Genomic DNA, 576,716 nt, shown 5'->3' with positions numbered 1-576,716 from the left:
CTCCTAGTCCGGTGTTATTTCTGATATCTCATACAAGTTAAAACTCAACGGGTTGTTGTATTTTTTAAAAAGCTGTATCAGTTTCCTTGAGCTGCCATACCAAATATCACAAACTGGGTGGCTTAAAACAATGGAAATTAATTGTCTCATGCTTCTGGAGAGTAGAAGTCTGAAGTAAACGATTCAGTAGAGCCACGCTACGTCTGAGACTCTAGGTAGAACACTTCTTTGCCTCTCCTTAGCTTCTGGTGGTGACCAGTTCTTGGTGTTTCTTGGCTTGCAGCTGCATCACTCGTCTCTGCTGCCATTCTCACATGGCAGTCTCTTTGTGTGTCTTTGTTCAGATTTCCCTCTTCCTATGAGAACACCAGTCATATTGGATTAGGGATCAACCTAATGACTTCATCTTAACTTAGTTACATCTGCAAAGACCCTATTTCCAAATAAGTTCACATTCATAGGTACCAGGGTTTAGGATTTCAACATATCTTTTTGGGAGACATAATTCAACTCACAAGAATGGCTTTATTGAAATATACTGTACCACATACCATATCAGTTCACCCATTAAAGTATACAACTTATGGTTTTTAGTATGTGCACAGGTTTGTACAACCATCATTACAAGATAATTTTTAAAAATTGTCATTCCCCTTAAAAGAAACTCCATACTCATCAGTAGTCACTCTATATTTTCCCCCTTCCTGCTCTATCCCTAAGCAACCACTAATCTACTTTATGTCTCTGTATATACGCCCACTCTGGACATTACATATAAATGGAATCATGTGATATGTGGTTCTTCGTGACTATTCTTTCACTTATAAAAATGTTTTCAAGGTTGATCCATGTTAGCATGTTTTAGTACCCTCTTTTATTCTTTTTTATGGTTGAATAATATTCCATTGTGTAGATATACTGTACTTTGTCTATCCAGTTGATGGACATTTGAGTTGTTTCCACTTTGGGGTAATTATGGATAATGCTACTATGAACATTGGTCTGTAACTTTTGTGTGGACATACGTTTTCAGTTCTCTTGGGTATATTGCCAGGGATTGAATTGCCAGGTCACATAGAAACTTTGTATTTTACTGTTTGAGGAACTGCCAGATAGTTTTTCATAGTGACGGTACCATTTTACATTCCCACAGAAATGTATGAATGTTCCAATTTCTCATATCATCCCAACATTTTGTTACTGTTCACCTTTTTTTTTTTTTTTTTTTTTTTTTTTTTTTTTACGTTACAGCTGTCAGACTGGGTGTAAAGTAGTATCTCATTGTGGTTTTGATTTACATTCCCTTAATGGCAAATGGTATCGAGCACCTTTTCATGTGCTTAGTGGCTATTTGTGTATCTCCTTCAGAGAAATGTCTATTCAGATCTTTGACCATATTTTTAATTGAGTTATTTGCTTTTTATTGTTGAGTTATAAGAATTCTTTGTACAGTCCAGATACAAGTCCCTTATCAAATATGTGACTGGCAAATATTTTTTCCCATTCTGTTGGTTCTCTTTTCACTTTTATCTTCATGTCCTTTGAAGCATAAAAGTTTTAAAATTTGATGAAGTACTAATTATCTATTTTTTCTTTTTTTGCTCATGCTTTTCATGTCATATCTAAGAACCCTTTGCCAAATCCAAGTTCATGAAGATTTATCTCTATGTTTCCTTCTAAGAATATTACAATTCGGCTCTTACATTTATGTCTTTGATCCATTTTGAGTTAAGTTTTGTGTAGGATGTGAGGCTTGGGTCCAACTTTATTCTTTTGCATGTGGTTATCCGGTTGTCTCTGCACCATTTATTGAAAAGAACATTTTTCTCCATTCAATGGTCTTGGCATCCTTGTAGAAAATCAGCTAGTCCTAGATGTATGGTTTTACTTCTGGACTCATAATTCTATTCCATTGATATAGGTGTCTGTCCTATGCCAATACTGATATTGTCCTATCATTGCTTTTCAGTAAGTTTTGAAATCAGAAAACATGAGTCTTCCTGTCTTCCTGCTTTGCTCTTCTTTGTCAAGATTGTTTTGGTTATTCTGGGAGCCTTGCAATTTCATATAAATTTTAGAATTAGCTTGTCAATTTGTACAAGGAATTCAGCTGGGATTTGGAGAGAGATTATGTTGAATCTATACATCAATTTGGGCAGTATGCCATCTTAACAATATCAAGTCTTCTACTCCATGAACACAGAATGTTTTTGCATTTATTTAGATATTTAATTTCTTTCAACAATGCTTTCTTTGTAGTGTTTAGAGTAAAGTTTTGCACTTCTTTTAAACTTTGTTCCTAAGTATTCTTTTTGATGCTATTATACATGAAATAGTTTTCTTAATTTCGTTTTTGGATTGTTCATTGCAAGTGTATAGAAATACAATTGATTTTTGTAAATTTAACTTGTATCCTACAACCTTGATTTATTAGTGCTAATAGGTTTTTAGTGAATTCCTTACAATTTTCTATATACATGATCATTTTTTATGTGAATAGAAACAGCTTTACTTCCTTCTCTCCAGTCTGGTTGCCTTTTATTTCTTTTTCTTGCCTGATTGCTTGAGGTAGAAACCAGAGTACAATGTTGAATAGAAGTGAAAGTGGGCATGCTTGTCTGTTCCTGACCTGTGAGAGAAAGTTTTCATTCTTTCACCATAAGTATAATGTTCTCTGGGGGCTTTGAAGCTCTTCCTCAACTAGTCTCAACTGATCTATCCAACTTCTTTCCCACCGACAATCTTTGAATGCTCATTGTCCAACTCCCAAACCCTAGCCTGGCTCACAAAGGCCCACTAGCCTAATAGCATGATTTATTTCCTTTTCATCACATACCTTGATTTTTTCCTCTGCACCTATTCCTCATAATGTTAAAGAGAATGCCCCATTTCCTCCAACAGTCTAGCTCATATGCTTCCTTAGGGTAAAGCTCTGTTTCCCAGATGACTACACCACTGTCGCCCCAACAGACACAAGTGGTCACACTAAACATGTGAATACACATACACAACATATTGTGATTCCTTGACTTCCCATTTCCTGAATACTTGAAGCTAATTTATATTTTGTTTCAGTTCATATCACTTTGTAAATGTCCTTTTGTTATTTTATATATCTTTGTCTTGGTTTCACCAATTACACTGTGTTTCTCTAGAGCAAGGACCAGGAAACCTGTGTTTTTTTTTTTTTTTTTTTTTAAGTAGAATTTCCATTTTATTTTTCTCCAGAGAATAGTCTGTCTCCAGTCTTTAAGAACTTAGCTCCTTACAAGGGCTTTGGTGGGGGAAGTGGAGCAGCACCCGCAGGTCTAAATAGGGGTGGGGGTGTTCAGTCCTTGTGGGCTTCACGAGATCGATTCCTGACTACTTTGCTGTGAATTGTACAACTCACACAGTAATGTAGCTTCACATAAAGCTTGGGAAGCACGTAGGCATCAAAGACTCTCGCTTCAGAAATGTCCCTGACTGCTGTGGCCTCCACTATGTTTCGAATGACGAATTTCTTTTTTTTTAAATTTATTATTATTATACTTTAAGTTTTAGGGTACATGTGCACAATGTGCAGGTTAGTTACATATGTATACATGTGCCATGCTGGTGCGCTGCACCCACTAACTCATCATCTAGCATTAGGTATATCTCCCGATGCTATCCCTCCCCCATCCCCCCACCCCACAACAGTCCCCAGAGTGTGATGTTCCCCTTCCTGTGTCCATGTGTTCTCATTGTTCACTTCCCACCTATGAGTGAGAATATGTGGTGTTTGGTTTTTTGTTCTTGCGATAGTTTACTGAGAATGATGATTCCCAATTTCATCCACGTCCCTACAAAGGACATGAACTCATCATTTTTTATGGCTGCATAGTATTCCATGGTGTCTATGTGCCACATTTTCTTAATCCAGTCTATCATTGTTGGACATTTGGGTTGGTTCCAAGTCTTTGCTATCGTGAATAATGCCGCAATAAACATATGTGTGCATGTGTCTTTATAGCAGCATGATTTATAGTCCTTCGGGTATATACCCAGTAATGGGATGGCTGGGTCAAATGGTATTTCTAGTTCTGGATCCCTGAGGAATCGCCACACTGACTTCCACAATGGTTGAACTAGTTCACAGTCCCACCAACAGTGTAAAAGTGTTCCTATTTCTCCACATCCTCTTCAGCACCTGTTGTTTCCTGACTTTTTAACGATTGCCATTCTAACTGGTGTGAGATGGTATCTCACTGTGGTTTTGATTTGCATTTCTCTGATGGCCAGTGATGGTGAGCATTTTTTCATGTGTTTTTTGGCTGCATAAATGTCTTCTTTTGAGAAGTGTCTGTTCATGTCCTTCACCCACTTTTTGATGGGGTTGTTTGGTTTTTTCTTGTAAATTTGTTTGAGTTCATTGTAGATTCTTGATATTAGCCCTTTGTCAGATGAGTAGGTTGCGAAAATTTTCTCCCATTTTGTAAGTTGCCTGTTCACTCTGATGGTAGTTTCTTTTGCTGTGCAGAAGCTCTTTAGTTGAATTAGATCCCATTTGTCAATTTTGGCTTTTGTTGCCATTGCTTTTGGTGTTTTAGACATGAAGTCCTTGCCCATGCCTATGTCCTGAATGGTAATGCCTAGGTTTTCTTCTAGGGTTTTTATGGTTTTAGGTCTAACGTTTAAGTCTTTAATCCATCTTGAATTGATTTTTGTATAAGGTGTAAGGAAGGGATCCAGTTTCAGCTTTCTACATATGGCTAGCCAGTTTTCCCAGCACCATTTATTAAATAGGGAATCCTTTCCCCATTGCTTGTTTTTCTCAGGTTTGTCAAAGATCAGAGAGTTGTAGATATGTGGCATTATTTCTGAGGGCTCTGTTCTGTTCCATTGATCTATATCTCTGTTTTGGTACCAGTACCATGCTCTTTTGGTTACTGTAACCTTGTAGTATAGTTTGAAGTCAGGTAGTGTGATGCCTCCAGCTTTGTTCTTTTGGCTTAGGATTGACTTGGTGATGCGGGCTCTTTTTTGGTTCCATATGAACTTTAAAGTAGTTTTTTCCAATTCTGTGAAGAAAGTCATTGGTAGCTTGATGGGGATGGCATTGAATCTGTAAATTACCTTTGGCAGTATGGCCATTTTCATGACATTGATTCTTCCTACCCATGAGCATGGAATGTTCTTCCATTTGTTTGTGTCCTCTTTTATTTCATTGAGCAGTGGTTTGTAGTTCTCCTTGAAGAGGTCCTTCACATCCCTTGTAAGTTGGATTCCTAGGTATTTTATTCTCTTTGAAGCAATTGTGAATGGGAGTTCACTCATGATTTGGCTCTCTGTTTGTCTGTTGTTGGTGTATAAGAATGCTTGTGATTTTTGTACATTGATTTTGTATCCTGAGACTTTGCTGAAGTTGCTTATCAGCTTAAGGAGATTTTGGGCTGAGACAATGGGGTTTTCTAGATATACAATCATGTCATCTGCAAACAGGGACAATTTGACTTCCTCTTATCCTAGTTGAATACCCTTTATTTCCTTCTCCTGCCTAATTGCCCTGGCCAGAACTTCCAACACTATGTTGAAAGGAGTGGTGAGAGAGGGCATCCCTGTCTTGTGCCAGTTTTCAAAGGGAATGCTTCCAGTTTTTGCCCATTCAGTATGATCTTGGCTGTGGGTTTGTCATAGATAGCTTTTATTATTTTCAGATACATCCCATCAATACCTAATTTCTTGAGAGTTTTTATCATGAAGGTTGTTGAATTTTGTCAAAGGCCTTTTCTGCATCTATTGAGGTAATCGTGTGGTTTTTGTCTTTGGTTCTGTTTATATGCTGGATTACATTTATTGATTTGCATATATTGAACCAGCCTTGCATCCCAGGGATGAAGCCCACTTGATCATGGTGGATAAGCTTTTTGATGTGCTGCTGGATTCGGTTTGCCAGTATTTTATTGAGGATTTTGGCATCAATGTTCAAGGATATTGGTCTAAAATTCTCTTTTTTGGTTGTGTCTCTGCCCAGCTTTGGTATCAGGATGATGCTGGCCTCATAAAATGAGTTGGGGAGGATTCCCTCTTTTTCTATTGATTGGAATAGTTTCAGAAGGAATGGTACCAGTTCCTCCTTGTACCTCTGGTAGAATTCGGCTGTGAATCCATCTGGTCCTGGACTCTTTTTCATTGGTAAGCTATTGATTAGTGCCACAACTTCAGCTCCTGTTATTGGTCTATTCAGAGATTCAACTTCTTCCTGGTTTAGTCTTGGGAGAGTGTATGTGTGGAGGAATTTATCCATTTCTTCTAGATTTTCTAGTTTATTTGCGTAGAGGTGTTTGTAGTATTCTCTGATGGTAGTTTGTCTTTCTGTGGGATAGGTGGTGATATCCCCTTTATCATTTTTTATTGCGTCTATTTGATTCTTCTCTCTTTTTTTCTTTTTAATCTTGCTAGCAGTCTATCAATTTTGTTGGTCCTTTCAAAAAACCAGCTTCTGGATTCATTAATTTTTGACTACTGGGTACATAATGAAATGAAGGCAGAAATAAAGATGTTCTTTGAAACCAATGAGAACAAAGACACTACATACCAGAATCTCTGGGACGCATTCAAAGCAGTGTGTAGAGGGAAATTTATAGCACTAAATGCCCACAAGAGAAAGCAGGAAAGATCCAAAATTGACACCCTAAGATCACAATTAAAAGAACTAGAAAAGCAAGAGCAAACACATTCAAAAGCTAGCAGAAGGCAAGAAATAACTAAAATCAGAGCAGAACTGAAGGAAATAGAGACACAAAAAACCCTTCAAAAAATTAATGAAACCTGTGTTTTAATTTCATCCCCAACAAGGCTCAACACAAAGGCTTATCAAAACACAAAATGCTTCATAAAAGCTGACTGGCATCAGTTGAATTTTGTTCTCCCAGAAAGGCGTCCTCTTCTTTGTGAGCTGCTGTGAAAGTCAGAGACTGCCTGGATGCCACTCATTCCTCTATCATCGCCTTATCTCCATTTCCAAACCATTTCTTTTCTTCTCTTTATATTGGCTGAGTTTCAGAAGGGAGATAATTGGCCCCATCAACTTTTATAGCTTGATGAAAGCCTCAACCATGTTGACTTGTTTTCCTTTCAGGGTAAATGCACCACAAGTCAAGGCAAAGTCATTCCCACAGCCCTTGTTTAGAAAATGTATGATTTTTATATAGTCCCTATTAAAGCAATACAGTCCACTAGCTATGACCTCAAACATGACTTTCTTTAAAAGTGAGTGCCTCTCGGTGTGAAATGTTCATTTTCAAGGCTAGGCTCATGCTGGGGTTTGACGGTTTGTAACAAAGGTCTCAGATTCCTGAGCATAGTGCCTAATGTTGCTTTCTTTCCTGTGGCATTTGCTTGTTTTTTTTTTGTGCTTTACTGCAATTAAAATATTGACATTTCCTTGTCTTACCCCACTAACCATGGCAAATACCATAGAAAGTGATAAAAATTCTTTGCAATAAGCATACCACAAATAACAGTGTAGAGCTTGGTCTTGCTGCCTTAACAGATAAAAAGACAGGCTGCATGCCAAATGGTATTTATTAGGTACTTGCTGAGCATGTAGCCTGTGTCAAGGATGAGGGATAGGCAAGCAAATACATGGTCAGTGCTCCAGGGGAGTTTACAATCTCACTGGGGTGATAAGACTAATGTACCTCAAACAGAGCACTATTAAGTTAGAGGTAGTACAGAATAATTGCTAAAACAAGGACAGGGGAACATACAGTCAGTGTGAATTGGCATCAAGAAAAGCCTTTGAGAGAGGATGAGGTCTCATGATTTATTTGGAAGGATTTTGATGGACATAGAAGTAAAAGAGAGGCACAGAAACTAACATGAGGTTGGCAGTTATAAGGAGGCTGGACTGATAGGGTTGAAGTTCCATACTAGGAGCCATTTGGAGATATTATTAAAGTAAGGTAAGTTTAGATTGGGGTATGTCTTGAATGGATAGAATCCAGAATATTAGAGCTGGAAGGGCATTGCTAACATTCCAGCTGGAACTGGAATATCTAGTCCAGTATCCTATAGTTTTCATTAGATTTAAAAAAAATCTATGGAATTCTTTCATCAGATGGAATCATATGTTAAGAAGCTCAATATGTAAAACAGACAAAAGTAATTTGTTTTTTGTGTATTTCTTGCTTATTTATTTATTTATTTTTTTGAGACGGAGTCTCACTCTGTCACCCAGGCAGTGCAGTGGTGCAATCTCAGCTCACTACAACCTCTGCCTCCCAGGTTCAAATGATTCTCCTGCCTCAGCCTCCCAAGTAGTTGGGACTACAAGCATGCACCACCATGCCAGGCTAATTTTTGTATTTTTAGTAGAGATGGGGTTTCACCATGTTGGCCAAGGCTGGTCTTGAACTCCTGACCTCAAGTGATCCGTGTGCCTCGGCCTCCCAAAGTGCTGGGATTACAGGCATGAGCCACAGCGCCTGGCCAAGTGAAAGTACTTTGATTGCATTTGAGTGAAATCAAGTTCAGAGCAATCACTACATTTTAAGAGTGAGAAGACTGAGACCCAGGAATAGAAAATTATCTTAATGTCATTAAATCCAGGAAGCACTTAGTCCCCATCTTGCTTGGCTTCTCAGCAGCATACTGCATTGTTGACTACTCCCCATTGCCCAACACACTCCCTTAACATGTTTTTTGTGATACAGCTCTCCAGGTTTTCCTTTTACTTCTCTGGCCTCTTCCTCTCAGTCTCATTTGGGTATTCATTCTCTTACACCTAAACTTTAAATGCTGGATTTCTCAGGACTTGAGCCTCACACCTTTTTACTTGTTATCCTACATTCTCTGCCTTTGCAATCTCATTTGATGGCTTCAAGTACAGTATAATTTCTATATCATGATAACTCTCAAGTTACATTTCCGGCCCTGTTACTGACTCTATTATTGACTAGGCATTCCCATCTGCATATATCGCATGTACTGCATACTCAAAATTTCTAAAACTATAAAGAAAATTTGGTACATATACACCATGGAATACTTTTCAGCCATAAAAAGGAATGAGGTCACGTCGTTTGCAGGGACATGGATGAAGCTAGAAGCTATTATCCTCAGCAAACTAACACAGGAACGGGAAACCAAACACCACATGTTCTCACTCCAAAGTGGGAGTCAAACAATGAGAACACATGGACACAGTGGGGGAGCAACACACAGTGAGGCCTGTCGGGGGTGGGGCAAGGGGAGGGAAAGCATCAGGACAAATAGCCAATGCATGTGGGGCTTAAAACCTAGGTGACAGGTTGATAGGTGCAGCAAACCACCATGGCACATGTATACCTATGTAATAACCTGCATATTCTGCACTTGTATCTCGGAACTTGAAGTAAAATTTTAAAAAATCCCCATCAAAAAGTGGGCAAAGGATATGAACAGCCACTTCTCAAAAGAAGACATTTCTCAAAAGAAGACATTTATGCAGACAAAAAACACATGAAAAAATGCTCACCATCACTGGCCGTCAGAGAAATGCAAATCAAAACCACAATGAGATACCATCTCACACCAGTTAGAATGGCAATCATTAAAAAGTCAGGAAACAACAGGTGCTGGAGAGGATGTGGAGAAATAGGAACACTTTTACACTGTTGGTGGGACTGTAAACTAGTTCAACCATTGTGGAAGTCAGTGTGGCGATTCCTCAGGGATCTAGAACTAGAAATACCATTTGACCCAGCCATCCCATTACTGGGTATATACCCGAAGGACTATAAATCATGCTGCTATAAAGACACATGCACACGTATGTTTATTGTGGCACTACTCACAATAGCAAAGACTTGGAACCAACCCAAATGTCCAACAATGATAGGCTGGATTACGAAAATATGGCACATATACACCATGGAATACTATGCAGCCATAAAAAATGATGAGTTCATGTCCTTTGTAGGGACATGGATGAAACTGGAAATCATCATTCTCAGTAAACTATCGCCAGGACAAAAAACCAAACACCACATATTCTCACTCATAGGTGGGAAGTGAACAATGAGAACACATGGACACAGGAAGGGGAACATCACACTCTGGGGACTGTTGTGGGGTGGGGGGAGGGGGGAGGGATAGCATTGGGAGATATACCTAATGCTAGATGACGAGTTAGTGGGTGCAGGGCACCAGCATGGCACATGTATACATATGTAACTAACCTGCACATTGTGCACATGTACCCTAAAACTTAAAGTATAATAATAATAAAAAAAAAGAAAAAAAATTTTAAGAGATAAAAAAAAGAAGACATTTATGCAGCCAACTAACATATGTAAAAAAGCTCATCATCACTGGTCACTAGAGAATGCAAATCAAAACCACAATGAGATACCCACTCACTCCAGTTAGAATGGCAGTCATTAAAAAGTCAGGAAACAACAGATGCTGGAGAGGATGCGGAGAAATAGGAATGCTTTTACACTGTTGGTGGGAGTGTAAATTAGTTCATCCAGTGTGGAAGACAGTGTGGCAATTCCTCAAGGATGTAGAACCAGAAATACCATTGAACCCAGCAATCCCATTACTGGGTACGTACCCAAAGGATTACAAATCATTCTACTATAAAGACACACGCACACATGTGTTTATTGCAGCACTGTTCACAATAGCAAAGACTTGGAACCAACCCAAATGCCCATCAAGGATAGACTGGATAAAGAAAATGTGGCCCATATATACCATGGAAAACTATGCAGCCATAAAAAACGATGAGTTCATGTCCTTTGCAGGGACGTGGATGAAGCTGGAAACCATCCTTCTCAGCAAACTAACACAGGAACAGAAAACCAAACACTGCATGTTCTCACTCATAAGTGGGTCTTGAACAATGAGAACACATGCACACAGAGAGGGGAACATCACACACCGGGGCCTATTGGGGGTGGGGGACTAGAGGAGGGATAGCATTAGGAGAAATACCTAATGTAGATGATGGGTTGATGGGTGCAACAAACCACCATGGCACGTGTATAGCTATGTAACAAACCTGCACCTTCTGCACATGTATCCCAGAACTTATAATTAAAAAAAATGGATCACAGAGACAAATATAAAAATAAAATTGTACAACTTCTAGAAAAAAAGAATTCCAAAACTAAACTCATCTTTTTTCTCTTCCTCCAGCTACCCTTGTTTGCTCCTTCTCCAGTGCTCTTTATCTCAGTGAATGTCATCACGAATCACCCAGTTGCTTATGTCCTAAATCAAGGACTCATCCTTGACACCTTCCTTTTTCACCTCTTCCACATTCAGTCAATTGCCAGGTCCTGTTCATCTTATCTCCTAAATATCACTTGAATATCTCCACTCTTCTACATTTCCACCACTGCACTGTGGACTACCACTCTCCTCCAGGCTACCATCATTCCTCTGTTGGGCAACTGCAATGACCTCCTAATTGGTCTTCCTGCTTCCACTCTTGCCCTCTCCTCCAACCTGCTCTGTATGTAGCAGCTATAGTGTCTTTTTAAACTATAAATCTGATCATGTCACTTCCCTCCTCAAAAGCCTTTAGTGGCTTCCCATTGCCTAAGAAAAATGTCTGAATTTCTTAACGCGTCTTAGAAAACCTTTCATGACCTGGTGTTTGTCGACTTATCCACCCTTATTTTTTTTAAACCAGATCTCTCTCTTTTGAGTTAATACTCCAACTGTAATGAAATTGGTTCAGTTTCCAATATATGCCATGTTCACAGCCTGCACAATACTAGGCTAACTCATCCTTCTGGTTTTAGCTGTAATTTTATCACCTCTGTGAATTTTTCCTAAGTTCACACCCTTTCCTAAATCCAGAATAAATGTCCCTCCACCATACTGTCACAGCCACTTGAGAGGTTAATCTCTTGCAAAATGTATCACACATTATTGCAATTGTTTTAATTGTATGTCTCCCAAATTTTAGCCCTTAAGCTTGGTGAGGGCAGGGTTTGTCTTGGCTATTATTGCATCCTAAGTGTGTAGCATGGTGCCTAAAATGTAATAGATTCTTTTATTTTTTAAAATTTTTACATAAAAAGTATGTTTTATAACCAAAATATTTATTTTGTTAATTTTAAAAATTGTATATATTTATGGGGTACAAAGTGTTGTTATGATATATGTATACAATGTAAAATGCTTAAGTCAAGCTAATTGACATATCCATCACCTTAAATGCTTATTCATTTTTGTGGTGAGAACATTTGAAATTTACTCTCTTAGCAATTTTGAAATATACATTATATCATTATTAACGATAGTCATCATGCTGTGCAATAGATCTCAAAAAACTCATTCCTTCTATCTAAGTGAAACTGTATGCTTTGACTAACATCTCCTAATTCCCCTCACCTCCTAACCTCTGTTAACGACCTTTCTCCTCTCTGCTTCTTCTATGAGTTTGATTTAGACTCACATACAAGTGAGATCATGTGGTACTTGTCTTTCTGTGCCTGGCTTATTTCTCTTAGTGTAATTTCTTCCAGGTTCATCCATGTTGTCACAAATGACAGAATTTCCTTCTTTTAAAAAATTGAATAGTATTCCATTCTGTATATGTACTGCATTTTCTTTATCCATTCATCTATTAGTGGACACTTAGGTTGCTTCCATATCTTGACTATTGTGAATATCACTGCAATGAACATGGGAGTGCAAGTGTCTCTTCAACATACTGATTTCAAATTGTTTGGATATATATTCAGAAGTGGGATTGCTAGATTATATGGTAGTTCTGTTTTTAGTTTTTTGAGGAATGTACATAGAGTTGTACATAATGGCTGCACTGTACTAATTTATATTCCCAGCAATAGCGTACTGTGGTTTCCCTTTTGGCACATCCTCAACACTTATCTTTCATCTTTTTGGTAATAGCCATCCTGACAGGTGTGAGAGAATATCTCACAGTGGTTTTAAATTTGTATTTCCCTAATGATTAGTGATGTTGACAATTTTTCATAAATCTGTTGGCCACTTGTATGTCTTCTTTTGAGAAATGTCTATTCAGGTTCTTCACCCATTTTAAAGTCGGGTTATTTGTTTTTCTGCTGTTGAGTTGTAGGAGTTCTTTATATATTTTGGACATTAACGTCTTGTCAGATGTATGGCTTGAAAATATTTTCTCCCAATCCATAGGTTGTCTCTTCACTCTGTTAATTGTTTCTTTTTTGTGTAGAAGCTTTTCGGTTAGATGTAATCCAATTTGTCTATTTTTGCTTTTGTTTCCTGAGCTTTTAGGGTAAAAACAAGCATTGTCCAGACCAATGTCAAGGAGCTTTTCCCCTATATTTTCTTCCAATAGTTTTACAGCTTTAGGTCATACATTTAAGTCTTTAATGCATTTTGAGTTTATTTGTGTATGATATAAGGGTCCAATTCCATTCTTATGCATGTGGATATTTAGTTTTCTCAACACCCTTTATTGAAAAGACTGTTCTTTTCCCATTGTGTTAGTTATTGGCACCCATGTCAAAAATCAATTGATTGTAAATGTGTGGGTTCATTTCTGGGCTCTCTATTCTGTTCCATTGGTCAATATGTGTATTTTTTATGCCAGTCCCATGCCTTTTTAACTACCATAGCTTTGTAATATAGTTTGATGTCAGGTAGTATGATGCCTCCAGGTTTGTTCTTCTTGCTCAAGAAGAACAAGCCTTAGCTATTTGGGTTGTTTTTGTGTGTGTGAGTCCATATGAATTTTGGGATTGTTTATTCTATTTCTGTGAAAAATGACATTGGTATTTTGATAGGGATTGCACTGAATCAGTAGACCACTTTAGGTAGTAGGGATATTTTAACAATATTAATTCTTCCAATCCATGAACATGGAATATCTTTCCATTTATTTGTGTATTTTTCAATTTCTTTTATCAATGTCTTATAGGTTTGAGAGTACAGATTTTTCAATTCCTTGATTAAATTTATTCCTATTTTATTTATTTTTTGTAGCTATCGCAAATGGGAATGTTGTCTTGATTTCTTTTTTAGATAGTTCACTATTAGTGTATAGAAATGCTACTGATTTTGTGTATTGATTTTGTATTCTGCAACTTTTATTAGTTATAACAGTTTTTGGTGGAGTCTCTGACTACTGTATTTCAAAGTATTTATTTACTCTTACTACCAAAAAGTGGGTTTTTCTCTAAATCATAATTTTGTTACTTATAAGTCAAGGTGGCAGTTTTAAAACACTGGTAATATAAGGATATTCTAACAGCCACATGGGTCATTGTCTTTATATTTAACTGAAAAAAGTGTGCAGAAAAATCTACCAGTTATTTTTTGATTCATTAATCTTGCTGGACTTTTGAGACTTTACTCTGAAATACCCTATTTGTGGCTTGGAAACATTTTTATTTCTTTTTTTCACCTTTTATTTTAGATTCAGGAGGTACATGTGCAGGTTTGTTACCTGGGTATATTTCGTGATGCAGAGGTTTAGGGTACAAACGATCCTGTCACCCAGGTAATGAGCACAGTACCTAATAGTAGTTTTTCAGCCCTTGCTCTCCTGCACCCCCTAGTAGTCTCCAGATTCTATTGTTGCCATCTTTATATCAATGAGTACCCAGTGTTTAGCTCCCTCTTATAAGTGAGAGCATGTATTTGGTTTTCTGTTCCTGAGTTAATTTGCTTAGGATAATGTCTTCCAGCTGCATCCATGTTGTTGCAAAGAACATAATTTTTTAAAAATATATTTTAAAATTTCCCTTTTGATTTCTCCTTTGGCCCATTAGTTGTTTAAGCATATTGTTTAATTTTCACATATTTGTGAATTTTCCAAGATTTCTCCTGTTATTTATTTCCAGTTTCACACCATCATGGTTGGAGAAGTTACTTACATAATTTCAATCTTCTTAAATTTGCTAAGACTTGCTTTGTGACATAATTTATGTTCTGTCCTGGAGGATGTTTCATGTGCACTTGAGAAGAATGTGTATTCTGTTGCTGTTGGATGGAACATTCTATATATGTTTGTTAAGTCCATTTGGTCTAAAGTGTAGTTTAAGTCCAATATTTCCTTTTTAACTTTCTGTCTGGATGATCTGTTCATTGCTGAAATTGGATTACTGAAGTCCCTTTCTATTATCGTATTGCGATTTATCTCATCCTTCAGATCTTTTAACGTTTGCTTTATATATTTAGTTGCTCCAATGTTGGATGCATATTTATTAAAATGTTATATCCTCTTGATAAATTGACATATTTATCATTATATAATGTCCTTTGTCTCTTATTATATCTTTTGCCTTGAAGTCTATATTTTGTCCAACATAAGTATAGCTACTCCTGCTCTCTTTTGGTTTCTTTTTGCATGGAATATCATTTTCCATTCCTTCACTTTCAGTCTATGTGTATTCTTAAAAGAGAGATGAGTCTCCTGAAGGGAGTATATAGTTGAGATTTGTTTTTAAATCCATTCAGCCATATCTTTTTATTGGAGAATTTAATCCATTTGCATTCAGAGTAATTATTGATGGGTAAGGACTTACATAACTGCCATTTTGTAGTTTGTTTTCTGGTTGATTTGTAGATTATTTGTTTCTTCCTTTCCTGCTGTTGTTTTTTTGTGGTTTGATTGTTTTCTGTAGTGGTATTCTTTGTTTGTTTGTTTATTTATTTATTTGTTTATTTTTGAGACATAGTCTTGCTCTGTCACCCAGGCTGGAGTGCAGCAGCATGATCTCAGCTCACTGCAATTGCGACCTCCACCTCCTGGGTTCAAGTGATTCTCCTGCCTCAGCCTCCCGAGTAGCTGGGACTACAGGTGCACACCACCATACTTGGCTAACTTTTTGTATTTTAGTAGAAATGGGGTTTCACCATGTTGGCCAGGCTGGTCTCGAACACCTGACCTCAAGTGATCTGCCCACCTTGGCCTCCCAAAATGCTGGGATGACAGGCATGAGCCACCACACCAAGCCTGTAGTGGTATTCTTTGAATCCTTTCTATATACATTTGTGTATCTACTGTAAATTTTTGCTTTGTGGCTACCCAGGGGCTTAGAAAAACTATCTTGTAGTTATAATAGGCTATTTCAAGCTGATCAGAACTTAACTCTATCTCGTACAACAACTCTACACCTTTACCCCCCATCATTTTATGTTTTTGGTGTCAAAATTTACATCCTTTTGTAACTTGTATCCATTGATGATTTATTTTAGCTATAGTTGTTTTTAATAGTTTTGCTTTTTAAACCTCGTATTAGAGATCAAATTGCTTTATGTACCACCATTACAATTCTAGAATATTCTGAATATGGCTCTGTACTACTTATATTATTGAATTTTGGGCTTTCATATGTTTTATGTTGTTAATTAGTGGATTTTATTTCAGCTTAACAAAATTCCTTTAGCAATTCCTATAAAGCAGCACTAGTGGTGATGAAGTCCCTTAGCTTTTGTTTGTCTGGGAAAACTTTTATTTCTCCCTCATTTCTGAAGGACAGCTTTGCCAGGTACAGTATTCTTGGTTGGCAGATTTTTTTGTCCTTCAGCACTTTGACTATATCATGTCACTCCTTCCTGCTTTGTAAGACTTCTGCTGAGAAGTCCGCTGATAGCTGTATTAGAACTCTTTTGTATGTGATTTTTAAAAATTTATTGCTGCTGTCGGAATTTTTTCTTTGTTTTTGATTTTTGATAGTTTGATAGTTTGTGTGTCATGGTGACCTTTTTGAGGGGGGTTGTATCTGATTGGAAACCTCTATATTCTCTATACCTAAATGTTAGCATCTTTTCCCATTTAAGGAAGGGTTTCAGCCATTATTCCTTTAAACATGCTTTCTGGCTCTCATTCTTTCTTCTCCTTCTGAAATTCTTATTATGAAAATGTTTGTTCTCTTGATGCATCCCATAATTCCTGTGGGCTTTCTTCATTCATTTTACTTTTTGTTCCTCTGATTGAATAATTTCAAATATTTGCTCTTCTAGCTCATTGATTATTTATTTAGCTTAATTGAGTCTGCTACAGAAGCTTTCCGTGGAATTTATTTCAGTCATCTTCTTCATCTCTAGGATTTTTATTTTTTAAAATTATTTATATTTCTTTGTCAAATTTCCCATTTTGTTCATGTATTATTTTCCAAATTTTATTTAATTTTCTATCCTATATTTTTGTGGTTCACTGAATTTACTTAAGGGGATTATTCTGAATTCTTCATCAGTCATGGTAGATCTTTCTTTAGGATCCATTGTTGGGGCTTTGTTTGTTTCTTTTTGTGGTGTCACATTTCCCTGATTTGTCATAATCCTTTGGCCTTACATTGCTGTCTCTACACATTTGAGGAGACAGCCACCTTTTTCAGCCTTTACAGGTGTTTGGCAGAGATCAATCTTCATTATGGAGTATAGCCTGTGATTCTGGATTGGCCAGTTGCTAATGATCCTGGTGGGCAGAGCTTGCTGTTGGGCTCTCTAGTTGGCTGGGCTGCTCTCTTAGTTCTGAGGTCAGGTAGAGTTGCTGGCTGGGCTTCACTGTCTGCTGAGACCACTGGCTGAGCTCTTATAATTAGGTGGAGCTGCTGGCTGGGCACTGCCATCACCTCTGATTAGGCAGTGTCACAGGGTATATTTCCTGGCTGTTTCCTCTATTTGGGTTTTGCAATTGGGCAAGGCTACAGGCTGGCTTGTGAGATTAGGGGGAGTCACTGCTTGAGATGGATGGGTCCAGAAGCTATAATCATTAAAAATGTGCAGTGGCAGGTGTCTCCCTGCCTGGGAAGGACCCTGGTGTGGGCTCTGAGGCTGGGCAGAGCCACTATTTGGATTATTGGATTGGGCAGGTTTGGCCTTTGCCTCTGTGCTCTTTTGAAATGCTGAGTGGTGGGCATTTCCCTCCCTGGGCAGGTCCTTGGAATCAGCTCTAAGGCTGAGCAGAGCCACTGTTTGAACTCTTGGGTCTGGTAAATCTAGTCCCTGTGCTCTGCCAAAATATGCAGACGTGAACATCTCTATGCCTAGGTGGGGCCTTGGGGTAGACTCTGAGGCTGGGCATAAAGGTTAGCCATCTAGGAACTCAAGCCAGATTGAACTTTCCACTATGTTTCTAGGAGTGACCAGCTTGGCTTTGTTGGTGGGCTGTGTCATTTTCTGGTATTTCTGATTGGGTGCCACTACTGGCTGGAACACAGAATTACTGCCAAAATCCATGTGCTAGTCACTGTAAACTCTGTCTCCTTTCTTTGTTTCTACTTGACACCAGGCGTTCTAGCCATATCATTACCTCAGTGTTCTCCTTAAAGTGGGCCAGGAATGGACTTCCTGGAAAGTGTCTTGGAATGATAGGGAAACTGAATGTCCATCTGTGGTTCTCTATTCCCACTGTAGAAACTGAGGGAAGGGGAATCCTGTGTGTGGCACAGTGCCAACTTGGAGAGGAGAGGTAATGCAGAGTGAGACTATTTCTCTTACCCTTCTAATGTAGTTTTTATTTGGTTCCATGGTCCACTCAGGGGGATGAGTCTCATTTTCATGTTTTGGGGTTTTCAAAACGGTATTCTTTTCTGTGGATGTTTGCTAGTTGGACTTTCTGTTTCAGGGAGTAAAGCCTGGGATCTCCTAGTCTATTCTACCCTCTTGCTGACATCACCCCAGTAGGTTCTTAAAGATATCTACTGAGTGAATAAATAAATGAATTAGTTACATCATGCATCAAAGCTTATACTACCTTCCAAAAAGCTTGACAGGATATAGTGACAATGCTAAATTTGCCATCATTCCCCATTTAATAAGGCTTCTTAAAGTGATACACTTTTAGATCTTGGAAAATTTGCAAATACCAAGGGCATTCTTGCATATGATGATTATTTGGTCAAAGTGATTATGGCTGAAAATCTTGCTAGTTATTCTGTGGGGAGGGCCTTACTTTTGATTTGTATTTAGGGTTACCTAACTTATGCAAAGATTCACTGGGGAAATTAAAAAACAAAATAGAATTTTATTTATTTTTATTTATTTTTTATTTTTATTATTATTATACTTTAAGTTTTAGGGTACATGTGCACAATGTGCCGGTTAGTTACATATGTATACATGTGCCATGCTGGTGTGCTGCACCCATTAACTCGTCATTTAGCATTAGGTATATCTCCTAATGCTATCCCTCCCCCCTCCCCCCACCCCACAACAGTCCCCAGAGTGTGATGTTCCCCTTCCTGTGTCCATGTGTTCTCATTGTTCAGTTCCCACCTATGAGTGAGAACATGCGGTGTTTGGTTTTTTGTCCTTGCGATAGTTTACTGAGAATGATGATTTCCAATTTCATCCATGTCCCTACAAAGGACATGAACTCATCATTTTTTATGGCTGCATAGTATTCCATGGTGTCTATGTGCCACATTTTCTTAATCCAGTCTATCATTGATGGACATTTGGCTTGGTCCCAAGTCTTTGCTATTGTGAATAGTGCCACAATAAACATACGTGTGCATGTGTCTTTATAGCAGCATGATTTATAGTCCTTTGGGTATATACCCAGTAATGGGATGGCTGGGTCAAATGGTATTTCTAGTTCTAGATCCCTGAGGAATCGCCACACTGACTTCCACAATGGTTGAACTAGTTTACAGTCCCACCAACAGTGTAAAAGTGTTTCTATTTCTCCACATCCTCTCCAGCACCTGTTGTTTCCTGACTTTTTAATGATTGCCATTCTAACTGGTGTGAGATGGTATCTCATTGTGGTTTTGATTTGCATTTCTATGATGGCCAGTGATGATGAGCATTTTTTCATGTGTCTTTTGGCTGCATAAATGTCTTCTGAGAAGTGTCTGTTCATATCCTTTGCCCACTTTTTGATGGGGTTGTTTGTTTTTTTCTTGTAAATTTGTTGGAGTTCATTGTAGATTCTGGATATTAGCCCTTTGTCAGATGAGTAGGTTGTGAAAATTTTCTCCCATTTTGTAGGTTGCCTGTTCACTCTGATGGTAGTTTCTTTTGCTGTGCAGAAGCTCTTTAGTTTAATTAGATCCGATTTGTCAATTTTGGCTTTTGTTGCCATTGCTTTTGGTGTTTTAGACATGAAGTCCTTGCCCATGCCTATGTCCTGAATGGTAATGCCTAGGTTTTCTTCTAGGGTTTTTATGGTTTTAGGTCTAACGTTTAAGTCTTTAATCCATCTTGAATTAATTTTTGTATAAGGTGTAAGGAAGGGATCCAGTTTCAACTTTCTACATATGGCTAGCCAGTTTTCCCAGCACCATTTATTAAATAGGGAATCCTTTCCCCATTGCTTGTTTTTGTCAGGTTTGTCAAAGATCAGATAGTTGTAGATATGCGGCGTTATTTCTGAGGGCTCTGTTCTGTTCCATTGATCTGTATCTCTGTTTTGGTACTAGTAGCATGCTGTTTTGGTTACTGTAGCCTTGTAGTATAGTTTGAAGTCAGGTAGCATGATGCCTCCAGCTTTGTTCTTTTGGCTTAGGATTGCCTTGGCGATGCGGGCTCTTTTTTGGTTCCATATGAACTTTAAAGTAGTTTTTTCCAATTCTGTGAAGAAAGTCATTGGTAGCTTGATGGGGATGGCATTGAATCTATAAATTACCTTGGGCAGTATGGCCATTTTCACGATATTGATTCTTCCTACGCATGAGCATAGAATGTTCTTCCAGTTGTTTGTATCCTCTTTTATTTCATTGAGCAGTGGTTTGTAGTTCTCCTTGAAGAGGTCCTTCACGTCCTTCACTCATGATTTGGCTCTCTGTTTGTCTGTTATTGGTGTATAAGAATGCTTGTGATTTTTGTGCATTGATTTTGTATCCTGAGACTTTGCTGAAGTTGCTTATCAGCTGAAGGAGATTTTGGGCTGAGACAATGGGGTTTTCTAAATATACAATCATGTCATCTGCAAACAGGGACAGTTTGACTTCCTGTTTTCCTAGTTGAATACCCTTTGTTTCCTTCTCCTGCCTAATTGCCCTGGCCAGCACTTCCAACACTATGTTGAATAGGAGTGGTGAGAGAGGGCATCCCTGTCTTGTGCCAGTTTTCAAAGGGAATACTTCCAGTTTTTGCCCATTCAGTATGATCTTGGCTGTGGGTTTGTCATAGATAGCTCTTATGATTTTGAGATACGTCCCATCAATACCTAATTTATTGAGAGTTTTTATCATGAAGGGTTGTTGAATTTTGTCAAAGGCCTTTTCTGCATCTATTGAGATAATCATATGGTTTTTGTCTTTGGTTCTGTTTATATGCTGGATTACATTTATTGATTTGCGTATATCGAACCAGCCTTGCATCCCAGGGATGAAGCCCACTTGATCATGGTGGATAAGCTTTTTGATGTGCTGCTGGATTCGATTTGCCAGTATTTTATTGAGGATTTTTGCATCAATGTTCATCAAGGATATTGGTCTAAAATTCTCTTTTTTGGTTGTGTCTCTGTCAGGCTTTGGTATCAGGATGATGCTGGCCTCATAAAATGAGTTAGGAAGGATTCCCTCTTTTTCTATTGATTGGAATAGTTTCAGGAGGAATGGTACCAGTTCCTCCTTGTACCTCTGGTAGAATTCGGCTGTGAATCCATCTGGTCCTGGTCTCTTTTTGGTTGGTAAGCTGTTGATTATTGCCACAATTTCTGATCCTATTATTGGTCTATTCAGAGATTCAACTTCCTCCTGGTTTAGTCTTGGGAGAGTGTATGTGTGGAGGAATTTATCCATTTCTTCTAGATTTTCTAGTTTATTTGCTTAGAGGTGTTTGTAGTATTCTCTGATGGTAGTTTGTATTTCTGTGGGATCGGTGGTGATATGCCCTTTATCATTTTTTATTGCGTCTATTTGATTCTTCTCTCTTTTCTTCTTTATTAGTCTTGCTAGCAGTCTATCAATTTTGTTGATCCTTTCAAAAAACCAGCTCCTGGATTCATTGATTTTTTGAAGGGTTTTTTTGGTCTCTATTTCCTTCAGTTCTGCTCTGATTTTAGTTCTTTCTTGCCTTCTGCTAGCTTTTGAATGTGTTTGCTCTTGCTTTTCTAGTTCTTTTAATTGTGATCTTAGGGTGTCAATTTTGGATCTTTCCTGCTTTCTCTTGTGGGCATTTAGTGCTATAAATTTCCCTCTACACACTGCTTTGAATGTGTCCTAGAGATTCTGGTATGTTGTGTGTTTGTTCTCGTTGGTTTCAAAGAACATCTTTATTTCTGCCTTCATTTCGTTATGTACCCAGTAGTCATTCAGTAGCAGGTTGTTCAGTTTCCATGTAGTTGAGCAGTTTTGAATGAGTTTCTTAATCCTGAGTTCTAGTTTGATTGCACTGTGGTCTGAGAGACAGTTTGTTATAATTTCTGTTCTTTTACATTTGCTGAGGAGAGCTCTACTTCCAACTATGTGGTCAGTTTTGGAATAGGTGTGGTGTGGTGCTGAAAAAATGTACATTCTGTTGATTTGGGGTGGAGAGTTCTGTAGATGTCTATTAGGTCCGCTTGGTGCAGAGCTGAGTTCAATTCCTGGGTATCCTTGTTAACTTTCTGTCTCGTTGATCTGTCTAATGTTGACAGTGGGGTGTTAAAGTCTCCCATTATTAATGTGTGGGAGTCTAAGTCTCTTTGTAGGTTACTCAGGACTTGCTTTATGAATCTGGGTGCTCCTGTATTGAGTGCATATATATTTAGGATAGTTAGCACTTCTTGTTGAATTGATCCCTTTACCATTATGTAATGGCCTTCTTTGTCTCTTTTGATCTTTGTTGGTTTAAAGTCTGTTTTATCAGAGACTAGGATTGCAACTCCTGCCTTTTTTTGTTTTCCATTTGCTTGGTAGATCTTCCTCCATCCTTTTATTTTGAGCCTATGTGTGTCTCTGCACATGAGATGGGCTTCTTGAATACAGCACACTGATGAGTGTTGACTCTTTATCCAATTTGCCAGTCTGTGTCTTTTAATTGGAGCATTTAGTCCATTTACATTTAAAGTTAATATTGTTATGTGTGAATCTGATCCTGTCATTATGATGTTAGCTGGTTATTTTGCTCGTTAGTTGATGCAGTTTCTTCCTAATCTCGATGGTCTTTACATTTTGGCATGATTTTGCAGTGGCTGGTACCAGTTGTGCCTTTCCATGTTTAGTGCTTCCTTCAGGAACTCTTTTAGGGCAGGCCTGGTGGTGACAAAATCTCTCAGCATTTGCTTGTCTGTAAAGGATTTTATTTCTCCTTCACCTATGAAGCTTAGTTTGGCTGGATATGAAATTCTGGGTTGAAAATTCTTTTAAGAATGTTGAATATTGGTCCCCACTGTCTTCTGGCTTGTTGAGTTTCTGCTGAGAGATCCGCTGTTAGTCTGATGGGCTTCCCTTTGTGGGTAACCCGACCTTTCTCTCTGGCTGCCCTTAACATTTTTTCCTTCATTTCAACTTTGGTGAATCTGACAATTATGTGTCTTGGAGTTGCTCTTCTCGAGGAATATCTTTGTGGTGTTCTCTGTATTTCCTGAATTTGAATGTTGGCCTGCCTTGGTAGATTGGGGAAGTTCTCCTGGATAATATCCTGCAGAGTGTTTTCCAACTTGGTTTCATTCTCCCTGTCACTTTCAGGTATACTAATCAGATGCAGATTTGGTCTTTTCACATAGTCCCATATTTCTTGGAGGCTTTGTTCGTTTCTTTTTATTCTTTTTTCTCTAAACTTCCCTTCTCACTTCATTTCATTCATTTCATCTTCCATTGCTGATACCCTTTCTTCCAGTTGAAGTAAGTGTTGACACACTGTAAACTTATGTATCCAATGAAGGCACAGCTTCTCTCCCTTCTCAGCTATTTGTCATTTATAAGCCTCAAACTTTTTTGCTGAGAAGGGGATATTTTCTTTGTGTTATAGCACACTGACATGAGGCTGGAACACAGGAAAGCACAGATGAGAAATAAGAGACCATTAAAGGCCAATTCAGCAAATAAACATTGCAACCTTATGAACGTCTAAATTTCATGAGATTTCATTTTTAATGAAAAGGGGGAGGCAATTTCAAGTCCTGGAGAAAGAATCCTGCCTTTCCAACTGCCAGGCAGGTCAGCAGGGTTACAGGAAGCTTTCTGGTTGCCCTCTGTGGCTTCAGTCCCAACTCTTAGACAACAACCTCTAGCTGAAAGATCTTCGATTCCTGAGTCTGTGGTGTATAGTGAGGAAATCACACCAAGGCTAACAGGGAAGTGGCCCTGCCTTTCGTTCTTCTGGGAAAAATGGATTGAATATGTCAACTCATTCCATGTGCCATATCTTCAAAGCTTCTACCCAACACCCCAGGGAAGCCTGCTGCCTTTTAAAAGACAAAAATCAACCTCTAGTTGAACAACATGTGAGTTAGGCCCTAAGCAGTGCTTTATGATGCCAGCCTGAGCAGCTTAGAAATAGAAGAGGCTTCCTCCCTCTAATGGTTCCACTCAAGTGCCTATCTGGTTCCAAGAGGTCTTCTTTTTGGATTAACAAAAATTAGTTCCAAAAGTGAGAAATTGTGCATCTTGTGGAAATGAGAGAACCACTGGCTATGCCTAGAAAATGTATCCTTGGAGGCACTAGGAAAATGGCAGTAAGCTGGCCTGGCTTTTGTAGACATTCAGAGTCCTCCACGAACCCGAGACCCTTATAATTCCCCCAACTTTTGATGGCCTCCAACTTATGTCCTCTACTTGAGCTGACCTTTCCCAGAAGTGCCCTATACCCAGAACAATAGAAAATGAATACACACTACCAATCTTCCATTGCCCTTTAAAACTTCCCAATCCTATTGTGTTGAGTAGGTGTTTGTATTAGTTTTTTAGGGCTGCTGTAACAAAGAACCGCTGAAATACTTCAAATAACAGAAATTTATTTTCTCAGTTCTGGGTGCCACAAGTCCAAAATCAAGGTCTTGGCAGGGCCATGCTCCCTCTAAAGATGCTAAGGAAGGAAGGATTCCTTCCAGGCCTCTCTCCTACCTTCTGGTAGTTCTTTGGCCTATGGCAGCATAACTCCAGTCTTTGCATGGCATTCATCCTGTGTGTGTGTGTCTCTTCAATATGGTATTCTTTTTATAAAGATGTCAGTCATTATGGAGCAGGGGGCCCACCCTACCTCAATATAACTTCATCTTAACTATTAATAATTACATATGCCATAAAGTGATTTCCAAGTAAGGTCACATTCTGAGGTACTAAGGGTTAGGACTTTAATGTTAAAATTTTGGAGGGATACAATTCAACCCATAACAGGTTCTGTCTAGCCCAGTAAGATAGGGGTAATTACTTATAATGGCTCAGTATCCCTGTAAATATGTTTTTGTTCCCAAAGTAGCCTTCTATACTTTCATTGAAGGTACTGAATGTGAGGAAAACCCTAGAGACCATCATTCTAGCGGCCTGGAGACTTCAAGGCCACCCAGTCTAGAGAGCTTCAGAAAGGCTAAGTGTCCTTGAAGACAAAGGCTTAATGTCTTTAGGCAGGGAAGAGGGAACTTCAGGAAAAAGAGGTTCCCCAGTGGGGAATTATTACTTAAAGGGTAAAGGGTTTCAGCTTGAGGTGATGAAAAGTTCTGGAGATGGGTAGTGATGATGGTTGCACAGCAATGTGAATATACTTAATGCCACTGAATTATATACTTTAAAAATGGTTCAAATAGTAAATTTTATGTTATGTATATTTTACCACGATAAAAAAAACCCAGAGAAACAAACAAGCAAACAAACAACAAAAAAAAGGAGACTCCATGTGACTTTCCCTGAAGTGGATAAGAATTGTGGGTGGGGAGAGAGAGTGAGACCCATAGCAGGAAAGAAAGCAGAGGACAGAATCTCAAGGGCACTACCAGTCAACACTGATTCAGGAGGGAGTCAGAAATTACAGAATACAGATGGTGACTGTGCAATCCCCATAAGGTCCTATGGCCTCTGTAATTCCTAAATATTGTTATTTTATTAATAACTAGTAATGGTGAAAATTAACAGTTGTTGAGCGCATACTATGTGCTAAGCACTTCCCATTGTCTAACTCATTTAATTTTAATTTGTATAACAACGCTATAAGGAATGTACTTTATCCACCATTTATAAAATAAATTGAGGCTCAGGGAGGTTAAATAATTTGTCGAAGGTCACACATCTGGTAAGTGGTAGATTGTGAGTTGACATTGTTAATTTATGTAGGAAATTGTCCATTTCATTTAGGTATTTAATTTTAATATGAATTAAGACTTTTTGTGTTTAATTTGTAGGAAAATTTCTTAGGAAATTACAAATTATACAAGTAATACACGAATACATTCTTCTTATAAAAATGAAAATGTTATCTCTTTGTTACCCATAATTTTCACCTTTTTTTTCTTCAGAATGAACCACTGTTATCAGTTTGGTTGCATAATTCCAGAACTCTTTTTATTCATTTACATTTAAGTACTGATTTATTGAAGCTTTGGTAGAATGTGTCAGTAAAACCACTGGGACTTTTTTTGGAGGGGGGATGTTAGAACATTTTGACTACTATTAAAATTTCTTCTATGGTTTTTGGTCCATTCAAGGTATTTTGTTTATTCTTGGGCCAATGTTCATAATTTGTATTTTCTTTAAATGTGTCCATTTTTTCTAGGTTTTCAAAATGGTATTAGGTTGTACATAGTGTTCTTTTTTTTTTCTTTCTTTCTTTTTTGTTTGCTTGTTTGTTTGAGATGGAGTCTCCCTCTGTCACCCAGGCTGGAGTGCAGTGGCGCTATCTCAGCTCACTGCAAGCTCCGCCTCCTGGGTTCATGCCATTCTCCTGCCTCAGCCTCCCGAGTAGCTGGGACTACAGGTGCCCGCCACCATGCCCAGCTAACATTTTTGTATTTTTAGTAGAGAAGGGGCTTCACCGTGTTAGCCAGGATGGTCTCCATCTCCTGACCTAGTTATCCGCCTGCCTTGGCCGGTGGGATTACAGGCGTGAGCCACTGCACCCGGCCGATAGTGTTCTCTTGTAATTTTTAAAGTCTCCACATTATCTCTTGTTATGTTCCATTTGTCTTACTAATATTGCTTATTTTGCCTTCTCTCTTTTTTAAATGATCATGTTTGCCAAAATTTTCTTTATATTATTAATTATTTCAGAGTACTCACTTTGTATTATCTGCCTTTTGAATTTTATTTAATATTTTATAAATGTATGCTTTTGTTGATACATTTTTATGTTATCTTCATTGAATTTATTTTATTATTTTCTTTCCACATTCTTGAGTTGAAGCTTAGTTAATTTATTTTCAACCTTTATTCCTAATACATGCACTTAAGCCTAAATTTATTTTTGAGTACTATTTGGCCATGTCCCTAAGTTTAAAAAAAATGGAAGCATAACATACAACATACATATATATGTATATATATACGCACACACACATATATATACACACACGTATATATATATACACACACACGTATATATATATACACACACACGTATATATATATACACACACGTATATATATACACACGTATATACACACACGTATATATATACACATGTATATACACACACGTATATATATACACATGTATATACACACGTATATATATACACATGTATATACAAACGTATATATACACATGTATATACAAACGTATATATACATGTATATACAAACGTATATATATACACGTATATACACACGTATATATACACACGTATATATATACACGTATATACACACGTATATATATACACATGTATATACACACGTATATATATACACATGTATATACACACGTATATATATACACATGTATATACACACGTATATATATACACATGTATATACACACGTATATATATACACATGTATATACACGTATATATGTTTGATTTATACATATATGTATATATATGTATAAATCAAAAGTGTACATGTCAATGAATTCTCACAAACCGAACAGTTATGTAACCAGCACCCTAATCAAGAAACAACATGGGCAACATCACAGAAGTGCCCAGGTGTGTCCCTTTCCAACCATCACAGTCCCTGCTGCCAAGAATAACCACTGTCTTGATTTTTAATGCCATATAGATTAGTGTTGCCTGTTTCTGAACTTTATGTGAATGGAATGATACAGTATATACTCCTTTGAGTCTGGATGTTTTTCACTTAACATTATATCTATAAGATTCATCTATATTATTGTGGGAAATTTTTCATTGTCCTTGCTACATAATATTTATTGTGTGAATATACTACAGTTAATTTATTTATCCATTCTATCATTGATGGACATTTGGGTTGTTTACAGTCTTTAGCTATAACAAAGCCACCCTCTTATACGTATCTTTAGTTAGATATAGATACACTTCTGTTGCATATATGCATAAGTTTGGAATTGCTGGATCGTAGGGTATGTATGTGTTCAGCTATAGAAACTCGTGCCAGTTTATGTATTTACACTTCCTCTAGCAGTGTGTGAGGTTTTCATTTGCCCTGCCTCCTGAGCGATACTTGGTATTTTCTGTCTTGTTTTCATTTTAGCCATTCTAGTGGATATGTAATAATATGACATTGCTGTTAGATTTGTTTTTCTCTGATAACTAATGAAGTTGAGCACCCATTCCTAAAGTTTTTGGATTAGTGCTTTTGTTCTAGTTTTATTCTAAATAGTTTATAATTCCCATTTTACTTATACTTTAGCCAAGAGTTATTTTTTTCTTTCAGCTTTTATTTTAGAATCAGGTGGTACATGTTCAGGTTTGTTACAAATGTATATTGTGTGATGTTGAGGTTTGGGGTATGATTGAACCCGTTGCCCAGGTAGTGAGCATAGTACCCAATAGGTAGTTTGTTCCCCTCCCTATCTCCCATCTCTAGTAGTTCCCTAGTGTCTACTGTTCCCATTTTTATGTCCATGTGCATCCAGTGTTTAGTTCCCACTTATAAGTGGGATTTAGTTTTCCTTTTTTAACTTTTAAGTTCAGGATACATGTGCAGGACGTGCAGGTTTGTTACATAGGTCAACATGTGTCAAGGGGGTTTGTTGTACAGATTATTTCATCAGCCAAGTATAAAGCCCAGTATCCATTAGTTGTTTTTCCTGATCCTCTCCCTCTTCCCACCCTCTGCTCTCTGGGAGGCCCCAGTGTGTGTTTTTCTCCTCTATGTGTCCATGTGTTCTCATCATTTAGCTCCCACTTATAAGTGAGAATATGCAGTATTTGGTTTTCTGTTCCTGTGTTAGATTGCTGAGGATGATGGCCTCTAGCTCCATCCATGTCCCTGCAAAGAACATGATCTTGTTCCTTTTTATGGCTGCATAGTATTCCATGGTGTATATGTACCAGATTTTCTTTATCCAGTCTATCATCATAGGCATTTGGGTTGATTCCATGTCTTTGCTATTGTGAATAGTGCTGCAATGAATATATGTGTGCATGTATCTTTATAATAGAATGATTTCTATTCCTTTGGGTATATACCCAGTAATGAGATTGTTAGGTCAAATGGTATTTCTGTCTCTAGGTCTTTGAGAAATTTCCACACTGTCTTCCACAATGGTTGAACTAATTTAGACTCCTACCAACAGTGTAAAAGTGTTCCTTTTTCTCCACAACCTTGCCAGCATCTGTTATTTTTTGATGTTTTAATAATCACCATTCTGCCTGGTGTGAGATGGTATCTCAATGTGTTTTTGATTTGCATTTCTCTAATGATCACTGATGTTGAGCCTTTTTTCATATGATTGTTAGCTGCATGTATGTCTTCTTTTGAGTAGTGTTTATTCATATCCTTTGCCTACTTTTTAATGGTGTTTTTTTTCTTGTAAATTTAAGTTTCTTATAGATGCTGGATATTAAACCTTTGTCAAGTGCACTGTTTGCAAACATTTTCTCCCATTCTGCATGTTGTCTGTTTACTCTTTTGATAGTTTCTTTTGCTGTGCAGAAGCTCTTTAGTTTAATTAGATCACATTTGTCAATTTTTGCTTTTGTTGAAATTGCCTTTGGAATCTTTGTCATGAAATCTTTGTCTGTACCTATGTTCCAAATGGTATTGCCTAGGTTTTCTTCTAGGGTTTTTACAGTTTGGGTTTTTTTTTTTCTCTTTTTTTTTGGAGGCTTGCTCTGTCTCCCAGCCTGGAGTGCAGTGGTGAAATCTCAGCTCACTGCAACCTCCGCCTCCTGGTTTCCAGTAATTCTCCTGCCTCAGCCTCCCGAGTAGCTGGGATTACAGGTGCCTGCCACCACGCCTGACTAATTTTTGTATTTTTAGTAGATCCGGGCTTTCATCATGTCGTTCAGACTGGTCTTGAACTCCTGACCTCAGGTGATCCACCTGCCTCAGCCTCCCAAAGTGCTGGGATTACAGGCATGAGCCACTGTGCCTGGCTCAGTTTTGGGTTTTACATTTCAGGCTTTATTCATGTTGAGTTGATTTTTGTATATGGTGTAAGGAAGGCATCCAGTTTCAATTTTCTGCATATGGTTAGCCAGTTCTGCTAGCACCATTTATTAAATAGGGAATCCTTTTCCCACTGCTTGTTTTGGTTTGTTGAAGATCAGATGGTTGTAGGTGTATGGTCTTATTTCTGTGTTCTCTGTTTTGTTCCATTGGTCTATGTGTCTGTGGCTGTCACAGTACCATGATGTTTTGGTTACTGTAGCCCTGTAGTATAGTATGAAGTCTGGTAGTGTCATGCCTCCAGCTTTGTTCTTTTTGTTTAGTATTGCCTTGCCTATTCAAGCTCTTTTTTGGTTCCATATGAATTTCAAAATCATTTTTTTCTAGTTCTGTGAAGAATGTCAATGGTAGTTTAATGAGAATAGCATTGAATCTATAAGTTGTTTTGGGCAGTGTGGCTATTTTCATGATATTGATTCTTCCTATCCGTGAGCATGGAATGTTTTTCCATTTGTTTGTGACCTCTCTGATTTATTTGAGCAGTGGTTTGTAGTTCTCCTTGTAGAGATCCATCACTTCCCTTGTTAGCTGTATTCCTAAGTATTTTATTCTTATTGTGGCAATTGTGAATGGGAGTTCATTCGTGATTTGGCTTTCTGCTTGCCTGTTGTTGGTGTATATGCTAGTGATGTTTGCACATTGATTTTGTATCCTGAGACTTTGCTGAAGTTGCTTATCGGCTTAAGATGCTTTTGGGCTGAGATGATGAGGTTTTCTTTTTCTTTTTCTTTTCTTTTTTTTTTTTTTTGAGATGGAGTTTTGCTCTTGTTGCCCAGGCTGGAGTGCAATGGTGCAATCTTGGCCCACCGCAACCTCTGCCTCCCTGGTTCAAGCAATTCTCCTTCCTCAGCCTCCCAAGTAGCTGGGATTACAGGCATGCACTACCACACCCGGCTAATTTTGTATTTTTAGTAGAGACGGGGTTTCTCCATGTTGGACAGGCTGGTCTCGAACTCCCGATCTCAGGTGATCCACCCGCCTCAGCCTCCCAAAGTGCTGGGATTACAGGCATGAGCCACTGGGCCCAGCCAATGATGGGGTTTTCTAGATATAGGATCATGTCATCTGCAAACAAATATAGTTTGATTTATTCTCTTCCTATTTGAATACCTTTATTTCTTTCTCTTGCCTAATTGTCCTGGCCAGAACTTCAAATACTATGTTGAATAGGAGTGATGAGAAAGGGAATTCTTATCCACTGCTGGTTTTCAAGGGGAATGCTCCTGTTCTGTAGTTTATCTGTTTACTCTTTTGATAGTTTTTCTTGCTGTGCAGAAGCTCTTTAGTTTAATAGATCCCACTTGTTAATTTTTGTTTTTGTTGCAATTGCTTTTGAGGACTTAACCATAAATTCTTTGCCAGGCTGTTATTGAGAAAGGTATTTTCTATGTTTTCTTCTAGGAGTTTTATAGTTTGAGGTCTTACATTTAAGTCTTTAATCCGTCTTAAGTTAATTTTTGTATATGGTGATAGGTCCAGTTTCATTCTTCTGCATATGTACAGCCAGTTATCCCAACACCATTTATGAATAGGTCCTTTCCCCATTGCTTATTTTGTCAACTTTGTTGAGGATCAGTTGGTTGTAGTCATGTGGCTTTTTTTCTGTGTTCTTTATTCTGTTCCATTGGTCTATGTGTCTGTTTTTCTACCAGTACCATGTTGTTTTGATTACTGTAGCCTTGTAGTGTAGTTTGAAGTTGTAGTCCAAGAGTATTTAGAGTTGTGTTCTTTAAACATTTCCAGATGTAAAGTTTATGAGGAACTATCTTTTTGTAGTTGATTTCTAATTTTGTCAAAAGTGAACGTGGCCTAAAAGACATTATGTTTTTGGAATTCAGTATTTCCTTATGGTCTAGTAAATGATTATTTTTTGATGAATATTTGTGTATGTTTAAAAAGAAGGTATATTCTTTATTTGTTTAATACGAAGTTCTGTATATTGAATTATTCAAATTGTCTGTATTCTTAATTTTTCTCTACTTGATCTCTCAATTTCTTAAAGAAATGTGTTAAATTCTCCCATTGTGATTGTTATTTATAAAAAACACCATTTCTTTTTGTACATTTATTAGTTTATGTTTTCTATATTTAGAGCCTATGTTCATAAATGTACAAAGGTTCATAACTGTTATATCTTCTTGATGGAGTGTTCTTTCTTTTTATTAAAGTGATGTTTCTCTTTTTGTCTCTGAATCAGTTTTGCCTTGAATTTATATTTTGTCTACTCTTAATATTGCTACACCAGATTTCCTTTTGCTGATATTTGTCTTGTGTTATTTTTTCTAGTTCTTTATTTTCCATCTGTGAGTGATTTTGTTTTAAGTATGTCTCTTGTACATAACATCTAGTTGAATAATTTTTACTGTTTTTTAATAGATAAGTTTAATTTATTCACATTTACTGTGATTACTGATGTGTATGCAGTTATTCCTGCTTTCTTATTACTTGTTATTAACTTACGCTTTCACTTTCTTTATATTTTCTTTTCTACTTTTTGTAGAATGGATTGAGATTTTTCCCCCTCCTCTCTTTCAGGTTGGAAAGGTATACATTTTATTTCTATCTTTTATAACCACCCTTAATTTTGAAACACATACATGAAGTTATATATTTCTAACACTAGAATTAGTAAATATCTAATTTATCTTCCTAAAATGATAATAATCTTAGCATGCTTTTGACACCCTCTGCTCTCCATCCCCAATTCTCATATTGACAGTTTTGGATTTTAGTCTCACTGCTTCCTCTTGGATTCAATTTTCTTCTTCTATAATATATCCACCAATGAGTATTTCAGTATGGGTTAATGATTAGTAAAATTTCTGAGTATTTCCATGGCTGAAAATATCTTTATTTTACCCTAACTTTTGATTGATAGAATTACAGGTTCATAATTATTTTTCTTTGCAATATGAAGTGCTCCAACATTGTATCCAGTGTTGCAGATGGAAGCCTAACGTCAAACTTAATATTCTCATTCCTTTCTGGTAATCTAAATTCTCTCCCTTCTCACTGATAGCTTTTAGCACTTGCTCTTTAACTTTGGTTTCTAAAATTGCACTAAAATGTGTCGTGTGTGAGTGTGTGTGAGAGAGAGAGAGAGAGACAGAGGGAGAGAGAGAGAGATTTATTTTGCTTGGCACTTGATAGGCCTTTTCAGTCAAAGACTTATGTCTTTCTTCCATTTTGGGGAATTTTTGGCTATTCTATTGTCTCCTGTCTATTTTATCTGTTCTTTTCTGTTGGAACTCATATTGGATTGAAGTTAAAACTTCTGGGTCTGTACTCTATGTTTTTTTACTTTCATACTTTCTATGTTATAAACTCTTTGGATTCTACTGGATAATTTTTCAGTTCACTATTGCAGTTTACTTATTTGCTTTTCACCTGAATCTAATCCGCTATTTAGCCCATCTCTTGAGCTATTTATTTCAATAATTATATTTTAACTTTCAAGAGCTTGAATTAGCTTTTAAAAAGTCACTTTCACTTATTCAAAACCATTTATTATTGTTTAAGGATGTGATATCTTTCATATCTCTCTGAGGGAATGAATCAAACTATGTAAAGGTCTTATTCTGATTTATCTATTTTGTTTCCTCTTAGTTAAATTCTTTCATTTATTGAGTTTGTTGTTTCTTTTCAATAGTGTGAGACTCTCTTTCTTTTTTTTAGTTTTAAAAACATGTTTATTTTAAACTTTGCCAAAAGATATAAGGTTATATTACCATATTATAGAGCAATTGGAAAATGAAGAAAAAACTATAACTGTCATAGGTGTGTGCACGTGTGTGTGCATGCGTGTGTTAAATTTAGTCTTTCTGTGGTAGTCTAATTCTTAATTTGAGGGGAATTTAATACAATAATTTTACATTTTTTTAGTGAACACATGTGGACTATCTTTTTTTATAGTTAGTATCTACTCAATAGTGTGAGGTTTTCTTAAATGTTTGACAGTCTTGCCTCTTTTTGCACAGTCTACTTAAGGGAATATATGGAAGTTGCTACTGTGTATTGTAACTATATTTAGGGAGGGTAGGGCATATTGCTGGCTGAGATACACGAGTGGCCGTTCTTCTGGATATAGATGCCCCCTGTTTCTCTCAGGGGTTGCTAGATTTGGTAAATAAAGGAGTTCTAATTAAATTTGAATTTTCAGTCAAACAACATGCTTTATTTAGTATAAGTATGTCCCATGCAGTATTTAGGATATATTTATATGAAAAAAGTTCATTGCTTATCTAAAATTCAAATTTAACTGGGTGTTCTATGTTTTTTCTGACAATCCTACACCTAAAGCATTGCTGTATTGTTCCCATTCAGACATGGGCAATACTGTTGCTATTGTGGCTACTACCTGACCCACAGCTGGAGAAGGTGGGAGGGTATATGTGGGGCCAATTACCCTATCCGATCTTAAATAACCGTCCCATAGATATTCCTGAGTTCTTTGTATCTGATCTGCATAACCCTATCTGATCTTGCATAACCGTCTCATAGTTATCCCTGAGCTCTTCCCATTTCTACCACCTGAGGGTACGAAGCATGTTTTATACTACTCTCATCTACTACTGCGGAGTTTTACTGCCTATGACCTGGGCTATAGTTCTCTCTTCAATACTATTCCACTTACTTCATGCCTTTCAAGAATTCCTCTATAGTTCAGTGAATTTGGTGCTGGATGGAGAGACTACAGCATATATTAAGTCTTTCATCTTGAAATCAGTGTTCCTGCACATTCATCTACCAGACTTTACTATGTCTATTTCCTGGCATGATCATTAGTTTCTGTTTGTTTGAGGTCTCATGGAAGAAGAAAACTGAGTAGTTCGTATTACCGTTGCAGGCAGCTTCTTGAGGTAAGCCGAACCCTATGAAATGGAATGGAAAGTGGCATCTAGGGAAGGGAGAAGAAAGGCAGCTGAGACCCCTGTGGCAAAGGAAGTAAAGCAATCATGTGCCTATAGGTTGGTATAGGCACTAGAATCAGAGATCTGGGTTTGAATTTTCGCTACCATTTACTAGCTTTGTGACCTTGGTAATTTGTGACTGGTTATTTAACTCCTCTATGGCTTCAGTTTTCTCATCCGTAAAGTGGGGCTATTACCTATTTTCCTGACTTGAGTATTTTAACACTTCTATATTTGATATGTGTTATAATCAGCATGTACAGTTCATACACAATTTGTTAAATTGATAGTGAATCTTAAAATCAATGGCATCTTGGATTCAGAAGCAGGGTACTATTACCTGCTTCACAGAGCTTTGTAAAGATTCAGTGAGGTGTGTCTGTTCATATACTTTGCCCACTTTTTGATGGGGTTGTTTTTTTTTTCTTGTAAATATGTTTAATTTCCTTGTAAATTCTGGACATTATACTTTTGTCAGATGTGTAGATTGCAAAAATTTTCTCCCATAGTTTGCCTGTTCACTCTGATGATAGTTTCTTTTGCTGTGCAGAAGCTCTTTAGTTTAATTAGATCTCATTTGTCAATTTTGGCTTTTGTTTCTATTGCTTTTAGTGTTTTTGTCAAGAGGTCTTTGCCCATTCATACGTCCTGAACGGTATTGCCTAGGTTTTCTTCTAGGGGTTTAATGGTTTTGGGTTTTGCATTTAAGTCTTTAATCCATTTTGAGTTAATTTTTGTATAAGGTGAAAGGAAGGGGTCCAGTTTCAGTTTTCTGCATATGGCTAACCAGTTTTCCCAGCACCATTTACTAAATAGGAGATCCTTTCCCCATTGCTTGTTTTTGTCAGGTTTGTTGAAGATCAGATGGTTGTAGATGTGTGGTGTTATTTCTGAGGTTTCTGTTCTGCTCCATTGGTCTATATGTCTGTTTTGGTACCAGTACCATGCTGTTTTGGTTACTGTAGCCTTGTAGTATAGTTTGAAGACAGGTATCCTGATGCCTCCAGCTTTGTTCTTTGTGCTTAGGATTGTCTTGGCTATATGAGGTGTTCTTTGATTTCATATGAAATTTAAAATAGTTTTTTCTAACATTTACGTGGCCAACAAACATATGAAAAAAAGCTCAACATCACTGATCATCAGATAAATGCAAATCAGAACCACAATTAGATGCCATCTCATGCCAGTCAGAATGGCGATTATTAAAAAGTCAGGAAACAAGAGATGCTGGCGAGGCTGTGGAGAAATAGGAACACTTTTACACTGTTGGTGGGAATGTAAATTAGTTCAACCATTCTGGAAGACAGTGTGGCGATTCCTCTAGGATCTGGAACCAGAAATACCATTTGACCCAACAACCCCATTACTGGGTATATACCCAAAGGAATATAAATCATTGTACTATAAAGACATATGCACATGTATGTTTATTGCACCACTATTTACAATAGCAAAGACATGGAGCCAACCCAAAAGCCCATCAATGATAGACTGGATAAAGAAATTGTGGTACATGTGCACCATGGAATGCTATGCAGCCATAAAAAAGAATGAGATCATGTCCTTTGCAGGGACATGGATGAAGCTGGAAGCCATCATTCTCAGCAAACTAACACAGGAACAGAAAACCAAACACTGCATGTTCTCACTCATAAGTGGGGGTTTAACATTGAAAACATATGGATACAGAGAGGGGAACAACACACACCAGGGCCTGTTGGGGGTGGGGGTTGAGGGGAGGGAACTTAAAGGGTGGGTCAATAGGTGCAGCAAGCCACCATGGCACATGTATACCTATGTAACAAACCTGCATGTTCTGCACATGTATCCCGGTTTTATTTTAGAAGAAATAAAGGAAAAAAGAATATTCTATCTGAAAAATTAATGATAATTAAAAACTACCAGACTGACAAAAAGAAACAGATTCAGCGAGGTAACACATATGAAGTGCTCAGGTGAGTGTCTGGCACATAAGTAAGTGCTCAATGGGCATTAGATAGTGTTCATGACAGCATAGGAAATTGGCCTGGGACCGAGAATGGAACCTGGGGCTTAAGAAGGAAAAGGCTTTTGGGCACCCTGACTTTGACAAATAGTAACAATTTTGGGCACAGTGACAAGCTCATGGGGAAATCGTTCTAATGGTGGAGGGTTGGGGGAGCTGCAGTTGCAGTGGCCATTCAATAATCAAATTAGTCTAGCTTCGCCTGAAGGGTCTGCATCATATTCTGCTTAATTTATACCTCCTAGTAGCATTATGTATAAGTATATTCTGCTTAATTTATACCTCCTAGTAGCATTATGATTACTAAGCATAAGGAACTGTTTTAGTCACGTTCTGAACAAGTAACCAATTAGGAGTAGCTGTTCCTATTCTGGCTATGGATCCTTTTAATGAAAAATCCAGAGGAGTTTGCAAAGTAAGGGAGGCAAAGAGTGAACATGGTTGCATTCTTTTCATGAGTTGACTTGTAACATTGGAGGGTCACATAAGCCTCGAGCTCACTGCAGTTGTGTTGGGGATTTATCTGCATGGTATAAAACCTATATGTCAAGAATGATTGGTTTGCTTTTGGCTTTGTGTGATTCCAATCAATAATTACACCTATTGATCAAAGGCATACATTCAAAACACTAATTTACATTGAGCACCTTAACTTCATAAAATGGCAACAACTGAATTAGCTGAAATTGATTTCCCTTTTGTTTTCAAAAGAAAAATTCTCAGTGCTCTGGATATCCTCAGTGTGATTCAGAGCTCAAAGCTGGTTAATTATCCAGCAATTTCACAAAGAAGAAAGTCCTGCAAAAATAACTAGGGTGCAAATTGAAATCCTAGTGGAGGTTGTTCATGTGTCGTTTCTAAAGTTCATCTGGAGAAGTGGAGATATTTTTCTGGCCTTGGAGGGAGTTAAACATGAGGAATGTTGCCATGATCAATAAGGAAGATACCTTGAAGGCTGAGCTAGAGGGTGACTTCCTAGGGCCAGAGCGCCCACACTCCAAGCTGTAGTCACTATGTCAAATGCCAGTTTTATATATGATGATTCCCAAAGAAACATCACTAGGTTGGTTTAGTGGTGGTAATTCACAGAGCTACTGAAAGAATGTCATAGTTTGTTTGTCAGGGCTTGCAGAGACTTTTCAGCTTGGAATAGGTTGTCATAAACTAATCTTACACATTTATTCTTGTCATTCTAAACCCACACTGTTTTGAGAGTCCAGCTCAGACTTTACTTTCCCCAGAAAGCCTTGTCTATCTCTAGCTTTTACTGGGCTTGTTCAATTCCTGAAGCTTATTCAGATAAAAGCAATGTGTGTAATATGTTATTTCCTTTGCTTTTCTTACCTCGTTGATAATGTCATTTCCCAGAGAGCAGAAAAAATGACAGGAAAAAATTATCAAGTTCCTCTTTCATACACATAAAGTAGAAAGGAGACTAAGGGAAAGCCACAGCTTTGGGATGCAACACTTGGGTCGTTGAAGAGGACTGGGGGATTCCCCAAAATTAAATTCTGATGGTAAAACAAATGATTCTGAATTAGTAGATAAGAAGAAGGATCTTAAGGACATTCAGGATGCTTTCTGGTGAGGGCAATTAGAACAGGGAAAGATCGCATCCAATATAAAGAAAAAATGAGGAAAGTAGAAAATAATGAATTCATCATTATGCTTGCTCTAGGAAGCTGAAAAAAGACAGGCTAGGCCTGCTGCTGGGGCTATGAATGCCCATGCAGTGTATTTCAAACTATAATTTGCAGAAACTTAGGGTTCAATGGTTGAGCTTCAGGAACTTCTAGGGGTAGAGGCAGGAGAGGTCAGATTTACGAGATGATTGCTCTATCCTGGTTTCAAACAACTATTCCCTATTGTCATTGCTAACATAGTTGCTACAAAATCTCAGTTATCACCTTGAATGGTACTATCTTTGCTAATGTAACAACTCTCTCAAAGACACACAGAGTCCATTTGGATGACTCCTCTCTCCCTGCAAGATCTCTCCTAGCCAGCAACGAAAGCCCTCCTTTCTTCAACCTGCAGATCTGAAGCTTACCTGTGACAGACTGATTGCTTCACTTCTCTCATTAAAGGTGCTGTGTTCTGCCTCATCTTTGGGCTAAGCCATGCCATGCTTTGGTCAGCAAGATGTTAGCAAACATGTTGCAAACAAAGGCTAGAAAAATGCTTGCAGCTTTCCTCCTGCTCACTCTTGTATCTCTGCTCTTGCTCTCTTGCTATATCCATGAGAACATGCTTAGGCTAGCCTGCTGGGGGTATGGGAGAAACAAATGGAACAGAGCCACACCATCCCTTCCTCAATGAGGGCATTCTAGATCAGCCAACAGTCAGCTGATATGCAGACATGAGTGAGCCTGGCCAAGACCAGTCAGCTGACCTTCATCTGACCATAGACAAGTGAGTAAGTCTAATAAAGATCATCAGAACCTCCCAGCTAATCTCTAAACTCAAGAGCAATAGTAAATACATGGTTGCTGTTTTAAGACACTGAGTTTTGGGGTTGTTTATTGTACAGTACTTTGTGGCAATAGATAACAGATACACTGCCCAATCGTTGAGGCTTAGCTCAAATCAACATAAAGCCTACCCTAGCAACTCTTACAGAAGAGGATGTTACTTCTTCAGAGCTCCTACATCACTTACTGCTTGTGCTGCTGGTTTAGACTTTTTGATTTTCTGCACTATATTGGCACCATATTTCACTGACCTCAAGAAGCCATTGGTTGGAACACGTACCATTATCTTATGAATCACTGAGAAAAACAAAACACCTTCAAATATACTACAGCACACTATCCCTTAGAAGACATATCTTAATTTCAGAAAATTTAAAATGCATTTCTTACAATTAATGAAATATAATTAACTGTTTAGAATTGTATGTCTTAGTTCTACAACAAGATTCTTCTTGCAATTGAATACTCAGTTTTCATCTTCTTTGGGGAGCAGGATAGCTAGCATAGCTTTGGAGGGATGTAGACCCTGTTCAGATTCTGGCCAGGTTCAATCTCTGACCTCCCAGAGATTAGCTGGGAGGTTCTGATGACCTTGATTGGACTTGTTCAGAATAATATGAGCTGGGGTGAGTGACTTAAACTCTCAGAACCTCAGTTTTCCCTCTATAAAATAAGAATGTTAACAATACTTACCTCAAAGGGTCATTATGAGAATTAATTAGATCATGCAAAAAACATGGTGGGCATTGAAAAATAATTTCTTTGATTAGGTAATGCAAGTTTGCGTTACAAAATTCAAAATGTACACAAGGGGATGCAGTGCAGAGCTAGCCTCCTTTTCACTCTTGTGCCCTAGTCACTCAGCTTTCCTCCCAGGAGAAATCCACAGTCACCAGCTTCTTGAGTATTCTTCCAGAAATATTCATAGTAGTCACGTCATAAATATTAGTTGCTTTCTACCCCTTTTGGGCCTCATAGCACCTAGTAGAGAGCTGGGCCCTTTTCAAGGGTCAAAGAGATGATTTCTCATTACCTCTAGAACTCTACATGGAAATAGGTAGTACAGGAAATTGGACTGAATAGACCAGTGCCAGAGGCTTCTGGGGAAAAATGTTTGTCAGTCCATCATCTTTACATAATTGCCTCTTTTTTTCCCATAAGAGCTAAGTGCAGAAAAATTTCAATTAACAGAGGGCTTATTACTTGGGCACAAGTTAATATAAGTTTTACTGTTACTGCCACTTCTTCATAAGTGCTGAGACAGGAAATGCAGACTTACCCCAACTGAAAAGCTAGCCAAGCAGAGGAAACCAAACTAATAATGTGGCTGATATTGTCAACTGCTATACATACGCAGATAGAGGAAACCCATATTGACATAATAATAATAAATATGTAAAGAAAGCTCATGGTTTACCAATAAAATCATTTACCATGTTGCTGACTTTACTGGAAAACGATGCTTTATAACCAGTCTCTCGATTTGATTGATACCTAATTAAAAATTCACTAGGCTCAACTTCAAACACCTCAAGCTATATTAAAACCACTGCTATACCAGTGGAGTCATAATATCATTTAAAGCCAAAGCAAGTATGATCATTTATTTAAAGCTTAGGAATAGTTTTGAAAATTGCAAAGTTGCATAAAATCTGTGGCCACACACAGAAAAACAGCAATGTGGTTTAAGTGGAAAGAACTAGGGAGTCAGGAGAACCTGGGCTGAGTTCTGGCTCTGTCATGATCATATGACATGGTCTTGGGTAAGTCATTCCTCTCTGTCCCCTGGTTTCATTATTAGTACAATGAAGATAATAATACCTATTTGTATTAGTCAGGGTTCTCTGGAGGGATAGAACTAATGGAATATATATATATGAGTTTGCTAAGTATTAGCTCACATGATCACAAGGTTCCACAGTAGGCTGCCTGCAGGCTGAGGAGCAAGGAGAACCTGTCTGAGTCCCAAAACTGAAGAACCTGGAGTCCGATGTTCGAGGGCAGGAAGCATCCAGCATGGGAGAAAGATGTAGGCTGGGAGGCTAGGCCCGTCTCTCTTTTCACATTTTTCTGCCTGCTTATATTCTAGCCATGCTGGCAGCTGATTAGATTGTGCCCACCCAGATTAAGGGTGGGTCTGTCTTTCCTAGCCCACTGACTCAAGTGTTAATCTCCTTTGCAACACCCTCACAGACACACCCAGGATCAATACTTTGTATCCTTCAATCCAATCAAGTTGACACTCAGTATTAACCATCACACTATTTTTTCCCGCCTTCACTGGGTTTTTGTGAGACTCAATAAGATGATGTACATAAACTAGTTCAAATGGTTTAAACAGTACCCACATGTTGTTCCAACACCATTTTGTGAGTTTTACTGTGTGCTAAGGACTGAATTGTGCTAAGGATACATAGGTGAACAAATTCAAAAAGCCCTTCCCTCAAGGAACTCATAGCTGAGCTGCCAAAGAGAAACACTAGCATGGTGTGTCACTAGAATTGCCAGATAAAATACAGGATGCCCAGTTAAGTTTGAATTTAAGATAAATAATAATTTTTAGCTTAAATATATCCCAAATAGCACATGGGACATACTTATACTAAAACTTATTCATTGTTTATCTGAAGTTCAACTTTAAAATGGGTGTCCCATATTTTTATTTGCTAAATCTGGCAACCCTATGTGTCACGTGATAGTAGAAGTATATACATAATAGAGACGTTGTGCAGTGCAATTCTTCATGTTAGAATTGATTAATTCTATCTCAAAATATCAGAGAAGGCTTCACAGAGGTTGTGAAGAGAGGCACAAGCATTTGGTAGGTGAATATGTTTGTTTGGGGTGGAGAGAGGAGCAGAGGGCATTTCAGGCAGAGAGAAAAGCAGCAGCACAAGGCAAGAAACACCCTGGAGAGTGTAAGCAACTCCAGGCTTTTCAGTGCTGCTGAAATGTCAAATGTGAGGTAGAGATTGAGAAGATTTGAAGTCCCTGGAAAGAGACTTATGTGGGCTTCATGAAGGGCCTTATATGGACTTTTAAATGTTTATTCTATATCCCACAATGACGTTAGCCAAGGAGAATATGGGAATGGATTTGAGCCCAAGGATTAAGGTTAAACAACACACACACACACACACACACACACACACACAGAGAGAGAGAGAGAGAGAGAGAGAATTTTTAAACCCAGTTAAGCCTTGGGCTGTATAGCAGAGAAAATTCATGGAATCAATTCTTCTGGAAGCCTCTTCAAACGACTGCATGAAGCTGATCCTAGACCAAAGTTGCCTGTGTCAACTCCAGAAGGGCCGAAGATCACCACATTAATACTTGCTTATTTGTGAAATGTACAGATATCGCATGGAAGACTGTTGGACTGTTGGGGGGAGGGGGTGTGGGTGGTGGATAAATTGGACCACAAGGACAAAAGTATTAGGCTCTCTCCGTGTGACGAGGGGATGGCTGACAGGGCAGAGATGTTTGCTATCAGGAAGGTGAGGGGGTATGATGTGAAGGAGAAAATGCAGCTATTGTCTAAATGCCGCATCCTTGAAAGTGTAGGTAGTGGGCCTTTTCTGAAGCTAGAATACAAATGAGATCACTGTAGAATAAATAAAGAAATATGGACTTCACCCAGTGGGGGAGTAGACATAGATTTTGTTAACCAAAAGTGTGGTATAGACTGAAAAGACAAATAGAAGAGGTTAAAGAAATGCTGACATATGGACCGAGGTCCCAGGGTACAGGCCAAGCTATAAATATTCAGCTAATTCATACACATTTGGAGGGCTGGAGGGGTGGGCAAATAGGTGTAGGTTTATAGGAGGAAGCAACAAATTTGCCGAGCAGGTCAAATGGCTGGATGATTAGACTATGACCCTTAGCAAAGGGTGTGCTAGAAATGGCTCATACTGGCTCACAAGAGCCAAATGTTAAATTTTAAGAAAATTTTGCAATCCGGTTTTTAAACACAGCCATTAAAAATAAATTAATATATAAATGTACAGTTAAATTACATTGAAACAAAGGCAACACATACTCAAAACTTATAACTCAAAACAGTAAAATGTTCTTTTACTACATTTTACTATTATCTATGCTCTCGAGATTGTTTACTTATATTTGTATGGTGGAAGTACTATAATGGTGTGTTATTGCATATATCTTCTCAACTGTGTGTTCAGTGATGTCAAGTTGTAGATTTGAGATTGGCCATGGTGGGAGTATTTACATCATGGAAATCAGCAAGTACTACAAATCAGGGCGTCCTCTTGCCAGAGAGCTGATTGTTAAACATCTAGCATTTAGCCACTGGGTACAAATGGGGCCTGCCTCTTCCTCATTAGTTAGAGTAGTGCTATGGTCATATAGAGTAATGGTTATGATCACAGGGTCTATAGACAGGCTGGTTTAGAATCCTGGCTGTCCCTGTATTAACTAGTTGTGTGACTTTAGGCAAATCACTTAACTACTAAGCTCAGTTAGCTATAAAATGAGGCGAATACTAATAGCTACACAGGGATGTTGTTAGTACATATGACACTGTAGCAGTTAACTATTGCTTATCTAACAAACCACCCCCAAAATTAGAGGCTTAAAGAGTATTTATTTATTATCGTTCATGAGTCTGTGAATCAGCTGGATGAATCTAGTTTTAGCTGGGCTCACTCATGTGTCAGTGATCAGCTGTGGGTCAGATAGGCAGATCTGTTGATCTTGGCTGAAATGTCGAAAATGTTTGCGGGTTGGCTGGCTGTAGGATGGTCTAGGAGGGCCTTCCTCCGATGGTCTACCCTGGGCTTTTTCACATGGTCCTGACAAGGTTCTGAAAGAGTGAGAGAAGAAGCATGTGAGGCCTCTTGAGGCCTGGATTCAGTACTGGCACATCTTTACTTCCATCTTACTCCACTGGTCAAACAAGCCACATGGCCAGCTCAGATTCAAGGGTTGAGGAAATTGACTCTACCTCTTGATGGGAAAGGCTGCAAGCCACATTACAAAAGACATAGCTACAGGGAAGATGAAGATGGACAATTGGAGACATTTGTACAATTGCTCTATCACAGGTACGTTTGTGAGAATTACAAAAAGGTGTCCTTTCTGGGCTGATGAATTACTGGTCCAACCATATTAAATTGCTGACTTTTTATCATATTTGATCTATGAAAATGACAATTTTGTATGGCCCAACTCAATACAAAAAGGCACCTGATATAGCTTGGATATTTATTGCCAACAAATCTCATGTTGAAATGTGATCCCCAATGTTGGAGATGGGGCATACTGAGAGGTGTTTGGGTCATGGAGGCAGATCCTTCATGGAGGCAAAGGTCCCTTTGTGCCTTCCCTTTGATGATGAAGGAGTTCACATTCTATGTTCATGTGACAGCTATTAATAGTTGTTTAAAAGAGCCTGGCATCTCCTCCTTTTCTTTCTCTCTCTCTTGCTCTCTCTCTCTCCGTGTGACATGAGTGCTCCCCCGTTGCCTTTTACCATAAGTAAAAGTTTCCTGAGGCCTCATCAGAAGCTCAACAGATGCTGACACCATGCAGAACTGGGAACCAAATAAACCTCTTTTCCTTATAATTTACCCAGTGTCAGGTATTACTTTATAACAATGCAAAGCAGACTAGTATAGCCCTTCTTCTGGGCTGACTAAACCTTAAGCTAGGGTGCACTGGTGTGGATAGTGGACACAAACTAGATTTCATCTCCCTTCTTTCTCTCAGCCTTCTTAAATCCACAAAATGTACAATCATATGTGGAAGCCTTATACTTATCTGTGGTAGAGATTGCTAATTGTTCTCCAAAATATATTCCCCTATCTTTCTTTCTTTCTTTTTTATTTATTCATTTTTTTGAGACAGAGTCTCACTCTGTTGCCCAGGCTGGAGTGCAGTGGTGTCATCTAGGCTCACTGCAACTTCTGCCTCCCGGGTTCAAGCAATTCTCATGCCTCAGCCTCCCAAGAAGCTGGGATTACAAGCAAGCGCCACCACACCTGGCTAATTTTTGTATTTTTTTTTTTTTAAGTAGAGATGGGGTTTCATCATGTTGGCCAGGCTGGTCTCGAACTCCTGGCCTTGAGCAATCCTCTCACCTCAGCCTCCCAAAGTGCTGGGATTACAGGCATGAGCCACCGCACCCAGCAATATTCCCGTTTCTTGATCAGCAATAGAACCCCAATTCTTTTTTCTTTTATTCATTTATATCTAATTAATTAATTTTATATTTCTATATGTTATTGGGGTACAGGTGTTATTTGGTTACATGAGTGAGTTCTTTAGTGGTGATTTGTGAGATTTTGGTGCAGTATACACTCACCATACACTGAGCCATGTTTGTAGTCTTTTTATCCCTCACCCCGCTTCCACTCTTCCCCTCAAGTCCCCAAAGTCCACCATATCATTCTTATGCCTTTGTGTCCTCATAGCTTAGCTCCCATATATCAGTGAGAACATACAATGTTTGGTTTTCCATTCCTGAGTTACTTCACTTAGAATAATAGTCTCCAGTGTCAACCAGGTCACTGCCAATGCTCTTAATTCACATATATATATATATATATATATATATATATATATATATATATATATATATATATATATATATATCACAGTGTCTTTATCCACTCATTGACTGATGGGCATTTGGATTGGTTCCACGATTTTGCAATTGTGAATTGTGCTTCTGTAAACATGTGTGTGCAAGTATCTTTTTCAAATAATGACTTCTTGTCCTCTAGGATACCCAGTAGTGGGATTTCTGGATCAAATGGTAGTTCTATTTTTAGTTCTTTAAGGAATCTCCACACTGTTTTCCATAGTGGCTGTACTAGTTTACATTCCCACCAACAAGCGTTCCCTGTTCACCGCATCCACGCCAACATCTGCTGTTTTTTGATTATGGCCATTCTTGCAGGAGTAAGGTGGTATCACATTGTGGTTTTGATTTGCGTTTCCTTGATCATTAGTGATGTTGAGCATTTTTCATATGTTTGTTGGCCATTTGTGTATCTTCTTTTGAGAATTGTCTATTCATGTCCTTAGCCCACTTTCGATGGGATTGTTTGTTTTTTATCTTACTGATTTGTTTGAGTTCGTTGTAGATTCTGGATATTAGTCCTTTGTCAGATGTATAGATTGTGAAGATTGTCTCCCATTCTGTGGGTTGTCTGTTTACTCTGCTGATTGTTCCTTTTGCCGTGCAAAAGCCCTTTAGTTTAATTAGGTCCCAGCTATTTATCTTTGTTTTTATTGCATTTGCTTTTGGAGAACCCCAATTCTTTAGCTGGCCACATGGTCATCAGGAATAAGGACTACATTTCCCAGCCACTCTTGCAGTTAGGTGTGACCATGTGACTAAGTTCTGGACAATGAATTGTAAGCAGAAGTGGTGTGTGCAACTTCTAAGAAGTGTTCTTAAAGGGAGGCAGCATGTCTCTCTCATTTCATGATGAACAGGATCATCATGGCTAAAGCCTCAGCCCCACAAGATGGAGGAATAAAATAGAAGTCCAGGTCTCTGACACAGTGGGGTATCACAGCAATCCTACTGGAACATGAGGGGAAACAAAGCCCCTGTGTTGTTTAAGGAATTATTATTTCCATTTTATGTTTCTTTTCAGGCAAAACTAATCTTAACCAGAAATTACCTGATAAAATTAATTTTTGTCCGAAAAAACTATTCCTGTCACACTTGAGGATTAAGTGTGATAATAAACAATTATCACACTGTTTCAACATAGAGCACTTGCACAATACATATCTAATCTTAATAGGAACTCACCTTGGTAGTAGAGGGAGTTTGGGTCCATCAACTTGGTGCAGGAATAATACTAGGTTGTGTAGAGAGGGACCCCAAGTGTATTGTGATATGTTGACACTCATATAGGCTTCTGACATACTCCTTTGGGACAAATATCAGAGTCTAAGGGAAAGGGACTCCCATGTATCTGAAATGTACCAGCACATTCTGGTTTAGTATTCTGTATGAGACTAAGAGCAGCAATACAGAAGAGGCCTTCTGCTGCAGTGGTGGCGATGGCACTAGCCGCATCATGAAGGTGGAGTGTTATGACAGGAAACAGCAGTAGAGTCTTTGGGTAGTGACAATGGGCTAGGCTCCAGAGAGTGTGGTCAGGACCGGGCATGCAGGAATTATGTGGAAATAAGGCCTAAGACAGAAGTTGCAAGACACCCCAATGATCCTTCCTCACCTATCCTCCACCATAGCCAACTAGAGCCAGAAGGAGGGATTTGGATGGGGCTAAAGTTCCTCCAATTCTGCAAGTGGAAACTGAGCCACAGGACTGTTTCGTTACTGTTTCTTTGTGTATGATTGTATTCTGCCCTAGCCAGGTGGTCTGGGCAATACCTGCTGCTCATAAATCCATGAGTGATAAACTGAAAATAAACCATGGAAAGTTGGAATATTTCTGTGGATCTGTAACCTCTGAAGTTAAGGGCATGAAAAATAATTGCCACACCCCTACAGCCTGCTACAGAGGCATCTGTCCTCCACAGTGGAATTCTGACGTAACTGATTTACTGAAGAATATTAAGTTATTTGGGGCATTAACTTGTAAAGGTTTTATGTTTTCCAAACGTTGATTCCAACTTTGCTTTGTTGAATTCCCTTTTCAAAATTCATAACCTTCTGGTCCTTTTCAGTTATCAAAATTTAGTCCATTACAAAATCCCAATGTCTTATCAGATTCGAAGATTGCTCCATACCATGTTGCTTTCTAGATAGGTGGGTAGGAGTATTAGGTGTAGATGCAGGGGTATGACATTCTCTATTCTTCTTCCCCCTCCTTCTTGTAAGTTAGCTCCTCTGGCGTTACTTTCTAGCCAGTCTGTTAGGGGTAGGGAGATTGCTCCTGGCCTCACTCTGGTTAGATTTGTTTCCAGCTCTTGCTGGTAGCTTCTGCTGTTGGGCTACCCTCTGTGTACATAGGTGGCTTATGTGGCTGTCACAGGAGTGGTGGCTAGCTTCATTTGCAGTGTTCACTGTTACTGAGGACACTGTCAAAGAGGAGCAGCCTGGTTTCTCTCAGTCATTCCCAAAATTCCAAATGTCCAATCCCTTCACTAGATGGGTTGCCATGACTATCAGCCCTCAAGCTGCCTGGGTAGCATGAAGGCTTTTACTCTTCTAGTCTGTGCTCCTGTATGTGGAGTCAGAACTGCTATGATCCTTTTCTGTGACTTTTAAGGGCAGTAGGGATCAGGAGTTCAGTTTTATCCTGTTCTTCTCTAGGTTACATTATACTATACATTTACATTATACTATAGCCCTTTCATGCCCTGCTGGAATGGTCTACTACAGCAAGTATCCTGCCTTCAGAAATCTCCAGGTGAGAAGCAGGCCCAGCCTCAATATTTACACATACTCACCTGCCTTTACAGAACATATATCATTCTCTCTTATCTCTTTGTTCCACTCAAAGGTATCTTTGAGTAAATCTTCAGGGTCTCCAGGGTCATGAGTATACTGCTAGGGAGCAAGATGCCAGTCTCCTTTTCTAACAGGCTCTCCCAAATCTACGAGAGATTATCTTGAGGCTCACCCCTACCTCATTTGGCTTTGGTGTTGGAGAGGAAAACCTCTTCTTCTTTTGCAACAGGCTGAAAACTCCAATAGCTTCTTCCCCTCCTCCAGGTCTCAGGGGAGTAGACTGGACGTGGAGAGTGGTAGAGGATAGATGAAGACAGTATGTCCAGTAAGCCTTGTGGAAAATATCTGGTCCCATTTATTGGTGGCTCTCTTTAGAATATGAGAGTCTAGGCTACAAGACACTTCAAGTCTGGAGTTCAAATCTTAGCTCTTCCACTTAGAAACTATGTGTCAGCTCACAGAGTGCCTGAGTTCAAATCCTCGCTCTTCCACTTATAAACTGTATGTCACTGGGCAACTCACTTATATTTTTGGGCCTCAGTTTTCTCATCTCTAAGATGGAGATAATAGTAGTAACTATATCATAGAGTTATTGTGAAGATTAATTGGATTAAGGGTTGTAAAATGTTTAATACAAAGCCTGGTACATAATAAATGCCATGCAAGTGTTCATTGTTTATTATCTTTCTTACTTTTTTTTTGTCTTCAGCTTTGGACCATTGTCACCAATTTTGCAGTAATAGAAGTCCCCTTCCGCATTCTGTTATGTTTGATGGATGAATCATGAAACCAGCCTAAGAGAAAGGAAAGACATTTGGAATCGCTTATGGTAACAGTTCTAGTTACTATAAGCTGAGCAAAGCAAAGCTGGAGTTGAGCAAAGAAACAAACACACTGTACCTACTTGAATGTCTCATTAAATATGTTGGGAAAGTAAACCTGGGTGGGTCATTGGTTCATCCATCCCTACTTAGTAAATCAAACGGACTCTCCTTCTGGTAGAGGAGACGCTGTGTCAGAGGAATGTGCTCATTCAAATCAGGAGCCAACACATTCTTAGTAAATGTTCCACATGCAATAAAGTGAATTACTGTGCTGCGTAAGCTCTGGAAGGATTTTTCTAACTTTCCACTGGATAGAAAAGCTTGTTTTATTAATATATTGAATAACAGCATTGTGTAAACAACTCATACTTTTTAGATTTACTCCTGTTAAAGAATGCCATAGTTAAGTGCTTGGAATTGACACTTGAAAATGAAATACTGCTGCAAGTAATGGGGAAATTGTAGATGTATTTTATACCTCTCCTTTCCAAATCAAAAGGTCTCATAAATACAGTCTCTAAAAGTGTCAGTGGGGGGAGTTAACCTAACTGTACAAGCAATAAGCCTGACCTTTCAGTGTAATTTATTTTCGATTTGCTCAATCCTTTTTTATTAAAACTAGCACATCTGAAGCAGAATTAAATCCTATTATAACAGGTGTGTGATCATATCAGGTTCTCCCTGCCACCAGCCCACTTTATTAAAAGTTACTTTGTTTCAAGGAGGATAACCTGATCAGGGCAGTGGGATACCTTTGGAAGGATAGGGCAGCAGGGGAAGGATGGTTTTATTTTCCTGTGAACAACTGCTTTTACCAGTGAAATCAAAGAATATCTATGAGCATATTTCATGTTTGAAAAGCCATGGTAGGACATAATAGCTCCTCTGTGTTTATAAAAGTTATTTCTCTCTGGGGTTATTTAGACCCAGGGACAAAGAGGGTCATCAAGTTGTTCTGTATCATAATCCATACATTACTAGCCTGTAATCATTTTCATGGGTAGCATTCTTAGTCTAGTGACCATTAGGAGAGTACAAACACCTTTGAAATACTAGTGAGATACAGATCCACTTGGTAGAAACTTGCTTTCAGTTTTCGGCCTATCTCATGGAACCTAATTCTACTAGGTCCTTGAAGAAGATTTAGAATTTTAAAAATCACCCCATTTACTAGTGGTTTAACCTGCTTCCTCTTGGTTTAATCTTTTGGTTTCTATCTCCTTTGCTCTGCCTGGTTATCTCATTATCCAGTTCAATTTCTATCTCCTCTGGGATCCTGAATCATCCCTGCCCACAGTGACCTCTTTCCTCTTCCCAAATCTGACCACTTATAGTTCATATACATCAACTGAGCACTGACCTGAATGAATTTGTCGTAACTCCTCTGTCAAACTGAGAACTAGAGGGCAGAAAGTCAAGCCAGTCTAATTTCCAGACCTTTGTAGTGAATTGGAGGACATACTGGGCCTGGTCGAAATAAAATATATGACCACAAGGTGGCAGTGGCACACAACAAGTTTTATTTAGGTGCCACTTCGACAGGTTTGCAGGGTTAGGCAAAAGTCCCTCACAGTATGAGACCTTCCAAAGGCCATGGTGCAGCGGCCACCACCCAGAAAGGGAGAGACTTTAACCTTAGCTATAGAAACATGGTGACTGGTGCATGTCTACTGTCGATTGGTTGACATTCTGGGGCATGAGCCTATCACTTATGGGTTAGCTTTCAGAAGCATAATTACTAGTACAAAGTGTCACTGACTGAAGAATGTATTGAAAACTGGCAGAGGAGATTACTTGTTGCTATAGCAATAAAATAAAATAAAATAAAATAGATATTTTCTTAGGAGAGTAAGAGTTTTCTATTCTCAGCACCTAGCACCTTAGCACAGTATTTTGCAAGCAGGGAGCACTCAGTAAATACTTGCAGAATCAAAGAGCAGCATATGTGTATCATTTGAAAACATATTGCCTTCTAGTCTCCCTAGTGTCAATGCTTCTACCTAGGGTTTAAACGTGGAGAGAATAATAGCATCTACCCTGTGTCCTTATCTTTTTTTATTTCTAAACAAAGCACTTGATCCTTACTTTACTCTCTAAGGCCAGGAAGAAAAGAAATATTTACAAATATTTCTATTTGTAAATTAGAGGTGAAGTAAAATATCTAGAGTCACACAGTGTTGGATCTTTGGACTCTACATTTCTTGGCTTCTATTATTATTATTATTATTATTATTATTTGTGGGAGACCAGAGTTTTATTATTACTCAAATCAGTATCCCTGATCATTTGGGGATCAGAGTTTTTAGGGATAATTTGGTAGGTAGGGGAAGATCAGTGAGTCGAGAGTGTTGATTGGTTGGGCTAGAGATGAAATCATGGGGAATTGAAGCTGTCCTCTTGCTCTGAGTCAGTTCCTGTGGGGGAGGTGGGGGTAAAGGGAAGTGTTAGGCCAATAGAACAGAGATTGCCATCTGGTGTGCAGAAATACTAGTCTTCTTATCCTCAGGTGGGGCAGAGCTGGCAGTGGCCAGAGCCCTGGAAAATTGTTCTGGCTGCAAGCAACTTATCTGTTTTTCTTAGTGTGTTGACAATTATTATCATTTTCTATTTGCGTCCTGATGTGAAAATGTGGGAAGCACTACACAGAAGTGCCATTTAGTGCATATGTGGGTCTGTATGTAACACTCCATTAAATACCACCTTACATCATATTGTTACGTGAGAGTTTTCAGAGTGCTTCCATGCACATCATAGTCACATTTACTCTTCAAATTAAGCCTGTCATGCAGACAGGGTAGTGAACAGTGTTATTTAAATCTACATTTTTAAAAAGTTTTGAAATGGCAAAAAGAGAAAAAACCTTAATTTTCTATCTCAATCATTCTTAAAATTTTAATAATTAAAAAATAAACATTTTATCAAACATAATTAAAATCATATGTGATAATTTTATGTGCTAACTAGACTGGACTGAGAGATGCCCATATATGTGGTTAAACATTATTTTTGGATGTGCCTGTTGTGGTGTTTCCAGAAGAAATTAGCATTTGAACTGGTGAACTGAGTAAAGCAGATGGCTGCCCCCAGTGTGGGTGGGCATCATCTAATCTCTTGAGGACCAAAACAGAAAAAAAATGCTTGAGTTAGGACATTGATCTGCTGCCCTTGGTGCTCCTGGTTCTCAGGCCTTCAGACTTGGACTGGAATCTTCACGATCAACTCTCTGGCTCTCAGGTCTTCAAACTACACTACTGGCATTCTTGGGTCACCAGCTTTCAGATGGCAGATCATGGGACATCTAAGCCTTCATAATCACATAAGCCAACATCTTATAGTAAATCTCTTTATATCTATATCCATATCTGTCTATCTATCTATCTATCTATCTATCTATCTATCTATCTATCTAATCATCTATCTATCTATCTAAACTAGATAGATATATACAGATATAATATGTAAATCTCTCTTTCTTTCTTTATATGTATCTCCATCCTTTTGGTTTTATTTTCCTGGAGAACTCTGACTAATACAGATTTTTGTACCAAGAGTGATTCTAGAGGAACAGAATTCTAAGGATGAGTTTTCTGAATTAGTTCTGGAATTTTGGGATTGGCTCTTAAATTTTGTTAGATTTAAAGACACTAATGACTCTATTTCCAGTAGTAAAGAGAGCATTGATATTTCATGCATGATCTGGCAATGGAGATAAACAAAAAAGTCTGTGTTGGATACTCCAGGTCAACCATTCATAAAAAGAAAGGAGCTGGGTGAGTTGTACATACCTTTGGAACATCTTTGGGAGATTTTTGACAACTAACAAATCTAATAAGGTTGGTTGGTTGGTCCTAATATCCTTGGACAAAGTGGTGAAAGAAAAGCATGGGCTCAGGGACTCATATTCTCAACTAAACCTCCATAAACAGCTTGAAGGCTTTTTTTTTATTGTTATACTTTAAGTTCTAGGGTACATGCGCACAACGTGCAGGTTTGTTACATATGTATACATGTGCCACGTTGGTGTGCTGCACCCATTAACTCATCATTTACATTAGGTATATCTCCTAGTGCTATCCCTCCCCCCTCCCCCCACCCCACAACAGGCCCCGATGTGTGATGTTCCCCATCCTGTGTCTAAGTGTTCTCATTGTTCAATTCCCACCTATGAGTGAGAACATGTGGTGTTTGGTTTTCTGTCCTTGCGACAGTTTGCTGAGAATGATGGTTTCCAGCTTCATCCATGTCCCTACAAAGGACCTGAACTCATCCTTTTTCATGGCTGCGTAGTATTCCACGGTGTATATATGCCACATTTTCTTAATCCAGTCTATCATTGATGGACATTTGGATTGGTTCCAAGTCTTTGCTATTGTGAATAGTGCTGCAATAAACATACATGTGCATGTGTCTTTATAGCAGCATGATTAATAATCTTCTGGGGTATATACCCAGTAATGGGATGGCTGTGTCAAATGGTATTTCTAGTTCTAGATCCCTGAGGAATCGCCACACTGACTTCCACAAGGGTTGAACTAGTTTACAGTCCCACCAACAGTGTAAAAGTGTTCCTATTTCTCCACATCCTCTCCAGCACCTGTTGTTTCCTGGCTTTTTAATGAACGCCATTCTAACTGGTGTGAGATGGTATCTCATTGTGGTTTTGATTTGCATGTCTCTGATGGCCAGTGATGATGAGCATTTTTTCATGTGTCTTGTGGCTGAATAAATGTCTTCTTCTGAGAAGTGTCTGTTCATATCCTTCACCCACTTTTTGAAGGGGTTGTTTGATTTTTTCTTGTAATTTTGTTTAAGTTCTTTGTAGATTCTGGATATTAGCCCTTTGTGAGATGGGTGGATTGTAAAATTTTTCTCCCATTCTGTAGGTTGCCTGTTCACTCTGATGGTAGTTTCTTTTGCTGTGCAGAAGCTCTTTAGTTTAATTAGATCCCATTTGTCAATTTTGGCTTTTGTTGCCATTGCTTTTGGTGTTTTACTCATGAAGTCCTTGCCCATGCCTATGTCCTGAATGGTATTGCCTAGGTTTTCTTCTAGGGTTTTTACGGTTTTTAGGTCTAACATGTAAGTCTTTAATCCATCTTGAATTAATTTTTGTGTAAGGTGTAAGGAAGGGATCCAGTTTCAGCTTTCTACATATGGCTAGCCAGTTTTCCCAGCACCATTTATTGAATAGGGAATCCTTTCCCCATTGCTTGTTTTTGTCAGATTTGTCAAAGATCACATGGTTGTAGATATGCAGCATTATTTCTCAGGGCTCTGTTCTGTTCCATTGGTCTATATCTCTGTTTTGGTACCAGTACCATGCTGTTTTGGTTACTGTAGCCTCGTAGTATAGTTTGAAGTCAGGTAGTGTGATGCCTCCAGCTTTGTTCTTTTGGCTTAGGATTCACTTGGTGATGCAGGCTCTTTTTTGGTTCCATATGAACTTTAAAGTAGTTTTTTCCAATTCTGTGAAGAAAGTCATTGGTAGCTTCATGGGGATGGCGTTGAATCTATAAATTACCTTGGGCAGTATGGCCATTTTCACGATATTGGTTCTTCCTATCTATGAGCATGCAATGTTCTTCCATTTATTTGTATCCTCTTTTATTTCATTGAGCAGTGGTTTGTAGTTCTCCTTGAAGAGGTCCTTCATGTCCCTCATAAGTTGGATTCCTAGGTATTTTATTCTCTTTGAAGCAATTGTGAATGGGAGTTTACTCATGATTTGGCTCTCTGTCTGTTATTGGTGTATAAGAATGCTTGTGATTTTTGCACATTGATTTTGTATCCTGAGAGTTTGCTGAAGTTGCCTATCAGCTGAAGGAGATTTTGGGCTGAGATGATGGCGTTTTCTAGGTATACAATCATGTCATCTGCAAACAGGGACAATTTGACTTCCTCTTTTCCTAATTGAATACCCTTTATTTCCTTCTCCTGCCTGATTGCCCTGGCCAGAACTTCCAACACTATGTTGAATAGGAGTGGAGAGAGAGGGCATCCCTCTCTTGTGCCAGTTTTCAAAGGGAATGCTTCCAGTTTTTGCCCATTCAGTATGATATTGGCTGTGAGTTTGTCATAGATAGCTCTTATTATTTTGAGATACATCCCATCAATACCTAATTTATTGAGAGTTTTTAGCATGAAGGTTTGTTGAATTTTGTCAAAGGCCTTTTCTGCATCTATTGAGATAATCATGTGGTTTTTGTCTTTGGTTCTGTTTATATGCTGGATTACATTTATTGATTTGCGTATATCGAACCAGCCTTGCATCCCAGGGATGAAGCCCACTTGATCATGGTGGATAAGCTTTTTGATGTGCTGCTGGATTCGATTTGCCAGTATTTTATTGAGGATTTTTGCATCAATGTTCATCAAGGATATTGGTCTAAAATTCTCTTTTTTGGTTGTGTCTCTGCCAGGCTTTGGTATCAGGATGATGCTGGCCTCATAAAATGAGTTAGGGAGGATTCCCTCTTTTTCTATTGATTGGAATAGTTTCAGAAGGAATGGTACCAGCTCCTCCTTTTACCTCTGGTAGAATTCGGCTGTGAATCCATCTGGTCCTGGACTTTTTGGTTGGTAAGCTATTAATTATTGCCTCAATTTCAGAGCCTGTTATTGGTCTATTCAGAAATTCAACTTCTTCCTGGTTTAGTCTTGGGAGGGTGTATGTGTCAAGGAACTTATCCATTTCTTCTAGATTTTCTAGTTTATTTGCATAGAGGTGTTTATAGTATTCTCTGATGGTAGTTTGCATTTCTGTGGGATTGGTGGTGATATCCCCTTTATCATTTTTTATTGCATCTATTTGATTCTTCTGTCTTTTCTTCTTTAGTAGTCTTGCTAGTGGTCTGTCAATTTTGTTGATCTTTTTCAAAAAACCAGCTCCTGGATTCATTGATTTTTTGAAGGGTTTTTTGTGTGTCTATCTCCTTCAGTTCTGCTCTGACCTTAGTTATTTCTTGCCTTCTGCTAGCTTTTGAATGTGTTTGCTCTTGCTTCTCTAGTTCTTTTAATTGTGATGTTAGGGTGTCAATTTTAGATCTTTCCTGCTTTCTCTTGTGGGCATTTAGTGCTATAAATTTCCCTCTACACACTGCTTTGAATGTGTCCTAGAGATTCTAGTATGTTGTGTCTTTGTTCTCGTTGGTTTCAAAGAACATCTTTATTTCTGCCTTCATTTCGTTATGTACCCAGTAGTCATTCAGGAGCAGGTTGTTCAGTTTCCATGTAGTTGAGCAGTTTTGAATGTGTTTCTTAATCCTGAGTTCTAGTTTGATTGCACTGTGGTCCGAGAGACAGTTTTTTATAATTTCTGTTTTTTACATTTGCTGAGGAGTGTTTTACTTCCAACTATATGGTCAGTTTTGGAATAAGTGCAGTGTGGTGCTGAGAAGAATGTATATTCTGTTGATTTGGGGTGGAGAGTTCTATAGATGTCTATTAAGTCCACTTGCTGCAGAGCTGAGTTCAATTCCTGGATATCCTTGTTAATTTTCTGTCTCATTGTTCTGTCTAATGTTGACAGTGGGGTGTTAAAGTCTCCCATTATTATTGTGTGGGAGTCTAAGTCTCTTTGTAGGTCTCTAAGGACTTGCTTTATGAATCTGGGTGCTCCTGTATTGGGTGCATATATATTTAGGATAGTTAGCTCTTCTTGTTGAATTGATCCCTTTACCATTATGTAATAGCTTTCTTTGTCTTTTTTGATCTTTGTTGGTTTAAAGTCTGTTTTATCAGAGACTAGGATTGCAACCCCTGCCTTTTTTTGTTTTCCATTTGCTTGGTAGATCTTCCTCCATCCCTTTATTTTGAGCATATGTGTGTCTCTGCACGTGAGATGGGTTTCCTGAATACAGCACACTGATGGGTGTTGAGTCTTTATCCAATTTGCCAGTCTGTGTCATTTAATTGGGGCATTTAACCCATTTACATTTAAGGTTAATATTGTTATGTGCGAATTTCATCCTGTCATTATGATGTTAGCTGGTTATTTTGCTCGTTAGTTGATGCAGTTTCTTCCTAGCCTTGATGGTTTTTACACTTTGGCATGTTTTTGCAGTGACTGGTTCCGGTTGTTCCTTTCCATGTTTATTGCTTCCTTCAGGAGCTCTTTTAGGGCAGGCCTGGTGGTGACAAAATCTCTCAGCATTTGCTTGTCTGTAAAGGATTTTATTTCTCCTTCACCTATGAAGCTTAGTTTGGCTGGATATGAAATTCTGGGTTGAAAATTCTTTTCTTTAAGAATGTTGAATATTGGCCTCTACTCTCTTCTGGCTTGTAGAGTTGCTGCCGAGAGATCAGCTGTTAGTCTGATGGGGTTCCCTTTGTGGGTAACCTGACCTTTCTCTCTGGCTGCCTTTAACATTTTTTCCTTCATTTCATCTTTGGTGAATCTGACAATTACGTGTCTTAGAGTTGCTCTTCTCGAGGAGTATCTTTGTGGCATTCTCTGTGTTTCCTGAATTTGAATGTTGGCCTGTCTTGCTAGATTGGGGAAGTTCTCCTGGGTAATATCCTGCAGAGTGTTTTCCGACTTGGTTCCATTCTCCCCGTCACTTTCAGGTACACCAATCAGACGTAGATTTGGTCTTTTCACACAGTCCCATATTTCTTGGAGGCGTTGTTTGTTTCTTTTTATTCTTTTTTCTCTAAACTTCTCTTCTCGCTTCATTTCATTCATTTGATCTTCCATCACTGATACCCTGTCTTCCAGTTGATCGAATCGGCTACTGAGGCTTGTGCATTTGTCACGTAGTTCTTGTGCCTTGGTTTTCAGCTCCATCAGGTCCTTTAAGGACTTCTCTGCATTGGTTATTCTAGTTAGCCATTCGTCTAATTTTTTTTCAAAGTTTTAAACTTCTTTGCCATGGGTTCAAACTTCCTCCTTTAGCTCGGAGTAGTTTGATCATCTGAAGCCTTCTTCTCTCAACATGTCAAAGTCATTCCCCATCCAGCTTTGTTCCGTTGCTGGTGAGGAGCTGCATTCTTTTGGAGGAGGAGAGGTGCTCTGATTATTAGAGTTTTCAGTTTTTCTGCTGTTTTTTTCCCCATGTTTGTGGTTTTATCTACCATTGGTCTTTGATGATGGTGACGTACAGATGGGGTTTTGGTGTAGATGTCCTTTCTGTTTGTTAGTTTTCCTTCTAACAGTCAGGACCCTCAGCTGCAAGTCTGTTGGAGTTTGCTGGAGGTCCACTCCAGACCCTGTTTGCCTGGGTATCAGCAGCGGAGGCTGCAGAACGGCGGATATTGGTGAACATGAAATGTTGCTGCCTGATCGTTCCTCTGGAAGTTTTGTCTCAGAGGAGTACCCGGCCGTGTGAGGTGTCAGTCTGCCCCTACTTGGGGGTGCCTCCCAGTTAGGCTACTCGGGGGTCAGTGACCCACTTGAGGAGGCAGTCTGTCTGTTCTGAGATCTCCAGCTTCGTGCTGGGAGAAACACTACTCTCTTCAAAGCTGTCAGACAGGGACATTTAAGTCTGCAGAGGATTCTGCTGCCTTTTGTTTGGCTATGCCCTGCCCCCAGAGGTGGAGTCTACAGAGGCAGGCAGGCCTCCTTGAGCTGCAGTGGGCCCTACCCAGTTCGAGCTTCCTGGCTGCTTTGTTTACCTACTCAAGCCTTGGCAATGGTGGGTGCCCCTCCCCCAGCCTCGCTGCAGCCTTGCAGTTTGATCTCAGACTGCTGTGTTCTTTTCTGGTGTCATTTTCAATTTCTTTCATCAGTGTTTTTTTACTTTTCATTATACAGATCGTTCACTTCTTTGGTGAAGTTAATTCCTATGTATTTAATTTTATGTGTGGCTATTGTAAGTGGAATGATTTTTTAAATATATTTTTCAGGTTGTTCCCTGTTGGCATATAGAAATGCTACAGATTTGTGTATGTTGATTTTGTATCCTGCAGCTTTGAACAATTTGTTTATGTGTTCTGAGTGTTTTTTTGTGGAGTCTTTATATTTTTCCAAATATAAGATCATATCATCTGCAAACACTGATAATTTGACTTCTTCCATTCCAATTTGAATGCCATTTATTTCTTTCTCTGGATGGATTATGCTAGCTAGAACTTCCAGCACTTTATAAGAGTGGTGAAAGTGGGCATCTTCATTGTGTTCCAGATCATAGAGAAAAGGCTTTCATATTTTTCTATTCAGTATGATAGTAGATGTGGGTCTGACATATATGGCTTTTATTATGTTGAGGTATGTTCTTTCTATACCCAGTTTTTTTCAGGATTCTTACCATGAAGGTATTTTGAATTTTATCAAATGTCTTTTCAGCATCAACTGCAATGATCATATGATTTTAGCCTTAATTCTGTTGATATGATGAATCACATTGACTGATTTGTACCTGTCAAAACCTTTTTGCATCCCAGCAATAAATCTCACTTGGTCATGATGAATGATCTTTCTAATGTATTCTTTAATTTGATTTCCTGGTATTTTGTTGGGGATTGCTGCATCAGTATCCATCAGACATATTGGACTCTACGTTTTTTTTTTTTTTTTCTAATATGTCTTTGTCTGGTTTTGGTATCAGGGTAAAACAGGCCTTTTAGAATGACTTTGAAAGCATTTCCTTCTCCTCCATTTTTTGGAATAGTTTCAGTAGGATTGGTATTAGTTCTTCTTTAAATGTTTGGTAGAATTCAACAGTGAAGCCATCAAGTCCTAGGCTTTCCAGTACTAGGAGACTGCTTGTTATGGTTTTATCTTGTTACATGTTATTGGTTTACTCAGGTTTTCGATATCTTCATGCAAACTTGGTAGGTTGTACAGGTAAGTATTTATACATTTCAGGGAGATTTTCCAATTTATTGACATATAGTTTCCCATAGTCACCACAATAATCCTTTGAATTTTTGCAGTATTAGCCTGTAATGTCTCCTTTTAATTTTGGATTTTATTTATCTCGATCTTCTCTCCTTTTTCTTCCTTAGTCTGGCTACAAGTTTATCAATTTTGTGTAGCTTTTAAAAAAACCCAACTTTTTGTTTCATTGATAGTCTTGATTTTCTTCATTTTACTTTCATTTATTTCTGCTCTGGTCTTTTATTATATCTTTTCTTCTATTGATTTTGGTTTCAGTTTGAGCTTATTTTTGTATTTTTTTAAGATGCATCATAAAATTATTTTCAGGTGTTCCTCTTTTTTAATGTAGGCACTTATAGCTATAAACTTCCCTCTTAATACTGCTTTTGCTGTATCCCATAAGTTTTGGTATGTTGTGTTTCCATTATCATTTATTTTGAGAAATTTTTCAATTTAGTTTTTAATTTCTTCATTGACCTGTGGGTCATTCAGGAGCATCTATTTTTTAATTCTATGTATTTGTATAATTTTCAAAGTTCCCGCTGTTATTTTCCGGGTTTTTTTTTTTGGTGGTCAGAGAAGAAGCTTGATATTATTTCAATTTATTTGAATGTTTTAAGACTTGCTTTATGACCTAACATATATTCTATGCTTGAGAATGATGCATGTGCTGGGTAAAAGAAGATGTGTTCTGCAGTCCTTGGAAGAAGTGTTTTGTAAATGTCTGTTAGATCCATTTGGTCTATAATGTAGATTCAATGTGGTGTTTCTGTGTTGATTTTATGTCTAGAAGAACTGTTGAATGCTGAAAGTAGGGTGTTGAAGCCTCCAGCCATTATGGTATTGGGAGCTATCTCTCCCATTAGTTCTCATAATATTTCCTTTATATACCTTGGTGCTCCAGGGTTGGGTGCACATATATGTAAAGTTGTTATATACTCTTGTTGAACTGATCCCTTCATTATTATATAGTGACTTCTTTTTCCTCTTACTTTTTTTGTCTTGAAATCTATTTTGTTTGCTATGAATATGGCTAATCCTGATTCTTTTTGGTTCCATTGGCATGGAGCATCTTTTTCCATCCCTTTATTTTCAGTCTATGTGTGTCTTTAGAGGTGAAGTGTGTTTCTGGTAGGCAATGTATCAATGTGTCTTGTTTTTTCATACATTCAGCCAGTCTATGTCTTTTAATGGAAGAGTTTAACCCATTTACATTCAATGTTACTATTGATAAGTAGGAACTTACTCCTGTCATTTTGATTTTTATGTTCAGATGGTTTTGTGATCTTATCTTCCTTCTTTCCTTCCTGTCTTTTCTCAGTGAGGATGATTTTTCTGTGGTTATACGATTTAGTTCCTTGCCTTTTATTTTTTGTGCATACATTGCATGTTCTTTAGTTTGAGGTTACCTTGAGGCTTGCAAATAATATCTTATAAACCATTATTTTTAATCTGATATTTACCTAAGACTATTTTCACAAACAAACAAAAATAAAGCTAATAAAGCTGCACCTTAACTTTGTCCCACTGCTTTTTAATTTTTTGTTGTTTCTCTTTGTATCTTATTGTGTTGACTATGTCTTGAAAAGTTGTGCTTTTTATTTTTGTTTGGTTTATCCTTTAGTCTTTCTACTTAGAATAAGAGCAGTTTACACACCACAGTTACTTTGTTATAATATTCTGTTTTTCTGTGTACTTACAATGACCACTGAGTTTTGTACCTTCAGTTGATTACTTATTGTTCAGTACCGTCCTTTTCTTTCTGATTGAAATACTCCTTGTAACATTTCTTGTAGGACAGGGCTGGTGTTGATGAAATCCCTCAGCTTTCGATTCTCTGGGACCATTTTATTTTCTCCTTCACGTTTGAAGGATAGTTGTTTCAGATATATTATTCTAAGGTTAAAAATTTTTTCTTTTAGCACTTTAAATATGTCATGCCACTCTCTCCTGGCCTGTAAGCTTTCCACTGAAAAGTCTGCTGCCAGACATATTGGAGCTCCATTGGATGTTACTTGTTTCTCTTATCTTGCTGCTTTAAGAACAGTTCTTTATCCTTGATTTTTGGGATTTTCATTATTGCATGACTTGAAGTAGCCTTCTTTGAGTTAAGTCTGCTTGGTGTTTTATAACATTCTTGTACTTGGATATTTGTATCTTTCTCTAGGTTTGGGAAGTTCTCTATTATTATCTCTTTGAAGAAACTTTCTACTCATATGTGTTTCTGTACCTCCTCCTGAAGGCCAATAACTCTTAGATTTGTCCTTTTGAAGCTATTTTCTAGATCCTGTAGGCATGCTTCATTGCTTTCTACTTGGTTTTTCTTTTGTCTTTTGTGACCGTATATTTTCAAATAGCCTCTCTTCAAGCTTATTAATTCTATCTCCTGCTTGATTGATTCTGCTATTGAGAGATTCTACAGCCTGTCACTTTCATTTTTCAGCTCCAGAATTTCTGCTTGATTCATTTTAATTATTTGAAACTTAACTTTTCTGATAGAATTCTGAATTCTTCTCTGTGTTACATTGAATTTGTTTGAGTTTTGTCAACGCACCTATTTTTTTTTTTTTGAGTCAGAGTTTCACTCTTATTGCCCATGCTGTACTGCAAAGGCACGATCTTGGCTCCCTGCAACCTTTGCCTCCTGGGTTCAAGCAATTCTCTGGCCTCAGCCACCTTAGTAGCTGGGATTACAGGCATGAGCCACCACGCCTAGTTAATTTTCTATTTTTAGTGGAGATGGGGTTTCACCATGTTGGTCAGGCTGGTCTTGAACTCCTGACCTCAGGTGATCCACCTGTCTCGGCCTCCCAAAATGCTGGAATTACAGGCATGACCCAGTTATCCTGAATTTTCTGTCTGAAAGGTCACATATCTGATTCTCCAGAATTGGTCCCTGTGGCTTATTTACTTCATTTGGTGAGGGTATGTTTTCCTGGATGGTGTTGATACTAGTAGATATTCTTCAGTGTCTGGTCATTGAAGAGTTAGTTACTTATCGTAGCCTTCACTGTCTGGGATTGTTTGTAACCATCCTTTTTGAGAATATTTTCCAGCTCTTTGCAAAGACTTGGGGCTTTTGTTTTAAGCTGTATCTGCTTTAGGGGGCACCCCAAGCCCAGTAATGCTGCAGTTCTTGCATACTTCTGGAGGTACCACCTTGAGGGTTTCAGAAAAGATCCAGGAGAAGTCTCTGGGTTATCAGGCAGAGACTTCTGTTCCCTTCCCCTACTTTCTCCCACACAAACTGTGTGTCTCTGTCTCCATGTTCTGAGCCACCTAAAGCTAGGGGTGGAGTGATACAGGCACTCTTGTATCCACAAACACTATGACTGTGCTGGGTCAGACCTGAAGCCTGCACGGAGCTGGGTCTTGCCAAAGGCCTGCTGTAACCACTCCCTGGCTACTGCCTATATTTTCTCAAAGCCCTGAGGCTCTATAATCAGCAGGTGGCAAAGCTAGCCAGGCCTGTGTCCTTCCTTTCAGGGCAGTGAGTTCCCTCAGGTGGGTTCAGAGGTGTCATCCAGGAGTCAGGGATTAGAGATAAAGACCTGGTGTTATATTGTATTGCAAATGAGCTGACACTCAAACCACAAGAAGCAGTTTTTCCCATACTTTCTTCCGTTTTTCAAAGGCAGGGGAGCCTCACCCTGTCGCATCCCCTACTACAGGCCATAGAGAGTACTGCAACACTACCACTGATGCTCCCTTAAGTCCCAAGGGTTCTTAAGTCAGCTCCTGGTGAATGCTGCCTGGACTGGGACTCACACTTGAGGGCAGTGGGCACCTGTCTGGTCACAGGCACGTCCAGAAATGCTGTCCAGAAGTCAAGTCCTGGAATCGGGGAACCCAATAGCCTGCTTGTTACTCTATTCCCCTCTTACCATGCTGGTACCTGAAGCCAGTATGTCTCAGAGGTTCACCCAAGGTCCTTGATGTAGTACCTGGGTATCACTGCTTTCTATTCAGGAACCAAGGGCTATTCAGTCGGCTGGTGATTAATCCTGCCAGGGCTTGGTCATTTCTTTCAAGGCAGCAGGTTTCTTTCTGTCCTAGGGTGTGTCTAGAAATGTTATCCAGGAGCAGGTGCCTGGAACAGGGGCTTCACAACCCTGACCAGTGCCCTGTCCTGCTGTAGTTGAGCTGGTATTCAAGATGCAAGAAAAAAAATGTTCCTCACTATTCCATCTCCTCAAGTGGAAGGAAGGGGCCTTTTATGGAGCTGCTAGCTGGGCAGTCTGGGGCTAGGGCAGGGGTGACACCAGCACTCACTTGGCTGCCCCAGCTGGTATCTCAGTAGGTCATGTGCACCCCTCCACATACCCGCCGCAATCCACTGCCTCTGGGCCCAATTCTGTGCTAGAACTCACCTACAGGTTACAGATCTTATGGCCTAGACTGCCTTTAAGGTTTTCTGAGAAACCTGGAACAGTTTTTTCACCCTTGGTGGCAAGGTTTGCAGAAACTCAAGTTCTGATTACCGGGATGGGTAATTGCCCTCTGGCTAGAGTTGGTTTAAATGATCCCTTCCCAGATGGGAATCAGCTAAGTTTGGTCTGATTTTCCTTTCTCCTGTAAGAGACAGCACTGAGTTCAGTGCTTCACAACTGCTCCGCTCTTGCTCTTCCAGCTTCCAGAGATGCTCTGTACACCACACTGCCACTGCCTAGGGAAGGGAAGGGGTAAGTAAGTAAGGGGTAAGTAAGGTAGTAAGTTTCCCAGCTGAACATTTACATATTTAACAAACATATATAGTGAATACTCTATGCCAGACATTCCTCTAAGCACCTTATAAGACTTTATAAGGCTGCTCACATAAAGGAAATTTATTACTGTTTTCTTATTGAAATATAATATGTAATCAGTGACTCTACATTTTCATTTGGTTCTGCCTCTCCTGCTCCTTCCTCTCTTCATCCTTTCCACAATTATTATCAAGCGCATACTATGTATCTAAAGCCTCATACCCCATCCACCTTCCCTTTTGCAATACTATCCTCTGGTCTTCCATAAATAGCAGCGTGGTTCTCCTAATAAGGGCTAACTTTTCTCATATCCTATGGTCTGAGGCTTGTGAGAGGTAAACAACAGTGCAATATGGTGAAAACTGAATGTGAAATAGGCCTCTTTATTTTTTAATTTTAATTTAATTTAATTTTAAGTTTCAGGATACATGTGCGGATGTGCAGGTTTGTTTCATAGGTAAACGTGTGCCATGGTGGTTTGCCGCATCTATCAACTTATCACCTAGGATTTGAGCCCCACATGTATTAGCTGTTTATCTTGATGCTCTCCTTTCCCCTGCCCCCCAACAGGACCCAGGAACAGAAAACCAAGCAACACAGGTTTTCACTTGTAAGTGGGAGCTGAATGTTGAGAACATATGGACACATGGTGAGGAACAACACACACTGAACACCTGTTGGTGGGGGTAGAGGGAGGGAGAGCATCAGGAAGAACAGCTAATGGATGCTGGGCTTAGTACTTAGGTGATGGGATGATCTGTGCAGCAAACCACTGTGGCACACATTTACCTATGTAACAAACTTGCACATGTACCTCTGAACTTAAAATAAAAGTTGAAGAAACAAAAAGAAAAAAAGAAACATTAAAAAAAGCCAATTTTTGTTTCACTGATTTTTTAAATTGCTTTTTGCATTTCAATTTCATTTATATCTGCTCTGATCTTTATTTTTTTTTCTTCTACTAATTTTCGGTTTGGTTTCCTCTTGCTTTTCTAGTTCTTCAAGATGCATCATTAGACTGTTTATTTGAAGTTTTTCTTTTTTGACGTAGGCAGTTATAAGTATAAACTTTCCTCTTAGTGCTGCTTTTGCTGTATCCCATAGGTTTTGGTATATTGTATTTTCATTATCATTTGTTTCAAGAAAATTTTCAATTTCCTTCTTAATTTCTTTATTGACCTAATGGTCATTCAGGAAGATACTGTTTAATTTCCATGTGTTTCCATGTACAGTTTCCAAATTTCCTCTTGTTATTGCTTTCTAGTTTTATTCCATTATGGTCAGAGTAGATATTTGTTATTATTTCAGATTTTTTGAATGTTTTAAGATGTGTTTTTGTGACCTGACCTGTGGTCTCTCCTTAAGAATTATCCATGTGCTGAGGAAAAGAATGTGTATTCCATAGCTCTTGTTTGAAATGTTCTGTACATATCTATTAGATCCATTTGGTCTATAGCGCAGATTAAGTCTGGTGTTTCTTTGCTGGTTTTCTGTCTTGGAGATCTGTCCAATACTGAAAGTAGAGTATTGAAGTCTCCAGCTATTATTGTTTTAGGGCCTATCTCTTTCTTCAGCTCTAATAGTATTTCCTTTATATATCTGGCTGCTTCTGTGTTGGGTGCATACATATTTAAAATTGTTACATCCTCTTGCTTAATTGACTGTTTTATCATTATATGGTGACCTTCTTTGTCTCTTATAGTTTTTGTGTTGAAATCTATTTTGTCTGCTCTAAGTATAGTGACTCCTGCTCTTTTTTGGTTTCTGTTGTCATGGAATATCTTTTTCCATCTTTTTATTTTCAGTCTATGTGTGTCTTTATAGGTGAAGCGTGTTTCTTGTAGGCAACAGATCAAAAGGTCTTGTTGTTTCATCCATTTGGCCAGTCTGTGTCTTTTGATTGGAGAGTTTAGTCCTTTTAGATTCAATGTTATTATTGATAAGTAAGGACTTACTTCTGCCATTTTTTAATTTGTTTTCTGATTATTTTGTGGGCTTCTCTTCCTTCTTTCTTTCCTTCTTGTCTTCCTCTAGTGAAGATGATTTTCTCTGGTGATATGATTTGGTTTCTTGCTTTTTATTTTTCTGTATCCATTGTATGTTTTTTGGTTTTAAGTTACCAGGAGACTTGCAAATACTATCTTATAACCCATTATTTTAAGCTGATAACAACTTAACACTATTTGCATAAACAAACAAGCAAAAGGAAAACAAAAACTTGCCGTAACTTTGGCCCCCTGTGTTTTAACTTTTTGTTATTTCTATTTATATCTCATTGTACTATGTCTTGAAAAGTTGTTGTAATTATTTTTTATTGGTTCATCATTTAGTCTTTCTAATTAAGATAAGAGTAGTTTACACACGACAGTTACAGTGTTATAAACCAGTAAGTTTTGCCCCTTCAGGTGATTGTTTATTGCTCATTAATGTCCTTTTCCTTCTATTTTTGTAGAGATGGGGTTTCACCATGTTGGCCAGGCTGGTCTCGAACTCCTGACTTCAAGTAATCCATCTGCCTCGGCTTCCCAAAGTGTTTGGATTACAGGCGTGAGCCACTACACCCAGCCAAAAATATATGGCAGTTTTCACCTTTTTTTTTTTCAGATGGAGTCTCGCTCTTTTGTCTAGGCTGGAGTGCAGTGGCGCGATCTCAGCTCATTGCAACCTCTGCTTCCTGGGTTCAAGTGATTCTCCTGCCTCAGCCTCTGGAGTACCTGGGATTACAAGCATGTGACACCATGCTTGGCAAATTTTTGTATTTTTTTTTATTTTTAGTAGAGAGTGGGTTTTGCTATTTTGGACAGGCTGGTCTCGAACTCCTGGCCTCCAGTGATCCACCTGCCTTGGCCTCTTAAAGTAGTGGGATTACAGGCATGAACTACCATGCTTGGCCCTTTTCTTTCTGATTGAGGTACTCTCTTTAGCATTTCTTGTAGGACAGGTCTAGTGTTGATGAAACCCCTCAGCTTTTGTTTGTCTGGGAATGTCTTTTTTTCCCTCATGTTTAAAGGATATTTTTACCAGATATACTATTCTAGGGTATACGTTTTTTTTCTTCATTTGGCACTTTAAATATGTCATGCCACTCTCTCCTGGCCTATAAGATTTCCACTGAAAAGTCTGCTGCCAGATGTATTGGAGCTCTATTGTATGTTTTTTGATTCTTTTCTCTTGCTGCTTTTAGGATCCTTTTTTAATCCTTGACCTTTGGGAGTTTGATTTTTTTTTTTTAAATTTGATTTGGAAATTTTAATATAGACTCATTTTTTTTTTCTTTTTTTTGTTTATTAAAGTTTTAGGGTACATGTGCACATTGTGCAGGTTACTTACATATGTATACATGTGCCATGCTGGTGCGCTGCACCCACCAACTCATCATCTAGCATTAGGTATATCTCCCAATGCTATCCCTCCCCCCTCCCCCCACCCCACAACAGTCCCCAGAGTGTGATATTCCCCTTCCTGTGTACATGTGTTCTCATTGTTCAATTCCCACCTATGAGTGAGAACATGCAGTGTTTGGTTTTTTGTCCTTGCAATAGTTTGCTGAAAATGATGGTTTCCAGCTTCATCCATGTCCCTACAAAGGACATGAGCTCATCATTTTTTATGGCTGCATAGTATTCCAAGGTGTTTATGTGCCACATTTTCTTGATCCAGTCTACCACTGTTGGACATTTGGCTTGGTTCCAAGTCTTTGCTATTGTGAATAGTGCTGCAATGAACATACGTGTGCATGTGTCTTTATAGCAGCATGATTTATAATCCTTTGGGTATATACCCAGTAATGGGATGGCTGGGTCAAATGGTATTTCTAGTTCTAGATCCCTGAGGAATCGCCACACTGACTTCCACAATGGTTGAACTAGTTTACAGTCCCACCAACAGTGTAAAAGTGTTCCTATTTCTCCACATCCTCTCCAGCACCTGTTGTTTCCTGACTTTTTAATGATTGCCATTCTAACTGGTGTGAGATGGTATCTCACTGTGGTTTTGATTTGCATTTCTCTGATGGCCAGTGATGATGAGCATTTTTTCATGTGTCTTTTGGCTGCATAAATGTCTTCTGAGAAGTGTCTGTTCATATCCTTTGCCCACTTTTTGATGGGGTTGTTTGTTTTTTTCTTGTAAATTTGTTGGAGTTCATTGTAGATTCTGGATATTAGCCCTTTGTCAGATGAGTAGTTTGCGAAAATTTTCTCCCATTTTGTAGGTTCCCTGTTCACTCTGATGGTAGTTTCTTTTGCTGTGCAGAAGCTCTTTAGTTTAATTAGATCCCATTTGTCAATTTTGGCTTTTGTTGCCATTGCTTTTGGTGTTTTAGACATGAAGTCCTTGCCCATGCCTATGTCCTGAATGGTAATGCCTAGGTTTTCTTCTAGGGTTTTTATGGTTTTAGGTCTAACGTTTAAGTCTTTAATCCATCTTGAATTGATTTTTGTATAAGGTGTAAGGAAGGGATCCAGTTTCAGCTTTCTACATATGGCTAGCCAGTTTTCCCAGCACCATTTATTAAATAGGGAATCCTTTCCCCATTGCTTGTTTTTCTCAAGTTTGTCAAAGATCAGATAGTTGTAGATATGCGGCGTTATTTCTGAGGGCTCTGTTCTGTTCCATTGATCAATATCTCTGTTTTAGTACCAGTACCATGCTGTTTTGGTTACTGTAGCCTTGTAGTATAGTTTGAAGTCAGGTAGTGTGATGCCTCCAGCTTTGTTCTTTTGGCTTAGGATTGACTTGGCGATGCAGGCTCTTTTTTGGTTCCATATGAACTTTAAAGTAGTTTTTTCCAATTCTGTGAAGAAAGGCATTGGTAGCTTGATGGGGATGGCATTGAATCTGTAAATTACCTTGGGCAGTGTGGCCATTTTCACGATATTGATTCTTCCTACCCATGAGCATGGAATGTTCTTCCACTTGTTTGTATCCTCTTTTATTTCCTTGAGCAGTGGTTTGTAGTTCTCCTTGAAGAGGTCCTTCACATCCCTTGTAAGTTGGATTCCTAGGTATTTTATTCTCTTTGAAGCAATTGTGGATGTGAGTTCACTCATGATTTGGCTCTCTGTTTGTCTGTTGTTTGTGTATAAGAATGCTTGTGATTTTTGTACATTGATTTTGTATCCTGAGCGTTTGCTGAAGTTGCTTATCAGCTTAAGGAGATTTTCGGCTGAGACAATGGGGTTTTCTAGATATACAATCATGTCGTCTGCAAACAGGGACAATTTGACTTCCTCTTTTCCTAATTGAATACCCTTTATTTCCTTCTCCTGCCTAATTGCCCTGGCCAGAACTTCCAACACTATGTTGAACAGGAGTGGTGAGAGAGGGCATCCCTGTCTTGTGCCAGTTTTCAAAGGGAATGCTTCCAGTTTTTGCCCATTCAGTATGATATTGGCTGTGGGTTTGTCATAGATAGCTCGTATTATTTTGAAATACATCCCATCAGTACCTAATTTATTGAGAGTTTTTAGCATGAAGGGTTGTTGAATTTTGTCAAAGGCCTTTTCTGCATCTATTGAGATAATCATGTGGTTTTTGTCTTTGGCTCTGTTTATATGCTGGATTACATTTATTGATTTGCGTATATCGAACCAGCCTTGCATCCCAGGGATGAAGCCCACTTGATCATGGTGGATAAGCTTTTTGATGTGCTGCTGTATTCGTTTTGCCAGTATTTTATTGAGGATTTTTGCATCAATGTTCATCAAGGATATTGGTCTAAAATTCTCTTTTTTGGTTGTGTCTCTGCCTGGCTTTGGTATCAGAATGATGCTGGCCTCATAAAAAGAGTTAGGGAGGATTCCCTCTTTTTCTATTGATTGGAATAGTTTCAGAAGGAATGGTACCAGTTCCTCCTTGTACCTCTGGTAGAATTCGGCTGTGAATCCATCTGGTCCTGGACTCTTTTTGGTTGGTAAGCTATTGATTATTGCCACAATTTCGGATCCTGTTATTGGTCTATTCAGAGATTCAACTTCTTCCTGGTTTAGTCTTGGGAGAGTGTATGTGTGGAGGAATTTATCCATTTCTTCTAGATTTTCTAGTTTATTTGCGTAGAGGTGTTTGTAGTATTCTCTGATGGTAGTTTGTATTTCTGTGGGATCAGTGGTGATATCCCCTCTATCATTTTTTATTGCGTCTATTTGATTCTTCTCTCTTTTTTTCTTTATTAGTCTTGCTAGTGGTCTATCAATTTTGTTGATCCTTTCAAAAAACCAGCTCCTGGATTCATTAATTTTTTGAAGGGTTTTTTGTGTCTCTATTTCCTTCAGTTCTGCTCTGATTTTAGTTATTTCTTGCCTTCTGCTAGCTTTTGAATGTGTTTGCTCTTGCTTTTCTAGTTCTTTCAATGTTGATGTTAGGGTGTCAATTTTGGATCTTTCTTGCTTTCTCTTGTGGGCATTTAGTGCTATAAGTTTCCCTCTACACACAGCTTTGAATGCACCCCAGAGATTCTGGTATGTTGTGTATTTGTTCTCATTGGTTTCAAAGAACATCTTTATTTCTGCCTTCATTTTGTTATGTACCCAGTAGTCATTCAGGAGCAGGTTTTTCAGTTTCCATGTAGTTGAGCAGTTTTGAGTGAGATTCTTAATCCTGAGTTCTAGTTTGATTTCACTGTGGTCTGAGAGACAGTTTTTTGTAATTTCTGTTCTTTTACATTTGCTGAGGAAAGCTTTACTTCCAAGTATGTGGTCAATTTTGGAATAGGTGTGGTGTGGTGCTGAAAAAAATGTATATTCTGTTGATTTGGGGTGGAGAGTTCTGTAGATGTCTATTAGGTCCGCTTGGTGCAGAGCTGAGTTCAATTCCTGGGTATCCTTGTTGACTTTCTGTCTCGTTGATCTGTCTAATATTGACAGTGGGGTGTTAAAGTCTCCCATTATTAATGTGTGGGAGTCTAAATCTCTTTGTAGGTTACTCAGGACTTGCTTTATGAATCTTGGTGCTCCTGTATTGGGTGCATATATGTTTAGGATAGTTAGCTCTTCTTGTTGAATTGATCCCTTTACCATTATGTAATGGCCTTCTTTGTCTCTTTTGATCTTTGTTGGTTTAAAGTCTGTTTTATCAGAGACTAGAATTGCAACCCCTGCCTTTTTTTTGTTTTCCATTTGCTTGGTAGATCTTCCTCCATCTTTTTATTTTGAGCCTATGTGTGTCTCTGCACGTGAGATGTGTTTCCTGAATACAGCACACTGATGGGTCTTGACCCTTTATCCAATTTGCCAGTCTGTGTCTTTTAATTGGAGCATTTAATGCATTTACATTTAAAGTTAATATTGTTATGTGTGAATTTGATCCTGTCCTTATGATGTTAGCTGGTTATTTTGCTTGTTAGTTGGTGCAGTTTCTTCCTAGTCTGGATGGTCTTTACATTTTGGCATGATTTTGCAGCGGCTGGTACCGGTTGTTCCTTTCCATGTTTAGCACTTCCTTCAGGAGCTCTTTTAGGGCAGGCCTGGTGGTGACAAAATCTCTCAGCATTTGCTTATCTGTAAAGTATTTTATTTCTCCTTCAGTTATGAAGCTTAGTTTGGCTGGATATGAAATTCTGGGTTGAAAATTCTTTTCTTTAAGAATGTTGAATGTTGCCCCCCACTCTCTTCTGGCTTGTAGGGTTTCTGCCGAGAGATCTGCTGTTAGTCTGATGGGCTTCCCTTTGAGGGTAACCCGACCTTTCTCTCTGGCTGCCCTTAACATTTTTTCCTTCATTTCCACTTTGGTGAATCTGACAATTATGTGTCTTGGAGTTGCTCTTCTCGAGGAGTATCTTTGTGGTGTTCTCTGTATTTCCTGAATCTGAATGTTGGCCTGCCTTGCTAGATTGGGGAAGTTCTCCTGGATAATATCCTGCAGAGTGTTTTCCAACTTGGTTTCATTCTCCCCATCGCTTTCAGGTACCCCAATCAGATGTAGATTTGGTCTTTTCACATAGTCCCATATTTCTTGGAGGCTTTGCTCATTTCTTTTTATTCTTTTTTCTCTAAACTTCCTTTCTCGCTTCATTTCATTCATTTCATCTTCCATCGCTGATACCCTTTCTTCCAGTTGATCGCATCGGCTCCTGAGGCTTCTGCATTCTTCACGTAGTTCTCAAGCCTTGGTTTTCAGCTCCATCAGCTCCTTTAAGCACTTCTCTGTATTGGTTATTCTAGTTATACATTCTTCTAAATTTTTTTCAAAGTTTTCAACTTCTTTGCCTTTGGTTTGAATGTCCTCCCGTAGCTCAGAGTAATTTGATCATCTGACGCCTTCTTCTCTCAGCTCGTCAAAGTCATTCTCCATCCAGCTTTGTTCCGTTGCTGGTGAGGAACTGCGTTCCTTTGGAGGAGGAGAGGTGCTCTGCTTTTTAGAGTTTCCAGTTTTTCTGTTCTGTTTTTTCCCCATCTTTGTGGTTTTATCTACTTTTGGTCTTTGATGATGGTGATGTACAAATGGGTTTTTGGTGTGGATGTCCTTTCTGTTTGTTAGTTTTCCTTCTAACAGACAGGACCCTCAGCTGCAGGTCTGTTGGAGTACCCGGCCATGTGAGGTGTCAGTGTGCCCCTGCTGGGGGTTGCCTCCCAGTTAGGCTGCTCGGGTGTCAGGGATCAGGGACCCACTTGAGGAGGCAGTCTGCCTGTTCTCAGATCTCCAGCTGCGTGCTGGGAGAACCACTGCTCTCTTCAAAGCTGTCAGACAGGGACATTTAAGTCTGCAGAGGTTACTGCTGTCTTTTTGTTTGCCTGTGCCCTGCCCCCAGAGGTGGAGCCTACTGAGGCAGGCAGGCCTCCTTGAGCTGTGGTTGGCTTCACCCAGTTGGAGCTTCCCGGCTGCTTTGTTTACCTAAGCAAGCCTGGGCAATGGCGGGCGCCCCTCCCCCAGCCACGCTGCTGCCTTGCAGTTTGATCTCCGACTGCTGTGCTAGCAATCAGGGAGACTCCGTGGGCGTAGGACCCTCCGAGCCAGGTGTGGGATATAATCTCGTGGTGCACCGTTTTTCTAGCCCGTCGGGAAAGCGCAGTATTCGGGTGGGAGTGACCCGATTTTCCAGGTTCCGTCCATCACCCCTTTCTTTGGCTAGGAAAGGGAACTCCCTGACCCCTTGCACTTCCCGAGTGAGGCAATGCCTCGCCCTGCTTCGGCTCGCGCATGGTGCGTGCACCCACTGACCTATGCCCACTGTCTGGCACTCCCTAGTGAGATGAACCCGGTACCTCAGATGGAAATGCAGAAATCACCGTCTTCTGCGTGGCTCACGCTGGGAGCTGTAGACCAGAGCTGTTCCTATTCGGCCATCCGGGAGTTTGATTCTTAAGTGCCTGGAGGTAGTCTTCTTTGTGTTAAATCTGCTTGTTGTTCTATAACCTTTTTGTACTTGTATATTGATATGTTTCTCTAGGTTGGGAAGTTCTTTGTTATAATCCTTTTGAATAAACTTTTTACCTCCATCTCTTTCTCTACCTTCTCTTTACGACCAATAACTGTTAGACTTGCCCTTTTGAGGCTATTTTCTAGATCCTGTAGTAATGCTTCATTTTTTAAATTCTCTTTTTCTTTTATCTTCTCTGACTTTGTATTTTCAGATAGGCTTTCTTCAAGCTCACTAATTCTTCTGCTTGATTAATTCTGCTATTAAAGGACTCTGGTGCTTTCTTCAGAATGTCAATTGCAATTTTTAGCTCCAGAACTTCTGCTTAATTCTTTTAAATTATTTCAGTCTCTGTTAAATTTATCTGGTAGAATTCTGCATTTTTTTCTTTGTGTTTTCTTTAATTTCTTTGAGCTTCCTAAAAGCAGCTGTTTTGAATTCTCTCTCTGAAAGGTCACGTATCTCCATTTTTCCAGTATTAGTCTCTGGTGCCTTATTTAGTTCATTTGGTGAGGTCATGTTTTCCGGGATGGTGTTGATGCTAGTGGATGTTCTTCAGTGTTTGGGCATTGAGGGGCTATGTATTTATTGTAGTCTTCAGTGGCTAGATTTCTTTGTAGCCATCCTTCTTGGGATGGCTTTATGCATATTTGAAAGGACTTGGGTGTTGTTATCTGATATGGATTGGCTGTGTCCCCACCCAAATCTCATCTTGAATTCCCATGTGTTGTGGGAGGGACCTGGTTAGAGGTGGTTGAATCAAGAGGGCAGGTCTTTCCCGTGCTGTTTTCATGATAGTGAATAAACCCCATGAGATCTGATGGTTATAAAAATGGGAGTTTCCCTGCACAAGCTCTCTTCTCTTGTCTGCCACCATGTGAGACGTGCCTTTCACCTTCTGCCATGATTGTGAGGCCTTCCCAGCCATGTGGAACTGTAAGTTCATTAAATCTCTTTTTCTTCCCAGTCTCAGGTATGAAAGCAGATTAATACAATAAATTTGTACCACTATGGTGGGATGCTGCTGAAAAAATACCTGAAAATGTGGAAGTGACTTTGGAACTGGGTAACAGGCAGAGGTTGGAACAGTTTGGAGGGCTCAGAAGAAGACAGGAAAATGTGGGAAAGTTTGGAACTCTCTAGAGACTTGTTGAATGGCTTTGACGAAAATGCTGATAGTGATATGAACAATAAGAAATTTCTTCCTCCAGATACCTCAGATCATCTCTCTCAAGTTCAAAGTTCCACAAATCTCTGGGGCAGGGGCAAAATGCCACCAGGATATTTCCTAAAGCATAACAAGAGTCACCTTTGCTCCAGTTCCCAACAAGTTCCTCATCTCCATCTGAGACCACCTCAGCTTGGACTTCATTGTCCATATCAATATCAGCATTTTGGCTGAAACTATTCGACAAGTTTCTAAGACGTTTCAAACTTTCCCACATCTTCCTGTCTTTGAAACTGTTCCAACCTCTGCCTGTTACCCAGTTCCCAAGTTGTTTTCACATTTTTTAGGTCTCTTTACAGCAGCACTCCACTACTTCTGGTACCAATTTACTGTATTAGTCTGTCCTCATGCTGCTATAAGGACGTACCTGAGACTGGGTAATTTATAAAGTAAAGAGGTTTAATTGACTCACAGTTCTTCAGGGTGAGGAAGCCTTAGGAAACTTACAATCATGGTGGAAGGGGAAGCAAACATGTCCTCCTTCACATGGCGGCAGCAAGAAGTGCTGAGCAAAGTGGGGAAACGCCCCTTATAAACCATCAGATCTTGTGAGCACTCACTCGCAACTAGAACAGCATGGGAAAACTGCCTCCATAATCGAATCATCTCCCACAGCGTCCCTCCCCCAACACGTGGGGATTACAATTCTGATTACAATTCAATATGAGATTTGGGTGGGGACACAGAGCCAGACCATATCACTGGGTATCGCTGCTGGTTATTCAGGGCCCAAGGACTCTTCAGTTAGTGGGTGATGAATGCGGGCAGGACTAAGTCCTTTTCTTCAAGCAGCAGCTTCCATTCCTGCCCAGGGTGTGTCTAGAAATGTCATCTGAGAGCTAGGGCCTAGATCAGGGGCCTCACTTCTCTGACTGGTGCCTATCCTGTTGTGGCTGAGCTGGTATTCAAGATGAAAGACAAGTCCTCCCCAGGTTTCCTCTCCTCTCTTCAGGTGGAAGAAAGGGGTCTCCTTTGGAGATGTGAGTTGTGCAGCCCGAGGCTAGGGGAGGGGTGATGCCAGAACTACCTTGGCTGCCCTAGCTGGTGTCTCAGTTTGTAACAATCCTCCCCAATCCACTGTCTGGCCCTTGTTCAGCCCTAGGACTCGCCTACTACTTTCAATCTTTATGGCCTAGACTGCCTTTCAAGTTTACTTAGAGACCAAGAGCACTTTGACACTTGGTGGCAAGGTTTGCTGGCACCAGAGTTCAGACCACTGGAATCTGCAATTCCCTTCTGGCTAGGGCTGGTTTAAATGCTCCCTCTGTGGGCAGGCCTCAGTTGAGTTTGGTCTGGTTTTCCTTTCTGCTCTAACAGGACAGCACTGAGTTCAATGCTTCACAATTGCTGTGTTCTCCCTCCCCCAATTCCCAGAGATACTCTCCACACCATATCATGGCTGCCAGGAGTGGGGGATGAGTGGCACCAATGATTCAGGACTGTTTTTTTCTATCTCTTCAGAGCCTCTTTCAGTGATATAAAACCAGATACTGTGAGTGCTCACCTGATTCTTGGTTCTTCTGAAGGTGTTTTTATTTTTTATTTTTTATTTCTTCTGTGTAGGTAGTTGTTAACTTGGTGTCCTTGTTTGGGGGACGATTGATGGAGCTTTCTATTTATCATGTTGCTCCACCTCTCCCTCAAGTCTTTAATCCATCTTGAGTTATTATTTGTATTTGATGAGAGGTAGGGGTCTAGTTTCATTCTTATGCATATAGTTAGCCAATTATCTTGACACCATTTATTGAACAGGGTGTTTTCCCCCATTGCTAATTTTCATTGACTTTGTAAAAGATCAGTTGGTTGTAGTTGTGTGGCTTTATTTATGGGTTCTCTGTTCTGTTCTATTGTTCTATGCGTCTGTTTTTGTATCAGTACCATGCTGTTTTGGTCACTGTAGCTTTGTAGTATAGTTTGAAGTCAGGTAATGTGATGCCTCTAGCTTTGTTCTTTTTGCTTGGGACTGCTTTAGCTGTTGGGGCTCTTTTTCAGTTCCATATGAATTTTGGAATAGTTTTTTCTAATTCTGTGAGGAATGACATTGGTAGTTTGATGGAAATAGCATTGCATCTGCAGATTGCTTTGGGCAGTATGGCCATTTTAGCGAAATTGATTCTTCCATTCCATGAGTGTGGACTATTTTTCCATTTGTTTATGTTATCTATGATTTTTTTTCACCCATGTTTTACGTTTCTTTTTGTAGAGATCTTTCACCTGCTTGGTCAGATGTATGTGTCCTAATTAACTGTTTATGTTATCAGTAAGGCTTCTGGTCAACAGATGGCTACTAGTAGTTAAGTTTTTGAGGAGTCAAGTTATACATGGATTTTCAACAGTGTGTGGGGTCAGTGCCCCTAACCCTTGTGCTGTTCAAGTGTTAACTATCTATATGTATCTAATCTTTTTTTTCTTGGCAAGATAATTGCATAAAATACTAGTTATAAAATTGTATTGGGATTATAATATATAAAGATGTAACATATATGACAATAATAGCACAAAGGAGGGGAGAGGATACAGATCTATATAGGAGCAAGAAAATGACACCAGGTGGTAACTCAAGTCCAGAGCAAGAAATAAAAAATAGCAAAAATGGTGAATATGTAGGCTAATAAAAGACCCTATATTTCTCTCTTTTATTTTCTTAACTCATTTAAAAGATAAAGATTGTATAAAGCAATTCTTATGCTGTATTGTTGTGTTTATAACATATATAGATGTAATATGTACATTAATAATGACACAAAGGAGGAGGAAAGAAGGGAGCTATGTTGGAGCAAAGTTTCTGTATTTTACTGAATTAAGTTAGTATAAATATACACGTAGATTTTGAAATGTTAAAATGTATATTGCCACCCCTAGAATAACCACTGGGAAAATTAAAAATATAATAAAAAATTATTAAATGAATTAAAATGGTATAGTAGAAAATAATCACTTAAGACAGAAGAAGGCAGTAAAGTAAAACAGAGAAACAAATATATCCACATAGAAAAATAGCAGAATGGTAGACATACATCCTACTTTAATTGTAATTACAGGCCGGGTGCAGTGGCTGATGCCTGTAGTCCTAGCACTTTGGGAGGCTGAGGTGGGCAGATCACTTGAGTCCCAGAGTTCAAGACCAGCCTGGGTTACGTAGTGAAACCCTGTCTCTCTCTCTATATAAAAAAACAAAACACAAAAATTAGCCGGGTAGTGGCACGTGCCTATAGTCCCAGCTGCTTGGGAGGCTGAGGTGAGAGGATTGTTTGAGCCCAGCAGGCAGAGGTTGAAATGAGCAAGACTGTGCCACTGCACTCCACCCTGGGTGACAGAGTGAGTCCCTGCCTCAAAAAAAAAAAAAAAAAAAAAACAAACAAAAAAACAAAACAGTAATTACAATAACTGTAAAATGATCAAACACTTCAACCAAAAGACAGAAATTGTTAAATTGGATTTTGAAAACAAGATTCAACTATTTGCTGTTCATAAAAGATACTTTAGATTCAGAGATACAAATGAGCTAAAAGTAAAAATATGGAAAATGTAATACCATGCAAACAACAATCCTAAGAAAGCTGGAGTGGTTTTATTAATCTTACACAAATAGAATTTAAAACAAAAATATTACTAGAGATAAAGAGGGGCAAGTTATAATGATAAAAGAGTCAATCTATCAAAAAATAACAATTATAGACATATATGGATCTAACAACAGAGTGTCAAAATACATCAAGAAAAATGGACAGAATTAAAGTGAGAAATAGACAATTCAACAGTAAGTGTTGGAGATGTCAATATTCCATGTTTAATAATGGATAGAGCAACAAGAAAAATAATTAGAAAAGGTTAAGGAAACTTGAACAGTGCCATCAACCAACTCGACATAAGTGACATCTATAGAATACCCTATTCAACAACAGCATTATAATCTTTCCATGCTTAATATTGGGCAACTCAGTCTCATGTGCTCTGCAACCTCACCAAGGTTAAGCCTGTGTTTCACAGTTGGCTTATCAAAACTTGGGGCTGTTTAATGGACAACTTTGTATTTGTTAGCAACATATTTATAGAGCATATTAAAATAAGTTTTTGCTTTGTTGTTTTTATTTTAGGGATGTTTACAGCCCAGGAATCATAACTCATTACAGTTTTAGGGAAGTCACTAGAACTGACAGGCCATTCTCATGTTTCCAGCTAGAGTTGAAAAGTAGGGAAGGTTTCTTCAAACTCAGTGAAAGCCAGATATAGTTGATAGCCTGATGCAGTTTGGCAGAGGCATGGAATTACTTGTTTTTGTTTTTGATTTTATAGGCAGTATTAATGACAATTGCTAACTTATACAAAAGTAAAGGGAATAGTACCAGAACCCCCATGTACTTATTACTTGCTTCCAACAATCATCACCTCATGATGACTCTTGTTTTATTGATACCACCCTACCTACTCTTTACCACCTCAGCACCAAAGTATTAAAAAAATTTCCAGATATTATATTATGGAATACCTTCAGAAATTCATCTATTCAAGCAGAGGTAGATGTTAGTAACATATTGAGTTAAGAATTAGGAAACCCAGATCTAGCTTTTGATTATTAAAGGATGCTGGGCAAATCTCCTATTTTCTCTTGGCTTCAGTTTCTTTATGTGTAAAATGAGGTACATTGGTCTCTGTATCAGTGGTTCTTCACCATATGTGCACTGCACATTAGAATCAGCTGGGGAGCTATTAACAATTTTGGAACCTCTTGATAATGAGGCCTGGCTTTAGTATTTTAAAAAGCCCTCAAGTGATTCTAATGTGAAGTCAATATTGAGAACCAATAATCTAGAATGATCTCTCTAATGGTTAACTTTATGTGTCAATTTGCCTAGACTGTAGTATTCAGTTATTTAATTGACCACTAATCTAAGTGCTACTGTGAAAGCACTTAGTTGATATGGTTATTATTTACAATCAGTTAACTTTAAGTAAAAAAGATTATGCTCAATAATGTGAGTGGAATTCATCTAATCAGTTGAAGGCTTTAAGATCAAAAACTGAAGTTTCCTGAAGAAATTCTGCCTCAAGACTAAAGCAGCAACTTCTGCCTGACTTTCCAGCCTCTCAGCCTGCCTGTAGATTATGGATTTGCCAGCCCCCACAGTCATGTGATCCAATTCCTTAAAAATCTCTCTCTCATACGTATATGTGTGTGCGTATGTGTGTGTGTATATATATATATTTATATATATATATATAAATAATGTGTGTGTGTGTGCGTGTGTGTGTGAGTGTGGTTCTGTTTCTCTGGAGAACTCTGACTGTTACAGTCTTTCTCTGTATTTCTAAGGGTTTCTGGTTCTGATTATGTGTCTCTGCTTTTTTCAAAACCAGCCTTTGCCTTTCTGAAAACTGCCATTGGCAGTTTTAAGATTTCCTGAGAGGTTATTATTTACTGAGCAGTTACTGTGTGCCAGGAAGCATGCTTAGAGTCTTTCCACTTACCTCCCTTAGTTGTAATAACTGAGCTACCTCTTTCAACATTCCTAATAGAGTACTTGCAAAATAGTAAGTAAGATAAATTTTATTCTTTTTTTTTTCTCCATAATTGTGTGAGACCTATATTAGTATCTTGGGTCATGGAGCATCAGTAACTTGGAGATAACTTTTTTACCCCAGTTATCCTTTTTTTATTGCCTATTGCCTGATTTCTTTGGGTCCGGATGTGTTTCTATTTGGCCTAGGGAGACAGGATTATTTGTGGTCCACAGTGTTCAACAAAAAGCACTTAATATAATGATAACATGAAGCAAATATTGATTGCCTTGAATTCAAATTGCACCTTTCCTCTGAAATCTCAAGAGTCCACAGAGAGACTATCAAAGTTGAAAGAGTGAACTCAGGAGGTGGGCATTAGTGGAAAGAGGTCTAGATTATCAGGCATGGCGATCACCTGTTAGATGTGCAGTCTCAGGTCCCACTCCAGACCTATTTAATGAGAACATGCATTTTAAAAAGATTCCCAAGTGACTCATATGCGTATTAAAGTTGAGAAGCTCTGGTCTATTATGCATCTTTCATGTTATTTTAGCTGTCCCATTTGTGGCCAACTATTTATTCATTTTGTGACATGGCTCTTGGGGTTGGGATTCCAACTATAACCTGGGTCGGGAACTCAGGAAGCACCAGAATAAAGGCTCAGTCTAGGGCTGTAAAATAGAGAACGATAAAAAATGGCCTTGGAATAGTTGGCATTAGCTTCCTGAAAACAATTTAAATTTTTCTTTAATTTGTCTTTCAATTCACCCCAACTGTTCTCCCTGCTCCCCTGTGGAACAATGATTTAAAATAATGCCATCCTATACATACCTCTTTGTTTTTAGGTCAGTTTAAATTATTTTCTCATTTTACAAGTCCCCTCACCCTTAGTCCAAATGTGTTACTGCGACACACGCAGGCCCACCATTGTCAGAGCAGATACTTTTGGATGAAGCCAGTGATCAAAAACTGGAGTTATCCAAATCTGATGCAAAGCAAAATGTTCCCAGGCAGGCCAGCCCTTACTACATCATTCCCATTTCCTTACACTCCTCCCCTATGAAAAATTCTGTCCCCCTGTTTCTGGTGTGCAGCCTAGCTTACCACTCTTCACATCTGGGGCAGAATGATTTTGTTAAGTCATTTTAGACAAAAATTGAAGCACAATTTATCTTCACTACTAATTGTGCCAGTTAGCCTCAGGAAAAGCCAGGTCCTTCATGAAAACTGCTATCAAGCCTTACAGTGGGCTTGATAAGTAGAATCTAGAACCTCCTACCTGCTTAGCTGGGTGTTTGAGTTAGTGTTGCATGGGCATCTTTCTGGAGCATATTTTTATTCAGTGTTAAGTGATCTAAAACATTTTTTAATAGCAAAGATGGCTATGTTGTGGAATATAATACTCACATGAAGTTTTAAGATAGAACACAAGACTTCAAAGAAGTTTCTGCTTGTGTCACTTTTCAAGCAGAGACTTCTTTGAAGTCGATCATTAAAAAGTCAGGAAACAACAGGTGCTGGAGAGGATGTGGAGAAATAGGAACACTTTTACACTGTTGGTGGGACTGTAAACTAGTTCAACCCTTGTGGAAGACAGTGTGGCGATTCCTCAGGGATCTGGAACTAGAAATACCATTTGACCCAGCCATCCCATTACTGGGTATATACCCAAAGGATTATAAGTCATGCTGCTATAAAGACACATGCACATGTATGTTTATTGCGGCACTATTCACAATAGCAAAGACTTGGAACCAACCCAAATGTCCATCAATGATAGACTGGATTAAGAAAATGTGGCACATAGACACCATGGGATACTATGCAGCCATAAAAAATGATGAGTTCATGTCCTTTGTAGGGACATGGATGGAGCTGGAAACCATTATTCTGAGCAAACTATTGCAAGGACAGAAAACCAAACACATGTTCTCACTCATAGGTGGGAATTGAACAATGTGAACACTTAGACACAGGATGGGGAACATCACACACCAGGGCCTGTTGTGGGGTGGGGGGAGGGGGGAGGGATAGCATTAGGAGATACACCTAATGTAAATGATGAGTTGATGGGTGCAGCACACCAACATGGCACATGTATACATATGTAACAAACCTGCACGTTGTGCACATGTACCCTAGAACTTAAAGTATAATAAAAAAATGAAAAAAATAATTTCAGAACCATTCATTAATTCAACAAACATTTATTGAGCACCTACCACATACCAGAATTTTGAAATCGGTATTGCTTTTGGGGATTTATTTTTGTAGTTTGGATTTCAATTTGAGTTTGAATTCTAGGTTTGCAGCCTATCTAGCTGTGGGAGAATGAACAAGTCCTTTAACATCTGTATCTCAGTTTTTCTGCCTATAAAATGGGAATAATAATTGCACCTAATAACGTTGCTGTAAAATTTAATAATATAATCACACAAAACGCTTACAAAAAAAAGAAGTTTCTGCTTGTGAAGGGCACTTCAAATGAGGTCTCCCATATCCCTTTACGGATATGTGTCTCTTCTCCTTTGCCATTAGGAGTAGTTACGTGGGCCAGTTTGGGAACTCTGTGTGCCAAGAATTATGCTAGATGATGAGGATACAGAGATGACTAAAACACAGGCCCTGATCTCCAGGATCTTATAATGAGGGAAAGAAAACATTCCCAAGTAGACACTGAATTCCTGGAGGATAGGGAACCATCCCCTAATTGTCATTGAGTAAATTAAACACACAGCTTTCTCTTCCTATAATGATCAGTTAACAAACATTGCCTGAGCTCCTTGCCCTGTGGGCAAGGCTGTGCTGGCAAGGCTGTGCTGGGTGCTGGTAATACAGCAATAAATCAGTCACATGCCAATCCCTCAGGTGGACCTTCTGGTACGGGAAAAATCAATGGAGCAGAGACTCACTAGACCCTGAGGGCACTGCACTCAGCTGAGAAGCACTAGAAGCAAAGATTTGCAGAGGAAGTGAGTTCCAAATGGGGTGACATTTAAGACAGAATCACCCTGCTTTGGGAAATATATCACTTCAACAACAACAAAAAGCAGTGTTACCAACTATGAAATGAAAGGAGATGCCCTTTTGTTTTGTTTCACTGAAGTGAGTTTTTAAATTATACTTTTGTATGTAAAAAAATTTCTTCATGGAACCTGTGACAAAACCATGACAAATAGCCCCAGACTAAATTTAAATTCATTGGGATGGCAGTGGCTCCGAGGGTTTCTATGTTCTCTGTCTTTAAATTTTTTTGATTGTCATAAAAAATACATAACATAAAATTTGCCATCTTAACCAAAGAGGGTGGTAGGAAACTGATTTTGTGATGCATATCTAAACACACACCTGGAAGATATTAATGTATCGAGACTGAAGGAGCCCGAGAGAGCAATTTTTTGTGGGAAAAATTGATGTACTATGCAACTTCTTCTACCACTAAAATGGAGGAAGAGAGAAGGTTCTATCATTCACCTTAAGCCAAGTATGAAAGGGTGCTTTAGTAAAACCACTAAGAGAGCTTGGCATGTGAACCTGGAGTTTGAGGGGGCTGCATAAATTCTGGCAAGAGAAACTGGCTGTGTTGAACTAGAGTGGAAGATTATAGAGAGAAAAAGCTACATACAGAGTAAATTGCTTCTCACTGACAAGAGGGCAAGAATGTGTATTGTCTGTGACCAAATTTGAAACACATGTGAAGGTGATTGCTTGGCGCCATTTTGAATTTTGCCCAAGCATAATTGAATTTACCTGGGTTCATGGTAGGTCCCAGTGGAGAGTCTGTGGGCTGGAATAGTCCAATGCCCAGGAACTGAGGGTAGAAACTGTAAGTTGACAGCCAGAGAAAATGCATCATGCAAAAACAAGTTGAAAGGCCTCAGCAGTTATCTCTGAGGAACCTATGTATTTGCCTCATAAGATGAAGAATTCATCACATCCATAATGCACCAAGATCAGCTAGCGTCTTTTACCAGTTGTGATGGTTAATTTTATGTGTCAATTTGACTGGGCCCATACATTTGGTCATACATGATTCTAGGTGTATCTGTGAGAGTGTTTTGGATGAGATTAATATTGGAATCCCTAGATGGAATAAAGAAGATGGCCCTCCCTAACGTGGGTGAGTCCCATCCAATCAGTTGAACACCTGAATAAAATAAAAATACTAACCCTCCTGTGAGTAAGAGGGAATTCGTCCTGCCTGATTGCCTTCAAATGGGGACATTAATTTTTTCCTGTCTTCAGACTTGAACTGAAGCATCAGCTCTTCCTTGTCTTGGGCCTACTGGCCTTCAGACTGGAAATACATCATCAGCTCTCCTGGGTATCCTGCAGATCTTGAGACTTGTCATACTCCATAATTAGGTGAGTCAATTCCTTATAACAAGTATATTGGATATATAATATTATATGTACATATTACAGTATATTATATATGTAATATATGTACGTAATAGAAAAAAATATATTCTATTGGTTTTGTTTCTCTGGAGAACCCTATACACCAGTCACGTAAGACTTATCTTGTTCCATACCTGTTCTTCCTCTCTTGGCTCTAACCTGGGTGAGCCATTGGCAACCTAGTGGTAGGTAAAATGGGAGGAGGAGAAAAAATTCCATGTGGGGAAATAGAAAAGAAATGGCTCTCTCCCACACCATGACTACTAAGAGACATGATCTTATCCACCAGAAGATAGTTCTGGATTAGAAGACATAAACTCTCAGTTCTGGCTCCAGTTATCTCAGGTATTAGCTGAGTAATATTTAGCAAAGTGACTCAACTTTCTTAGAACCTGTGTTTTCTAATCAGTGAAATAGGGCTTAACAAGGCCTGCCTTGCCTCCCTGATGCATTGTTAAAATGATCAAGAGCTCTAAGATACTTGAAAAAAATTAAGGTGGTAAAGCTATACACATATAAGGCATTTATATGATATGATTTCAGAGGAAGAAGAAGGGCCCTTGGCCCTCCTTGAACTTCCCTCATCTATAGGTTAATAACAAAACTTGGATTTTTTTTTGAATAGCAGAAAAATGAATATTTATTTAACATCAGCTGCATGAAAGGTCCTGGGCTGGGCATTTTAACAGAACAAACTCAGTTAATCTTCACAACATCTCTGTTTTCCTATGAATTATTATCTCCATTTTATAGATGAGTAGCCTAAAGCTCAAAGTGAAAACTTTCCCAAGATCACACACCTAGCAAGTGTTGGAGGTAAGGCAATTCATGTCTGTCTGACTCTTAAATTAATCTCCTTAATTGTCAAGTCATTCTTCTCCCCAAAGTTGATAAATGCTAAATTATAATTTTCCCTCGGAGGAATACCTGAATCTCAGTCACTCAGTGTCAGACAGCTGAGTATGACTGAGTTTGTCAACTCATTTCAGAGCATGTTTTGACTGGGGTTAAAGAATGGAAGCAGAAGGCACTGGATATCACTCAAGGATGGGATGGCATTAAAAAAGTAGAAGATATAGTGGAAAGAACAAGGGCATTGTGAATCAGTCAAGACTGGCTTTAGATTCCTGTTCTTTTATACGACTGTGATTTTGAGAAAATTATTTAGCTTACTTGAATTAAATGAGAATAAGTTTAAGGAATTTTAAGGATTGAGGTGATGTTTGTAAAGTTGAAATCTGATGTTTTGGTATGTCCAGCCCTCTGTGTCCTTTGAGGGACTGTCCCTTCCCTCATTCCATGTGATCCTAGTGGGGTTGTTAATTATGATGCCCCTCAACCTTGGCTATAGTGATAATCATATAATATAGAATGGGCCTTTTATAATATCTATCCCTTGGCAACAGTGATTGGTCCAGGGGTTGGCACCAGATCTAAGCATGACCAATAAGATGCCTTCTCTGGATTAACTTTTGGGTGCTGGGGAGAATATAAGCTTTTTTTCTGTTTGGCTTTCTAAACTGGGAGCATGTAAACCTGGAGGTGTGGGCAGTCATCTTCCCTTGCACATGGAAAGAATCTGTCTACAGAATGAACCCAATGCACAGAAAGGAGTTGAGGGGAGAGAAGTGTGCTCCTGAATCCTCCTGTATCTGAAGCAGGTTACCTGTTGCACTTTCCAATTTGTGAGTCCCCCACCCCACTTTTGTTTTTGCTTAAATAGTTTGAGTTGGGTTTCTCTTAAGTACTTTTGAAATAATCGTGACTTGTACAGTGTTATAGCATATATAAAATTCATATACATAAAAATAAAAATGCACATAGCATGAATAGTACTGAATAAATGATAATACATGTAATATAAGAAATTATTTGAAAAAACATAAATGATTTTCCGTTTGCATTTTGGGGTACATTTTTTTTCTTAGCTTAAGACATCCATTTACTTCTAAGGAAATCAGATGGAGAATAAGAAATGAAAGAAAACACTTTGGGAGACTGAGGTGGGCAGATCACTTGAGGTCAGGAGTTTGAGAACAGCCTTGTCAGCACAGTGAAATCCCGTTTCTACTAAAAATAGAAAAAAAAATAGCCAGGTATGGTGGTGCATGCCTGTAATAGCAGCTACTCAAGAGGCTGAGGCATGAGAATCTCTTGAACCTGGGAGATGGAGGTTGCAGTGAGCTGAGATGGTGCCACTGCACTCCAACTTGGGTGACAGAGCCAGAGTCTGTCTCTAAAAAAAAAAAATAAATAAATAAATAACTTTTAGCTTTTGACATTTAAAATAGAATTCTATCCCAGGAAAATATTTTGAAAGCTATACATTATTAGGAGAAGATTTTTCTAACTACCCAAATCTCCTTTTTAGCATATCAGAATCCAGGCTTGGAGAATCAAAAGTGTAAGGAGAAAAGCTCTTCCCTCTGAGGTCTGCACTGTGAGAAAAATTCAGAGAGGTAGAAGAGGCCATAACGTCCCAGTTTCTCCTCTTTACTGTGCAGTGGGTTCTGAGCCAATATGGAGTGACTCAGCTTACTTAAGTGGGTGAAAAATGTAGCAAGACAGATCTACTTCTTTGGTTTCCTGTGGTGTAAACAGTAGGTTTAGAGCTACTACACCTGCAATGGGGCCCTTTGTAATGGGGCTGGGGGAAGCTTGCGACATACTGCATGGACGAAGAGTGGAAAGAAGGGCATGAGAGATAATTCAGAAAAGCCCTAGCTCAGCAGGAGCTATGGGGAGCATTATTTATGCTACCTGTGTCAGAGACTCTTGCTTGTAGAACATAAAAAGTTGATGCTATGATTTTGGCCACAACCCAGCTTGGCTCTCCAGTGAGCTGATAGAATATGCTAGAGGAAACAAAGAGTAAAACCACTGACACTGTCAGACAGGCACAAAGAAAGTTAAAATTCTATTTTTGAAGGGATTCATGAGTGTACAGAATTAAAGTCAAGATGATCACAGTTGATGGGGTAAGATATCACATTGTCCACAAGTGTTTCTTCTGCATCCCTCTTGGGCATCCTCAGTTTACAGGGTCTGAACTATGGACTTAATTGAAGGCTTAGATGATTTGAGGGGTTCCTTTCCTCCAGTGTCCTATGATCCTATGATATGAAGTTTCTAAGAAAAAAAAATACAAGAAGTTTTATTGTAGGATGTTGACTCTTCTGCTCAGAGATGGGTTGCTCTTCATCTAATAGGTCAAAAAAGTCAGAGACTTCACAGCCAGATGGTTGAGGGTCTGGTGTCTAGTGGAAGCATGCTGTTTCAAGGTCCTGACTCCCAGACTCTGGGAACGTACTGAGCCCTATGGGAGGGGTAACATTGTAAACAGAATATTTCATTGAGAAGATTCATCTTGCCCTACTTTGTTCCCACGCCATTTTAAACAGCTGCAAATATTTGAAAGTTATTTCTTTTACTTTCTTTTTTTTTAGCCGTCAGTCATGCCAATTGTCCCATCTTTGTTCTCTGGAGCCACCCAGATTAAGTAATTTATTACAAATAGTAACTATCCCACATTATGCTAAGTGAAATAAGCCAGACCCAGAAAGACAACCACTGCATGATCTTACTTATTATGTGGAATCTTTTTTTAAAAAGTCAAATTCATAGTAACAGAGAGGAGAAGTGTAGTTACCAGTGTAGTAACAGAGAGGAGAAGTGTAGTTACCTCGGGGAAAAGGGGAGATACCGGTTAGAGTACAAACTCACAGTTATAAGACGAATAAGTTCTGGAGACCTAATGTACAGCATGGTGACTATAGATAATAAGGTCTTATATACTTAGAGTTAATGGGTGCAGCACACCAGCATGGCACATGTATACATATGTAACTAACCTGCACATTGTGCACATGTACCCTAAAACTTAAAGTATAATAATAATAAAATAAAAAAATAAAATAAAAAAGAGTAGATTTTAAGTGTTCTCATCACACACAAGAAATGTGAGGTGATAGATATGCTAATTAGTTTGATTGTAGTAATTATTTCATAATGTATATGTATGTCAAAATATGTTGTACATCTTAAATTTATACAAATTTTATTTGCCAATAATACCTCAATGAACCTGAAAAAAAGAAAAATAACCCTCCGAAGGTTTGAAAACAGTACTAATGTTTTCCCACTAAGTCTTCTCGTGGCTAACCATCCTTAGGTTTCTCAACTAGTCCTAAAAGGCCAAAACTCCAAGTCCTCTAATCATATCGGTTGCTCTTTTCTGGACACACTACAATTTTTAAGGTTACTTGTTACATATTGTGCTCACAACTGCACACAGATACTTTGGGTGTGGGCTGTCTGGTGCAATGTGATCATCATCTCACTTGATCTCAACTAGTCTTCTGCTAAGGTAGTTCACAAAGCAAGTACAAACTATTTCTTCCCAAGCCAGTAACAAGTGGCAATGACTTTTTAGTCAACCTTAGGGCATTGCAGCCCTAGAAGGTGGGGGATGATGATTGGGGTTGAGAGACACACTTAACTTTATTCCATATTTGGCTTTAATGTTCCAGTACACACCTAGTTTTGAAAATAGTTATATTTTCTCATCCTGTGGCGTGTATGGATTTGCATACAAAATCAGAAACTCACAAGCAGATTTTCTGTTTGTTCAACACTTGCTCTTGACTTTCTGGGCCAGATTTAATGAAACCCAACTAGAAAATATATTTAAATCCAGTGAACTTTCTTGCTTGGGGATTATTATCCTTGTCTAGATTCCCCACAGATGCAAGAAGGTCTGTCTATACTTTGTGTTCTGTTTTAGTACTTTTGATAGTAGTTACATTTCCCCCTCACTTATTCCCACAGTTCAGCTGCTATGCAAACTGAGAAGGACCAAAGGTATTCTTAGATAAAGTAAGTAGTAGTATTTACAGCACTTTTGAATCTGGGAGAAAGTGAAGTACAGACAGATTAGTAAACAAAGAACTGTGAATCCTTAGATGGCTCCACCAACTAATCAATTCGAGTCGATTATTGCCTTCCCAGTTCTGAATTAGGATGCTTGCTTGCAGTGTGACTTATTTAGTCAGCATTATTTTACGACTCTACAATTTTCTCTCTTTATCTGAAATGATCCAGCCTAAAACTCCCTGAAAATGCCGGGCATTAAGTATATCACAATGGTAATTCTTTTGACTGAAGCCTTATTTGATTCAGTGGAAAATGACTTCAGTGTATTGGATTTACAGTTCATTTAATGAGTGTTGTAGAGGTCAATACATTAGTGTAAACTTGGTTCAGGTAGTAATTTGGTTTCTAATGAGGTTCCCAAGCAGCATCCTACTATGAAAAGTAGGATAGTGCTCAGTGGGCATAGAATATAACTGTCTAATCAGACATAAGAAATGTGCCAGTTGTATACTACAATAATGCTATGATTGTTTGACTTCTTTAGGATTCAGTTTCCATTTCTGTAAGATGAGCAGGTTAAACAAAGGCCCTTGAAGCTCTGAACTGTTTTGTATTTTCTCGGTAATCTTAAGAAATCTCCCATCTTTAGGACATGTGCTTTGTAATGGAGATGGATTTGCATGAGCCATTTGTGCTGTGATATGCACTCCATACCAAAACCATGGCTCCACAAAACCTTGTCTGACAATTGAGTTGTGTTTCTGAATGTCTTGCAAGCAAGACAATGACTGCTTGTTGTTCTGGACTATTTTCTTTAGGATGTTTATATAGGGAAAAGCTTGGCAATATGGAGATAATGTCTATGGAACAAAGGGAAGGCATGCTTACTGCCTATTATGAATGATTCTATAAGCTCAAGTTCTCTAAGTTCAGGGTGCCTCTCCTGTAATGCAACCCACTTCATGCACAGATGACATTTGGTCCTCCTCACATTGCCCTGTTGGAATCTGCACTCCAAAACCAATGCAAAAATGACGATACTCTGGCCACTGCTGTTGCTGTGAGTGATAAATTTTCTTTCATCTGTCATCTAGGAGTCTCGTATTTACTACTGGTATCCATGAAACTGTAGTAGGCCAACTTGCTAGTTTGAAAGTAGAGTAAAATCTCAGACCCTTCAAGGTCCTTGACAACCCTAGTCCACAGTCACTTTCCTCTTTTATTACCACTATAGCACCTAGCCTCTGAACAATCCAACTCAAAACACATTATGTCTTTTGTTGAATTGTTTTACATGTTAATTTTATCTCCCAACTAGATCATAAGCATGCGAGAGAGGCACCATGCCAATGTTTTTTCTGTCTACCCTGTAGCAGCTGGCACAGGCATGGGTACATAGTACGGGCTCAATATATATTTTTGATTTACTTTGGTTATATGCATACCAGCTGAAGTAAAATACTCCATGCTTTTTATCATTGAACTTGCCTTGGATGTCTTCTTATAGTTGAAAACAATAGATGTACTCTCCTAGAAATAGAAAAGCTCTAATGAGAGATGAAGAAACCATTTTTCAGGCTTCTAGGATGCAAGGCATATACATTCTTTAATCAGTTGGACATCATTGACTAAGGGGCCAATTACAAAGCTATTCTGAGTCCCACATTTCCCAAGATGTTTGTTGTGCTGGGCTGCTAATAATTATCATGTTTTGGCAGCTGAAGAACTAGAATATAGTCTCTGTTTTTGTAGAAATCAATGGCCCCAGGAGGTTATCTATACCAGCCTACTGTCTGCAACATCAGTGGGAGCTTATTTGGCATTTGATACCAATCCCAGAAGAGGATATGAATCCCTGAGTGCATTTCCCAATGGCACACGCTCGCTTCTTGTTTTCTTGTAAGTATCCTATTATTAATGGCCCATTATACCAGAAACAAAAATGTCTATATACGCATTTTCATTTAGTCTGTCATTGTTTCCAATGGTCTGGATTATTCGATTAGTCTCAATCCAGTTTTCTTTGAGGGAATATGGAGACACAAGAGTTGTCTGTCTTTAGTGCTAAAACATTAAAACTTAGGGCTCTTTCTTATGGCTATAGCCTTGAAGATGCACTCCTTAGCTCCATAACATTGTGTTCTTTTCTTTTCTTTTCTTTCCCTTTTCTTTTCTTCTTTTCTTTTCTTTCTTTTCTTTTCTTTTGTTTTCTTTTTTTCTTTCTTGTTGTCAGGACTGCAACACACTCTCAATTCAGTCTTCCTGAGTGCAACTGATACAATTTTACAGATGTGGCATGGTCATCATTTTCTAACTTTAGCTTTGCTAATCTGGCATTTTCTAACTTTAGTTTTGTTAATTCAGGCTGTTCCTTCTCACTTAAAAATATTTCCTCTTATTTGAATTTGAGTATGCTGCCACCAAGTGGTTGCCCGTTCTTTGATTAACATGGTCTCATAATTCAAACTGCAGGCTGCACTGTTTCTATTGCTGTTGTTGGTGTATGTGTCAGGATTGGGATAGTGAATGCCTATTAATAGTTGAAGGTATCAGGTATTAGAGGGAATTAGGGCAAATCTTCATGAAACAGCAGGAAGATATTGAAAAATAAAAATGGGCTGTAACTTGAGGAGGGGAGAGGAAGGGCAGTATGTGTCCAAAGAATGAGATCAGGATTAGAGGAGATGTGGAGTAGAGGGAACAGAGAAATAATAGGAAAAAGGGAAAATGACCCAGATTTAAGAGAACTTGATCGCTGAAACAATTTTCATCTTTTGTTTCTGTACTTCCTATGGTTCTTGTACTTATTAGGGACTACAAATACCAAGATAGATGCATTATCTTGAGCAGGATTCTGTCTTGTATATATTTGTATCCCTCACAGTGTCTAATGTAGTGCTGGGCACATAGTTGGTTCTTAATAAAGGTCTGCATGAATGACCCAAACCTGCAAGAGTTGAGACAATATATAGTGTAGGCAAGGGGTGCTGGCTTGAGGCACAGGGGCAGCTCCTAATGAGCAAGCCTTGACAGTGTCTTGCCTCTATCAAGCTGATGCCTTGCACAACTTTAGCTGGCTCCTATGATCAATCTTCCAAATTAGAACCTTCTCCAAATCTTCTCAGGAAGGTACTTACATGCCCCCTCCTTCCTCCTCCACTACCTTCTCCATTCTTTCCTCTTCTCCCTCCTCCTCTCCTTCCTCTACTCCCTCCTTTTCTTCCTCCTCTTCCTCTTTCTCCCCTTCCAAGGCTCTTGATGTCTTCATACCTCTGAACAAGTCTGGGTGGTTGGAAACAGATGACCTCTGGAAGCTTTTGATTGGAGGATGAGAGATCTAGAGTTCTTTCCATTCGTAAGATGTATAGGGAATGACTGTATAGGGCTTTCAAAAAATGCATATGAAAATTGGGGATTGTTCTATGTAAGATGTTTGCTGAAATTAATACCTTAGACACAGTCTCCAGAAAGGGGTTTACTCCTGCATGATAACATGCATGCTATGTTATCTTTGGCCTTGGCTAGTATATGTTCACATGACTACTTTTTTCAAGATACACACTCCCAGATCTCAATCTTTACCCAAATATTATAATTCATGAATATCTGGTGAAAGTGTCCTGTGTGCACTTCCCCTAATGCAGAAATGAAATCCTTGAAGACGATTGTTTTAGTAAGCAAGTATGACCTTAGTCACTTGTTTACTTGCTTTAGTAAGACCTGTTTGGCACCATAAACATCCACATATCTAACACAGAATTTCCCAGGGAGGTTCCACGTGGAGCAGTATAGCATGGTGGATAAGTGTGAGGGCTTGGGACTACTGACTGCTCAAATTTTACCTCTGTTGTTTGATGTTGGGCAAGTCAATTAATCTCTCTCTGTGCTTCAGTTTACTAACCTGTAAAAAAGGCTAATATAAATTACCTTACATGGCTGTTATGAAGGTTAGGTTAAATGACAAAACACATGTAGTGTGCTTAAGCACAGTGCTTAGCATATAATAAGTATACAATTATTGGTAGTTATTATATAAATTTCTTCCTTGAACATAAACTTTGGGAAGTGATGGCCCTGGATAGTGTCTCTCTTACTATCATGTCCTTGTGCTCAGCTTCTGAGGCTTATGAAGATGCCCTGGGCACAGAGACTCAGGCTGTCTCCTGGCCCACAGAGTGCGGAACAAGTGGGAGCTTGTAAGCTAAGTAGGATGTCATTTTGAGTCACTGCTGCTCTAATCTCTTTAGACAGTTCTGAAGAACAATTGGATTCCCTTCAGTTTTAATTTCCCTACCTTCTCAGATAAATTTTCCAAATGTCCACTTCCCATTTCTTCGATCAAAGCCAGAGTTGAAGGAAGCTGGCCTTCAATCTCCAACCAGGCTGAGAGCACCATTTGAGCTCAAGAGCAAATTGTATTGGAAAAGAAGCAGAACCACTGACTAAAATGAATTGTCATTAAATGAGGCTTTAAATGAAACCACAAGGCAGAGCCTCATCCTAATTGGCAGTGGAGTTAATCGGGTAAGAGGCCAATTCCAGATGTCCCATTGCAGAACTTTTAAAACTCGCTCCCTGCTTCTTTTACTTTCTGCCCCTAACCACCTCTTTCCACCCTCACACCGCCTTTGAAAGATGATGATCATTGGGCAAAGATAACACTGAACTATTTAACATCTTTTTAAAATCTATAATCTATAAATTGAATGCAGGAATAGAAAATGTCAGAACCATGATACAATTTGAAATGTTTCATGTGGTAGGGTGGATAATGGTACCCCAAATATGTCCATGTTCTAATCCGTAGACTGAATATGTTACTTTACATGCAAAATAAACTTTGCCTATGTGAATAAGGTAAGAATCTTGGTACAGAAGGATTATCCCAGATTATCCAGGTAGGCTCAGTGTAATCACAAGGGTCCTAATGAGAGAGATGAGGAAAGAGTCAGAGGCAGAGGAGCAGATATGATGACAGAAGCAGAGATTGGAGTGACGACATAGAAGGTGGAGGAAGGGGCCAAAAGCCGAGGAATACAGGCAGGCACAGGAAGCCACTTGTCAGCTGAAAGAGACAAGTAAATGGATTTTCCCTTCCAAGCCTCCAGAAGGAACTAGCCCTGCCTGCACCACAACTTTAACCCAGTGAGACCCATTTCAGACTACTGACCTCCAGAACCATAAGAAAATAAATCTGTGTTGTTTTAAGCCAACTGTCTCCCAAATACTCCCAGATATGCTGTAGAGCTGGAAATTTCCCAAATTAGAAGTATTGCTTTGGATGATATCAATGAAGGACACAATTGTTAAAAAGCTTCCACTGAAATGCAAAGGGAAATGTGTTAGGCAACATTCAACCTGTTATGCCTTGATCTGACTGGCTGGCAGAGAGCACGGAAGAGGACCCAAGATGCAGGGATTTCTGGGCCTTGGGGCATGAAATTGATGGGTGGGATCTGTGTGGCTGGATGCAGCAAGTGATGCCTGGGATGAGAGGATGCCACAAGGGAGAGAGCCTGAAAACAAAATCCCATTTATCACACTTCTTCTTGAGTTTTCACCCAGTGAAAAACTCAATGCTTCGGATGTGAGCATCACCTTTGTCACTAATCCAGCTTCAAACCTGTTCCATAAAGCTCCTGGTAAGCTTAAAGAAAGAAATAGCTTTTTGCGCTTATCTAGACTCACAAACTCTCTGACTTGAGACTGACTTCTCTTTGGTCTACCCTTGTAGGATTTGGTCTCCTTTTGGTATTCCAATGTCTTCCAACTTCTACTGCCTATTTTGGACTCCTGGTCTCCTCTAACTTCAGCTCTTTGGGCTGCCTGCCAGGCACATTTCTGTTCTTTCTCAGAGGCTTGAGTGTCCTCCTTCCAAGAATTCTTTGCCCTAACCTGTAAACCATTGCCTCCCAGCCCCTGGCACCAAAGCCACCATTAGACCCTGATTAGGAGACCTCTCAGATTCTTTATGAGATGACCCTGAGAGGCAATTATCCTCCACACTGCACACTTTCCAGAGTACTTTGGCCTTTATAATAAGAAGTAGCAGATTTACAGATGAAGGATCTTCAATCCCAAAACCTGCTCTCTCTGTCTGCAACGAACATACTCCATCACTTGCTTTTCCCTACCTCTGATCTCACTCCCAGAGCACTGCAACGAAAGTCCAGAAAAGTGAGGGTCTTTGAACCCATTAGTAGCTCCCCAAGCCCCATATCCACTTGTAGTTTGATGAAAATGAGAAGCATGGATCTGATCAGTTGGGCCTTTATAGATGCATGTCAGATCCACATGAATAATATGATCTTCGAGCAACCCAGAAAGGAGAGAGTTTCTGTTTCTCAAGTCCCTTGCCTCAGAGTCAATACAGTGATACCATCCAAGAAAGGATCTGTAGCCTAGGATATATAACAGATTCACTTATTATGCTGTCAGGACGCCTGAGGCAAATCCATCCAAATGTGAGTGCTGACTTCTTAGGAACTGGACAAGTGAGCTCAGGTACTGTAAAGGAGCACCTATGACTTGTTTACCAGGTCTAAGTTGCACAATCACAAGAGCCCAAGAATATCAAATAATCCACATCAAATTTTCAAACAGCCAGACATGATATGTTCTCAATTCCCAGGCCACGTTTATTATTAAATGATGTTCTAGCCCTTTGACAATACCTGCTATTAGAACCAGGGCTTGGGTGGTGGTGGAACAGGCCACAGTGGCATAGACAAGACCTGGGAATTCAGGAAGTTTTCCTTGGTCAGGAGAAGTCTGCGGCTGGGACAAGTATGATGTAGTTTGGATGTTTGTCCCCTCGAAATCTCATTTTGAAATGTAATTCCCAATGTTGGAGGTGGGGCCTGATGGGAGGTGATTGAATCATGGAGGCAGCTCCCTCATCAATAGCTTAGCACCATCCACTTGGTGATAAGTGAGTTCTTGCTCAGTGAGTTTGCATGAGATCTGATTGTTTAAAAGAGTCTGAGACCTCCCCCCACCTTTCTCCTGCTCTCACCATGTGACATACCTTGCCTGCTCCTGCTTTGCTTTCCTCCATGACTGTAAGCTTCCTGAGGCCCTCACCAGAAGCCAAGCAGATGTTGATGCCATGCTTGTACAGCGTACAGAAATGTGAGCCAATTAAACCTCTTTTGTTTATAAATTACCCAGTCTCAGGTATTCCTTTATAGTAAGGATTTAATTCCAAGGTTTAATGATTTGGTTATTACAGGGTTGAGTACATGGTGGTTTGACTCCAAAAGTAGGTTCAGAATCATATCAGACCTAAGAGGGATAAGAGCAGGTAAAATGTGAGAATAAGTTTCCACGGTGACAAACTGAACCGAGAACCTGGCTATTGGCCAAGCAGGAGTGAGGCAGTTGACCAATGGCCATCTAAGTAGCTGGCAATTGCCGGAGTTCAGATTAGCAGCTGGTGAATTATCAAGGAATGATGGCAGTGGGTATTAGGGATTCAGTTCCAGATTCAGATTAGGAAACAGATTTTTTTGTGTGTAGGAAATCTAGTCCTAATACTAGGATACCAGGCAAGGAATTAGACATCGGGGAGGAAAGACATGGAAGGGCTCCAGTTATGAAGGTACATATATTCTGTGTCAGTAGAAAAATATGACTCAGTGCTGCTTTGCTGAATTATTTTCTTCAAACGCTTCCTGATTGGTGGCCTCTTCCAGCCTATTATTCACAATATAGCCAGAGTGAGCTTTTCAACACTCTAAGCTGATCGCATTGTTTTAATTGCTCTTAGGATAAAGACCAGATGCGTTATCAATCTCTAGAAGGTTCTGCATGGTTTGGCTCTTGCCTGCATTTTTAGCCTCATCTCCCACCATTTCTCCTTTCACTCTTGGCACTCTAGCTGCACTGGTTTTCTATAAAATCCTCAGGTCTCTACTGTCTCTCAGAGCTGTTGCACATTGTAATTTCTTCTGCTCAGAGTGTATGTTACCCCTTTTGTCATCCTTCCAGTCTCAATTTAAATGTCACAACATCAGGAAGGTCTTCTCTGATTTGTTTGTCTAAAGAAATGACCCCTTATTCTTTATAATGGTTCTACTGACCACCATCATTTACACTTACAAGTCACACCCACTAACCTTGCCTACCAGGACCAGCGAGCTCACCACCTCCTGTGTACCACTTTCATCAGTGTTACCTCCCCAATATCCTCATCATTTCAACACAATTCCCCACTGTCATGCACATCACCACACCCTCTAGCTCCACCCATCACCACCAACCTCATCCACCCCTTCTATAACCCATGCTCCCCTTTGGCCCATCTCTCTACCAGTCCCGATTAGCCACACTCAAAAGCCCCACACATTACCATCAGCCACGCCATCCTTTCCTCATCAAGCAGTTCCAAACACTAGCAGCCCTACCCCACCACCTCTCCTGATGAGCACGGGCCCTCCTGCTTACAGTTCAGGCATCAGCCAGCTTCAGTGATGTCTTCCTTGACCATTCAGTCTGGATAAGGTTTCCTTGTTTTCACTTCTCATAGCCCCCTCCCTGCCCTTCTTCTTCATAGTTCTGATCACAATGCTAATCATACAGTACTTTAGGTAACTGTGCTTAGTGGTCATCACCCTCACAGGTTTATGTCTATTTATTCATTGCTATTTCCCTTGTACCTAGACACACAGTATATCTAAAAAAAATAATGCTGAATCTTGTTGTATCAAGTGTTACAGATTAAAAAGCCCAAGGCTCTAATCAGCTAAATAATGTACTCAGGGTTGGATGTCTAAGTGCCAGAGGTGGGATTCAAACCCAGGTCTGGCTGACTATAAATCCTGTGGTTTCTTAACCGTTATATCAATGGTTTTTGCCAGTCCAGCAGCATCAGCTTCACTTGGGAACTCATTAGAAAATGATAGACTGGATTAAGAAAATGTGGCACATATACACCATGGAATACTATGCAGCCATAAAAATGATGAGTTCATGTCCTTTGTAGGGACGTGGATGAAATTGGAAACCATCATTCTCAGTAAACTATCACAAGAACAAAAAACCAAACACCGCATATTCTCACTCATAGGTGGGAATTGAACAATGAGATCACATGGACACAGGAAGGGGAACATCACACTCTGGGGACTGTTGTGGGGTGGGGGGAGGGGGGAGGGATAGCATTGGGAGATATACCTAATGCTAGATGATGAGTTAGTGGGTGCAGCACACCAGCATGGCACATGTATACATATGTAACTAACCTGCACAATGTGCACATGTACCCTAAAACTTAAAGTATAATAAAAAAAAAAAAAGAAATGCAAATTCTCAGGTTCTGCCTCAGATTTACTGAATCAGAAACCCTGCAGGTGAGGCCCAGCACTTTGTGTTTTAACAGGTCCTCCAGGTGATTCTGAGGCCCAATCAAGTGTGAGAACCACTGCTCTACATGACATTTCCCATTATATGGTTTCCACTTGGTAAAAGATCCATGTTGTTCTCGGTCTATGCAAATAGCCCTAATGCTACCTAGCATGGGGCTCAGTATATGATAGGTTTTTAATAAGTATGTGTTGAATAAGTGAATTGAGCTCTTGGGTACACTAGATTTTGAAAGACATGAGTAGGGTTTTTTTTTTTTCATCAAAACCACAGAGGGACAGTGAAAATACCATTGAAAGCCTAATATAAGGGACATGACACTTGCCTGGAGAAAAGTTTTCAAAATGAAATTATTTATTACCTTCTCCTTTCCCACTCCTCCTTTCAGGTCAGTCTTTTCTATGAAAAGATCGTCTCTGACCCCTGTGGTTCATATTGATAGCCCTCTTATTTGGCTTCTTTGCAGCATTTAGTGTATCACTTAAGCTATCCTTGGATTATATGTGATGATGCATTTTTTGAGTGTCTCAGATATATAAATCATAGTCTCCATAATGAAACTATATTCTCTTTAGCACATGGACTGTGTCTTTTCTTTTTCCTCTTCTAGTTTCTACCATGGCCTTAATATATAGTAAGATGTTGGGATAATGTTTTAATAAATTCTCCTGTGTGTGTTTGTGTGTCTGTGTGTGTGCTTATACCTAGTCCTTTCCATATTCAGCAAACACATTCATCACCTAAGAGAAAGGCTGTTATAGTAGAAGAGCAGAAGACAAAAAAAAGTAAATTTGTAGCCTTTGAGTTTTAAAAGCCTATTTAGAATTTCAGGAACTAGAGCTTTTGAGCTTCAAAGGCCCGAGTCCTAAAGAACCCAGAAAATGCACTTCATGACATACACACTAGATTTGAAAGGATACAGGATAAGTTAAAGCCTGTTTTCCTCTTCCCCAAACTAGATGAAGATCCTATCAGATATGAGAAAAGTGAGAATTAGAACAAAAGAGTGAGTCCTTAGTGAGTCCCTTAACAGAGGTGCTGTAACATGATGTTGTGGACTAAGACCCAAATTGAAGAAATATGAATAATACAACCCTCAATGGGGCATGGGAGTAGAGAAATCTGAGAGCAGATGAGACTGTTTCTTGCCTCTCCCCATATAGAGGTTTTTGAACAGTTTCCCTGAACCTAGCCTGACACTAGAGCAGTAGTGTTGACTGCATGTATTCTATGTCAGGAGACAGGGCTTGAGACCACCTCACAATTCCCTAGACTCTGGGGAGGTATTGGAAGAACCGAGTGTTTTCTAAATACCCACAAGGACATCTCGAGACCTGAGAGATCTTAATCTCAAGGCTAAGGAGGCACAGCAGTGATCTGAGTGCTTCTGTAACTGATGCCTGGGTGGAATTTGAATATCCCTAGAACACATGCAGAGAGATAACCAAGGCCACACATGACAATACACCTCTCAGTGGATTCCAGGGTGAACAACAGCAGGCAACTGAAGATCAAACACTTTCTGCTTGTCTTAGCCACAATCCCAGAGATTGTGGGGAGTGCTTGAATTGACTGGAGTTAAGGTTTATACTACTTGGAGGAATAGGTGCTCAAAATAGACCGAGATATTAGAAAAACATTCTTGTGCATCTGATTTTGTGAGTTGACATTTCTTTTTTTTTCTTCTCTTCTCTCTCTTTTTTTTTTTTTTTTTCTGAGATGGAGTCTCACTCTGTCACCCAGGCTGGAGTGCAATGGCGCGATCTCAGCTCACTGCAACCTCTGCCTCCCAGTTTCAAGCGATTCTCCTGCCTCAGCCCCCCGAGTAGCTGGGATTACAGGCGCACGCCACCATGCCTGGCTAATTCTTATATTTCTAACAAAGACGGGGTTTCACTATGTTGGTCAGGCTGGTTTCAAACTCCTGATCTTGTGATCCACCTGCCTCAGCCTCCCAAAATGCTGGGATTACAGGCATGAGCCACTGCACCCGGCCCACATTTCTATCAATTCTATCAAGGCACACTATATTTGGTCAATTGGATTGAATTGATGAACAAGATCCTTTTTCCTGAGGACAACATTGAGGAGAAAAGTGAATCAGAAAACAAAAAGCTTATCAGGTGTGGTGGCTTACGCCTGTAATCCCACCACTTTGAGAGGCCAAGGCAAGAAGATCGCTTGAGCATAAGAGTTTGAGACCAGCCTTGGCAGCACAGTGAGACCTTGTCTCTACAAAAAATAAACAAAATTAGCTGGGTGTGGTGGCACACACTTGTAGTCCCAGCTACTTGGGAGTCTGAGGTGGGAGAGGATCTCCTGAGCCTGGAAGGTTGAGGAGCAATGAGCTGAGATCATACCACTACCACTACCACTGCACTCCAGTCTGGGCAACAGAGCAAGGCCCTGTCTCAAAAACAAAAATAGAAGCTCCTGCTGGGGAATTGGGTAAATTATTGAAGTGCTCCCTGAGCTGTCTTTGCCTCAATATGCTTTTAACCCAACACTTCTCAACTTTTCTAGTCCTTGATAGTGACAGTGGTGTTCCATATACTATGTTATACCTAGTTAGGCAAAGTAGAGTCTAGCTATAGCTACTCAACTACTTACTAAGGCAGGAGAGTTAACTCAGCATTTCAGAGTCTTCATACATATTCAGAGATTGAAACAAGAAGTTTTAAAATAACTCCCAGACTCCCAACTGTACATGTATTTACAAATGTATGACTTGATCATTGATTTTTAGAAGGTAAACAGAACCAGACAAGTTCATATTTTTAACTAGGTTATAGCCTGAATATTGTATTCGGAAGGACCATGTTATTTATTAAACTGTGTGAGGCTGCCATGATTATGCTGTAGATAGGCAGAGGTCTCCAGAGTCAATTGGGGTTGTTGAATCACATTCAGCGAATGTCCTTCCATCTCAATTGAAGAAGCTTGCTATTGAGGGACTCCCCTGAAGTAATCAATTAAAAGCAGTAGCATTAAGCAGCTAATGGTGCTGAGAAATCAATACTGGTATGGGGAAGGAACAATTCCCTGCAATGATTTCTATGCAAATTCTGATTCTTATACCTAATGACATTAGGATTCACTAATGACACATAACTCAAGGAATTGCTTCTTTCCCAGTTAAGCATGAAGCACATTTTTGCCCCTACAACCTTGGCGGCCACTTGGGCAGCTTACTTCTGTTGCTGGGAAGCAATAGATAAAGGTAAGGCAGCCAAACTTTCTATGGGTCCCTCTTGTGGGAGAGGAGATCTGATAGAAATACTGACTTTCTGAAGATTGGAATGGGTTCCTGAAAGGGCGAGGACCATTCATTCTTTCATTCAGTGAGCATTTGTCTGCTCTGGCCCTGTGCCTTTAACTGCTCCATCCCCACTCATGACCAAGGTAGTCCTATCAAAGATACCTATAGCTCAGCCCAAACTGCTTTGAGACTCTCTCTACTTTCTCCCAGAGTAGATTCCACTACTTTCTCCCAATATTAAATATTGTAGTGGGCATGCATTTTACCCCAAAATATAGAGTGAAATAAATATTTCTTTTATTCTCTAAATATCAATCTGCTCAGAGACCATACCCTCCCCCCAGATTTGATAGAACATTTAATCTCAGTCATTGTGGAGGCCTCCATGTCCATGTTAAGTACTAAGCATTTGGACCATCACAGGGAATCCTCAGATCTTCAGTTTTTCACACTGGCCATCACTGACATACTCATTGTCCAAGCCTGTATGGTCTCTTCAAGGCTAGCAGCTCTGCTGCTTCTGGACCAAGCTGAGGCACAGGGGATTCTGTCCAGGCTGGGAGTCCTGAACTGGTTTGGGTCTAGTCTTTCTTGGATATCACATTGCCATTTTTCTCCGATGTCCTGTCACCTCCCTGGGCACTGTCAAAGAACAGGGTGTCTATATACTCTACTTGTAGAATCTGTAAAACTCCAGTAACCCTGTCTGTTTTGAGAATACTGTCTTGAAGCTCTTATAGGTACTTCTATATCTCTGTTTTCCAAACCTCAGAGCCACTTCCATTGTAGAACAGTAATTTAGCTCTTTGTTTCCTCTTGCCTTGGCTTTAGAACTCTGCATCCTCTTAACTTTGATCTGGAGCAGTCGAATCTTTGGGTCATATTGCACCAGGTAGGCTGTGTGCATGTACGCAAGTATATGTGTGTGTTATGGGGAGGGGTGCTCATTCTTTCTGAGTTTTCCCTTTCTCATCCTCCCTTCTCTTCCACCCCCTACACCTAGCAAACTTATAACTATCCTTCAAGTCTCAGCTTATATGTAGTTCTTTCAGATTAGTTTGTCATGCTCCTCTACTCTAAATAGTCCCTTTTATACACATGTATAGCACCCTGTAGCTATTCTATGTAGCACTTGCCATAATGGTAATGAGTTATCAGGGTGATTGTTAATGTTTGTTTTTTTCCCATGTGTTTGTAAGCTCCATGATAAAAGGGACTGTTCTTTTTTGTTCATTGTTATGTCCCTATCCCCTCATAAAATATCTGACATTTAGATGTTGTAAACAAATGTTGAATAAATGAAGTGATATCTTTCCATATTTTAGAAGTAACAACAGAGAAATGATTTTCTAATTTTTCATTCTTTAAATTTATATGGTGTTGATAGCTTGTACAATGAAAATAGATAGTACATGCACTATCATAGCAAAAGAGTTGGCATAAAGTTGTTTGTACTATCTTCCTCTTATCTTTTTAACACATAATATCTGTAGTGATGTCTCCTTTTTCATTCCTGATATTTCATTCCTCATCTTGGTAATTTGAGCCTTCTCTCTTGGTCTTTATTGAAATACAGTAATTATATTCATCTAAAACATCATTAAGATAATGAAAAGGCAAATTAGAGTGGGAGAAAATATTTATAATATACATAACTTGCAAAGGACTTGTGTCCAGAATATATAAATAACTCCCACGGATAAATAAAAAACGACAGATAACCTAATTAAAAATTAAGGACTTGATCAGGTATTTCATCAAATAGTATACTGACATGTTTAGCAAGCATCATTAGTCATTGGGGAAATGCAAATTAAAACCACAATGAGTGACCACTACACGTTTATCAGAATAGTTATCATTAAAAAGACAAACAACAGCAAGTATTGCCAAGGAGTGGAGTGAGTGGAACTCTCATATGCTGTTGACTGCAGTGTAAACTGGTACAACTACTTTGGAAAACTGGCAGTATCAATTAAAGTTGAATATATGTGTACCCAATGACCTAATAAATCCATTACTATGCATATACCCAACAGAAATGCACACATTTGCACCAAAAGATGTGCAAAATGTTCACAGCAGCATTATTTGTAATGGCACCAAACTAAAAATAATCTAAATGTTCATCAACATTAGAATGGATAAATTGTGGTATATTCATACAATGGAATATCACACAGCAATTAATAAGAAAAAAATACTACAACACCAAGCACAATGGATGAATCTCACACATATAAGATTGAATAAGAAGCCAGAGATAAAAGAGAATACATTTATATCAAGTTCAAGCACAGGCAAAATTAATCTATGGTGATAGAAATTAGAATAATGATAGAAGACCAAGAGAAACATGAGAGAGACTTTTGGAATACTGATAATGCTCTGAGTCTTGATCTAGGTGATGGTAACATAAGTGTGCTTACTTTATAAAAATTAATCTGTATAATTAAGATTTACATTTTTTGTATGTTATATTTCAATAAAAGTTTATAACAATAGATAGAATAAATGCATTAAAAGAGAGAGTGACACTGGATGAATTTTAATGTTCCTTCTAGTTCTAACATGCTATGAATTTATGTTTGAAAATTTTTTGAAAATAATAAAATCCTTGACAAGTATAAGGTCTTTTATGATTATCAGTGGTAGTTGACCCTGAATTCCTCATGATTTCCTGATCAAGTCATGAAAAATAATTTGCTTAAAGTTTTATATCTTTGTTTCCCATATGAAAATGTAAGTTACCTCCCTTTCTGGATCTTCTTCATTTCCTAGTTTCTTTGGAATTTTTTGGTGAAGACATTGAATGAACCACCAGAGGCAAATACCATGGAGAGTAATCCTGATTACTCGTATAGTTTGAGTTGGCAAGAATGATGGCAAAGCCCCTGAATGCAAAATGCAAGGTTTAAGGAGAATGCTTCAGGATTCCTTTAAGTCATCTGTGGCTTTGGGTTCCCCAGACTATGTTTTCTACTTCAATGCATAATGCAGCAGTGGAAATAATAATGATTTTCCCAAACACTTGACCTCCGTTAGGAGTCAATTTTAATGTTAGGAGAAAGTGGTGCAATAAAAGACAAATAAAGTACATTTAGCATTCATTTCCAAATGTAGTCATTCAAATAGCAACACCTTTATCATTGTCATCACTTTCTTTTTTCCTTAGCCTTACCAGTAAAACTCCATTAATGAATCTACACAGTTGAAAAAGTGGTAGACTTATTCTGAAAGATGAGGCTTTGGCTTTACTGAAGCCATTGAGCTTGCTTAGAACACACTATTCATTTTTTTCTTGGAAGCTTTTCTCTCTTTCAGATATTCATTAAGAACTCAAATTTCCTGGTATCTAAATCAAAGTATCCTTTAAAGGTATATCACCTTCCTAATTCTTAGCCTGGAAAAAAATGTCAGAAAATTCTTTAAACTCATTTAGTGAAGTATTTTAAATGCTCATCTTGCACTTTTGAGTGAAGTGTAATTTACATTTCATAAAAGTAGAAGCCGAGTAGCAAGCTGTAAGTTATTATCATATAATTAAATGTCTACTATGAAGGGAATGAAAACGTGGGCTCCTTTGTGCCTTTCGTGACTGGGTTATGCAATAGCAAATTAAATTACAGCTCTTTATCTCAGGAAGTCTCCATGGGACCTACTGAGGGTTTTTAAAATATACCCCTGAGTTGCCAATATAGTTTCAGCTGAAACCTGAAGCAATCACTTCACTGTCCAAGCAGACCACATGGAAATGGAATCTGTAGCTTTGGTTTTAGAATGGAAACCAAAGTGTCTACTCCTCTCAGTAACTTAGAAAACCCCTGTTTCCCTAGGTTAATATTTGTAAACAGGAAACACTAACATGATAATTGGTAATTAATTATTACTGTGGATGAGCTTTATTTATTTAAATTCACAAAGCAGTTGGCTTTAGGGATAATAATCAAATACTAAATGCATTTTAATTAGTTGAAATACTCCTAATCTGATCTTATCTAATAGTCACTTAAAATATGCATTGTGTACTTGCTAAGTTCCAGATGCTACGGGGCATCAAAGGGTCAAAAAAGACATGTTCTCTGCTCTGAAGGTGATTACAGTCAGGAAGGGGATAGAAGCTATGCATACAAAAAATACAATATAAGGCAAAATTAGATAGTTATCAGAGAATCCAAGGTGGAGGAGCTCAGAGGAAGGAGCAATCATTTCTATTTTTGGCTAAGTAGAGCAGGTAAGATTTCAAGAAAATAGTATTTAATTTGGTGGATAAGGGATAGATTTATTATAGGAGGAGGTATTGAGGAGCCCATGATCAATTATATAAGTGGGAAACCAGCACAGGGTCTTCAGGGAATGAAGTAGTTTGTTCCCTTATTCAACAGTCACTGTGGCAATTTATTTAAATTTGTGAATACAATTGTTAAGGTTTACAGACTTTCTTTTCAGTCAAAAGCTATAATATGATATTCTTGATATTGTTTGGAGCATTAGATTCATGTAGGGGTCTAGTGAGAGATATGGATGATGTATTATTTAATTCCTGCATTGCCATGGAAATACCTGAGATGGGGTAATTTATAAAGAAAAGAGGTTTAATTGGCTCACATTCTGCAGGCTGTGCAGGAAGCATGGCAGCATTTGCTTGACTTCTGGGGAAAGATCAGGAAACTTACAATAATGGCAGAAGGTGAAGGGGGAAGCAGGCACTTCTTACGTGGCAAGAGCAAGAGGAAGAGAGCAAGAAGGGGGAGATATCACACATTTTTAAACAACCAGATCTCATGAGAACTCTATCATGAGAACAGCACTAGGGAGATAGTGTGAAACGGGTAGAAACTGCCCCCATGATTCAATCACCCCTCACTAGACCCCACCTCCAGCATTGGGGATCACATTTCGACATATGTTTTGGGTAAGGACACAGATCCACACCATTTCAGATGACAGTGGAAGTTGCAGCTGGATTGCAAAGATGATTGGTCACCACTCCAATGAAGACAGACTTTACTCAGAGAATCATTCATTTAAAAAATTATTGATGGACTATTGTGTACCCAGCATGTAGAATACAGTTGCGGATATCTTTCCTGCCCATAGGGAAATGGGTTTAGTGCAGGAGCTGGTTGAGAGGTGTGAGGGCCCCTCTCTTACAGGATGTGAGGTGTCAGGAAAGGCACGCCTTCTAGAGATGGAAATGTCTGAGTTGAAATATAAAGGACAGCATAGGCTTTTCTGGAATGAAGATGGTAGGAAGGTGTTTCAAGCAGAGGGAACCTGTCAAATCACTGAGGTGTAGAGAACCAGAGAGTTCCTGGTCTTGCTGGGCTTGAACCTAGGGTGTGAACTGAGTTGTAGAGAGTCAATGCTAAAGGGGTCAAAAAGGGATCTGATAGTGAAATACCCTATAGAGGCTATTGCAATGATTCAGTTGGAAATGACAAGACCTTGAGTTAAAAATATAGTAACAGGGAAGAAGAAGAAGAAGGCATACATTTGAGAGATATTTAGGGGGTAGAATTTACATGATTTGCTAATCAATTGCATGTAAGTGATGAGGTGGGTAATGGAGAGTGAGTGCGAATCTCAGGATTGAACTTTGGTGTCAGGAAGTGCCATTCATTGAGGGGGAAACACAGGAGGATAAGACTTGATGGGGAAGTCCTGAGCTCAGTTTTACCTATGTTGAGTGTGAGGTGCCTGTCAGATACCCAAATGAAGATTGGATATATTATTTGGGGTGCAGGAATGTAGTTTGTGCTACTGATATAGTCTTGAAAGTCATCAGCATTAGGAGTTAAAAATCTGAATGTCTACAGTATCCAGATAGGTGACATACATGAATAATTCTGTTTGGGGCTGATATGGGCCTAAGACAAAAAGAAGAGATGAGCACAAGCCCTCCCCAAAGACATTCAAGTTAGAAATAAATGTTGGAGGTTTCACCGGGGAAAATGAAAAAAAATCTGGTAAGCCAGCCAAACAAAACCCAGCTGCAGGCTGTATGAATCTTCAAGCAGCCAATTTTCCATACTTGAGACATACGTATGCATATAGAGTAGATGTAGCTTTTATGCAGGGGGAATATATAGAGTACAGAAAAAGGACAAGGACAAAGGTCCAGAGGAGTAACACAAAAAACAAGCAGATACTCCACTCCAGGTTGGGGAGGGAGAAGAATGAGAGAAGGGAGAGAGAGAAGAAAAAGGAGAGGGAGATGGAAAGAAAACCAGAGTATGGTGTCCAGGAAGCAAGAGGAGAAGAAGATTTTCAGGCAGGGAATGGTTAACTGTGTTGAATGCTACAGACTTAGATCAAGATTGTGAACTTTCTATAGGAATTTGTACCATGGAGAGATTGCTAGCTTGAAATGAAGCCATTTCAGTGGTGTAGTGGGGGCTAAAGCCAAACTATAGTGGGCTGAGGATTTAATGGAGAAGAAGAAGTGGAGACTGTGAGTATAGACAAGTCTTTCAAGAAATTTGGTTGTGAATGTGAGGTGAGCAGTTGGGTGGCAGCTGGCTATTTATCTGTACATATACACTGGGAGAGACATGAGCATACTTGTATGCTAAAGAGAGAGGATGAAGTTGAAGATGTAAGAATGAGAAGGATCTGTTGAAGAGCTGAGGTCCCTGGAAAGGTGGAAATAGAAGAGATCCAGAGAATAGGTGGAAGGATTAGCCTTGAGATAGAAGAAATGGCACCTTTTCTATGGAAATTGAAGATAATTTCATTTAACAAAGATTTATGTAGCCTCTGTACCCTGCCAGATACTGTTCTAGGTACTGAAGATGTAGCAGTTTGAAAAACCAGGACAAAAATCCCTGCCTGGATGGAACTTACATTCCAGAAAGAATGAAGTATGTACAAGAGCAAATACATAAAAGCAGGGATGAAACATTGGAAATGTAGTTGAAACATTCTTATTTGATGACCTCAATTTTCTCTGTGACTGAAGGAAGAGATCTTATGTTACTGGACATAGAAAATATTGGATTGGGGTTTGTGTGAAAGAAGGGCCTAGGAACAGAAAAAGAAACTTCTGAGCAGCAACTAGACTCCTACTTGTCTTGCAGTAGAGGAATGATGCACAAACTTTTCTGTAAAGGACCAGATAGAATAATATTTTCTATATCTACAGAAGTCTTGCTGGGATTTTGATAGAAATTACATTAAATCTGTTTATCAACTTGGGGAGAATTTGCATCCTTACTGTGCTGAGTTCCCAATCCAGAACATGTTATGTATCTCTATTTATTTAGATTATTTTTTATTTCTTTTCATTAGCATTGTGTAGTTTTCAGTGTATAAGTTCCGCATGTGTTTTATTAGATTTACACTTAAGTATTGGATTTTAAAAGGAATTTAAATGGTACTATATTTTGAACTTCAGTGTCTACATTTCATTACTATTATATAGAAATACAATTAATTTTTGTATCATTATCTTCTGTCCTCCAACCTTGCTGAATTCATTTACTAGTTTTGGAGGTTTTTGTAGATTTCTTTGGATGTTCTCTGTAGGCATCTTCAAATCTGGGTAGTTTTATTTATTCTCCATCTGCATGCCTTTTATGTTCTTTACTTTCTTTATCGGACTGGCTAGATCTTCTAACATTATGTTGAGTAAGAGTGGTGAAATGGACATCCTTGCCTTGTTCTTGATCTTAAGGGGAAACTATCCAGTCTTTCATCATGAAGTATGATGTTAACTTTAGGATTTATGTAGATGTTCTATATCAAGTTGAGAAAGTTCCTCTCTATATTTTTCTGAGAATTTTTGTAGTGAATTGGTATTAATTTTTTCAAACACTTTTCCTGCATTGATCAATATGTTCATATAAGGTTTCTTCTTTAATCTTTTAATATGGTAAATTACATTGATTGATTTTTGTAATATTGTACCAGCTTTGCTTCTGTCTTTATCCATTGTTTGTTGCTATAATAGAATACTATAGACTAGGTAATTTACAAAGAAAAGAGATCTATTTCACTCACGGTTCTGGAGGCTGGCAAGTCCAAGAGCATGGTGTTGGCATCTGGTGAGGGTCATCTCATGGTGGAAGATATCACATGATGAGGAAGCACACAGGAAAGACAGAGAGAAAAGATGGGGGATAAACTTATTTTTTAAACTAGGAGCCTGTTCCTATGATAACTAAACCACTCCTGTGATAACAGCATTAATCCATTACCTTTTAAAGACCCCATCTCTTAATGTTGTTACAGTGGCAATTAAGTTTCCAGTACATGAACTTATGGGGGACACAATGAAACCATAGTATTCTCTCCTGGCCCTCCAAATTCATATTCTTCTCACAGGTAAAATACATTCACTTTATCCCAATAGTCCCAAAAGTCTTAACTTTTTCAGCATCAACTCAAATGTCCTGATATATAATAATGTTTTGTTATCCTAAATGTCTCGAAATAGAGTCACTTACAAAAAGTGACTCAGCCCACAGTGAAGTTGCTGACACATCAAAGTGATAAACATATATATAATGGACTGAGGTGATAACACCTACTGTGGCCAGGCACACTCCAGACCTGACAGGAAAGTGAGGCTGAGATAGTGACCATGGATACTCCTGTGGAGGGCCATAAAAAAAAAAAGAAACTGACCATGACTAAGATGCCTAAAGAAACTCTGCCAATGAGAACTCCAAGGCCTCTTGGTAATGGCTGCTGGAAACTGCCTTAGAAGAGCAGTGACTTCCCTCACTGGTCAGCATTTTGAAGGAAATCAAGAGCTGCCCAGTTTGTCTATCAGTGTGCTGGTCTCCTGAATTACTCGCCATGGTTTGTTCTTCTTCTTTCTTATTACTGCCTTTATGTGTTAAATATATTTGCATGATTATTGGTGTGTGAAAGCCTCACAATAAACCTTAAATTTGAAAGCACTTAATTGGCCACTGAGCCACTTTGAAACCTTTCCCCATTCTTGGATTTAGAACAACTAGGCTGATTCAAACCTGACACAAAAAATCAAAAGTCCAAAGTCTTATCTGAATCAGATATGAGTGAGACTTAAGGCATGATTCATTCTGAGGCAAATTCCTTCCAGCTATGAACCTGTGAAATCAAAACAAGTTATCTACTTCCAGAATACAATGTGGGACAGGTATAGGATAGACATTTTGATTCCAAAAGGGAGAAATAGGCAAAAAGAAAGAAGTAACAAGCCCTAAGTAAGTCCAAAACCCAACAGGGAAACATTAAGTCTTAAACCTGCTTTGACTCCATGTATCACTTCCTGGATGCACTGAGGTGGGAGTTGGGCCCCGAAGGCCTCAGGCAATACAGCCCCTATGGCTTTTCAGGGCTCAGTCTATCCGGCAGCTCTCATTGGTAGAAGTTTCATGTCTGCAGTTCTCCCAGGCTGGCATTGCATGTTTGGACCTCTATAGTGCTGAAGTCTTAAGGGCAGCCCTACCCCTGCAACTCCACTAAGCATTGCCTTAGTGGGGAAGTTCTCTATGGTGGCTCTACCTTTGTAGTAGGTTTCTCCCTGGACTTTCAGGCATTTTGTGGCATCCTTTGAAATCTAGGTGGAGGAAGCCATTCCTCCACAGCTCTTGCATTCTGTGTATCTGTAGAATTAACACCATGTAGATGCTGCCAAGGCTTATGACTTAGACTTTTTGGAGCAGCAAGTCAAGCCATACCTGGACCCACTGAGCCATGAGTGCAGCAGCTGAAGAGTGCTGCACCAGAATGCAGGGAGCAGAGTCCTGAGGAGGCTTTGGGCAGTGAGCCCATGGAAGACACCCAGGACCTGTCCCCTGAAATCATTCTGTCCTCCTATAGCTCTGGGCCTGTGATTGGAGGGGCAGCCTCAAAAATCTTTAAAATTCCTTCAGGGTCTTTTTCTCCCATTGTTTTCATGAATAGCACCTGGCTCTGTTCTATCAATACTAATCTCTTTAGCAAATGATTGCTTGGTCACAATCTTAGTATTATATTCTTAGCACTATTTTTTTTAGACAGGGTCTTGCTCTTTCACCCAGGCTGAAGTGCAGTGGTGCAATCTTGGCTCACCGCAACCTCTGCCTCTTAGGCTCAAGCAATCCTCCCACCTCAGCCTCCCGAGTAGCTGGGACCACAGGTGCATGCCACCATGCCTGGTGAATTTTTTGTAGAGACAGGGTTTTGCTGTGTTGCCCATGCTGGTCTCATACTCCCAAGCTCAAGAAATCCACCTGCGTTAGCCTCCCAAAGTGCTGGGATAACAGGCGTGGGCCACTGCACCTGGCCTATTCTTCATATTCCAGAGTATGCTTTTTCAGTCTTTACATGGCCAGCCTGTGAATTTTCCTTATCTTTCTGTTTGGCTTATCTTTTTAAGTATAAATTTCATCTTTAAGTCATTCTTTGGCTTTCACATCTCGCTGTATGTGGCTAAAAGTAGCCATGCAGCAGCCTGAATACATTGCTGCTTAGATATTTCTTCCATTAGATATCCTAGTTCATTGCTCTTAAGTTCTGCATTTCATGAAGTCCTAGGACACAGACACAATTCAGCCAAGGTCTTTGCTACTTTATAACAAGGAAGGTTTTTTCTTCAATTTCTAATATTTTGTTTCTCAAATCATTCTGTGACCCCATCAGAATGGCCTTTGCTGTCCATATTTCTATCAGCATTCTGGTCATGACCACTTCAGTAATCTCTAAGAAGATTTAGACTTCCTCTGTAGCTCTCCCCTTAGGAGCCCTCAAGAGAAACTTAATGCTCTGTTCATGCCAATTTAGACTTTTTCTAGCCTGCTGCTCCAAATTCTTCCAGGCTCTAACAATTATTCAGTTCCAAAGCTGCTTCCACATTTTCAGGCATTTTTAATAGCAATAGCTCCATTTCTTGGTACCAGATTTCTGTCTTAATTTATTTTCTGCTGCTATAACAGAATACTTTAGACTGAGTAATTTATAAAAAAGAAAAAGAAATTTATTTGGCTTACAATTCTGGAGGCTGAGAAGAACATGGTGTGCCATCTGGTGAGGGTCAGTCCATGGTAGAAGAGTGGAAGGCAGAATTGAGCATGCAAGACAGAGAGAAAATAGGAGCTAAATTTATCCATTTATTATGAGCCTACTCCTGTATAACTATCTCGTTGTCATAATGACAATCCATTCATGAGAGTGAAGCCCTCATGACTTACTCACCTCTTTTATACCTCACCTCCCAATACCATCACAGTGGCAATTAAATTTCAACATGAGTTTTGATGGGGACATTCAAACCACATCAGCATCCATGGCTTAAACCCTACTTGAGCATGTTGTTTAATTACTTTTATGTGTTGCTGAATTGTTTTTTTCTAGTACTTTGTTAGGGATTTTTGCATCTATATTCATGAGGGATATTGTTTGGTACATTTCTGTACTGTCTTTGTCTGATTTTCTTATCAGGATAATATTAGCTTTATAAAAGGAATTGAGAAGTGTTCCCTCCTATTGTCTGGAAGATATTGTGTGGACTTACTGTTAATTCTTCTTTAAATATTTCATTTAATTCTCCGGTGAAACAATCTGGACCTGAAGATTTCTTTTTGTGAAGTTTTAAAATTATGAATTTAATTTTGTTATAATGCCATTGAAATGATATATTTTATATTGGGTGAGGTTGTGGTAGTATTTTTTTTGAGAAATTGGTTCATATCATGTATGTTGCCAAATTTATGTATGTAGAGATGTTGGTACTGTTCCCTTTTTACCCTTTTGATGTCTGCGGGGTCCATAGTGATATCTTGTTTTATCCCTGATATTGATAATTCATCTTTTTTTTTGAGACAAGGTCTCACTTCAACGCCCAGGCTGGGTGATGCAATCGTGGCTCACTGCAGTCTCAACTTCCCAGGTTGAAGCAATCCTCCCACATCAGCCTCCCATGTTGCTGGGGGGTACAGGTGTGTGCCACCACGCCTGGTTAATTATTTTTTGTACTTACTGTGGAGACAGGGTTTTGCCATGTTGTTCAAGTGGCTGTCGAACTCCTGGGCTCAAGTGATCCACCTGCCCAGGCCTCCCAAAATGCTCAGATTACAGGCGTGAGCCACTGTGCCTGTTAGATAATTTGTGTCTTCTCTTTTTACCTGGTCAGAGGTAAACAATAGAGGTGTGTCAACTCTATTGATCTTTTAAAAGAACTAGCTCTTTGTTTCAATGACTTTATTGTTTCTCTGTTTTCAACTTCATTGACTTCTCTTTTTAAAATTTTAAAAAATTTTGTGGGTATGTTTATGTAGTAGATATATATTTATGGGTTACATGAGATATTTGATATAGGCATGCAATGTGTAATAATTACAACAGAATAAATGGGGTATTCATCCCCTCAAGCACTTATCATTTTTGTTGCAAACAATTTAATTATACTTTTAGTTATTTAAAATATGCAGTTAAGTTACTTTGACTATAGTCACCCTGTTCTGCTAGCAAATACTAGGTCTTATTCATTCTATTTTTTTGTACCACTAACCATCCCCAAGCATCCCCACTTCTGCCCCACATCCTCATTACCCTTCCTAGCCTTTGGTAAGCATCCTTTTACTCTCTATATTGATGACTTCAATTGTTTTAATTTTCATTCCCACAAATAAGTGAGAACATGTGATATTTGTCTTTCTGTGCCTGGCTTATTTCACTTAACATAATACCTCTAGTTCCATCCATGTTGTTGAAAATGACAGGATCTAATTCTTTTTTATGGCTGAATAGTACTCCATTGTGTATATGTACCTATGTACCATATTTTCTTTAGTTCTCTGTTGATGGACACTTAAGTTGCTTCGAAATCTTGGCTATTGAGAATAGTGCTGGAATAAACATGGGAGTGCAGATATCTCTTCGATATATTAATTTCCTTTCTTTTGGGTATATACCCAGCAGTCGGATTGATGGCTCATATGGTAGCTCTATTTTTAGTTTTTTGAGGGATCTCTATACTGTTCTCCATGGTGGTTGTACTAATTTATATTCCCACTAACAACAGTGTATGAGTGTTCCCTTTTCTCCACATCCTCACCAGCATTTGTTATTGCCTGTCTTTTGGATAAAAGCCATTTTAATGTGGGTGAGATGGTATCTCCTTGTAGTTTTGATTTGCATTTCTCTGATGATCGATGATGTTGAACACCTTTTCATATGCCTATTTGCCATGTTTATGCCTTTTTGAGAAATGTCTATTCAGATATTTTGCCCATTTTAAAATCAGATTAGATTTTTTCCTATAGAGCGGTTTAAGCTCCTTTTACATATTCTGGTTATTAATCCCTTATCAGATGTGTAGTTTGTGAATATTTTCTCCCATTGTGTGGATTATCTCTTCACTTTGTTGATTGTTTCCTTTGCTGTGCAGAAGCTTTTGAACGTGATGTGATCTTTCTCTTGTCTGATTACTCTGGCTAGGACTTCCAGTACTATGTTGAATAACAGTGGTGACAATGGACATCCTTGTCATGTTCTAGATCTTAGAGGAAAGGCTTTCAGGTTTCTCCCATTCAATATGATACTAGCTGTGGGTCTGTCAGATATGGCTTTTATCATGTTGAGGTATGTTTCTTCTATATCCAGTTTCTTGATAGTTTTTATCATGAAGGGGTGCTGAATTTTACCAAATGCTTTTTCAGCATCAATTGAAATGATAGTGTGATTTTTGTCTTTCATTCTGTTGATATGATGTATCACATGTGCAAATCAATCTCTCTTGTGCAAATCATATGATTTGTCAGACGGGTAGATTGCAAAAATTTTCTCCCATTCTGTAGGTTGCCTGTTCACTCTGATGGTAGTTTCTTTTGCTGTGCAGAAGCTCTTTAGTTTAATCAAATCATATGATTGATTTGCATATGTTGAACCATCCTCACATCTCAGGGATAAATCCCACTTGGTCATGATGAATGATCTCTTTGATATTTTGTTGAAGTCAGTTTGCTAATATTTTGTTGAGGATTTTTGCATCAATAGTCACCAGGGATATTGACCTGTAGTTTTCTTTCTTTCTTTCTTTCTTTCTTTCTTTCTTTCTTTCTTTCTTTCTTTCTTTCTTTCTTTCTTTCTTTCTTCCTTCCTTCCTTCCTTCCTTCCTTCCTTTCTTTCTTTCTTTCTGTCTTTTTTCTTTCTCTCTCTCTCTCTCTCTCTCTCTCTTTCTTTCTTTCTTTCTTTCTCTCTTTCTTTCTTTCTTTTTAAATGTGTCTTTGTCTGTTTTTGGTATCAGGATAATACTGGCTTCATAGGACGAATTTGAAAGTATTCACTCCTCCTCTATTTTTTTTTATTATACTTTAAGTTCTAGGGTACATGTGCACAACGTGAAGGTTTGTTACATATGTATACATGTGCCACGCTGGTGTGCTGCACCCGTTAACTCGTCATTTACATTAGGTATATCTCCTAATGCTATCCCTCCCCGCTCCCCCCACCACAGGACAGGCCCCAGTATGTGATGTTCCCCACCCTATGTCCAAGTGTTCTCATTGTTCAATCTCCACCTATGAGTGAGAACATGCAGTGTTTGGTTTTCTGTCCTTGCGATAGTTTGCTCAGAATGGTTTCCAGCTTCATTCATGTCCCTACAAAGGACATGAACTCATCCTTTTTATGTCTGCATAGTATTCCATGGTGTATATGTGCCACATTTTCTTAATCCAGTCTATCATTGTTGGACATTTGGGTTGGTTCCAAGTCTTTGCTATTGTGAATAGTGCCATAATAAACATATGTGTGCATGTGTCTTTGTAGCCACATGATTTATAATCCTTTGGGTATATGCCCAGTAATGGGATGGCTGGGTCAAATGGTATTTCTAGTTCCAGATCCCTGAGGAATCGCCACACTGTCTTCCACAATGGTTGAACTAGTTTACAGTCCCACCAACAGTGTAAAAGTGTTCCTATTTCTCCACATCCTCTCCAGCACCTGTTGTTTCCTGACTTTTTCATGATTGCCATTCTAACTGGTGTGAGATGGTATCTCATTATGGCTTTGATTTGCATTTCTCTGATGGCCAGTGATGATGAGCATTTTTTCACGTGTCTGTTCACTGCATAAATGTCTTCTTTTGAGTAGTGTCTGTTCATATCCTTTGCCCACTTTTTGATGGGGTTGTTTGATTTTTCTTGCAAATTTCTTTAAGTTCTTTGTAGATTCTGGATATTAGCCCTTTGTCAGATGGGTAGATTGCAAAAATTTTCTCCCATTCTGTAGGTTACCTGTTCACTCTGATGGTAGTTTCTTATGATGTGCAGAAGCTCTTTACTTTAATTAGATCCAATTTGTCAATTTTGGCTTTTGTTGCCATTGCTTTTGGTGTTTTGGACATGAAGTCCTTGCCCATGCCTATGTCCTGAATGGTATTGCCTAGGTTTTCTTCTAGGGTTTTTATGGTTTTTAGGTCTAACATGTAAGTCTTTAATCCATCTTGAATTAATTTTTGTATAAGGTGTAAGGAAGGGATCCAGTTTCAGCTTTCTACATATGGCTAGTCAGTTTTCCCAGCACCATTTATTAAATAGGGAATCATTTCCCCCTTTCTTGTTTTTGTCAGGTTTGTCAAAGATCAGATGGTTGTAGATGTGTGGTATTATTTCCGGGGGCTCTATTTGGTTCCATTGGTCTATATCTCTGTTTTGGTACCTGTACCATGCTGTTTTGGTTACTGTAGCCTTGTAGTATAGTTTGAAGTCAGGTAGCATGATGCCTCCAGCTTTGTTCTTTTTGCTTAGGATTGTCTTGGAAATGTGGGCTCTTTTTTGGTTCCATATGAACTTTAAAGTAGCTTTTTCCAGTTCTGTGAAGAAAGTCATTGGTAGCTTGATGGGGATGGCATTGAATCTATAAATTACCTTGGGCAGTATGGCCATTTTCACGATATTGATTCGTCCTATCCATGAGCATGGAATGTTCTTCCATTTGTTTGTGTCCTCTTTTATTTCATTGAGCAGTGGTTTGTAGTTCTCCTTGAAGAGGTCTTTGACATCCCTTGTAAGTTGGATTCCTAGGTATTTTATTCTCTTTGAAACAATTGTGAATGGGAGTTCACTCATGATTTGGCTCTCTGTTTGTCTGTTATTGGTGTATAGGAATGCTTGTGATTTTTGCACATTGATTTTGTATCCTGAGACTTTGCTGAAGTTGCTTATCAGCTTAAGGAGATTTTGGGCTGAGACGATGGGGTTTTCTAAATATACAATCATGTCATCTGCAAACAGGGACAATTTGACTTCCTCTTTTCCTAATTGAATACCCTTTATTTCTTTCTCTTGCCTGATTGCCCTGGCCAGAACTTCCAACACTATGTTGAATAGGAATGATGAGAGAGGGCATCCCTGTCTTATGCCAGTTTTCAAAGGGAATGCTTCCAATTTTTGCCCATTCAGTATGATATTGGCTGTGGGTTTGTCATAAATAGCTCTTATTTTCAGATATGTCCCATCAATACCTAGTTTATTGAGAGCTTTTAGCATGAAGCACTGTTGAATTTTGTTGAAGGCCTTTTCTGCATCTATTGAGATAATCATGTGGTTTTTGTATTTGGTTATGTTTATATGCTGGATTACGTTTATTGGTTTGTGTATGTTGAACCAGCTTTGCATCCCAGGGATGAAGCCCACTTGATCATGGTGGATAAGCTTTTTGATGTGCTGCTGGATTCGGTTTGCCAGTATTTTATTGAGGATTTTTTCATCGATGTTCATCAGGGATATTGGTCTAAAATTCTCTTTGTTTGTTGTGTCTCTGCCAAGCTTTGGTATCAGGATGATGCTGGCCTCATAAAATGAATTAAGGAGGATTCCTTCTTTTTCTGTTTACTGGAATAGTTTCAGAAGGAATGGTACCAGCTCCTCCTTGTACCTCTGGTAGAATTCTGCTGTGAATCCGTCTGGTCCTGAACTTTTTTTGGTTGGTAGGCTATTAATTAATGCCTCAATTTCAGAGGCTGTTATTGGTCTACTTAGGGATTCAACTTCTTCCTTGTTTAGTCTTGGGAGGGTGTATGTGTTCATGAATTTATCGATTTCTTCTAGATTTTCTAGTTTATTTGCATAGAGGTGTTTATAGTATTCTCTGACGGTAGTTTGCATTTCTGTGGGATCGGTGGTGATATCCCCTTTATCATTTTTTATTGCATCTATTTGACTCTTCTTTCTTTTCTTCTTTATTAGTCTGGTTAGCAGTCTACCAATTTTGTTAAACTGGTTTCAAAAAACCAGCTCCTGGATTCATTGATTTTTTGAAGGGTTTTTTTGTGTGTCTATCTCCTTCAGTTCTGCTCTGATCTTAATTATTTCTTGCGTTCTGCTAGCTTTTGAATGTGTTTGCTCTTGCTTCTCTAGTTCTTTTAATTGTGATGTTAGGGTGTCAATTTTGGATCTTTCCTGCTTTCTCTTGTGGGCATTTAGTGCCATAAATTTCCCTCTACACACTGCTTTAAATGTGTCCCAGAGATTCTGATATGTTGTGTCTTTGTTCTCGTGGTTTCAAAGAGCATCTGTATTTCTGTCTTCATTTCGTTATGTACCCAGTAGTTATTGAGGAGCAGGTTGTTCAGTTTCCATGTAGTTGAGCGGTTTTGAATGAATTTCTTAATCCCGAGCTCTAATTTGATTGCACTGTGGTCTGAGAGACAGTTTGTTATAATTTCTGTTCTTCTACATTTGCTGAGGAGTGCTTTACTTCCAGCTATGTGGTCAATTTTGGAATAAGTATGGTGTGGTGCTGAGAAGAATGTATATTCTGTTGATTTGGGGTGGAGAGTTCTGTAGATGTCTATTAGGTCCGCCTGGTGCAGAGCTGAGTTCAATTCCTTGATATCCTTTTTAACTTTCTGTCTTGTTGATCTGTCTAATGTTGACAGTGGGGTGTTAAAGTCTCCCATTATTATTGTGTGGGAGTCTAAGTCTCTTTGTAGGTCTTTGAAGACTTGCTTTATGAATCTGTGTGCTCCTGTATTGAGTGCATATATATTTAGGATAGTTAGCTCTTCTTGTTGAATTGATCCCTTTACCATTATGTAATGGTCTTCTTTGTCTCTTTTGATCTTTGTTGGTTTAAAGTCTGTTTTATCAGAGACTAGGATTGCAACCCCTCCTTTTTTTTGTTTTCCATTTGCTTGGTAGATCTTCCTCCATCCCGTTATTTTGAGCCTACGTGTGTCTCTGCACAGTTTGTGTAGGATTGTTATTAGTTCTTCTTTAAATGTTTGGTAGAATTCAGCAGTGAAGCTATGGTGTCCTGAGCTTTTCTTTACTGGGAGAATTTTTATTATGACTTCAATCTTGTTACTTGGTATTCGTCTGGTCAGGTTTTGGATTTCTTCCTGATTCAATATTGGTAGGTTGTATGTGTCTAGCAATTTGTCCATTTCCTCTAAATTTTCCAATTTATTGGCATATAGTTGTTTATACTAGCCACTAATGATCCTTTGAATTTCTGCAATATCAGTTGTAATTCCTCTTTTTTTCATCTTTAATTTTATTTATTTGGATCTTCTCTCTTTTTTTTCTTAATCTGACTAAAAGTTTGTTTATTTTGTGTAACTTTTCAGAAAACCAACTTTTTGTTTCATTGATATTTTGTATTGTTTTCTTCATTCGATTGCATTTATTTCTACTCTTATGTTTATTATTTCTTTCCTCCTACTATTTTGGGCTTAGTTTGTTCTCACTTTTCTATTTCTTTAAGATGCATTGTTAGGTTGCTTATTTAGAGTTTTTTGTCTCTTTCAATGTAGGCACTTATAGCTACAAACTTTTCTCTTAGCACTGCTTTTGTTGTATGCAATAGGTTTTGGTATGTTGTGTTTCCATTATCATTTGTTTAAAGAAATTTTTAAATTTTCTTCATAATTTCTTCATTGATCCAGTGGTCATTCAGGAGCATATTGTTTAATTTCTATGTATTTGTGTTTTCAAAATTACTCCTGTCATTGATTTCTAGTTTTATTCTGTTTTGGTCAGAGAAGACACCTGACAATATTTCAATTTTTTAAATGTTTTAAGACTTGTTCCTTGAAAATGATCCATGTGCTGAGGAAAACAATGTGTCTTCTGCAGCTATTGGATAAGATGTTCTTTACATATCTATTAGGTCCATTTAATCAATAGTACAGATTAAGCCTGATGTTTCTTTGTGGATTTTCTGTCTGGAAGTTGTGGTCAATCCTGAAAATGGGGTGTTGATGTCTCCAGCTATTATTATATTGGGGTCTTTCTCTCTCTTTAGCTCTAATAATATTTACTTTTCATATCTGGGTGCCCCAGTGTTGAGTGCGTATTATTTACAATTGCTATATCTTCTTGCTGAATTGACCCTTTTGTCATGTGTAATAACTTTCTTTGTCTCTTCATATAGTTTTTATCTTGAAACCTATTTTGTCTGATGTAAGTATTGCTACTCCCGCTATTTTTTTGGTTTCCATTGACATGGAATATTCTTTTCTATCTCTTTATTTTCAGTATATGTGTTTCTTTATAAGTGAAGTGTGTTTCTTGTAGGCAAGAGATCAATGGGTCCTGGATTTTCATCTATTCAGCTACTGTATGTCTTTTGATTGGAGAGTTTAGTCCATTTACATTCAGTGTTATTATTGATAAGTAAAGACTTACTCCTTCCATTTTATTATTTGTTTCCTGGATGTTTTTGTTACTTCCTTCTTTCCTATCTTCCTGTCTTTCTTTTGGTGAAGGTGATTTTCTCTGGTGGTATGAATTCATTTGTTGCTTTTTTTTTTTTTGCATTTGTTGTGTGTGTTTTGATGTTAGGTTACCATGATATTCTAAGTATTATTTTGTAACTCATTATGGTAAGCTGATAACAACTTAGCACTGTTTGCATAAAAAACAAACAAGCAAAAGAAGACTAATAAAAACTCTAGATCTTAATTTCTTTCCCTGCTTTTAAACTTTCTGTTGTCTCTCTTTATGTTTTATTATACTGAATCTGTCTTGAAATTTGGAGTTATTATTTTTGATTTGTTCATCTTTTAGTCTTCCTGCTTATTATAAGAATAGCTTATATCCACACACCTACTGATAGAGTTTGAATATATGTCTCCACTCAAATCTCATGTTAAATTGTAATATCCAATGTTGGAGGTGGGGCATGGTGGTAGGTGTTTGGGTCATGGGATTTAATTCCTCATGGCTCGGTGCTGCTTTTGCAATAGTTAGTGAGTTTTCATGAGATCTCATTGTTTGCGTCTGGCATCTAACCCCCAACCCCTACCCCCACACTTTTGCTCTCTTGTTCCTGCTTTCACCGTGTGAAATACCTGCTCCCACTTTGCCTTCTGCCATGAGTAAAAGCTCCTTGGGGCCTTCCCAGAAGCCAAGCAGATGCCAGCGCCATGCTTCCCATACAGCCTCCAGGACCATGAGCCAATTAAACCTCTTTTCTTTATGAATTGCCCAGACTTAGGTATTTTTTTATAGCAATGCAACAGTGGCATAATATACCTACCTACGTATCTATTGAAATTAAGCAAATGTAGCAGAATGCTAGCAATTGGTGTATCTAGGTGGATGATAGATATATTGATATTCCTTTTGCTAGTCTTTCCACTATTGTGTGAGTTTAAAATTTTCAAAACACAATGTTTGGAAGAAAAAAGCCCCATGTCATTTTGATGCTTTTTTTTTTTTTTAGTGTAATACCCCTCCTCTTCCTTTGTGGAAGCTTTTGGAATCTTCCCTCTTTTTAAAAAGATGTTCTGATAGTTCAGTGCTGTGCCTTGGTATAGGGCCTTTTATCATTCATTATGTTGGACCCTTTGTGAGCACTGTTAATCTGTAGACTCTTGTTAGACTCATGTCATTCAAATCTGGGTAATTCTCTTATTGTATTTATTGATAATTTTCTCTCCACTTTTTCTTCTATTTCAGAAGCTATCATTAATTAATTGGTTATTAGACCTCCTGGATGGATTCTATTTGACTAATATTCTTTTTTCTGTTTTGTCACTGCTTATCATTATTATTCTACTTTTTGAGAATTTTCTTTTGCTTTATTTTCTCACTTTCTATTTAATATTTTTAAGTTATATTTATTATTTTAATTTTATATAATAAAATGAGTTATATTACATTTCATTAAGTTCTAATTTCCAAGTTTTTGTTTTTTTACTTTTTCCTGCTTTTAAAAATAACATTTAATATCTATTTTATGGATGCAATGCTTTCTTATATCTTGCCACTTTTTTTCCCACTCCCTGAATTGTTTTCTTCTTTCTCTTTAGTTTCTTTTTCTCCTATATTGAGAGCTTTCCTTAGTGATCTGGTCATTATAGGTTAGGTGTTCATATGTATATTTGATGCATAAAATGCTGAGATTGAGAGCTTTCTGGGCATGCACATGGTATGCAGCCTGGAGAAGAGGTTCACTATCGAGTGTTTGATGGTTCACTGGGGACCCAAAATGTCACCATGTGGAGGCTTTTTTTTTTTCAAGCTAATTTTTTCCAGAAAAGGCTATTTCATTTTTTTGCCCTGGGATAGTAATCTAATCATAAGGCTTTCTGCCCATGGTGTAGAGGAGAGGTGTGCATGGGTGTCTGACTGTTCCATATGCAGAATTTCAATAGATCGTCTTATGTTCAGCTTTGCAATTCACCTTCACCTGACATCTTGCTTGCTGTTGCTGATTTTGAAGACTCCCAGTTTAGTTTCTCCAGCCAATAAATACCCAGTGGCTTCTGGCTTATGAGGTAGTTTCTGGCTGATAATGTTCTGTGAGTATGAGGAGTAGTATCTGTGTGTATGGTAATTAAATCTGATTATTTCTTATAAAAATATTTAATCAATCCCCCATTTTTTTTACCTCATAACTCCATCCCTACTCTCTGCAAAAAATGGTGCTTCCAGGTTCTGAGCCTCTCCTCGGTTCTGTGGACTGGTTTTGCTTTTCAGGCATCTTTTAATTATAATCTCCCTTTGTTCACACTTTAGGTCTTGAGCTTCTTCACTTTGTCAAATCAGTGACTATTTCTTCACCTACTTTCTGACTTCTAAAAAAGTTTCTTGAATTCATTTATCAGCTGATGTCTCTTCTGTTCTAATTACCATTATTGAGTCCTTCAATTCTGATGAGGAAATAAGTATACTTAAAAATTCTCTATCTATTCCCATTTTTAAAAACATTTTACTTTAAGTTCTGGGATACATGTGCAGAACGTGGAGGTTTGTTACATAGGTATACATGTGCCATGATGGTTTGTTGCACCCTATCAACTCATCATCTAGGGTTTCTTTTTTTTTTTTTTTTGATGGAGTCTCACTCTGTTGCCAGGCTGGAGTGCAGTGGCACCATCTTGGCTCACTGCAACTTCCGCCTCCTGGGTTCAAGTGATTCTCCTGCCTCAGCTTCCCGAGTAGCTGGGACTACAGGTGCGTGCCACCACGCCCAGCTAATTTTTGTATTTTTAATAGAGATGGGGTTTCACCATGTTGGCCAGGATGGTCTCGATCTCTTGACCTCGTGATCCACCTGCCTCGGCCTCCCAAAGTGGTAGGATTACAGGCGTGAGCCACCACACCGGGCCCCACCCCATCATCTAGGTTTTAAGCCCTGCATGCATTATGTATTTGTCCTAATGCTCTCCCTCCCCTTGCCCCCCACCTCCTGACAGGCCCCAATGTGTGATGTTCCCCTCCCTGTGTCCATGTGTTCTCATTATTCAACTCCCACTTATGAGTGAGAACATACGGTGTTTGGTTTTCTGTTCTTGTATTAGTTTGCTGAGAATGACGGTTTCCAGCTTCGTCCATATCCCTGCAAAGGACATGAACTCATTCTTTTTTATGGCTGCATCCCATTTTTTTATTCTAATGTATTTATAGAATAGTACTTCTCAAACTTTAATGTGCACAAAGATCACCAGCAAATCTTGTTAAAGTGAAGGTTCTGATTCAGTTGTTCTAGGTGGGATCTGAGATTCTGCATTTATTAACAAGCTTCCAGACAAGAAACACATTGACTAACAATAGTCTAGAGTATCTTTTTCTTTGTCTTAATTTCTTTCATTTGTCCTTCTTATTATGTTTAGGAGACAGGTTAAGTTTGGCTACTGTGGGATGTGCATGTGAGGGATTGAACTTGAAAGACCATAAAAAACAGACTCATAACCAAAGGTACTTCTATTAGGAACCTCTATCTATGGCTTCCAGAATCTGCAATGTTCTCATATTGACCATTGTTTTTCAAATAAACTATCTACCTATGGAAGGAATTTTTAAATAAAAGGTAAAATAGAGGAAGCAGACTGTTCCTGCAGGACCTGGGAGACCTCCCCCCCAAAACTGTGAGTGCCCCAACTGCAGAAGTGGGAAAGGGAGACCCTCCTCTTCTGAATAACGCTCACTGGAGAAGCTAAAGGTCTGTTTGTGGGAAAAGTTTCCGACTTTACCTGGAGCTGAGTCAATTTAGAGAGCTGAGCAAAATACAGGGTTAGAGGGAGCAGCAGAAAGGCCCTGGGAGCTCGCTGGGTCCCCTAGCAGGCCATCCCTCCCTGGCACCACAGGGACCCAACAGGAGAGGAGCAGGGGTTAAAACTACACAGGGAGAAGCAAATCTCTAGCTGAACTTTGTCACAATTTGAACCAGGTGAGAAGCTTCCTGGCCAGAGCTCAGGGGAGGGTGCAAATCTGGTGTGCAGAATCCACATGGGGAGAAGAAACAAGCCCTTTTCTTTTGCAGCTGGGAGGTGGGTAGCCTGAGGCAGGTTTTCAAACCCATATTTCTCTCTGCCTGGAAACGGACAGGGAGCTGTTGGTTGGGGGTGGGGGGGCACAGTGGGAGTGAGGCCGGCCTTTTGGTTTGCATGGGAGCTGGGTGAGGTCTGTGACTGCTGGTTTCCCCCTACTTCTGCAACAATCTGCATGATTCAGAAGAGGCAGCCATAATCCTCCTAGGTACACAAATCCAGTGACCTGGGAATCTCACCCCCATCACCCACAGCAGCCACAGCAAGACCCGTACAAGGAGAGTCTGGGCTCAAACCTGCCTAGCCCTGCCCCTACGTGATGGTCCTTCTCTACCCACCCTGGTGGTAGAAGATAAAGGGCATATAATCTTGGGAATTCTAGGGCCCACACACCGCCAGTTCCTTCCCATTCTACCATAGCTGATGCTCTCTGGAAAGCACCATCTTGTAGCAGGAGTCCAACCAGCACAAAAATAGAGCATTAAACTGCCAAAGCTAAGAGCCCTCAGGGAGTCCATTTCACTCCCCCTCCCCCGCACTTCCCCCCAACCCCCACCGGCCACCTCCACCAGAACAGGCACTGGTATGCACGGCTGAAAGACCCATAGATGGTTCATGTTAAAGGACTCTGTGCAGACAATCCTTAGTACCAGCCAAGAGCTGGGTAGACTGGCTGGGTGGCTAGATGCAGAGAGAGACAAAAATCACTGCAGTTCAGGTCAAAGGAAGCCACATCCATAGGAAAAGGGGGAGAGTGCAACATCAAGGGAACACCACATGGGACAAAAGAATCTGAACAACAGCCTTCAGCCCTAGATGTTCCCTCTGACAGAGCCTACCCAAATGAGAAGGAACTAGAAAACCAACCCTGATAATGTGACAAAACAACGCTCTTCAACACCCCCAAAAATTCACACCAGTTCACCAGCAATGGATCCAAACCAAGAAGAAATCCCTGATTTACCTGAAAAAGAATTCAGGAGGTTAATTATTAAGCTAATCAGGGAGGGGTCAGAGAAAGGCAAAGCCCAATGCAAGAAAATCCAAAAAATGATATAGGAAGTGAAGGCAGAAATATTCCAGGAAACAGATAGCTTATAGCTTAAAGAAAAAAAAAATAACAAATTCAGGAATTTTTTCGACACACTTTTAGAAATGTGAAATGCTATGGAAAGTCTCAGCAATAGAATTGAACAAGTAGAAGAAAGAAATTCAGAGCTAGAAGACAAGGTCTTTGAATTAACCCAGTCCAACAAAGACAAAGGAAAAAGAATAAGAAAATATAAACAGGCTGGGCGTGGTGGCTAACGCCTCTAATCCCAGCACTTTGGGAGGCTGAGGCAGGCAGATTGTGAGGTCAGGAGATTGAGACCATCCTGGCTAACAAGGTGAAACCCTGTCTCTACTAAAAATACAAAAAAATTATTAGCCAGGTGTGGTGGCACACGCCTGTAGTCCCAGCTACTCAGGAGGCTGAGGCAGGAGAATTGCTTGAACTCGGGAGGCAGAGGTTGCAGTGAGCCGAGATTGTGCCACTGCACTCCAGCCTGGGTGACAGAGTGAGACTCCATCTCAAAAAAAAAAAAAAAAAAAAATGAAGAAAGTCTCCAGGAAGTGTGGAATTATGTTAAATGACCAAACAAGAATAATTGGTGTTCCTGAGGAAGAAGACAATTCTAAAAGCTTGAAAAACATATTTGGAGGAAAAATCCAGGAAAACTTCCCCAGCCTTGCTAGAGACCTAGATATCCAAATACAAGAAGCACAAAGAACACCTGGGATATTCATTGCAAAAGGATCTTTGCCTAGGCACATTGTCAGGTTATCCAAAGTTAAGACAAAGGAAAGAATCTTAAGAGCTGTGAGACAGAAGCACCAGGTAACCTATAAAGGAAAACCTATCAGGTTAACAGCAGATTTCTCAACAGAAACCCTACAAGCTAGAAGGGATTGGGGCCCTATCTTCAGCCTCCTCAAACGAAACAATTATCAGCCAAGAATTTTGTATCCAGTGAAACTAAGCATAATATATGAAGGAAGAACATTCTTTTTCAGACAAACAAATGCTGAGAGAATTCACCACTACCAAGCCACCACTACAAGAACTGCTAAAATGGGCTCCAAATCTTGAAACAAATCCTGGAGACACATCAAAACAGAACCTCTTTATAACATAAATTGCACAGGACCTATAAAACAAAAATACAAGTTAAAAAGCAAAAACAATAAGACCAAAGTACACAGGCAACAAAGAGCATGATGAATGCAATGATACCTCACATTTCAATACTAACATTGAATGTAAATGGCCTAAATGCTCCACTTAAAAGATATAGAACCGCAGAATGGATAAGAACTCACCAAACAACCATCTGCTGCCTCCAGGATACTCACCTAACACATAAGGATGCACATAAACTTCAAGTAAAGGTGTGGAAAAAACATATCATGAAAATGGAGAGCAAAAGTGAGCAGGGATAGTTATTCTTACATCAGATAAAACAAACTTTAAAGCAACAGCAGTTAAAAGAGACAAAGAGGGACATTATATAATGGTAAAAGGCCTTGTCTGACAGGTAAATATCACAATCCTAAACATATATGCACCTAACACTGGAGCTCCCAAATTTATAAAACAATTACTAATAGACCTAAGAAATGAGATAGGCAGCAACACAATAATAGTGGGGGACTTCAATACTCCACTGACAGCACTAGTCAGGTCATCAAGACAGAAAGTCAACAAAGAAACAATGGATTTAAACTATACCTTGGAACAAATGGGCTTAACAGATACATACAGAACATTTCATCCAACAACCACAGAATACACATTCTACCCAACAGTGCATGGAACTTTCTCCAAGATAGGCCACAAAACGAGCATCAATACATTTAAGAAAATTGAAATTATATAAAGCACTCTGTCAGACCACAGTGGAATAAAACTGGAAATCAACTCAAAAAGTCACCTTCAAAACCATGCAAATACATGGAAATTAAATAATCTGCTCCTGAATGAATATTGGGGTTAAAAATGGAATCAACATGCAAATTTAAAAATTGTTTGAACTGAATGACAATAATGACACAATCTATCAAAACCTCTGGGATACAGCAAAGGTATCCCAGAGGAAAGTTCATAGCCCTAAGGGGAAAAGTTCATAGCCCTAAGATGAAAGTTCATGGCCCTGAATGCCTACATCAAAAAGACTGAAAGAGTACAAACTGACACTCTAAGGTCACATCTCAAGGAACTAGAGAAACAAGGACAAACCAAACTGAAACCCAGCAGAAGAAAGGAAATAACCAAGATCAGAGCAGAACTAAATGAAATTGAAACACACACACACACACACACACACACACACACACACACACAATACAAAAGATAAATGATAAAAAAAAGCTGGTTCTTTGAACAGATGAAATTGATAGATCATTGGCAAGATTAACCAAGAAAAGAAGAGAGAAAATCCAAATAACTTCACTAAGAAATGAAACAGGAGATACTACAATTGACACACTGAAACGCAAACTATCATCAAGGCTACTATGAACACCTTTTCACACTTAAACTAGAAAACCTAGAAGAGATGGATAAGTTCCTGGAAAAATACAACCCTCGTGGCTTACATCAGGAAGAATTTGATACCCTGAACAGACCGATAACAAGCAGTGAGATTGAAGTGGTAATTTAAAAATTACCAAAAACTGGGCGAAGAATATGAATAGACACTTCTCAAAAGAAGACATTTATGCAGCCAAAAGACACATGAAAAAATGCTCATCATCACTGGCCATCAGAGAAATGCAAATCAAAACCACAATGAGATACCATCTCACACCAGTTAGAATGGCAATCATGAAAAAGTCAGGAAACAACAGGTGCTGGAGAGGATGTGGAGAAATAGGAACACTTTTACACTGTTGGTGGGACTGTAAACTAGTTCAACCATTGTGGAAGTCGGTGTGGCGATTCCTCAGGGATCTAGAACTAGAAATACCATTTGACCCAGCCATCCCATTACTGGGTATATACCCAAAGGATTATAAATCACGCTGCTATAAAGACACATGCACATGTATGTTTATTGCGGCACTATTCACAATAGCAAAGACTTGGAACCAACCCAAATGTCCAACAATGATAGACTGGATTAAGAAAATGTGGCACACATACACCATGGAATACTATGCAGCCATAAAAAGGATGAGTTCATGTCATTTGTAGGGACATGGATGAAGCTGGAAACCATCATTCTCAGCAAACTATCGCAAGGACAAAAAACCGAACACCGCATGTTCTCACTCATAAGTGGGAATTGAACAATGAGAATACATGGACACAGGAAGGGGAACGTCACACACTGGGGACTGTTGTGGGGTGGGGGGAGGGGGGAGGGATAGCATTAGGAGATATACCTAATGCTAAATGACGAGTTAATGGGTGCAGCACACCAACATGGCACATGTATGCATATGTAACAAACCTGCACAATGTGCACATGTACCCTAAAACTTATAGTATAATAATAATAAAAAATAAATAAATAAAAATTACCAACAAAGAAAAAGTTCAGGAGCAGATGGATTCACAGCAGAATTCTACGAGACATTCTAAGAAGAATTGTTACCAATCCTTTTGACACAATTCCACAAGATAGAGAAAGAAGGAACCCTCCCTAATTCATTCTGTGAAGCCACCATCACCTTAATAACAAAACCAGGAAAGGACATAACCAAAAAAGAAAACTATAGACCGATATCTTTGATGAACATAGATGCTAAAATCCTTAACAAAATACTTAGCTAACTGAATCCAACAACATATCAAAAAGATAATCCACCATGTTCAAGTGGGTTTCATACCAAGGATGCAGGGATGGTTTAGGATATGCAAGTCAATACATGTGATACACCACATAAGTAGAATTAAAAACCAAAATCACATGATCATTTCAATAGATTCAGAAAAAGCATTCGACAAAATCCAGCATCGCTTGCTGATTAAAACTCTCAGCAAAATCGGCATACAAGGAGCATTGCTTAATGTAATAAAAGCCATCTATAACAAACCCACAGCCAACATGATACTGAATGAGGAAAAGTTGAAAGCATTCCCTCTGAGAACTGGAAAAACACAAGGATGCCCACTCACACCACTTCTCTTCAACATTGTATTGGAAGTCCTAGCCAGAGCAATCAGACAAGAGAAAGAAATAAAGGGAATCCAAATCAGTAAAGAGGAAGTCAAACTGTCACTGTTTTCTGACAATATGGTAGTTTACCTTGAAAACCCTAAGGACTCCTCCAGAAAGTTCCTAGAACTGATAAGAGAGTTCAGCAAAGTCTCCGGATACAAGATTAATGTACACAAATCAGTAGCTCTTCTATATACCAATAACAACCAAGCAGAAAATCAAATCAATAAATCAACCCTTTTTACAATAGCTGCAAAAATTAAAATACTTAGGAATATACATAAACAAAAAGTCAAAAGACCTGTACAAGGAAAATTAAAACACTGCTGAAGGAAATCATAGAAAACAGAAACAAATGGAAACACATCCCATGCTCATGGATGGGTAGAATCAATATTGTGAAAATGTTCATACTGCCAAAAGCAGTCTACAAATTCAATGCAATCCCTATCAAAATACCACCATCATTGTTCACAGAATTAGAGAAAACAATTCTAAAATTTATATGGAACAATAAAAGAGCCCACATAGCCAAAACAAGGCTAAGCAAAAAGAACAAATCTGGAGGCATCACACTACCTGATTGCAAACTATACTATAAGGCCATAGTCACCAAAACAGTGTGGTACTGGTACAAAAATAAGCACACAGACCAACAGATCAGAATAGAGAACCCAGAAATAAACCCAAATACTCACAGCCAGCTGATCTTCAACAAAGCAAACAAAAACATAAAGTGGGGAAAGGACACCCTTTTCAACAAATCATGCTAGGATAATTGGCTAGCCGCTTGTAGGAGAATGAAACTGGGTCCTCATCTCTAATCTTATACAAAAATCAACTCAAGATGGATTAAGGACTTAAATTTAAAACCTGAAACTATAAAACTTCTAGAAAATAACATTGGAAAAACCCTTCTAGACATTGGCTTAGGCAAGGATTTCATGACCAATAACCCAAAAGCAAATGCGTTAAAAACAAAGATAAATTGCTGGGACCTAATTAAACTAAAGAGCTTTTGCATGGCAAAAGGAACAGTCAGAAGAGTAAACAGACAATCCACAGAGTGGGAGAATATCTGCACAATCTATACATTTGCCAAAGGACTAATATCCAGAATCTACAATTAACTCAAACAAATCAGTAAGAAAAAAACGATCCCATCAAAAAGTGGGCTAAGGACAAGAATAGACAATTCTTAAAAGAAGATATACAAATGGCCAACAAACATATGAAAAAATGCTCAACATCACTAATTATCAGGGAAATGCAAATCAAAACCACAGTGTGATACCGCCTCACTCCTGCAACAATGGTCATAATAAAAAAATAAATAATCAGTAAATGTTGGTGTGGATGTGGTGAACAGGGAACACTTCTACACTGCTGGTGGGAATGTAAGCTAGTATGGCCGCTTTAGAAAACAGTGTAGAGATTCCTTGTAGAGCTAAAGGTAGAACTAACATTTGATCCAGCAATCTCACTACTGGATATCTACCCAGTGGAAAAGAAGTCATTATTCGAAAAAGACACTTGCACATGCTTGTTTATAGCAGCACAATTCACAATTGCAAAATCTTGGAACCAATCCAAATGCCCATCAATCAAAGAGTGGATAAAGAAACTGTGGTATATATGCAATGGAGTACTATGCAGCCATAAAACAATGAATTAACAGCATTTGCAGTGACCTGGATGAGATTGGAGACTATTATTCTAAGTGAAGTGACTCGGGAATGGAAAAGTAAACACTTATTTTCTCACTGATTATTTTTTTCTGATAGCTCTATATTTATTGAGCACTTTTTGTATTCCAGAAACTCATATATTATTTCATCAGTTCCTCACAATAGTTCTGTGGTAGATACCATTATCACCCTCATTTTATAAATGTAGAAACAAAGCTCAGAGAGATGAGATAATGTGTCTTAGGCCATATACCTAATATATTTTGGAGCTGAGATGCAAGCTGAGGTCTGTCTGATACATAAACCTAATTCTTTTTTCTGGACTACATTAGCTCTTCTAATGACTCCACCCTGATCAAGTCCAGCTTGTCATCTTCCAGGTACTGAAACGTGAGCTTCCTGAATGTTAGACTTACTATTCCAGACAGCTACCCCAATGGCTCCTATCAGGATGACTAAAACTGCTTGCTCAGTCTTACCCTCTGTTCTAATAACTTCCAAACTCTCCAAACTTATTTTAATTTCTGCTGAGATTTATTTTATTTCTCAAATTCTTCCTGTATCTTATTTCCCTATAAAGTAGATGTCAAGAATTTTCACAACTTACAGAATTTTGCTACTAACATATATCCTGTTGGCTTCTGGAATTGTAACTCTTCACTTTGTCTATTCCAGCTTTTCTGGCTTTCTGTGCATACTGCCAGCATGATTTTATCTGAAAACTGTGTAACTGGCCACATATCAACCATTTCCTCTTCATTTTTACACTTTGCTTCTCCTAAACATGATATCAGTGTCCATAAGGAGGCATAGCAGACCACATATAAGGGTAGTCTTTCGTTGCTCCTCTATCACTTCAATTTCTTTCCTTACCCACCCACTGCTACGTGTTACCTTCTTCAGCTTCATCAGTATGTCTGGCATTTTATTTCTCTGCAAGATTTTGAGAAGAAAATCATATACCAAAGTTTGATCTAGACACATTTCACAGCCTTTGACATTTAAAGAATTTTAGAGAAATCCTAGTACTTGTCACTTAAGTAATGCCTATCCCTTTATTGCTGGTTGTAGCACCTTGTGGAGTATGCAGTTTGCCAGCCTCAGCACCTTCTGCAATTAGATTCAGTGTGTCACCCTTGAAGACCATTTCCCTTTTCTTCCAGGTGCCACTGAAAACAGCAGCCTTCAGAGCTTTGCTGAAGCTGCTGTCGTCCAGAGTCTGTTGAACTCAGCAGTGAGGCTAGCAGGGCTGGGAGCACCTCTCTTCTTCAACAACTGCATCTTGATGCTCACTTCTGGAGCTGTCATGTCAGCTTCTCTATCAGCTGTATCTTTTTCCTTTGATTGGTACCTCAACAAAAGACCATGGCCTCTCTTTTTTCTTTGCTCCTAAAACAATTCTAGAAAGAGTACCATAATCCAAATTTCTTCTTTTGTATTGTCAATCTGTTCAATTTGACTACAAAGGACACCATTAGCAAACATTCTCTCTTACTCAGCCATTCTCAGATGTTAGTAAGTCCTGACTTTAGTTTTGCCTTAGCATACTCTTTTTCACTTATCTCCTTGACTGTCTGTTTACACCTTCCTTTTATTCATTCTTTGATATTTGCTACTTTGCTTTTTTTCTTTTCCTGTGTACTCTCCATTAAACGTATCTGCTTTTGGGAATTTGTGTTTGGCTTTATGAAGCCATTGGTTTAGCTCTGTCCCTAAAGAGGTTTCCTTGAAGCCTTTCTTAAAGGCCTTTTTCAGGTCACTCTTGTCACATCCCAAAAGTGGCACAGAGCTTCTGAGAATTTATTCTGAGTCAACAGTGCACCCATGCATGAAAATGTATGTATGTACAAGGTTTTCATCACAATACCATTTAAATTGTAAAAAAATAGGCATAAGAAAAATTTCTATCAATAAGAGATTGAATAAATTTTAGTACAGCCTTATAATGGAACAGTAAAGTGCATTTAAAATGGTAATGTAAAGTTACATTTACTGACATCAAAAGATTCTAAAATATTTATTGAGTGAAAAAGCAGGTTAAAAAGTATAAATACACTAATATATATATAAAATTATATGTATGTGTTTGCGTATATATATATATATATAACTTGTTCAACAGCACTGACTCTAGAGTCAAGCAAATTTGAGTATGACCATTAGCTTCACTATTTACTAGCTGTCTGGCTTTGGGCAATTTGTTAACTTCTTTGTGTATTGCTGTGCACATTTGTATAATGGGGATTATAGTGCCTACCTCATGAAATTTTAATGAGGATTAAATTATGTAATTCATGTTAAGTGCTCAGGAGAGTGACTGCCCATTATATCTAATATTTGAAACTTAAATAAAAATGTATGTGTAAGTGCTTCAAAGAGTGAAAAGTGACTGAGAGGTAATTGATAAATACTGAAACATATTATGGCCTTGTTCTGATACTACTGAGTATGAGAGAAAGATCTCCTAAACTCTGAGATGTTTCATCCCCAAGACATGTCACATAAAGGGGAGGGTTCCCTCTATAAGGAGAGGGTAGAGCAAAGGGCATTGATGCCAATGCCCTTATAAGAGTTTCCCCCAAACTCCCAGTGCTATAGCATATCTGGCCTTTGACAAAAAATGTGGTTTAAGTAGTTTCTTCTGTGCTGTCTCCCATAATCTCCCCCCTGTCCTCCTCTTTGGCAGTATCAAATCAGAAACCCAGGGCCTTCAGTATCATCATAGGACAAAGTAAGTAATGGTGGGGATTCCATAAATCCATGAATTTATGGTCAATTGATTCCTGATAAAGATGCCAGGAATACACAATAGGGAAAGGATGGTCTCTTCAATAAATGGTGCTGGGAAAATTGGATATTCACATGCAGAACAGTAAAATTATACCCTTATCTCTCACCATATACAAAAATCAACTAAAAATGGATTAAAGATTTCAATGTAAGACACGAAATTGTTAAACTGCTAGAAGAAAACATAAACAAAAAGGTGCATAACATTATCTGGGTGATGATATTTTGGATATGAACTCCAAAATACAGGCAACAAAAGTGAAAATAGACAAATGGGATTACAACAAACCAAAAAGCTTCTGCACAGCAAAGGAAACAAGAGTGATAGATAACCAATGGAATGGGAGAAAATATTTGCAAATCATATATCTGATAAGAGACTAATATCCATAATACATAAGGAACTCAACTCAACAGCAACAATAAAAACACCAAATAACCTCACTTAAAAGTGGGCAAAGGATGGCTAGGCACGGTGGCTCATGCCTGTAATCCCAGTACTTTGGGAGGCCGAGGCAGGCGGATCATGAGGTCAGGAGATTGAGACCAGCCTGGCCAATATGGTGAAACTCCATCTCTACTAAAAATACAAAAACTATCTGGGCGTGGTGGCATGCACCTGTAATCCCAGCTACCCAGGAGGCTGAGGCAGGAGAATCGCTTGAACCTGGGAGGCAGAGGTTGCAGTGAGCCAAGATTGTGCCACTGCACTCCAGCCTGGGTGACAGAGCGAGACTGTGTCTCAAAGAAAAAAAAATGGGCAAAGGACCTGAACAGACATTTCTCAAAAGAAAGGATGCAAATAGCAAATGGGTAAATTTAAAAATGCTCAACAATTCTAATAATCTGGGAAATAAATGCAAATTAAAACTACAATGAAGCAATCATGGGAGAAGATGGAGCAAGATGGCCAACCAGAAGCCTCTAATGGTCATTTCCCCTGAGGGAACACCAAATTGAACAACTATCCACACAAGAAACACTTTCATAAGAACAAAAAAATCAGGTGAGTGAGCACAGTACTTGATTTTAACATCACATCAAGTAAAGAGGCACTGAAAAGGGTAGGAAAAACAGTCTTGAACTGCTGACACCACTCTTCCCTGATCCTCCAGCAGTGGCTATGTGGCACTGAGAGAGAATCTCTGTGCTTGAGAGAGGGAAAGCACAGTGATTGTGGGACTTTACATTGGACATCAGTGTTGCTCTATCACAGCAGAAAGCAACACAGAGAAGAATTCAGCCAGTACCAATGGAGCGAGCATTTAGTTCAGCCCTACCAGAGGGGAATCACCCATCCCAGCAATTGGAATTTGAGTTCTGGCTAGCCCCACCACTGAGGCCTAAAGCACTCTGGGGTCCTAAATAAACTTGAAAGGCAGTCTAGGCTACAAGGACTGCAAGTCTTGATCAAGTTCTGGTGCTGTGCTGGGCTTGGAGCCAGTGGATTTGGGGTGCACATGACACAATGAGACAACTGCCAGGGTGGCCAAAGGAATGCTTGCATCACTACTCCCCCAATCCCAGGCAGTGCAGCTCCCAGCTCTAGGAGGGAATCCCTCTTTTGGCTTGAGGAGAGGAGAGGGAAGAGTAAAGAGGATATTGTCTTATAACTTGGATATCAGCTCAGCCACAGTAGAGTAGGGCACCAGGGAGAGTCCTTAGGCCCCCATTCCAGGCCCTAGCTCCTGGATGACATTGTTAGATACACCCTGGGCCAGAAGGAAACTCATTTCCTTGAAGAGAAGGACCTGGTCCTGACAGGATTAATCATTTACTGACTAAACAGTCCTTATGCCTTGAGTAAACATCAGTGGTACCCAGGAAATACTTACCATGGGCTTCAGGCCTTGGGTGAAACCCAGGGCCTTGTTCACTTCAGATGTGACCAGTGCATTCCCAGATATGGTGGGCATGAGAAACTCCTTCTACTTGAGAAAAGGAGAGGGAAGAGTAAAAGAGACTTTGTCTTGCAGCTTAGGTACCAGCTTGGCCACAGGGGCTTAAAGCACAAAGCAGGCTCTCGTGGTCCCCGATTCCAGGCTTTGACACTTGGCTTCCATTTCTGGAACTTCCCTGGGCCAGAGGAAGGCCTGCTGCCCTGAATGTAGAGACCTGAGTCTGGCAGCATCCACTACAAGCTTACTGAAATTTCAGCCTTTGGGCTTTGGGCAAGACCCAGGGCTGTGCTGGCTTCAAGTCTGACCCAGTGCAGTCCCAGTGGTGGTGGCCACAGGGGTGATTTAGTCCTCTCTCTCCCAGCTACAGGCAGCTCAGCATGGAATGAGGGGCTCCATTTTTTGAGTGAAAGTAAGGGAAGGGAGCAAGGGTCTCTGCCTGGTAATCCAGGGAATTCTTCTAGGTCTTACTCAAGACCACCAAGGTGGTACCTCTGAGTCTGCAAGAGTAACCACATTAATGGGTTTGATGTGCTCCCTAATGCACATATGGCTGCAGTGACCAAAGATTTAGATCATAACACTCAATTCCTTTTGAATACTTGGAAAGTCTTCCCAAGAAGAATGGGTACAAACAAGCCCAGACTGCAAGGACTACAATAAGTATCCATCTCTTTAATGCCAAGACATTGATGAACATCCACAAGCATTGCAATCATCCAGGAGAACATTACCTTGCCAAAGAAACAAAATAAGGCACCAGTGACCAATCCTGCAGTGACAGAGATATGTGACATTTCAGAAAGATAATTCAGAATAGCTGCTTTGCTCAACAAAATGCAGGATAACACAGAGAAGAAGTTCAGAATTCTATCAGATAAATTTAACAAAGAGATTGAAATAATTAGAAATAATCAAGCAGAAATTCTGAAGATGAAAAATTTAATTGACATACTGAAGATGCATCAGAGTTTTTAAATAGCAGAATTGATCAAGCAGAAGAAAAAAATAGTGAGCTTGAAGACAAACTAGTTGAAAATACACAGAGGAGAAAAAGAAAGAAAGAAGAAAGAAAGAAGTATGCCTGCAAGATGTACAGAATGGACTCAAAAAGGCAAATTTAAGGGTTATTGGACTTAAAGAGGTGGTAGAAAGAGAGATAGAGTTAGAAAATTATTCAAAGGGATAATATTAGCGAACTTCCCAAGTCTAGAAAAAGATGTCAATATACAAGTACAAGAGGGTTATAGAACACCACGCAGATTTAACCCAAAGAAGACTACCTGAAACTCCCACAAATCAAGGATAAAAGATCCTAAAAGCAGTAAGAGAAAAGAAACAAATAACATACAAAGGAGCTCCATTACATCTGACAGCAGACTTCTCAGTGGAAAACTTACAGGCCAAGAAAGAGTGGCATGACATATTTAAAGTGCTCAAGGAAAAAAATTATCCTAGAATACTATATTCAGTAATGATATCCTTCAAACATGAAGGAGAAGTAAAGACATTTCCACACAAACAAAAACTGAGGGATTTAATCAACACCAGAACTATCCTACAAGAAATGCTAAAGAGAATTTTTGAGTCTGAAATAAGAGGACATTAACAAGCAATAGGAAATCATCTAAAGGTACAAAACTCACTGATAATAGTAAGTGCACATACAAACAGAGATTATTATAATGTTGTAAGTGTGGTGTGTAAACTACTCATGCCTTGAGTGGAAAGAATAGATGGTTAACATATAGAAATAATAAATACAACTTTTCAAGACAGAGAGAGTATAATAAGACATAAAGAGAAACAACAAAAAGTTAAGAAGCATTGGAGGGTGGACTGAAAGTATAGAGTTTTTATTACTTTTCTCCTTGTTAGTTTGCTTTCACAATACATGCTAGGTGTCATCAGTTTAAAACAATAGGCTATAAGATGTTATTTGCAAGCCTCATGGTAATCTCACATCAAAAAATCCAACAGATTCGCAAAAAATAAAAAGCAAGAAACTAAATCATATCACCAGAAAAAGTCACCTTCACAAAAAGGAAAATGGGAAGGTAAAAAGGAAAAAAGAGAAGACTACAAGAAACAAAAAATAACAAAATGGGAGGAGTAAGTCCTTACTTATCAATAATAATGTTGAATATAAATGGACTAAACTCTTCAATCAAAAGACAGTGTGGCTGAATGGATTAAAAACAAGACCCAGCGATCTGTTGCCTACAAGAAACACACTTCACCAATAAATACACACATTGGGCCAGGCGTGGTGGCTCATGCCTGTAATCTCAGCACTTTGGGAGGCCGAGGTGGGTGGATCATGAATGAGGTCAGGAGATTGAGACCATCCTGGCTAACATGGTGAAACCCTATCTCTACTAAAAATACAAAAAAAAAATTAGCCAGGCATGGTGGTGGGTGCCTGTAGTCCCAGCTACTCGGGAGGCTGAGACAGGAGAATGTCATGAACCCAGGAGGCAGAGCTTGCAGTGAGCCAAGATCACACCACCACACTCCAGCCTGGGTGACAGAGCGAGACTCCGTCTCAAAAAAAAAAAAAAAAAAAAAAAAAAGAAAGAAAAGGACACACATTGACTGAAAATAAAGAGTGGAAAAAGATATTTCATGCAAATGGAAAGTAAAAAAGCAAAAGTAGCTATATTTGTATGAGACAAAATAGAATTCAAGACAAAAAACTATGAAAAGAAATAAGGAAGGTCATTATACAATGATAAAGGGGTCACTTCAGCAGGAGGTATAACAATTATAAATATATATGCACCCAACACTGGAGCACCCAGATATATAAAGGAAATATTATTAGAGCTAAAGAGGTAGACCAAATACAATAATAGCTGGAGACTTCAACACCCCACTTTTAGCATTGGACAGACCTTTTGGACAGAAAATCCATAAAGAAACATTGAAGTTAATCTACACTATAAACCAAATGGACTTAATAGATATTTACAGAATATTTCATCCAATGGCTGCAGGATACACATTGTTTTCCTCAGCACATGGACCATTCTCAAGGAAACACCATGTTGTCCCACAAAATTAGTCTCAAAAAATTAAAAAAATTGAAAACATATCAAGTATCTTCTCTAACCACAATTGAATAAAACTAGAAATGAATAACAACAATAAATTTGGAAATGATAAAAACACAGATAAATTAAACCATATGCTCCTGAATGATCAATGGGTCAATAAATAAATTATGAAGAAAATTGAAAAATTTCTTGAGACAAATGAAAATGGAAACACAAGATAACAAAACCTGTGTAATATAGCAAAAGCAGTACTAAGTGGGACGTTTATAGCTATAAATGCCTACATCAAAACATTAGAAAAACTTCAAATTCACAATCTAATAATGCATCTTAAAGAAGCAGAAAAAAGCAAGAGCAAACAAACTTGTAGTTAATAGAATAAAGGAAATAATTTAAAAAATGGAGCAGAAGTAAATGAAGTTGAAACAAAGAAAACATTACAAAAGTTCCATGAAACAAAATGTTTGTTATTTGCAAAGACAAACAAAATACACAAACCTTTAGTCAGATTAAGAAAAAAAAAAGAGAAGACCCAAGTAAAATCAGAGATGAAAAAGGAGACATTACAACTGATACTGCAGAAATTCAAAGTATCATTAGTGGCTATTACAAACAACCATATGCCAATAAATTTGAAAACCTAGAAGAAGGCCGGGCGCGGTGGCTCACGCCTGTAATCCCAGCACTTTGGGAGGCCGAGGCGGGTGGATCATGAGGTCAGGAGATCGAGACCATCCTGGCTAACAAGGTGAAACCCCATCTCTACTAAAAATTCAAAAAATTAGCCGGGCGCGGTGGCGGGCGCCTGTAGTCCCAGCTACTCAGGAGGCTGAGGCAGGAGAATGGCGTGAACCCGGGAAGCGGAGCTTGCAGTGAGCCGAGATTGTGCCACTGCAGTCCGCAGTCCGGCCTGGGCAACAGAGCGAGACTCCGTCTCAAAAAAAAAAAAAAAAAAAAAAAAAAAAAGAAAACCTAGAAGAAAAGAATAAATTCCTAGACATATGTAACGTACCAAGATTGAACCATGAAGAAATCCATGACTGGAATAGGCCAATAACAAGTAATGAGATTGAAGCCATAATAAAAAGCCCCCCAGCAATGAAAAGCCCGGGACCCAGTGGCTTCACTGCTGAATTTTACCCAACAAGGAAGAACTAATACCAAACTATTCCAAAAAATGGAGAAAGAATTAATACTTCCAAGCTCATTCTCTGAGGCTGGTGTTACTCCACTACCAAAACCAGACAGACACATCACAAAAGAAAACGACAGGCCAATATCCTTGATGAACATCAATGCAAAAATCCTCAGCAAAGTACTAGCAAACAAAATTCAGCAATACATTAGAAAGATCATTCATCATGACCAAGTGGGATTTATCCCATGGTTAAAGAATGTTTTAACATATGCAAATCAATCAGTGTGATACAGCATATCAACAGAATGAAGGACAAAACCATATAATCATTTCAGTTGATGCTGAAATACCATTTGATAAAACTCAACATCCCTTCATGATAAATTCCCTCAAAAAACAGTATAGAAGGAATGTACCTCAACACAATGAAAGCCATATACAACAGACCCATAGCTAGTATGATACTAAATGGGGAAAAACTGAAAAGCCTTTCCTCTAAGATCTGGAACATGACAAGGGTGCCCACTGTCACCACTGTTATTCAACATAATACTAGAATTGCTAGCTAGAGTGATCAAACAAGAGAAAGAAATAAAGTGTATCCATACTGGGAAGGAAGAATTCAAATTATCTTTGTTTGCAGATGATATAATTTTATATTTGGAAAAACCTGAAGACTTCATCCAATAAATGATTAGAACTGATAAACAAATTCAGTTAAGTTGCAGGATACAAAATCAACATACAAAAATCAGTAGCATTTCTATATGCCAACAAATAATCTAAAAAAAAATTTAAAAAGTAGTACCAATGTCCTGGAGAGTTTCATCAAAGTTGTCTTTAGTAGTTTCATAGTTTGGGATCTCAGGTTGATGTATTTAATCCACTTTTATTGGATTTTTGTTTATGGCAAGAGATAGCGATCTAGTTTCATTCTTCTGCATATGGATATCCAGTTTTCCCAGCACCATTTATTGAAGAGACTGTTCTTTCCCCAATGTATGTCCTTGGGACCTTTGTCAAAAATGAATTCATGGTAGATGTATGGATTTATTTCTGGGTTCTCTATTCTGTTCCATTGGTCTATCTATCTGTTTTTATGCCAAGATAATGCTGTTTTGGTTACTATAGCTCTGTAGTATAATTTGAAGTCAGGTAATATGATTCCTCCGTTTTTGTTATTTTGGCTATCCTGAGTCTTTTGTGGTTCCGTATACATTTTGATTGTTTTTTTCTATTTCTATAAAGAATGTCCTTGGTATGAGATAGAGATTACAGTGAATCTGTAGATTGCTTTGGATAGTATGGACATTTTAGCAACATTGATTCTTCCAATCCATGAATGTGGAATATCTTTCCATTTTTTGTGATTTATTGTATGTTTAAAAATAACTAAGAGTGTAATTGGAATGTTTACAAAACAAGGAAAGAATAAATGCTTGAGGTGATGGATACCCCATTTTCCCTGATGTGATTATTACTCATGTCTGCTGGTATCAAAATATCTCATGTATCCCATAAATATATACATCTACTATATGCCCATAAAAATAAGAAAATTTTAAAAACACAATGAGATATTCCCTCATGCCTGTTAGAATGGCTATTATCAAAAATACAAAAGATTATAAGTGCTGTTAAGGATGTGGGGAAAAGGAGACCTTTGTCCACCATTGGTGAGAATGTAAGTTAGTACAGCCATTATGGAACACGGTATGGAGGTTCCTAAAACTTTTTTCTCCATGTTTCCCCCCCCTTTTTTTTTTACTTACCACTGCCCATAAAATTGCCAAACCACACACACACACACAAATAGAACTACCATACGATCCAGCAATCCCACTGCTGGGTATATATCCAAAGGAAATGAAATCATTATGTTGAAGAGATATCTATACTCCCATGTTCATTACAGCATTATTCACAATAGTCAAGATTTGGAAGCAATCCAAGTGTTCATGAACAGATGAATGGATAAGGAAAATGTGGTACATATACACAATGGAGTACTATTCAGCCATTAAAAAAATGAGATTCTGTCATTTGCAACAACATGGATGGAACTGGAGGACATGTTAAGTGAAATAATCTGGGCACAGAAAGACAAATATCACATGCTCTCATTCATACATGGAATCTAAAAAAGTTAACCTCATATAAGCAGAGAGCATAATGGTGTTTACCAGGGACTGGGGGTGGGGGTGTTGGGGAGATATTTGTCAAGGATACAAAGTTTCAGTTAGATAGGAGGAAAAAGTTCAAGAGACGTATTTTACAACATGGTGACTACAGTGAATAACAATCTATTGCATTCTTGAAAATCGCTGGGAATAAATTTTAAGGTTCTTACCACAAAAAATGATAACTATGTGAGGAAATTCATATACTAATTTACTTTATTTAGCCATTTCATAATGTATATGTGTTTCCAAACATCAAGTTGCACTTGATAAATATATACAATCTTTGTCACTGCAAAAGAAATCAAATAATGGTGGAGATTTCTGAGAGTCTATGCAAGACAAACTGGCAGGTGGGACAGAAAACTTTATGTAAGGGAAGTTTTGGACTGCGCCCTTCATGTCACTTCCTCTATGTGTGTAGGAAGGGATAGTCAAGCTCACTATTTTGACATTTAAAGATATCATAATAGCTAAAGAAGTTTGTCACATGAGATTTTTACAGAGCACCCAGGCCATCTTCTTGAGCAGGCCCTTTTGCCCATTTTTCATAGGTAGGGGAGTGGCTTTTCCTCGTTTTCTCTCGGCATTCTTGATTTAGTCAATCCTCTCATTAAATTTCCTAGATTTTAAATGTTCCTAGACTTTACAGTTATATAGTTCTTATATTTTAACTGTTTGGACATACTAATTTTTAAGGAACAAATCATTTAATTTTAAAACAAATTTTTGTTTTAAAAACTTCAGCAATTTCCAGAGGAATAAGGCATGCCCAATTAGTGCTCAGAGTGGGTATTTGCTGATTTTTGAATATTTTTTGAGAATATAGTCGAAGAAATGTGAATTAGTTGAAGATACCCTAACACATGGTTAAACTTTTCTGTCACATGTAAGTAAGGATTTATTCAATAAGTATTATAATATGTTACAATGTAAAAGGCACTGTGCTGGACACAGCGAGCTGGACACGTAGCTGAAAAAAAATATTGTCCCTGTATTACAGCCTGGCAGAAGATATAAGACATGTGTCCATAAGGTAGAATATGATCAGTATCACAAGAGCCAAAGAAAGTTATCATCCTGGGAATGTCAGAAAAGAAAGTAAACTGTTCTGATTAAAAGATTCATGGAGAGGATGACATTTGAGCTATATCTTAAAGGATAGGTAGGCAGAGGCATTTCTCTTGGCATGAGCAAAGACATAGATGCCAGAAAGAACAAGGTTTTTTCAGGCAACTGTACATAGTACAGTTGGATAGGAAGGGGCAAATGACTAGAAAGGTTGAATTATAGAATGTCTGGCCTTGAAGGGGGCATTTAAGATAAATTAATCCACTCCCTCATGTTATAGGTGAAGAAAGAGGTAACTTATCCAAAGCAAGCTATCTGGTTTGTAGTAGTTTGGGGCCAGATTATATAGAGCTTTAGATATTAGGTAAAATAATTCTCATAAATAGTAGAGCTGAGATTTGAACCCAATAGTCTGGCTCCACAGTCCAGGCCCTGAATGATTATACTAAACTACCATCGGAGTGATACATTACAAAGTGGTAGTTGGACAGAGGATGAACTAAAATAGGAAGAATAGATACAGAAAGACCAGTTAGGAGATCATTGTAATGATATAGGCAAGAGGTGATTAGGACTTAAGTTGTGGATGAGAATTATTACAATAGAAGAAAGTGATAGACCCAAGAAATATTTTAAAGGAAGACCTGATAGAGTAGATGCAGTAATGAGGAGGAGGAATAAAAGAGGGTAGGAAGCCCAATGAGTCAAAAGTATGAGATGATATCCAAAGAAAGGGAATGTAGACTTATGAACCAATAGACTTTTTTTCTATTTCTATCAATGGAACTTTTTTCTAGAGAAATGAAAATTAAAGCTTTGCCTTAATCAACTCTGATCAAGCCAAACTTAAAACATTCAGTTCTGCAACTTGAAGAGAGAGATTAATAAAGCAAAACATGTTTAGAAAATGACGAGTAGGATGTTAAAGAGACTTTATGGCTAACAGCCAGAGGAACACAGCCTGATTAGCTGGGAGAACAGAAAATGCAGGGAAGGGCATAACTGTCCTCAGATATTTAAAAGGCTGTCATATGGAAGAAATAAAAAAGAAAGAAAAAAATACCTTCTTTTTGTAAGGTATCATGAAGCAGACCAGGGCCAATGGGTGGAAGGAACCAGGGGAGAGGTTTGGGGCACAGTGTAAGGAAAAAATATATAGAAATGAGAACTGTGCTGTGCCTAGTGCACTTCATCCTGGCACTCCACAGATGTTGGTGGAATGAATGCCTTGGGGAATAGTGGTTAGCCTGGCTCTGGAATTGCCCCAAAGTTGCTAAATAACAACTTGTTGAGGATGCTGTAAAGGAGATTCAAGCAATATATGGGTGGCTAGACTAGGCAAATTTTAAGGGTCACTCCAACACTGAGATTCTTTGGAGATATGGTTGGAAAAAGTTCGAGTGCTTAGAACTAGAGTAGCACCCTGTTCTCAAGTGTGGTGGACTTAAAGCTTTTGGTAGGGTTGTGGACCACGTCTCTGGAAAGACAGTAAATCTAGTAAGTATGTGTGGTCCTGAAATTGAAAAGAGACAACCCAGGAGTATGCTCTCCAGAGAATTAAAGGCATACCTGGAAAAAAATGATTCCACTCTAGATAGACTCAGTTTCTGCTGTAAGTCAGTCATTTCTAGGAAATGGTAAAATAAGTTGAATATTTTTGGACTTTGATTTTGGGGGTGTCTCATGCTGCTCAAAGTAAGAAGGAGACTAAAATTATTCACTCACTCAGGCAGCAAAAGGTGGAAAGAAGTGCAAATGTATCTATCCAATTGACATAAAACCTTGTTATTTCAAGCAGTATGTAAAGTTAAGACTAGAGCAAGTGGCCTGACAGTAACACTCCTGCCTTTCCCCATCTCTCCTCAGGCTACCTGTGCCAACTCTTCACCTTTGAGTCAGGGGAGTGCTTGTAAAATTTTGATTTGCCTTGGGTCCTACCCTTAAGTTGATTGTTCCCTACCTTCCTCTGACCTCAAAAATGGTCAGAATCATAAGTCTTATTTCCAGAAGTAATCTGCTGCTTGGTTCACGGACCTCTGTAACAAAGATGATAAATAGGTTTAATCTTTTGGGCCAATTCTGATTGAATAGTAGTGGCCACATAGGGCAATGTGGTGAGAAGTCATTTGGAGCCTCATCTGAACACAGCAGGAAAGAAGGCCATGGCTGATTAATGATGTCTGCTCTATAGGTAGGGGGTAGGAGACTGACAGCATGCATGGCCCCAAAATGTACTATTCTTGGGATACAGGAAAAAGTTAAAAACTTCTGCCAAAAACTTTTATTATCTGCAACTTGCCTAGGTTAAGTGGTTAGAACACAGGGCTTCTAATCCCTAATCCTCATGTATGTTTTAGCCATCAGAATCGGATATTAAGTTGAGCCTTGATTCTGGCCACAAAATCATTTCCTAACTGTAGTCAAGTCTGAGTCCTGGCCCTGGTCACAGATTAAGCCCCAGTGTGGCCACAGATGGCACCCTAAGTCCAGGCAGCTAATACACAAATGATCATTATCAGATGGATTAAGTCAAATACATTCTCACCTCTGGCGACACAGTTCAAGGCCTGCGCTTTACTAGAGGTGGGTCAGTAGCTGTGCCTTTTGTCTGTGAAGGACAGTGCATTATTGATATAGCAATATGCTTGTCAGTGTTTCTTCTTCAATTGTCTGGCTGCAGAGAGCACAAATACTTTATTGCCGTGGTAGACAGTCTTTTCCTGAAGAAGATAAAAATAAAATGGAAAGAAAGAAATGAAACTTGAGTGAAGGAAGTAATTTCCTGTGACTGTGAAAACATAAAGCAAATGCCTGAACATGAGTTTAAATGGATCTGTAAATGTGGCTTGATGGAAGGAACCTTTCTTGGAAAGGACATAACTGTGAGTGCTGCTAGGTATAGAGCACATTAGGGGGCAAGGAAGCCAGGAATCATGTGCTGGAAGTCAGTTTCTATTAAATGAATAGACTTCAAACAGCTACTAAATCCGGTCTGGATAAATGGGTTTTTAGAATAATAATTTTTAAAAAATCATGAAGTGACTTGATAAGGCAGTAATGAAACTGTCAAAGTCTCCACTTTGACTGAGGCTGAGGTGTAATAGGGGATTTATTTCAATATCTAAATCTTTTCAGAATGTCAGGAGGGGGGAAGCTGAGATATTAGAGCTCCATTTGAATCCTTGTACTGGGAGTGGGGGCTTTGGAATGTACTGGAACAGTTCGGTCCATTAGAACCTTCTGTGATTATGGAAATATTCTATATCTGCTCTGTCCAGTACAGCGACCACTAGCTATATGTGGCTATTGAGCACTTGAAATGTGGCTAGTGTGATGGAGAAACATAATTTTAAATTTTATTTAATTGTAATAAATTTAAAATTAAATAGCCATAAGTGGCTAGTGGCTACCATACTGGACAGCACAGCGCTAGAATTTAGGTAATTCTCCATATCTAAGAGCAACAGAAAAGCCCAAGGAGAAAAGAGAACAACCAGCAAATCCATATGTCTGTGCTCAATTTTTACCTCTATTGAGAAGAATAGCCTTTTAGTTTTAGATAGACTTGGCACCTTGATTTTAAATGACAGCATGCCAGCATTGGTGAAGTGTGTGTCCCTGTGGTCAATCTAAGAACACGGAAAGTTCAAACACATTATTCTTTACTAATGGGCATTAATAACTTTAATGAAAGTAATCCATCTTGTTTTAAGCAGATAAATGAATATTTTACAAAAGAAATGTAATTAGGATTTTTATTAAAGAATTTGCTATTTTTTTTTTCTGCTCTGGATATAATAACCAGAGTTCTGTCTTTATGTGGGATGTATATAATTCAGTCAAAGCCAATAAACTTAATGTCTATTTCAATATCACACTATTGGTGACTTGGACTACAGAATAAAATAAGAAAATAATGATATACAGTTGAGTCTCCATGTCCATGGGTTCTGCATTTGTGGATTAAACCAACCACAGATTAAAAATATTTTTTTAAAAAACAATAAAAACCAAAACCAATACAACAATTAAAAATAATACAGATAAAAAGCCAATACAGCATAACAACTATTTATGTAGCATTTAATTTGTATTAGATATTATAAGTAATATAGAGATGATTTAAAGTATAAAGGAGGATGTATGCAGGTTATATGCAAATATCACACCATTTTATATCAGGGACTTGAGCATCCTTGGATTTGGGTATCTGTGGGGGTACTTGGAACCAGTTTCCTGTAGATACGGAGGGATAACTGTGCCGTAAACCAAATGAATTTCTTTGGGAAGAGTTTGGGTGTGATGAAGCAGATCTTATACTTGATTGGCTTTATCCCCCTGTTCTTTTAATGATTGTAATTTTGATGTCTAGCTCTTTAATTTGCAACTGTTTTCTTATGTACTACCTTTATGCTTCTTAATTTTTCCCACTTTATCATCTTTCATTCACTCAAAAAACTTAAAGAAGTCTCATGCATCTGGTGCATTGGGTGTAATGAAGTATGGTAAAAGATAATACTGGGGCAAGATCATGAAGGACTTTGAAGCCATGTTGAAGCATTTAGATTATTCCAGGAGCAGTGGGATTGACATGAGATTTTTGGAAAGCTCATTGGCTGCAGCATGGGGCATGAATTGAAGAGCAGGGAAAGTGAGACCTTTTAAATTAGTTAGGAGGTAAGGTGATGGTAGCAGTAGAGACATAAGGAAGTAGACAGAATCAAGAAATATTTAAGTGGTAGCATTGCTAGAACTTGGTGACTGATTAAATGAAGAAGGAACAGACTGTATCCTCCTTGAAACTCCTTGCATAGTCTCTGCTCCTGCCCTTTGCCCTTCCTGAGACAAAACACAGAACTCTGTCATTCATCCCCCCAAATAAATCCACTTCCCAAAGCATTGAAGGGAAATGTGCATTTTGCTGAATATTTCATGGGGAAATGGAAGACTGGGTTACATTGTGCATAACAGAGGGAAATTTAATCTGATTCCCTTATTGGACATATCTCACCCAAAGTCTTCTTCCTATCTGATTTTCCCCTGTTTTTTCCCTTCCTCTTTCCTCTAATATTTCTGTCTCTCCAGCTTCTCTGCCCTCCTGCCCTCTCCTAGATTCTATTCCACGTCTGCCCCCTTTCTTATAGAGAGCAATTTTACTTTTCTCTGGGCTTGTACAATTTACATTCTCATGTCGCAACCTAGTTTTACCTTTTGTTTGGGATCCATCATCTTTAGAAGTCAGGAGACACTATAGATAATAATCAATTTTCCTATTTTTTTATTTTGCCACAGGCTCTAATATGGCTAGGCACTACATTGTTACTATTTTTATTTAAATTTTTTATATTCTGTTCACTATGTATTTTTACATTAATTTTGATTTTAAAAAATATTGTTTTAAAATGCTAGTCATCTTAATTCTGAGTCTTTTGCTGCCCCTGATATTTTGTGTCCAAGGGAAGTGCCTTGCTTGTCACACTATTGTCCCAGCCCTGGCCTTTGATAACCTGTAGGAATTTTAGAAATACGTTTTATGCACTTTACATGCCTGTAATTCTCCTGAAATACAGGCTTTCTTAGGCCACCTACTCTAACCTTTTGTATATTAATGCATATTTCTACCCATCTGAGGTGTATTTCATTGGAAAAATTTATTTTTACTCATTCAACATTCTTTAAGCTCTTATTATATACCAGGCACTGTGTGCTGGTCTAGGCTTATAATTGTAAAAAGATCTTTTCAGTGGATAAGACAGAGAGGAAATCAATAAATATGCCAAAATTGCTTAAAACAAATTATTTTTTGACAAATAGTTATTGAGTACCTACTATGCTAAGTTTCGGGAATACAAGATTTCTGACCCTATGGAGCTCATATTCTTACAGGGGAATAAAATCACAACTTGGATTGGTGGCAAGAAAAAGGGCCTGGGGAAAAAAGACAAGGGAAATTTTGCTTAATAAGTGGTAGAGGAAGAAAAACTAGGAAGTGACTTTTCCCCAGAATACATAAGGCAAATAGTTGGTCATGCAAGCCAGCTTATGTCCAAAGTCGTGAATATATGAAATGGTGTTAGAAATGTTAGAAGGCAGCAGGACGGGCCAGGCAAGAGAGATCAGGAACTGGAAATGAAGCCAGCATGTTGGGATGATCCCAACTCAGCAACAGACTCAACTCCATGTCCAGCAAGAGCTAGTGCACGAAGCAGTTCGGATAAATGGCCAGCCTCAGGGATATCCATCAAGGGCACAATTATCCTGGAAGGGTGGAGGAGAATAGCACTGTATAGTTTAGAAGCAGGAAATATGCATACATGGACACAAGAAGCTATTTGGTGAGGTGGAAGCCTGGTAACTGACAACTGGGTTGTGTGGTTTTGAAACTTAAAGGAAGAAGGGGAAACGAAAGTTGCGATTGATGAGACATTTTTGTCAAACAAGGTTGGAGCCAGCAAGATCATCAGCTGGACCCTTGGAACTAATGTTCCTTCAATTCCTTCCTTGATGAGGAACAAGTTGGTCTCAGAGCTTGTGGCTCACTCTGCAGATGGCTTCAGCTGTCAGGAGTAGCACACTGGAAGAAGAGAGGAACCAATCAAGACCATTCGAGCTAGTAATGGGGATAATATAGATGATGCCTTCTCTATGCTTTTCATGACTAGAAACAGAAAATTTTAAACAGCAATTCTTTGTTGTTAATGATGATGATGATGATAAGGTGATTTAAATGTAACATTATATTGAGAAAAGTATCCGGAATTCTGCTTTGCTTTTATCATTTGAAAAATGGTTTTCTTCCAAAGCTTAACTCAATTAATGTTTTACCTCCCCCAATATGCCAGAACCACAAATTCTGCAGGATGTTAGTTATGCATTAAATTCACCTTCTCATATTCACGACAGCTAAATCATTTTTACTTTTATATTGCCTTCTTACTGCTTTTTTGCCAAATTCACATATGCACAGGAAGAAAGTTGATATTTTCTCTCTGTTAGCATGAGGTACTTTATTGCTGAACTCAATGGCAGCACATTAATTCAAAGGGAGAGAGGCCAATGAGACTAGAAATCAAGCCCTTCAATTCCGAATTTCCACATTTATTGCATTTGAGGATGCCAAGGCATAATGATAAAGCATTCCAGCAGGCGGAACTCACGGTTTTAAACCTATTTACTCTGCTGTAGTTGAATGTCGCTGCATATGACAAATGTTGTGAATAAGTATGTTTCAAGGCCAAAGAGTTCTATGAGAAATCCCATCATTCTAAAGATCACAAAGTCATTTCAGAAATTGAACAATATTATAGCAGCGTAATAGCAAATTTGAATCTTGTGTCTCCAACATGTCAAGAGTTCTTTAAAGCACCCTGTGGGTGGTTTGTGCACAACAGCCAGTACTCCTCTGTTTTAGACCTGGCAGGGACCAAAACTGAAATTCTCCCCAAAAGGCAATGAACTCACTACTTGGTTACCAACTAAATGTTCAAGGTTCTTATCGTGGAAGAACTCAGAAAGTCAGGCTTTGTTAGTGCAAAAGAATCATTTCAATGGATTGACTGATCCATCATACGGTTTGAAATTAGAAAATTCACTTTTGGTTTTTAAAACTTGAACCCTTCATGTAAACCTGTTATAATTATTACCTTACAAGCAGCATTTGTCCCTTTCCCAAAAAAGCTTAAAAATATAACCAAAGTCTGATAAAATAAGTGCCAAGAAATCCCTGTTTTTTATATGTTTATATCAGTCCTGTGTTCTCAATTTTCTGGGATGAGATCTTTTAAAAAACTGTCTTCTTAGGCCCATAAACTATTGATATTTCCAAAGCATTTCAACATTTTCTTATACAGATCACGTCTTCCTGAAAGCTTTTTTCATCTTAGGTAGCACAAAACTCCTTTGTAAGACAGCATGAGTCAAAGTTGGTATTGGCCTTTTTAAACCATAAATGACATTTTCAGTTTCAGAAAGTGTAAGGTAATTCTTGCTTTGGAGCCTTTCTTTGAGAGGGATTCAGCAGAAGGCAATCCAAAATTTACCTGGCCTGCCCAAACTTGGCTGTGACCAAAGGAACTCACATTTGAGACCAGCTTTAGGAAGGGGGTAAAATAAAAAGGAAAAATAAAGACACTTGGGAAAAGATGTGGCCTTCTCTGTATGCTTTAATGAAGAAATTTTGTGCATAGTCCTCACGTGACTTGTTTAAACCCAATTCCAAATCTACTGGTCTGTAAAGTGCTCTTTGGATTTGCAGTCCTGATTTTTAAATCTAAAGATAACAAAGTCTCCCCCGGGCCTCATCAGATCTTAATTGTTAAAGTATCTCAGTGTGGCTGATGTGGTTTGTACAACCCCTAACTGAACTGTGAGCACACCCTGAAATCTCAGCAGGATTAATTTTTTCACAGTTTGAATGATTTTTATCAGATTAATTACCACCTCCTGCAGTCCAATCCCTCACTCTCTGCCAACCCACCCCAAGAATGTATATCTATTTCTGGAGCTGTGAGAAATCCAACTGTCATGATGCATTTAGCTAAATTCAATTTTTTTTTTGACAAAACTAGGTTCCTGGAACAATCCTTGCTGAGCTAGTGGTTGAAAATTGAGGTGCTACATGTAAATAGGTACAGTGCTTTCAAGCAAACAACAAAGTGGTTTTGTTTGGATTTTGGGTTTATTACCACAAATAACTGCATTTAATGGGCATTATGTCTGATTTAACACACCACCAGGATTTTCTATAGGTTTACTAGCTTTTTTTCCCTTTACCTCTGGATACTCATGCTTTCTTTATCTCTTACAAAAGCTAAAGCTTTTTGCATATGTTTGAAACCTCTGAAGGCGTCTGTTATAATATTTTAGCTAGTCCCTATTGTGAATGGCACAGGCAGGTGTAGGAACCATTAAAGTGTACACCAATAATAAATAGATAAACAAATGAGAAGGAAGGTCTCTTTTTTATGGTAGCATGCTGACTGATATCTGTGGAAGGAATAGTAGAGCTGAAAATCACCATTTTGCTGCCATCGTAGTACAGAGGCTTGAGGCAAGAATCATCAATAAATCCTAACTATGGCAGGGGAGAATTTGATGAGTAAATAGATATTTGCATAGTTTCAGTGTTTCTTCATAGATTGCATTTTAATTATGAAATGAAAGAGAGTATATAGTGAAAAAACTGGACAATGTCTTGACTGGGTGATCAAAATCAATGTCACAGGTAGATATTGTGTCCTCTAAATATGGTGTTCTGAATAGAACATGTCATTAATGTAGTTTTCTGTCTGGTAATGCATAGCCTGAATCCAATCATAAGGAGACATCAAAGAAACCAAAATTGAGGAATGATCTATAAAATAGCAGGCCTATACTCTTCAAAGATGTCAGTGTTATGAAAGACAAAGAAAGGCTGTAGAACCATTTGAGATTAAAGGAAACTAAAGGGGCATGATAATTAAATGTAATGCATGATGCTAGGTTGGTTTTTGTACTGGAGGAACCAAAATGTGATAACTGAAGAGACACAATACTATCATGGCAGATGGGAGGCAGGACTAGATCGCAGCCCTGACTCGGATGTAGAGAGCAGCGTGCGGAGGCTCACATCATGAATTGTAGCTCCAGATCAACTGCAAGAATAAATCATCAATCCTGAGAGGACCCACAGACCCGCTGAAGGAAGGGGACTGCTCTTGTAGGACCTGGGAGATAACCCAAACACTCATCCGCAGCAAGACCTGCCCAAAGAGAGTCTGAGCTCAGACATACCTAGCCCTACCCCCCACCTGATGGGCCTTTCCTATCCACTCTGGCAGCTGAAGACAAAGGGCATATAATCTTGGGAGTTCTAGGGCCCTGCCCACTGCCAGTTCCTCTCCATACTACCACAGCTGATGCTTTCTGGAAAGCGCCCCCTCCCGGCAGGATGCCAACCAGCACAAAAATAGAGCATTAAGCCACCAAAGCTAAGAACCCTCACAGAGTCCATTTCACTCCCCCTGCCACCTCCACTGGAACAGGCGCTGGTATCCACGGCTGAGAGACCCATAGAAAGTTCACATCACAGGACTCTGTGCAGACAATCCCCAGTACCAGCCCAGAGCTTGGCAGACTAGCTGGGTGGCTAGACCCAGAAGAGAGACAATAATCACTACAGCTTGGCTCACAGGAAGCCACAGCCATAGGAAAAGGGGGAGAGTACTACATCGAGGGAACACACCATGGAACAAAAGAATCTGAACAACAGCCTTCAGCCCTAGACCTTCCCTCTGACAGAGCCTACCCAGATGAGAAGAAATCAGAAAACCAACTCTGGTAACATGACAAAACAAGGCTCTTTAACACCCCCCAAAAATTACACTAGTTCACCAGCAATGGACCCAAAGCAAGAAGGAATCCCTGTTTTACCAGAAAAAGAATTCAGGAGATTAATTATTAAGGTAATAAGGGAGGCACCAGAGAAAGGTGAAGCCAAATGTAAAGAAATCCAAAAAATGATACAAGAAGTGAAGGGAGAGATATTCAAGGAAATAGATAGCATAAATAAAAGACAATCAAAACTTCAGGAAACAATGGACACATTTATAGAAATGCAAAATTCTGTGGAAAGTCTCATCAATAGAATTGGACAAGTAGAATAAAGGGATTCAGAGCTCGAAGACAAGGTATTTGAATTAAGCCAATCCAACAGAGACAAAGAAAAAAGAATAAGAAAATATGAACAAAGCCTCCAAGAAGTCTGGAATTATGTTAAGCAACCAAACCTAAGAATAATCAGCATTCCTGAGGAAGAAGAGAAATCTAAAAGTTTGGAAAACATATTTGGGGAAATAATCAAGAAAAACTTCCCTAGCCTTGCTAGAGACCTGGACATTCAAATACAAGAAGCACAAAGAACACTTGGGAAATTCATCGCAAACAGATCACTGCCTAGGCACATTGTCATCAGGTTATCTAAAGTTAAGACGAAGGAAAGAATCTTAAGAGCTGTGAGACAGAAGCATCAGGTAACCTATAAAGGAAAACCTGTCAGATTAACAGCAGATTTTTTAGCAGAAACCCTACCAGATAGAATAGATTGGGGCCCTATCTTCAACCTCCTCAAACAAAACAATTATCGGCCAAGAATTTTGTATCCAGTGAAACTAAGCATCGTATTTGAAGAAAAGATACAGTCTTTTTCAGATAAACAAATGCAGAGAGAATTCACCACTACCAAGACACCACTGCAAGAACTGCTAAAAGGAGCTCTAAATCTTGAAACAAATCCTGGAAACACATCAAAACAGAACCTCTTTAAAGCATAAATCACACAGGATATATAAAACAAAAATACAAGTTAAAAAGCAAAAACAAAAAACAAGGTACACAGGCAACAAATAGCGTGATGAATGCAATGGTACCTCATATCTCAATACTAACATTGAATGTAAATGGCCTAAATGCTCCACTTAAAAGATACGGAACTGCAGAATGGATAAAAACTCACTAACCAACTATCTACTGCCTTCAGGAGACTCACTTAACACATAAGGACTCGCATAAATTTAAAGTAAAGGGATGGAAAAAGGCATTAATGCAAATGGACACCAAAAGCGAGCAGGGGTAGCTATTCTTGTATCAGATAAAACCACTTTAAAGCAACAGCAGTTGAAAGAGACAAAGAGGAACATTATATAATGGTAAAAGGCTTTGTCCAACAGGAAAATATCACAATCCTAAACATACTTGCACCTAACACTGGAGCTCCCAATTTACAAAACAATTACTAACAGACCTAACAAATGAGATAGACAGCAAGACAATAATAGTGCGGGACTTCAATACTCCACTGACAGCACTAGACAGGTCATCAAGACAGCAAATCAACAAAGAGACAATGGATATAACTACGCCTTGGAGCAAATGGACTTAACAGATATGTACAGAAGATTCCACCGAACAACCACAAAATACACATTCTATACAACAGCGCATGAAACTTTCTCCAAGATAGGCCATGGAATGAGCCTCAATAAATTTAAGAAAATTAAAATTATATCAAGCACTCTCTCAGACTAAAGTGGAATAAAACTGGAAATCAACTCCAAAAAAACCCTTCAAAACCATGCAAATACATGGAAATTAAATAGCCTACTCCTGAATGAGCATTGGGTCAAAAGTGAAATTAAGATGAAAATTAAAAAATTATTTGAACTGAACGACAATAATGACACAACCCATCAAAACCTTGGGGATACAGCAAAGGTGGTGCTAAGAGGAACGTTCATAGTCCCAAAGCCCACATCAAAAAGACTGACAGAGTACACACTGGCATTCTAAGGTCACATCTCAAGGAACTAGAGAAACAAGAACAAACCAAACCAAAACCCAGCAGAAGAAAAGAAATTACCAAGATCAGATTAGAACTAAATGAAATTGAAACAAAAAAAATACAAAAGATAAATGAAACCAAAGGCTGGTTCTTTGAAAAGATAAATAAAATTGATAGACCATTAGCAAGATTAACCAATAAAAGAAGAGAGAAAATCCAAATAACCTCAGTAAGAAACGAAACAGGAGATAGTGCAGCTGACACCACTGAAATGCAAATGAGCCTTCAAGGCTACTATGAACACCTTTACGCACATAAACTAGAAAACCTAGAAGAGATGAATAAATTCCTGGAAAAATACAATCTTCCTAACTTAAATTGTGAAGAATTAGATACCCCGAACAGACCAATAACAAGCAGCGAGATTGAGTTGGTAATTAAAAAATTACCAACAAAAAAATCCAGGACCAGACGGATTAACAGCAGAATTCTACCAGACATTCAAAGAATTGGTACCAATCCTTTTGACACTATTCCACGAGATAGAGAAAGAAGGGACCCTCCCTAATTCATTCCATACAGCCAGTATCACCCTAATACCAAAACCAGAAAAGGACATAACCAGAAAAGAAAACTATAGATGGATATCCTTGATGAACATAGATGCTGAAATCCTTAAGAAAATACTAACTAACTGAATCCAACAACATATCAAAAAGATAATCCACCACGATCAAGTGGGTTTCATACCAGGGATGCAGGGATGGTTTAACATACACAAGTCAATAAATGAGATACACCACATAAACGGAATTAAAAACAAAAATCACATGATCATCTCAATAGATGCAGTGAAAGCATTGGACAAAATCCAGCATCCCTTGCTGATTAAAGCTCAGCAAAATCGGCATACAAGGGACATTCCTTAATGTAATAAAAGCCATCTATGACAAACCTGCAGCCAACATAATACTGAATGGGGAAAATTTGAAAGCATTCCCTCTGAGAACTGGAACAAGGCAAGGATGCCCACTCTCACCACTCCTCTTCACCATAGTACTGGAAGTCCTAGCCAGAGCAATCAAACAAGAGAAAGAAATAAAGGCATTCAAATCAGTAAACAGGAAGTCAAACTGTTGCTGTTTGCTGAATAATATGATTGTATACCTAGAAAACCCCAAAAGAGTCCTCCAAAAAGATTCTAGAACTGATGAAAGAATTCAGCAAAATTTCCAGATGCAAAATTAATGTACACAAATCAGTAGCTCTCCTATACACCAACAGTGACTAAGCTGAGAATCAAATCAAGAACTCAACCCTTTTTACAATAGATGCCAAAAAATAAAATACTTAGGAATATACCTAACCAAGGAGGCAAAAGACCTCTACAAGGAAATCTACAAAACACTCCTGAAAGAAACCATAGACGACACAAGCAAATGGAAACACATCCCATGCTCATGGATTGGGCAGAATCAATATTGTGAATATGACCGTACTGACAAAAGCAATCTACAAATTCAATGCAATCCCCATCAAATACCACTGTCATTCTTCACAGAAATAGGAAAACAATTCTAAAATTCTTATGGAACAAAAAAAAGAGCCCGCATAGCCAAAGCAAGACTAAGCAAAAAGAACAAATCTGGAGGCATCACACTACCTGATTTCAAACTATACTATAAGTCCATAGTCACCGAAACAGCATCATACTGTTATAAAAATAGGCACATAGACCAGTGGAACAGAATAGAGAACCCAGAAATAAACCCAAATACTTACAGCCAACTGATCTCCGACAAAGCAAACAAAAACATAAAGTGGGGAAAGGACACCGTTTACAACAAATGGTGCTGCGATAATTGGCTAGCCGCATGTAGAAGAATGAAACTGGATCCTTATCTCTCACCTTATACAAAAATCAACTCAAGATGGATTAAGGACTTAAGACCTGAAACTATAAAAATTCTAGAATATAACATTGGAAAAACCCTTCTAGACATTGGCTTAGGCAAGGATTTCATGATCAAGAACCCAAAAGAAAATGCAATAAAAACAAAGATAAATAGTTGGGACTTAATTAAACTAAAGAGCTTTTGCACAGCAAAAGGAACAGTCAGCAGAGTAAACAGACAACCCACAGAGTGGGAGAAAACCTTCACAATCTATACATCTGACAAAGAACTAATATTCAGAATCTACAATGAACTCAAACAAATCAGTAAGAAACAAACAAACAATCCCATCAAAAAGTGGGTTAAGGACATGAATAGACAATTCTCAAAAGAAGATATACAAATGGCCAACAAACATATGAAATAATACTCAACATCACTAATGATCAGGGAAATGCAAATCAAAACCACAATGTGATATCACTTTACTCCTGCAACAATGGCCATAATAACAAAATGAAAAAACAGTAGATGTTGGCATGGATGCAGTGATCAGGGAACACTTCTACCCTGCTGGTGGGAATGTAAACTGATATATCCACTGTGGAAAACAGTGTGGAGATTCATTAAAGAACTAAAAGTAGGACTACTATTTGATCCTGCAATCCCGCTGCTGGGTATCTACCCAGAGGAAAAGAAGTCATTATTCAAAAAAGATACTTGGACTTGCATGTTTATAGCAGCACAATTCACAATTGCAAAATCATGGAGCCAACCCAAATGCCCATCAGTCAACGAGTGGATGAAGAAACTGTTGTATATATATACGATGGAATACTACTCAGCCATAAAAAGGAATGAATTAACAGCATTCACAGTGACCTGGATGAGATTGGAGACTTCTTCTAAGTGAAGTAACTCAGGAATGGAAAACCAAACACTGTATGTTCTCACTGATATGTGGCAGCTAAGCTACAAGGTTGCAAAGGCATAAGAATGATACAATGGACTTTGAGGACTTGGGGGGAAGAGTGGGAGGGTGTGAGGGATAAAAGGCTACAATTAGGGTGCAGTGTATACTGCTTGGTGTATACTGCAGTGTATACTGCACCAAAATCTCACAAATCACCACTAAAGAACTTACTTATGTAACCAAATACCACCTGTACCCCAATAACATATGGGAAAAAAAAGAATGCTAAAAAAATGCGGTAACTGATATTATTGGGAAAAAATTAGAGTATAGACCGTAGATAAGATAAAATAACAATGTTAAATTTCCTGAATTTAATAACTGTATTGTGGTTATCTAAAATAATATTTTTGTCCTTTGGAGATACAAACTGAAGTATTAAGGGGTAAAGGGAATTGATGTATGTGATCTACCTTTAACAGGTTCATAAAAATAAATCATATATAAATATATCAAACATGATATATAAATTTCTATGTCATATATGCCAATTAATTATATATAATAAATTCTATATGTGACATATATATGAGTGTGTATATATATTTAAATATATATATAGTCAGTACATTTAGCTACCATGCTATTTGCATCCCCAAACAACGCTGATTAACGTGTGTGTGTGTGTGTAATAGAGAAGACAGAGAGGCAGAGAGAAAGCAAATGAGGCAAAATGTTAAAAATTGCTGAACCTGCATAAAGGGTATACAGGAGTTCTCTGTACTATTCATGCAACATTTAAGTTTGAAATTAATTTTTTAAAAAGTTGTCACTTACTTCCTTCTAACACCTTGTGGATTCCCATATTTACACCTTCACTGACGTCACTCTTGCCACAACTCCCCTCAACCTGGCAAGTCAACTTCTCCAAATCCTGCCTGAATCTCTAGGTCCTGCTCAGATTTAGCCTCCTCCTTCTCTGCATTCCTCTAGCACTGCTGGTCTCCATATCATTTGGCACTAAGCCTGATCCTGTTGATAAGCTTTGTTTTGGGATGTAAACACTGTAGCAGCTAAATGCACAGACTGTGTAATCAGACTGCCTGGGTTCAAATCTCAGTTCTGCCACAAGGTGTGTGATCTTGAGCAAGTTCTTTACCTTCTCTAAGTCTCAGTTCCTTGAATTGGAAGCCTCATTTCATTAGGGGAAAAAGAGCACCCACTGAGAGTCCAGAGGATTAATTCTAGGTCTAGAATTGCCACGCAGTGTATGACCTTGGATAAAGCATTTCTTCTCTGTGGGTCTCAGATCTCTAACCTGTAACATTAGGGAGTTGGATGAATAAGTGGTTCTCCACTTTGACTGCATATCAGAATTGCCTGGGGAGCTATAAAATACATCAATGTCCAGAGACCCCTTCCCCCCCAGATTTTAATTTGATTAATTGAAGTTGAAGCCCAGGCAGTTTTTAAAAGCTCCCAGGTGATTTCAATGTGTAGATCAAGCTGAGAAACACGCAGGCCGCTGATTCCCAAGGCTGCTTCTAGTTTGACAATCCTGATTCCATGCAAAAGTGCTGCTGTGAATTCTTTGTTATTGGCATTAAGCCCCTTTCTGTTGCCCCTACAATGTGTGGCTTAGGGCTTGATGACTGACATGGTGGGGACACACACTACTGATATGCTAACTAAATAATAATTAGCTAAGATTTTCTCTCTTTTTTTCTGTTAGAAAGACATCTTTGACAATTTTAGCATCTTGACAGAATGATTATTGCCTCCTAGAATCCCCTACTGGCCATAGGAAATTAGCTGTAGCAGTGTATACTCTTAATGGGAATCTGGCATGTCAATGGGTTATTTCTGTCATTGTGGTTTAGTCTGATATTCCAATATGCCCCTGCTGCTTTTCATGATACTTAGCAAGGAAAAAAATAAGGCAATGGTTCCCCCTTGGTTCACGTTTGACCTATTGCTATGCTTGAGGCAATCACTAAACACCATAGGTGTTGAAGTGATTAGGGACAATTAAGATAGTACAGCCTCCGAGGAAGAAGCCACTATCAAGCCTTTGGTCTCCCAAATGCACAGGTTGTGTGGTCCTGCAACAGCAATTACCTAAAAATATCCAGTACTTAATTACTTCCAAGGTGTCAGTCTTCATAACTGGGTATTAGAATGTTCTAATTGATAGCGCAGCTGCAGCTTTGCCGCCTGACACTGGCATATGGCTTGCAATATTCTTATACGTTGATCAGTTTTCTTTCTTAATACATCTCAGATTGCAGATTGTAGGCGTGATCTAGCTGGGATTGGAATTACTGTACCTTTTTTTTTTTTTTTTTGGCAATTTACCGTTTCCAGCCTTGAGTGAGAGGGGAAAACAGAAAAACTAGGAAAACAGAAAAATATTTTAAATAAAGAAAAGAAGAAGAAAAGGAAAAATATAGTCCAGGGGCCTATGGCAACCAAATTGGATTGGAAAACTTCCTAGCTCCTGTTGCTTTTGCATTTCACTTTAGGAAAATCCTATACATATGTAATCTAGAAGTCAACTAGGATTACCCTCATCATCCTTAAAATCTAGATAAGATTAGCTCGAACTTCCATCCTAGAGATTACGGGCAGTCCAAAGCTCTTTTCAAGCTGTGAGTTTCCAGGGCGCTAATGTTAATGATGTCACCTCTAGCTCTGAGCTCTTGACATTGCTGAGTCTGTTTTATTTCAAGATCTTCTCACTATGGTGTGTGTGCTATTTCTTTTCTACACTATGTTGACTCAAACAAACAGCATATTTTACTGAAGCATAGGGGATATGGAGGGATCTTTACTACAGGCATGCAAACAACTTCAAATAAAGTGGTAGCCATCTCTGTCATTCAAAGTCCTTCAGCCATTTCTGCAACCCAAGCTCTAGTCTCCTACCATGTGGCTCAGTTTCCTTTTTCTCTCTTGGTGGCTTTTTCCCTTTTCTTTTCCTTTTGCTCCTGTCCTCCCAGGAGAAATATAAATGTATTATGCAAATATGAATATTCTTATGCAGAGTAATTCAGCTCTCTCTAGCAGCAACTTCAAAACGAAGTCTGGGTTTCCCTTTGTATATCTACAGCTTTATGTTTATTGCTTAACAGAGCCCTTCAGATTGGATTTGTTTTCTAGTATGAACAGAGACACATAGGCACACACAAACACACACATACATTTCCAAATTTATAAAACTTATAAGATGTATCAGTTGCAACTTATTCTTTTATTTGGCAATAGAATTTCCTATAAAACAGCCTCTTAACTTGTGGGCAGGGCTCTGGCTTCTTTCTAGTCCTAATTGGTTTTCCACACAGATGTCAAATGAATCTTCCAGAAACTTTTTCATCATGTTATTTCTCTGTATACAATTTTTAATTAATGTGATGATCTAATGAATATTTAGATGATAGTGATTGATAATGGATAAATGTATTACCCCCAGATAACTTATAATGTTTTAATTACCCCCAGAGACTTATATAATGTCTTTTTTTAATTATACTTTAAGTTCTAGGGTACATGTGCACAATGTGCAGGTTAGTTACATATGTATACATGTGCCATGTTGGTGGGCTGCACCCATTAACTCATCATTTAACATTAGGTATGTCTCTTAATGCTATCCCTCCCCCCTCCCCCCCCACCACAGGCCCTGGTGTGTGATGTTCCCCTTCCTGTGTCCATGTGTTCTCATTATTCAATTCCCAACTATGAGTGAGAACATGCAGTGTTTGGTTTTTTGTCCTTGCAATAGTTTGCTGAAAATGATGGTTTCCAGCTTCATCCATGTCCCTACAAAGGACATGAGCTCATCATTTTTTATGGCTGCATAGTATTCCAAGGTGTTTATGTGCCACATTTTCTTGATCCAGTCTACCACTGTTGGACATTTGGCTTGGTTCCAAGTCTTTGCTATTGTGAATAGTGCTGCAATGAACATACGTGTGCATGTGTCTTTATAGCAGCATGATTTATAATCCTTTGGGTATATACCCAGTAATGGGATGGCTGGGTCAAATGGTATTTCTAGTTCTAGATCCCTGAGGAATCGCCACACTGACTTCCACAATGGTTGAACTAGTTTACAGTCCCACCAACAGTGTAAATGTGTTCCTATTTCTCCACATCCTCTCCAGCACCTGTTGTTTCCTGACCTTTTAATGATTGCCATTCTAACTGGTGTGAGATGGTATCTCATTGTGGTTTTGATTTGCATTTCTCTGATGGCCAGTGATGGTGAGCATTTTTTCATGTGTCTTTTGGCTGCATAAATGTCTTCTTTTGGAGAAGTGTCTGTTCATATCCTTTGCCCGCTTTTTGATGGGGTTGTTAATTTTTTTCTTGTAAATTTGTTTGAGTTCATTGTAGATTCTGGATATTAGCCCTTTGTCAGATGGGTAGATTGCAAAAATTTTCTCCCATTCTGTAGGTTGCCTGTTCACTCTGATGGTAGTTTCTTTTGCTGTGCAGAAGCTCTTTAGTTTAATTGGATCCCATTTGTCAATTTTGGCTTTTGTTGCCATTGCTTTTGGTGTTTTAGACATGAAGTCCTTGCCCATGCCTATGTCCTGAATGGTAATGCCTAGGTTTTCTTCTAGGGTTTTTATGGTTTTAGGTCTAACATTTAAGTCTTTAAGCCATCTTGAATTAATTTTTGTAGAAGGTGTAAGGAAGGGATCCAGTTTCAGCTTTCTGCATATGGCTAGCCAGTTTTCCCAGCACCATTTATTAAATAGGGAATCCTTTCCCCATTTCTTGTTCTTGTCAGGTTTGTCAAAGATCACATGGTTTTAGATATGTGGCATTATTTCTGAGGGCTCTGTTCTGTTCCATTTGTCTATATCTCTGTTTTGGTATCGGTACCATGCTGTTTTGGTTACTGTAGCCTTGTAGTATAGTTTGAAGTCAGGTAGTGTGATGCCTCCAGCTTTGTTCTTTTGGCTTAGGATTGACTTGGCAATGCGGGCTCTTTTTTTGGTTCCATATGAAATTTAAAATAGTTTTTTCCAGTTCTGTGAAGAAAGTCATTGGTAGCTTGATGGGGATGGCATTGAATCTATAAATTACCTTGGGCAGTATGGCCATTTTCACGATATTGATTCTTCCTACCCATGAGCATGAAATGTTCTTCCATTTGTTTGTATCCTCTTTTATTTCACTGAGCAGTGGTTTGTAGTTCTCCTTGAAGAGGTCCTTCACGTCCCTCGTAAGTTGGATTCCCAGGTATTTTATTCTCTTTGAAGCAATTGCGAATGGGAGTTCACTCATGATTTGGCTCTCTGTTTGTCTGTTATTGGTGTATAAGAATGCTTCTGATTTTTGCACACTGATTTTGCATCCCGAGACTTTGCTGAAGTTGCCTATCAGCTTAAGGAGATTTTGGGCTGAGACGATGGGGTTTTCTGGGTATACAATCATGTCATCTGCAAACAGGGACAATTTGACTTCCTCTTTTCCTAATTGAATACCCTTTATTTCCTTCTCCTGCCTAATTGCCCTGGCCAGAACTTCCAACACTATGTTGAATAGGAGTGGAGAGTGAGGACATCCCTGTCTTGTGCCAGTTTTCAAAGGGAATGCTTCCAGTTTTTGCCCATTCAGTATGATATTGGCTGTGGGTTGGTCATAGATAGCTCTTATTATTTTGAGATACATCCCACCAATACCTAATTTATTGAGAGTTTCTAGCATGAAGCATTGTTGAATTTTGTCAAAGGCCTTTTCTGCATCTATTGAGATAATCATATGGTTTTTGTCATTGGTTCTGTTTCTATGCTGGATTACGTTTATTGATTTGCGAATGTTGAACCAGCCCTGTATCCCAGGGATGAAGCCCAGTTGATCATGGTGGATAAGCTTTTTGATGTGCTGCTGGATTCAGTTTGCCAGTATTTTATTGAGGATTTTTTCATCGATGTTCATCAGGGATATTGGTCTAAAATTCTCTTTTTTGGTTGTGTCTCTGCCAGGCTTTGGTATCAGGATGATGCTGGCCTCATAAAATGAGTTAGGGAGGATTCTCTCTTTTTCTATTAATTGGAATACCTTCAGAAGGAATGGTACCAATTCCTCTTTGTACCTCTGGTAGAATTCGGCTGTGAATCCATCTGGTCCTGGACTTTTTTGGTTGGTAAGCTATTAATTATTGCCTCAATTTCAGAGCCTGTTATTGGTCTATTCAGAGATTCAACTTCTTCCTGGTTTAGTCTTGGGAGGGTGTATGCGTCGAGGAATTTATCCATTTCTTCTAGATTTTCTAGTTTATTTGCATAGAGGTGTTTATAGTATTCTCTGATGGTAGTTTGTATTTCTGTGGGATCGGTGGTGATATCCCCTTTATCATTTTTTATTGCGTCTATTTGATTCGTCTCTCTTTTCTTCTTTAGTAGTCTTGCTAGTGGTCTATCAATCCTGTTGATCTTTTCAGAAAACCAGCTCCTGGATTCATTGATTTTTTGAAGGTTTTTTTCTGTCTCTATTTCCTTCAGTTCTGCTCTGATCTTAGTTATTTCTTGCCTTCTGCTAGCTTTTGAATGTGTTTGCTCCTGCTACTCTAGTTCTTTTAATTGTGATGTTAGGGTGTCAATTTTGGATCTTTCCTGCTTTCTCTTGTGGGCATTTAGTGCTATAAATTTCCCTCTACACACTGCTTTAAATGTGTCCCAGAGATTTTTATATGTTGTGTCTTTGTTCTTGTTCGTTTCAAAGAACATCTTTATTTCTGTCTTCATTTCGTTATGTACCCAGTAGTCATTCAGGAGCAGGTTGTTCAGTTTCCATGTAGTTGAGTGGTTTTGAGTGAGTTTCTTAATCCTGAGTTCAAGTTTGATTGCACTGTGGTCCGAGAGACAGTTTGTTATAATTTGTGTTCTTTTACATTTGCTGAGGAGTGTTTTACTTCCAAGTATGTGGTCAGTTTTGGAATAGGTGTGGTGTGGTGCTGAAAAGAATGTATATTCTGTTGGTTTGGGGTGGAGAGTTCTGTAGATGTGTATTAGGTCTGCTTGGTGCAGAGCTGAGTTCAATTCCTGGATATCCTTGTTAACTTTCTGTCTCGTTGATCTGTCTAATGTTGACAGTGGGGTGTTAAAGTCTCCCATTATTAATGTGTGGGAGTCTAAGTCTCTTTGTAGGTCTCTAAGGACTTGCTTTATGAATGTGGGTGGTCTTGTAATGGGTGCATATATGTTTAGGATAGTTAGCTCTTCTTGTTGAATTGATCCCTTTACCATTATGTAATGGCCTTCTTTGTCTCTTTTGATCTTTGTTGGTTTAAAGTCTATTTTATCAGAGACTAGGATTGCAACCCCTGCCTTTTTTTGTTTTCCATTTGCTTCGTAGATCTTCCTCCATCCCTTTATTTTGAGCCTATGTGTATCTCTGCACGTGAGATGGGTTTCCTGAATACAGCACACTGATGGGTGTTGACTCTTTATCCAATTTGCCAGTCTGTGTCTTTTAATTGGAGCATTTAGCCCATTTATATTTAAGGTTAATATTGTTATGTGTGAATTTGATTCTGTCGTTATGATGTTAGCTGGTTATTTTGCTCGTTAGTTGATGCAGTTTCTTCCTAGCCTCGATGGTCTTTACAATTTGGAATGTTTTTGCAGTGGCTGGTACCAGTTTTTCCTTTCCATGTTTAGTTCATCCTTCAGGAACTCTTGTAGGGCAGGCCTGGTGGTGACAAAATCTCTCAGCATTTGCTTGTCTGTAAAGGATTTTATTTCTCCTTCACTTATGAAGCTTAGTTTGGCCAGATATGAAATTCTGGGTTGAAAATTCTTTTCTTTAAGAATGTTGAATATTGGCCCCCCACTCTTCTGGCTTATAGAGTTTCTGCCGAGAGATCAGCTGTTAGTCTGATGGGCTTCCCTTTGTGGGTAATCCAACCTTTCTCTCTGGCGGCCCTTAACATTTTTTCTTCATTTCAACTTTGGTGAATCTGACAATTATGTATCTTGGAGTTGCTCTTCTCGAGGAGTATCTTTGTGGCGTTCTCTGTATTTCCTGAATTTGAATGTTGGCCTGCCTTGCTAGATTCGGGAAGTTCTCCTGGATAATATCCTGCAGAGTGTTTTCCAACTTGGTTCCATTCTCCCCGTCACTTTCAGGTACACCAATCAGACGTAGATTTGGTCTTTTCAGATAGTCCCATATTTCTTGGAGGCTTTGTTTGTTTCTTTTTATTCTTTTTTCTCTAAATTTCTCTTCTCACTTCATTTCATTCATTTGATCTTCCATCACTGATACCCTGTCTTCCAGTTGATCACATCAGCTACTGAGGCTTGTGCATTTGTCAGGTAGTTCTCGTGCCTTGGTTTTCAGCTCCATCAGGTCCTTTAAGGACTTCTCTGCATTGGTTATTCTAGTTAGCCATTCGTCTAATTTTTTTTCAATGTTTTTAACTTCTTTGCCATGGGTTCAAACTTCCTCCTTTAGCTCGGAGTAGTTTGATCGTCTGAAGCCTTCTTCTCTCAACTCGTCAAAGTCATTCTCCGTCCAGCTTTGTTCCATTGCTGGTGAGGAGCTGCATTCCTTTGGAGGAGAGGCACTCTGATTTTTAGAGTTTTCAGTTTTTCTGCTCTGTTTTTTCCCCATCTTTGTGGTTTTATCTACCTTTGGTCTTTGATGATGGTGACGTACAGATGGGGTTTTGGTGTAGATGTCCTTTCTGTTTGTTAGTTTTCCTTCTAACAGTCAGGACCCTCAGCTGCAGGTCTGTTGGAGTTTGCTGGAGGTCCACTCCAGACCCTGTTTGCCTGGGTATCAGCAGCAGAGGCTGCAGAACAGCAGATATTGGTCAACAGAAAATGTTGCTGCCTGATCGTTCCTCTGGAACTTTTGTCTCAGAGGAGTACCCGGCCATGTGAGGTGTCAGTCTGCCCCTACTGGGGGATGCCTCCCAGTTAGGCTACTCGGGGGTCAGGGACCCACTTGAGGAGGCAGTCTGTCTGTTCTGAGATCTCCAGCTTCATGCTGGGAGAACCACTACTCTCTTCAAAGCTGTCAGATAGGGACATTTAAGTCTGCAGATGATTCTCCTGCCTTTTGTTTGGCTATGCCCTGCCCCCAGAGGTGGAGTCTACAGAGGCAGGCAAGCCTCCCTGAGCTGCAGTGGGCTCCACCTAGTTCAAGCTTCCTGGCTGCTTTGTTTACCTACTCAAGCCTCAGCAATGGTGGGCGCCCCTTCCCCAGCCTCACTGCCACCTTGCAGTTTGATCTCAGACTGCTGTGCTAGCAATGAGTGAGGCTCCGTGGGCGTAGGACCCTCCAAGCCAGGCGCGGGATATAATCTCGTGGTGCGCTGTTTGCTAAGACCGTTGGAAAAGTGCAGTATTAGGGTGGGAGTGACCCAATTTTCCAGGTGCTGTCTGTCACCCCCTTCTTTGACTAGGAAAGGGAATTCCTTGACCTCTTGTGCTTCCCGGGTGAGGCGATGCCTCACCCTGTTTCGGCTCACGCTCGGTGCACTGCACCCACTGTTCTGCACCCACTTTCCGACACTCCCCATTGAGATGAACCTGGTACCTCAGTCGGAAATGCAGAAATCACCGGTCTTCTGTGTCACTCACGCTAGGAGCTGTAGACTGGAGCTGTTCCTATTCGGCCATCTTGGCTCCAACCCTTATAATGCCTTAAATTAGAGGAGTAATAATTTGTGTGATATGCTTGGAAAAATCCTGTGATATAATTAATGCTCAGTAAAGGTTAGTGACTAATATTGTTATTCTCGTTATTTTGTTATTGGGATTTCAGGGTGTGGTAGTGGCTGGGTCCATGTGAAGAGGTTTCAACAAGTCATGAGGCCTTGCTGGTATGGCTCAAATTCCTATCGCTAAATATTTTATTGTACCTATGTGTAATGACAGAGCTAGGATTGACAAATAGTTCCTTCTTTGTTATATTAACCACTGCCCACCGACTTCTCCTGGCCAAGTTAGAAATTGCTCTTAAACGAATGTCCAAACTTCTCAGCCTTTTGTGAGACATCTTGTGTGGTTGGACTCCTCTTTAATTCTCTAAACTTCAGTTCCCCTGCACCCACACACAACTTTCTGTTCCAGTTATGCTTATCTTATAAACCTATACCTTAACATGTTATGTTAGCTGATGTAACAAAAATGGGAATTTTCATTTGGAACTAAGGGAGTAAACAGGGATCTACATAAGGGGGTGGTGGTAGTTGAGGAGTGGGAGATCCAGGAGTGAAATAAAGCACTGTTAAAGTCCTCCATCATTATGCATTCCCTATTTTCTAAATAGGGTCACATGGTGATTATCTGAATTTCCCTTTACTTTTCATCAAGCATGATGTTTCCCAAACTTAAAGACTAAAATTGTTTTCTGAACCCCACTGATGTCTTGCTTTCTCATAGAGCAGGGTTCTTTTCCTCTGTTCTTTTAACCCTCTTTGTGGTTAGACCAGATAAGGCCAGGGAGGGTACTCTTCTCCAGAGTGAAGCAGGGTTCTTCAGGGACCAGAGGCAAGCACCAACTCTGTTAGTAGAACCAACAGGGACAAGACCCTCTGGGAAGACCTCCTAGCACTGACAGATGGGAGGTGGAAGATTTGGGCATGCTTCAACAGGTTCAGTCTCTACCTGAAGTTTTATCCAAGGACAGTTATAAACTGCAGAAGTCTGGCTCATTTGTTGGTCCACACTTTAATGAATGCTATCAATCAAAAAGCATGCTGCTTGCTTATAACTGAGTTTATTGTTGTCTTCCTGAAATGATTTCTTTGGCTGTTCAGTCCCCAAACAGAAATTCATATTGGAGACCATATAGAAAACACTGTTGGGTTTTTTTTTTAATTTTTTGTAAGAGGGCAAAATTGGCCCATCTGTTTTTCTCCCTGCTCACTTGTAGACATGGAAATAGTCAGACATACCACTCATCACGGTTTGGGCTTGTTCCAATGCATTATGCTAGCCAGAGAATCTTACCTCACTTATTTCTGAAGATGGTTTCCTTTTACAAGGAAACTGCTTTGGGAAAAGGTCACATTCCGGTAACAGGGGTTTCTCTGATAGACCCAGCTGAGTGAAAGGGTATAGGATATGGAAGTCCAACCCCAACAGCCATGCATACATCTCTGTGTGCTAAAGGGTGAGTTGTCAAAGGCATTTCTCTCCATTTGCATGTGCCTTATCCTGACCTAAAGTATAAAGCAGTTTCCTCATCTATATTAATATCTTGCCCTGGGAACTCCAGAGAGTTCTTGAAAAGATCAAAAGTGATAATAATTGTGACTGTCTTTGCAACCGGAAAAAGCTGTACAAATGTAGGGACTTGGCTAGAAAACCATAGAATCTTAAGATTTGATAAGAGTTTAAAGGTTAGCTAGTCCAATCTTTTGTCCTATGCTTTAAAAAATCTGTTGTTTTATTTACTTAAAGATTTACAATCATAAATAAGCATTAACTTGGGGGCAATTGAGTCATTCAAGGTATTCAGTCATTTATTGAATACCTTGCTATTTTTTCAGAAGCTGTTCTAGTACTATAGATGCAACAGCGAATGAAACAGACAAGGTGTCTGCCCTCATAGAGCTTAAATTCCAATAGAAAGAGACCCATAGTAGGTAAGCAAAATAATAGAGATAATTTCTTATTGGGATACATGGTATGCAGGGAATTTAAGTAGGGTTATATGATAGAACAACCTTAGATTAGGTGATCAGGGAAGATTTCTCTAAGGAAGTGACACTTAAATTTAGTTTTGAATAAGAAGAAGGAGACCTGCTGCAAAGACTAAGGGGAAGAACATTCCAGGGAAAGGAGATAGCTTGTGAAAAGGCCCTGAGGGACAAGGTATGTTTGAGGATGGATGTGACTAGAATGGATTTTGGGAAAAGGAAACTATAGATGTAGCCAGGGATCAGATCATGAAGGGAATTTTAAACATACAAAAAGTATTTATATTTCATTCCAAATGTGATGGGAGGTTTTAAACAAGGGAGTTACATGATCAGTTATGAATTTTAATAAGAATCCTGATATAGTTTGGATATTTGTTCCTGCCTAAATCCCATGTTGAATTGTAATCCCCAATGCTGGAGGTGGGGCCTAGTGGGAGGTGTTTGGGTCATGGGGGCAGATCCCTCATGGCTTGGGACTGTCTTTTCAATGAGGAATTCTCACGAGATCTGTTTGTTGTAAAGTGTGACACCTCCCTCCCCACGCCCCCACTCTCTTTCTCTTGCTCCTGCTCTAGCCATGTGATGTGCCTGCCCCCGTTTCACCTCACACCATGAATAAAAGCTTCCTAAGACCTCCCCAGAAGCAGATGCCAGTGCTATGCTTCCTGTACACCCTACAGAACCATGAGCCCATGAGCCAATTAAATGTCTTTTCTTATAAATTACCCAGTCTTAGGTATTTCTTTATAACAATGCAAGAATGGACTAATACAAATCATCTGGGTGCTGTGTTGATAAAAGAATAAAAAGAACAAGGGTAGAAACTGATAGTGGTTAGAACGCTATGGTAATTGCATATTTGTTCAAAATTATTTGTTTCTCCCTTGCCAAGATATTCTGTAGGCTGAGTATATTGTCTTTCCCCATTAACTTTGTGCTTGACCATGTGACTTAATTTGGCCAATAACATGTGAGAAGTTGTAACCTATATCCTTTCTAAGCAGAGCTTCAAATTCACTTGTAGTGGTTTGGCTCTGCCAACCCTGAGTTTCTGCTCTCCACCATAAGAATAGCATGGTTTTCAGCCTAGGTCCTTAGCAGACATGTGGAGCTAAGTTGTCCCAGGATAGTCCAGCAGAGTTCAGTTGAGCTGCAGCCTTCATGGAGCTTGAGCAAGAAATAAATATTTATTTCTGGGAAACCCAGAGATTCTGGGATTGTTTGAGCCTACCAATAACTGGTAGCAGTGGAAGTGGTGAGAAGTAGTTAGAGTTTATATGTATTTTCAAGACAGAATTAACAAGACACTGATATTTGCAAGCTGTGGGATCAAAGAGAAGTAAAAGAGTCAAGGATGACTTTGGAGCAACTGGGTGAATGGGGCATCCTTTATTGCAACGGGGAAGACCTGGGGAAGAGGAAGTATAGGTGGAACCAGGAATTCATCTTTGGCCATCTGTTTTGTTTTTGGAGATGGAGTTTCATTCTTATTGCCCAGGCTGGAGTGCAGTGGTGCGATCTCAGCTCACTGCAACCTCCGCCTTCTGGTTTCAAGCGATTCTCCTGCCTCAACCTCCCAAGTATCTGAGATTACAGGCATGTGCCACCACACCCGGGTAATTTTTTTTTTTTTGGTATTTTTAGTAGAGACAGGGGTTTCACCATGTTGACCAGGCTGGTCTCGAACTCCTGACCTCATGATCTGCCCATCTTGGCATTCCAAAGTGCTGGGGATTACAGGCATGAGCCACTGCGCCCGGCCCATCTTTGGCCATCTTACGTTTGGGGTGATTATGGGAGATTTGTATATAAATTTGTATATAGATCTACTTGTGCCTCCCAATAGATCTTTATTTTATTTATTGTTTTATTTTACTTTACCTACAAAAAGAATATTTGGTAGCTTACACTGAAAGTACTGGTAAAAGCATTAATATGAGGGGATGCAGAGGGAAAATTGTATTGAGAAATTTTGGCAGAGGAAAACTGCAATTCAGTATAATTAGTTTTGAGCTTCTTAGTAACCAAAATGAAGAAGCAAAATCAGTGAGTTATAAAACTCTCATTTTCTGGGGCAGTGGTTCTCAATTTTGGCAGCAGAGTATAATACTGTAATTTGGCCAAGCACATTGTGAATGGTGACCCCTGGAACTGCAACTCGATGGTCCTGCCCAGTGCCCACTCCTAGAAATTTGAATTTAAATGGTCTGGGAAGGAGCTGGGATGCAAATAAATGTGTTTACTATTAGGTGATTCTAATATGCAGCCAGAATTGAGAATTACTAGTTTTGCAGAAAAAAGTGTACCCATTGACATGGAAAGATAAACTTGTTCCCGAGCTCTAATTAAATTTGTCTCTGGCATTTTTATGTAAGAGGTATTGAGGTATGTAATGGATAATGATACAGACAGCAATTTCACAAGTGATACAGAAGACTTCCTTCTTTGCAGTTTATTATATGTACCTTAAGTGAAAACTGTTGTGATGTTAAAATTATACTTGCATAAAATTAGCCCTCTACAAGACAGAGCGATGGAATCCAGCTATGCAGCTTTCTGGCAATTTGGCTTAGCACAGTATTAAGCTTAGGGAATCATGAAGAAGAAAGGGTTAATGCAATCCTTATGAACACCAATAGTTTCAGCAAGACTTTGTTAAGTTTGGCCAGAAAGTCACTCTGGAAGATTCCTTAGGGGGCTGAGCCTTTTGGCTGGCTCTTTCCCCCTTCACTGAGGCCTCCTTGTGGTTGGACAGGGAGTGTTTTGTGTTCTCCTTCCCTTTTCATTTTTTCACTCTTATGCTTTCCCATGCCAAGCAGGTTTTTCCTTTGGGGGAAGACACTTAGGCAGAGAATGAAATTAAGAAATAATGTAATGATGATGGTGGTAATTCTTTGCACAGCCTAAGAGCAGTTGGCTGCTAATTGTAGAACGGTAATAAGGGGGGCCCTGGGCCATAAGGTTTGCATTTGGAACACCTGTAGTTTTCATTTAACATCATGGATCATTAAACAGCTGCTCAGAATGGCCTTATTAAAACAAATACGGTTGCACTGTTTTATGCACGTGTTATATTGCAGTGAGCAGATCAGATGCAAACAGGATTCTGTAAAAAAAAAAAAAAAAAAGACACCTTAAGCATACTCTAAAGGTACTATCCCACAAAGACGAATGTAGCTGAGTATTTTTCTGCCTTTATGAAACTGAAAATGATTGAACTTGTTGGATTTTGCTTTAAAACTTCTTGCTGTGGCTGAGGGGCATGGAAAGTGTGCAATGAGCATCTTCTATGGGGGAGGCGCTCATTGAAGTCACTGGCATGCTCTAAAACTGGCCTGACAGTTGTGTTTCTCTCACTGAAAAAAAGCAAAGTGTGCTATCCACTGTAATGTGAATATGACCTTCTGGGATGGCGGAGAGCTTTCCAGGGATTTTTCATCACTGGGGATGTGTTTGTTCTATGTTATCCACACTGACACTGATATCCTCTTATAAGTTTTATTACACACTTGTAAGATGACTAATTAAAATTAGATACTGAGTTTGTGCCCAGGGTCAGGCTGCAAGCAAAAGTTGGGGTGTAGAGTTTTTCTTTTTTTTTTTTTTTAGAGACAGGGTCTCACTGTGTTGTCTAGGCTGTAGTACAGTGGCGTGATCATAGTTCACTGTAGCCTTGAGCTCCTGGGTTCAAGCGATTCTCCTGCCTCTGCCTCATGAGTAGCTAAGACTACAGGCATACACCACCACTCTTAGCTAATATTTTTAATTTTTGTAGAGATTGGGTCTTGCTATGTTGTCGAGGCTGGTCTTGAGCTTCTGGGCTCAAAAAATCCTCCCACTTCAGCCTCCCAAAGCTCTGGGAGTATAAGCATGAACCACTGTGCCCAGCCCTAGAGTTTTTCTTGATTTTAAAATAATTGGCCTTTGGTGGAGATAATTTTCTAATTATTTTTCAAAAGATGTTTTGGATGCTTCCAGATGCAAGATGCAGTTTGGATAGGCACATGGTGTTTTTAGGTATATTTTATGAGAATGACAGTGAGAAATGTATGGTGTGTGTGTGTGTGTGTGTGCACATGTGCACACATGAGAGAGACAGCAAGAGAGATATCCATCAACGTTACACTCCAAATATGGATTAATCCTAGAGAAAGTATGATCCATCAACATCAAGCTCCAAATGTGAATTAATCTCTTATATAATGACACAAATTTATGACCATAAGTGACCCTTTACATCTTATAGTAATTCTATGCAGGAATCTTTTAATAGATATTATTTGTGGCCTTAATTTCATTAAAGGGCAAGCACCATACCCCATGTGCCTTCCTGCAGTCCCAAGTGGTCTTCAGACTAGAAAAGAGATCTTGGCAAGGGCGGTTTCTTGGTGGTCTGAATTACAGTTACTGTAAAGAAAATTAGGGGCAACGACATAAATTTTGAGCAGATGAACTTGACTTGCAGTATCCTCCATGTGCTTTCCTGTCTTATCTCCCCTGTAGATACCCCTTCCTTGCTCGGGTGCCTTGCTGCCCCAACCTATTTCCTGGCTCTGGACTCTATTGTCAAGTCAATCATTGGCAAAATTGTTAAAGCTAGCAGTTTGTTCTTGGTGTTCTTTACTCCCGCCGGCAGGCTTCATTCCTTTCTTTCCCTTGATGGGCCAGCCTTTCCTCTTTTTCCCACTCCCTTGCATTCCCAGAGAGGTTCCCAAACCTCTTCAGATTTCTTCCATTCCACCCCTGTCAAATCTTGCTTTTGGAATGATGGGGAACCGCTGCAACATGAGGGGGAAATGACTGATGCAGCTAAGTGCACTGCAGCAGGAAACCTGACTTTTAGCTAATGAGATGAAGTATTACCATCAGACATTGAGTCATATGCTAGTTGGAGGTGAGGTCAGGGGTAGAGGGGGGATGGAAGAGTTTAGTTCCTTCCTGTTATATTCTGAGATCAAATCACAATAAGTGAGTGGTTCTTTTCTGTGTTCTTCTCTTATTGGACTCAGCTTTGAACCTACCAGGCAAGAGCCTAGACCAATGGTAGGCTCTCAATAAATATCTTTGAATGACTGAATGAAGCAATGGGCAGGAGGGTCTTTTGCAGATAACCTCACAGTGGTAGCTCTGTCTATGTTACAAGCTAGACCCTGAACATAAAGAGAAGCACCTCCAAGCAGAGAAATATTATGCTGCCCAGAGCATTGTCCAGGCCTCCAGCTTGTGGTCAGGGTTCACTGAAAGACACTTCTTTGCTGAGCATTATGGCCCTCAAGAAGCATCTGATTTCTGTTCCATCATAGTTGAAGAAGAATGGGCAGAAGCAAGCTTTTCCTTCCATTTAGGAGAAGCAGCAGCTTCTTAAACCCACTTTCAGATTGCCTTAATCCAGCCTTGTTAATAAAGAATCTAATTTACCTGGCCTACTCCATTTTCAACAGACCTACTGGGATTCCAGAAATATTGGAAGGAAAAAATCATGTTCGTTTTAGTTCTGATTTTTATTTGCATGGAGACTAACTACTTTCAGGTTTTGCCTGTTTCTTTCAGGTCTTGAGTCTTTGGCTTCAAGCTAATTTGTATAAACGAAAATTCAAAGTACACACACACACACATATACACACACACGCACACACGTACCCCTACACCTTTCAGGCGAGCCAGGCCCAGGTCCGTGATTCTCCTCCAGGTTTCTAATCTGCAAGGCATGACTTGACTGCAAGGACAAATGTACAAAGACTCAAACCACTGGTGTTCCCTTCCCGGTATGTTTCTCATCACTTCTGCCTTAAAAGTTCTAGGGCATTTGGGAAATGCAAGATTGACCACTGAGAAAACTCCTGCTTCTGGGAGTTACTGATGAACTCCCAGAGAGACATGTAAATAAGGTGTGTTTGCCCATAAGGAGATTCTTTGATCCTTAAAGTATTATAAGCAAGATTGTATTTAGATAATGTTCTACAAGGAAAATTAGTTATTAGCTTATTCATTTTTTTCACTCTTTTACTCACTCCTACCAGACTCTTAATTGAGCACCTATGCTACAAGGGAGAACCTTGCAAACACGAGTTATACCCTCTGGCCTCTGGAAGTCCTCTTCATTCTCTTCTGCCTTGGCAGAAAAGTTTGAAAAGCAGTGCCATCAGATACATGAATTCCCTCTAAACAAGTGTGCTGGCTTCAACTTATTCCTTTAAGGAAATAAATGGCTGGGGGAGAAAAATTCAGATGTAATACCCCATTCTTATTTGGGATAATTAAAATAGAAGACAGTTGCCATTGGTGACAAGCCTGATTTAGCGTATAATTTTTAGAGAACTAAGTTTTATTTCTTTCAGGTGTATGTAATGAATTAACTGTTAAAAGAATATGGGTAGGTAGATGTCTTGGCATATCTGTGATTAATAGGTAATTATTTTATTAAGATATTTTTATAATTATAAAAATAATGTATGCACTATATAGAAAGTATTGAAAATATGAAACAGTTTAAAGAAACGAAGTGTGGCTGGGCACAGTGTCTTATGCCTATAACCCCAGTGCTTTGGGAAGCCGAAGTAGGAAGATCACTTGAGCCCAAGAGTTCAAGACCAGCCTGGGCAACATAGTAAGACCCCATTTGTATAACAATAACAAAAAAAGAAATGAAGTGTATGATTCCAGCCCTCAGAAACAACTGCTTTTAACATAGGTCCACATCCCTTATCTGGTCCTTGGAGCCAATTGTGTTTTGGAATTCAGATTTTTTCAGATTTTAGTAAGGTAATCAAATATGTGTACTGTAGATCTTATCCTCAGTGGAACGTGGGGCAGTGCTTCATAATCAAACACAATAATATTTTTGCAGTAAAACATATAAATGTTCACTCTAAGCCAGATAAATAAAGACCATAAATAACCTCACAATTTTGCATTATCAAATTTTGATACCAAATGAGTTATAAAAATCTTTCCATTTCAGATCCCTTTGTATTTTGGAATTGCATATAAAGGATTGTGGACTTGTATTTTAGCATAACATTTAGACAATTTCTAAGCATTCATGCATGGTTGGGGCATCAGGGCCCTTGAGCAAGGAGTACCTACAGGGGAGAGGAGGCAAAGTACATACAGGATACTGTAAGCCAACTTCATCTGCTCAAAATTTGCATTGATTGCTCCTACTTTTCTTTATTGTGACTGTGATTCAAACCACCAAGAAACTGTCCTTGTGAGGCATAAGAGGAGTTTAATGTACACAGAGATTTGTGTTTTTCATACTGATAGAAGTATATTTAAGGGATTGGGGTCCTGTGCCTTCAAAAGGTGCCTGATAGCAAGGAAATGTGGCTCAAAAGGATTTGCCTGTATACACTCTTGTTGTCAGGCCTTTGATAGCTTTGGCCTCAGTTTTGCCCATAGATGATGACTCTCACATTCGTCCACTTGGATCTGTCATCTCCTGCTGGGGGTGACCCTACATGTGATCCTGCCTCTGCTCCCAATTATCTTTAGCTCAAAGGCCAGATTGTGACAGCCTGCCCATGCTCTCCAAGCAAACAAATCCCATCCTATCTCTGGTTTTGTTTTTGCAAATCTATTTTGGCATTGACATTTCACAGCGACCCTGCCCTGCTCTACTTGGTCAAGTTAAGACAAGCATGACCTGAAAAATGGTTGAGAAAAAAATAGAGGTGAAGGTTAAGTGCATGCAGCGTCCGTTCAAATCGAAGAGATGGCTTGAGAGGCAAGTGTCAGAAATTAAGCAAGTAAACAACAGAACACTGTGAGCCATTGGTTTGTAACATGACAGCTGCCTGTCTGTGCCTCTTACTGTGTCTGTGCTCTAGATTTCAACATTCTACCAGATAATGAACATTTTGCAGAAGCAAATGTCAGAACTCTTCTATGCAAGCAAAGACAGGAAATTTGGTGAAATGATAACTAATGGATGAAAAAGTATTGAAAACCTATAATTACCTGTGATAAGCAATATGTTATGCTTTCTTTTCTCTGTTCTAAATCTGCCACTGCAGTTTTTCTTGTCTAATGCAGTATTTCAGGCAGGCATTGCTTTTCAATTATATATCTCAAGCTGAAGTTCCTGCTGACGGGGAGAACGAAAGCACATTTTGGTTATTATGTTTTTCCTTCCCTTCCTCATAGACTCCAAGTGCCTATATGCTAATAGAAACCCAAATGACAGGAAGTCCAAATGGAAATGTTATTAGAAAGCTATGGGTATGTAGTTAATGAAATATGTATGATTGCAATAATGCAGGACATGTGTAATATTGATGGGAACTCAACTGATCTCAATATTTAATAAAGGCTTAATTTAAAATATGGATATTTGGGGGAGTGGGTTGTTTTATTCTTTTTGCAAACATGGCATATGTTAATTTCTTGCTGAGAATTTGTCTGGTGGATTCAATTTCCTTCTGTAATTTCTCGTTTTGAATATTCCTTTTTTTTTTTGAAAGCACACTTCCATATGCTGATCTAGACTGTTATTCCTGAATGTCCTTGGATGAGAGAAGGACTAATAATATGTTTTGAGGCAGTCTGGAGCAGCTAAATGAACCACTAATGATTCCCTATGGTCTACTATAATTGGCATTTGAACCTACTCTTTGAAAATTTGGGCCAAGAATTAGCCTTAGACACTGTTCTTAAAGAAGCCTGAGGGTGTTGTTGTGGTTGTGGTGGTGGTGGTGCTGGTGGTGGTGGTGGTTTGAGACAGGGTCTGGCTCTGTGGCCTTGGCTGGGGTGCAGCAGTGCCATCTCGGCTCACTGCAAACCTCCACCTCCCAGGGTCAAGTCATTCTCCTACCTCAGCCTCCCCTGTAGCTGGGACTACAGGTATGCACCACTGTGCCCTGATAATTTTGTATTTTTTGTAGAGATGGGGTTTTGCCATGTTGCCCAGGCTGTCCTCCAACTCCCAAAGTGCTGGGATTACAGGCATGAACCACCTCCACCAGCCAGAAGCCTGAGTTTCTAGTTTAGGCATTCGTTAAAATGGTGGATCCTAGGAAATGAATTTATGCCGGCTGAAATTGCCTGTGTAGTTACTGGATAATGTACTTGCAGATTGGTTGAGCTCCAGTCTTTTTCGAATGCCAAGAAAATTATAAGCTATAGAGATTATTAATATTGAACAGCAAAGGGGGATAGACAGACAATTGGAAACTGTAATCCACCAAAACTACTGTCTTCTTGGATTTATGAAATTATTTTAGTGTCATGTCTTTTTCAATTCTTTGCCCTTCTGAGAATTTACACAATTTAAACAAAGTGTTAATATATTATTTTGCGTCTTTTTTGCCCAACATTTTTACATATATGCTATTTTTTTTCTTACTAAGACCCCTGTGAAGAGAGATCTGTGTATCCATTTTAAAGCTGAGAAAACTGAGTCACAGAAAGGTGAAGTAACTTTCCCAAGGTCACCTATGGAGCTAGAAATGGTAGGGCTGGGATTCTAAGTTAGTTCTGTCTGTATGAAACAGAAAATGAAAAATGATTAGATCCTCAGGTGTGCAATATAAAATGATATGAAGCAAGATAAATAGAAGAAACAATTTAAGAACTGGTTAAAATTTGTCTTCAAGACTTATTTACCCTTTGTGGCTTACTTCTTTGTGAGACCGAGCCTTGGACTAGAGTAGAGAATGTGGATGACTTGGTAACAGCCATCTCTATGCTAAAGAACCAACTTAAAATGAATGTCCTACTAATACGCAGTCATGGGGATCATATCCAGCTGTGGGACATAGCACTTTTTTTTATCTATGAGCCAGACTAAGTACCTTACACTGGTGCTGGAAGAATGATTATGCTGCCCATTCATTTGCTTAGGGTGAAGGAGCATGTATTTCTAATCAAACAATCTATTTATTTGCCCATTGAGAGAGTGGGATGGAAGGAAGAATGATTATGCTGCCCATTTGTTTGCTTAGGGTGAAGGAGCATGTATTTCCAATCAAACAATCTACTTATTTCCCTATTGAGATAGTGGGATGGAAAACAAGTTCATGAACAGATGCATTTTGTGTAGCCTATTTTCTGTGTTGTATAAGGATTACCTATCAGGGTGTAGGCTGTGGTGAAATACCACTCTGGGAGACTCTGGGAAGCCAGAGGTGGGATGGCAGCTTTAAGTGTGTATGAAAGCACTCAAAGTTAAGAGCTTTATCTTTGATGTCAGGTTTCCTGAATTGGAATACCAGCTTTACCATTCAATAGGTAAAATTCCTGAATGTAAATTTGCTCAATTACAAAATATGGATAAGAAGTACTTTCCTAATAGAGATTTGGGGAGGATTGAATATGTTATTACATGTAAATACTTAGAATGGTATCTGGCTCATAGTAAGCCCTTAATAAATGTTAAATGTTGGCCATTATTCCTTTTAGCTCCTGTATGCTGATCTGGACTCTGGTATTCCTGAAGTATGGCTCAAAATGGAATGCAGTTGTCTCTTGATATCCTTGGGGGATTGGTTCTATGACCTCCTGTGAAGACCAAAATCTGTGGATGCTTAAGTCTTTGACATAAAATGACATAGTATTTGCATATAACCTGTGCACATCCTCCCATATGCTTTAAGTCATCTCTAGATCACTTATATTACCTAATAGAATATAAATGTTATGCAAATAGTTGTTGTAATATATTGTCTGGGAAATAATGACAAGAAAGAAAAGTCTGTACATGTTTAGTACAGATGCAATTCTTTTTCTTGAATATTTTCTACCTGTAGTTGGTTGAATCCAGGGATGTGGAACCATAGATGTGGAAGGCTGACTGTATATGGCTCTTTAGAAAAAATGGCATTGATCTAATTACATCAAAAGCATTTTGAGGAGTGTTTTTCTGTCTCTAAGAACCCAGCCAATGAGATGACTGACATCTCCTATGACATCTAGTTGGGTTCTGTATTTATCCCATTTTTTATGTTCCTTTTCCTTGGGTTTGTGTGTGGTTTTAGGACCCCTATTGCAATGTGTCATTTCTGTCCTGGAATTGATAAAGAACATGTTCACTAAATATGCCCAAGTGGAAGCAGATTTTCTAGAAGTGCAGTGACATGCATTGAGAAGGAAATTGATTAGCCAAAGACTTTAATTGACTTGTCTGAGTTTGTCATTTTAATTATTAGGTTTTTAATGCTAGCAAGTCAGTTAATAGTACCAAGAGAACAACTGCTATTGTCAGGGAGTAAATAATGGTAGTATAGTCACTGTAGTGTGAAGGTTATTTTTGTATCATGTTTCATTGTGCTAGCCTGTCTGATTTATGGCTGTAACTAGCTGGCCCTGGCTCTGGCCCTATCTGCTCACGCAGTGATTTTAAGCATGTCTTTCTCAAAAAGACCCTGCCAAAGTATTTATGGGAGTCTCTAGGGGTTATCTTATATGAGCTATGAATTAGCCCGACCACCATCACTGCTACTGCTACTATGCCCCAGACTCTCTGTGCTGCTGCCTTGCCAGCCTGCTGTGCCCTGCTGATTGTCCTGGATATTGATGCTGTCAATCCTTATGGAGCAATGAGACCTTGGTAGTCAACTGCAAGGTCAGAAGGGGCATCAGTTCCTCCTTCCTGCATTATGCTTCCTTAGGGAAGTGTCATAGCGTGGCCATTTGGGTCCTGGGGTGTTGCAAAGTTTAGTCAGCACATTTGCCTTTTACTCACAGTCTTTATATCCCAGAGCACACATTTGCCCAGTCAGAGGACTTGGGCTGAGATGTCCGAGAGTTTTTTGAAGGACAATTTTGTTGAATACAGAATTCTAGATGGTGTTTTGTTTTTCTTTTAACACTTTAAATATTTCACTCCGTGCTTTTCTTGCTTGCATGGTTTCTGATGAGAAGTCCAATGTAATTCCTATCTTTGTTCCTCCATACATAGGTAAGTTGAATTTTCTCCTCTGATTTCTTTCAAAAAATTTCCCTTGTCTTTGGTTTTCTTCAGTTTGAATATGATATGCTAACTTGTAAATTTTATATTTATCCTGCTTGATATTTTCTGAATTTCTTGGATCTGTGGTTTGGTGTCTGCCATTAATTTTGGAAGTCTCAGCCACTATTATGTCAACTATTTCTTCTGCTCCTTTCTATTATAGTTATCTAGATATTTACAATTACTTGGCTTTTCCTTTATTCCTGAGGTACCAAGTTTCTTTTTGGTATTATTTACCTTTTTTTCTGAAGAAATTCCTTTAACAATTAAGAGCAGGTCAGATGTTTATGAATGTATTTTCCTTTGAGATTCCTTTTAAAACTTTACCTTCATTCCTGAAGGATATTTTCACTGGACACAGAATCTGGGATGACAATTATTTTCTTTCAGCAATTTAAAAGTGCCATGCCACTTGCTTCTAGTCTCCATCGTTTCTAATGAGAAATCTACAGTTCTTCATAACACTGTTCCCCTATAGGTAATGCAGTTTTTGTTTTCAAGATTTTTTTTTTCATGTCTAGTTTTTAGAAGTTGAATATGTTGTCTCTAGACATGCATTTCATTGGATTTATCCAAACTGGCTCTTCCTCCTTCTTGAATTTATAGGTTTATGTCTTTTGCCAAACTTGAGAAGTTTTCACCCATTATTTCTTCAAAAATATTTTTTTATCACTCCACTATTTTTCTTGTTAAATCTTTCGTTGCTATCCCACAGGTCTCTGAAACTCTATTCAATTTAATAAGCCTTTCTTTAGTCTCTGCATTTCATAGTAGGTATTTCTTTAGAACTATCTTCAAGTTCACAGAATCTTTCGTCTTTTTTCTTCATTCTGTTTTTGAGTTTAGTGAAGTTTTATTTGTTATCGTATTTTTAGTTCTAAAGTTTCCATTTGGTCCTTTTTAAAATATATTTTATTTCTTTGCAGGTATCTTTGTATTTTTTGTTTGTTTCAAGTATTCATAATGGTTCATTTGAGCTTATAATAGCTTCTTCAAAATCTGTATCAAATAATTTCAAAACCTGTGTCTTCATCTCATTACTGACCTCTTGATTGTCTTTTCCTATGGGTCAAGATTCATGTGGTCCTTCATATGCCTAGTAATTTTGAATTGTATCATGGACATTTTGAATATTACCTTATGAGACTCTGGGTCTTATTTAAATCCTATGAAGCATGCTAATATTTTTGTTTTATCAGGCAATTAATGTGGTTCAGTTCAAACCAAAGTTCAAGTTCCAACACATCTGTATGCTGAGATTTCTATGTCAGTTTAATTTCAAAACTTTTGCCATGCTATTTGAATCTGTCCTGCATGTGTGCTACCCACTGGCCAGACTGGCATCTGGGTAGTGGTATATCTGTTAGTTTAGTTCTCAAAGTCATTGGTATGCTCATTTGGATCAGAGCCACACATGCACAGTCTGGGGGTGAACCTGGGTGTTCATAAGCAACTTTTTAGGGTTGCTTTCCTGAGCTCCTCCTTCTCTTCAATCTCCTCAGTACTTTATGGTTTCCTGGGGCTCTCTTTTTTTTGTCTTCTGGCCAGAAAATATCTACTTTCATGATTGTACTATTGCTAGAGCCAAGCAGCAAGAAGGCAGAGAGAGAATACAAAGTAATGGGACTTGGCCCTACTCTCTTGGAGCTGCAGCTTAACCAAATGGAGAGAAAGGTTCCCCTCTTTTAGAGTTTGGCCCCAGCAGTTTTCCAGTACCTGCTGCTGCCACTGTCATTGCTACAGCTGCAGGATTGCCTAGAGGATGGGACACAATAAAAATAAGAAAGAAGGCTAGTTTTCTTCCACCTTATGAGTGTTAGGAGTTTCCTGTTCTTGAGCCAGTATTAGAGAGCTGCTTCTGGGGCTTTCTCTATCTGTACCACAATACTCACTTTTGGGTTTCTGGCTGGCTTGATTTCTGACCAGTGGGTACAGGAGGGGGAATGTGGTAAACTCACCACAGGGTTGGTGGTATATTAAATTCTAGTGTTCTTCCTTGTGTTCCCTGCAGTTATTTACTTTTCAGAGTCCTTAAGTAGATGTTTCATGCATTCTGTCCAGGTTTTATGATTAATTTCAGTGAGAGAAAAAAGTCTAGCATGTGCTTATTCCAAATTACCTGGGTCCAAAACTAAATTCTGCTCTTTAGAGTAATTTTAGTTGTCATAGGAAATGATTCATTTTTGTTTTGGAAGAAAGAAAAAAGTAAAAACTTAATTAACTGGAACTCTTCAGTACATAAAAATGTTGTTTCTTCTTGGCTACAGCAAGTTTAAGATTTTTGGGGGGTGATGCCTTAAGTTCGGCAAACATTCTGCTTAATTTTGAGTATATCCTCACACATAATTCCCAAGTTTGGCACATAAAAGATGGTGATTGGGCATATAAAGCCAGTACACTAACTGGAAATACTGGGATTTGAACTCAGATATGACTAATGTCATAGCCTAAGCTTTTTTACCACCATATTATGCTGCCTTCTTAATTTAAATACATGCTGCCCCAAACACACATTTTTTTTTTTTTTACTGACTGGTACATTATTATTCATTCCCTTGACCCTTCCCCTCAACCTCTGTGGGAGGAGTATACTTTCCTACCCCATTGATGATGGAGTTGGCAATGTGATTTGCTTTGACCTAGTGGTGGCTGGAGTGTGGTCCCCCACTCTGGGCTTAACCGTGTGACTAGGTGGAACTGGCAAAAGCAGAGGCTTGGAATATGCTTTTGTGGTTGGCCTTGCCTGCCCTCTTGTCCTTCGTCCATCACCGTGAGAAAAACGTGCCCAAGGATCCTGCCATTTCAAAGAGAGTAAAAGAAATGTGTGACATATCTGGATCCAACCAACAGCTTGCAGCCAAGCCCAGCTGCAGCCAACCTAGATGAGTGACATGTGAGTAAAAAAAAAAAAAGTGATGTTTCAAGCTTCTGAGTTTAGAGGTGGTTTGCTATGCAGAATTATTGTGGCAACTGATAGACTAATTATGACCATGTAAGTATTTAATCGAGGACTTCTCATGTTTCCATATGAAATTTAAATGAACACAGGATTTTGACTTAAATCTCAATACCTAGGAATAGACACATTTCTGATCTCTTCTCTGTTGACTTCTTATTCTATTTTCACCTAAAAGAGAGTTCTTACTAAGGAATGAGCTCCCCCTTCCCTTCCCCCTCCCTTTAACTCCATCTCTGGTGGTTCTTCCAAATTCCACCAAGTTTATTTGGGGCTTCAGAATATAAGTAATGACTTAATGAGTGAGAAACCACAGTTTATACTTCCTTAAACTGGGCTTATTTCCCTTAGTCCCCTTTATAAATGCAGCATCAGCATCCCCATAGGTCTCTCTGCATGGTTTATGCTGATAAGAAACTGCAGATCACAGGTCTGTGCACTGGTGTACTTCTCATGACTCTGTTTCTTCCCAAGTGGTGTAATGAAGTGTAGGATTTGGACAGACTTAGGCTTGAATATTACTTCTATGCTTTAATGTTTGCAGGACTGAGGGTAAGCTACATACCATCTTGAGTCTTAGATTCCTTAAATGTGAAATGGATGATAATCTCTGTCTAGCCTCCCTCATGGCATTGTTGTAAGTTCCAGGAGCTCAATATTAAGGAGATCTTATGATTTTTGTTATCTACCTTGGGTATGTTCAGCTATTAGCTCAAAGCAGTCACCATGAACAGTCACTCATGTTGCAATTGCAACATGCTCTCTTCTTTGTCTTCCTTAGGAGAGGGAGTTTTCAGTGAGCTGGAGCTTGGCAGTTCCATCTCACCACCTCTGGCTCTGACACAGCCTGGGCTAGGCAGTCTCACTCTCCATCTGCACCCTTCTTCTACTACCTGAGTAGGAGGATCCTAACCACACTCACCATATGCCTAGGATCCAGAGAATTCTGTTTCCTTGACAACAGGAATGCAGGTGTCAAAGCAAGCCAGCTTTGAAGAGCCACAACAGTAGCAGGGATGCTGCCCTTGTCTCTACATTGCTTTTGGCTTCTTGTGTTTGTTCCCACTAGTTGTTCAAACGCACAGTGTGTATGTGACCGATCAACTAAAGAAAAAAACAAAAAACAAAAAAAACTATGTAGCCTAGCTGCTTTCTTCCAGTGGCAAAGGCCCTAACGTTGTTTTGCAAAAATAAAGAAGTTCTTCTACCTCACTCTTGATGGTCTTTTTAGAATCAGCCAACCTGTGGACCCTGGTTATAACTACTATAATTATGATTGCATTTACCCTTTGGTTCACGGGCTTAATTGGTAGGGCTTTACAGTGGAAGGGAACTCTTTTGTTATTGAATATTTACCAAGTGTCAGGTACTTTACATTCTTTATATCATTTATTCTTATTTAGTCCTCACATCAGTCCTTTTATACCCATTTTACAGATCAGGAAACTTAGAGTTAATGATCAACACATTCAGAAGATACACCTACATTTTTCTGAATCCAACATTTGTACTTTTCATGACATCACACAGTCACTATTTGCATATTGCTTGTTTTTGGTCATTCTAGGAGTATGGTAATATATGCTCTACCATCATTTTGATGAACAGTGGTTGGAGTCAGGATGTGGAACCAGACAGCCCTGGCTTTGTGTTTTGGCCCTATCATTTATTATCTGTGTGATCTTAGAAAACTCATTTCATCTCTCCAAGTCTCAGTTTCCTTATGGGAATAATAGTTTTTTGGGGGGATTAAATGAGATGATACATGTGAAGGAACTTGTGTAGCACCTGCCATAGTGTCTGACCCATAGAAAACACTCAATACATATTGGCTAAAAAGTCATCTGTCTCAAAGCAGAAGTACCATTGGAGCAAAAAATCTCTTCTGTTTGTTTTTACAGGACATTAGCAGGTTCTTCAGAACTTAGTTACAGGAGTTTAGAACTAGAAGGGATCTAGGGTTGGTTAGTCCATACGTCTTGTTTTTCATGTAGTGAAACTGAGGTTCAGAGTACGAGAGTGACTTGGATTTGTGTTGTCCTCCACTACTTCCAATTGCAACACACAAGGTCTCATGATAAAGTCACTGACTTTGGGTAAAGAATTTCATCTTTCTTGGCCTTGCTTTATCCATTTGAAAACTGGCAATGATCTCTATCTTCCTACTTATCAGACCTGGGATTTATAAGGAGAAAATGAGATTTTAGGTATTTGTGATTAGAAAAACATACATTTCCTCTAGGCTGCTCCCTTTTCCCACACTCCACATATCCTGGTGCTTCCCAGGCCAGGACTGCAATTCAAGGAGAGTCTGCCTTCTCTGGAAATCTCCTTACCCTCTTTGCAATCATTACTGTCAAAACTTCCTTGCCCTGTGTTCCATTCCTTTTGGGACCTGTTGTCTGTCAAACTCACCTGATAAAGTAAAATATAGACTGATGTCTATAAGGTGTTAATGGTCTAATGTAGTAGCTTTTCCCACATATCATATGCATATTAACAGAAGCCTTCCCTTATAGGAATGATATTCAGAGGGATTTCATGCATAAAGATGCAGGCTTATAGAAGAGAGCAATTTGAGTAGGTGGACTCTCTTCTCACACCACCTGGATAAGTCACTTGGAAAATATCTATCTTTTGGAGCCTCCTTAGAAAAAAATGGAACGTCTTCTTAGGGCTACAGTGAAGTTTGGCCTTGCCTTGGTAGCCTTTTGTAGCAGTTGAGTGGCAGAAGTAGAATTTGTCTCAGGTCTTAGTGATGGGGCCTATCCTGCTTGGGTTCTGGGGCTGGAGGTTGGTATTTGAAACCTTTTAAAGAGTATTTAATGGGATGGGTATTGAGATGTGTCTCAATCTGGATAAAATCAGCAAGAGTAATCCTGTTAGTATCAAGGACAAGGGCATCTCTGGCCATTCCTTTGAAGGCAACAGAATCCAGTGGTCACAAAGTAGCTGGTGCTCATTTTCATCGTTCCCTCCATTCTTATCAGTACAGAAACCAGCATACTGCCTGATCACAAAGGGTGGGCCAGTCTTGGTAATTGGCGTGGGAACCAATTCTTTTCAACTAGTATTTACAGTGAGGCATTGAGACAAGAACTCTTCCTGCCTTGTCGTTGGTGCTGTGTCTTTTCCTAGTATTAGTCTCAGCATATAAGAGCAAGTGTTTGTAGGTATCTTCTAGTTCACTACCAGTGGGGGTGACTTGCCCAAGGTTGTAGAGTGAGTTCATGGCTTAATGAGGGCTATAGCCCAGAGATCCTGATGCCCTGCTTTGTGTTCTTTCTAGTGTACCACACTGTCTGTCTTGTATAGGTTAATACAGCATGGGCAGAAGGTATGGTTTCCAGAAGCCCCCTGTTTTATATGTATGTATATATGTATGTGGGTATACATGTACACACATGATGTGTGTGTGTGTGTAGTGCTTAGGACAGTGGCTGGCACTCCTACTGTTGAGTTATCCCTCGAACATTTTAGCTATCATTATTATTACTGATAATATATTCTATGCATACACAGCAAATATGAAGGCCTTGAAATTCTGTAGCCCACTCTTCTTAGTTCGTTGATGAAAGTTTTTGGAAATCTCTCACATATCTTAAATCATCATAACAATCTCATGGAGTTAGCATTTGTATTGCTATTATTGTTGTTGTGGTTACTGTTATTATCTCCAGTTGGCTCAGAAAAGCTGAATAGCTGGACCAACAGATACAGAAAATCAGTGATGGAGCTGAGTTGACCAAGGCCAGTGATTATGCTCCTACACCAGAGCCTCCTTCCTAAGAGCTGTAGAGTGAACCTGGATAGCTCAGCTGATAGGCCCTTTGACTTGTAATCTGAGGGCCAAGCTGTAGAATAGGTATCACAGCAGGCTGAAGTCCTGAACACAGAGCAGGTCAGCAATAGATATGCAAGAGCAGGTCCAGGGATGAAGGGGAGCTGTTGTATGTAAGGAGCAGATGCCTGAGAGTAGGAGCTGAGGGGCAGTGGCACCTGAGATAGACTTCACTTATCAACCAATTCTGTTAAGACCAGCCATACTCATGAGAGTACCTCTCCTCATCTCAACTCCCCTTTACCTCTCCTCATCTCAACTTCCCTTTACCTCTCCTCATCTCAACTTCCTTTTCCAAGTATTCTCAAGAAATGTCACCTAATTGGGATGCAGCTGACAAAAATAATGGACTAAGATCAATTTAAAAGGCCCAGCTCCACTCTAAGAATATAATACAGCAATATATTTGGGAAACAGAAGGTGGAGGAAAAGAAAGAGAGAGAGAATATGAGAGAGGGAGGGATAGAGATATGAAAGCATTTCACAGGCAAAATCTAAACATATAAAATATAGAGGTAAAAAGCAAGCAGCTGTGTAAGAACAAAAGAATATTCTGCTGCTCCTTATGCTGCGTGCTGCCCAGACTCTTCAATTGCAACTCCTACTAAATAATAATGTAGGCTCTCTCTTTGCTCCAGCTCAAAGAGAATAGTAAAGCAGCAAAACACTCAAAGTTACAGTAGGGCCACAGATAAAAGTTGATGACATGGATTCCCTCCTCCTACTCCCACTTTGGCAACACCTACTAGAGAAGCACAATGATAGAGAATATATTGAACAAAGAAGGAAAAGACATTTGAGCCCATGTGGGGGAAGAGAGCCTTTTTTTGCTTCCCCAGTGAGATATTTTGATGATTGCTAATGGCTATAGTGCTCAATTTTGTGGAAGAAAGTGGGAGTGGAAGGAGAGGCTAGTTATTCCGGTATCTCAGTTCTCAATAGGACATACCTATCTTACATGCGAAACTCACATGTCAGATACCATCATAAACATTAATTTCTAGATTCTTCTGCAGATTCAAAAAGTCAAAGAAGTTGGACACTGAATTTTACCCATTTACAGGAAGACATGAAATAGTGGACTGATATTCCAGGTTTTAGAAAGGAAGTAATGATGGTTTGCATGAACCATAGACTGGCAAGCTTGATGTCAGTCTTAGACAATGATTCTAGAAATTGCTATTAAATGATGGCTTATAATCCAAAGAAGAGTTACTAGCAATAAGTGGGAGTTTACATGGGTTTACTGAGAAGAAGTCATGTAATACAAACATCATTCACTTATTTAATAGGGTTAGCTGAGTGATAGCCCTGGGGAATGTAGCATATACTATGTATGTCACTGCTATTCTATCATTTCACAAGATTTTTTATGACATCTTTGTGGAATGTATGAAGATCTGTGGCCTCACTTATACAATTATGTCAAGCAGTAGTTTGTTGAAGTAACACACCCAAAAGGTATGGGAACAAATCTGGACAGTGTTACTATGACAGTTTCTACTCATAACTCACTGGGTTCTATCTTCAAGCCTGTCCTGTAAGACATTTTTATTAATCACTTGGTTGAAGTTATTTAAAAAACAGGCTCATCAGATTTATAGAGGGATAGTAAACAGAATAGAAACCAGAATTAAGATTCTATAGATTTTGACATGTTTGGTGAATGGGCTGAATCTGCAAGATAAAATTTAATAGAAGTAGGAATAAAATACTATCGGGGGTGGAAATAATCAAGAAACATTAACAAAATACAGAGTATGGATAAGCAGGGCTTGTGTAATAAAGGTTTAAGGGTTTCAGTGCACAATGAGCTCAAATGTAAGTTAGCTATGAGATAAGGCTATGCAATTTTAAGATACATTAATATAGTGGTTCACACACTTGGTTTCCCAAGCTTCAACCCTGAAACTCTCAGGCTGAGGCCCAGGAATCAGTATTTTTAAAGGTCTTCAGGTGTCCAATAAGAAACCAAGATTGAGAACCACTGTGATGATAGAATCTGAGGAAATTGATAATCCCATTGTAATGTTTATTGATGGAACTATCCCTGGAATATTTCAATTAATCTTACACAACACCTTTTACAAACTGGAGCCCATTTAGAGCAGAGTGACAAGAATGGTGAGGGGACTTAAAATCATGCAAACCATGCCATGTGAGAAACGTTAAATGCTTAATCTCAGGGAAGAAATAAAAGCTGCTCTCAAATGAGTGTGCCAGAGAGATTACCCTTATCCTTTCTGGCTCCAGAGATGAGAACTACAACCAAGAAAACCAAGTGACATGGACATACATTTTAACTCAATTACAAAAAATCATTCTATAGGGGCTGTTAATGATATAATGGGCAGCCTCAGAAATAAATGATTACCCTATAATTTGGGGACTCCAAGCCATTTGACTGACCAGTTGGTGAGGAGAATGTGGAGAAAGCTTATGTTATTCAAGACTCTTTTGGTGGCACATGAAAGAAACCTAATTCAAATAGCTTAAAATTGCAGTTGATTGTCTCATATAACAGGGAAGTCACTTCAGGAAGGGCTGATTCAGGGGATCAATTTACATCATTAGACTCTGTCTCTCCATTTTTTGGGGCTCTGTTTGCCTTTGCTTTATTCTGCATGCAGGCCCTCTCCATGTGGTGTCCTAACAACCCCAACAGAGAGAGAACTTTTTTTTCTGACACTTCCCAAAAAAGTTCTGGGAGAAACACTGATTAGCACAATTTTAAATGGGTCAATGTGGTCAGAGAGAGAGAGAGAGTGTGTGTCTTTTGGGAGAAGGGCAAGGGAACTAGATGCACAAAACAATAGAGGCCTCAGGCATTGGATTGGATAGGATTGAGTAAGTGAACATTTCTGCCATCTCTGGAATTTTAATATTATTTGATAATATGGCCAGGATACAGCAATAAGTAGAGAGTACGATGCTTTCCTTGGCTCATCAAATGTATTCTTTTCTCTAGAGAGGCCCATCTGTTCTTCATGTCCTTCCCTGTCTTCACACCTTTGGTTGTGCTGCTTAATCTTTGCAAAAAGACCTCCAATTACTACATCAAAACCCACAGTTCGAAACTTATCTTAAGCCCTGCCTCTTTCTCTGTTACAACTGTGCTAGCCTACACTGATCTGCACCTCCTTTGAATTGCTTTGAAGCTCCTTTGCACCTGCTTTGAATTTATACTCTGCACAGTTATTAAATATTTCCTTATATCATGTCTTGAATTTTATTCTATCGCTCAGTGATATGGTTTGGCTCGTGTCCCCACCCAGATCTCATCTTGAATTGTAATCCCCATAATCCCCATGTGTCAAGGGCAGGACCAGGTGGAGGTATCTGGATCATAAGGGTGATTTCCCCCATGATGTTCTCATGACAGTGAGTGAGTCTCAGGAGATCTGATAATTTTGTAAGTGTCTGGCATTTCCCCTGCTTGCCCTTCTCCTTCCTGCTACCCTGTGAAGAAGGTGCCTTTCTTCCCCTTCGCCTTCTGCGATGATTGTAAGTTTCCTGAAGCCTTTCCAGCCATGCAGAACTGCGAGTCAATTAAACCTCTTTTCTTTATAAATTACCCAGTCTTGAGTATTCTTCATAGCAGCGTGAGAATGAATTAATACACTCTGTATAAGTGAGTCTTATAAATTGTAACTGTATTGTAACTGTGGGTTCCTTGAGAATAGGGGCAGTTGCAGCATCCTTTTCTGTTCTCCTCTGTGCCTAGCATAAAGGACATTGCATAAGCTTGTTCATTAAAATGTTTTGATTGATGGTAGTTTTTATATATACCTCTCCTTTTATTACTATGTCTAAAGTCTCTGCTATGCAACTAATGATGGATTAAATTGCAGAGATGGGGCCATTGCCATCAAAGGGCCTCTGTGGAAGAAAGTGACTCTAGTGAAGAGGACATTGGAACCCTTTCCCACTGGTATAAGTTCTGTTCCAGTCATGCTTTATAACTCATGCTGCCACATTGGTTTCCGTGATTTTGGACTCTATGAATGGGTAGGTTTCCCTGGTTAGTCTTTCATTCATTCACTCATTGCAGAATAATTTACTAATTACCAATGTTATTCCAAGCTCTGTTCTAGGTGTGAGGGATATACAAAACCCCTGTTCTCAAGGAGCTCCCAGGAGGAAATAAAAAAGCAAAATTAGATAATTTTAATATAGCACCAACCATGGGGTTCCAGTTATGCATTAGATGGAGTAAGCACATCCTACCCTGTCTCCCCCTTCAATATAGCTATAAAACCTGATCAGAATGAATGGAGCATGGAGGAGTCTGAGAAGCAAATGTTAGCATATTGAGAAAGAACCAGAATTCAAAAGTGTCACTGAACTGGCGGCAAGTATGCCATGTTTTCCCCTCTGGTATACCCTGGCCTGAACTCAGTACACCAGCAACTTGGGAGTGGGCACCAGGGATTAGATAGAGAGAGCTATAGGAGAAGCAATGTAATTCTGGCTCAAGGAATGGAAAAGTGAACTCCCAACACTTAGTGTGGGAATCTCCCATTTTTTTTCTTCCTCCTTTTCTATGATTCCTTGTACTCTACCTCCTGAGAAATCCCATGCAACAGTGGCAGCTAATGAAAATTGGAGCTTGCGGGAGCTAATACTCTGTGGGTGCGGAATTTTCTTCTCTTTTCGGTGTATCTGTGATTCAAAGAGGGTTGGACCACATCCCATTGCTTTTTTTCTTGTCTCTGTCTCCCACCACTTGGCACTAAACAAGGGCACAGTTGTAAAATTGTGTAGCAAAGCAGGGTAATTAAAGCCCACTTTTCAGGCCTGAGGACTAAAAAGAAGATCTCAGGGAACCAGAAAGTTATAAAGAGATCATAGAAATTGATAAGTTTTATAAGTGACCTCATATAAATTGTTTATGAACTCCTGAGCTCACTCCTGAGTAAATATGTATGGATTGACTCTATATAGCAGACTGAAGGCTTTGAGAACTGAAAAAATAGACCACTCAGGTCCCAGACCATCTAATGAGTGGTGGGCATGTGGGGCATAGCTGGATAGTGGTGTAAAGGTCTTAAAAATGGAATGGCCTTTGGAACTACAACCCACAGAAGGTGGATTGGAACATGTGACTGCTAAAACAAAACATCGACATTCTCGATAGGATTTAAACAATTTCTGAGATCCATACAGTACTAGTCAAACATCCAGGATACAATCCAAAATTATTAGGCACTTGAAGAATCAGGAAAATCTCAATTTGCATGAGAAAAGACAGTAAACAGATGCCAATCCAACATGACAGATGTTGGACTTATCTGAAAAGATTTTAAATCAGCTATTTTAAAAAATATGCCAGCAAGTAAGAACACAACCCTGGAAAGGCAGGGAAAACTGGAAAGCCTCAGCAAAGAAGTAAAAAAATATAAACAAAAACCAAATGGAAGTTTAAGAACTGAAAACATACAATAACTGAAAGTAAAGAACAAAAATCACTACATGGGCTCAATAGCAGAACATGGTCAGGATGATTTCATGGATTAGGTTACACTTCAGGGGCTTGTTTAAGAACAAATAGAAGGGAATCTAGTGGGGAAGAGTTGTATAGGTGACCTATTGCTGCATAACATACGACCTCAAAATGTGTCAGGATAAAACAACAAATGTTTATTATCTCATGCAGGCAGTATCTGAGAGTCAAGAATCAAAAAGTGGCTTAACAGAGTGGATCTGGCTCAGGGTCTCTCATGAGATTGCAGTCAAATCTGTCAGAAGGAGTGTAGTCATCTCAAGGCCCAGCTGGGACTGGAGACTCTTCTTCCAAGCTCACTCATGGTTGTCTGCAGACCTCAGCTCCTTGCCATGTGGGCCTCTCCCTAGGGCACCTTGCAGCATGGCAGCTGGCTTCCCTCAGAGCAGGTGATCCAAGTGAGAGAGAGACAAAACCAAACTGGAAGCCACAGTCTTTTTCATAACCTAATCTTGGACGTAATAGCTCAGTGAGTTGCTAAGTCCAGGCCAAGGGGAAGGGAATTAGACTCCACCTCTTGATGTGGAGGGATACCCAAGAATTTGTGGTTGTATTTTTAAAACCACCACAAGTGGGGAGAGATTATCCTAGGTGGAGGGAATCGGGTATGCAAAAGTACAAAATCAAGGGAAAGCATTAAAAATGGACATTTGAGGCTGTTTCTGTCTATCCAGTTCTGTTGGGCTACTCTTTAAGCACTGGTTGATGGGAAGTTTCTCTAAGTGTCAAATGGCCATCGGAGCCTCCTCCTTTATTTGTCCTGTCTGGGGAATGCAGCAGGTCCTGGACAGTACTCTCACAGTAGGGGATGAAAATGACCTACAGCCCCCACAGTATTTTGTTTTAGAATCTTGGAACAAAAAGGAAAATATAAAAAAAACAATTTTTATTAGTTGTAGGTGTATGCCTTCACAGTAGCATGGGAAGGTGGCCTGGAGATTTCATTAGAGGCTGATTGTCCTTGATAATCCTCCATTCTGCCACCGTCTTCCATCTTCTTACTAGCTAAGGCACTGTAACTCAGTTCTGCTATAATGTCTGTTTTGAAAATGTGAATTTGTTCCAATGTGATTGATGTATCAGGGAACAATTTGAGCATGACATGAATTTCGTGTTTGCTTGAGCATGATTCCATCAGCAAGAAACACCAGGTGAATGCAGAAAATTACACCTAGTTCAACCGAGCTGTGTGGTAATACATAAAACACATGCCTCAAACATCTATCAACCACACCCATCCACATTTAGTGTTATAACTTTCCATCTGATTTCAGACAACCCTCTTTCCATCACTTCACAATAACCCACAAACTGCAACGCCCATGTCCACAAACAAACTTTAGGTCTTTCCAAGGCACAGTGCCATACTTATTGTATAGTTTATGTATTTCTTAACCATTAACACATGTAAAACTGTCCTGCCATTACTCTCTGGTTTTAAATGTGTCACTGATGTTTTTACTGTTATTCCCCCAACCCCATTTTCCTCATAAGCCATGCACTTTTTAATGTATAATTTTCCAAATTAGAGTAATTTTTAAAGAATATGTCATGTTATAGGAAAACTGACTATTTTTTTTTCTTACCTAGCATAGTGAACTTTTGTGGATTTGGCAAGCAATGAAAATAAAGTCATCAAAGATTCTGTATTGCAGAATCAAAAAGAATAAGGAAGAGAAACCTACAAGTATTCACTATTCAGTGGAGATGCCTCTCTTTGGTGGAGGACCATTCAGAGCTTCTATCTAAAGACTAACCTTGGGTGGATTTTCTCACTAATAGTTTATTATTCTGGCTTCTGGGTTTCCTGCTCTTCTGAACCTGAGCATCCTCTTCCTCAGCAAGTGGTTTTGTTTCTTTGGCACATAGGGCCGTGAATGGATAGTGCAATACTGTTAAAGAATTTGGACTTTATTCTCTTGCATCTCTGACCTTGAACAAGGCTATTAGTTCTTACTGACTTCATATCCCCTCTGGGAACACAACTTTATGACCCACCAGTGGCACTTGACCTTGGGTCTGTGGCACCTGATGCTGAGGGGTCAGAATCAAGTTCCAAAGTGGTTTGGGGCATTTCCAACAGGGAACAACTTTCTCATGCCACTGGGACCACATTTGACTGAATTGGGAGAGGCAGGAGACAAGCTTGATCACTTATTTCCCTTCCTCTTCCTCATAATTCTTTCTCTTCATTGAAGCAGTGCTGTGTAGCCATTGAGGATTTGGGCTCTGGGTCCACCACTAAATGGTGTGTGATCTTGGGCCACTTACTTAACCTCTCCACATCTCAGTTTCCTCATCTTTAAAACTGAGATTGTAACAGCCCCTACCTCGCAGCCTTGTTATAAAGAATGAATAATTCTTGAAAAGCACTTAGAACTGGGCTAGTTGCTTTATACACAAAATATTAATCAATACCTAAAGTATGAGGAGCTTGTATCTATTTAGAATCAGATAGAGATGAAAATAAAATGATTCTGAGCTATTAAATTCTGTCAGTAGGGAAATGTACATGCATTTATCCACATTTCCTTAACACGCGGCCATTGCATTAAAAAGCTGCAATTGTGATTTCTTTTCTATTTATGAAGCTTATAGACATTGACCCATTTTTTCATTACCAGCATTTCTTACTCTTAGGACCAAGATTATTAAGGTAAAGATGCTTCTATATGACATTGGGTGAAGATTGAATACTTAAGTTATACAACTCTAACAACAAAAACACATTAGGCTACCTGACCAGTATATTAAATGAAATGTTAAGTGAGACTGTAATCTCACCAAGGGCAGAGATCTTGTCTTTTTCTCTTGTATTGCCTTAGCATCTAATATGGTGGCTCTCAACCAGGAGGAATTTTTGTCTTTCCCCCTCACCACCTCATCCCCTGTGGGGGATACTTGGCAATGTCTGAAGTCATTTTGGTTGTCATCATGATGTCATGACTTGGAGGGATGCTATTGGTATGAATATTAACCTCTCCATACCTCAGTCCTCTCATCTTTAAAGCTGAGATTATAACAGCCCCTACCTCAGAGGCTTGTTATGATAAATGAATGACGTAATCCTTGAAGAGCACTTAGACCTGGGCTAGTTGCTTTATACACAAAATATTAATCAATGCCTAAAGTATGAAGAGCCTGTATCTATTTAGAATCAGATAGAGATGAAAATAAAATAATACTGAGCTATTAAATTCCTTCAGTGGGGAAATGTACATGCATGAAGGACATGAAGGACACGAATAGGCACTTCTCAAAAGAAGACATACAAGCAGCCAGGAACCATGTGAAAAAATGCTCATCCGAGTAATAGGCTCAGGATTATGGCAGACAGGAGACAGAACTAGATTGCAGCTCTGATTCTGACAGACAGAGCAGCATATGGAGGCTTGCATTATGAATTTTTGCTCCAGAATGACTACAGGAATAAATCAGGAAACCTGAAAGGACCCACAGACCCTCTGAAGAAAGCAGATTGTTCCTGCAGGACCCAAGAGACACCCCAAATACTGTGAGTGCCCAAATTGTGGAAGTGGGAAAAAGACCATCTGCCCCTGAACACACACCCCCCACTGGGGAAACTGAAGGTCTAGAATACCGAAGATTCTGATCTTACCTGGAGCTGAGTCAACTTAGAGAAATGAGTGAAATACAGGGGTAAAGGAAGCAGCGGAAAAAGCCCTGTGAGCTCACTGGGTTCCCTAACAAGCCATCTCTGCCCGGCCTCACAGGGGTCCTTCAGGAGGGTGGCCAGAGGCACTGGGAAAAGACCACAGGGAGAAGGGTATCTCCAGCTGAATTTTGTAATGATTTGAACTGATCAAGAAATCTCCTGGTCAGAACTTGGGAAAGGGCATGAATCCAGTGAGCAGAGTCCACAGGTGGGGCAAGAAGGAAAGCCATACTTGCTTTCACAGCTGGGAGGCAGATATGCTGGGGCAAGTTATCAGCCCTGCTCGCCCACTGCCTGGAAACAGACTCGGTGCTGTTGCGGGGTCACAGTGGGAGTGAGACCAGCCCTTTGGATTGTGTGGGAGCTGGGTGATGCCTTTGACTGCTGACTTTCCCCCACTTCCCTGACAGCCTGCATGACACAGCAGAGACAGCCATAATCCTCCTAGGAATATAACTCCATTGACCTGGGAATCTCACCCCCATCTTCCACAGCAGCTGCAATAAGACCTGCCCAAGGAAAATCTGAGCTCAGACATGCCTAGCTCTACCCTGACCCAAGAGTCCTTTCCTACCCACCCTGGTAACTAAAGACAAAGGACATATATTCTTGGGAGTTCTAGGGCCACACTCACCACCTGTTCCTCCCCATACTACCACACCTGATGCTCTCTGGAAAGTCCCACTTCCCAGCAGGAGGCCAACTAGCACAAAAATAGTGCATTAAACCATCAAAGCTAAGAACCATCACAGAATCCATTTCACCCCCCTGACACCTCTACCAGAACAGGTGCTGGTATCCATGGCTTAGAGAACCACAGATGGTGCACATCACAGGACTCTGTGTAGACAACCTTAAGTACCAGCTCAGAGCCTGGTAGACTTGCTGGGTGGGTAGATCCAGAAGAAAGATAACAACCACTACAGCTTGGCTCTCAAGAAGCCACGTGCATAGGAAAAAGGGGAGAGTACTATGTCAAGAGAACACCCCATGGGACATAAGAATCTGAACAACAGCCTTCAGCGCTAGACTTTCCCTCTGACAGAGCCTACCCAAATGAGAAGGAACCAGAAAACCAACTCTGGTAATATGACAAAACAAGGTTATTTAACAACCCCCCAAAATCACACTAGCTTACCAGCAACGGATCCAAACCAAGAAGGAATCCCTGACTTACCTGAAAAAGAATTCAGGAAGTGAGTTATTAAGCTAACCTGGGAGGCACCAGAGAAAGGTGAAGCCAAATGTAAGGAAATTAAAAAAAAAAAAAAAGGATACAAGAATTGAAAGGAGAAATATTCAAGGAAATAGATAGCATAAATAAAAAACAATAAAAACTTCAGAAAACAATGGACACACTTATAGAAATGCAAAATGCTCAGGAAAGTGTCAGCAATAGAATCAAACAAGTAGAAGAAAGGGATTCAGAGCTCAAAGTCAAGGTCTTTGAGCTAATCCAATCCAATAAAGACAAAGAAAAAAGAATAAGAAAATATCAACAAACCTGCCAAGAGGTCTGGAATTATGTTAAACAACCAAACCTAAGAATAATCAGCATTCCTGAGGAGAAGAGAAATCTAAAAGTTTGGAAAACATATTTCTGGGAATAATCGAGAAAAACTTCCCTGGCCTTACTAGAGACCTAGATATCCAAATATGAGAAGCACAAAGAACACTTCGGAAATTCATTGCAAAAAGATCATTGCCTAGGCACATTGTCGTCAGGTTATCTAAAGTTAAGATGAAGGAAAGAATCTTAAGAGCTGTGAGACAAAAGCACCAGGTAACCTATAAAGGAAAACCTATCAGATTAACAGCAGGTTTCTCAGCAGAAACCTTACCAGCTAGAAGGGATTGGGGCCGTATCTTCAGCCTCCTCAAAACAATTATCAGCCAAGAATTTTGTATCAACAAAACTAAGTGTAATATATGAAGGAAAGATAGTCTTTTTCAGACAAACAAATGTGGAGAAAATTCGCCAGTACCAAGCCACCACTACAAGAACTGCTAAAAGGAGCTCCAAATCTTGAAATAAATCCTGGAAATACATCAAAACAGAACCTCTTTAAAGCATAAATCACACAGGGTATATAAAACAAAAATACAAGTTAAAAAGCAAAAACAAAAAACAACAACAACAAAAAACAAGGTACACAGGCAACAAATACCATGATGAATGCAATGGTACCTCACATCTCAATACTAATGTTGAAGGTAAATGGCCTAAATGCTCCACTTAAAAGATACAGAATTGCAGAATGGATAAGAATTCACCAACCAAATATCTGCTGCCTTCAAGAGACTCACCTAACACGTAAGGACTCACATAAACTTAAGGTGAAGGGGTGGGAAAAGACATTTCATGCAAATGGACATCAAAAGCGAGCAGGAGTCGCTATTCTTATATCACACAAAACAAAATTTAATGCAACAGCAGTTAAAAAAAACAAAGAGGGACATCATATAATGATAAAAGGTCTTGTCTAACAAGAAAATATCACAATTCTAAACATATATGCATTTAACACTGGAGCTCTCAAATGTATAAAACAATTACTAATAGACCTAAGAAATGAGATGGACAGCAACACAATAACAGTGGGGGACTTCAATACTCCACTGATAGTACTAGACAGGTCATCAAGTCAAAAAGTGAACAAAGAAACAATGGATTTAAACTATACCCTGGAACAAATGGACTGAACAGATATATTCAGAACATTCCATCAAACAACCACAGAATATATATGTTCTATTCAATAGCACATGGAACTTTCTCCAAGATAGATATATGATAGGCCAAAAAACGAGCCTCAACAAATTAAAAACAAATTATATCAAGCCCTCTCTCAGACCACAGTGGAATAAAACTGGAAATCAACTCCAAAAGAAACCTTTAAAACCATGCAAATACATGGAAATTAAATAACCTGCTCCTGAATGATCATACGGTCAAAAATGAAATCATGATAGAAATTTAAAAATTCTTTGAACTATATGACAATTGTGACACAACCTATCAAAACCTCTGGAATACAGCAAAGGTGGTACTAAGAAAAAAGTTCATAGCCCTAAACACCTACATCATAAAGTCTGAAAGAGCACAAACATACAATCTAAGGTCACACCTCAAGGAACTAGAGAAACAAGAACACACCACGCCCAAACCCAGCAGAAGAAAGGAAATAACCAAGATCAGAGCAGAACTAAATGAAATTGAAACAAAAAAAAAATACAAAAGATAGATGAAACAAAAAGCTGGTTCTTTGAAAAGATAAATAAAATTGATAGACCACTGGCAAGATTAACCAAGAAAAGAAGAGAGAAAATCCAAATAAGCTCAATAAGAAATGAAACAGGAGATATTACAACTGACACCACAGAAACGCAAAAGATCATTCAAGACTACCATGAAACACCTATGTGCATAAACTAGAAAACCTAGAAGAGCTGGATAAATTCCTGGAAAGATACAACCCTCCTAGCTTAAATCAGGAAGAATTAGATACCCTGAACAGGCCAATAACAAGCAGCAAGATTGAAATGGTAATTAAAAACCTACCAACAAAAAAAAGTTCAGGACCCAGGCAGATTCACCACAGAATTCTAGCAGACATCCAAACAACAGGTACAAATCGTATTGACACTATTCAACAAGGTAATGGAAAAGGGAACCCTCTCTAAATCATTCTATGAAGCCAGTATCACCCTAATATCCAAACCAGGAAAGCACACAATAAAAAAGAAAACTACAGACCAATATCCTTGACAAACATAGATGTTAAAATCCTTAACAAATATTAGCTAACCAAATCCAACAACATATTAAAAAGGTAATCCACCATGATCAATTGGGTTTCATACCAGGGATGCAGGGATGGTTTAACATACACAAGTCAATAAATGAGATAAACCACATAAACAGAATTAAAAACAAAAATCACATGATCATTTCAATAGATGCAGAAAAAGTATTCAACAAAATCCAGCATCCCTTTATGATTAAAACTCTCAGCAAAATTGGCATACAAGGGGCCTATCTCAGTGTAATAAAAGCCATATATGACTAACTCACTGAGTGGGGAAAAGTTGAAGGCATTCCCTCTGAGAACTGGAACAAGACAAGGATGCCCACTCTCACCACTCCTCTTCAACATAGTACTGAAAGTCCTAGTCAGAGCAATCAGACAAGAGAAAGAAATAAAGGGCATCCAAATCGGTAAAGAGGAAGTCAAACTGTTGCTGTTTGCTGATGACATGATTGTATACCTAGAAAACCCTAAAGATTCCTCCAGAAAGCTCCTATAACTGATAAAAGAATTCAACAATGTTTCTGGATACAAAATTAATGTACACAAATCAGTAGCTCTCATGTACACCAACAGCGACTAAGCTGAGAATCAAATCAAGAACTCAACCCCCTTGCCAATAGCTGCAATAAAAACAAAACAAAACAAAACAAAACAAAAAACAAACCTTAGGCATATACCTAACCAAAGAGGTGAAAGACCTCTACAAGGACAACTACAAAACACTGTTGAAAGAAATCATAGATGACACAAATAAATGGAAACACATCCCATGCTCACGGATGGGTAGAAACAATATTGTGAAAATGACCATACTGCCAAAAGCAATCTACAAATTCAATGTAATTCCCATCAAAATACCACCATCATTCTTCACAGAATTAGAAAAAACAATTCTAAAATTCATATGGAACAAAAAAAGAGCCTACATAGCCAAAGCAAGACTAAGCAAAAAGAACAAATATGGAGGCATCATGTTACCTGATTTCAAACCATACTATGTGGACATAGCCACCAAAACAGCATGACATGATACTGTATAAAAATAGGCATATAGACCAATGGACCAGAATGGAGAACCTAGAAATAAACCCAACTACTTACAGCCAACAGAGCAAACAAAAACATAAAGTGGGGAAATGACGCTCTTTTTAACAAGTGGTGCTGGGATAATTGGCTAGCCACCTCTAGGAGAATGAACCTGGATCCTCATCTCTAACCTTATACAAAAATCAACTCAAGATGGATTAAGGACTTAAATCTAAGACCTGAAACTATAACTATAAAACTTCTAGAAGATAACATTGGAAAGACCCTTTTAGACATTGGCTTAGGCAAGGATTTCATGACCAAGAACCTAAAAGCAAATGCATTAAAAACAAAGATAAGTAGCTGGGACTTAAATAATCTAAGAGCTTTTGCACAGCAAAAGGAACAGTCAGTAGAGTAAACAGACAACCCACAGAGTGGGAGAAAATCTTCATAATCTATACATCTGACAAAGGACTAATATCTAGGATCTACAATGAATTCAAACAAATCAGCTAGAAAAAAAACAATCCCATCAAAAAGTGGGCTAAGGACATGAATAGACAATTTTCAAAAGAAGATATACAATGGTCAACAAACATATGAAAAAAAATTCCTCAACATCACTAATGATCAGGGAAATGCAAATCAAAACCACAATGCAATACCAACTTACTCCTGCAAGAATGGCCGTAATCAAAAAAATAAAAAAGTAGTAGATTTTGGCGTGGATGCAGTGAACAGAGAACACTTCTACGCTGCTGGTGAGAATGTAAACTAGTACAGCCACTGTGGAAAACAGCGTGGAGATTCCTTAAAGAATTAAGAGTAGAACTACCATTTGATTCAACAATCCCACTACTGGGTATCTACCCAGAGGAAAAGAAGTCATTTTATGAAAAAGATACTTGCACACGCATGTATATAGCAGCACAATTCGCAATTGCAAAATCATGGAACCAACCCAAATGCCCATCAGTCAACGAGTGGATAAAGAAACATATATATTTGATGGAATAGTACTCAGCCATAAAAAGGAATGAATTTATGGCATCTGCAGTGACCTGGATGAGATTGGAGACTATTATTCTAAGTGAAGTAACTCAGGAATAGAAGACCAAACAACACTCTATGTTCTCACTCATAAGGGGGAACTAAGCTATGAGGATGCAAAGGCATAAGAATGACATAATGGACTTTGGGGACTCAGGGGGAAAGGGTGGGAGGTGGGTGAGGGATAAAAGACTACAAACAGGGTGCAGTGTATACCACTCGGGTGATGGGTGCACCAAAATCTCACAAATCACTGCTAACGAACTTACTCATGTAACCAAACACCACCTGTTCCCCCAAAACCTATGGAAATAAAAAAAATTTGAAAAAAATTGGATTAAAAAACAATAAAAAATTAAAACTTAAAAAAATGCTCATCATGACTAATTATAATGATGCTGATAGAGGCCAGGGTTGCTGCTACAAATCCTGCAATGCAAAGGAATGTCCCTCCCTCCAACGAGGGGGCAGGAATTATCCTGCTCCAAATTTCAGTGGTGCTGAGGTCAAGAAGGCCTGCTCTAACACAATGTCTTAATATAAGGAATTGTGGAGCCTCTTGATAAATGTGTGTTGAATTAATGAATAAAGTTTTGGGGACAAAGCTGATTTGATAGCAGAGACAGTGCTTGGCAGACAAAGTCATGGAGAAGCAATTGCAGGAAAGAGTGGTGTTTAGCCAGTTGATGTTAGCATGATGCTAAGACCAGTGTTTGCCCTATTCAGACATCCAGTCATACTGGTCTGTGTCTTGGCCATATGGTTCTTAAATATTTTGAATAATATCCCTGAGAAGTGGTGCATTTTCTGGAGGCTATGAATGATTGCTTCTTTAAACAAGTAGTCTTAGAAACCACAGGAAAAGGAAATAAACTGACTTTGGCTTTGAGACATAAACAGGAAAGGATACAGAGAGTGGTTGTGGATAAGTCACACTGGTGTGCCAGCCATAGAAAAATGAAGTTCAAAATTCTGGTGAAAGAGGGAAAATCAGAACAGTGTATCCCAAAGTCCCTCAGTTCTAGTCAAGGCAACTGTGCCCAAAATGGGAAATTAGTAGGGAAAAATTAGAAAGTAGTGTAAAGCATGTTAACCACCCGTAGGAAACCCAAAGTCTGTTTAAAAGCATATTATTGAGCAATGGGGAAAGAACTTTCTGTTCAATAAATGGTGTTGGTATATATAGCTGGCTATCCATATGCAGAAGAATGAAATTGGACCTCCACTTTTCACCATCTACAAAAATTAACTGGAGATGGGCTAAAGATTTAAATGTAAGATTTGAAACTATTAAAAATTCTAGAAGAAAATCTCAGAAACACCATTCTGGACATGGACCATGGGAAAGAATTTATGACTAAGTCCTCAAAAGCAATTGCCACAAAAACAAAAGTTGACAAGTGGGACCAAGTTTAAGTAAAGAGCTTATGTACAGCAAAAGAAGCTATCAATGGGGTAAACAGACAACCTACATAATTGGAGAATATATTCACAAACTATGCATCCAACAAAGGTCTAATATCCAGGATCTATATGGAACTTAAACAAATCAACAAGCAAAAACCAAATGACCCCATTGAAAAATGGGGAAAGGATGTGAAGAGATGCTTCTCAAAACAAGACATACAAGCAGCCAATAACTACATGTAAAAATGCTTATCACCACTCATCATCGTAGAAATGTAAATCAAAACCACAATGAGATACCATCTCACACCAGTCAGAATAGTGTTTATTAAAAAGTCAAAAAACAACAGATGTTGGCGAAGCTGTGGAGAAAAGGGAATGCTTACACACTGTTGGTAAGCGTGTAAATTTGTCCAGCCACTGTGGAAAGTAGTTTTGCAGTTTCTCAAAGTACTTAGACAGAGCTATCATTCAACTCAGCAATCCCATTATTAGGTATGTATCCAAAAGAAAACAAATTGTTCTACCAAAAAGATACATGAACTCTCATGTTCATCACAGCACTGTTCACAATAGCAAAGACATGGAATCAATCCCAGTGCCCATCAACGGTGGATTGGATAAAATATGTTTTAGGATAATAAACCAAAACTGAACCCCTGAGTGGTTAACCTGACAAAGGAAAAGATGTTATTGTGTATACGGGCAAGTGGACAAGTTAAGACTAGACACTTCAAAGCTCACTAGGCTTTTGAAAATATACTTCAGTAGTAATCATGGAATTGCAAATTGAGGCTGGGCATGGTGTCTCACGCCTGTAATTCCAGCAATTTGGAAGGCCAAGGCGGGTGGATCACTTAAGGTCAGGAGTGTGAGACCAGCCTGGCCAACATGGTGAAACCCCATCTCTACTAAAAGTGCAAAAAAATTAGCCAGGCATGGTGGCGCACACCTGTAATCTCAGCTACTCGGGTGGCTGAGGCATGAGAATCGCTTGAACCTGGGAGACGGAGGTTGCAGTCAGCCAAGATCGCGCCACTGCACTCCAGACTGGGTGATAGTGCAAGACTCTGTCTCAAAAAAACAAAGAAACAAACAAAAACAAACAAACAAACAAAACCCAGCAAATTGAAAAGGTGAGATTATTTTACCCATCAGATTGGCAAAATGGAAAAAGATGGTGAATATCCAGTGTTAATAAGAGTGAAGAGAAATGGAAACTCTAGTTTACTGTTGGGAAGTATAAATTGGCACAGTCTTTTTGGAATGTACTTTGGCTATATCTATTAAAATCTAACATATGTGCTTTCTCTTCATTATATCGATTCTACTTCTACATATATAGCCTAGGGAAATGTTTGAAAATACAAGTTGAGCATCCCTAGTCCAAAAATTTGAAATCAAAATGCTCCACAATCAGAAACTTTTTGAGTGCCAACGTGGTGCTCAAAGGAAATGCTAATTGAGCGTTTCAGATTCCAGGTTAGGGATGCTGAACTGGTAATAATGCAAATATTCCAAAAAACTGACAAAAAATCCGAAATCTAAAACACTTCTAGTCCCAAGCATTTCAGCTAAGGGATACTCAACCTGTATGCACAACAAGGTATGACAAGAATGCTCTTTGCTGCCTCAAATTGACCTAATCCACCACCTCTTCCCCAACCAAAGGTAACTGAATAAGAAGGGTTCAGCCCTATTAGGGAATATCACATATCTGTTTAAAAAGAATAAAATAGCTCTGTATCTACTGACATGAAAAATCTCTAAGACACATTGTTAAGAAGAAAATGCAAGTGGAAAATATGCTATATGTAGCTTGACACTATTTCTATAAAAGAAAAATCCCACCCAACAACTTCATAAATTTAGATATATACATACACAAGAATGGAAGCAAGAATAAGAAACAAGAATAGGAAAAGGCATTGGGGGATATAGAGCAAACTGATCTTAGTGGTTGTCTCTGGGGAGGGGAATAGAATGAGAAGGCAGTGGTCAAGAAAGTCTTTTTACGTTATAGGTACCAATTGTGTTATTACAGGAGTATATCCATATAGTACTTATATAGTTAAAAATACACAGAGAGAAAATAGAAAACTGACACAGTGCGGATGTGCAGAATTATAGGGTATTTTTTCCTTCAAAGAAGGATTTACTACCAGATTCCTGGAAACAACAAGTTCCATTCAGAAACAACTTAACTGCCTGTCGCCTTAGGCAGGCAGTAGCCAGCTAGGCCCAGTGTTAAATGAGGATGGAGAGGGGAGTAGGGCTTGTCAGTGGTGAGCTAACTGTCCAACTTTTTCTTTAAGCCCCAGAGCCCTCAGGCTGCTTCTGAAGCCTGTATCTCACATTTGCAGGCCCCCAAAACCAAAAGTCTTGAGGAAATGTCCTCATTTTGCCTTATCATTCTGCTTGTTGGCTAATCATTGCTGCAATGGGGCTTCCGTATATGAGGGCTGTGAAGTGTTTAGGAGAGGCCATCTGGGGCCTAGGCCAAGGGTGCTTTGGGCTCCTGTTAGACTGGCCCAGAAATCTATGTTCCTGGTCACCTTTTAGAAAAGAAAAAGATGTCTTGAAACTCAGAAGTTAGTTCAGTAATGGGCTGAAAAAGCAATGTGGATTTTTCCCTTTCTGTCTACATTAGCAAATAAATTTATTATCCATTTCTCAATAATTCAGTCACATGTTTAAAAACAATCTCCTAAATTGCTCCTTCTGCTGTGACTTATTGGCTCATGCTATACTTATTGGGTTATCAAAATATGTCATTTTCTCACAATGTGGAGTGGAAGTCCTTCAATGTATCTGTTGGGGACATGAATGTAATTAATTTTCTGTTCACAGGCCTTGCCCAGGGAAGATGGGACTGGCTGATTTGAAAGACTGGTGCAGCTCTGGACTGAGAGGACTTCAAGCTAAGTGATGGGTCCTGAGGTCTAGGGACTCTTTCATAAACCATCTCATTTATGGAAACCTGACACACATATGGGAAACTAGATCTTTCACTTGCCTTTTACTCTTCTCTCTTGCCTCTGTCTGGCCCCACATATCAATGTGTACTTGTAGTAAACCATCATGGAAGCTACTGGCAACACAGGTCAACAATTTTGACCCCAATGGGTGAAGCTAGGTACCATCCAGCCCTCAAAGCTGTAGGCCTTTCTCCATACTCAAACATATTTTGTGTCCTATTTTCTGAGCTCTCCCCTAGGATGAATTTGATCCTTGAATGTGTGCTGAGGTCCCAGTGTGTTTCTGTGTGGTTCATGCCAAGCAAAGTGTTTACACTTAGAAAATAAAAAAATTGGCTGGGCACAGTGGCTCACACCTGTAATCCCAGCACTTTGGGAGGTCAAGGCCGGAGGATCACTTGAGGTTGGGAGTTCGAGACCAGCCTGATCAACGTGGAGAAACCCTGTCTCTACTAAAAATACAAAATTAGCCAGGGGTGGTGGCACTTGCCTGTAATCCCAGCTACTTGGGAGGCTGAGGCAGGAGAATCGCTTGAACCTGGGAGGCAGAGGTTGCGGTGAGCCGAGATCACGCCATTGCACTCCAGCCTGGGCAACAAGAGCAAAACTCCATCTCAAAATTGATTAATTAATTAAAAAAAATTTTAAATCATAAATTTTTGATCCTAAAAGGCATATTGGAACCATTTCATGAAGGGTGTCCTGCCTCATAAATTGCAAAAGATTTCTTCTCATTATCAACAAAGCTGTAAGGTCTCACAGAACATGTTTTCAAAGTTTTAAAAATTGTGATAAAATTTACCATTTGAACTATTTTTAACTGTACTGTTTGGTGGCATTAAGTACATTCACACTGTTGTGCAACCATCACTACAATCCATCCATCCCCAGAAATTTTTCGTCTTCCCAACTAAAACTCTGTACACATTAAACAATAATGCCCCATTACTCCCTCCCCATAGACCCTCCAATCCCCCATTCTTCTTTCTGTCTGTATGAATTTGGCTACTCTAAGTACCTCATATAAGTAGAATCATACAGTGTTTGTCTTTTTGTGACTGGCTTATTTCACTTAGCTTAATATCCTGAAGGTTCATCCATGTAGCAGCATGTGTCAGAATTTCCTTCCATTTTAGGGCTGAATAACATTTCATTGTGTGTATATACCACATTTTGTTTATCCATTCATCATTGGCTATTGTGAACAATGTTGCTATGGGCATGGGTGTACAAATATCTGTTCAAGTCCCTATTTTCAATTCTTTCATGTATGTACCTGGAAGTGGAATTGTTAGATCACATGATAATTCTATTTTTCAATTTTTCAAGGAGCTAGCATACCATTTTACATAGCAGCTGTACTGTTTTACATTCTCTCCAGTAATGTATAAGGTTTAGGTTTTTGTGTGTGTTGTTTTAAATAATAGCCATGCTAATGGGTGTGTAGCAGTATCTCATTCTGGTTTTGATTTGCATTTCCCTAATGATTAATAAGTTGAACATCTTTTTATGTGCTTATTGACCATTTCTATATCTTTTTTGGAGAAATTTCTATTCAACTCCTTTGCCCATTTTTTTGCCTGGGCTGCTTGTCTTTTTGTTGTTTGATTTGCAAGCTTTTTAAATCCTTGGACCTGTTATTCAAATGATGTATTTCAGAAAATTCTGATGTATAAAACAGATTAAAACCGAAATCCTTCAAGTACAGGTGGGGAGGAGATGGAGCCTACCTGTTCATTCTTTACTTCCATGGCAGCCTCTAACAGGACTCCTTTATACGTCTAGCACTGTTTCTTAGCTCTTTGGAAAAACTACCGTACCCTTGGCATTTAGATGGGGATCCATGCTTCAGAATATTTGAAGGGACATAGATATGCCCAAAGAAGGACTCACCTCTGTGTTTTGCCACCTTCAAATATTGACCATGGCTAGAGAAATGTGGTGCTTTTCACTGGAGTATGTTAGTGTTGTTTTGTCACTTAGTTCCCGAAGACACACTCAGCTATTGATCCTTCCACCTATCAAGGGAAGCTCATAAATTATTGGGGAAATGTCAAGAAGAATGAAGAAAATGACAGAAATTCTTTCAAACCCAGAGAAATACATTATTTACAAATTCATATCCCCCACTATCAGGTAGATCCCCACAAGCAGTAGGAATTTGTAAGAACAAATAAGCCACTGATCATATTGCTATTTATCACAGTCACTCAATCCTGCTTCAGCCTTCAGACCTTGTTGAATCAGGAGAATTTTTTAAAGTGGGTGTTTGTAGGGTTTAAAGCATTTTTTTTTTTTTAGTTTGAAAGTAAAATTCTGAGAAGAGTCTTATTATTTGGGGGTCTAAAATCTGACCCTCAGCCCATTGGTTAAGATTCATCTCCCTTTTGGGAGTCTTACTCCTTGTTTCGGGTAACAAGCCCTCAAGATTTTCATGTTTTCTTTGGTCTGTGCAGGTCCCTCCACTTCTTCCTCATTGGAATTCTGTACCCACCTGTCATCTTGAGAACCAAAATTTTTTTCATATCCAGACCACTTCTGTTTGTGACAAGTGGGAAGGCAACCAATAGCACAGCACTTTTACTTGCTTGAGTTCTGAACAATTGAGAAATTCAAAGGAATCTGAAGGTGGAGTCTTATCACCGTTAGGCCAGGTGTGGTGGCTCATCCTGTAATCCCAGCACTTTGGGAGGCCAAGGTGAGAAGATCACTTGAGCCCAGGAGTTCGAGACTAGCCTGAGCAATATAGCGAGACTCTGTCTCTACAAAATTTTTTAAAAATCAAAAAATAGCTGGGCATTGTGGTGTGTACCTGTAAGTTCCAGATACTTGAGAGGTTGAGGCGGGAGGATTGTTTGAACCTGGGAGGTTGAGGCTGTAGTGAGCCATGATTATGCCACTGCACTCCAGACTGGGCAACAGAGCAAGACCCTGTCTCAATAAAGTAAAATATCACCTTTAATATTGGATAAAGGTTAGAGTGGGGACACAGTTTATATGTATGAGCAAACGGGCTTCCCAATATAGTGGCCCTGTGTTAGAGAGGCTTACCTCCTCTGTCACAAACTATGCTGTACCACCACAGAACCCTCTTACAGGGCCAGGCCCCTCTCACTGTTTGGCAGAAATCAGAACAGAACACAACTCCTCTGTAGTCAGCCATATCCCGTGAAGAAGCAGTATGGTCAGAGCTATGCATGCCCCAGTTCCTTGTTCTAAGCTCATCAACCAGGTAAATCATCCCAATCCCCCTCCTCTTCATAAGAATATCACAGCCCCCACATGGAAAGAAACATGTAGAGTTGGGAAGAATAATCTACTCTAGAATTTCCCAGTTTATTTTTCTCTTAACCCACTGAGTTTAACCACTGAGCCATCTCCATGAAGGGGGAAGATTAGCAGTTTATGAGGACAGTCTGACTCCCACCTTCGTGAGGCTAACCTCCCAGTAGAAACCACTGGGATTGCTGATGGGCAATGTAGATGGTGATATTTGCAGAAGGCTCTGAAATGTGCCTGAAGACTATATTAATTAAATTAATATCAAGACTGTGCCTTGTGTAAGGATGCAAATTTATCACCTACTCTATTTCCTTTCTCAAATAATGACCAGCTGAATTGTCATAAGTATACTATCAGAGGATGTGCAGTGAGACCAAAGGATAACATTAAGACACTATGAAAATAATGTGCATCAATAAGATGCTACTCATTTGAATATAATCTTCTTTTATCACATTTGCAGGAGGACATTTAAATTCAAACTCCCTCATGCTTTTTAGTTAAAGTCTAGAGAAATGAAAGTCCAAAGTTTTTACCTCCAAAGATTTTAAAGTTCAAAATAAAGTTTTCTTTCTCTTGGGAGTAAAAGTTCCAAAAATTAAGGACCAAAATGTATCCTCCCTAGCTTCTTACTATGCTCAACTTTAATGAGAAAAGTTCTCAAGGCCTGTGCAGACTTGGGGTTCTTCAGCAGTTTTAGTCTGTACTGTCTCTTACTGGAATGGATGTAGTTCTTTCAGAGCCTCTGAGTGTGTGTTGGTTCAATGCCAAGTCTCTGATGTTTCCTACAGTTCAAGGAATTAATAGAACCTACAAGATAATTGCATCACTGGCCCCACATATTCCCAATTAGAAAACAAACAAATAGGTGGTGGTAGTCCCTTCATGGCCCACATTGATCTCTGCCTCCTAGAATTCACTCCTTGTGAAATCCCTTCCCCTGGGTTTGGGCTGGACCTACTATGTTGCTTTTAACAAATAGAATATGATGAAATGGTGGCGTGTCACTTCTAGAATTAGTTTACCAAAGACTGTGACTTCCATGTTTGTAGCATTCTCTTCTTCTCTGGCTGTTCTCAGTTGTTTGTGCTGATGAAGCCATCTGCTGTGTTGTGAGCTGCCTGATGGAGAGGCCTATGTGACAAGGAACTTGCCAGCAAGGGATGAGACTCAGTCTAACAGTCTTTGAGGAACTAAATTCTCCCAGCAGCCATGTGAGTGAACTTGGAAGCAGGTCCTCTCCTAATTGAGCCTTGAGATAACCATAGTCATGGCCAACATCTTGACTGCAGCCTGTGAAGGATTCTGAGACAGAGGATCCAACTAAGGTTCACCTAGATTCCTGACCCATAGAAACTGGGAGATAATAAATGTTTTCCATTTTATGCCACTGTATTTTGGGATAGTTTGTTATGTAGCAACAGACAGCTAATATGTAGACCAATCCATAGTCCCTAGGGGACTTTTTCCCAGGTAAAATTTCATTATCCATATTCAGTACTCAGAATTGCTAAAGACTCAATATTATCTGAAGGAAAAGTGACAGACAGAAAGAATCTTGATTTTAGCTGTACCAGGGATGCCAGTCTACCCAAATGGCTGGAGTCCATGATCTGTGAACTTCAATTCAATTTGGAGAAATTTCTCACCAAGAAGTTAATTTTGGCCTTGTTAGGCCTAATTTTGGCCTAATAAAAGCCAATTGTATAATTATATAAAACAGACTCTTGGTCCAATGTAAGCTTCTATAGACTGCCAAGTTCAAAATATCCTGTTTATATATTGAAGTCCAAGACCTATAGCCCCTAGCCCCACCCAGAGATATTTCTGTTGTTATTTGAGTCTGCTAATTCTAGTTCTTGTCTATTTCCTTGTATTCTTGGACCAATCCATCAGGTGTTTGGATTAGAGGAAGTCCAATAAATAACACCTTGAATTCTAAACCAACAGATATTGAAAAAAAATGAGCAAGACAAAGGGGAGATGAAAATAGCCCCTTTATTCCCAACTAAACTGATAAGAATGTAGTTTATATCTGTGGATAAGTGAGCTTCCTAATACTGAAACCACCTTTGTAAAGATTTTGACAGTCAGAGAAATGTAGCATGGCTGACTCTATCTTGCTTCTAGCCTCACAGGCTGGCTATATTTACTCATTCCTGAGCGTTGGCCAAGCTAACCATGGGAGGAATTTAGTTTGTAGTTTAACCTTAAAGCAAGGATGATAATAAGCCCTTCCAAAAACTAAATCACCTTTGTAAAACTAATGAAATGCCACAAGGTTAGGCTTATGAGAGAGGCCTAAATTCTTCTAAGTGTAGGCATAGTTAACCAATAATCAGCCATTGTTCCAGAGGTTACAAGATTTGTAACTTCCCCCATTTACTCCTGTAAATAACATCACCGTTATAGAACCTAAGATTGGCCTTTTGAGATGCCTTTTCAGACTTTTGCATTTCGGAGTGACCCAGAGGCAGCCCTATGGCCCCCTCCCAGAGGCAGACTCAGCACATGAGGACCATTCTCTACACTCCTATGATGGCATACCCAATCAATCAGCAGCACCCATTTCCCAGTCCCCTGCCCATCAAACTCTCCTTGAAAAACCCTAATATCCAAGCCATCAGCAAGGTTGATTTGTGTAATAACTGTCTTTCATGTGGCATTGCTGGCCTCACATCAATTAAATTCTTTCTTTACTGCAATGTCATAGTCTTGGTGAATTGGTTTTGTCTGTGCAGTGGGCAGGAAGAACCCATCAGGCGATTATAACACTGTATCTCAGATTTGTTCACCCACTCAGAGGTAGCACCAGACCATCACATTGCCCTTCCCATCCCCATGGATATTTATATATGTCTCTGTAAAAACTCTCTGCATGGAAGAGCAGAGCAAGACACACACTCTGACAACAGCCTTAGTCTCAAGAATAAGAGGAGATAAGGAGCTGTGACCAATGCGACAGGGACAGGTTTTTTGACCAGACTCACCACTCATAAATCTCACCTCCCTTGGAAGAAATAAATGAGGAGATAGAATCATGGAAAGCAACATCGGGAGTGAGGAAAAAGTGTTCTCTCCTGTCCCCATACCTTTCTTACGTTCCCATCTCCTCCTGTGTCTCTCTTTCTCTGCTTTTCACAATTATGAGAAAAGGCCGATTAAAACCCTATCAAGGTAATAATGCCTAGTTATCGTTCAGAGTCCTTCAGGGTCGAGTATAAAATAAGAAGGAATTGTGTGACACTTAGAAATGGGAAAGGCCCAGAGGACTGGCTCTTGGCAAAACTATTTAGTGATTATGTGATTTTGTGCCCTCTCACAAGTTCTTCCAGGACCTGCTCCAACCCCCACTCCACCTCCAACTCCAGAAGCCACTACCTTCTTCACACCTACTCTCCATCAGTATGGTAACACCCAAATGCTCTGGCTCTATCAAAGTATACACCCAGCTCTCCTTCCTGATAAACCAGTATATGCATAATCTTCTTTTGGGGGAAATACCTTTTAACCAGTAACTTTTGTGTCTTATTCCAAAGGAATTAATTTTTGTTGCAGGACTTTTCCTTGGTTCAGCTAAAGGGAGGGTCTTTGTCACATGGCCCTGAAAATTTAGGCTCGCAGGTGATTTGATGGGTGAGTAAGTCACAGTTTTATTGGGTGAAAAGGGAAAAAAAGGAAAACAGGGACACTCCGCAAAGCTGGAGGCCCTGCTGTTGTGCTTCCCATCTCCCAGTTTGAATCCCAGATTCCACCCAGGAAGAGGAGGGGCCAGGCTCCTCCCCACTGCAAACGGGGTGAACTTTGCGGCTCCACCCCAGTGCACATTCCTCCCAGTGTGCAGGCCAGTTGGAGTTTTGCCAGGGAGCCCTTCCCACCTGGCTGTCTCATTATGACACTATCTGGCAAGCTGATGAGAAATTATACATGTAAACAATGACCTTCTGGTGAGGCTGGCCTTAGTTTATACTTAAAAATTTCTGAATTGTCTTATTGTCTGACTTAGTATCTTTGACTTGTGAAGCAGACCTTAGCCAGGATCCATGGAAAATTCCAATTCTTTTTAAGGGAAAATCATTTCTTGTTGGGAAGGCTTGCAGTATCTTACAGCCAAGAGGATTCAGATTTCGGTTTTCTGGGAAATTAACAAGGATGACAAACACTCCTGGAAGAGATGATAAATTGAGGAAGAGGGTAGCATTCTGTGTTGTGAATTTCATTTGGATGAATATATAATAAGCCCTTTGTGTTATACAAAAAGATTTACTGCTATTTGATTGAAATTTAAAAATCTTCAACAGCTAGGTACCCTAGCCAGGATCTTCTGCTCCTCTAGAAAAGATCAACTCATATCTGAAAGATTTTATCACTTCTTATGGGCCATGAGGGTGTTCACAAATAGCCATAGCAAATCCAATATTCTCAGGAAGAGACAGTTCTGACTGGTTTTGCTCTGTGTTCAGCCTTTTAATGTTTACCAATTCTGAGAAGCACAGAGGTATTTTTGCACATTTCCAACAGCACCTGGGCTCTGCTTTCATGCATTATTTCTTACCAAATGCATTTGACTACAACCCAACACAATGTTTACCCTTGGCCCCACTGTGACAGAATGTTATGATCTTCGATACAGCTTACCTGGTGCCTGGAGATATTTGTTTTATGTGTGTGTTTGTGTTAAGGGATGGAGAGCTAGGGTACAGGGAGTCAGGGAACTAGGGAGGTTGAAGTGACAAAAACTTTTTTGCTGCTGTTTTTTTTTTTTTTAATAATATATTCAAGTAGCTTGGCCTGACAGTCAATTTCTGAAATACCTGGCAAAACCCATCCTCTCTCTTTTTCTTTTACATTTGGAGCCAAATATAACCAGTCAGGCCTGGCTCTATACCAGAAAAATAAAGGTCTGCCTACAGAATGTGGGAGTAGCCCCCAAATCTCCTTGTTTTGGAGGTATAGCTCTTTTGTTTTTATTATTCTTTGAAATATGTAGTTTAAGTATCTTGTCAAAATGTATATCTATTATCTAGTGGTGGGGTGAGTAATGCTTTAAACTACCATCAGCAGGTTAGGAGATAGTTCAAGAGATTAAGCAAGCAGATAAGACCTTAAGGAGAAATGTGATACATGCTTTGGTGGAAAGTGGCAAGAGAATGGTCTGGAAACTGTAATTATAATGAATACTACCATTCCCATCACTACTATCCCTATTGCACCATCACTCCCTATTGAATGATTAATATGTGTTTGGTGTTCTACAGACATTATTTCATTCCCTACAATAGCTCTGTGGAGTGGATACCACCATTATCTCAGTTTTACAGGTGAGAAAACTGAGGCTCAGAGAAAGCAAAGTAATTTACACAGTGTTTCTCAAAGAGAAGGTATGAATTCTAGCCCAAGTCAAGTAGGAGGTAAGTACTCCATGGGGAAGCAATCTGATCAGTAGGCATGGAACAAACATTCCCTTCTAGATTATTTTGTTCATGTATGGCTCAGCTTCCAGTCTTGGTTGGGAAAACATGAACAAACTGAAAAACTCAAATGCTACAAGTCTTATCAATTTGGGGAGTGGGCTCAGGATTCACAGAACCCAGGTTGGGTTGGGCACTTACACCAGGAAACCTTGTAAATCGTGGGAAAAAACCAAATATGATGATGCAAATGCAGAATTTCACTGTAAATATCTTAAATCCAAGCTGTAAGAGCTCCCTACTCTGTTACAGATGAATTAAGATTGTTTGCTAATTGTATGACTAAGGGTAAACCACTTTATTTCTTAACTCTTAGTTTTCTTCTTCTGTAAAATGAAGTTAATAATACCTCTTAGAATTGTTGAAAGTATCAGTGTATGTGAAAGTGCTTTGTAAACTGTGCAGGAAGATATATAGATATGCAGATTATAACAGATGGGTCATAATAGAAATCCCATTTCTTTATCAGGTATATACTTTGTTGCTTGAATTCAATGAGTGACACCAAGGATCAAAAAGGAAAAGGACACTAGTAGCTCTCACAGGTCTTCCTGCTCTGTTTGGTTTATGCAAGTAGTCTTTTTTTAAATTTTTATTTATTTATTTTTTTTTGAGACAGCTTCTCCCTCTGTCACATAGGGTGGAGTACAGTGGTGCAATCACAGCTCACTGCAGCCTTGACCTCCCAGCTCAAGCAATCCGCCCACACCAGCCTCACAAGTAGCTGGGACCACAGGCATGAACCACCCCACCTGGCTAATTTATTTTTATTTTTTGTAGAGACAGGGTCTCCCTGTGTTGCTCAGGCTGGTCTTGAAATCCTGGGTTCAAGCAATCCTCCTGCCTCAGCCTCCTAAAGTGCTGGGACTATAGGCATGAGCCACCGCGCCTAGCCTGTGCAAGTCTTTATATACTCTCAAGTGCAGACACTCATGTAAACTGGCTTGTGTTTGGTTTCTGATGGAAGCTTTGTTTCTCTGGAACATGCAAACATTATGAGTGGCTAAGGAAACTGCAGCAGTGCTATAGTTTGAATTGCTGGGGATCAGAAAATGATGCCCCAGAATATGACACTTTGACATGCTGAACTAAAGAAGCAGCCTCAAGGTCTCTCTCTGACCTTTCCCTGCCTCCCTGTCTCTCTGTCCTCTTTCCCAAAGCATTGGGAAGGACTCTGTCCGGAATTTCCTTAGCTGATTAAGAAAACTTCTTTCCAAAAGAAATGCAATTGTCTTAAGTTACCCTCCCTAGGAATCTTATCAAATAACTGGGAAAGATTAACCAAGTGAGAACAGAAGAGACTAGAGGTCATTATCCCACCCAAGTAGACTTTTCATCTATTCTTTTGAGGGCAGCTCTAAGAGATTAAGCTGAGGTTCCTTATAAAAATATTCCAGCAAAGCCAGCTAAAAAAAAAGCCTATATGATCAATCACTATTCTTGCTGTACTTTGTGCAAATAATCAGGCTAAGTTTATGAAACTAATTTTATTTTTACAAACAACTTGGTCTTACTGTGATTATAGTTGTCAGAAATAGGGGGACTGGAGAGAGAAAATTATGTTTCAGAAGAAAACTATAGTGCACCTGTTATTAGATTCTATTCCTGTCCATTATTTTTGAGTTTTTATCTGGACTGAATTCTGAATTCTTAGTTTGTTCTAATAATCTCACCATAAGTCCCCAAAGTAACATTTTCAATTTTTCTCTCATCCTTCTGATTTGAAATCACTAGAAATTAAAAACTGCCTTTTGTTCCCTGAGGCCCACAAGCCAAAGCTGGTCAATTTGGCTTTAAAGAAAAATCACCACGACAGCTTCTATTTGGACAAACTTTGTGACAGGGAAACTATAAACCAGAAAAATCTGTCAAATTGCCACCACCTGATGTTGCTCCAACTATAGATGCTTGAATCCCAAATCTAGTAATCTTCTCCACTGACTGCCCTCCAGATTCTAAGTAAACTAGCTTATAGACTGCTCTAGACATTAACTTTTGTTTTTCTTCTGTTTCCATAAAAATGTGTCTTATTTAAAAAACCTCTTTGCCTACACTATATAGAGATAAAACTTTTATGGGATCCTGGAAAACACCACCTCCTGAATTGAGACACAACTGTTTAATTAGATTGACCTATTCCCAGCAATGGGAGATTGGTTTAAGGGACCCTTTGCCATTTAGCTACAAACTCGATTTTTCTCTCTACAGCCACCAACTCAGCTTTAAATGTATGAAATTTCTAGGGAAGTTTCAGTCAGGGGAATGTTGGTGTTCAGAAAATGATACCCAAAATATGGCACTTTCACATGCCAAACTAAAGAAGCAGCCTCAAGGTCTCTCTCTGACCTTTCCCTGTCTCCCTGATCCTCTTTCCCTATTCTTCAGAGGGTGGTTCTGAGAGATTACCTGGGGGAACTTCATCTGCATAATGAGACAAACTTCGTTTATAGTGAAGTTTTGCCCCTCATCTTTCCATTGTCTCAGGCCATTGTTCTTTGGGCTTATTCATTTCCCCTGAAAATCATTTCCTTCTACATCTCCCTCTCCCCTTCCCCTATGAAGAAGGGTATATAAGCATGTGGACCTCCTTGGGTTATTGAGTAATCATTCTCCCGTGATTCCTCCATGCTATGCACTTTAAATAAATTTTGTATGCATTTCTCTCCTATTAATCTGCTTTTTGTCAGTTCATTTTCAACAAACCTTCAGTGAGTGAAGAGGAAGCTTTCCTGCCACCCCTACAGAATGCAGATCATTTATATTCCTCTCTGACACTAGTAGATGGAGGATGTCAGGGTCCTGTACATCAGAGATAGGGAGAAACTGTGACTGATACTTATAAGCTGAGGGTCTCAGAGAAATATTTCTAACAGTCCAGCAACTCTATAGGCACATTCATTTAGTTTCTGCATTGTGGTGAGATGACATACTCTTCCCAGTGCTGTCTCTGAGATAATTTGGGAAGTGACTACATTTATCTTTGGTAACTCTAGCCCTCCCTTTTAAAAATAATAAATACCACATATTGAGCATTTTCCATGTGCTGAGAAGTGTGTTATATGGTTTACCCAGTCATATATAATCACATGTAATGTTTATCACAAGTCTGATGGGCCATTTTCATTGAGTGCATCCTGTGCTATGTACTTCCTGTACCTTGCCTTATTTAATCTTCACAGTAACTTTATGAGATTGGTGTTACTATTGTTTCTATTTTATAGATAAGGTTACTAAGAGTCGGTGGAATTGTTGTAGGAGTTATTAAGAAATTATTTTAGGCAGATAGAGAGGAAAAGGGGTCCTTGGGAAGTTTTCGTTTTTTAAAGCATCTTTCTTGTAAAGCCCTGGCTCTTAGAGCCCAGCTGGCAACCTTTGATATGCAAATGTAGGCTATTAGAAACTGGGTCCACCCAAACATGGCGATTCCCGCAGCCTTCTTGCACTTGCTGACAAGTGCCTGGCAACATGGCTGCCCCCACATATCCCCACGTGTGTAGAACATCATGGCGCCCTACATTTGCATATTAATAGGCTGGGGTGGGAGGGCCAGTTTTTTCCTGGGCTATGTGAATGACATACCTGGTCAAACCAATCCCCTGAGCCCTGTGCAAATCAGATACCGCCTCCTCCAGCCTCTACATATACCTGACTGGTTTCTGCCCGACTTGGGGTCTCCTCTCTTGGCTTTGGAGCCCCCCTCCCTCTGTCTGTGTACAGGGGAGCTTCTTCTTTCTTTCTCTTCCCTTCTTTCTTGCCTGTTAAATTCTCTGCTCCTTGAAACCACTCCACATATGTCCATGTCATTTTATCTAAACCAGCATGAGGACCAAGAACCCTGGTGTTCCTCTACTCATTGGAGCCATATCAGAATGAAAGGATTTGCTTAAGGTCACACATGTAGAAAGTAGTAGAACTGAAATTTGAAATCTGGCTTTCAAGGAAGAAGTTGAGTTGTATTCATACTAAGATGTAGTATTGGGTTTAGGAAGATGGGGAGAAGAGAGAAATATCCGGCTCAAGTGGAATATTTTTTTTTATCCAATCATTCATTCAACTCCTTTCTTCAAGTCATTCAGGCCAGAACTCTTGGAGTAATCATCATCATCACATCCATATCTAGTATATCAGTGAATCTTTCAAAATAGATCGTATACAAAAGCCAACATTCCTCCACATGTTCACTGCCACCACCTTGGTCTATGCTACTATCATCTCTTATCTGGATGACGGCAACATCTGCCTTCTTTTGCTCTAGTCCTCTATGGCAGACATTGCTAGCTGTCTATAAAAACTCATTTGGCCCTTCTTCAAATAAATACACCTGAATGAACATCTGTCTGGCTGGACTACATTCCCTAGCCTTGATTGTTGTTAGATATGCCCATGCGACTAAGTTTTCATCAATAGAAGTGAGCAGAAATGACGTGTGCCATTTCTGAGTCAGTGACTTGTGACATTTGGGCTTGCTTCCTCTATACCCTGTTCTTATTCTCTCTGCTAGAACCTGGATATCTTGACAATATGGCTTTGAATTTGCAGATCATGACAAGGCCCTAGGTGATGGTCTTGGAAACAACTTGGAAATAATATGTGCCCATGAATCACCATGAGCAAGGGACCTTAGCTATAGATTAGAACAGTTTGCATCAGGGCTGTTAAGTAAGAGAGAAAACAAACTCCTTTATTCTTAAGCTACCATAAGGTTGGGTCCTTTTGTGATAACACCCTAACTTTACCCTAATTAGTATACTCCATACAGTCTGTTCTCTACACAGCATTCAGAATAAACTATTTAAAAACATATCATATCATGTTGCTTCTTTACTTAAACCCCTCTAATGGCTCCCTGTTCCTCACAATGTAAAAGCCAAAGTCCATAGAATGACATGTCCAAGCTCCTACCAAGCTCCTATGTTACCTCTCTGACTCTTCCCCAATCATTTTCCTGCTGGTCTCTTTTCTATCTTTGAACCTGTCGAACACATTCTCACCAAAGGGACTATGCCTGTGTTGTTCCTTCTGCCTGGGAAAACCTTCCACAGCTGCATGGCTCATTCCCTCACTTCATTCAAGTCTTGCCTCAGTTACTGCCTTTGTAGTGAGGCTTTTCTGGACCATCCTATATGAAATAGGACCCCCATCACTAACTAGCCGTTTACCAGCCTTAGTTTTTCTCATAGCACTTATCACTAGTTGACATACGTGTTTGTTTGTTACCTGCCTCCTCCATTTGGAATGTGTACTCCATAAAAATATGGAATTCGGTTCACTGCTATTTCCCTTGTGCCTAAAAGAATGCCTAGCATGGCTGGGCACAGTGGCTCGTGCCTGTAATCCCAGCTACTCAGGAGGCTGAGGCAGGAGAATCACTGGAACCTAGGAGGCAGAGGTTGCAGTGAGCTGAGACCGTGCCACTGCACTCCAGCCTGGGCAACAGAGTGGGACTCCATCTAAAAAAAAAAAAATGCCTAGCACATAGTAGGAGTTTGATAAATATTTGTTGAATGAATGACTTCATTTATTAATATTCCATAATCCTTGAAGTCAGTGATTCTCAAACTTCCTTGTGCCTAATAATCACCTGAATGCTGTGAATGCTGTTTCCTGGGAATATATCCATTCTGATTCTGATTCAACTAATCTTGGGTGGGTCCCAGAAATTTACTTTTTTAAAACATGCACCCATCCATTGTAAACTTGATACAAATGGTAAGGTGACACCTCTTTGAGAAACACTGCACTAGACTGTAAGCTTCATGAGGGTTTTCTCAATAATGTAGTTGCAATGCCTTGCTTAGTGCTTCACCCATAGTAGATACTCATCAACAATTTTTTAAATGGATCAATGAACAAATAGTAATTGCAGTTTCTTAGTTTCCAGGCACTCTGAGAGATGATGAGATCACCCTAGTGGAAGCACCTTAAACTTTACACTTATTTGTCCAACAATAGTCCCTGAGGCCTGGGAGTCTACTCAGTGCTGCTATAATGTGAACTAAGTTATCCTTTAAGACAGTGCTTCTCAAATTTTAACAGGTACTGGAATCACCTGGGTATCTTGTTAAACTGCAAATTCTGATTCACTGGCCTGGGATATGCTTGGGATTCTGCATTGCTTACAAAATCCTAGTGATGCCATTGCTGCTGGCCCATCAACTGCACTTTGAATAGCAAGGATTTAAGCTAAAAAAGGATAGTGGGCTTAGCTAGCCAGATGATTACTGCTTGCCCGGGGCTACTTGCTCCTCTGCTGCAGAGAAATTTTTTTTGCCCGAGGCTCAGTGGAAGCTGCCTAATTTTCAAGCTCTACCAACAACTATACATGTTTTAATTAAAAAGACCCTCAAACAATTAAGATAGAGCATTTAGGGCGACTGTAACATTCATGGATGTAAATTGTGTTGTTTTTCTGAGGGAGACGGAATAATGTTTGTGTCTTAGTTTAATTAAAAAATGAAAGAAAGGAGGCTTCATAGGTGACAGATAGATGCCTGAAAGTGCTACAGAGATCTTGGATGAAATAATTTTGTTAATTGAGCAAGACTTAGGCACAGTAAAACTCTTAATTTAGGCTACCTGTGTGCGATAATTTGATTGGGAGGATAATGCCTTCTTCACCTTTTCCAGCCTTTCAAGAATCCTAAATTTCCCACTGTCTTCTGCTTATTTTGGCAAGACAAAAATAATTTTCACTGTCACTTAATTCTTTCGCCTTAATGCATTTAGATTCCAGAAGTTCACTCAGACAATGTAAATGGCCCCAAATTAGGAAAACATCAATTACTTTACAGTCATGAACACCTTAGGGCAGGGGCTTTTACCTCTAGGGCTTCTTGTTCAGGCTTCAGGGAAACTTTGAACTCCCCCAAATTTCATAAAAGTTGTGTGTATATACGTGTGTGTGTGTGTGTGTGTGTGTGTTGTGTTTTTTTTTTTCCAGGGAGGGATTCCATAGCTTTTAGAAGATTCTCAGATGGGGTCTGTGTTTCCCCACAGATTAAAAATCTTCTTAGATATGCAGATAACAGAGATTAGGACAGGGGGTTTTGAATGGTAGGGTAGAGAAATATACAACACTTTATTTCAGTTTGTTTTGTTTTGCTTTACATTTCTTTCTGTCCATTAGATTATGTCCTCCTCGAGAGAAAGCCATACTCATCTGTTAATCTCTGATGCCCAGAATGGTGTCTAGCACAGAAGAAGTATTCAATACGTGGTTTCAAAATAAGCAATGAAACTAGGTCAGGAAGGGACCTGGGAAATAGGATGAAAAGGGAACTCAAGAAGCAGGGATCATTGAAACACTGGGCTCTGGATAGCTAAGTGAGGGTGAGATGAACATGGACAGAGAAGACAGGACTGGAAAGGTACCCAGAAAATACTTCAGTGGGTTGATACTTTTTATAGGGCTCAACTGCATATACACATATTCTTTTTGGGGGATCGTTCTCAATGGGAGGTAAAATCCAAGTCTAACATCTCAGCTTTTTCCCTCTTGTTTCGTAGTTAAGATGTGCTGTTCAATCAATAAAACTGAATAATTTAAATTCAATATCACTCTGTCACTATCAATAATACTTTTGTGAGTGATGTAGTACTATGGTAATTCAATTTGTTAGTCACTGCCACACTTTCACATGACAGTCTGCTGAAGTTGTAAACTTAATTTACTCTAGGCACTTGACACAAGTAACATTGATGGGTTTTATCTTTAAAAATATTGATTTCCTCCCGAAAAGATCTCCTCTATATTTGTGCTTATTGAATAAACAAGCACCTGCCTGGTTAAGAAAAACTTTTTTTAAGCTAAGGAAGCTTCCTCCTTGGTTTTAAGTAGCTCTTTGCTGAACAACTTAAAACTCAGAACCTTAGGGCTAGGAGAGACCTGGAATTTTGTGTTGCCTTGTCTGTTTGACCATTTCCAGGGGCAGCTTTTTATCATCTAGGGTAGCAGAGTCCACGGCTGGATAGCTCTCATGGTTGGAAAGTTCTCCACAGTGAGAGAAAACCTACTCTTCTGCAACTTTGACTCATTATTGGTTTTCCCGAGTGACATATTGTAAATCGGTTCACCAACTGGTTGCTGGGCTTTTCATACATTTAAACACTGTTTGCGTGTATATCCAAGATTTTTCTGGTCCAGGTTAAACATTCCTAGTACTTTCAACTTGTTGTCATTTGACAGGATTTCTAGATCACCTCACAGTCATGGTCATTCTCCTCTGGCTGTACCACAGTAGTTGACCAGTCTTTTAAAATGTACAATCCAGGCCAAACACGGTACTCCTGATGAGTTCTAAATGGATTGAGTTTCACATAGACTTTTTTTTTAATGATGCTATCAAACCACTGTTCAACTCCCTAAAAGTAAAATTAATGAACTATATATTGTCATTACTTGTCTCTCTTTGTTATTTGACTCCCTTTATTACATTAAATTATACATTTGACTCATTTTTTCATAATGAATAGTTTGCACGTGAATAAAATGACCAACTTAAAATAAACAAATAAAAAGTATGTATTCACTAACAGTTATATTATAAATAAGTACATTCATAATCAATCTCTCATTATACCTGTTCCTCTCTTTCATAGAAAGCACTTATATTATAAGTGTAATTGATTATATCTTTAAGCATCTTGGCATTCTCAGGTTTACAGATTAATTGGGGAAAACTGTCCATTTTAATAAACTTTGGTTTTTTGTCCCATTCTTTAAAATGTTTTTTATTATGGAAAACTTCAAACATTTACCGAAGTAGAAAACATGAACCCCCATGAACTCATCACCTAGGTTCAGCAAATATCAGTTCATGGCCAATCTTGCTTCATGTATATAACCTCACTCCCATACCCAGAATTACTTTGAAGCAAGTCCAAGGCATAATTTTGTCTTAAATGTTTCAGTATATATTTCTAAAATATATAAGCTCATTACAAAAATAATATTCACAATATCATTATCATGCCTGAAAAATTAAGTTATCATCAAATAATATAGGCAGTATATACATTATCTTGACTTTCTCATAAATTTTCTTTTAAATTTGTTGGAATAAAGATCCAAATAAGGTTCCTACACTGCAATATTGCAATTAGAGAAGAGAGAGGAACCTAAAAATTAAATGAGACTTAAGAGGCATATAAACTCTCTCTTCTATCTCTATCTCTAACTTTCTCTAACTCTATATCTATCTATCTATCTATCTATCTATCTATCTATCTATCTATCTATCATCTATCTCTCTATCTCTCTATTCTATCTTTATCTCTATCTCTCTCTCTCAGTCTGGATTTTGCTGATTGCATCCTAGTAGAATCACTTAAAATATTCCTTTACCCTCTATTTGCTAGAAATTGGCAGTTAGACAAATTCAGCTTTCATCTTTTCACAAGAATACTTGATAGGTGAGGTTATGTGCTTCTATCAGAAAGCATGTAATGTCTATTTGTCGCTCTTTTTGTGATGTCAGCAGCCACTGAGGCTCATTGCCTAGATCCATAGGGATTATGAGACGGAGATATGCTAGTACTATCAAAACTTCTTCAATTATTAGTTGGAATACTTTTATAAATACAAATTTGCCCTTATCAGCTGTTTGGTTTTAGTGGAGTACACATCATGCAAGGATGGCAGGATGAATTCTTCATTCTTTCTCTTTATTTACTAGTTTTTGAAAGAACGAGTTGGTTCACTAGCATTCTCCAACAGTGACCAGTGAGTTTTGTTTTACTGTCATCAGTAACTCATACCTTTAATGAACTTTATGTGTTTCAATCCATTGCAGTTATTATTTCTACTGATGATAAAATTGTTTCAACTTTGGTCACTTGGAGCCCCTTCATGTTGACTCTTAAGTCCTTTTACATGACTCTGTTTTGATAGCTTCCTTGCTATCTGATATGACAAGGTGATCCAGTTTCAACTTGAACATTTGTCCCAGACCTCTACTTTCTCCAAGGAGCCCTGATTCCTTTTAGTGATAAAGGATATTTAGAGATGACAATCTTGGTGCTAGGGTTGCTCATTGCTATTGGGCTAGTCAGTGTTTCTAGGGCTTTTTCAGTGGACAGAACTAGGGTTTTTTTTTTTTTTTTTTTACAGGATCCTACTCCCATCGCCGAGGCTGGAGTATAGTGACTGGATCACAGCTCACTGAAGCCTCAACTTCCCGGGCTCAGGTGATCGTCCCACCTCAGCCTCCTGAGTAGCTGGCACTACAGCTGTGTGCCACCATGCCCAGCTAATTTTTTGTACTTTTAGTAGAGACAGGGGGAAATTTTTTTGGTTTGTTTGTTTTTTGAGATGGAGTCTTGCTCTGTCACCCAGGCTGGAGTGCAGTGGTGCAATCTTGGCTCACTGCAACGTCCACCTCCCGGGTTCAAGCAATTCTCCTGCCTTAGCTTCTGGAGTATCTGGGATTACAGGTGCCTGCCACAATGCCCGGCTAATTTTTGTATTTTTAGTAAAGGTGGGGTTTCATCATGTTGGCGAGGCTGGTCTTGAACTCCTGACCTCAAGTGATATGCCCACCTCGGCCTCTCAAATTGCTGGGATTACAGGTGTGAGCCACCATGCCCGGCCGGAAATATTTTTAAAATGTGAAACACATCATGGGTGTTTAGGATAGTTCTAACTCAAATTTAGGACTTCAGGGTTTTTACTTGATGCCATTGATCCAATGTCTGTATATCCCTTTTTCTATGCTAAAAATCAATTAGAAGGCTAGTGAAAACAGTTTAAGATTTTTAAAATTAATCCTGTCCTTAAGATGTATCCCACTAGGAATGGAAGGTCAAATAGCTGCATTTAAAAATCACTAGAAATAGTTGCTCTCTGGGTTGTTATGGCATCAATTCTGTAAGCAGGTTCATTTCTTTTAATTTAATTTTGTTTTATAGTAATTATTTTTAAAAATTTAATTTACTCTTATACCTATATAAGATATTACAAAGAACCAGACTCACAATTCTAAAAAATAAGGTATATTTAGAGAAATCTAACTTCTATCCTTGTCCCCTCTGCTATGTTCCCTCCTTTCCCTATAGATAACCATTTCAAAAGTATTTTAAAAAAATAAACATTTCCTACAGTCTAATATACATGTATGAAAGAGAACACGTCATAGACATATAGTGCAATGAGTTATCACAAAGTGAAAACATCACAATATCACCACATACTTGCTTAAGAACTAAAACATCACTAGAACACCCAGAAGTTCCTCTCATGTATTCTCGATCACCATTCCTTTCTTCCTCCCCAAAGCAAATACTGTCCTTACTTCTAAAATTATTGATTTGTTTGCCTTACTATTTGTCCTTCATATAAGTGGAATCATATGGTATACATTCTTTAGGGTCTAGTTTTTTTCATTCAATATTATGCTTGTGAGATTCATCCACAGTGTTTCATGGAACAGTCATGTATTCATTTTTATCATTGTAATGTCCATAATTTATCCTTAATAATCTTGATAGATATTTGGGTTGTTTGCAGGTTTTGCCTATTAAAATTTATGCTTCTATGAACATTCTTGTAAATGTATTTTGTTTCTGTTAGGTATACACATAGGAGTGGAATTGCTAAGTGATAAGAATATGTATATATTCAAATTTAACACATACTGTCAGTTTTCCAAATAAATCATACCAATTTAAAGTCCCACTAGTAGGTATGAGCATTCTCTTGCTTCGCATCCCATTTAGGAAGAAAGTATATCTCTCAAATTATTTAGGTATCACAATTAAGTTCCTAGTCATTATTTCTTGTGTTTTGTAATTACATGGGCTCATAATTTGCAAATAATAATGATTTAAATTTCCTTTTAGGGAGGATGTGGAGCAAGATGCAATAGAAAGTTCCACTGATCATCTTCCCACAGGGACACCAATTTAACAACTATCTACACACAAAAAGCGACTTTGTAAGAACCAAAAATGAGGTGAACACTCATAGTACCTGGTTTTTACTTCATATTGCTTCATATTGCTGAAAGAGGAACTGAAGAGGTAGAAAAAAAACAGCCTTGAATTGCCAACGCCACCCCTCCCACATCCCTCTGGCTGTGATAGTGTGTTGCAGAGTGTTTCTGTGCTCTGGAAAGAGGGAGAGCCAGCAGTTGTGAGGTATGGAACTCAGTGTTGCCCTTGCTGTACCAGAAAGCAAAACTGGACCAAATACCACTGACACCTGCCCACAGAGGATGCATTAAACCAGCCCTAGCCAGAGGAGAATCACTGATTCCAGCAGTTGGAAATTGAGTTCTTGCAAGCATTGCTACCATGGGTTAAAGTGCTCTGGAGCCCCAAATAAACTTGAAAGGCAGTCTAGGCCACAAGGACTGCAACACCTAGGCAAGTCCTAGGGCTGCACTGGACCCAGAGACAGTGGACTGCGGGGAGGCACACAACCAGCCAGGGTGGCTAAGGGGATTCTGGCATCGTCCGTTTCCTTCCTTAACCCCAGGCTGCACAGCTCACAGATCCTAAAGGGAGCCCCTCCTTCTGCTGGAAGAGAGGAGACAGAAGAGTGGGGAAGACTTTGTCTTACATCATAGATACTGGCCCAGCCACAGCAGAATAGGGTACTGGTCAGAGTTGTGAGACCCCCTTTCTAGGCCTCAGCTTCCAGATATTTCTAGATACACCCTGGGATGGAAGGGAACCTGCTCCCTTGAAGCAAAGTGCCCAGTCATGGCAGGATTCATCACCTGCTAACTGAAGAGCTCTTGGACCGTGAATAACCAGCAGTTATCACTGCTGTAGTACCACTGGTGTAGTACCCGGGTACTACACCAAGGGCCTTGGGTGAGACATTGAGACTTGCTGACTTAAGATGAGACTCAGCACATTCCCAGCTATGGTGGCTACAAGGCAAGACTCCTTCTGCTTGAGAAAAGCAGAGAAAAAAGTAAGGAGGACTTAGTTTTGTATTTTTGGTACAAGCTCGGCCAGAGAGGGGTACAGTACCAAGTGGACGCTTGGGTTCGCCGATTCCAATACTTGGCTCTTGGACAGCATTTCTGGACCTGCCCTGGGCCAGAGGGGAGCCCACTCCCTTGAAAGCTGAGATCCAGGCCAGGCTGCATTCACCACAAGCTGACTAAAGAGTTTTTAGGCCTTAAAGGGAATATCTATGGTAATCTGGTGGTATACCCTGTGGGCCTGAAGTGATGGTGGCCACAGGGTGAAGTTCTGCCTTTGGAAAGGGGAGGGAAGAGTGGATAGGACTGCATCTTGTGATTTGATTACAAGCTTAGCCACAGTTCAATAGAACACCAGGTGAACTTCTAAGGTTTTTGATTCTAGTCCTGAGCTCCCAGACAGCACCTCTGGACCCATGCAGGACCTGAAGGAACTCACCTCCCTTAAGGGAAAGACATAGGCCTGGCTGTCTTTGCCACCTGCTGATTGTAAAGCCCAAGGGCTTTGAGCAAACATAGGTGGTAGCTAGCAAGTGGTTATTGCAGGACTTGGGCAAGACCCAAGTGGTGTGCTGCCTTCAAGTCTGACCCAGTAATATTCTAGGGGTGGTGGCAACAGGAGTACTTGTTGTACCCCACCCCCGGCTCCAGGTGGCTCAGAGCAGAGAGAGAGATTCTGTTTGTTTCAAAGAAAGTAAGGAAAGAGAACAAGAGTCTCTGCCTTGCAATCCAGAGAATTTTTCCATATCTTGTCTAAGTCCATCAGGGCGGTACTTCTTTGAGTCTGCAAGAACCACAGTGCCACTGAACTTGGAGCCCCCTCTAAAGCAGATATAGATTAGATCACAACAACCAAGTCCTTTCAAATACCTGGAAAGCCTTCTTAAGAAGGATAGGTACAAACAAGCCCAGACTGCAATGACTACAATAAATACCTAACTCCTCATTGTCTAACACTGAAGAACATTTACTAGCATCAACACCCTCCAGGAAAACATGACCTCACCAAATGAACTAAATAAGGCACCAGGGACCAATGTGGGAGAAACAGAGATATGTCACCTTTCAGACAGAGAATTCACAATACCTGTTTCGAAGAAACTCAATGAAATCCAAGATAACACAGAGAAAGAATTAATAATTCTATCAGATAAATGGAACAAAGAGATTAAAATACTTAAAAAGAATCAAACAGAAATTAGAGAGTTGAAAAATGCAAGTGACATACTGAACAATGCATCAGAGTCTTTTAATAGCAGAATTGATCAGTCGGAAGAAAGAATTAGGGAGCTTGAAGATAGGCTATTTGAAAGTGCACAGAGGAGACAAAAGAAAAAATAATAAAAAACAATGAAGCATGCCTACAGGATCTAGAGAATAGCCTTGAACAAGTAAATCTAAGAGTTATTGACCTTAAAGAGGAGATAGAGAAAAAGATAAGGGTAGAAAGTTTATTCAAAAGGACACTAACAGAGAGCTTTCCAAACCTAGAGAAAGATACCAATATTGAAGAAGGCTGTAAAACACCAAACAGATTTAACCTAAATAAGACTACCTCAATACACTAAATAATCAAACTCCCAAAGATTGAAGAAAAAAAATTCCTAAAAGCAACAAGAGAAAAGAAGCAAATAACATGCAATGGAGTTCCAATATGTCTGGCAGCAAAGTTTTCAGTGGAAATTTTACAGGCCAGGAGATAGTGGCATGTTAAATTTAAAGTGCTGAAGGAAATAAACTTTTACCCTATAATTGTATATCCAGCAAAATTATCATTCAGAAATGAGGGAGAAATAAAGACTTTCCCAGACAAACAAAAGATGACAAATTTCATTAATACTAGATCTGTCATACAAGAAATGCTAAAGAGAGTACATCAACCAGAAAGAAAAGAACATTAATGAGCAATAAGAAATCATCTGAATGTACAAAACTGACTAGTAATAGAAAGTACAGAGAAAACACAGAATATTATAACATTGTAACTGTGGTGTGTAAATTACTCTTATCTTAAATAGAAAGACTAAATGATGATGCAATCAAAGATAATAACTACAACAACTTGTCAAGACATGGACAGTACAGTAAGATGTAAGTAGTAGCAACAAAAAGTTAAAAAAGCAGGGAATGAAGTTAAGGTGTAGTCTTTATTGGCTTTCTTTTTGCTTGTTTGCTTATGCAAGAAGTATTAAGTTGTTATAAGCTTAAAATAATAGATTATAAGATAATATTTGTAAGCCTCATGGTAACCTCAAACCAAAAAAACATACAACAGATACACAAAAAATAAAAAGGAAGAAACTAAATCATGCCATCAGAGAAAATCACCTTCATTAAAAGGAAGACAGGAAGGAAAGAAAGAAGATAAGGCCACAAAACAACCTGAAAACAAATAATAAAATGGCAGAGTAAGTTCTTACTTATCAAGAATAATATAAATGTAAATGGACTAAACTGTCCAGCCAAAAGACATAGAGTGGCTGAATAGATGTAAAAAACCCATTGCCTTGTTGCTTACCAGAAACACACTTCACCTATAAAGACACACAGACTGAAAATAAAGAGATGGGAAAAGATATTCCATGCTAATGGAAACAAACCAACCAACCAACAAACAAAAAACAAAAGCAAGAGTAGTTATACCTATATCAGAAAAAAATAGATTTCGAGACAAACTATAAGAAGAGACAAAAAAGGTCACTATATAATAATAAAGGGGTCAATTCAGCAAGAGGATACAACAGTTTTAAATTTATATTCACGCATCACTGGAGCACCTAGATATATAAAGCAAATATGATTAGAGCTATAAAGAGAAATAGGCCCCAATACAATAAAGGCTAGACACTTTAACACCCCACTTTCGGCATTGAACAGATCTTCTAGACAGAAAACCGACAAAGAAACATCAGACTAAATCTGCACTATAAACCAAATGGATCCAATAGATATTTACAGAACATTTCATCCAACAGCTACAGAATACACATTCTTTTCCTCAGCACATGGATCATTCTCAAGGATAGGCCATATGTTGATCACAAAACAAATCTTAAAACATTCAAAAAAACTGAAAAAATATCAAGCATCCTTTCTGACCACAATGGAATAAAATTAGAAATCAATACCAAGAGAATTTTTGGAAACCATACAAATACATGGAAATTAAGCAATATGCTCCTGAATGACCAGTGGTGGTCAATGAAGAAATTACTAAGGAAATTGAAAAATTTCTTGAAACAAATGATAATGGAAACACAACATACCAAAACCCATTGCATTCAACAAAAGCAGTAATAAAAGGGAAGTTTATAGCTCTATGTCTACATTAAAAAAGATGAAAAACTCCAAGTAAGCAACCTAACAATGCACCTTAAAGAAATAGAAAAGCAAGAGCAAATTAAGTCCATAATAGTAGGGAAAAAGAAATAATAAAGATAAGAGCAGAAAGGAATGCAATTGAATGAAGAAAATAATACAAAAGATCAATGAAACAAAAAGTTGTTTTTTAAAAGTTAAACAAAATAGACAAACTTTTAGCCAGAGTGACTAAGAAAAAAAGAGAGAAGATCCAAATAAATAAAATTAGAGATTAAAAAAGAGACATTACAACTGATATCGCAGAAATTCAAAGGATCATTAGTGGCTAGTATGAACAACTATATGCCAAAACTTAGAAGAATTGGACAAATTCCTAGACACACAAAACTTACCAAGATTGAATCAGGAAGAAATCCAAAACCTGAACAGACTAATAGCAAGTAACAAGAATGAAGTCATAATAAAAATTCTCCCAGTAAAGAAAAGCCCGGGACCCGACGGCTTCACTGCTGAATTCTACCAAACATTTAAAGAAAAATTAATATCGATCCTACACAAACTGTTCCAACAAATAGAGGAGGAGGGAATACTTACAAACTCATTCTATGAGGCCAGTGTTACCCTGATACCAAAAACAGACAAAGACACTTTAAAAGAAAAGGAAACTACAGGTCAATATCCTTGGTGACTATTGATGCAACAATCCTCAACAAAATATTAGCAAACTGACTTCAACAAAATATTAAAGAGATCATTCATCATGACCAAGTGGGATTTATCTCTGGGATGCAAGAATGGTTCAACATATGCAAATTAATCATATGATTTGCACATGTGATACATCATATCAACAGAAAGAAGGACAAAAATTGTATGATCACTTCAATTGATGCTGAAAAAGCATTTGGTAAAATTCAGTACCCCTTCATGATAAAAACTCTCAAGCAACTGGATTTAGAAGGAACATACCTCAACATAATAAAAGCCATATCTGACAGACCCACAGGTAGTCTCATACTGAATGGGGAAAAACTGAAAGCCTTTCTTCTAAGATCTGGAACATGACAAGGATGCCCAATGTCACTACTGTTATTAGACAAAGTACTGGAAGTCACAGCTAGAGCAATCAGACAAGAGAATGATATAAAGCACATCCAAATTGGAAAGGATGACATCAAATTATCCATGTTAACAGATGATATGATCTTATATTGGGAAAAACCTAAAAACGCCATAAAAAACCTATGAGAACTAATGAACAAATTCAGAAAAGTTGCACGATACAAAATTAACATATGATTTTCAGTAGCATTTCTATATGTCAACAGTTAACTAACTGAAACAGAAATTTAAAAAATTGTCCCATTTGCAATAGTTACAGGTAAAATTAAATACCTGGGAAATAACTAAGGAAGATCTCTACAATGAAAACTATAAAATATTGAGGAAAGAAATTGAAGGTAATACAAAAAATGTAAAAATATTCCATGTTTATGAATTGGAAGAATCAATATTGTTAAATTGTCCATACTACCCAAAGCAATCTACAGATTCAATGCAATCCCTGTCAAAATACCAATGACATTCTTCATAGAAATAGAAAAAAAATACTAAAATTTATATGGAACTACAAGATCTAAAATAGCCAAAGTTATCCTAAGCAAAAAGAACAAAACTAGAGGAATCACATTACCTGACTTCAAATTATATACTACAGAGCTATAGTTACCAAAACAGCATAGTACTAGCATAAACAGACACATAGACCAATGGAATAGACTGGAGATCTCAGAAACCAATCCGGACATCTATATTGAACCCATTTTCTACAAAGGTGCTGAGAACATACACTGGGGAAAAGACAGCCTCTTCAATAAAGGGTGCTGGGAAAACTGGATATCTCTATGAGGAAAAATGAAACTAGACTCCTATCTCTCACCATATACAAAAATCAAATCAAAATGGATTGAAGACTTAAATCTAAGACCTCAAACTATGAAACTACTACAAGAAAACATTGGGGAAAATCTCCAGGACATTGATTTGGGCAAAGATTTCTTCAGTAATACCCCATAAGCACAGGCATCCAAAGCAAAAATGGGCAAATGGGTTCATATCAAGTTTAAAAGCTCCTGCAAAGAAAAGTAAACAATCCGCAAAATGAAGAGACAACCCACAGAATGGGAGAAAATATTTCCAAACTACCCATCTAACAAGGGATTAATAACCAGAATACATAAGAAGCCCAAACAATTCTGTAGGAAAAAAATCTAATAATCTGATTAAAAAGTGGGGAAAAGATTTGAATAGACATTTCTCCAAAGAAGACATACAAATGGCAAACAGACATATGAAAATGTGATCAGCATCACTGATCATCAGATAAATCAAAACTACAGTAAGATATCATCCAGTTTAAATGGCTTATATCCAAAAGACAGACAATGAAAAATGCTGACGAGGATGTGGAGAAAAGAGAACCCTCATACGCTGTTGGTGGGAATGCAAATTAGTACAACCACTATGGGGAACAGTTTGGAGGTTCCTTAAAAAACTAAAAATAGAGCTACCATGTGATCCAGCAATCCCTCTGTTGGGTATATACTCCCCAAAAAGGAAATCCATACATCAAAGAGATATCTCTACACCGTGTTTGTTGCAGCTCTGTTCATAATAGCTAAGATTTGGAAGTAACCTAGGTGTCTATCAACAGATGAACGAATAAAGAAAATGTGGTACATATACACAATGGAGTACTATTCAGCCATAAAAGAGAAAGAGATCCAGTCATTTGCAACATGGATGGAACTGGAGATCATTATGTCAAGTGAAATATAAGCCAGGTATAGAAATACACGCATCATATATTCTCACTTATTTGTGGGATCTAAAAATTGAAATAATTGAACTTAAGGACATGAAGAGTAGAAACATGGTTACGAGAGGCTGGGAAGCATAGTAGCGGGGTGGGGAGTGGTGCGAGGGGGAGGTGGGGATTGCTAATGGGTACAAAATAATAGAATGAATGAATAAGGCCTAGTATTTGACAGCACAACAGCATGAATATAGTCAATAATAATTTAATTGTACATTTAAAAATAACTAAAAGAGTGTATTTGGATTGTTTGTAACACAAAGGACAAATGCTTGAAGGGATGAATACCCCATCTTCTATGATGTGATTATTATGCATTGCATGCCTGTATCAAAATATCTCATGTACTTCATAAATATATACACCTGCTTTGTACCCACCAAAATTAAAAATTAAAGAATTTAAAAAGTAAAAAAAAAATTAAACATGTCAACCTTATCTTTTTCCTTTTTTTATTGTCTTAGCTAGGACTTCCAGAACAATTTGAACATTAAAGGCATTAATATGGATCCTTATCTTTGATGGGAATTTTTTAGTGTTTTAACATCAATATGTTAACTGTTGGTTTTTGATAAATAATCTTCAATTTAAGGACGTTCTCTTCTGTTTCTAGAATGCTTTGAGAGTTTTTGGCCATGAATTGGTACAAACTTTTAAACATGCTTCTTTGGCAACTATTGAGAATATTATATGAGTTTCTAAATAATCAGCTTGTTTAAAAACACAGCTTTATGAGGTACTGTACCATATCATAAAATACTTCACACACCATAAAATTCATCCTTTTTAAGTGTAAAATTCAGTAATTTTTAATATATTCCCAGAGTTGCACAACCATCATTACTATTTAAATTCAGAATATTTTAGTCACAGAAAAAAAATTACACGTCCATCAGCAGTCATGCCCATTCTTTCCTCTCTCCAGCCCAGGGCAACCACTAATGTGCTTTCTATTTTTATGGATTTGCCTATTATGAAAATTTCATATAAATAGAATCATACAATATGTTTCTTTTTGTGACTAGCTTCTTTCACTTAACATAATGTTTTAAGGTTCATATCAATATTTCAATATTGTAGCACATATCAATATTTCATTCCTTCTTATTGCCAAATAATATTGCATTGTATGAATATACCACAATTTATTTAATAATCAGTTGATGGACATTTGTGTTGTTTCCATTTCTTGGCCATTATGAATGTTGCTGTTGTTAACATTCATGTACATCTTTTTGTGTGGACATATGTTTTTAATTTTCTTGGGTATATATCTAGGAGTAGAACTGCTAGGTCATATGGTAAGTCCATGTTTAACATTTTGAGGAAATGCCAAATTGTTTTCCAAATTATTTTACTATTTGATATTCTAACCAGCAATTTATAAAAATCGCAATTACTCCACATCCTTGCCAATGCTTTTTATTGTCTGTCATCTTCATATTAGCAATCGTCATTTTGATTTGCATTTCCTTAATGACCAATGATGTTAAACATATTTTTATGTGCTTATTGGCCATTTGTATATCTTCTTTGGAAGAATAAGTATTCATATCATTTGTCCATTTTTAATTGGGTTTTTGTCTTTTTGTTACTGAGTTGTAACAGTCATTTATATATTTTAGATATAAGTCCTTTATTAGATATATGATTTGTAAACGTTTTTACCCATCTTGTGGGTTATCTTTTCACTTTCTTTGTTTTCTTCTTTGAGTCTGCTTCCTAGAGAATCTTTTCACTTTCTTGATGGTGCTCTTTAAAGTGTGAAAGTGTTTAATTTTGATGAAGTCAAATTTGTCTGGTTTTCTTTGGTTGCTTGTGCTTTTGGTGTCATATCTAAGAAACCACTGTCTAATGCAAGGTTATGAAGATTTACTCTTATTTTTTCTCATAAGAATTTTATGGTTGTCATTGTTAAATTTGGGTATTGGATCCATTTTGACTTAGTATTTGTGTATGGTATTTGGAAGAGGAATACTTTCATTCTTGTGTATGTGGATATCCAGTAGTACCAGCACCATTTGTTGAAAAGGCTATTCTGTCCCTAATGAATGATCTTGGCCCCATTGTTGAAAATGAATTGACTGCAATGTATAATTTTTTTAGACTTTAAATTCTGTTCCACTGATTTATATGCCTGTCTTTATATCAGTATCACACTGTCTCAATTACTGTAGCTTTGTAGTATGTTTTGAAACCAAGAAGTTTGAGTGGTCCAAGTTACATTCTTCTTTATCAAGATTATTTTGGCTACACATAGTCCTTTGCATTTCTGTATTAATTTTATGATCAGCTTGTCAATTGCAACAAAGAAACCAGCTAGGATTTGCTAGGAATCATGTTGAATCTGTTTATCAGTTTGAGGATTATTGCCATCTTAACACTTTCTCTATCCCTTCAGTCTCGTTCTCTTTTTCTGCCTCTCATTCTTCAGTTGTAGCAGTAGGAAGCTGAGACAGAAATAAATTGAACATTTCTCAAAATGCTGTTATGAAGACAAAATAAAAAATTAACTAAAACTAAATAGGTTAAAAAAACAAAGAATGTAAGTGAACTGGTCAGTTAGCAAGTTGATCATGAAGATGATTGGCAAATTTTGGTGATTTGACTTAGATTTGTATGGAAAAGAGTTGTATGTGTGGTAGAGGGACACGACATGTATTTGTGCTGACATTGGGGAGTTTATCTCCTCTTTCTTGGCTTTCTCTGTCCCCCAGGTGTAAATTTCTTGCTGTTGTAATGGGCAAACCCTAAACAACTTCTCCACCCCTTCTTAACTGTGGGCTGAGAAAAATCACTAAACCATGATTGTTAAAGCTATGTCTAGAATAAAAATTGCATCTGAATATCAGTTTAAGAAATTACTGTATGAGTAAATCAGATTAGAGGATAGACATTGTGACATCCAGTTTTGCTTCTTGGAAACTTATTTTTTTTTGTTATTTTATTTAGCTTTATTTTTGCTCATTTTCCCCTTTTCCCTGTTATTGCAGTTAGATGAAGTTTATGGAAAAGTGATCTCTGGTTGAATGAAACATGATATTATTATATTTCTGTGGCCTTCATTTATAGAACAATTTGTTTGACAGTTATTTCAGTCTAAAGAAATCCCAAAATTTGTTATACTACTGCTAGAATCATTTACACCATTTGATCTCCAGCTATACGTTTATCTTCAAAACATATCAATAAATTTTTGGATTTGGATTTACTACCCCAGGTAATTCTGAAAGCTTGATATGTGTGAAGTATAGAGTGGGCTTTGGGAAATTTGTTTTAGACTATGGCTATGTCTTTTTTCCTGTGCTTTAGGAAGCATTCTGGAAGAGGAGTAGGGATTGAAAGGCCAAATATGTCTGAACATCTAGGCAACCTGGGTCTCCAGCTCATGAGAAAGATATCAAGACCTGGATCCCAGTGATGGATACATGAGACAAAGATTAGGGGTGAGTATTACTAAGCCAGTGGACCTCAAATGTTAGGGTGTGTCAGAATCCCCCGGAGGGCTTGTTGAAACACAGATTGCCAGGTTCTAGCTCCAGAATTTCTGGTTGACTAAGTCAGGAGTTGTTAGCGGTGGAAGTTTTCTGAGTTACTGGTGGTGAATCCATATGAGTCTGCAGCAACCTCAGTTCTTGCCTCCTAAGAAGAAACTATTCAACAGAGGGGCATAAGGCAGAAGAAGAGACCCAGGCAAGCTTTAGAGCCACAGTGAAAGTTCATTAAAAAGCTTCAGAGCAGGAATGAAAAGAAAGTAAAGTACACTTGGAAGAGGGCCAAGCAGGCATCTTGGAGAATAAGTGCCCTGTTTGACCTTGGACTTAGGGTTTTATATGCAGGCATACTTCCTATGTCTTGTGTCCTTATTCCCTTCATTCTTCCCTTGAAGTGAGCTGCCTGCATGTTCAATGGCCTGCTAGCACTTGGGAGGAGAGTATGCACACCTACTCTAGTATGTTTACTAGAGTTTTAGGCGTGCTCACCTGAGGGATTCTTCCCTTTTCCAGTGGAATGCCCCCAGAAGGTCATATACAAGCTAAACTCTGCCAGTTGGCCTCTTAATGTGCATGCTTGAGCCCACTTGCCCAACTTCTGAGATCTTATTGGGAAGCTGCTGATCACCAGTTTCAGGTGTTTCTATTTGGAAACCTTCCCTAGTGCTGGATGCGACCAATTATTATTTTAGAGAGACAGTGTGACAATTGCCTGACCATAACCTGATGGTCGTCACATTCTCGGTGGGGTTGGGGGAGTCCTCTCTTGCCCCACTCATGCCTGGCTAGCTACCTACTGTAACAGAGTGGGCTCTAAAATTTTTCATTTCTTTTTTTTATATTTTATTATTATACTTTAAGTTTTAGGGTACATGTGCACAATGTGCAGATTAGTTACATATGTATACATGCGCCATGCTGGTGTGCTGCACCCATTAACTCGTCATCTAGCATTAGGTATATCTCCTAATGCTATCCCTCCCCCCTCCCCCCACCCCACAACAGTCCCCAGAGTGTGATGTTCCCCTTCCTGTGTTCATGTGTTCTCATTGTTCAATTCCCAAGTATGAGTGAGAACATGCGGTGTTTGGTTTTTTGTCCTTGCGATAGTTTACTGATAATGATGATTTCCAATTTCATCCATGTCCCTACAAAGGACATGAACTCATCGTTTTTTATGGCTGCATAGTATTCCATGGTGTATATGTGCCACATTTTCTTAATCCAGTCTATCATTGTTGGACATTTGGCTTGGTTCCAAGTCTTTGCTATTGTGAATAGTGCCGCAATAAACATACGTGTGCATGTGTCTTTATAGCAGCAAGATTTATAGTCCTTTGGGTATATACCCAGTAATGGGATGGCTGGGTCAAATGGTATTTCTAGTTCTAGATCCCTGAGGAATCGCCACACTGACTTCCACAATGGTTGAACTAGTTTACAGTCCCACCAACAGTGTAAAAGTGTTCCTATTTCTCCACATCCTCTCCAGCACCTGTTGTTTCCTGACTTTTTAATGATCGCCATTCTAACTGGTGTGAGATGGTATCTCATTGTGGTTTTGATTTGCATTTCTCTGATGGCCAGTGATGATGAGCATTTTTTCATGTGTCTTTTGGCTGCATAAATGTCTTCTTTTGAGAAGTGTCTGTTCATGTCCTTTGCCCGCTTTTTGATGGGGTTGTTTGTTTTTTTCTTGTAAATTTGTTTGAGTTCATTGTAGATTCTGGATATTAGCCCTTTGTCAGATAAGTAGGTTGTGAAAATTTTCTCCCATTCTGTAGGTTGCCTGTTCACTCTGATGGTAGTTTCTTTTGCTGTGCAGAAGCTCTTTAGTTTAATTAGATCCCATTTGTCAATTTTGGCTTTTGTTGCCATTGCTTTTGGTGTTTTAGACATGAAGTCCTTGCCCATGCCTATGTCCTGAATGGTAATGCCTAGGTTTTCTTCTAGGGTTTTTATGGTTTTAGGACTAACGTTTAAGTCTTTAATCCATCTTGAATTAATTTTTGTGTAAGGTGTAAGGAAGGGATCCAGTTTCAGCTTTCTACATATGGCTAGCCAGTTTTCCCAGCACCATTTATTAAATAGGGAATCCTTTCCCCATTGCTTGTTTTTGTCAGGTTTGTCAAAGATCAGATAGTTGTAGATATGCGGCATTATTTCTGAGGGCTCTGTTCTGTTCCATTGATCTATATCTCTGTTTTGGTACCAGTACCATGCTGTTTTGGTTACTGTAGCCTTGTAGTATAGTTTGAAGTCAGGTAGCGTGATGCCTCCAGCTTTGTTCTTTTGGCTTAGGATTGACTTGGCGATGCGGGCTCTTTTTTGGTTCCATATGAACTTTAAAGTAGTTTTTTCCAATTCTGTGAAGAAAGTCATTGGTAGCTTGATGGGGATGGCATTGAATCTATAAATTACCTTGAACAAGTTCAGGTGATACAGATGCTGCTTGTTGGGAACCACGCTTTGAAGGCCTTGTCCCTCACTGGCTCTAGCCAAAAATAAACAGTAAGAGAATTTTTCTTCGGAACCCTTCCTTTAGGAACTCACTTCAAAGACACTGAATCATATCTATATGTACACATACATATGTACACACACACATGTATACTCCACTAATTTGGCTGTTTGTACCTTAAAGTCAGTGATTGAGTCTTATTTGTTTTTGATTTTCAGGCCCCTAGATAAGCAAATATTTGATAAATTATGCTGTTTATTTTTTTTTCAAAGTTTTTCATCCAAATAATTCTTAGAGTTTAGTGCTAGGACAGTTAGTTTTTCTGATTCTCCTTGTTATTAGATAATAAATATTGCATAATTTATTCCGTATTACTCTTGCATTTGGCTGCCAGGATGCTCAGAATTGTGCACAACTACTTTACCTATTACTAATATATATTTTCTTCTGCAAATAGCTCTATCTTCTCTTTCTTTACTATGAAACATCAGTTCCATTACTCTGGTTTTCAACAGTTCATGTTCATTCTATCTATATATAATTTTAATTATAACAGGTCTCAATATTTTACCAAATATAAAAATAAATCGGTAGAAAAAAATAATTCACTAGTGCCTATAATGGGGAAAAGAGCAGTGATGAATATTTTGGCAAAGTGTCCTTCTGTATACCTGTATGCAGGTACCAATTCCACAACTCATATTCCACCTTCACTGGGGAAGAATAAATATCATCTTAGCACTGTCCATCTGCTAGAGTGGGTTTAGCGTGTCTGCTTGTAGAGTAAATGGTACTTATTATATATGACTTCTTCAGCCCTTTAGCTTAGGGAGGAAAAAGAGCATGAAATAGCTTTCCTGATTGTGAATGCTTAAAAATTCTTAGATCATAACTGGGCCTGATTATTCTAGATACATACCATTTTTTTTCTACGTATGGACCTTAGGTTTAAGAGTCCAGGCTGAGGGAGGATAAGAAGAACAAATATTCAGAAAATATGATATCCTATTTTCCATGGAAGAGCTGTACATAATCAGGGACAATAAAAAAAACTGCATTACTCAAAGAGGGCTTTCCATAATACCCTGTAAAGCATTGGATGCTCTTTAAAATTGATGTATTGATGTCAAGGGAGTGAGCATAATGAACACTGCACAGACACGATCAAGAAATGTGGCCTATGTAAAAAAAAATCTAATTGTTACTTGCTGAACCCATCAAACAAGATACGTTGTCCCACTAGGCAGCCTTATGGAAAGAGCATTGCGATAAGCCACCCTATGCTGCTTATAACAGAAGCTGAAATGAGGCTCTCGGCATCCAGCACATGATATACAGTCTCTATATGTTCACTCAAATCTCCTATAACTTTATCATCATTATCTATGTCTGCACACTGAGAGTTGGTGCTCAGGTAATGACCATTCAAGGTTCTCAATAAACAAAGGTCCATAAAGTTAGTTAGACTTGGCAAAGTATCCTAGTTTGTGTGATACTCTTCCAACTCAATTAATGTTTATTAAGCACCTATTGTGTATAAAGTACCATGCTGGCACCTCAAGGGATACAATGTCTGATGAAAGGAGTAGGTCTGGTGTAAACATAACTACAGCTGATATCAGAATATGATAAAGGCATTAAGAGGAATGGAAAATGTTACCGGATTTCAGAGGACAACAAGATCAGAATTGATAGAGGTAATCAGGAAAGGCCTTAAGAGGGAAGAGCAGGCATGGCTTTAAATAAGCATAAAATGGGGTTTGATAGAGTGGAGGGGGTGGTTGTAGTGGACTTATTAATAAAAAAGTAAAAGATTAAGTAGGACTCCAGGTCTTTCCCTAAAAGGATGTTTTTGAAATTTTGATTTTGTAGATTATGTACTTTCTTCCTCCCTTATTTTCTTATGAAACCCACTTTAGTACATATTATTTAATGCAGTGTTTCAAAAATGTGGTATGTATAGTGTCACCCCCAAGTATGTAGATGACATTTATATACAGTACACAGGCCAACAGCCCAATATTTTATATTTTTAGGATTCATGTGTTTAGTTTGATACAAAGTTGAAAAGCATTGCAACCCATATATCAACCCATGATTTAATGGATATTATGGCTTAGCAAGTATAAAAAGTAAACAAGTGGATTGATTTAAAGAAAATATTGATTAAATAATAATACAGCTCTAGGGAACTCTTTTTCGTAATCACAAGCATATGTTTAAATATTTGAAAATATTGGGGAAACCTATGAAGTCTATGATCACAAAAACTAATGCAAAATTAAGCTCTAAATAAAAGATATTATTTCTGCTCATAAAATGCTCATAAGATTTTTTTTTAAAGAATTGTATGGTATGGGAAATATAGTGATGAAGAAAAATACAATTTTCAGTCACATTGTACCTAAACTCCCCTAGTGCCAGACTCATTATTTGGAAGGAACAATGCTACCTAATAATGAACTATTTTCTATTCAAGGCAGCAGTCAAATATTCATTTCTCATTAATAATTCAATGTGACAAATTTATTACCTTGAAGGTGCTGCAAGCCAATTAGACAATGGGAAATTGTGTCTTCCTTTCAGCCCGTTTAGTTGGCTTCCAAGTGTGACATTTATCAAAACCTTGACTTTTAATGTAAACTTTATTATATGAGTTGGGGTTTGAGTTGACACTGGACATGCTTAACCAACCCTCAGAGTCTGGTGTGCTAGAGCCTTCAGAGATGCCTAGCTAATCGTTGCTGATATTTTGCCATAGAATATCACTGTGCCTGGTTATACAGTGTCATTGTTTCTAATGCTGGGCTTGGAGAAACCATCCTCAAGATCTTTTTGAATTGTATACATTTTTTAGTATTTGCATATTTTTTATCTTTGATGAATCTCATGATCTTCAAAATGATGGGGCTGGACTAGTACGTGTTTGCCAAAGTGTGATATGTGTGCCACTAGTAGCACAATAAATTCTTTTAGGTAACACATAGATGAACATATTTATTTCAATATTTACAGATTTATTTTAATGTATATTATAAAAATATATATAGCACAAATATCCATAATTTTATAGATATTATGGCACATAACTAGGCTAAAGTAGATATTTAAATAAAAGTTAAAAGTTAATTTAAATAAAATATTGAATAAATAATAGTACTACTGAAATGTAATACAGATTAAAAATCCCTAATCCAAAAATGTAAAATTTGAAATGCTCTAAAATCCGAAACTTTTTGAGTGCTGACATGATGCCACAAGTGTAAAATTCCACATCTGATCTCATGTACACAAACTATGTTTCATGCATGAAATTTTAAAGAATATTGCATAAAATTACTTTCAGGCTTTGTATATAAGGCATATAGGAAACATAAATAAATTTTGTGTTTAGACTTGGGTTTTATTCCCAAGATATCTCATTATGTATCTCTAAATATTCCAAGACCTGAAAAAAAATAAAAATCTGAAACCCTCTGGTCCCAAGCATTCTGGATAAGGGATACTCAATCTGCACATGGAAACTTACAGTACTGGTGATAGAGTTTGGCTGTGTCCTCACCCAAATCTCATCTTGAATTGTAGTTCCCATAATCCCCATGTGTTGTGGGAGAGACCAGGTGGAAATAATTGATTTATGGGGGCAGTTTCCCCCATCCTGCTCTTGTGATAGTGAGTTAGTTCTCATAAGATCTGATGGTTTTATAAGGGTCTTCCCCCTTCGCTGCACACTCATTTTTCTCCTTCCTGATGCCAAGTGAAGAAGGATGTGTTTGCTTCTCCTTCCACCATGATTGTGAGTTTCCTGAGGCCTCCCCAGCCATGCTGAACTGTGAGTCAATTAAACCTCTCTCCTTTATAAATTACCCAGTCTTTGATGTGTCTTTAGCAGTGTGAGAATGGACTAATACAATTGGCAATTCATGAATATGGAAAAAATTGTGGAGGTACATATGGATAACTAACTTTGGGGAAACACTGCAATCTGTGAGCAGGATTTGCTTTATAAATTAGGTAGAATTGATGTGTAATGTTAAGGGCATCAGAAGTCCTTCTTCAATCTAAAGGGTGTTCCCTGATCAGCCTTCCTGAGACTGGCATTATCAGTATCTCACCATAAGGCCCTTCTCAAGGAAAAATGCATTTAAACTGGGTGAAAACGTTATGGTATATAATATTCTACCAATATATCATTAAGGGTTGGTTTAATCTGATTATCAAATCCATTGTTTCCTATGTACTCCAACAAAGAGTAGAATCCTGAGTAACAGTGACATGGGATCAGCAAGGTCTTAATGTTGGGGCAGGGATGGAAAAGTCTGGTCCGTGGATTTCTACCTCTGTGTTTGGTTAGGGTGCCTCAAAAAGAGACTGCTTTCAGGACCCCATGCTATTGCTTTGGTTATTACACTCACTTAGATTGGTACTCCTTTAAGAAACTATACTATACTAATCCAACCAGAGGGGATGCATAAATTAGGGATAGATTATTCCCATGATAAAGTGATGATCTGGTTTACCAAAGGATTCAGTGCTGGGCTATTTTAAGTGTAGAGCTTCCTTAACATACTTAAGTGTTTTTTGTGAGACCATAAATACTTGAGAAAATGACCAAAGGAGACACCAAACTTTAGAACAAAAATGTTGGGATAGGCTGGGCATGGTGTCTCACACCTGTAATCCCAGCACTTTGGGAGGCAGAGGCAGGCAGACTGCCTGAGGTCAGGAGTTCGAGACCAGCCTTGCAAACATGGTGAAACCCCGTCTCTACTAAAAATACAAAAATTAGCCAGGTGTGGTGGGGTGTGCCTGTAATCCCAGCTACTCAGGAGGCTGAGACAGGAGAATCGCTTGAACCCAGGAGGCGGAGGTTACAGTGAGCCGAGATCACGCCACTGTACTCTAGCCTGGGCAACAAAGAGTGAAACTCCATATCAAAAAAAAAAAAAAAAATTAGGATCAAATGCCCATAGAAGTTCCATCCAAAATGAAGATAAAATGTCTTGAAAAGTTAAGTGAAGAAAGTAGAGTTTGGTTTTCAGTTCAGTTTACTTGCAACATATTAAAAATTCATTTTGTTAAATGAAATTCATGCTTTTGGTATTTTGTTAATATTTTCTTATATCACATTTTTTTCTCTTCATTTTCCCAGTGCTTCCTAGGCAACAAAATGACCTTTAAACAATTTCTTCCAGTCCTTTGCATATCAGGAAATGCTTTACTTCTGTGGTGCTAACTGTACCTTTGCAGAGTGTGTTTGGCCATGGAGATTAATAATACTCTCTGTTGCAGTATATACTTGGTTCTATTCTGGATCTGCTGATAGTCTTGATCTTTTCAAAATATTCTTATATATTGATTCTTTAACCCTAGAGTTCTTTCTTAAACCTGTGAAAGAAATGAGACTACCATGTCAATATAGGATGTATTTAAGTACTGAGAGTTCCATTAGGGTGGAACCCAATGACCAACAGCAACTCAGAAGGCCCCTTGGCCCTCTGCTGGTGCAATGTTTCACTTTACTGAATAGGTTTTTACTTGTCAGCAAGGCTCAAACCCTTTTTTTTTTCCCCAATTTGACAACTGTTGGGCATATAAATGTGAGGTGGGGGCTGGAGTAGAGTATATATTATTTAGGTTGAGAATTAACAGTGGGAGGTAATCAAGAGATATGAGCAGAAGGGAGATGTGCCTAATAAGGCAAAGAGGAATATTTGGATATCTGGAAACATTTATTGAAAGCCGTGGAGCCAGGATAAACTATTTTCTCAATGACAATTTCTTTGAAATATGTAAAGATTATTAGCCACTTTTCTCTGTCTCTCCCAGATCTCCCTAATTGGGTCTATGGCTTTATCATGATTGTTATAGTCCTGAGTAAATTCTGTCAAAGTCAAGGTATTTATTAGTGGTGTCTTCCTGCACCTCCTGAACACCCCTAAAAAGTTTTGTGAAGCTTGGAATTAGGTTAGCCATCATTCACAAAATTCTGGTTATACTGTCTAATACTACTGTGTAGTCCTCACTTCCCCTAGTATTAGAATTACAACCTGAATCCTGGCTCAAGAGATGTCTTCATTGAACGTCAAGACCATTATCCTGTGATTGCTTTGCTGTCTGTCATAAAGGTATGCTCTCTGAACCCAGAATCTAAAGTTAGGCTCTATGCTGGGTCGGAATCCTTGATGATTGTGTCTGCTTGGTATCAGTTTATTCTGCTTCAAAGGACCTGGTGTAGTTTCTATCTAGTGTTGTCCACCTGAGCTGTAACGAAAATAAGTTCAGGCAGGGGCTCTAAAATCATCCTGTTTCAGAAAGCGAAACCTTATTTGGAATCAAGTTCATTTTATCTTTGCTTATTTAATTGTGTGTGTGTGTATCTATCTAGCTGTCTGTGTGTGTGTCTGTCTGTCTATCTAGATATTTGGTCCACAGTTTGCTGTATTCAACTAAAGTCCCCAAAATTTGTATCTCAATCTGTTCTTAAAGCAGGCGACAGGGACAGAAAAAAGTGAGAAGACAGTGTGTATTAGCAGAAAGCACATCCTGATTTCTACTTTGTCTTCAATATACTTTCTGCCAAACTAGAATTAGAAGGGAACTTCCTCAACCTGATAAAGATCATCTTTGAAAAATCCACAAATAACATTTAACATTATGCTTAATGGCGAAAACAGGATGCTTTACCCTTAAGATCAAGAATAAGACAAGGTGGTCCACTGTCAAAATTTCTATTCCACACTGTATTGGTGGCTCTAGCCAGGGTAATTAGGCAAGGCAAAGAAATAAATAGCATACAGATTGGAAGGAAGGAGTAAAAGTATCTCCCCTTGCAGATGATGTAATTTTCTATATAGAAAATTCTGAGGCATCCACAAAGTCTATTGGAAATATTAAACAGGTTCAGCAAGGTTGCAGGATACAAGGTTAATATAAAAAAATTATATTTCTAAGCACCAATAGTAAATAATACAAAAATGAAATTAAGAAAACAGTTCAATTTGCAATAGAATGAAAGAGAATAAAACACTTACAAATAAATCTAACAAAAGAAGTGAAAAATTTGCATACTAAACACTACAAACCGTCATTAAAAGAAATTAAAGTAGACCTAAATAAATGGATAAACATCCTATGTTCATGGATCAGAAGACTTAATATTGTTAAGATGGCAATACCCTCCAAACTGATTGATAGATACAATGTGATCCCTAAAAAATCCCAGATGGCTTCTTTGCAGTAATTGACAAGCTGATCATTAACTTCATATAAAAATTTAAGGGACCTACAATAGCAAAAATAACCATGAAAAAGAACAAAGTTGAAGGGCTCACATTTTCTGATATCAAAACTAAGCACAAGGCTATAGTAATCACGACAGTGTGATATTGGCAAAGGGATAGACATGTGGGTCAATGGAATAGAACTGAGAGTCCAGAAATAAACCCACACATTTATGGTCAATTGATATTCAACAAGGATGCCAAGAGAATTTAATAGGGAAAATAACATTATTTTTAAAAATGGTGCTGACACAACTGGATATCCTCATGCAAAAGAGTGAGGTTGTTTCCCTCCCAAACACCATATGCAAATATTAACTCAAAATGAATTAAATACCTAAAGTTAACACTTAAAACTATACGTATTTATGAGAAAACATAAGGGCAAATATTCATGACCTTGGGTTAGGTAGAGGTTTTTTAGATATGACAACAAAAGCAAAGGCAACTGAGAGAGAGAGAGAGAGAGAGAGAGAGATAAATTGTACTTCATTGAAATTAAGAAAGAAAACTTTTGTGCTTCAAGAGTACCATCAAGAAAGTGAAAAAACAACCCACAGAATGGAAGAAGATATTTGCAAATCATATATCTGATAAGGGATTTGTATACTGAATACATAAGTACTCTTACTGTTCAACAATAAAAAAAATCCAATTTAAAAATTGGCAATGAATTTGAATAAACATTTCCCCAAAGAAGATATACAAATGGCTAAGAAGCACATGAAAAGATGCTCAACATCATTAGCGGTCAAGGTAATGCAATGTAAGACCACAATGAGAAATTGCTTCATGTCCACTAGGTGGCTATAGTAAAAGAGGCAGATACTAACAAGTGTTGGTGAGGATTTGAAGATATTGGAATTCTCAATCATTCCAGGGTGGGAATGTGAAATGGTGCAGCCATTTTGGAAAACAGCTTGAAATAAAGGGTGTTCAATTAGGAAAAGAGGAAGTCAAATTGTCCCCGTTTGCAGATGACATGATTGTATATCTGGACAACCCCATCATCTCAGCCCAAAATCTCCTTAAGCTGATAGGCAACTTCAGCAAAGTCTCAGGATACAAAATCAATGTGCAAAAATCACAAGCATTCTTATACATCAATAACAGACAAACGGAGAGCCAAATCATGAGTAAACTCCCATTCACAATTGCTTCAAAGAGAATAAAATACCTAGGAATCCAACTTACAAGGGATGCGAAGGACCTCTTCAAGGAGAACTACAAACCACTGCTCAATGAGATAAAAGAGGATACAAACAAATGGAAGAACATTCCATGCTCATGGGTAGGAAGAATCATTATTGTGAAAATGGCCATACTGCCTAAGGTAATTTATAGATTCAATGCCATCCCCATCAAGCTACCAAAGACTTTCTTCACAGAATTGGAAAAAACTACTTTAAAGTTCATATAGAACCAAAAAAGAGCCCGCATCGCCAAGTCAATCCTAAGCCAAAAGAACAAAGCTGGAGGCATCACGCTACCTGACTTCAAACTATACTACAAGGCTACAGTAACCAAAACAGCATGGTACCGGTACGAAAACAGAGATGTAGACCAATGGAACAGAACAGAGCCCTCAGAAATAATGCCGCATATCTACAACCATCTGATCTTTGACAAACCTGAGAAAAACAAGCAATGGGGAAAGGATTCCCTATTTAATAAATGGTTCTGGGAAAACTGGCTAGCCATATGTAGAAGGCTGAAACTGGATCCCTTCCTTACACCTTACACAAAAATTAATTCAAGATGGATTAAAGACTTAAATGTTAGACCTAAAACCATAAAAACCCTAGAAGAAAACCTAGGCATTACCATTCAGGACATAGGCGTGGGCAAGGACTTCATGTCTAAAACACCAAAAGCATTGGCAGCAAAAGCCAAAACTGACAAATGGGATCTAATTAAACTAAAGAGCTTCTGCACAGCAAAAGAAACTACCATCAGAGTGAACAGGCAACCTACAGAATGGGAGAAAATTTTTGCAATTTACTTATCTGACAAAGGGCTAATATCCAGAATCTACAATGAACTCAAACAAATTTACAAGAAAAAAACAAACAACCCCATCAAAAAGCGGGCAAAGGACATGAACAGACACTTCTCAAAAGAAGACATTTATGCAGCCAAAAGACACATGAAAAAATGCTCATCATCACTGGCCATCAGAGAAATGCAAATCAAAACCACAATGAGATACCATCTCACACCAGTTAGAATGGCAATCATTAAAAAGTCAGGAAACAACAGGTGCTGGAGAGGATGTGGAGAAATAGGAACACTTTTACACTGTTGGTGGGACTGTGAACTGGTTCAACCATTGTGGAAGTCAGTGTGACGATTCCTCAGGGATCTAGAACTAGAAATACCATTTGACCCAGCCATCCCATTACTGGGTATATACCCAAAGGATTATAAATCACGCTGCTATAAAGACACATGCACACGTATGTTTATTGCGGCACTATTCACAATAGCAAAGACTTGGAACCAAGCCAAATGTCCAACAATAATAGACTGGATTAAGAAAATGTGGCACATATACACCATGGAATACTATGCAGCCATAAAAATGATGAGTTCATGTCCTTTGTAGGGACATGGATGAAGCTGGAAACCGTCATTCTCAGCAAACTATCGCAAGGACAAAAAACCAAACACCACATGTTCTCACTCATAGGTGGCAATCGAACAAGGAGAACACATGGACACAGGAAGGGGAACATCACACTCTGGGGACTGTTGTGGGGTAGGGAGAGGGGGGAGGGATAGCATTAGGAGATGCACCTAATGTTAAATGACGAGTTAGTGGGTGCAGCACACCAACATGGCACATGTATACTTATGTAACTAACCTGCACGTTGTGCACATGTACCCTAAAACTTAAAGTATAATAAAAATAAAGAAAGTTCCTCAAAAAATTGAATATAGCATTACCATATGACCCAGAAATTCCACTCCTAGGTGTAAACCCAAGATAAATGCAAGTCCATGTTCACACAAAAACATGTACCTGAATGTTCATAGCAGCATTAGTCATAATAGCCACAAAGCTGGAAACAATTCAAATGTCCAACAATGAATGGATAGATAAAATGTGCTGTATGTATACAATGGAATATTGTTTGGCCATAGAAAAACATGATGAATGTTAAAACATGGATGAACCTTGAAAACTTATGCAAAATGAAAGAAACCAAACACAAAAGACTACGTATTGTATGATTACATTTATATAAAATGTCCAGAGCATAAATTTACAGAAACAGAGGTTATTGTTTTCTAGGGCCTGGGAGGAGTAAAGAGGTGGGGAGTAACTGCTAATGGATATGGAATTCTTTTGTAGGGGGTAATAAAAATGTTCTGGAATTAGACAGCAGTGATGCCTTCACAAGCTTGTGCAAAAACACTAACGCATACACTTCAAATGGTGAATTTGGCCAGTTGCGGTGGCTCACACCTGTAATCCCAGCACTTTGGGAGGCTGAGGTGGGCGGATCACTTGAACCCAGGAGTTTCAGACCAGCCCGGCCAACATGGCAAAACCCCATCTCTACTAAAAATACAAAAAATTAGCCAGGCATTGTGGCAGGAGCCTGTAGTCCCAGCTACTCAGGATGCTGAGGCAGGGGTATCGCTTGAACCCTGGAGGTGGAGGTTGCAGTGAGCCAAGATTGTACCACTGCACTCCAACCTGGGAGACAGAGACTCTGTTTCAAAAAAAAAAAAATTAAAAAGGTGAATTTTATGGTAGTGAATTATATCTCAATAAAAGTGATTTAAAAGTATATCACCTTATTTGTGAGATCTTAGGCAAGTCACTCAAGCTTTCTTCATCTTGGTTTCTTCTTTTGTCAAGTAAAGGAGAAAACAATTCCTGCCCTTTCTACCATGCAAGGGTAGGATGAAGATCAACTGTGATAAAATTTATAAAGCATAAAAGGCTTTACAAATTCAAAGGCTTATTTATTGTATGCTTCTAATTTGTCTCCATTGCTTATGGGTGAGTACGTGTCTGCCACCTGCCACTACTGAATCTGGGAGATCTGTGTGTAGTTAGGGTTGGGATTATGAGGTTTAAGAAGCCAACCATTTCCTTCTCTTATTATGCCTTGTTCCCTCACCCCTCCACCCCCAAATGTATACATACACATTTCCAGCTCAGCAATAAGGAAAGTCTTGTTTTCTTCCTTCCCAAAGGGGAAATGCAAGCAATTGCATTAAAATGCATGGCAAGCTTTTAAGAAACTTGATTTTAGGATGGGAAAAATAAATGCAGCCCACAGTTGAAACACAACAGGGGGGCCAGCAAAGTGGCTACGTGACTAATCTCCCTTTTTGTGTTAGAGCCTCACTTTTTCATACTGTTCAAGTTGTTTTAGATCAAATAATGGGCAATAAACCCTTCCAAATTGTTGTGTTGTTAATTCTGCCTTTCTGATTGAAGCCAGTAGGCTGGGATGTGGGTAGAACCTGGCACTTCTAACAGAAGCACAGTCAAATGTAGTTGAAAGATGTGTCTATAAACACATATAGACACATGCAAACTTGTGCACATGTGTCTTCCTTTATTTTATTTGATTGTGCCATTTGTGTATAACTCCTCAGGGTATAAATCAGTTTAACATTAATTAAAATGTATGAAGCCTCATAAAATGGTATTAAAATGCCAGGCTTCAGTTGCCACCTCTTTAGAAAAGGTCTATAAAAAAGATAAATCTTGCCCTGCTCATCTTTTTCACCCTGTCTTTTTTATATTCATTCATACATACACAGATCTCACAAACACCTTTTCCACTGGACTTTGCTTGAGTCTCTACAATAGCTCCCTGTTGCCCTCTGGATCACTCTGAGTGCTTCAGACTGGTTCCTATAGCCTGCAATAAACCAATCCTACCTCGTCTTCCCAAGCCTGCCTCCCTTTGTTCCCCAGCAATGATCCTCCACTTCAGGTCTGCATCCTCACTGCTTCCTGCCCACTCTATACTTATTCTTCCCTTCCTACTCCTCATGGCTTATCTGTAGCTTTTCAATCTATTTTCTTAATTTTTCTTCCTTTGCCTTTATGAAGGCCCTTGGTAATACTTCAGCTCATAATAATCTCTGTTTTCACTGAGCTCCTATAGCACCTAAAGTCTCTGACAAGTCTTAACCACGGTGTTACAATACTAGTTCTGAAATATGTTTTAATTTGGTGCAGATAATTATATATATTATTTAAGTGGCTATCATATATACACACACACACGTGTATATATATGGGTGTATATATATTGCATATATATATACATATATGGGTGTATATATATATACATATTTACGGGTGTATATATATATGGGTGTATATGGGTGTATATATATGGGTGTATATATATACATATATATATGGGTGTATATATATACATATATATATGGGTGTATATATATACATATATATATGGGTGTATATATATACATATATATATACACCCATATATATATATACACACACACATAAAGTGCTGGAATAAACACGTGTGTGTGTATATATATGTGCGGTAGCCACTTAAATAATATATATTCAAGTTGATTAGTCCAATAATAGACATGTCTTTCAATCACCTGTATTCAGATAGGTGTGTTATCTTGGGTGGGGGAGAAAGGCTGAGATTATTAGAATCCTGGATACGACTGTATGATTATCTTAAGCATGTGAAGATTCATTCACACATTTATTCAATAAATATTTACTGAGTACTACACTGTTTCAAGTATAGGAAACATTATTCGTTATATGTGTTGTAGTGGGGAACAAGATTGAGAACTGCTGGCTTATACCACACAATTTAGCCCCCTGACTATATGTTGTCTGATATTTCTCCCTAATTGTTCCTTGGGGTTAAGTTTTGTTTCACCAGCCCCAGCTGAAGGTTTTTGAAGTCAATGAAGACTATTTTAACCCTCTGTAGCAACTAGTACAAGAATGGCACATTGTGGATGTTTAATAAGAATCAGTGATTGATTAAAATATTGTTCATGAGAAACAAAGATATTGGGAAAATTGAAGCATACATGAGAAGCCAGAGAAGCTCATATTCATATCTGTCCACTTAAAATTATATGCTATTAAGTTGTCATCAACTCAGGTTTTGTTTATTTCATTTTTTTATCCTCTACCTGAAATTACACTAATTAATGAATGGATTGTAAGTCTGGATGTTCTAGGGTATTTAATTACTTATCTTTTTATGCATCTAAAATTTGATAGCTTAAGAATTTAAAAGATATATTTAGAAAATAGAATGAAGGTAGGCGGGAAAGGGATTTTAAAATAAAGTGTATAATTTGCTAGTAATTTGAATTAGAATACAAAATAGAATCAGAGAATTTTAGAGCTAGAAGGGACTTTAACAAAAATCTAGTCCAAACCACTTATTTTACAGATGAGGAAATTGAGGTCCAGTCAGGATAAGGACTTTCTCAAAGTTACACAATCTGAGAAAACAAATGAATGTTCTCAGTTATCTGGATGCACATGTACTGCTCCAGTACCCTGGTTTTATTTGTTAAGAATGGCAGAAGCATAGAAAGGTAAAATGAATGTATGTCTATTACCTGGGAAATAGCCTGCAAAATGACAAAGCTGACACACTCATTGACATGGTAAATTATAAGTGGCTTAAAGAAATTTGTTAACAATTTTTCTGGCCAAATGGTGCAAAATGAGAAAAGATAATAAATAATCCTGAAATGATCAATGTGGTGATGGTCTCCTGAAGAGGACAAGGAATAACTAATCCCATGCTCCTCACTTAATTACACTTAATCATAATTGTTTCCTAAACTTCTGGCATGATTTCAGAATACATGAACAAGGAAGTGTTTAAAATAAGAAAGTATGCCATTCTAGGCCAGGCATGGTGGCTCACACCTGTAATCCCAGCACTTTGGGAGGCCCAGGCGGGCGGATCACTTGAGTCCAGGAGTTCGAGACCAGACTGGCCAACATGGCAAAACCCCGTCTCTACTAAAAATAAAAAAATTAGCCGGGCATGGTGGCGGGCACCTGTAATCCTAGCTACTTGGGAGGCTGAGGCAGGGAGAATTGCTTGAACCCAGGAGGCGGAGGTTGCAGTGATTGCAGTGAGTCAAGATCCTGCCACTGCACTCCAGCCTGGGAGACAGAGCAAGACTCTGTCAAAAAAAAAAAAAAAAAAAAGTATGCCATTCTTATGGTTTTCAGCATAGTTCTATTTCAGCTCTCTTTTTTTATATATCATCCCTTCAAACTTCAGCACAAAAGTATTCTTGTCATCATTATCTCATTGATAATTATTTATCTTTTTAATTATAGCCTATCTTCCACATATATATTGTACTGTATAATTTTGCTATAACAGTGTTCACTAAAGAGTAGCTTTTAGTGTTAAGTGAACCAGAATTGTACCTTAATTTTTTTTTTTTTTTGAGACAGAGTCTCTCTCTGTCACCCAGGCTGGAGTGCAATGGCGTGACCTCGGCTCACTGCAACCTCTGCCTCCCAGGTTCAAGCAATTCTCCTGCCTCAGCCTCCCGAGTAGCTGGGATTACAGGCACCCGCCACCACGGCTGGCTAATTTTTGTAATTTTAGTAGAGATGGGGTTTCACCATGTTGGCCATGCTGGTCTCAAACTCTTGACCTCATGATCCACCCGCCTCGGCCTCCCAAAGTGCTGGAATTACAGGCGTGAGCCACTGCACCTGGCCTTCCTTATTTTAATATTTTGTGTTTAATTGAGGTATGATTACATACATGTATTATTTAGTAGAAAATCTGTTACCAACAGGCTTTCCCTTTTAGGTGCTTATGCTCATCACAGAAACTTTCAGAGCTGGAATGGACCTTAGAGAGCCCCCAGTTCACCATTTCCTTGAGTGTCAGGGTGTGCTCCTTGGAATACTATCTCTGGACTATCACCAGTGAAAAGGAGTTACTTGATCAATTAAGTTTTGGAGACACATAGCATAGTCTGTTTCCTTCAGAGAGGTTTCCAATCTAAGTGAGTACACTTAAGGGCTCTGAGAAGCGTTGTAGTAAGAAACCTGCTTAATTCCATCCAATGTTAACCCTCATCTTTGCATAACACTAACATTCTAGCAAACAAGATTTTTGATGAATACACTTTGGGAGATAAACTGATTTAGGCAATCTCTCTTTTTACTGATTAGAAAACCAAGGATTTGTGAGGGAAAGTGACTTACCCAAAGTTGCTAGCTCCTTTGTAGCAGAGCTTCGATTGTATGTCAATTTTTGTTGCTGGGTGCAATACACTTTGGAGGGTATAATCAGTGAAGTGTATGATATTGAGGGTAACAACAGGACAAAGTGTTAGTGCATTTCTATTCTATCCCCTTTACTTCCCTTTTTATTTGCCACAGATTTCTTTCTCATGACATTTTTCTCTAAAGCAGTTACAATGAAATCCATCATATAATGCCTTTTGGTTCTTTAACATTTCTCATCAATGTTATAGGTAATAAACTCTGATATGCCTCATGGTTATGTAATTTCTCTAATTCTTCATGTGGCTAGATCCTTCTCACCCTTCAGATCTCAGCCTAAATGCTACCTCTTCAGTGAGACCTCCTCTAATCACTATAAGTTATCCTCTCCCCTCCCATACCAGTGCTCTCAATTGCAGCACTATGTTCCTCTCTTTTATGGCACTGCACAGTTGTATCTCAGCTGTTTTATTCACCATGTGCCCTCAGCACAATGCCTGACCCACAGTTGATGCTCAATAAAAATATTTAGTGAATGAATGAATGCATAAAACAAGGAAACAAAACTCCCTGTTGACAGTTTCCAATAGATAAAAATGCCTCCCCTTACCTTCCTAGAACCCCTGAATTCTTTATAACTTTTGGTTGGTTGGAGGATCCACTGGGTAATTTGTGGGATTCCTGATCCATCAATGTGACAAAAATTGCCTGCATATTCTATCCCTGGACCCATTTCTCTGCAAGTCAAATAATACCATTTATCTCCTCCATTAAATGAAGGATATGATACAATATCCCCAAAGAGAGCCTTTTAGGATTTCCAGAAGTTTATTGGGGAGATTTAGTGGAAATATTTGCCACAAAGGTAACAGACAAAAGACCTCCAGCACAGAATTAAGAGATACTTTGATTGATATGGTAGATTTGGTTATTATTCAAAAACATCCTCTTCCTTCTCTCAACCCCAGAGGATAAGATGTTCCAGTCCCTTGACTTTGAACTCAACCATGTGACTTACCTTGGCCAATGGGATAATGACAGATGTGACGTAAGCAGAGACATGAAATATGCTTGTGTAGTTGAGCTTGGTCTCTTGTGTCTCTGCTATCTCCATAAGAAGAGCTGCACCTTCGGCCTGGGATCCAGAATAAATATATGTAAGCAGATTTCAGCCTGTCCTTTAGCAAGGAGCTAAGCCCAGATGGACATGCAGCCTGAAGTAGAACTGCTGGCCAAGCCAAACCCAGCCTAGATCAGCCAACCTCTTGCCAATCTGCAGATTAATGAATGACAATGAAAGATGTTCTTTAAAATACTGAGTTTGAGGTGGTTTTGTTTATTTCTTTTTCTTTACTAGCAATAGCTTACTGGTTCAATTGACTTCTGTTCAATCATCCTAATTTTACCAGAGTGTTTCAGGTATTTTGGGGTACTTCATTATGATCTCTTTGAGAAAACACTTGCTAATGTCTTTCCAGTCTATAGAGAGACCCACTTTTGTTGTATGTTTTGATAAGACAGCTGGGAGCTTATCAATTTAGTTGCTGCCCAGGATTAGAGAGGTGGGATGGAGCTAAATTGCTCTTTTTTTTTTTTTTTTTTTTTTTTGACAGAGTCTCACTCTGTCGCCCAGGTTGGAGTATAGTGGCATGATCTTGGCTCATGGCAACCTCTGCCTCCCGGGTTAAAGCGGTTCTTGTGCCTCAGCCTCCTGAGTAGCTGGGATTACAGGCGTGTGCCACCACGCCCAGCTAATTTTTGTATTTTTAGTAGAGACGGGGTTTCACCATGTTGGCCAGGCTGGTCTTGAACTCCTGAGCTCAAGCAATCCTCCTGCCTTGGCCTCCCAAAGTGCTGGGATTACAGGCATGAGCCACCATGCCCAGCCTAGATTGATCTTGATAAGAAACGGGAAGAAAGTTGAATGAGGATGGGAACAAGAAAGGAAGAAACTGGCAAATTGGCAGCTGAAGAGGAACTTTGGGAGATAAATGCCTTCTGAGGATTTTGATTAGTTGTTTGCTGTTTGATGTTAACCGTTTCCTCCTCCTCACTACAAAATTGTTAGTATGATTTACATTGTCCACTGCTGCTTTATAGAGTGTTTATCTTTTAATGTCATGTAATTTGGAATCCCGCTTTGTGGTTGACATGGGCAGTTCCATAGGCTATCCAAAGGCCTAGGTTTGTAACACCTAGGTTATAATTGCCAAACTATGGAAGCATTGGGGTGTATCTATACAATGCAGGAATGGGGACCACTCGAGTATAGAAAATGGTTCTTCACGAACTAGCGACAACATTGTAAGTGCTAGGTGCTCACAGGTGTTCATTGTTTTCCTTCCACTGCCCACTTTTCCTCTCTCTTTTCTCTCTTCTGCCCAGATTTGGGTTAGTATTTGAGAGATACCATGAAGACTCCTCCTGCTCTTATGTAAATCTTAACCACTGGTCTGACCTTGTACCTGAAACTCCAATATTAGAGGTTTATTCATTTGGATTCAGGCACAATGTGCTCTAAAATACAATTAAATTAGTATATAGTGGGCACTTTATTTGCTCAGTGAATAAACACTTTAGTAGGAATTTGCTTATAAGAGAAGTGCATTAGATGGGCTTTTTTATGGGGATAGAACACAATAGAATTACTTTATTTTGTTTTATTTCTTTTTGGATTATGAAATTAGTTGGGCATGGTAGCTCCTGCCTGTAGTCCCAGCACTTTGGGAGGCTGAGGCAGGAAGATCGCTTGAGCTTAGGAGTTTGAGACCAGCCTGGGCAACATAGTGAGACCCTGTCTCTACAAATTTTTTTTAAACCTTAGCTGGGCATGGAACTATATGCCTGTAGTTCCAGCTACTGGGGAGGCTAAGGCAAGAGGATCGCTTGAACCCAGGAGGTTGAGGCTGCAGTAAGCCATGATCTCACCACTATACTCCAGCCTGGGTGACAGAGTGAGAACCTGTTTCAAAAAAAAGGGATTATAAACAATTTCAACCAGGTGTGGTGGCTTGTACCGCTAATCCCAGCACTTTGGGAGGCCAAGGTGGGAGGATCACTTGAGCTCAGGAGTTTAAGACCAGCCTGGGTAACACAGTGAGACCCTCTCTGTACGAAAAAATTTAAAAAATTAGCTGGGCTGAGGTGGGAGGACTGCTTAAATCAGGGAGGTCAAGGCTGCAGTGAGCTGTGATTGTGTCACTACACTCTAGCCTGGGTGACAGAGTGAGACCTTGTCTCAAAATAAAAAGAAAAAAAGAAAGAAAAAAAAGAAACATTTCAAACAGAAAAGTATAAAGAGCAACTTAATGAGCACCCATGACGCATAACCCAAAGTAAATAAATGCTAATGTCTTGCTTTTTTGTAAAAAATAAACCGTTGTAGAGCTGTAACCCCCTCCTTGTACTCCACCCTTCACTGATTACATTGTTCTCCTGTTTCTCCTTAGGGGTAACCTATATCCTGTAGTTGGTGTGTATGCTTCCCATGCATGTTAGTGTATTTAAAACCACATATTAACATATACTATATAATATTACAATATAATATATGTAAATATATATGCAGATTATATATATTATTGTTGTTTTTAAAGTTTATGTATCATTGTTGATGCCCGCATATCTAGATCCTTCATCTTACTTGCTGTCTTGTCTTACGCTATATGACTATTAAACAATGTACTTATTTCTCTTTTCGTGAATGCTTAGATTGTCTCCTATTACAATACTGTGGCAACATCCTTGAATATGCTACTTATTCATGTGTGCAAAAGTTTTCTAATATAAATGACTACAAGTGGAACTACTGGGCCTTAGGGAAGGTACATCTTCAAATACACTAGATACTGCCAAATTGCTTTCCCATGTCATGTCCCTAAGTATATTTCCATAGCTAGTGTATGAAATTCCTCTTTTCTCTGTTTTCTTGACAGTGTTCTGCATTGTCAGCCTTCGCATTTTGCCAGAGGTGGAAATGGTACCTTGCTGTTTTAATGTGTATTATCTTGATAAGTATTGACATTGACCATATTTTCATATTTGTACTGGGAATTGGTATTTCCTCTTTTGTGAAATGCCTGTTCAAGTCTTTTACCCATTTTCCTATTATATTGTTTCTCTTAAAGATTTGTAGAAATTCATTATATATTCTGGATCTCTACTTTTTGTCAGTTATATACAATGTAAATCCAATCAGCAATTTCTTTTTAATGTGTTTATGACGTATTTTGTAGTACAGAAGTTTTAAGTTTTCATGAAGTGAAACCTATCCACTTTGAAATTTATAGCTTATGTGTTTGAGTTTTGTTTAAGGAAGCCTAAGCACACGAAATACCTGAGAGAAAAGAGGGCTAAATGGGCAGATGATGGAGAACGGAAACAAACTTCCCCTTCATTCTCCTTTTTCTCTTTCTTCTCCCATCATCTCTCTCCTTTTCCCCATCCTGAAATTAATGCCTCTATCAAATAAATGAGGCTGCTTTCTGCTGTGATTTGTTCAATTTTACATCAAGATGTCTTTGGCTCTGGTCTGCTGGGCTGCTTTATTCAATATCTTCTCATCTATTTGGTGTCATAAATGGCAGTGGAGACAAGTGGTTTGTGACTTTAGGGATAAAAAATGAATAAATACACCTCAGAATTGAAATAATTGTGTCCAATGAGTTACTTCATATAATAAAAAAATAACAAGCAACAGATCTCATTTGGCGAATCTCTGTTGTTTTTTGGTGAAGGAAGACTTTTTAAACAATCATTTTCTAAACCTTTTTTAATTTAAATCACTACTGCAGCAACACAGTGCCATCTCCATCAACCTCCTCACCATCTAATCAAAATCATTGCAACCTGGGCAGGGGATCAGTGGAGGACTACGAAAACAGAAGAGCAATGTTGCAGCAAGCTTTTTCAGACTCCCCCTAATTCTTCCTCATTGCCTCCACCCTCCACCACACATTGCAGCCTGAATTATTTAGTTACTGAAATCAATCCATTTTTTCTGTTCAGTGGTTGGACAATAAAAGTAAGCTTTACTGCAGCAAGTGAATAATAAAAAACGAATTAGCTGAAAACAAACAAAAAGCTGCTTACGTGGCAATCTTCTGTGTTAATCAAAACCTCGAGGACAGGTCGAGTGGATCAATATTTGACTATAAGATGAAAAGAAGCAAAGCTTCCATGAGGGTGGGAGAAGAGGGAGATCTGGGGAAAAAAAAGAAAGGCCTGAGGGCCGGGTTCATCAAAAGTGGCCAATGGCAGTCTTTTGGTGGGCCCTGGATGTTTGAGAAATGACAGTGTTTTCTATGCACATATCAAAGTTCAGCTTGTTTATCTCATATGGGGAAGAAGGCCATCTGTCAGTATTCTCCAAATAATCTACATAATTGACTTTCAAACAAGCCTGAAAGAAACTAGCATTTATCACCCTAATTGTGGCAGGCAGAGTGCGTGTCACTGCCATTTTATCAAGATAATGGTAAAAGGCGCCCAGGTTTCTTCTCTCCTGTCTTCTTCCAGATTTCTTTCAATTTGCATATTTAGTTACATTCTCCTTTGAGACCAAATGCAGAAAAATGCGAGATAGGCTGACTGGACCTACAGCAGGGGGAAATTTTGCTTGCCTTTTGACAAACCTTGGATTCAGCCACCAACCACTTGCCACCCTCCACCCTGCCCCTAGGGACTCAGCACTGTCGTAATTAGTAGAAGAGAAACACCAAAAATTTCTGTACAAGGACAGACTCCTGAGAAGCTCAATTCTGTGAGCCTGGATCTCTTAAGTAGACAAAACAGGGCTTGAACTTCTCTTCAGGTTTTGGTGATGGGATAAGGAAGAGACATCCTCAGAACTAGCTTCTTTTGAGCCTCCAGGCCCAAGCAAAATGGGCTAACTGGACTCTAGCACAAAGTGGAATATGTTAAGTGATGATGTCCTCATTCCTGTAGATCCAGGGTGGGACTGAGGGGGGTGCTGAGATTATCATGAAGTCCTCTCTTCTTCTTTTTTATTTTTTAACACAATTATGGTCAAAACTAGAAGAGATTCTGTCTCCTACAAATGAATCTAGTAACTCATATCTGTAGGGAATTGCTGCTCTACAAAATATACGTTTAAAAACACATTTTAACTCTAGGATCTTCCCACAAATTCCAGATCCGGGACAATTCTGCCTTGAACAGACTTTTGTAATTTTCAAGGCAAAGGCCACTCTTTTCCCTTACCTTTCCAGATTCTGTGAACTGTGCTTCTTCATCAGGCTAGCTTTAGACATCCCCATCTTTCCTGTGTATACATTGAGACAAAAAAGACCTAGCATTGCCCAATATTTGGCAGGTAAGAGCAGAGAGCAAATTGCTAAACTGGGGTTAAGTTGAAACTATTTTTTTAGAGGATTGTAGCCACAGAAGAAACGGAAGTATGTTTAGGTTTCCCAAGAATGTTTGAAAACGTGTGTTTGTCTGTCAGTAGCCAGATTTCCCTATAGATAGGTAAGTTAATCAGTAATCCATTAAAGAGGTGGTAGAAAGTGAGGCAAGGCTCTTGTTAACGAATAAGCCACTGAGAACAAAAATATGAATGAAAACAGTAGTCACATATCTGAGAATCATTCTCCTTCCTTGTAATCTTGAACCAGCTTTTGGTCATAGGTATGGTGTACATATTTGAGCGTATACACATAATAGCTCTGCACTGTTGCACATATGCAGAATATCACATAAACGTGACAATTTTCCAGTGTTGAAAGAAGGAAATATATAAGGCTTGAGTCATGGATATAAGACATTCTTTTTTCCTTGTCCAGTTAAACTCCACTATTGAACTGTCTTTTCTGCTCTGTTTTCTCTCTGATGCACACAGCATGTGGCATTCTGTATTCTGATTAAAGAGTGGGATACAACAGCAGCATCTGGGCTGAATGGGGCAGGGAAAGTCCAACTGATGCAACCAGTTATGATAGGCAGTGGAATTCAGTGACCTCGTAAGGAAATGAGGGTAAAACAAAAGCTGGGATAGGGAGGCAGATACATTTGTTTCCCTTGGCATGGCTGCCTCTATGCAGTAGTTTTCACCCAGTGTGTTATGGTACAGTGGTATCTTTGAAGCCTTCCCAGTTCCATGATGAAATTTTAATCATTATGTAGATTGTATTTATGCCACAATTGAAAGATCCTACTTTGAGAGTTATGTGTGCTGCTTGAAAGTAGAGCCACGTACAGCCTGCTTGAGGAAGACATAATAGGCATAACATGTCAGCCTGGCATCAAGGAAAAATTGTGTTGTGTGTGTTTTGAAACATAGGAAAATTTTTCTTGTGGAAAAAACAGTTTAACTCAAATCACTTAGGGTTGAAGGGCAGTCAAAGGAATATGTAACTCTATGTATTTTTATAAACACAGTGTGATACTGAAATACTGTAGTGGGGATTGTATTGTATTTATTGCTCACTTGTTTAATGCTGTTGTGAGTCTTTTAATCTCTTCAAGTGTGCTGCCCTGAATGAATGCTAGTGTGTTAGCCCAGATGCAAAAGAGTAAATACTATATGATTCCTTACATATGATGTTCAAGAATGGGCAAAAACCAATCCATAGTGATAGGGGAATTCACAACAGTGATTGTATCTGTACCTGGAAAGGACTGAAAAGAGACAATAGGAACTTTCTAGAGTGGTAGGAATAGACTACAACTTGTTCTGAGTGGTAGTTACAGGGGTGTATACATTTGTCATAACTCACCTAACTGAAAACCTATAATCTGTGCATGCTATAGTACGTTAATGATCTCTCAATAAAAACTGGCAAATGTGTAAAAAAAAAAAAAATTCCCAGGCCACAGAAATGCTAAGAGACACTCTTGCTCTGGTTGATTCAAAGTTTGGCTACTTCAGTTTGGTGCTATTTGTCATGGGTTTGTTAGGACTTCCACGAATAACTTCCTTTACATACAAAATTCCCTTCAAACAGAAGGACATCTCCTTTCATTTCACAGTTGGCAGCATAACTTTTTGTTGTTGCTTTAAGTGATATATTTCCCAAAGTCAGAGTGATTCTGTCTTAAATGTCACCCCATGTGGAACTCACCTCCTCTACAAACCTTTGCTTCTAGTGCTTCTCAGCTGAGTGCAGTGCCCTCAGGTCTAGTGAGTGTCTGCTTCAATAATTGTTTCTCCCTCCAGAAGGTCCACCTGTTTCTGATTTATTGCTGTAAATCATCCAGCACCCAATACAGCCTGGTCCACAGGGCAAGGAGGTCAGCCAATGTTTGTTAAATGAAGTGGTCATTATATGAATAAAAAGCTATATGTTTAAATAGCTAATTAATTAGGTCACATGTTGGTCTCTGCTTTCTAGGAGCTCACAGAAAGGACGTGGAATAGGTGGCTACTTACATGGTGTAATTTGACATAGATTGTAAGAGGCTACATATTATCCCATGTATTACTCTGATTACCTTATCGCCTGTCTCTCCAACCTGTCTTGGGCTTCTCTATCATAAGTAAACTAGGCAACAAAAGTGGGGACACTTTCTCCAGAAAGTCCCAGAAGAAGTACATCTATGCTAATTTCCCGTAGTCTCCTTCATTCCTCTTCCATTACTGTTCTAGTATGGGTCGACAGTATGAACTACAGGAAATGAAAGAAGTTCTGGACTTCACATATATCCATTCAGTGTCTTAGCATGATGTGGTATTAAGGTGCTGAGCTAGAGACAGCAGGCCAAGGGAATAATTGGTCCCTTTGGGGTGGTGGAGTAGAGAACATGCTTCAATGACAGGGACCCCTTTTTGAACATTTGGAAGAGGCAAATTTAGAACAAAGAGAATACCTCAAAAGGTGTGGTATGGATTTCTGAACATATAGTTTTTTGGAAAAGTTCAAAGCCATGGCTAAGAAATGACATTGTGTTAATGAGGGGCATTTTCATGCTTAAAGAGCCTCAAATATCTCTAACCTGGGAGACTGACAAGTTACAAGTTGAAGGAAACCAGGTTCTTCTACATACCCCTCCAGTATACAAAGCTCTAAATACAATAAATACTTGTTTTCTAGCTGGGTTGGTGAATGTTGAAGTGTTTTCTAATGGTAAGAATTTTTTTTTTTTTTAAAGTATGGCTACAGATTGCTGGAGCAGCCACTCTGTGGAAACCTAGGACCTTGAAGAATAGTTTACTCTTTAAGGCTATTACGAACTTATCCTCCTCATGAATATCCGGGCTTTCAGCTCCATAAAACCTGCAATAACTGCCCTTTTAAGACTTACATCTGGTCATAACACAAAAGATTGATTGGGGCTCCCATCCTATAGGGAGGGAAGACAGCGCTTTCAGATGTATGGCCTCCCAGTAGATTTTTCATGAGAAAAGCCAAAAATGCTTCTTCGAGATTCATGCATGCATATGTGGTCAGTGCTCAAGTCTGTAAATAACATACCCAATATTTAAAGCTTATATTCTGACCCTTTGAGTCTGCAGTATCCTTATTAGAGCCAATACTGTGTTAGAAGGATGAACTATGCTTTTAAAAAATTAGATTGAAATATTTTAGGGAAAAAAGTACTGCCCCCTTCCCTATATTCTTCCATTTGCTTATCTCTTCGCCCCACTCTCCACCCAGTTGAGGAAAGTTTCTCTTAAATCAGCCTGATACTTTCAAGACTAGCATGGCTGTTGACAGTTTTATGCAACTAATAAAGAAGATTAAAAAATAAACAAACTCTGCAACTTTCTGTATTCTGAAGTCCAATGCAGAGGAAAAAAAAAAGCCCTCTCGTGTGGGAAATGTAAAATGCTGCCTGTCGGAGGGTGCTGGAAATATGATAGGAAGAAAATGACTTCCATATATCTAAATGACATTTGAAAGAACAAAAATCAAGGGCTGTTAATGTAGCTAGATGTTGGGATTCAGGTAATATGTCCTGTAATTCATTCTGACTGACAGTTGTGAGGAGAAATCAGAGTAAGGCTGACCAAACTACCATCCCTTGAAAAAAAAAAATCAGCAACGGGACTTCAAAACTGATTCCTCACATATCAACCTGATCTCCCCGAAGGGACTCCTTTCCAGCTAAATGCTGAATTGAATTCTGTACATCACATTTCTTGGTAGAGATTTAGTGCTTTAATTATATTTTTTTATGTGTCACAGAACTGTAAACATAAATTATCCTTTTGTTTTCTCTATCTTTAAGGAAGAGCTTAGAAAAATAATAACAATTAAAGGTGTATGTGATTCTTCTTTAAGTCTTTTCATTACTCGTGTGGAAGGTACAATAGTTCTCTGTATTTGGTGACTGCAGAGCATTCTGGCCATACCTCCAGGACATCTCAGCAATGACTGGCAAGTCTAAAAGTCATTTGATCAGTTATTTGTTTTGCTTACAGAAATGATGATTGTTTTGATATTTTTCTGTTTCTTCCTGAAATGCTTTGAACTGAGCATTCATTTCTATATCACACAGATAGATATTGCTCAGCTGCAGCATGGGCTGAAGGAAAATCACTGGGAATATTTTTTTAATTTCTAAAATATTTCAGTCAGAACATTGTGGCTCAGACTCCAAAAATCTTTTTGACCCAAATGTTGAAATCAATAATATAGGATAATATCGGCAGAGTTAATAATCTAACAGAACTATCTGGACATGTCTTTGCGTATTAATACCTCATGGAGTGGAGTGAGATATTTTTAAATCCACTGGCCATTTTAAAGGATCCTCCAATTATATCATGTTAACAGTTGTTTCTCCTACCTATATACAGAGCTACTGGTAATGATGAAGCTTGCCAGAAAGCTGTGCTACCAAAAGACCAACATCCCAGCTTGCATCTGGCTTTGTAGAACATGCCAACAATGCTTAATGTAATGGGTCACATCTGTCAAGGAGGATTACAAATTGTACCTGTAATGCCCTGTAATTAGAAACCCTCAAATGGCTCCAGCTGCTATTTCCCTGAACATTTGCCTTGGTAACATCTCATAGGAAATGTGACTCAGAATGAAGAGTATTTAGGTCCAAAGGACACTGTAGTGAAATAGGAACATTTTCTTCTAATCTAAAAAATCCCTTTTTTTCTTGTCACTCTCACCAAGTTTACTAGAGGGTCTTTCACCCAGAGACCAGTATGGGATGTGCTTTTCAGCTTGCTGAGGAGAGATTTGGCTGTTGACTTTGTTTCAGAGCAAAATTCTCCCATGAATCATGAGAAAAGTAAATATGTCTGTTTTCTGTGTGTTAGGGTGATTTGAGAATGAATGTGAGTCTGTAACTGGAGACTTCACAATGAGAAGTTGACCTTTTGCTTGCAAAGGAGACTTGCTATTTGGTTGGCTCATGGGTACATCTGCAAATGCTGGCATGCTGGGTTGTGTTTGCAGATCAGAATCCATTACTTGCTGAGACCTAAGATGCAATATGGAAAATGTAGGTTTAAAAAATTATTTCACTAAGTTTGACTTTCAGTACACTCTTCTGAATTTATTCAAGCAAGTTTCCAGTGAAAATTCACCATCTCATAAATGACTATCTAATAAAAATGAACTAAAACCAGACCCTTAACTTATACCATTCAATAAAAACTTGCTAGGTGGATTAAAATTAAAATATGAAAATGAAACTATAAAATAATGAAAAGAAAATATAGGTATTTATTTTATTTATACACTCTTATAGTAGCAACATATTTGTAAGCATAACTGCAAAGGTATAAATCAGGGAGGAAAAGATTGAGTTGTTGATGCTGCAGAAAGAAACAAACATATTAAACACTTTTTGTATGTTAAAAATCCATGATAAATAAAAATGAAAGGAAAACAGCAAATGAGAAAATGTTTGCAGCAGATATTAAGTATAATTGGTCTACTTAAACAGTTCTTACAAGTTAATTTTAAAAAGATGGAAACTCGAGTAGGAAAATGGACAAAGAACATAAATATGTAAATCACAAAGGAAGAAATAAAAATGGCCAATAAATAAATGAAGAAATATTTATCTTCATTAGCAATCAAACAAATACAAACTAAAAATCCATCCATTACATTGGCAAATTTACAAAAGATTGATAATAACCCGTGTTGACAAAGGTTTGAGGAAACAGAACTTTCATATACTGAAGTCAGAATGCAAATAGGTAAATCTCTTTATGGAGTAACATGAAAATATGTATCTGCACCTGCCAAAATATTCAATTCTACTTGTAGGAAGTTACCTTCAGGAAATAATTAGAAATGTGTGACAAGCAGTGGTCATAAAAATGTTCATTATACCACTGTTTTTAATGGTGGAAAATTAGAAGAAAAAGACGGTAATAGATTGGTTAAATAAATTATCTATACTTGTAGATTGAAAGATTATGGAGTCATATAAAATCGCGTTGTAATAGAATATTTTTGACCTGAAAAAGCAACCACAATCCACGCTGTGTTTAAAAAAATGAAAACACCAGGCACAGTGGCTCACACCTGTAATCCCAGCACTTTGGGAGGCCAAGGTAGGAGAATTGCTTGAGCTCAGGCATTCCAGGGCAGCTTGGGCAACAAAACGAGGCCCTGTCTCTACAAAGAATAAAAAATTAGCCAGCTGTGGTGGTGCATGACTGTAGTCCCAGCTACTTGGGAGGCTGAGGTGGGAGGATCACTGGAGCCCGTGAGGTTGAGGCTTCAGTGAGCTGTGATCATGCCACTGCACTCCAGCCTGGGCAACAGAGCAAGACTCTTTCTGAAAAATAAGTAAATAAATAAAACTAAAAATAAAAGCAATTTACAAAATGGTAAATAGAATAAGATACTATATTTTATACACATACACACACACTAAGAAAGAGAGTGATTGAGACACAGACATGGACAATTATAGACAACGACATAGAGAAGACTAGAAGTAAATATTTCAAAATAGTATCTTGGGGTGAGAGATAACAGGCATGAGACTTTTTTTTTTCTTTTCCCTTGAGATGTATTACTTTTGAGATAGGGAAATAGAAACTATAACAATTACCTATTAAAAAGACACATCAGGCTGGGCACGGTGGCTCACGCCTATAATCCCAGCACTTTGGGAGGCTGAGGCAGGTGGATCACTTGAGGTCAGGAGTTCAAGACCAGCTTCGCCAACATGGTGAAACCCCCTCTCTACTAAAAATACAAAAATACGGGCATGGTGGCACGTGCCTGTAATCCCAGCTACTCAGAAGGCTGAGGTGGGAGATCACTTGAATGCAGGAGGTGGAGGTTTCAGTGAACCAAGATCTCGCCATTGCATTCCAGCCTGGGTGACAGAGTGGGACTCCATCTCAAAAAAAGAAGACACATCAGCCCAGTTAGGGTAAGTATTGGCACTGATGAGCTTGCCTTTGGAGTCTCACTGCCAACTTTTTCCATCCATCTTTCTTTCTTTTTTTTTTTTTCTCTTTTAGACAGAGCCTCACTCTGTCGCCAGGCCGGAGTGCAGTGGCTCGATATCAGCTCACTGCAACCTCCGCCTTCTGGGTTCAAGCGATTCTCATGCCTCAGCCTCCCTAGTAGCTGGGATTACAGGCACACGCCACCATGCCCAGCTAATTTTTTTTGCATTTTTAGTAGAGACGGGGTTTCACCATGTTGGCCAGGATGGTCTCCGTCTGCTGACTTCGTGATCCGCCCGCCTCGGCCTCCCAAAGTGTTGGGATTACAGGCGTGAGCCACCGCTCCCAGCCTCCTTTCTTTAAGTCATCATGTCCTACAGACTTCCAGAGTCCTTAGTGATTTCATTCACTCATCCATTCATTCCTTCATTCAGCAAACATTTGTTGCTTTATACCATGTGCCAGGCTGAGTACTTGTCCCTGGCCAATGCTCCATTCTGTAAACATTTCCTAGTTGTTTCTTGTCTATTCTTATAGTCTTTCTTGTCTATTCTTATTGTCTTATTGTTTCTTGTCTATTCAGTCTGGGGGTCTTTCCCTCAGACCCTGTTAGGTGAATGATTAGTACATTTTTTCTAACAAGTTCTCTCTGTGTTAAATAGATGATCTTAGTACGCTACTTGAACTTTAAGGGGGACCTTAACTATCTTAACTTAAAATAGTAAGTGTGTGAAAATTGTAGGCAACTTTATGTAGATATATGCCTGCCAGATAATATCACTCTTTCCTTCTCACACATATTCTAACTGGGCAGCATGCCTCCAACTATGTTCCACCCTACAAGGCCTGGGCTCCCCATATTAAGATTAGTTCTCTAGCCTGGTAGAGAACTTATCAAGCGTGCTTCTTGATATTACTAATGCATAACATTTCTTCTACTTTCTTTGTCCTGACCTTCCCCCTCCTGTGGCTTTCCTAATTCCTGCCGTCTGCCCTGCTCTGCCTTCTGGAATTTATATCCGTTTAGTCTTTGACCTGCCCTCTTGACTCTGGCTTCCACACTTGTTCTGACCCAAACATCTGCTCAACTTTCCTCAGTGCCTGTATAAGTTGTCTACCACTGCTGTAACAGATTTCCACAAATTTAGCAGCTTAAAACAACACAAATTTATTATCTTACAGTTCTGGAGGTTAGAATTCCAGAATGAATTTCACTGGGCTAAAATCAAGATGCAGGTAGGGCTGTATTTTTTTTTCGAGGCTTTAGAAGATAATCCACTTATTTGCCTCTTTCAGCTTCTAGAGGACCCTTCATTGCTTGGCTCATAGCCCTCTTCATCCATCTTCAAAGCCAGGAACATTGCATTTACCTGAACATTCTTCCATAGTCATATCTCCCTCTACCATAGCTGGGAAATGTTCTCCACTTTGAAGAAACCATATGGGTTGAATTGTGGCCCCTCAAAAGATATGTCCACATCCTAATCCCCAGGCCTTATGAATGTTACATTGCTTGGAAAAAAAGTTCTTTGCAGATGTAATTGTACATATTGAGATGAGAAGATTATCTCAGATGATCGGGCTGGACTCTATATCCAATGAAAAGTGTCTTTATAAAAGAAAAGCAGGTAGAGTTTTGAGATGGGAGAGGAGAAGACACAGAGAAGAGGAGGCAATGTGGTCATAGAGGCAGAGATCTGAGTAATGCAGCTACAAATCAAGGGACACCTGCAGCCACCAGAAGCTGGAAAAGGCAAGGACAAAGGCCCCTGGGAGCCTCCAGAGGAAGTGCAGCCCTGCTGACACCTTGATTACAGACTTGTAGCCACCACAAACACAGTCTCAGACTGTCTTTAATATTTTGCTTCCATCCTTACTTAATTGTCTTGGATCTGTATCCTGGATGTCAATGTGGAATAACAGAAAGCACACACACGTGGAGTCAGGCAGACCTCTGCTTAATCTCTGGCTCTTTATTTATTCTCTGTGTATTCCTGGGCAATTTATTCAACCTCTATGAGCTTATTTTCTCATCTTTAAGTCGTGGGTAATCATATGCACTCCATAGAGTCATTGTGAGGATTAAACTAGATAACATACATAACATGCCTGGTACATAGGAGGCATTTGATGAATGTTGCCTTCTTTTTCCTATCACCCTATAATCTGTGAACCAGTAGTACTCTATAGTCTTGAAGTAGATGGTCTGGTAGAGCAGATATTTTTGTATAGGGACTTTCCAATTTTCCTTCAAATCTCACTGTGTAGATAGCTTTCTTTTATTTTTTAAATTTCCCTTTGTCTATATGAATGCATGGATGACACATAAAAATTGTATATAACCACTGTGTAGATAGCTTTCTAACCTGATTATACATAAGGTTTCCCCTGATGACATTGCATTTTATTTTGAACTATGATTATACCTACACAACATTAAAGTTTCTGGTTGAGAAGGGGAAAGTCCTACCAAAATGGCTGTTCGGGAAAACACTATAATAACAAATAAACAAATATTTATTGTGTATATATTATGTGTTCAGTGTTGTAGACATTAGGGAATGAGATTAACATAGTACTTATGCTTATGGAGTGAGGAAGACTGACCAGTAACTAAGCAACTCTAGCACAGTTGTCTCTTGGTATCTATGGGGTATTGACTCCAGAACCCTCGTGGATACCAAAATCCAAGGATGCTCAAGCTCCTGATACAAAATGATGCAGCATTTGCATATAACCTATGTACATCCTCCAGTATACTTTAAGTCATTTTTAGATTACTTATACCAAATGCAGTGTAAGTCATCTCTAGATTACTTATACCTAATGCAACTTAATTTGAAGGCTCATTTCCATCAGGCTTCAAATGTACTGTAATCATTTGTATTATTTTAAAAAGTCAATTTTCTTGTCTCCTGTTACAGCAAAAACTTGTTAAAAGAATTGTCTCTACTTACTGTTGCTATTGTCTCTTCTCTTATTGTTTCTTGAATCCACTCCAGTCACACTTACACCCCTACCACTTCACTGAAATGAAGCAATGTAAATGCTATGTAAATAGTCATTATACTCATCGTTTAGGGAATAATGACCAGAAAAAAAAGTCTGTACATGTGCAGTACAGATGCAACTATCATAGACCTAACTACATTTTCAATTTGTGGTTGATTGAATCCATGGGTACAGAGGAAATATTGTGATTGGTGCCATGGTGAGCACAAACACAAGGGGTGCTTAACAGGAAATAAGGACTCCCTGGAGTAAGTAAAGTCTAAGTTGAGATTTAAACGGTGAATGGAAGTTAGCTATGTAGAGTCCCTCTTACCTTCCACAAAAAAGAAAGGGAGAAAAATATAAAGGAAATATTGTTTTAACAAATTTAATTGGTGTAAACATTAAGTTTAAAATTCTGGGTATCTAAATAGAGCCATTCTTGTTTTTGTTTCAATTGAAAAAATTTTTTGGATATAGTTGCACTACTGAGATGGGAATGAATGGCCCATTGGTAAAATTCTTTCAAGTCACTTGGAGAAAAAGAGGGCTTTTATTACATTTTGCACAGATGTCCCCAGCCGGCAGGTAGGGCCATTAGTCAAGATGTAAATACTATATCAAAAATGTTCCTGAATACAAAGCCCTGATTGAGGAAAGAGTGGATTTGGACCAAGTTGTGTTCATGGTAGGATGTTGGGTAGGGAATGGTGTCAAATAGAAGATGTAGTTGCTGGTTTCTAGGAATAATAGTAATCACAAAAATATGTTGTACATTAATTTATGTGCCAAATACTGTTGTAAGTGCTTTTTGTGTATTAACTAATTTAATTCTTCCAATGATTCTGTGAGGTAGGTAATATTACTATTCTTACTTTACAGATAGTAAAGACAGACTTACAGACAGACTTTACTACAGTCAGCAAGTAATAGAGCTGGAATCCAAGTCAAGACCAGTTGACTTGAAAGCCCGTGCTCTTAACTCCTACAGTCAGTACTTTCTCCCTTGGGGAAAGAAGGGCTTTGTGGAAATGTAGGTACAGAAATGACATATGAGAAGAGAAAACAGAAGCAAATATCAGCATGACTGTATGGCCATATATCCATTAAGTGCCAAGAGATAGGTTGAGTGATTAGAGTTACTGAACTTGGGGTTGGGATGGGGTGGGGATTACTTCGTCAGGAAGGTCTACAGAAAAATAAATCTTAGGCCGGGTGCCGTGGCTCACGCCTGTAATCCCAGGACTTTGGGAGGACAAGGCGGGTAGATTACCTGAGGTCAGGAGTTCGAGACCAGCCTGACCAACATGGAGAAACCCCGTCTCTACCAAAAATACAAAATTAGCCAGGCTTGGTGGTGCATGCCTATAATCCCAGCTACTTGGGAGGCTGAGGCAGGAGAATCACTTGAATCCATGAGGCAGAGGTTGCAGTGAGCCAAGATCGCACCATTGCACTCCAGCCTGGGCAACAAGAGTGAAACTCCATCTTAAAATAAATAAATTAATTAATTAAATAAATCTTAAGCAGTGTTTTAAGAGAGGAATGTAATTATAACTACTACTAGCTAACATTTTTTGAGCCCCTACTATGTGCTAATAAATATTTTAGATAATATCTAACTCAATAGTCAGAACAACCTGTGGCAGGTACTATTATATTTCTATTTTTAGATGCGGAAATTGAGACACAGAGAATTACAGAGAAGGTAATTTTCCCAAAGTCTCAGAGCTTAACATGGGTAGAGCCAGGTTTTGAACCAAGGCAGCCTGACTCTTCCTTAAATATATTGACTTGCTCTGGTAATTCTTCCCTCTCTCTCATGTCAACAATTTTTCTCTCTTCACGCAATCATTCCCATCAGCCTTCAAATGTGCTGTAATCATTTGTATTATTTTAAAAAGTCAATTTTCCTGTCTTCCTTTACAGCAAAAACTCATTAAAATAATTATCTCTACTTATTGTCTCTCTTCCCATTGTTTCTTGAATCCACTCCAGTCAGACTTACACTCCTAACACTTTGCTGAAACTGCTCTTGTCAAGGTCACCAGTGACCTCCTCATAGCTAAATGCCAAGGTCAATTCTCAGCTCTCACTGACCTTTTAGCACTATTTCCTATAGCAGATCCTTCCTTTGTCTTCCAGGACATTATCCCTGTTTTTCTTTTTCCTATTTCCCTAGCTGCTCCAGTTTCCTTTTGCGGGTTCTTCATATTTCCAACTTCTTAATGTCAGAGTCCTAGACAGCTTCTCACTTCTATTCATAATCACTCCCTCAGTGATATCATTCTGTCTTGTGACGTTAAATACCACCTACATGCTGTTGAATCCCCAGATTTATATCTGCAGCCCAGATCTCTCTTCCAAACTCCAGATTTGTATATCCAACTGACTACTTGTCATTCCATTTGGATGTCTAATAGGAATCTGAAATTTAATATGTCCGAAACCAAACTGCTGATATTTTCCCCACAATCTGATCTTTTCATTGTCTGGCTCATTTCAATTAATGGACATGCAATCTTCCAAGTGCTTAGGCCAAAAACTTTGGCATCACCTTTGACTCTTCCTTTTTTCTCATTCCCTCACCTCAGTCTACATTCAATCTTAATGATTTCACCTTCAAAATATATTTGGACCCTAACCACTTTTTACCAACTTTACTGCAATCATTGTGGCATATTTGGATTATTGCAAAAGCCTCTTAATGGGTCTCCCTGTTCACCCTTAACCTTCTAACCCACAGCAGCCTGAGTGATCTTGTTAAAGCATAAGTCAGAGCATGCCACCTTTCTTATCAAAATTCTGCAATGGCTCCTCATCTCATTTGAAGCAACAGCTAATGTCTATACAATGGCCTATGGCCCTACCCCAGTAGTTTTTAATCATTACTATACATTAGAATCACCTGGAGAACTTTTTAAAAAATGTCTGGTCCTCACTCCCAAATAAAATGAAGCCATATCTCCAGGAGTGATAATATGTAGTGTGGCCCAGGTGTCTGCAGTTTTTCATAGTTCCTCAGGTGATTCTGAGAACCAGAAAGGGTTGAGAGTTCCTGGCTTCATTATACCTTGATCTTCTACTACTCACTATCCCTGGCTTATTTCTATTCCAATCACATTGGCCTGCTTGCTGGAGGATGCCAGGCATGCTCTTCCCTCAGAGTCTTGGCACTAGCTGCTCCTTCTGCCTAGTATGTCCATCCCCAGTTCCCATGACTGCTCACTCCCCCACCTCCTTCAAGTCTTTGCACAAAAGCAGCTTCTCTATGAAGCCTTTCCCGTTTCCCATTTCAAAGTGCATTAACCTTTTCTGCTTTATGTTCATCTATACCCTTATCATCTTAAATATTATGGTTTTACTTACTTCTTTTAGTGTATATCTCCCCTAGCTAGAATGTAAGCAAGCTCTCTGTGGGCAGGGATTGATCTGTTTTGTTTACTGCCATATCTCCAGTGCCTCGTGCATAGTATACATTCAGTTAATAATTGTTGAGTAAATGAATTATTTGACAAAATAACACATAATAAAACAAGATTAGGGTAACAAGGCATCCAAGTAAAATGAAGAGCAAAGGAAAATCCAGGTAAGTAGTTAAGTCTATTTGCCTTTAGTTCGGGGGCAAAGAGGTGTCCACAAACTAAGTCTATATGCTCACTAATAAAATTTGAGATTGATTCTCAAGCTAGTCGAGAGGTCCTCGCATTTTTTAAGTCCATGGACCTTTTTGTTAGTCTGGTGAGGCTTATGGAAGTCTGTTCAGAATAATGTTTTTAAATAAATAAAATGAAATCCATAGAATTAAAAGGAGACCAATTATTTTGAAATATAGTTAGAATAATTTTTAAAGGTTGTAACATAATAATATATGTGCCTCTATATTAGTATGTTAAAATCAGAAGTCAGCAACCTTTTTCTCTAAAGGGTTAGATAATAAATGTTTTTAGCTTTGTGGGCAATATAGTCTCTTGGAACTACTCAACTCTGCCATTGTAGCATGAAAGCAGCCAAAGATAAAATATATACGTGAATTAGCATGACTATCTTCCGATAAAACTTGAGCTACAAAAGCAGGCAGCAGGCAGTTTTCCAAGTAATAAGGTCTACTGATTGGTTTAATAACTATGATGATTTTGAAGTGGCAGTGATCCTAAATGATATTTTGAGATATCTATTAATACAACACCTGTAATGTGATATAAAAAATTTTATGATTTTTGTTGGTGACAAAGTCACAGGTGCTGCTAATATTAACTATGATTTATACATTCATAGTTGAAGGAAACACTAAGTTATAGTTAAAAGTCAGTAAAATAAAGATGTAATTTTTCCCATCCAAATTCACAGACCCCCTAAAATCTCTTCATGGACCCCAGTATAAGAACCCCTGAGCTAAGAGTCTTAACAGTTCAAAATACACGTATTAACAACAGAGTAAGATTTAACTTAGAATGAATGACAATCCCTTCTGAGTTGAGTAAGTTTAGAATAGACCCAGATCCTGGTCACATATAGCTTTGTGGTGGTTGTATTGGCTGATGGCAAGAATTGATCTCCACAATATCCCACAGCCCCTACTAAAGGGTGTCAGGAGCAGCTACTAAATAGAAACAAGTGTAGAAGGAAGTGAAGAGGGCTGAATTTGATTGTTTGAAGCGCAGAGAAGGAATGAGCAGGCAGGGATCTTCCATCAGTTTAAAAATTCTGAGGAAGTTGCACAAACATCAAATTGTCAAGATTTGCAGGCATTGATGAGCCTGGCTCTGTACATACATACATACAATGAAAAGGAGTATTATTAAGGGAAGCAGTGGAAGGCCCATGACCTTTTCTGGAAAATGGCAGATCCCTTCTCTATAATTCCTACATTACCCAGAAGCCTCCAACTTCTTAGAATTTCTAGTTTAAAACTGCAAATATCCCAGCAATAACTTTCAAACACCACAATTTCCGCTGATATTGCCTCATACCCAATTCGGCTTTATAGTGCAGTTCCAATGTAATTGTAGCTACTGCATTGATTGGGTCAGATAATCTATGTGGATTTCTAACCAGAGCCAAGCAAGAACTTTTTCAGGACCCAGAAACTTATTGCCCTTTAGAGTGGTAGTTAAGCGAAAAAGAAAAAACCTGGTATTTTGAATTTATGGCAATAATAGAAAAATTGCTAGGTACTTTTGATGAAGGAGTTTAAAGTGAATACAACACTGCATATATTGACTTCATATTTCAGTGCACATCTAGATTTATTGATTAGAGAAGGACTGACTCAAACCAAGATTGATTTGATAGAAATCACAGTCTGCTTATTTATCATGTGGAGAAAATTTACACATCTACCTGGGCATAGGGGTATTACTTATTGACTCTGAATTAAGACTTGGCTGAGTGTCAAGTTTCCACTGGCAGTCCGTAGACCCCTTTCGAGAAAATTCTTGTTTGCATTTGAGCAAGAAACCATGAAAAGAACATTTTGGTTGTTTAAACGCCCAAAAGTACTTTGAAAAATCAAAATTTAGTACAATATTGTTAACTGGTATTTGTGGTGATACTAAGACTGTTGGCTGAATGAAGTTTTCTTTTATTCTATTTATAAAGAAAGCAAATGAAGAATAATGTTAACAAAAGGACAACATTTCAAGCACTTTAGTTATACTCATTTATAAGTAAATATTAGTATACCAATTAGAAATCATTCTCTAATAAGGCAGGATGTTAAATAGTCTCGGAACAACCATTCAAAAGCAGTCTCTTAAGTAACTCTACTTAGAAGTACTTGGTTAAATTAGCAGTAACTTAGCTAACATTTGTGAAGTACTTAGATTATGCCAGAACGTGCTATATACTTTTCACAGATGTTCTTTTAAAACCTTTAAAAAATTCCTAATAAGTAGGTATTGGTATTGTTCTCATTTTATGTTTGAGAAAACTGAGTTTCAGAGAGGCTAAGTGACTTGCCAGAGGTCTCACAGACGATACATGGAGATGAAATAAAAACTGGCTCCACTGGGTTCTCCAATTTGCGAGTTCTTGAGTGAATTATTCCCCCCTCACAGTGAGGAGGGAGTAGGGAAATCGGGAAGAGAAAGAGCAGATTCATAATATTTAACTGAAAATCCTAAATTTCATATCTTTCAGGAATGAATCACTCAGGGCACTGGTTCCTAACTACAAACCAAGTGGCATTAGATTTTGGAAGAACGGGCTTAACCCATTTTGCTACTGGTTATTTTCCTTCAGCACAACAACTGCATTGCAAGGGAAATAGCTGCTCACAAGTGTTAAGGGCCTTATTACTGTTCAAATGCCCTTCTAGTACTCGTTATGCTGGCAAGGGTACATTACAAATGAAATACAGGAGAGGAATAATTCAAACTCCTTGGATGTTGGCATTTTGTAAACCTCAAAGCCATAGTACAAATCTCTCTCAAACCTCTGGAAATCCATCTTCATAGCAGAGAGTAGGTGGGAAGGGGCTTGCAAATCCTTTTCAACCTGACAGCTCAAAAACCTAACTTGTTTTCTGATTCCTCAGCTGTGACAGGTTGGTGGCGGTGTATTTTTCACTTCAGAAGCTAAGAACTTTTGCTAGAATATGGAGGCCAGAGTAACTGGGCTTTAATGCTAGATTCTGCACAGAGAAGACAAAGGAAAAAACAAGATGAAATATTTGGCAGGTCTGTTCTGGCGCTTTTGCATAAAATGCATTTGATAATAAACATTATATTTTGAAAGTTCCTGTGCCTTTAGACACAATGTCTTGGCAAATTCTCAGCATCTTGCCTACCATCTCTATACACCCATTTGCTCCATTTAGTTAACCTATTCCTAATGCTTACTCCTCAAGGAAGTGTATCTCCACCCAATTTGAGGTGGCAAATAACCTGTCCGCCGCCCAGTATTACTCCACCACCTGGCTACTGAGCCTGAAATTTCCACCATGTTTCATTTATTCTAACTGTATCTACTTACTACATCTGTTTATCCTTCCAGCTACCCACCAATCTATCAAAAAATATTGTCTGCTGTGTGCCAAGCACTCTGTTGCGTTCTGGAAATTCACTGATAATTAAAGCAGATGTGGCTTTTGCCTTTGAGTGTACGGCCTATTGGGTGAGACACAATAAACATGTAAAGAGACACAGAAGTGATTCACTTTAAATTGTGCTATGTGCTATGATAAATATGAATGCAATGGGTGTCATGACAGAAGATACCAGGAAGGGATCTACGTAGTGTGCTCAGGTGTCAGTTCAGTTGAAACTTTTTTTTTTTTTGAGACAGGGTCTTTTTCTGTTGCCCAGGCTGCAGTGCAGTGGCGTGATCATAACTCACTGTAGCTTCGACCTCCTGAGTTCAAGCGATCCTCCTGCCTCAGCCTCCCAAGTAACTGGGACTACATGCATGTGCCACCACACTTGGCTAATTTTTAAATTTTTTGCAGAGATAGGGTCTCACTATTTTGCCTAGGCTAGTCTTGAACCCCGGGCTTCAAGTGATCCTCCTGCCTTGGCCTCCCAAAGTGTTGGAATTATAGGCATGTGCCACCATGCCTGGCCTCAGTTGAAACTTACATTCTACTAGATGGAACTCCATTTAAAGTACACATACTGCTGGGTGTGGTGGCTCATGCCTGTAACCCCAGCACTTCAGGAGGCCAAGGCAGGAGGGTCCCTTGAGCCCAGGAATTTGAGATCAGCCTGGGCAACATACCATCTCAAAAAAATTAAAAATAAAAATATAAATAAACTACACATATACCATGTAGCAGGGGTAATGCACTAACTTACTAGGGTGGTCACATTCACAGAGGATAGGACTCTGAGGGCATGGGTCTCAGAATAGATCGAGTTTTTTGGTAGACTGTGGGTCAGGGAGAAGAGAAGTAGACTAACTGAATTCCTTCTATGTGCTAGGTTCTCTTCTAACTGTTATTTAAAAGGTTACCTTTCCTCATTCCAGCCTTAGCACCAAGAGGTAGGTAGGCGTCAACTCCATTCTATGGATAGAAAAGCAGTTTCTGAGAGGTTAAGCAATTTGACCAAGGTCACAAGGTTAGTTGCTGGCAGACCCTAGGAGTAGGAAAGCTAGAGTGTTGTGTGTGGGGAGGAGTAGGGGGTTGGATAAAATCTAAGGCCTACCAAAAGGAAAACAGAGGCAAAAAAAAAAAAGGAGGGGGGGGCGGAATATGGTGTCATTAACCAAACATGAATTAAAAGACCTGGTCCTGTCTTTAAATTGGTTACAATTCACCTGCAGAAAGATGAGGAACTCATGATACAGGGCAGAATATAATAAGCAATACTAATAGTCAAGTCCAAACTGTGCATTATGACTGAGGAAGATAAACAAGAAACAAGCAAGGGAGGAGTCGGGAAACTTTGAAAAGGCTACTGGGAGGAGGTTGTCAAAGCCATTTAAAATGGAGACTTCCTTTAAATACAGTGCTTGCTTCCTTTTGCTTGGATGAAGTAGTTTTAGATTTCAAGCAAGTTAGGTACAAAACAATGATTACTGAACTGTCTGGAAGGTCAACAGACACATTATGATCATTGAGTTATAAATCACTGAAGGCTATATGGGTCCAGGCAACATCCCATCTGCGGGTACTATTTCAGGTCGAGATACATAATATCAATTGTTGTCCCCAGCTCCACTTCCCGTCACTAAAATGTGACAGTGATTAAATGCAAAATGCAAATATTACAGTATGTAAGTACAAATTTAAAACAATAATGGCCTCTTGTCAGACAATATGGAAAGGCAAAGTTGCATGGAATTTGTTATTATACTTGCAAATGCAGCAATATTTACAATGGGTTGACACAGAGCTACATAACCCAATACAAGGCGAGGGAAGAATTATGGAAAGCAGGAAAGGAAAATTGTGAACATGGAAGAACACCGCCTTTAAGGAATCACAAAGGAAGGCATGAAGAGGGAGGAAAACAGTTTCAAGGTCAGTGTTCCTCAGACATTTCGGAATAGCCCCCATGCTCCTAATTTGTTTTATGAATCAAAGCAAAGGCCAAAGGATCAGTTTTTTGAAGTTTGCTTATGGCCTAACGTCCTCAGTGTCAACTCTAATTTCTTAATTGTCTTATACTTCTTAAATCTCTCATTTTTCTATGATCCATGAGATCCGCGAGGCCAGAAACCATGTCTGTCTTGTTCACCATTCTATTTCTAGCATCTAACAGTGCCTGGCATGTAGTGCCTGCTCAGTAAATATTTGGTATTTGAACAAATAGTTGTTCTCCTGGCTGCCTTGAAAGCTCTGGTGGCTTTCCTCCCCTACTAAGAAATTGCCTCCAGTCTCTGTATCTCTCCTTATCCAATTATTTTCACTAAAACCTGCTTATTTTATATCTTATTCCCTCAGAGACTCTCTAAAGAGAGCAGATTTTAACAATAAGATTAATAGTTTCAGGCACTGAATTAATCTGGGGCCAACCAGAAAAATAGAAAACCACTGTAAGTGCTTAAAACAGAGGATATTTAATGCCGGGAACCAGTTACACAGATGGTGGGGATACATATAAGGACAGTCTTGCCTCCCAGATCAAGAGTATGTTGAAAGCAGTTCTCTTGATGCATAATCCTGTTATGAGCTCACGCAATCTAAGGGTTGGAAAGAATCTTAAACTTTGTTAAGCTCCAACTCGTCAGATGGCTGTTGTGCCACAGATGGCTATTGCCTACTCCAACATCTCTTCTTCTCTTTCTCCTCAGGCACAGAATGGCTATTTTTAGATGAACACATTTCTACCCAGAATCAAAGATAATTCTGTTTTTCTGACCTTCCTTGCAGCTAGCCAAGGCCATGAGACTAACTTTTAGGCAATAATATGTAAGCAAAGGTGTCATGTGGGACTTCCAGGGAGGTTTCTGAAAGGGAGTGGACACATTCAGGAGGGGCTTCTTTTGGTTTTCTTCCTTTCCTCCTTTTTGAGGCCTATAGTAAAGACATGTTGTTGGAACTCCATGGGCCCATGAAGTATCCTTGCGGGTAGAAGACATGGGATAGGATGATACAACAGAAAGACAGGACGCCAGGTCCGTGATGACACTAGAGAGTTACCCTGTAGCTTCGGACTGCCCACTTCCAAATCACTTTTAACATGAAAGAAAAATAAACTTCTATATTATTTAGCCATCGTTGTTGAGTTTTCTGATCTTTTGCTTTCTTTCTATTATATACAAGTGAATCTAATCCTAACTAATCCAGTTATATCATTTTTATTGCATCTGAGACAAATGGCCATTTAACTTTGGCTTGGATACTTCCTGTGGTGGGAAACTTACTAATTCTTTGGGTGGCCTATGTATCTTTGAACAGCTATTACTAATGAGAACTTTTCTTAACTGACTGCAAATTTATATTTATTAAGATTGTACTTAAGGGTCTTTGAATGGTTTTGGGTCACAAAGAACCTTCAAATTTTTTTTATGTCACGTATTTGAAGATGTGTCATGTTCCTTGGAGTCAGCTCATCTCCAGTTTAAATATCTCCAATTCTTTCAATTACTCCCCACAAGACCGTTTCTTCATTTCAACAAGCTTAACCTAGCTTCATGTATTAGTTCACACAGGAAACCCTGTGGAAAAGAGCTCGAGGCTATGAGATTCAGCAATGTTGCCTGCAGCCCTATATATTTAATTGATTCCATTGAATTAAGGAAAAGGTACTTTCTACTTGTTCTAGTCTAAATTAGCAGTCTGAAGTTTACATAATGGACTTCACTATTTTGGGTGGGCTAAAATTGAGGTTAAAACAAACACGATTATTTAATCCTGTACTATATTATAATCAGCGTGTTCAGCAAGAGACTTAAAGTTTTAATTCATTATTAACCACATTGTACACAAACCAGCTTCTCCTTTTACATAGTAAGAGGCAACATTCCCAGAGTCATTAGCTATTGCTTAATCTTTTTAAACAAAGCTCCCTTCTTAAATGTTTTCTGTGGACGTAGCCAATTCAGACTGTTGGGCTCTCATCTCCAGGGCCGTCTGCTTAGCACCTGTTGATCACTTCTAATGGCAACATATTCTTGGAGTCTACTGAGAAACCGCTTTCCATATGTGTTAGAAGAAATTTATAGTCCCTCAAAATGTGCGTCTAAGAGTTATGCTTCTCCCCCACCACCCAACTAGAAGAGTGGCAAATGCCATTGACTCCTACCTGTCAAATTCAATAAACTAATATTTTTTTGTCATCTCAGCTGACACTTCTATGGCATTTCACACTGTTGACTACCTCATTTTCAAAATTATCTACTCCTTTGGTTACCAACATGACATCCCTACTGGTTCTTCTTCTGTATGGCCATTTCTCAGTTTCCTGTGCTGGGTCCTCTTCCTCTAATCACCACTTAATTGTTGCTGTTCTTCAGAGCCCTGACCATGGCCATCTGTGCTTCTCATTTGGCACCTTTACCCCAGACAATCCCATCTACTTCTATATAATCAGCATAGGCTGATGACCTTTTAGCCTGTATCTCCAGCTCTGACCTCTCTCTTGAGCTCCAAATCAGCATTTTCAACTGACACAGGGGCAGCGCTCTTGATGACGCACAGGCACCACAAACCATGAATCTTCAAAACTCATTATCTCCCCACCCACAACTCAGATACTCAAGCCAAAATCAGAGAATCAGGCACTTTCTTACCTTTCTGTAGTTATTCCTGTCAATAAACATGTCATTTAGAGATGTGAAAACCGAGGCTGAGTGCTCAAGTAGCTTGTCTATAAATCCCTCAGCTACTACAAGACACTTTTTTAAAGTTTATTTTTAAATTTTCCTTTTTTCTTTTTATTTGTTTTTCCTTTTTTTTCTAAGCCCATACCTTACAAGGACACTACAAGAGAAATTCTAACACATTTCAATCTAACTCTGGAGCTGGAACTCTTAACTGTTATGCTAAATTCCCCTTACTAGGTAGTTCTATTATAGAATATTTTGTCTTCATCTTGAAAATCAGAGAGCAAGACCCTGAGGGAAGAGAACACTAAAGAGGAAAGGGTTGTTGAAACATTCGGTTTGGAGGGGAGGTTAGGTTCCTGAACAACCGGGAGAGGTAAAAGCTCAAAAAGTGCAGGGAACAAAAGGCAGTTGAAGGAAAAAGTGCCAGGAGCCAGGGCAGAGCAGGAAGGGCCTCAGGCCAAAGTAGTCTTTCGTAGGGTCTTATTGAGAAACAAGTGACCTCACTAGGATTCAATCAAGCTTGTAGGTAAGTGGTTTCCAGGTGGGAAAGGAAAAAACCTTTTGGTAATCCCAAACTTTGATTTCCACATAACTTATACTGAAATCAAAAGGGCCAATTTGACTGATACACGTGAATGGTAAACATGATGAATAGCTGCAAAACATAATAATTGGCATTACTTTGGAACAGAAGCAAAGGTACAATTATCATAGCCCATTCAACCATGAAAATTATAAGCAAATTGACAGTAAAATAATTATTCTCAAAATATTTTTTTCAACAGTTTTATTAAGCATCTTTCTATTGTAGTCATTTCTATTTCTTCTGCTCCAAATTCTGTCAGCCACTTTTTTTTTTCTGGCTTTACACTTAGCAACCCATTAGGAATGGAACTCATTTTCAGTACACAAAAGGCTTTGGGACAGCAAATGTCTTTAATGTTAACACTCTCTCAGTATCCGCTGCTTGACCAAATAGATATATTCCAACAATGTTGGCTATAAGATAAATGCTATTTTGCTTTTGCCTTACATTAGAATGCTGAAGATGTGTTCCCATGAGTTCCTGCCTCCTTGTACCCCACTGAGTGGAATGTTAAAAATACGGAGAAAGGTAGGTATCAAGAAGACATTTCTTAGATGGCACTGATGTCATGATTATTTGGGGGTGGGGGAAAGGTGTTTTCTTTGGGTTCTTTCTTCTGCCATAGGTCTACTGTTCCTCTTACCCTTTTTCAGGAAAATAATTTATTCTAAACCTGTTATTCTAAACCTGTTTGTCTTCACTCTTCTTATGGATCTAAATAGTATCTCGAAAGTATAGGTGTGATGCTGTATCTCACCACTAAGTGCTATGGTTTAATACAAGTTACTCCAGCATGAAAATTCCTTACATTATATTCTTAGCTACTTTAAAAAGTAAGGTAAATGAAACTTCTTTATCAATATCTAAATTAGAACTCAGGTAAAGTGAATTTACTTAAAACAAGGAGTAAGGTAAATTTATTTAAAACAAGGGAACATTTTAGTTAAAGCTCAGATTTCTATCACCTCCTTCTAAATGACATTGTCAAAATGCTTTCATGTGGCTTATGGTTTCATTTATAGTTAGAAAAAAGCCCAATACTTAACCCTAAATAGCTACTGATTTGTTTTTGAGGCAACTGAGGGCGTACAGCCTTTATAAATTGATTAAAAGGCAGGAATGATAATTTCTTTCATGTGTCTCAGTTTCTAAATGCCAAGTTTGTTATCCTTAGACTAGGCCTATAACTTCTGGGTTGTTATATTTAAAATAATAACTTACCGCTGTCCTGTTTTCTTATAGTATTATATGAATTTATGGATTAATAATCAGAAAATGCTTTCTGGATGAATCTGGCTTTTGTTTCAAGGTGTCTAGCAGGCACACAATGATATAACTAGCTTATGACTTCTGAATTTTTATTTCCTTTCTCTGAATTACTTTGTCCTTTTCTCATGTTTTTATAAGAATTTAAGACCTGCCAGATTGGATCATGCCAGTGTTTCCTATAGCCTAAGATTCTACCTTCAACTGTGGCAGTAAGATAAATTTTGTGGTAAGATGGATATATTTGCTTTTCATGACAGCAACCTTAAAAGCTTAGGAACAATCCCTAATAATCTTTTTTGCCCATGTTTTAAAATTGTTCTTATTATTTTTAAATTGACAAATTAAAATTATATACATATGTGGTATACAGCATAATTAAAATATGTATACATTGTGCAATGGCTAGATCAAGCTAATTAACATATGCATTACCGCATAGACTTATCATTTTTTTGTGGTGAGAACACTTAGAATCTACTTTCTTAGTAATTTTCAGGTATACAATACATTGCTATTAACTACAGTCACCATGTTGTACAATAAATCTCTTGAAATTATTCTTCCTGTCTAAATAAAATTTTGTATCCTTTGATTCCTAATAACCTTAACTACTCTCCACTCATTAAGGATCTGTCATACATAATTTTTGTTAACATCATTGTAACCTTCTTATATTTTTCATTTGGATTACTATGTTTTTCTACATGCTGATAAACAACTGATTTGACTAAAATTTATCCACTGAATTGCCTGATTTATTGACAGAGTAAGCTGAATGTTTTGGCATTTTATAGATGTAGCCAAAGGCACACACCAAACAAGCAAACTGAATGGGAAAATGTTTGTGACAGTTTGGCCTGAGGGTACTGTCAAGCTCCCCTGGCATTCCAGAAGATCCCTTTCCAGGGAAACCAAAGGGCATGGCAAGACCAATTATCAGATCAGGTCAGCATCAAATTTCAATAACCATGGAAAAAAAATGTAGGAACTGGTGGCAGACCCGAATCAGGAGCTAAGGACCAGGTGGTATCAAACATATATGAGGGTGTGACTTCTCTGACCTTTTTATGACATTTGACCTTGATGGTCACTTGATTTCAAGATAACAGTTGGGAAACTCCTGTGGCTTGGGCCATATGCTTCCAGATGATTCAGTTACTGACAAAATCGCTAATAGGGGAAGATATTTATAGAAGTGTAGAATCCCAAACTAATAAGGAATGGGCCTGCTCTAATAGTTACTGACCACATTTCACTTGCACTATTAGATTCCTTTTTGAAAACTGTCTCTTAAAAGGATGGTTTCAGACTGCAGTCTGAAAAATGAGTCTTTTCAGAAGAGGATTACTAGTGAGATGAAGGGACTCCAAGTCATGACATAAGGAACCCAGGATGTTTAATTAGGAGTAAAAAATACTTAGGGAGGGTTAGTTTTTAGAGGAGGGATCAATTTGTCCTATGTGGCTACATATAACAATTCTATTTTCCTAGTGGAGCTCTCTTTCCATGTAGATATGAGGCAGAAATGAAGATTCACCCTCTAAGGAGAACACTAGAGAAGAAAAAACAAACTATCATTTAAAACACCATCATTTCATACCCCAAAAGTAGAAAGGACATAATCTCAGAGTGAGGCAAAGTCCTTTAATACATTTAGCTTTCTACCACATTGCCCTTATTGTTTTACAGACCTGCAAGATTTCATTAGGATTTTGCACAAGTCCCTGAAACTAGCCTTTGGGAGCCACTGAAGTAGATGAATTTTCAGATCCTTCTAACCATGAGATATTTTAATTCTGTGATAGAATTTCACTTGTACCTGGACCGCAGAACAGAACCAAGGGACTGGACCTAGGTCAAGAGACAGGCAGATCCTGAAAATCTGTTTGTGAAAGGGTTGGCAGTCAGGCCCAGAGCAGAGTACTTTTTCTCCTTGGAATTCTTAATCATATTTCCCAACTGTCAATATGGAGAAAAATTTATCTAAAAAGGCCAGAGGGTTGTCGTGAAGAGAACTCGATGTTGAACCTCTGTGCCCAGCCTTGAGCTTTGGGCTCTCCATTGCCAGCCTGTGCACCATAATATTTGGAAGAAAAGACAGAAATGCCAGTTTTGGCATCTCTCTCAGTAATAACATTTCAAATGTCTTCGCTTTTTTTGTCTTAACATTTTATTACCAGCTTGTAGTTCTTCTCATCCCACGTGTGGTCCCATGTCCCCCCTTGTGAACTGTTGAAGCTAAGTTGCAGCAAATTGAAATAGAAAACCACATATCCAGGGTGATTTATCATTAATGTGAAATTCTATCCTAACCTGAAAGCCAAGGAGCGGGAATCCCAAGCTGTTTCAAAATTCATATTACAAGACAGACAATCAGATGCCCCAAACCACAACATCTTGTACTCTATTAATCGTACGCTGACAGAGCCCTTTGGATGCATTTGTATTTCCAAATAAATACAAACATATGTCACCATTTTTTATTGATTTTGGACTTTCCTAGGAAGGAAACACTGTTAAATTATAATAAATTGTGTCAACTAAAACAAATAGTGCAAAACCTATTAAGAAGGCATTTGTTGCAGAACTTGGTTTGATTTGTTGGCGTCAGTTGAAATCATGTCGAAATACTGTCTCCAGAAACCAAATAAAAATTTGTTTGCAAATTTGTCTGTGGCAAGCATTTCTAGCACATAAAAATCCTTAAGAATCAATATGGTTTTATTCAGTATGCAAATGTATTGAAAAGCATTGTGGCAAAAATTCCATTGCTGAATTATATGATAGTGTTAGTGAATTAATAAATAATAATAGATGATAAATAATATAGGGACTGAAATAGATAATACATTTATGAAGAAGTAGAGGGAGAAAAAGATTAAGGGGATAGTCTTGGGAGAAGATCAATTTTCAGATAAGCTAAAATAACATTTTATATTCAGAAAATTAATGGAGTTTAGTCCTGTAACTCACAAAGTCCAGTTGAAGTAAATTTCACTGCAGCCTCTAAAAAGGAAAGGAGATGCAAATTACCTAGTTCTGAAGTGATAAACATTGGAGTTCTAATATGAATCAGTCTGCATCTATGATTTGCATGACTGTGTTTGCCTTCCAGGTAATTGGGAATTTAATTGCTATCAGGATAAAACTTGAGTATTATTTGAAAATGATATCAATGCAATGTATCCCGATGTGCATTTTTGAGAGTCATTGTAATTAGGCAAATGGGAGGGCTGCAGTTGGGGCTGGACTTCAGTATAGAATTTAAAAAGAGCTTATCTTCAGCATTCTCCAGATTCTCTTCTGCTACTACCATCTTGTTCCTCACCTTACAGCGCTGTTGGCACTGCATCTGACCTTTTTGTCCCTCTCTCTGTTTCCTCCTCACACTGAAACAGACCCCTTCTAATCTCATTCCTGATGTGTTTAAAGGAGCTCGTTAATGTCTTTATCCCTTACCTCTCCCAGATACTTTCTTTCTCTTTTTGCAAAGTAAAAAAAATAAAAAACCAAGCCGAATCTCAACCACCATCTACTATCACCATAGTTTTATAAAAAGAAGGGCGCTTTAATGCCTCCCAGCCCCCAAATAAAAGGAGGAAGGACATCATCTCAGAAAAATAGACAGCTTTTTAACTGAATACATTTACCTTTTTGACAAACTCTCATTACATTGACCCTATTTTTTCTAATTTTGTTTTTAAAAAAAGCCAAATTTTATCACAGCCCAGGACTATTTTGTAAACTGATGTCTGAAAACTGCTTTGATGTTGCAAAGGGAAGGGGTACTGATTTTCTGTGGTAGGGTAAATTATAGTTATGGAACACAGCAGGATGAAGCTAGGAGGTTCATCTTAGGGATCAGACAGTAACAACAGCCTCTGGGGTAAAGTAGAAAGAATGCATGGAATATAGGGATGACAAGTAAGGCTCTATCGGCGGGGAAGCATGTTGGAGAGGGTCACGAGGGCTTTACGAACATGGCTACCCAAGGGGAAATGACTATAGGTTCTTCCCATGGCTCTTACAACCTCTTTGACATGAATGGTTAGAATTGTAGGACTTTGTATGGTGCGGCTGGCCTTTTGCTGGCCATATCACACTGTGCAGCCAGCTTCCTTGTTGCAGTGATTGGATATTGCAATTCCCCTTCCTCTGTAAGCACCACTGATATAAGCCCGTTTTGGGTTGGCAAGACAGCATTTTTTATTGATTTGAATTCTGCAAAGTGTTCTGTAAGCAAAGTCTTCCAGAATTAGGGAGAGCAAAGTTGCTGAATTATGCATATTTTATATGTACATAGTATATTTGTACGCGTGTGTGTATTCCAAATTCTAAAGCAGATTATACCAGTTTCTTTTTTTTTTCCTTTGCAAAAAAAAAAAAAAAAAGGACCAAAAGAGCTCAATCAAAGCTTGAACTAAGTGCTGTCAGGGTTCCAGCTTTGGGGGGCTGTTAGAAGCATCCTGAGGAAAAATTCAACAGAACAATGCCCTGTTGTTAGTTGTGAGTGAAATCTACAGACCATCAGAGGGAGTACTTTAGCTGCTGTGAAAGGGCTCAGAGGGAGACAGATAATAAATGTACAACAATCCAATGTCAGAAATGATCACTATTGCAAAATGAGACTGAAAGCCTATTTTTTTTTTTTAGCAATTTCTACAGATGCAGTCCCACCTCTGGCCATGGCCAAAATTAGCTGGATAATTCTTTGAATCTGGCTAATGTGGAATCTTGCAAGGACAAAGAGGATTTGCTCACGAACTGGTAAGAGAGGTACTGGTCATGCATGCTTAAATGTGCTAATAGTTCTGGTCTTTAATGGTACCGACTTAATGAAGATGATGTTATGCATTTTTAATTGTTCGCCTATGATTTGACATTAGCCATGCCTTTCTAATATGAAGATTTGTTGGCCAGAACTGACATTAGCTGAAAATGGATCTTTAAATTGTCAGTTCCTCCCACATCTTCCTTGCTTTTGTTTTCCCTAGTGCCTTTCAACTGAATCGATGAGCCCTGTTTGCAGGCCCAGATCACCCCCTACCCCTTTCCTAAATCAATGTTTAAAATGGCAGAAAATATATCAACAACCTCAGACTAATTTAACAGGGCTTGAAACACTGAGCTGGGAGTGAGCTTTGTGTGTTCGTTACACCCCTGAATTGCAGTGCTCCTTGCCCCCTTTCTAGGTTACTTTTGCTTTGATATCCCACTGTACAGTTTGTCTGGTAATTTGGCCTTGTTTCCCTCTAGGGCTAAGTCCACATGCAGAACCTTGCCTAACTCCTGCCAAATTTCTCTTCCTAGAGTCTGCCCCAGCCCATTTCTTTGATACCTTATCAGCTGGTAAGATATGGACATATCATGATGATGATGCACACTGTGCTTCACTTCTGGGTTGAAACCTTTCTAGAAGTTCTTGCTACTGAGTTGGCTCTCCTCCCTCTGACTATTGTTTGAGGCTATAAACACTGCTCTAGATATTCCCAACTGTCCTGGCTGAGATCCCACTCTGCAAATTGTGGTCAGACTCCCTCAAAACCTATTCTAGTTAATGGGTGTTTGCTTGGTCCAACTTCTTCTCCCTTCATGCTTTGTGGCTGAATCCATCCATGATTTATCTTTGTAGATGATGTGAGGGTTTTTGCAAAAAGCCCTATCTCCAAAATCTCCATCAATGATACCTGAAATTTCTTGCTATTAGAGATTCAGTACTTTGACATAGGATATTGTCTATAGGTAATGTCTGTAAGAATGCATATATTCCAGGTGTCTCAGGGTGTTCTAGGCTAAGCTGTGGTAATGAGTAAACCCAAATATGTAATAGCTCAATATAATAGTTTATTTCTTGCTCACATAGCAATCCCGTGTGGGTTCTCAAGTCAGCAGGGTGGTTCTCCTCCCCACAGTCATTTTGAGATTCAGGTTTTCCCCATTTTGTGGCCCCTCAATTCCCTAGGGCCTCATTGGCATCTAGACACTGCTGGTGGAAGAAAAGAGCCAGACTGGAGAGTAAGACCTTTTTCTTAAAAGCTTTGACCTGAAGGTGGCGCCCTGTACCTAGTCTCACATGCCATTGGTCAAGATTCAATCACATGTTCACATCTAATTGCAAAGGAGACTGGGGAATGTAGTCTAGTCATTTTGCCAGGAAAAATATGGGAGAATAGATTTTGGAGGACAGCTAACAGTTGCTGCCATACCAAATAAGCATAACATGCTAACTTGTTTTCAGTCTTTAATGCCCTGACACAGTTTGGCTAATTAAATTGCTAATATCTTGGAAAACAGATGACAAAATAATAGGATATGAGCTAGGCCAGGGGAACAAAGTAGAGGAGTGTAGAGAATACATAGCCAAACATGGTTCATTGAATGGAAAGGTCAGATTTGAGGTGAAAAATTTGCAGAGATAGGACTCTTAGAAAGTCAGGGGTCAGGCCGGGCACAGTGGCTCATGCCTGTAATCCCAGCATTTTCGGAGGCCGAGGCTGGTGGATCACTTGAGCCCAGGAGTTTGGGAGCAACCTGGGTGACATGGTGAAACTGCATCTCTACTGAAAATACAAAAATCAGTAGGGCATGGTGGCGCCTGCCTGTAGTCCCAGCTACTATAGAAGCTAAGGTGGGAGGATTGCTTGAGCCTGGGAGGTGGAGGCCGCAGTGAGCCATGATCATACCACTGCACTCCAGCCTGGATGACAGAGCGAGACTCTGTCTTAAAAAAAAAAAAAGAAAGGAAGAAAGGGGTCAATGTGAGGGTACTGGGAACAGGAGAGACAAGGGGATAGAAACAAAGTAAAGATGAAAAGGATGTCTCAGTTTGTTTCAGGTTAGCCTTGCTTCTACACTCAAAATGCTTGCCAGGTGAGGGTCTTCAAAATGTGAATAATCCAGTGTTGTATTTAATTCTGTGTCATCTGTCTTTGTGAAAGAGAGGGAGCCGAATACTCCCAAAGCCCAGGTTCTTAGTGTATTCCACCAGGTTCCTGATCTTATAAGATTGTTCAACTTAGTACAAAACCAGAAGAATTAAAATCCCATCAATTTCACCATTCTTTGGTCTTTGCTCAGGTCACAATGAAAGGATAGTTTTCTTACAGCTATTCATTTGGTGTCAGGCTACCCACTGGGAGCCTTATTATATATGAAGCAAAATCTCTTCATATAGGAATGGGTTCTGTTTCCTGTTGGACATGCCACTTTACACAAACAAGGACTGACCTCTAGGTCATTTATGTCCTCTTTTCCTCCACAGCCCTATAGACTGTGAGAGATTGACCCATGCCAGTGACCGGCCAACACATTCTTACCTAGTTGGGTCAGAGCATGAGTTGGTTCAGAAGGGAACAGGGAGGTGAGTGGGAGGCTGGAGGTTGTTATCTGCAGAGCTGTTAATGGAGCTGAATCTGATTTGTGTTTAGCCTGTAAGCACTTTGCAAAGGTAGATGGGAGGCAAAGGTCTGGAGATGCAGAGGCATAGAAACCATCGATTTTGCTTTTTAGCTTGTGTCCTGGATATGTTCACTGGGCAGCAAAAAAGAATCATTGACGGTGGAGAGTCACAGGCAGTCAATCCATTCTGGATGAATAGATTTCTAAGGGTCTAAGGGCCTCATTAGTATAGACAGTTATCCATGTAATGTGATGTGAGGCGTGCTCCAAAATATCATTGTCTTGCAGGGCCTGAAATCCCATCATTAAAGATCACCCTTTGAAAACCTTTCAAAGCAATTATAATAAACTAAATTTATTTAATAAGCAATTATGTAGCACTTACTATACACTAGGCACTATTCTAAAGGCTTTATAGATATTAACACACTTATTCCTTGTAACAACCCTATGAGGAAGATACTATGTTTAGTATCCTCATTTTACAGATGAGGAAACAGAGAGAGAGAGAGAGAGGCCCAAGAACACACAGCTAGTGAATGGCAGAGCCAATATTACAAACCCAGGCAGACTGGCTCCAGAGTCTGTACTTTTAACCATTATTCTACACTGCCTTTTATAGCATAGTATGTTACATTGATTTGGGGGAAGTGTAACCCATTCTAGCAGAAATTTATTAACCTAACCATACTATTACCCCTTCCACCTAGTAAAGAGCAGCAAGACTGTGAATGATTTGAAGGGAAGAGGCATAAGAGGTCCTGATGAGACTACTGCGGGGAAGAGGGTATCAGGATGAGGGTATTGTTAAAGGGCTAGATCCCCCCAGCACTTAGTCTCCCTAAACATGCATCACTCAAGGAAAAGTGCTTTATCTCTATCTTCTAGTTTGTATGAATTGGAGACAGGGTCTCACTCTGTTGCCCAGGCTGGAGTGCAGTAGCATGACCACAGACCACTGCAGCCTCAACCTCCCAGGCCCAAGCGATCCTCCCACCTCAGCCACTCAAGTAGCTGGTACCACAGGGACACGCCATCATGCTCAACTAATGTTTTTTTTTATTTTTGTAGAGACAGGGTCTCCCTATGTTCCCCAGGCTGGTCTTGAACTCCTGGGTTCAAGTGATCCTCCCGCCTCGGCCTCCCAAAGTGCTGGGATTACAGGCATGAGCCACCATGCCTCACTTCATCTCTTTTCTAAAAAACTGTATTTAGTATGCTCGGAGGTGGTATAGGCTGAACATGACACTAGGTAGACTCCCATCTACTCAGGGAACAAAGAATGGTTGGGGCTGATTGGGAATCCATGGGTAACCATATGAAAACCATTTTCTGGTTCTGTAGTCGGAGTTAATGCGTCTTGCTGTCCCAGGACAGCTCCATGGAGGCTGCTCTGATAGGATTACTTCCTCTTGCCTGACTTTTCCATGGATAATTTGGTACTGGACAGTGCTCTCTGATCACTCAGAGCTCCTGTTAGCTTTTTCCCATCTAGCTTCTTCCTTACACCATTGAAAAAGGGCCACTGTTGTCTCTGCAGAATGTTTTCACCTGATGTCACATAGCCCATGGCTTTCAGTGTATAGCTGGCTCTTTTACAATCCCTATCTGTGGCTCTTCAAATCTTCAATTCTTGTATTAGACCAAGCTTATCCAACCTGTGGTCCAACACAAATTCGTAAACTTTCTTAAAACATTATGAGATTTTATTGTGATTTTTTTTTTTTTTTTTTAGCTCATCAGCTATGGTTAGTGTTAGTGTATTTTATGTGCGGCCCAAGACCATGCTTCTTCTTCCAATGTGGCCCAGGGAAGCCAAATGTTTGGACACCCCTGTATTAGACTGTATGTCTCACTGGGTGTTCCAGAGGAATATCTGGTGGAAAAGGAGAGGGGCATGATGATTTCGGTGGGTACCACCTCACTGGTCTTTGTCCCTGGAACAACTTTCATGGCTAGATACTATAACTAAGCTAGTCAGTTAGCAGAAATCTAAGCACCTACCATGTGCAGGATGCTGGATAAACCACTGCATGCCCTAGGCAATCTGAGCTGACCTAACTTGGTCATTAAGTTCTCTTCTAGAAAAAGAACAAATACTGTTCTCTTGACTGACAGACTTTTCATTCCCTGTGCATAACTGAGGATCCAGCTTCTACACTTTGGCGCTGAGCTCGTTGTCTTCATAATTAATGCTAAAAAGAGCAGATTTGGAAAGAACACGGGAACGAGAGGCTAAGTCTCCAGAGGGAGCCTTAGAAGTGGACTTGGTGCTTTTCCCCCCCACAATATTAATCCCCTATGGTCACGTGCAGGGAATACAAATGCCCTTCTCAGGCCCTCAGGTTCAATTTCACCATAAGACAATTGACCTATCGCCACGGTGAGGAGCAAAGCCTCAAACAAAGCGGCTGCCGAAAGGACTTTGTCAAGCTGGAAATGAATTATTAATATGGCTCTGAAAGGGAACAGCATTGGAAACCAGTCTCTTTATTATTTACATTAATGAGCTGGAAGACGATGCAGTGAGCAAAATCCCAAGTTTGGAGAATGCTACATTCTGAAGGGCAACAATGAGTGAAGAAACAATGAAATCCAGCAAATGTAAATTCAGACTACTGTCTCTGAATAAAAAGCGCAAAGAGGGAGCGTTTTCAGAGCAGGAAAGGGCTAACGCAGGGCAGCAAGTCATTACTGAAATTCCCTACCGTCAGTTTGAGAATGAAGCTCAGACTTAGGAAGACAAGAAAAAAAAATGCCTCAGATTGCCTGCTGGACAGACACAATGCTATACACCTATCAAAGGAGGCGGCATTATCTCTATTAGAGATGTGTGCCCAGTACAATATGCCATTCGTTTCTTATCTAGGTTGAACGGGAAAGTCAATTATTCTAATACAATATCATATTCTGCTCCTCAGAGAGATTCGGAGTCTTCACAGCTTGACTGGCAGAGGAGTATGTGTGTGTGCAGGCTTTCTGTATACTTCCTCTAATGCTAATTGCTTTCTTTTTGCTACATACAGAGCCCTGTTTCCCACCAATACCCCCGCCCCACTCCCCATCATCATAAATAATCTTTTGATTAACCTTCTCTTTTTTTCACAACAGCCATATAGTCTAAATGTTTCTCCCTGTTAGCCCCAGCCTGGCAATGCCAGAATTGATGTCTGCCTTCACAGGAAGCATAACAATCTCCTAAGATGAGAGATGCAACAACATTTTGCGCCACTAAATTAGATCCTTCCCCGGATGGGTATTTCTATTTTATCTGAATTGTACTTTGTCCTATTATATCTCTTGGTTGCTGGAAATTTGGTCACTTACCTTCCTCTGCATTTCTGCCTTTTAGAGAGCTCCCAACTTCCGCCTCTTTTTGTCTTCAAACATTTGTGGCCTTTTGGTTACTGGTTGTTTATCAGGCTTTGGACCCACTAGTTGCCTTCACTTTTCCTGCCCTCCTTTGCTCTGGCTCTAGCTTGCCTACTTGGCCTAGTCCCATTACCTGCTCTGATTTCTAGAACCTGCATAATCTCTGTCAAATTTCCTTACTTATCTGGGCTGCCTTCTGTCCTAGGTACTACTTTGACCTGCTATAATCAATACTTTGGAATGACGCTATTATGGGGACTTTTCCTTGTACAACTCCATACCATTTCTTGCTAGTAAGGCTTTGAGTCAATTTGGGGAGAGAGAGGAGGATGGCTGAGGAGGGTGTGTGTGTGTAGCCATTTGGAAGTTACTCTGAATACTTTTTGTTAAATACCTATTGCAGCAAGACAGGACATTTTAAAATAATCTTAAACAGTGTCAATAATATTGGTTTACAGTGATAGACTTGGGCTGCAGCTATCCTAATCCTGAATCTTGCATCAGAAAGGCCTTTGGCAATATTGAGGAAAGGTTTCATTTGATTTAGCTGCTCCTATTGGTGAAGCATAATATAGTGCATATGCATATGTTTTTCTTGAAGTAGCAACAGTTATGGATGATCTTAAATGATCTTTGGCATTTTAGACTTTAAAAATTGCTTTCAAATATATTATCCTGTTTAATCCTTTTATTAGGTTGAACCACGTGAAGCTGCTGATATTTGAGCATTTTGACCTACAGAAATGAAATGGCAATTTCATACAGCTCACTCTAATAGTTTACAGATGAGCAAATTGAGGCTTAGCAAGATGAAGTGGCTTCTCCAAGGTCATTCATTTCCACACTAAGTAGTAGAGCTGGGGCTCAAATTCTCCTGTCTCACTCTCATTTTCTCCCTTGCTCTGTACCTTTGTTGCAAGTTCAAGATTCTCTAAAAAGCACTGGCCACAAATTCCAGAGTTCAAGTACAAGTTTTTACGTACAGTGGCCCACTGGAACAAATGATTTTGAAATGCTGCTGGACATTTTAAGAATAGTCTTAAAAACCTCAAATTGGCAAAGAAAAAAATTAATAAATCATCACACAAATAGTAATATCCTCGCTGTGTGTTCTCTGGTTTGGAATATGACAGTATCTGGATATCTGTCTTACTCTTATTTATCCCTTGATCCCTATCTTTTAAAACAATTTATTTGCTGTGTCTTTTTTTCTCATCTTCTCTCCTTACTGCCTCCCACCGTCCTGGCCCCTGCCATTTATTTGTTTTGAGCTTAAATTAAGCTCTTGAGCTTCCTTCTTTCTTTAGTGGTTTCTTTCTTGGCCAAGACCTGATTGTACCACTGACCGCAATTGAATTCAATTCATTTCACCAAATAACATTGTAGAACAGGAAAACTGGAGTGTGGAATTAGACATCCCAGTGGGAGCCACAGTCACTTGTTCTCTGAGAGCTTCCTGTTTTCTCACCTGTCTGGAAGGTTCAGGAAGAGGCTGACAGGTGCCCAGTCTTGCACTGCGGCTAATGCTGTCCCAAGGGAACACCCTTCAGACTTGAACAGCCTCCTCTCTCTGCTGGGCCGTAATATTATTGTGAAGTGGTGCTTTATACTTAAGTCAAACTGGAGAGTACCGTGCATTTTAACAAGCACCCTAATGAGCATTAATTTTTGATGTTCTTCGTTAACAAGCATTATGAGCTATGACAAATTTTGGTTTGACTTTGTGCCAAAATGAGGGCAAGTTGTTGTTTAAAGCTGTAAATCTAAAAGCTTCCCCTGGGACTTGGAAGGCTGCTCATTAATACTTCTGGAGCTCGCAAAGTCAGATGAGACAAATATATGGCTGGATCTGGTTTCCATTGCCTCTTCTCCTGCCTGCCTTCATTACATCTTTCTTTTCTAAGTGGACTGTCTCCGTAACCGTACCCCACCCCACCGCCCCGCCGCGCGCGCGCACACACACACACACACACACACACACACACACTCAAAATCACTTTTCACTTCAGACTGTTGGAAAAAATGCTCACATCTTGGGAGTTACTAGACCTAGTAATTGCCTGCAAATTTCAGATAATGAAACTTCCAGCTTCAAAACGCAAATGCTTGGCAGGGATAAATAGATGGATGGAAAGATGTTTCTTTTAATTGAGAATTGGAAACTTCATTAGAATTTTTTTTAAAGAAGCCACATTCTGTTCTACTGCTTGTTGTTAAATAAGAAAAGTGCAAGCAATGATGTGTTTAAGGTGCATATCAAACCCAAAGGAAGAAGAGGCATACTAGGGGGGGCATGAAAAGGTTTTTTGGCTCCAAACTTGCTTTCCCTTGGGCTTGGCAAAGTGCCCCAATTCCTGTCATTAGATTGCCTGTTTAGGGTGTTCTGTTTTAATATAGCGAATGCTTTGTATTACCTGGGAGGGGTAATCCATTAGTTACCTGGTAACAGAATTTGATTATTTAATTACACTCATTGCCACCCTGCAGACTTTGGAATAAAGGGCTTAAAATGTAGAATGAGCAGCTGGGCGCAGTGGCTCACACCTGTAATCCCAGCACTTTGGGAAGTTGAGGTGGGCAGATCACTTGAGGTCAGGTGATTGAGACCATCCTGGCCAACATGGTGAAACCCAGTCTCTACTAAAATACAAAAATTAGCTGGGTGTGGTGGCATGTGCCTGTAATCTCAGCTACTCGGGAGGCTGAGGCACGAGAATCGCTTGAACCCAGGAGGCAGAGGTTGCAGTGAGCTGAGATTGCGCCACTGCACTGCACTGCACTCCAGCCTGGTGACAGAGTGAGACTCCGTCTCAAAAAATATATATATATATATATATATACACACACACACACACACATATATATATATACACACACATATATATACACACACGCACACACACATATATGTATATAGAATGAGCATACTTCCTTGGAAGTATAATGCTGGGGTTCCTTCCCCACCTGATGAGATGCCCTGGATAGCCTAGGGCAGTCAAGGGGCAGGAGGTTTTGAAGTATCTAGGTGTGGATAGGAACTGAATAGTAACTTTCTGCTGCTTTCTAAATTTCCATGAATCTTTCACAGATATTTTCATGCATTATCTACCAAAATGAGGATGAGGGCTAGACCTAGAATATAGAGATTGAGAATAAGGGCTTTAGCTTCAGATAGTACTGGGTTCAAGTCCCAGCTCAACCAATTTCTAGCTGTTTGATCACGGAGCAGTCGCTTAACCTTTCTGAGCCTCAGCTTCCTCATCAGGGAAATGGGACTACCCTTAGCATCTAACTCACAGGATTGTGGTATGGATTAACATGAGTTGATTTGTGCAAAGTGAACAGTACAACGTCTGACAGATAGTAAACATTCAAAATATAGTGGATTTTGTTCTTTCGTAAAATGGTCTTTATGGTCTGATGTGTGGAATACGCAAGCCTCAGGATCATGTCTGTCTTGGTCTGTCTTCATCTCTCTGTTACTTGTTTTGTTCATTACCTTCAATGTGTGTTATCTGTCGTGGGGTATTTATCTTTCTCAGATGATCTTCCTTCATCAGCCATTGTGTTCTCAGGTCTATCTCCCCTGGCTGCCTTCTCAATGTGTTCTTGTAGATGATTCACACTGCTTAGGGAAACCCTAATGAGTTCACAGCACATCTGCCTTCCTGATCAAAGAAGGGATTTCAAATCCAAAATGAAACGGCTTTTGGATTAGCTGTGACATTATTTCCCCTTCTATTGCTGCCCATAATAAAAGCTGTCCTCTCAATATGTTACCTTCTTACCTGCCGGTGATGTGGAAAGAATAAATAAGAGAGTAACTTGGTATAGAGGAAGGTGGCAGGGAAGAGGGGAGTGGATTTTTTCAGGGATTCTCTCTGTTGTTGTAAAACCTGGGAGTAAATTTTGGCAGTGCTTGTAGGCATGTGGCCACATTGAATGTGACAGGCAGATTCAGTCAATTGACACTTACTTACTTTTTTTGTGTCCAACCCTGTGCTGGGTGCCCCAGAGCTATTAAGACTTATGAGATATATTCCTGACCTAAAATTGCTTAAAATTAAGCTTGGAAGTTGAGATTGTGACTCATAAAACTGTTAGGTAAAAATAAAGCGGGGAAAATTTTATGGGGGAAATAAGAGCTGAGCTAGGCCTTGGAGGTTGAGTTTGGATAGCAGAGGAGGGTGCAAGACATGTTAGTTATATGTATATTGGTGACGGTTGGAAATAAGTGGACATAGTGATAATAGAAAGCCCAGGAAAAGGAATAAATGTGATGTGTGCAGAAGGTTGGGAGGAGATCAGGTTGACAGGAGCAGAAGGTGCCCGGTGGAGAGCAGTAAGAAATATTACTAAAAGCATAAATATGGCCAGCTGCCAAAGGATTTTGACAGACAGGCTGAGGACTTTGACTTTATACAATAGGTGACAGGGAATCATTATACGTTGTGAAATAGGAACGTAATAGGATTGGAGCAGAGAGATACTCGGGGTAGGGATTGGGTGGGAGGCTGCTGTAATGGTACAGGGCTTGCTACTCAAGCAAGGTCCAGCAGCATTAACATCAGTATCCTCTGGGAGCTTATTAGGAATGCAGAATTTTTTTAGGCTCCATCCCAGATGTACTGTCTGGGCCACAGACCAGTACTGATCCGTGACCTGTTAGAAACTTGCACACAGCAGGAAGTGAGCAGCAGGCAATTCAGCATCACCACCCAAGCTCCGCCTCCTGTCAGATCAGCAGTGGCATTAGATTCTCATAGAGCATGATCCCTATTGTGAACTGCACATGCGAGGGATCTAGGTTGCATACTCCTTATGAGAATCTAATGCCTGATGTTCTGTCACTGTATATATTACATATAATAATATATACATGTATATACATTATATATTACAATGTAATGATAATAGAAATAAAGTGCACAATAAATGTAATGCACTTGAATCATCCTGAAACCAGCCCGCCTTCCCCCCAGTCCATGGAAAAATTGTCTTCCACGAAACTGGTCCCTGGTGTCAAAAAGGTTGGGGACCACTGGTCTAAGTTATCTGCTGCTGCTTAACAAACCACCTTAAAACTTGATAGTTTAAAACCACAGACATGTATATCTCATAGTTTCTGTGGTCAGGAACCAGGGATAATTTAGCTGGGTGGTTCTGGCTCAGAGACAGTTCTCTCATGAGGTTGTACTCAAGATTTTGGTTAGAGCTGTAGTCATCTGAACACTTGACTGGGGGCTGAAGGACCTACTTCCAAACTTGCTCATGTGGCCATTGGCAAGAGGCTTCAGTTTTCACTAGTTGTTGACTGGAGGCTTCAGGTTGTTACTATGTTGGCCTCTCCATAGCCTGCCTGAGTGAATTCTCAACATGGTAACTGTCTTCACCCAGAGTGAGTAATCCAAGAGAGAGAGAGAAAGAGACAGAGGGAAACCAAGACAAAAGCAACATTGTCTTCTATAATCTAATCTCACAGATAGTCTACTATCACTTTCTGACCTTATGTTCTTGATCATGCAGGCCAACCCTGATACAATTTGGGAGAGGACTACACAGGAAGAGATACCAGGACATGAGGTCACTGAAGGCTATTTTGTAGGCCGGCTACCATACCTACTGATTCAGAATCTGTATTTAACAAGCTCTTCAGCTGATACGTATGCACATTATGCCCATTAATGTTTGAGAAGTGCTGGTCTAAGCCAATATACCTGTTAATAGCAAATAGTCAAGAAGAGACATGTGAAAGGATACATTGATGGATTTGGTGGGTGTAGGGTATGAAATAGATAGAAGAGTCAAAGTTAAGTGTCAAGTTTCTAGCTTGGGAGATAAAAATAGAGAGGTTGAGATGAGAGGGGGATGACATGCTCACTTTGATGTGCTGAGTTTGAGGCAACGGGATATCTAGATTTGAAACTTTGAGAATGTGGTGTTGGCATCCGTGAAAGGTGGATTAGGGAGTGAGCAGCAGAAAGAAGGCTGTGAAGGCTGTGAAGTCATGAAACAGTGTAGAAAGTTAGAGACAAGTAAAGGGACTGGGGTAAAGAAAGGAACGGGATAGTAAACTTAATAAGAAGCAATAGTGGAAGGCATGGAAAGTGAAGATGATGGGCCAAAACAAAGGATGGGTAGAGAGGAGATGAGTCCAGGTAAGTTGAGGGTGCTAGGGAATAGAACTCACTTACACTTTAAATATCATGTACTTAAAAAAAATAGGTATTATATAAGCATTTGGTAGAATATTCAACAGGTATAAATCTCCTTTTATTTTTGCCCTTTAGCTAGATGCAACTTTTTATATGTAACCTCCCAGGCATATTCTCTGCTATTTATTTATTTAACAAATGCTTAAATAGTACTTACTATGTGTCTGAGGTACTATTCTAAGACTTTGAGAATATTGACTCATTTAATCCTCAAAACAGCTCAGTGAGGTAGGTACTGTTATTAATTCCACTTTACAGATGAGGAGACTGAGGCACGAAGAAATCCAGTTATTACATGGTAGAGCCAAGATTCAGATCCAGGCTGGTTGCTTCAGAATCCATGCTCTTAACCATTATGCTCTGCTGCCTTTCACATGCAGATATATATTATTTTGTCCCAGCTTTTAGACAAATGGTAGCATACTATATACTATAAACATTGTTATATTCCTTGCTTTTCCACTTAAGTATATATTTTGGAAAGGATTTTCTACCAGTAACATACAGATGTCGATTTGGATCTACCATAATTTATAAAAATGTTTCCTATTGATAAACATTTGAATTTTTTTTCAGTAAATACTCCAATTAATACCTTTATATATTTGTCATTTATTATGCATGAACACTTCCATAGAATAAATTCCTAAAAGTGGAATTGCTAGGTCCAAAGGTAAGTGCATTTCAAATTTTGGTAGGTATGGCAAACTTGCTGTCCATACAGGTTGTGCCAATTTACATTCCCCTCAACAACTCATAAGAGTGACTGTTACCGCACAGCCTTACCAGCGCAAGGTGTTAGGAAACTTTCTTTTAATCATCACCAATCTGACAGGTGGAAAATCATCTCAATGAAGTTTTTAATTTACATTTTTCTTATTATGGATGAAGTTGAGCAACTATACTACATTTAATTTAGTATTTCATTTCCTACAAATAATCTGTTTATTATCCTTGACCGTTTGCAATTTGCCTGTTGATCTTCTAAAATTGATTTACAGGAGATCTTTTTATATTAAGAAAGTTAATTCCTTTTCTGTAATATAAATTGCAAATGTTTCTGTCTGTGAATTTTTTTTAACATCACGGAATTTTTGCCCTGAAAAAATATTTATTTTCTTTTTTGGCTTATGGATTTTGTGTCATACTTAGAAAAAACTTCTCTCCATTCCAAGATTATTTTTAAATGACCTTTCTTCTACTCTTTTTCATAGTTTTATTTTTTATGCTAAAACACTGACCCATCTGGAATTTGTTTTGGGTCAGATGTGAGTTGTGGATTCAACTTTACTCTTCTAGGTTTCTGCCCAATTGTCTCAATACTATTTAATCAACTATCTCTTCCCCATAAATGTAAACACCACCTTTAGCATATACTAAGCTCCTGTGTGTGTTTGGGTTTAGTTCTGGACTTTCTAGGCTGTTCCATTGAGGAATCACTCATATTTTGAAAGGACTCTTTAGCTTATAAAATGATTCCTAAAGGAATCCTATATATATCAGAATTGTCGTTTGTATTTTTAAGTATTTGTTTATACAACATTTAGTACTTTGGCAAGGAAGATTGGGGGAAGGGGGAGGAGGCAGTGAAGCTTAAGACTAATTTGTTAGGAAAAAGTATATATTGACAGTCCATCTGAAATTTTCATGTAAATCACTGAGAAAATAGGAGTTGATTTACAGAAAGAGCAAGGAACACCCTGTTTATCTAAAATGTGAGATGCCTCTACAAAGCCACTCACAAAGTGCTATTTCAGAATATGCACAGTGGGTGACAACATTGGCTTTGGAGTTGGTCTGCCAGGGTTCAAATCCTAGCTATAAATAATGTCAATAGTAATACCTTGAAGAAATGCTGTGGCTATTCTCCAAGGGCCCCAGTGTACTTCCTTGCCTATACATTCTGCCACAGCTCTTTTGGAACATAGCTTAATAGATTTACTTCGTCTAAGTCTATTTGACTTTGACTATTTGACCTGGTAGATTTGAGCCCACACTACCACTGTTACTTGCTTGCTTAATTTGGTGCAGGAGTAGCCAAACTACTGCCAGCAGGTCGAATCCACCCTACGGCCTGTTTTTGTACTCAAGATTTTTTTTTTTTGCTTTGAAATGGGGTCTCCCTCTGTGGCACAGGCTGGAGTGCAATGGCATGATTTTGGCTCACTGCAGCATCAACCTCCTGGGCTCAAGTGACCCTCCCACCTCAGCCTTCTGAGTAGCTGGGACTGTAGGTGTGTGCCACCATGCCTGGCTAATTTTTAAATTTTTTTTGTAGAGACAGGGTCTCTCTATGTTGCTCAGGCTGGTCTTGAACTCCTGGGCTCAAGCAATCCTTCCGCCTAGGACTCCCAAGGTGCTGGGATTACAGGAATGAGCCACCGCGCCCAGCCTGTACTCGCAATTTTAGAGGATTGTAAAAAAAAATCAAAAAAAATAAACAAACAAAAGAAGAATATGTGACAGACGCAGTATGTGACCTGCAAAGCCTAAAATCTTTACTATCTGGCTTTTTGTGCAAAATGTTTGCCAGCCCGTCCTGAGTCTGGATTTGTTGTTTATCTTGTAAAAATAATACTCAGCTTGCTAATAACAAAGTAAGCTGTCTGTTGCACTCCAAGAACAATTACAAGGCATTTGTATGGCATAAAAGTAGGGTCATGTTGGTTTATTCCCCAGCGTGTAGCTGGTCCTACCCTCATTTTCATGTATCAGCTGATGGAGATTTAAAGACTCACAAGAGATTTTCCTTTGCATGACTTTGAGACAGGATTTGTGGTTAAAAATCTGAGGGAGCTTTCAAAACAGACTTTTCAGGCTGCAACCCATCCCTGTTGCAGGCTTGTTTAGAGTAAGTCAAAATAACTAGACATCAATTTATTTTTAAACCATCTATTTTCTTCTTGTTGGTTTTATTGTGCACTCATAATGAATCATTTCCCTCTGCCTTTCTCCTCCTCTCTTCTGTGCATGCACACGCATGTACATACTCTCCTTAGCTAAATCTCTAGGGGCTACAATTTTTTCTTGGGTAGATGAAATCATTGAATTATAGACTATTAAAGCTTTTGTGATACTATATAATTTTAAAATAATATTTAGGGACTTCAGAGATAATTTTACACAAGTGCATTGTATATAAAATTACACAAACCCAGGCTCACAATGTGTACACCAATTAACTGGAGGCATGAGAGGTTTAATGACATGCCTAAGGTCACACAACCAGGAAAGGACAGAGCTGGACTAGAGGATAGCTCTCCTGACTTTCAGTGCACAACTTTGCCTATTAGATTATGCTGTTTCATTATTAAAAAACTAAAGCATTTGCCCTGCTGTGTATGTCTCCTCTGTTCTCTAAGGCACTAAAAGCAGGCGGGGTTGGAAAGTAAATGCAAAGTCAGAGACTGTCCTTTTAGCTTGTTCTCTCTTCCTTTGAGTTCAGATTGGACCTGTCAGTGTTACCAGTTTCTCTCCCCATACTCCAGGGTAAGGAGAAAAATAGTCTACTAATTTTTATTCTTTTATTTGCTAATTATACCAGTATTGCTGGGACTGCTCATCTGATAGTTTGTTTTGCGAGCCAAAGCTATTGTTGGTTCTTTAGAGATGAACTCTGTTCTGTCTTTCTTCCCAAATATTTCATTATTTCCAATCTTATCTGAAATCGAATTAGTTGGATTACCTTTATTAAACTGGAGACCCTCCCCACTGCGCGGTTCTGCTAATCTCAACCTAGGTGTACCTTAGCAAGTAGGAGCTGCAATTTCCAGCTTTCATATCTGGGTTTTCACTCCCAGATCTTCTTTGAGCTCAAACTCAATCTGCCTCTCTCGTTCTTCTCCCCTAGAAATGTGTTTTAAAGACTTTTGAGCAAGCTCTCAGCAAAGGCTTCTTTGTCTGTCAATGGGAAGATAAACAGTATAGAGTGTAAACACTTCACTTTAAAAGATACTTAGTTCATTCTTTCACATCTCTAGAGACCTAAAAGAATTTTTTTTCCCCAAGGTAGAGCATACTCTACATACTCTAGTGGTATTTAACAAGTGGAAACTGTAGAGTGATAGAGTGTAACTGAAGTGGACAAAGATTCTGCCTTTTTCAAATTCATAAGAATATCCTTGACTGAATTCAGAGAACCCTCCATATTTCGAGCAGGCCTCTTAGGGCTTTCAGTGTCTCAGTTCAAACCCCAAGCTTTTCAGGGAGCATTTAACATTAGCTATACCTTCACAGCCAAATCATTTTCCATATTTCTTAAACTGTGATATAACACTGATGATTTGGAATAACTGATTGAGATGGTGAGCAGAGACCAGTCTGAATTAATGAAGCATTTTAATGTTGTATTGCCTCGGATATAGGTCTCTAGAGGAGTCACTTAAAAATATTAATAAGAATTATTCTTGTGTTTGACATAAGTGGTTACTTGAATATTTCCTTGAATAGATGAAGCATCTCCCTTATTATCTTGTTTACAACACCCACTGGTTAAGTCATCACCAATTCCGTGTGTGTAGAGTTCAAATTAGTGGTTCCCTCATGTGAACCAGGCTCATTCCATGGATTACAATTATGCTACAGTCATTTACATGTACACCCACACACCCAGATCCCATGCAAAGGGATGCATCTTGTATCTATAAAGGCACAAAAGATAGATGGCTTTATGCATTTTAGAAGAAAAAAATGGATGTCACGATATGTAGAGGGAGGCAGGATTTTTTTCTTAAAAAAGCAAATATCTACCTCTGGGCACTGGGCACCTCTACCTGGCCTCATGCTACTTTTCTGACTTTTTCATTCAACGTTCATTGATCCAGTGCCCACTCTACCCAGGCACTATCTTTTGTCCTATGCCTCACAAGGCCCTTTTCTTTACCAAACCTTTAGTTAAAGTGAGAGGCGTGAAGGTTGGTTGAAGCCTTCTTTGTAGCTCCTGCTGCTGATGATCATTGGCTTCACTTCGCTTCACTTCCCCCATTCATTACTTTGACACTTGGTGAGTTGAGATCCACCTTCCCCCACCCTACTCACTGCTTTGAAAAGCAGCAGTGTCTTTAACCAAGTAGCAGGAATTCACTGAGTAAAGTGACATATATGCAGCAGGTGCTAAATGGGGGCCCACTGTGATGACTCAGTCAGTACTGTATTTTGAGAGAGAGTGGAAGGCCCTGAAAGAGGACATCTTTGAGATTGTATGCAGAGGATGGTGAGGTGTCCCAGGCTGGGAACCTCCGTTGTGATACTGACATTTTTAAGTTTCAGAGCTTTGGTTTATTGCAGATACAATTTAATAAAGCCAGTGATTCTTAACCTTTTGAACTTTCCACAGTCCAGCAATTTGATGACAGGAAAATATTTGAAGCAGGTATCCTGCTGCTATTGCCTTTTGATGGCTCATTCTCCCATTCATTCACACCCTTAAACAACTGACTTAGGCTCACACACGCCCGTCAGTTGGAGCTCTGCCTGGGCCTATTTTCTGTTGCAGATCTTCTTAATATCTCCACCACCCATCTTCAGTTAACTGTAGATCTTCTTACTATCCCTATCACCTATCCTCAGTTAACTATGTCATGAGACCTCTTCTTTTGAGTTTCCCATTATGCTCAATGAATGAAGGGTAATTGAGGCATGAGACACATGAATCCATGTGAATCTGTTGTTTCTCTCAAGCAAGAGTTCTCAATTAATTTCAATGTACATGATTCCAGAAGAGCCTAAATATTGAATCTTTGACTCTGAACTCTCCCATTGAATGGTGAAACTTTCAGGCATTTGACAAGCCAGTAAAAGAAATTTAGATGGTGGTGGTGGTATTGTTCTTTGGTATTTTCTTTCTTTCTTTTTTTTCTTGGAAAGAACCACCTTCTCAGCCATGTGCAAAAATTCTGGTGAGCATTCTTCATACCCTTGGATGCCATGGCCCAAATGGTTGAGATTCCTCTTACACTGTATAGAAACACAGGTTCAAATAGGCGCAACCACTCTGGACTAGAGGGTGGAGGGCGATGCTCTAGCAAAGGCAATGGAAAAAGTCCCAATTCTTCAAAAGGAAGGCCTGATTCTGTATGGGTACTGCTGCCAATATTCATTTATTTTTGTTGCTACTGGAAGATGTATATATGCTATTCCAAGCAGAAAAGAGATTAGCACCCTTCCTACTGCCACCTTAAGTCACCAAGCCTCTTAATTCTATCTCCTCGATAAATTTTCTGTCTTTCAATTACTTTCCACAGTCTTAGTTATTTATTAATGGCAGCAGATAACTCATTATTTTTCCTACTTCTCTCCACCATCTTTAGTTTCTCCCTCCTACAATCCTTTCAGTAGGCACTGAAAAATGTTTATTCAACCAAATGAAATGCCACAAATTCAGTTTTTTTCTAGGTCCATTATTGGGTCCATCTTGCTTAAACCCAGTCTGTAGCTCTTTGTTGCCTGATGAAATAGGCACAAGCTCCATAAACTGCTCTCTCCCTAGTCTTTTCAGCTTTGTTTCCCAATGTGCTCCAAGACAGACCTGAGGCTCCTATCACACTCAGTCCTTGTTCTTTCTCACTGATCAATGTTATCTTTGTGTCCACCCTCACCCTATTTGAAGTTTTTCTATTTATTTGCTTTAGGTTGAACTTTAGTCATTCTTCAAGATCTATCTTAAATAAATGCTTTGCCTACTTTATATCAAATAGTCTCCTCCTGCCAGCCTTCCCTATTCCCCATCTTCCCTGTATTATTTTACCCAATGGCCCTTATCACCATCTGAGATGCATTTTACTAGTTTGTTTATTGTATTCCCTCACTCCATTAGAATTTATGTTTCATGACCAGCCTGGGTTATGTGGTGATACCCTGTCTCTAGAAAGAACGTTCTAAAAATTAGCCAAGTGTGGTGGTGTACACCTGTAGTCCTAGCTACTTGGGAGACCGAGGCAGGAGGATCACTAGAGCCTGGGAGGTCAAGGCTGCAGTGAGCTATGATCATGCCACTACACTGCAGCCTGGGCAACAGAGTGAGACCCTGTCTCAACAACAACAACAGCGAAAGAATTAATGTTCTATGATGGCAGGGACCTTTGTAGTTTTGATTACTGTTATATCCCCACTACCTAATAGGTTCTTTATAAATATTTTTGAATTAATGAAAAAATGAATATATGACATCATATTGTGTATCTCAGCTGGAAGTTCTATCTCTCTATGATGTTTTGGCACTTCATTTATATTGCACTTCTCATGTCGTGACTTGTACTATGAGTTTCTTGTTATTTTTATATACCTACATACATTTGTAATGTGATCAGGATAAAAAAGCCATTAATTTTGAAATTCAAAAAGTCTGAGTTAGACAATGAGATGCTATCACATACCCATCACTGTGACTACAATGTAAAAGATCAAGAAAACCAGGTGTTGATGAGAATGTGGAGGAATTGGAACTATCAAACTTTGCTGATAGGTGTGTTAAAATGGTACAACCACTTTTGGAAAAATGTATAGCAATTTCTTATAAAACTAAGCATACACACCCCATGACCTAGCAATTCCATTCTTAGGTATGTACTCAAGAGACATGAAAGTATATATCCACACAAAGACTTGTACAGGAATTTTCACAGCAGCAGTGCTCATAATAGACAGAAAGTAGAAATGTTATCTATCAATAGGAGAATAAGTAAACAAACTGGGGTATCTCCATATAATGGAGCACAATTCAATAATGGAATGGGACACAATACTGATTTATAAAACCACATTGGTAAATGCTTACACAAAAGAGTACATACCTTGTGATTCCATTTATATACCCTCTAGAGCAGAATAAACTAAACTATGATGGAAGAATTTCAGAACAGTGGTTGCCTCTGGATATGGTGGTGGCATTGACTGAAAAGGACATGAGAGAACTTTTTAGGGGAATTATAATGTTCTAAATCTTTATAGGGGTTTGGGTAGCTGAGGTGTATGCATTTATCAAAGTCCAGCAAACATACATGTAAGATTTGTGCATTTCATCGTAAGTTTTACATCAAAAGAAAACACTGCAAACAAATATTAAATCCTAGTTGATGATACGCATGCTATAATCATATAGTATATAGTTGAAGTATATTGATATCTGCAATTACTTTGAAGTGCATCAAAATTAAGATAAATTGATCAATGAGTAGACAGACAAGTAGATGATGTATACATGATAAAACAGAGTAAAATATTAATGGCAGAATTTAGGTGGTAGGTATATGATTTTCAACCCCTTTAAACTTTCCTGTATTTTAAACGTTTTCAAAATACAATTCTGAAAAAAAAAAAAAAAAAAAAAAAACAGATCTGGCTTTGAATTTTGGCTCTGGCACTTATAGTAAGTAACTAGGAAAATCACATAAACTGTCAAACCTTCAGCTTATCTCTCCATAAAATGGTCATAGAATAGTAGCTACCTCACTGGGTATTCCTCACTCCTTAGCCTTTCTCCAACTGATATTTGGGAGCAAAGGGTTAATTTTGGAATCGAAACTATGTTTCTGATTGGGTTGGCTAGTGGCAGTGTTTTATATTTAATTATGCATCCAGGACTGTGAACACAATGAATTAGAACAGTATATCCCAATCTTCCTTGGTCATAACAATTACTCTACCCCAGACCTACTGACATAGAATTTTTATTGTCAACAAACTCACAGTCTATCAGAGAAGATAAATAGGTAAAGGGAAAATTACAATAAAACATAAAGTTCCAATAAAAGAAGAAATCATGGTCTCCATGGAAGTATATAGTAAAGGCACAGAATCCACCTTGGGGATGGTGGTCAGTGAAGACATCCTAGAGGCAGTGACATCTGAATTGAGCATTAAACAACTAATAAAGTAATCCTGACAAGCATGGACGGTCATGAGTAGAGGGTAGTATGTTTTAGGCCTCAGAGACACAGGGAGGCTAGATGAGAGAGTACGGCTCACTTATTGCTGAAATCAGAACTCAAAGTGCTCCTATTTCTTCCCTAGTGCATTTGATGTGTATGGCCTTTTGATGAAGCACCATCTTCACCTTCTAGGAACCTCCAATCCAAAGGAGCGACTCTCCATTGTAAACTCAGATGATGATTTTATTTTTTATTCAAAAGGGCTTTGCTTTGTTGCATATGCCACTGAATAAGCCAGCGTTAGGTTACTGATTTACAAACTTTAGGTGCTTATATTACCCTGGCAGACCGATTTGTTGCTATCCACATCTGTCCCTTGGCTCATAGGTAATATTTTTGCAAAGGCATTTACCTGTTAAAATGTTTGGAGTGAATTATATGCATTTATTCTAGGAAATTTTTGCAGATTTTTATGGTGGAATTGCTGACCCACTGAGCTGTTGTCAAACCTTGTTGAGGAATGCTGGAGATAGGCCCTTTACATTCCTTCATTCAGTCACGTAAGGTTTACAGAGCTCTTGCTATGTGTCTATACTGTGTGAGTTGCCAAGGTTACAGAATTAAGTAAGATACAATACTTATGTTAAGCCAATATAAGTTCTCAAAGAGCTCACAGTTTGGTGGGAGAAAACAAATAGGCAAGCAGACAAAGACAATAGAGAGTGATAAGATATGTCAGAGTGGGAAGCACAGATGGCAGGAGGACTCCAGGAGACCGTTAAACAGTACTTGATACCCTGAGGAGTTCCTGTGCTGCCCCTCACACATCAAGGTGACACTTGGAAACATGCTCTGTTAAATTTTCACTGAGACAACCACGCACTCTCTTGCTGACCCCAGTGACAAGTGGCATAGATCTGTGAGGTGAGTGGCCAGAGTTCAGGGGTCAGTTGATGGCAGCGGAAGAAAGCAGAGCTAATTGGCCCACATGGGCTTCAAATTGGCAAGCATGGCCTCATTAGCACTGTGGTCCTCCCTTCTGTGTGCTCTGGCTACCAACTTGGCTTCCCAAAGGGACCTTCAGAATCCAGGTATCTTTGGTCAACGTTTTGCTCTCTGGGATCTTATAAGCATGTCCAAGAGTGTTCTTCAACCTTGATTTTCAGAAGGGGAAATCAAGGCACAAAGAAAATCAGATTGAAATGAAATTGCTGACAATTTCATGAGGAGTTTTCCAGCTTCTTTGATGAGTTTACATCTTCATATGGTCTGTGCACCCCTAGGGTGGGTAACAGATTTGCTTCTCCTACCAACACTTGACCTGCTAAGCTGCGGAGGGCTGCTCATCATAAATTGTAAGGTTAGCTCTGAAAATGAGTCTTTCAAACACAGAAGAGGGAAAAGTCTCCCCTTCATCCCTTTCTCTGTTTCATCTTCATGCCTCCTCCAAGTTCAAAACACTCAGTTCCTCCAAAATTTTAAAATTTCTCCCCTGCACTCCCCAGTCCTTAACAAGCTGTTGATGTTCCAGGAAATGTCTTTTCCTATGAAAGACATATCACGGCAGCTAAACAGCTGGAGTCCTCTGACAGCCAATCAGCCAGGCCTTAGGGTATCAGTGTGATGAGCAACTCAGCTAGAAAGTGTCTATTCTCTAGCTGAGCAAATGTCATCTCCACCAGGAAGCTGCAAAAGGATGGTGAGAGACTGCACTGAAGTGTCTGTGAGGCTGAGTTCCAAAGGAAAAAAAATCTATAAATACAAATATGCTGCAATACGGGAGTGTCTGATTCAAGGGTAAATATATGAATGTATCTCTCTATAGACTGTTCAGGAGCACTATTTACACACTCTATACATTATGTGGAATGATTATAAATGGTGTGGCTTAATAGACTTCTTACCTTAATAAATACATAGATTTTCCTTAGGTAGACTCTTGGAAGAAATTCACACCATTGTGCAACTGAACTAAATAAAACCTACTGGCTTTTATACTTGAAGAAAATGGCAGCCCACCACCAGCAGAATAAGACCATTAATTGGAATTGGTTTGCTCTAATCCTTGCATGCACTCATTAAGGTTATCAGCATCCTTCTGAGCAGAGGTTCCCAGGTCAGTTAAAAAAAGAGAAGAAAGTGTTTGTGTGTGTTTAAATAGATAAATGTAGATAAATACCTGGAAAACTAATATTAGATTGCCAGCATTTTATTTTGACACATAAGAACACACATACACACACACACAACTACCAACAACTAATTATCACTGTTATACCATAAAAGTGAATTTAAATACAAGCAGAAAGGCCAGAGTATTAATATAAAAACAACCCTTTCAGTTGAATATATTGAATTATAAGACTAATTTAGTCTCTGTAAAAAAAGATAAATATAAATTAAGAGAAATAGACAAACAGAAAAATTACAAAAATATAATTAAATTTCATCCCCAGCAGGAGTAAACTCCATCACAGACTGACACTAATTCATGAGCTGGCATATGGAAGCCATACTGATTGAGAATTTGGGCTGAACCCAGCTATAGGAAATGGGGTAGGAACCATGTGGCATGAGAACATGCCAGGAGGAAAACCACAAGTTCATAAAGAGGACAGCATATAGCTGGTAATATTCCTATCACAGGGTCAAGAGAACAATGGGAATCCAGCATGATAGTTAACATAATAAAATAATTTAGATTGGTGGTAAATGGCAGAACATAAGGTCAAGAAGATTCAACTAATAGCAAGAGAAGAGTCAGATCTATACAGAAAGCTTAAATATCTAATGCTGTATAGTAAATGGTCAGCTGGATTAGTGTCAAATTATTTTAGCAGAAATTTGGGAGAAGTATATAATTTTGGAAGACTGAACATTATTGACTCTGTCTTCCAAGATAGGAGAGGAGTAGCTTCATTTTGTAAAACACTAACAGTTTTTCTGATCAAATAGATTTTCACATGGTTCCTAGCTTCCACACTCTTCCTAGCTTCCCTTGCCATGCAAGGGTACTTGTACATATTTCCTTCTGGCTGATTTCTTAAGCTCTTTACAATTCTAACCTCTCTTCCTCTTTACATTTTTTTTCACCATCTCTCGCTGTTCTTTGTTTCTTGGCAACGTGTACACAGAGTTCTCAACTGAAAATTCAGTAAACATATATTCTGCATCCACTATTTGCAAGACACTATGTTAGGCCCTGCAGATGATCCAAAGAGGAGTGTGTCTTAATTTCTGCCCCTAGGGAACTTATGGTTGAGTAGAAGGTGAGGATAAAATAATTACCCTAATATCTACTAAAAGCTAGACCATAACAGTTTCCCAACAGAGAAATATGAGGGATAAGAGATTGTATCTAGCTAGATGACTAGGAAAGTTTCAGAAAGAAGAGAATGTTTGATATGGACCTTGAAGGTGTCTAGGATTTTGATAGGTAGAGATGGGGTTGAGAGAAGAGCAGGAGCAGAGACTTGGAATGATTCTTGGCCATTGGCCATGCCTAGGGAGCAGAGCCAACTGTAAGTGCTATGATGAAGATTAAAAAAAAATGATAGTGATTAAAAGGCTCTTGATTTGAAATCAACAAATTATAATAATTTGTTTAACATAAGTATTTTGAATTGTGTTAAGGGGAGTGAGTTAATGAATAAATTAATTTGAAAAACCACATAGAGTTAATTGAGTTCACATCTGTTAGCTGCGCAATCTTGCACAGGTTACTTAGCATATATGTGCCACAGTTCCCTTACCTGTGAAAAACAGGATAATGGCTTTAAAACAGTGCCTGGCATATAGTAAGCAAATAATAAATTGTTGCTATTATTACTTGAAAATCAGAGTCTGGCAATGAGTTGAGTTTCAGTTTCTCTCTAGCGGTCTTTCTGCACTTAGAGAGGTCCTATGTGCTAATTTTCAGACTGACCATTGTAATCTGTTCCTTGGATCTCAGCATAAAGCCATGATCTGAAAGTCCTGTACCTGGCAGAGCTTAGAGTTGAAAGATTACCAGGAAGAAGGAACAAATATGTGCATTCCAAATCACACATGTAGCTGGAAAAGAGGTTAGAAGCTTACCTGAAACACTGAAAGTCACTTTGCTTGAAGTAGACAATTTTCCAGATTAGTCACAAGATGCTCAGTGCTTCTGCCACTTTTGCAAGCACAGGTGTGAGGCAGTTAGGCGTGGATGTGCGATTTCCTTGTTTTTCAGCTAATACAAAGAAAGCCTGATTGCTTGAGCTGGTGCCTAACAATAGGCAGCAGCTGTGGGTTCACTCAACAATTGCTGGGAAGGAACATTTTTTCCCCTGGGGTTATATTTAAATCAGGGAGCTTGCTTTCTGGGAGAGGAGCTGAAAGAAATTGCTGCTGCAGGTAGGTGGTCCTGCTTAAGAAGCCCAGGCATATCAAACTCACCTAAAATATCAACTACATTATTGGGGTGGTTATATTTAGAGTACAAAGGGGTTCCTTAAATCTGAAGGTGCTTCCCTAGTTCTTTTATGCTTTGTTAACATATCATAGAGCATTGATTGAGAGGACTAAAAACTAAAGTGTTTGCAATTAGCGATCATTGAAGATCCATTAGGAAAATACATCAGTCTCTGGAGTCAGTGAAAAAATAGAATTCACTTTATTCATAATTGTTCTTGTTTGCCTCCTGTATTGAGTTTCTACAATGCTCCAGACATTGTAATAGGCACTGGAGATACAAGGATTCTCCTCTTTTCATTTGGGAGGAAGTGGTGGGTCAAATAATAGAGATATGTATAAGGTAGGGTATAGGCATAAAGTGGGGTTATGGGGGATTGTGTTTTCTTCACCTCTGTGGTCTCATGTCTCTCTCAGTGCCTGCTTGGCAAATAGTAAAAGGTCATAAAAGGTTTTTGAATTTACAACAGTAAAAGGGAAATTTTACATAACTCTACTGGAGTCCAAAGAGTGTATAAGATCCAGCCACTCAGGTAAGTCATAACAGCCATAGAGTCTTTTCTGTATCACTGCGTCAGGTCTCTGCTCTCTCTTTGATGAATGAGATGATTGTTTCGATGTTGCCCCCACCCCCCTCATCCTCTTTCTAGCATGTGCACACACACTTCTTTTCTGGTTATTTCTCTACCCTGCGGGGGTTGTGCTTAGCTGAGGTTTAAGAGGCGTCTCTTATGCTTTAAGAGTCTGGATGCCCTGAACAGGTGAGGCAGCTCTAGGACCCTTATATCCCTCTTTTACTTAGTCCCAGGAGTAATCACTATCTTTCTAAAGAAAGGCAAAACATCAGGAAACAAGCTACATACAGTTGCCAGTAGTCTGTTCAGAAGTTGCTGAAGATGGGATATATGAGCCAGGAGTGAGGTCTAGGAGAAGAAATGACAAAAGAGAAGCTGCAAATGCCATAAGCGGGGGCAATACTATTTAGATATCCATCTTCTTGGCCAGTTGAGCCAAAACATTTATTATTTGTCTTGGTAATATCCAATGTCCTCCTTTTAGGTATTTGAAACTATATATCATTAACTATAGTAATTCCACAGTGCAGTAGTACACTAAAACTTATTCCCCCTATCTAGCTGTAGTTTTGTCTTTTAACAAATCTCTCTCCTCCACCCTTCCCAGACTCTAGTATCCTCTGTTTTACTTCTTACTTCTGTGAGACCAACCTTTTTTTTAGCTTCCACTTATGAGTAAGAGCACATGGTGATTAACTTTCTGTTCCTGGTTTATTTCACTCAACATAATGTCCTTCAGTTCCATCCGTGGTGCTGTGAATGACAGGATTTCATTCTTTTTATGGCTGAATAGTATTCAATTGTGTATATATACCACATTTTCTCTATCCATTTATCTATTGTTCAACACCTAGGTTGATTCTATGTCTTGGCTATTGTGGACAGTGCTGCAATAAACATTTTTGTAGCTATGGTAAATTGGCTTGCCTTCTTGATTTCTTTTTCAGCTAGTTTGTTGTTTGTGTATATAAATGCTACTGATTTTTGTATGTTGATTTTGTATTCTGCAGCTTTTCTGAATTCATTTATCAGTTCTAAGAGATTTTTGTTAGAGTCTTTTGGTTTTTCTATGTATAAGATCATGTCATCCACAAACAGGGACAATTTGACTTCTTTCTTTCCAATTTGGATGCCTTAGATGCCCTTTATTTATTTCTCTTGCCTAATTTCTCGACCAGGACTTCTAGTACTATGTCGAATAGGAGTGGAGCAAGTGGGCATCCTTGTCTTGTTCCAGTTCTTAGAGGAAAAGCTTTTAGCTATTCTCCATTCAGTAGGATGTTAGCTTGGGTTTGTCATATATGGCCTTTATTGTGTTGAAGTGCTTTTCCTTCGATACCTAATTTATTGTGAGTTTTTATCATGAAGGGATGCTGAACTTTATCAAATGCTTTTTCTGCTTCTTTTGAGATGATCATATGGTTTTTATTCTTTATTCTGTTGATGCAATGTATCATGTTTTTTGCTTTGCATATGCTGAAACATCCTTGCATTTCTGGGATAAATCCCACTTTATCGTGCTGTATTATCTTTCTGATGTGTTGTTGGATTCAGTATGCTAGCATGTTGTTGAGGATTTTTGCATCTATGATCAGGAATACTGGCCTGTAGTTATTTTTTACGTTTTGTCCTTGCCTGGTTTTGGTATCGGGATTATGCTGGCTTTGCAAAATGACTTAGGAAGAATTTTCTCCACTTTAGTTTTTTGGAATAATTTGAGAAGAATTGGTATTAATTTTTCCTTAAAGACTTGGTAGAATTCAGCAGTGAAGACATCCAGTCCTGAACTTTTCTTTGTTGGGAGATTTTTTACTAATGATTCAATCTTGTTACTTGTTATAGGTCTGTTCATATGTCCTACATCTTCTTTGTTCCATTTTGTTAGGTTGTATGTGTCCAGAAATGTGTCCATTTCATTTAGGTTTTCAAATCTAGTGATGTATAGTTGATTATAATAGTTTCTAATGATCCTTTGTATTTCTGTGGGATCCACTGTGACATCTCCGTGCTTCTGATTTTGTTTGGGACTTCTATGACTTTTACTTGGTCTAGCTAATGGTTTGTTAATTTTATATTTTAAGAAAAACAACTTTTTGTTTTATTGATCTTTTAAAACTTTTTTTAGTATCAATTCCATTTATTTCTGCTCTGTGATTTATTATTTCTTTCTTTCTACTAATTTGGGGTTGGTTTGGTTTGTCCTTCCTTTTCTAATTACTTGAGATATATCATTAAGTTATTATTTTTATTTTTATTTTTATTTTTATTTTTATTGAGACGGAGTCTCACTCTGTTGCCCAGGCTGGAGTGCAGTGGTGCGATCTCGGCTCACTGCAAGCTCCGCCTCCCAGGTTCATGCCATTCTCCTGCCTCGGCCTCCCGAGTAGCTGGGACTACAGGCGCCCACCACCACGCCTGGCTAATTTTTTGAATTTTTAGTAGAGACGGGGTTTTACCGTGTTAGCCAGGATGGTATCGATATCCTGACCTCGTGATCTGCCCATCTCGGCCTCCCAAAGTGCTGGGTTACAGGCGTGAGCCACCGTGCCCGGCCATCATTAAGTTATTTATTTGAAATCTTTCATGTTTTCTTTTTTTATGTAAGGATCTGTCAAGTATTCACTTTTTTATTAGTTCCCTAAAACTTATTCATCCTGTAAGTTTGCCTCTCAGTACTGCTCTTGCTGTGCCCTATAGATTTTGGTGTGTTTTGTTTCTATTTTCATTTGTTTCAAGGAATTTTTAAATTTCATTTTTAATTCCTTCCTTCACCCATTGGTCATTCTGGAGCATGTTGTTTAATATCCATGCATTTGTATAGTTTAAAATGTTCCTCTTGTTATTGATTTCTAGTTTCATTCCATTTTGACCAGGTAAGATACTTGATAGGATTTCCACTTTTAATTTTTTTTTTTGTTGAGACTTGTTTTGTGTTCTAACACATGATCAATCCTGGAGAATATTCCATGTGTAATCCATGCTAGTGACATTTTGAGTGTCTCAGGGCCTAGACAGTGAAGAGTTTGTGGTTGTGGTGCTGTGGCTTTGCTGGGGGTAGACTTGCAAGGCATTTCTCAGGTTGGGGGAGAGTGTGTGCCATGGTGAGTCAACCAACTTGGGGCTTGGGTTGGTTCTATGAGGGCTGTTACACTCTGGCTGGGAGCACGCTCACGCAGTTGCTTGGCTGGCCTGGGGGTTTGCCTGCCAGGAAACGGGGCTATTTCTCAGGCCTGGGATGTGGTTGTATGGCTTCTCACCTGGCCTGGGTATGTGTCTGCTGGGGTGGCTCATGGGGCTGTTTCTCAGGCCTGGCATGCAGGTGCACAGCTGCTCAGCTGACCTGGGGTGTGTCTGCCAGGGACAGCCCACAGGGATATTTCTCAGACCCAGGATACAGTCCCATGGCTTCTCAGCTGGCATGGGTAAATGTCTGCTAGGGGTGGCCGTAGGGCTGCTTCTTAGGTCCGGGATGCGAGTACAAGGCTGCTCGGCTGGCCTGGAGGCTTGCCCACCAGGGTGGCCCGCGGGGCTGTTTCTCAGTCCCAAGGCATGGGCACTCTGCTGATTGGACGGGGGTATATCTGCTAGTGGTGGCCCTGGAGCTTTTCTCAGGCCCTGATTAGGGTCTGCATGGCTATTGGTCAGGCCAGGGGCTTGTCTGTAAGGGGTGGGTCTGTTTCTCAGGCCTTGGGAGTGGGTCTATAGCTACTCCACCTTCTGGGAGTGCGTCAGCTGTTCAGAGGCTTGAGGGCCTTTCCTGCATGAGGGAGGGAATGCAGCAGTTTGGCTGGCTCAAGGGTGGGTTTGCACTGGGTGGGAATGCCAGACTGTTCCTCTGGCTGGAAGTGTCTATGGTGGGAGTTGGTTTCCCTGTTGTGCAGGAGCAAGGTCATAGCTGATCCTGGGTCCAAGCTCTGCACAGCTGGGGTTGTAGTGTTCAGCTACCAGTGTGGGCTTAGTGGAATGAAGATGGAGCCCTAGTGTTGGGGAGGTACAGTAGACTTTAGCAGCGGGTCTAGTCTCAAGTTCACAGGGGGTAGGTGTGAAAAATCTGTGGGATTTTCCTGTAGTAAGGACTATAGGTTTTTGTGAGGCAATGGAGGCTGGTGGGGTTCTTCTGCTTGCCTTTGCCCCATGATGGGAAGTCCCTTCTGGCTCCAGGCAGATCTGATCCAGGTGAGGAAGAAGGGGCTGTAGAGGCTGGGTGCTTCCATGCTGCTCTTCTGGATTTCTAGTCAACAAAGGTGCATCTGCACTGCAGCACTCTTCTTTTGACACTCCAGTTAAATATTATTTGTTTTTTCATTGCCTTGGTCCTTTCTTGTGGGGGGTGAGGGACAAGCACCTGGTGTCTCTAGTGGATCATCTTGCTGATTTCTCTCTCCAGCACACAAACTTATTCACATGGGGAAGAACCACAGAGTGATAACCCCAACACCCCAATGGGGCACAGAAGATTATATATCATCTTGAGGTTAAAGAAACAATGGGGGCTTAGCTTGTGGCAAAATCGATTATGGGAGTGGGAGAAGAGGAGTCCTGGCTAGCAAGGTGGTCTTGTTATGTAGATGAAACCTCACAGGTAGCAGCCCTCAGAAAGAATAGATGGTAAATATTTCTTTTTTTTTTTTTTATTATACTTTAAGTTTTAGGGTACATGTGCACATTGTGCAGGTTAGTTACATATGTATACATGTGCCATGCTGGTGTGCTGCACCCACTAACTCATCATCTAGCATTAGGTATATCTCCCAAAGCTATCCCTCCCCCGTCCCCCCACCCCACAACAGTCCCCAGAGTGTGATGTTCCCCTTCCTGTGTCCATGTGTTCTCATTGTTCAATTCCCACCTATGAGTGAGAATATGCGGTGTTTGGTTTTTTGTTCTTGTGATAGTTTACGGAGAATGATGATTTCCAATTTCATCCATGTCCCTACAAAGGACATGAACTCATCATTTTTTATGGCTGCATAGTATTCCATGGTGTATATGTGCCACATTTTCTTAATCCAGTCTATCATTATTGGACATTTGGGTTGGTTCCAAGACTTTGCTATTGTGAATAGTGCCGCAATAAACATACATGTGCATGTGTCTTTATAGCAGCATGATTTATAGTCCTTTGGGTATATACCCAGTAATGGGATGGCTGGGTCAAATGGTATTTCTAGTTCTAGATCCCTGAGGAATCGCCACACTGACTTCCACAATGCTTGAACTAGTTTACAGTCCCACCAACAGTGTAAAAGTGTTCCTATTTCTCCACATCCTCTCCAGCACCTGTTGTTTCCTGACTTTTTAATGATTGCCATTCTAACTGGTGTGAGATGGTATCTCATTGTGGTTTTGATTTGCATTTCTCTGATGGCCAGTGATGATGAGCATTTTTTCATGTGTTTTTTGGCTGCATAAATGTCTTCTTTTGAGAAGTGTCTGTTCATGTCCTTTGCCCACTTTTTGATGGGGTTGTTTGTTTTTTTCTTGTAAATTTGCTTAAGTTCATTGTAGATTCTGGATATTAGTAACCAAAACAGCATGGTACTGGTACCAAAACAGAGATATAGATCAATGGAACAGAACAGAGCCCTCAGAAATAATGCCGCATATCTACAACTATCTGATCTTTGACAAACCTGAGAAAAACAAGCAATGGGGAAAGGATTCCCTATTTAATAAACAGTGCTGGGAAAACTGGCTAGCCATATGTAGAAAGCTGAAACTGGATCCCTTCCTTACACCTTATACAAAAATTAATTCAAGATGGATTAAAGACTTAAACGTTAGACCTAAAACCATAAAAACCCTAGAAGAAAACCTAGGCAATACCATTCAGGACATAGGCATGGGCAAGGACTTCATGTCTGAAACACCAAAAGCAATGGCAACAAAAGCCAAAATTGACAAATGGGATTTAATTAAACTGAAGAGCTTGTGCACAGCAAAAGAAACTACCATCAGAGTGAACAGACAACCTACAGAATGGGAGAAAATTTTCGCAACCTACTCATCTGACGATGGTAAATATTTCTTTCGGGCCTTTAAGGGTGTCACACTTTCAGTTAATCATTCCTAGATCTGGACAAGGGAAGGCCTCAGAGAAAACCTGGCTTCATCAATGCAGATTCTCTACAGGTACAAATCTTCCACACAAAAGAAAGCTTTGCAGGGCTACTTCTGTTTGCAGGTCCTTTGAACAACCATGTCAAAATATGGCAAAGAAATATTTTGATTTTTTTCCACAGAGTGATAATTTAACTATTTAGTATTACAAACACAACACAACCTTGTTTGTCACTCCTTTGCTCAGAAAACTTCCATGATTCCCTGTTGTCCTGGAGAATCAAGTTCCAAAGTCTTATCTTGGCATTTACAACTCTGTAAGATTGAACCTTAAGTTAAAATACTCTAAGAATGCTTCTAACATTCTCTTTTCATCCATTCTTCAAAATATAGAGTCAGATTCAATTAAGGAAAGGAGAGGGCCTCTTCTGGAGAGCAATGAGCTGTGTATAAACACAAGTAGAGTCAGTCCTGTTTTGTAGAAAAACCTACCGAATTCCAAAATAAGTCCTCTTCACTTTGGGGTAGGCAGGGATAGACTGTGGAGGCATGCAGGAGAGTACTGGTAATCCACAAACGAATTCTGATTACGGTTAAGAAAGTGACACCCAAAGAGAATAAATCCCACAGCCCAGTTGTAGAAAAGTTGAGCTAGGATTCTGTTGTCGTGTCTTTCAGTCTGGTGGATTTTTAGGCCAGCTTTAATTTGCTGTACCCGCTGCCTTCTATTACCTAGAGTGGGATAGGTGTGGGTCTAAACAACAAAATTTATTTTCGGCCATTAACAAATTAGTACTAATTAATTTCTCAGAGCCACTTGTAATCCCACATGATATCCGAAGGAAAGGGGTCACGTAGGTTACTCGAATAGATAAGTGTAGGTGAGAGACATGAGATACTGCAGTGAGGGCATCACCAGATGGTACACAGCAATGGGAGGCAGCATGAGGTCACTGGGTGTCTAGAGAGCAGAGAGCCAGGAAGAGAGTGAAAGCATACCACAAGCAAGAGTCTCTTATTTCTCAGCCTTATATGTGTACTTCATTTGCCTTTGAGAGAAAGTGGGGGTGGCGATGGGAAATGCACTGATGGCTGAGTTTCAGGGTTGACTTGAAATCTGCTAAAGAGAAGTCACCTAATCCTGACCTTCATTCATTGACTGATACTGAATTCTGCATTCAAACAAATTACTCTTTGCAGTTAAAAGCTCCACAGATGAGTTCTTTTGTAAGCTGTGCTTAGTATACTAATGAATCATACTTGTCAATAGATTTACCTTTGAAGGGCTTATGAGGTACAGTTTATCAAAAATGGCTTAGATCTTCAACCTGTTTCTAGGATTGTCAGTTAGCAAATGCATTTGGATGCTTAGAGCCCCCATCCTGGCACCTCACTAGAACTTGACCTAGGCTTTAATCTTTAGCTATGGTTGTCTTGTGCTCTTACACCTCAGGAGCCATGCTATTTCTAAATTCCATGGATCTTTATCAGATTAATATGTGTGTGTGTGTGTGTGTGTATATATATATAAACATATATATGTATAGAAACATATATATAGAAACGTATATATATAAACATATATATATAAACACACACACACATATATATATACACACACACACACACTCTGAGATGAAGAAGGTTGAAGCTCTCTCTGACCTTCCCTCTTCCCCGACTGTCTCTCCCAAAGAAGCTGAAATTCCTTTATCTGCCTAAGATCCAGACCCACCAAGGAGAACAATTGTTTTTTTTTCTTCCATTTCCTGTTATCTCTTTATCTATTGCAGAAAAGAAGACCAACATGTGACTACACCTGAACAGACACTTTTACAAGTATAATGTCTATCTCCAAAGATCATTTAAATTCCAAAGAGAAGTATTTACAAGTTCCCATATCCATTCATTCTCCTTGGTAATCCCCTCAACAGAATTCCTCTTCTCCCCCATCCCATAATCTGTTTTACCAGGATTCAAACCCCCATTCTTTCTATAACCTTGAAGTGGTATTGCATCCACCTTTGCAAAGATTATTGACAGTGAGGGAAATCTAGCATGGCTGACTCCATCTTGCTTCTAGCCTCACAGGCCGGCTATGCTCACTCATTCCTGGGTGTAGGCCAAGCTAACCATGGGAGGAGCTTATAGTTTAACTTCCAAGCAAGGATGATAACAGTCTATTCTTAAAACTGTTTGCCTTCTTGTTCAGGGGCTTAAACTGCCTTTGACTAATGAAAGGCCACAAGATTAGGATTATGGGAGGGGCCGGAATTATGCTAAAATGTAGGCATAGTTTTTATAATGCCTTACTGCTCAAGGGTCATGTTGCCAGATGTCACATGATTTGTGATGTCCCCAATTGCTCCTATAGATAACATAACTATTGTAGAGCTAAGATTGGTCTTTTGAGATGTGTTTCAAATATTTGCATTCTGGTAACTGACTGACTCCACTGGGAGTTGTGACTCATGACTCAGCTTGTCCTGTGCTCAGCCCCCTCAACCCAGAGGCTGACTCAGTGCATTCATTTCTGTAAAAGAATGTGAAGACCATTTTCTACACCCCTATGATTGCATCTGCAACCAGTCAGCAGTACCCATTCCCTAGTCCCCTATCTACCAAAGTATCCTTGAAGAACCCTAACCTCTGAGTCTTCAAAGAGACTGATTTGAGTAATAACTCCATCTTCCACATGGCTAGCCTGTATTAATTAACTCTTTCTTTACTGCAGTGCCATAATCTCAGTGAATTGGTTTTGTTTCTGCAGTGGGCAGGAAGAACCTGTTGGGCATTTATAGTATATAAGCTTCTGTACCTTACTAGGAAGTTGGGTCTTCATTCTGAAAGTTCTTGTGTACACATATTAAATAAATTTGTATACCTTGTCTCCTATTAATAAAAAAACTATACACGTGTATGTGTATATATGTGTATATATACACACACATAAACATATATTTTCCCCAGAGAATAGAATTCTTATGCCAGCTAACCAAGAGAACATTTACTGATCCCCATGTACTTAGGAAAACAGTACAAATTGGTAAAGCAGCTTTTGCATATTGGGAATAACACTTAACACTAGCTGTTCAGCCTTGGTTAAGTAATTCCCTCTGAATCTGGTTTCCTCTCCAAGCAACTGGAGATAATTTCCCTACCTCACAGGATTGGGGTACTGATCGAATGAGTACGTATATGAAAGTATACTGTAACCTGTAAATTGCAGATATTAACATGTCAGATATTAATGTCAGGAGTCAGTAGAGTGCAGTGGTATAGAATATGGGCTCTGAAATCAAACTGCTTGGCCTCATATTGTGGCTTTGCCATTTACTAGCTGTGTGACCATGGGCATGTTAAACTCTGTGAGACTCAGTTTACTTACCTGTACAATGGGATAATAATAGAACCCATTTCCATAGAGTAGTTGTGAAGAGTAAATCATTAATGAAGATAAAATGCTTTGCACTGTGCCTTGAACATAGTAAGCTGTCACTGTGAACAAGGGAGTAAAACAATAAAAATTCATTATATTCTGCAGGAATGATCACCTTTCACATATGCAGTCATATTTGATTATAAACAACTTTGTGAGGTTGGTAGAACAAAGTATTATCATCAACATTTTACAGAATAAAGTATTGTCATCAACGTTTTACAGAAAGGTTGATGATTCCCTCAAGAAACCTCAGCAAATAGGTGGTAGGCCTTTGATTAGAACCTGAATTCATTTCTTAAGGGCTAAGATGAATTCTGAGACTGTTTGTACAACGCAGCCCAGCAGGGGAGAGCTTTCTGGCTAGGGATCTCCTGACAGGCAGCTGCCTTCTTCCTCTCCTATGTTTAGGCCCTGACTTATTACATGTTATATTATTACTATGGTCTGAATGTTTGTGTTCCCCCTTAGAATTCATAAGTTGAAACACTAACTTCCAATGTAGTGGTATTAGAAAGTGGGGGCTTCGGGAGGTGTTTAAGTCATGAAGGCAGAGCCCTCATGAGTAAGTTTCATGCCTAAACAAAAGAGACCCCAGAGAGCTGCCTTGTGTCTTCTACTATGTGAGAATATAATAAGAGGCACCATCTATGAGCCAGAAAGTGGGCCCTCACCAGATGCAAAGTCTGCCTTGATCCTGTACTCCTCAGCCTCCAGAATTGTGAGAAATAAATTTCTGTTATTTATAAGCCACTGAGTCTATGGTATTTTGTTATAGCAGCTTGAATGGACCAAGACAAATACCAAGTTATCAAATAGGCCATGGGTGGGAGCAAAAAAAGTCTTCTTCATTTTCTCTGTGTGTTGTGTAGCACACTTGAATTGAATTCCCTCATTCTACTTCTATTACTAAGAAATACATTTAATCGTGAATTAGATTGCAACTTCTTTCTAATATAAGTATGTTACTGTCCATTGTGCACTGGAAGTCTTTCCCACGTCTATTTCTTTTATGAGGCTGTCTTTTTTTAAAACCTCTTTGTTAATCACAGCAGCTATCTCTGTCATTTGGGGACCCACTCTATATTAATGAATATGGATTGGAGTCTTCCTAATTGTTCTCTGAATACCTCCCAATTTTCAGAAGGGTAATTGATTTCAATCAACTTCATTAGTACACTCTCTACACTCTTGAAAGCCTGTAATTTTCAAGTTCAATATTTGTGTGCTCACACCCTCAGGAGTGCTTCATTTGGATCCCATTACAATCCTGGAGTTGTAACCAGTACCAGCTTTATCATGAAGCTTACTTATTTTCTAGTATGGCTGAGCCATGCTTTAGGGCATACCCCATACATAAATATATACATTTTCGTAAAAGCAAAATTACACAAGTATTTTTAAATTTAAAATGTTAACAACTCTAACTCTGGCTCTAATGAAGAGTGTATTGAAATGATTGCCTCTAGGGTTATAATAGAGTCTGAGGTAAAGAAACTAAGGTCAGATGTTAGGTGTTTACTGTAGACAATTAGTCAAAGAGAAAACTTTAGCTTAGAAGTGAGAGGAGCTCTGGAAGATAATATTTCACAAAAAAGTCACTTTTAGTTTAACTTCTAGAAATATAAATGAAGAGAAATATATTTGATACATTGCCACATAATAATTAGCTTTTTCTGGTTATGAAAGTTTTCCCATATTCGTATATATTTTTTCTTTTGTTGCCTACGTCTACGTTCAAAGATCTGTGGTGGCTTACTGTATTTCTGTGGAATTGGAGTAACTAATTATAGTCTACAATAGATACCCGGTTGTTGGTTCTGCCTCTGAAAGCTCAAAGCTCCTTATTAGATTTTATTGGAGAAGTACCTAAATTGAAAATATGAACACTTTTATCCCTATATTTCTACCAGAATCACCTCATTGAGGTTCTTCTTGCCATTCTTCAGCTGGACTATCGCAAAAGCTTAACTGGACTTTCTACACCTCTTCTCTCCCCACTTCAACACATTACACACACTATTGCCAGAATGTTTTCCCCCAAACATTGTGTCATTCCCATGTTAGATCTTCAGTAGCTCCCTGTCACCAGTGGCCTGGAGTGCCACATCACCCATAATCTAATTTTCAACTTACCTTTCTAATTCTATTTGCTTTTACAACTTCATATACCATATGTTTCAGTCAAATGATTGTGATTCCTCGAATGCTCCATAAGCATTGGCACATACCTGTGTCTACATATGCTGCTCCCTTAATGAGCAACACCTTTCTCACCATCTCTCTGTATGGACATTTTATATGTCTGCATTTGTTACAGTAACCATAGGCCCTTATAAAAAAGAGACCATAGAGTAGAGTGGCTTAAAAATTCAGAACTTCATTTTTTTTTCTCTCGTGTAACAGCTCTGTTGTGTTTCAGAATGCAATGACTCTGCTTTGTGTGGTCATTCAGGATCATAGCCTCCTTATAAGTTGTCAGGTCAAAAAGTTATTGCTCTACCATCCCCTAGAGTGTCATCCTAATCTGAATGATGAAGAGTGGCCCACCTCATTCACGTTCCAGCTAGAGGAAAAGGAAAGGGTGAATAAGACATGTACACTCTCTTAGGGTCTGGGTCTGGAAGTGGGCACATTCATACATAACTGTGAAGGGGGGAGCTAGGAAATGTAGTCTAGCTATATGTATGGAAGAAGCAGAGAAAAAATTTTGGTGGTCAACCAAGTTTATGACACTTTGAAATCTGGCTCACATGCCATCTTCCTTCTTTAGGCTTTTCTGAGCCCCTCAGCTGGAAGCAATTTCTCCTTCCTCTGATCTATTTTAGTTGAGGGCTTCTGAAACTAATGTGTACAAGAATCACCCGTAGATCTTGTTAAACTGCAGAGGCTGAATCAGTCAGTCAGCATTGGGAATTGAGATTCTCCATTTCTAATGAGCTCTGAAGTGATACTTATGCACTGGTCTGAAGAATACACTTTGAGTGTTCCAGCCCACTGTCTGTTTCTCTCTTGTGGAATGTAATTTTTTCTACTTCATATTAGCTATTCATGTGCATAACTTAACCTCCTTACTAGACAGTTAACTCCCATAGCAGAACCTGGATCTGTCACTCTCACCCTGCCTCCCTACAGCACTAAGAATAGAGCATGCACACTTAGATATGGTTAATAAATATTTGAATAATTGATGAGTGGCTTCAACTAATTTAGAATGTTGAACATAAGCTTTTGAAGGGCAACACTACTTATGTTAGTTTCTGGACTATGCTTAGTGCAATTACCCATTTGAAAATTGTGTGTTGAAAACTCCACTCCTACATAGCCCAGCCAAACTAAGGGAACACCAGCCAGAGAGCTGAGCTAAGTGAAATTCAGGAAATGGAAACCACATTTTATTGAGGACTTTTTTTCCCATGTGCTGTAACTATTTCAAAGGAAATGCTAATCCCTATGTTTGGAATTCATTACCAGAGAGCTTCTCTGCTTAACAAGCGTGACTTTATGCCCACAGAGCTTCATAAGCCAATTTTATCAATTTTGTTGACGAGGTGGCTTTTTTTTTTCCCCACCTGGAAACACTCAGTGATCTTCTATCTGGAAAGTCTCAAGTTGGGTACCAATTAAAGCTGGATAATAATGACTCAAGTTGGCACCATTTTAGCCTGTTCTTTTCTCAGTCCTAACATACGTAGTCATGTGTTGGCCTTGGAGATTAGGGTGGAAGAAGGAAGAGAAGATAAAGTGGGTTAGGGTTTAAAACAGAGGCTAGTTTGTAATCTAGCCTAAGTCTTATGAAGCAAAGTAAGAAGACCTGAGGTCTCCTGCCTCACACCTGCCTGCGTGATGGAACTCCTAACTGGAACTATTTTGTACTTGGACTTTGTCGTAAATGAGACAGAGCTGAGGTTTCCCTTTTGGACTCTGTATGTAAAAGGTTTCACAAGCAAATTAATCACATTATTAAGATTTTACAGATTCTTAGCCTAGTTGAAAAAATGAGTTTTAGTTTCTATTAGCCCCACTGGTACAATCGACTAATGCACCAATCACAAACCACAGAACTTCACAGTGGGATCCTTCACTTTTTACCTGTAGGCTCTTTACTTGGCAGTTTCTTTTTAGCCCTTAGTTCCATTACTAGGCTTTGGAATTGAGAAATGGATATTCAGACATGCCATTAATTTATACTGACCCCTCTCTTTCCTTACTGTCGACTAGATATAAGGGTTTATGGTATTATCTGCCCAGTGTGTCCGGTAAGTTGTTATTGCTCATGTCTGCACTTGATTTTGTAGGTATTCCACATTTTTTGGCCTTCCTATTCCCTTAGTGAGAACTTTAGCATCACAATTCAAGAATGAAAATATTCTCAACAGAGCTAGGGTGAGGCAAAGCAGGCCCCAAGGGAGCAAAATTTAAGGAGGCACTAACTTGCATACGCATGCCCTGGAAGTGAGCACCTCCTTAAATTTTGTGCCCTAGGCACCTAGCTTGCCTTATTTTAGTCTGGGTCCTGAGTTCCAAATCAGAGAGCTCAAAGTACTAGTTGCTAAGATCATTTGGACGATTGAGTCAGCCCTAGTCCTTTACCCCAACTTGTAAGCGTGTGTATGCATGACTGCAGAGATCCTACAAATGTATATATGAGACAATAAAAATGGAATTCTGCAATCATGATTTTATTAATCACATGAAGGTAAGACTGACATTCAATGTTTATTTGCCCTCTGTGCTGCAGCAAAACAGTCTTGACATAGATTTTTTAATGAGCATGCATTAATTATTGGCTTTGAGAATCTCCTTGAATTTAACTCTTGCTGTTGCTCCATGGTCTCAAAGTCCCCTGATTTTTCAGACCATCAATGGCACATCTAAATGTAGACAAATGCATCACTCTTATCCAAGTGCCTAACTATACTCACTTGCAAGGCATATGTGAATACCACCTAATTAGTTGTGAAGTGCATTTTGGCATATGTCGGAAGTTAAAGCCACTTCCTTAGAGGAACTCAAACTCCGAATTTATCTTTATTAAGGCCTTGTCCAAATGATATATATACACTGCCTCCTTGCTATCTATTGCTTGGAAATAAATCACTTTAGGATTGATTTGCTAACGGCTTTCTTCACTCTAAGGGTCCTCCTGCCCGAGAGGTCACACTGTCCTTCTTCACAAACAAATATTGATAACCAAACAGAAGACACCACACTGACCATACAGTGAATGAAGAAGGAAATCTGGAGTGAGGGGAAGCATGACCCTTTGCACAGCCTAGAAAAAAAGAACCTTACTAAAGTGTAATATTATATTCTGGACAAAATCCCCCAAACCACTTTTTAAGAATATGAGTGAACAAATGGGATATATTCATCTTTTTTTCAGCAAAGTGCTATGAACGTTGGTACTTTAGTCAGGAATTACAAACGCCTCCAGGAGTCTGCCAAGTAATAGAAATCAGTGAAACTGGCTGGGTATGAGACAATCAGGAGTGGTAGGGACTCCAGGGAAACAGAGAATGCACTTATCATCCACTGCAGCTGCTTTTTGTCACATGGGAATATGGGCCAAATCTTGTTAGATCTTCTGATTCTTCAAGAGAAGCAGGTAACTTGATTTTTTAAATAACATGATGGCTCCCATTTTTTAACTTGTGGAAAGTTAGCTTAAGAACATTTTAAGTCACTGTGTGGGATAAATAAAATATCCCTAAAGGACAGATTTGCCTCACTAAGTCTTGAAGTCTGACTCCTTTCCAGTTGTGATTCCTTGCTCAGGACCATAACTCTGGATTCACATGGTGACTTTTAATGGCTCAGCCAATAATACTAAAGTTGTGTATTCTTAAGATGCCAAGATATTAAATTGTATTTTAGACAGTTAAGTTTACAATTATCTTTGTCTCACTGCACATGGGTGGCCCCGCCTGCCTGTAGTCTTAGCTCACTCTCTACATTATCGGCATAACACAACAGTGGACACTTGATTTCCATTAGCCAGATGTAACTGATTGTCCTACCTTCACCTTTAGAGTGAGGCCACAGGGGCCCCATGGAACCACCTGCTTCTTGAGGAAGAAGTACGTACATGGAAATAGTGCTGTCTTAACCAGCTTGGCTTTCTTACATTTTTAATATCTTGCTTGTCTCAACTGCTTATTCCATGGTCATTGTGACTTCTGTTTGCCTGTTTCTGAATCTGTCAGTTGTTGACTAATAGAGGTAGAACTTGAATCCAGGTGTCTATTTCTTGAGGGAATTTGTTCTGCAAATTTATTATTTGTAGGTTGAAGTGAGACTTCTTTGACTTGTCCTGTGTCGTATATATTTTAAATTAGCTTGAAGTTTTCCTGCTCTTGTGATCTATGATGTGAAATTATTTCATGGCCTGTGTAAGTTCAAACACATTCCAAAAACTTCTGTTAACTTCCAGAGGAGCCTAATACTTCCCGGGCACTCATGCTGTCCCTGTCCCACACTATATTTGTATGAAACATAGCCTTTGTCTCTCCATCTGGTTCTCTCTCTCGTTCATTCTCTCTTTTTCTCTCTCTCTCACTCCTACTACTGCTCTCACTCGCAATCCATCCATGAGCTCAGTAGACTTTCCCCAGTCACATTACCCCTCCCCTTGCCACCAGGCTTCGTGCATCTCACTCTGACTGTGCCCTTCCCATCACAGCTCCTCACCCCTGCCTCTCAGCTTTCCCTGAGAATGCTAAATTCTTTTCCTTCTACATTGATAGAGCAGCCTCCTTACTTTTATGTGGCCTTGTTGCCACTTAACACTAAGGTCATTAGAGTTGGGGGATGACCTTTTTGAATCTGTAAAAATAAACTCAGATTCTTTTTGTTAATTAACAAATGAACATAGAGCCAAAAAGCCTTGCTCTCAAGTATCTTAGGCTGGGTCTACTTCTGAGCTAAGGCCTGATGCTGATGCCTTTACGCATATCCCTGTTCTACCTTGAGACTATCAAAATGCTGCTTCATTTAAATTTTACCTCCCCTCTTCTTCCCAATCTCAAATATCCCTATCACTTCATTTGTTTCACGAGTTGCCCCATGCTTCCTCTGATGTGCAGTCTCCCTTGCTTTAGGAAGTTAATAAACTTAACTTTGTCAGACTACAGGGGTGTCCCTGCTGGTCATCATCAGAGGGGCTTTACTACCTTCTGCTGCAAGCATTTATTAAAGTATTTGTCCCAATATATGCAGTTTTCTCCCTAAAAGGACTTACCTTTCATTACAATATAACTTCGTGAAGACAGGGAATTTCATCTGTTTTCTTCACTATTTCTAAAACAATACTTGGGTCATGTTGAAAGAATGAATGAATAAATTCTGTTAGTAGCCCTTAAATTAATACAGTTATCTCCACATCCTTATAAGAGTGTGGTACCTCATTTCAGCTTCCCCTGAACTCTGCCTTTGGTTCTGAAATAAGAAAGACTGGGATAGACCCTGTCTTAGTCCATTCAGGTTAATATAGCAAAATACCACACACTGGGTAACTTATGAAGAACAGACATTTATTTCTCACAGTTCTGGAGATTGAAAAGTCCAAGGCCAAGATGCTGACAGGTTCAGTGTCTGTTTTCTGGTTTTTAGATGGTGCCTTTTTCTGTGTCATCACGTGGTAGGAAAAGGGCAAACAAGCTCCCATGGGCCTCTATTATAAAGGTGCTAATCCCAGTCATGAGAACTCCATCCATACAACTTTATCACCTCCCAAAGGCCCCATCTTTTAATGTCAACACCTTAGGGATTAGATTTCAACATATGAATTTTGGGGGAACATAAATATTCACATGATAGCAGACCCCCATTCCAACATTTAGCTGTATAATTTGGGATAAATTATTTAATCTCTTTATACGTCTATCATTTTAGCTGTGAAGTGGGGAAGATGCTACGTATTATATTTGGTTGGGAAGATTAAATGAAGTGATTTATATGAAAGGTTTATTGTGGAGTGTGACACATGGTAAATGTTCAGTAAACATCAGCTAGTATTTTTCATTATAACTCCCCCTGGCCTTAATTTTTCCAGATTCCAGGCACTTGTACATCACTGTGCCCCTGCTTCTATTTTGCCTCATGATATGGTAAGGTACGTATGTCTTCTTTGTTTAGTTGTAAACTCTTTGAGGGTAAGGTCCATGTCTTACTTACCCATGTATCACTGTAGATAAATACATCTATATATCGCTGGCACATAGTAGGCCCTCTAATAATCTGTGGTTGAAAAGTCTACCTGGAAAAGAAGATGACAGTAAGAGTGCAGAGCTGAGCCTGATTGGTAAATGCAGTGACTGCAGAGACTGTTAGCTGATTATGATAGAGCATTAATAGCTTCTTTTCTGAGTGGTTTTATTTTTTATTTTTATTTATTTATATTATTTTTGAGACGGAGTCTTGCTCTGTCGCCCAGGATGGAGTGCAGTGGCATGATTTCTGCTCATTGCAACCTCCACCTCCCGGGTTCAAGCAATTCTCCTGCCTCAGCCTCCCGAGTAGCTGGGACTACAAGCGTGCACCAACACGTCTGGCTGATGTTTTATTTATTTTTTATTAGAGACAGGGTTTTGCCATGTTAGCCAGGCTGGTCTCAAACTCCTGACCTTAGGTGATCTGCCCACCTCGGCCTCCCAAAGTGCTGGGATTTCAGGCTTGAGCCACTGCATCCTGTCGTGAGTGGTTTTAGAATCTAACAATTAAACAAGAGGAGCGGGGCAATGCAGGAGCTTTTTTGTGTTGTCTGCCCCTGCTGAGTGGGTATTTGAATGACCCAGGGAAAACGAGAAGGGCCAAGGAAGTGGGTATGGACCAACCTGGTCATTTAATTCCTCTATTCCTCAAGAATTGCCACTCCAGCCTAGCCTAGCAATTTGGAGCAGTGGGTGAATTATTTGTAGCTAATCTGTTAAGCAGAGATCATTGTGCTGAGCTGTACTGAGGTTTTGCTCTCCTGGCTACCAGGTGGGGACCTGTGACCGCTTTGTCTTTTAGTTGCTCTGGGGACTGGAACTAAAGGCATAAAAAGCTATACGTTCACTTAGGCGGGCTTAGCTCTGTGAGTGGCTCTCTACTTGTGAAAGTATTTATGACAATTGCTCTCCTGCTACACACACACACACACACACACACACACACACACACACACACACACACACACACTGCGTGGCCCAGAATACAGAACAAGTCTCAAAACCTAGGAGAAGGTAAGAGGGCAAGGTTTTCTCAACATCCCTTTCCTGCACATCCTGCACAAATTCACACCTTTTGGCTTTTTGCTCATTTCCCAGTGTCCCAACCCCACTTGCCCTCTTTAGTATTCTCCAAGGGGTTACATTTGATGATCACTAAGATCCTCGAGCCTGTGGTGTGCTGGTAAATTGGCTCTCTAGGGGAAAAAAAGCCCTGATTTGTAGCTTTGTAGTGTTTCCTGATTCCCTTCCTCCCTCTTTTCCCCCTCCCTCCCTCCATTTCTCCCCACCCTTTTCTCTTTTTCCTGCATTCCAGGCATAATTAGTCCCACCCCTCCAGTTCATTCTGCCTAGTTTTTCTTGTTTTCATCTTAGTACACATAACTTGATTTTCTCAGCTGTGTGTGGCAAACGTATATACCACGTTATTTTTTAAAAAATTTTTCTTGATCTGTATAGCTAATTGAAATGATTTACTGGTAGCAGTTTTTTATCCAATCATTGCTTTAAACCACACTCATGACATCCACAACATAAGTAGGATGTTTTTGTCATTTTCTTGGACATCCTAGCTAGATAAATCAGGCAAGAGAAAGAAATAAAGGGCATTCAAATTGGAAAGGAAGAATTCAAATCAACTTTGTTCACAGATGACATGGTATTATATTTAGAAAACCCTAAAGATTCCATCAAAAACACTGTTAAAATTGATAAATGAATTCAGTAAAGTTGCAGAATACAAAATCAACCTACAAAAATCAGTAGTATTTATATATGCCAACAGTGAACAATTTGAAAAAGAAATCAAGAAATCAATACCATTTATAATAGCTACAAAAAATATAAAGTACCTAGGAAAATTTAACAAAAGAAGTGAAAGATCCCTACAAGGTAAACTATAAAACACTGCAGAAAGAAATTGAAGAGGATACAAAAATGGAAAGATATTCCATGGTCATGGATTGGAAGAATTAATATTATGAAAATGACAATACTACCCAAAATGATCTATAGATTCAATGCCATCCCTATCAAATACCAATGACATTCTTCACAGAAATAGAAAAAGCAATTTTAAAATGTATGTGGAACCACAAAAGGTCCTGAATAGCCAAAGCAATCGTGACCAAAAATCTGGAGGTATCACACTACCTGACTTTAACAGACTTTATTTTTTACAGTAGTTTTAGGTTCACAACAAAAGTGAGAGAAAGGTACAGAGATATTCCTTATATGTTCTGCCTCCACATGTGTTGAGCCTCCCCATTATCAACATCTTCCATCAGAGTGGTACATTTGTTCAATTGATGAACCTACATGGACACATCATTATCACCAAAAACTCACAGTTTACATTACTGTATATTTTATGGGTTTCGATAGATGCTTAATGATGTGTATCCACTACTATAGTATCATAGAGAGTAGTTTTATTTCTCTTAAAAATCCTCTGTGCCCCACCTATTCATCCCTTCCCCCACTCCCTGGCAGCCACTGATATTTTTACTGTCTCCATAGTTTTGCCTTTTCTTGAATGTTACATAACTGGAATCATAAAATATGTGGCCTTTTCAGATTGGCTTCTTTCACTTAGTAATGTGCATTTAAGTTTACTCCATATCTTTTAATTACTTGATAGCTCATTTCTTTTTAGCACTGAATAATATTCAATTGTTTAGATGTACCACAGTTTATTTATCCATTCACCTACTGAAGGACATCTTGATTGCTTCCAAGTTTTGGCAAGTATAAATAAAGCTGCTATAAATATTCAGGCTCAGGTGTTTGTGTGGATATAAGTTTTCAACTTCATTGGGTAAATACCAAGGAGTGCAATTGCTATATCTTATGGTAAGAGTATGCTTAGTTTTGTAAGAAACTGCCACACTGTCTTCCAAAGTGACTGTACCATTTCGCTTTTCCATCAGCAATGAATGAGAGTTCTTATTGCTCCACATCCTTGCCAGCATTTGGTGTTGTGTTTTGGATTTTGGACATTCTAATAGATGTGTAGTGGTATCTCATTTTTGTTTTAATTTGCATTTCCCTTGTGACATATGACATGGAACATTTTTTTCATATGCCTATTTGCTATCTGTATATCTTCTTTGGTGACATGTCTATTAAGGTATTAGACTATATTTTAATTGGGTTGTTTCCTTACTGTTGAATTTTAAGAGTTTTTGTACATTTTGGGTAATAGTCCTTTATCAGATATTTTCTTTGCAAAGAATTTTTTATGTTTTTTTTTAAAAAATATAAAGTAGGTTTTCAGGTTTCTTTTTTTTTCATTTTTTTGATGGAAGAAAGATCTATATTTCAATGATACGGGGCTTACATTGTACTTCACATTTTCCTTTTATCCTCTCCCCCTTCCCCCATCTTGTTAAGCAGCACAATTCTTTTCTGAGCTAATGCATCTCTAGGCTTATTCTGACAATAGCAACAAAGAACAGATGAGTCCAGCTACTGATAGTCTATTTCCCTTCCTTTAAGGCATAAAGGAGTATGCCCTATTTTCTGCCTTTCAAGTTTTGTTGGCTGACATAGCTTTACCATACTTTGTATAATAGTTGCTTAAGATGAGTTGCTGTCTGTCCAGGATTCAGCGCAGTTTGGCATTATCCATGACTTGATGCCGAAGAAGAATTCACCTATGTAATTTGTTTCTATCATCTCATTGCCCTAAAATAAATGATTTGATGATGAAATAAAATGTGTTGTAGAAGCTGAGGAAAATTTGCAAAGTGCATAAGAGAAAAAAGGTTCTCTGTGTTTTCAATAAATGACCATTCATGATAATGAGGATACAAGAGCACTTGAACATAACAGAGACCAAAATGTTTTTATATATAAAAACTAAGAAGCCCAGAATCAGTGTCATATTTTGAAAAGTATTATGTTATGGTAGATGCAAAACTACCTGGTAGTATCTACACTCCACTTAAAATTCAACTTCTGCTTGGTTCATCTGATTCTTTCAAGGTCTTAAATGTTAAATGAAGGGGTAAAATAGGAAGGTATTTAAGTAATTAGCAGGCCTCCTGGGTCTTGATAACTTCAGTGCTTCTGGGAGCTGCCCGGTTGGCCACCAGTCTCTGTGGAATCCAGGGGCCTCTTCCCAATATGGATTTGACCAGCACTTCAATTAGTGAGTTTCCATTAGCATCTTAGCATTACTCTTTAATACAGACGCCTTATTTTCCAGGGTTTATGAAAGTTTAAGTGACAACCATGATTGCAGGAACAGACTGTTGAGAAGCTGTTTTTCAGTGAAAAGTTGGGTCAGGAGATTGATGGAGGCTTTGAAATTAGATCCTTGGATTGAAACATAAAGTTGGCAGCCATGAGTCCCATCAGTGACTTCTCTATTAAAAGTCTCCTTTTAATTGTGGTAAAAATATTTTACTTGAGATCTACCCTCTTAACAAATTTTAGGTTCACAATACAGTATTGTTAAGTATAGCAATATTGTACAATTACAGTAATTAGTTAAGTAATACAATATTGTACAGCATAGCTTTAGAACTTATTCATCTTACGTAATTGAAACTTTATACCAATTGAACATCAACCTCCCATTTCCCCCTTCCCCCAGCCTCTGGCAACCACCATTTTATTCTGTTTTTCCATGAGTTTGACTATTTTGGATACCTCATGTAAGTGGAATCATGCAGTATTTGTCCTTCTATGACTGGCTTATCTCACTTAGTGTAATGTCCTTCAGGTTCATCTGTGTTGTCTCAAATGGCAGGATTTCCTTGTTTTTTAAGGTTGAATAATATTCTATTTTGTTTATATACTACATTTTACTTATCCATGTAGCCATACATGGACACTTATATTGTTTCCAGATCTTGCCTATTGTGAATAATGCTTCAATGAACATGAGAGTGCAGGCTATTTCTTTGAGATCCTGATTTTAGTTCCTTTGAATGTATACACAGAAGTGGAATTGCTGGATCATGTGGTAGTCCAATTTTTAGTTTTTTGAGGTACTGCCATACTGTTCTCTGCAGTGGTTACATCAATTTACATTCCCACCAACAGTGTACAAGGGTTCCAATTTCTCTTCGTCATTGCTAACCCTTACTTTTTGTCTTTTTGATAATAGCCATTCTAACAGTTGTGATGTAGCATTATTGTGGTTTTGATTTGTGTTTCCTTGATGATTGGTGATGTTCAGCATCTTTTCATATACCTGTTGGTCATTTTAATGGCTTCTTTGTAGAAATCTCTATTCAATTCCTTTGCCCATTCTTTTTTTTTTTTTTTTTTTTTTTTTTGACAGAGTCTTGCTCTGTCACCCAGGCTGGAGTGCAGTGGCACAATCTCAGCTCATTGCAACCTCTGCCTCCCGGATTCAAGCAATTCTCCTGCCTCAGCCTCCTGAGTAGCTGGGATTACAGGCACCTGCCACCACACCTGGCTAATTTTTGTATTTTTAGTAGAGAGGGGGTTTCTCCATGTTGGCCAGGCTGGTCTCGAACTCCTGACCTCAAGTGATTCTGCCTTGGCCTCCCAGAGTGTTGGGATTACAGGCGTGAGCCTCGACGCCTGTCCCCTTTGCCCATTCTTAAGTTGGGTTATTTGGTTTCTTTTGCTATTGAATTGTAAGGGTTCTTTATATATTTTGGATATTATTTCTGTGATGTAAATACACTCACCAAGGCCAGTTTCAAGCTACCAGCTTGAGGGCACTGAATTCTGTGTTCAGAAGAGATGTGCACGATTGGCTCTTGTAAACCAATTTGTCAGTTTGTGCTAGCTCCAGAATCCTATTGCCTTGATCTCTGACATTTTTTTTTTACTTTTGTTCCTGATCCTTTTTCTTTCCATTTCCCATTATAACACACATACAATAATAGCTAAAATACCCAAATTAAACTACAAAGCTTCTTCTTAATAATCAAACATGGCAAAAAATGTTAAAGTGTTTCTTGCACACTTAACATATACACTATGAAATCAAGGTTGTGTCAAGGATGTGTGCTAGCTGCTAATTTTTAGTACAGTAAGTCCTCAATGTCATTGACAGGTTCTTGGAAATTGCAACTTTAAGTTAAATGACATAAAAAAACATTATTTTCTCATCAAGGATGTTAAGTGAAGACTTAATGTATTGATTAGGGAAGGAACAGCAAGAAAGACTATGTTTTGTTGTTCTGTAATACTCTCTGAATTGACAAGAGCCTCTCTGAAAGTCAAGCTTCAGTTCTGATGATAGTAGGTCCCCTGAGACACCTTTTATAACAGACGGTCCTCTCTCCGTCAGCTATGGCGAAGCCAACAGGGAGCAGTAGTATCAAAATGTAAGCAAGTACTCCATTATACTCATTTTATTTATGTATTTACTTTTTAAAAAATGGAGTCTGTCTGTTGCCTAGGCTATAGTGCAGTGGTGCAATCATAGTCCCACTGCAGCCTCGACCTCCTGGGCTCAAGTGACCCTCCTATCTCAGTCTTCTGAGTAGCTAGGACTACAGGTGCATGCCACCATGCCCAGCTAATTTTTGTATATATATAATATGCAATATATTATTTATAATATATATGATATTATATATTGTATATATCATACATACAATATTATATCGAGTATAATATATTGCATATATAATATAATGCATATATTACATATAATATATTGCACATATAATATAGTGTATATATTACATATAATATATCACACATATAATATAGTGTATATATTACATATAATATATTGCATATATAATATAGTGTATATTTTACATATAATGTATTGCATATATAATATGGTGTATATTTTACATATAATATATTGCATATATATTATATTGTATATAATGTATTGTGTATGTAATATATAATATATTGTATATGTAATATATAATGTAATATATTGTATATATAATATAATATTGCATATATAATACATACAATATATTGCATATATAATACATACAATATATTGCATATATAATACAATATATTGCATATACAATACATACAATATATAACGTATTGTATATACAATACATACAATATATAACGTATTGTGTATACAATACATACAATATATAACGTATTGTATATACAATACATACAATATATAACGTATTGTATATACAATACATATAATATATTGTATATATAATACATATAATATATAATATATTGTATATATATTATATATATATATATATTTGAGATGGAGTTTTGCTCTTGTTGCCCAGGCTGGAGTGCAATGATGTGATTCTGGCTCACTGCACCTCTGCCTCAAAGGTTCAAGGAATTCTCCTGACTCAGCCTCCCGAGCAGCTGGGATTACAGGTGCATGCCACCACGCCTGGCTAAATTTTGTATTTTTTTTTTTAGTAGAGACAAGGTTTCACCATGTTGGCCAGGCTGCTTTAGAACTCCTGACCTTAGGTGATCCTGTAGAGACAGAGTCTCTCTAGGTTGCCCAGGCTGGTTTCAAACTCCTGGCCTCAAGCTATCCTCCCTCCTAGGCCTCCCAACGTGATGGAATTACAGGCACGAGCCACCATGCCCAGTACATTATTTACTTTTGTATTTTAGCTTTTTTTCATGTTCTCACATATGCTAAACAATGCTTCTTCCTAATTTAATACATCAATTTCTGCTGCCATTGGAAGCTTCTGAAAATTGAATGTGTTTACTCTAGCTTGGAAGACATGGATGAGTGAAAAGAGTTATGCTTTCTTGCAAATAGTCCAGGAGTGGGAAACAGAGAGACAGCTAGAGCTAAGTTTGACCCAACCTGCTTAACATGTGTGAGATTTGGTCTTAATTCCTTCAGTTTTCCTAGGTATTACATGCTCATTCCTCAGCCTCTGCCCAGCTTCCTCACACAGTCCCTCCTTTCTTGTCTTTGTTTCTCAGGCTAGATCCCAACAAATCTCACCTGGAGAAACTTGGAAAAAATCTAAGCAATAAACCAGGAGTCTAGTGACTGCTGATATATATTTATATATTCTATATAGTCTCCCTCAGAACAAAGGGACAAGGAACCTGCGGGGTGTGCTGGTAAAACATGAACAACCAACTTTCTAGAACAAAAAAAAAAAAAAAAAAAACCAAACACCGCATATTCTCACTCATAGGTGGGAATTGAACAATGAGATCACATGGACACAGGAAGGGGAACATCACACTCTGGGGACTGTTGTGGGGTGGGGGGAGGGGGGAGGCATAGCATTGGGAGATATGCCTAATGCTAGATGACGAGTTAGTGGGTGCAGCGCACCAGCATGGCACATGTATACATATGTAACTAACCTGCACAATGTGCACATGTACCCTAAAACTTAAAGTATAATTAAAAAAAAAAAAACTTTCCAGAAAAAAATGCATGTGCGTGCACATTTTTACATTGTATTGATATAAAGGATGAGTAGTACACAATTAAAAAATAGCATGCGTTACTCCTTATTTTAAATTCCACAAACCAGTTTATTCTTACAGAATGCTTTTGTTGATTTTTGCAAGTTCTTTTATCCATAGTCAATCTATGGTTGTGATTGATGAATGAATGTAGTCCCTACATAAACGTGACTGATATTCTCATTTATGTTAATGATTAATGAAAGTGAAACAACAAAGATGCATGTCAGAATTTCACTTATTCATCAGTGATGTGGGCAACTCCTTTGTTGAATCAAATAATAGGTTTTGAAGATTGGAAGAACATTGTTCTTCTTTTCTTGATTAGTCAAAATGTAATGCCTATAGATATAACAGTTTTAAGTTTAATCTGCATTATTAATGCTTTCTCCATCACTTTTTAAAGTTTGGACTATCAACAAAACAATAAATTAAGCCTTGATCTTAAGCATTTCACAATTTTCATACTGTAAATAATCCCTACCATAGTTGATGTCAAGCTACAATTGCGATGTTACTGGGTAAATAGTGGGAAGAGATGCACAGAAGCATACCATTATAGGGTATTTCCACCCTAAGGATACTATAGCTATAAATAACCTCAAGGGCATAGATAGACAAAATGTAATGTAATTCAAGAATTAGAAGGTGATGTGTTTTGACTATTACTTTTGGTTTTAATATAATTTCATTGTAGGTAGACACAATTGAATTTTTAATAATGGCTGTGTTTAAAAACCAGCTTACAGAATTTTTGAAGATATAAAAACTGGCTCTTGTGAGCTAGGATATATCAACTCCCAGCACACTGGCAAGCAACCAAACTTATGAAGGACCTATTATGGGCTAGACATTGCATGTGTAACCTGTAAGATTCCTTAGCTCTCAACAGTCTTAATAATAGTATATAATCCAATATCATTGGCTCTTGCTCCATCTGCTTCTTGTAGGATCCCAGTACCCTGTTGTGTCTCTCAAACTCTTGGCAGTCTCTAGTGGGTATCCCCTATGTGATCATGAACATGTTTGCTTGCCATGTGCTGTTGCTGCTTTGTTGGACATTAACCACACATTCATCTGGAACTACTGTCTCCCATTGAGGCACTGTTGTTTCTTGGGTGCCGCTCCTGCTCTGCTGGAATCTGATTTCTCCTTCTCACCCTGTTGCCTTTCTGCTGAGTGCTGACAACAAAGCACAGGTGTGTTCATGGCCCCAGAACACCTGGAAAATTTTTCTCAAAGTAGGAACAGCATACGTCTTTTTCATTTGAATTACATTTTATTGGAAAGTGTCCGAAAGCAGGACTGCTGATTACCTTACAATGTTTTTGAATAATCCTTTTACTTTAGAGTAGTTATCTTTTTAGATTTACAGAAAAGTTAAGATTTACTTCAGGGAATTGCCACATACCTCATACTCAGTATCCCGTATTGTTAATACATAATTATGGTACATTTGTCACAATTAATAAATCAATATTAATGCATTATTATTAACTTAAGTTGATGCATTATTCATATTTCCTGTTTTTCCTAATGTCTTTTTTCTATCCAAGGATCCCACCCGGGATACCAAGTTACACTTAATTATCGTGTCTCTTTGGGTTCCTCTTGGCTGTGACAGTTTCTAAGACTTTACTTGCTTTTGAAGACCTTAACAATTTTGAGGACTACCAGTTAGTTATTTTGTAGAATTTCTCTCAATTGAGATTTGTCTAATGTTTGTCTCATGGTTAGACTTGGGTATGGGGAAGGAAAACCACAGAGGCGCAGTGCCATTCTTATCATTCATATCAAGGGTACAAACTATCAATATGACTTATCAAAGTTGATATTGACCTTGATCACCTGACTGAAGTTTTCAAGTTTCTTCAGTGTAATAACTGAAACCTGACTTCTCTGGTGTAAAGTCACTCTTTTAAAAATATCTTTCTATACTGTGGTCTTTGGAAGGAAGTCACTATGTACAACTCATTGGGTTGATTGGGTAGTATCTTGAGGGTAGAGTATCTCCATAAATTTTTTGGAATCTTCTGCATGGGAGATTTGTCTGTTTCCTCCCATTTATTTATTCAATAATTTATATCAGTATAGATTCATGGATATTTACTTTGAACTTCAAGTTATACTCTAATGTAGTCGATCCTTATTATTCATGGATTTCATATTTGTGAATTTGCCTACTTACTAAAATTTATTTGTAAACTGCAAATCAATACTTATGGTGCCTTCATGTTCATTTGCAGACATGTGCAGAGTGGCAAAAACTTTGAGTAGTCTGATATAAACCTTCTCAGCTGAGGTGGAACAAGGTGATGTTCTACCTTCTTGTTTGCGGCTCTCATCCTGTAAACAAGTATTCTTTTTTTGGTGTATTGATTTTCATGTTTTTCCAATTTTTGTACTTTTTGTTGGTAAATCTATGTTAAGGTAAACATGAATTTAAACTGATGTTTCCAACTCTATTCTAGCCTCTCCACTTGCTCATCTGTGACCATCCATTTCAACAGCAAGAAACTTGGCTCTTACCATCTGCTATTCATTTACTTAATTGTTCAATTCTAGTATACTGTACATGTACAGCAGTATCAGAATTGTTAACCCATACCCCATGGGAAACAACTAATAGAGCATGGTGCTCCTGTGCAGTTCCTTTTGCCTTAACTCTTACAGTCCCCACTCACCTCCAAAGTTACTTATCTCAGCACCCTTTTCCCCTTCACAGCTTTCACTAATACTCTTGAACATCCTTAACTGTTCCATCACTCCCTATTCTGTCATAGGCCGTGTGGGATTGGGCTAGGAAATAGAGCCAAATGGCAGATACTTCACAGTGCTTAGGATCCCTGATGACTTAAGCTGTTTCAACACTCCCATTCCATCCCTTATCAAGGTCAATATACCTTATTCCTTCCCTTACCATGATTCTCCTCCAGAAGCCTTCCCAGACCACATCAAAATAGGCCCTTTAGGAATTTTTAAAGTTCGTACCAGATTTACCCAAATGTGTCTGAGTCCTAATTAGAAATGCTGTGGCCCCTGCTGTATACATTCCATCTCATTTAATTTTATTTAATTCTCTTAGAAATAATTCCTGAAATGTATAAAGTGCTTACTATTGTCAGGTATGTTTCCTAAGTATAAGTGTTAACTTGACTAGGTCTCAAAATCTAATGAGGTAGGGTCTATTGGTATTCTGCTTTTTTTTTTTTTAATTTTTAATTTTTGAAATGGAGTCTCACTCAGTCGCCCAGGCTGGAGTACAGTGGCACAATCTCGGCTCACTGCAACCTTCACCTCCTGGGCTCAAGCAATTCTCCTGCCTCAGCCTTCTGATTAGCTAGGATTATAGGCACGTGCCACCATGCCCGGCTAATTTGTATATTTTTTAGTAGAGACAGGATTTCGCCTTGTGGGCCAGGCTGGTCTTGAACTCCTGACCTCAAGTGATCCGCCCACCTCAGCCTCCCAAAGTGCTGGGATTACAAGCGTGAACCCCTCGCCCAGCCTATTCTGCCATTTTACAAATGGAAAATAGAGACTCAGAGAGGTTCTTCTCCCATCCTTATCCATTTTTGACATGCAAACATATTTCAATTCAATAAACCTGTACTGGGGCCAGGTGCAGTGGTTCATGCCTGCACTGCTAGCACTTTGGGAGACCAAGGTAAGAGGACTGCTTGAGACCAGGAGTTCCAGACCAGCCTAGGCAATATAGCAAGACCTCGTCTCTAAAAAACAAACAAAAAGAAAACAATAACAACAAAAACCCATATTGAACACTTACTTTCTGCAGGCATTGTGTTAGACACGAGTGAAAAAAGGGAAATGAATAAGAAATGGTTTCACAACTCAAAGAGCTTTCAATATGTATCAAAATATAATTTCAAATAATATGGAAAGGGAATAAATTGCTTTGTACCTGCCTGGTGTATTGGTCCATTTTGCATTTCTATAAAGGAATAGTTGAGGCTGGGTAATTTATAAAGAAAAGAGGTTTATTTGGCTCATAGTTCTACAGGCTGTACAAGCATGTCACCAACATCTGCTTGGCTTCTCGTGAGGCCTCAGGAAGCTTTTACTCATTACAGAAGGGAAGGGGAGCCATCATGTCACGTGGTAAGAGAGGGAGCAAGGGAGACGCGAGGCTCTTTTAAACAATCAGCTCTCCCATGAACTCATTACCATGGAGAGGGCACTAAGTTCTTCATGAGAGATCCTCTCCCATGACCCAAACACCTGCCCCACTACCAACACTGGAGATCACATTTGAAAATGAGATCTGGAGGGGACAAATATCCAAACTATAACACCTGGTTCCTGCTTAACACTCACTGAGGAATGCCCTGAGCTTTACCTTATTTCCTTTTGGTTCCCAGGCCTCCCAGCATCTTTCAGGTTGGCATTTCCTGGCTTCCTCATCATCCGCTCTTTGTCTCCCCAGTCTAATTAGTAGATTGGTGGGAGGTAGCATGAGAAAGGCAAGGCTTTTCCCCATGTACCCATTCTTTGCAGCAATCCAGCCATTTGGGCTTTAATTGGCTTCATAGGGCCCCTCAGTGCTTTGTCCTTTGTGCATCAGGAAGTTAATTACTTAATAAACCAAATGGAGTCTTTCAAAAGTGCAGTGTTAGCTTTTCTTTATCTTAGAGTAAAACTTGGACCAAACTGAAGTACTCCAGTCACTGTGAGAACCAGCCAAAGATAAACCTGTGAAGCTGGAGAAATTTGTGTTAAGTGCTCCAAATTTAGGAGTCTTCATTCATAGTATGTCTTTTCACAGACCTCTAGGGCCCCTCTGTATGGCTCCTCCCTTGAACTTGCCCTTTCCATGCTTCTGTCTGTGTTTTGCCCTTTTCTTAGTGATTCCTTCCATCAGAATACTGTATATGTTTTGTGTCCTATTTCTAGGAGGCCCTGTTTAGTTGATATGATAAAACAATTTAAAATAATATTACCAGCCAACACTTACAATGTAAGCCAACACTTATAGTCATTCTGTTAAATAATTTATACATATGTATTAAATCCTCTCAATAACCTATGAGGTTGATAGTTCTTCTTACACCCATTATACAGATGAATAAGCCAAGGCCCAGAGTGGTTAAGTGACCTTCTAAGCTCACACAGCTAGCAAGCAGTGGAACTGGGATTTGAATCCAGGTTGTCTGGCAGTAAAATCCATGGTCTACAAACCACCAAATTGTAAGACAATGGTGTTTTGTTTGTAATGACTGGTAATGGCCTAGTTGTTGAGGCACATTTGCACGATTTCCTAATCTTTTTCCAAAGTACCAACTTTGTAATTTAACTTGTCAAGTGTTTATGGAGCACCTACAATAAACTAGATAATTTTCATCTTAAAAATAACATTAATGTCTTAATTCCTGGGAGTGATTAATGTAGGCATCATGAAAGGATTAGAGAACAATTAAATGTTAAATTGCATAGTATTGATTGTAAGTACACTGGTATCTGGGGAGGTGGAATTGTGCTAGGATTGGATAGGTAGAGATGAAGGAGGGAGAAGACATTTCCAGTAGTGAGAAATAACACTGAAAGGGATGGAATTGAGAAGATGAAGAGGGAGTAATGTGGAGATGTGCCTGACTAACAGTAATTTTCAAGTCTCTGCATAATTAAGATTAGAACCTCACTCCGCCACTAGGAGTTGCACCTTCTGACAAGGTAGACAGATTGGGTTCTTAGAGGCCATTTTAACTTTCAGCCTTAACAGGAGTTTCTGTGTCCTAGACTTAAGAGACTGGAGAGAAAACCTTGAGCTGTCCTTTGAGGTCATAGGTCAAAGTCACTACTGCACCACAATTTATTGCTCTGTTTACCCAAGAGGGTTAGTAATCCAGCCTGTGGTCACTCAGTAGCCTTGTTCTTTCCTTTAATGGAAGAACCCAGTGAAGACTCCAAAAAATCTTACCTCTGCATCTGTGTGAGGCTGCTTTTCCAATTCTTGCCACCTGGTCCCAGTAGGATGGAAGTTTTGGCCCTTGAATCTTTTGGTACTGTCTTTCATGTGTGCCCCCTTTCTTAAGCTTCTGAAATTGTTCTATACAGAGAGTTACTTTGATTAAAGTGACCAAACTGGGACAGAAAGCTGCCCTGTACTTTTTATTTCTCATTTTTATTATACATAGCCATATTAGAGTACCTTCTGCAGCGATAACAATGTATGCATTGCCCCAAGTTGGCTCCCACCCAGTAAAAGTCAACACTTAAACGTTCTTCCCATTAGTGTGTGTATCTCTGTTCTCAAAAAGAATTTAAAGTTCTAAGAAACAGCAATTACCCCAACCCCCAGAAAAGCCCCAAACCCAAAAGTGATCTCTCTTCCCTTGTTTGCACAGAAATAGGCTTTAGTTAGCAGGCAGTAGGTGGCATAAGTTTTTATGCGGGGGAACAGCATGATAAAAGTGGTATTACAGTAGGATTGATCTGGCAATACCGTACCTAGTATTTCTCACACTGTGCTACAATTGCCTGTTTATTTGCCTTTGCCTTTTTCCCTCAAAGAATGTAAATTCCTTGTAGGACAATCACTTACTCATCTCTACCTCCAGTGCCTACTACAGAGCTAGTTGAGTGAGGAAAGGCTACAGGCAGAAAGATCAATTAAGGATGTAGGAGTAGGGGTGGGAGGAGGCTGAGGTAATCCAGTTATGTGTGGTGATGGAAGCTGGGATGAGAACAAGATCTGAGGGATATTTTGTAGGGACACATGCCAGGATAACATGGATGAAAGGGTGAAGAATATAAGAGTACATCAGGATTTTGAACTTGGAAAATCAGAAAATAGGCAGTATTGTTAGGTTTTAGGGAGAAATAAGTAATACCTCTTTGTTCCTCTCCTGAGTTCTGAACCAAGTGAGAATTGAGACAGTAAGTAAATGAAGTTCAAGATGTGATTATTAGTGTCCTGTGAATTATGCAGATTTCCCCATATAGTAATTGGCACACCAGGACAACTGTAGCCTCCCCCTCCAGGAGCACAGGTCATCCTGTAAGATTCCCATATGGCTGAGAGCAACCTAAAACACTCTTTCAGGGCAGGCAGAGGTGAAAGAGAAAGCTGCAGAACAGGGATCAGCCAACCTTTAGTGCAAAAAGCCAGATAGTAAATATTTTAGGTTTTGCAGGCTAAATGGTTGATCTCTGTCACAACTACTTGCCCCCGATGCTGTGGTGTGAAAGCAACCACAGACAGTTGGTAATGGAACAAGCGTGGCTGTGTTCTAGTAAAACTTTATTTACAAAAACAGGTGATGAGCTAGATTTGGTTCACAGGCTGAAGTCTTCTGACCTCTCAACAGATGGAATGGAGTTGTATAGTTTCTTCATCAGCCTCACTAGTAAGTTAAGTCACACCTTGAGGAAAAGGGAATGAGGGGCCCCAGAAAAGCCAGGCGTGTTATGCTAGTGGTGGCTCAATCAGGAAAACAGGAGGCCTGGGGAATGCAATTTCCTTCTAACAGATACCACTGACAGAGATAAAGTAATTTGGAAGAGAAGGTTGGCGGAGAGATGCTAATCTTGGAAGGTGTGGAGTTTGAGGAGACAGCAGGACATCCAAGTGGAGGTTACCTATAGCCACAGTGATGTGGGGATCTGGGTTGTTCTGGCTCAGGAGAGCCAATTGTGCACATGTCTTTTCAACTCTGTGTTCGGTGTCCTCATATTAGTAGCTTGAAATTGGCCACGGTTGGAATATTGATAGCATGGAAATTGGCAAAAGCTAGAAATCAGAGTCTGCCTTGCACCCACTGCCATGAGCCAATTATTAAACACTTAACAGCATATTATTGCATGTAGAAGGTGTGAATGCAGATCCGAAACACAGTGCAGGTAGGACCCAATAGGAGAGTCATCTGCATGATGGAGAGAGCTAAACCTTTGGGAGTGGCTAAGCTTACTGAGCACAAGGCAGAAAATAGCAAAGTAAACAAAACCAAATACTTGAGGAATATTCACAGTTTGGGATCAGTAGAGTAAGTGGATGGCAAAGGCTGGGAAGAGAGATGGGAGAGGTAGAAGAACAAGGAAGAAGCAGTGCTAGAGTAACTGGCCACCACTCACTACCTATGATAGTAGGGCTCTTGGAGAACATATCAAAAAAAGACCGTTTATCTTTGTTAATTATAAAACAAGAAGCCCTCATCCTCCTGAATAGGTAATTTGAATGGAAGGTGGAAAAAGAGACTCCCAGGATTCTGTGGACCTTCCAAACAGATCCAAAATTTGTCCCTCTGAGGCTTCCCTGGTACTACATGCTGTTTCAGTCAAGATCAAGGGGGATAGAATTTGGCAGCTGATATAAAGCCACCCAACACTAACAATTTAAAGCCCCCAAATTTTACATTATTTCTCTTTAACTCATAAGAAATCTAGCTGCTATTGTGGTTTAAAGCCTTAGGCTATATTCCTAGCTGAGAATTATAACAAGGGGAATTCCTCCTAAACAAGTAAACAAGAAGAATCTGTTGCCTAATCTCACATACTAGAGATCAGCTAATGCTTATACTAGCTTCAGTGGTCTTCTGGTTTCCAGGTAAGCCATACCTAACTCTAGTAAGGACTTTGCCCTCTTCCCATGGGATTCTTGAACTCATAAAAATTCTACTTCTTTTGTAGTCTAAAGACCCCAGAGTGCTTCTTCTGACTCTGGAGCTCACTTTTATCTCTGTCCAAGGCTAAATCCCGGTAAGGCCCCAGACACCCCAAATAAAAGTCTTTACTTGCATATCATGGACCCATACCGAAACCTGAGAGACCAGACGAAGCCATATTTAAAGCTCCAAACCCCAGTGCTAGTGAGGCTCACCACGAAATTTGGTCTCTTAACATAATGCTTTGGTCCACAAATAACACTCTTTGTGTTTATTTACTAAGTTTTCTGGGCCATGTTGAAGATTTTTGAGGCTAGTCTGTCTACCTGTCTACCCTGCTTGGCTCTAACCAATTGAGAACAAACACAAGGAATTAGATGTAGATCAATGTCTCCTCTTTAGTATTTGTATTAGTAACAATAACTAAAATTTATTAATGGTTTTCTAGATATTTATTTGTATCATATTACCTAATCTTTATACCTATGAGGTAAATATGATTAATATTTTCAATATAGAGAGGAAGAAATTTAGGGACAGAAATCTTGAACAGCTTATCCACAGTCACACAGTAGGTGGCAAAGCCAGGATGAAAACCCTAGTGGTCTAAGTCCACACATTCTACCATCTCTCTGCTTATATCTAAAAGACAAGATTCTCTGTTAAAGATCGACCCAAGGTTAAGGTTTAGGCATGAGACTTCTGACTACCCCAAATTAAAATTAGCTGTAGTCTTAGAAGCTGGAGAATGGAAGACCTCTTTTGCAATTGAGAGTCCTCACTCAGATGGTCTTACAAAATGGAGATCAGGAGCTGAAAAATGCTAGAAAGAAAAGAGACAGACCCGCATTTATTCTTTCAATGAAATGACACTACCTTCTGGTTAAGTTTGCCCATCCTGTCGTGGAGAGCAGCAAATGTAGAATTCTAGCTCAGTTCCCTCCTAGGCATTGGAGCCGTTGTCCCTCTCCTCCATGGACATAAGGAAGCAGGGAATGAGTATTCCTTGGAGCCATCAACATGGTGTTCAATCTTTTGCAAACCTGTGATGATAATATATGAAAAGTGGCTGGTATATAGTAGGTATTTGATGCAGGTTACATCCTGTTGACCCCAGTCTATTTAAATCGATCCAGTCTGCTTATACACATGCACAAGACAAGACATTTCTTCCCTGGCTTTCAGCATTTGTCTATCCCGACAGTCTATTAAAAGTTTTGACTTACAGTTCCTTAATCTCACCTATTGTGGTTTCTTGTTCTATCTCTCATTGAAGGAGATCAGATAATAAACAAAAAAAAAGTACTATAATGTCAGGTAAGTGACATTAAGAAAATAAAACATGGCAATGGGACAGAGAGTGGCTGATGGAATGGGCAACATTAGTAGAAAGGTCATCAAAGAAGGTCTCTCTGAGGAGGTGACATTTGAGCTGAAACCTGAGTGATGGGAAAGACTCATTCAGGCAAGCATATGGGAGAAGAGAACCCCAGACGGAAGTAAGGTACAAAGGCTCTAAGCCTGGAATGAGTGGACAGGTCTATGGAACAGAAAGAAAGCCATTGTGAATGGAGCAGGCGTGAGTACATGATTTGAAGATGGAGAAGCAAGCAGAGTTCAGATCACTCAGGGTCTCATGGACCATGATAGGAAGCTTAAATTTGATTCCAAGGAAAGTGGGAAGTTCCTGTTGGGATTATCACTCTGGTTTCTGAAATTTGCCTCCGAGCCTTCTTGTTTCCTGGCATTCTGCTTCTTCCTGTAGCAAACCCTGCCCGGGTTTCACTGGCCCAGAGAAGTGATTAGCTCCCCAGTGACCTAGAACCATCCTTTCTGTGTGATCACTGCCACTCCCCAATTTCACCTCTCCCTCTCCTGGCTCTAAGGGAGAATTCCTTGTTGCTCTCAACAGAGGGACATATACAGAATTTGTGGATCTGGTAAGAAAACGGATCCCCCTTAAATGAAAGGCCACATGAATCTTCCCAGTGTAGGTAAGTGTAATTCTTGCAGCAGCACCCCTCAGACAGATGCATGAAGGTGTAAGCTGCCAAGGTTGGGAAAAGTCCCCAGGAAGGCCTCCATCTCAGAGGTAATTCATGGGAGATATATGAAATATCACTGATTTCCACATATGCTTCATGAGATATCAGGATGATGGAAGCTGTTGGTGTCTAATAAGAAATTTTGAAAAAGGCAAGCTAGATACAAATCAGAGATTTCTCAACATCTTCAGCTGGGTCCAAAGGACAAACACTATGTGTGGTGACTCTGAGTCCTTAGAAAGGTGATCTCTATAGTGCAGTATGGAATTTTTGAGGATCTAGTGGAGTGGGATAAAATTCCCCATAGAACTCTCCAGTTCCCTCTTCTCAGATTTTATGTGCACAAAACTGCCTTCTTATTGCCAAAAACAACCACTTCCATTTGTACTATACTCTCCAGCTCATGAAAGTGATTTCAAATATACAAAACAATGCTAAGTGATCAATATTCTCTTTTATACAGGTAAGAAAACCAAGGTCCAAAGAATTAAGTTACATGAATCCTTGAACCTAGGTTTATATGGATGCAGTTCATCTTCATTTTCACTTCTATAGAGTTGCTTTATGTGTTCAGTTTCTTTCCTGAAGAACTAAATAGTGGGCCCAAGTATTCTCGTTGTTGGATAGATTCATCCCACCATCATGTATGAATATCTTGGAGGTCCAGGTTATGTCTGTTTATTGTGAGTTTTGCTATTGTATCAGTGCCCGGAGGCTGGGAAAATTGACAGAAGCAAGATCTTGTAAGGTAGAATGCCAGAACTTGGATTGTGGTGACTCTACCTAAATGCAGACACCCTCAAAAGGCCTGGCTGGGAAATCGTCTGCTGACCTTTTCCAAGCTGTCTTAACTGCAAGATCACTCAACTGTTTCCACTTTGTTTTGAAGCTGCTTAAAAAAGAGCAAACAACTCTAATCTCTCTTAGCCAGTTTTCCAGCTGAAGACACAGAATAGCATGGGGAGCTGATTAAAATGAGATGGTACTTTAAAAACCAGGAGCCAATTGACCTTAACTGTGTTTCTTTCTGCTTTTATATGTTGTTGTTGAAACTGCAGGTAAGTGATTTGCTGGCCCCGGCTCTAGAGAGGTTTTATATATTGTTCGTGTGTTCATAATTATCACCCATTTTCCTTTCATACTTCTTAGGTAGGGAAATAATTACTGCTTTGGGCTCCGGCTTTTGGGGTATTATGATGTGAGTCACTAAAAAGCCTAGCCTGTCTGTCCTTTTTTCTTCCTTCCTTCCTTTCTCCTTTTAATGTCTCTTTGTTTAGAAGAAAGAAATCAATTTTTGAATGGATTTCAAATTGCATTTGAATTTGGAAAATTAAAACAGATGAACAGCAAAATACCATTATTTTTAGAGCTCATAAGACAAAGCCTGGCTGGCTTGGGGTTTTGACTGTTGGTTCTTATAACAAATGGCTCCTTTAAGATGGCACCAAAGTCAATACTAATGGTTATTATGATTAAGTACAGCTCCCTTGGTGTCCGTTTCCTGCTCTTTGGCATTCCTCCCCTCTCTCCAATGCACATACATGGTTTTTGTAAAGTTAAGTGTCTCTGATATACACACAGGCCAAGTAGAGAAAGTTTGTAGCTGACCCCTCCACCTCCCTTTCTATGTCTTCCCTCTGCCTAACAACTTGACTTCCCCTAGGCCTCACCAGGGCGCCCCCCCACCCACACCATGTAGTTGCCCCTCTTCTGGCCTGAATTTACTCTCTAGAAGTCTTGCAAGCTTAAGGCATCTCAAGATTGTCTTCCCATCACCCCTTTCCTCAAATTGCCTAGCCCGGGCCCTGCTGTCAGCTAAGTCAATGCTAAGACAGCTGATATGGTTTGGCTCTGTGCCCCCACCCGAATCTCATCTTGAATTATAATCCCCACGTGTTGAGGGAGGGACCTGTAATCCCCACAAGTCAAGGGAGGGAAATGATTGGATTATGGGGGTGGTTTCCCCCATGCTGTTCTTGTGACAGTGAGTGAATTCTCACGAGATCTCATGGTTTTAAAAGTGGTAGCTTTTTCCTGCACTCTCACGTCTCTCTCCTGCCACTTTGTGAAGAAGGTGCCTGCTTCTGCTTTGCCTTCTGCCATGATTGTAAGTTTCCCGAGCTCTCCCCAGCCATGCAGAACTGTGAGTCAATTAAACCTCTTTCCTTTATAAATTACCCAGTCTTGGATATTTCTTTATAGCAGTGTGAGACTGGACTAATACAACAGGTGAATGATAAGGTCAAATGCCCATATTAAAGGTACACAATAGTTTTCAATGTAGTATGTGTCTTCCATAGCATTGATCCAAAGGTGTGACTGATGGTACAGTTTTCAGGTGCTTCTAGGGCATCCTAGAGACAAAGCACGGGTACTATTTCAGGCATCTTTCATAATACCAAAATAATTCATGTCTGTTCAGGACTCTACCAAATACTTTTTCATTAATTATTTTATTTCCCCCCCCTAAGAAGCACTGTGAGGTGGGTGATATTAATTCAGATAAGAATGAGAAAAATGAGGCTCAGAGAGGTTAAGTGATTTGTCTGACATCACACAGCTAGGAAATGACCACACTACAACTGGAGCCCAGCTCAGCTGACTTGAAATTCTCTGTGTTTTCTGCTCTGTCACATGGTCTTATAATACTTTATTCCAAGAATTTTTGGAGTACTAGCTGTGCCAAGTCCTGTGCGGGATATAGTAGGTGAGTGAAACAGGCATGGATGGCCTTGTCTTCACTGGAGTTTATTGAACTCTAAGTATGGTGATACAGACAAAATGAGTTAATAAATATATCTTTAAAATTACAAATTATGGGAAATGCTGTGAAAGCAAGTGGAAATGAGGAATGTTGGTAAGGGAGCTTTTCTTTTTTTATTATTATTGTTATTATACTTTAAGTTTTAGGGTACATGTGCACAATGTGCAGGTTAGTTACATATGTATACATGTGACATGCTGGTGTGCTGCACCCACTAACTCGTCAACTAGCATTAGGTATATGTCCCAATGCTATCCCTCCCCCCTCCCCCCACCCCACAGCAGTCCCCAGAGTGTGATGTTCCCCTTCCTGTGTCCGTGTGTTCTCATTGTTCAATTCCCACCTATGAGTGAGAATATGTGGTGTTTGGTTTTTTGTTCTTGCGATAGTTTACTGAGAATGATGATTTCCAACTTCATCCATGTCCCTACAAAGGACATGAACTCATCATTTTTTATGGCTGCATAGTATTCCATGGTGTATATGTGCCACATTTTCTTTTTTTTTTTTTTGAGGTATGTCCATAGTAGTATATTAAACAAAAATTAATAAACACTTGGATGTTATCAGAGCAGCAGGATTTAAAACTTCTTTTTTTAAATTTTTTTTATTATACTTTAAGTTTTAGGGTACATGTGCACATTGTGCAGGTTAGTTAAATATGTATACATGCGCCATGCTGGTGTGCTACACCCACAAACTCGTCATCTAGCATTAGGTATATCTCCCGATGCTATCCCTCCCCCCTCCCCCCACCCCACAACAGTCCCCAGAGTGTGATATTCCCCGTCCTGTGTCCATGTGATCTCATTGTTCAATTCCCACCTATGAGTGAGGATATGCGGTGTTTGGTTTTTTGTTCTTGCGATAGTTTACTGAGAATGATGATTTCCAATTTCATCCATGTCCCTACAAAGGACATGAACCCATCATTTTTTATGGCTGCATAGTATTCCATGGTGTATATGTGCCACATTTTCTTAATCCAGTCTATCATTGTTGGACATTTGGGTTGGTTCCAACTCTTTGCTATTGTGAATAATGCTGCAATAAACATACGTGTCATGTGTCTTTATAGCAGCATGATTTATAGTCCTTTGGGTATATACCCAGTAATGGGATGGCTGGGTCAAATGGTATTTCCAGTTCTAGATCCCTGAGGAATCGCCACACTGCCTTCCACAATGGTTGAACTAGTTTACAGTCCCACCAACAGTGTAAAAGTGTTCCTATTTCTCCACATCCTCTCCAGCACCTGTTGTTTCCTGACCTTTTAATGATTGCCATTCTAACTGGTGTGAGATGGTATCTCATTGTGGTTTTGATTTGCATTTCTCTGATGGCCAGTGATGATGAGCATTTTTTCATGTGTCTTTTGGCTGCATAAATGTCTTCTTTTGAGAAGTGTCTGTTCATGTCCTTCACCCACTTTTTGATGGGGTTGTTTGTTTTCTCCTTGTAAATTTGTTTGAGTTCATTGTAGATTCTGGGTATTAGCCCTTTGTCAGATGAATAGGTTGCGAAAATTTTCTCCCATTTTCTAGGTTGCCTGTTTACTCTGATGGTAGTTTCTTTTGCTGTGCAGAAGCTCTTGAGTTTAATTAGATCCCATTTGTCAGTTTTGTCTTTTGTTGCCATTGCTTTTGGTGTTTTAGACGTGAAGTCCTTGCCCATGCCTATGTCCTGAATGGTAATGCCTAGGTTTTCTTCTAGGGTTTTTATGGTTTTAGGTCTAACGTTTAACTCTTTAATCCATCTTGAATTGATTTTTGTATAAGGTGTAAGGAAGGGATCCAGTTTCAGCTTTCTACATATGGCTAGCCAGTTTTCCCAGCACCATTTATTAAATAGGGAATCCTTTCCCCATTGCTTGTTTTTCTCAGGTTTGTCAAAGATCAGATAGTTGTAGATATGCGGCGTTATTTCTGAGGGCTCTGTTCTGTTCCATTGATCTATATCTCTGTTTTGGTACCAGTACCATGCTGTTTTGGTTACTGTAGCCTTGTAGTATAGTTTGAAGTCAGGTAGTGTGATGCCTCCAGCTTTGTTCTTTTGGCTTAGGATTGACTTGGTGATGCGGGCTCTTTTTTGGTTCCATATGAACTTTAAAGTAGTTTTTTCCAAATCCGTGAAGAAAGGCATTGGTAGCTTGATGGGGATGGCATTGAATCTGTAAATTACCTTGGGCAGTATGGCCATTTTCACGATATTGATTCTTCCTACCCATGAGCATGGAATGTTCTTCCATTTGTTTGTATCCTCTTTTATTTCCTTGAGCAGTGGTTTGTAGTTCTCCTTGAAGAGGTCCTTCACATCCCTTGTAAGTTGGATTCCTAGGTATTTTATTCTCTTTGAAGCAATTGTGAATGGGAGTTCACTCATGATTTGGCTCTCTGTTTGTCTGTTGTTGGTGTATAAGAATGCTTGTGATTTTTGTACATTGATTTTGTATCCTGAGCCTTTGCTGAAGTTGCTTATCAGCTTAAGGAGATTTTGGGCTGAGACAATGGGGTTTTCTAGCTATACAATCATGTCGTCTGCAAACAGGGACAATTTGACTTCCTCTTTTCCTAATTGAATACCCTTTATTTCCTTCTCCTGCCTGATTGCCCTGGCCAGAACTTCCAACACTATGTTGAATAGGAGTGGTGAGAGAGGGCATCCCTGTCTTGTGCCAGTTTTCAAAGGGAATGCTTCCAGTTTTTGCCCATTCAGTATGATATTGGCTGTGGGTTTGTCATAGATAGCTCTTATTATTTTGAAATACGTCCCATCAATACCTAATTTATTGAGAGTTTTTAGCATGAAGGGTTGTTGAATTTAGTCAAAGGCCTTTTCTGCATCTATTGAGATAATCATGTGGTTTTTGTCTTTGGTTCTGTTTATATGCTGCATTACATTTATTGATTTGCATATATTGAGCCAGCCTTGCATCTCAGGGATGAAGCCCACTTGATCATGGTGGATAAGCTTTTTGATGTGCTGCTGGATTCGTTTTGCCAGTATTTTATTGAGGATTTTTGCATCAATGTTCATCAAGGATATTGGTCTAAAATTCTCTTTTTTGGTTGTGTCTCTGCCAGGCTTTGGTATCACGATGATGCTGGCCTCATAAAATGAGTTAGGGAGGATTCCCTCTTTTTCTATTGATTGGAATAGTTTCAGAAGGAATGGTACCTGTTCCTCCTTGTACCTCTGGTAGAATTCGGCTGTGAATCCATCTGGTCCTGGACTCTTTTTGGTTGGTAAGCTATTGATTATTGCCACAATTTCAGATCCTGTTATTGGTCTATTCAGAGATTCAACTTCTTCCTGGTTTAGTCTTGGGAGAGTGTATGTGTTGAGGAATTTATCCATTTCTTCTAGATTTTCTAATTTATTTGCGAAGAGGTGTTTGTAGTATTCCCTGATGGTAGTTTGTATTTCTGTGGGATCGGTGGTGATATCCCCTTTATCATTTTTTATTGCATCTATTTGATTCTTCTCTCTTTTCTTCTTTATTAGTCTTGCTAGTGGTCTATCAATTTTGTTGATCCTTTCAAAAAACCAGCTCCTGGATTCATTAATTTTTTGGAGGGTTTTTTGTGTCTCTATTTCCTTCAATTCTGCTCTGATTTTAGTTATTTCTTGCCTTCTGCTAGCTTTTGAATGTGTTTGCTCTTGCTTTTCTAGTTCTTTTAATTGTGATGTTAGGGTGTCAGTTTTGGATCTTTCCTGCTTTCTCTTGTGGGCATTTAGTGCTATAAATTTCCCTCTACACACTGCTTTGAATGTGTCCCAGAGATTCTGGTATGTTGTGTCTTTGTTCTTGTTGGTTTCAAAGAACATCTTTATTTCTGCCTTCATTTCGTTATGTACCCAGTAGTCATTCAGGAGCAGGTTGTTCAGTTTCCATATAGTTGAGCGGTTTTGAGTGAGTTTCTTAATCCTGAGTTCTAGTTTGATTGCACTGTGGTCTGAGAGATAGTTTGTTATAATTTCTGTTCTTTTACATTTGCTGAGGAGAGCTTTACTTCCAAGTATGTGGTCAATTTTGGAATAGGTGTGGTGTGGTGCTGAAAAAAATGTATATTCTGTTGATTTGGGGTGGAGAGTTCTGTAGATGTCTATTAGGTCCGCTTGGTGCAGAGCTGAGTTCAATTCCTGGGTATCCTTGTTGACTTTCTGTCTCATTGATCTGTCTAATGTTGACAGTGGGGTGTTAAAGTCTCCCATTATTAATGTGTGGGAGTCTAAGTCTCTTTGTAGGTCACTCAGGACTTGCTTTTATGAATCTGGGTCCTCCTGTATTGGGTGCATATATATTTAGGATAGTTAGCTCTTCTTGTTGAATTGATCCTTTTACCATTATGTAATGGCCTTCTTTGTCTCTTTTGATCTTTGTTGGTTTAAAGTCTGTTTTATCAGAGACTAGGATTGCAACCCCTGCCTTTTTTTGTTTTCCATTTGCTTGGTAGATCTTCCTCCATCCTTTTATTTTGAGCCTATATGTGTCTCTGCATGTGAGATGGGTTTCCTGAATAGAACACACTGATGGGTCTTGACTCTTTATCCAATTTGCCAGTCTGTGTCTTTTAATTGGAGCATTTAGTCCATTTACATTTAAAGTTAATATTGTTATGTGTGAATTTGATCCTGTCATTATGATATTAGCTGCTTATTTTGCTCGTTAGTTGATGCAGTTTCTTCCTAGTCTCAATGGTCTTTACATTTTGGCATGATTTTGCAGTGGCTGGTACTGGTTGTTCCTTTCCATGTTTAGTGCTTCCTTCAGGAGCTCTTTTAGGGCAGGCCTGGTGGTGACAAAATCTCTCAGCATTTGCTTGTCTGTAAAGTATTTTATTTCTCCTTCACTTATGAAGCTTAGTTTGGCTGGATATGAAATTCTGGGTTGAAAATTCTTTTCTTTAAGAATGTTGAATATTGGCCCCCACTCTCTTCTGGCTTGTAGAGTTTCTGCCGAGAGATCTGCTGTTAGTCTGATGGGCTTCCCTTTGAGGGTAACCCGACCTTTCTCTCTGGCTGCCCTTAACATTTTTTCCTTCATTTCCACTTTGGTGAATCTGACAATTATGTGTCTTGGAGTTGCTCTTCTCGAGGAGTATCTTTGTGGCGTTCTCTGTATTTCCTGAATCTGAATGTTGGCCTGCCTTGCTAGATTGGGTAAGTTCTCCTGGATAATATCCTGCAGGTTCTCCTGGATAATATCCTGCAGAGTGTTTTCCACCTTGGTTCCATTCTCCCCATCCCTTTCAGGTACACCAATCAGACGTAGATTTGGTCTTTTCACATAGTCCCATATTTCTTGGAGGCTTTGTTTGTTTCTTTTTATTCTTTTTCCTCTAAACTTCCCTTCTCTCTTCATTTCATCATTTCATCTTCCATCGCTGATACCCTTTCTTGCAGTTGATCGCGTCGGCTCCTGAGGCTTGTGCATTCTTCACGTAGTTCTCGAGCCTTGGCTTTCAGCTCCATCAGCTCCTTTAAGCACTTCTCTGTATTGGTTATTCTAGTTATACATTCGTCTAAATTTTTTTCAAAGTTTTTCACTTCTTTGCCTTTGGTTTGAATTTCCTCCTATAGCTTGTAGTTTGATCGTCTGAAGCCTTCTTCTCTCAACTCGTCAAAGTCATTCTCCGTCCAGCTTTGTTCCATTGCTGGTGAGGACCTGCATTCCTTTGGAGGAGGAGAGGCACTCTGCTGTTTAGAGTTTCCAGTTTTTCTGCTCTGTTTTTTCCCCATCTTTGTGGTTTTATCTACTTTTGGTCTTTCATCATGGTGATGTACAGATGGGTTTTTGGTGTGGATGTCCTTTCTGTTTGTTAGTTTTCCTTCTAACAGACAGGACCCTCAGCTGCAGGTCTGTTGGAGTTTGCTAGAGGTCCACTCCAGACCCTGTTTGCCTGGGTATCAGCAGCGGTGTCTGCAGAACCGTGGTTTTTCGTGAACCGTGAATGCTGCTGTCTGCTCATTCCTCTGGAAGTTTTGTCTCAGAGGAGTACCCGGCCGTGTGACGTGTCAGTCTGCCCCTACTGGGGGGTGCCTCCCAGTTAGGCTGCTCAGGGGTCAGGGGTCAGGGACCCACTTGAGGAGGCAGTCTGCCTGTTCTCAGATCTCCAGCTGCATGCTGGGAGAACCACTGCTCTCTTCAAAGCTGTCAGACAGGGACATTTAAGTCTGCAGAGGTTACTGCTGTCTTTTTGTTTGTCTGTGCCCTGCCCCCAGAGGTGGATCCTACAGAGGCAGGCAGGCCTCCTTGAGCTGTGGTTTGCTCCACCCAGTTGGAGCTTCCCAGCTGCTTTGTTTACCTAAGCAAGCCTGGGCAATGGCAGACGCCCCTCCCCCAGCCTCACTGCCGCCTTGCAGTTTGATCTCAGACTGCTGTGCTAGCAATCAGCGAGACTCCGTGGGTGTAGGACCCTCCAAGCCAGGTGCAGGATATAATCTCCTGGTGCGCCGTTTTTTAAGCCTGTCGGAAAAGCGCAGTATTCGGGTGGGAGTGACCCGATTTTCCAGGTGCCGTCTGTCACCCCTTTCTTTGACTAGGAAAGGGAACTTCCTGATCCCTTGCACTTCCCGGGTGAGGGGATGCCTCGTCCTGCTTCGGCTTGCGCAGGGTGCGCTGCACCCACTGACTTGCGCCCACTGTCTGGCACTAAGGGAGCTTTTCTTATAGATCTCTTGGAGATGGTGACATTTAGGCTGAGGCCTGAAAACTGAGAAGGACCTAGTAATGAGGGGTGGGAGGAAGAGACCAGACCAGGTAGAGGATGTACAAAAGTCCTCGAGGCATGTTCGCAGTACACAGATCGTTGCCTATCCCACTTACTTCATGTGCTTGGGAGCCATGTTCTGTACACACAGATCCTCATGATGCTTGAGGAGGTCTTATCAGGACTTGTCACACTATCATGCCAGTCATATACAAAAACTCTCTTACAAAATGTGTTCATTTCCTTCTTGCTATAGGAAGGCCCTTAGAAACCAGGCGATTCTTCAAGAGAACTTTGCATGGTTTCTGTGGAAGGTGGGCATTTCTCTCCAAGCTATGCTTCTAGCTTCACCTGTAATATTCACAAATATTGTGACCCAAGTATAGGATTGTGGATGGCTCAGCCAAACCCATCCCCACTGCTGGAGACACAGCTCACAGGGGCCACACTGATAAGAGACCACCATGATGTGCCCAGGTGGAGCTTTGTGTGTGAAAAACAGCATAGTGAGCAATAGGTTGTGTGTCTTGGGTTTGCAAGAAAAGAGGATTTGGGCATCTTTTGCCAAGGGTTTCCATCACACTCTGATGATGCATACTTTGCAATTAGTAAGTGTTCCAAAAAAGTCTTAATAATGTAAGGATCTTAGGTTAAGCTGTCTACCTGACTCACTGCTAGTCTTCAGTTCTAGATGTTTCTAAACCAAACGTTTATTTAAGTAAGCCCTAGCCGTGTGCCCCTTTTTATACTAGGCCTTGAAGTAAATGCAGAAGTATCACCATCACAGTCCCTGCCTTTGAGGAGACTGCAGTCTGCAGGAGGAGACAAAACATAAATATGTTTAACAATTACAAAGGGGCCCCACCCCCGATGACGCCAGGTGCCAAGTGCATGGGGATTCCCGCAGCCCTGGCTCCTATGCGGCCTGCCCCACAGCGAGATGGTGGCCTGAACGCAGCTGGCAGTGGTAGAAAGAGCTGTTGGCTAAAGGAAGTGGAGGGGCCGTGGGATGCGGAGAGCTGGGGGCTAACTCCCGGATGGTGGAACAGAGAGAGCTGCTGACAACAGTCGCAGGTGGAGGAGGTGTCACCTCCCAGAATAACCAGTGCAGCCCCTGCTAAGAAACCCTACCGTAAGGCACCACCAGAGCATTGGGAGCTGCGACTGGAAATTCCTGGATCCAGGTTTGAGCAGGAGGAATCCCTGACTGACTTGGAAAGGATGAAGCTCTCGCAGCAGGATAATGAAGAGCTTTGTCGGTGCCTGGCCTCGGCCACGAGATGCACTGAGGTCCTGGAATGTAAGCTGGAAATTGGGCAGGACTGCCTAGAGCTGGAGCTGCGCCAGAGCCGCAAGGAGCTGGACAAGTTTTAAGGATAAGTTCTGCAGGCTGCAGAACAGCTACATGGCTTCCCAGCAGACCAACCAGGAGTTGGAGGACAAGCTGCACACACTGCTCAAGAAGGCTGAGATGGATAGGCAGACGCTGGACTGGGAGATCGTGGAGCTGACCAACAAGCTGCTGGATGCCAAGAACACCATCAACAAGCTGGAGGAGCTCAGCGAGCGGTACCAGGGGGATTGCAACCTGGCTGTGCAGCTCCTCAAGTGCAGCCAGTCCCACTTCCGAAACTATGAGTTCTCCGATCTGTCCTGTGAGCTACACGACATGGTTCAGAAACATCTGCATAGTGGACAAGAGGCCGCCAGCCCGGGTCCTGCTCCCAGCCTAGCCCCAGCGGCTGTTGTGCCTACTTTGGTCATTGCCCGAGTGTTAGAGAAGCCAGAGTCTCTACTGCTGAATTCAGCCCGGTCAGGCAGCGCTGGGCACCCTATGGCTGAAGATGTCTTTGTGCATGTGGACATCAGTGAGGGTGCCCCAGGCGATCCAGCCAGTCCCCCGGCCCCTGGCAGCCCCACCCCCCAACCCAATGGGGAGTGTCACTCTCTGGATACTGCTGGGGGCTCCCCAGAGGAAGAGCTGCCCCTGCCAGCCTTTGAGAAGCTGAGCCCCTACCCCACCCCATCTCCACCACTCCCACTGTATCCTGGCTGCAGGGTAATAGAGTTCTCCAAGGATAAAGTTTGGATCCCCTGCAACAGCCCCCTGCCCAACTGCACTTACACCACCCGCCAGGCCATTTCGCTGAGCCTGGTGGGGGAAGGGAGTGAGTGGGCCTGCCCCAGCCCAGTGCTCAGTGCCCCTGCCTCAGCCTAGGCCTCACTCAACCACCAGCCCAGCTCAGTGCTCCCAACACTCAGTGCCCCAGCCAGGTCTGTTAGCTCTGAAAAGGACCTGCTGGTCAGCTGGCAGTGGGCATTTGTGGACCATACTCTGCCACCTGCTGCTGTGGCCCAGGTCACAGCCTTTAAGAGTGACACCCTCCCTGAGCTGCAGCACCGTTTTGCCCATAACTCCGCTGACAGAGATTAGGTGGTCCAGGCACCTTCTCCCCGAACCAAAGAGAGTGGGCTTTTGCTTCCCACAGAACCTGACTCTGGCTTTCCCAGGGAGGAGGAAGAAGAGCTGAACCTGCCCATCCGCCCTGAGGAAGAGCGCCAGAGCCTGCTGCTCATTAACAGTGTCACAGAGGAGGGTCCTGGCACTTCCCACACTGAGCGCAGGGCCTGGCCACTCCCCAGCTCCAGCCACCCCCAGTGCAGCCCCAAAAGAATGGGGGTTCACCACCTGCACTGCAAGGACAGCCTGACGCAGGCCCAGCAGCAGGGCAACCAGCTCTACTAGGGCCTCTGCTGGCCTTCCTGCCATTGCTGCACCGGGACTGCAAGGAGGCCCCACACCTTGGCAGCTCAGGGTCCCCAGTCCAAGCCCTTGACCTCTTCTCTATCCAGACCTGCACAGCTGTTCCCTGTGTGAGTGGGGTTGGGCGGTGGGCTGCACCAGGCCTGTCAGCTGCGTTGACTGTGACACAGAGGCTTGCCTCATGGTTTTCCCCTTTTCTTAGAATACTTATTCTCCAGAGGTAACATGCAGTTGGGTCTCAAGAGCTTTCCTCCAATCAGCCCAACCCAGCCCAAACTGAGCTGTTCTGGGGAGCTGAGGAGTTTATCAGTATTCATCTTCCATCCTCCTTTCATAGTCAAGTTTGTTATTTTGTTTTCTTGGGGGTGGGTGTTGTTGGAGTTATTAACCTCTAATTTCTGTTTCTTACCTGTCTCCCTTCCCCCCAATTCTTTGCATGGGCTGTTGGCCTCAAGGGGCCTTGGCACAGCTGGCCTCAGGGAGGAGGGAGAGGACTGACTGAGGGCTCTCCTCAGCTGTTTCTTCCCTCCCTCTGGAAGGGAAGGTGGGGTTCAGGGTCCTCAAGCTGGGCTCTGGGTGAGGCCTGCCCCCCTCCCCCCAACCTTGGCTCTAGACTGTTACTCCCAGCTTTAGGAAATTTTACTTTTTTTTTTTTTCCTTGAGATGGAGTCTCGCTGTTTCGCCCAGGCTGGAGTGCGGTGGTGCAAACTTGGCTCACTGCAAGCGCCGCCTCCCGGGTTCATGCCATTCTCCTGCCTCAGCCTCCTGAGTAGCTGGGACTACAGGTGCCCGCCACCACTCCCGGCTACTTTTTTTGTTCTTTTTTTTAGTAGAGACAGGGTTTCACCGTGTTAGCCAGGATGGTCTCCATCTCCTGACCTCGTGATCCACCCACCTCGGCCTCTCAAAGTGCTGGGATTACAGGTGTGAGCCACCGTGCCTGGCCGAAATTTTCACATTGATGACTATTTTAAAATCAAACTATTTTGCTGGTTTAAAAAATTAGCCGGGCATGGTGGTGCATGCCTGTAATCCCAGCTACTCAGGAGTCTGAGGCAGAAGAATTGCTTGAACCCAGGAGACGGAGGTTGCCTCCCACAGGTGGGATCCACGTTGCTGCACTTTCTACCTGACTCACAGATACAAATGGCTCCGGGAGAGAGATGCTGGCTGCTGTTGTGCTGGTAATACCCTAAGGCAAGAAGTGTAATATGCTGTCACTTCCTCTTTTTCACTCACCCTCCTCGGACTCCATATTGTATTTGATATTTGTTTCCCCCTTCAAGGATGCCCTTAAAATTCATTTGTGTTTGCATTCACCTAGATACAAAGACTGGTGGTGGTGGTGTGTGTGTGTGCACACATGCACATGTATGTTGGAAGAATGATGTGGAGTTTGAGCAGATTGTTTTCATTACTGTGGGCATTTCTCAAGCATGCCCATGAACTTTACCCCTGGATGATAGTGCCCTGGTATGAGCTGAAGGGTAAAGTTAGAATCAGCATAATTCAGGCTTCACAGGGCGGGCTTGGGAAGAAACAATGATCACAAATGAAGAGACTGAGCACAACTAAGAACACTACCCAGTAATTTTAGAGCTGGTCACCAACACTATAGTGATGCATAAGAAGCAGGAGACATGGTCCATGCCCTCACAAACCATCTGGTATAATTGCTAAGACACAGCACACAACGGAAATAACATCAGGTAGCAGGATCAGCAGACATATTCCATGTAGCTCCACAGGAAACATTGGGAGGCAGATGGAGATTAGGTAAAAGGATGGGCTTTTAATTATTAGATCTGTTCAACAGTGGAAGAGGCTGCCTCGTGGGGTGCTGAGCTTCCTCCCAGTAGAGGTGTTCCAAGGTGGGATGCCTCTTTATCTGGGATGCTGCAGTCTAAATGGAGTTTAGACTGCATGGCCTGCTCCCTCTTAGAGTCTGAGACTTTGCAGCTTTATGCCTTTTAACTGACCTCACATTTTGAGAGGTATGTAAGCCACACGTGGTGACAGCAAAGGCTCGACCAACAGGTTGGAAGTGCTTACTAGACTAAGAATTCATCCTCGGGCTGTGCATCGGGATCTGTGTCTGACTAGGAAGAAAGCCTGCTAAAGACTTCACTGACTTGACTGCTTCAGGGCTGCTCTGGGAAAGTGGTTTCAGACGTCTCTCTTCATAGGCAGGTGTCAGCCAAATGTGTGGCAAGTCACCTCACCCTGGGAGGCGCTTTTATGCCTAAAGCCTGGGGAAGCACTAGAACTAAAACACCGCCTGAGGGAATCTGCTGCAGGTTTGGCTCTGCAAACTTTCCCATCCAGCTAATGAGGAAGGCCTGATTGAAAATGGCAGCGGGAAATTAAAAAACAGAGGAAGCAGCTTTAAACATAGCAACCTCTCACCTGCTTCACTAAGGCTAAGCTGGGTCCTAATATACCTGTGAGGAAAATGAGGCTCAGAGATATTTGAAGACACCTGCTTTAAGGTTTTCTGAATTGCACTGTGGGCTTGGTACTAGAGTTATGTTCCCCAGGCTTGGAAAGAGTCTTCTTAATGGTCTCAGGGGACCACGGCTCTAATGAAAGCAAAAATCACCTTCCAGCCCTTCACAAATCCAGAGTGAAATGCATGGAGCCAGACTGAGCACCATTATATGATAAACTAGTACTTAAATTTCAGAGGTCTCAGGGGGTATGACAGAGGCAGAGAAGAGTTCTGCTTCTTGCTGATGCAGTTATTGGCCACGGTCTTGTTCTTCGCCACATATAAAGGAATTATTACAATGATTCATATTCACGGCTGATCCAGTTTAGCTTTCCATTGCCAAGTTGCCAACAGGTTCCCCCCAGGGACTCTTTTGGGGGTGAAATGGGGAACTGGACCCTGAAATCAAGCTCAAAGCAAGCTATCGAACATTTATTGAGAGCCTAAAAGTTAGGTATAACTTGGATTATCTTAGCAGCAATTTATACAATTATGGCTCTGCCATGAGTCATACATTTGGTTTCCTTCATGTCCCACCCTTTGGGGAAAATGTTTAGTATGTGAGTGTCTATATGAAATAGGACAGCTTTTTATTTGCCTTCAATAGTGAATTGTCTCAACTTTACTTCCCTCAACCATGGTCTATATGGTCCTCCACTCTGGCTTAAACTGGTAGTGGAGTCCGCTTTGCCTCAGTTTTTCTGGCAGGGGATCTTGTAGATTGGCAAGGTGCCCAAGATAACCCTGGGATTGTTCTCAATCAATAAGGTTTTGCTATGCTCCAAATGACTTGGGATTAAACCTTTCGTTTACTCCAATATAAAGAGACTCGACATATTAACTGCTCAAGACCAGGTGTGGCTTGAATAGCTCTTGCAGCAGGTTACTTAAAAGTTTCCTATGCCCGGGAGATACACCAGAGCAAAGCTGCAATTTTGTTAAACTTTGTAGGAGTTCAAAATCCAAGGCTCCCAAGGCTCTGATACATATCCCTCCCCCAACCCCCACCCCCACCTCCGTCCCCACCCCCACCCAGCATCTTCATCATTCTGGGCTCTCCATTCTCTCTCCTCTTTTCTCCTTGTTGAAATATGTTTCCAATCTTCCAGGCCTCTCAAACGCATCGGTGTTTCCTGCTTCAGTAGTCCCGGTGGAGTCACTCATTCTTTATTTAATGTATTCCACACTTTAAATGGGCCTGTTAATTACTCCCTCCTCACTCTGAATTTACTAATTTATTGATCAAATTTCTTTTTGTGCATGTGAGTTTTATTTTGTATGTGCAAAGAATTTATTTGGATCAATTTTATTGACCCCCTCCCACCCCCACTTCCTGGGATATTTTCCCAAACTTTAATTAAGTCTCTGGGAAGTCTCCTTGCTTAAAAGGGAGCTTCTTGCTTCCTCCTTTGTGATAGCATCAACGCTCCAGGCTAAGGTCGGTCTAACCACATTCTCAAGCAGGGGGATAATTTAAAGGGCAACTCGGGGGAAGAACTAGGGCAGGGGTTCTCAAAAGTATGCTCCTCAGAACATCAGCCCTGGTGTCACCTGGGAACTTGTTAGAAATGCAGATTCTCAGACTCTACCCCTATCTACTGAATTGGAAAGTGGAGTGGGATCCGGCACTGTTTTTTGTTGTTGTTTGTTTTTTGTTTTTTTAGACGGAGTCTCACTCTGTCACCCAGGCTGGAGTGCAGTGGCGCGATCTCGGCTCACTGCAACCTCCCCATCCTCTGTTCAAGTGATTCTCCTGCCTCAGCCTCCTGAGTAGCTGGGATTACGGTCGTGCGCCACCACGCCTGGATAATATTTTGTGTTTTTAGCAGAGACAGGGTTCACCATGTTGATCAGGCTGGTCTCCTAACCTCGTGATCCGCCCACCTCGACCTCCCAAAGTGCTGGGATTACAGGCATGAGCCACCGTGCCCGGCCCCTGCACTGTTTTTAAGAAATCCTCTAGGTGATTCTGATGCCCATTGAAGTGTGAGAACCATTGCTGTGGTCCAGGGTTTGTCAGCTTCGATGCTATTGACATTTTGTGCCAAATAATTCCTTGTGGTGGTGGCTGTCCTGTGCATTGTAGAGTGCTTAGCCTAGTGGCCCGTCTTAACTGGGTGCCAGTGGCACCCCCCAGTTGTGACAACCAACAACATCTCTAGACATTGCCAAATGTCCCAAGGGGGATAAGATCATTCTGGTTGAGAACACTGAATTAGAAGATTCAAATCACCCTCCCTTTCCTCTTTAGAATCATCTCTTCTTTATTTGTCTTGGGGACCACATACATAAGACAAAAGTATCCATGAGGAGTTTCTCACAACTTCTAGCATATGACCGTGTTTCATGCTTCACATATATATATTTTCTGTCCCCAAGTACTAAGTACTGTGTCTTGGACTAGGCCAATAATAAGCCCAAAAGCCCAATTTGTTTTAACAGTTCATTTAACCACCTAGGATTAATGCCCCATTCCCTGGCCTTTATACAAAATTCCTGAACTTTTCCAGAGAGAGATCTGATTTTCATTTCTCTTAGAGACTTGAGATTATTTCCAGGCTGTGAAAGAATTGGGTGGAGGGATTCAGATAATGTCATCACTAAGGAGCGGGGTGGGAGTAGGGACTAGGCAGCAGCTTCTGCTCATGCCCCTCTCCTTGCTGAGAATGTCAAAGTATCACTGAAAAATGACAGAGGACAGGTGAAAGTTACAATCAGTGCCTAGATTGAATGGATCAGGTGGAATTAATTTGCTTTTGGCGCTAAGTCCTCCTATCTACTGTAACCCACTTCCTCTATGCACACCCACTGCCTTCTTTCCCTCCTTTCTTCCATGGCAAACCTGCCCTTCACTCCCATGCCTGAGTGACTCCATCTCCTCCTCTCACGAAGTACCACTACATGTATAGGGGCCAGAATTCAGATTTAGGGAGGTGCTGAGCATATGGTAATGCCACTGTCAATTCCAGCATGTGGTCCACTGAGACAAGCACCAGTTACAGGAGCAGTCATGGACACTTGCCTCCCACTGCAGAAATATGCCAGAAAATGTAGTGGTTTTTTTTCATAAGGCCAATCTGGGAGATGTGTCCACCCTTAAGCTCATGGAGCATTCTTTTCCCACCCAGGCCAGTCAGCCAGTGAGCCAATTAAGAGGCAGCCAGCTGGAAGGATTTCCACAGTGCCAATCTAGATGGGCCCTAAAACATTATTGGAATAAACTAGCAATATCGTGCCAGTTTACTCAGGTTTCCATACACGACTTCACGGAACTAGTGACGTGTAAATTGGTTCTGCGCTTTCCAAAACTGATAACATCCTCAAGTGAAAATTAAAAAGAAAAACCAAACAAACAACACTACCACAAACTCACTTTACAGTCCAAATCAGTTGAAATTTTGACACCTAATTTTGACACCTAATAATGTATGGCATAGTGCTGATAATAACAGCAAAAGATTCATTAATTAAACTTTAAAATCCTTTAGTGTGACTCCCAGGAAATTGTTTGGCTCAGAAGTTTGCAAAAGAAAAATGGAGAACATGAATGAAGACTAGCAGGAAACATGCTGTTAAAATAGCTTCACAGTGAAAGTAAATTATTAAATGACTGTTTTTATTAATAAAGAATCAGTTTTCCCACCCCTGTTAATGTTAAACAGATTTTTGAAAGGCATGTCCAAAGCAATCCCAAGTCTCAGGCCTTCCCTGCTCAGGTCTGCAGAAAGCAGCTAAAAATGCACTGTATTCATTGGCTCAGGGAATTAAACCTTTCAGGCTCCTCCTGCACTCTCACTGCCTGCACTGTGCCTTGCTATGTGTGCATCTGTGTTTTCAGACACCCCTTGGGTTTCTGTCTTGGCTCTCCTTTCTCACCTTGCTTTCTTTAGACTTGGTAGCCTGGTTCCCATAGAAGCCGCCAGTAGGAATTGCCCCATGCTTCCAACTTTAGAAATGCTGTTCGTATGCACCTGCGGCAGCAATGAATCTCGGTCTTAAACTCAGGTGTGCATAAAATGTAGCTTTCTTAATTTTCTTGAAGTTGTAGTGGTAAAAAAGAGTGGGGACTCAGAATATTTAATTCTTTACTGTTTATAAGAAGTGTATTATGTGAAAGATGTAGAGAACTATTCACTAGCTAGAGGCTGGGCCACACTACACTCTAGATCCTTGCGTCAAAATTGCAGGCTGTCTTTTATACATGAGTATAAGCTAAGATTCTGTTGCAAGCATTGTCTCCTGATAGTGGGGGATGGGTATTTTTGTAATCTTCAGCTAGAAAAGGTGAAGCGCTGTGATACTCAGCAAAGTGCAAGAAATAGACATTAGTTAACAAACTTCCAAAAGGTTATTTAAAAGTGGTACTGATAACATTCATTTGAAAAGGAAAGGAGGTCACTGTGTTTGTCTGGTGAAACATTAGGGACCTCTCATTTTGCTGACACTGTTTCTCTTCTAATCATTGACATGTGATGTCTTTTATTATAGGAGCTAACTTCCTCTTATAGTCTATCCTCTGTGGATTTGTGAGTCCACACATTTTTACCTGTACATGAACTTGGCTATGAATGTGCCTTGCCAAGGATTACACTTGTTCATCATCACCATGAGAGACATTCCAGGGAGATGAACGTGGTGGGATGCAGGAAAGAAACACCTTCCTGGTAGATGATGGCAAAATACAATAGTAAGCAAGGTGAGCACTGTTAAGAAGACTTGGCTGGTATTAGCTCAGTTGGTTCCCAGTTCATATAATTAGTCCTGGAGTTATCTGTCCATGCACTTCTTTGAGACTTCATTGTGGTCTTCACCTCAGTGAATCATGGGTGCCAAAAATGACTCCCTTATTCCTTCTAGACTAAAGATGACACAGGGCTTTGGAACCTAAGGATTCTCATCTAGCCTTTAATATCTTAATTTGTATCTGTATGTTGCTGAGGAGTTAGATTTGCCCTGTTTTGGCGGGGGTTGTGGTTTGAATCCTTGCCTCTATGGTTCACAGGTGGGGAAAAGCTTGCAATTAGGTATATGTTTCTGTTGGGTGGTCTGCAGTCCACACAGCTGTGTATGTAGGTGGGTCCAGGGAACTTTGAAGGATCCAGCACTTCTGAGTTTGAGGTGGTTTGTTCTCCAGAATTTCCTGCATAGACCTAGTCCCCTGGCTGACATGGATATCTTGGTGTGAATTCCCATGTTGGTCTGTAGCCTGAACACATACTGAAAGGAACTGTAGACATTAGCTCTCAACTTTAAGACTGCAATGTATCCTTCAACACTGAGGGCAATCGCTGGACTACTAGCTAGAGGACAATCTCATGAAGGCTTAGTGCACAGTTCAGTGACTTGCAGCCCACAGGAAGTTTACTTCTTTTAAATATTCAAAATTTGAAGGGGTTTAGGCCTCTTATTAAGGCCTGTTTCATGGCAGAATGTACTTAGTCCTTGCTTAATGTTGCACATCTTGCCTTTGCTTCCACTTTGCAAGAGTTTTGAGGGTGGTAAAGAGTGTGTGTCTGAAATTTGTTTTTTACAGCTTTAGATACGTGGTGAAAATTTTGTTCCATAAAATAGAAGCTTTGGTCTGATTTCATATTAAGAGGAATTTTCCAGTGAAAAAATGTATTCCTGAAGCATTAAAAGAAAAAATCAGTAATAGCACTATCCTCCTATTGCAGAGGAAAGCCTTGGGCCATCCAGAAAAAAAAAAAAAGGCACATTACAAGTTAGACATGGGAGTATCCCACTATCTGAAAACAGCCAATAAAATCAATTTGCAGGTGGGTAAAGGGCCTTCAACTCCAGTTGTGTCCTATATCACATTTGTTGCAATTTCCCTGCATTACAAGTAGCACAAAGACTAGCTAACATATACTGAGAAGAGGTAATATTTTAAAATCCCAGTATAAATTTGGTATTTTCTATTTATTCCATCATCCGCTGCCCTTTATTCATGGGTATCCTATGGGGGGAGGCTTGGGCTAAGATGGGAGGAAGGACTCAGAGGCCACAGGATTCCTGGCAGGATATGGTAAACAGGCTAGTGAAGGCAGGCTGCTGAGGAACTGTCAGCAGTGAACACTGTCCAAGCAGTGTTCCTCTTGGTGAGGCCCCATTGTGGGGATGGGGCAGATAGGACTGGGGACAGGATAGAGGGCTGACAGTCCATGTGTCTGTGCAAAAAGCAGTGTTAGCAGCTGCCCCACCTTGAGCGTGGCCCTTTTAAGTATTTTAGTGGTCTACTAAGCAAATCTGCCTGGGAACTAAATACTTTTTAAAAATTAAATCTATGAAAATAACATGCCTGAAGATCTTAGATGTTTCAGTACTGAAAATTTATTAAGATTGCACTTTGAAATCATAACTGTTAATTACACATTCCATATTATATTTACATGGCTGTCACAAGGTGAATTCTCTCATGTATCACAAATATATAATCAGATATACAGAACTTCCTTCTTAATACAAACATATAAATACAATAATTTACTTCTTTTAAACATCTCTATACCTAATTTTATATTATTCCACCTAGGGAAGAATTATCATACCAAATCAATGAGGATATTTGCTGCCAAAGGCTTAGGCATGGAGGCCAACTGGATTCTCATCCATGACCCTGATAGGACATCCTGAACCCCATTTATGTTGTTTTAAGAGTGATTCCATAACCTCAAGAGGTAAGTGATCAGTGACTTAGCCCATTTCCCTGGGATAATGTTATTACATTACATAATAAGTCTGTAGTTTCCATCCGAGTTGATAAAATCTTACGATATTGTATTGTATTTCTCCACACTCTAAAGAACTTGGAAGTTGATGGGTTCTTGAGATATGTTAATACTTTTCCCATTGATTCATATTCTTAGGGCCATACATATCTTAAGAATACTTACATTTATATACAATTGAATTCCAGATATTTCATTTTGCTTTGTCTGACTTGAGATCGCAGTTTATTGGCCATTCTGATATTCCCCTGGCATCAGAAATTGCCCTTCAACTGATGTATTTACTAGTTTCTATATTCTCTATTGATACAATAAATTAATCAATAATGCCTCATGAATGAGAAATAAAACTCCATAGAAATGCATTCTGTTCTGTTTTTGTTTGTTTGTTTTTGTTTTGAGACAGAGTCTCACTCTGTCACCGAGGCTGGAGTGCAGTGGCACTGTGTCGACTCTCTGCAACCTCCGTCTCCTGGGTTCAAGCAATTCTCCTGCCTCAGCCTCCCGAGTAGCTGGGATTACAGGCGTTTACCACCACGCCCAGCTAGTTTTTATGTTTTTAGTAGAGATGGGGTTTCACCATGTTGGCCAGGCTGGTCTTGAACTCCTGACCTTGGGTGATCTGCCTGCCTCGGCCTCCCAAAGTGCTGGGATTATGTAGGCATGAGCCACCGTGCCCGGCCATTCTGTTCTATTCACCTACTTTTGAAATCATTTCTTATGGTTTCTTTTTGTGTATCATTATGGGAGCATGGTTTTTCATAGACTTACTATATTTCAGTCACCTATAGTAATTATTTTCTTTTTAATGTGGAAGACTTTAAAAACTTTTGCTCCATTCCTTATAACATGACCCACTACTCATTGAAAGTTTTGTTGCTTTCTGGTACAATCATATTTTCCCCGCTCCCCTTGTACCTTTCTGCCCCAGACATGGAATCACTCATGTTTGAAGGAGTCATGGTTCCTTTCAGTGAAAGAATAGTATCAGAGACCAGAATCTGAATGCTAAGGGGGCACTGTATGGGTATCACTGCTCTTGGCTCATTTCAATGAACAGAGCTAGAAAAGGTTTGTGATTTTTCTTTTTTCATATTGTTATTTTACATTTATCTCTTATGGTGCAGAATTCCTAAATTTTTGATTTTGAACACAGTAAATATAGTTACTTATTTGATTAATCTGGTTAAAAAAAGAATTGTTTAAAAATAACAATATAATATTAAACAATAAACCTACAAAGTAAAGTTCAAGATTTTCTATACAGTTCTTTTTGTTCCTAGCTGCATCCCACTAAGAATGTATGGTCAGCTTTCTTTATCCGAATCATCCATAACTCCTCATTCTGTATGGTTAAATAAGTATCTGATATCTTCATTCAATTATTTGTTTGCTTTCAATTTGAAGGCTTTGTCTTTTAGTAGTTGATATTTCTTTCTTTCTTTTTTTTTTTTTTTTTTTTTGAGGGGGAGTCTCGCTCTGTCACCCAGGCTGGAGTGCAGTGGCACGATCTTGGCTCACTGCAACCTCTACCTCCTGGGTTCAAGCAATTCTCCTGCCTCAGCCTCCCGAGTAGCTGGAATTACAGGTGTGTGCCACCACGCCTGGATAATTTTTGTATTTTTAGTAGAGACAGGCTTTCACCATGTTGGCCAGACTGGTCTCGAACTCCTGACCTCAGGTGATCCATCTGCCTCAGTGCTCCCAAAGTGCTGGGATTACAGGCATGAGCCACCGCGCCCGGCCATTAGTTGATATTTCTTAGTTTTCAGAAAGTGAAGGCTTTTCCCGGTGGAGGTAGGAATCAAAGAAAATGGAGGAGTCCCCTTACCTGTCTAGACGGAGATGATAAAAAGATTCAGATGCTCAGTTTTCAAGGTTCTGTTTAATATAACCCGGGGGAATGAGCTAAATCACTGACTACTTCACCCCCTGAGGTTATGGAATCACTCTTAAAACAACATAAATAGGGTTCAGGATGTCCCATCAGGGTCATGAATGAAAATCCAGTCAGCCTCCACACCTAAATCTCTGGCTCTGGCAGTAAAAATTCAGATGCTGTTTTCAAGGTTCTGTTTCATGTATAATGGTACATGATTATTTGATTTTTGGCTGAATAATTCTGACTCGTATTATTTAATTTCTAGTAACATTAGAACCTCACATTTTCACATATTCAGTTGAACTCTACTGAATTCTATATTTATCTTAAAACTTCTTAACTTCTTATTTTCTGAGCTACATGTTCTTCTCTTTTTCATAACATTGCAATGATTCCTTAAAAACTATGTATATCATACTATGTACTGATAACCAGTTTGCAGTTTATGACATGATTTTTCTAATTAGTATTATTTTAATGCAGTGATATTCATAGTCTTTACTCTTCCTGCTGGAAATCAAGATGATACCTAGAATTCCATATAATTAATAAAAGCAGTACTTGTAAATATAAGTTCTGAAGGTTTTGCCCCCAAACCCTCTTTTGATTCCTGGCTCATCACTCTGATTTTACTTTGCATATATGTACCAGTATCTTTCTTTTAATTGTATACATTACCGTTGTAGAATTTCAGTTTCTTAGAGGCTTCTGGATAAATACCTTATTGCTATATGAATTCAAACTGCTAAAAGCCAATTAAAAATGTAAGAAAATAGAACCAGATTATATTAAAATATAGTAATTCCTGAAAAAAATACATCTTTAAAATTTTTTCAGAAGCTTTAAGTTGACTTTTTCTGTAGATTTGAAACTTTCCCAGATTATCTGTTTCTTCTACAATTTATAAAAGAGGACATTTTTAGAATTATAGCAATTTCTACTGAGATTCCATGGTTTATATTTCATTTACATAAAGCTTTAAGTATTGTGTTTAAGGGCAGAAATCTAATCCTTGCATCAGATTAAATATGCTATGCCCTCGTTCCCAATTTTGCTTTCTGTAGGTACTGCACAAAATTGCATTTTTTTTATTTTTTATTTTTTTATTAAGACAGTCTCTCTCTGTCGCCTAGGCTGGAGTGCAGTGGTGCGATCTTGGCTCACTGCAACCTTCACCTCCTGGGTTCAAGCGATTCTCTGATTCTCCTGCCTGAGCCTCCTGAGTAGCTGGGATTACAGGAGCGCGCCAACAAGCCTGGCTAATTTTTGTGTTTTTGGTAGAGATGGGGTTTCACCATGTTGGCCAGGATGGTCTCAAACTCCTGACCTTGTGATCTGCCCGCCTCAGCCTCCCAAAGTGCTGGGATTACAGGCGTGAGCCACTGCACCCAGCCGCATTTTTTAATATTAAGGTAAACTGAAAACATTTCCTATTTTCTTATACAATGTACTTTTCACTAATCTTTTAGAATTTAAAAGCTACTCAATACTAGATTCCAACATAAATTATACATATTTTAAAAAACAAAATTCAAAAATGAATATTTTATACCAAATAAGAAATTTAAAATGAACTGACACATTAAGATTAGAAAGAATCTTGCAATGTACAGATTTTGTCTATGTCTCATGGTTTGTCTCTGCTTTTTTGGTACTTCCTGTCTGAAATGTGGGATATTTGTCTCTTCTTGTCCCTTGGACTGAGAAACACCCATAAGCAGTGCACCTAGTTAAGAGACAGAAGACTACACCCATATTTTTGAGGTCCTAGTGGAGAGTATTCACTACAAACTTACACTGACAGTGTAGATTCCTACTTGAAATGACAAAGCCTTTCTGAACTGAAAAGCGTTCCTGGCAGCGGAGGGGAGGTGAGGAGGGAGGATGAGGTCTTAGTAGGTGTGCACTCAGCCAACATCTCATCCATCATTTGGGGTCTGTGTTGCATTTTCTTCTGTAAGGACTTGCTGTTTCCTCACTTGTAACCAGAAAGTTGGGAGTTCTGGATTCCTCTTTTCGGCAGACCCGTAGATCTCACTCTCTGGCATCTTGCTGCTGCCCTGCAGGCAGGGTGAAGAAGTAGGGTAGAGAGCACTCCTCTCTCCTATCTTACTTCCCCCAAATTGGGGAAAATGGTCTTCATTCATACTTCAGGCTAAGACATTTTGTTTTTACCAGAGAATCCCTTTCTCCTAAGTGTTTCAGCTTTGGGAACTTAAAAACCAGAATGATTTGCCAGCTAGTTATGTTTTTTACTCTGCCGCACACCTCTCCTGAGAGTAAGCAAAGAGCTACTTGTTTGAATAAAGGGAAGGGAGAGGGGGAAATGCCAGGATGAATCTACTCCCACCCTGTAGATTACCAATAATAATTATATATATATACCAATAATAATTATATATATATATATATATATTTTTTTTTTTTGAGATGGAGTCTCGCTCTGTCACCCAGGCTAGAGTGCAGTGGCATGATCTCGGCTCACTGCAGCCTCCATTTCCTGAGTTCAAGCAATTCTCCTGCCTCAGCCTCCCCAGCAGCTGGGACTACAGGTGCCCACCACCACACCCGGATAATTTTTTTTTTTTGTATTTTTAGTAGAAACAGATTTTGCCATGTTGGCCAGGCTGGTCTTAAACTCCTGGGCTCAGGCGATCTGCCTGCCTTGGCCTCCCAAAGTGCTGGGATTACAGGCGTGAGCCACCACGCCTGGCCAATAATAATATTTAAAAAACTCTCACAGCTGCATACCAAAGCCCAGGACCTTAGAAAATGAAGGCTATAGGAAGGGACCACATCTGATAACAGCCAAAACTAATCAAGGTGCTTATTGGTCCCAAAGATCTTGTAGGAACAGTGTTAGAAGGAGCCTTTTAGATATAAGAAAGGAAGGAGCACATTGGCTGGTCAGTTTAGGGGGAATTTAGGGAAGTCTATTGCTTCTGAATTTAGAAGTTGTATTTAGCATCTTACTACTCCCAAAGCCCACTTTTCCCCTCCATTGTAATTTCTTCTTTTGGAGGAAGTGGTGGAGAGGATTCCCTAGTTATTGGTGATGTTTTGGAAGAAAATAAACCAAGTTTTAAAATCTCACTTTACCCATCCAGTAACCTTTGGGCAGAGGGCAGGATGAGGTATTGAGCTATTTCCAACTTGTGAGGATCTCCATGTTACCTTACTGTCTCCCCCAAAGCCCATTGCCAGACCATGAGCCTAGAGAGAGGACAGAAGAATACCAATGTAGGAGATGACAAAAGGTAGACAGGAAGAAAGAAGAGAAGGCTTTCTTCCCATTCAGTTTTGTGATCAGGGATGTGGAGGCTGGTGAATTAGGACCCTGGTGAAGGGGAATAAGCACCTGTAAGCAAATCCTATGGCTCCAGAGAAGAGCGTGCAGTACAGAGTAATGCAAGGGAGGGGCAAGGCATGGCTAACTAATGAGGATGTGGACACTTATGTCACAATGTAGCTGTGCAGTGCACAATACATTGCATATCTGTCAAAAATTCTTGGATGTGTCCAGGAATGGCTACATCCTAGAACAATAATGATATACTGAAATTTAATGGCATGAAAGCAAACAAAATCCATCCACTCTCAATGCAATAAACCTGTGACTGTAGCATCCCCCAACATTATCTGGGTGATGAAAGATTGAAGGCCATTTAGGCAAGTGAAGTTACCAGCTGACTAAATTATCTTTTATGATAATTTTCTCAGAAAGATTCCAGAATAATGATCCTATCAGTAAGTCCATATTTTATATTTTATTCCAAAAGATGGAGCTAGAATATCTCAGACTAGATCCAGAGGGAAAACAAACAAAACAAAAACGGGTTAAGAGAGCTTATTGGAGATCTAGTAGTGACCTGTGTGAGCCTATTACCTGCTTCTTTTTTGAAGTAAAACCAATATCACTATCCTGGTATACAGAACAAAATTGGCGAAAGCTCCTTTGGAAGCTCCTGAGCCATCACGTGGGGAGTAGCATTCAGACAGGCTTAATAGTCCAAAAGTCTATGCAAGTCACAAGCACACGCCCTGTGCTTAGTAATTACGGAGTGCACTTATGCTAATTAGTCCAGATTTACAGATTAGCAATGCATTTTAACGATTTAATTATAATCCCAATGTAATATATAAGGGATGAAATTGAACATTGCAATGCTGTTACTGATTGGAGCTTCTTTGTTTTCTTATTATTTTTAAAGGTGTGCACACATGGGTTGGGGGAGAGGGAAGAGATTTATAGGCGTTCTAGGAATGCTCATGTAATAGATCCCTGGCTTATAATAAAATAACTAGAGCAGAAAACTGCGGCATTGTACATTCAACAGAAGGAGTTTCCAAGAAGTGTTCAGTCTCTGAAAGGATAAACTGATTAAGAGGCCATCTACCTCCAAATGCTACCCCCTAGTAAGGGCGACTTCATAAAGAATTTTGTTAATATTGATATTTAGCCAGTGTTAAGGCATAGTAAGCTAATCGGAGACAAAGATAATGTATAGTAAATAGGTTTTAAGAAATTCACTTATCTGAGTTGCTCATTTAGCACCCCCTGTCATTTAATCGAGAGCAGGATCTCCAGGAGAGACCAAAAGCTTGACACGAGTTTAGCAAAAAGAAAAGGAAAAAGAGTTGGCAGAACAAGGCCCTGGTTAGGCTTTCCCTGGCTTTGGGAGTTACATCATGAGGGCATCGGGGCCGGGAGAGAGAAGATCAAAGACAAACTTTATTCACTTCCAAATTTGGCTGTAGTTAGTTTTATTATTCACTTCACCAGGAAACCTGAAACTAGAGAGATAAGCCCTTACATTTTTATAACACGTTCTAACTTTGTAATGAGCTCTGTTCGTTATCACTTTTGATCTTCACAGAACCCTGTGAAGTTAGCAGAGTCAGGTTTTATTACATCCATTTGGCAAATAGCCACCTGCATTGTTATCCTCTTCACTTTTGTGGTGGATCATTCTTAAGCAGGGAAAAGGCTCAAGAAATTGGGTAGATACTTAAAGAAATAAACTGCTAAATTAAAACAGATAACACTGTTCTATCTGGATTGTGTTTTCAAAGCAACTTTATTTAAGTAGAATTGACATATATAATATAACTGCACATATTGAAAGTATATTCTTTGATAAGTTTTGACGGATGTATATGCCTGTCAAACTATCACCACAATCAAGATGATGAGTATATCCAACACCCTCCAAAAGTATCTTTGCACCTCTTTGTATTTCTTCCCTCCCTGTCTTCCCTGCTCTGGTTTTTTACTTTCTTCTCCTTAATTTGAGTTTCATATGCTCTTCTTCTAGTTTCTTAAGGTAGAAGGTGAGGTCATTGATATGAGATCTTTCATCTTTTCTAACATAGGCAGTGAGTGCTATAAATTTCCCTCCAAGTACTACTTTGGCAGTAACCCCAAACTTTGATCAATTGTGTTTTCAATTTTATTCAGGTCAAAATACTTTCTAGTTTCCCTCTGGAATTCTTCTTTGACTCATGGGTTATTTAGAAGTATGTTATTTAGTTTAAAGATATTAGGGGATTTTCCAGATATTTTTCTACTACTTATTTAGAATGTAATTCCACTGTGGACACAAAATATCCTTTTTATGACATGAATCCTCTGAAATGTATTGAGACTTGTTTTATGGCCCAGAATATGGTTTGTCTTTGTAAATGTTCTATGTGTACCTGAAAATAATTTGTATTCTGCTGTTGGGTAGAGTGCTGTCTCTATAAATTAGGTTAAGTTGGTTGGCAGTATTTTATTATTATTATTATTATACTTTAAGTTCTGGGATACCTGTGCAGAATGTGCAGGTTTGTTACATTGGTATACATGTTCCATGGTGGTTTGCTGCACCCATCAACCCATCACTTACATTAGGTATTTCTCCTAATGCTATCCCTCCCCTAGCCCCCCACCCCCCAACAGGCCCTGGTGTGTGATGTTCCCCTCCCTGTGTCCATGTGTTCTCATTGTTCAAACTCCCACTTATTCTCATGAGTGACAACATGCAGTGTTTGGTTTTCCATTCTTGTGTTAGTTTGCTGAGAATGATGGTTTTCAGTGTCATCCATGTCCCTGCAAAGGACGTGAACTCATCCTTTTTTATGGCTGCATAGTATTCCATGGTATATAGGTGCCACATTTTATTTATCCAGTCTATCATTGATGGGCATTTGCGTTGGTTACAAGTCTTTGCTATTGTGAACAGTACCACAATAAACATACATGTACATGTGTCTTTATAGTAGAGTGATTTATAATCCTTTGGGTATATACCCAGTAATGGGATAGCTGGGTCAAATGGTATTTCTGGTTCTAGATCCTTGAAGAATTGCCATACTGTCTTCCACAATGGTTGAACTAATTTACACTCCCACCAACAGTGTAAAAGCATTCCTATTTCTCCACATCCCCTCCAGCACCTGTTGTTTCCTGACTTTTTAATGATTGCCATTCTAACTGGTGTGAGATGATATCTCATAGTGGTTTTGATTTACATTTCTCTAATGACCAGTGATGATGACCTTTTTTTCATGTTTGTTGGTCACATAAATGTCTTCTTTTGAGAAGTGTCTGTTCATATCTTTCACCCACTTTTTGATGGCGTTGTTTGTTTTTTTCTTGTAAACTTGTTTAAGTTCTTTGAAGATTCTGGATATTAGCTCTTTGTCAGATGGATAGATTGCAAAAATTTTCTCCCATTCTGTAGGTTGCCTGTTCACTGTGATGATAGTTTCTTGTGCTGTTCAGAAGCTCTTTATTTTAATCAGATCCCATTTGTCTATTTTGGCTTTTGTTGCCATTGCTTTTGGTGTTTTAGTCATGAAGTCTTTGCCCATGCCTATGTCCTGAATGGTATTGCTTAGGTTTTCTTCTAGGGTTTTTATGGTTTTAGGTCTTATGTTTAAGTCTTTAATCCATCTTGAGTTAATTTTTGTATAAGGTGTAAGGAAGGGGTCCAGTTTCAGCTTTCTGCATATGGCTAGCCAGTTTTCCCAACACCATTTATTAAATAGGGAATCCTTTCCCCATTTCTTGATTTTTGTCAGGTTTGTCAAAGATCAGATGGTTGTAGATGTGTGGCGTTATTTCTGAGGGCTCTGTTCTGTTCCATTGGTCTATATATCTGTTTTGGTAGCAGTACCATGCTGTTTTGGTTACTGTAGCCTTGTAGTATAGTTTGAGGACAGGTAGCATGATGCCTCTAGCTTTGTTCTTTTTGCTTAGGATTGTCTTGGTTGTGCGGGCTCTTTTTTAGTTCCATATGAAATGTAAAGTAGTCTTTTTCAATTCTGTGAAGAAAGTCAATGATAGCTTGATCAGGATAGCATTTAATCTTTAAATTACTTTGGGCAGTATGGCCATTTTGATGATACTGATTCTTCCTATCCATGAGCATGGAATGTTTTTCCATTTGTTTGTGTCCTCTCTTATTTCATTGAGCAGTGGTTTGTAGTTCTCCTTGAACAGTTCCTTCACATCCCTTGTAAGTTGTATTCCTAGATATTTTACTCTCTTAGTAGCAATTGTGAATGGGTGTTCACTCATGATTTGGCTCTCTGTTTGTCTGTTATTGGTATATAGGAATGCTTGTGATTTTTGAACATTGATTTTGTATCCTGAGACTTTGCTGAAGTTGCTTATCAGTTTAAGGAGATTTTGGGCTGAGACGATGGGGTTTTCTAAATATACAATCATGTCATCTGCAATCAGGGACAATTTGACTTCCTCTTTTCCTAATTGAATACCCTCTATTTCTTTCTCTTGCCTGATTGCCCTGGCCAGAACTTCCAACACTATGTTGAATAGGAATGATGAGAGGGAAATGATGTCTCTGGTAACCTCTTTCAGGCTGTTGCAATAATCTAGATTAGAGCTGATGAGGTTTTATTATGGCATTAACAATGAAAAACAAGGAAACTAACCTAAAGAACATAAAAACCAAAATAATTTAGAGACTAATGTGATATGAGGGGAGGAAAGAGAAGATCTTAGGATGTTTTCAAAACAGTCAAGAAGTATATATGTATGCTGTAAGAGTGATACAATAGACTTTGGATACTCGGGCTAAAGGTGGGAGGGGGGTGAGGAATAAAAGACTATACATTGGGTACAGTGTATACTGCTTCGGTGATGGGTGCACCAAAATCTCAGAAATCGCCACTAAAGAACTTATTTATGTAATCAAACACCAGTTGTTCCCAAAAACCTATTGAAATAAAAAATAAATTAAATGGTATATATGTATGCCCTGATTTCCAGGACTCCATTTAAATTTAACACAATGATTTAACATGAAAGTGCAAAAACACACTTTTGATTTATAATATTATCAACTTGGAATGCTATATCAGGACTTAACGCCATCATAAGTTGAGCACCTACATTCATTTTCTATTGCAGTATGTAGTAGGCAGAATGACCCCCTCAAAGATATCTGCAAACCATTCCCCAGAACCTGTGAATGTTACCTTACAAGACAGAATGAACTTTGCAGATGTGACTAACTTAAGAATGGAGAGAGAATTCTGATTTATCTGGGTGGGCCCAGTATTATCATGAGAGTCTTGATAAGATGGAGGTGAGAAGGTCAGAGTCAAAAAAAAAAGGTATGATGAAGGAAGCAGAGGTCATAGAGACAGACAAAAACCTGAAGTTGATGTACTACTGGCTTTGAAGGTGGAGAAAGGAGCCATGAGTTAAGGAGTGCAAGTGATCTCTACCCTAGAGGCTCCAGAAGGAGCCCAGCCCAGCTAGCACATTGGTTTTTAGGATTTCTGACCTCTGGAATAAGACAATAGATGTGGATTGTTTTAAGTCATATGTTTGTGATGACATGTTACAGCAGCAATAGGAAAAAAATATACTGTGTAACAAATTACCCCAAAGCTAGTGACTTAACACAGCATACATTTATTATCTCACAGTTTCCATAGGTCAGAAGTGTGGGTGTGCCTTAAGTAGGTTTACTGCATGGTGTCTCACAAGGCTGCAATCAAGCTGCCAGCCAGTGTTCTTATCTGGAATCTCCACTGGGGAAGAATCCATTTCCAAGCTCATTCAGTTTGTTTACAGGCTTCATCCCCTTCACAGCTGTAGAATTCAGGTTCCCATTTTCTTGCCAACTGTGGATCAAAGTCTGCTTTTAGGAAGTAGAGTCTGTCTGCAGTTCCTTGCCATGTGGCCCTCTCTGAAGGCCCTTTTACAGCATGTGTGTTTGTGTGTGTGAGCACATATGTAATCACAGGAGTGACATCCAATCATCTTTGTCATCTTCTACTAGTTAGAAGCAAATCACAGATCATTGCCACACTCAAGGGAAGGACATTATACAGGGTGTGAAGGTGGGGGCCATCCTAAGTTCTGTTGGCCATACTTGATGTTGAAAAATCACAATTAATCCTGTCGTCTTCTGTTAGTAAAATTTTGAATCAGGAAGAGCTTTGAGCTTGGCAGAGATGGGGAAGCTAAAGTTCATGACAGCATATATATGTTCTTCAAAATACATATGCTAGAATGTTTATAGCAACCGTATTTTGGACAGCTAAAAAATAGGGAAACTATCCAATTTACCCTCAGTAGTAGATTGGATATAATTAGTATTACTTTGAATGAATGTACAATAAACAGAAATGAAAGTGAACATTCTAAAACTATGTTCAACCATATGAATGAACATCTAAAACATAATATTGAGAAAAACTAGATATAAGAATGCATACTGAAGGGTTCAATTTGTATAAAGCACAAAAACACATAAAATGAATCTATACTGTTGCAAATGATAACATTTCCTTTTTAAAATTGTGTATATATACCACCTTTTCTTTGTTCATCTGTTGATGGACACTTAGGTTGCTTCCATGTCTTCGCTATTGTGAAAAATACTGAAATTAACATGGGAGTGCAGATATCTCTGACATACCAATTTCAATTCCTTTGGATATATACTCAGAAGTGGGATTGCTGGATCATAGAGTAATTCTATTTTTAGTTTTTTGAAGAACCTCTATACTATATTCTAAAATAGCTGTACTAATTTACATTCCCACCAATAGTATACTATGGTTCATTTTTTCCCCATATCCTCACTAACACTTGTTTTCATTTGTCTGTTTGATACAGCCATTCTAGCAGGTGTGAGGTGATATCTCATTGTGATTTTAATTTGCAATTACCTGATGATTAGAGATGCTGAACATTTTTCATATATTGGTTGGTCACTTGTATCTCTTCTTTTGAGAAATATCAGTTCAGATCCTTTGCCCGTGTTTTAATTGGGTTATTTGTTTTCTTGCTATTGAGTTGAGTTCCTTATATATTTTGGATATTAGCCCCTTATGATAGAACTGAAGAACATTATGCCAAGTTAAATAAGCCAAGAAAAGACACATACTGTATGGTTTCACTTATTTGTGGAATTGAAAAATGTCATAATCTGTTAAAATGACTATTTAAAAAATGCAGAAAATAACAAATGCTGTCAAGGATGCAGAGAAAGGGGGACACTCCTACACTGTTAGTGGGAATGTAAATTAGTGCAGCCACTATGGAAAACATGAAGGTTCCTCAAAAACCTAAAAATAGAACTACATGATCCAGCAATCCTACCACTAGGTATATAAGCAAAGAACGGAAATCAGTATATCAAAGGGATACCTGCACTTTTATATATTTCAGCACTATTCACAGTAGCTATGATATGGAATCAATTTAGTTGTCCATCAACAGATAAATGAATAAAGTAAATGTGGCATATATATACAACAGAACATTATTCCACCATAAAAAGAATGAAACCCTGTCATTTGAAACGGTGTAGATGGAATTGGAGGTCATTATGTTAAGTAAAATAAGCCAGGCACAGAAAGACAAATGTCACGTATTCTCACTCATGTAGGAGCTAAAAATTGATCTCATGGAGTTGGTGAATAGAATGATGTTTATCAGAGGCTGGGAATGGTAGTGAGGAGGGAGACATAAAAAGGAGTTGGTTAATGGATACAAAAATAGAAGGAATAAGATCTAGTATGCAGTGGCACAATATGGCAAATATAGTTAACAATAATGTATTATATATTTTAAAATAGCTAGAAGAGAGGATTTCAAATGTTCTCAACACAAATATTTGAAATGATGGATATCACAACTATCCAGATTTGATCATTATATATTGTATACTTTTTCAAAATATCACATGTATCCCATAAATATATCTATAGCTGTCATATATCCATAACAAGACAAATTAAAACTATAAAAAGTTGATCTCATAGAAACCAAATAAAAAGCTTGTTACCAGAGGCAGAGGAGAGAGGATGGTGAGGGAATGGGGAATGGGGAAATGTTGATTAAAGGGTACAAACTTTCAATTAGATTGTAGGAATAATCTTTAGTGATCTATTACATTACATGATGACCACAGTTAATAATAAGGTATTGCTAGCAAACCAAACCCAACAGGACATCAAAAAAAAAAATAATTCACCATGATCAAGTGGGTTTCATTCTAGGGATACAGGGATGGTTCAACTTACACAAGTCAATAAATGTGATTCATTATATAAACAGAATTAAGTGCAAAAGCCATATGATCATCTTAATAGACACAGAAAAAACATTGATAAAATCCAGCATCTCTTTATGATAAGAACCCTCAACAAACTAGGCATAGAAGAAACATACTTCAAAATAATAAAAGCCGTATCTGACAAACTCATAGCCAGCATCATACTAAATAGGGAAAAGTTGAAAGCATTCCCCCTGAGAAGTAGAACAAGACAAGGATGCCCACTTTCACCACTTCTAAACAATGTAGAACTGGAAGTCCCAGCCAGAGCAATCAGGCAAAAGAAAGAAATAAAGTACATCCAAATTGGAAAAGAGGAAGTCAAACTGTTTGCTGATGATATGATCTTATATCTAGAAAACCCTCAAACTTCTCCAAAAAACTTCTAGATCTGATAAACTCAGTAAAGTCTCAGGTTACAAAATCAACATACACAAAACAGTAGCAGTGCCAAACACCAACAATGACCAAGCTAAGAATCAAATCAAGAATTCAGTCCCTTTTACAATAGCTACAAAAATTAAAATACCTCAGAATATATTTAACCAAGGAGGTGAAAGATCTCTACAAGGGAAACTACGAAACACTGCTGAAAGAAATCATAGATGACAGAAACAAATGGAAATACGTCCCATGCTCATGGATTGGAAGAATCTATACAGTGAAAATGACCATACTGCCCAAAGCAATCTACAGATTCAATGCAATTCCCATAAATATACCACCATCATTTTTCATAAAATTAGAAAAAAAACCCTAAAATTTATATGGAGCCAAAAAAGAGCCCAGATAGCCAAAGCAATCCTAAGCAAAAAGAGCAAATCTGTAGGCAGCATATTATCCAATTTAAATTTATACTACAAGGGTTTAATTACCAAAACAGCATGGTACTGGTATAAAAGTAGACATATAGACTAATGGATCAGAGTAGAGAACCCAGCAGTTAAGCCAAATACTTACAACCAACTGATCTTTCACAAAGCATACAAAAATATAAATTGGGGAAAGGACACCCTATTCAATAAATGGTACTGGGAAAACTGTCAAGACACATGTAGGAGAATGAAACTGGATCCCCATCTCTCACCTTCTACAAAAATCAACTCAAGATGGATCAAAGACTTAAATATAATATCTGAAACCATAAAAATTCTAGAAGAATACCTGGGAAAAACTCTTCTGAACATTGGCCTTGGCAAAGCATTTATGACTAGACAAAAACAAAACAAAACAAACAAACAAACAAAAAAACAAATGCAACAAAAATAAAGATGAATAGATGGGGCCTAATTAAACTAAAAGGCTTCTGCACAACAAAAGAAATCGTTATCAGAGTTAACAGAGAACACACAGAATGGGAGAAAATACCTTTAAATTATGCACTTGAAAAAAGACTAATATGCAGAATCTACAAGGAACTCAAATCAGCAAGAAAAAAATCAACTAATCCCATTAAAAAGTGGGCAAAGGACATGCATAGACATTTTTCAAAAGAAGATGTACAAATGGCCAACAAATATATGAAAAAATGTTCAACATCACTAATCATCAGGGGAATGCAAATTAAAAAAACAATGAAATACCACCTTACCCCAGTCAGAATGGTCATTATTAAAAAGTCCAACAACAATAGATGTTGGCATGGATGTGGTGAAAAGAGAATGCTCTAATGCTGCTGGTGGCAATGTAAATTAGTACAACCTCTATGGAAAACAGTATGGAGATTCCTTAAAGAACAAAAATTTGATCTACCATTCAATCCAGGAATCCCATTACTGAGTATCTACCCAAAGGAAAATAAGTCATTATATCAAAAGACACCTGCACACCTATGCTTATTGCAGCAAAATTCACAATTGCAAGGATATGGAGTCACCCTAAGTGCCCATCAACTGATGAGTGGATAAAGAAAATTATATATATATATATATATATAACATATACACCATGGAATACTACTCAGCCATAAAAAGAATGAAATAATGCCTTTTGCAGCAATGTGGATGGAACTGGAGGCCACTATTCTAAGTGAAGTAACTCAGAAATAAAAAATCAAATATATATTCTCACTTAAAAGTGAGAACTAAGCTATGGGTACATGAAGGCACACAGAGTGGTATAATGGAAATTGGAGACTCAGAAGGGGGTAGGGGTGGAGGGGGATGAGGGGTGAAAAACTACCTATTGGGTACAATGTATACTACTCTGGTGACAGGTGCACCAAAAGCCTAGACTTCACCACTATACAATTCACCCATGTAACCAGAAACTACTTGTACCCTTAAAGCTATTAAAAAGTTAAAATATGGCACTAATAATGTATATTTCAAATTATCTAAAATAGATTTATGACATTCTTACAACAAAATGATAAATGTGTTTTTTTGTTTGTTTGTTTGTTTTTGAGGTGGAGTCTCAGTCTATCACCCAGGTTGGAGTGCAGTGGCGTGATCTTGGCTCACTACAACCTCTGCCTCCTGGGCTCAAGTGATTCTCATTCCCCAGCCTCCCGAGTAGCTGGGATTACAGGTGTGCCACCATGCCCAGCTAATTTTTTTTTTTTTTGTATTTTTGGTAGAGACAGGGTTTCCTCATGTTGCCCAGGCTGGTCCTGAACTCCTGGACTCAGAAGATCCACCCACCTTGGTCCCCCAAAGTGCTGGGATTACAGGCATGAGCCACCGTGCCTAGCCACTAAATGATAAATTGATGAGGTGATAGATCTGTTCATTAGGTTGATTGAATCTTTTTGGAATGTATACATATATCAAAACATCCCATTGTAGCCCATAAATATACATAATTGTTATGGCAATTACAAATTTTAAAAATCTAAAAATTAAAAAGTTAAAAAAGAATATAAAAATGAACTTACGCTAGAAGTCAGTGTAGTTGTTACCCTTGGGTGATGGTGACTGGATAAAAGCTGGAGAGCTTTTGTGGTGCTAGCAGTGTTTTATTTTTTGACCTGGGAATCGGTTACATGGACATATTCGTGAAAATTTACCGTGCTGGATGCTTATGATATGTGCATTGTCTTGTATGTATATTTTACTGCAATTAAAAGCTTTTAAGTCCAAAAACAGAAAAAGGAAAAGTAAAAAGCCAAGGTTTTGACTGTTGGGGTAAAGTGAGATGTATGACAGTGGCCTAAGGGCAGCAAGGACTGTAGTAGAGTGGTTCAGCTGGATAATCTGTTCAAAGTAGGGACACAAAATTGCAGCCAGAGAGCTGCCTAGGGTTGGCACTTGGCACCTTTTCAGGAGTTATACAGTGTTCCCCAAGCCCTGCATTCAGTGGAGGTGACCTTGAGAGTGCTGGTGTTTATGGCTTCTCTCCTGTTACATAAGACAGTTTTTAAAGCAAACTGTGGATGCGCAAAATGAACCTCCCCCTCCCAAGCACCTGGTAAACTGGTAGTGTGGCCTCAAGGAGCCTTCTGTACCTGTAAGAAACCTATCTTGGCTGGGTTCCTTAGGGGCTTTTTTGTGAGCTCACCATAATCTGTCATCTGATGCTAGTGGGAAGTAGCAGGGCGTAAGATGGGAACAACCACTCAAACACTTTCTGAGGCTATTAGGTGCGCCAGTGGTGCATTCTGGTTTCTGGCTTTAAGTCACAGGATTCATTTTGGCCTTCATGGACCTTTTATTTACTTTTTAGGGCTCTACTTCCCACTGGAGCCCAGAAGAAGCAGCAAGAAGATGGCACAAAGACAGAGTCCTCCACTAGTGAGCCTCTTTATCTTCCTTCTACAGAAACTCTGCAGAAACAGCAACTCAGGCTGTCCCTTAAGCAGCTTCATTGTCAAAGGCTCAATAGAATTCTCCTTCTGAACAAAGGGAGCTACATTTCTTTATCTGTCTAATTAATGCTTAGACTTAAAAAGAATGTATTCAGTCTGCAGCCTAGAGAGGATGAGCTACCTGAAATAAAAAAAGTATTTTCCTTTGGAAGAAAAATAAAATGTTGACGCTGTCTCTGCTGTATGGATTTTTACATCAGTTAGGGAGCTTGATAAATAGATATTAGAAAAACATTCCAGGGGATCTATTCTACCCCAGCCTAGACATTCAGGCTGCAATTCCCATTACCTAGCAGTCCAGTGGGTTGAAATTGAGCAAATGCAGATCGCTGTGAGATACACTAAATGTGTGTTGCACCAACCACTGTTTAATGTGTGCAATGCTTTCTGCCCTCACAGTTATGCATTTTCTAGTCTTGTGCCAAAAGACCAATCATCAAAATATAGTATGCTGGTGGGGAGCAAAAGAAAGTATAGAATGCATTCAAACATTGTCTTGCAGATCAATTCTAAACTGACCCTGCTGGCTTAGGAAACTCGGTACATGGATCTGCTAAAGCTTATTTCCCTAAATAAATCTCTTTCCCTTTCAAACCTCCCACCACATTGTGTCCCTGCTATTTCTGCTTCTTTTTGTCTTGCTGTCTATCTCTTTTCTACTACTTTGTGGGTGATTGGACCATGGTATCTTCCTTGTCACATCACATGTGATCATTTAAGTATCCGACAAGAGTCACAAAACAAGTAAAAATCATGCTATGGCACAACTAAATGTTTAGTATTTTAACTTGATGAAACAGTATTTCAAAATAGTTTAGCAAAAAGACATGGAATCATTGTAACATGCACTGACAGAGAATAATCTAACAATTGAAATAGCTGTGGGCTTGTATTCTATATGTACTATAAAGCTCAGCCTTCAACTATGAGAAACACTATGAACATAAAGTGATAAGCACAAAAAAGAGAAGCCAGGTAGCAGAGCACATTTTTCTATTCTGCTCCCTTGGAAAACAGATAGGTGTTTCTATAATTGAAGTGAAGCCTCTATTCCCTAGATTCTCTCCTTCGGAGACCAAAGATCCTCTCCAGAGCTAGCAAATTCAGGTTTCATCCACAGGCATTATACCTTGTCAGAAGTTTCAGTCCTGCTTCCTTCCTTTAGATTGGAATCCATTTTCCCCAAAGCACCTGCTCCAGTGCAACCCTTTTGCTGCGTTCTTAGCTAGATGTTAGCAGAGCGACCCCTAGGCACAGCTTTGACTTAGGCTTTCCTGTCAGTGTCTATCATAAAAGGTCATCTGGTTGGGAGGTGTGAGGCATGAAGCTTTATGATCTAACACAGCAGTGCTGTCTAACCAAGACATATAACTCCAAGGAGGAAAAAGAAGGAAGTTGATAGAGGAGTGAGAGACTTGGTGGCAGAGAAGCTGCAGTTCATCAGCCATGGAATTGCCCTCAGAGCCTGCACACTCAGTCTCTACCTCAGAGGCATTGCTCTAATTTTCCTAACTGTTTCAGTTCCTCTCATTTTCTGTACTCACTCACGTGGAGCTTTGTTTGCTTTAAAAGATTATTGTTTCAGTCCATTCTGGCTGCTACAACAAAATATAACATTTTGGCTTTTAAACAACAGAAATTTATGTCTCATAGCTCTGGAGGCTAGGAAGTCTAAGATCAAAGTGATGGCAGATTCAGTGTCTGCTGAGGGCCCACTTCTGGTTCATAGGTGGCCATCTTCTCACTGTGTCTTCGCATGGCAGAAGGGGTGAGGGATCTCTTTGGGGCCTAATCACCTCTCAAAAGTCCCCTATCCTAATAACATTTCCTTGGGGATTGGGAATTCAACATGTTAATTTTGGGGGGATATAAACATTCAGACCATAGCAACTCTCTTGCCTGAAACTAGTTGCATCTTTTTGTTTTGAATTTTATGGTAACCACACCTAGAGTCTGCCACCTAAGTCATCTCATTTGGGAAGTCAAAGGTATGAAGTTTTGTGAAACTTCTATAGAAAGACATTAATACTGTGCTCCTGACTAACCAAGAAATAGCATTACAAAAAGAGAAGGGGGTAAGGAGAAATATAGAGTCCCACCCCCTCACCCTCCCCAGCCTTCCCAACTTTTCCATTCGGCTTTTTCCATCTGTCTGCAAGTTGTGAAATGATCATTAGAGCCTGTAACAGCAGACCTCACCCCCTGCAACCTCAGAGTCCCTTCCTTCCATACATATATACAAAGTAATCTTTTGATTTGTGTTCATTCTACAACTCCCATTCCTGAAAGTTTCATCCTCAGTCCTCATCTCTGACAAATACTCAGGGGAAAAGGGTACCTCACTGATCTCTCCATCACCCATCTTTGACCACTCCTAGGAGGCCTCCTCCTGTCAGACACTCCAACTACTCCTGTTCAGGTTTCTCTGCCCCACAGGCCCAGCCTTCTGCTCAAATTCTCCTTTGGAAGTGTTTTTTAAAAAATCGATTTCTGTAATCTGATAGACAACCTTGTATTTTCCCCCTTTACACCCCCCCTCCACTATCGTGGAATTCTAACTATTACACAGTGGATACGTATCATTTCCTCATTAGTATATGCCTTCACTGTCTGGGTTAGCTGTAAACCAAATTGTGAACTGCTTATTGAGCATTCATGATCTCCCAGCATTATACCAACATTATCTCATTTAAACACTGGGACATCCCTATGAAGTAGGCATCATTATCTTTGTTGCGTAGGTGAGGAAATTAATGTCCAAAAAGGTAAAGTAAATTATCTAAGATTAAGTGACAGAGTCAGGAGTCAAAGCTAAGGGTGCCTGACTCCAGAAGCTTTCTCTTAACCAGCTCCCTGCAGAGGCTATTTGGCAGAGTTTGGCCCAAGTGGTATTATCCATCCTTTATTATTCCCCTGAGTCTCCATCTCGGCTCCACCTGGGTACCTGGGACCCTCAGGTTTCTCCAGGGCCTTTCTGGCATTGTACTTGATGTGACTTTCATCTATCTATCTCCTCTGGAGGAAAAATGGGAGCTAGAAAAAAGCAGCAGAAAGGGACATGTCTAGGTAGGCTATCTCAGTTTATAGAATTTCCTGGTCAGGGATGGACTTTGAGGTGAGGAGGTGTTCTTTGCTCCTCAAACGATGGGACAGAGATGAGTGCTGACTCCATATGTTAAGCTAGGTCGGAAACCACATTTGACATGTTTTAAAGTCTTACAGTTTGGAGAAGGAGCTCAAGAAATGGTATTGGTGCTTTCTCTCATGCTTCTTAGCATCCTGCCACTCAGCAATACTCTGAAATCCTAGTGGAGACTCCCTGTGCTCTCCCAAGAAATGTCTATGCTTTCATATCTTTTATTTCCTTGTGCTTCTACTAGAGTACCCATTGCATTTCCTAGTCTTTCCCAGTTACTTTTGTCCTTCTCATTTCCCCTGTATACTAAATCTTCTTAAAGCCTGGGGACCACATCTCCTACGTAGTCTAGCATGGTGCCTCACTTTAAGTAGATGTCCTATATATCTCGGTTGGATTGAAATAATGTCAAAAGTATAAGTGCTGTTTGAAATTTCAGATTTTGTTGCAGGCTAGAGAGAGCTACTTAGTTGACATAAGGCAGGCTTTCATTACAAAAACCATAGATTCTTCTTTCTTTTTTCCTTTCCCTATTATTCCCTTCTCTGGCTCCTTGCTTCCTCCCTCCCCCATAACACACCATCTGATGTAAGGCACAGAGCAGGCTAGAAAAGATAAAGAAATCCCAAAGTGAAATCTTGGCATGGAAGCACAGTGTTTTGAATCAGCTCTATACATTAATAACAGGAACAAGTGAAGGGGCATTCTTCAGGTTGGAAGGAATGTCCTGAGATTAATAGCTCTTAGGTTCCTGATGGATCCCTCTGTCTCTTTTTGGGCCACAGAGATCACATCACAGGGAAAGGCACTAAGGGGACCTGCCTTATCGTGCTTTCCTTTCCTGGGGAGCTGGGCCTCTGAGTAATTGAGGGTCATGGTAATTGGGGGCACACACAGGGTTGCCATAGCTAGAGATTAAACCTCTGCCAACTATGTGTTAGTTTCCAATTGTTGAGGGACAATAGGTGATACAGCTGCAGTTGGATCTTGCTTTTTGTTAATGTCTGCATGTTGAAAGCCTGGCAGGGAAAACCTTAATGGGAGAATTGTGGCAAATGGAACAACCCTCAGCCGGGTCACAGCATGATCTGAACATCCACAGAGCTTATAGGAACTTAGAGAGTCTAAAATGTAGTGACAGAGGTGCAATGTGGACCTGTCTGCTGACATTGTGTGCTCTTAAATTTGACAGAAAAACATTGGCTCAGTCACTTTGAGAAAACATGATGGGATTTTCAGTTGGCATTTGCTTTTGAGGCTGGGTAGCATGGTAAGGCCCACAAGATGCCTGATGAGTTGCATGGAATTGAGAGCACCACTTTGTTTTGGTTAGGTACCACACTGGGGTCTATTTGATGGACAATAGAAAACTCACAGCAGTGTACTGTATTCCTTTTCCTAGAATATCCACCATTCCTGTTACTGATAAATTATAAAGCAAAAACCTAGATGAGATCTCTCCAAAGGCCACCACTACATTATCATCCCAATAATTAATATTAATAATGCTATTGTTATGATTGCTAATCACAATATTAATCATAGAAAAGTCAAACATTAATATAGAATTAACAGTGAAGTAGGAAGGGGGTATAGAAACAAACTTTGCTCCCAGCCCCATTCTCAGTCAGGATCCTAATTGTCAGAAAGTCTTAAAGATTTTGAGTGACCATCCACCTATGGCTTTCCTTTGTTTCTTTCTTCCTTCCCCATCTAATTGAGCTGAAATACCTGTCACGCACTCATGGCTTGGACCCCATTATAGAACCCCTGTAAACAAGAATAAAGGTGGGAAAAGAGGAAAATGTATGTTTCTCAAGCCTGGTACATAAAAATCAAGAATTCAAAATTTTTGAAGTTTGGCATGATTATCAAGGAGTGCTGTCTTGGCCTGGTTCGGAAATCAACAGATGAGATAAGACAGTAAAAAACATAGTATTGACTGGGCGTGGTGGCTCACACCTGTAATCCCGGCACTTTGGGAGGCCGAGGTGGGCAGATCACGAGGTCAGGAGATCGAGACCATCCTGGCCAACATGGCGAAACCTCGTCTCTACTAAAAATACAAAAATTAGCTGGGCATGGTGGCGCATGTCTGTAATCCCAGCTACTCGGGAGGCTGAGGCAGGAGAATCCCTTGAACCAGGGAGTCGGAGGTTGCAGTGAGCCAAGATCACACCACTGCACTCCTGCCTGGTGACAGAGCGAGACTGTCTCAAAAAAAAAAATGTATGTATATATATATAATCAAAGACTACCATGGGCCATGGGCAGAAATTGAAGGATATAGCCTCAAACTAATTTATATTGTTTCTTATGATCTTTCCACTACCACCCACTTTGGTTATATGCCTGTTGTATCTGGGAGGGGGACAGATTTAGGAGAAGGGGACTGGAGAAGTGGAGCCTATAAAAGCTTTGTGAAAGCCTTTCTCCCTGAAACAGTCTTGAGGTGTGGATGTTGATATTTATGATGAGGAATTTGTTATGTGTCCATATTACTTACATAGATTCTGGTTGGTCAGTCTCTGTTCTCTGATTCCATTTGCATTTATTGCCCCAGGATCCTAGATGCCATGGCTATAGGGGCAATGAGTCCTGGCTATGGTAAAAATAAATGTGTCTGGATCATCACCTCTTCTCTCATTAGCGTTATTTAATGATCAGATTAATTTAATCATGATCAACTTAAACCAAGATTAGAATGGGGGTGGTGGGATAAATGGAAGCTTCGGGGAATACTCACTAAGAGTTGTTAATACACTGCTTAGATCTTTTTTCTGTGCTCTACCTTGCGACATCTTGGGTTTTAAACATTTTTATTGTATATATTTCAGGTGTATAACATGATATTTTGATATACATATACAGCCCCCCACCACATAATGATGTTTTAATCAACCAAACATCAGACCACATATACAATGATGGTCCCATAAGATTATAATGCTGTATTTTCACTGTTCCTTTTCTACGTATAGATATGTTTAGACACATAAATACTTAGCATTGTGTTACAATTGTCTACAGTTTTCAGTACAGTAACATGCTGTACAGGTTTGTAGCCTTGGAGCAATAGGCTATACCATATAGCCTAAGTGTGTCTTAGGCTATACCTAGGTTTGTGTAAGTACACTCCATGATGTTTTCACAATGATGAAATCCCCATCATTAAGTGATGCATGACTGTACATAGTAAAATAATTACTACAGTCAAAAAAATTAACATATCTCTGGTCTCATATAGTTAGCTTGTGTGTGTGGGAAGGGGTAGGGGTGTGTGTGTGTGTGTGTGTGTGTGTGTACGCGTGTGGTAAAAGTACCTAAAATCCACCCTCAGGAAATTTTCACTATACAATACAATATTATTAACTATAGTCCTCATGCTGTACATTACATTCCTAGACGTTGCACCTTTTGACCTATATCTCCCCAACCTCCTTCCCCTGGTAACTAACATTCTACTCTCTGTTTCTATGTATTAAATTATTATTTTTTCCTTTTGCTTGAAAAGGCCATTGATCTTAAGGGTATAATTTCTTCACTCTAGAAGATAGAGTCCTTTGGAGTCCCTATTGAATTTTTGTCCCTGTGTGGTTATAGTTTGCTTGTTTATTAATGTTGCACATGTGATACCTTCTATTGCACTAGTCTTTTCCAGTTTATCTCATTGATAAATGAGGTTTAGGACATTTCCTGACTGCCCCGAGTAGAAGTTTAATTAGATACCTAATCAGCTGCTGTACATGTAGTCTGAAATGTGTATGTATGTGTGTGTGTGTGTGTGTATATATATATATATATACTCTCTATCATTAGTATTGTCTATATATAGATATTGCTTTTGGACCTGTCAACTTCCTGATTTATTTATAAAAGAATTTTTGTAAGGCACCAGTTATCCCCAACAGATGTTTTATTAACTAAAAATCAGCTTTAAAACAAACATGTCACAATTATTTTATTCTCTGCGGCAGAATTCCTACTGTTGATGAACTCCTAATTGGAATTTGGTTCTGGCAAGGAATGAAAAACAGAGACATACTGTGAGGACAGAGTGCCAAAAATAGCACACTGAGGAATACAAAGGACTACAGCAGTCCCACCTCGTATTTTCTTTAGGCCCCCTTTCTTTCCTTTCATATAGAGGAGACAATTTGGCCTCAGTACAATCCCATTTTGTGGACCAGAAATGGAAACACTAAGAGGCATGGTCCAAGCCATCAGTGAGGAACGATTCAGGAAATCTGATGAGTTCTGCCCTGGTTGTGCTGGAATTAATAAGGCCCCAAGCTCAACTCCCCTTCCTACTCCTTCATAAATACCCAGGATGACTGTTGCTAACGTGTCTCTAGAACTTCCCTATTGAAATCTGAACAGTCCTGGAGAGGAGTAGAATCAGCAGCAACATCAAAATGGCTAAAAACATTTGGACATTTGTTATAAGATAGGCTCTGTGCTGAATGCTAGACATACATGATCTCATTGAATACTGGCAAATCCCCTGACAAAACTTCTGATTTGCAGATGAAATCAAATGGAGGCACACAGTGATTTAATGACCATCTCAAGGTCAGGCAGCTAATAGCTGATAGAGCCAGCATTAGAAACCAGCTGTAGTTGACTCCTAACCACTATGCTACCAACCTGACACATTTTTATATGATCATTAGGATATTCGTTTTCATTAACACAGTAGGCTGGACATGGTTATCAGATTAGCAGTCACTCATCCATGTGCCTGAGTTAATGGCACATAGGACACGGGAGTTTTACTGTGGGGGCTCAGTGTGTGTGAGGGAAGCGTGTGTGCCCACATGAAAATAGAAGAATAAGTCCAGAGCAAGGTTCTACACCTCATCTATTGAAGTACAGTAGTAAAAAATCTAAGATAGCGATGTGGGATATCAGCAGGGCCATCATGAAAATCCCTGACATTAGGTGTTATTAATGATAATTTCTAATAAAGTCGTTTTACTGGCCCAATGACTGAAATCAGTGCAAACTCTTCCTTTTAAGCACACTGACTGCCTCATTATTGGCTGCACTGAAACATGTAGTTTGAAAAATCCTCCTATGCTTGACATATCTACCAGGTTTTGCTGGGGGAAACAATGCAGTCTCATGTCCCCAGGGATGCCACAGTGAAAGAACCCCAGGTGGTCGGCAAAATTATCAGCTTCTGAAAGGTAGACTTTTCTCTGAGCTGAGGGCGCCAGGCACACTTGGCTTCTAACTCACCATATGGCATGCGTTATTGGTCTGGGCTGCTCTGCTCAGTCTCTAGTGTGATGTGGCTCTTAGTGCTGTGGAATTATTTCCTTACTCAATTAAAAAAAAAATCCTGCTCTAAATTCTCGTCTGTTTCTCCCCACCTTTCCCCAACCCCACCCCCGTGCCAATCCCCTAGGCACTGAATGTATTTTCTGCTTTGCTTCTTGCTTGTCCTTTCTTTTTGCTTTTCTGTTCTAAACACTTTTTCTCCTCTGACTTAAAAGTGCAGCAGGAAAATGAAGCAAGGTTGCATACACTGAGCCTAGATTTGCACAAAGCAGCTAATTCCTGAGATCCATTCATTCCTTTTCTGAGGAAGCCTTTTGTTTTTGTTTTTTGTTTTCTCTTTTGCCATATTTTTCCAGGATTCCACTTTCATTAAAGTTTTTCAAGGCCAAAACCAAACAATCAAAAAAGAAATACACAAAAAACAAAATGAAGTTACTCTATTAGGAGACTCATTGAGTTTATTTGTGAAGCTCCTCAACCTTTGGCTTAGTTCTTCTCAGTCTCTAATCCCATCTCCTCTACGGTTGTGCTTGTATGTAGTTTTTCAAATAATCACTTTGTGTTTTTATCATATTCCTCCTCTGGTCAGGAACCTCGAAGCCTGTGGGATTTCCCAAACTCGGGAAGATTCTCAGGCCCCAAACATTTCTCCCACGCATCCACTGCAGAGCTTGACAGTCCTAAGAGTTGAATGGTATCTCTTAAAGGCCCCAGTGAGCAGTGCAAATTGTTCCTGGGATAGATCCTACATAAATTTATGAGCATCTATCCAGAGTTTGCATCAGAATTACCTGGGGAGCTTGTTACAATGCATATTCCTGGGCCATACCCTTAATCTACAGAATTAAAATATTAAAATGTGTGTGTGTGGGTGGGGCGGGGGGGGGAACAGATGTCAGGCCCAAGAATCTGCATTTTAAAAATAAGCTCTTTAAATAGTGTACACAGAAGTTAGGGAACAATTATCATAAAAATATTAAGCAAAGAAGAAGTATTGTTGAGACCTTTTTTTTTTTTTTTTTTTTTAAGAAACATCTGGTGGTGATGTGGAGGTTTTCTGACCTGAAGCAAAATATGGACTCAGATAGGAAAAGCAACTTAAAAACTGTTGTAGAGGGGGCAAAATAACAGGTCACTGGCAGGAAACTAAAAGCATGTTCTGCTTTTAGGTGTTAGGGAAGAAGTTGGAAATCTGAAATGCGTGGTTACAGTCCCTGAAACTCCAATGTCAGGCCTCTCCTCTAGCAAATTTCATCCTTTATTTTAAAATACTTTGGAGGACTGTTTATTCTCCCTTGTCCTTGTCCATCGCAAGGAAAGAGCTCACTTCTCCCATTTAGACTAGAACTCAGATATATGATGTCACATCTGTGTGAAGGATTGTGCTACTGAACCAGTGGATCCAAATAGTTGTTGTCAAAGTGTGATATTTTGATTGCCTCCACCTGAGTAAGCTAAAAAATGGTGGTTAAAATGCAGATTCCTGGGCCTCAGACCTACTGAATTAGAATGGCTTCCCCCAAATCTTAATTATAACTGGCTTTCCAGGTGACACTGAGGTATAATAAAGTTTGAAAGACAGTATTTTACAGTATGTCTTTGCTCTTACTGGGAATTACCTTCCCTCTATCTCTGACTATGGAAATCTTGCTTATCCCTAGAGTCCCAGCCTTCTCTGATCCATTTGCTCCAATCCCAACAGATGTGGCCTCTTCTTTTGCTATAGGGATAGGAAATATGGGGAGATATCATGGCTGGAGTGCAAGGGAGAGTTGGAGTACTAAGATGGAGTAGCTTGACTGGAGGTTGTGGTAGGGACCCAGAGTTTGTACTTGGAATGTTTACACTTGAACTGAGGTTGAAAAAAGGTAGGAAACCCATGAAAAAACAACAACAAAATTACCTACGCTAGTCTTAGCTGTGACTTCAACCACCATGGTAATCATGTTTAGAGATGAAGATTGGAGGTTTTGTTAGGGCTGAATTCTAGAGTGGAAAATGAGACAAAATGCCAGCCACCTGACAATTGCACTTGGGGGAAGGAAGAGGAACCAGCCTAGACTCTCCTTCTTCTCCATCTTTGCCTGTGGAAACTCTGTCCCATCTTCAACATCACAATTGCCTTCCCAGGCTTCTTGGGCCACCCCATTCTGACAATAACAACTGATCCCTCATGCTTTCCTGCCCCTTTCATTTGAGAGTATGATGATGTACTTTTCCTGGGCTTTGCCACTGAAACCTTCAGAGGCGCTGGGGTAGAAAATAGTAGTAGCAGAAGTAATCCATGTTTGTTAGGAGGCCCAGGATATAGGGAGGTCTGTCCAGGAAAAAGTGAGGTTAGGGGATGACCTGCCTCGTTGTGTTAGACAGCTTGGGATGCTAGAAAAAATACCATGGGCTGGGTAGCTTAAACAACAGAAATGTGCTTGCTTACAGTTCTAGAGGCTGGGAAGTACAAGATCAGGGTGCTGGCATCATCTGTTTATGCTGAGGGCCCTCTTCCTGGCTTGCAGATAGCCACTTTGTCCTGATATGGCCTTTCCTTTGAGTGCATATAGAGCATGGAGCATGGAGAGGGAGGGGGGAATGAAAAGAAGGAGTGAGAAAAGAGGAGTGGGAAGTGGAAGGGAGGGAGATGATAAGAGGAGAAAGGGGGAGGAGAGGGAAGGAAGAGAGGAAGAGTGGAAGAGAGAGAGGGTGGGACTGGGAAAAAGATGGGGAGAGGGAAAGGGGAAGAGGAAGACAGGGAAAGAGTGAAGGCCAGGGGATGGGGAGAGGAATGGAGAGAGAGAGGGAGAGATGGAGGGAGGGAGGAGTAGAGAAAGAGAGCATTTTCTCTTTTCCTCTTGCAAGGCCACCAATTCTATGGCATTAGGCCCCACTTTTCTGACTTTGTTTAATATTAATTACCTCCTAAATGCCTCACTCCAAATACAGTCACACTGGTGGTTAGAGTATCAGTGTATGAATTTTATGAGGACACAATTCAATCTATAGCAATTAGCCTCACCTGTAAGTGCCTATTTGAAAGGCCCCATCCCACATCTCCTCAATCAGAGTCTCAGTCAGGGTCCAGCCAGAGTCTGCAAGTACTTCAAGTAATTCTGATGGACACTGATGTTTGAAAACCACTGCTTTAAAAGATATGTTTTGTTTGTATTTAGTTTACCTTTTGACTGATCTCAATTTTTTTGAAGTTTATTTTTACCCTATCACTTGGTGAGTAGCACAGTCCCTATTTCTAATTACTCTTGGCTGAAGTAGGGCTTTCTTTCATGTGTGCTAAACTAAACCAGTGGTTCTCAAACTTTAGCATGCATAGAAATCAACTGGAATCTGTTAAAATTAACATTCTAATTCAGTAGGTCTGTGGTGATGCCTGAGAGGCTGCATTTCTTTTTTTTAATTTTTTAAAAATTTTTATTATTATTATACTTTAAGTTCTAGGGTACATGTGCACAACGTGCAGGTTTGGTACATATGTATACATGTGCCATCTTGGTGTGCTGCACCCATTAACTCCTCATTTACATTAGGTATTCCTCCTAATGCTCTCCCTCCCCCCTCCCCCCACCCCACGACAGGCCCCAGTGTGTGATGTTCCCCACCCTGTGTCCAAGTGTTCTCACTGTTCAATTCCCACCTATGAGTGAGAACATGCGGTGTCTGGTTTTCTGTCCTTGCGATAGTTTGCTCAGAATGATGGTTTCCAGCTTCATCCATGTCCCTACAAAGGACACGAACTCATCGTTTATTATGGCTGCATAGTATTCCATGGTGTATATGTGCCACATTTTCTTAATCCAGTCTATCATTGATGGACATTTGGGTTGGTTCCAAGTCTTTGCTATTGTGAATAGTACCACAATAAACATATGTGTGCATATGTTTTTATAGTAGCATGATTTATAATCCTTTGGGTATATACCCAGTAATAGGATAGCTGGGTCAAATGGTATTTCTAGTTCTAGATCCTTGAGGAATCTCCACACTGTCTTCTACAATGGTTGAACTAGTTTACAGTCCCACCAACAGTGTAAGAGTGTTCCTATTTCTCCACATCCTCTCCAGCATCTGTTGTTTCCTGACTTTTTAATGATCGCCATTCTAACTGGTGTGAGATGCTATCTCATTGTGGTTTTGATCTGCATTTCTCTGATGGCCAGTGATGATGAGCATTTTTTCATGTGTCTGTTGGCTGCATAAATGTCTTCTTTTGAGAAATGTCTGTTCATGTCCTTTGCCCACTTTTTGATGGGTTGTTTGATTTTTTTCTTGTAAATTTGTTTAAGTTCTTTGTAGATTCGGATATTAGCCCTTTGTCAGATGGGTAGATTGCAAAAATTTTCTCCCATTCTATAGGTTGCCTGTTCACTCTGATGGTGGTTTCTTTTGCTGCGCAGAAGCTCTTTAGTTTAATTAGATCCCATTTGTCAATTTTGGCTTTCGTTGCCATTGCTTTTGGTGTTTTAGTCTTGAAGTCCTTGCCATGCTTATGTCCTGGATGGTATTGCCTAGGTTTTCTTCTAGGGTTTTTATGGTTTTAGGTCTAACATTTAAGTCTTTAATCCATCTTGAATTAATTTTTCGTATAAGGTGTAAGGAAAGGATCCAGTTTCAGCTTTCTACATATGGCTAGCCAGTTTTCCCAGCACCATTTATTAAATAGGGAATCCTTGCCCCATTTCTTGTTTTTATCCGGTTTGTCAAAGATCAGATGGTTGTAGATGTGTGGTATTATTTCTGAGGGCTCTGTTCTGTTCCATTGGTCTATATCTCTGTTTTGGTACCAGTACCATGCTGTTTTGGTTACTATAGCCTTGTAGTATAGTTTGAAGTCAGGTAGTGTGATGCCTCCAGCTTTGTTCTTTTTGCTTAGGATTGTCTTGGCAATGCGGGCTCTTTTTTGGTTCCATATGAACTTTAAAGAGAGGTTACATGTCTAACAAACTCCCAGATCATGCTGATGCTGATGCTGATGCTGCTGATCCATGGACCATGCTTTAGTAGCAAGTTACTAAATGATATTTTTTCCCCTGTAACTCAGGGAGAGCAAATTTAAATGGTTTCACTGGGCAGGCAAGCAACTGACTATAAATGTGTGAAACTATCAGGGTTGGTATGAATAGGGCATGATAGAACTTACAGTCATTCAAATACACATTTTTAAAACATACTGGCTGGCTAGATAATCTACAAAGTGCTTCCATCTGACACAACTGGTTTGTAACTCTTTCGCTAATACAACTATTTTAAGATTTGCCAATAAGTATTTATTTTCCCCTCCGCCCACTTTATGGGTTTTTAGACTTCATCCACAATCTCTTTTACTCTTCCTCTCTCCACTCTTAATTGGCACTGCTTGATGTTTCTTTGTAAGCATTTTTAAGGGTTATTATTATTATTTTAAAATGTGTGTTCTATGTAAGCAACCAGGTCCTCACTCTTCAAGGACAGAAATTGGGTCTTGTTTCTTTTGTTGCCCCTCAATAATGTTTATTTCTGTGTTCAGCTCACAGTGGGTACTTGTTCACTGATGACTAATTGACTCACTGACAGGACCAGGACAGTACTTCAGAAGAGAACTGAGTTCACTAGCATAGCTGAGATTTGCAGATAAGGACCACATCCCATGTGATCAGCATACAGTTCTTCTAGTTTGAAGAAGGCAAGCCAGGAGATTTGTTTTGCTTTGTTTTGCTTTAAAGCAACATTGTATTTTTCCAATATTTAAACACAGGTCAGGCTTGCTCAACTGCTATTGTTTTGAATTTTGCAGGATGCGTTGTGTTTGCAGCTTCTGGACTTACTTGATCTGCTATTTTTGATGTTCCTCATTAAATAGATTGTTGATATGTAAATATAGAAGTTGCTATGCAAAATTGCCCTGATTTTTCTTGCGAACTTTCTTCCTGCATCTTGTGGAAAGGCAGCATTTTACTTCTTCATATTCAAGAATATTTTAAGCACTTGTAGCTAAATTGTGCTAAACCAATTGTCAAAACCTGGGAGTGTTCCATAAAATACAATTGATATATATAAAGTCAACCATTTGTATGGTCTTCCTTTTATTCATATGTATGCAAATACATCTGTATGTGGCATAGATATATGCACACATTGTGTCATGGCTAAAGATTCATCTAGAGTTAATAACCATACATAGGGAAAAACTATTAGCAAATTAATTAAGAACCTGTCTGTCGTGCTATTGTAAAATGAAGTCATTTGTTAGCTTAAAGAGGAACTCTTTCCCTCACTGAAAACTGATTCTGTAGAATATTTGCTGACCTTTGTTAGAGAAGAGGCTTCTGTTCAAATAAACAAAAGGCTGTAGATGACTAGTTGACCAGAGAAGTGTAAATGTGAACTGAATTGCGTACCTTTTGATTATAATTACCTACTTACTCATTTGTTCAACAAACATTGACTGATTAGAAAGCTTTCTATGTGCCAGACACAGCACGGGCACAGTGCAAACAAGGGGCTATAGTACTGAACCAGATACTCATGGTCCTTGCCTTCTTAAACTTAAATCATCAGGTGTTCATGTATATTTTTATATTATAGTAATTAGAACACTTTTACATGTTTTCTTTACATAATCAAAGAATTATAAAGTTGGAAGATGCCTTGAAATGCCATTGAACTTATTCCTTCATCCTTCAGGTAGTTGGAAGAAGTTGTGTGTTGCAGCAGATACTGTTGTGGCCACACCCATATCTCCTGGGCCCTCACCATTTCTGTGTACACCCATCTGACAGCTTTTAACTGCAAGCACCTGCAACTCATTAGCTGTGTGCTTTCTCTGGTCTCTGGAGCCTGTAGGATCTATGCTGGAGTTAATATACCCCCTCCCCCAAGTGAAGCGGCCTTCACCTAAGTACTGGGGGGAATTGAGAGATAAATACTCCCAGCTCCTGGTCCTTCTATTGGGATAGCTCTGAGGTGTTTTATACTCTCTCGCAGACTTCTCTAGTGGGATAGAATACCAGTTACTCAGTGGTGACCTGTTCAGTATTGCACCCTGTATAGGCTTCCTTTTCTAACCTGCCACATTTCCCTGTTTTTCTACCAGTGCTTTCTGGGATCATCTCCCACATACACCACTTGCACTCACATTCTTGTGTCAGCGTCAGCTTCTGGGAGGAATCCAACCTAAGTCATGAATCAATCTTGGCTGCCAAGAATACATGATGGAATTGTATATTCAAGGGCAAGACAAGGGCAAATTTATTTTGAAAATTGTATATAATGTAAAATACATGGTTTTCATTCCCGGACAAAATATTAGATCATTTATTTTTCTCAAGCCTTTTGATACAAATGATTAGGTAATGAAGTGTATTTGATGAAATCATTATATTTGAGAAAAAGTAAAATTCTTTTCCAATTTGTATAATAGAACCCCATTTTTGGCCAGGTAATTTCACAGTTTTGTCTATTGGAGTTTTAAGAAAAGCAGCTGGTACCCTTTAATATTGTGAAAGCTTGTTTTAGGATCTGGCCACATCTTTTAATTGCTTCCCGCCTCTTCTCCTCCCATAGCACGGTTCTTCCAAGGATAGTGATAGAGTGTTGGGCTGGGTGGTTACAACATACCCCGAAGCTAACTTTCCCTTCTGTTTGTTTCATTTTTCTGTTTTCATTTTGTTGCTGTTTTCTTTCATCCTCAGCATGTGTCTGTTTTCCTTTGTCTTGAATGGAATCTTACCCTTAGTTTTATAGAGACGCTCTCCAACATTTCCCTTTGCAGCCTCATAAACCCAGTGCATATATATCTCTCTTCCCTTTATTGGTGGTGAGGAAGTCATTTGATTTTTATCCGACTTGGAGTATTTCAATCTATGAATAATGTAATATGAGAAGCGAAAACAGACAAGCAACAAAACTGTTCGGCTTATGGAGGACTTACAACATGCACTTTTTATGTTTGTACTTTTTATGTATGTGTGCCAGAATTTATTTATCTTTCTCATTTTAACTTTATTCTTCCATTCAGTCACCTGCAGCTTTTAAGATTCTTTCATTTGCGAGCTTGAGGGTGGCCATGTCCAAGGAGTGAAGCTTGCCTTGGATGGAAGTACAGAAGCGACTCCGTGATTAGAAAGGGGGGACTTGCCTTCAGTTACCAAGACTTTTTGTTGCTAGAACTCCATGTCTCCTGCCTCAGTTGCTTGTCCAGATACTTGAACTCATGCCTTTTCCTACAAAGGACTCGGTTCAGGATGTTTGCCTAGATGTTGGATTTTACATCTCTGTCTTGTTTTTATTTTCTATATCCAAACATGGGAGTGCAGGTATCCCTTTGATATATTGATTTCTTTTCTGTTGGATAAATTTCCAGTAGTGAGATCACTGGATCATATAGTAGTTATATTTTTAGTGTTTTAAGAAATCTCCATACTGTTTTCCATAGTGGCTATCCTTATTTACATTCCCACGAAGACCTAACTCACTGCCTGTTATGAATTATTGCACATAGTAGGTATTGAATAGATATATCTTAAATATTAGATACATTGCCTGCTTCTCACTTCCATGATCCTTTTATGGCTTCTACGACCCAAGCCCTTGATTTCTGACTTCTAACTTTGTACTGAACTCACACTCCTGGTTAATTTCACAGGGCTAGTAAGCTCCTCTGCCTGGGTCTTTCCCTTCACCTGTAGCTTTGCCTCAGTTTCTTGGAGTTCTAGTTTCTTATTTTGTATAACAACTTGCTGACTTTCTGCAATGCTGACAGTCCAGTGCAGATAGTGTAACTAGAATGTTCACAGTAAGGGAGGAAGTTAACAAATCTGAGATCCACAATCCTGTTTACACTTTTATTTTGAAGGACAATTATGTCTTTGCTTAAGTAAGACCCTACGTATTGAGTGCAGATGTCAGAGCAAGAAAGTGTCGACTAAGACTGGGTCCCTGCTGTGAAGTGCAAGATGCGTAAAATTCTAGCATATGTGCAGAAATTTAAACCCATCATTTACTGACAGGCTATAATTACTTGAATGAAGTCAGGAGACTATTTTAAGCATGCAATTATGGTTAACAATAAAATTGTAAACAGGACCCTAATTAATGAATTTTCAAACTGTACTTCCCACCTCTGTGGATGCTATGAGCTATAAAAAGAATGAGAAGAATAATTAATATTTATCGAGTACTTATACGTGCTGAGCACTGTGTCAGGCACTTTACATATACTGTCTCATTTAATCCTTATAACAGCACTTTGAGGAAAATACTATTGTTATTCCCATTTTTGCAGAGGAAGAAACTGTGATTCACAGATCAAAAACATTGCCCAAAGCCACATAGGTTAGCAAATGGCAGATCTGTGACTCAAAGATAGGTTAGGCTGACCCTAGAACCCAAGCTCTTTACCATGATACTACATTGACCTAGACTATGTAGTATATATGTAAAACCCACTTTTCAAGTGTGTCAGTCAGAATGTGCTAATAGAAAAGATGTAATACATTTAGATTAGAATAATTTGAAGAGGATCTATTCATAAAGAAACTATTTACAGAGGTGTGGGCATAAGGGATACTAGGTATAGCATAGTAATAGCACAAGCAGCTATTACTATTTCTAAGCTGAAGGGACAAGAAGAGGGAGCAGTTACTGGCACCAAGAAGGAGAGAGTCATGTAAGGGAGGCTGACTTGAGAAGGGCAGTGTCTTTTGGATTAGGGGCACAGCCAGGCCAGAACAACCTTAGGATTAAATACTCTGACTTTATTTTCTCCCTCCCTCTGATCCCTTACTGGGCTCACAATTGGCCAAGTCCATTCAGAAGCCATAGAGAAAGAAGCCAATTGATAAGATCCATATAGGTGAGCTTCTCAGGCAGGAGCAAAGCAAAGGGTGGAGAGTGAAAATGGGCAAATGGAGGATATCCATCATACCATGCATTAATAAATATTCTCATTTACCAATGTGCTCTGTATAAGTTCAAGTAGCTTTTCACAATTTTTAGCTGAGTGGAAAATAAGAACCCTTCATGAAGTGTGACTTCTCTTCCTTTCTAAATGGTTATAGCAAAGTTATCATTTAATGTCTCATGAGCACCTGATAATGCAGTCAGTATTTTCTTTATTCTGTTGAATTTAAGTCAGAGTTAACTTGACATTTATATTACTGTAAGTCTTCTCAGGATGATGGTTAAGTTATTTATAAATGTTTCTAAAGTTGTTCTATAAGTTTTTATCTCCCACTCCTCAAGACTTACCCGTTTCTGTAAAAATACCCAAAACTGGAAAACTGGGGTCATCTTTGTCATATGCATCTTGTCATCTGTATTAGTCCATTTTCATACTGCTATAAAGAACTGCCTTAAACTGGGTAATTTATAAAGGTAAGAGGTTTAGTTGACTCACAGTTCAGCATGGCTGGGGATGCCTCAGGAAACTTCCAGTCATGGTAGAAGGGGAAGCAAGACATCTTCACAAGACTGCAGGAAGGAGAAGTGCTGAGTGAAGGGGAAAGAGCCTCTTATAAAACCATCAGATCTTGTGAGAACTCACTATCATGCGAACAGCATGGAGGAAACTGCCCCCAAGATTCAATTATCTCCACCTGGTCTCTCCCCTGGCATGTGGGGATTATGGAGATTACAATTCAAGATGAGATTTGGGTGGGGACACAAAGCCTAACCGTATCATCATCTAAAATCAAATCAGTCACTGATTATAGTTAATTCTTTCTGTAGTTTCTGTTACAGCCCTAATTTCTTTGTCTCCTACTGTAACAACCCAAATATGAACCGTTATCACTTCACACCTAGGTTTTAGTGGTTTCTTCATAGCCACATTAATCTTCATAGATGGTAATTTTGATCATGAAACTCCACTCTCAAAAATTTCATTGGAGCCCCAATATATACAAGAACAGGGCCACATTCCTTAGCATGACATTTAAACTCCTCCACAAATCAGTTGTCACCTTTCTTTTGAAACTTATCTTTCGATAGTTTTACCAGGCAACTCTAGTCCAGTGAAATCACTCAACTTCTTATGCCCTGAATTTGCAATATACATTTCCCTTTCAATGTGTTGGCTCAAGTTGTTCCTTTTTGAAATGGTCTCTTTCTTTCTTCTTTGATTATCTAAATTCCATCCTTCATTTGGGGCTCAGCTCAGCTCCTGTTTCCTTCAAGACTGCCTGTACTCAGTCCTCTGTGAGATCTTCTGCATGCCAGTAGCACTTACTATCCATTAATAGATACAGTAGTACCAGTACCTGTTTCCTAGGGTTGTAATAATAGTATATTTCCCATGGGTTTGTTGTGAGGCTTATATAAGTTAATATAAGTAAATTTTTTAGATTAATTCCTGGTATATAGTAAGATCTCAATAAATTTTAGCTATCAAAATTGTTTATCATTATGATTTCAACTCATTTGGCACTGAGCATTGTACTTTGTATTGTTATTTTGATTTGCATGTATATAGAATATTTCCTAATTAGATTACCATCTCCTTGAGGGAAGGGTGTGTTTTTTAAATTAATTGCTGTATTCTCAACAACTAGCATACAGCATGGCAGATGGTGGGTCTGAATAAATACTTATTGTGTGATAGAGAATAGTGACGATGATGATGCCTGCTCCCTTATTTTCTGCTTTTGGAAAATGGCTGCAATATATGTCAATTTATAAAATCATTGATTGCATTATGAAGCTGATAAGTACCTTAGAGATAGTTTAGTTCCACACCATCATTTTCTAGATGGTACAACCGAGGCTCAAGGGGGAGGAAAGAACTTGCCCAAAGCCACAGAGTTGCCAGTTAATGACAGAGTCATTGTTAGAACTCAGAGTTGTTTAGTGAACTGAACAAATATTTATTGAGCACCCACTATGTTTCAAGTACTGTGCTAGGTGTTGGGTATACATCTATGACCAGGACAAAATCCCTGCCTTCATGACACTATTTTTATTGATACATAATATACATATTGATGGGGTACATGTAACACTTTGTTACATGCATAGAATGTGTAATGATTAAGTCAGGGTATTTGGAGTATCTATCACCTCGAGTATTGATCATTTCTGTGTGTTAGGAATATTTCAAGTCCTCTCTTCCAGCTATTTTGAAATATACAATATATTGTTGTTAATTATAGTCACCCTACTCTGCTATTGAACATTAGAACTTATTTCTTCTATCTAGATGTATGTTTGTACCCATTATTAACCAAACCCTCCTCATCCCCCTTCCACACCCTTCCAAACCTCTGGTATCTATCATTTTACTCTACTTCCATGAGATCAACTTTTTAAGCTCCCCTAAATGAGAACATACAAAGTTTGTCTTTTGCTCCTAGCTTATTTCACTTAACGTAATGATTTCCAGTTCCATCCCCGTTGCTGCAAATGATGTGATTTCATTCTTTTTGTGGCTGCATAGTATTCCATGGTATATGTGCCATATTTTCTTTATCCACTTAGATTGATATGGATCTTTACTATTGTGAATACTGCAATAAACATGGGAGTGCAGGTATCCCTTTGATATATTGATTTCTCTTCTGTTGGATAAATTCCCAGTAGTGAGATCACTGGACCATATAGTAGTTATATTTTTAGTGTTTTAAGAAATCTCCATACTGTTTTCCATAGTGGCTATCCTTATTTACATTCCCACCAAGACCATATAAGAGCTCCCTTATCAATGGGCTTCAAGATGGTTCCTTAGGCCAGGCATGGTGGCTCATGCCTGTAATTCCAGCACTTTGGGAGGCTGATTGTGGGAGGATCGCTTGAGTACAGGAGTTTGAGGGCAGCCTGGGCAATATAGTGAGATCCCCATCTCACAGAATTTTTTTAAAAAATAGCTGGTCATGGTAGTATGTGCCTGTGGTCCCAGCTACTCAGTAAGTTGAGGTGGGAAGATTGCTTGAGTCTGGGAAGTGGAGGCTGCAGTGAGCCTTGATCATACCACTACACTCCATCCTGGGTAACAGAGCAGGACCCTATCTCAAAAAAAAGAAGATGGTTGACTAGAGGAATCTGGTATTCATCTCCTCCACAAAGAAGAACCAAAATAGTGAGTAGATAATCACACACGAATAGATCACCTAAGAGAGAATGCTAAAATTCAACACAGAAGTGATCTAAAGCAAGGAAGGAAATAAAAGTGAGGTAACCTGCTTGGCTGGGATGGGCTAGAAACCTGGAGAGGCTCCCCAGTGTGGGAAAAGTATAAGTGAGTGACCTCTAGCAGTCTACGTTCCCACTGTGGACCTCTGCAAACTTAGCCACAGGAGAGCCCCTCGACCCATATGGGTCCTGAGACTTATGTAGGGATCTGTCTGGAGACTGTGTGATGGCATTGCTCCAGAGAGGGAGCTCCCACCAGGTCCCACACACCCACTGAGTCCTAAGCAACTACAGCAGGGTGCCATTTTGAGAGCCCAGTCCCCACCAGACTGCACCCTGCCCTGTGGCCCAACAGCCCTGTATCTTCACATCCCTGGAGCCCCAGTGAAATTCCCTACCTACAGCCAGGTGCTGCTGCTGGCTGCTGCTTCCAGAGTTCAAGCATAAGCCATGGGCAGCAACCCAGCTACCCCAGTGGCAGGGCTGCCATGCATTTAAAAGCACACTAAGGAAAAGCCACCTGGTTTATAGCCACCCCTTGGGGCTGAATTGCATACTCCCCAGGCACTTGTTTATGGCTGCTGCTACTGAAAGCAACACAGACTTCCCCAGAAGTAGGATCACAGTGCAAACACTGATATCCCCACCAAAGCATTCCGCCAGGAACCTGGGAATCATTCTGCTCTTGCCTACCACACCGGGTTCCCACATACACCACTAGGGGGCACTACTGGCCTGGCGCCACCACTCCCCACCCAGTGCCCAAGCCTGCCATCCAGGTCCTAGGAATTTCCCTGCCCTATCCACCACCACTGGCACCAGCAGCATACTCTAACCAAAGGCCTAAGGACAGGTGCACCAAAACTGAAGCTACCACCACAGCTGGAACCCACCCACATCTGCCACCTGCAGGCATAGGTACTGGACCATGCACTCCACTGCAGCTACTGCCAACACCAGTGCACACTGCTTGGAAGCCAGAGGGTTATCCTGCCACTGCCATTGCCATTGCCTATGCCATTCCCACTGCTCAGTGACCCAAGGACTTGCCTGCTAACCTAGCCCACTGCTGGTACTCAAGCAACCTGCCTGGAGGCTCAAGAATTCACTAGCCTGGACCTTCTAACACTGATTCCAGTGTATGCCACCCTGGGTCACAAGGACAAGCACACTTGGTCTGATGCTTTCACTACTGGAGCCCAAGGAGTGACTCACCTGACATCCCCATCCCCCACAAAATTTAACCACAGCCTCCACTAACAAGTGCACCCTAAACCACTGAAGAAATTACGTATACTACTAATGCTGCTTACAGCTGAAGAAATAATATGTAGACTATACTATTGCACACACCCAGAATCAAAGGTAAATTGCCCTATTCAGTCAACACCATAGATATATATTTATGAAAAAGTTCTCTCCTATGAAAGCAAATTCAAAAAGTTGGAACAAATAACTTATATGACATGTGTAGATACCAATGGAAGAATATAAGAAACATGAAAATGAGAAGAAATAAGACACCTTCAAAGGAACACAGTAATTATCTAGCAACACATCCCAATCAAATATAAATTTATGAAATTCTAAAGAAGAAATTAAAATAATTATATTAGCAAAGCTCAGTGAGGTGCAAGAGAAACAAGAAAACACAAAGAAATCAGAAAAACAATTCAGGATATGAATGAGAAATTTACTGAAGAGATAGATATCATAAAAAGAACCAAATAAAAACTCTAGAATTAAATGATTGAATGAAATACAAAACACATTCAAAAGCTTCAACAATAGACTAGATCAAGCAAAATAAATAATTTCTAAACTTGAAGACAAATCTTTTGTACTAACCCAGTCAGACAAAAATAAAGAATAAAAGAGAATATACAAATCCTATTTGGCATATAGCAAACCACAAAGCAACCAAATATTCAAATTTTCAGTGTCCCAGAAGGCAGCAGAAAATGAAAGTGATAGAAAACTGATTTAACAAAACAATAGCTGAAAACTTCCCAAGTCTAGCAGAAGATTTAGACATCCAGATACAAGAAGCTCAGAAATACCCCAAAATATACAATTCAAAAAAGTTTTCTTCATGGCACATTATAGTCAAACTGTCAAAATCAAAGACAAAGAGAATTTTAAAAGCAGGAAGAGAAAACTGTATAGTCATTGATAAGGGAACCCCAATCAGACTAACGGTGGATTTCTCAGTAGAATCCTTACAGACCAGGAGAGAATGGCATAATATATTCAAAATATTCAAAGAAAAACAACCCTGCTAATCAAAAATACTATGCCCAGCAAAGTTATCCTTTATAAATGAAGGAGACTTAAAATATTTCCCAGACAAGCAAAAGCTGAGGGAATCGATCACTGCTAGACCAGCCCTACAAGAGATGCTTAAGGAAGTCCTACATGTGAAAGTGAAAGAATGATATCTACCATCGTAAAAAAATGAAATGATCAAACACGCTGGTAAAGCAAACACACAAGGAAGAGAAACGAATCAAATATTAACATCATAGAAAACCATCAAACCACAATGATAAACAATAAGAGAGAAAGGAACAAAGAATATACAAACAACCAGGGATTTATTAATAAAATGACAGAAATAAGCCCTCACATAGCAATAATAACCTTGAAGGTAAATGGATTGACTTTTCCACCTAAAAGAGATAAACTGGCTGAATAGATATTAATAAAAAAAATGAACCAACCATATCATATGTGTAAGAACCTCACTTCACTTGTAAAGACACATATAGATGGAAAATAAAGGGATGGAAAAAGATAATCCTTATAAGTGGATACCAAAATGAGCAGGAATAGCTACACTTATATGAGATAAAACAGACTTTAAGACAAAATAGTAAAAAGAGACAGGGTCATTATATAACGATAAAGGTATCAATTCAGCAAGAGGATATAGCAATTCTAAACATATAGGCACCCAACACTGGAGCACCCAGATATTCGAAGCAAATATTATTAGATCTAAAAGGAGAAAAAGATTCCAATATAATGATAGTGGGGGACTTCGACATCCCACTGTCAACATTAGACAGGTCATCTAGACAGAAAATTAACAGAGAAACATTGGATTTAATGCACTTTGGAGAAATGGACCTAACAGACATGAACAGAACACTTCATCCAACCACAGAGAATGCACTTTCTTCTCATCAGCACATGGAACATTGTCGAGGATGGAGCATAGTTTAGGATACAAAACAAGCATTAACAAATTAAAAAGTATCAAAATCATATCAAGTATCCTATGAGACCACAATGGAATAAAACTATAAATTAATAAGAACAACTTTGGGAATTCTACAAATACATGGAAATTAAACAACAACATGCTCTTGAATGACCATTGGGTGAAGGAAGAAATTAAAGAAAAACTCAAAAAATTTATTGAAACAAATAAAAATAAAAACACAGCATACCCAAACCTGTGGGATACAGCAAAATTGTGCTAAGAGGGGGATTTATAGCAATGAACACCTACATCCAAAAATTAAAAACATTTCAAGTAAACAATTTGACAGTGAACTTCAAGGAAATAGAAAAACAAAAACAAACCAAATGCCAAATTGGTAGAAGAAAAAAAAATACTAAAGATTAGAGCAGAACTAAAACAAACAAACAAACAAACAAACAAAAAACAGAATAAAAACCAATACAAAGGATCAATAACATGAAGGTTAGTTTTTTGAAAAGATTAACAAAATTCATAAAAAGATAGCTAATCAAGAAAAAAGGGAGAAGACCCAAATAAATCAGAAATGAAAAAAGAAACATTACAATTGGTACCACAGAAATACAAAAGATCATGAGAAAATTATGAACAGTAATATTTTAACAAACTGGAAAATGCACAGGAAATGGATAAATTCCTGAACAATTACAACCTACCAAGATTAAATCAGGAATAAATATAAGACCTGAAGGATCAATAATGAGTAATGGGATTAAATCTATAATAAAATGTCTCCCAATGAAGAAAATCCAGGACCAGAGGGCTTCACTGCTGAATTCTTCCAAACTTAATAAAAAGGAACTAACCCCAATTCTCCTCAAGATATTCCAAGAATTTGAAGAGGACTTAATTATTTCTAACTCACTTTACAAGGCCATCATTACCCAGATATCAAAACAAGACAAGGGTGCAACAACGACAAAACAATAAAACTACAGATATCCCTGATGAACACAGATACCAAAATCCTCAACAAAGTACTAGCCAACCTAATCCAACAGTACATAAAAAAGATAACACACCATGATCAAGTGAGATTTATCCCAGGGTTGTAAGGAAGTTTTAACATATGCAATTCAATAAACATGATACATCACACAAAGATAATGAAGGACAAAAAACATGAAAAACTCAATAGATGCAGAAAAAACATTTGATGAAATTCAACATACTTTCATGATAAAAACTCTTAACAAAGAAGGCATAGACCTCAAAATAATAAAGATCACATATGATAAACATACAACTGACATCATACTGAATGGAGAAAGCTGAAACCCTTTCCTCTAAGACAAGGATACCTGCTTTCACCACTCCTATTCAACAGAGTACTGGAAGCCCTGGCCCAAGGAATCAGTCAAGGGAAATAAATAAAAGGCATCCAAATTGGAAAAGAGGAGGTCAAGTTTTCCCTTTTTGCAGATAACATGATCTTATATCTAGAAAAACCTAAAGACTCCACCAAAAAAGTCTTAAATCTGATAAATTCAGTGAAGTATCAGGATACAAAATCAACCTACAAAAACCAGTAGTGTTTCCATACACCAATAATGAACTAGCTGAGAAAGAAATCAGGAAGACAATCCCATTTACAATACGTACAAAAAAAAAAAAAAAAGAAATTCCTAGGAATAAATTTACCAAAGAGGTGAATAACTTCTTTAAGGAAAACTATAAACCACTGATGAAAGAAATTAAGAAGACATAAACAACTAGAAATACATCCCATGTTCATGGATTGGAAGAATTAACATTAAGATGACCATATTAACCAAAACCTACAGATTCAATACAATCTCCATTGAAATACAGATGTCATTTTTTTTTACAAAACTATAAAAGACAATCCTAAAATTCTTACTGAATCAAAACTGCCTAAATAGAGAAAGCAATCTTGAGCAAGAAGACAAAGCTAGAGGCATCACAACACATAAGTTCAAAATATATTATAAGGTTATAGTAACCCAAAATGCATGATATTGTTATAAAAACAGACACATAGATCAACGGAATATAATAGAGAACCTAGAAAAAAATTTACATATGTACAGCTGAATTGATTTTCAAAAAAGGTGCCAGGAACTTACACTGGGAAAAGAACAACCTCCACAATAAATGGTGTTGGGAAAATTGGATACCTATATGTGGGAGAAAGAAATTGGACCTCTTACCATATACAAAATCAACTGACAATAAATCAAATACTTAAATGTAAGATGCCAAACCATAAAAGTACTAGGAGAAACCATAGGGGAAACACTTTGGGACACTGGTCTAGGAAAGGATTTTATGGCTAAGACAGCAAAACACAGGGAACAAGACAAAAATAGACAAATGCGACTATATTAAACTAAAAAGCTTCTGCACAGCAAAGGAAACAACAAATTGAAAAGACAGCCTGTAGAATGGGAGAAAATATTTGCAAGCTATTCATCTGGCAAGGGACTTATATCCAGAATATATGAGGAACTCAAACAACTGAACAGTAAAGAAACATAACCCCATTATAAAGTAGGCAAAAACATGAATAGATATTTCTCAAAATAAGACATACAAATGGCCAACGAGTATATTAAAAATGCTCAACAACACTAATTATCAGGGAAATACAAATCAAAAGCCCAATGCAATGAGATATCATCCTGCTTCAATTAGAATAGCTGTTATTAAAAAGACAAAAAATAACAGATGCTGGCAAGGATGTGGAGAAAAGGGAACTCTTATAACACTGTTGGTGGGAATTTAAGTTAGTATAGCCACTGTGGAAAACAGTATGGAGGTTTCTCGAAAAACAAAAAATAGAACTACTATGTGCTCCAGCAATCTTACTATTGGGTATTTATCCAAAGTAAAATAAGTCAGTATATCAAAAAGATATCTGCACCTCCATGCTTACTGCAGGACTATTCATAATGGCCAAGATATGGAATCAACCTAAGTGTTCATCAGTGGACGAATGGATAAAAGAAATGTGGTATATATACACAATGGATGTATTAGTCCATTTCCACACTGCTGCTAAAGACATACCCAAGACTGGCAAATTTACCAAAAAAAAAAAAAAAAAGAGAGAGATTTAATATATTTACAGTTCCATGTGGCTGGAGAAACCTCACAATCAAGGCAGAAGGTGAAAGGCATGTCTCACGTGGTGGCAGACAAGAGAAAAGAGCTTGTGCATGGAAACTCCCCTTTTTAAAAACCGTCAGATTTTGTGAGCCTGACTCACCACTACAAGAGCAGCACAGGAAAGACCTGCCCCCATGATCCAACCACCTCCCACCATGTCCCTTCCATGTCATGTGGGAATTGTGGGAGTTAAAATTCAAGATGAGATTTGGGTGGGGACACAGCCAGACCACATCATTCCACACCTGGCCCCTCCCAAATCTCATGTCCTCACATTTCAAAACCAACCATGCCTTCCCAACAGTCCCCCAAAGTCTTAACTCATTTCAGCATTAACTCAAAAATCCACCGTACAAAGTCTCATCTGAGACAAAGCAAGTCCCTTCTGCCTATGCGCCCATAAAATCAAAAGGAAGTTAGTTACTTCTTAGACACACTGGGGGTACAGGCATTGGGTAAATGTAGCTGTTCCAAATGGGAGGAATTGGCCAAAACAAAGGAGCTATAGGCCCAATGCAAGTCCAAAATCCATCAGGGCAGTCAAATCTTAAAGCTCCAAAATGATCTCCTTTGACTCCATGTCTCACATCCAGGTCATGCTGATGCAAGAAGTGGGCTCCCACAGCCTTGGGCAGCTCTACCCCTGTGGCTTTGCAGGGTATAGCCCCCCTTCTGGCTGCTTTCATGGGCTGGCATTGAGTATCTGTAACTTTTCCAGGTGCATGGCACAAGCTATTGGTGGATCTACCATTCTGGGGTCTGGAAGACAGTGGCCCTTTTCTCACAGCTCCACAAGGTGGTGCCACAGTAGGGACTCTGTGTGGGGGCTCTGACCCCACATTTCCCTTCCACGCTGCCCTTGCAGAGGTTCTCCATTGGAACCCCACACCTGCAGCAAACTTCTGCCTGGACATCCAGGCATTTCCATACATCTTCTGAAATCTAGGCAGAGGTTCCCAAACCCCAATTCTTGACTTCTGTTCACTGGCAGGCTCAACACTACATGGAAGCTGTCAAGGCTTGAGGCTTGCACCCTCTGAAGCCACAACCTGAGCTCTACAGGGCACCAAGCCTTTAGGCTGTACACAGCATGGGGACCCTGGGCCTGGCCCAAGAAACCACTTTTTCCTCCTAGGCCTCCAGGCCTGTGATGGGAGGGGCTGTCATGAAGACCTCTGACATACCATTTTCCCCATTGTCTTGGGGATTAACATTCAGCTCCTCATTACTTATGCAAATTTCTGCAGCCAGCTTGAGTTTCTCCTCAGAAAATGGGATTTTCTTTTCTATCACATTGTCAGGCTGCAAATTTTCTGAACTTTTATACTGTTTCCCTTATAAAACTGAATGCCTTTAACAGCACCCAAGTCATATCTTGAATGCTTTGCTGCTTAGAATTTTCTTCTGCCAGATACCCTAAATTATCTCCCTCAAGTTCAAAGTTCCACAAATCTCTAAGGCAGGGGCAAAATGCCACCAGTCTCTTTGCTAAAACATAACAAGAGTCACCTTTGTTCTAGTTCCCAACAAGTTCCTCATTTCTATCTGAGGCCACCTCAGCCTGGACTTTATTGTCCATATCACTGTCAGCATTTTGGTCAAAGCCATTCAACAAGTCTCTAGGAAGTGCCAAACTTCCCCACACTTTCCTTTCTTCTTCTGAGCCCTCCAAATTGTTCCAACCCCTCCCTGTTACTCAGTTCCAAAGTTGCTTCCACATTTTTGGGTATCTTTTCAGCAGTGCCCCACTCTACTGGTACCAATTTACTGTATTAGTCTGTTTCCATGCTGCTGATAAAAACATATCTGAGACTGGGAAATTTACAAAAGAAAGTGGTTTAATGGACTTACAATTCCATATGGCTGGGGAAGCCTCACAATCATAGTAGAAGGTGAAAGGCACATCTCACATGGTGGCAGACAGGGGAAGAGAGCTTGCGCAGGGAAACTCCCCCTTTTTAAAATCATCAGATCTCATGAGATCCACTCACCACCACAAGAACAGCACAGGAAAGACGCACCCCCATGATCCAACCACTTCCCACCACGTCCCTGCCATGACACGTGGGAATTGTGGGAGTTACAATTCAAGATGAGATTTGGGTAGGGACACAGCCAAACCACATCAATGGAATACTGTTTGGCCATTAAAAAGAATGAAATAATGCCATTTCCAGCAACATAGATAAAACTGGAGGTCATTATGTTACACGAAGTAAGCCAGGCACAGGGAGACAAATATTGCATGTTCTCACTCATATGTGGTAGCTAAAATTGTTGCTCAAATGGAGGTAGAGAGTAGGATGGTAGAAACTAGAAGCTGGGAAGGATGTGCATATATTTGGTGGGGAATGAGATGAGGTTGGTTAATGGGTATAAACATACAGTTAGATGGAATAAGTTCTAATGTTTGATAGCAGAGCAGGGGGACTACAGTTAACAGTATATTGTATATTTCAAAATAGCTAGCAAAGAGGACTTGAAACATTTCCAGCACATAGAACTGATCAATACTTGAGGTGATGGGTACCTTAAATGCCCTCACTGGATCACTATATATTCTATGCATGTAACAAAATATCAAATATATCCCATATGTACAAATATTGTGTCAATAAAAGTAATTACTCTTTCTCTGCATTCTTGCAGACTTCTTTTTTTCTGTCTTTTTAATAGCCATTCTTCCTGGTGTAAGATGATATCTCATTTTGGTTTTGATTTGCATTTCTCTGATGATTAGACATGTTCAGCATTTTTTTTTTTTTTTTGAGACAGAATCTCGTTCTGTTGCTCAGGTTGGAGTGCAGTGGCATGATCTTGGCTCACGGTAGCCTTCATCTCTCTGGCTCAAGTGATCCTCCCTCATCAGCCTCTTGAGTAGCTGGGACTACAGGCACGTGCCACCACACTGGGCTAACTTTTTTAACTTTTAAGTTCAGGTGTAAAAGTGCAGGCTTGTTATATATGTAAACTTGTGTCACGGGGTTTTTTTGTACAGATTATTTAATCACCTAGGTATTAAGCTGGTGCCCATTAGTTATGCTTCCTGATCCGCTCCTTCCTCTCACCCTTCACCCTCAGATAGGCCCCACTGTCTGTTTTTTCCCTCTATGTGTCCATGTGTTTTCATCATTTAGCTCCCACTTATCAGTGAGAACATATGGTATTTAGTTTTCTGTTCCTGCATTAGTCTGCTAAGGATAATGGCCTCCACCTCTATCCATGTTCCTGAAAAAGATATAATCTCATTCTTTTCATGGCTGCATAGTATTCCATGGGGTAAATGTACCACATTTTCTTTATCCAGTCTATCATTGGCGGTCATTTAGGTTGATTCCATGTCTTTGCTATTGAGAATAGTGCTACAACAAACATATGCATGCATGTTTCTTTATGATAGAATAATTTATATTCCTTTGGTTTATACCCAGGAATGGGATTGCTGGGTCAAATAGTAGTTCTGTTTTTAGGTCTTTGGGGAATTGCCACAATGTATTCCACAATGGTTGAACCAATATACACTCCCACCAACAGTGTACAAGCATTCCTTTTTCTCTGCAACCTTGACAGCATCTGTTATTTTTTGACTTCTTAGAAATAGCCATTCTGGCTGGTGTGAGATAGTATCTTGTTGTGGTTTTGATGTGCATTTCTCTAATGATAAGTGATATTGAACTTTTTTCATAGGCTTGTTTGTTGCATGTATATCTTCTTTTGAAAACTGTCTGTGTCCTTTGCCCAGTTTTTAATGGGGTTCATTGCTTTTTCTTGTAAATTTGTTTAAGTTCCTTATAGATGTTGGATATTAGATCTTTGTCAGAATCATAGTTTGCAAAAATTGTCTCCCTTTCTGTAGGTTGTCTGTTCACTCTGTTGATAGTTTCTTTTGCTATGCAGAAGCTCTAAAGTTTAATTATATCCCATTAAACAATTTTGGCTTTTGTTGTAATTGCTTTTGACATCTTTGCCATGAAATCTTTGCCTGTTCCTATGCCCATAATGGCATTGCCTAGGTTGTCTTCCAGAGTTTTTATAGTTTTGGGTTTTAAATTTAAGTCTGTAATTCACCTTAAGTTGATTTTTGTATATTGTGTAAGGAAGGGGTCCAGTTTCAATCTTCTGCATATGGCTAGCCAGGTATCCCAGCACTACTTGTGGAATTGGGAGTTCTTTCCCCATTGCTTGTTTTTATCAGCTTTGTTAAAGATCAGATGGTTGTAGGTGTGTGGCCTTATTTCTGGGCTCTCTATTCTGTTCCATTGATCTATGTGTCTTTGTACCAGCACCATGCTGTTTTGGTTACTGTAGCCCTGTAATGCCATTTGAGTTTGGGTAGCCTGATGCATCCAGATTTGTTCTTTTTGCTTAGAATTGCCATGGCTAGTCTGGCTCTTTTTTTGCTTCCGTATGAATTTAAAATTTTTTTTTATAGTTCTGTGAAGAATGTTACTGGTAGTTTCATAGAGATAGCATTGTATCTATAAATTGCTTTCGGTGGTATGGCCGTCATAATGATATTGATTCTTCCTATCCATGAGCATGGACTGTTTTTCCATTTGTTTGTGTCATGTCTGATTTCTTTGAGCAGTGTTTTGTAATTCTCATTGTAGAGATCTTTCACCCCCCTGCTTAGCTGTATTCCTATGCATTTTATTCTTTTTTTGTGGCAATTGTGAATGGAAGTTAATTCCTGATTTGGCTCTTGGCTTGACTGTTGTTGTTGTATAAGAATGCTAGTTATTTTTATACATTGATTTTTGTCTCCTGAGACTTTGCTGAAGTTATCAGCTGAGGTAGCTTTTGGGATGAAACTACAGGGTTTTCTAGATAAAGAATCATGTTATCTACAAACAGGGATGGTATGACTTCCTCTCTTCCTATATGGATGCCCTTTATTTCTTTCTCTTGCTTGATTGCTTTGGCCAGGACTTGCAGTACACTGTTGAATAGGGATGTTGAGAGAGGGCATCCTTGTCTTGTGCCAGTTTTCAAGGGGAATACTTCTAGCTTTTGCCCATTTAGTATGGTGTTGGCTGTGGGTTTGTCATAGGTAGCTCTCATTATTTTGAGGTATGTTCTTTCAATACCTAGTTTAAGAGTTTTCGGCCAGGTGTGGTGGCTCACGCCTGTAATCCCAGCACTTTCGGAGGCCAAGGTAGGTGGATTGCCTGAGGTCAGGAGTTCAAGACCAGCCTGGCCAACATGGTGAAACCCCATCTCTACTAAAAATACAAAAAGTTAGCTGGGTGTGGTGATGGGCACCTGTAATCCCAGCTACTTGGGAGGCTGAGGCAGGGGCATCGCTTGAACTCGGGAGGCGGAGGTTACAGTGAGTCGAGATCATGCCACTGCACTCCAGCCTGGGTGACACAGTGAGACTCCATCTCAAGAAAAAAAAAAAGAGAGAATTTTCAACATGAAAATGTGCTAAATTTTATTGAAAGCCTTTTCTGCATCTATTGAGATAATAACGTGAGTTTTGTCTTTAGTTCTGTTTATGTGATGAGTCATATTTATTGAATTGTGTATGTTGAACCAACCTTTTATCACAGGGATAAAACCTGCTTGATTATGCATACTGGGCCAATATTTTTATTTTTTGTAGAGATGAGGTCTCACTATGTTGTCCAGGCTGGTCTCGAGCATTTTTAAACATACCTTTTGACCATTTGTATGTCTTTCTTACATTAATTTTTTATTTTTATTTTTTGTGGGTACATAGTTGGTATATATACTTGTGGGTTAGCTGAGATATTTTGATACAGGCATGCAATGTGTAATATAATAAGCACATAGCACATCAGGGTAAATGGGGTATCCATCACATCAACCATTTATCCTTTGTGTTAAAATCCAATTATACTCTTTTACTGTTTTTTCTTTGAGATGGAGTCTCCCTCTGTCACCTAGGCTTGAGTGCAGTGGTGTGGTCTCGGCTCACTGCAACCTCTGCCTCCTGGGTTCAAGCAATTCTCCTGCCTCAACCTCCAGAGTAGCTGGGACTACAGGCACACACCAGCATGCCTGGCTAATTTTTTTGTATTTTTAGTAGAGATGGAGTTTCATCATGTTGGCCAGGCTGGTCTCAAACTCCTGACCTCAGATGATCTGCCCACCTTGGCCTCCCAAAGTGTTGGGATTACAGGAGTGAGCCACCGCACCTGGCCAATTATATTCTTTTACTTATTTTTAAATGTACAATTAAATTAATTTTTACTATAGTCACCTTGTTGTGCTAGCAAATACTAGGTCTCATTTAGTCTTTCCAACAATTTTTTTTCTTTTTTACTCATTAACAATCCCCACTTCCCTTCCCAGCCTCTGGTTACCATTCTTCTAGTCTCTATTTCCATAAGTTCAATTGTTTTTATTTTTAGATCCCACAAATAATTGAGAACACGCAATATTTGTCATTCTGTTCCAGGCTTATTTCACTTACCATAATGACCTCCAATTCCACCTGTGTTGTTGCAAGTGACAGAATCTCATTCCTTATTTTATGGCTGAATAGTACTCCATTGTGTATATGTACCACATTTTCTTTATCCATTCATCCATTGATGGATGCTTAGGTTGTTTCCAAATATTAGCTATTGTAAATCGTGCTGCAGTAAACATGGCAGTGCAGGTATCTCTTCAATATACTGATTTCCTTTCTTTTGGGTGTATACCTAGGAGTGAGATTGGTGCATTTTACAGTAGCTCTACTTTTAGTTTTTTTGAGAAACCTCCAAACTATTCTCCATAATGGTTGTACTAATTTACATTCCCACCAACAGGGTGCGAGAGTTTCCTTTTTTCCACATCCTCGCCGGCATTTGTTATTGCCTGTCCTTTGGATATAAGCCATTTTAACTAGGGTGAGATGATATCTCATTGTAGTTTTGATTTGCATTTCTCTGATGATCTTTGATGCTGAGCACCTTTTCATATACCTGTTTGCCATTTGTATGTCTTCTTTTCAGAAATGTCTATTCAGATATTTAGCCCATTTTTAGTTTTTAAAATTATTTCAATAGATTTTGGGGAACAGGTGGTGTTTGGTTACATGGATAAGTTATTTAGTGGTGATTTCTGAGATTTTGGTGCACCCATCACCTGAGCAGTGTACACTGTACCCAATGTGTAGTCTTTTATCTCTCATCCCTCTCCCATCCTCCCCTGCCCCGAGTCCCCAAAGTCCATTGTATCAGTCTTATGCCTTTGTATCCTCATAGCTTAGTGCCCCCTTATAAGTGAGAACATACAATGTTTGGTTTTCCATTCCTGAGTGATTTCACTTAAAATAATGATCTCCAACTCCACCCCGGTTGCTGCATCCATTATTTTGTTCATTTTTCTGGCTGAGTAGTATTCCACAGTGTGTGTGTGTGTGTGTGTGTGTGTGTGTGTGTGTGTGTGTGTGTATGTATGTATATGTATATATATATGTATATGTGTATATATATGTATGTGTATATATATGTATATGTGTATATATGCATGTATATGTGTATATATATGTATATGTATACATAATCTATATATATATATAAATATATATGTGTGTGTGTGTATAATTGCCTTTATTCCCTCATTGGTGGATGGTCATTTAGGCTGGTTCCATATATATATATACATATATATATATATATACACACACACACATATATATATACATATATATACATATATACATATATATACACACACATATATATATATACACACATATATATATACACACACATATATATATACACACATATATATATATACACACACATATATATATATACACACACATATATATATATATAGTTTTTGAGATGGAGTTTCACTCTTGTTGCCCAGGTTGGAGTGCAATAGTGCGATCTGAGCTCACTGCAACCTCCGCCTCCCGGCTTCAAGCAATTCTCCTGCTTCAGCCTCCCAAGTAGCTGGGATTATAGGCATGTGCCACCACACCTGGCTAATTTTGTGTTTTTAGTAGAGGTGGGGTTTCTCCATGTTGGTCAGGCTGGTCTTGAACTCCTGACCTCAGGTGATCTGCCCACCTTGGCCTCCCAAAGTGCTGGGATTACAGGTGTGAGCTACTGTGCCGGGCTGGTTCCATATTTTTGCAATTGTGAATTTTGCTGCTATAAACATGCATGTGCAAGTGTCTTTTTCACATGACGACTTCTTTTCCTCTGGGTAGATACCCAGTAGTGGGATTGCTGGATCAAATGGTAGTTCTACTTTTAGTTCTTTAAGGAATCTCCATACTGTTTTCCATAGTGGTTATACTGGTTTGCATTCCCACCAGCAGTGTAAAAGTGTTCCCTTTTCACCATATCCACACCAGCATCTATTTTTTTTTATTTTTAAATTATGGTCATTCTTGCAGGAGTAAGATGCTATTGAATTGTGGTTTTGATTTGCATTTCCCTGATAATTATTGATGTTGTGCATTTTTCCATATGCTTGTTGGCCATTTATATATCTTCTTTTGATAATTATCTATTTATGTATGTCCTTAGCTGACTTTTTGATAAGATTATTTTTTTCTTCCTGATTTGTTTGGGTTCCTTGTAAATTCTGGATACTAGTCCTTTGTCAGATGCATAGTTTACAAAAATTTTCTCCCACTCTGTGGGTTGTCTGTTTACTCTGCTGATTGTTTCTTTTGCTGTGCAGAAGTTTTTTAGTTTATGTCCCATCTAGTTATCTTTGTTTTTGTTGCATTTGCTTTTGGGTTCTTGGTCATGAACTCTTTGCCTAAGCCAATGTCTGGAAGAATTTTCCTGATGTTATCTTCTAGAACTTTTATGGTTTCAGGTCTTAAATTTAAGTCTTTGATCCATCTTGAGTTGATTTTGTATAAGGTGAGAGATGAGGATCCAGTTTCATTCTTCTCTTCCACCTGCTTTCACCATGTGACATGTCTGCTACCCTTTCACCTCCTGCCATGATTGAAAGCTCCCCGAGGCCTCCCCAGGGACCTTTCTATCCCAGGGAACCAATAGGATAAATATATACATAAATAAAATAAGGATTTAGCTCATGTGATTATGGAGGCTAACAAGCCCCAAGATCTGCAGCTGGCAAGCTGGATACCCAGGAGAACCAATGATGTAAATTCTAGTCTGAAAGCCAGGAGGCTGGAGACCTAGGAAGAGATAATGTTTCAGCTTAAGTCAGAAGGCTGGACAAAACTAATGTCCCACATTAAAGGCAGTCAGACAAGAGGAAGAGGAATCCTCTCTTACTCACAGAAGGATCAGCCTTTTTGTTCTAGTCAGGCTTTCAACTGATTGGATGTGGTCACCCACATTGGGGAGGGCCATCTGCTTTACTTAATCTACCAATTCCAATGTTAGTCTCATCCAGAAACACTTTCAGACATACCCAGAGTAATGCTTGACCAAATATCTGGGTACATCATGTCCCAATCAGATGGAAACAAAATTAACCATTGCAGGGACTGTTTTTATTAGTTAAACCTTTGTTTATCCCTTTGTGCTGTTGCAAAATCTTATCTTTATCTTGAAACTGAAGTGTAATTGTAGCATTGAGGTGCTGGTAGACTTCCAATGTCTGGAACTTTCTAGGTCTGCATGTAGCATGCCCCAAGCCACATTCTATGCCCTGGGAAACCTCACTGTACCCTATATTCTAAAGTGGTTTTAGATCTTTAGTTTTGTGAAAATAATTTTATACCAACCAATTTTGCTAATTAAAGCAATTCTTAAAAAAAGAAGCTTGTCAACAAATACATGCACATTGAAACATTTCTGAAATGCAATAGGGCAACTGGCTTCAAAAGACAAGGATTTTAGAAATCTTCATTTCCTTATTATGTTTGCTTAAAGGGAGGCATAGCTCGAGCTGCTTGCTCATTCCCCTTGATCAATGAGGACTTCTACTTGTTAAGTAAGGGAAATTACTAATTGTATTTATTTTCTTGTATGATGCTATGTCAAAGCAGAGTGAGGTTGAAAGCCCAACTATCTAGGGGCATTTGTCCTTTTAATTTTTCCCCCTAAATCCTTTTATTAACTCTGGTTCTGAACCTATTCTGTTTTCCAGAAGATGTGTAGGTAGGATAAATGAGAATATACTAGGCAAAGGTCAATGTGGGTGGAGGGGATGAGAGTCCTGCTCAGAAATGCTCTGCTTAGTCTCCTCTGGAGTATGGCAGATGGGGAGGGGCACCATTGCTGCTGAGGTGCAGTCAGAGACCCATAGCTGTACGGGGAGCAGGAGGAGGCAGGGTTAATATCAGAAAAGATAATTAGTCACAGCCTGTGATCTTCCAACCTCACAATCCCCTGTAGCCTGCTTCTCACATATTAAATATGTATCTGTGGTGTATGGGTGGCTGGGGATAGAGTAAAAGAGGCCTCATACAATGCAATGTGTTTGGCCCTAGCTGGCCAAGAGGGTAGCTCTTTGGAGGTTTTGTTAAAAATCAGGGAAGGGGAAAGAAGATGTTTACAGAATGGCAAGTAGAGATAGTAAGCCCTGTCAGGGAGCCAAAGTCAGAACAAAGGGGAGACCTTGAACTCTCAGAAATGCTCTGGGTGCATCTCATTTGACACAACGAACCATTCCCCAAAAAGGCTTGCGCCCATCTCTCGCTCCTGTACCTTCAATTTAAAGGCTATTTGGTTGGCTTGTTATACACTGGAAGCCCATAGGGCCAGGAGAGACAAGAATAACGCTGGAAGCGTCAGCACAGCAGATCCTACAAAGTGGAGTCGTTTGAACAACAAAAAGCAAAGAAAACAATAGGAGACCAATTCCAAGGAATGGGGCAGAACAGAAGAGCCCTGTAACATCGGAAGAGAGATGCAGGAAACGGCATATAAAGCAACTGTGATTTCTCTAAAAGGGGGCTTTTGCTTTATTTTTCATCTCTCAAAAGGTGTCAACTTAAGAAAACTTCACAGCTCCTGTGGGCTGCTTGCCCTCAAAGGGAAATGAATTATTTAGAAGTGTGATGAATAGTTCATCAAACCTTCCTCCAACAGGGTTGCTGCTTAGGCTCAGAGTAATTGGCCAGGAGCAGGAGCAGGGCAGGCCCTTTCCTCAGTGGTTCTTTCTTCCCCTCTGGAGGGGGCCTTGAGTTGGGAGGGTGAGGATGACTGCCTAGGGTGGATCTTTCATCCCAGATGAGAACAGAGGCAGACACGAAAACCGCGGTAATTCCCAGGACAGGCCTGCAGGAGGAGCCAGCGCCCTTCAGTGGAACAAGCTATCTTAGGAAGGGAGGGCTCTTACCTGGGAAGGCTCCAAGGAGCCTCAGATTGCGCCCTAAATCCCAATCTCCCATCCGGTGGAGCAGGCTGCAGGTGCTCCCATGCCATTTCATCCTCTGCTTTCACTATTGCAGACCCTGGGGGGTTGGGGGTCTGTACAAGAGAAGGTTGTGTAGCAGAAGGAGAAGTGTGGTGCAACATGCAGCCACAAAGCTACGCTTCCAAGCCAGCCTCTGAACAGCCTTGCTTTCCCCTGCAATGTTCCCTTTCTCTTTCACCCCTTCCTCTCACACATACCACCCACCCATTCAGGTCCACACCCCTACACATTTAGTGGAAATGGTCAAAGGTTTAGGCCCAGCCTTATAAAAACAGATTCCAGACTGAAGAGGCTGTATCTTTTTAAAGGCAAAGAACACATATGATTTAGAGTTTGTAAAATCACTGACAATTGGAAGAAGACAGACAAAAACTATTCCTGGCCTCAGCCTGATCAGTAGATGAGGTGAGAGGCAATAGATATAGCGCCTCTCTTTAGTCTGTCAAATGTGGGCACAAATCAGGGCTTTGCTCCTAAGCTGTTTGACCTTATCCTGGGGGCTCCCAACCTCCGGGCTGCAACTGTGCTGGTCCAGACCGTGGCCTGTTAGGAACCAGGCTGCGCAGCAGGAGGTGAGCTGTGGGCCAGTGAGTATTACCACCTGAACTCTGCCTCCTGTCAGATCAGCGGTGGCATTAGATTCTCGTAGGACCAGGAGCTCAAACCCTATTGTGAACTGCGCATGCGAGAGATCTAGGTTGTGTGCTCCTTATGAGAATCTAACTAATGCCTGATGATCTGAGGAGGAACAGTTTCATCCTGAAACCACCTCCCCTCCCCCACTGCTGTCCATGGAAAAACTGCCTTCTGGTACCCAAAAAGTTGGGGACTGCTGCTTTAGACCCTTCACATAACCTCTCTGAGCTTCAGTTTCCCTGTCTGTAAATTGGAAATGGTAATGTACATTTCACAAGGATATTGGGAGGATTAAATGAGCTAACTTTTGTAAAGTTCTTGGTCTATAGTAACGATTTGATAAATGCCAACTATTTTTCTTGCTTTTTATCTTATCATCATATTTCCACATTTGTCATAGATCATATGGGGAACTGGGCGGAAGAATTTGAATGAGTCTGGGAAAATCAGCTCCTTACTGTTAGAGAAAACATTCATATTCCCATCCTATTTCTTCTAGCAATGGACAGCTCTTCTCATCAAACTGCTGTTGCTGTGCTAATGATAGTGAATTCTCTCTCCCTCCGTCCTTCTTCCCTTCCTCTGCTTCTCCCTCTCCCTCTCCTTCTTCTTCTGCCTCCTTCCTTCCCTTCTGCCTCTTGTATTCTGGGGGAATTTTCCTGAGATGCTGTGAAATGTCTGCTTTTTAGTAACAAGTTCTATTATTAAAGGATTCGTGTTATATTACTAAGCCCATTTGGCTACAACTTCATTGCCTACCATTCCAAACCTAACTCTACTTCACACCAAGAAGAGTAATTTAACTACACATATGCAAAAATAAATGTCCCATTGGACTTCTGTTCTTCTAAAAGATTTAGAAAATTATTTAGTACAATTACTTCTAATATGCACCCATCAGCTCTGACATGGTTCTGTGAAAAACAGTTGTGGTCATTTCACTCAAAGTAATGGATTAAGATAATAAATCTGACAAGGCCTGCCTAGCAAAGTTAACATTGAACCAGTATAGTCCTTTTACCATTGTTTGTAATTACCTCTTTTGACAGAGAAAATGTTCTGAGTAGGAGCAAGTTACGTCTCCCAATGAATGTGAAAAGTTGCAAATTTGGGGCCTCCACCTGTAGGAAGCTCATAAGCTCAGTTGCAAAAAGCTCCTGGCAATTGCTGCTGGGTGTTTTCCACTCAGTGCCACAGTGTTCTCTGTGGATGAGGAGCAGTAAGCTTGCTGTCAGCTAAAGAGCCTAGGATAAATGCAAATCATCCTCAAGCTTTTGCATATGAGAAGCAAGTGGCCAGGAGACTTCCAAATGCCCACTAATAGGTTATGGCTGTATGTTGATTCATACATCCACCCAATGTTTACACCTAGCATCTACAGAATTCTAGGCAATTGAACTACAGAAAGGACTAACACAAGGTTTCTGCCCTCAGGGAGCTTACAGTGTAGTCATGGAAACAGGCACATTTAATGAGTCTAAATTTAGAGACAAATACTGGATACGTCTGGCAAACTTCTGTGGTGAGTCCTCTATGCCATCTGTCTTTAATTATCTGACCAAATTCATGTGGAAGAAGGGTTTGATTTGCTCTCCATAACCATTCAAGTCAGAGCAAAGAATTAAGAATAAAAATAATTCGACTTTTTGAATTCTGCCTTTGTACCAGGCACTTAACACATATTGTCTCATTTAATCCTTATAGCAACTATAATAGTCTGCTCAGGCTGCCATAACAAAATACCATTGACTGGGTGGCTTAAATAACTGAAATTTATTTTCTCACGGTTCTGGAGGCTAGGAAGCCCAAGATCAAGGTACCAGCCTACTTGGTTCCTGGTGATGGCACTCTTCCTGGCTTGCAGACGGCTGCCTTCTAGCTGTATGGTCACATGGCCTTTTCTTGGTACCTGTGTATGGAAAGGGGAAGTGGGAGAGTTTTCGTCTTTTTATAAGGCCACAGTTATATCAGACTGGGCCCTGCCTTTATGCTCTCACTTTACCTTAATTACCTCCTAAAGATTCTATCTCCAGAAACAGAAACTGGGGATTAAGTTTTCAACATATTAATTTTTTGGGGCACACAGTTCAGTCCATAGCAGCAACCTTATATCTTAGATTATTATCCCTGTTTTTCAGATGAGAGAAAACCTGCTCAGAGAGGTTAAGTAACTTCTCCAAGATTACACAACTAAGAAGTTGCAGAGATAAGAGTCTATGTCTGTCTGACTAAAGGACAACTGTTTTTGTGTGCTGTACTGTTTCTGTTTTGCTTCTTGAATTAGTGGCATCTCCCACTCCACTGTGTAGTACATTTTGAGTCAATATAAGAGAAGACTTTGATGTTTGGAATAATTAGAGCTGGTAACAGGGTCTCTATCACAGGCAGTGTTAAGCAGTGTATAGATATTGTAGAGGAGATTCTTGGAGTGGGTGGAATATTGTACCAGAGCAATGATTTCCAAAGAGTGCCAAGTGACGGGGTGGGCCTTGGGGTGCCTACCCCACATCTTCTTCAATCAAAGCCACTCAGAGTTCATCTACTGAAACGATAATCCAACATTTATTGAGCATTTACCAGGTACTGTTGCATAAACTTCCCATGTATTCATTTATTCAATCATTTGCAACAGTACCAAGAGGTAGGTACTGTTATTACCCCCATTTTACAGATGGCAAAACAAAAACAAAAACAAAAACAAAAACTGAGGCATGGAGAAACAAAGAAACTTGTCCAAGGTCACACAGGTTGGGTAAGTGGAGGTGGGATTTGAACCCAGGGCTGCCCAGCATGAGAGCCTGTACTCAATAAGCAGTATGCCAACCATCTTCTCAATTTTGTTAGGAATACTGAGTTTCTTTGAAAGAATTCATATGAATAAAGAGTGATATGGATTGAAATTTTTGAAAATCGCTGTCTTTTATGGAGTTTTCAAGTTTCATTGGTTCAATAATCATTCTCTGGGTTGAGACGGTCAAGAACCTCTGGTGACACTTTCTACCAAGATAAGACCTTGGCTTCAGCCTCTGACTGTGGACTTGAATCTTTCTTTTAGCTTTGTTAAGCCAGAATTTGCTAGGTTTGGCCATGGTTGTACCTATAGACTGGCAAGTTGCCACAGCCTGACTTGGTCTCCCAGTTCTGAACTTGCTCTCTAGCTTACAGTGCTGTGGTTGGGTCCATAACATTTCTACACACAGAAACCATCCATCAGTCCCACCCAACTTGAGCATAAACTGGGATTAAGGTTCACTGGACACAATGAACTGGTGGAACATGTAAGCCTCAGGAACCTCCTCAGGAAAGACTTCCCTGAAAAAGAAGGAGCCAATCAGGAGTGATGAGCCTGACCCTGCGAGAAAGCCCTCATCATCAGAGTAGAGGGGAACAATCACTGTACAACATGGTTGTCTGTCTCTCAGATTTGTCTCCTAGCCAAGACCACCATGGACTCTTGACTCAGTGCTGTGAATAGGAGGCATGCACATAAAACCTAAGAGCACTGGTTCATGCAAAACTCCATAAGACACCTAGGCACCAGTATTGCTGCTTAAGTGTGGCTCTAACAGAATCAAACCTGAATAACAAAGTCAGTCATTTAGTTACCAATATGGGTTGTACACCCATGGTGTTCACAGTCCAGTGCTTGGTTTTCTGCTGAGTAAGAAACATGAGTTTTTATCAGCAAGGGAATACAGTATAGGGGAAGAACATAGTCTTTATTTAATGGTGTCGAGGAGGAAGAGAAGAAAAGTACAGCATTAGACAGAAGCATGCATGGCCAGAAAGCATCTAAATGTTTATAGACTGCATATAGTCCTGTTATCAGAGATTCATCTTCCATATCTTCCCAATGGGACTATTAATACCTACCTTGCAGGGTTGTTGGGTAGATTAAATAAAAAAATATATATAAATGGATATAAAATGTCTTGTTCAGTTCCTGTTAACCCAAGAGCACTGATAAATGGAAGATATTATTCTTATTGGTTGGAGTAATAGTATTGTTACTATCTTATTATTAGCACCCGTGAAATATGTTGTTCTAAGTAGCAAAAATATATGAATCTAGGGACAGTCTAAATAGTGGTTATGTTTTATTTGTCAATACCAATGTTAGGAGCTTAATTCTTGTGACCTTCCTATTGAATATGCTCTGGATGTTACTTCTGTCTTACTGTCTGGGTAGGGATTTCCCTGAAAGCAGGGATTTCATTCCCACCAAATTAGAAACTTGCTATGGAAGAGAATCACATCTTCCCAGCTCTACTGTAGAGTCTACCATCAGATACGAGGCAGCCTGAAAATTGGGTGCGAGCCTCCAACAGTGGATTTTAGTTTTCTCCAAGGACATAGATACTTTCATCTAGAGCCCACAGGTGGTCATTTGGTACATGATGTTCTTGAGTGGAATAAGATAATAGCAATCTCCATTTTATTACTGGTTAATGTCTTGGTATTATAGTTGGATTGAGCTAGATTGAGAAGGCAGAAAAGGGATGGGAGCAGGTAGGGTCCAGATGCCTCATCATAGTTGAGTTTCTATGGAATATCAAAAACCATTTTACCCTCCAAAATTTTGCAGCTGCCAAATGTCCCCAGACGCTGCACTGAGATGTTTTCCTTTATTTTTAAGCCTAGGCACATTTCAGGCCCTATTGAATGCATGTGCTTCCAATTGATTTACATTTAACACATCAAAATGTTGTTTTGTAAGAGATTTGATATCCAAGAAGCCTGCTGAGCTGCTTTTATGAACATTTTAAAGCCTTTTTCTTTGAAGGGATTGAAACCTGGGTGGTACTCTTTGTTGTTTCCAGCCTCAGATGGCCAGAGACTGCTGGAATAGTAGAGGGTATCCTGGGATGGCCTGCATCTTGTAGAGTGACTGGGCGTCTGGGAGAGGCAAGAGGATGAAGAGGGTTGTGGATCAAATGTGGATGGGGCACGTTCTTTGTGCATCATGACCAGACAGACATCTGAAGTCCCAAATATTGCCTGTTAAAACCAAATTTGAGTCCTAGCTGTTTCAATGAATCTTTATTTCTTCTTGTTTAGACTTTATCTTCTTCAATTTCTTAACCTTTATTGTTCAAACCACAGTGCAGGACACAGAGAATTTGCTTTACTGAAATGTTACTGTGGCCGGGAGATGTGGAGTGGGAGGTATCTGTTGGAAGAGCAAAAAATGTAAAAGATATAAAGTGCCATTGGAGATGCAAGAGTGTTACTTACAAAGCACCTAATCTTGTGGCTCTAAACACAAATGCCCGTAGGTGTAGCTTGTGAGTGGAAGGCATTAGGGAGTGGGACTTTGGAGAAGCAGAGCATGTATTCTCCATCTAAAATCATTAAAAATATTTGAACACTGTCCAGACCAAACAAAGCATATTAGAATGCCCAGTTCACTATACAGTCTCCAGTGTGCAGTACCTTTATCTAAATCAGCCCTCAAATCTATTAATGAGGAAACTAAAACTTGAGAGCTGCAAAATGCACCTAGTACTTAAAGCCCGTTTCTCTCCTGAATCCTTTACCTCATTGATACACCAAAGCTGCAAAATGCACCCAGCTAGTAAGTGGCGGAAAGAGACTCAAACTTAAGATTTTGGAGTGTAAACACTTCAAGTCCAGTGCATTTTGTCATTGTCATTATACTATGCTACCTCCTTAGATTAAACCTTATAAGTTAGGAAAAAATTACATCTATATATTTCATATATATATATATGAAACCAATGAAGGAAACTTATGAACCACACAATGCCTAGTGCTGGTAGTTTAGTGGGGGGAAGATTGACAAATTGACAGTGGAAAAAGAATAGCAAAGTGGCTGGGAATCAGAAATAAGGAAATGTAAAGTATAAATTAGAAATTGGGGAGGACTCAGAGGAGGTGAACCTTGAATCACTTCTGAGCTGGAAGTGACAGAAAACTCAAGAAAGCTTAGAGGCAGGTGTGAGGTGGGAGAGTGATGGCAGCAGGCAGTCCCTTTGAAGAGTTAGGTGAGGAAGTCTTAGACAAACATGTAATCTAAAGTCATATGTGGTTAATATTCCAGTTAACAGTTTAAAAGCATATCTGCGACTACCTAAGCTAAGAAGTGGAGGAGAGAACATTTGTATTCACCTGGAGGCTTTCATTTTAAGCATTATGATGTGTGTGTGTGTGTGTGTGTGTGTGTGTGTGTGTGTGTGTGTGTGTGTGCGCGCGCGCGCGCTTCTGTGTGTCTAGAAATGTAAGTTAAATACTACCGTGTGTCTAAGATCAAATGTTTGACAAGAAAATGAGTTACACTGTGTAAGTATATGATGTCACCTCCATATATATAGCTAAATTTTGACAGATAGCTTCTCCTGGGGAAAATTGTGCCATCCACAGGCATCATGATCCTCATTTAATTGCTGTCTAATTTTTTTTTGAGACTAATTTTTACCTGCAGTTAGAAGTTGATATTATGTGCACCTGTGAGGTACCATTTGAGGCCCTCTGTTTTCCTAACCAACTGTGTGATACCATTTTTTGGAGTTGGCACCATTTAATAACATCCCCTCCAAAAGCAACTTTCAGCTAAATTTAAGGAAACCATGAAAGGTTCCTTACTTCAGGACATAGTCTTCTTTTACATATTGAAGAGGCTGGTTTAAGTCTCAGTCCACAAATTTAGGTTTTTATAGTTCAACTTCTGCTTGGGTTCCTAAACCCATAGGATGGCCAAACTCAATATCATTCTATGCAAGGATCTCTCCTTTCCCTAGGGTTGTATGCACTGGTGAGCCATCTGATCCTTAATGTCATCTACTAGGTAAGTTGCAGCTTTGATATCCCTCCACCTGTCCCCTTCAGCTCTAATGGCTCTCTTTGATACTTCCATGCTTCATCTGAGGACTTGGAAGTCATTCTGCACCTTCCTGGCCATAAGCAGGCACAGAAATTTATTTCCTTCTTCATTCCCCAAGGCTTTTGCCAGGAGGCAATTTGCAAAGACCCTCTTGCTGGGTTCCAGTTATGCCTATAGTCTCAAAATTTCTCTTTTTCTCCTATCCTCCTCAATAAACACATTCACTTTACTCTCTGTCCTCTCTAGTGCCCTCAGAACTTAATTTTTTGGACACCCAAACTGATCAACTCTTTTATTTCTGCTTTTGTTCAGTCATATCCCTCCCCGAGGCAATGAACACAAAATTGTGGAACTGATGGAATTGGGAAGGGAGTGGTGGTCATTGGGGTACGGAGTGGACTACTAGGAGAAAAAATCATTTCAAATAATATTATCCTGATCTAAAATCTAAATGATTTAAAATCATCATCATCACCAACACCACCACCATTATCAACATCATCATCAGTATTCTTTGTTACCTAAATACTCCTCTTGACCTATTATGTGCAGTTTGAGTTACTTCTCCAGTAATAAAATTAAGCTTTTCTGCAGCTAATCATACCATTTTTATTCCCTGGAGCTGCTGGGATTCTGGGATTTGGCACCAGGGGCAGTCTGTTGCCTGGAAACTAGGCAGAGCACCCCATAGCCAAACTGTCCGTATCCTCTCCCCGTTTAGTGTCAAGTACAGTCATTACTCTGCATAAAGATGTTGTTTACTAAATTCATTTTTAAGGGGTACTATGATTTAAATGTTTGTCCCCTCCAAAATTCATGTTGAAATTTAATTGCCATTGTGACAGTATTGGGATATGTGACCTTTAAGAGGTGTTTAATCATGATGGCTCCTTCCTCATGAATGAACTAATGCCATTATCACAGGAGTGGGTTTGCTATTGTTATCACAGGAATTAGTTTGCTCCTCCTTGATCTCTTTCTTTTTTTGGCCCTTGCACCATGTGACGCCTTCTGCCATGTTATTATGCAGCAAGAAGGCCCTCACCAGAAGCTGGCACCTTTATATTGGACTTTCCAGAACCGTGAGCCAATACATTTCTGTTCATTATAAAATACCCAGTTTGTGGTATTCCGTTACAGCAGCAAAAAACAAAAACAAAAACAAAACAAAACAAAACAAAACCAAACAAAAAACTAAGACATCCTGAAACAGCAGTGTGTGTACTTCTTGGCTTTTATGAAATTGCTAGTTAGAAGTCCAGATATTGCAAATATTTTCAAATCTTAATACTTCAGATGGCAAATTGTGTATATACACATAGAAGTGTTCACATAGGGAGGAGCGTCAAGAAGGCATGCAAACAACAGATAGAGAGAAATGAATCAATTAGTCTAGTATAGGGGCCAATGGAAATATTCAATTTCAAAAAAACCAATAAGTACTCAAATTATGGGTAAGAGCAACAGAAAGAAACTGATACCCGGAGGGATAAAATTGGAAGCTTGGCTTTGTTTTCAATAAGAGACAGAGGTTAGTAGGACAAGAGAGAAAACAACAGCAAATGTTAATTCAAAGCTCATTTCCCCTTCCTTGCCTTCCTCTCACCCTAGCTCCTTGTCCCATGGTGAGAAATAATGATCAGGTTCCACACTTGGAAGAATGGGTAATGGGAAGCATGGTGAGAGGAAATGACTTTCTCAGCTAATTGTCAGCAGTAGTTGAAGGACCCACAACTGGTGTCTCTCTGGGTACTCTCGCATGCCTGCTTCCAAAGCAGACTCTGGTTGGTTAACTTAGCTGGTCAAAACCCTGTGGCAATAGAACCAAGGTAGTGGGTTTCTTCTAATTTGGGTCTCATGGCTTAACTCTGTTCCCCAGCTACAGATGGAACCCAGGGCATAAGCTTTAACCTTATGTATAGTCTCAGCCTGAGCCTAGCCTTAATCCCAGAAAAAAACTCAAACCTGGTCACAGGTAGAACCCTATCATTGGCCAGAGGCTGAGGTCCTAATCCTGATCATAGGCTGACCTCTAATCCTTGTCATAGGTTGAGCTCTTAAACCCAGCCATAGGTTGAGCCCCTGACCTTGGCTAGCTACCTCAGATATATGTATTATGGGGCATCAAAGGGATCAGGAAAGAAGGTAAAGATGTTGTAGTGTATCTCCATTATTTCTACTAAGAAAAGGAACTTACTCTATTAATAGGACATGAGTAACCTATTTTCCTGTGATAACAAATGATATATACATGTTTTTATTTACTAGAAGCCACAGGGAGAAGCTTGCTGGAGTGAGAATATGGGAACTATTGCCTCTAACTTTGAGGATAGAATTTAGGATAGATGTGATAAAATCTCTTTGAAAATGTATCTGCCATTTTATTTCTTTTGTTAAAAAGACAGCACTGGTGTTTGTTTTGCTCCACTCTCTCATGTTTAAGATACCAAGGGCAATGCCATGACAGCAATTTATGAAAATGCACCTAGTACTTAAAGCCCATTTCTCTCCTGAATCCTTTACCTCATTGACACACCAAAGCATCTAAAGTCTCCAACATTTGAATCACTTCTTTGGGTTTTGACATGGGTAGCTTCTATTTTATTGCAGATCTTATTTGGGTTATTTCCCATATATAGATAATGATAATTAAAATACATTTAGAAAATGAGTCTATTCTGAGTAACCAAAATAAACTGTTTCCAGCGTTCAAATCAGTCCAAAAGTTGGTTGGTAAAGTGTACAAGAGTTTTAAATACAAACTGGAAAAATAACACTTACAATGGAGTAAATCTTACTTGATAGTTAAAAAATATTTAATGCAAGTCTGAAATTTTGCCTCAAACATCCATACAAGTATAGGGAGAAGTTGGTAGCTAACATTAGTTACCTAAAAGGCAGTCGTATCAAAAGCAGGGGAAGATTGGGTGACTCTCCACTTCCAGGCAGTAATTGATCCTAGGTAACTGATCAAAGTTTGCTAGAAGGTAGAGTATTTCACATATGCTGCCCAGAGACAAACTTCTGACCTGCTTGAAATTTCTAGTTGAAAATGTATATATCCTTGCAAATATTTTCAAACCTTAACACTTCTGATTATAAGGTACTCCTATCTATTAGGGAAGCATGATATGTGGATTGCTGTAAAAGATGGCGGTACTATAGAAGGCTACTACATATGTAACAAACCTGCACGTTGTGCACATGTACCCTAGAACTTAAAGTATAATAAAAAATAAAAATAAAAAATATATGTCTTCAATCTCTCCCTCTTTTCTTATCAGTTTTTAATCAATCTCAAGTTGCCTTCTTACTGTAAAACACAACAAAAATAATCCTTCAATCCCATATTGTGCTTCTTAGCCAAAATTTATCAAATAGGGTGAGCTTACCATCTATACTTCCTCAGCTGCACTTAGTTTTTACTTTAAACTTTATTGAAGTGTAATTTACATACAATAAAATGCACACATTTTAAGTGTACATTTAATGAGTTCTGAAGAATTCATAAACCTATGTACCCATCATCACAATCATGCTATAGAACACTTTCATCACCCCAAAAGTCAATTGCCTCTTCCTAGTTAATTTTCTACCTCTCAGCCCCAGAAAAACTCTAATATTCTTTTTGTTGCTATAGATTAATGTTTTTTGGGGGGGGGAACCCCAGAAAAACTCTAATATTCTTTTTGTTGCTATAGATTAATTTTTTTGGGGGGGGGGGCAGGTTACTATCAATCGAGTATAATGTGTACCTTACAATTTTTAATTTATTTTCTTTTCAGATAATTTTTATTCCTCTTGATTGGGGTATAATTGACACATAAAAATTACATAAATTTAAGATGTGCAACATGATGATTTGGTATGCATACACATTGTGCTCAGAGTTACCTTTTTTGTGGTAAGAGTACTTCAGATCTACTGTCTTAGCAAATTTAAATGTAATCACCATGCATTACATTAGATCTTCAGAACTTATTTGTCTTATAACTGAAAGTTTGTACCCTTTGGCTAACATCTCCCTCTTCCCTCCCCTCACTCCTGCCCCCAGCATTTGGCAACCACCATTCTACTCTCTGCTTCTGTGAGTTCAACTTTTTTAGACATATTAGTGAGACCATACAATATTCGTCTTTCTGTGTTTGGCTTACATCACTTAGCATAATGTTCTCCAGAGTCATCCAAATTGTCACAAATGACAGAATTTTCTTCTTTTTTTGAGGCTGACTAATATTCTGCTACACAAACACACACACACACACACACACACACACAATATATATACCAAATTTTCTTTATCCATTCATCCACCAATGGACACTTTGATTGTTTCCGTATCTTGACTATTGTGAATAATGCTGTGATAAACATAGGAGTATAGATATTGCTACAAAATATCAATTTAATTTCCTTAGAAAATATATGCAGAAGTGGGATTGTTGGATCATATGGTAGTTATATTTTTAATTTTTAAGGAATTTTCATACTGTTTTCCATAATGTTTGTACCAATTTACACTCCCACCCACAATTTACAAGAGTTCCCTTTTCTTCACAACAACATTCTTTATATCTTGTCTTTTTGATACTGGTCATTCTAACTGGGATAAGAAAATATATCACTATGGTTTTGATTTGCATTTCTCTAATGATTAGTAATGTTGAGCATCTTTTCATATACCTATTGGCCATTTGTATGTCTTCTTTGGAAAAATGTCTCTTCAGGTTCTTTGCCTATCTCCTAATTGGGTTATTTGGGGACTTTTTTGGCTATTGAGTTTTATGAGTTAGCATTTTTTTTATTCTTATATATCTGACTTTCACAAAGCGTAACATTTTTGAGATTCATCCATGTCACGGTGTATATCAGTAGATTGTTTGCAGATGCCCTTTATTGGGTTATAGAAATTCCCTTCTGCAAAACTTGCCAAAATTTTTTGGGGGAATGGATGTTAGATTTTGTCCAGTGTGTTTTCGGTACCTTTTAAGATGATCATATGGTTTTTTAGCCTATTAATATGATGAGTTATTTTGATTGATTTTCAAATACTAAACTAACCTTGTAATAATAGGATAACTATTGAGCCACTTGGTCATGATGTAGTATCCCTTTATACATTGTTGAGTTTGCGCCATCAAATTTTGTTAAGAACATATCTGTTCATGATGGATATTGGTCTATAGTTTTCTTTTCTTGTAATGTCTTTGTTATATTTTGGTAACAGTAATGCTGGCCTTATAGAATGTGTTGGAAATATTTCTTCCTTTTTAATTTTCAAGAAGAGTCTGTATTGAATTTAAATGTTTGATAGAATTCTTTAGTGAAACCATCTGGGCCTGGAGTTTTCTTTCTGGGCAAGTTTTAAACTATAAATTCAATTTAAAAAATAGATATAGGGCTTTTTAGGTTATCTATCCTTGAGTAATAATAGTATCTGTTTGAGCCGTTTTGAGTAGTTTCTTTCTTGTAAGAAATTTGTCAGTTTCATCTGCTGTAATATTTATTAGCCAAAGTTGTTTATAATATTAATAGCTTTTTAATAATTGTAGAATTGGTAGTGATGTTACCACTCTCATTCCTGATATTGATAATTTGTTTCTTCTCATTTTTCCTATACAGCCTGGCTATATATTTATCAATTTTATTGATTTTCTCAAAGAACCAGTTTTTGACTTCACTGATTTTTCTCTATTGTTTTTCTTTATTTATTTCATAGATTTCAACTCTGATTTTTATTATTTCATTTCTTCTGTTTATTTTAGGTTACATTTGCTTTTTTTCTAGTTTCATAGATGGAAGACATTTCTTATACTCAAATATATTTATTTAGTGCTATAAATCTCCTGGTAAGTACCATATTAGCTGCATCCTACAAGTGTTTATAAGCTGTGTTTTTATTGTTATTAAATTCAAAATACTTTCTATTTTCCCTTTTGATGTTTTAATTATTCATGATTTATAAGTGTGTTGTTTAGTTTCCAAAAAAATTGCAATTTTCCAGAGGTTTTTCTGCTATTGATTTGTAACTTAATTTCATTGTGATCAAAGAATATTCTTTATGTGACTTAAATAATTTTAAATTTATTGAGACTTGTTTTATGGCCCAGATTATTGTCTATCATGATAAAATGTTCCATGTATACTTGAACAGAATGTGTATTCTTCTGTTGTTGGGTGGAATGTCCTATGCTGATTATATGTTATTATTTCTTATCTATCCTTGCTGATATTCTGCCTGGTAGTTCTATATCAGTTGCTGAGAAGTAGATATTATAGATCCCAACTATAATTAAAGATCACATCATTTGTTTCCTATCTCTCAATAAATATTGTTGTTTGTTGCTTGATGTTCAGTGTCTGAAAACTATTGTTTCATATATTTTGTCCCTTTTTGTTAGTTCCATGTATACTTGAACAGAATATGTATTTTTCTGTTGTTGGGTGGGATGTCCTATGCTGATTATATGTTATTATTTCTTCTCTATCTTTGCTGATATTCTGTTTAGTAGTTTTATCAGTTGCTGAGAGGGAGATATTATAGATCCCAACTATAATTAAAGATCATTTATTGCCTTTATCTCAGTAAATATTGTTTTTTGTTGCTTGATGCTTAGTGTCTGAAAACTATTGTTTCATATATTTTGTTCCTTTTTGTTAGTTGTTTCAGGCAGGGGAGTAAGCTTAGTCCCTGCTATTCCATCTTGGCCAGAAGTGGAAGTTCCACAAACATTTATTTTTAAACATGTTCAAATTTCGCTTTCATACTCATGCTACTTGAAACTGCCCTTACAGGGGTCACCAAGAACTTTTTGTTGACAAATTGAATGGATCATTTCCAATTCTCTTATTTACCTCTTGGAAGCATTTGACTCTGTTTATAGGACTTTGATCTCAGAATAGTTTCTACCTTTGACTTCTGCAAAAATTACATATCTTGGTTTTTCTCCAAGCTTTCTGGCAACTTTTCTCAATCTACTTAATTATTTCATTTTCTTCTACTTGTCTCTTTAATTTCAGTATTTTTCACAAATATTAATTGAACTTCCCCTGGATGCTAGATGCAGTGCCAAGTGTTACAGGGTCCTCAAACTCAGTACACATCAAACCAAAATCATCTTTCCTCACTTCTTACCCTGACCTTATTTTCCTATGTTTCTTATCTCAATAAGTGCTATCCAGTGGTCCTACCTGGAAACTTGGGAATAATCCTTCATTTTTCCCTCTCCTTCACTATGCCCACCTTACATTCATGCCTGATAACAGGGAGTGATGTCTATAAAATATTACCAGGGCAAGGCAATCTGAATGGAGGGAGGGGCAACCCTGACTAAACTACATATCAGTACAAGTTCTATGTAAAGGTTTTTATCTTTTCCACCCTTGATGGGGAGACTAAATAGTGTTTCTCACTGGAGCCTCTACTCACTCTCAGCAGTCCCATTCCCATTCAATCAGTCCTCAAGTCTTTTAGGTTGTACTTATTTAATACCTTTGAAACTGTCCACTTTCTACTGTCTCCCTGGATACCTCCTTAGTTTGGCACTAATGGCCAAGGCTACCACTCTAAACTAAACTACCATTCTCTCTTGCCTTAACTACTATAGAGCCTCCTAAGTGATCTCCCTACTTCTACTCTTATCCTACTTTTCTCCCAATCCATTCTCAATTCAGTAGCCAAAACTGTCCTTAAAAAAATGAAAATCAAATCATAGCATTATCTGCTTTAAAGCCTTATTACTCTTCTTTGCTCTTGCTTTGTAAATAAAATCAACACTCCATATCAGGGTCGATAAAGCCCTGCAGGATCTTGACAGTGCCTATCTCTCCAGTTTCATCTCTTGCCATTCCCAGATGGTCACCACTTTGTCTAGATAATTTCTACTCATCCTTAAGATTCCATCTCAAGTGCCACTTCTTCCATGAAGACTACTCACTCCCTGATATGGTTTGGATTTGTATCCCTGCCCAAATCTCATGTCAAATTGTAATCCCCCGTGTTGGGAGTAGGGCCTGATGGGAGGTGATTGGATCATGGAGGCGGTTTCTAATGGTTTAGCACCATCCCCCTAGTGCCATCATGAGATTTGGTTGTTTAAAAGCATATAATATCTCCCCCCTTGCTCTCTTTCTCCTGCTCCAGCCATGTAAAATGTGCCTGCATCTCTTTTACTTTCTGCCGTGATTGTAAGTTTCCTGAGACTTTCCCAGGCATGCTTCCTGTACAGCCTGTAGAACCATAAACCAATTAAATCTCTCTTTTTTTAAAATAAATTACCCAGTTTCAGGTATTTCTTTACAGCAGTGTGAGACCAGACTAATTGCATAAGTAAAAGGAAGGCAAGTACTAATTGCCAAGACAATGGGGAAAAGGCCCAGAAGGCTTTTCAGAGTCCTCCACAGCAGGCCCTCCTATCACAGGCCCTGAGGCCTAGGAGGGAAGAACAGTCCCTTAGGACACTGCTCCTGGCATCCTGGCAGCTCCAACTCTGGCTGTGGCTCAAATGGGCCCAGGTACTCTGGCTGTTGCTTCAGAGGGTGTAAATCGTTAAGCTTTGGTGACTTCCATGTGGTGTTAAGCCTGCAGGTGCACAGAGTGCAAGAGTTGAGGCTTGGGAACCTTCACCTAGATTTCAGAAGATGTATGGAAAAGCCTGAATGTCCCAGCAAAAGTCTGCTGCTAAGGTGGAGCCTTCATGGAGAACCTCTACTTGGGCAGTACAGAAAGGAAATGTGGGGTTGGAGCCCCCTCACAAAGTCCTCACTGGGGTACTGCCTAGTGGAGCTGTGAGAAGAGGGCCACTATCCTCCAGACCCCAGAATGATAGATCCACCAACAACTTGTACTGTGTGCCTGGAAAAGTCACAGGCACCCAACACCAGCCCTTGAGAGCAGCTGTGGTGGCTGATCCCTGTAGAGCTACAGGGGTGGAGTTTCCAAGGCCTTGGGGGTCCACTCCTTGCATCAGTGTGACCTGGATGTGAGACATGGAATTAAAGGAGATTATTTTGGAGCTTTAAGATTTAATGACTGCCCTGCTGGTTTTGGACTTGCATGGGGCCTGTAATACCTTTCTTGAGACCAATTTCTCCCTTTTGGAAAGGGAATATTTACCCATTTCCTGTATCCCCATTGTAGAAGGGACTTGCCCTGTCTCAGGTGAGACTTTGGAATTTTGAGTTAATTGTGGTATAACTTAAGACTTTGGGGGACTGTTGTGAAGGCCTGATAGTATTTTGAAATGTGAGAAGGAAATGATATTTTGGAGGGGCCAGGGGCAGAATGATATGGCTTGGATTTTTGTCCCCACCCAAATCCCGTGGTTAATTGTAATTTCCAATGTTAGAGGTGGGGCCTGGTTGGAGGTAATTGGATCATGGAGGCAGTTTCTAATGGTTTAGCACCATCTCTCTAGTGCTATCATGAGATATGGTTGTTTAAAAGGATGTAGCACCTCCCCTCTTGCTCTCTTCCTGCTCTAGCCATGTAAGATGTGCCTGCCTCCTTTGCCTTCTGCCATGATTGTAAGTTTCCTGAGGCCTCTGCAGACATGCTTCCTGTACAGCCTGTGGAAGCATGAGCCAATTAAACCACTTTTCTTTATAAATTACCAAGTTTCGTTTATTTCTTTATAGCAGTGCATGAACAAACTAATATACTCCTTAAAGTTGGTTTTGGTGACTCTCCTCTGCCGTCTTGTAGCACCCTTGACTTACCCGTATTTCAGCACTCATCATAAATTAATTATAATTGCCTGCTTAGTTAATTGCCTCTCTAGCTTGATTGTGAACTCCTTGAAAGCAAGGACTCTTTTTTTTTTTTTTTTTCTTATCATTATATTCTCAATGGTGAGCATGATTTCTAGCACATAACATTTTAGGGACATATGAATAAATGCAAATTTAGCCTACATTTTAAGAGGAGGTAGTATTTTAAGTGTGTTCCAAAACTACACCAAGATCGCCCTCAGATTCTCTTCTCTATTCCTGAGGGTGGTGCAGATGAAGAAGAGAGTACTTCCTTTGGAGTGATCAGGGAAGGCTTCACAGGGAAGTGGAATTTGAGGTAGATTTAGAAAAACAGATACGACTTTTGCTAGGTGATTGTGGAGAAAGCATTTTTAAACCCCAGGAACAGTATGAGCAAAGACATAGAGGTAAGGTTGATTGTACATTGAATGTTTGGGGTAGAGCTAATAGTTTAGTGTCATTAGGAGAGAGGATTGATATAGGCATGTAAAGGGAGACAAATATAGAAAGCTAGGTAGGGGCCCTGAGGTAGGATACTTTGAATGGCATGCTAAAGGGTATGGATTTGATTTCATGGGCTCTGAGGAGTATTTTTCTTATATTTATCATGCATTAAAGACTTATTAATCATGTAAAAGGATTGGACTATCTTGAAAACACAATATGTTTTTTTTTTCCTGAGAATATATCTTAGAAATGGTATTATAAATAAGGGACTAAAAATGATTTACTTTACAAACGTGTATTTTTGCAGACAACATTTTGGGTGTGCATAATTTTCTTTAAATGACATGAAATTGAAATACATATTAAATTCAAAACAAATGATTTTTAAAAGTATTCATTGTTTGGACTGTCCTTGCCATGGCTTGCTTTTTTGCAGATGTAATTGACAATTAACTACACATTAAATAGACAGACTATCAGCCTGACTCATGATGTCTTGCCCCCTGCCAAACACCTTGAATTATGGTTGTAATTCTTGGAATCAAATGTAGTAATCAACGATATCAGTTGTTGGCTGTATATGAGTTAGTGGGGTGGTGATGGTGGGAGAAGATGAATCACTGGGCTATAAAGCAGAACTGAATTCTAGTCTTGCTCTGACACTAGCTGTGTGATTTTGGAGGAGTCACTTCACTTCTTTGTACTTAAATTTCCCCAACTGCAAAATAAACATTTAACTCTAACATTGTGTGTGATTTTTTATTTGTCAACATTACTCAACCTAAACATCTTTATTTGCTGAGAGAAAATACTCTTTCTCACACCATTTTGTTTCTAGTGAGTTACTCCTACGATCACTTGGCCAACTTATTTGGTTCTGATTAGTAGAAACAAAACAAAAAAAATGAAATCATTTTGCTTCACATAGCACTTTATCAAAAATGGCTCAAGTCAGTTCCTAAGATAGCTGATCTGTATTTGGAAGCTTTGTCTCAATCTCCTCATTCCTTCCTCCCTTCATTCGCTGTATTGAGTGATCTAACCCACTATTGCAAAATACTGCTCAAACCTATGTCTCTTAGTTTTGGCCTCTCTTTTGAAATTTGGATTTGAACTTCCAACTGCTTATAGAATATTTTCACTTAGATATATCCTGCAGTCACCTCAAACTCAAACTTCCAAAATGAACTCCTCATCTCCAAAAAATAACAATGACAAAATGAACAAAAACCAAATGCAGTTATCTTATTGTTCCCTAACTCAGTTACATGAAACATGTAACTTAAAATTACCTGTGATTCCTTTGTCTCCCTAATGCAGAATCCCTAAACCTAATCAATTACAGATATCTTACATCTCTCACTTCTTTCCTCTCCTTTCATCTCCTATTGCCACTGCTCTCAAGCAGACGTCAGTCTTTTTTACTCTACTCTGTGGCAGCAGCCCCCCAAATGGCTCTACTCTTTCCACTTCTATCTGCATTTCATATTCCCATTAGAATAATCTTTCTAAAGCATAGCTGTCATCATGTCACTCTCCCCCTCAACTGCCACTGTCTCCATTCTCATTGCCTACAGGATAAAACACAAATGGTTCTGCTTGGCATCTGAAACCCTCTACAATTTGGCCCAGGCTACCCCCTCAAGCTTATGTCCTCAGGCAGGCTATGCTCTATATTTGAAACATATACTATTCTTTGTCACTCTTATACCTTTGTTCATGCACATATTTCCTTCTGCCTGTAATGTATTTCTATCACTGCCTGGTAAAACCTTGCTCATCCTTCAGTTGGTTGTGTGTGCTGTTCTTCGAATATTTTGTGATTCTTGATTATTACGTTTCCTTTATTGATGAGATTTCCTGCCAGATTGGTGCCTCTGTTTATGCAGTTCCCTGGGAGGTGCCTGTTGGGGCTTGTGCCCTCTTTACAGTGAGAGTAGAAGATGGATAGAGATGCTTTTAATGTGTCAATGGGTAGGATATTTTAACATTTGGCAATCAGGACATGGTCACTCCCCTTTCCTTCCAGAAGTCATCAGCCTCTGGGGACACTATTCTCTCTCCCTGACTCAAGCACTGCTTCTGCCTGAAGACAGATAACCCCATTGCTGTTGCCTGACTCACAGTGGGGATAGAGCAGGGGAATGCACAGAGGTTAGCCAGTGTGTCTACTACAATCACTTCAGTGACCCTTTTAATCTCCTTGTTGGCTTCTTCTATGCCACACCCTTGTCAGATTTCATGACCTCCAAGTGTGAAGCACCCTTTGTGTAACTTCTACCCTTTGTGAAAACAGATCCTGGTACCTAATCTGTGCATGTCATAGGCTGCTGTTTTCCTATTTAGTTTGATTTGTTGGTTTTCAGTTTTGCAGAGATTCCTCAGATTTTAGTCCCCTAATGATGTATCTTCTTGATTTTGAGTCTAGTATTTATCTCTCTCTCTCTCTTTTTCTCTTTCTCCCTCTCATTTTAGCTTTGGCGGAGAAAATGGTATGGAGTCAGAAGGTAGGAAAACTATCATGTGTATTTAGTCTGCCATTTGAAACCAGAAATATTAATTATTCTCCAGATCTCTGTGCAACATGACTTACTCCATAAAGTCATTTGAATTACTCTTTCCCTTGCCATTCTTCCACCATATTCAATGAAAACAGAGAAAAAATTCATATGAGAACTGCTGAAAAGAAATATGACATTAAATATGTATTCCCAACTAAAAAGTAACTCTCAATAAAATTGGAATTATTGGATAGTTCTTAAAATGACTTAAAAAGGCTTAAAATGACTGTATAAAATATACAAGTATATGGGTGTGTGTGTGTATATGTGTATATATGTGTGTGTGTGTGTGTGTGTGTGTGTATAACTGATATGGTTTGGCTGTGTCCCCACCCAAATCTCATCTTGAATTGTAGCTCCCATAATTTCCACTAGTGGAAGGGACCTGGTGGGAGATAATTGAATCATGGGGGCAGTTTCCTGCATACTGTTCTCATGGTAGTAAATAAGTCTCATGAGATCAGATGGATTTATAAGGGGAAAACCCTTTTTCTTCGCTCTCATTCTCTCTTGCCTGCTACCATGTAAGTTGTGCATTTTGCCTTCTGCCATGATTGTGTGGCCTCTCTCCCAAGACAATAGGAAAAATGTCTCCAGGGCATGTCAGAGGTTTTCACAGCAGCCCCTCCCATCACAGGCCTGGAGGCATAGGAGGAAAAAATGGTTTCATGGGCCAGGCCCAGGACTCCCCTGCTGTGTACTTGGTGCCCTGCATCCCAGCTGCTCCAACTGTGAGTAAAAGGAGCCAAGGTACAACTCAGGCTATGGCTTCAGAGGGTGCAAGCCCCAAGCCTTGGCAGCTTCCACATGGTTTTTAGCCTGTGGGTGCACAGAAGTCAAGAATTGAGGTTTGGAAACCTCTGCCTAGATTTCAGAAGATGTATGGAAATGCCTGGATGTCCAGGCAGAAGTTTGCTGCAGTGGTGGGGCCCTCATGGAGAACCTCTGCTAGGGCACTGCAGAAGGGAAATATGGGGTTGAAGCCCCCACACAGAGTCCCCACTGGGACAATACCTAGTGGAGCTGTGAGAAGAGGGCCACCATCCTCCAGACCCCAGAATGGTAGATCCACCAGCAGCTTGCGCAGTGTGCCTGGAAAAGGTGCAGACACTCAATGCCAGCCTGTGAAAGCAGCCAGGAAGGAGATCATTTTGGAGCTTTAAGATTTGACTGCCCTGCTGAATTTTGGACTTGTATGGGGCCTGAAGTCCCTTCATTTTGGCCAATTTCTCCCATTTGGGATGAGTACATTTACCCAGTGCCTGTACCCCCATTGTATCTAGGAAGTAACTAACTCGATTTTGAATTTACAGCTCATAAACAAAGGGAACTTGCCTTGTCTCAGATGAGACTTTGTACTGTGGACTTTTGAGTTAATGCTGAAATGAGTTTAGAATTTGGGGGACTGTTGGGAAGGCATGATTCATTGTAAAATGTGAGAACATGAAATTTATGAGGGGCCAGGGGCAGAATGATATGGTTTGCCTGTGTCCCCACCCAAATCTCATCTTGAATTGTGGCTCCCATAATTCCCACTTGTTGTGGGAGGGACTCGGTGGGAGATAATTGAATCATGGGTGTAGTTTTCCCCATACTGTTCTTGTTGTAGTGAATGAGTCTCATGAGATTTGATGATTTTATAAGGGGTTTCCTTTTTCACTTGTCTCTCACCATTTAAGCTGTGCCTTTCACCTTCTGCCATGATTGTGAGGCCTCCCCAGCCACATGGAAATGTGAGTCAGTTAAACCTCTTTTTATTTATAAATTACCCAGTCTCAGGTATGTCTTTATCAGTACAGTGAAAATGGACTAATACAATAACCAAAAGCCAAAATCATGTTAAATGGTGAAACACTAACTTTTAGTAGTGAAAGACTTCTATGAAAGGCAGGAAGATGGTAAGAATTAACTTTATTCTAGAGGTTTTAGTCAGTACAATTAGATAAGCCAAAGAAGTAGGAAGTATAAAAACTGGAAAGGAGGAAGCCAAATTATCAAATTTTTACTGGTATGATTAAATATCTAGAAAACACAAGAGAATCAAGTTAAAAATATAGTACATAGTAAGATAATTCAGACTTCTCAGAACAAAATTAATATATACAACTGAAAAGTATCAAATATATGCTTGTATAATAAAATAATCCCTTTTGCAAGTGTAAGAAAAATGGTAATGGCCTAGAAATAGATTTATCAGCAATGTACAAGATCTTTTAGAAGAAAAATTGGAACACAACGAGGAGGAATCTAATTGGAGACTTGAACCAATGGAAAACCTATATCATATTCTTGGGTTTGAACACTGAATATCATAAATGTGAATTTGACAATTTTAATATTATCTGAATAAGAATAACTATAGAAAACTAAAGTTCACATAGAAAATTAAACATGCAAGTATAGTGTGGAAAAACCTGGAAAAATTTATTAGTGGGGAGCTGTCCCTATCAATCTTAAAATATCATAGAACTATAGTAATTAAAACTTTAAGATATTGGCACAAAACAGACACACAAATCAATGCAAAAGTATAGATTAATCCAAAAATAGACCCAAATATATAGAGGAAATTCATATATAACAAAGATAATATTTCAAATCAGAGGAGAAAAGATGGATTATTCAACAAGTGGTATTGGGTCACCTGGGTAGCTATCTGGTGATGATTTGGGGTAGCCAAAAATAAGGTTGGATTCTTCCTTCTATCTATGCCAAGTGAACACAGTTACCAGCATAGGTTATATCCCCAGTAATGTTAACTGCCATAAGAGATGTCTACAATCAGAGCCATGATACACTTATTATGTTTACCAGTAACTGCCATACCAACTAGCAGCCATAACCACTATTCAACTCTAATCCCAGACTCCATGCCTATCATCAACAACTATATTCATTGACAATCCCTGTCACCAGCAGCCATACCTACTGCAAGCTGCCTTGCAAGTATCCATCAGCAGTAACCACACCACTGGTTCCACCCAGCACCAACCATATTCGGTACCCCTCCTTGCTATCACCTCTTCCCTACCTTGACCTCTTTACCTTCTGGGCTGCTTTTGCTCATACACATTCCTTTGCCTATAGTGCTTCTATCCTCTTGTCTCCACCAGCCTCACTCTTTACATAAACAAGACCAGCTCACCTTTCTCCTCTCAGCTTAATCTTTTGCCCTTCAGAATAGGCTGGGGCCCCATATGATATGCCCATTGTGTTTGCCTGTTACATATTTTAATCAATCAGTGAACTAATTGTAGCCATTTATTTAAGTTCTATTAGGCTACATTTATATTTTGTTCACCACTGTATCTCTTAGAGCCTAGCACAGTTCCTAGCATACCATTGGTGTTCAAAAAATATTTGTTGACTGACTCATTGACTGTATGGGACTGCTTATTCTTGTGCTAGTCCTTCAGGTTGCTCTGATGGTACAATTGTACTGGACCTTGAGGCCTTTCTTTTCCCAGTGTCTCCCAGCCATCTGCTAAGGACTTGAAATTCCTATGATTCCTCTGTGTTGAAGCTTTGAGAATACTTGTTAGAATGCAAATATAGTGACCACTGATTGTTCCCAGCAAAGAGAGGTTAGACTAGATCACAAGGCTTTTGGGTTGAGAGTTAGTCTAGTTGGTTATGATGTTATGGGAAGAGGGACCTTGGAAGAGAGATCCCTCAGCATAAACTCTGGGGAGGGAGTGTGAAGGTGGTGCCCAAACACTTGATATGAGGGAATTGAGGAGCCAAGGTGTGGGTGGGATGGAGAGAGGCAGTGATGCCACAAGCCAGGCTCCATTTATAGCTCAGCTTACATTACAACGTGTGTACATTGTTTTGGTTTCTATACAAGAATTTTTTGGCAAAATTTGGGGCTTTTCTTGTGGGGAAGACAAATCCTAACCTTTTATCAAGTGACACTGTGAGATTTATAATTAGATAATAGTGGCTGTCTCTTGAGGGGACTGTCAGTTTGCAAGTGATTCTCACCAGATTATGGTGGGATCAATAGGAGCCGAATAATTAAAATTCGATACTACTATGTCTCTCTCAATAACACTGTGGAGAATGATGTATGACAGATTTAATTGAATTTGTCAGACACCATGGCTATATGCATAGATCACGGGGGATATTTTTAGAGTTTAAATGTATTTGATTTTCTGATGAGTCTTGCAATTGGGCTTTTAACATTCAAGGTTCCTCCTGAGCCCTGAGCTGCTGTGCTCTGGGAGTGCTGACAAGGCCAGGGAACACTGACCTGACTTTGTGCTGAACGTCAAAAAGTTTAAACATAAAATGGCATGGTGGAGGTGGCTGCTAACTCAACGCATGGAGAAAAAGTTGATTTGGGGGAAAAAAAGGTCAGGCAAGAGAACAAAACCTTTATTACCTAATAATTTTCTTTCTCATGGCATTTGGTTAGCAACTGAAGGGACAATTCTGGAGTAACCCAGGTGACTTGAGTTCTAGCCCTTCTGGAGTAATGTCATCTGTTTGCCTTCTCTATTTTGTAATATTATCAGGGACAAATAGGACACAAGGTTTTAAAGCATTTTGTAAAATGTTATGCACTGTGAGGTAATATGAATATGTTAAGTATTATATCTAATTTTTTCTAGTATTGCCTCTACTTCTTCATTCATTCATAAATCCATTCATTCACTTATCCATTTAATCACTCATCCATCCATTAATTCAATAGACTTTTACTAAGCGTGAACTCTGCCAAGGTCCTTGTTCTTGAGGGGTACAACATCTAGTAGGGGAACAAACATGTATAAAATTAAGTGCTATAAAGTGCTATAGGTATTATGGTAGAAGAATGTCCTAGTTGTAGGGGCACAAATCTGATCATGGTATGGATATTAGGAAAGGCTTCAGAGAGAAGGTAAGCATGATTTGAGTTGTGAATGTTGGGTAGGCGTTCACCAGGCAGATGATGGTACAGGAAAGAGCATTTAAGGTGGAGGGAGCACCATAAACAAAGGCACAGTCTAGAGTGCTTTAGGAACTCCAAGTAGATTGGTGTGGTTGGAGAGATGAATGTGGAGAGGTTAGTGGGGATGGCTCATGAAGTGGCTCATATGGCATTTGAGGGTACTGGATCTTTATGCTAGGGGCAGTGGGGAGCCATTGAGGGGCTATAAACAAGGAAGTTGTATGGAAAAGTTTGCCTTTGAGTTAGAACCCTCTGGCATCAGCGTGGAAGGTGGATTTGAAGGGAGCAGGGCTAGAGGCAGAGTGACCAGTTAGAAGATTATTATAATAGTTTAGGGGCAAGACGATGCAGATCTGAATTATGGGTTTAAACACTAGGTGAGAGATGACTTAGCAGTCATTTCAGTGCAGATACCCAAGATGGGGAAAGGTTTCTGGATAAAATCCTCCTTTGTGACAATTTATGAACTTCCCTCCAACTTTGGCTCTGTATCTAGTATTCACAATCTCAGGGACTACCATCCTTCCATTCACACAAGTCAGAAACCTACCCCTTTCTAATCCTTGACATCCAGTTGTGTAGACTGTACTTCCAAAATCTCTCTCTGTTCCTGCTGCCACCATCCAAGCTCAGGCCACTGCAATAATCCTATTATCCCCTTCCAATCTGAACTCCACACTATAGCCTGGAAGGCTGAGAGAACAAGGGACGAGAGTGGTATAAGATGAGTTATAACTCATCTGAGCCCCAGTGTCTTTATAATACAGGGAAAACAAAGTTAGTTTGAGAAGTGTTTGGCAATCTCATCTCAGTTTGTGGCAAAAGATTGCACTCATTTTTGGTTCATTAAGCTGCCTGGAGACAGGCCAGTTCCTTTTTTCTATCGAAGGTGGTGTAGGGTAATGATTTATAGAATCTTAGTTTTGATATAGCTGTTTCCCTTCCTCTTATAGGGAAGAGGTGGGCATGTCTCACCTATTTTTAAATTTGGCCAACAGATTCCTTTAACTTTTTTTTAGGCCAATTCAAGTCTCCTTTCTTTGGTTTACTCACAGTTACACTCAAGCATCTGTACCATTTTTTCAGTATCTCTCATTTATGATACCTAACTTTATTCTTTTCACAGATGTTTATGGAGCTAGCACTTTACATAGGTAGAATAGACAACTGTGCACATGATGGGACTTCACAGACTCATAAGGTGTTAAAGTTGGAAGGGGCCTTAGGGATCACATGTGTCAAGCCTCTGGAAGCAGTGCAGTCAGACACACAGACATGGATGAAAATCCCTCTTTTACTACTCAAGCTTTGTGGTCTGAGCAAGTGATGTAACCTTTCTGAAACTAACATTCCTTATACGTAAAATAAACATTGTACTAACTATTTGGGAAGATTAAAGGAATTATTGATGTAAATTGCCTGGAGCACAGTGTCTAGCACATGGTAAGGAGTCTGTAAATTTTAGTTTCCTTGAGCTCTTTCTTTTCATTGCGTTAAAATGACATACTTAGGAAACTGAGTCTCAGAATACTGAGACTAAGAGAGAAATGTCATCATAAGAATATACAGCTAGGTGGAATCCAGATTAGAACTCAGTTCTCCTGTTTCCTTGCTCTATTTGTGGTTATGCTTAGAAACCCCCCTGCTCTGGTGCAGGAGCTGGTTGAGGAGGTGGTCGGGAAGACTTTGTGTTGTTGGTCCAGGAGACGGGCAGAGAAGAGTGAGAGGAAGACAGTGAAGCCAGTGAAGCCAGGTTTTGCCTCCCTCTTAATTTTGCTAAGGACTACAATTGCTGCTCTTGTCCCAGAACACTGTGTCTCATTTATCTGGAGTGAGTTTACTTACAAAGAGTCAGCATGTGGAGCTGCTGGAAATAGGGGTGTACCTGATACCTAGAGGGGGCTTCTTGGCTGCATGTTGGATGATAAGAGAAGTCAGCTGGGAGGAGTAATCAGCACCGAGGGAATAATTGAGAAATGGCTTGATTCAGAAATTCTTAGAAAAAGACACATGAATGAATCTCCAACAATTAATAGCATGCAGGACTTAGTTGTTTTAGAGTGAACCACCTTGAGGCCATTCAGATCTTTTTTTTTTTTTTTTTTGTATTTCAAATATGATATCATTAGGAGACTAAATTTTATTTTTAAAACTATTCTTCACAACTGAAAGCTACAACAAATGGCAGAGGTTGCATGTTTCATATTTGAGTGCTTGTAAGGTTACAGTTCTCAAACATTTATTGTCTGTTCTGCTTATAAATATTTACTTTCATGAATATTCCGGCATCATGGCTCAGTTCCTCTTTTCTCATTATGAGTAGAGACAGGGTTATGTTAGCAAACATAATAAAAAGCATGTTGATATTGTGGACCACGAGGTTCTGAGGTCCAGGTGGAGTAGGCTCTGTTTATTTCAATTTATTTGTTCACCTACATAAGAGATTCTGTTGCTGCTCCTCCCTGCCTCTCACCCACCTATCTTTTACTGATGGATTATAAATTACAGTTGGCAACTTGGTGTCCTTCCTAAAGCAAGGTGATAGTGTTGATTTATAATCAGTTAGATAAGATGTGTCCTTTGAATTATGTCTCTATTGATGGGGCATGGTAAGATTTCTCTGTGGCAATAATAACTTTTTTTAAATAAAATCCTCTTTTCCTAATTGAATACCCTTTATTTCTTTCTTTTGCCTGATTGCCCTGGCCAGAACTTCCAATACTATGTTGAATAGGAGTGGTGAGAGAGGGCATCCTTGTCTTATGCCAGTTTTCAAAGAGAATGCTTCTGGTTTTTGCCCATTCAGTATGATATTGGCTGTGGGTTTGTCATAAATAGCTCTTATTACTTTGAGATATGTTCCAATAATACCTAGTTTATTGAGAGTTTTTAGCATGAAGGGCTGTTCCATGTCCTTTGCAGGGACATGGATGAAGCTGGAAACCATCATTCTCAGCAAACTAACACAAGAACAGAAAACCAAACACCGCACGTTCTCACTCATAAGTGGCAGTTGAACAATGAGAACACACGGACACAGGGAGGGGAACATCACACACCAGGGCCTGTCTGGGGGTGGGGGACTAGGGGAGGGATAGCATTAGGAGAAATACCTAACATAGATGACGGATCAATGAGTGCTGCAAACCACCATGGCACGTACATACCTATGTAACAAACCTGCATGTTCTGCACATGTACCCCAGAACTTAAAATATAATTAAAAAAACACACCCTAAAAAATCTTCTTACTTAGCGTCCGGCCACAAATAACAATCATATGGTGGCCAAAGTTAGAGGGCCCAGTCTGTGGTCAATGTTAGGGGTTCAGTCTGGCGCCAGGGTTAGCTAGGTGCCAGGGGACACAGTGAATGGTTAGTTCGGATTCATCCTCTCTTGAACTTTTTCTGTAACCCAGAAGGATATTTACTTTTATGATCCACCATCTACCACATTCTACTCAGAAAACACAGCTCTGAGGGAAGGGATCCCTGAACTGGAAGGTGGAGGGCAAAGGAAGAGGAGGGGAAGTCAGAAGCAAGTCCAGGCTGGGGTAACACATGCAGCAGAGCTTCCCACATGCCACTGTGGGAAGCTCAAGGGCATCAGGCCTTGCTGGATAGACGGTGCAGGAAGAGAACATGGAGGCTGAGGGCCCATGAGACAAACCTCACCTGATTTACAACTTTGTCTTTGACACCGTCTATAGAATCCAGCACTTGGTCTGGAGGGGTTTTTAAAGGAGATATTTTGGAATAAGACATATGGAGTGACAGCTATGATGTTTGTTTCCTTCACCCTTGAAACCATGGGCTACCTTTGAAGTGTTAACCACCTTGAGCAATCTCTTGGCCCCGTTGGTAGTCAGGACCTCTGTATGTGCGGACCTCCAGTCTGGTCACGTAGGATGTTGCTTAACCTGGAGGTCTGAGCCTGCTGCGAGGCCTTTCGCTTGGGAGAGTTTTTCACAGGCTGCTGGATGTACTTCTGGATGTGATAATCAGGGAAGGTAAAAGGTCTCAGAGGAAAATCCTTTTAAAGGCATTCAACTTTAATGTCACCAGAGATGCCTAGTGCAGCTTTGTAAAAAAGACAGGAAATGCCCTTGGTGTCTGCCAGGGAACATATTCTGGAAAGCAGGTGCAATGGCAGCTAGGTTAACAAGGAACTGGTGAAGAATCAGGAGTCCAAGAGGACTGTAGCTTATGAGTGCACTAAAACGGTGATTTCCAAAACCACTTGGAGATTCCATATGGCCTAAACATGGAGATTTTAATTCATTCCATCCTAGGGGCTAGGGAATATATGCATTTAACAAATGCCTCAGGTAGCTCTGATGCCACTGGTACTCACAACTGTTGCAGTAACAATACATTATTTCAGATTCTTTGAATTGGGCCTTGTGGATGCTCTGATATGAGTTGAGCTGAAATTTCTGTTGGAGTTTGTGACAAAAGGGTTGCTTTAACAGTGGAGCACTGCAGTCAAGTTCAAAATAGGGAGAATGGCTCAGCTGTATAAAAGAATACTCCAATTCTACAAGAACCAGATGTTTGCAAGCACAGTTGGATTATTGTTTTGTGTACTACAAATTAGTACTCTATGTACATTTCTGATAAGTCTTTTCCTTTCTTTGTGGTAAGTTTCATAAAGGCCTCTTAATATACAATGTTTGCTTTTGCAACTTTAAGTTAATATTGAGTGAAATAATAAAAATCTGCTTCTCGTACATGCGCACATACACATACACACAAGGCACGCAATTCAGATTGACTTCCATGCAACTTATCTAAATGACTAATTTTTGATGACAGTAGAATTAAAGGTCATGAAGTGAGGAGTGCAAAGGGGAGAATCGTATTTGAATTGTAAAGAAAGACAGACCTAGCAAGAGCAAACACATTCAAAAGCTAGCAGAAGGCAAGAAATAACTAAAATCAGAGCAGAACTGAAGGAAATAGAGACACAAAAAACCCTTCAAAAAATTAATGAATCCAGGAGCTGGAGCTGGTTTTTTGAAAGGATCAACAAAATTGATAGACTGCTAGCAAGACTAATAAAGAAAAAAAGAGAGAAGAATCACATAGACACAATGAAAAATGATAAAGGGGATATCACCACCGATCCCACAGAAATACAAACTACCATCAGAAAATACTACAAACACCTCTATGCAAATAAACTAGAAAATCTAGAAGAAATGGATAAATTCCTCAACACATACACTCTCCCAAGACTAAACCAGGAAGAAGTTGAATCTCTGAATAGGCCAATAACAGGATCTGAAATTGTGGCAATAATCAATAGCTTACCAACCAAAAAGAGTCCAGGACCAGATGGATTCACAGCCGAATTCTACCAGAGGTGCAAGGAGGAACTGGTACCATTCCTTCTGAAACTATTCCAATCAATAGAAAAAGAGGGAATCCTCCCTAACTCATTTTATGAGGCCAGCATCATCGTGATACCAAAGCCGGGCAGAGACACAACCAAAAAAGAGAATTTTAGACCAATATCCTTGATGAACATTGATGCAAAAATCCTCAATAAAATACTGGCAAACCGAATCCAGCAGCACATCAAAAAGCTTATCCACCATGATCAAGTGGGCTTCATCCCTGGGATGCAAGGCTGGTTCAATATATGCAAATCAATAAATGTAATCCAGCATATAAACAGAGCCAAAGACAAAAACCACATGATTATCTTAATAGATGCAGAAAAAGCCTTTGACAAAATTCAACAATGCTTCATGCTAAAAACATTCAATAAATTAAGTATTGATGGGACGTATCTCAAAATCATAAGAGCTATCTATGACAAACCCACAGCCAATATCATACTGAATGGGCAAAACCTGGAAGCATTCCCTTTGAAAACTGGCACAAGACAGGGATGCCCTCTCTCACCACTCCTATTCAACATAGTGTTGGAAGTTCTGGCCAGGGCAATTAGGCAGGAGAAGGAAATAAAGGGTATTCAATTAGGAAAAGAGGAAGTCAAATTGTCCCTGTTTGCAGACGACATGATTGTATATCTAGAAAACCCCATCGTCTCAGCCCAAAATCTCCTTAAGCTGATAAGCAACTTCAGCAAAGTCTCAGGATACAAAATCAATGTACAAAAATCACAAGCATTCTTATACACCAATAACAGACAAACAGAGAGCCAAATCATGAGTGAACTCCCATTCACAATTGCTTCAAAGAGAATAAAATACTTAGGAATCCAACTCACAAGGGACATGAAGGACCTCTTCAAGGAGAACTACAAACCACTGCTCAATGAAATAAAAGAGGATACAAACAAATGGAAGAACATTCCATGCTCATGGGTAGGAAGAATCAATATCATGAAAATGGCCATACTGCCCAAGGTAATTTATAGATTCAATGCCATCCCCATCAAGCTACCAATGACTTTCTTCACAGAATTGGAAAAAACTACTTTAAAGTTCATATGGAACCAAAAAAGAGCCCGCATCGCCAAGTCAATCCTAAGCCAAAAGAACAAAGCTGGAGGCATCACACTACCTGACTTCAAACTATACTACAAGGCTACAGTAACCAAAACAGCATGGTACTGGTACCAAAACAGAGATATAGATCAATGGAACAGAACAGAGCCCTCAGAAATAACACCGCATATCTACAACTATCTGATCTTTGACAAACCTGAGAAAAGTAAGCAATGGGGAAAGGATTCCCTATTTAATAAATGGTGCTGGGAAAACTGGATCCCTTCCTTACACCTTATACAAAAATTAATTCAAGATGGATTAAAGACTTAAACATTAGACCTAAAACCATAAAAACCCTAGAAGAAAACCTAGGCATTACCATTCAGGACATAGGCATGGGCAAGGACTTCATGCCTAAAACACCTAAAGCAATGGCAACAAAAGCCAAAATTGACAAATGGGATCTAATTAAACTAAAGAGCTTCTGCACAGCAAAAGAAACTACCATCAGAGTGAACAGGCAACCTAGAAAATGGGAGAAAATTTTCGCAACCTACTCATCTGACAAAGGGCTAATATCCAGAATCTACAATGAACTCAAACAAATTTACAAGAAAAAAACAAACAACCCCATCAAAAAGTGGGCAAAGGATATGAACAGACACTTCTCAAAAGAAGACATTTATGCAGCCAAAAGACATGTGAAAAAATGCTCACCATCACTGGCCATCAGAGAAATGCAAATCAAAACCACAATGAGATACCATCTCACACCAGTTAGAATGGCAATCATTAAAAAGTCAGGAAACAACAGGTGCTGGAGAGGATGTGGAGAAATAGGAACACTTTTACCCTGTTGGTGGGACTGTAAACTAGTTCAACCATTGTGGAAGTCAGTGTGACGATTCCTCAGGGATCTAGAACTAGAAATACCATTTGACCCAGCCATCCCATTACTGGGTATGTACCCAAAGGAGTATAAATCATGCTGCTATAAAGACACATGCACACGTATGTTTATTGCGGCACTATTCACAATAGCAAAGACTTGGAACCAATCCAAATGTCCCCCAATGATAGACTGGATTAAGAAAATGTGGCACATAGACACCATGGAATACTATGCAGCCATAAAAAATGATGAGTTCATGTCCTTTGTAGGAACATGGATGAAATTGGAAATCATCATTCTCAGTAAACTATCGCAAGGACAAAAAACCAAACGTCGCATGTTCTCACTCATAGATGGGAATTGAACAATGAGAACACATGGACACAGGAAGGGGAACATCACACTCTGGGGACTGTTGTGGGGTGGGGGGAGGGGGGAGGGATAGCATTAGGAGATATACCTAATGCTAAATGACGAGTTAATGGGTGCAGCACACCAGCATGGCGCATGTATACATATGTAACTAACCTGCACATTGTGCACATGTACCCAAAAACTTAAAGTATAATAATAATAATAACAAAAAAGAAAGACTTCAAATAAAGGACTTTTGTGCTGGATGTAGAGATCACTAGCAGTTTTTCCCCCAGGAAAATCCTCTTTTCATCAAGCCCAAAGCATTAAAAGCCAGAAAAGAGGGAGGGAGAGCAAAGGGGTGGGGAATGAGAAACTAAGAAAGGGTTAAAGAGAGTCCAAAGGATGTACTGAGTTTGAACAAGCCTCTGAGGTCTTCGGATTTCTTTCGTTTTGGTGATGTCTTGGGGACTTTGTCAACTTTCTCCATCAATGACCTCCTCTTAATGTCCAGACAAAGTTCATGGTACATAGGGAGATCTGGAAACAGAGATACAGATGGAAGGTAGCCCAACCCCAGTAAATCTTCTACAGCCCATTCTCCATCAGCATCCCAATTCTGTCCTTGTGCTACCTCTGGGGGTAGCTGTACTCTTTGCATATAGCACGTTAACCCATCTTGTTCTCTACCTCCCTGTCCCTTCTCCAAGGCCCATAGGTTTATTCAGCCATTTGCCCTGCCTTTGGGGGAGTGGCGTCGATGTAGGCAACTGTACCTATAATTAGATGACAGCAAAATTAATTATAGAAAATTGTGGCCCCAGAATAGGAAAGCCCAATTAAAACTAGGGAATATGGGTCCTCAAATGGCACAAAAGTGGTGGAAGGGACAGGTTGTGGGTGTAGATGGTTGGGAAAGTACAAACCTCTCCCATTTCCTTGGACCTCCACAAGCTAGAAGGAATAGGTAACATAAGATGGGAAGTAGCAGAAGCTGGGAAAAAAGTTCAAGGAAAATCTTGTTGTCTGTTGTAATTTGCAGTCGTAGATTTTTTTTTCATGGCACAAATCATAGTGCTATTTATGACAGGATGTCTCAAACTGTAATGTATATGAGAATCACCTGAGGATCTTGTTAAAATACAGATTCTGATTCTGTATGTCTAGGAAGGGGTCTAGTATTCTGCATTCCATGGTATAGGTGGGGGTGATTGGAGAAGGCTTAAGGAGGAGGTGGGTCTTGAGCAGGCCACTGAATGATAAGATGAGGTTTGGCTACATAGTGAAGCAAGCTAGGGGATGTCCTGTGGTTCAGGGGTAGGAGAGGCAGTCTGAAATAAAAGCACTGAGGATGGGGTAAGCATTTTATATGCCCAGAACAAGGAGAAGTCGAATTTTGCAGGACAAAAAGCTTATTTGAGGAAGATGGTGAAGCTAGGGTTGGGTAGATAGAGTGGAACCATTTCATGGTGGGCTTTGAATGCTGGCCTGAGGAATTTGGGCTTCATCCTGGTATAAACAGAGTCAACAAAAGATTTTGAGCAGAGGAATAACATACTGAAAGCTGTACCTTCAAGTGAATTAATCTTACAGCACTACATAGGATGAATCAAATGGAAGAGAACCTTGGAGGAAGGTAAAATATCAATTGCAGTAAGATAGATGTGAGGGGATGAAGCCCTGTATCAGGCTGGCAGTAGAAGATTTGGGGAAAAAAAGTCATCAGACTGGGAAACAGTAACACTCTGTGACTGACTGAAGGTCCCCCTCCTTCAAATTACTTCATCCAGAAAGACTAAGAGGCTGTGAGGCCAAGGTTTATCTGACTAGTGCATTTCTAAAGCTCTTGTTAAACTCCTGAAAATCAGATTGTGAAATGAGCTGGTTGCTGTGACCTTGTGGGAGAACGAACTTTCTATGATATTGCCAGAGGGGCTGAAAGGTGATGTTCTAAATGGTATATAAAATTCTGAAAGGATAGGACAAATGGATGCCAATAATCCTTGTGAGATAGTAACTACTGATGAAACACCAGGTCATAGATAGACCTTGGAGAAGCTAGAAATGAAGCAAGCAATTTTGGTTGGATTTTGTTTACAAGGTATGTGTAATTGGAGACCATACTGACAAGAGTTCAGCTATAAACACTGATTTCATCTAGAAGCCCTTTGAGGACAATGCCTTATATGCTGTGGGAATAAAGGGTTAAGAGGAAGAAATAATTTTGGGCTTTGTCCTTATAGCATTTGTGAGGCCCAAGCCTGACTGGCCAGATGTTCCTCTGCCCTTTCCAATAACTGCATTGTATCCCCACAGCATAACAATCATTCAGGATTTGCTTCATTGTTCAGAAAAGTAAGTGACATGTGCCCCTATTCCTGGGCTGTGAATTGAACGCAGCACTGAAAAGCCCCTTCCTCTGTCTTAAGTTTCTCTAATCATTAGTGTGCAGTGGGGCCTGAAATGCCTACTGTGCAAGTCACTTTAAGGCACAGGACTCTGTGAAAAGGCAAATATGTTAAGCCAGTAAAGATTGCTTTTACTACCTCCTTATCATGGAAAGAGCCTCAAGTGAATAGGGATATAGGACAGGGAAGTTATAGTGAGGGGAAGCGAAAAGTTCTGGATGATGACACCATGTTGGGAGAAGTCTTCTCAATATGGATGTGAGTGGCACTAGGTAGCCAAGAGCCACTGCTGGGTACAGTAAGTGTTTCTGGATCAGCCCATGGCACCCCCACTCCTAAGGAGCAGCAATCTTCAGACAGTCTTAATTGGAAGGTCTGGTGAGTGGTAGTTTTCTATTTCACAGATGTTGGTGGCCTGTGCTGTTTAAGAGGCATCTTGCCACGCCTCAGGCTTTTGGGAAGAGAGCATCGATTCATACTACAATGATATGTTTCTGCTGGGCTGATAAACAACCTGCTAGATATTACTGGGAAAAAAATTTGGACCCCAGGATTAATATATGCAGAGGACCATACTTCCCCTGGGTCCTTTTGTAGCCCTAAAAGTTGGTACTGAAGGAAAATTGAGAGCTCCTAATGCCCGGTGCAGTGTTGGCAGTCTATATTTGTTGGATATACTAATAAATGATTGAATAAATAAATAAAATATAAATAGTCTGAAGAAAGCACTACATTTAAAGTCATAAGGCTTGAGTTCAAATTTCTAGACTGTCAGAAATTTGACTGTTGGGCCTTTGGTAAATTTTTGACTCTCTCTGGGCCTTATTTTCTTAATATACAATAAAATGGAAATAATCATACTTGTCCTGCCTCTTTTGCACAATTGTGGGAGAAACAATATGTATATATAAAAAATAATCCTTTTGGAAACTAAAATCCACAGAAATGTCCTGGGCTGAACAAGGACAGTCATTTTGATGTTTGCTAAATTAAATATATCCCTGGATCTCATAATGGAGGGTCACTACTGCCAGCCTCTGGTCTAGATGCATCCTCTTACAAAGAAACCCCTGTGTTGCCAACGATCCACTCTCAGACTCCTGTGTAAGCAGTGTAAGAATCAGATTTTTGTTCTTTTCTGCTGGCTTTTCTCTTCTAAGTGACAGAAAGCATTGGAAGCATTGTGGACTTCACATGAAACACTTTTGGAAGCCATTGACCAGATGTCTGTATTGTCTCTTCAGCTGCTTATAGCCATCCCTCCAAAGATGAGAGTTATCTTACAATTTTTTCTGTGAATCCTCAACTGTCTCCATGATGGCACTGTCCCAAGGGAGGGGAAAGCGGAGGGGAGCAGGAGACAGCAGAAGAGTGGGACTTTCTCTCTTTTCTCCCCCACCTTGTGATTTACAAGGAGGAGTTGATTTGACTTTCAATCAGCCTCTTCTTTGTGTCATTTTCCTTTCATCTGAGGGCTTACTCCTCACCTTGGTCTCTGCTCAGTTGATCTCAAAAGAAGCTTTCTCACATGCCTTTTCTTGGACATATTGTGCAGATTTCCTATTTAAATGGATGCTTTGTTCTTGGGGTTAGTGGGGAGAAGGTAGGATGATTTAAAAATCTTGCCAGGAGTCCTTGAGGAAGCAGGCTGGAGTCCTGTTTGCAGAAGTCAATAGGCTTGTTGTAAGCAGGCATTGTGTGTTCTAGCATAGGCGGCTGAAACAAATCAATTTCAATTTACTTGTCCAGCAAAAGGAGCCATTATTTAGAACTGAATGGCCTGAGCTCCCATAATATATTGTGAAAACTTATTGTAGTTTTTACAGAGAACTAGCTTATGATGAAATTATTTGTTTAGAAGCAAAGTGTGGATGTTTATTGAATGTAAATTCTGGAGTTATTGATTAGAGGCAGCTGAAGAATGAGTCACATTTCTTTTCTAAATGTGGTGGTTGGATGATATTGATATGACGGACATTGATATCACAGTACGTTGCTGGCTGGAGACCTGGCAGGATCTTTATTTTGACAATAAGCACAATTAACACGAGGGGAGGGTGTTTACTAGTTAGGGAGATACCATAGTAAAGGCTGAAGTTCATTCACCTTTAAATAGCAAGTTGGCTCATAAATTCGGTTCCCTTATGAGAATGTCTGTCACAGGCTCTATATTTTACGTTAGCTATAGAGCTTGGTATATTACCAGTAAACTGTTGAAACTGCCTGTAGGAGTAATATTTAAGGCTCGATTCACTGAAGTTTTACATTTCCCTTTTTGCACAGTTTACATTAAAAAATGCAACCACCAAGATATTTGGGCTTGAAACATGATTTATGTCTCTCCCCCTAGTTAGCTAATCACATATTTTTCTATTTTTCAGGACTTTCTGTGCATCTTATGTAACTTCCTATTACTGCTCTTCTGGAAAATGACTACAGTCTATGTATTGAGATTTTCCATTGCCATTTCATTCCTTTGCCATTGCCATTTCCATTCCTCTGCCATCACTGTGGTCTACTAGAACTTCAGATTCTGTTCAGTTGATGTAGTTGGATAGAGCACTGGGTTGAAGAATAATAACTGCTGATGACTTATCATCATTACCTCAGCTCCTAGTAATCTTGTACCATTTAGTTGCCTTTTTATCTCTCCTATTTTCTTTTATTTTGTGGTTATTTAACATTGTTTCTGGTAGTTTTTGTTTCTCTTCAGCTCTAGTAAATGTTCCTTGAGGGCTGAGGCTGTGTTAATTGTTTTGTTATCCCCCACAGGTACTAACATTTGTTGAATTAATGATTGCATTGGCTTACACAAATATTGTAATATCTTGCATTAGTATTGCAATTATTAAAGTTGCCACTAAAAGACATTCCATGTGCACATAATAATAATAGTGGGCATTAATTAAATCTTTACTGTGTAGCATTCTAGAAACTTTGCATGTATTATTTAATCCTTCCAATGATACCATGATATAATGTTATTTGTATTACCATTTTATAAATGAAGAAACTGAGGCTCAGAGATGTTAAGTCATTTGCCCACCATTACCAGCTAATAAGTGGCAGAACTGGGAACTCAGGTCTGCATACCAGCTTTTTGTGAATTTCTCATATATATATATATGTATATATATATGTGTATATATGTGTGTGTATATACACACATATATACACACATATATACACATATACACATATATGTGTGTATATACACACACACATATACACATATACACATATATGTGTGTATATACACACACACATATACACATATACACATATATGTGTGTATATACACACACACATACACATATACACATATATGTGTGTACACACACATATATACACATATACACATATGTGTGTGTATATACACACATATATACACGCACATATATACACATATGTGTGTGTATATACACACATACACACGCACATATATATACACATATACACACATGTGTGTATATATACACACATATATATACACATATACACACATATATGTGTGTATATATACACACATATATATACACATATACACACATATATGTGTGTATATATACACACATATATATACACATATACACACATATATATATACACATATACACACATATATGTGTGTATATATACACATATATAACACACACATATATATATGTACAAAATGTATATATATATATATATATATTTTTTGAGACAGAGTCTTGCTTTGTTGCCCAGGCTGGAGTGCAATGGTGCGATCTCAGCTCACTGCAACCTCTGCCTCCCCAGTTCAAGCAATTCTCCTGCCTCAGCCTCCCAAGTAGCTGGGATTATGGGCACACGCCACCATGCCTGGCTAATTTTTGTATTTTTAGTAGAGATGGAATTTCACCATGTTGGCCAGGCTGGTCTTTAACTCCTGACTTCAGGTAATCCACCCGCCTTGGCCTCACAAAATGAAGGGATTACAGGCATGAGCCATTGCACCCAGCCTCCAAAAAATATATTAAGACAACCTCCATACCCACTTATTGTGCCACCTTCTCCCCTCACTCTGCATAGGAAAAATCTTTCAATTTTTATCATGGTGAGCCCACATTTTACGGGATCTATGATCTATTCTGTGGTTAAGTAATGATTATTACAATGATGCAATAAGCCAAAGGATGAAGATAGGCTTCAAATAAATATGGACTATATAGATCTATTTATTTACTTCTTTGGAACAATCAAGCTCCAAAATATTATATATTATTGAGTTCTGAGAGTGTCAGTTTAGAGGTTATCAGAAATCTTCTACAAATGATGAATAAATTGGCCAAAAAAGCTGAATTTTCCAAACTGAAAAATCTATCTCCAAGAGTCTGCAATTTTGAAATGATTAGGGATAGGTGACCTGGCAGAAATGTTCCTGCCAAGAAGGCTGTACAATTTGTATCATTTGCTTCTAGAAACAATCACCTCTTGAATTGTATTAAATAGTGTGTGTTTTTTAACAGCTGTATTGAGTTGTAATTCACATACCATATTATCCATTTAATGAATACAATTCAATGTTTTCAGTATATTCACAGGGTTTTGCAACTATCAGCACAATCTACTTTTAGAATATTTTTATCCTCCCACAAAGAAACCCTGTGCCCTTTCAGCATCTCTCTCTATTCCCCTATAGACCCTGCTCCCCAGCTCAAGGCAATCATGAATCTATCTTTTGTCTCTATAAATTTGCGTATTCTGAACATTTCATATTAAAAGAATCATTCAGTATGTGGTCATCTGTCATAAGTTTCTATCACTTACCATGCTTTCAGTTTCCTCTGTTTTACAGTATGTTCCATACTTCATTCTTTTTTATCGCTAAATAACATTTCCATTCTGTGGATGGATTGTCACAACTTTCTGGATGATGTCTTTTGAAGCACAAAAATTTTAATTTTTATAAAGTCAAAGTTTTTATTATGATTCTGTTGTCGTAGCTACATTTCATTGCCAAATTTAAGGTAATAAACGTTTATCCCTGTGTTTTCTCTGAGAGTTTCGTGGGGCTTGCTCTTATAGTTCAGTCATAGATCAAGTTTGACTTAATTTTTGTATATGGTATAAAGTAGAGGTCTAATTTCATTTTTTTGCATGTGGATATCCAGCTATTCCAGCATTATCATTGAAGAGACTACCTTTTCCCCATTTATTGTCTTGGTAACCTTGAATAAAGTTAACCACAAATGTAAGGGTTTATTTCTGGACTTTCAATTCTATTCCATTGATTTATATGTTTATCTTTATGTCAGTACCATGCTGTTTTGATTATTGTAGCTTTGTAGTAAAATTTGAAATTTGGAACTCTGAGTCCTGAAACTTTGTTTTTCTTTTTCCAGATTTCTTTTTTTTTCTTCTATTTTTGACCCCTTGAATTTCAAAATGAATGTTAGGAAAAGTATGTCCATTTCTGCAAAAAGAGCAAAGTGGTCCTTTGATGTATATTGCATTGATCTGTAGATTCAATAACAATATTAAGCCTTCTTATCCATGAACATGATGCTATTATTTATGATGCCATTTTTTTAAAGTTTCTACACACAGGCCAGTCGTGGTGGCTCACACCTGTAATCCTAGCACTTTGCGAGGCTGAGGTGGGAAGATCACTTGAGCCCAGGAGTTTGAGACCAGCCTGGGCAACATAATGAGACCCTATCTCTACAAATTTTTTTTAAAAAAATTAGCTGGGCGTGGTGATGTGTATCTGTAGTCCCAGCTACTTGGAAGGGCTGTGGTGGGAGGATCACTTGAGCTCAGGAGATCAAGAGCGCAGTGAGCTGTGATCTTCCCCATGCCTTCCAGCTTAGGCAGCAGAGTGAGACCCTGTCTCAAAAAAAAAAAAAGTCTACACACAGCATTGATTTGTGATGCTATTGTAATTGGAAATGTTTTCTTTTTAAAGTATTTAAATAGACAGATAAAATTATATGTATTGTGTACACCATGATATTTTGACATATACACACACACATTGTGGAATGACTAAATCCAGCTAATTAACAAATGCATTACCTCACATAGTTATTATTTTTGTGGTGAGAACACTTTATACCCACTCTCATACCTTTTTTAATAATACAACATACTGTTATTTGTTGTAGTCACCATATTGTATAGTAGATGTCTTGAACTTATTCTTCCTATCTAGCTGAAATTTTCTATATTGTGTCCAACAACTTCATTCCCCTCCCTTCACCCACACACACAACCACTTCAGCCCCTAGTATCCATCTCTCTGCTTCTAGGTGATGGACTCTCTTTTAGATTCCACATATAAATAAGATAATGTGATATTTGTCTTTCTGTTCCTGGTTTATTTTACTTAACATAGTGTGCTCCAGGTTTCTCTGTGTTGTTGCAAATGACAAGATCTTCTCCATTTTAGGACAGTAATATTCCATTGTGCATATAAGCCACATTTTCTGCATCCATTCATTCATTGATGAAATAGATATGTTTGTTGGAGAATAAAGGGTCCAGGGCTTCCTAGCCCATCATCTTGCTAATGATATCCTAAGGCAATTTGAATATAATAATAACATTTATTTTAATTATAATTAAGGATGACCTTTGGGGATATGCATTGTGATACGATACAACAGAGTTTTTGTGGGACTTTATAGGTGAAAAGGGTATTCTTGCCTTTCTTTCCTGGTTACCTGAGGTCACATGTGTCATTTAGGGCCTTTTTGGTTATTTGGCCAAGGTTATTGAGCCCTAATGGTTATTAAATATTTGTATGTATTTGAGAACACATCAGAAATTGGGGACCCAGTCCCTGCATTTGAGGGCAGAGTAATATGGAAAGAAGATTCATTTCAGATACTTTATTCACTATAATTTATTATCCCTGTCTCTCAGATGACAATATTGAGATCAAGGGAAGTAAAGCGACTTCTGCAAGGTTGTGTAAAAGTTTATTGAAAAAGATAAAGCTAAAACACAAGTCTCTTATGTGGATAGTCATATAGCCACACTTAACTGCAAGGGAGATTAGGAAACAGTCTCTCTGTGTGCTCAGAAAAAAAGTGGAGAACAGATTTTGGTGGGCAGCTAGTAACATCTTACATACTCTGATAGTTCATGTTAGAAAAACAAGATGGAAGACATATGTAGGCAGTAGATAAAGGAAGAAGAAAAGAGGGCTTGATGAAGTAGTCCAGTGTTCTCATAGTTTTTGTGAATGTGTATATACAATAATAGCGTTATTCATTCAGGCACTGGGTTAGTGCCTTTTTGAATTATCATATTTAATGCTTACAACTTTGTGAGATAGTTACCATTATCACCACCATAAACATGAGGAAAGTAAGGCCCAAAGAGGTAGGCTGCTTATTCATATTTACACAGTTAGTAGAAAATAATAAAGGATGATTATGAAGCCAAACCTGTCCAACTCCAATCATTCGGTGGTATTGTATTTTTCTGGATTTGGGTTATAATGCAGGAATATATTATTTCTGTGTGGGAAGATTAGAGAAAATTTTATAGAGGAGGTTAGGATTTGAGCTGATCCTTGAAGAATGAATGGGGTTGATGTTTAAATACTGTAGAGGAGCAGGGAATTCCAAGAAGAGGCCTCATGAGCAAAAAATTGGAAGTGAAGGTATGTTCAAGAGATAAGGGGTACAGTGAAGAAGTTTCACAGGAGAAAAGTGAAGGTGAGCCTGGGAAAGAGTGAGAAGATTTAAATGTTAGACTAAGAACTATGGACTTGATCTTATAGATAGTGGAGATGAATGAAGTACGTTGAGCAGGTGAGTGTCAACATCATGTTAGTTTTACATACACGTAAAAGGCTAGGTATAATTTAAGGGATGTTGGAAAGCCCTTGTGGCCCTATTTCCTCACCACTTATAACTTTCTTATTCAAGTATCATATTATTGAAATTCCACTATTAGGGATTTCTTTCTTAGGGTTAGACTCTCTGCTCTCTTTTAAAATGGAAACAGCCCTGCAAAGAGTAACACGTTGTCATTAAGATTTCAATATGAAGGTCTTCATTAGTTCTTTTCATTCCCTCAGAGCAGAGGTTCTCCCAAGAGTATAGAGTGCCTGAGCGAGAAGGGGAAAAGGTACTCTGGAAGAAGAAAGAAGAGGGAGATTCTTGCCAAGAAGCCTCTGCCTGCTTCTGGCTTTGAGTTTGAGCCAGCACCCAACTCCAGACATTTGAATTACTAACCGATTAGATGCCTGCACCTTCTATTGAAGAGGGTGTAGACTAAGAGATGTGTTTTCTTTCTGCACAAAGGTTTCACTTGAAAATAAATCACTATCCATTGTAAGACTCCAAATCCATACATTGGCCTAGTCTAATTCTCTCTCTAAATCAGGTCTTAATGTATTGGCTATGAAATAGTCATAGAAATAAGGATCGTGTGTTGGTGTGAGTATATACATGCATATATATGTAATCATTATTTCTGGGCCATATTTGTATGGCTATATGTGTGTATCCTTTTGTGTCATAAAGGTCTAATTATTTAGCTTTCAGTTTTACTACTAAGTTAGTAGAGAGCTTCTCTTGATTATCTTTTGAGAGGAAAAAGCCCCTCTGCTGAGAGAGGTCTGTTTTAGCTTAGAGAACTTACGGCAGTAGGCAGAAAGGAAAAGAATGACTGGGCATGGGATTGTGAGAATTAATGTGAGGTATGTGGAAGGAATGTCCTCAGATGCCTCAATCACAAGTGGGTAGACTACACTGGGAGAGAAGGGGAGGTAGAGTAATAAAGGACAATCAGGCAGAGGATTGAACTCTGACACATATCTTCAGGACTCCAGGACTCTAGTACTGGGAAATGGGGATTTTACAGATCACGGACAGTGCCAGCCCCTAAAAACTCTGCATGGTTCCACATGAAAGCCACTTTCTGTGACAGAACTTTTGAGTGTATCTCTTGAGTAGTAAACTTTAGTGGCAGTCTGAGTTGATTTTTTCTCAAATAAAATGTTTTTCCCTGTGTGTGTGTGTGTGTGTGTGTGTGTGAGAGAGAGAGAGAGAGATAGAGAGAGAGAGAGAGAGAAAGAGAGAGAGAGAGAGAATGAGATCCTGAAAACATGTGTGTGGTCAGGGAGAGCTGCAGGGCCAGGTTTGCTTTGCTAAAACAAGTTCCCAAATGATATCTGTCACTGAAGGTGTTAGCTGACAGGATTGAGAGAATGATACCAAAGTTATGTGTACTCAAAAGCCTGTTCTACAGGCGTGGTCTGGGCAAATGTTACCTGGCTCTATAACAACTTCAGTTGGATTGACACTCCCCCTTTCTTGTCACCCTGACAAGTCAGAGATTATCATTGCTGAAGGAAGGGTAGCTGTTTCACAGGCTGGGTTCAGTAGATGAAGTGAGTTGTAGTGGGGTGTATTAGTACATTTTCATGCTGCTGATAAAGACATACTTGAGACTGGGAAATTTACAAAAGAAAGAGGTTTAATTGGACTTACAATTTCATGTGGCTGGGGAAGCCTCCCAATCATGGTGGAAGGCAAGGAGGAGCAAGTCACATCTTACACGGATGGCAGCAGGCAAAGGGAGAGCTTGTGCAGGGAACTCCCATTTTTAAAACCATCAGATCTCATGAGACTTATTCACTGTCACTAGAACAGCATGGGAAAGACCTACCCCCATGATTCAATTACCTCCCACCAGGTTCCTCCCACAACACGTGGGAATTCAAGATAAGATTTGGGTGGGGACAGAGCCAAACCATATCATGTGGGAAGAAGAGATAGAAAGATAGCTGAGAATATATCCATAAAATGCTGGAAGAAGGGGAAGCTTAGGAATCATGTGGCTTTTCTTTACCCAATCTTACCAAGTGACCTGACAAGCTTTTTTTTAAGCTTCAGGCTAACTAGTCTCAACTTCAGTTCACATCATCCCAGGCTGGGAATTCTTTCTCAAGTCTTAGGTCCCTGATTCCTAATTACGACTTTTCTGTACCATATAGAGGTCTCCAGAACAGCTTGGGACCTAAAAATAGTAACATAGTTACTGGAAAACATATGCCCTCATGGAACGTGGGAAGTGGGGAAGGAAGTGACAATGAAATATAAGTCTTTTGGGGAATTGTTTGCTGGAAACAGAATGTCATGGATTGCATTCATTCAACATGCTTTTATTATAGTGTGTCCAAATGTATGCTTTATACTGGGTTTGTGGGGTGTCCTTTATCTCCCAATCCATTCTTCACACAGCTGCCAGAATGCTCTAGAACATTAATCATATTATAGCACATCCTACATAGAACCAGTCTTCCTAATATGGCATTTAAAGTCTTTCTTGGTCTTGCCCCTGCCTATTTATCCAGCCTCTTTTTCAACATGTTATGTCTCTTATGCTGCTTGTAGATCTTCACCCATACTATTCTATTTCATGTGTACGTGTCTGTCTTTATTCATAATGCCCCTCTGCTCGGGATACCCTTCCCAACTAACTCCCTTTTTTCAAGTTTCAGCTCAGGTTCTATCTCCTTCAATAATATTCTCTTAACTCCCAGGTCCCTCCTCTCTGCTCCAATAGCATTATAAATTTTCCTCTTTAAAAAACACTTAACCATATAATATTCAAATGATTTCATTATCATTTCAGGAGAAGTTAGTAAATGCTGACTGGGCCTAATGTTGATGAATAACTTGGTACATTTTGGAGGGGCCCTAGGAAGCTAAAAAACTTAGATTTGTTATTTTATTAACCACTTACCACTGTATACCAAAAGAACAACTGTAGTGATTCTTAATCTAAATGTTGAGACTAAAGCGGCAGTGGCTAGCTAGAGTTTGCTAATTCAGAATTAGTATCTGTGAATTTGAAAGTCCCTGTGCAGAGGGTGGGGGAAGAAAAGATGTTTCTGCTTTATTTTTTTGTTGTTGTTAGATATGCTAGACCCAATTCCTTCATGTGACCTGAGAAGATGGCACGGAATGTTTGCACAAGTACCAAATGGCTGATTTGTTCACTGCTGTTAAATTGCATGGCTTGTAAAGGCCATTTATTTGCTTTGCCTTTCTTGCCACATAGATTTGTAACATTAGATCTAAGAGGAAAAAGGTCTGTTTGCCTTAGATTTTGGCTGTGTCCCAGGGAGGCAAAGTTTTACGCAGCCTTTCAACCAGCAGCATGAAGGTTTATTAGATGTAAAAAAAAAAATGCATTTGCTATTCTTTCAGGGCAGTTAATGGAGTTACTTCATATAAAATCTCGATAATATTTTGTTTCCCAGAAAAAATTGTACATAAGTATGCAAGCATGATATACCGTTAATAGTTTATACTAACACACAACCTATGTTCAATTCACTTCAGACATTTAGTGTTTACTGTGTTCTAGTTATATGTTAGGAATTCAGGAATGCCTGAATTCCTAGAAATGTGAGACAAAGTCTCCATTACCAGAAAATCTTCACAGTATGATAAATGCAATAAAAAGCAAAAAGATATAAGCTACAGAATGAGCACAGAGGAAGCATGGGTGAACTTTATTTAGGACGTCAGGGAAGACTTCTCTGAAGCGGGAACTTCTGGCTGTTCTTCATGAATGAATGAGTATTCACCAGATAGACATAAGGCAGAAGGAGGGAGAGGTAATCTATGTGGCAGGAACAGCATATACAAAGGCAAGGAGAAGCAGCAAGGCTTGTTCCAGGAACTATGCATGATTCAGAACCGCTAGAGCATGAAATGTTAAGGCTTGGGTTGTGCAGGCAGGAGCCCAACTATGAAGTACCTCATACACTTTATTTTGTACATGGTAAGGAGCCAGTGATGGGATTTAAGTAAGAGAGTTATGTAAACCAATTTACATTAATTTACTCATTCAGGGTGTCAGTTAATGAGAATTGATTGAGCCACTGCTATGTGCCAGGCCCTCTGTCAGGCACTGTGGGTATGGTCTTTCTCTTGATGGAGTTTAAGGTCAAGTGGGGGAAGACAGATATGGTAAAAACAAATAGAAAAATGATGAGTGCACTGAAGAAGAACAGAATGTAAAGGGAACTAATCTACTTTAGAGGTGTGGGGATGGGGAAGAAGTAACAAAATGTAAGTAGACATTAGCTAGGCAAATGGGGAAGGGGAGAACATCCCAAAGACTGAGGGAGGGAGATACACAAAATGCCTGAGGGAAAAACTAACAAGCTGTTTCAGGGTAAATGTAAGAACACCAGGGTGGCTGAACTATGAAAGGCCATAGGAAAAGAGTAGCAGATGAGGATAGGTTGGTTGGTTAGTCTTTGATTGTTTTGATTTTATTATTATATTATTTGAGATGGAGTTTCGCTCTTGATGCTCAGGCTGGAGTGCAATGGCACGACCTCGGCTTACTGTAACCTCCGCCTCCCGGATTCAAGTGATTCTCCTGCCTCAGCCTCCAGAGTAGCTGGGATTACAGGCATGCGCCACCACGCCTGGCTAATTTTGTATTTTTAATAGAGACGGGGTTTCTCCATGTTGGTCAGGCTGGTCTCAAACTCCCAACCTCAGGTGATCTGCCCACCTCGGCCTCCCAAAGTGCTGGGATTACAGGCATGAGCCACCACGCCCATTCTGTTTTGATTTCATTAGATTGAAGAATGTTTCTAGCAGCAGAATAGGGAGTGCATTTTGGAAGTGAAAAGTGGAAGTGCGAAGAAGGAGTATTGCAGCAATCCAAGGGAGACATGATGAGGTCCTGATTAAGGGCAATGGCAGTGGGAATGGTGAAGAGAGAATGGAAGGATAAGCTGTTTAGGTGGTAATATCAATATGACTTAATAACTGATTAGATCTGAGGGCTAACAAAGAGGGAGGATTGGAGAATAACTTGGTTTTCTGGCTTAGTAAGTGAGAAAATGTGGGCCACCAACCAAAATAAGAAATATAATAGGTTATTTCAACTCTGGCATGGATTCCGGTTGCTGATTGTTTACAATGGACTTTGAACTTCTGGCCTCATTCTACTGGTCAGTACTGGTGCCCTCTATCAAAAAACAATGTATTTTTATTAAATTAAAATAGCACATGAATATAGTAAAACAATTAAAACAGTATAGAAATGCATAAAAGAAAACTAAAAATTTCCCCCCTCATCCACCCTAGTCAATTTCCCCATCGGTAAACTCTTAGTAATTTCTTCTAGAACAATATTGTTTGCACTTATCAGCGTATATATGTAGTCTTTGTAAATTTACATACACAGAATCTTACAAACTGTTTTGCACCTTGCTTTTTAAATTTTAATATATTGTGGAAATCATTCTATATCAGGACAAACCTCATCCTTTTTAATGACTACATAATACAATGTTCCATTATGGATGTAGCCTACTTTAATCATTCTCTTATTGAGGGATTTAGGTAGTTTTCAGTTTCTCTCTGTTATTCATGCATTAAATAGATATTTGTTGAGGGACTACTCTGTGCCAGAGGTAATCCTTGCCTCTGTGGAGTAAATAGTCTGGTGGGGAAGATAGTCATTAATTAAATTACAGAAATGTTGAATTGCAACTGTGACACATGCTCCAAAGATGCTTTAAGAACCTGTAATAAAGTATTTGACTTAGTCAGGGAGGCCCTAAAGGGCTCCCCTGAGGAATTCATGCTTGAGCTGACTATTGAAAGATGAGTATGAGATAACAAAGAGGAGAAAAGAGCATTCTAGGCAGCATACAAAGAATAGATGCACTGGTCATTAGAGAAATGCAAATCAAAACCACAATGAGATAATATCTCACACCAGTTAGAATGGCAATCATTAAAAAGTCCGGAAAGAACAGATGCTAGAGAGGATGTGGAAAAATAGGAATGCTTTTACACTGTTGGTGGGAGTGTAAATTAGTTCAACCATTGTGGAAGACACTGTGGCAATTCCTCAAGGATCTGGAATCAGAAATACCATTTGACCCAGCAATCCCATTACTGATTATATACCCAAAGGATTATAACTCATTCTACTATAAAGACACATGCACACATATGTTTATTGCAGCACTATTCACAATAGCAAAGACTTGGAACCAGCCCAAATGCCCATCAATGATAGACTGGATAAAGAAAATGTGGCACATATACACCATGGAATACTATGCAGCCATAAAAAAGGATGAGTTCATGTCCCTTGCAGAGACATGGATGAAGCTGGAAACCATCATTCTCAGCAAACTAACACAGGAACAGAAAACCAAACATCGCATGTTCTCACTCATAAGTTGGAGCTGAACAATGAGAACACATGGACACAGGGAGGGGAACATCACACACTGAGGCCTGACAGAGTGTGGGGGGCTAGGGGAGGGATAGCATTAGGAGAAATACCTAATGTAGATCACAAGTTGATGAGTGCAGCAAACCACCATGGCACATGTATACATACCTATGTAACAAACCTGCACGTTCTGCACATGTACCCCAGAACTTAAAGTATAATAAAAAAAAGAATAGATGCATTTTAAACTTCAGTATAAAATGGGAAATCCTTATTAACCAAATACCTATCTGAGTCCCTAGAGTTAGTAAAAAAATAAAAATAAAGATTTTTATGGAGGAGCAAAATGCATTAAATGATATGGTTTGGCTCTGTGTCCCCACCCAAATCTCATCTAAAATTATAGTCCCTATGTGTCAAGGGAGGGACCTAGTGGGAGGTGATTGGATCACAGGGTCTGATTCCCCCATGCTGTTCTTATGATATTGAGTTCTCATGAGATCTGATGGTTTAAAGGTGTGTGGCGGTTTCCCCTTCTCTCTCTCTCTCCTGCCACCATGTGAAGAAGGTCCTTGCTACCCCTTTAACTTCTGTCGTGAAGTTAAAAGTTTCTCTGAGGACATGTAAGTTTCCTGAGGACTCTCCAGCAATGCAGAACTGAGTAAATTAAATCCTTTTTCTTCATAAATTACCCAGTCTTAGGTAGTTCTTTATAACGGTGTGAAAATGGACTAATACACTAAAGCACAACAATATTTTTTACTTAATTGGCTATTTAGGACATTTTTTTTCCCTACTCAGCCATCTCTACTTAACACTGGAGTCTATCCTTGCTCAACACATAAATGTCTTTGTCAATCTCTACAATAGAAAGAGAGTGTAAATCAATGGCAATGTGAAATTTTAAATATTGTAAAAGACACAAGACTTAATGAGGCTGATGAAAGTGAGGGAGATTTGCTTGAATTCCACAAAGCCATTGGCAGGTGAGACTTGGCATAGTTATCTTTTGAGGGACAGAACAAACCCATGCATATAGTGACAAGATGGCTAGGATGAAAGAGAATGATTGGAATATCAGGAACTATGAGAGGTCCTTGGGAAAACTGATGAAGCCCGTTGATATTTTGTAAAACTTACTCTTTATGATCCTGCTATGAAATAATGAGAACAATGCCTTTTTGCACTATTATGCAATTTTGTCAGAAAAGGCATACCAAAAAAACCCCACAACCAATATTTGATTTATGTATTGCTCAAAGGATGTGCTTGTAGTTGCATTAAACCTTTTTAAAAATTATAAGATAAGACACCTTTTTGGAGGTTTAAATTTTTAAAAAAAAAATTTCAATCAAACATTCAAAAAATTAATGATGATATTGTGGTTCCTATTTTAAGTAGACTTCCTTTAAGTGACCCTTTTTCCAGTAGCGATTATTTCTGGATACATGGACTGCCTCTATTGCCCAATTATCTTCCCCAGAGGTGGCATCAATTTGCATTTCCACCAACAGTGTATGAGAGTGCCTGTTACTCATCTTGGTGAACTTTTGAGTTATTGACGATCAGGTGGGTGAATAAGACATCTTCATTGCTGTTTTTATTTGCATTTCATTAATCATGAATAAGGTCGAACATATTTTCATGTGTTTAATGGCCATTTGTATTTCTTTTTCTGATAACTGCCTGTTGCTATTCTTTGCCTGTCTTTTGTGGTGGTGGTGGGGGTGTTGTTCATCCTTTTGTCACTGATTTGTACAAGCTTATTGTAAACAATAAACAAAGTCATTTGTCATATATGCTGCAAACACTTTGTCAATGTGTCTTTTGTCATTGTTTCTGACATTTTCAGAATTTGTAGTAAGCACAGTTTACATTTGGATTCTGACATTTGTATTTTGCTTAGGAATTGGTTTCAAATCAAGGGTATAAATTAATCCCCTTATGTTTTCATCTAGCATCTTTTTTACTATTAAAACCTTTTGTCCATTGAGGATTTATTTTGGTATAATAAATGAGGAATGAATTCAGCTTTTCTGTGAAACAGTCACAAGTGCAAACATCATCAAGTGAATCATCCATATTTTCTTTGCTGATATGAAATGCTACCTTTGTCATATATGAAATTTCCATATGTATAGCAGTCTAATTCTGGACTCTATTGCGTTCTGTTGGTCCACTTATTTCTTCTCTACTATCAAACTCTTAGTCTTTGCAGGTTCACAGTGCTCTTAATTCTGCTCCCTTATGCTCCTCTTTCAGAATTTTTCTGGCTATTCTTGCTTATTTTCTGTCTACCTTGTCTGTTACAGATGACAGAAATGTGTTAAGATCAACTCCTACTACTGTGTTTTTGAAGATTTCTCGTTGCATTTTATGCAGTTTATGTGCTATATATTCTGATTCTGTTATTTGGTACATGAATATTTATGGCAGTTATATCCTCATTGTGGATGGTGTCCTTTATCAAAGCCCCCTTCCCCCCTTGAATTCAATCTTCTCTGATATTAATATCATGACCTCTGGTTTCTTCTTTCATCATTTTTATGATATATAATATGTTTTATAGTTCAGTAGTGCTGTTTTGATTCACAGCTTTTTTTTTTTACCTCTGTAATCTCCCTTTTCATCTTATTCTTCTCATTCCGTTGTTTTATCATTTGTCTTTGATGTCTTGTCTCAATGACTCCATATTCTCTTGAAATTTTTCTTTTCCTTACCAAGGGATGTTATTTTCAAGTGTGGATTCAGTATCTGTATTCCCATTTCTTCCTACTCTCCCTTGCTTTCTCCCACTCTCCTGCTCATTCCTGTAGTATTTTTGCAAAGCTGTCATTCTATAATCTTTTCGCAAATCTGTCATTCTATATCTTTTTATTGTACTCATGTTTAAATTAAAGAATTCTCTGAGAAATTCTAAACATAGTGGGATAAATTTCCCTTCACTCCCTTGGCATTCTGTACCTCCTTAAGAGCCTCAGTTTGAATGCTAGGCATTGGGTGTTCTAGCCACATTCTGCTGCCCAAGGGCCGTCACAATCTGTGGATTTCTGATTTCCTCTCTGTAATTTCCTTAAAATGCCTGTAACAAGATTCATCCCACTTGGTTCAATGATTATCCTTACTAGGATCCTTATTATGATCACAATCAGTTTGAGGAAACTTTAAAAAAGTACCAAGGCTTGGACTTCACCCTCTAAAAGATTCTAATTCATGTGATCTAGCTTGAGGCTCAGGAATTGGCATGTTTCAGCAGCTCCCCATGTAGTAACTCTAATACAAAGTTAGGACTGGGAACCACTGACCCAAATAGTGACACCACCTATTGCACATAGAGTATCTTAGGCTTCAAGTTGTTTAAAATGAAGTCCTCAAACCTTTCTTTCCAACAAATACAATTAATGTCAGAAGTCAACTTTTCCCATTTTATCCACCCATTCTAGGGAGTAGAGAAAAAAAACACTATAAAACCTTTGGGTTTTTGCCACAGTACTATTATCCCGCAGGCTTGAAGGGAGAATTCAGCAGCACATGGCCATGAGCTTCTTGTTTTTGAGCCCTTTACTTTTTCAAATAATTTTATCTTATTTAATTCCTTGTTTGTTTATTATCTTGTCTACTCTCAGTTATTGCTAAAGAAAATTATCTATGGATGATTCTAATTGTTATGTCTTCTTACAGCAGGATCTGCCCAAATCTGCAAAAACCAAAATGAAGGTTCACCGACTTCTGGTCTTTGCTGAGATATTGAGGTTCATAAAGAGTGGCTTCTCTTCTTGTGAGAAATTTTCCAAATCTTTTCCTTTCAATCTAGTTTCAGGACTTTAAAAAATCCACTTACATTATTTTCACTGTACTAATTCATAGGAGATAGGGGCTTGATTAGAGCTATATCAATGAAAACTGTGTTTCTCATTTCCTTTACTGCAACTTTTCAAAGATTGTGGTGTATGAGCCTTTGCATGTTTGCTGCTTAATTTTCATATTTTATATTTATTATTATTCTTTTTGTTAAATTTTGGGAGTGTACTTTGTTTGAACTAGCTTCACTACAACCTCTTACCCTTAGAGCTCATCCGTGTCGTCTTTATTTATCAGCTTCATTTGTATTCATAAAGTGCTGTAATTCTTGGTTCTGTGTCTTCCCCAATCCCCCCTGGTCTAGGGTGTCCAAAAGCCTATATTTTCTAAACTGTGATGTGATTTAGAGTATTTACTCCAATACTAGGATGGCCTTGTTTTTGAGAATTAGCCACAAGCAATTAACAGTATAGGCCGGGTACAGTGGCTCATGCCTGTAATCCCAGCACTTTGGGAGGCCGAGGTGGGTGGATCACCTGAGGTCAGGAGTTGTAGACCAACCTGGCCAACATGGTGAAACCCCGTCTCTACTAAAAATACAAAAACTAGCCGGGCATGATGGCACATGCCTGTAGTCCCAGCTACTTGGGAGGCTGAGGCAGGAGAATTGCTGGAACCTGGGAGGCAGAGGTTGCAGTGAGCGTAGATTGCACCATTGCACTCCAGCCTGGGCAATGGAGCAAAACTCTGTCTAAACAAAAAGAAAAAGAAAAAGAAATTAACAGTATAGGCAGTTCAATTTGTTATTCTGTTGCAAAACATAGAATATTCTATTGTCATATTTTCTACCAGGATGTAAGACACAAAAATACTTCAGGCAACTTTTTAGAATAAAATAAACCTCAAAGGTATGACTTGGGAAAATGTGGTAATTCAACTGACATTTCAGAAAAGTTTAGTTCAGATCTGCCCACAGAGGAGTTAGGAAAGGCTACCTCTATCCCTTAAAATAATTTGCAGATATATATTCTTCTCTGGATGATATTGAGCAGTGATGTTCACTTGGCCTCAAGGTTAATGTTTCTTGGTATAAATGACCAAAAGAAAGTTGCGTCAGATGCTTTGTCTGCTTATTCCTTCAATGAATTTTGATTAGGTGCCTTCTATATGCTAGGCTCTGTTCTAGATACTAGAAATATAGCATTTATATCAAAGGAAAATATCCCCTGCTCTTCTAGAGCTTATATTTTAGTAAGGGAGATAACAAAAACAGACAAAAGAAAGACCACATTTTTATCAGGTACTGGGGACAAATAAAGATGATTAAAGGGATAGAGTGATGAAGTGGTATTGGGGGCTACCTTAGGTAAAATGGTCCGGATAGTCTCTCTGCTTAAGTAACATTTAAGCAGAGCTTGTTTCGGTGTTTTGGTGGTATGTGAGTGGGAGTGAAAAAATAGTCACATAAGATGCACTATGAAGAAGGTAATCTCCAGTTATATAATTTTTGTGAGCTACTGAATGCTATATTTTTATCTCAGAGATTCTAAATGAAGATTAATGTAGTAAAGGCTCTTGCAAGTTCCACAGAAAAGAAAGTAGTTAACTTTGTATACCCTAGTGTTTTTCAAATATATTCAAAGACATTTGTGTGTAATTCATACCCCAGGGAAGGAGGTGTAAAGAAATTCTGGAAAAATGTGATAGGATAGCTGCAATGTCTCAAATACAGAGAGGTCCCTCTTTAACTGGAACCCAATTACTTAGAACCCACAAGTATAGAAATGTCTGCGCTGAATCTTCCCCTTTCCATCACCCTGTCCCCAACCCACTTTGAGGAAAAAGAGGTAAATGTTAATAAAATAGGCTGAGATAGAGGATATAAAACATCAGAATTTTAAGAATTAAAATAAATTCCACAACTACATTTTCATGGAATTCACTGGGCTAGAATACATTTAGCCCAGTGTCTTATCATTACTGTAGATATCATGTTGTGCTGTATGTTCAGGAGACCCTGAGGTGCAACAGATTTGTGGGTACTCAAAGAGGAATTCTGCTATGTTTCACCAGCTAAACTTTTTCAGATACAAAAAGAGGGAATCATTTTAGGATGATTTTCCATATTGGGGGTTGAATCCAAATTCTTTCTTAATCTGTATAGTTAACCAGAAATTATAAATGATCCTAAGCCCTCACTTTCCAATATCCATTTCGTCAAGTTTTCACAGGTGACCACTAGGTGATTGAGTGAGGCCAGGGTCATGGGGTGGCTACTTTCAGTCACAGTCCTGAGTGTATTTGCTGAAATGGGCAGAAGCATTTAAAAATACACTGGGCAATATATAGCCTCTGTCAATGAGGAGAAGAAAACTTGTGGTGCTGAAGTTTCTTCCAAACTCCTGTGTATATTCAAATGTGTTTCTACAGTTTAGGCTGCCATTTTCAGGGTTTGATCTATGAGACAATAAAGTCTTTATTCAAATGCAAAGAGTCCTTAAAAGATCTATATCTTACGGTGTTAGCCCACTTTCAGAAGCATTAATTTAGTGGTTCCCAAACTTCATTGTACATAATAATCCCCTGGGGTGATTGCTAAAAACACAGTTTCCAAGGTATCTGTTCCATAGAGATTCTGGTTTAGTAGGTTTGGAGTGTGGCCCAGTTATCTGCTTTTGTAACAACTACCCAGGTGATTTTGATGCAGTGATTCAAGTATCACAATAAAATAAACATTAGATTGGTTCAAAGCTCTCCCATCCACATTCCAGAGGCCTACATTCCTTGCTTTCATTTTGGCTTTAACACTCTGGAGCACTGCCATCAATAATCATCTGGTTTGTCAGCACTGGCACTGGTCCTCCAATGCTGTCTCTTCTATGATGAGCTTGCTTCTTCTACTGAACTATATAATAAAAAAGGCTATAATAAAGCTTCTTACTGGGTCTCTAATTTTTGAAGCCAAGAGGTCCCCTTTCCATTTCCCCATATAATGAATCTTCAAAAGGGCCATAGTCACAGCACAATTTAACAATTTTTTGAGAGTCTGAGGTTCAAGGTCAAGAGGAAGATGTTTTATGCTTTCAAAGCAGTGTTATTAATGGAGCCTTTAAGACCTTTATAACTGGAAAGATTTCTCAAGAGGTGTCACCCTCAGGGATTCAGAATCCAACTTCAGAATAAAGACTGAAATGTTTTTTGTCCTTAAAACTCTAACACTGTATTTAATAATTTTTACAATATTGCAAAACCAAATTGAATGCACCAGTACATAAAACACCATTTAATATTCTAGGCAATTCATTTTTAAAGAGGAACTGTCAATATTTTGACAAGCTTCAAACTTAACTTATTCTTACAAATGTCAAGGTTAAGCATCAAGTTTATCTCATCAATCTTTGTAGTTTTACAACTAGGAAAGAAACTAGCCAACCTTATCTTAAGGATCATAAAAACATTAATTTAGTGAATCAGCAGATCTGAAAAATCTCTGTCTCTTGTTTGTTCCTTTACATAGGCTATGACAGCTGAATATTGTTATATTATCTTGGAATTTGAATAAACATTGTAGAAAATCCAGTCTTTGGGAGAGCATACATGGTTATCATTTCTACTGTCTGAGAAACTGCAAATATCTTCTTAAACAGTGATATCTCCTGGGTTGGGTAGTGAGCTGGTTGCAGCTCACTCTATTTTCTTTTTTTTTTTAAATTTTATTACTATTATACTTTGTTTTAGGGTACATGCGCACAACGTGCAGTTTTGTTACATATGTATACATGTGCCATCTTGGTGTGCTGCACCCATTAACTCCTCATTTACATTAGGTATATCTCCTAATGCTCTCCCTCCCCCCTCCCCCTACCCCACAACAGTCCCCGGTGTGTGATGTTCCCCTTCCTGTGTCCAAGTGTTCTCATTGTTCAGTTCCCACCTATGAGTGAGAACATGCGGTGTTTGGTTTTTTGTCCTTGCATTAGTTTGCTGAGAATGATGGTTTCCAGCTTCATCCATGTCCCAACAAAGGACATGAACTCGTCATTTTTTATGGCTGCATAGTATTCCATGGTGTGTATGTGCCACATTTTTTTTTTTAATGTTTTTTTTTTTATTATACTTTAAGTTTTAGGGTACATGTGCACATTGTGCAGGTTAGTTACATATGTATACATGTGCCATGCTGGTGCGCTGCACCCACTAACGTGCCATCTAGCATTAGGTATATCTCCCAATGCTATCCCTCCCCCCTCCCCCGACCCCACCACAGTCCCCAGAGTGTGATATTCCCCTTCCTGTGTCCATGTGATCTCATTGTTCAATTCCCACCTATGCGTGAGAATATGCGGTGTTTGGTTATTTGTTCTTGCGATAGTTTACTGAGAATGATGGTTTCCAATTTCATCCATGTCCCTACAAAGGACATGAACTCATCATTTTTTATGGCTGCATAGTATTCCATGGTGTATATGTGCCACATTTTCTTAATCCAGTCTATCATTGTTGGACATTTGGGTTGGTTCCAAGTCTTTGCTATTGTGAATAATGCCGCAATAAACATACGTGTGCATGTGTCTTTATAGCAGCATGATTTATAGTCCTTTGGGTATAGGGATCTAGAACTAGAAATACCATTTGACCCTGCCACATTTTTTAAATCCAGTCTATCATTGTGGGACATTTGGGTTGGTTCCAAGTCTTTGCTATTGTGAATAGTGCCACAATAAACATACGTGTGCCTGTGTCTTTATAGCAGCATGATTTATAATCCTTTGGGTGTATACCCAGTAATGGGATGGCTGGGTCAAATGGTATTTCTAGTTCTAGATCCCTGAGGAATCGCCACACTGACTTCCACAATGGTTGAACTAGTTTACAGTCCCACCAACAGTGTAAAAGTATTCCTGTTTCTCCACATCCTCTCCAGCACCTGTTGTTTCCTGACTTTTTAATGATCGCCATTCTAACTGGTGTGAGATGGTATCTCATTGTGGTTTTGATTTGCATTTCTCTGATGGCCAGTGATGATGAGCATTTTTTCATGTGTTTTTTGGCTGCATAAATGCCTTCTTTTGAGAAGTGTCTGTTCATATACTTCACCCACTTTTTGATGGGGTTGTTTGTTTTTTTCTTGTAAATTTGTTTGAGTTCATTGTAGATTCTGGATATTAGCCCTTTGTCAGATGAGTAGGTTGCAAAAATTTTCTCCCATTCTGTAGGTTGCCTGTTCACTCTGATGGTAGTTTCTTTTGCTGTGCAGAAGCTCTTCAGTTTAATTAGATCCCATTTGTCAATTTTGGCTTTTGTTGCCATTGCTTTTGGTGTTTTAGGCATGAAGTCCTTGCCCATGCCTATGGCCTGAATGGTATTGCCTAGGTTTTCTTCTAGGGTTTTTATGGTTTTAGGTCTAACATTTAAGTCTTTAATCCATCTTGAATTAATTTTTGTATAAGGTGTAAGGAAGGGATCCAGTTTCAGCTTTCTACATATGGCTAGCCAGTTTTCCCAGCACCATTTATTAAATAGGGAATCCTTTCCCCATTGCTTGTTTTTCTCAGGTTTGTCAAAGATCAGATGGTTGTAGATACGCGACATTATTTCTGAGGGCTCTGTTCTGTTCCATTGATCTATATCTCTGTTTTGGTACCAGTACCATGCTGTTTTGGTTACTGTAGCCTTGTAGTATAGTTTGAAGTCAGGTAGTGTGATGCCTCCAGCTTTGTTCTTTTGGCTTAGGATTGACTTGGCAATGTGGGCTCTTTTTTAGTTCCATGTGAACTTTAGTTTTTTCCAATTCTGTGAAGAAAGTCATTGGTATCTTGATGGGGATGGCATTGAATCTATAAATTACCTTGGGCAGTATGGCCATTTTCACGATATTGATTCTTCCTACCCATGAGCATGGAATGTTCTTCCATTTGTTTGTATCCTCTTTTATTTCCTTGAGCAGTCGAGAAATGTGGGTGTACTTAAGTGTAGCAAGTGTGAATATTGGGGAAGTTGATGCTCAAGAGGACCATTATGAAATCCTTTATTTAAAGCAAATACATGAATTGATATTTCCTGTGTATTTCCACCCTCTTACCTATGTCTATTCAAATAATCCCTACCCCAATACTTTATAAATCTAGATTTTCTCATAGTGAATTTCCTTAATATAGAATATGTGGGCCATGCAAAGTCCAGATAGAGATGGCCTTTGTGATGCAGAAATAGGATTTGGTATTTGGACAAATTTCTATGTTAGAAAAGAATGGTCCTTGTTGTTGTTTTGGTGCTGCATGGTTGTTTTCCCCATCACAAAAAGTGGAGTTTGTGATTAGGAGTTAGCAGTCTGCAAAATGAAACCCAACTGGGTTGCCGAGAGGCAGGCAGCTGCAAAGGAAAGCTCAGGCAATTATGGGTTTGAAAGAAGAATGAAAGCTTTCCCTAGCCATTCATGATTGTATAATCAAATCTGTATCTGTCAATTGCTAGAGTCAGATCATGGAGTTCGCCTAAGATTACATAATCTGAAACCCAGGATGTGCAAAACCCATTAAAAGAACTACTTGGGAAAATGAGCAAGGTACTATACAGAGTTTGAAATTGCCTTTCATAAGTTATCTCTGAATAATCAAATCTAGGGAGAAGAGGAGCCAAGTGGGAAGTAATGGACATTTTGCTAAAGAAGAAAATAAGCATTTCTATGTTATTGTTTCTTCCCTCAAATGATCATTATAATAATAATAATAATTTTTAAAAATCTACTAAAGATCTCGCTTGCACCACTTGTGAGTGAGAAATCAATAGGTAGTATTTCCTAAAACCTCCACTTTAGTCCATTATTCCCAAGTGCAACCCCTCCTCTTCTGTCTTTTCCTTTTCTCAAATAGGTTTTATTCAACTAACTCTTCTATTTGGGTTGATGCTGATTTTCTTCCCTTCTCTGGGTCTTGCTACCTATGCAATATAGGTGTGGGAAACGAACTGTAGATAAGATGGTACCTGGCCCATTTTGTATCTAATCAGAAGATGAACACGTTTATGCTAGTAAAAGTGTACACAAGGCAGTCATCCAGGCACTCTATCCTATAACTTATATTATTGACTGTTCTGCACCAAGGAAATTGTTATCCACGACATATAGAGCTCACTCTCTTGGTCTAAACAAAACTTTTATGGTAGCCATATTGGCAAAACACTGCTGACATAAATTTTATGTGGGGATAAAAATATGCTTGGACGGGTTAAATTTTATATGGATATATAGATTTCAGAATTCAAACCTGACAAATTGATGAGATGGCCAGGGAGAGCTGAATTTTCTTTTTTAAAAGGTGATAAAAATAACTCAAGGGCTGTAGACTAAGATAAAAATAAATGCTCTACATAATGTATTTGATGTAATTTATGATGTCTTTCCTGTGGCTGTTCTTAACAGATTGGAAGGAAATGGGGCTATAATGCCACTGGGCCCTGCTTTCAGCCAGCAGAGGTAGTTGGTGTTGATTCCTTCCCACTGAAGGCTCTTCCTCCACAGTGAGTATAATAGATACAGGGGGATGGTATGAGGCACCAGTCAGTTCCTTCTTCAAGGAGGGACTATGCCGCACAGGTACTGAGAATCAGGTTAACAGACAGCCTCCAGCTGCCAGTCCCTTCAAGGTTTACGTCAGCTGCACGGGGTCACTTCACCCTAGGCCACACTACTTCTTGGAGCATCCATATCCAAGGTGGGGGATAAAAAGGCCTGATCATCCCAGCCCAACCTGCAACGACTCTGAAGGGCCATTCTAGCTCCAGAGCTCCCTGTGGGGTTGGCCAAGTCTGTCCTTTAGCTTGCAGTGCAGCTTGACATTTCCTTCTGTTCCTTTCAGCTTCCTTTCTTTCTCTTCAACAAGTGCTGCCACTGCAGGTACTCCTTAATAACCATCCTGGACGCTAAACTCTTTCTCGGTATCTACTTCCATGGAAACATAACCTGGGACCAGGGCCATATTATGACTTTTATGAGCCCTAGGCATTTTTGCCTTCATTTACCTATTCTTCCATAAGAATGTTAAAATTATATTTTATAATTGTATTGGTATAAGAATGAATATATTGATATTATATATTAAAACACTTTTTTCTACCTCAGAGTTAATTATTTATTCTTATTTTAGAGCAAAGCAAAACATTTTTTTTGTGGATCCCAGGCCCTGTACCTACTATGCCTAATGGATATGTTGGCCCTACTTGTGGTAGGAGCCAATTGCGTACCAAGCATTAGACAAAATTATGAAGCTTGGGAAGATTGTTTTTATTGCTCTTTCTCTTTCAACCTTAGGTCATCAGGTCCCCCAGCTATTGACTACTTTTCAGGGAAACCAACCTATAGTGAGCTCACCTTTTGGAAAGGATCATTCCTATTAAGATGTGAATGATTGGTAAAGCTGAGGTTTCATTATTTTAACCCTACAAGAGGGTAGTTATGGAGGCTTGCTTTGTATAACAGAAGAGTTCTTGTTACTGATTGGGTCAATTTTCTTCTCTCTCCCCACCTTCTTTCTCTGTGCAAATTTCCTGTTGCTCCATTGAATCTTCTTAAGGGAACATAGATTGAGCTTCAGGCCTGGGAAAGGCTCAGATTGCCCTTACCCATGGCACTATTTGTGTGTGGATGAGTAGGGAGGAGTTGAAACAAAAGTAAAAGGGACCACCTAGAATGACCTGATTGCCCTCTTCCTCTCAACTCCTTGAAATCATAATTCTAGACTGATTAGCTATCTTCTTTTTTGGCCTGCCTGGGCACTGGATGGTTCTTTTTTGGTTGTTTTTAAAAATCTAAAAAATGAATATGTTTGAGTGCTTGCTATTTACCAAACATTGCTTTGGGGTTCTTTATATACGTTATCTCAATTAAGTATAGCAGGATATCCTAGCTAAGCCTGATCTTGGATTCATAATCTAGCTGTGTGCTGAGTCAGTGGCTCACACAGTATCAAACTACATTAACTGAAGCATCTAACAGGAAAGAGACCTAAGAGAAGTAGGCTGCTGTGTTTAGGTGACTAGGGATCAGAGATAGAGAATGGTTAATGGCAAGGGCAGTATGCCCAGAAAGGCAATAGATCATTTCAACTAAGAGCATAGATTCTAAAGTCAAGCTACCTGGATTCAAATACTGACTCTGCCACTTACTTGCTAAGTGATCTTGGGCAAGTTATCTAACCTTTCTGTGACTGCCTTTCCTTACATGAAAAATGCAGATAAGTACTAACTTCATTGGGTTATAGAAAAAAATTAAATCTATCAATATATACAAAACATTTAAAGCAGTGTCTGATAATTACCTCAAAATATGTTAGCTAATGCAATTATGGGGTCTGTTGCCCTTACTGATCCCATGGACTGGTTTTCTTAGCCCCTATGTACCTAAAAACTACAGACAGAAGCTGAAGTTGTTTTTAGAAGCATCTTTGTGAGACCGAATACTAATAATTCTGTTTTGGGTCCAGCTGATAAAATACAATACACACCTGGGGAGAAGAGCACCCTCCTCTTTTCTGCATGGAACCAAAAGGTGTCATTTGGTAATTTGGGGGTTTGTGAATACTAAGAGATAGTCCTCTGATCAGGCAAGCTGTACTCTTATCTGGAACCTGCTCCATGAGGTCAGGAGATGGATGCAGAAATGACTGTTAACTTGTGGCAACAAATGATCGAAACTATATCAAGGTGGTATGGCTTGCTACAGTCCTTCCAATACTGTCTGCCCCATTTATGTGACCTGATGTGACTAGGCTCAGAACCTGGGATGGGGTTTGGAAGAGCAGCAGTTACCATCTTCTTGCAGGTAGATTAGATGCTTGGCTGAATCACCCTTTGCTCTCTGGGTACCAGACCCAGTGTGACCAGTACTATGGCTCCCCTCTAGTGAGCCTCTATCTGGAGACAAATGTTTTCTGGAAGGCCTTTACTGTAGAGACCTTTTCATTAACAGACTTATTAGGCAGACAATGGGGGATGAAGACAACTCAGAAGGGGTAAAATATGGGGGTTGGTATGTGTTGATTTCAAATAAGTGTCTTTGCCAAAATGAAATAATTACTGTATCTAGATAAAGCAGACTAAGTTGGAACAAGCAAATGTTCTTGGCAGGAAGTCAATCACATGCTACAAAATTCAATTTATGAGCAGCTACAGACAGCTTTAAAATATTTTTTTTGGCTTAAAGTGATGTTGAGTTATTGAACCCCCTTTTGTTAAACGTTTATTAGCAATCCAAAATTACCAATAAGTGGATCACCAATTTGTTTGTCTTATTCATAAATAATTACTCTCCCTTTCTGTCAACTTCATCTTTCAGAATTATCATTACTAAATTTCTCAGAATATTGGGGACATAGGCTTCTTTCCTACGATCTACTACTAGGGATCTGACTGGCCCATTGCCAATAAGCTTCCATCTTAATGGTGACCTTGAAAGAGATTGTAAGTAACATTTAACATAAATCTTTCCTATTCTAAAAACAAATAAAATCTCTTCCTTGATTTCCACAGTCCTATTCTTTCATTCTTTTTCTTCTCATCCTAACTTCTTAAGTAGATTACACTTATTGTCTCCACCTTCACACCTCTATTCCCTCTTCATTCTGTTGTAAATTGGCTTCTGCTGTCATTATCCACAGAAACTCCACTTGCAAAAGTCAGCCCTCTCACCAGGCATTGTCCACTCATAATCTATGTGATGATGATTCCCAGATCTATATTTTTAGCCCCAACATCTCCCTGAAATGTCAGCCTTATATATTTGATGGCCTGCCAGTATCTTCAGTGGGATCTCTCACAGGCAATTCAAACTCTATATGTCCAAAATGGAGCTCATCATTCCTTCCCATCAAATCTGTTCCTTCTTCTGATGTCCTGTTTTGTTACCCAGTTGAAAAGTCGTATTATACTCCTTTCTTCATTTAACTTTCTACATCTAATAAATCACTATCTAGTTGGCTTTCTCTTCTAAATATTTCTTGCATCTGTCCTTTCTACTCTATCCCTACTAACGGTCTCTCATTTTAACTTCTGAACTGATAGTAGTTTCCCAATAGACCTCTGATATTCTCCCCTTCAGTACATTCTCCATGCAACTACCAGGCAGACCTTTCTGTTATGAAATCTGACCTTGTCATTTATTTGGTTAAAACTGTGCAAAGCTTCCCTGTTACCTACTGAATAAAGCTAAACATAATTCATATGACATATAAGGCCCTCCAAGTCTGTATCCTGCCTACTTTTCCAGCTTTACCTTAGAAATGTATTTTATTCCTTCCTTATGCCATGCCATTTCTTGCTTTTCTACTTTGCATATACTACCACTTAGTCTAGAATGCCTTTCTCTCCCTATACCTAATTGATCTGTAGGATTTGACGGATCTTTAAGATTCAGCTTAGGTCTATCTTCTTTTTTATTTTTATTTTTATTTATTTATTTTTTTGAGATGGAGTTTCGCTCTTGTTGCCCAGGCTGGAGTGCAATGGCGCACGACCTTGGCTCGCTGCAACATCCGCCTCCCGGGTTCAAGAGATTCTCCTGCCTCAACCTCCTGAGTAGCTGGGATTACAGGTGCCCACCACTGTGCCTGCCACCCCGCCAAGCTAATTTTTTGTATTTTTAGTAGAGACGGGGTTTCACCATGTTGGCCAGGCTGGTCTGGAACTCCTGACCTCAAGTGATTCACCCGCCTTGGCCTTCGAAAGTGCGGGATTACAGGCGTGAGCCACCGTGTCTGGCCAGGCCTGTCTTCTTTAGGAAATAGTCCGTCTGCCCTCTCCACTACCAAGGTTGGCTAATATCTCCTGTGTGGTCCCATAATACCATAATGATTGTGTATACATCTCTCATTTTGCCTTCCCCATATTGTTGTAATTCTTTGTTTATATATCTGCTCATCCCCTAGACTGTGTGCTCCTTAAGGTTACAGGCCATGCCTGTCTTGCTCACAGCTGTATCCTCTGCATCCAACACCATCTATAGTGTCTATACAGTAACTCAATAAATGTTTAAAAAAATTAATAATCACAATAACCACTTCTATTTCTATAGCATTGTACTGTTTATAAAGTTATTTTCTACATATTGTCTTATTTGAATCAACACAGTCAGATTCAGGATGAAATGAAAGCTCTCCTAAAAGGGAAGCAATGTAGTGGAATGGGTAGGAGTTTATTTAGGTTTTGGAATCATATAGGTCTAGCTTTGAATCCTGATTTCACAACTCTCTATCTGTAACCTTTTGAGCAAGTCACTTAATATCTCAAAGGGTTGCTTTTCACATGTGTAAAATGGGAATAATAATAGTTCCTACTTTATAGGGTTGTTGTGAGGATTACCTGAGATAATTCATACAAAATACTTAGAACAATGCTTCGCACATAGTAAATGCTCAAGAAGTATTATTATTGTTGTTATTATTTTTATAGTATAATAATTATTGTTATCCCTCATCTTTTTTCCCATGTAGATTTTCTTCTTCATGCTTGAGCTAGATCATTCATACCATATATAAAGCACTTACAATAGTTCCTAGCATATAGTAAGAATTTAAAAAGTGATACCTATTTTATCTATTATTGTCCTACAGCAATGCTGTCCTCTATACCTGCTGGTTTACAAATAGGGCAAAAAAGAATTATTTTGGCTTTAAAAAGTATTTATCTTTTGCCTTAAGCTGGGAAGAAGTTGACATGTTCATGTCAACAAAATACCAATTATAACTTATTCTGAGTTAGTGACAAACTCTGAGAAACATTTTCTCAAAAAATTAAAAAATGATCGTGCCCCAAAAATTCAAAGAAAACTTACTGAAAGGAAGATGAAGAAAATGGAGTTTCCAATGGATATGTTTAATGAACTGCCTAATTTAGGAACTGAGTTTGAATTTTGAAAGTGTACTCATTATTGGGTGGCAAGCACATAGGCAAGAATGAAGATAATGTTCTATGTGTCCAGTATCCTGGAGGAATAGAATATGTGAAATTATGATCGGGGAAACAGACAGGAAATACAGAAGCAGTTATTGGAACAAATGATTTCAACAGATTAGCAAATTAAGTATACAGCTGAAAAAGAAAATTAGAATAGAACATTTGTGACATAGTCCTGACATTTTAATCAGAATATTACCTAACTGATATATTCGCATTGGTAGAATAGAAAGCTAGGAATTGCTTTTTTTCTTCTTTTTGATTTATAATGTAATCTGAATTGATTTCTGAATAAACTCCTCAAAGAGGCAAGCCTGATAAGATTAATACTGAGGTCATTTGCTGGCATCAGAAAAAATATTGCTAATTGTTTCCTCATATGGTATCAGTGGGAGAGAAAATCCTTGTAGATGATTAGCTTTCAATAAGGGGAAGGCCACTGGATTTAAAGTGATAGTTTCATTCTTGTCTTTAGCAATAAAGCAAAGACCAAATGGAAGGAAAGGGCTGCAGATGTCTATAGTGTATAAAGTGGAAAACAGGAGAATAATTTAATGTGGATAGTGGTGCTGATTGATACAACTCAATCCAATGCATATTTATTGGGCATCTACTGTGTGATAGGCATCATGTTAGAGGCACCAGGGGATACATAAATGACACAGCTCTTGCCTCAAGCTGCTTGCAATTATACTAATGGTAAAGATAATTGCAAAAATAGTCATATCTACAGAGTTTATGTGTAGCCCTAGGAGCATAAGTAATTGCTGCCGTGTTAGCTAAAGGCAGAATGTAACTGGTGGAGAAGGAGGATTTCTCCTCACTTATTTCAGCTTGGGGCTTATTGGGATTGACAGCGAAGATAATAAGGAGGAAGTATTTTGCAGTGGTCTGCAGATTAGTTGGGCAGCAGTGGTGGCACAGAGGCCTTATGGGAATATGCAAGATTATTGTTTGTCGGTTGCCCAGGGGCATCACTACTCTTCCTGACTCTGAATTTGAGAAAGATGGAGTGATTTGGAAGGGCTGGAGTTTTAGTAGGTCTTCGGATTGTTGTGTTTGTAACTGGGCTGCCCTCTTTCTTGTCATCATGCTTAAAGGCTGCCTGACTGATTGCTGTCTTGCTTCCCAATGGACTTTTATGAGGCGGCCTATTGACTGGTTTTCTTTCTTTCTTTCTTTCTTTCTTTCTTTCTTTCTTTCTTTCTTTCTTTCTTTCTTTCTTTCTTTCTTTCTTTCTTTCTTTCTTCTTTCTTTCTTTCTTCTTTCTTCCTTCCTTCCTTTCTTCCCTTGTTCTTTTGCTTTCTTGCTTCCTTTCTTGCTTTCTAACTTCCTTTCTCACTTTCTCACTTCCTTTCTCACTTTCTCACTTTCTTGTCTTTCTTCACAATTGTGTCCTCACAACTGGTCCTATAAACATTTGGTACATAGGGTTTGCTCAGTATAATAGAAATGCAAAAAGTGTGAGCACTTCAGAAGTACCAGCTTCTTCAAATTACTGCATAGTCATTTAAAATCATTCTTATCTATGCATTAAAGCAGAATTCCTAGTAGGTGGCTGCTATGATTTGAATGATTCCCTCAACAATTCATATGTTGGAAACTTAATGGCCAGTGTAACAATATTAAGAGGTGGGGTTTTTAAGAGGTGGTTGGGTCATGAGGGTGAAGAGCTCATGAAAAAATTAATGTTATTATCATGGGAGTGTGTTAGTTCCCAAGAAAGCAGGTTGTTTTAAAAGTCAGCTTGGCTTGCTCTTGTGGTCTCTTTTGCATGTGATTTCTTGCCTTATCACCTATCTATCATGAGATGACCCTCGCCAGATGATGACACTGTGCTCTTGGACTTCCAAGCCTCCAGAATCATGAGAAAATAAACTTCTTTTCTTTATAAATACCCAGTCTGTGGCCCATTCTGTTACAGCAATAGAAAACAGACTAAGACAGTGACTGTATAAACCAACTAGTTGTTGTGCCTATCCCATGGGTGCTTTCATATGTGTTGTGCCAATGTCTATAGGACAGGCCAAGTGAACTTTTTGTTAACATGAAAGTAGGGAATGATAAACTGGAGAAAAGAATTTGAAGAACAACTAAAGGATAGGACAAGCTGGCCCAAAAGGAATAAGAAAAGGAAGAGAGCATCAAAATTAGGAGTGAGAGACAAAGAAGAGATTATAGATTGTTAGAGGTGGCAGTGTTGATAGACAAGTAATTCTTTTAAGTAGATAGCAAAGTGTGGTTTTAAGAGAATAAATAGAGGGAGAAAAGAGGAGAAATGAGGAAGAGTGGGAGTTACTAAGAGAATAAGAAATAGATAAAGAACGCTTGATTATCTTGTAGTCCACAGACTGAGACCGTAAGGCTGATATGAAATTGCTAAGTTTCCTTTGGAACCAAGAACAGGATTGTAGGGCTCACATACAAACCCTTGAAGCAGTGACATTTTGATTCAACTTGGGACATCATGAAAGTTCTCAAAAACCCTAATATAATGGACAATGTTCATTGATTGTGGCAAAAAAATATGTCTGTTCTCTCAGGCTGAAGAGTCACCCTGTACTGTGCAGCATGTCACAGAAGTCGAGAGAGAAGATTGTAAATTGCACTTTGAACCTGGCCTCGAAGTGCTCATCCAGGCAGCTGGGCCAGGCTGAAGTGAACACGAATTCTGCACAGGCGAATAATGATAAAAAATGTCGTTTGCAAGTCTTCTCTGTCAATAACAAAGCTCATCTTTTTGTGCCAGCAAGACATTGCAGGCAGCCCATGTTTCAAATTCAGTTAATCTCAAAATAATTCAAAAATCAAAGAGCTTATTCAACCATCAAGATATACCAGATTGACTCACTGTGTATTCATAGAAGAGATTGTATTTGAGGGAGGCAAAGGGAAGAATCCAATATCAGAATCAGTCAAAGAAGCAGTAGTTTTTGTTCAGTATAAATTGTTTTCAGACCACACAACTGCACTGTGAATAGTAAGAAATATTGCCAAGGAATAGTTGATGATGGCATCATTTGCATTTTCAACTGGAGTAAAATATAGCATCTTGGATCTCTGCAATTAAGTGGTCTTTGCTTCTCCCACATATTTAGGTGTTTCCTTCTCACTGGTTTCCCCTTTTAGTTGTTAATTTTACACTCTGCCCTTGCTATGGGCTGATGTGGTATAAAAAGTTAGCAAGTAGCAGAAGCATCAGGTTTGTAATTTGTTACAATATTATCATCTTTATACTATTTAGCATGTGTGTTAGCTAGTGCTTTGGCTTGTTTTTAGAGTTTCCCCTTCTATTTTCTCAAGTGTTTCTCAACTAAGGGGAAAGGGATGGGGTTTTATAACTCTTTGAGCCTCACTTCCCTCATCTGTGAGATATGGACTGTAATCATACCCTAGAAGCTTCTCATTAAGTATTAGCTCTCCACTCCCTAAATTTACCACTCATAATTTTATAGATGTGGAGATTGCAACTAAGGGAGAGGTAAAGAGTCTCGCCCAAGGTTGCAGCCCTGTGAATGCAGAGTTGCCAGCTCTACAAATGCACCCACTATCCTTTCCCAGTGTATTATTTGAAGCTAAGTGAATGAGATAAGGTAGGAGAACTGCCCCCCTTAGAAGTTATATTGAATAGGGAGCATTCATTACCATATAGTGTACATTGTTCAATTTTGATGTAAAACACAGAAGGCAAACTGGATCAAGGAGTTAGAGGGGAATAGTTAGCAACATCTCTCTACTCCAAAAGGGGTGCTGAGGCTGAAGACAGTCCTTTTTCACTCATATATGTACTCAATATAGATCTACAATCTCCTGTTCACAATTCCAAAATCCGAGGTCTGAAACCTGACCTTTCTCTCTCTCTCTCTCTCTCTCTCTCTCTCTCTGGTAAATTTGGTCCCCCAACTCACTGACAGCAAAATCTGTCCTTATCTAATATATGAGGCATTTTATATGCTTTATTAATGCAACATGAAGTGAGTATTTATGTGATCCACTACAGATATATTAATATGTTAAATTATGAGATGATACCCCAGATCTTGTTGGGGGTGCAATTTATAGTATATAGCCCACATTATCTTTCTCAAATCTGAAAACATTCTAAATTCTGAAGCACTTATGGACCCAAGGTTTTTAGATATATGATTGTGGCTCTATAAATACATATTTAGTCCCTTTAGTGTGCCAAGCACTGTACTAGGTGCTGGGAATGCGACTAGAAATGAGAATGAAGTTGATGCAGCTAACAATTATAGAATACTCACTCCATGTTGGGAGCTGTGAAGTGCTTATGTGAAATCTCGGATTTACTGGTAAGGCTTACCACGACACTTTGTAGCAGTTACTATTGTAACTCATGGTTCCTGCCCTCAAGGAGCTTGTAGCCCCAGGAGGGAAAACAGCAGGTCTATGTGATAGAAGCTAAAGTAACTCTATAAGGGAATTTTATGCCCTCAAGTTGCTACTGCTGCCTGGGCTGAGACCTTGTCCTATCTATTGTCACACTGGTGAATAATGGAGTGGGAAAAGGCCCAGGACCAAGGAGAAAGGAGATAGCAAAGATGGAAAAGGAAAGATAAGGCTAAGAAAGTAGTGGCATGATGGCTCAGGTATCAAGTAACAACATTTAATGGGACATCATGATATCAGTCAAGGTAGGGAATTGGAATCTAAGAGTACATTGCTTGCCATGGGATTCTGGCCATGAGCCTTTAATGCCCTAGTATAGATAACTGTAACAGATAGGAGTTTATCGCACAGCCTGGCTTGTTAGCTTTAGAGGAATGGGTGAGTGGACATCTTAATATGTAGCATCTCTTATTTCTCAGCAACTCCTTCCAAAGGCATGACTTAAGGTGAAACCTTAGGGCCCAAGATTTTCTAAGGGGCAGGAACCTTTCTACCTGAGGCCTGAGGGTGACTGCCCAACCCCTCCTAAGTGAGGGTGAATTTGCCCATAAGTATATAAATAAGGCCTTGCCATATTGCAAGGCTAAGGTCAAATTCTGAAATGAAAGAGAGTCCAACCTGATATAGCACCTGCCTATTTCTAGTGCAACTTTCTTTCTAATTGCTCATACTTGATGCAAGACCTGATCTATGCTGTTCAGGTGATCATCAGTTACAGGTCTCTCTTGGCAACAGGCCATGCTTTCTCTTCTCCCTTGCAGGTAATTGATGGGCTGAAGTGATTAAGCGTGATATACTACATTACAACCATCATTCCCATAACCAAGAAGACATGAGCACACAACGCATCCTCAGTCCTTAACTGATAAGTCTCATGAGCTGTCCAGACAGGGGCCATTTATATATTTGGCGCCCTCATTTTTCTTTCCTCCCTGGGGTTAGGTGCTACAGCTGGTAGGGCCATTAGTCCCTTGTCCCTGCTGGTGAGTTTTGGCCTGTGGCTGGCTTGTCTGTCAGAACATAAGCCTCGAGCACACAGTGGGTAGTAGGATGGTACGAGTGGGTAGAGAGGGGATCTGGAAACTAGCAATCCCCATCTGGTAAGGCAGAGGCTTTGAGGCTGACCTAACTGTAGGCCACATGAACAAGCTGAACTAGGCTGGTGAGAGGATAACAAAATAACATCAGCAATATTTACTATTGTTGTTATAACAGTTATCATGACAACTAGCATTGTTTGAATACCTACTCTGTGCTAGGGGCTTTACATTCATTATTTCATTTAATGGTTACAAGAACCTTGCAAAGTATGAATAATCATCCTTTACTTGCCCAATGCTGCACAGCAAAAGTATTGGAGAAGTTCGATTGAACTTCAAGTCTATTTCTGTCCAAAGCACATACTCTTTTTTTTTTCTTTTTTCTGAGACAGAGTCTCACCCTGTCATCCAGGCTGGAGTGCAGTGATGCAAGCTCGGCTCACTGCAACCTCCACCTCCCAGGTTCAAGCAATTCTCCTGCCTCAGCCTCCCAAGTAGCTGGGATTACAGGCACTTGCCACCACGCCCAGCTAATTTTTGTATTTTTAGTAGAGACGGGGTTCTGCCATGTTGGCCAGGCTGGTCTCGAACTCCTGACCTCAGGTGGTCTGCCTGCCTTGGCCTCCCAAAATGCTGGGATTACAGGCGTAAGCCACTGTGCCCAACCCAAAGCACATACTCTTTTAACTAGACTATACTGCCCATTCAGAAAAGTATCATGCAGCGGAGGTAATGTGCTTGGAATTCTCTGAAAGCAGAACTGGACTGAGGAGCAGATCAGCCAGGTAGCTGCCCAGAGCATCAGGCTATGGGGGCACTGATATAGCACTGGAAGATGTGGAAGAGTGAAGCTCATTAACTCGTTTCCATATGTGAATCCCTATATTATTGGATCCACCACCTTTAAAGCAGACAGAGGCCTTGAAAGAAAATAAAATCACCCCTTACTAGATTGAACACATATCCACTGAGTAATTTTACAATACACATACAAGTTACATGAAGCACTGGAGGCCTTACTACCAATCCTCAAAACAGCCAGTCGCCTAAAGTGATTGTAGCAATCAGTTGAAAATCTGAAAGAGAATAATACATGGTCTAGTGCTGTGTGCCAGGAATGAGTTATTTTCCTGTCGAAATTTTAAACACTTTTAATATGCTTTACAATCAACTTTCTGGTTCAGAAAATTGCATTTAATAAATCCCTTAATTTGAACATAAAGAGGTATTTAAATTCATTAACAGAAAATCAAGTTCATGTTTGCTTTCATATTTCTCTACACCATTTTCTTTATTTTTCCCTCCACTCTCTGCCCACCTCCCTATCTCCCTCCCGCTTCCTGCCTTTTCTTCCCTTCCTCTTCCCCCTCATCTTCTGCACTGTTACTGCAGTTTGCCTCAGCATTGTAGCCCCATTAGCAGTTGCAGACCTACTCAATTCTTTACGTATATGATCTTGGACATCTCCATCCCAGGAACTGCCCCAGTTCCCTGCCATGGCAGTGGACAGTCCATGCTGTCTGGGCCTTACAGAAGATAAAGGGCAATCATCATGGAAAGAAAATGTGTTCTTGTAAAAGGGGCTACCAGGTGCTCCAGCAGCATTGTGCTCCTAACAAAGCAAGGCTTTGATAGTGTGAAAGTAAGACGTGTGGCTTGTATGTTGTGTAAAATGAAGCACGGTATCTTGAGGTTTTTCTTTCCTTCCTCCACTCTGACCCCAATACCTCCAGAGATCTTCACTTGTCAGTAGATGATGCTCTTAAAATCCTTTTAGCCCCCCATGTGGGCAGTACAATTGGCAAAATGTTGGGCAGTCCATGTTAGCAGTGTTAGCATTCTGGTGTCACCCAGAAACGCTGAGTGAAAACGAGAGATAGGGAGTGTAAGCAATTCTGGTGGCCCAGAAGCTGGGAAAGACTGCAAAGAGCCCATACAGTGCAATACCAGTTGAGGACAGAACCATAAATGTTTAAAGCTAAAAGCAGTCCCAGAAATAATTAATGTAACCTCGTTTTTTGTGCAAACAGGAGATGGAGGTCTAGAGAGGAAAGTGCTTTACTAACCTTAAATAACAATTCAGTCTGTGGCACAGCAGGCCCTAAACCCTGGTGTCCTAACTCCCAGGGGAGTGTTATTTCCCCTATCTTATGACCATGGGCAATTTCAGGGGTCTGAATGGAATTGTGTAAAACTATCACCTTAGGCAGCAGCTATTAAAGCCCTGTCCCTTGGGTTTAATTTCCACTTGTATACTCTATATCCTCCTTAGGTCAAAATGTGATCTAAACAACTCACTTAGCTAGCTAGGAAATGGTTTTGCTGTCAAGGATTATTCTAGAATCTAAGTATATGGGATTCAGACAAATACAACTCTGCTTTTAAACTGTCATGTCTTAGTAAAAGAGAGTGAGGAAGGTTTAAACACAAATTGTTTGCTAGTATTTGCAGTATTAATGAAATTGAATAAAGCAATATTAATAAAGGCAGTGGCAGTGTGGACAGGGACCTGGCTCCACACTTATTGATTTGTCTCTCAGACCCTTCAGACAATAGGGGAAATGGCATTTATTTGACATGGTCTTGTTTCATTGCTGTGGCTCCTTTTTCCCTATATGCTTCGGTTTGTTACATCAAAGAAGACTGGCTATTATGAGGTAGGTTATTTATGTTAAATGGAGAATCACAGTGGGTCACTTCACTTCTGGCATCCTTTTAAAAAAATGTCCAGGATGAGTGTTTTGGCTTGGTATGCTCACTGAATTTAAAAGAAAATAGAGCCAGTAGAGAATTTCAGATTGTGCTCTCCAGGTACTAATTTTAATGAGGATGGCCAGGCTGGAAAGAAGACTTGTTCAAGGTCACACAATAAATTAGTGCTGAGTCAGGATTAGAACTCAGACCTTATGACTCCTAAAATGGTATGCTCATTGATGTAAGGAAGTGTTTTCATAAATTTTTCATAAATTATTGTGTCATATTATTTTCAAAATAGTCACAGGGTCTGTGACTATATTGTACAACATATTTCTCAAATACCGTTTGTCTCCAGATGCGAGCTCTAATTCTGAATCTATCATTGACTTGGTGTGTGACCTTGGGCAAATCACTTAAACTCTCTGTGTCTCATTTACCTTCTCTGCCAAAACAGTAAACCAATACCTGCCTCGTTTAGCTCGCCAAATTCTTAGAAGTCTCAAACAAGATAGTGGACAAGAGGTACTTTGTAAAGTGTGAAGTGTTGTGGAGATGAGATTATAGTAGTATTGACGGTTTTAAAATATCCCCAGAAGAGTTTTGCTTTTAGCAATGCAGACTACTTGTTTTAAGGGGCACATTATGACTCTTGTGGGCTCTAGGCGCTTTTGCCTTCATGAGCCCAAAAATATTCAAAATTGTTTTATGACTGCATTGGTATAAAGATTGATATATTAATGTTATGTATTAAAAAATCTTCAACCTAAAATTCCTTTTTTATTTTGTTTTTAAAATGTATTAAGATATATTTCTGGGCTCCTAAAAATATTGAGGGCCTTAGGCATGGTGTCTGCCATGTCTACCAAATCAATCAATCCTGCTGGTTTGGACCAGCCCTCCAACTGAGGGCAATGAGAAAAGCTGGACAAAGTAGAACTAATGTCCATTTTAAGACACTGGGGATCTAACAAGGGAGTGAAGAATTGGGAGACTCAAGGTCAGTCAGAGAGAAGAGAGAAGCTCAGAGAGGTTAATCTAACATTTGGTGTCACTTTCTCCTTCAACGTATTTCTTGATTCCAACGGTATAGCTGAGCTGTTTACAATTCTAGGGGATAATATTTAAAGGTCAGGGTCCATCAAAGAGGAGGGTTTCTGGTAAAGCCCCTGGTTTTAGATTGAGACTCTGAAGGGCAACATCCTAGGTGGGAAGGCAAATCAGAAATAGACTAGCTCTTGCAGGGACTGAAGCCTGGCATATAGTCATTTTAATATCTGATTGGGTTAAAGTGATATGGAGTTGTTCATGCCCTTAGACTCTCAGTGCCTGCCACAAAACAAAACAAAACAAAAATATGAATCATCTCTGGAGAAAGATAACCTCATCTAAAGCTTCGAATTAGTTTTACAGTTTTTCACATATGATATTTCGAACATTCAGTCAAAAACAATCAGGCATAGGAAGAGATAATACTGTATGACCCAAAACTGAGGTTAATCAACAGGTAATAGAAAAGATCTGCAAGGGCCTCAGGTAATGGAGTTATTACATACAGACTTTAAAATAACTGTGATTTATATGTTTAAAGAATTAGAATATCTATAGATGGCATTGTTTGTTCTAGACTGGAAATGAATTACAGAAATATATGTAGATAAGCAGTGAGGCATTTGTCTGTTTGTAACATTTGCCACACCCATCCCCTGTATGTGAATTTTACACTTGGAAAGCTGTCAGTGGGATCCAGTATGAGATGTTGCCATTTATGTGAAGCTTGTTTTTCCACGGATGGTTATGTATTCTTTGAACATTTAGGTTCCAAGTTCTTCTTCAGGTGTACAACATAGCACTCATTTTTATAACCCCACTCCCCCAAATTTAGAATTTGTGATCATTTGGAAAATACTGGGCTTTGTTTTATCTTTACATGCAAAAACAGATAGTAAAACAAGACTGTAGGACGAATGCCAAGTCTACTTTAACAGAATGAACTCTTTTTTGAAATACCCATTCTTTTTTTACATCTGCCTTCTCACAAATAATATTCTAATTACTAATATGTCATATCTCTTAATTAAAGCTTGTCCAAGGCAGTCTTTTTACTAAAGCAGTTTATTAGCAATTAGTTTACATTTGTGCAAAATACTTGATATAATTATTTTTCTTTAACCTTTGTGTAAAAGACTCTGAGCAAATTCAGATAAATTATATTCCCAAATAATCTGATTTGGTAAAGCTTTATTTTCATAAAAGAGAATCTGAATATTCAATTTTTTGTATTTCCCCAACTGTCTTTTTAGCAAAACAGAAAGGATAAAAGTGATGTCTTAGTAGGGTCTGAGGAAAAAAGGTAAATATTTTGAGACATGGTTTCAATTCTTCTTCTTTTTTAAAATTATACTTTAAGTTCTAGGGTACATGTGCACAACGTGCAGGTTTAGAGAATGATAGACCGGTTTCAATTATTCTTCTAAGGAATACTACTTATGGCAGAAGGAATGTAATTTGTTTATTCAGCTAGGCTAGGTATGATCCAATGTGTTCAAAAGGAATTAGGCAGAGGAAGGAAGAAGAGTTTAGAATTTATCACTTCAGAGACAGTTTCAACTGACTGTAATGAAACAATTTCCCATTTGACAAAGAACCAAAATGACATTCAGAGGCCACTGGCAACACAGGTTTTCTTTTCTCCTATTCCCTCACTCCTCTACCTTCCTCCTTTCTCTGGGTGTTAAGTTCTCTCCAAAAAGCTGTCCTTGTTTTGTATAATCCTGTTGCTCTCTGAATTATTCCCTTTTGCTTTATTGTGGCTTCTGATGGTAACAAATTTAGCCCTAAGATATCTTTTTATGGCAATTTTAGTTCCTACCCAGGAGCCTAACTTTTCTCATGGAACACAACATAGGTACAACCGCTCAACTTCAGGAGAGGGCCAAATCATTGATTCAGGGGAATTTGTCTTTTCTGGGCATTTCATAAATCATAAGTAATCAAGTTTCTGAAAGTACACTCAAACCCCTTGTTAACTGGATATGATGGAACTCAGCTCACTGCCCTGTCTTCTGACAAAAATGACCACAAAATGAACAGCTTTTTACTGAGCACCAACTACATGAAAAGTTCACATTAAGAGCTAAAGGGAAATATAGAGGAAAGCACAGCAAGGGTTTCTGTCTTTACAGGAGTTTATGAACAAATAGAAGATAATGGCTATATGTGAGGAAGTGGTGTGAGGCCTTTGCTCTGCTCTATATTCAGACCTTATCTCTTTAGCCCCCACTGAGCTTAACATAGTTCCTGGTGTATTTTAGCCACTCAATAAAGGGATGTTAAATACATTAAAGAAATGAGTTAGTGTGGGCACTAATTTGGCATTAAACCACACACATACCTCTGGGACAGAGCTCATCCAAGGAGAGCTAATGCAGTGCTCACAAGGAGGCAGTGAAATTTGGTGGTTCACTGACCATCAACTCAGCAGTAGATCTTTGATGAGATCATTTACTATTTGAGAATATGACAAAAACTATGAATACTGGTTCCAGAAAAATACATAAATGCACATATATGGTAACTTTTGAGTGCAATTTAGTCTTCCTGTGGATTCTCTAAATGTCTATGGTCCCGTGGTTAGGAACCCCTACTTTTTTGAATGTCTATTATGAGTCACGCACTGTGTGGGGCTTACACTGGGTGCTATGAGAGCCGAGAAGAGAGAATATTTATCCCAAACTGGTGATTCAGAGTAGGCTTCCTGGAGAGTTAGAGGCTGAGGCTGAAACCTGAAGGATAAACAGAATAGTAATAATAATAATAATTCACATGAGACCACTCACGGAGACCTTTCTTATTCATCCTGTTGAAAATAACACCCTCTTCTCTATCTCGTTATTCTTTCTTCATTTTTAATAGCACTTGCCACACTCTGTAGTTGTGTTCTTTTGTTTACATACTTATTATCAATGCCCCGACTAGAATGTAAGTGCCACAAAGGTAAGTGAATTCAATCTGTTGTGTTCACTGCTATATCCCCAGTGCCTGAAACAGTGCCAGACATGCTCAATTATTTGTTGAATGAATAAGGGCTTCCTAGGCAGGTGGAACAGCTTGTGCAAAAGCACAGAGACATGAGAGAATATGTGGAGACTATGAGTAATTCAATGCACCTGGAAGGTGAAATGTAAATGAGAGCAATGGCAGATGAGACTGAAGAGGAAAGGGGTATGTAGGTCATGGAGGACCTTGTTTAAGGAAGTTGAACTCTCTGTAGTTCCAATGGGGAGCACAAATCCATGTAGTCATTTGTGGGGAAAATATTCTAATCCCAGGAGAAAAACTGGGGGGTGGGATGGGGCAGGAAACAAAGTAGAATAAAATAAGTCCAATACAGGCTGACTTAGGATGTTCTGTCATGGGAACCCTACAACTACTCCTTGCCTTTGACTCTGGTTTGGGTCTCTAACTATGGGCTGGTATCTTGGACTTGGGCTCTGTTAATAAGAATAATGATGATGATGATAAAAGTAAAATTGCTATTGTGAATAGTGCCACAATAAACATATGTGTGCATGTGTCTTTATAGCAGCATGATTTATAATTCTTTGGGTATATACCCAGTAAAGGGATGGCTGGGTCAAATGGTGTTTCTAGTTCTAGATCCTTGAGGAATTGCCACACTGTCTTCCACAATGGTTGAACTATATGTAACAAATCTGCACACTGTGCACATGTACCCTAGAACTTAAAGTATAATAAAAAAAAAGTAAAATTGATCCACGCACTGTGCCAAACCATGTGCATAGATTTTGACATTTCATCTTCACAACTGTCTTATAAAGGTGGTACTGTTATATCACAATCCCTTGATTACAAGGAAATTGAGACTTGGGTGAAGCAAATTGCTCAGTGTCATACTTCAGCAAGTGGAGGAATAAGGATTTGGGATTTGAAACTAGGCAATTTGAGTCCAGAGCTTAATTCTAACCACTAACCTGTATACTTTTCTAACAATTAAATTTCTGTCTCTGCCCTCAAGTTTCATCTCTGGACTTGGATAGATTGGTGCTACACCACTGGGCTTCTTGTCCTTAATTTCCATCCTCTATGCCCTATCACTTGCTTATGGGCCTTTATGGCCATGTCCTACTCTAGTCTGTGATAAAACAACATCACACAAAGAATAATCAGATCCCTTATGACATTCAACCCTGAATTCTCTAGAGGTAGTTTGAGTGGATTAGAAATCATCTGGGCCAAATCTTGCTTTCAAATCAGTATTGATGTTGTCACTTTCAGTGATTTGTTGACAGAAACAGTATCTTTTATTAGCCTGATCCAGAGAAGGCCTTTTCTGTTAAAGCATGTGCTGGTGCCAGGGAATGTAGGAACTGGAAAGTCTATGAAGCTGTTTGTTGAATCGGTTTATATCATAATCAATATGTAACAAGGTAATTCTGCTAACAGCCATTAACATTTTTGGGTTGCTTACTAGTTGCCAGACACTTTTTATAGCATTTTTCATGTATTTACTTATTTATTCCATGTACATTTATGAGGTAGTTACCATTATTATCTGCATTTTCCAGATGAGGAAACTGACTTCCAAAGAAGTAGTTATTTAAATTGCCCAAACTAAAGAGCTAGTAAGAGTTAAGGCTTGAATATGAATCCAGGCAAGTCTGGGTCCCAAGCCTGCTCTTTTAACTAGACAGGCTGTTGTTTGCAGGCTAGTTTCATAATGTTGTACAAGGGTTTGAATCATAATCCCAAAAAACACAATTCTGAATGCCATAATCCTGAATGTCAAAATCCTGAAAGATCTAAATCCTTAAAGTCTAAAATCCTGAAAATCACAATCCCAAAAGATTGAAATTTCAAAAGTTGAAATCCTGAAAGTTGAATTCTGGGAAAGGGGTGAGTAGTTTTCAGTTGTATGCAGAATAGTTCCATCATGTTAGTTTCATCATGTTAGACAGAATTATTACCTTGTTATTGTCTTTATTTTCACTTGTAAGAAAATTCACTTAAGTAGATTTACCATGCGATATGGCAACAATGCAAACTTCAGTTTAAAAATGCATCATTTGCCAGCATTGGCATTCTTTCCAGCTGATGACATTCCAGGAGCTTTTAATGAATTAAAGCCACATTTGCCCAAAGAAGCCAGCAAAGTTACTGACTGGTTTGAGAATAGTTATGTGTATGGTAGGATAAGAAGATACTCACTCAACGATGTTGCTGTTTGATCACTAGTATTGTTTCTGCCAAATTTGTGATCTGTATATGAGTACATGCTGAACAGATTTTTTTATACCCAAAACAACATAGAAGCATGGCACAGAATATGGGAAAATTTAATAGGGAATGCTCATGTTGGTGTATATTGAATCATAGAAGAATTTCAAAAAGAACAGCACCATGTAGAAAATGAATGTGAACATATTCTCCAAGGACAGCCATGTCCCAAAAGAAAAAAAGCAGCTATTCGTCATGAGGCAAGACTTCAACATATAGTTAACGATTGTGAATGTCTGCCAGCTCTTGTGGACTATCTCTGTGCAATTGCCCGTAATCTATCCCTGTAATACAGTTTTTCATATGTCAAATTTTAGTTTTTTCTTTTTCTTTTTTAGTTTTTTTCTACTATTTTAAATTGTCAGCATTATTTTTTACAATTCACCATGCTATGTATTTCATCTTCGCATCATTTCCAATATTGAACATATCAATTGTGTGAGACTTTTAGAGAGTTCTAATTTATTTTATGCATTTTTTTTGCAAATTTGACACCATGAAAATACATTATCCAAATGTTGACTTTGGTGTAAGCACTATGTGTTCATGTTGTTGTGCACAAATAGTGCTTAAACCAAATTCCTCATGTTGTAAGGAATTGTTGACAATTCCTTAATAAAGACGTGTCCTTTTTGTACATCTGTATTTGTGACTGATAAAATTTCTCCTCATCTTGGCTTTTTGGGCAACTGCATCTGTGATGGTGACCCACCTCAGTTTCCGATAGATCTTGCCAATCAGGTTGTTCATCACAGTATTTCAGATGACTGCAGTTATTATCCTGGGTGCACAAAATTACCAACCATGGTGATATGCATTTATACATTTCCCTTTTGACCTATTTCTTTATAAATGCAATTTGTCTGCTCATAACTGTTATATCTGTGTGACGGTATATCTGAGTGTTTATGGTTGAACAATATGTATGTTATTATTGCCTACTGTATTGTGTAAAGTGGCCTGTGAAGTATCATGTTTTTATATTTCTCAAATAAATCCTGTTTTATAAATGTAAATAAATATTTTTTAAAGAATTTAATAGATATTTTATTCAGAATTATATTTTTGGGATTTTGATCTTTCAGAATTTTAACAATTTGGGATTATGGTATTCAGGATTGTGCTTTTGGGGATTTTCATTGACTTCTGTTGCACAACACACTTAAGAGACATGTATTGAGTACCTATAATGTACACAGCATTCCACTAGAAACTAAATTCAGGTGCCTTCACATAATGCAAGAAATGATGGAGACTTAAACTAGGGCACTGGAAATAGGTTTGGCAGACATTCCCTTTGGCAATATGGGGATGACAGAAAATAAATAGTAGCTTGTAGATGGTGTAGGTTTGCTTATTTTAGGACAGAAGGACTTTAGTGAGCCCATGTCTGGGTGAAGGTGTGCAAGTCTGGGAGAATGAAGAACGAAGAAGGTGACAGTGGCAGAGAGAGCAAGATTATGGGGATGATGAGAGATCAGTAGCACAAAGCAAGGTTTAGCTTTATAGCAGTGGAAGGCTATGTGTATATAATAAAGAGAATTACAAACTAGAATGGCAGTTCACATACAATGGACATGTTTTTCTTAGTGGAGCAGGAGACAAAAACCATCAGCTAAGAATGAAAGGACCTAGAGTGTCATTGGAGTTTTGTGAATGGGTTGATTGGGGAAGATTTGAGAAGAGAAAATAGAAATGGCTGACTGTGAAATTAAAATATTTTTACCAAATGATGTCCCTCAGAATATTATTTCAGGAGATAGAAAAATGTTTCTAGGGAAAACGTACTGGGAAATTAATCACAGTATGCATTTCACATTATATATGAGAATATTAAAGATTCTTAGTATTTCTGTAGTACAGAAATTACCTACCTTCATTTGTCTTGCATTTTCCAATTTATTTATAGGGCAGTTAGTAGCCATTTCTTCACATAGTTATTATTAATATCCTATATCATCAGTGTTCCAGGGAATGCATTTCAGGGAATGCTGATATAGAGGGTTGATTTGAGATAAATAAAAAAACTGATGAAGTATATTGAGAACCTAGGTACCCAATCCTACAATGCATGTGTAATTGAGGCATTTAGTCCTGTCTTGTGACTTCAGCCAGCAAGTAGAGCAGAGAAAATGGAGAGTTGTGTTTGTCCAAGCATGGGTTTTGGCAAGGCAAAACCAGCAGAATGCAAAGGGGACAAAATAAATGAAGATCTAGTGGAAGTGTTGTTGATGAGGGCTTGCATGCTGGGTCAGGAGGAGGGCAAAATGACTGAGAGGGGTAGGAGAAGTTGGGGGCCTTGTTGTCATAGTGACATCAAAGGATATTTCTGGTGGGAAAGAGGGAATGGGAGAGGTGACAGTGAAGGCAGAAGGTATATATAGATGTATTCATTATTTATTTAACAAATAGGGTTTAATAAACTATAAGATGCTTCGAGAGTTGGGGTAGGATGAAGCTGGAGAAGAGGCTGATGTATTTGGCAACTAGGAGATCATTAGTTACTTTTAAGTGAGCAATTTGTACAGTACTAAGAGTTAATAAGGGGATGCGCGGTGAAGAGACGTACAAAATAAAACCTCATTGATTTTTTGCCAGTAAAAGGAATGATGAATGGGGAATTACTTGAGAACATTGAAGGACCAAAGTGTTTTAAAAATTCTGGTTTTGTTTTTGCATGTAGAGCAGGTGAAACTGGGGGCTTGAGGTAAAGACATTGGCTAGGAGGATTAGGATAGGCAGAAAGTAAGGAATAAAATAAAATAACCAGCAGCATTGAGGGTTCAACTAAGAAAAGTTAACATGGATTTATCTTATGACGTTTCCCTGGTTTATGTTACCTGAGGACAGGAGGGTTAGGGGATGGCAATGGAGGGGGTGAAACAGACCAGGAAAATGGAGAAATGTTATGAGGGAGCAAAGCAGGTTGTTCCTAGAAGGGTGAGGGCAGGGTATTAGTTTGAGTTCCAGGTGAGGTGAAGTTATAAATTTTGGTCAAGAAACTGGAAAGGAGTGGAAATGAAGGCCTTCAGAGTAGAAGGAGTCAAGAAATTCCTAGGTCAGGGTGTCATATGGATTAATGCAGAGAGAAATTAATGTCATCTTAGACAGGAGTCTGTGTGGGAGGAAATATTGTTAGAAGCACAAAATGGAAGAGGACTTGGGGGTGAGCAATGCCATCGTGGAGGAAGGGAGGGTGGAGGTGTACTTGGATTATAGTACGGGCTTCGATGGAAGAGAGTTAGATAAAGGAAGGTGTTGGAAAAATAGAAGACAGGCAACCGACATGAGTGAAGAGAAGGCAGAACTCTCTTGGTACACAGAAAAAGAGGAAGAGGAAGTGGAAGAGAGGCTTCCTTTTGAAATAGTCACGAGGGAGGCAGAACTCTCAGGGGAAAGCCAGCAGACAGCAGGTAAATCAGAGGGTAGAGAGAATCCTCTGGGGATAGGTAGAAAATATAAGGAATGCAACTGATAGTGGAACACAGCTCCAGAGAACATAGAAGAAAGGGATCGGGGAGTGTCGAAAGTAGAGACAGATGCCACAAAAGAAGATGGACTGAGTTGCAGAGTGCTGAAAATAAAAGAAGCAAAACTAGATTTGATGGTTTTATTCTGTGAGCAAAGGTAATGGCGAGTAATGGGGTATGAAAGGTGCAAGGCCTGAAGGCTTCAAACTGAGGCCAATCGAGGGGCAGGCATTCCTACCCTAGGAGGAAAAAAAACTGGCATGATTGACTAGAGGTAGTTTGACTCCCCATGACATATTGTTGAGACTGAGGGCTGTGCTGGAGTTGAGAGATACATCAATATGCTTACCTGGGCTCCTGAATAATGAGGATAGCACAGATTTTTTGAGTTGTGGCATCCCATGTCAAAGACCTTGATTCAAAGAGAAGCACGGAGTGTCCCCCAATCCCATTTCTGGTGACAAGTGGATTCCCGATCTCTGTGGATTGGCAGTGCCTCCCTATGCATTTGTTAGATGAATGTTTTCAGATGTACAGGGGCATGGGAGTGAGGAAAGGGAGCCAAAATCAATTTGTAAGGTTGCTTTTGGGGGCAGCTTTGGAAAATTGTGACACAGAAGAATTGTTCATGGTACTTGGTATTTCCCTACGTTGCCTTTAGGTGCCCTCACTGCTTGCTGCCTGCCCACACTGTGTTTAGGGCTCTTGCACCATTTCCTGTTTAACCAGGGTGATTTATAGTAGCCAGTCCTGCTCTAAACTTTCCCCTTCCCTTATTTGAAAAACTTGATCATGTGCTTTCAAGGCCTTACTCTCCTCTTCCCAGGATGTTTCCCTGGTAGCTAACAAGTGAATTAGTGCTAAGGTAGTTAAATCGAATAAATTAGTGTCTTCATACCCTCAGGGTTTTTTTCCATTTCATTTGAGTATCTTAACCCAAAGAAAAAACTGACTATGGGAATTGAAAGCTCGAAAGTAGGGGAAGGAAGGTATGGAAGGGCTTCCTGGCCCTCAAATTAAATCAGCAAGACATTTAGCTCTGGAGGTTTCATTGAGCAAGGAACTGATTTTGTTTTCCAGAGCACTTGGGGTTAGCCCTGGTTTCCTGTGGCCTAAAAATAATGACACCCCAAACTTTTGGGTACAATGACTTGCAGCTGCTTATATTTTTGTTCTCTATCCCATTTATTGAGGCCTCTGTGGATTGTGTGGTAATTTTTTTTCTCTTCCTCAGAAACTTTATACTCTAGCTTGCTTGAGGCATAAGTAAGCTAAATCTTGCAAAGGGTCTTAGAAAGTTACTTCTTCCTAAAATCAATGCAAAGAAGCTTTGAAAATAGACCCATTAAGTGGTTTTAACTCTGCATGAAAAACTATTTAGTCAGGTAAATCTAATTCTTGAACAGGCTGAAACCTGATTTTTCCATCCATTTTCCTTCCTCCAGCCAAAGAACCCTAGGTGCTCCCTAAAGAATGCAAATGTCAAAGTGGGTTTTTTGATATGTGTCTTCTAGGAGTGGGGGCTGTGAAAATGGTCTTGTTGGTTTCAAGCAATGTCTGAGGCTCTTGCCAGCAATTAACAGGCTTACATGCTCATAATACAAAGAGCCTAAAGTGTCACAAATTGCTGTCGAGAGCCAGCTCTAAGCAAAATGGAGATACCTTACTTTCTACTCAAGATATCCATTTAATATCTGTTCTTTGGTAAGTGAGTGCTGTCTATGTATTTCCATGTCAGAGTTGTCTGTTCAGAATAGTAAAATCGTGGGAAAACTTTCATCTGTAAATTTCCCAGACTAACCTTTTGCTCATCCAACTAGCAACCTATTTATTTGACCATCTGCTTTACTCTCCACTTCTAGGCACCTCATACATAGAGACATTTACAAGTACAAAGGTGTTTCTTCTTTTTCAAGACACTGGGTGCCTTTAGGCAACCATTAGACAGCTCAGAGACCGCTACTGTGTCCGTTATTATGGAACCGTTGTACTGCACCATATTCTGTCCTATCCCACCTGCTGGCAGCTGTCATGTTAGGAATCTATCTAGCAAATCAATCTCTGCTAAGGTCCTAATACCTAATAATTGCCAAAGTGTGGCCTCTATACTTCCCCTCAGGCATATTTGCATTTTAAAAAAGAAACTTTTAGGACCACAAAACCTATTTTAAGGAATGATTCTCTATGGCATTAATTTCAGACATTTATTCTTTTTTATTTTATTTTATTTTTTATTTATTTATTTTTATTATACTTTAAGTTTTACGGTACATGTGCATATGTGCACAACGTGCAGGTTAGTTACCTATGTATACATGTGCCATGTTGGTGGGCTGCACCTATTAACTTGTCATTTAACATTAGGTATATCTCCTAATGCTCTCCCTCCCCTCTCCTCCCACCCCACAACAGGCCACGGTGTGTGATGTTCCCCTTCCTGTGTCCATGTGTTCTCATTGTTCAATTCCCACCTATGAGTGAGAACATGCAGTGTTTGGTTTTTTTGTCCTTGCGGTAGTTTGCTGAGAATGATGGTTTACAGCTTCATCCATGTCCCTACAAAGGACATGAACTCATCATTTTTTATGGCTGCATAGTATTCCATGGTGTATATGTGCCACATTTTCTTAATCCAGTCTATCATTGTTGGACACTTGGGTTGGTTCCAAGTCTTTGCTATTGTGAATAGTGCCGCAAGTCTTTATAGCAGCATGATTTATAATCCTTTGGGTATATACCCAGTAATGGGATGGCTGGGTCAAATGGTATTTCTAGTTCCAGATCCCTGAGGAATCGCCACACCGACTTCCACAATGGTTGAACTAGTTTACAGTCCCACCAACAGTGTAAAAGTGTTCCTATTTCTCCACATCCTCTCCAGCACCTGTTGTTTCCTGACTTTTTAATGATCGCCATTCTAACTGGTGTGAGATGGTATCTCATTGTGGTTTTGATTTGCATTTCTCTGATGGTCAGTGATGATGAGCATTTTTTCATGTGTCAGACATTTATTCTTTTAATAAATATTTAACATGTGCCTACTATGAGTCAAACATTGCATTAGTAACAATGGATATGCAGTAGTAAAATGTGGTTCCACCCTAAAGAGCTTACAGTATCATATAAGCAATAGGCATGTGAAATAATTTTAGTGTAGTATCATAATAAGTTCTATGAAAAAGGTATTATTAATTAATTCATTCAAAATATGTTTATTGACTGCCTATTACCTGCAAAGCACTGTGCTAGAAACCAGAGAAATAGCAGTGAACAAACCAGTCTTTATCCTCATTGAGCTTACATTCTATTCCATATACAAGGCAGTACAGTTTGATACAGGAGGGAATGATTTGACTGAGAAGGTGGGCAGGGCTACACAGTCATGATATTTGAGCTAGATCTAGGAGGATGAGTAGAAATTCATCAAGTCCATGGGATGGAAAAAAGCATTCTAGTCAGAGGGAATATCATGTGTAAAGACACAAAAGCATGAAAGATGGACATATCGCGTCTTTGAGAAATGGCAAGTAGTCTGGAGTGTCTGGAGTACTGACAATTATGTAGTGGAGCATCATGGAAATAAGGATCGAAAGACAAGTTAGGCTAGATAGTATACGATACAAGCTGTACAACCCTGTTTCTGGATCAGATGGAACAGGTTCAAATTTGGGCTCTGCCACTTACTAGTTATGTAATCTTTGGGCAAATTATCTGATCTTTCTGAGTTTTGGTTTCTGCACCTATAGAATGGGAATAATAATTGAAACAACCTATGGTATCGGAGTGAGGATTAATTTATGTAAAGTATGATGTTTGTCAAGTACTTAGCACAAGCCCTGAGACATAGTAAGTGTTCAATAATTTGTAACTGCTGTTCTTCTATAAAAGTGATTGAATCGCATCTGTAGGCAATGGGAATCTGCTTAAGCTGAATTCTTCATAAGGAAAGGAAGTGACTTGATCAAAGATGTATTTCAGAAAAACCACTCTGTCTTGAGAAAGAAGGAGAGATTTTAGGGGTTAGAGAGTAGACGCAGGGCACATAGTTAATAGTTAATAGACTAGTGCGACAATTCAGGAAAGAGACAAAAAGTCCTGAATAAAATTGAATCAAGGGAGGAGGAGAGTCCAAGGGAATAGAGTTGAATGGGATTTAGGGGATTGTTCTCTTAGTTCTTGATTTGCAGAGGTAGGAAGAGACAGTTGAGGTCAAAGATGTAATCAAAGAAGGTGATGAGTGATTGGAAGGAAGGGTGATCCCTTTAACTGAAAAGTGGATTACCAGAGGATGGGTGTGGTTTTTTGGGGAGAGTGGGGGATTTCGGGGAAGAAAATTATTGAGACTATTGCAGCGAGTTTTGTTACATTTATGTCTGTGGAATATCTATCTACCTATCAATTGATTTAGCAAGCAGATGAAAATAGGTGTTAGCCGATGAAATTATAGATGATGAAAGAGTAGTAGATGAGATTATCTAAATAGAAAATATGATCTAAATAGAAAGTATATTTAGACTGGGAACACAACCCCGAGCACACCAGTTTTTAGGACGAGGCAGAGAAAATGGAACAAAGTAAGAAAGAACCATCAAAGGTATAGAAGGCAAAGAATTAGGAGTGTTATCAGAGCAAGGGATGAGAGTTTCAAAGGGGAAGGAGTGGGAAATAGTCTCAAATTCAGCTGAGAGGTATAATTGAATTTGAAATTGAGAGGATGCTGGGAACCTTACCAGAGCTGTTTTATTGGAGAAGTGAAGGTAGAAGCCAGATTGCGTGGGTTGAATACTCACCTTGACCTTCTTAGCCACCCTGCTCTATAACTAGCAAAGGGGATGAGGTCACCCAGTATGATGGTTAATATTGTCAACTTGATTGGATTGAAGGATGCAAAGTATTGTTTCTCGGAGTGCCTGTGAGGGTGTTGCCAGAGGAGATTAACATTTGAGTCAGTGGACTGGGAGAGGAAGACCCCCCCTTTATCTGGGTGGGCAGTATCCAATCGGCTGCCAGCATGGTTAGAAAAAGCAGGTGGAAGAAGGTAGAATAAGTTGGCTTGCTGAGGCTTCCAGCCTTCATCTTTCTCCCGTGCTGGATGCTTCCTGCCCTTGAACATCAGACTCCAGGTTTTTTAGCCCTTGGACTTTTGGACTTACACCAGTGGTTTGCCAGGGGCTCTCAGGCCTTTGGCCACAGACTGAAGGCTGCACTGTCTGCTTTCCTACATTTGAGGCTTTGGGACTTGGACTGAGCCACTACTGGCTTCCTTGCTCCTCAGCTTGCAGACAGCCTATTGTGGGACTTTACTTTGTGATTGTGTGAGTCAATTCTCCTAATAAACTCCCTTTCATATATATCTTATTCTGTCCCTCTGGAGAACCCTGACTAATACACCCAGGATATCATAAACCATAAATTTGGAAGAAAGAGTTAAGACTTCAGTCTCGTACACATATCTAACCAAATGCTCTGCTGCTCTCACAGAGCAACTATATCATAGGCAGTAAGGTCTGTGGCTTAGTTTGATGATCCTTGCAAACACAGTGACTCAGTCATTGTGTAGATACAGTCTAAGAAACAAGATTTTAGGGGTTTCAGAAGAGATGATCTTGTTAATTTATAATTCAATTTGGTTATCATTGTTAAAATTTAATCATAGATTAGTAAATTCTATCTTCCTTTAATGAAACATAGCATTTTCATCTCTGAATAGTACTTTTAAAAAATGTGCTGCTCTATTTTTCTTCCTGAGGAAAGCTGTTACCTCTTAATATCTCTGATTCACATGTGTGGCATAAAAATACATATGGAACACATATTTCTTCTTTCTTTTTGGAACTGTGTAAGATTTCTATGGAATGGAATCTGAATGCCTGTATGAGAAAGTGTAGGTTCCCTACCCCTCTCCCACCACCCTGGTACCCTTTCCTTCATTTGTATTGGAAGAAGGTTTGTACTTTTCTTCTGTACTCACTGTATATTGAAGAACATATACAGAAGAAAAAAAAGAACTTTCTAAAGCCACGACTGCTTTTACTTAAAAGGGAAACCACTTTGCAAAGGACCATTGTGTAGCAGACATAAGGTGTTCACTATAATTGTTCCGGATGTCAGCTTTACAATTCGTTTCTAAAAGGAATAAAATCATCCAATTCTAGCACTTGTCTGGGAACCCCTATGCAGAGAGGAAATTGGCTAGCAGATATGCAGATGTGGGGGTCTGTGCCACGTAACTGCTGCGGTCTGGGATGGATCTTAATCACAGAGGAAGTTTGTAAGCAATAAAAGAGGCCTCTGTGGAGGCTCTTCAGGTCCCAAAGCTCATTTTATCCTAAGAATATAGGGCCCTGGAGCCTGTGTGTTCACAAGCAATAAAGCAGTCTAACTCTTCCCAAGTCGCTAAAAGAGCACACTAAAAATGATGCCTTCCTCAGCACTTCTTTTTCAAATGGTTCAAGAAGAAAAACCATGTCATCTTTTCTAATACCCACATCCTATTTTCAAATCTGCCAAAAATAGTGATTTTAATTCACAAGCTTTAGACAAGAAGGGAAAACGCACTCAAAAGGACAGCTTGATTTTCTGCTAATCTTAACATTTTATAAAAATAAGCTTACCGTGAAAGTGATGATCTTGTATAGAAAGCTATCTGATTGGAATGCCCAAGCATTTTGGCTGATTTGCTTAGCTTTTGTAATTTTTTTCAACTGTGGTAGATGCCTTTCACCAAATTGTCCTCATGTCCTCGGCACTTTGTGAGCAAAGAAGCCTTCCTCAAAATTTTCTAAAGCTCTTCCACTAGGTCGCCCTTAGTGTGGACTGGTACCTGCGTGGATCTCAGTCCCAGTTTCTCTTCTTCAGAGAACTATCTGTTCTTCTGTTCTGAATATGGGGTCAATCAGCTGCATTAATGAGTCCCAAGACTCACTCCTGTGAAATCCTTTCATGGATCTTTAAATGGGACCCTGTTCCAAGAGGGCAGCCTGGTAAATTGATAGCTACCACTAGCTGATGGAATATTTTCCAGTGATTGTGCAATGTTGGGTTGCCAGATAGGTACTGAGATATTGATTTTGGACAACTCTCATTCACATTAAATACATGAAAATTTTAGGGCATCATTGACCTAAGTATTGGCTCTTTTTCATCTGCATTCCAACTGCGTATCAGCCATTTCCCTATAGCACCAGAGGATAGTGGGGGCAGCTGTTGGCATTTTTTAAATCCCTCACCTTCGCACTACTGGCACCCAGGACAGTCACCACATTCTTTTGCACAGGCTCTGTGTCTTTTCTCAGACAGTGGATGGTCGCATTTATGTTCCCTAAAGGCTTTCAAGACTATTCTGCTGCTATGTCAAAAGTTCTTCTTGTTGTCCTCTCTTGCCTTCAATTGATGTGGTGATATCACATTTTCTGAGGCTGATCTTAAACTGTGCCAGAAGAGGGACAGATGTTCCTTGCATGGGTAGTACCACCCTTTTCATTCTGCCCATGGGTCCCTGGCCTATCTTCCCAGCTGGTGGTACTGTATGGAAGTCAGGGGGTGTAGTCAATGTTGAAAGCAACCATATTTGAGGAATGTAATAATTGTGGCCCAAAGCATTGAAGAGAAGACATGATTGGAGGATGTGTTGTTCTACCTTTATGCTATAAAACCCCAAACTGTAAAAATTTAACATGACCAGAAAACAAATTATTATTCACATTTTCCTGCATACCCTAGGCAAGGCTTACATTTGTGGCCAGTATTAATGGAGAGTGAGGCGTGGATGCTGCAGCATCATGAGGAATGATGTAATGAACAGTAAGTAAATGATATTACAGAACTGAAGAGATAAGATTTATATCATTTCATTAAATGGGCTCTGAAAAGCCATAACTCGTGAATAACAGTATCGCTGTTTTTCTCATAGTGGCCAACATAAAATTAGCCAAGAATGGCATATTTACAATAAAGTGCAAAAAGAGATGGTCCCTGAACATGAATAATATTTATATGCACAGATCAGACAAGAAACAAATACATAAGCATTGCTTTTCGACCCATCATTCTAAATCTTTATTAACTCACTGTATATACCTCAAGTGGGCCCATGAATTTTGCAGTTCATTTTAAAACCTAATTTTATAAACAGTAAAGAGTTCCACAAAAATATTTCCCAGGGTTGTCCCCACCCTAGAGGTGGCAGTAACTGAAGAGTTAAAAGTATAAACTGCTTGTTACCACAAATACAGTTATGTGTTGCTTAACAAAGAGGATATGTTTTGAGGAATGTGTTTTTAGGCAATTTCATCATTGTGTGAACATCATTAGATGATTCCATCATTGTACAAACCTCACTGAGTGTCCTTACATAAACCTGGATGGTGTAGCCTACCACACGCCTAGGCTATATCGTATAGCCTATTGTTCCTTGTTTACCAACCTGTACAGCATGTTACCATAATGAATACTATAGGCAAATGGAGCACAAAGGTAAATATTTGTATATCTAAACATAGAAAAGTGTATTAAAAATACAGTATTATAATCTTATGGCACCACAATTGTATATGCGGTCCATTGTTGCCCGGAATGTCATTATGTATTACATGACTGTACTGAACTTCTTTTTTTTTTTCCCAGAAAGGGTCTTTATCTATCTGCCAAAGATCAAAGTCAAATAAGAAAGCTGTAATTCCTTTTGGTTTATGTGATATTATTTGGAGCTCAACCCCCAAAGTAGAAACTTAATAAGAAAGTAAGGTGTATACATTAACTATAATATGGACTTAAATTTCATTGGCTTAGATAAAATTATTTAATACTTTTTCAGGATATTAGAAATACTTTGCTAAGCATTGGATATATTGTGAACAAAATAAACAGGGACCAAACAAGGACCTTACAGAACTTAGAGTAGCTGGGCAGACATTAAACAAATAAATGTACAAATATTACTGTTATTATGAATTTTAATATATTCAAAGGAGAAGAAGAAGGCTCTTTGTGAAATGGTGATAACAGGAGCCCTGCTTTATACAGAAAAGGAAGATATTTCTTGTAGAGGAGACAAGCTGAAACATGAAAGGTCAGAAGAGATCTTGGCAGAGCAAATAGCACAGAAGAAGCACTGAGATGGTTCCTACTAGGAATGGAAAATGTGGAAACGTGTGGTTAAAAAATGAGGTTGGAGACGTTGGTAGAAACTAGGTCATGGTGGGATTTGTAGGAGATTGGATTTGATCCTAAAAGCTATGAGAAGCCACTGGGGTATTTTATGTAGGAGAGGAAATTATCTGATATACATTGTTAGAAGACTACTCTGACAGATGTAGGAGGGTGAGAGTGGAGGTGGGAAGGCCACATAGAGGGCTGCTGCATAGATCCTGGTGAGAATGATGGAAGCTTAATCTAAGGTAGCAACAGTGGGTTGGAGACAAATAAGCCAGTTTAATTTACATCTTGGTGGTTGAAATGATAGGACTTGCTGATGAACTGGATTTGTTCATTCATTCCTTCTTCCAACAAATATTTAAGTCCTACCCCCGGTGTTAGGCATTATTGTAAGTGCTGCGAATAGAGCAGTGAACAAAATATAATCTCTGCCCTCATGGAACCTGTAGTCTAGCAGAAAGATAGATATAATAAAGAAGAAAAATGTAATATGACTAATGGGGATAAGAACTATGAACAATAATGAAGCAGGATAAGATGTGAAGGGAGTACTGGGATGGGTTTGAGGTTGCTGTTTTATAAAGAGTGGTTAGGAAAAAGCTTTCTAATAAGGTTACATATGAACCTTAAAATGTAACCTTATTTATAAAGAGTGGTAAGGAAAAAAGCTTTCTAGTAAGGTTACACTTGAGCAGAAACTTGAAGAAAATAGAGGAGAAACCTATGTGGTTATTTGGGGGAAGTATTCTAGGCAAATAAAACATCAGGAGGTAGAAATGTATTTGGTAGTTTGAGGAACAGTGGGGAAACCAGTGTGTCTTAGAGTAGAATGGACAAGGGTGATAGTAAAATGAGATTAAAGGGGTTCTGCAACGGGGAAGCTCATGTTGGGCATTGTAAGAACTTTGATTTGTAAGATAACGCGGGAATCCCTTGGAGAGTTTTGAGTAGAAGAGTCACATCATCCAGCTTATGTTTAACAGGATCATTCTGGCTACTGTGTTGATAATAGACCATAAGGAGGCAAAAGATGAAGCATAGAGACCATTTAAGAGGCTATTTCAGTAATCTATGCTAGAGATGATGATGGTTTGGGCTAGACTATATTGCATAGTGCTTGGATTCTGTATAAATTTTGAAGTCGACAAAATTTACAAATCAATTGTACATGGGTTGTGAGACAAAGGAGTCAAGGATGATCCTAATGTCTGAGCAACTGAAAGGAATTAGAGTTACCACATGTTGAGATGAGGGAGACTGTGAGGAGTTGTTTCGGTAACAAGAGGTTTTAGATTTGGAGGTGGAGGGGGAAAGAATAATTCAGAATGACTTCTAGATTTTTGGTTGGAGCAATTGGATGGATGGTGATACAATTTCCTTAGGTGGGAAAGATGACACTCTTAAAAAATTTTCTGTTCCAACCTCCTTATTTTGATAGATGAGGAAGAAAAGCCCTCAGAAAACAGCCACCTAGTTCAGTAGTGTAAGGGTCTGGACTTGGTTAAAAGTCTCCTAATGAAAGGATCCTGATTCTTGCCTCTTTTCTATAGTGGCTTTTTAATTTTAAAATCTCTGAAATGTGGAAATGAAATGGTAAGTTTCTTAAAGACAAGGTCTTCTCTTCAAGCTTCTTCTGTAATGTAATGTAATGTAATGTGATGTTATGCTATGTTATGTTATATTGGACACCTTTTGTGTTATGTAAGAACATTCCCTTTTTCAGGATCCATTCTTTTCCATACCTTACCCAAAATCCACATGATTTCCACAAGAGTCGCTATGCTAGTACAATATGATCCCACCTCTTCTCCACAGTGAATTGTGTGAGGAATCGGCATCTGACCCAAAGTGGGCCAATTTATTCTGCCAACCCTGGTAAAAGAGAGGAATGCTTATTCTAAGCACTTAGTAAATACCTGTTGACCTGAATTGAAGGATGGGTGAAGCTTTCAGAAACCATATATGAAAAACTTTTTCAAAACATATGAATTAGGGGATGATTATTCTCATTTCAAGAAAAAATTTTGCTCTACCAGAAGATTGACTGTAATTTTGCTTTAAATAGCAATTTTTCTAGTGCATTCAAGCATTTGTTTATGATCATTAACTACTTGACAGGCTGGGGTTGATGGGAGAGCATTTTAAAGTTAAAGCATCTGGAAATACTTTCCATTAAATTCTCTTTATGTTGATCTGGAGCCTGTGCTCTGTAAAGTCCTCTCATTTCCAAACAGTAAGATTTAAGCTATCAACTGGGTTAGCACCCAGCGTCAATACTGGCTAAATGATGCTAAATAAACTAGTGGTGTTTTCAATTGTGAGTTCAATTTAGTATGTTTTACAGGCCTCTATAAGGCTACATTAAATATAGACTAATTGAAAACATGGTGCATAGGGAATACTCAGTGTGTGTGTGTGTTTATAGTTAAAGAATATGAGTACCAAAGATACATGAATAGAATCAAGCGTTGCTCATAACAAAGTATAAAAGTCAACAATACTGCATATCTGTTGTCGATAGGTTCATTAGCAGAAAAATGCATTTAATGCTTATCAATGAGCTTCTGCCCTACTGGAGAATAAGAGGAAGACAAAGTGAGACAGAAGTCTATGGAGCTCAAATTTAAAGTCAGATAACCCATTCAGCATATCTGATAAGCCTGTATTTATTCTGTGAAGATAAAAGTGATAAATTGCCATAAACATATTAGTGTTTGATAGTATAAAGTAAGCCAAGTTCAAACTAGACTTGTCTGAAGAAGGAAAAAAGAAAAGAAGAAGAGGAAGAGAAAAAAGGAAGAAGAAAAAAGAATAAATTGTTATTTCATGAACACATATAACTGCTAAGAATTGTGGAACCCCTCTTTATTTTTTATCATACATGGATATGAGCACCTATGCACTATGGAGAAGCAGCTTCCAAATGAGTTCACATATATCAACCAAATGAGTGTGCAAATGTTTAAATGAATTTATGTAATTTGTTGGAGACAATAAATATTGAAATCAGGATACTGCATAATTCATACATATATTAACCTCTTTTCTCAACTTTGGAACAATCTCCTTATATTTAATAGTTGTAATTAAATATCTGTCTGATTTGGGCTTTGCTGACTGACCAGATCACTTTTTCTGGTAGTTTCGGTTTCCAGCAGTTTGCTGACAATATTAAAATTTAAGGTAGTTTCATTGGTATTTTAGTAAAAACCAAAAATGTATTCCTTCCCTATCTATGCAGGGTGACCATACATCTCGATTTTCCAAGGATAGTCCTAGTTTATGCCTGTTTTCCTGATGTATGCATTATAGCATCTTCTTTCACTCCTAAAAGTGTCCTTGTTTGGAAAATAAATTATGTTTGCACTACTTGTCAGTTTTACAGGCAATTCTGATTCAGCCAACATAGAAATAATCTGCAAGGAATTCAGTTAACCCTCTTACTTTCTCATAAAGTCTTATATACAGTTCTATCTGATCTTTCCCACCTCCTAGGTGAAAGACCATATCAAATCACACTTCAGTTAAAGCATTTTGTCAGATGACTAAAATTTCAGCCAAGTTGTACTGCTTTCTGATAATTTAAGTGGATGTAAATTGTATAGAAGACCTCAAGGAATGGGTGAATAGCATGTCTTTTATTCAGTTCTCAACTATTAGTTGTTTTAACTTGGCCTTTGGCAGGAATTGGATAGCTATTGATTTAAGCTTCAGCCATCTGGCAAGTGACTCAACTGCAGAGATTTTGCATTGCTGATTGAAGCAAGATACATAAGTTTTAGTTAATGGGAATTGTTTTAGTTAAGATTAGGTCTGGTTGTCAGTGACAAAATACAACCTATGAGTGGCTTCAACAAGAAGCTTAATTTTTCACTAATATAAGATACCAGAGCTAGATGTTACAGAGCTGTCATTAGACTGTGCATTAGCTCCAGTCTCAAGACCCAGGATCCTTCCATTTCATTGCTCAGTTATGTCCACCATTCATTCTCAAGGTCATTCTTTATTCCTGGCGGGGTCTGCTTTAGTTCTAGCCAATGCATCCTCATTCTAAACTGCAAGGAAAGGGAAAAAGAAGAGAACAACCTTCCCTTTTTGAAAGGGTATTTCTTATAAGATTTCCACCACTTTTCCTTACATCTATTTGGCCATAGTGCAGTTACATGTCCATATTTAGCTGCAAGAGGGTCCAAGGAACGTAGTCTTAATTCTGGATCACCATGTGCCCAGTCAAAGCATAGAGGTACTAAAGAAAGGAAAAAGGGAAAATGGATATTGGGGGACATTTAGTAGTCTCTGCTATAGGAGTAAAGTTGGCAAATTGACATTCTATAATGAAAAACAAGACTTGAATTATTTGTCCAGATCAAAACTGATCCTACCTCCTTACAGCAATAAATCTGAAAGCATGTTTAGTTATTAACATTTTCCCCCCAAAATAAAGCTTTGATTATGCTTGATGCCATTTGGCACCTCCTTATTTTATAACTCCATACTATTTAATAGTGTAAAAATTTATTCAAAATCATTCAACTTCTTTAAAAGTTACTGTGGGGCAAATAGAATACATAAAATGCAAGGCTATCTTTGGTCAAGTGATAGTTATTTGGGCTGCTGCTACCAACACCCTAGCTTAACTGGGCTCAAGTTTGTCCAGCAGTTACATGCAGGCACAGTGCTCCATGTCACTCTCTAAGAACTACATTGAATTGCACTGCATGCGTGATGAAGAAAAATGTTATGAACATAAGAGTCTTCAGATACTTTCTTCCTTTTCTTAAGCACCATATCCTCTTGGAGCCTACATTTGCTAGACTGGTTCCTAGATTTTTGTGATGCATAATCATGGAGTGGGCAAAAGAGAAAGAGTGAACAAAAGAGATTTGAGGAGAAGGGGAATACATTATCAAGTGAGGTTAAACCAAGCTATATGATAAAGGAACTAGAGAGAGAGAGAAGTTGAGGGGAAGTAAAAGCCATATGAGCTAGGGGTAGGATAGAAAAAAAAGAAGTATTTTCAGGGGACTGTTAATCAGAAGTTCTTAAGGGTATTACATGAACTGTACTTTTTAAATTCCATACCACTTATAGCCTGGACCAGTTGGGTCCCACACACATATATTGATAAGTTCAGTTGCAATTTGGCTGTGTTTTGGGGTCCTCCTAGAGTTAGTTTATTTCATTAAGAATCTTATGTTATTGAAAACATAATTAATTTTATTTAATAAATTTACTGCTGTGATTAATGACTCTGATGCTTTATATTTAAACATATCATTCACTTAAACAGCAGGGGGCCATAGTCATCTTGACTATTATTAACAGTGATCCCTTGAAATTCCTTGCCTAATTAGAGCTAACTATTTTCATGATTATCTCTCTGAGGTTTTTTAGTTCCATTGGACATTAACATGCAGGTATATTGGTAGGCAATTTGGGGTCTCTACAGTTGGCCATGTTGTTCATTGCATAAATGTATGTGGTAGTCCTGAACACTATAAAGAGCAATGTATTCACAATTGCTCCCTGAATAAAATAAATAGTTCATCACCTTATATACAAAGATATTTTTATTCTTCTCCTGTATAGGATGAGCAGGATCACTTGCCTGAAAAAAAAATGTGAGAGACAAATGTGATAAGATTTCTATAAATAATAAAGAGGATTTTATACCTTGGTACTATAGGTCACATATATAAGGGTCAGCTATGACTAGGGGAGGCAAGGTGGTCTAAAAGATGGAACTGGACTCTGATGGTATGTAGCAAGTGTCAACAAGACAGAGCTGACAGGTGTCTAACAGGCATGGTGTCAAACAAGTATAGTGGTAGGCAACACACTGGCATCCAGGTGAGCAATTGGTATAGGGGATTCAGCCACAGGCGAAAAGGTAATAACGTCACTGCAATGGGGAGTCTAGAAATCAGCAATTTTTAGAGATATACATAGATGGGGCAGTTAGAATTGTGCATTTTTTTCTATCACTTGATTGTGAATGTTTTGGTCATTATGAGATTACCTTTTCTTGGGAGAATTGTTCTGAAATGATTATCCTTTTATTTGCATCTGTACCATCTACTTTCCTTACAGTGGAGAGTGACATATGATGTCTGATTACAAAAGTTCTCCTTAGCTTGGGAAGACCAGAGTTAGGCCTAACAAAACTACCCTTGCTCCCTGTTCTCCTTTCCCTACTCCCACCAAAGCAAATCAAAATGCCTCTCCCTATCTTTTCTCTAGCTATGCCATTGATCAAGATGTCCTATTTCAGGGGTGGGCTTGAAGCTTGCGTCTGCTGCAAAAGGCTTGGATTTTGAGTCCATGGGGGTCAGCTGGAACAGTACCAGATTTCACTAGGGTGGGCCTACACCCTGAATCTTGGATCCTGTGTCTGTGGGATCACACTGAAGTCTGGGTCCACAAAGGCAGACCTGGCACAGGAGTGGGCCTTGAGACTGGGACTGTGGGGGCTGGCCTCGGGCTGGATTTCACTGGTGTGGGCCTGGTGCTTGAGTTCGTGGCAAAGTCAGGTACTCACTTCACTCTCCTTCCCTCACATGGAAGGCATCTCTCTCCATACGGTGTTGCTGGGTTTGGTAGGGGGTGAAATGGGGAATGTGAAATTGTTTTCCCTACCCACCTTAATGCACCTTTTCTTATTTCTGTGCTATAGCCAGATATTGTTATTCCTTACCTGGATTCCTTAGCTTATTTGAAGCTACTTTCATGCATGGATAGTTGTTCAAATTGACATTTCTGCAAGGCGACAAGTGCCAGAAGGTCCTATTCTGCTATCTTGCTGACTTCACTCCCAAAATTAAAAATACTTTGGTCATCAATAAATACCATAAACAAAGTTGAAAGACAAGCTACATACTGGGAGAAAAATATGAATTTGTAATGTATGCAATCAAAAAAGCCTTAATATAAAGAATATATAAAGAAATCCTACAAACTGACAGGACAAAGAAAAATAGCCTAATTTAAAAATGGGGGAAAAAAGAATTAGATGCTTTGGAGAGAAGGAAACTTATATGATCAATAAAAATATGAGAAGATACAGTCTCACTTATACTCAGGGACAGGACCACAATGGATATCATTTTACATCTTTTTGACAGGTAAAATTTACAGAACTTGACAATACCAAGTTTTAGATAGGATGTGTAGTATGTGAGCTCTCTCATACATTGTTGTTGGGAATGTAATTTGGTGTAGCTACTTTGGAAAACAATTTGATATTATCTTTTAAAGTTGAAAATTTGCACATTCTATCACCTAGCAGCAATGGTAGGTGTATTCCAAGAAAAAATTTAGCATATCTACCTGAGGAGATATTTACTGGACTATTTTTGGTGGAATTGCTTATAGTAGCAAAAACTTGGGAATGACCAAAATAACCATTAAAAAGAGAATGAGTAAATTGTTGTGAAATGTTCACATAATGGAATATTATATAAGTGAAAATGAATGATCTACGGCTATAAGCAACAACATAAATGAACCTTAGTAATATAGTGCTGAGTGAAAAAAGCAAGACTCGAAAGACAGCATACAATTTTTTTTTGTAAAATTCGAAAACAAAGCATTTGAAAGGAAAATACATAAATGTGATAAAATGAATATAAAGGGAAGAAAATGGTAAATATAAAATTCAGAACAGTGGTTACCTCTGGGGGAGGTAGGGTATAGTATAGTAGAGGAACATAGGTAATATTCTAGTTTGGGAGTTGGACAATGGGTTCATGGATGTTTATTAGGACATTAAAATAAATAGATGAAAAGGATGATTTATAAGTCAATGGTAGTATAACTTGAATTAAGAATTATGATTATTTCAGTTCTGTACATCTGAGGTTCCAGAAAAATCCAAAACAATAGACTCTATGTCATAGTCTGCAAGGTCCCACGTGATCTCTTTTTGAATTGCTTTCTGTTTTAAGTTTCCACTTCTCTTTGTTCACTGAGCTTCAGCTACACCGCTTTTTCTGTTGATCCTTTAACTCTTTAAACATATTCTTGTCTCAGGGCCAAGAACCTTCTTTCCTCAGATAACCACACTTCTTGCTCCTTCATGTCATTCAAATCTGCTCAGATATTTCATCCAGGTGTCTCTGAAAATCCTATTTAAGTGGCACCCCGAAAATAAAAAAAAAAGAAAAAAGAAAGTACCCCATTACTCTGTTTTTACACCCTGATATACTTTTTTTACACTAGTTACTAAATGATGCATTCTTACACAAATATTATTTGTATTGTATGTCTTTTCCTATATTGAAGATGCATGGGAACAGGGTTTTTGCTTTGTTCACTGTGGTTTCTTTGTTTAGCTACCTCCTACCTGTCCTTTGTCTCAGAAGTTATTTCCTCCAGAAAACTTCTGACTCTTTTAGTCTGATTTAGTATTTCCTTTCTGGGCTCCTATTTTACCCTCCTGATAACACCAAAATAAAACTCTTCTTATTCTTTTGTGATTGGCTGTTTACCTGTGTGTCTTGCTAGATTTGTGAGTGATTTGAGGATATAGATGTTGTCATACATGCACACATGTGTGTATATATTTAACTCAAAACATCTAGTGCCCACCACATAGTAGATGTTCAATAATGATTATTTAATGAATGATAAGGCAGATAAAAGAATGAGGAAGCAAGAGAATGATTCAGCCTCAGGGTTAAGGTGGCTAGCTAGAAAAATGAAAAGGGAGATTGGACATGTGCAAACAGTAAATTGTAGTGTATATAGGAGAAGCTGGATGATTTTGGTGAGACTTGGCCATTGTGTTTCTATAGGAGCCTTCTTTTTATGCAGACCTTGGTGAGCTCTATCACTTTTATTGTAGGATATTGAGAGATATGCCCCAGGCTGGATGTATGCATACATCCCCATGAGGGAAAGAAATTCACAAGCCTCTTAATCACTCAGCATTTCCACACAGTTACAGTTAAGGGGTAAACTCATAGCATAAGATAACGCTGAGATATTGGGAAATTTTAAAACAAAACTATGCATGATCAGATTCACATTTCCTGCTGCATGAATTTCACTGTGTCTTAATTCTTTCTTATTTTATAATCTATATGAGGTTTATACTTTCTATTTAATGAAATATAAAATTCACTGGGATAGTCCTTTTCTCTGCTCTCTCATCCCTGTCAGGTGAACAGCCAAGAGCTTTCAGTTCCCCACAGATGCTCTAGGTGGCTTCATGTTTTTCCAATTAAATTACCCTTTTCTCTTTTCTGGCTCAGTTATTATGGGATGATCTTTATCATCATTATCAGCATTAATGCTGCATCATAATTATACACATAATTGGATCACATGCTCACTTGCATAGATAATTGCTTCCATTTGCTGCCAGCTTTGCCAGCTACCAAGTAGCATACCCAATAGCCATATGAGACTATGAGCAAAGTATTAGAACTTACTTATTCTATATGATGGACCAACTCCAGAGTTCATGGTTTGGGTAGGATTGTATGTTGCGAGTTACTCATTAAATGTGTCTATAGCATCCTGAAAACCCTGGTATGTTTATGGTGGCCCTACTCAACCACTAGTACATAGAATTAGGGTTTGGTATCCAGATAGAGAAAATAAAGTGCTAGCTAGACCAAAGGCATAAATTTTATTTCCATGGATGAGTGAGCTCTTTGGTTCTTGCTCACAAACTGTACCTCTATTTCAATAGGCCCTGTCTCTGGCCCCAGACAGAACTTTAACCATCCCATAATTAGAAGATGATGACAGCTCAAGAAGATGAATTTAATTAGAGAAGTCCCTCAAGAACAGAATGGTGTGTCAGGCAAATGTTACTTGATGATACAAATTCTGGGTGTAGGTGGTATTCCAAGACTCAGGTGAGCAAAGAGATTTTCAGATGAGAGAACTGATGACATTGTCAGATCAGAGAGGGATGATAACATGCTCTGGGTCAGTTCTGGGGTTACTTCTGGGTATAAGGAATGGGACTTTAGTTTGAGAGCAAAATAGGTCCAAAGTATTAGAATTATTAGTATTAAGATACAGAAGGAAGCAATAGGGGCAATTACTTGAAGTGGGTTACAAGGTAGAGTTTTGGTCATGCAGTGATCTGGTGGAGCTGGTGCATACTGGCTTGTGAGAGCTGACTGCGTATACTTCTCTTCCTAACTTTACCTTCAGTGACTTCATGTTGATTGTTTGCTATCAGCTATGGTAGGAGTATTTGCACCATGGGAATGAGAAAATATTATAGATCAGACCTCTTTTCCCCTCTGGAAAGTCAGTTTACCAGCACAACATTGATAATATGAATAAGGTAGCAGCAAGTGACTTTTATCAAATGCTCACTATGTGTTAAATACTTGCATTATCTCATTTAAGTCTCACACCATCTCATTTTTGGAGGGAGTGAGAAAACTAAGGCTAGAGAAGTTTAGCACAAAGTTCAGTTACTAGAATGGGGCATGTGCTCAGAACATGACTAGAAGTAAAGGTGGTTTAATTATGGGACACTTGAGTACTAAACTAGGGTTCTTAAATCTTGCCTGATTAGGAATAACTTGGGTTCTAGGACTGAGCTTGCAAGAAGTGTAGGGTAATGCTTAGGGAACCAGCCTAGTCATTATGCCTGACAGAATGGTAAGTAGAATTATGTTCTCATCTTTACTGTATCCTCTTGTCTGAAGTTTTTCCAGCATTCATCAATCTGTGGCAGGAGAGCTCTAAAATGAGCCTAGGTACCCGCTTCCACACTCTATATTTTTGTTTTAATTAATGATTTATTAACTTCTAAGCCCTTCTCAAGAGCCTCTCTTAGCATCATACTCCTGACGCTCTATGTGATCCTAAGATCCTAGATTTTAAAATGCATATACTATTCCCCAAGATGTTTAAGAACACCTGTCTTTATTTCTGTATGGCACATTCAAATTTTTATAGCCAGAAAGAACTTTCAAGATGGAGGTATTTGGTTTTCTTGTAACATACAGATTTTAAAAAGTCAGTTATTGCAATCCAGACACATTTCTGGCAAAAATATTATATTTAATTTGTCCTAAATTACTTTCCCACCCAATGAGACAAAATACATAAACAACTAAAAGAAAAATATATTAAACTGTGTAAATCCAAATACAGAAATGGCTAATAAGCCCTGACCAATTATTTGGAATTGTAAATGAGATTTTAGGTGTGTAATGCCTGCAGATAAATGTAAGCTTTATTTAAACCAACTTGTATTTTTGAACCCTAATAATGATTTTCTTTTACTTTACTATAGCAATTCACAGCAAGTCAACTGCAGGAAGATTAAGCAGAGTGGTAATATCCTTTCTATTACATTAGACATAATAGGAAATCCAGATCTACCAAGAAATCATTTTTGCTCTGCAGTTGGCCCATAATTTCATATAGTTCTGAGGGAAAATAGAGGAAAAACACATTTTAAGCAGGTGTAGACATTGCATATGTAACGTTTGCTTTGATTTTGATTGAGCTGGCATTTTGCATGCTATGCAAGTTTCTGTGCTGTGCAGAATAAGGGTTCAGTTGAATCCAAGAGAGGTTGTGATATTTAGGTAGCTAAATGAATATGAACAATATTATAATAGACACAAAACCCCATTGTACCTGTGATGTTTTAGAATAACTGTCTAAAGCCTTCTAAAACTGATGCACCAAGGTTTGAACTGTCTGGCCAGTTCATGTATGTATGTGCATATATGTGTTGGGGGAAGGGGATTTATGGTTGAACACCATAAACTGATGGCTCTTTGAGTCAGCAAGTTATTGCTGCATAATAAACTATCTTACAAATTAGTGACTTTAAACAACTATATATTATTGCTTGTTAGTCAATGAGTTGGCCAAGCAGTTCTTTTGGTCTTGTCTGGTCTTACTAGTGCATCTGATGACTCAGCTCTTCTCCACATTCTCTTGCATCTCCCTAGCAGGTTAACAGGGGTATGTCCATATGGTAATGGTAGAGGTCTCATAGAGTAAGAATATTCAAACAAACACTCTGCTTATGTCATATTTGCTAACATTTAATTATGGAAAGAAGTTATGTGACCAAGCCCCAAATGAAGGATAACATCTTTTGAAGCAAAAGTGATGAGAGTCCACAGATATGGTTGCTGTTCCATATACTAGTGAAAATCAGCTTCCATGGCATCTTTGACATACATAATACAGGCTGCTGATGCCTTGATAAATGAAGTTTGGGACTTTTAAACAAATGCTATTTGGGTTATAATAGTAGAACCATAATATCCAGTTCAATGAAAGAAATGATCCTATTGTGTTTTTCATTGAGTGTGATATGTTGTTTATTAATTCCTTTAGCTAATGTTTATTTTTCATCGAATATATGTCACTATCCAGTTTAGGAAGGACATAGCAAACTGGAGCATGACCAGAAGTACACAATGGATGCTATTGACTGAATATTTGTGTTCTCTTCCACAAATTCATGTATTGATATCTAAATCTCTACCGTGATGGTGTTTGGAAATGGGACATTTGGGAGGTAATCAGGTCACGAGAGTAAATCCCTCATGAATGGGGTTAGTACCCTTATAAAAAGAGGCATATGAGAGATAATCTCACTCTCTGCCATGTGAGGCTACAACAAGAAGACAGCCTTGTGCAAACCAGGAACCAGGCCTTCACCAGACATTGGATCTGCAAGTACCTTGATCGGAAGTTCCAGCCTCCAGAACTGCGAGAAATAAATGTTTGGTGTTTAAGCCACCCATTCTACGGTAATTTGTTATGGTAGCCCAACATGACTAGGAAAATGGGAATAGTGAAGAATGAAAACAATCTAAGAGAAATTGTTGGAGAATCTGGTGATTTTCGGACTGCAGAAGAGAATACTTAAGGGTGGTATAAGCAGTGTCTTCAAATATGTAAAGAGCTGTCACATGGAAGAGGGATAGCATTGGTATATATCATCCCAGAAGGCAGAATTTTCCATTGCCTTGAGAATAAAAAACAAGTTCTTAACTATGACCTACAAGGCCCAACATGATTGGCTTGTCTGTTTCTCTCACCTCATTTCTGCCACTTCCCCTTGCTCACTATAGTCCAGCCACATTGGCCCCCTTGCTGTTCTTTGTGCATATCAGGCCCACTTCTATTTCAGGGCTTTTGTATTTATTGTTCCCTTTTCTTTCATGGAACACTCTTTCCCAAAATGTTTGCATAGTTAGCTCCTTTTAGTTTTTCATGTCTCAGTTCAAATGCTGCCTCCTCAGAAAAGTCTTTCCTAACCCATCAATCCCAAATTAGCCTCACCCGGGCATGGTGGCTCATGCCTGTAATCCCAGCACTTTGGGAGGCCAAGGCGGGTGGATCATTTGAGGTCAGGAGTTTGAGACCACCCTGGCCAACATGGCAAAACCCCGTCTCTACTAAAAATACAAAAATTAACTGGGCATGGTGGCACACGCCTGTAATCCCAGCTACTTGGGAGGCTGAGGTGGGAGGGTCACTTGAACCCAGGAGGCGGAGGTTGCAGTGAGCTGAGATCCTGCCACTGCACTCCAGCCTGGGCGAAACAGTGAGATTCCATGTCAATAAATAAATAAATAAATAATAAAATTAGCCCCTACACCTCCCACTGTTTGTTATTCTTTATCTCATAATCTTATTACTTTACTATACCTATCACTATCTGAAATTGTCTTATTTTTATACTTATTTACTTGCTTGTTATTTATTTCCTTACAAATAGAATGAAAGCTCCATGAGAGTAAAGACCTTGTTTGTCTTGTTTACCACTGTGTCTTTGTCTTATGGTAAACAGTACTGGTACATAGTAGGTTCTCAATAATTATATATTGGATGAACTAATAAACTGAATAAATCATAGGTGTTTTGTGAGCTGTCTTGTGAAGTAATGAGTTTCCTGTCCCTGCATCTGTTTAAGGAGACATGAAGCAGAGATCAGAAGGTTATATATCAAGAAGCTCCCAAATTAAGTGGGAACATTGACCTGATGACCTCTAGAAATCCTTATAACTCTGATATTTTATGATATCCAAGGTCTAAGGAGAATATAATATTATAACTGCAACCTAGTATTCTTATAGATGTATAAAATTGAAGAGGATTTCAAGATTAGTCATCTCATATTTTAAAAGTATATTAGTCTTTAGGAAACTTTGTGAGATCAGGGTATCGCCATATAGAATGTGTCTACAATTATAATTTGTTTACTTTTTACCATAGGCTCTCAGAAGGTTGAGTTACAAACAACTCATTATGTAGATATAGGGTTCTTAATACATTCTGCACTAGGGATCATTTAACTATTATGTTTTCCCTTTTTTCTCCCCTGAAGGGAAGCCTCCTTGAGAATATAATAATGAGCTGGATCTTAAAGGATGGGACAGGTTTTGGAGGATATCAGACATTTTAGGCTGGGAAAAGGGACTAAATGAAGGTATGGCCATGGAAATAACACATGTGTGAAGAAAGCAGAGTATCTGGCTTGACAGATGTCTTGCAGCCAATGTGTTTTAAAGAAAATACGGGAGATGGAAAACTTGGAAAATGGACAAGCAAGGTTAGGTTGAATCATATAGAAGCTTGAGATTTTTTTTAGATTTAGCTTTTAATTTGTTTTAAATTGATACATAATAGTTGTACATATTTATAGAGTACATGTGAATCTCATATAGAGGCTTGAATGTCAAGTTTGCATTTATTTCGTCCATAGGGGGCAGGGTTCTAGAGTAAGGGAAGGACATACATCTATAAAATAATGGAGAAGCCTTTCCAAGAATTTTGGAAGATGTTGAATCTCTTTTCTCTTTCGGAAGAGGAAACTGAGACTCAGAGAGAATAACTTACCCAAGGTTACCCAGGCAGTTTACAGCATAGCTAGAGAGAACTGAAGCTTTCTGATTTCTAGCTCAGTATATTTTCCAATGTATCATGAAAGTGATAAACTGAGAATGGTACTTGCAATTTTAGGTGTTACATGTTTATTTAAACAAGCAAGTAATCAATTAAGATGAATTCCTTATTAACAGATGTTCAGGAGCAGGTCCTGAGGGCTTTAGAGGTAACAGATGTCTGGCAGTGACTGCTTTGATGAAGAGCGGTACCACAGGGTACGATGTTCCTCTGCAAACAAGAAGACCCTCTCTACTGTGTCCACTGTGTATGGCCCACCTGGGAAGATGATTAAATGTGTACATTAGATGGGAATGATCAAGTACCTCTCACCACATGCTCAGTGGTTTTCTTTAATTTCCAAATGCTGCACTGGCTAGAACCTCCTATTTTAATTGATGGATGTTCTATTATGTGACCTAGTTCACTCTATTTCTGAAGGCCATCATGATCCATCACTGCTTTGTGTTAGACTAGGGATATCCAGTGTTGTTGAAGCTGCCATATTGATTGGAAAATACAGACTGGAGGCATGGGTGACAAAGTAACTGCTCAGGCCTAAGTTCTAGAATCATTATTGATGTTTTCTTAAGGGAAATAAACTGGAGCTACTTCTGATGTGCCTGGGGTTTCCGGAGAACCTGTCCCTTTTGACATGTTCTATTACCTTTCTGTCACCAACTTGCTCTGAATCTACAAACACAACTGCTTAAGAAGGTTAGAGTCAGACAGACTTGGTTTCAGATCCTTGTTCCACCATTTAATAGCTGGGTGAGTTTAGTCATTGCACTCACATTTAGTCATTTTCTCACATATAAAATAAATAATAGTAATATTTGCCTAATAGAATTTTGTGGGGGATTAAATGTGATATTTCAAAGTATGTGACAATTTAAGGTTATTATGTTAACATTATCATTAAGAATATAGAGAAAGATCCAACTGAAACAGAACAACTTTGTCTCAGTAACCCACATTCTCATAATGGTAAGATTAAGTTTATTCTATTATAGGAAATATGACTTGAGTGAAAGAGATGCTGGGTGATTAAGTTTAGACAAAATGTAGAGGAGAGAGAATGCAAGTCTCATTCAAAAGATACTGTCTGGAAAAAGGGTAGGAATGGATATGGATACCATATCGAGGCCCTGGCTAGTCATAGAATATCAATTTAAAAGATTAAGGCCCAGAAATGTTAAGTTATTTGTGTATAGTCACAAAGCTAATGAAAAACAGAGTCAGGACTAGTTGTCAAGTTTTCTAAATCCCAGTCTTACGCTCTTTCTTGACTCCTGGTTTTACTTCCATTGAAACAGTTAGTTTGATAGAAGGAGTAAGATCTAGTGTTCAATAGCACAGTACAATATTATAGTTAAGAATAATTTATTGTATATTTCGAAATAGAAGAGAATATTTGAAATGTTCTCAACATAAATAAATGATAAATATTTGTGGTGATGAATACCTCAGTTACCCTGAGTTGATAATTACACATTGTATGCATGTATTACAAATCACATGTACTTCATAAATATGTAAAATTATTATGTATCAATTAAAATACATAAAATAAACTTTTATATTTACAGTAAAATATGTGTAATCCATTGAATGATAGAGTTAAAATTAAAGGGGCCTTTAGAGGTCATTTCATCCAGCCCTTCATTTTCATATAAAAAAAAATTGAAGGCCAAAGAAGTTACTTTTTCACCATCTCATATCTTATTAGTGGCATAACCAAAAGCAAAACCTGGATATTCTAATTGTCATCTAGTTATTTTTGTATTTCACTCTCACACTTTAATAGTAGTCATTTCAAAGAACTTAAGACTTTTTCCTCCCTTCCCTCTGTTACCCACCAGATTAGCTGTCTTATTTTAGCTCCTGGTGCCACTATGTAAAAATATTGGTATCATATCCATAGCTTACAAGAACTACTGTAAGGCTGTAAGAACTTGACAGTAATATGCAGGCATGAACTATTGGTGAATATTCAAGTGAATTTGACATCACATCAATTTTATAGCCAACATTATGATACCTTATAATTTTAGGATAAAGTTTTGAATAGGGTAAGGTTGAAGAAAGCTCATGGACTTTGATGGTCAAAGTTTGCTTTGGTACAAATTAATATGTTCCACTGATGTTTGTACTGGTAAACAAATAAAACAGCAAATATGTGTCATATTAAATTTTACAGTGACAAAGATAACAGATTCAGCTCAAATGGGCTGGATACTTGACTTTTCTACTACCTGAACACTGTTCTTCCTGCCCCAGAGAGAACTGTCATGTAGAGAAGTCAGGGAGAAGTTACCCTGGAGGTAACTATTGAGAACTTAGTTAATCAAGTCGCCATTTTCCTATGCAATCATCAATTTTCATTCCTTTGTTAGCACCGTGTCTTCTGTGTTAGCTGTCAAGTTAATAGCTCTTGGGAGAGCTACCATGAGACGTGTTCAAATCTTTAAGGATTTCACAAGTGAAATTGTGTGGTCTTCATCAGATTTTAAGGTCTTTGAGCACAGATGCAATGCCTTTTTAATCACCATGTCCCATAACTTTTGTTCTCACTTAGTCTTTGTTTGATGTTTGCTCAGTTGAAGTCCATGCAACTGCAAAGCAGAAGACTTCTCCAAAGGGCTTACCCCATTTCTTCAAGCTCTATCTGCAGATCTATTTCTCACAGAAACTCCTGGTATAGCTGCAGCCCTCATTGATTATTTCCTTATCTTGATTTCTTGTCTTTTGCTCACAATTTTGTGTTTCTCCAGAAGGCTTTCTTTTAAAGGCAGAGTTCACTTAGTTCTTTTTGTTCTCACACAGTATTAGACACATGGCAGTTCCTCAAAAATATTGAGTTGATTTGAATCAATTTCAATAGCTAAGTACTTAATTATGTAATATTCGTTGTCATTGAAAACTTTTATGTAGGTCTTGCTTTCCAGCTTGATTTAAAGTCGATCATCAGTTGCTTGTGGCCATAAATGAAAATATAAGTTAATAGCATACTTTAGGTTTTTCCAGTATGCATCTAGAATTGATTGTTCTGTGACTGCAAGTGCACTGAATGAGGAGTCAGAAGACTAGGGTTTTAATCTTTGATCAGGCTCTAATGACCAACATGGACTTGGGCAAATAACTTGATATCTTAGTGCCTCATCTATATAATACAGTTAGATGAGTTAATCACTCGGGTCTCTTTCCAGTTATGTCATTTGGTGACTGATCAGTCCCCATTCAAGGTTCAGGTATGGGTAACAGTCATCTTGTATGCTAAATCTGGCCCAATTTCTGAGCTAAGAATTTTTTTTCCTATTTATAAAGAGTTATACAAACAAAACAAAGAAGAACATGTGACAGAAACCTATGTGGTATGCAAAGCCTAAAATATTTACCATCTGGCCACTTACGGAAAAAGTTTTATGACCTCTGGTATAAAGAATGTGAGCATAAGCTCTTGGCCCAGCTCAGTCCACTTACCAATTGTATCACCTGAGGTATATTTTGATGTGTCTCTATGCCCCAGTTTCCTCTACAAAATGAGAATGATAACAGTTCCTACAAATCTGTTTGTTGTGAAGATCAAATGAGATTATATATATATAATCTTTCTAATTTATACACATATATAAAATGTATATAAATGTATATAATTATGTATATGTATATAAATGTATATATACTATATATAATGTATAAATTATATGTATACATTATATATAATGTATAAATTATATGTATACATTATATATAATGTATAAATTATATGTATACATTATATATAATGTATAAATTATATGTATACATTATGTATAATGTATAAATTAGAAAGTTACCTACAATAGAATTCATACTCACTAAATGTTAACTGCTGTCATTATTTCTATAATTCCTTGAGAGAGGTTATTAGACAGTTGAAAAGGAGGAGAGGATGAGGGACAAATAATAAAACCTTGAACCATAACATTTTAGAATTGGAATTGTGCTCAAACACTATCTAATCAGCTCATTTTCATTAAAGATGCTGTGACTGAGATTCAGGAAAATCAAGTGCTTTGTCCACAGTGATAGTTTATTATTGTCTGAGCCTGCATATGTTCCTCTTATCAAAGAGTTACATAATGATTCCTAATTCTAGACTTTAACCCATGAGTTCGTTGACTTTTAATGTTTTATTTTGAAATAATTTCAGAGTTTATAGAAAAGTTGCAAAAATAGTACAAATATTCCCATATAGCTTTCATTCAGCTTTTCTGAATGTTAATATTTTACCACATTCCTTTTCTCTCGTATTCTTTCTCTTTCTACAGATACAGATTTGAATAAGCTTTTTGTTCCTAAACTACTTGAGAGCCAGTTGCAAATATGACATCCATTTACCACTAAAACTTCAGTGTGAGTTTCATAAAATCAAGAGCAATCTCTTACATAATCACAGTGCAATTATTAAAATAAAAAATACTGACATAGTATTATTTACTCTATGATATTTATCCAGACATTATCATTTGTCCTACTTATGTCGTTTGTAGCAAAAATATTTCTTGACTGAGTCCTTGAGAGTGCAAATTTAATTTTTAATGGGGGATTTGTCCCTTGCAGGCTTTGAAGATTCCCTCATGAAATGTGTTTCTAAACTCCTCGACATGCTGATTCCATGCATTTAAGACAGGGGGTGAATTTTCCTTTGAGATCTCTTTATTTCTCCTTGCCTTAATCAATCCAAAGTGGTCAGCAAGATGCAAGTAACATTTCCTCATAGACTAGCGGAAGCCATTAGCACAAGTGACATGTTCCTGGGATTTAAGTGGTTCTGTACTGTGCAGTCCAGCACTTAGATGAATGGTTATTTGTGTTTAAACCTTAGAGTGAAAATGAAGTAACAACTTGGCACATTTTACCTCCTGCTGAAAACAGACAAATAAAACTCATAAAATCAAGACCTAGGTCAAATCTGTTCTATTTACTCAGCAAATGACAGGTTGATAGGACCATCTCTTGGAACACTTTCAGAGGTTTGTCTGAGCCTGATGGAGGGGGAGATATATAAGAGAAATAGTCCCATTTTTTTTGCATTCCTTTGGTTTATTTAGATTTAGCGACACAACTGAAAATATTAAGGTATAATACCGTTTATTCAGAAAGATGGGAAAAGCACACCTATGTCTCATTCTAGCATGGCTGTGGGGTTCCATTCTGAAGGGTCAGGTTATATTATAAATAGGATTCTTTAATATTTTTGTTTGGTAAAGAACCTTGGAAAAGGGGATTCTCAGTGCTCCAGTGTAATATTGAACTGAGCTTCACAAGGTTTCTTTCTTTCTAGTAGGGTTCTTTTTTCTTTTTTTCTAGCGGTGTTCTTGTCTTACAAATGCTTTTGTTTTGCAACTTCTCTTTTAAGCAAAAGTAGAGCTGAGATATTGTTGTTCAAAAAGCCTTCTTTGTTCAGCTTGAATACTACATATTGCAGTGCCAGCCCCTGGCTCCCTCTGTACATTACTAGTTAGTACTTCCTTGGTTAGTATCTGGTATTCTCTTTTAAAAAAACTTTTTTTTTTGTTGAAAGACATAGTAAACATACAGAAGAGCAAAGAAAATAAATATAGCGCTCATGAATTTTTACAATGTGAACACTCACATATAACCACCATACAGCATAGATGAAGTGATTGAAGAAGAACCCCTACACTCTCTTGAAAGTACTCATTCCTCCTTACCTTCCCTAAAATTAAGGAAGTAACAATTATACATGTTAGAAGTTATCTTCTAACATTTTTAATGCTAGAAGTTCTTCTAACATGTATAATTGTTACTTCCTTAATTTTATTTATAGTTTTATCATTTGTTTATATTCTCAAACTCCATATTGTTGTCTTTTTTGAATTTTATATGAATGCAGTTCTATAGTATGTATCCTTTTGTGTCTGGCTTTTGCTCAATATTATGTTTATGAGATATCATCTATATTGTTTGTTCTCTCTCTTTCTCTCTCTCTCCCTCTGTGAATATACCACATTTCCTTCTGTAGACAGACATTGGGGTTCAATCCAATTTTCAGCTATTATCAGTATTGCTCCTGGTATATAAACACATGCATTTGTGTTGGAGATAAGAGTGAGAATTGTGGGGTCATAGTAGGGAGGCATTATATCCTGGTTTGCTTGATTCAGTCCTGGTTGTTACCTATTGTCCTGGTGTAATTATTTATAGTGTCCCATTTCACTCTCAAAAATGTCTTTGTTTGGATAATAAAATAGGACAACATGATCATGAGATATACTTTAATGTTAAAATTTAATATAGTGCCAAATGAGTTTTCAAAGCGATTGTACCAATTTACAGCCCTACCAGCAATGTATAAGATTTTCACTTGCTCCTCATCTTTATCAACACTCTTTATTTTCAATCTTAAAAAACTAAAAGTTTTGGTCTTCTTGTGGGTGTGTAGCAGTATTTCATTATAATCTTAATTTATTTGGTTGTCATTGAAGTTAAGCATTTTAAAAATGTTTACTGGCCATTTGGATTTCTGTTTTGTGTATGTATGAATTGCTTGCGTTCTGTCACTTTTGCTTTGCATATTAAAGGCCAAGTTTTACAGTATAAATAAGTTTAGAATTGTCATATCACTTATTGTTTAATGATATTTTTGTATAAACATCTATTATATTTGATATTAATAAAGGCACATCCAGTTTCTATTGGCTATTACTGGAATAGTATATCTTTTCCAATCATTTTACTTTCAACAATTCTGTATCCTTATGGTTTTTATATGTCTCTTGCACACAGCATATTCGTTTTTTTGGAAATTCAGCCTGTGAATCTTTTTCTTTCAATTGGAATGCCGAGTTTATTAACATGCAATGTAATAACTGATGTATTTGTGTTTAAATCTACTATCTTCCTATGTGCTTTTTTTTGTTTTTTCTCTTCTTTCTCAATTTTCTTTCCTTTTTAAACTTTTTTTTGGGTTGATTGATTTTTATCTCTATTTTCCCACAGGTATTTATTTTTTATTTTGTTATTCTGTTGGTAATTAGCCTAGAAATTACCTCATCCTTAACTTACTAAAGCCTGAATTAATTGGTAGTTTAACTCTCCTCTGAAAACTCAAAGATCTCAGAACAGTTTAACTCTATTTTCCCTGTTCCTGACATATATGCTATTATTGTCTAAGTGTTTCTCCTTTGAAAGAACTTTTTTCTTCTTGCTGTTTCTTGCTGCTTTAAAGATTTTCTTTTATTCATTGTTTATGTTCAGTTTATCATTATGTGTCTTGTTGTGGATTTTTTTTATCCTTTGGGATCCCCAAATGTATAGATTAGATATCTGTCATCAGTTTTGGAAAGTTTGCAGTTTTTATTTCCCCAAATACCCTTCCTGTTTCATTTTTCTTAGCTTTCTGCAATTCAGGTTATACATATGTTAGATTTTCTTACAGTATCCTTTCTTTCTATCACTTGCCTTTACTTACTTTTCATTATTCCTTTCTATTTGTCTCATCTTGGATAAGTTTTTTAAAATATGAACTATTTTCCATTTCATGAATTTCAGCTGTTCAGCCCATTCATTGCATTCCTGAATTTGGTTAATGAACTAATCATTTCTAGGTTTTCCATTTGGTTCTGGCATGCTATTTTTATAGTGTCAAGTTTCTTGCTAACATTTTCAAGCTCAGTCAAGCTCAGCTTTTATCTACATGAAAATATTAAGGATATTTGTGTTATAGACATTGCTTTTAGTCTTACTTTCTATGATTTTTGGATCTCCTCTTTTATCTGTTGTTTATGCTGTCTATTTTTCATGTTATCAGTTTCTTTTGGTGCCTAGTTATTTTGATTGTTTGCTTGACACTATTTTTTTAGTAAACTTTTTTTCTTTACAAAATTTAGAACAGTTTTTAGATTTACAGAAAAACTGCAGATAGTACAGAGAGTTTCCATATACTCCACAACCACTTTCTCCTATTATTAACATTTTAAGTCAAAATGGTGTATTTGTCACAATTAATGAACCGATTAATACATCATTAACTAAGGTTTGTATTTTATTTTGATTTCCTTTGTTTTCACCTAATATCCTTTCTGTGTTCCAGAATCCCATCCAGGATAACAATTAATTGTCCAGCATCCTTAGGCTTCTCTTGGCTGTGACAGTTTTTCAGACCTTCTTAGCTTTCCATAACCTTGACAGTTTTGAGGAGTGCTGGTTTGACATTTTGTAGAATGTCCCTCAATTGGGATTTGTTTGGGTTATAATATCATGTGGTTTATATATATTTACCATCAAGTAAAAGCTATTATATGAATTTAACTGAATCTATCAAGGCACTGGCACAATTTCTCTGAGAGAATCAGATTGTGAGTAGAAAATGATGATTCTCAATGACTACCTTCATAGGGCTCAATAGCATATTGAACACTTTCTGAATGATTCAAAGCTTTCTTAAAGGTGAACCTTAAGTCTACAGTAAAGGTTTATCATTACCCAGAATTGTCAGTGACAAAAGTTCATCCAATGTGAAGAAAATGATGTCTGAATATTTTTGAAAAACAACACATAAAATTATCAGAGAACTTGAAGTAAGACCATGAAATAAATAGTATTTCAGTGACAAAGCTTTTGTGTTACATCTGTGGATAGTGCCATGATTGATGGCATCTTCAATTGCAAGAGCCATAGAAGCAATATTTGGTCAAATATAAGTATACTCAGTAATAATGGTGCTTTGGATAAAATTGGAACCATTGTTAACTAGAAAATATTAAATTTTTTTTTGCAAAGCCAGTAGGTTCTATATTGAATCTACACATGATAACAATTCTTTTTTTGGCTCAAGCTTGCATTCTCCAACAAATTCTTGAACTAGGATGTTTTCCTGTATTATTTGGGATGACTATTTTCAAAACACTCTGGCAAAATGAGGTTCTTTTAAACCTTAGCCAAAAAAAAAAAAAAAAAAAAAAAGCAGTTAACTGCCTGAGATGAAAAAAGGCTCCCTGCTAAACTTTCAAAATTATTTATATTAAAAATGGAATAAACAGCTCACAATCATAGAAACGTCAGGATAAAGGGCTTCTTAAGGTCATTGAAATAAATGAAAGCCACATTTAGTGAAAGAGAAAGGGAAATCCCATATAAATGAGAATGGGAGATGGCATAGAAAATGAGCATCTAAGGCAAAAAGGAGAAACTGCAGAAATGAATGAGGGTGAACTGATAGTAGGTATTTTACATGTCAGAAAGGAGGCATAGAAATGGGAAGGTGATTATAAGCCGGGTTCTCAGAAAAGGAATTTCTCATAAAAGAGGACAATGGTATATGAAATGGGTGAGGGAAATTGAAAAGGAAGAAAGTGGCAATATGGTATCAACAAAGCACCACGTTAAAACGTAGGAAAACAAGAAATGACAAATCGAAGAGCAAACTACCATCCAGCTATGATGGGATCAGCCAGGGTCCCTCAAGCATTTTACTGCTGTGCCTCAGCTTATGGTGGCTCTCAGAAAGAATGGTGACACTTCCATGACACAATCAGTATCCTGCGTTGTCTCTGATTCTTTTCATTACACGAGTTGCAACTAAAAACCTATCTCTTCTAAGAACATGTTCGAATTTATCAAGGATAACTAATGCTAGGTAAATAAAGGCTCCTATAAAGGTATGGTAGACTTTTGTGTTGTATTTACTGCAGTAAAAGCAGGTACAGACTTTTTAAAATGCAAATTATAGCACTTGAACATGAAAGAGTATTAGAAGATATTGTGTTGCCAATAGAGCATTAGCTGAGTTGAGGTCTTACTCTGCAAGCTGCTGAAATTTCGGGGTTTCTGAGGGGAACATGTATTCTGGAACTACACTGTTACAAAATGATATTTGATAGTGGTGGTGGTGATGATCCAACTGGTTAATGAAGCTTTGTTTCCCATGTTCTTATTATATATGTCCTATTTCCAGAGCCATCAATTTCTGCTCAACAATGTTTATGTACCTCTTTAATAAACATAATTATATTAACCATCTTCATTTGATAGCACTTAATGTTTGGACAACCACTTTTCTATCCTTTATCTCATTTAATCTTTAGTATTTAGCAACAGTTCAACTTTCCTTGGTATAAACAACTGGTTTCCAAAACTGAAAACAGTATATCATTTAGGAATTTATAGGTTGATTTTATGCTAATTTTACACAAGCTAATTATCATCACTTATTTATTAAATTATGATTATAGTTAAACATTTTGTTAGAAATAATTTTCACACTAAAATGTATAATAATATACTGGCCTAAATACAGTATTTTTTAACCTAGAATATTTTCGTTATTACCATACAGAACCAACAAAAAGTATCTTTAAAAATTTCCTTAGTGATTTCTTAGATCAAAGAGGAGTGGGGCCGGATGCGGTGGCTCACACTTTTAATCGTGTCACTTTGGGAGGCGGAGGCAAGTGGATCACCTGGGGTCAGGAGTTCGAGAACAGCTTGGGCAACATGGGGAAACCCCATCTCTACTAAAAATACAAAAAATTAGCCAGGCGTGGTGGCGTGTGCGTGTAGTCCCAGCTACTCAGGAGGCTGAGGCACAAGAATCACTTGAACCTGGGAGGTGGAGGTTACAGTGAGCTCAGATCTCACCAATGTATTCCAGCCTGGGTGACAGAGCAAGATGTTGTCTCAAAAAAAAAAAGAAAAGAAAACACCTTTCTAGAAGAAATTATATAAGAAACCAGTCTGACTAATTGTGTTTTATTTATTTATTTGGTGGCTGAAATCGTCTCTGTAATTGACATATTTGTTTCTGAGATTTATGAGGCTTCATTTTCTGAACTTGAATATTACTCAAAGATTCAACATCTGAGTTATTTCCCTGGTTCCCAAAATGAGATGGAGTTGGAGTGGGCATCTAACTCTCCGGACAGAACACATACATAAGGGGAAAGCTGAGAGGCAGTAAGATTGATGTCTATGGAATCATGAAGCAGTTGAAAAGGGGAATCAAACAATTATTTTCAACCCCCAGAGTACTAGTCCTCAGTGGATATCTCTTGAGTCTCAAAAGGTCATTTTAGGATAAATGAAAAGCAAACCTTCCTCACACAGCAGGAGACAAACTTACTGAGCTCTGTACTCTGATAAGTCAGTGAGTCAGAAAACAATCCAAAATGAGACATAAACAGGTCAACGACAAGTCTAGAATAAATAACTGAGGACAACATGCATGTTTCTTATAATTACTTTGTATTCCTAAAATACTTTGTTTCATTACATTGTGTACTTTTATTGTGATTACTGATCAATTTGGATAAATTTTTACCATCTTATTTTAAACCTTCTATTGTCCTACTTTTCTATGCCTATTTCTCTCTCTTTTTTTTTCTTTTGCTTTCTTTTGGATTGACTGTTTAAAAAAATCATTTCGTCCCTTCTACTTGTTTGAAAATTATACCCTTAGTTCTGTATAAATGATTCACCTTAAAGTATCATCATGTATACTTATCAAATAATTCTAAACATAATTAGTATCTTTAACCCCTTAACACCAAACAATACATAGATCTTACAACAGTTTTCCTCCCATTACCCCCTCCAGCCTTACATACTGTTATTGTCCAGTATTTGAGTTAATTGTAATCTCCATAATTAGTGATTATTATTATTATTAGGTGATGACAATGTTTTATTACTGAAAGTACTAGATATATATCTTATTCTCAAAAACATATATGCTTGAATTGTCTCTAAATATAACTTTTATTATGAGTGACAGGTAATTGGGCTATTTATAAGATTAAAAGTTTTTTTTTTTTTTTTTTTTTTTGAGATGGAGTCTCACTCTGTTGCCCAGGCTGGAGTGCAATGGCACAGTCTCAGCCCAGTGCAACCTCCACCTCCTGGGTTCAAGCAATTCTCCTGCCTCAGCCTCCTGGGTAACTGGGATTACAGGCGCCTGCCACCACGCCTGGCTAATTTTTGTAGTTTTAGTAGACACGGGGTTTTACCATGTTGGCCAGGCTGGTCTCGAACTCCTGACCTTGAGATCCGCCTGCCTCAGTCTCCCAAGGTGCTGGGATTATAGGCATGAGCCACCGCGGTAAATTTTTAAGGTTATATTTCATTTTTAATTGACACATGTTAATTGTACATATTTATGGGGTAAAATGTGCTGTTTCAATGCATGTACACATTGTACAATGATCAAATCAGAGTAATTAACATATCCATTTCTTCAAGCCACTGGTCATTTCTTTGTGGTGAGAATATTCAAAATTCCGTCTTCTAGCTGTTTTGAAATATACACTGTTCTTAACTATAGTCACTCTACTGGGCAATAGAATACTAGAATTATTCCACCTATACAACTATAATTTTGTACCTGTTGACCAACCTTTTCTCATTGCCCCTCCCCCATACCCTGCCTATCCTCTAGTATCCACTATTCTACTCTCTACTTCCATGAGATTAACATTTTCAGATTCCACATACAAATGGGATAATATGCTATTTGTCCTTTTCTACTTGGCTTATTTCACTTAACATAATGTTCTCTAGGTTCATCCATCTTGTCACAGATGACAGGATTTCATTCTTTTGTGACTGAATAGTATTCCATTGTGTATGTGGATTTTTTAATCCATTCATTTGTTGATGGACACTTAGGTTGATTCCATATCTTGGCAATTTGTAAATAGTGATATAATAAACATGGGGGTACACATATATATTTGACATGTTAATTTCATTTTCTTATACCCAGTAGTGGAATTGTGTGATCATATTGTAGTTCTATTTTTAATTTTTTGAGGAACCTCCATACTGTTGTCCATAATTGCTGCACTAATTTAAATTTCTACCAACAGTGTATAAGAGTTCCTCTTTCTCTCTCTCCTTGCAGCATCTTTATTTTGTCTTTTTGATAATAGCCATCCTAAGAGTTGTGAGGTGGTACCTCAATGTGGTTTTGAATTGCATTTTTCTGATAGTGATGCTGAGCATTTCTCTTATACCTGTTGGCCACTTGTATGTCTTATTTTGAGAAATGTCTATTCAGAACTTTTGCCCATTTTTAAATCAGATTATTTGATTTTTTCGTTTGCTTTTGAGTTGAGTTCCTTACATATTCTTGATATTAATCCCTTGTCCAGTGCATAGTTTACAAATAGTTTTTCCCATTCTGTAAGTTGTTTCTTCACTCTATTGATTGTTTCTTTTGTATCGGGGGACCTGCCCCGATAATCATGTAGGTTCTTTTCTATTTTCCTAAGCGTCGACTGACTTGAGAAATAAAAGGACAGGGTACAAAAGAGAGAAATTTTAAAGCTGGGCGTCCGGGGGAGACATCACACATTGGTAGGATCTGTGATGCCCCACAAGCCACAAAAACCAGCAAGTTTTTATTAGGGAGTTTCAAAAGGGGAGGGAGTATACGAATAGGTGTGGGTGACAGACATCAAGTACTTAACAAGGTAATAGAATATCACAAGGCAAGTGGAGGCAGGGCCAGATCACAGGACCACAGGATGGAGGCGAAATTAAAATTGCTAATGAAGTTTCGGGCATCATTGTCATTGATAACATCTTATCAGGAGACAGGGTTTTGAGATCAACCGGTCTGACCAAAGTTTATTAGGCGGGAATTTCTTCTTCCTAATAAGCCTGGGAGCGCTATGGGAGACTGGAGTTTATTTCACCTCTGCAATCTCGACCATAAGAGACAGGTACGCCCCGGGGGGGCCAGTTCAGAGACCTACCCCTAGGTGCGCATTCTCTTTCTCAGGGACGTTCCATGCTGAGAAAAGGAATTCAGTGATATTTCTCCCATTTGCTTTTGAAAGAAGAGAAATATGGCTCTGTTCTGCCCGGCTCACCGACAGTCAGAGTTTAAGGTTATCTCTCTTATTCCCTGAACAATTGCTGTTATCCTGTTCTTTTTTCAGGGTGCCCACATTTCATATTGCTCAAACACACATGCTGTACAATTTGTGTAGTTAACGCAATTATTACAGGGTCCTGGAAGGATATACATCCTCCTCAACTGACAGAATTAAGAGATTAAAGTAAAGACAGGCATAGGAAATCACAAGGATATTGATTGGGGAAGTGATAAGAGTCCATGAAATCTTTACAATTTATGTTTAGAGATTGCAGTAAAGACAGGCATAAGAAATTACAAAAGTATTAATTTGGGGAACTAATAAATGTCCATAAAATCTTCACAATCCACATTCTTCTGTCATGGCTTCAGCTGGTCCCTCCGTTTGGGGTCCCTGACTTCCTGCAACACTTTTGCTGTGCAGAAGCCTTTTGGTTTGATGTAATCCCATTTATCTATTTTTCTCTTTCGTTGCCTGTTCTATTGAGGTCTTATTCAAAAAATACTCTTCCAGTCCAATGTCATGAAGTGTTTCCCTTATGTTTTATTTTCTAGTAGTTTCACAGTTTCAGGTCTTACATAAGACATCCACTTTGAATCAATTTGTATAAGTGGTGACAGATAGGAGTTCAGTTTCATTCTTCTGCATGTCAAATATTAGGTGAACATATATGAGTGGGTTTATTTAATTTCACTGACTCCGCTTCATTGTCTGGTGCTGCTGCTGGGTGGGCTCCATGATTGGGTGGGGTCACAGGCTGGGCTCTGCAATCTTCTCTGGACTGCAGGAGATCCCTGTGATCTCTGTGATCCCTGGACAGGTGGTGTCACTGACTGGACTCCATGTTCAGGCAGGGCCTCAAGCTGTGCTCCACAGTTGGGTGGGGTCACTGGTTGTCCTGGGTGGTTCAGCAGGGTTGCTGGCCAGGCTTCACAGTTGAACCGAATGACAAGCTATATACCCTGCAGTTGGGCAAGGTTGCTGGCTGGGCTTCCGGACAAGGTGGGACCACCTTCTGTGTTCTGTGGCTGGGCCAGACTACTAGCTAGGGACCCCAGTTAGGAAGAACAGCCAACCTTGCTCCCTGGGCAGATGGGGCCACTGGGTTGGCTCTGCATGTGGGCAGAGCCTTGGTCTGGGATCTCTGGTTGGGTGAGGCCTCTAGCAGGGACACAGTACCACCACCAAGATCCAAAGACTGGTTGCTGTGAGCCCTTTCCCCTGTCCTTCTTTGTTCCCTGCTGATTCCAGGTGGTCTAGCTAGTCTTGCCAATTCACATAGTGTTCTCCATGGAGCGAGACAGAAGTGGGCCTCCCTGGGAGTGCCCCAGAATTCTGAGGAAGATGGATGTCCACCTCGAACTCTCTTTTCTCTGTTGGAGAAACCACAGCTCCAGAGGATTCTTCTTGGTGTCTCATGGTGTGGCCTGGAGAAGAGGTGAGTGGTCAGTGTAAAACCACTCCTTTTAGCCTTCTAATGCCGCTTTTCCTGTTTTTTTTTTTAGCTCCATGGAGGTACTTCAGTCTCTTTCGGGTTCTGAAATTTTCACAAAGGTATTCTTGGCTGGGGATAGTTGCTGCTGTCAGTATTTTTGTGAAGGGAACTGGAGCTGGGACCTTCTAATTTTCCTTCTTGCTGACATCCTCCTCACTATTCTCTCTTGTAACTCAGAAATACTTTGGGGTTAATTTGCTTTCTTCCTGAAGAACATCTTCTACAATTTGTTTTAGAAAGGGTTTGATAATGGTACACGCAATTTTTGTTAAAATTTTGCTCTCATTCTTAAAAGATAGTTTTGACACAGATACAGTTCTAGATCCATTTGTTTTCCTCAGCTCTTTGAAGATGTTTTACTTTCTTCTTGAGTTTATTGTTGCTGTGGAGAATCCCATTCACAGTATAAATGCCTTCGTAGGTCATCTATGTTCCCTTCTCTGTGACTGCATTTAAAATATTTTCTCTGTCTTTGGTGTTTTACCATCTCACCACAATGTATTTAAGTGTACTTGGGATATATTGTTTTTCCCAAAGCAGAAGATACATGTCTGTCATTAATTGTGGAATCTTCTCAGCCGTTATCTCTTTATTGCTTCCACTATTTTCTTCATTCTGTCTTTCTAGAGCCTTAAGTAGACATACATTCAGACATCCCACTTATACCTTCTATATTTTTAAATTTCTATTTCATATTTTCTACATTTTGTGTCTTTTAATTTAATTGTGGGTATTTATTTCTATTTAATCTTCCAGTTCACTTAGTCTCTTCAGCTTTATCCAATCTTTTGTTTAACCTATCCACTGAGTTTTTAATTTCATTCATATTTTAAGTTATAGGTATTCTACCTTGTTCCTTTGCAAATCTTCCTGTTTTGTCCTGTATCATAAAATTTTAATATCTAAAATGTTTGAGAGATGAAATAAGTATTTTTTCTTGTTTCTGCTACTTCTAAGTATGGTTTTACTTTGGCTAAATTTATTTTGTATGAGTTCTAAGGGCCTGCAATTAATGATGCTTTCTTCCAGAGGGTTTTGTGTTTGCTTCTTCTAGGTGCAAAGAGTTGTTACCAACTTGAGACATCTTTAATCTTACTTCTTGTTTTGGAGTTTCCTGAGGATAGTATAAATGTAAACCCCAGACGTAACTGAGGGTAGGCCTATTGCTAGCAATCTCAGGAGAGATCATTTATCCACATCTGGAACTACAGAAAAAGAGGCAGTTTTTCTCATAGGTTTCCTTTGCTGTCAGGCAGTATTTTTGTTCGTTTGTTTGTTTGTTTTTAAAATTCATAGTGTTCACTAAGGGTGTGATCTTCCTCATGGCTGGGCAGTGGTTTCAATTTAGGTGCTCAATTTGCTCTTGCTTTAGCCCAAGGCCTAATTTCAGTAGCTAGGGAATACACTAATCCTCTAATCTGGGTTTCTGGTATCTGCATAGTCCCTGAGCCAACCCCGGTTTTTGCTTTTGCTTACTGGTCTGGTTTTAGCCTTTCTCTCCCTCTCTCTCTTGCATTCTACTTCTCTTTCTCATCATCTCTGCCCTCTCCCCTTCAGGATTTCCTTTATTTCTCATGAGTTCAGCAATGCATTTAAAACTATATTTGTTGTGGTTTATCCACAATGTAAATGTTTTAAAGGAGAAGGCTTTTCAGATGATCTATTCTGCCACACTGATGAAAGTGGAGTCTGTTCTTGTGTGTATTAGGTATTTAATACATACTTATTTAATACAAGAATGATGTCAGGGAAGATGAGAATTTTTTTTTATAAAATGGGCAGTAAAGCTCAGTACCGGAATCCTGGGATAGATGTATCCAGGGTGGGGATTGTTTTTTCAGTATTTTCCCCTGAAATACTCACTCTTAGGTGTCCGTATCTTTCTCATTGCTATAGGTTTAATAAGGAATGTTGTAAGCAGTACTAAAACACTTATAGGAGTATAAAGTTCTTTGAAGTAGAATAAGTATGAGGAAAAAACTTTACTCTTTCTAATTTTAAAATGTGATTTATTAATATTTTTGACATGTACCTTTTAATTATTTATATTTTTACTCTTTGGCTTAATTCTACACAAAAAAAAAAAAAAAAAAATCAGGTAAATAGAAGCTCTTAGCAGCGGCCAGAAACAAGTCCTGAGAAATCATAGCTATAGAAACTAGAAACAACTGTGTTAATTTTTCAGAGACAATGTAAACGGGAGGATTTCTCCAGAGAGCATGAGCTATACTTTGTGCCAGGTACAGTGGTGCATACCTTTTTTGGGGGGTTGGAGGGAGCTTGACTTTACCATTGCCTTTGGGCATGACGGTTCTATTTCCTCTACAAAACCTAGGAGATAGAAAATTGTGGTCCCTGACTGATACCTGCTTAGGGCTAGCAAGGCACTCACAGGTGGACCTTGGTGTTCTGTTTGTTGGACATAAAAATTTCTCGGTACAGTAACATCAAACAAGGTCACTCTGCTACCATGAGAAAGCAAGACAAAACAAGACTACTTTGTAATCATGTCTGAATGCAGACAAAAACAATTCCCAAACTATTGAGATGACCAAATGCCCCCCAACCCTGGTGAATATGAGCTGCTGTTACTTCTTCATCAATTATAGTTTTAGCCCCACTGCATTCCTCATGTCCCCTCAATAAAAATTATTGATAAGCATAGAATTATCACTACTTCCTAAGAGAACCTAATCCAGAGCAAAACCATACTTAACTTAAACTCTCCTCAGAGTAACCCGACATAAGCCCAAATCCTGCAACAAGCTCCTTTCACTGAAAAATCCCCATGATTCCCCATGATGTGTGTTTCCTAATTGAAAAGAATCAATACACTTAAATTTGTTTGACTAAAGTTGTGTTTCTGGTGATCTTCGGCTGGAGGACATTGATTCCTGGGTGACATAGAACTGGATTTTCCCCCCAGTAAGACAAATTTGACTTAGGAGTTTTATCAAAATTTCTCAACCAGCTTTGGGAGCACTTGTTTCAATAAGAATGGATCTGAAAATTCTATGGTTTATTGTCAATAATGATACACATAGAGATGGTAATGTGATGGTACTCCATGCTCAAAAAAGGGGGAAAGGACTGGACTTGGCCTACCTTGGGAGACTTAGTTGATACCATATTGGTGATACTCTTACGTGATATTCATTCTCTGGTCTGGTTTTCCATAAATATTGTAGCAATATTTGCAACTGGTTATTGACTTTCACTCGTGGCCACCCTATCCCATTCCCAAAGAACTAGGACTCTCACTTTAGAACAATATAGCTTCCTGTAAAGCACAATAGAAATTAGAGTTATATATTTGCCTTTTAAATTTCTAGTAGCATAATCTCATGGGTCAGGTGAAACAAGTTTTATGTAATTTTGGAGTGTAACAAAATATGGTTCGTGAGCCTTTCAGAGGAAGAAGGAAATTCAATATGCTGAGAAAGCAAAGGGGACTGGGGAAGTCTGGGTTTATTTCCCATCCTCAAAGCATTCGGCCTGGATTTGTGAAAATGTTAAGAATGATGAATGAGCTGTAAATAGAAGATTCCTCTGACTGTGAGCCATAAACAACCATAAATGGATTAGACTGAACAGCTGGGAGCGAAATCGTGGGCCTTTTGCAGGCACACAGAGCCAGCTGTGGACTGTAACTAGCATCCCACCCTATTGATTAGCTGTTCTGTGGACCATAATAAAACTATCATGGTTAATTGCTAGAAAGAGGAACACACCTAGAAACAGGCAAGTTAAGGTGTCAGCCCTCCAGTTTATTGCTCAAAGGCAGGATAATTTGTGTTTCATTACACCACTTTCTCAGCAGGATCTATAGGGCTCAATCAAGTATCACCATCTACCCCCAACACACACACACACACACACACTTTTCTTGGGCATGGGAACATTTGATTACATTTTGTTGCCTTCTAGCTATGGATCAGTAACTTTTCTAGTCAATCTGTTTTGATCTGCAAGCATTCCAAAGGAAAGCCCAAGTGTTTACAGTGCAGCCTAGGTAATGCAGAAGGGCATTTTTCAATACCAGGCAAGCAATTTTCTTCACCAGGTTAACGTGGGCTCATTTAATTTTTTACACATTTTTACTTACACAGAAGCCATAAGAAGAGCTATCCCATAAATCATATAGTTATAAAGGAGTGATTAGGTCTTCTTCTTTATTGTTATTTACACCCAAGAGAAAATGACAGGAGTTTGATAAGGGACTCTGTAGAGTTTCTCCTGCATTTAAGACTTGCAGCGTATGGAATAGAGAATGTTTTGGTTTATGTCACAGAATGTTACAGGAAAGGGATAATGAGCTATTTCGTTTTGTTTTCTTTTTTTATTATTATACTTTAAGTTTTAGGGTACATGTGCACAATATACAGGTTAGTTACATATGTACACATGTGCCATGTTGGTGTGCTGCACACATTAACTCGTCATTTAGCATTAAGTATATCTCCTAATGCTATCCCTCCCCCCTCCCCCCACCCCACAACAGTCCCCAGAGTGTGATGTTCCCCTTCCTGTGTCCATGTGTTCTCCTTGTTCAATTCCCACCTATGAGTGAGAACATGCAGCGTTTGGTTTTTTGTCCTTGCGATCGTTTGCTGAGAATGATGGTTTCCAGCTTCATCCATGTCCCTACAAAGGACATGAATTCATCATTTTTTATGGCTGCATAGTATTCCATGGTGTATATGTGCCACATTTTCGTAATCCAGTCTATCATTGTTGGACATTTGGCTTGGTTCCAAGTCTTTGCTATTGTGAATAGTGCCACAATAAACATACGTGTGCACATGCCTTTATAGCAGCATGATTTATAATCCTTTGGGTGTATACCCAGTAATGGGATGGCTGGGTCAAATGGTATTTCTAGTTCTAGAATCGCCACACTGCCTTCCACAATGGTTGAACTAGTTTACAGTCCCACCAACAGTGTAAAAGTGTTCCTATTTCTCCACATCCTCTCCAGCACCTGTTGTTTCCTGACTTTTTAATGATTGCCATTCTAACTGGTGTGAGATGGTATCTCATTGTGGTTTTGATTTGCATTTCTCTGATGGCCAGTGATGATGAGCATTTTTTCATGTGTTTTTTGGCTGCATAAATGTCTTCTTTTGAGAAGTGTCTGTTCATATCCTTCTCCCACTTTTTGATGGGGTTGTTTGTTTTTTTCTTGTAAATTTATTTGAGTTCATTGTAGATTCTGGATATTAGCCCTTTGTCAGAACTTTTGTTTTCTATCACAGCCATCCTATTTGAGAAGGTAATGCAACTCTTGAGGCTTTAGTATAACAGGAACTATGAAGACTATTGTCTATTTCCCTTTAATACTGTTATTCCAGAGTAAAATGTGTGTATATGCTAGATTCATACATAACATGTGTCATTGGCAGTGGAGGAAATGGGTGTGTCTTGCCAATATGAAATATAATGTGAAAGGAACATATTTCTAGTAACCAGGCATGTTTATACCTGGCTTTCTGCCATATTCTGGGATATACTTTTCCTTCTTCCATATTCCTGAGGTTTCTATAGCTTAGTAGCCAAAAGCACCGTTCAGTTTTATTGGTTCCTGTGTGCAGTCATTGACATCCTTGATTATGTTGTTCTTAGCAGTAGGGTGTGGGAGAGGTTTTGTTTGCTAGTGGGGTGTAACTTTTCTGAGTGTGATCACCCAGCCTGCCTAGTAATCTGATTTATAGCTGTGGTCATAGTAATCTGTCTTTAAACCTACATTCATGGTTCAGTTATGAGTGTTAATACATGTTTATTGAAAACCTACTATATGCCAGACCGCTTCACACGAACAGAAAGTGAAGACATTATTGGATGTATTGTCTAACGACCTTTAGTTTTATTTAAGGTGATAATGTTACCACCATACACTTGTTTACTTCCAGAACACCAGGATGTATGGACAAATTAGGATTTGTGTTTTAGGTGTTATGAAGTAAAATATGAGCCTTGGCAAAATAAAGGTATGCACTCTTAGAACCAGAGAGATGCAGATGTAACAGCCTCAGGGACAGAGCTCTTAATAAAGTAGATTTTTAAAGTTAGCAGCTCTTTTTTTGTAATAAGTCCTTGGAAAAGGCAAGCCCCTAAGAAATTAAGAACTTCTACACCAACAGATACCTAGCTCTTTGAAAAGAAAAAATTCAGTTGTTGAATGGCCCCCTCTGGACAGCTGTTGAAGATTTACCTCCCCTTTTCTGAGAATCTGTAGTGGGTTGAATTGTGTCCCCCCAAAATATATGTCCAAGACCTAGCCCCTAGTACCTGTAAATGTGACCTTATTTGGAAATAGGGTCTTTGCAGATGTAATTAATTTAAGAATCTTGAGCTGAGATCATCCTGGATTTAGGAGGGTCCCAAAGTCCAATGACTAGTGTCCTTATGGGAGAGAAAAAGAGATTTGAGATACAGAGAGACAGAACTAAAAGCTATGTGAAGACAGATACAGAAATCGAGGTGATGCCACCATAAGCCAAGAAATGCCAATAGTAACCAAAAGCTAGGACAGAGGCATGGAATTGATTCTCTCTCAGCGCTTCCGGCAGGAACCATCCCTGCTAACATCTTGATTTCGGAATTCTGGCCTCCAGAACTATGAGAGAATAATTTCTTGTTTTAAGCCAAAAATTATAATTTGTTATGACAACCCTAGGAAACTAATACAAACTCCCACTCCATACAAAATTCCTCTGGGGTGTATTGGATATAAGTGGAAAATGTTTATTGCCCTTGGTCAATTGACCCTTATTAGTTTTCTCCTGTGCTGAAAAAATCTGATACCATTTTCTCATACTCTAAACTCTACTGGCAAATGAATTATCAAACAGTTATGATTGGATACAAGTGTATCACAACAATACATTTTCTTTCATTCTAACTGCTATCTCTATTAATCTCAGAAACATAGAGCATTGTCTTTATGTTGCTGTAACAGAATACAATAATGAGTCTGCTCCTGTGGCATTAATCCATTTGTGAGGGTGGTGCCCTCATGACCAAAACATCCCTGAATTAGAGACCAAGTTTCCAACAAACAAACTTTGGGGTACATATTCAAACCGTAGTGAGCATTCTGGCCATGATAACACCCTTCTGAAATACCTTTCCTCATCCATATATGCTAGCTCATGTACAATCAGGTATTTCCACTGCAGTTTTGCCAGACAATCAATCAATCAATCAATCTCTCTCTCTCTCTATATATATATATATATGTATATACACCCACACATACACACACACCCACCATACATATATTTCTAGACTTGAGGTATTAGTGAAATCCTCTCCCTTAACTGACTTACTAGTCTTGGAATTGGTAAGTCAAGTTCTAACTCTTCTTTCTTATACAAGCTGTGATATTTTGTCTATAATAAATTTTTTTTATCTCTAAGCTCTTTTATAAACTATCCTTTTCTGGGGCACAGATTAGGGAGAAGAAAATGGTTTATACTAATAAGTGTACCTTTTCCCTTTGCTGTATGCCTTCTTATTTCTATGTTTCCAATAAAGGGCTGGCTTAATTCTCAGCAGGCCTCAAATGTCTGTCTTTTGCTTCTAGCCTCAACTTAGTATACTTTGAGTTCAACTGAGAGCAAGAAACATGCCTAGTATGTGGTGATTTGGGTCCAAATTTGGTACACTTTGATGAGATGTTGTATAAAGTGAAATATTCCATCCTGAGTATTATTCTTACTGTTCCCTTATAGTTAATGCCTGCTGATCCCCCAGGATGGGAATGAAAATACTTGTATTCTTTATGCTATATGTTGGGCTATAGCTTGTGGTTTTCACAACCTCTTACATACAACTTAAGTCATATTCTGTCAGACTGTTTTTATGATAGGGATGGGGCTCTTATTTCTTCCACTCTACCATCCACAGCCTTATGGGCAGGTCTTGATCTGGAGCATCTTTACATAAAGTATCATAATGCACTGGACCTGTTGTGTATGATATTACCATAGGATAAACTTGTCAGGGAATTTGAAGAGAAAATTTTATGGCAAGACCCATCAGCAACAATGATGTGACAGATTTAAATAGTCTTTTCAATCTGTGTTGAGAAACTGAAGTTTTAAAAGGTATATTTTGATCATATAAATCATAAGTGAACTCCCATTCACAGTTGCTACAAAGAGAATAAAATACCTAGGAATAAAACTTACAAGGGATATGAAGGACCTGTTCAAGGAGAACTACAAACCACTGCTCAAGGAAATAAAAGAGGACACAAACAAATGGAAAAAACATTCCATGCTCATGGATAGGAAGAATCAATATCGTGAAAATGGCCATACTGCCCAATGTAATTTATAGATTCAATGCTATCCCCATCAAGCTACCATTGAATTTCTTCACAGAATTAGAAAAACTACTTTAAATTTCATATGGAACCAAAAAAGAGCCGGCATAGCCAAGACAATGCTGGACGAGAAGAATGAAGCTGGAGGCATCACGCTACCTGACCTCAAACTATATTACAAGGCTACAGTAACCAAAACAGCATGGTACTGGTACCAAAACAGATATATAGACCAGTGGAACAGAACAGAGGCCTCAGAAATAACACCACATATCTACAACCATGCAATCTTTGACAAAACTGACAAAAACAAGCAATGTGGAAAGGATTCCCTATTTAATAAATGGTGTTGGGAAAACTGGCTAGCCACATGCAGAAAGCTGAAACTGAATCCCTTCCTTACACCTTATACAAAAAATAACTCAAGATGGATTAAAGACTTAAACGTAAGACCTAAAACCATAAAAACCCTAGAAGAAAACCTAGGCAATACCATTTAGGACATAGGCATGGACAAAGTCTTCATGAGTAAAACACCAAAAGCATTAGCAACAAAAGTCAAAATTGACAAATGGGATCTAATTAAACTAAAGAGCTTCTGCACAGCAAAAGAAACTGTCATCAGAGTGAACAGGCAATGTACAGAATGGGAGAAAATTTTTGCAATCTATCCATCTAACAAAGGGCTAATATCCAGAATCAACAAAGAACTTAAACAAATTTACAAGAAAAAAACCAAACATCCCCATAAAAAAGTGGATGAAGGATATGAACAGACACTTCTCAAAAGAAGATATTTATGCAGCCAACAAACATATGAAGAAAAGCTCATCATCACTGGTCATTAGAGAAATGCAAATCAAAACTATAGTGAGATACCATCTCACACCAGATAGAATGGTTATCATTAAAAAGTCAGGAAACAACAGAGGCTGGAGAGGATGTGGAGAAATAAGAATGCTTTTACACTGTTGGTGGGAGTGTAAACTAGTTCAACCATTGTGGTAGACAGTGTGGCAATTCCTCAAGCATCTAGAACTAGAAATACCATTTGACCCAGCCATCCCATTACTGGGTATGTACCCAAAGGATTATAAATTATTCTACCATAAAGACACATGCACATGTATGTTTATTGCAGCACTGTTAACAATAGCAAAGACTTGGAACCACTCCAATGCCCATCAATGATAGACTGGATAAAGAAAATGTGGCACATATACACCATGGGATACTATACAGCCATAAAAAAGGATGAGTTCATGTCCTTTGCAGGGACATGGATGAAGCTGGAAACCATCATTCTCAGCAAACTAACACAGAAAACCAAACACTGCATGTTCTCAGTCATAAGTGGGAGTTGAACAATGAGAACACATGGACACAGGGATGGGAACATCACACACTGTGGCCTGTTGGGGGGTGGGGTGCTAGGGGAGGGATAGCATTAGGAGAAATATCTGATGTAGATGACGGGTTGATGGGTGCAGCAATCCACCATGGCACATGTATACCTATGTAACAAACCTGCACGTGCTGCACATGTATCCCAGAACTTAAAGTATAATAAAAAAAAAAACACCAGCAATAAGAAAAGGTGTATTTTGATCAGAATATGAAGGATGTATTAGTCAGGGTTCTCTATGTGTGTGTCTGTACACACATGCACACACACACACACACACACACACACATCCTCTCATATACCCATACACATGCACACATACATATGAGAAGGGATTTATTAGGGGAATTGGCTTATGCAATTATCGAGGCTGAGGATTCCTGTGATGTTCTGTCTGCAAGCTGGAGAACCAGGGAAGCTGGTAGGGTGGCTCAGTCCAAGTCCAAAGCCCTCAGAGCCAGGGAAGCTAATGGTGTTAACTCTCAGTCTGAGGCCTAAGGCCTGAGAAGACTAGTATAGGTCCCAGAGTCCAAGGGCCAAAGAACCTGGATTGCTGATGTCCAAGGGCCAAAGAACCTGGATTGCTGATATCCAAGGGCAGGAGAAGAAGGGTGTCCCAACTCCAGAAGACAGAGAGTACATATAGATTTACCTTTCTTCTGACTTTTCTTCTGTCTGTGCCCTCAGCCGATTTGGCAGTGCTCACCAATATTGGGTGAGGGTGGGTCTTTCGTATTCATTCCACTGATTCAAATGACAGTCTCTTTTGGAAACACCCTCATAGACATACTCCGGAATAATGCTTTACCAGCTATCTGGGTAATCTCTTAATCCAGTCAAGTTGACACCTAAAATTAATCATCACAGAGTACCCTGAAAACCAGTCAAAAGACTTTTGAATTATTATGATGGGATAAATATATGTATTTACCTACTATATATCCTGCCCAATTCCCTCCAAAAAGCATGTAGGTAAACATACATAACAGGATGGTAAAGGCAAATTTCAGAAGAGAGGTGAAAAACTATTTTACAAAAATGTGAGATTATAACTATTTCTCTGTTCTCCTGTCACCCCACCCGAACAACTGTTATTTTGCTTCTTTATGTTATTATTGTCCATAGCCTGGACCACCATCTGACATATCAGATATTTACTTATTTATTATCTCATTCTCCTAATTAGAATGAGTTCTATTAGAGTGAGTATTTTTGTCTGTTTTGTTCTCTGTGCTATCCGCAGTGCCTAGAATGGTGCTTGGTAATAGTAGATGTCCAATAAGTACTTGTCCTTAAAAAATAATTATACTGGAAACCAGGAAGGGAGTTGATTTAGATTACTAAATTGTGACAAAATGAAATAGTCTGAGGCATTGATAATTCTGATGGTGGTGATGATAGCCTGACTGGATGAAGCCACTAAGGGAACTCTTGCAGTAATCCTGTCATGGGGCAAAAATATAGAGCCTGGTCCTGGATAGTAGTAAGAATAAATGGAGAGAACAATGGAAATCCAGAATCATTGGTGTAATCTCACCATCACTTTCTGCAAGATTACTCCTACTCTCACCATTCTTCCTGCCCAAGGAGATGTAAGAGAACATGGGCATAAGTAACTCATAATGGTTTCAACAACCTGCCTTCAAATGGTTTGCTGAGCAAGATGATCTTTATGAGTCCCTTTCAAGAATCTGATGTGATAATGTTGTGATTTCACCATCCCTAACTTCCAAACAAAATATGCTTCCCTGAAACAGGAGGGATTCTAAGAGCATTTTTGATTGAGACAAATAGACTGTAAATACATTTTCATGAATTAGGTTCTAGCACTGTTGGAACAGGGAACTTTAGTGTTTGTATGGCTGGCACTTTGTGCTCCCTTCTCTCTTTTACTAACAGACTAACAGTGGTAAATCATGCAACAAGCAGGACCATTATGAAAGGGACAAAGGTAATAATTGGGGATTTTGCCAGAAGGCTTATAAAAAACAAATCAGTCCATTTACAGCTGAGAGCCTCCATGCTGTTGAATTGTCGTGTTCTCATTTTCTCAGCCAGTAACTGCTATCACTGAATTGATGTTCCTGAGTTAGAGACAATGTTTTCCTGGAAATGGAGGCATCTACCATTGCTTGTCTTCAAGAGCAAATGCCAATCTTTTGAAAGAATGTTTTCCATATGCCACCTGAGTTGATGATAATTATTATTAATGGTATCTCTATCATTCTTCCTAGCTGACCTCCAGAGCAAAAGAATAAAAGTCTTAAGGAAGTGGAATTAATAACTCCATTGCAATGGATCATAAAGATAAGCCAGTAATTGCAAGGTCAGATGGGCATACACAGATAGATTGTTAGCTGGTTATACTATAATGAAAGAGCAGACCTTTTACATAAGTTTATGAATAATGTTTCTCATAAAGACAGGAGATTGATTATCCCAGAACAGCTTCCCCATGAACCTAAGACCATCAGCAATCATAATAATGAAATATTAATAACAAATTTGAGAATCTATCAGGAGTAAATTTCATAACCCACTATAATGAGTTTCTTGTTTCTAATTTTGGAGGGGAGCTAAATGAAATATTACTGAAGGCAGAAACAGAAGACTATGTTTTGCATTGGGAGACAAATCAAGATTACTTCATTACAAAGAGTAGATGTAAAGAAGTGGCAGGTAGGGGAGAACAATAGGGAGTTGGGGTGATTCCTCTATTATCATGCATACTGCTATTTCCCTGTTTAATTTTTATTTATTTTCCATGTAGAAGTAGCTTTATTAGTTAATCTCATTTTTGAAAAAATAATCTTTGGATGTATTTTTTTCTGAAAACAAGTGTATAATTACACCTTTATATTATAATAGCTTGAAGAATTATATGTTAGTTCCCTAGCAACCATAAAAACTGAATTTTAAAGCTGGAGATCAAAACTAGGATTCTTAACATAGAGGTAAAATAAGATACTTATTAGTAAAAATAATGCATGTGGTAATTTGGAATGATGACCAGAAAACATAAGAAAAATGATCCCATTGATACATTTTTATTTTTCTGATCAATATAAAATGGTGTGGGTGGCACCAGGCACGAATCTAATTTTCAGTGGCTATATTTAGCATCCAAAGTAAGCTCATATTCTTTGTGGTTTTAATTACTCACATTGAGATATTTGAATGTATCAGTACTGCATAATTACATTGTATTCAGGTATAAAAAATGATAGTGTGTCACTTTAATATAAAAGGACATAATTTAGTACTAGTGTATAAACTGCTGCTTTCATATATATTGATATTCATGATCGTTCACACTTTAATTTATATCTCCTACAGTGGGGCTAAGCCTACATAGGATATTCTCTTTCCTAGTCCCATTTATGATAAAAAGCATTTATCAAAAAGCCATTGACAATATTCTAAAATTAGATTGTGGTGATGGTTGCACATCTCTGTGAATATACTAAAAACTACTGAACTGTACACTTTAAAAGGGTAAATTTTATCATATATGAAATATATCTCAATAAAACTGTTAATTTAAAAATAATGTAATTGAGTCCCTCAACCCCTGCAATCATTATTCTCCTTTTTCCTCAGTACTGTCTTTTGAGGTAACGTTATCTTCTGTCTGGCCTCATAACCACTCTTAGACTTCTCATGAAACCTAAGATTGCAAAAAAGAGAAACAAGACATTCAGCTGGTCACAGTCCACAACTTACGTCAAAATTAAGCCTCCCTGAAAGAAACTTGGAGGCACTGGTGACAGGATGAGTATGAGATGCAAAGGTCAGACTTTGATATCCAACACTGGTTGTAGGAGCAACATGAAAACTGAGCACATATTGCCCAGAGGCTTCTGGAAATACTTGGGCACAATGTCAAGGAGCTGAGAATGATGATATGTAACAAATTTTCTTATGATCAGATTGAACACAACATTTCTTCCAAAAAAAATTAAGTCATTGTGCAAAGAGCAGTCTGTCTAGCCATTACCTTCACCAAAGCTAATGCCAGACTGTGATCTGAGGAAAATGAACAGCAGCTCCCATTGCACTGTTTATGTATTTTATATAGCTAGCCCTGTAAACTCCCAAATAAGACAAACGGCCAGGGTCAGGATCAGGATTATAATTTGTGACCACAAAACTGGGTAATATTAATTGTTTCACACAGTAATTAAATTCAAGGTTTTAGTTGACCCTTGAATTTTGTCCTGTACATTACAGCTCCCATACTCATAAATGTTATTCCCTGTTTACACACAACATCCCAACTATTATTACTTTTAAAAATATCTTTTTTAAGAATCTCTATGACTTATGGTTTCAGGCTAAATTGCCAAAGTGATTAACCAAATGAGATTAACTCGATAAGATGGATGGAATCTCAAAATTCCCAATCCATTGTTATTCAACTGAAGATTTTGTAAATACCTAGTATGAAGTAGAATAGTAGGCCCTTTGGAGAATGTACGATGAGTGAGACACTATTCCTGCCATTAGGACAAAAATTCTAAATGATTGTAATACAAAGCAGAATAAAATAAATGTAAAATAGGAGAGGTAGCCTATACCTTCTGATTTCAAAGGATCATAGCTGGTTGAGCAGATCAGGAAGTGTTCACAAAAATAAGTAGCATTTCAGCCCGGCACGGTGGCTCACGCCTGTAATCCTAGCACTTTGGGAGGCAGAGGCGGGCGGATCACGAGGTCAGGAGATCGAGACCATCCCGGCTAACATGGTGAAACCCCGTCTCTACTAAAAATACAAAAAATTAGCTGGGCGTGGTGGCGGGCACCTGTAGTCCCAGCTACTCAGGAGGCTGAGGCAGGAGAATGGTGTGAACCTGGGTGGCAGAGCTTGCAGTGAGCTGAGATTGCGCTACTGCGCTCCAGCCTGGGCGACAGAGCGAGACTCCATCTGAAAATAAATCAATCAATAAATAAATAAAAATAAAAAAATTAAAAAAGTAGCATTTCTGGTTAATCTTGAAAGACAGGTTATATTTTTGACAGATGGAAAGAAGATAGAGAAGACTTTCCAGATATAGTGAGCAACAAAAGCAAAGGCACAGAGGTGGGGAAGAAGAAAGAATGGGACTCACTAAATGCAATTGGATATTTTAAAAATGATTTCTCAGTTAGCAGTAAACATATGTTATATACAAGATACTGTGTTGGCACTATAGTGGATCTAAAGAAATATAATATTCTATGCTTGAGTCACACCAGACTCCCAAAAGGCTGTATATCAAGATATCCCTATGTTTTTTAGTTTCTCACAGGAGCCACCTCTTCTACCCAACTTGTGTTTTGCTGTTCTGGCTTTTACTTTTATCAAAGTATGTGACAAGAAACAGCTAAGTACAGTGATGTCTATATTTGTTGTAGAAGTACTGTTATGGCTGTCATTTCATATATTACCCAGTGCCTCTTTTTTTTTTTTTTTTTTTTTTTTGAGACGGAGTCTCGCTCTGTCGCCCAGGCTGGAGTGCAGTGGCGGGATCTCGGCTCACTGCAAGCTCCGCCTCCCGAGTTCACGCCATTCTCCTGCCTCAGCCTCCCAAGTAGCTGGGACTACAGGCGCCCGCCACTACGCCCGGCTAATTTTTTGTATTTTTAGTAGAGACGGGGTTTCACCATTTTAGCCGGGATGGTCTCGATCTCCTGACCTCATGATCCGCCCGCCTCGGCCTCCCAAAGTGCTGGGATTACAGGCGTGAGCCACCGCGCCCGGCCTACCCAGTGCCTCTTATAAGCCCCATGCAAGCAATTTATTTAGAACTGAATTCTAGAGAAAGGTTTGTTTCTAGAGAAAGGAGAGGTAACCTATACCTAAAAATTTTGTATAATTTTTTTTGAGAACTACATCTATCTTCACTTTTTCTTTGGCTGCCAGGAAGTTCATATCCAACTTGAAGGCTCAATTACAGCAAATTAATTTGGTTTATGATCTACATAAAATGTTATTTTAAAATGCATTAATTCAACACGTTTATTGAATATCTACTACATGGCAGGTGTTGAGTACATAGTGATGAATGAAACAAACACTGCCATCAAGATTATAGTCTAATGCAAGATTCAGATAATAAATGGATAAACAAACTTATAAATACATGTAATTTGTATTTGTCCTGGTCCTGATTATCTGTTTGTATTTATCATTAGTTTACTGAATGTGTTCTCATTGTTAAACAATCTTTATTGAGTAAAATAGGGTATAAATAAATATGTAAGTAAATAACATAGCTACACAAAAATGTTGAGTTGATCAAATACTTTATATTTTAAGTGAGTTTCTGTATAACTGACTCAATCTGTGGGCATTTTTTCTTTGAACTGGGACTCTATGTGTATAGCTATATCAGCTGATGAAGTGACATTTCCAAAGTTAAAATATTTGTTTTTTAAAGTAGTAGGGAAAAGATAAAAGCAATTTCTTCCTGTACATTATCAACTTTTGAGGCATCCCCTGAAAAAACAAACAAAAGATGAATTTCACAGTATACGGTCTAGTCCCATTACAAACTTTTCCACATCGGATCTTTCTATGCCTCTGCCAATAGTGCATCCATTACAATAAGGTTCCAGGATGACCAAAGGATTTGCCCAGTCCTCCCAAATTATTAAGGCATAAGTAGCAACAGTGTTTTTCAAGATTGATATACAATCAGGTATACAAATCACATTGTTTTTAAGCTGTCCTCATCATAAGTGGAAACAAGCATGGTTATGGTCAGTGATCCACACTTAAAAGATGTGTTTTCATGAGGCTGTGGTAGGTAGTCTGAAATGAACCAGAGCTGTCCTCTACCTTCTGGGGCTTACCACTTATTGGTAGGCAGGATCCAGATAAGTACACAAGGCAGTATGTGTTCAGTAGAGCTATAAGCAAAAAACTACCACTGTGGCACAGAGAAAGGAGGTGTTAAATCTCACTCAGGGATCAGGTAAATTCTATGAAGTGGCATTTGACCTGGGACTTGAAAAATGATTATCATTTCAGTAAGCATAGCATGTGGGGATGAGCATACTGACCAGAAGGAAGGCACGAAAAAGGAAGGGAGGTGTTAAAATTTATGAATTTGTAAGTAGTTCAAGGTTTATAACAGAGACTGAGTAAAGGGATGCTATGAAATATAAAGGCTGAAAATTTTGATGGATCAAAATCTTGGAGGACCTTGAGTATGGTGCTAGGGATTTTGGATTTTGAGAGAAAAGAATAGGTTTTCTTGATAAATCAATAATGACTATTTGAGAAATATGGAGATGACTGAGGATGTTATTTCAATCTAATAATACTT

At 38.9% G+C, this 576,716-nt stretch overlaps 2 long non-coding RNA genes and 3 pseudogenes across 13 annotated transcripts, besides 14 other annotated features; 4 read left to right on the top strand and 1 right to left on the bottom strand.

Moving 5' to 3' along the window:
- RPS26P56 (ribosomal protein S26 pseudogene 56) lies at nt 3,197-3,505 on the bottom strand (annotated as a pseudogene).
- Nucleotides 83,799-116,168, top strand: LOC107985684 (uncharacterized). 2 transcript variants are annotated; one of them, XR_001755960.3, is made up of 3 exons: nt 83,799-85,998; nt 86,788-86,850; nt 90,862-116,168. It is a non-coding gene; the product is annotated as an uncharacterized LOC107985684 (long non-coding RNA). The 2 variants fall into 2 exon arrangements; XR_001755961.3 differs by having other exon boundaries at nt 83,799-86,850; nt 90,862-90,909; nt 91,725-116,168.
- Nucleotides 98,190-98,358: a silencer, noted in NCBI's record as "fragment chrX:128447506-128447674 (GRCh37/hg19 assembly coordinates)". NCBI's record gives its function as "represses an EF-1alpha promoter that drives an FKBP-Casp9 reporter gene in an ReSE screen in K562 erythroleukemia cells {active_cell/tissue: K562}" and the evidence as "EXISTENCE:reporter gene assay evidence [ECO:0000049][PMID:32094911]".
- Nucleotides 101,385-102,017: an enhancer, noted in NCBI's record as "OCT4-NANOG hESC enhancer chrX:128443847-128444479 (GRCh37/hg19 assembly coordinates)". NCBI's record gives its function as "activates a minimal SCP1, AML or CMV promoter by ChIP-STARR-seq in primed H9 embryonic stem cells {active_cell/tissue: H9 hESC(primed)}" and the evidence as "EXISTENCE:reporter gene assay evidence [ECO:0000049][PMID:30033119]".
- Nucleotides 222,930-223,678: an enhancer, noted in NCBI's record as "OCT4-NANOG hESC enhancer chrX:128322186-128322934 (GRCh37/hg19 assembly coordinates)". NCBI's record gives its function as "activates a minimal SCP1, AML or CMV promoter by ChIP-STARR-seq in naive and primed H9 embryonic stem cells {active_cell/tissue: H9 hESC(naive and primed)}" and the evidence as "EXISTENCE:reporter gene assay evidence [ECO:0000049][PMID:30033119]".
- LOC124905213 (uncharacterized) lies at nt 225,455-500,817 on the top strand. Of its 11 annotated transcripts, XR_007068324.1 has the most exons (9): nt 225,455-226,034; nt 231,834-232,130; nt 242,436-242,569; nt 289,694-289,769; nt 290,649-290,736; nt 295,164-295,277; nt 377,346-377,553; nt 379,393-379,537; nt 496,814-500,817. It is a non-coding gene; the product is annotated as an uncharacterized LOC124905213 (long non-coding RNA). The 11 variants fall into 11 exon arrangements; XR_007068325.1 differs by lacking the exons at nt 225,455-226,034; nt 231,834-232,130; nt 242,436-242,569 and adding an exon at nt 277,085-283,623; XR_007068316.1 differs by lacking the exons at nt 225,455-226,034; nt 231,834-232,130; nt 242,436-242,569 and adding an exon at nt 338,921-338,980 and having other exon boundaries at nt 284,624-289,769.
- Nucleotides 274,578-275,079: an enhancer, noted in NCBI's record as "NANOG hESC enhancer chrX:128270785-128271286 (GRCh37/hg19 assembly coordinates)". NCBI's record gives its function as "activates a minimal SCP1, AML or CMV promoter by ChIP-STARR-seq in primed H9 embryonic stem cells {active_cell/tissue: H9 hESC(primed)}" and the evidence as "EXISTENCE:reporter gene assay evidence [ECO:0000049][PMID:30033119]".
- Nucleotides 296,501-296,795: an enhancer, noted in NCBI's record as "tiled region #5660; K562 Activating DNase matched - State 13:Ctcf". NCBI's record gives its function as "activates a minimal TATA promoter and a strong SV40 promoter by Sharpr-MPRA in K562 cells {active_cell/tissue: K562}" and the evidence as "EXISTENCE:reporter gene assay evidence [ECO:0000049][PMID:27701403]".
- Nucleotides 319,727-320,697: an enhancer, noted in NCBI's record as "OCT4-NANOG-H3K27ac hESC enhancer chrX:128225167-128226137 (GRCh37/hg19 assembly coordinates)". NCBI's record gives its function as "activates a minimal SCP1, AML or CMV promoter by ChIP-STARR-seq in naive and primed H9 embryonic stem cells {active_cell/tissue: H9 hESC(naive and primed)}" and the evidence as "EXISTENCE:reporter gene assay evidence [ECO:0000049][PMID:30033119]".
- Nucleotides 320,698-321,670: an enhancer, noted in NCBI's record as "OCT4-NANOG-H3K27ac hESC enhancer chrX:128224194-128225166 (GRCh37/hg19 assembly coordinates)". NCBI's record gives its function as "activates a minimal SCP1, AML or CMV promoter by ChIP-STARR-seq in primed H9 embryonic stem cells {active_cell/tissue: H9 hESC(primed)}" and the evidence as "EXISTENCE:reporter gene assay evidence [ECO:0000049][PMID:30033119]".
- Nucleotides 324,221-325,027: an enhancer, noted in NCBI's record as "H3K27ac-H3K4me1 hESC enhancer chrX:128220837-128221643 (GRCh37/hg19 assembly coordinates)". NCBI's record gives its function as "activates a minimal SCP1, AML or CMV promoter by ChIP-STARR-seq in naive H9 embryonic stem cells {active_cell/tissue: H9 hESC(naive)}" and the evidence as "EXISTENCE:reporter gene assay evidence [ECO:0000049][PMID:30033119]".
- Nucleotides 325,028-325,834: an enhancer, noted in NCBI's record as "H3K27ac-H3K4me1 hESC enhancer chrX:128220030-128220836 (GRCh37/hg19 assembly coordinates)". NCBI's record gives its function as "activates a minimal SCP1, AML or CMV promoter by ChIP-STARR-seq in naive H9 embryonic stem cells {active_cell/tissue: H9 hESC(naive)}" and the evidence as "EXISTENCE:reporter gene assay evidence [ECO:0000049][PMID:30033119]".
- Nucleotides 343,081-343,259: a silencer, noted in NCBI's record as "fragment chrX:128202605-128202783 (GRCh37/hg19 assembly coordinates)". NCBI's record gives its function as "represses an EF-1alpha promoter that drives an FKBP-Casp9 reporter gene in an ReSE screen in K562 erythroleukemia cells {active_cell/tissue: K562}" and the evidence as "EXISTENCE:reporter gene assay evidence [ECO:0000049][PMID:32094911]".
- Nucleotides 366,720-367,219: an enhancer, noted in NCBI's record as "H3K4me1 hESC enhancer chrX:128178645-128179144 (GRCh37/hg19 assembly coordinates)". NCBI's record gives its function as "activates a minimal SCP1, AML or CMV promoter by ChIP-STARR-seq in naive H9 embryonic stem cells {active_cell/tissue: H9 hESC(naive)}" and the evidence as "EXISTENCE:reporter gene assay evidence [ECO:0000049][PMID:30033119]".
- Nucleotides 367,220-367,721: an enhancer, noted in NCBI's record as "H3K4me1 hESC enhancer chrX:128178143-128178644 (GRCh37/hg19 assembly coordinates)". NCBI's record gives its function as "activates a minimal SCP1, AML or CMV promoter by ChIP-STARR-seq in naive H9 embryonic stem cells {active_cell/tissue: H9 hESC(naive)}" and the evidence as "EXISTENCE:reporter gene assay evidence [ECO:0000049][PMID:30033119]".
- Nucleotides 368,030-368,529: an enhancer, noted in NCBI's record as "H3K4me1 hESC enhancer chrX:128177335-128177834 (GRCh37/hg19 assembly coordinates)". NCBI's record gives its function as "activates a minimal SCP1, AML or CMV promoter by ChIP-STARR-seq in naive H9 embryonic stem cells {active_cell/tissue: H9 hESC(naive)}" and the evidence as "EXISTENCE:reporter gene assay evidence [ECO:0000049][PMID:30033119]".
- TJAP1P1 (TJAP1 pseudogene 1) lies at nt 368,475-371,363 on the top strand (annotated as a pseudogene).
- Nucleotides 368,530-369,031: an enhancer, noted in NCBI's record as "H3K4me1 hESC enhancer chrX:128176833-128177334 (GRCh37/hg19 assembly coordinates)". NCBI's record gives its function as "activates a minimal SCP1, AML or CMV promoter by ChIP-STARR-seq in naive H9 embryonic stem cells {active_cell/tissue: H9 hESC(naive)}" and the evidence as "EXISTENCE:reporter gene assay evidence [ECO:0000049][PMID:30033119]".
- Nucleotides 573,046-573,446, top strand: RPL32P35 (ribosomal protein L32 pseudogene 35; annotated as a pseudogene).

Source organism: Homo sapiens, chromosome X (genome assembly GCF_000001405.40).
Source record: "Homo sapiens chromosome X, GRCh38.p14 Primary Assembly".
Lineage (NCBI taxonomy): Eukaryota > Metazoa > Chordata > Mammalia > Primates > Hominidae > Homo > Homo sapiens.
This window is presented reverse-complemented; position numbering and strand designations above follow the sequence as displayed.